Source organism: Hyla sarda, chromosome 5 (genome assembly GCF_029499605.1).
Source record: "Hyla sarda isolate aHylSar1 chromosome 5, aHylSar1.hap1, whole genome shotgun sequence".
Classification (NCBI taxonomy): domain Eukaryota; kingdom Metazoa; phylum Chordata; class Amphibia; order Anura; family Hylidae; genus Hyla; species Hyla sarda.
Genome location: NC_079193.1, coordinates 174,047,084 through 174,623,799, shown reverse-complemented (window position 1 = coordinate 174,623,799; position 576,716 = coordinate 174,047,084). Strand labels below are relative to the sequence as shown.

At 43.4% G+C, this 576,716-nt stretch overlaps 1 protein-coding gene and 1 long non-coding RNA gene across 16 annotated transcripts; one reads left to right on the top strand and one right to left on the bottom strand.

Moving 5' to 3' along the window:
* Positions 1–318,304: 318,304 nt before the first annotated feature.
* On the bottom strand, positions 318,305–576,467 carry PTPN3 (protein tyrosine phosphatase non-receptor type 3). Of its 15 annotated transcripts, XM_056520782.1 has the most exons (28): positions 544,940–545,032; positions 539,836–539,929; positions 495,194–495,345; positions 453,060–453,167; positions 446,626–446,668; positions 446,443–446,521; positions 434,883–434,927; positions 424,034–424,086; positions 418,579–418,699; positions 417,177–417,264; positions 396,434–396,522; positions 394,922–394,985; positions 392,899–393,071; positions 389,546–389,680; positions 383,762–383,935; positions 369,055–369,078; positions 368,105–368,297; positions 352,730–352,807; positions 352,527–352,583; positions 351,797–351,953; positions 344,930–345,087; positions 334,225–334,315; positions 333,500–333,561; positions 332,875–333,021; positions 327,090–327,218; positions 324,646–324,791; positions 322,983–323,118; positions 318,305–322,223 (listed from the first exon to the last, which is right to left on the bottom strand). In XM_056520782.1, the coding sequence occupies exons 3-28, from the start codon at positions 495,329–495,331 to the stop codon at positions 322,146–322,148; spliced, it is 2,766 nt and encodes a 921-aa protein (XP_056376757.1). In that variant the 5' UTR covers positions 495,332–495,345; positions 539,836–539,929; positions 544,940–545,032; the 3' UTR covers positions 318,305–322,145. The 15 variants fall into 15 exon arrangements, with proteins under 15 accessions (XP_056376757.1, XP_056376755.1, XP_056376758.1 ...); XM_056520780.1 differs by lacking the exons at positions 539,836–539,929; positions 544,940–545,032 and adding an exon at positions 576,226–576,362; XM_056520783.1 differs by lacking the exons at positions 539,836–539,929; positions 544,940–545,032 and adding an exon at positions 576,016–576,143.
* On the top strand, positions 550,928–558,700 carry LOC130273643 (uncharacterized). Its single transcript, XR_008844071.1, has 3 exons — positions 550,928–551,018; positions 557,933–557,972; positions 558,091–558,700. It is a non-coding gene; the product is annotated as an uncharacterized LOC130273643 (long non-coding RNA).
* Positions 576,468–576,716: the final 249 nt, after the last annotated feature.

Here is a 576,716-nt window from a genome sequence, read left to right as displayed (position 1 = left end):
TTTAGACATGGAGATTTTAAATAGAGTGGGTCATATTCACACTAAAACTCACTTTTAATCTGTTGATGTTAACAGTTTTTTAGAATATAATAGTGCACATTACCGCAGCTGACTTAAAGGTAGGGACCGAGTACGAGTACCGATACTTTAATTCTAGTACTCGCCGATACCAAGTACGAGTACTTTTATTTTAAAGGGAATCTGACACCAGGGTGACCCGGTTTCTGGCGCTTACCGTGCTGATATATGGGTTCTTGTTGTGTGCAATGGAGGCGGCTGCGGTAGTATGAGCCACGATCTCTCTCTTCTCCATTGGATAGAACAGGGAATTTGCATTGGCGGCGAGACCGATGTCTCTGGAGCAATTGCGCTGACTTTCACATGGTGAGCAGCGGTAGAAACCGGGTCACCTGCACTGCATATAAATTCAAGTTAGTGTAGGTGACTCTGCTGTAAGATTGCCTTTAATAGTAGGTAGTATCCCCTTGTAGGTAATAGAGATAGTTGTAGATATTAGTAGCAGCCCCCCTGTAGACTGCAGCCCCCCATGTAGACTGCATCCCCCCTTGTAGACAGCACCATCTTGTCCCCCTTGTAGACAGCGCCCCCCGTGTCCCCTTGTAGACAACAGGCCCCCCTTTGTAGACAGCGGGCCCGCCACTTTGCAGACACTGCTCCCTCTTGTCCACCTTGTAGGGAGCAGGGTCCCCCCTTGTAGGGAGCAGGCCCCATCCCCTTGTAGGGAGCAGGCCCCATCCCCTTGTAGACAGCAGCCCCCCCCTCATAGACAGCAGCCCCCTCCCCTTATAGACAGCAGCCCCTTATATGTAGACAGCAGCCCCCCCATATATAGACAGCAGGCCCCCCATATATAGACAGCAGGCCCCCCCTCTTATAGACAGCAGGCCCCTCTCTTATAGACAGCAGCCCCCTTATATGGACAGCAGCCCCCCCCTTATATAGACAGCAGGCCCCCCTCTTATAGACAGCAGGCCCCCCTCTTACAGACAGCAGCCCCCCCTTATAGACAGCACTCACCAGCAGCTGTCCTTGGGTGTTGCCGCTCCACTGTCCCATTCTCCTGATCGCATCATGGTGTCCCATGGAGGAGCATGTGACATACACGTCACTCTGCTTCCTCCGTAGCGTTACGCTGGGCGCAGGGGAGGAGGAGTGACGTGTGTGTGACATGCTCCTACATAGGACGCCATGATGCGATCGAGAGAACGGGACAGCGGAGCGGGGCCGCACAGCAGCAGGTATCGGACATGGTATCGAGGACATGGTATCGAAGTCCCCAATACCATACAAATGCTGAGTATCGGCCCGATAGTATCGGTATCGGGACATCCCTACTTAAAGGTGTCCCATATGGACAGTGTCTTAGGATACGTAAAAACTGCATCACAGATTCATATATTTTTGACCAAGCCACCCTCCTCAACGATCGTTTTCATTCCAAGGGTTTATCCCAATTCATTACTCACTCAAGCATTCCATAAAGTAAAAGATAAAAAACAATTACATCTGGTTAATACAGTAAAGAATAATGGAGCAGAAATATATCCAGAAAAAGAAAAAGATAAAAACTGAAAACATACAGACAATTCATTTAAGTATAATTTTATTACCAACTACAATAGAGCATCAAAGGAGATCCAAAATACTTTAAGATGACATTGGCACATTATTTTGAATGATCCCATTTTGAAAGACTTAGTTCCCAATATATCCGATATAACATACTGAAGGGCAAAAAATCGACAGAACATGATTGCTCCAAATAGACTAAAAAATATCAATGTTACCATTCACCTTTGTTTTCTCCATTAAAAGGTTGTTCACCTTGTAACAAAAGTCGCTGTCTTTGTTGTAGCATCATTAGCAATTTTTCTGATAAATTTACCTTTCATCATACCAAAATTGTTTTCTCTATTAATCAATCGTTAAATTGTAATACACAGTTTGCTATCTATTTGTAATCCTGCAGTTGTCACCTACAATATGTGGGGCGCACTATTCAAACCGTGCGCTCCCGTATGTCTAAACACAGATCTAACCTTAACCCCTTCAGGACGGAGCCCATTTTGGCCTTAAGGACCGGAGCGTTTTTTGCACATCTGACCACTGTCACTTTAAACATTAATAACTCTGGAATGCTTTTAGTTATCATTCTGATTCAGAGATTGTTTTTTCGTGACATATTCTACTTTAACATAGTGGTAAATTTTTGTCGATACTTGCATCCTTTCTTGGTGAAAAATCCGTAAATTTGATGAAAAATTTGAAAATTTAGCATTTTTCTAACTTTGAAGCTTTCTGCTTGTAAGGAAAATGGATATTACGAATACATTTTTTTTTGGTTCACATATACAATATGTCTACTTTATGTTTGCATCATAAAATTGACGTGTTTTTACTTTTGGAAGACACCAGAGGGCTTCAACGGTCAGCAGCAATTTTCCGATTTTTCACAAAATTTTCAAACTCAGTATTTTTCAGGGACCAGTTCAGGTTTGAAGTGGATTTGAAGGGTCTTCATATTAGAAATACCCCATAAATGACCCCATTATAAAAACTACACCCCCCAAAGTATTCAAAATGACATTCAGTAAGCGTTTTAACCCTTTAGGTGTTTCACACGAATAGCAGCAAAGTGAAGGAGAAAATTCACAATCTTCATTTTTTACACTCACATGTTCTTGTAGACCCAATTTTTGAATTTTTACAAGGGGTAAAAGGACAAAATTTTTACTTGTATTTGTAGCCCAATTTCTCTCGAGTAAGCACATACCTCATATGTCTATGTAAAGTGTTCGGCGGGCGCAGTAGAGGGCTCAGAAGGGAAGGAGCGACAAGGGGATTTTGGAGAGTACGTTTTTCTGAAATGGTTTTTGGGGGGCATGTTACCTTTAGGAAGCCCTTATGGTGCCAGAACAGCAAAAAAAAAACCCACATGGCATACCATTTTGGAAACTAGACCCCTCGGGGAATGTAACATGGGATAAAGTGAACCTTAATACCCCACAGGTGTTTCACGACTTTTGCAAATGTAAAAAAAAAATAAAAAATTTTACCTAAAATGCTTGTTTTCCCAAAAATTTTTTATTTTTAAAAAGGGTAATAGCAGAAAATACCCCTAAAAATTTGAAGCCCAATTTCTCCCGATTCAGAAAACACCCCATATGGGGGTGAAAAGTGCTCTGCTGGCGCACTACAGGTCTCAGAAGAGAAGGAGTCACATTTGGCTTTTTGAACGCAAATTTTGCTCTGGGGGCATGCCGCATTTAGGAAGCCCCTATGGTGCCAGGATAGCAAAAAAAAACCACATGGCATACCATTTTGGAAACTAGACCCCTCGGGGAACGTAACAAGGGGTTAAGTGAACCTTTATACCCCACAGGTGTTTCACGACTTTTGCATATGTAAAAAAAATTTTTTTTTTTACCTAAAATGCTTGTTTTCCCCAAAATTTTACATTTTTAAAAAGGGTAAAAGCAGAAAATACCCCCCAAAATTTGTAACACAATTTCTCCCGAGTACGGCGATACCCCATATGTGACCCTAAACTGTTGCCTTGAAATACGACAGGGCTCCAAAGTGAGATCGCCATGCGCATTTGAGGCCTAAATTAGGGATTGCATAGGGGTGGACATAGGGGTATTCTACGCCAGTGATTCCCAAACAGGGTGCCTCCAGCTGTTGCAAAACTCCCAGCATGCCTGGACAGTCAACGGCTGTCCGACAATACTGGGAGTTGTTTTGCAACAGCTGGAGGCTCCGTTCTGGAAACAGTGGCGTACCAGACGTTTTTCATTTTTATTGGGGAGGGGAGGGGGGCTGTGTAGGGGTATGTGTATATGTAGTGTTTTTTACTTTTTATTTTATTGTGTGTTAGTGTAGTGTAGTGTTTTTAGGGGACAGTCACACGGGCGGGGGTTCACAGCAGTTTCTCGCTGGCAATTTGAGCTGCAGCAGAAAGTTTGCGGCAGCTCAAATTTGCAGCCAGATACTTACTGTAATCCTCCGCCCATGTGAGTGTACCCTGTACGTTCACATTGGGGGGGGGACATCCAGCTGTTGCATAACTACAACTCCCAGCATGCCCGTTGGCTGTCGGTGACTGCTGAGAGTTGCAGTTTTGCAACAGCTGTAGGCACACTGGTTATGTATCACTGAGTTTGTGACCTAACTCAGTGTTTCACAACCAGTGTGCCTCCAGCTGTTGCAAAACTACAACTCCCAGCATGTACGGTGCATGGTGTACGGTGACTGCTGAGAGTTGTAGTTTGCAACAGCTGGAGGCACACCGGTCGTGAAACACTGAGTTAGGTAAAAAAAAACTCTGAGTTTCACAACCAGTGTGCCTTCAGCTGTTGCAAAACTATAACTCTCAGCAGTCACCGACAGCCAACGGGCATGCTGGGAGTTGTAGTTAGGCAACCAGCAGATGCACCACTACAACTCCCAGCATGCACTTTAGCTGTTTGTCCAAGCTGGGAGTTGTAGTTAGACAACAGCTGAAGGTACACTTTTCCATACAAAGAATGTGCCTCCAGCTGTTGCAAAACCATAAGTCCCAGCATGCCCATAAGGGAATGCTGGGAGTTGTGGTGGTCTGCCTCCTGCTGTTGCATAACTACAGCTCCCAGCATGCCCTTTTTGCATGCTGGGAGCTGTTGCTAAGCAACAGCAGGAGGCTGTCACTCACCTCCAACGATCCAGACGCTGCAGGTCAGTCCTGCCGCCGCAGCTGCTCCTGGGGCCCCGATCCCAACAGGGGCGCCGGGGATCGGGGTCCCCTGCACCGGGGGTCGTCTTCCCGCACCCGCCCACGTCCTCCAGAAGAGGGGCGGAGCGGGTGCGGGAGTGACACCCGCAGCAGGCGCCCTGATTGGTCGGCCGGTAATCCGGCAGACGAATCAGGGCGATCGTGAGGTGGCACCAGTGCCACCTCACCCCTGCAGGCTCTGGCTGTTCGGGGTTGTCAGAGACGGCCCCGAACAGCCTGTAATTCCGGGTCACCGGGTCACTGGAGACCCGATTGACCCGGAATCGCCGCAGATCGCTGGACTGAATTGTCCAGCGATCTGCGGCGATCGCCGACATGGGGGGGCATAATGACCCCCCTGGGCGATATGCCGGGATGCCTGCTGAACGATTTCAGCAGGCATCCGGCTCCGGTCCCCAACCGGCTAGCGGTGGGGGCCGGAATTCCCACGGGCGTATGGATACGCCCTCGGTCCTTAAGGACTCGGGATTCAGGGCGTATCCATACGCCCTATGTCCTGAAGAGGTTAAAAATTACTTTATATTACATAGTGTCTCTCGGCACTTTTCCATTATCCATAAAAATGACACATCATCTTTACGCTTGACTATTCTTGAAACAATACCTGACAATAGACCTAATTGGTTTCAACGTTTAATTAATCGTGAATCTTTTTGGATATTCAAATTATCCACATTAGTACTGTATGGTCTGAATGAGACCATTAAAAATGTTCGATAATTATTTGCAGGCCGTACTTACTGGCACCGTATAGTCTACATGGTTTGCACAATAGGAATAATTTTTCTAAATTTTTTTTTTATCACATTACCATAACCCTCTGTTCCATATATACATTTTACATGCTCTGCATATGCCATAATCATAACCCTCTGTTCCATATATACATTTTACATGCTCTGCATATGCCATAATCATAACCCTCTGTTCCGTACATACATTTTACATGCTCTGCAGTTGCATTTACAGTTCCAATATGACCACCGCAATTTCTCGATTATTGCTGACATAATATTCATTTTTCCCTTTTGCTAAACTCTACTCCCCACACTCAGATACATTGGATAAAATATATGTACATATAACTTCTACATTTAAATTCTATATTTACACCCTTTATTATTTAAAGGGGTACTCCGGTGAAAACCTTTTTTCTTTTAAATCAACTGGTGGCAGAAAGTTAAACATATTTGTAAATTATTTCTATTAAAAAATCTTAATCCTTCCAGTACTTATTAGCTGCTTAATGCTACAGAGGAAATTTCTTTCTTTTTGGAACACTGATGACATCACGAGCACAGTGCTCTCTGCTGACATCTCTGTCCATTTTAGCAACCATGCATAGCAGATGTATGCTAAGGGCAGCATGGTGGCTCAGTGGTTAGCACTGCTGCCTTGCAGTGCTGGGGACTTGGGTTCAAATCCCACTAAAGACAACAATAAATAAAGTGTTATTATTATTATAATAACGTCAGCAGAGAGAACTGTGCTCGTGATGTCATCAGAGAGCATTCCAAAAAGAAAATAATTTGCTCTGTAGTATTCAGCAGCTAATAAGTACAGGAAGGATTAAGATTTTTTAATAGAAGTAATTTACAAATATGTTCAACTTTCTGCCACCAGTTGATTTAAAAGAAAAAAGGTTTTCACCGGAGTACCCCTTTAATTCATTTTCTTTTATTCTCCTTTCTTTTATTCTTTTTTTCATTATTTTTACTATTGCCTGTTTAGTCTACATATTTTTCAATTTATACATCTGCTTAATCAGCATGGGTTTTGTATATGATTTTTTTTCTTTTCTGTTTGTGTGTGTAGTCTTTATGTATTTTACTCATCCCATTGTATTTTATTTTTTCCACGCTATGGATGCACTTCTCGTGTATGTTATAGTGACTATATCATTATAGATTTGCATGCATTTACATATATGCATGCACGCTTATTTCCGCATGTGTGCATGCATGTATGCATTTCACTCTGAGTAAAAACAATTCATGACTTTTTGTAATTTAATTCAATTTTTTTTATATTTTTCCATATATGTTTTTGATATATGTTTTTGAGATGTTTCTCCTGTATTTGTTATATCACATTACTTACTCCAAATGTTCCCTCTCCCTTCCCTGTACAGATGTAACAAACTACCACTACCAATACCCATTCCCTGTCATGCCTGATGAAGCTGCTTTCCTGCATCTTGGGAAATAAAGTATCTTGATTTTATCCGATCTCCATTCCTTTTGTATCCTGCTCCATGTGGAGCTGGCGTTCTCCTTGAAGCCAGACTGATTGAATACCTTGCCTAGCCGGAGGGCTGCGGATACATTACCTCTTGATGCGCTTACCATTGTTGTGTATGACGCTACACAACCACATCTGGTGAGCTGCTGTCTTATTTCACTTTGATACTGATTATCGCTCTTTTTTCTCCCCTTTAATTCATACACAAACACACACACTATATACACAAATACAGTATAATCTCCCAATAGCAGACACTTAGGGGGGAAAAAACGGTCCGCTAATGGGAGATGTCCCTTATTGGGGTAAAAAGGATCAAAAATCTACTATACTCACACTAGAGTGTAATTACCTATCAAACACAATATTATAAAGAAATCATTTTGCACTGTAATAAGTCTTTAAAATAAAAACTCAACAGTGTAATCAGTTAAGAAAATGATTTATGACAGTACAGTTTTTTAAAACAAACAGTCATCGTATTGTAATACTGGAACAACCAAATTGTTCTGCTTATTGTTAAAACACTCATTAGTGCCGGCAGAAAAATCAGCAATTTTGGCATCTGGAAATTTTTTGGGTATACACCGTTCACCATGCAGATCAGTCACGTCATAATTTAATGGTTCGGACAATTACACATGAGGCAATACCAAATAGGTTGTTGTTTTTTTTTTTTTTTTGTTTTTTTTTTACAAAATTCTAAATGAAAAAATGGGGGGCAAAAATTCTTATTAGGGGGTATTTTATATGTTTTATAAGACATTTTTTAAATTTTTTTATAAGCAATCAGTAGGTTATTTAGAACAATGTAATGCTATTTCATTACATTGATCCATGTTCTTGGTACTTGATTGGTAAGTGTTACCTAAGGCAGCCTTAAGCAATGACCAATCCACTGAGCACCAGGAAAGATGGGTACCTGTTCTTCAACGGCAACCCATCAGCAGCACGCAATTACATCGCAGAGCTGCTGTTGGATCCCCTAGACACCAGTGATTACTGGAATTTGATGCTTATCCAGCAGCATATGTTTGCTATGAAGATTTTCTCCTGCTCTGGACAGTTCCTAAAATGGACAGCAGAAGTCAGCAGAGAGCACTGTGGTCATGACATCAGAGGAAATGCATTTCTTTTTTGGATTTCTCTTTTGTGTACAGCCCCTAAAAAGTAGTGGAAGGATTAAGATTTTTTAATAGAAGTGATTTACAAATCTGTTTAACTTTCTGGCACCAGTTGATTTAAAAAAAAAGTTTTCCACGGGAGTACCCCTTTAAATTCTATTGAACCACAATTCAAAAACAATGTCTGATTTTCATCTGTTAATTTTCATTAATTATTTTATTTATTATTATTATTGTCAGATTAAAATTATTTCAGGGAGCATTGTGGGTTCTTCTGTCTTTAACTGAATGGTACCAACAATTTTGTCCACAATGGTTGAACTACAAGCTATTTTATCTCAAACTATTTGTAGCTCACAAAGATGTGCTAGAAGAGCTAGAAGCCTGCAAATATTCTTTTCTGAAATTTAACAAGTCAAGGTTCCAGCTACGGTTCTTTCAATGTAACAAATAAACAAGTATGAGTCATCAGCTCACTAATGTTAAAGGAATGTGTTAAAATAAGTCATAACCTTCAAAATCAGTTTACATAATTTTTTGTGTGAAAATTAATGATTAAAAAAAAATTCCTAACTGTACATTAAAAAAGAAAAGCTCTTATTTTACATTTTTCATACACATTATAAATATACAAAATGTCGCACATGCGCATAACCACTTTTTTGTGTGACTTTTGTTGGTAATCAAAAAGCTACAAACAGCCTTACCTAAGCAAATTTTGCACGTATGCAAAAAAGGATGCAAAACCCTTTCAAAAAGTCACAAGTCTGCTCCAGGTCTGACCTGGAGTACAAAACCACCGTATGTGAGCAAATTTTAAAAAGTCCCTGCCGCCGCTTATCTCTCCCCCGCCGCTCATCTCTCCGCCACCGTTGCTCATCTCCCCCCGTTGCCATAGATCTTGTAATGAAATTATTGATGTCATAACAAAGTGAAATTGGTGGTGCAAAAAACAAGGCCTTATATGTAAGGTGGAATATTGAAAGCATTATGATTTTAAGAAGGTGAGGAGAAAAAAGACGAAATTGTATATGTGTATGTAAATGTGTATATATATATATATATATATATATATATATATATAACAACTGAAGGTAGAAGCGGCACTCCAATCTTGATTGAATCAAACTGTGTTTTTATTCACACATCTGTGCAGAACAGCAACGTTTCAGCTTAGCAATAAAGCCTTCCTCAAGCTCCTCTTTCTACACAGTTGTTATATATATATATATATATATATATATATATATATATATATATATAGCAACAAAAGAAAGGGATAGCCGGCACTGGTGTGTATATGCTATATTGCAATGTACCGTGGCACAGTGGTATGGAATTGTCTGTGGAATAGGTGCATACCGTAAATGGTGGTGCTCAATCCAATAGTGTCAGGCAATCAAAATGAATATGAAAGAGGAGGCAGAGGCACTCACCATGACGGTAAAATACTGTACTTTATTCCAGCAAAAGCATAAAATCAGCAGGTGTATACACGTGGGACGCCAGCAGGAGGTGTGATAGCTATTTCGCGCAGGTAGCGCTTCTTCAGGCTCAACATGATTTCTTCAAGTACAGCTGATAGGCTGCACCTCTTGACTTTTGGATTGCCTGCAACACACAGATTTGTGATGCAGGCTATCCAAATAAACTTGGCTAGGTGGAAGCATGAGAATTGTGTGAGGTACAGAAATTTAAAAGAATGCAGCAGTTTTGCAACTTTTGTAGGGTTTTGTTTTTATTCAGTGCCATTTATGGTAAAACTGACATGCTCTCTTTATTCTGTGGGTCAATGCAATTAAAATAATGTAACTTCCTGAAAAGAAAAGACCCATGGAGCACTTACCCGTTCTTCCTTTACAAATCTTTATTCCTACAAGGTGCATTCTACACAAATGAGGCGGGGGAGAACACGGACAGAGTGCTACAATTTTTTCACGCTAGTTCGGCACTTCATCGGGCCCATCCAATATTTATAGTAAATTACAAGTCTTATTTTTTTTACCTGCTGTAACATATGCAAAAAAAATATATATTTTAATTACAGTGCCCATTTAAGTTAAAATATGAAAGCTAAGCTGTGATTAGTTGCAGAGGGCCATTGATGGTCATTTTACACAGACTGTGCAATCTGGGCCATGGTGGGCTTTCTTGTGCATCATCTTTAAAAGGCTTTTTTCTTGGATGACAAGCATGCAGAGCAATTTGATGTAGTGTGCGGTATATGGTCTGGGCACTGACAGGGTGACCCATCACCCCTTCAACCTCTGCAGCAATGCTGTCAGCACTCATACATTTGTTTCCCAAAGACAACTTCTGGATATGAGACTGAGCATGTGCAGTTAAATTCTTTGATTTGACCATGGTGAGGCCTATTCTAAGTGGAATCTGTCTTGTTAAACTGATGTATGGTCTTGCCCACTGTGCTGCAGCTCGGTTTCAGGGTCTTGGCTATCTTCTTATAGCCTAGGCAATCTTTATATAGAGCAACAATTCTTTATTTCAGATCCTCCATAAGTTCTTGGCCATGAGGTGCCATATAGAACTTCCAGTGACAAGTATTAGAGAGTGTGAGAGTGATAACACCATTACTTTCAAATGTAAAACCCACAGAGTAAACAGTTTTACCGTAAAGTTCACTGAGTAAAAACCAAACCCTGGAACAGACAACAGGAGAAAGTTGTAGGCAATTAGCACGGCATCCCAATAAAGGAGTAATTCTGCAGGTGGTGACCACAGACCACTTCTCAGTTCCTATGCTTCCTGGCTGATGTTTTTGTCACTTTTGAATGCTGGCGGTGCTTTCATTCTAGTGATAGCATAAGACAGAGTCTACAACCCACACAATTGGCTCAGGTTGTGCAGTTCATCCAGGATGGCACATCAATGCAAGCTGTGGAAAGAAGGTTTGCTGTGTCTGTTAGCGTAGTTTCCAGAGCATGGAGGTGCTACCTGGAGACAGGCAAGTACATCAGGAGATGTGGAGCAGGCTGTAGGAGGGCAACAACCCAGCAGCAGGACCGCTACCTCCACCTTTGTGCAAGGAGGAGCATGAGGAGCACTGCCAGAGCCCTGCAAAATGACCTCCAGCAGGCCACAAATGTGCATGTGTCCACTCAAACAGTCAGAAACAGACACCATGATGGTGGTATGAGGGCCTGACGTCCACAGGTGGTGGTTGTTCTTACAGCCCAACACCGTGCAGGATGTTTGGCATTTGCCAGAGAACACAAGATTGGCAAATTTGCCACTGATGCCCTGTGCTCTTCACTGAGGAAAGTAGGTTCACACTGAGCACATGTGACAGACGTGACAGAGTCTGGAGATGCCGTGGAGAACGTTCTGCTGCCTGCAACATCCTCCAGCATGACCGGTTTGGCCGTGGGTCAGTAATGGTGTGGGGTGGCATTTCTTTGGGGCCCGCACAGCCCTCCATGTGCTTGCCAGACTAATAACTGATAAACACATTGTTAATGAGCCCTAGTAAACACCTGGGGAGTTAGAATAAAGTGCGTGATCACCCTTCAGAATTAATCAACCCCTGCACTACCCCACACAGCATGAAAAAAGGTACCTACCTAAGCCAAGCATCTGAAGCAGGAAACCAAGGCAAAACTGCAATTCTCTTCAACTTCACAGGAGTAAAGTAGAAATATAGAAGAACTCTAGACTGAATTAATAAATCCCTAGCACTGACAATTGTTCCGAGTACAATTTCTCTGTCTCCTTCCATTGATCAGGAGTAAGACACAGGTAGAAGTATATCCTGTACTCATTTTAAGAAAGGCCTCAGTAAAAGGGCTATGTCAGGAAGATTGTAACATTAAATAGGCCTGAGTAATTTGTTTGAATAGGTTCATTGGGCCCAGAAAATTTGTGTCAAATCGGTGTGTCAAATTGCACCTGCAAAAAAGAAAGAAAAAAACCTTGATTTTCAGAGAGCATGTGTATTGCAAATTTCACCTCAAGCCTCCCCCAGAAACTGTTGGTAGGCAAGGACTGCCGTACATTGAAGTTCCCCCAAAAACGGGCTCTAGGGGATACAGAGGAAAAAAGGAATGTCCTGAAACCTCGAAGCATATATCAGCCACTGTTTTAATAGGGACAATGAGATAGAAGAAAGCAGAGAACATATAAATGGGTTTGGTAAGGCTTTTATACACTTCAGAGGATGAGATTCAACAACATAAAATACCTAGGAGGTACTGGAGCTCAGGGCACCTTACAGGAAGACGGGTTTGCCAGAAAGCAGGGCTAAATGCAGAGTATAATGCCAGGGCCATTGCTGTATACGCCTTTAATGACAGGTCCGGTACTGCTCATAGGGTTCTGCTTGTCTCTCTACTTAAGACATTAATATCACTCGGTCAATTCCATGAACGAGAGTGCAGTCTAGCATTAAAAACACAGTTATCAGCCAGGGGAGCAGTCAGGACTGGCCCTACTATGGGCCCCGGTGGGGCCATGGTCCCAGGCGGTACTTTTTTAAGGGCGGCACTCTCATGCTGCTGCGCTGCCATCAGCCCCCCATCCCAAGGCTGCCATCAGGGGGGTACAGCAAGTATCCCCCTGCGGCAGCCGGAGCACAGAAGCAGAAGCTGTAAATAGCAGTCTCCTGCTTCTACATACCTCCGGTGTGTGATTGACATTCTCTGTCAATCACTCAAAAGAGGCTGGAATTTCTTCTGCGCTCTGGCGCACGAGTGACATCATCAGATACCGGAGCGAGGAGGAAGAGGAAAGAAGATGCCGCCGGGAAAGAAGAAAGATCCGCAGGAGGTATGTATGTGGGGGGGGGGGGGGGGGCTGGGGGGAGCATCTGCCTAACTAATGTGGGGGAACAGCTGCCATACTAATGTGGGGGAACATCTGCCCTACTAATGTGGGGGAACATCTGCCATACTAATGTGGGGGAACATCTGCCCTACTAATGTGGGGGAACATTTGCCATACTAATGTGGGGGAGCATCTGCCATACTAATGTGGGGGAACATTTGCCTAACTAATATGGGGGAGCATCTGCCTTACTAATGTGGGGGAACATCTGTAATACTAATGTGGGGGAACTTCTGCCATTCAAATGTGGTGGAGCATCTGCCATACTAATGTGGGGGAACATCTGCCCTACTAATGTGGGGGAACATTTGCCATACTAATGTGGGGGAGCATCTGCCATACTAATGTGGGGGAACATTTGCCTAACTAATATGGGGGAGCATCTGCCTTACTAATGTGGGGGAACATCTGTAATACTAATGTGGGGGAACTTCTGCCATTCAAATGTGGTGGAGCATCTGCCTAACTAATGTGGGGGAGCATCTGCCGTACTAATATGGGGGAACATCTGCCATACTAATGTGGGGGGACATCTGCCTAACTAATATGGGGGAGCATCTTACCTAATGTAGGGGAACATCTGCCATACTAATGTGGGGGAACATTTTCCATACTAATGTGGGGGAGCATCTGCCATACTAATGTGGGGGAACATCTGCCTAACTAATGTGGGTGAACATCTGCCTTACTAATGTGAGGGAACATCTACCGTACTAATGTGGATGAACATCTGCCGTACTTATGTGGATGAACATCTGCCATACTAATGTGGAGGAATATCTGCCATACTAATGTGGGGGAACATCTGCCATACTAATGTGGGGGAACATATGCCATACTAATGTGGGGGAGCATCTGCCTTACTAATGTGTTGGAACATCTGCCTTACTAATGTGGGAGAACATCTACCTTTCTAATGTGGGGGAGCATCTGCCTTACTAATGTGGGGGAACATCTGCCATGCTAATATGGGGGAGCATCTGCCATACTAATATGGGGGAACATCTGCCTAATGTAAGGGAACATCTGCCTAATGTGGGGGAATATCTGCTCACCTATTGTGGGGGAACATATGCCTCCTAATGTGTGGGAACATCTGCCACCTAACCTATTCTGTGGGAACATCTGCTTACCTAATGTGGGGGAACATCTGCTCACCTAATGTGGGGGAATATCTGCTTAACTATTGTGGGGGAACATCTGCTGCCTAACCTTTTGTGGGGGAACATCTGCCGCCTAACCTATAGTGGGGGAACATCTGCCGCCTAACCTTTGTGGGGGAACATCTGCTGCCTAACCTATTGAGGGGGGGGGGGATCAGAGGGGGGTTACTAAAATAGCACAGGGGGAGGGTGACAATGAAATGGCATGGGGGAGGGGTAATTAAAATGGCACATGGGGATCAGAGTGGCCACCTCAATTCCCAATCTGATCCCCCTGTGCCATTTTAATCCCCCCAATCCACCCTTTGCCATTTAAATTCCCAACCCCCCCTGTACCATTTCAATCTACCCCTCTGATCCCCCTGTGCCATTTCAATAAAGTTATATAAAAAATACTGGGATTTAAAATAATAGTTGTGGGGTCATTTTTGTTGGCTGTGTTTTTCTTTTTTTTTTTTTTGTATGGGGGGGGGGGGGGGGGGCTTTCTCTCTTGGACCCAGGCAGCACAAAGTCTTGGGCTGGCCCTTGGAGCAGCATCCCAATCCTCTTCTTACGGAGGGGAAGCATTTACTACAGGGGTGTTGGTGGGTCTCCTAAGCACAACTTCAAGCAAACCCTTAACCATACCTTCAGGCACGCCCTAAGAGAATGCATGAAGCAGTATAAGGGACATTACTCTTCCATTCTAATGATGGGTGGGTGTCCCAGCAGACATACCATCCTGTGGATAGGGGATCATGTTAAATTTTGGGAATACCTCTAAGAGCAATAGCAATACCTCTAAGAGCCTGAGTTGTCACCTGAGTTTACTGACAGACTGACAACCACCATCATTTCCACTAAGGACCATATACTGTACAATAAAAAGTACATATATATAATATATTTAATTCAGATTTTGTTGTTTATGCACTTTCTTGTCCATGCCAATATCTCTATATTGGAAAAACTACTTTGGATTTCCGTACCCTCCTCAACCAACACCGGTATTCCATAAGGAAGGCCAGATTGGATTTACTAGTGTCCAAGCACTTTGTTGAGGTGGGACATACGGAACATGATTTATGTTTCACTCTGCTTGACCATGTTCCTGTATTGAAACGGGGAAGGGACAGGGTGAGTTGCCTTAAGAGAAGAGAATTATTTTGGTTTTATGAGTTGGATTCCTTCGGCCCCTGTGGTTTGAACGTTGATTTTACAGTCACTGCATCAATTTTAGAGACGAGCGAACTTACAGTAAATTCGATTCGTCACAAACTTCTCAGCTCGGCGGTTGCTGACTTTTCCTGCATAAATTAGTTCAGCTTTCCGGTGCTCCGGTGGGCTGGAAAAGGTGGATACAGTCCTAGGAAAGAGTCTCCTAGGACTGTATCCACCTTTTCCAGCCCACGGGAGCACCTGAAAGCTGAACTAATTTATACAGGAAAAGTCATCAACTGCCGAGCCGAGAAGTTCGTGACGAATCGAATTTACTGTAAGTTTGCTCATCTCTAATCAATTTATAATGCAGAGCTGATGTCACATCTTCTGCACTGGTTATTTATTGTTGTACAATTTTGGATATCTTTATACTGACATGTTTTTTTTGTCATTTTTCTAGATTATGAAGCATTTAGTACCATGGGGACCAACCAAGAACACTCACCTGTAACCATATTATTATTGTGGTAGACATTTTGTGGTACACATTTTTTATATATACTGTATATGGTACATATTTTTAAAGATTACGATATACACTTTTTCCACAATTACTTCATATCTTTCCTTTCGCTATTACATAGATCTCTTATATCTTTATATTTGTTTCTCATACATAACTTTTTCATATACTAACCTTTGACACCATTCACACTTGTTTGGTATGGATGCGTTTTTTATGAGTGCCGATCACATGACGGCGAGTGCTGATTACATGATGGTGAGTCAGGTAACGTGAGTGTCACATGATAGGTGTATAGAAACAGAGTTAGTGATTGCTAGTGTTAAGGGCAGCGCTCCGGACATTCATTCTGGAAGTGAGCGCTCCCTCCTCCCTGCTTTATGCAACCCGGGACTCACGACGTGGGATGCTCCTGCACACTATTAGTAACACTCCGGCCATTCAGTCAGGCTGGGATCACACTCTCTTCCCTACCTTCGGTGGTTCCGGGACTCGCTTTGTGGGACGTGCCCACATACGAGTCCCGGGCATCCCCTTACCTCGCTCTCTCCCTGGTCCTTCTCCTCCTGCATATCGCCGGCCCCGCATCCCCTCTCCTTAGGACAAGCGCTCTGGCACTTCTAGATTGAAAGGGCCAGTACGCCCATAATTGGTCCGCTGTTGGGCGGAACTTTATATTAGTCCGGCACCTCCCTATTATGGTGCCGGATCTTTGTGCTTGTGCCCTAGAGAAAGTGTTGTCTTGTGTGTGCCTTATTAGTGTTCCAGACCTCCTGCTTGTGACCTGACCTTGCTCCTTTGTCGCCTGCCTCCTGACCTTGTGCCTGGGACCTGACTACACTCCTTTGCTGCCAGTCTTCTGACGTTGTGCCTGTGACCCGTGCTACGCCTCATCATCTGCGCCAAGTTTCACCAAGGCAACCTGTGTGAATGGATCGTTCCAGGGTAGTGACCTGGGTGCCGCCTGCCACAGCAAGTCCATCCCGTTTTGCGGTGGGCTCTGGGGAAAACCAGTGTCACCTTAGACTCCGCTCCCTTTGTACTGTTCAGTCCTTGTTCACACAGGACTGAAGATCCACTACTCCCTGCTACGGTAAGGCCATTACCGTTAGAATTGCGTCCCTGGGTTGATAGGTGAGTGTGGATCCACCCCTATGGTAGTATCATTGTTTTTAACTTGCACTTTATCATATACAGATGACACGTGGTTATGATGATTAATATGACACTGCCAATACGAAATTTGCACTATGAGTTATATATTTACACTATAATGGACTGTATTGAATTTTTATGCACTTTATAGCTGCTGTATCATATACTGTATTTATAATTTACAATTGATGTTTTTTCACATATTTTTGTATATTGATTTATGAATTGGATAATGAGTTCACTTTACCTGCACCTTATAAAATGCTGCTTTGGTAACCTATGCACTATGCTTGATAAAGATGAAGTGATACCATCAAAATGTCGTATCTGTAACATGGATCAATAAAGCATCTTTGTGTTTCACTGTATGACTTCTGGATGTGCTGTTGGATTTTTGCTTTTTTGAGATATATATATATATATATATATATATTTATATATATATATATATATATATATATATATATATATATACACACACATATACACACACATATCTAGCAAGGATTTCTTTTGATTGCCACATGTCACACAGGTGGTATTATATTATGTGATGTCACAGGCATTGAGGAGACTAGATAAGCACTGGGGTAGACTATTAAAAGCTCTGGACAGGATAATGGGACCCAGATGAATCATAGACTGCAGTGCTGAGTTCATATGAAATATAGAATCCAATACAAGTCTAAAACACATGAAAACTGAACTATTTAGCACTCACCAGTCCCAAATAAATAACTGTACTATATAACAGGTCCCCAGGAGCGTCACTTTATTTCCCAGAAGCAACCGCTATCTTAAAGCAGCAGTAACAATAAGAAAAATATAGTGGTAGCCAGAGACCGGGGGCTATGGGCCTGAGACCCGGGACTGTAGTCACGTTAGCCCCCCCCCCCCCAGCAATGCCCCTGCCTGAAGTAATTTGAAGCATATGATGAGTCTTTTTTTGGTAGTCATGGACTAACCACGCCCATTTTCTTGTAATAAAAAAACACTCCGAGTGTTTTCAAAAGTGTAGGTTGTGCGGTGTAAAATTTGGGCGCAGAGTTAGTCGCACGGATGATATGACAAAAATTTAGGAGCATAAACTGAGAAAAAAAGTCTGTTGGACTTTAGTAAATCAGGGCCAATGTGGGAGATTTATCAAAACCTGTCCAGAGGAAAAGTTGACCAGTTGCCCATAGCAAAGAATCAGATTGCGTCTTTCATTTTTAACAAGGCCTCTGCCAAATTAAAGAAGTGATCTGATTGATTGCTATGGGAAACTACTTTTCCTTTGGATAGGTTTTGATAAATCTTCCCCATAGGGTTTATACTGTTATCAAGTAAGGTCCCTGTAAGTGTATATGTTATTTATGAATGAGGTTCTGTATGTGGCTGACTGTCTATATGTATCCAATCAGTGAGGACTGGAGGACTGGTATTAGTATATAAACAAGTAGTGTTTATTTCACGGGATATACAAAAACAACTGGTTATACAACTTGAAAAAAACACTATGAGCTAGCTGCAGGGGCCGTGCAGGGCGCCCCTATAGTGATATTTAAAAATATATATAAAATATATCAAGTGGTTTTTAAAAATATAAATAAAATATACCATATATTAAATATAGTAAAACAAAAATATTAAAAAAAGATTTTATGCAGAGGCATGCACCTTAGAAGATAAATAGTTCATGCAAATGTAGCAAATATAGCTGTTTAGAAAGAGTATGTGGCATAGACTGGAAGATAATCTTATAACATGTGGCATCAATATACAGTCATGGCCGTAAATGTTGGCACCCCTGACATTTTTGTGTGTATTAGAACTAAACCAAAAAAGGGAGGAAAAAAAGAAAATTGGACATACTGTCACACCAAACTCCAAAATGGGCTGGATTAAATTATTGCCACCCTTAACTTAATATTTGGTCGCACACCCTTTGGAAAAAATAACTGAAATCAGTCGCTTCCTATAACCATCAATCTTACACCTCTCAGCCGGAATGTTGGACAACTCTTACTTTGCAAACTGCTCCAGGTCTCTCTTATTGGAAGGCGCCTTTTCCCAACAGCAATTTTAAGATCTCTCCACAGGTGTTCAATGGGATTTAGATCTGGACTCATTGCTGGCCACTTCAGAACTCTCCAGTGCTTTGTTGCCATCCATTTCTGGGTGCTTTTTGACGAATGTTATTTGTGGGTAGTATAAACAGGGGAAATGGGGTAAATGTGAGGTATGAAACATAGGATAATTACATAGCACCCATATATAAATATCGGTAGGGAAAAAACTTGAAGTGAACTTGTATTATAATGAAATATCTTCCTAATGCCAATGCAGGCATTGGAAAATGTTAAAAATTGTGTACCGTAATAGAATTGGTACGGATTATATCATCAGTATATGAATACGATGTAGTTATGATTGATAAAATATATATGATTGTATACATGTCGGTTATAGTCTTCTATGGATAGGGAGATGGATAAATAAATTATTTAAATATACAACACAAATAGAGAAACATAGCCGCACATCCACCATTTGCCGAACCAACACATTTTGGTTCAAATTTCGCACTTTTCATTGTTTAGGTGCACCTGTGCTGTAAACCCACCTGATTGACAAGACATGAGCGCATATCATTCTTACATACAAATATTAGCTGCTTATTCACTATTAACTGACCCTGTGTGTTCTTCATGCCTGCATCCACACAACTATGTACATGTGAAATTTTTTTTATACATATGCTTACGTTTTGGAGTCTCTTTTTAATCTGATTTTAGACAATAATCATCATTGTTATTATCATTATGATCTTTACTTTTATTCATATGTATGTTTTTTCTGTAGTTATATTTGTGGACCTGAGGAAGGCGCGAGTGTGCACCGAAACGGGTTGTCCTGTTTTACTTTTGACTTCTTTTACCAATAAAAGCTAGTCCTGCGTAAGTGCTGGCTTGATCTCTGTTTCATTTGACTCCCGTCGAGATACAGCAGCGCTCTCAAAAAAAACCCGTTCTTTTTGTACCCTCCACATTACCCTGTCTGTGGGGTGGGGTGGCCCGGAGCCAGGGGCTTAGTCGGGCAGCAGTGGGGCTGCCTGGCCAATGGGTCGCTCCCCCTGTGGGCATGGTGTTGCGGTGGAGGCCCCAGCCACCCGGCGCTATGCCAATGTTGGGTTAGGGACCCACTCTAAATAGGTGGCCTTGACGTGGTGAGTGGGCTTGTACTTTTTGATCAAAATGCATAGTAACAACCTGTTAGTGTTTGAAGTTATGCTGAGAAGCTAGTAGATCAAAATACAAATTGTGGACGTGTGGCTGTGTTTCTTTTTCTCTATTTTTTTTTTTATTATTTAAATAATCGATAAATGAAAAGGTGAATGGATAATTTAAATGCAATGAATGAAATATGGAAAAAATGTATGTGAATATATATATAAATTAATACAATTAATATAATAATGAAAGATTGATTAAATGAAAAAGTATATAGATGAAAAGATGAATGAAACTGTGATTGAATGGGATGATTAAAAGAATGATTGAAAAAAAAGTTTAATTTCCCCCTTTCTTTCTTCCTAAATAAAAAAAAAAAAAAAAATATATATATATATATATATATATATATATATATATAAATAAATAAATTATAGAGATGTGGTTCGTGAAGGTTAGACTCTAGGGTGGGAGGAACTAAAGCACTAACCAGTCTGGCTCCAAGCTCCTCTTGCCCAAATTTAGAAGCCAAAAGTCTCTTTTTCAGCGTTCAAAACCCTCGGTATCTGGGTGTCCATATGATAAATCATCTTTGATTCTGTTTGTGACATTTTTTATATGAAGTTCCCTCCGCTCCAATCTGGCTGAACTGACTGTAATGCTGCAAATGTGGTACCTCGCATGTGACTGTTGTGGAATTGCTTGTAATGTGCTGAAGTGAATGTTTTTCAAATCCCCGTTTAATATTGTAGAAGCGTTCTGTGATGCTTTTTTTTTCCAGTGTTCTAGGGGTGCGCCCCACATACTGTTTTCCACAGGGTCATTAAATGATGTTTATTTAGTGGGTTTTTGGGAGTGTCCCCTAGTGTCTCTGGGGTCCCTTACCCTAGCTACCTCACTACGCCCGACAGGCGGATCTTGAGTCTCCGCTATCTGGGATCTGGGGTACATGTCTGCGGCAGTGCCTCCACCCAGTGGAGCATCTGGGGTAGGGATGTGGGGTCCCGCTGGGAACATACTTGGTATAATGAGACTGGTCTCCATCCGCCATCTACTGGGCATATCAGATAATGCAGCCAACTCCACGGGGGTTACATGCTCCCCCATGAAAAATACTTACCATCCACTGGCAAGTCCTAGCCAGGAGGCTAACAAAAAAAAACAAAAAACAAGGTATAGCATATATACATCCTACATACAGTACAACTAGCACAGTAACATCCTAGCTAGCTATTGATCTAGGGCAAAGAGTGACTAACATTTACCCCTTCAGCTAGTGCATGTCATGAAGTGGTCATTTTAGATGCTGCCTGTGTCAGTGGGGCATAACTGGGCTCTCCTATATTATCATAAACTAGGGCCCTAGGTGGTTGGCACACTCTGGTGCTGTGTCTCAGTTCTTGCTGTGGGAGAGGGTCTCGGGAACGCAAATGTGGAACTTCGACTCCTGTCCTTGAACTAGAGTCTCTAAGGAGAGTTCCAGGCACAAAACAGGGACTTTGTGGGTTCAATCTTGGAGAACTTTGTGACCCAGGAGGGGTTCCAGGACTTTGTGAAACCACAGGAGATAAAGGAGGCAATTGCTGTGTTTCCTCAGCAGGAGATGACCACCACTGATCCCCTGTACTGGGGGTTCCCAGGGTCTCCTCTGCTCCATTTACAGGACTCTCTGTTATGTTTTCCTCCAGTTCCTTACTACTCTCTTGATGTTGTACATTAGCAGTCCTTCCAGTTTAGACACAACTTGGAACAGGGTATCTTTCGATCTGTCAGCCAGTTTGTGTTTTCCAGACACTCCTAAGTCCGGAGTAGAACTTTATCTCCTGCTCGAATCTCCCGATGTCTCACTTTAGAATCAAACCTTCTTTTGTTCTGTTCTTCCATTTTTGCTGCAGCTTGGGTGGCCAACTCATAGGCCCAATGAAGGTTTTGTTTGAGGTTCCTCACATATTGAATATGTGAATCAGCAGACACTCCCAACCGGACATCTATCGGTAATCAGGCTTCTCTTCCGAACATTAGGAAATAGGGTGAAAACCCTGTAGATACATGCCTTGTACAGTTGTATGCATGGACCATGGCTTCCACATGCTTACTCCAAGATCGTTTCTCAACTTGCTTGAGAGTCCCTAGCATGTCTAGGAGGGTCCTATTGAACCGATCTGGCAATGCATCACCCTCCGGATGATAAGGTGTGGTTCTGGACTTATGCATGTGTAACATGTCCAACAGTTCCTTGATTAATTTGCTCTCAAAGTCTCTACCTTGATCAGAGTGTATCGAATTGGGTAGTCCATAGTCTATAAAATACTTCTGCCAAAGGACTTTGGCTACAGTCATAGCCTTTTGATCTTTCATATCTTGTAAAGTGGTCTGTTACCACCAGCACATTCCCAATCCCCGCTATATCATTTTCAATGCAGAGATAGTCCATGCACACAAGATCCAGGGGTCCTGTATTTTTCAGATGACCCATAGGGGCAGCTCTCACAGGCAGGGTCTTTCTCTGGATACACCTTCTGCAGGTCTTTGCATGTTGCTCGACAAGTTCCCTCATGCAAGGCCAATAGAACCAATCTTGTACTAGAGAAAAAAAAAGGAAAAAAGCCAACTACCATAAGGAAAATTGAAAGTCCAAAATTTAATTCACATTTTTAAAAATAGGTGAAAACTAAAAAGATAAAAGCATAGCAGAAACGCCAATGCTTTTAACTTTTTGGTTTTCACCTATTTTTAAACATGTCAATGAAATTTTGGACTTTTAATTTTCCTTTTGGGAGCTGGATTTTTTCTTTTTTTTTTGTCAAGTATTGTTCACCCCAAGCATGCAGTTGGATGTCTATTCCGTGCTTCCTTCAAACTACTGAAGTCTTCTTATACAAGTCTACATATGGCGGTGAGCTGGTTTTCCCTATATTGACTTTTTTAAAAATCTTGTACTAGGCCATAGGTCTTGTCCACCCCGAGATGCCAGTATCTGTGTGGTAGTACCAATTGTTTTCTGCCAGGGTGATCATGATACTTCACAACCCTATAGAGTACTCCATCTTCCAGGCGTAGTCAGCTCTATTCTCTTCGGTATAACTCTCTCTGACTCCCAGGGAGAGAAGTCAGCAATTTAGGATTCTTAGTCTTCATTGCCCTGAGAACTGTCCCAATATACCAGTCCTGTGCTTGAGCCTTCCTCTTGTCTTATGTGGTTATGCTGGACCACTGTTGAAGCATGACTGGAGCATGGAACACCTCGGGCACTGCTTCTGGGTAGTGACTAATAGAGCCTATACCCCTCTTAGCTCAGCAAATTCCTCTTGACTCTCAGCCACTACATGTGTTTGACAAAAGGCTCCCACCCCCGGTCCAGGGATCTCTTCCCATTCCTCTTCTTGGTGAGGAGGGAGTCCAGGTCTGGGGGACAGGGCATCTGCACTAACATTCTTGGGGCTAGGCTTGTATTTCAGGCTGAAACTGTAGTTTGACAAGGCAGCCAACCATCTATGTCCTGTGGCATCCAGCTTGGCTGTGGTCTGAATGTAGGTGAGTGGATTGTCCACAGTTATCAGTCCTTACTTCAAATGTTGCTCCATACAAATAGTCATGCAGCTTATCCACGATGGCCCACTTGAGTGCCAGAAATTCCAACTTATGGACTGGATAGTTCTTTTCAGCACCCGTAAGACTTCTACTTATGTAAGCCACTGGTCTTAATCCTTCTGGATAACTTTGGTGCACTACACCCCCTAGGCCTTCCATACTGGCACCCACAGGAGCTTCTGTAAGTCTCTTCTTCAATGTCAGAAAAGCCTCTTCACATCCTGAAGTCCATTTCTCTCCAAATCTTAATCTTCAGCAGGTCATGTAACTCTCGAGCAATCTTCGAGTATTCTTTCACATACCTTCGATAGTAACCACAGAAACCAAGGAAGGACCGCAATTCGCTGATTTTATTGGGTTTTGGCCAATTCGATACTGCTTCAATCTTAGCTGGGTCTGTGGCTACTCCTTCAGCAGAGACTATGAGCCCTACGTAAGTGACGGAGTTCTGGGCAAACCGGCATTTGTCAACTGATAGCTTCAGGCCCTCTGCTTGAAGTCGATCCAACACCTTCGACAACCTTTGTTCATGCTTCTCTGGTGTCTTCCCCCACAGTTTTCTCCATCAGCCTCTGAAAGGTAGCAGGAGCTCCTGTGACTCTTTGTGGCATTCTGGTAAACTGGAAGTACCCCAAGGGACAGATGAAAACTGTCTTCTCCTGACCCTCCTTCTTCAGGGGTACTTGATAATAACCAGATCTCAGGTCAAGCAAACTGAACCACTGGCTGCCAGATAGGGCGTTCAGCAGAACCTCTATCCGGGGCAAGGTGTACTTATCAGACACAGTCCTCTTGTTCAGAGGTATGATAATCCACGCATAGCCAAACTGCACCATTCTTTTCCCTCACTACTATGATAGGTTAAGCATAGTGACTCCTGGACTCTGTGATGATGCCAGCTCCTTTCATCTGTTGGAGTATGTCCCAGACATCTTCCTCATTTTGCGGGGGTATTCTTCTTGACCTTTCTCTGAAAGGAGTATGATCAGAAAGTCTTATAGCATGTGTGGCACTCTTAGAACACAACATGTCCATTTCTGCTTTGGAGAAAACTCCCTCTCGAGTAGCTAGTTTACAACGAAGGCTGTCTTTCCACTGTTGTGGTATAGGAGAATCTTCCAAATGAAAAACTTCCAGTGCTTTCACATGATCCTTCTGTTCTGCACTCACAGACATGATGGATGAAACTTGATCTAATAAGTGTATCACACCAATCTTCTGATGACAATCAATCCGGACTTCCATGGGGTTTAAGTTCTTTACCATCACAGGAAAGCTCCGACACCAATTTTTGAGCCAATCTTTCACCTCAGGTATGAGAGTCCACCCCTTCTTCTGGTCCTCTTCAGGCACCAGACTTGATAAGATATTATCCAGTTCCCCCCAACATTTCATGGTGCATTGAGGCTATGGCTCATAAGAGTTTGGTCTCACCGGGCTTCACAAATACAGGTTCTGTCCCTGAATAGTAGCATGACCCTGGTCTCATTTCAAGGGCTAGTCCTTGGCACTCTTTCCCTAGGACAGGGCTGACCTCCATCAGTTGGCCTAAGGAAACATCTCCCACTTCTGTTAGGTAGGCCCTGAATACATCCTGTACCATCTTTGCATTAGTACCCAAGATTATTGGGGGGCACACTTTCTTGACTGCAGGGCATATGAGAGCTCCATAGGACAAATCATCCTGGTGTTTAACTGGGGAACAGTTATGGTCACTTTTATGTATCTCTCCATGGGTTGAGCTTGAGACCCCACGCCCCATAGCTGAAACTCTCCTGCAGGTTCCATTGGAATGTGTTTCAAATGACGTTCATAGAAGCCTTTGTAGATGATAGTGACTTGAGACCCTGTATCTAGCAATGCTGAAGAATGAATTCCTTGAACGTTTATCAAGGATTTAGGCCCAATCTTGGCCCCTACGTATAGACTATGTGTAGGCCTGTTCTTCCTTTGCTTGTAAGACCTGGTCATTTGAGTCTCCTCGAGCTCGGTTGCCAGCCCCTCCACATCTACCTCCATGAAATTCACAGAGCACTCGTGCTGAAAATGCCCTGACTTTCCACATTTAAAGTAGTCCCCTTGGCGGGGTGAATCCTCAGGAGACAGCTTCCTTGGAGTCTTTCTGTGTTGCCCCCCACTTCTGGGGGAAGCATCTGCTCTCTCTGGTGGTGATTTGCCTAAAAGCTCCAATTTAGCCACCTTCTTCCCAAGGTCTGACAGTTCTGTATCCTCTTTCTCTTTCCGTAGAGGAGGTGGACACATCTGGTCTTCCAATTTCCTGGCTGTATTTATTAATGTGGAATGGGGCATATCTTTATCATTCAACTTGGCTCTCAGCAGAATCATAACTGGATTATTGGTCAAACCACCCCTCTGAATTTGCTTAGAAAGCCGAGCGTCCAACTCAGAGGTGGTGACTACTTCTTTATGGGATAACTTTTCCAGCGATAGTTGTAACCGGTTGATATAGTCAGTGGCTTTTTCATGTTCCTTCTGCTTAGTGATTAGGAACTTAACCAACACATCATCCAAATCTTCTGATTTTCCATATGCGTCCTGTAAAACTTGCAGCTAGTCTTGCACAGTAACAATCGCCAGGTCCAGTATAATAGCAAACTGGTGTTTATTGCATCAATAACAGCAACATTTTGGCTAAAAGTAAGCCTTTCTCAAGCATGGTGCAAATGACAATGAGTCAAACTTATATACATAGTGAAGAAACATGATTGGTGAAAATCCACCACATATGCCTTTTTAGATGTTATAGACACCTTTCAATTTGTCCCATATTAATTGTTATTGGCCAGGATCCTGGTGAATTTAATACATAGAGCTACTGCATATATTGACAGCGGCTACTGTGTATTCACTGCAGGACGGCCAGGTTTGATGCGCAGATTATCAGCACATGCGCAGTCTAAACACTGACAAGACAACGAGATCGAGGCTGGACGGAGGCATATGTGTAATCTTAGCAGCCGCAGCTCCTTTGTTTACAAACGGAGGAGCGAGGAGACGGCGACACAGATATACAGGAACGGCCACAAATAATCAACAATCAGAAGGCTGGAGAAGAATTGCGGATCCCTGCTGACTTCATCGCTCCATGTGGGGAAGTAATTATATTAATGTTCACAGAGTTTAAGATATTTAATGATGTTTTGACAGATCTAGAATCACATGACCGCCAATCCACCCAATCATAGGGGGTGGATACAATGTCTAATGATTAATGTAATGCACTTGTATTTTCACCAATCATGTTTCTTCACTATGTAGATAAGTTTGACTCATTGTCATTTGCACCATGCTTGAGAAAGGCTTACTTTTAGCCGAAACGTTGCTGTTATTGATGCAATAAACACCAGTTTGCTATTATACTGGACCTGGCGATTGTTGCTGTTTCCTTTGGCGAGAGTGTGAAGTGTACCCGTCCTTGGCTTTCGGGTGGATTACGGGCACATACCCAGTGGTCATACAGTGCTGGCTCCCTCTGTGTTTTTTCTTAGTCTTGCACAGTAGCTTGCCCATTCACTCCCTTGCACAGTCTCATGTCTGTAGCTGGAAAACGAAGACTCTCCACCAACTGCTGTTTCTTTATGGTATCAGTACAAGACCATTGCTCAAACAATTGCATAGCATTATCCTTCCAGACCTCAAAAGGCTCTTCTCCTGGAGGGACAGGCTCATTCCCGGAAAACACCTTTAGTTTTCGGTAACTATGGGTGTGGTATGCTGTCATTATGGCCTCTGAGAGATTTTGTAGTATGTCAGATACATCACTTCTTCCTGTAGATGTGCTACTAAATACAGGGTTGTCTTGTTTCTGTAATGTTGGATATGGGGAAGACTCTGTTTTAGGAGTAATCATCCCCTGTTCTCTAGTAGGGCAGGCAACTTGTTTAGGAATGGCTCCGGCCTTTCCAGAGATGGGAGTCAGGGGCTTCTCTGCATAATAGTCTTTTGGTCTTAACCCAAAGGGTTGTTGTGGTGAGACCCTTTCTTTCTTATCAGGGAGGGTGTACACTAAGGAGCATCCTTCATCTGTGGCTCCATACAAATGAATGTGGATAGGCCTCTTATGGTCTCTAAGATCTGTATGACAATATATTAACATGTATGTTTGGCAATCAGGATCTTGCAGGATATCCCTGACAGTCGCCATTTCTATTCCCAGTCAGATTTTCACTCCTCACTAGTCGGACCAATATATGGAGGGTTAAATTAATTTATCAACCTATAGATCCCTATTAATAGGAATCCAAAAATCCCTAATTTCCCATATATATTCTCTTTATGGTGAACCCACAAGCTTTATTAAAGTAATTGTGCATAAACATATAATGAAGACTCACATGAATTAAAAATTAGCAGAGCAGCAGCTCAGTATTTGAACTAATATCTAGCTACTGTACATCAAGGCCAGTGTACTCCAGCCTAATCTGATTGGCTATACTAAAGTGGAGATGCCCGGCGTGCCTGCAGTGCACGCTGAGCAATTTCTGAGCTACTGCTTTGCTTTATATTAAAATTGAGTCCCTACTCTGCCCCCCTCGACATGTTTCGCTGCCTCTGCAGCTTTATCAAGAGGTAGCGGGCATATGAGCGCGGGCGTTCTCTGAGTTGTATTTATAGACTACCTTGATGTTCATTTGATATCCTGGCAGCCTATCACAAGATGCCTCAATCGCTATTCACATCATGATTGGACATAGGCTATGATTGGCACCTCTGATAGCCATTCAAAAGGTGAAAAGGTATCTGCCAATCATATACGGGTATCCGCTTGGCTTCTCGGATTGGTTTAGAGACATTTCCGTCATATGCGCACTCTCATCTGCGCCGTGGAAGAGATCTCGAGATTACGGACCTGCACGATCTCGTCTGCGCTGGTACTTAGTTCCGATTGCCGGCGTTAGGTCACAATGCGCATGCGTATATCGGTATGTACGTCATCTGCGCGAATTTAATATGCGCAAGAACTTAGTTTTTTGGGGGCATTTTACCTATTTGATGTTCTTCCTTACAAGTATTGGTGAATAGTAGGTTAACCCTCACATTATATACACATGGTATGTGTCTTAAGGGGGGACCTTATAGTTGCTTGTACTTTTTGAAATCCTGATTATTATATGATGTCGATTATGATTTATTTCTAAGATGTAATCTATTTGGTTCATATATATACAAAGGACTTCTCTTGATATATTGTGTAATACATCACATCTGTATTTTTGGAGTGCATTTTTGTGATCTTACTAAATCTTAAATATATTTTATTCGGTACATTCTATATTAACTTATGAGAGTAGTAGTTTTACTATCATGAGAGAGTCCTTTTTAAAGAATGAATGGATATTGTGATTTTTGCCTATATGGTACTACATAGTTATCCCTCTGATATTTTATTATAGGAGGTTCCTACTGCTTATTCTTTCATATTATCCACCCTACTGAATATTAATTAATATAATATTGGTAATGCCTATTCTTAGTATCTTAAACTTTTTAGCTCTTCGTCTTTTAGCCCGCTGTCACCGTGACCCCCAACCATTGAGGGCCATCCCCCAACCAGCGAACACACCACACTCATGTCCACCACGTCTTGTTCCAGTAACCATGGTAACTATTCATTTTCAATGTGTAATTATTATTTTTATTATTTTTATTCCTCATTTATCTATAATTATGAATGGAAACTGATTTCAGGCTTGCCTTACTAATGATTATTGTTGGTAGTCATTTCATAGGTTTTAAGGTAAGTCTCATTATCTGAACATATTGGTTATGATTAATATATATTTTTTAAAAATAAAGAACTTTTTACAATTGATGGCTGGTCATAGAAAGGCTGTAAAGGTAAAACCCTCGTTAATACCCTGAGGGCTCAATGCTTTCAGTCTGTGTATCCACATTGCTTCTATTTTAAGTAGCAATTTGTCAATATTGCCCCCTCTTGGGCCCAACTTGGGTTTTTGGATACCACAAAATTTTAATTCTGTCACATCTCCTTGATGTATATTCCTCATATGCCTAGCTAATGGGGTATCTTTTCCTGTTCTTATTGTACTCATATGCTGTGATATCCTTCGCCTGAGCTGTTGACTAGTTTTGCCCACGTAAATCTTGGGGCAACTGCACTCAGCCAGGTATATGACCCCTTCTGTTTGGCAATTAATGAACTCTCTGATCTCAAACTCTTTTTTCTTGGGTAGAAATCTGCAAAAAGTGCATGACCCACATGGATAGGATCCCTTGGATCTATGTTCTAACCATGTGGTCTCTCTCTTTTCTGCATAGTGGCTTCTTACCAATTGCTCCCTAATGTTGCGTCCCCGACGATAGGTGACACTGGGATACGGGGTAAGTACCTCTTTTAAATCTGAATAGGCCAGTAATATTGGCCAATATGTTTTCAATATCCCCATTACTTGTTGGTTGTTCTGATCAAAGGTTCCTATACAGCGGACCAGCCTTTGGTCCTGTACTTGTGTCTTTTCTTTTAATAGTTCTGATCTCGGAGTTGATCTTGCCCTAGCGAAGGCCCTGTGTAGGATCTTCTTGGGGTGACCCCTTGTCACAAACCGTTGATGCAACAAATTGCATTCTGCCAGGAATGCCTCCTCACTTGAGCAATTCCTTCTTGCTCTCAAGTACTGGCCTATAGGAATGCCAGCTTTCAATGGTCGGGGATGATGGCTTCCCCAATGTAGGAAACTGTTAGTAGAAGTCTCCTATCTATAGATTTTAGTTTGTATGCTGCCTCCAGGTTCGAGAGAGATCTCCAAGTCTAAAAAATTCAGTGTCTTAGCGTGAATATCTGAGGTGAAGTGCATTCCGATTACATTGTGATTAAGTGCCCTGATAAATTCATTAAAGTGGGTGACAGTGCTACCCCAAAAAATCTAAATGTCCTCAATATAACGACCCCAAAATAAAATGTGCTGTGTATATTCCCTATAAGTGTCCGAGAATACCACCGTGTCCTCCCACCAACCTAAAAATAAATTAGCAAAATTCGGTGCACATGCAGTGCCCACAGCTGTAACTTTTGTCTGTAAATAAAAGTGCCCATCAAAAGTGAAAGAATTGTGTGTAAGTAAGAATGACAATAGTGAGATAGCAAACTTATTGTGACTAGTGAATTGTGTTCCCCTAGTGCACAAAAAGTGTTCAACCGCCTCAAGCCCCAATTGATGCCGTATATTCGTGTAGAGTGCTTCTACATCCAAACTAGCTATATGTGTATTAGGCGGAAAGAAGATCTCCACGAGCCTGGAGACAGCATCTCTTGTGTCCTTAATGTGGGAGGGCAAGGAGGCAACAAAGGGAGCAAGTATCTGATCAACGTACAGGCTAATGCCCTAGGTCAAATTTTCATTGCCCGAGACTATGGGTCGTCCGGGCATGGGGTCTTTTTGTTTGTGCAACTTTGGTAAAGCATAAAAAGTCGCCAATGTCGGTTTGTAATTCATCATCACTTTAGACTCTTGATCTGAAATCATTTTATCTTCTTTAGCTTTCATCAGAAGGTCTTTCAACTCTGTGACATACTGTTTTGTCGGATTAGTAGGCAAGCGTTTATAAGTATCTTTGTCTTTCAATAGTCTAAAGACCATGGCTTTATAGTCTTCCTTAGACATAATAACAAGGTTGCCCCCCTTGTCTGAGGGCTTAATTTCTATTCTGTCATTGTCTTGCAGTTGTTGAAGCGCATCCCTTTCTCTTTTTGTTAAATTATTATTGTATGATTTAGGTTTTAATCCTGCTAGTTCATCACTGACCATTCTAACAAACGTGTCAATATTACTATATTGACTGAACGTAGGGGTAAGTTGTGATTTTGGCTTTAGGGACGAGAAAGGTGGAGACACAGGAGTTCTATTCCCAGTGTCATTCTCATCAAGGAGATCTATCAGATCTGAAACCACTTGTTCGTCTTGTCTCTGTATAGAGTTCCCATCACGGGCTCTGTGTTTGTGCATTTTATGTAGAGCAAGCTTTCTCGCGAACAAATTGATGTCTTTTACCCAATCAAAGGAGTTGTACTTTGGAGTGGGGGTGAATGACAAACCCCTCTTCAATACCTCTAGTTGGTCTGGTGTTAAAACTATGTTCATAAGGTTACAGATCTGCATCTCCTGATCTTTAATCCTTAACGCTGATGTGGTGGATTCTGCAAATACCCCCACTTCTCTCTGTCCCTGAGCTGTATCCCCCCGCCTAAAAAATGGGGTGTGGGATCCTGATTGCCAGTGGTCATAGCGGTCATAGAACCTGGGGTTGGTACTAGAACTTGTTGTTCTTGGGGGGCTAATTGTATCATGGAGGAGGAAGGCAATAACGAGGGCACAGATGTATTTGTGCCAATTACCCCTAAGGGTTGGGCTGTTAGACTTTGTGTCCATATCTGTTGATGTAAATTCTGACTTGCTGGAACGCACTGCTGTGCTCCACTAGCTTGTGGTGTTATAGTTTGACCCTTATAGATAGAATTATGTTGGTATATTTGATTTACACCACTCTTTGATTGATAGTTAGGGTTATTCCCCTGTGCTCCTCCTCTGTTGTAACCTCCCCCATTGTATGATTTTTTCTGTGTTCTGCGCTTTTTATTTTTGAATTTATCCTGATTTGGATAATGGCCTTTATTACTTGCTTGGTCTTCTGATTCGGAGACTTCTGACTCTGAAATGTCAGTATATTGATTATTTTGACTATAATAGTCTGAGCCTCTTTTGATGTAGATGAGCCCTGTTTCGAAGTCTCTCTTATCTCTCACGTATTTTCAATGTTTTCGTTCTTTAATATCTGATTGGAAGCTTTCAACGTGTTTCTGTAATTTCTGTTCAAGGTTGTTGAATTCTGATTGGGACTTAAAAGATTGGATTTCTTCAATCTGTCCTTCTAACTGAGTAGTCAATTTGGCGAATGCTTGTTTTTCGTATGTTACTAAATACTCTAACATACATAATGAATTAGCTGTGCACAGTTCCTGCCAACCTCTAATAAATTCAGGGTCTTCCTGGTGCGAATTAGGTGTTATATTAATTCGCAGGCCCCTATATACAATTTTTTCATGACAATATGTCTCTAGGCTGGCAATCTCCCACCACGATCTCAGGTATTGTTTGTACGTTTTTTGCAAATTTCTAAAGGCGGCATTGATATCAATTTGGTTCAGAGGTAACTCTTTGGCTGAGAATACATGTTGTGCTTGACTTAGATATATCTCCGGATTGAGTTTTCCAGATTAAAAAACAGCCATCATTTATTTGGCTATTTTTAAGCCTAGGTCCCTATTGCAGGGGCATTAACCCCATTTGTAAACTCTTCACTAGTCGGACCAATATATGGAGGGTTAAATTAATTTATCAACCTATAGATCCCTATTAATAGGAATCCAAAAATCCCTAATTTCCCATATATATTCTCTTTATGGTGAACCCACAAGCACAGTCAGATTTTCATACACAAGATGACATGGCTCATCTTACAGCAGGGTGGTATTGGCATAATACTACGGCTTGCTGTAATGGTACATTCCGTTACTGGGCCCACTCTTTTGCAAAGGAGGGAGTGGCCTGGGACTTAACTTATTTTCACTGGCTGTACCCCAATTTACGATCTCAGCAGTGCTTCCATATATAGCAGGTTTTTGGGAGTGCCCCCTAGTGTCTCTTGCGTCTCTTACCCTAGCTACCTCACTATGCCTGACAGGCGGATCCTGAGCCTCCGCTATCTGGGAACTGGGGTGCATGTCTGTGGCAGTGCCTCCAACTGAACCAACTTTATATAGTAAGTAGCAAATGAACAACATACAGTGGGGCAAAAAAGTATTTAGTCAGCCACCAATTGTGCAAGTTCTCCCACTTAAAAAGATGAGAGAGGCCTGTCATTTTCATCATAGGTATACCTCAACTATATCGCATAGAAAGATCAGCTGGCACTGTCATCTTGTAAGGGATGTGTAGAATACTCCTAAATCCTCCTCTCTGTCTGATATACAATGGGCACAGTCACTTGTTAACTGGTGGTGCTACCGGAACCGGAAGAAGCACTTTACGTGCGAAACGGACGTTGTTCGTGTGGGGGTAGTTTAGAGCACCTGCATCATGCTGTTTGTAAGCCACTGAGCTGTTGAATAAAGAAGTTTGCTTTGAATATTCGGTGAGTTGCTTTCCTTTCTGCTCTTCGGACATCATACCTCAACTATGAGTGACATAATGAGAAAAAAAATCCATAAAATCACATTGTCTGATTTTTTAAGAATGTATTAGCTAATTATGGTGGCAAATAAGTATTTGTCCAATAACAAAACTTAATTTCAATACTTTGTTATATACCCTTTGTTGACAATGACAGAGGTCAAATGTTTTCTGTAAGTCTTCACAAGGTTTTCACACACTGTTGCTGGTATTTTGGCCCATTCCTCCATGCAGATTTCCTCTAGATCAGTGATGTTTTGTTGCTGTCGCTGGGCAACACGGACTTTCAACTCCCTCCAAAGGTTTTCTATGGAGTAGAGATCTGGAGACTGGCTAGGACCACTCCAGGACCTTGAAATGCTTCTGGCAAAGCCACGCCTTCATTGCCCGGCCAGTGTGTTTGGGATCATTGTTATGCTGAAAGACCTAGCCACGTTTCATTTTCAATGCCCTTGCTGATGGAAGGAAGTTTTCACTCAAACTCTAACGATACATGGTCTTGTTCATTCTTTCCTTTACACGGATCAGTCGTCCTGGTCCCTTTGCAGAAAAACAGCCCCAAAGCATGATGTTTCTACCCCCATGCTTCACAGTAGGTATGGTGTTCTTTGGATGCAACTCAGCATTCTTTCTCCTCCAAACATGACGAGTTGAGTTTTTATCAAAAAGTTCTACTTTGGTTTTATCTGACCATATGATATTCTCCCAATACTCTTCTGGGTCATCCAAATGCTCTCTAGCAAACTTCAGATTGGCCCGGACATATACTGGCTTAAGCAGGGGGACACGTCTGGCACTGCATGATTTGAGTCCCTGGCAGCTTAGTGTGTTACTGATGGTAGCCTTTGTTACTTTGGTCCCAGCTCTCTGTAGGTCATTCACTAGGTCCCCCGTGTGGTTCTGGGATTTTTGCTCACCATTCTTGTGATCATTTTGACACCACGAGGTGAGATCTTGCGTGGAGCCCCAGTTCGAGGGAGATTATCAGGGGTCTTGTATGTCTTCCATTTTCTAATAATTGCTCCCACAGTTGATTTCTTCACACCAAGCTGCTTGCCTATTGTAGATTCAGTGTTCCCATCCTGGTGCATGTCTACAATTTGGTGCATGCCTGGTGCATGTCGACAGCTCTTTGCTCTTTGCCATAGTGGAGTTTGGAGTGTGACTGTATGTGATTGTGGACAGGTGTCTTTTATACTGATAACAAGTTGAAACAGGTGCCATTCATACAGGTAATGAGTGGAGGACAGAGGAGACTCTTAAAGAAGAAGTTACAGGTCTGTGAGAGCCAGAAATCTTGCTTGTTTGTAGGTGACCAAATACTTATTTTCCACCATAATTTGCAAATAAATTCTTTAAAAATCAGACCATTTGATTTTTTGAATTTTTTTTTCTCATTATGTCTCTCATAGTTGAGGTATACCTATGACTCTTATCTTTTTAAGTGTGGTAACTTGCACAATTGGTGGCTGACTAAATACTTTTTTGCCCCACTGTACATAGGATAATACAATGGTATAACACAGATAGGAATGAAATGTGGATTTTCTTCACCCACCCACTAGTGGCCCACCTTCTTATCGTCACCTTAATGGCCGTTGGGGCACATAGGAGTGTTAGGACCCTTATAAGTCCTGCTCCGCAGCGTCACTGAAGCAGCCTAAACTGTGTAATATCCACCACTGGACCTGGAGTCTTTACTTTGGGTAAGGAGACAGATGCCCTGTAGTGTAACAGCAATGGAAGAAATGGCTTGAAAAATTGGCCGGTATTGGCACTGGTAGTCTGGATATAAAAGACTATGAACACTGTATTGTCCCTTTAAAACGGTTTATTTCATGTACACACAGGCAACACGTTTCTGGTCTGTACCGGACCCTTTCATCAGGCAAAAGTGTATGTGACTAGATAAGACAGTGAGGTTAAAATACATTAAGTACGCAAAAACCAAAGGTTACGTTCATTGTGGCATTCTGTATCATCATACCCTATTTCCGTAATTAATGAGCTCACAGCTGTCCAGCCTGAAGCCCTAAATGCGGTATAGTGATTAATTACCTTATATACTCGGGTATAAGCCGAGTTTTTCAGCACAATTTTTCGTGCTGAAAACGCCCCCCTTGGCTTATACTCGAGTAAACCAAAAACACTTCTGGCTTAGCTGTGAGGGGATGAGCCAGGCCATCCATCTTCGGCCATCTATGCTGCAGGGACCGTACAGTGGGGAGGGTTAGTCGTTCCGGTCTGTCCATCTTCACCGGGAGACCCTCTTCTCCGGGCCGGCCACGGACTAGTGATGCTGCATTGACTCCACCGTGCAGGGACGTTCATGTGCAGGGACGTCACGGACATCTGCTGCGCACGGACGTCCCTGCGCGTCGTCGTCAATGCAACGTCACTAGTCCGTGGCCGGCCCGGAGGGGAGAAGAGGGCCTCCCAGGGAAGATGGAAAGCCCGGAATGACTAACCCTCCCCACCGGACGGTCCCTGCAGCATAGATGGCCGAAGATGGACGGACGGCCCGGACCAGCTCACCCTTCCTTCCCACCGAGAAAGCAACAACTGGGGAGGTGAGTAGAAAACAAAAGGGGGGGGGGGCTGGAGGATTATGAAGGGATTGACAGGCGGTGATGATGAAGGGGGGATGATGATGACGAAGGCGATGATGATGACATGGGGGGATGATGTATTTCCCACCCTAGGCTTATAGTCGAGTCAATAACTTTTCCTAGGTTTTTGGCGTGAAATTAGGGGCCTCGACTTATATTCGGAACGGCTAATACTCGAGTATATACGTTACATAGAAAACCCAACATATTGGTATGAATGGAAAAACACAGTATTTTGCACCTTTAAAACTTAAATTAGAATTAAAAATAAATTAAATACATTTGTCCTATGCGATTTTGTGCATAATTTGTAGTCAGTGAAATACTTTGTATATACAAAGATTATATCTGAGCAGCTGGGAAAAGGTTTACTCAATGAATGAGTTTGTTTCTTAGATATGACGAAGGGTCCGGTACAGATCAGAAACGTGTTGCCTGTGTGTACATGAAATAAACCATTTTAAAAGGACAATACAGTGTTCATAGTCCTTTTATATCCAGACTACCAGCGACAATACTGGCCAATTTTTTTAAACCATTTCTTCCATTGCCTTTAACTGGGACAGCAAGGCTGCTACCAGAGGGCCAGGGCTGCCGATCTGGAGACATATTCTGAAAACGCTACTTTTAGGTGTTGTGCTCTTAGCGCAACCTGACTCGGTGAGTGTAATCCTATATACCGTCTGTACCTTCCTTATAACGGCCTTCACTAGGGGAGCAAACTTCCCCTTTCTCTTTCCTTCTTTTTCCTTATGTGGCTGTAGTGTAACAGGGAAGAGGCTTTAGGCTTACCCTCACAACACTATTAACTAGGTCAGCACAGCAGCAGTTTTCTCTCACTGTATTCACCGGACGTCTGCACTCAGTGCTTGTCTCTGTCAGCAGGTCTCTCTCTCTCAGCTGGTGCGGTCTTGTGTAAAGCAAAGTCCGAAGTCTCCACCAATCAGCATCATCTGTATGAAATGGCTGCTCATCATGTGATCACAGCTCCAGTCTTTATTAACTGCATACTAATTCATTTGTGGTCGCTATCCACCATCTACTGGGAATTTCAGATAATGCAGCTAACTCCACAGGGGTTACATTTATACTGTTGCATGTAAAACATTATTGGATCTTGTGTTCTGTGTGATTGGAATTGGACTTTATTGTTTCAGTTTTCCTGGGAAATGAAGTGATTTTGCAATTGTTGCACTGCATGCATCTGTGGAATCCTTTTGATCCTGTCAAGGTAGTTTGACGTTTGTTGAAGAGGGTTTCTTTGGTAAGTTTTGTGGTTGGGGCTATTTTGAGGGCTAAACTAGGAGCTTTTGTGAATACGATGTGGGCCTGTGATGGTCTGATTACAGATGATGAATTTAAGGCAATGCTGAACGAGAAACCGACGTTGGCAACGCTTTATGCGTTGCCGAAAATCCACAAACAGAAGACCCCAATTCCGGGTCGCCCGATTGTATCGGGTAATGACAATTTGACAGAAGGAATAAGCCTGTATGTTGATCAAATATTGGCCCGTTTGTCACCTCTTTACCATCATATATAAAAGATACAAGAGATGCTGTCTCCAGGCTCGAGGAGATTTCATTTACTCCAGGTATCTACATAGCGAGCCTCGATGTTGAGGCACTGTATACAAACATTGATCACAAACTGGGGATTAGAGCGGTAGAGCACTTTTTATGCACGAAAGGCACACAGTTCACCACTCACAAGAAGTTTGTCACTACACTTTTGTTTTTTTTATTAACACACAATTATTTTATCTTTGATGGGCACTTTTATTTACAAATTAAGGGCACAGCAATGGGCACAGCATGTGCACCAAATTTTGCAAATTTATTTTTAGGGTGGTGGGAGGACACGGTGGTATTCACTAAGACACTAGGTGATTACACAAAACACATTTTATTTTGGGATCGTTTTATAGATGATGTTCTTTTGTTTTGGGACGGCACCATCACCCTTTTTCACGAATTTGTTCAAAAATTAAATCTTAACCAAATAGGAATGAATTTTACATCAGAAATAAATGAAAAAACACTGTTTTCTAGATTTCGAAATCTCTCTCAGACCTGTAGGCAGCATCCAGACAAAAGTCTATAGAAAGACCACCTCAACAAATAGCTTCTTAAACTGGAGAAGCCATCACCCTAGGCCCCTCAAGAGTGGAATACCAGTGGGGCAGTATTTGAGGGCTAGGCGAAACTGCTCCACTGAGGAGGCTTTTCTTGAGGAAAGCAAGGTACTAATGCATCGTTTTCTGTCTAGGGGATACCCAAAAAAGGTCCTCCACGAGGGCGAGAGATACCCCGAGATCTGATTTATTGAGAAATAAAACAACAAGTGAATAAAAAAAGATAGTTCGATGCATTGGTACCTTCGATCAAAATAATCCACAGGTGATGCAAATATTGAGAAGGTACTGGCCAATTTTATTGGCAGATAAAGATCTTACAGAAGTACTTACGGAACAACCGAGTGTGATGATCGTAGAGGTAGAAACATCAGAGAAAGGTTGGTGCAAAGTCACTACAAACCAAAGGAAGATAATCATGAGGGTATGTGGCTAAAATCAAAGATAACAGGATCACACCCTTGTGGTAGATGCAATTTTTGTAGGTTCCTTCCAAAGAAAAAGAAGAAAAAAAAAGACTTTGCTAACCCCACTGATGGGAGAAAATATGAAGTCAGAGACTTCATTAATTGTCAGACACAAGGAGTTGTGTATATTGCCGAATGTGGGTGCCTCAAATTGTATGTAGGAAAAACTACACAAGAATTAAGAAGAAGGATTTCAAAACATCTGAGTACAATTAGAACAGGGGCTGACACCCTTTTGGCACGGCACATACGAGACGTGCATAGAGGAGAAGTGAAGGATTTGAGATTTTGGGGTTTCATCAAACCCAGCCTCGGCCCAAGAGGAGGGAATTTAGATAAAAAACTCTTGAAGGAAGAAGCCATTTGGATATATAGGCTGAAAACTCTCAGTCCATTGGGCCTGAACGAAGGGTTCACCTTCTCTGCCTTTTTATAAAGCCAGCCATTAATCAAAAAGTAATTAATAGTTCTAAAACAACTATTGGACAAGAATTAGGTATCTGCAATAGAAGACGTGTAAGGACAAAAAGAATCAAGTGACGGAATATGCCCATTAACATATTTAATTGGAAGTAATAATAAAAGAAATTACAATAAGGATATGTACTAGCTAAGAATCAATTTAAAAGGATCACTTACCTGGAATTGTGGAGGAGTGATGGGAGATTGGAGGATGTGGGGTGTTGGTTTGATTGAGAATGGGATGTGTGAAGAGAGGTCCTGTTGTAACAAAAGAGGAATATGAAATAAAAACATTTATTCCAAAATAAGAATTAAAAACATTCCAAAACTCCCCAGAATTAAAGAAGAGAGATACAAAGAAATATGTGTACAGAAAGGACAAAAATGTATAGAAGTAGACAAGGATTAAAATGAAATAACTCAAAGAAGTAGTGGTCTCCTCTATAAACCATTTGAATAAACATTCTATTAATCCCCTTAGGAATCTGATGATGTGACTCCCAAAAGATCAGTTATCCTAACTAATTAAGTTCAGCAATCCCATGAGTTCTGATTTGGAACTCAATATTCATCTAACTCAATAATGGAACTCAATAATCATCTTATTCTAGAAATAACCAGCCTGCCTTAATGCTGGTGTATAGAGAAATGGGAGCTACCTCTTATCAAGGTGTCTCGATCTCAGTATTTAAACGCTAACAGTCCGTGCATATGGTAGTGCGCAGAGAGAGAAATAGGAGGTATTCCATTACCTGGAAGTTCCGCTCCTGAAAACAAACAGTTCGCGCACACGGGAGTGCGCAGACGAGAAGAAACGCTACGGATACTAAGTCCTGGCGCATAGGAGAACGCGTAAATAGTAAACAAAGATACTGTTTGGTCAAGATACCCATCAACCTAAAACCAATGAGATTTGGAGAGCCGAATCAAGATCTCGTTAGAGGAAGTTAACGTCACTCAGAAATATGTACCAATCAGAGGGGAAGCATAACAAAAGAATAATTTGGTTGGATGGGGAGTGATGGGCATGGGATGTGCCGACACAAACAGAGGTAATAAAGAGTCCGGCACACGCTGTCCATGCTCAGAAGCCCCATACCTCTTGACAAAGCTACGTAAGTAGCGAAACATGTCGGGGGGGGGGGGCTGAGTAGGGTGTTTTTAAACATATCAGAGCAGATCCCGGAGAAAGCAGAATGTGAGCTGCAGGCACACTCAGCAGTAAAAATTAACAATTCATCTCAGTCAGAGAGATATCGGAAGCCAATAGATTCAGTACAAGGAACACTGCTCTGATACATTTTAAATGTGTGGTTTATCCTTGATTAGTTTACAATAAAGTTTATGGAATTTAGTTGGTATATGGGAAATTAGGGTACTATTGGATTGCCCCAAGGGGGAATCTATTGGAAAAGTGTGGGGATAATGTGAGACCAATTGTTTTGTCTGTCTGTAATAAGTGCCAGTGTTTGTTTATGATCTTCTTAATTTGACGGTGTACTGTGTTGAATGGAAGAACAATTTTATTCTGTTGATAATCATTTTCGGTTGGACTGTGAGGTTTGTCTAGGAAAAGTGTTTCTATTCTGTGGTTGTGCCTTCTTACGGGAATCTTCTAATATTTTCTGTGGATATAATCTTAGCCCTAGTTTAGCCCTCAAAATAGCCCCAACCACAAAACTTACCCTCTTCAACAAGTGTCAAACCACCTTGACATGATCAAAAGGATTCCACAGATGCATGCAGTGCAACAATTGCAAAATCACTTCATTTCCCAGGAAAACTGAAACAATCAAGTCCAATTCCAATCACACAGAACACAAGATCCAAAGATTTTTAACATGCAACAGTATAAACGTCAATTACATTATTCAATACCCCTGTGGAAAACAGTATGTAGGCCGCACATCTAGAACACTGAAAAAAAGAATCATAGAACACTTGCACAATAGTAAACAGTGATTGTAAAAACATTCACTATCAGCACTAGAGACAAATTTTTGAAAATTCTATTGGGACGATTTGCCGAATTTTCCCCCAAAATTAGTTTTGGTCCGAATTTATTCTCAGTGAATTAAAAACTGCTATTTTTGGCCTACAGAGAGCCTCAATAGGGGTGTAGAACACTTTGCCTTGCTGTAACACGCATAGGGTGTGTGCTGAATTAGTGAAATAATACTGTTATTTAGTATGACATGCAGATCAGAGGCGTCGCTATTAGAATCACTGTTGCAGAGTGGCACAATGACAGAGCCTGGAGGTGGCATCAGTATGAGGAGAACATATAGTGGCTGAATGACACAATGTGGAGGTGGCAGCAGCATGAGAAGAACATATAGTGCCTGAATGACACAGCATTGAGATGGCGGAAGCATGAGGAGACCATATAGTGGCTGAATGACACAGATTGGAGGTGGCAACAGCATTAGGAGACCATATAGTGACTGAATGACACAGACTGGAGTTGGCGACAGCATGAGGAGACCATATAGGGGTCTAATGACACAGCTGGGAGTTGGCAGCAGCATGAGGAGAACATATAGTGGCTGAATGACACAGCCTGCAGGTGGCGGAAGCATGAGGAGACCATATAGTGGCTGAATGACACAGCGTGGAGGTGGCGGCAGCATGGGGAGACCATATAGTGGCTGAATGACACAGCCTGAAAGTGTCGGAAGCATGACGAGACCATATAGGGGCTGAATGATACAGCCTGGAGGTGGCAGCAGCATGAGGTGAACATATGGTGGCAGTATGAGACAACTTGGAGCTGGCATCAGCATGAGGAGAACATATGGTGGCATAATGAGACAGCCTGGAGCTGGCATCAGAATGAGGAGAACATATGGTAGGAGAATGAGACAGCCTGGAGGTGGCAGCATCATCAGGAGTCCTTAAAGTGACCCGGTGACAGAGTCGTGCAGTGGCTGGCAATACCAGTACCCAGTGGTGGGGGGTGAAAAAAGGAGAACTTGGCATCAGATGTGTGGCATCAGGGGGGTGGTAAGATCAGAATAGTAGCTGAGGCAGGTAGGCAGAAGAAAATGGTCCCTTTTTAAAAGTGTTGGTGTGCACAAGTAAGTATTGAGGATATGCATTACGTAAAACTTAACTTTTAATAATATATTAAGGATAAAATATTTGGACCCAATAGTTTTTTTTAAATCAAACAAAAGGAAAGGTGTTCAATAAACACCATGTGCCACCTACACCACCAAGTATTGATGTGATGCAAAGACCTCTAAAAGATGGGAGGGAACAACGTATGGTCCATTGTAACCGGTGGGTGTAAAAACTTCCCCTGTAAGACCCTACTCTCGCATTATTAATTCCCTTCTTGGCAAGTGTTACACGCCCTAAAAAGGGCAGCCCCACACAGGAACTTCTCCCTATTTCCACCTACAAACACTGCCATTTCCCAAGGTTTTTAGGTGGAAATAGGGATTGGTTTCTGTGTGGGGCCGCCCTTTTTAAGACAAGTAACACTTTCCTCAAAAAGGAAAAAGGGATAAACGTATTGTCCATTGTAGAAGGTGGGGTAAAAACTTCCCCTGTAAGACCCTACTCTTGCCCTATTAATTTCCTTCTTGGCAATTGTTACTCACCCTAAAAAGGGTGGCCACACACAGGAAACTCTCTATTTTCACCTAAAAACCATGGGAAATGGCATTGTTTGTAGGGGAAAATAGTGAGAGGTTCCTGTGTGATGTCGTGCTTTTTAGGGCGAATAACACTTGCCAAGAAGGGAATTAATAATGCGAGAGTAGGGCCTTACAGGCGAAGTTTTTACCCCCAGCGATTACAATGGACCATATGTTGTTCCCTTCCACCTTTTAGAGGTCTTTGCATCACATCAATACTAGGTGGTGTAGGTGGCACATGGTGTTTTTTGCGCACCTTTCATTTTGTTTGATTTAAAAAAAAAACATTGGGTACATATATTTTATCCTAAGAATATTATTAAAAGTTAAGTTTTACGTAAACATATCCTCAATACTTACTTGTGATCTGATGCGTGTTATGTGTGACACTGCAGCCAGATATGCTGGCCGTGAGCGCACTCCTGTCCCATCTCCCAGTGTTAGCGCTAAGAATATTATTAAAAGTTAAGTTTTACGTAAACATATCCTCAATACTTACTTGTGGTCTGATGCGTGTTATGTGTGACACTGCAGCCAGACATTCTGGCAGTGAGCGCACTCCTGTCCCGTCTCCCAGTGTTGGCGCCGCTGTCCGCATGTCAGGATGCGGCGCAGGCGTCGCCCAGGCAGTTGCTCACCTCTCTACGTTCCTGATCCCTCTGTGTGCCGGTGCGCGTGGCAATCCATGCCTGATTCATCTTCACAAAGGTCAGTCTCTCCACATTTTTCGTGGACAGACGAGTTCTCCATGGCACCCGCGGCACTAAGCACCCACTCTGATGGCACACTACTGGCCGGGCAGGACAGCTTTTCCATGGCAAACTCTGCTAGTTGCGGCCACAAATCAAGTTTGGCTGCCCAGAAGTCCAGCGGATTTTCAAGGTGTGTTGGCATGGTCATGTTAAGGTATGCCATCATCTGCTGGTTCAGGTCCTGCTCCAGGTCTACCTGCTGCTGATGAGTTGCTTCACTATGTGGGTGAAGAAAGCTGCTCATCAGCGACTCTAGACTCAGGCTGCTGCTGATGGAGCTTGTATTGCTCCTGCCACCCCACACCTCCCCAGCAGCCATGGCAGTGGAAGGTGAGCGAGAGGATGGACGATGACGCAGATAGGCATCGGCCAACTGACTACGTAGGATGTCTCTGTAGTAGGTCAGTTTGTCTTCTCTCTTAGTGGATGTAAAAAAGGCCCCTATTTTGTGGCGGTAGCGTGGGTCCAATAAGGGGAAGAGCCAGTAGTCATCCCGCAGCTGAATGGTGACAATTCGGCGGTCACTACGCAAGCAAGTGAGCATGCATCGTGACATTTGTGCAAGTGACTCTGAGGGACTCCCTGCCTCCATCTCAACTGCATACTGCCACGGTGTGTCTGGGTCCTCTGTCTCACCTTCCTCATAACCCTCTAGCTCCTCTAGCTGCTCCTGCTTCTCCTCTCCTGTCAGATAACTAGAAAAACCGGCCATCTCGCGAAATCTAGAGTGTGCTCCACTGTGTCCCTCCCCCTCCTCCTCCAGTTTAGCCCCTATGGGGCTCATGTGACTGTGAGATGTAGGCGCCATCTCTCCAGTGCCCTGAGGAGCCATTGTTTCCAACACATGTTGTAGTAGAGGAAGAAGTGGAATGACATTGTTCATCCAAAATCCTGCGCAAACTGCAGGTGTCACGTATGAGCTGCCACTGGTTGACATTGAAGTTACACAGGGGAGTCCCCCTATCCGCTTGGATCATCAAAAAATTGTTGATGGCTTTTCTCTGTTCGTATAGTCAGTCCAACATATAGAGGGTGGAATTCCAACATGTGGAAACATCGCAAATCAGACTATGTTGGGGGATGCCGTTCTGATGCTGCAGCTCAAAAACAGTCTGCTTTGCGGTGTACGAGTGGCTGAGGTGCATGCAAAGTTTCCTTCCCATTGTTAGGATGTCTTAGTTTCCTTCCAATTGTTAGGATGTCTTGAAAATGGTGGGAACACTTCAGAAACCGCTTGACAGCCAGATTGAACACGTGTGCTATGCAGGGTGTATGTCTCAGGCTTCCTTGTCGCAGCGCAGACAAGATATTCTTCGCGTTGTCGATCACCATGGTTCCCATTTCCAGTTTTCATGGAGTAAGCAATGGTTCGATTTCTTCATGAATGACTTTTAGCAGTTCCTCCCCTGTGTGACTCCATTTGCCAAGTCAAACCATGTGAGGAACAGCATGACAACGCCGTCCCCTGCACAAATGGTATGCTGGAGGGGCACTGAGACTTGTCCATGCAGTGGAGGCTGAGGACACGGTGGAGGATGAGGAGGCAGAGTAAAGGTGGAATCGGCGTGACCTGTCCAAGTTGTTGTTGTGGCTGTGCAGGAACCACATTCACCCAGTAGGCTGTAAGGACATGTATTGTCCCTGACCGTAGTTACAGCTCCACACGTCTGCACTGCCATGCACTTTGGTACACACCGACAGGCTCAAGAACTGGCCTACCTTCTGTTCCACAAAATTGTGCAGGGCTGGTACTGCCTTCTTCACAAAGAAATGACGGCTTTGGACTCTCCACCTCGGCTTGGCACAAGCTATCAGTTGTCTGAAAGGTGCAAAGTCCACTGCTTGAAATGGGACAGACTGAAGCACCAGCAACTTGGACAGGAGCACATTCAGCTTCTGCTCCGTTGGATGAGTGGGCGCATACTGTTGTCTCTGGGACATGGATTCGCCGATGGATTGCTGACGGAATGACTGACTCGAAGTAGGAGGAACAGGAGCATCTGGACCGACAGAAGATGGGTATGACACACAGCTCCCTTCAGCTGAGGTTTTGGAGCCTTGGCTGGCTGAAACAGGGAGCAGCGTGCCACTGGATGATGCAGCAGGCTAGATCACCACATCAGTGCCACGGTTCTCCCAGGTCACTTTATTGTGACGCTGCATATGTTGACGCAGGGTCTTGGTGCCAACATTGGGACCCTGGCCATGCTTCCCCTTCTGCTGACACATCTTGCATGTGGCCAGATTAACCTCCTCCAGATGCTTGATGAAAAACTGCCACACTGCCGAGTAGCTGATTTTCCCACCAACATTCTGCACTGACTGCTACTGCCGCTGACTCCAGGAACCCCTCTTTCATTACCTCCCGGGAAGGTAGGCTGCCATGGAGCAGGTTGTCTACCCCGCGCATGTTTGGCTCCAGACTTTCCAATTATGCCACCATGCTGACTGCCAGCCATGCTACCACCTTGCTGGCTAAGCTGCTGCCTCACGGGCAACCTTCAACCCTCTTCTCCTGATGATGATGAAGCCCCTTCTGCACCTGGCTTCCAAGTGCGATCAGCTTCATCATCATCGAGTTGTGTCTGCTCGTCACTGATGTCCTCCTCAGGTTCCTCAACAGTGTCTGCTTCAGGAGCCTGAACTCTCGCAACACCACCACCCACGCCACTCTCCTCATCACTACTTGCCTGCCTAGCGGAGGAAGCAGCAGATGTCTCCTCCACTTCTTGGCTGGGCAGTAGCTGCTGACTGTCCTCTAGATCTTCCTCACTAAATAGTGGAACTGAACCCACAGCATAAGATACTTCTGTGGGGGAGGAAACAGCATAGGACAGGGGACTGAAGGAATGGGAGGACATGGACTGCTCTCGGGCCATGCCAACTGAAGGTTGTATCTGAGGAACCCACCAACTGTTGACTGGGGGTGTCAGATGTCACTTGTGATGAAGCAGATGACCGTGTTAACCAATCGATGACGGCAGGTGGGTTGTCTCTGCCACTCCTCTGTGCACATCCTGGCACTTTTCTGCCTGACATACTTAGTGCGTATATGAGGGGAGTACAATCCACTCCACTACACTTAAAACTATTTGTGTACAACACCAGCCGGTGTGTACTTTTGCCCGGCATTTCACAGTATCTAGGCCCTTAAATGGGTACTCCACTGGAATTTTTTTTTTTTTAAGGCGACTGGTGCCAGAAAGTTAAACAGATTTGTAAATTACTTCTATCAAAAAATCTTAATCCTTCCAGTTCTTACCAGCTGCTATATTATGCACCGGAAGTTATTTTCTTTTTGAATTTCCTTTCTACCTGACCACAGTGCTCTCTGCTGACACCTCTCTTCATTTTAGGAACTGTCCAGAGTAGGAGCAAATCCCAATAGAAAACCTATTGTTACAGAGCTGGATGTGGATCCTCTAACCTGTGTGGCTGATGGCTAGGACCGTATCAGGGAGCGGAGTCTAAGGTGCCGCTGGCTGGTCCTCACCAGAGCCCGCCACAAGGAAGGATGGGCTTGCTCGGCAGGCGACACCCAGGTTGCTACCCCCGACACGGCTCGACCACACAGGTACACGCAGGCGAGGTACTGAAGAAAGAGGCAGTAGCGTAGTCAAACTTAGCAGAAGGTCAAGGCAAGTGGCAAAGGTTCGTAGTCACATAACGTAGCGGGAAGGTCTGAGTCCATCAATTAACCTATAACACTAATGTGTCCCTACTGAGTTGATATCAATCTAGAATCCATAACCTGTAATGTTATTCATCTCCAAAAATGAATCCAGACCCCTTTTAAATTCTTTTACAGAGTTCACCATGACCACCTCCTCTGGAAGAGAATTCCACAGTCTCGCTGCTCTTACAGTAAAGAACCTCCCGTCTGTGCTGGTGTAGAAACCTTCTTTCCTCTAGATGTAGAGGATGCCCCCTTGTTATAGATACAGTCCTGGGTATAAATAGATCATGGGAAAGATCTCTGTACGGTCCCCTGATATATTTATACATAGTTATTAGGTCGCCCCTAAGCCTTCTTTTTTCTAAACTAAATAGCCCCAATTCTGATAATCTTTCTGGGTACTGTAGTCCTCCCATTTCCCTTATTACTATGGTTACGTGTCTTTGAACCCTCCCAGCTCCACTATATCTTTCTTGTACACTGGTGCCCAGTACTGTACACAGTATTCCAAGTGTGGTCTGACTAGTGATTTGTACAGCGGTAGAATTATTTCCTTGTCGTGGGCATCTATACCCCTATTGATGAACCCCATGATTTTATTTGCCTTGGCAGCAGCTTCCCAACACTGGTCACTACAGGTAAATTTACTATTAACTAAGTCTCCCAAGTCCTTTTCCACATCAGTCATCCCAAGTGTTCCCCCATTTAATACATAATCCCAGCCCGGATTTTTCTTCCGCATGTGCATTACCTTACATTTATCAGTGTTGAACCTCATCTGCCACTTCCCAGCCCAAACCTACAACCTATACAGATCCATTTGTAACAGTGCACTGTCCTATATAGTGTTTACCGCTTTACAGAGTTTAGGATTATCTGCAAAGATTGCAACTTTACTATTCAACCTCTATACAAGGTCATTAATAAATATATTAAATAGACCCCTGTGGTACCCCACTAGTAACAGTCCCCCAATCAGAATAAGTACCATTAAAAACCACCCTCTGTTTCCTATCACTCAGCCAGTTACTTACCCACTTGCACACATTTTCCCCCAGTCCAAGCATTCTCATTTTATGCACCAACCTTTTATGTGACACCGTATCAAATGCTTTGATAAAATCCAGATAAACGACATCAAGCGATTGCCCCTGGTCCAGTCTGGAGCTCACCTCCTCATAAAAGCTGATCAGGTTAGTTTGACAGGATCGGTCCCTCATAAAGCCATGCTGATATGGAGTCATACATTTATTTTTAACAAGATACTCCAAAATAGCATCCCTTAGAGAACCCTCAAACTATTTACATACAACGGAAGTTAAACTAAAAGGCCTATCTTTCCCAGGGTCACCTTTTGACCCCTTTTTAAATATTGGCACCACATTTGCCAGGCGCCAGTCCTGGAGAATAGTCCCTTTTACTATAAAGTCCCTGAATATAAAAAATAGGGGACTGTCTATTACATTACTTAATTTCTTTAGAACACTAGGGCTTGGGGCAGTGAAGATCCAGCAGGGAAGAGGGGGAGGTGGAGGAACTTATAGGCTGGTGACAGGTGTAGGACATAATTATGGGCGCACTGGCCCTTTAAATTATAGAGCTCCATCGCGCACCCTAGGGGATGGGGACACGCACGGTGGAGCTGAGACACAGTGGAGGCAGCAGAAGAGGAGAATGGTAAGTGACGGGCTGGGATTCGCAAGCGGGCGTGTCCCTTGATGCGAATCCCAGTCCTGCCGGTCCTGGTCAACGATATTGTCCTGCAGTTCTCAAGACCTCTCCTCCAGACCGAATCCTTCCCAATCCAGAAGAAAAAAGTGCTTTCCTCTGACCAATTCGGAGTCCAAGAGTTTTTTTAACAACAAAAACATCAGAGGTACCAGAGATGGGTGAAGGAGAGATGTCCCTTTGAGAAAAATGATTGTGGATGACAGGTTTCAAGAGGGAGACATGGAAGGAATTCGGGATCCGGAGAGAGGAGGGTAGATGGAGGGAATAAGCCACGGGATTAAGTCGTTTCTTGACTTTATAGGGACCCAAATAGCGTGGGCCCAGTTTATAACAGGGTACCTTAAGCGGATATATTTGGAAGATAACCACACTTTGTCCCCAGGAGAGAATCCAGGAGGAGGATGTCTTTTCTTGTCCGCTTGCGACTTCATACAGGTTGTGGCATATAGAAGGGAGAGACGAGTCTTCTGCCAGATGGAGGCAAAATTCCGCACTTGTTCATCAGCCATGGGAACTCCGGAGGAAGAAGACAAGGGAAGAGGAGGACGAGGATGAAGCCCATAGACCACAAAGAAAGGTGAAGTCCCAATGGATTCAGAATCCCTATGGTTGTAAGAAAACTTGTACCAGGGTAGTTAATCGTCCCAATCAAGACGAGCAGACACAAAATGGCGAAGATAGTCTCCCAGGACCTGGTTTACTCTTTCGACCTGCCCATTGGATTGTGGGTAGTAACCTGAGGATAAATCCAATTTAACTTAGAGACGTGAGCAGAGAGCCCTCCAGAACTTCGAGACAAACTGGACTCCTCTGTTGGAGACAATACGAGAAGGTAATCCATGTAGGTGGAAGATGTGGCAAAGGAATAACTGCGGTGCAGATGGTAATCCTTGTAGAGGCACAAAATGAGCCATTTTAGAAAATCGGTCCACTACAATCCAAATGACTGTATTGCCACCAGAAGACGGAAGGTCAGTAATAAAGTCTATTGCTATATTGGTCCAGGGCTGCTTTGGAACTGGCAAAGGATGTAGTATATCAGCAGGCTTGGAATGGTTTGTCTTGTCCCATGCACAGACCGAATAGGAACGGACAAAGTCAACAACATCCTGTTTTAAAGTTGGCCACCAGTACTGTCGGGAGATGAGTTGAAAGGACTTAGGAATACCGGCCAACAGAGAGGAATAACCCCATTTCAAGACTCGAGTCTTAGATGTGGAGTTACGTAAGTCTTCCCAGGAGGCAGGTGCTGAAGACTTGCAGGCACTGCAGAAATGAGATGATCAGGAGGAACAATATGTTGAGCGAGAGATTCCTGGTCTTGTAAATCAGAGGATCTCGAAGATTCTTCTCTGCAGGACAGAAGTGAATACAAAAGTCAAATCTGGAGAAGAACAGAGACCAACGAGCCTGCCGAGAGTTGAGACGATGGGGACTTGGTAGATAGAGCAAGTTCTTGTGGTCAGAATAAATAGTAAGAGGATGTACAGAGCCCTCCAAGAGATGACGCCATTCTTCCAAGGCCAACTTTATAGCCTTAGAGCTTGCGATCTCCAATTGTATAATTTCTCTCCGCAAGGGAGAAGGTCATGGAGTAAAACCTGCAGGTTACAGTTCTACCTTTGGAGGACTTTTGTGTTAAAACTGCACCTGCTCCAACAGAAGAAGCATCCACTTCCAAAATTAATGGCCTGCCTGGATCAGGTCTTGATAAAACAGGAGTAGAAGTGAAGGCGGACTTTAACTGTTTGAAAGCTTCTTCTGCCTCTGGAGTCCAGACCTTCAGATTAGCAGTTTTCTTGGTAAGAGGTAAGGGGCTACCAAGGTGGAGTAGTGAGGAATAAATTGCAGATAATAACTGGCAAAGCCAAGGAAGCGCTGGATTGCTTTTAAGCCAGAAGGTCTTGGCCAGTAAAGTACAGCAGACAACTTGTTAGGATCCATTTGTAGACCTTGACTGGTAACGAAATACCCCAGAAACGGAAGACTGTTTACAAACGGGGTGCTGCGTGCAAGATCACGGGGGTCTCCAGCGGCGGGACTCCCGCAATCAGGCATCTTATCCCCTATCCTTTGGATAGGGGATAAGATGTCTAAGCACCAGAGTACCCCTTTAATTGTTAGTCAGAATAACATTCACAAGACTGGCTAACTATTTCCTTAGCTTCCCTTCTGAGAAGGAGTTTGACACCAACTTTTTGTTGTGTTTTTCTTGTGCACATTTTAAGGCCTAACCAGCATTTTAAGGCCTAACCAGCAGCCAACCTTAACACTACCATAAACATATTTAGGTAATATAGCAGCATCACTAAAGCATGTAGTTGCTGAATGACACAGACTGGAGCTGGCTGAAGCATCAGTAAACCGTATATTGTATGAATGCCACAGCCTGGAGGTGGCTAAAGCATCAGTAAAACATATATTGGATGAATGGCACAGCCTGGAGGTGGCTCAAGCATCTTTAAACCACATATTGGATAAATGGCACAGCCTGGAAATGGCTAAAGCATCTGTAAACCAAATATATTGGATGAATGACACAGCCTGGAGGTGGCTGAATCATGAAGAGACCATATAGTGGCTGAATGGCACAACGTGGAGTTGGCTGAAGCATGAGGAGACCATATAGTGTATGAATGGCACAGCCTGTAGTTGGCTGAAGCATGAGGAGACCATATAGTTGTGGAATGGCACAACCTGGAGTTGGCTGAAGCATAAGGAGACCATATAGTGTCTGAATGGCACAGCCTGGAGTTGGCTGAAGCATAAGGAGACCATATAGTGTCTGAATGGCACAGCCTGGAGTTGGCTGAAGCATGAGGAGACCATATAGTTGCGGAATGACACAGCCTGGAGTTGGCTGAAGCATGAGGATGCCATATAGTGTCTGAATGGCACAGCCTGGAGTTGGCAGAAGCATGAGAAGACCATTGAAATTTAAGATTTTTAAACAGAAATTTAAGAAATCCCAATCAGCTTTTGAGACGTTGTAACCAGAGCCAGAGCAGATCAGAGGGCATGCTACCTTACATGGTGGTGTGCGGAGAAACTTTGCATACTTCTTACTCAGAAAGCCTGCAGAGTACTAATGGACTTTTTGAATCTCCGTTTTACACCGGAAGCGGTGCCTCTCCCTGAGGAAAATACTCGTCCCTTTTAGCTAGGCGCTACAGGTCTCGCATCCTAAGCCAAGCCAGAACACCCTGCTCTGTACTGACGAGGGACAAGCACCCTGAAACCGCTGTCTGCAGATGGGTCCTCTTCCCTTTTGGGGAGAACTCTGACTTGGAACAAATCCCAATCAGCTTCTGAGACTTTGTAACCAGAGCCAGAGCTGATCAGAGGGCACGTTACCTTATATGGTGGTGTGATGAGAAACATTGCATACTTCTTATCCAGATTTTTAAATAGAAATATAAGATTTTTAAATTGAAATTGAGGATTTTGAAATTAAAATTTTAACTTCCAAGTTTTAGTGTCCCGAGCCCCGGCGTGTGGGTACAAAGGACCAAATCTAACAAGGAGTCACATGGCAGCACAATAACATAGCCTGGAGGTGGCATCAGTATGAGTAGACCATGTAGTTGCTGAATGACACAGCCTGGAGCTGGTAGCAGCATGAGTAGACACTAGGGCTTCACAATCCCTAAGATTAAAAGATTAATTTAGAAATTTAAATTGAAGATTTATGGTAGCTAGTGCTACCATAAAAATGTTTAGACCCAGGCCCAGCAGCATCAGTAAACCATATATTGGTTGAATGACACAGCCTGGAGGTGGCTGAAGCATGAGGAGACCATATAGTGGCTGAATGACACAGCCTGGAGTTGGCTGAAGCATGAAGAGACCATATAGTGGCTGAATGACACAGCCTGGAGTTGGCAGAAGCATGAGGAGACCATATAGTGTCTGAATGACACAGCTCGGATGTGGGTGAAGCATGAGGAGACCATAGAGTGGCTGAATGACACAGCGGGGAGGTGTTGGCAGCATGAGGAGACCATATCGTGGCTGAATGACACAGCTTGGATGTGGCTGAAGATTCAGGAGCCATATAGTGGCTGAATGACACAGCGTGGAGGTGTTGGCAGCATGAAGAGACCATATAGTGGCTTAATCACACAGCATGGAGTTGTTGGCAGCATGAGACCATATAGTGGCTGAATGACAAAGCCTGGAGGAGTTAGCAGCATGAGGAGACCATATAGTGGCTGAATGACACAGCTTGGTTGTGGCTGAAGCATGAGGAGACAATATAGTTGCTGAATGACACAGCCTGGAGATGGCAGAAGGAGGAGACAATAGGGCCTCACAATCTCTAAGATTAAAAGATGAATTTTGAAATTTAAATTGAAGATGTATGGTCACTAGTTCTAACATAAACCTTTTAAGGTAATGTCCCAGGCCCAGTAGCATCACTAAACCACATAGTTGCTGAATGACACAGCTTGGAGCTGGCAGCAGCATGAGTAGACACTACGGCTTTACAATCCCTAAGATTAAAAGCTCTGTAGAGAAAAGAAAAGAAAGGACCGACGGACGGTGCCTCGTGTATTTACCCTCAATAGGTCAGGTGGTGGGTGGGGGGGCAACCCCACGGGGCTTATAGATGGCCGCTCACCTTGAGATCTATGCAAAAAAGCATATCACCCACGATATAATCTGGGTACTGTAGTACGAGTCGCTGCTATGCCGATGGGTTGCAGGAGGAAACAAGTCGTCCTGGGAGTCAATATTAGAAGTAGAGCAGGAAAAAACCCTCAGGTATGGCGCTGCAGACTCTTGTAGACAGATGAGGCAGATGCCAAAGGTAATAGGAAAGTCCTCAGCAGGACATTTTATTAAAAAAAACAATAAAATGGACAAGATTACGCGTTTCGGGAGGATCCCTCCCTTCCTCAGATCAGGATAAGGACAGTACAACAATAATAAAACAATAAAAAAAAAACAACCTGCTATTGTTGTACTGTCTTTATCCTGATCTGAGGAAGGGAGGAATCCTCCCGAAACGCGTAATCTTGTCCATTTTATAGTTTTTTTAATAAAATGTCCTGCTGAGGACTTTCCTATTACCTTTGGCATCCGTCTCATCTGTCTACAAGAGTCTGCAGCGCCATACCTGAGGGTTTTTTCCTGCTCTACTTCTAATAAGATTAAAAGTTGAATTTTGAAATTTAAAGTAAATATTTATGGTAGCTAGTGCTAGTAGCAGCATCAGTAAACCATATATTGGCTGAATGACACAGCCTGGAGGTGGCTGAATCATAAGGAGACCATATAGTGGCTGAATGCCACAGCCTAGAGTTTGCAACAGATGAGGAGACAATAGGGCCTCACAATCTCTAAGAATAAAAGATGAATTTTGAAATTTCTATTGAAGATGTATGGTACCTAGTGCTACCATAAACATATATAGGTAATGTCCTAGGCCCATCAGCATCACTAAAGCATGCAGTGAGCTGGCTGAAGCATCAGTAAACCATATATTGGATGAATGGCACAGCCTGGAGGTGGCTGAGGCATCTGAAAACCATATATTGGATGAGTGGCACAGCCTGGAGGTGGCTGAGGCATCTGAAAACCATATATTGGATGAGTGGCACAGCCTGGAGGTGGCTGAAGCATCAGTAAAACATATATTAGATGAATGGCACAGTCTGGAGGTGGCTGAGGCATCTGAAAACCATATATTGGATGAATGGCACAGGCTGGAGGTGGCTGAAGCATCTGCAAATCATACATTGGATGAATGACACAGCCTGGAGGTGGCTGAAGCATGAGACCATATAGTGTCTGAATGGCACAGCCTGGAGTTGGCAGAAGCATGAGGAAACCTTTGAAATGTGAGATTTTTAAATTCAAATGTAAGATTTTGAATTTGAAATTGAGGATTTTGAAATTGAAATTTTAACTCCCAAGTTTTAGTGTCTCGGGCCCCGGCGTGTGGGTACAAAGGACCAAATTGTCACATGGCAGCACTATGACAGAGCCTGGAGGTGACATCAGTATGAGGAGACCATATAGTGGCTGAATGACTGCCTGAAGTTTGTGGCAGCATGAAGAGACCATGACCATATAGTGGCTGAATGGCACAGCCTGGAGGTGGCAGCAACATCAGGAGTCCTGAAAGTGACCCTAATGCAGAGAAATTTCTGAAACTGGGGACCAACACCTTAATTATGTTTTGCAGTATTCATGGCAGAAGAATGAGAGAGCCTGGAAGTGGTAGCATCAGCATGAGGACACCATAGAGCAGCACAATTAGAGAGCCTAGAGGTGACAGCATCAGCATGAAGAGACCATAGAGCAGCACAATTACAGAGCCTGGAGGTGGCAACATCAACATGAGAAGACCATAAAGCAGCACAATGACAGAGCCTGGAGGTGGTAGCATCAGCATGAGGAGACCATATGGTGGCACAATGAAAGAGCATGGAGGAGGTAGCAATAGCATGAAGAGACCATAGAGCAGTACAATGACAGAGCCTGGAGGTGGTAGCATTAGCATGAGGAGACCAGAGAAAGCACAATAACAGAGCTTCGAGGTGGCGGCAGCAGCAGCAGCATGATGCCCATGCCAAGTGAGGGTTGAGTCTGAGGAACCCACCGACTGTTGACTGGGGGTGTCGGATGTCACATGGGATGAAGTGGATGACCGAGTGAACCAATCACGGCTAATGGGTTGCTGGCCGAGACATGACTGCTAGCTGACACTGGGAGCTCAGACCATCTCGCTGCGACACAGGCTGCCACACACCCCTACTCTGCTGTGACCTCTGCCTGCGCCTGATGAATTTAGGCCTCTGTCACTCCACTGTGCACATAGAACAAAAAGTCCCAGCACTCACCAAGTTGCAAGCCAATTTGCATTTATTGTACACAGGGAAACAGGACGCGTTTCGGCAAATCCTTCCTCTGCTGAGGAAGGCTTTGCCGAAACGCGTCCTGTTTCCCTGTGCACGATAAATGCAAATTGACTTGCAACTTGGTGAGTGCTGGGACTTTTTCTTCTATATACTTGACCATTCCACGTGCACCACCCACCACAGAAGTGCCAACTTTTTCTCCTATACTCCACTGTGCACGTCCTGGCACTACTCTGCCTGACATACTTATTGCGTATATCAGGGGAGTACAATGCGCTTCACTACACTTAAAACAGTATTTGTCTCGAAAAGCAGCAGGTGTGTACTATTAGCTGTCATTTCACAGTATATAGGCCCTTGACAAATTAACAGGTACAAAATAGTACACTACTTAGATGTAGGTATGTGGTATCAGGTATGCACTTATGAGGGCAGAAAAATGCGGTACAGTACGCTTAAAAAAAACTTACTTTAGTAAAACACCAGCCGGTGATTACTTTTGCCTGGACTTTCACAGTATGTAGGCCCACGACAGATTAGCAGGTACAAAATAGTACACTACTTAGAAGTACGTATGTGGTATGCACTTATGAGGGCAGAAAAATGTGGTACAGTACGCTTAAAAAAACGCATTTTAGTAAAACACCAGCCTTCGATTACTTTTGCCTGCACTTTTACAGTATCTAGGCCCTTGACAGATTAACAGGTTCAAAATAGTACACTACTTTCTTGTACATATATGGTATGCACTTATGAGGGCAGAAAAATGCGGTACAGTACTCTTAACATTTTTTTATTTTAGTAAAACACCAGCCAGTGATTACTTTTGCCTGGACTTTCACAGTATCTAGGCCCTTGACAGATGAACAGGTAAAAAATAGTACACTACTTAGATGTACATATGTGGTATGCACTTATGAGGGCAGAAAAATGCGGTACAGTACGCTTAAAAAAACATATTTTAGTAAAACATCAGCCTGTGATTGCTTTTGCCTCCACTTTGACAGTATCTAGGCCCTTGACAGATTAACAGGTACAAAATAGTATACTACTTAGATGTACGTATGTGGTATGCACTTATGAGGGCAGAAAAATGCGGTACAGTACGCTTAAAAAAACGTATTTTAGTAAAACACCAGCCGGTCTTTACTTTTGCCTGGACTTACAAATATCTACACTATAAAATGCACAGAAGCATTCTAAATCAGACATATAAAGTGATGGGCTTTGTATTGAAAAGGGACAACTATATACTCTTTACCTGCTCTCACTGAACAATAAATATTAGATTACGCTTGTAAAGTCGACTAAGTCTGGGGCTACTTTTTTATGCATAATATGCATGTAAGAACATTTTATGGCTTTTCCAAACCTGCAATTTGTACAGAACTGTAATATGGTTGCAATACACTAATGATCTCAACAGACTTTATTCCAGGCCAGATAACAGTCAGAATTGCTAGCAGAAGACAGAATAGAAGCAGAAGACCAGAATATCTAAAATCAAGCAATGTCAGGAAAGTCAGGTTAAATACAGAAAATCCATATATTTCAAACAGTAAAAAGAAACTCTGCACCAGGGCTTATAAGCAAACAAAAAGATTACTGGAGTAGCTCCCTTTTGAGTGCCGGAAAAGTGAGTTATGATATTGCAGCTCTAGCCACAAACAGCCATAAGAGGAAAGGCCCATTGCCCCACCATGGCAACAGTTCCAGGCAGGCACAGTTCCATGCAGGCAAACACACTGCTCACCTGGCACCACAGCACCACATCAGGGGCCATATTGTATGTACACAAGTATTCTCTTTTAGAACCATAGCATAGCGTGTGCAGCAGCACATAAAAGGTGTGCAACCTCATACTAGGGAGCCATTCAAACTAAGTGTACTAAAATACAAGCTCTGTGCTTGTTGAGTTCTAACATTTGATCTTGCTTCAGAAAAAAAAACTGTACAGATAATGCAAAGAAGGCATTTTCCAGCAATTACAAAAAGTCCTAATGTTTATGAAGTCTAAAAAAGAACATCAATAATCCAGTTGGCGCAAACAACATAGACTGAAAAGTGGTGTTGCTGGCTAACATTTGTCAACCCACACCAGCAACATTTAACAATAAGAAGCTTCAGTAATATACTATTCAATAGTTGCCAGCATTCCTGATTTTACTGGGACAATACAGATTTCCCTTCCTCCCAGACTAAAATGTGGAAATTAAAGGGTTATTCCATGAATCAAAAAACAGGCTTTTTATCTTTCAAATACCTCTTTCTGCTTGTCTCTAGGTTGAGTGTGGTTTTACAACTTGGCTCCATTCACTTCAATGGAAATGAGCTGCAGAACCACACCCAACCTGGAAACAAACAGAACAAGGTCTTTGAAAGAAAAAGGGCCTGTTTTTTGATTCCTGGAATACCCCTTTAACTACTCTGCTTTCTGTACTTTTTCAGGTTCTTTTACCTTTTAAAATTCTTTACTTGTAAGTACCGTTTATCTGGGAACTGTATGGCTCTATCTGCTGTGTGCACTGTATGGCCACTGGGACCCCCCACGATCTCCAGCCAGGCACCCCAGTAATCTGCTGCACAGAGCAAACTCTGCTCCATTACAGATTATGAGCGATGACAGCCATCACGCCCCCTCCCATAGACATTAATGGAGGGGGAGGGGTGTGTGACGACCACAGCTGCCCACAGACTAGCAAAGCTGGCGTTCTGAACATAATTGTTCATAACATGGGGTACCGGGCCGGAAATCACAGGGGTCCCAGGACCCCCACAATCAGAAATCTTATCCGCTATCCTTTTGATAGGGGATAAGATGTCTAGGGGGTGGAGTACCCCTTTAAAATTATGTGGTTGGGACAAATGATAAAATATCTGTCACATAGTGACCATTACCATGCAAAAACATCCCTGGTATTCGATCAGAATATTGGTAACGCTGGCTTCCGATAAAACAATTACAGACATCTTTTGTGTCGGTTTTTTCTTCATTGAAATTAGGTTTTGCCTTAAGTTATCTTGTACGATTCACTATTCTGTCACATTTTCCCTTGAGATCTGTCAGTGAAGCTTTTAATTTTCACCAAATGAATGACAAGGGAGGGAAAATAAAAGTTTTTTATTCAGTTAAAAGTCTTAGAGATTTTGGATTGAATATTCAAAATGTATAATTGCATAGAAAGCAGAAAACCTAATGATGTAAAATCCTTACCACCTGGCAGCTAATGCATTTTAATGATGAATAATATTGTTAATTGTTTAAACAAAGAACTATACTTATTTTATACACTATTTAAAATGGCAAGAACAAAGGCAGGATCTTGAGATGTGAAGACAAACATGATATGTTATTTGGGTAAAATGTGTGTGGGATGTACTTAGTGCGTGTTAAATGTGGAGTTTTTAATTAGTTCTATGATGTAATTATGAAAATTCTCTGCTTCTGAATAGGCTAAAGGACTTGAGAAATGCTAACTAATAAAATTGTCCTTAAAACACAGATAATGAAAGCAATGGTTTCAGGAAATTAAATGGGTACTGTCAGAATCAAGAATTTTTCATATGTTGTACATCTTGGCAAAACATTAACCTTTCTAATATACTTCATAAAAATGTTTTATCTTCTTTTTATAGAAATCATGGCTTATAAAAAAAAAAGACCACTAGGGGTCCCCATACCATCCAGAACATAATCCTATCTGGCTGCAGCATCATTTTTGTCCCAGATGAAGCACAGGCATGAACAAATTCTAGAAAGTGAGGGCAGGACTAGCACTCCTCTGTGCTTTCTCCTGGCCTGTCTTCAGACTGCAGCATGAAAACAGAGAACAGGGAGTTACAGAGCAGCCTACTGTGATTGGATTAAGAGACCCAGCACTGTATGATGAGTAAGAGGAACCTCAGTGCTTGCCTTGAACAGGACCATTCAGCAGTGAATGTTTGTATGAGTGAGCAGTAGAACAAAGGGATTTGTGAGCAAAATACAGAAGCTAGACATAAGACATGTAAAGCATCTGCATGACTTAGTGAGTAACATATATGAGAATAATTTTTTCAGTGATATCTCAGGTAAACTTTAAAGGGGTATTCCAGGCCAAAACTTTTTTTTTATATATCAACTGGCTCCGGAAAGTTAAACAGATTTGTAAATTACTTCTATTAAAAAATCTTAATCCTTCCAATAGTTATTAGCTTCTGAAGTTAAGTTGTTGTTTTCTGTCTAACTGCTCTCTAATGACTCAGGTCCCGGGAGCTGTGCAGTTCCTATGGGGATATTCTCCCATCATGCACAGCTCCCGGGACGTGACATCATCATTGAGCAGTTAGACAGAAAACTTCAGAAGCTAATAACTATTGGAAGGATTAAGATTTTTTAATAGAAGTAATTTACAAATCTTTTTAACTTTCCGGAGCCAGTTGATATATATATATAAAAAAAGGTTTTGCCTGGAACACCCCTTTAACCCCTTAACGACGCAGGACGTCGGTCCCGACGCTCATCAACGGCCGGGACCCGCGGTTAATACCACACATCGACGATCGCGGCGATGTGCGGTATTAACCATTTAGAAGCGGCGGTCAAAGCTGACCGCCGCTTCTAAAGCGAAAGTGAAAGTGACCCGGCTGCTCAGTCGGGGTGTTCGGGACCGCCGCAATGAAATCCCGAACAGCTGACAGGACACAATGCCTCCTACCTGCCTCCTCGGTGTCCGATCGGCGAATGACTGCTCCGTGCCTGAGATCCAGGCAGGAGCAGTCAAGTGCTGATAACACTGATCACAGGCGTGTTAATACACGCCTGTGATCAGGATGAGAGATCAGTGTGTGCAGTGTTATAGGTCCCTATGGGACCTATAACACTGCAAAAAAATGTAAAAAAAAAGTGTTAATAAAGGTCATTTAACCCCTTCCCTAATAAAAGTTTGAATCACCCCCCTTTTCCCATAAAAAAAATAAAACAGTGTAAAAAATTTTTTTAATAAACATATGTGGCATCGTCGCGTGTGTAAATGTCCGAACTATAAAAATATATCATTAATTAAACCGCACGGTCAATGGCGTACGCGCAAAAAAATTCCAAAGTCCAAAAACGCGTATTTTGGTCACTTTTCATATCATTAAAAAATGAATAAAAAGTGATCAAAAAGTCCGATCAAAACAGAAATCATACCGATAAAAACTTCAGATCACGACGCAAAAAATGCGTCCTCATACCGCCCTGTACGTGGAAAAATAAAAAAGTTATAGGGGTCAGAAGATGACATTTTTAAACGTATACATTTTCCTGCATGTAGTTATGATTTTTTCCAGAAGTGCGACAAAATCAAACCTATATAAGTAGGGGATCATTTTAACCGTATGGACCTATAGAATAATGATAAGGTGTCATTTTTACCGAAATATGCACTGCGTAGAAACGGAAGCCTCCAAAAGTTACAAAATGGCGTTTTTTCTTCGATTTTGTCGCACAATGATTTTTTTTACGTTTCGCTGTGCATTTTTGGGTAAAATGACTAATGTCACTGCAAAGTAGAATTGGCGACGCAAAAAATAAGCCATAATATGGATTTTTAGGTGGAAAATTGAAAGGGTTATGATTTTTAAAAGGTAAGGAGGAAAAAACGAAAGTGCAAAAAAGGAAAAACCCTGAGTCCTTAAGGGGTTAAGTCCACTGTACTATGAAATTAGTAGATGTTAATTGATGTCAAAGGAGTAGTCCAGGTAAAAAAAAAACGTAGGGGATAAGTGTCTGACGTAGGGTCTAGCCACTGGGATCCCCCGCGATCTCTTGCTTGGCACCCCTACTCTCCCCATAAAGTATGTGAAGTATGTCAACCATGACACAAAGCGGTGGCCAACACGCCCCCTCCATGCATTTCTACAGGAGAGACGGAGATACAGCGCTTGTGATTCTCCAGCTCTTCTATAGAGATGCATGGAGGGGGCATGTCAGCCCCTGCTTCATTATGTTATTCATAGGGGAGACACAGGGTCGGGCACGAGATCGTGGGGAGGGGGTTGCATGGTGCCAGCCACTGTGAATAGGGGATGTTTTTATAAACTGCCCTCCTCCTTTTAAATATGGCATTTTGTTGGGAGTGGAGCTTCAGGACATGCAGCAAGGCTGCTTCTGAACAGAGCTTCTTTCTGAGCCATCTATAAAGTGACTTTAAAGCAGCATAAGCCACTTTCACACTACTTTTGTCACACGATAGTGTGACGGCCATCGGAGCCACCAGGGAGAATAGTGAGAGAGAAAAAATACTGCCTGTGCCCTCTTTTTCTCCAACTACTTCCGCTGAAAAACAGCAGCGCCCGACGGACCCTATTGACTATAATGGGGTCCATCGGGACCTGCTGTTGCCCAATACGCCCCCTCAAAATAATGTCCGTCAAACTAAAAAAAAGAGAGTTTGATGCCGTCTTGATGGGGCGCAATGGTAGTGTGAATTCAGCCTTATTCAAATGGACTCTGGGGAATCAGAGGAACAAATCAACACATAATTTGTGCAATTTAAAGTATTATCCCAGATTTAGATGAGGCTTGCAACACCAGCTGAAGCCAGGGACTACATTTTCAGCTAAGACCTGCAGGCTGTTCCCAGTCAACATCCTGTGTAACAAGCATCAGAAATCCTCAACAGAAACACTCCAGAAGTCTGCCTGCCCTAACTTCCAACTGCCAGTGCAAGACTTACAATGCTGCCACCTAGAAATCATATTTAAAGGACATTTACAGCAAATTAACACTTATCCCCTATCCTTTGGATAGGGGATGAGTGTTTGATTGCTGGGGGTCTGACCACTGGGACCCCCACGATCTCCCTGCTCTATGTGAGTGGCTAATGCGCATAGCGTCGAACTCTTTGAGGTCAACGGTACGCCCCCTCCACGCCCCCTCTCCATGCAGTTCTATGGGGACCCCCGCGATCTCCTGCACGGGGCAACGGCCGCTGCGTGATGTCATGGCCGACACGCCTCCTACATATATCTCTATGGGAGAGACGGGGAGGCAGCATCTGTGCCCCCCGCCTCTCCCATAGAGATGCATGTAGGAGGCGTGTCGGCCGTGACGTCACGCTGTGGCCGACACGCCTACTGCACGAGAGAGCCGCGGCAGAGCCGTGGTCTCGTGCAGGTAGTCGCGGGGGTTCCCAGCGTTCTGACGCCCCCACGATCAAACACTTAATCCCCTATCCTGTGGATAGGGGATAAGTGTTAATTCACTACAGATGGCCTTCAAGATCTGCTGTTTTCTGATGGACTGTAGTAGAACTGCTGTGCCAATTACATGTCTACATTGTTCTTATCATGCTCTCTGGTCTAATTCTCTACACTAGATGACCATTGGCCTACCTCCCCTAGCCACTGTCAGTGGGCTGATGCAGCTAGTATGAAGTTGTTCTGTCTCTCAAACTTCCTGTGTGACCACTGACTTTATTTGGTGTGAAGTGACTTAAAGGGGTACTCCAGTGGGAAAAAAAATTTCAGATCAACTGGTGCTATAAAGTTTAAAAGATTTGTATATTACTTCTATTAAAAAAATCTTAATCCTTCCAGTACTTATCAGCTGTTGTATACTACAGAGGAAGTTGTGTGAAGTTCTTTTCAGTCTGACCACAGTGCTCTCTGCCAACACCTCTCTCTGTGTCAGGAACTGTCCAGAGCAGGAGAGGTTTGCTATGGGGATTTGCTTCTACCCTGGACAGTTCTTGACACGTACAGAGGTGTCAGCAGAGAGCACTGTGGTCAGACAGAAAAGAACAAGTCAACTTCCTCTGCAGCATGCAGCAGTTGATGAGTACTGGAAAAATTAAGATTTTTTAATTGAAGTAATTTACAAATCTGCATAACTTTCAAGCACCAGTTGATTTCAAGAAAAATGTTTTTCACCGGAGTACCCCTTTAAATGTCAACTTCACACAGTTGGTGGACCCAGCCCGTATTGAAACTCTGTTTTAATTTCCTGTGGATGCTCCTTTTGCCCCCATGGATTATTCAACCTACTATACCGTTCCTTAGACAAGTAATGGGACTTATGTGAAGTTACTACTGTTTGTCATAGTAGTCCCCATACCTTATTTCTAGTTACCAATCCTTCCTGATGCCAAGACACACTCCTTATATATGGTGTGTATTTTAATATGGAAAAGTAAGTAAATCCTGCCTCTGCTAAATTTTTAAGGAAGGGAACAAAGACTAAGAATACCCAGTTGCTACCTTTGCCTGAGAACAGGGGCGTTGCTAGGTCTCCAAAAGCCCAAAGCCCAAGCCATGCCCATAACCACACCCTCAGCCACTCCCCTTCCCACTTCCTTAGCCATGCCCCTTACCCACACCCTCAGCAATGCACCTAAGCAGCAAAAAAAAAAAAAAATTTGGTAACCAAATAGCACCATCCATATTACCAATAAAACCAGTATACAAGGAGGAATATTATCACCCTACATATTACCATCATGTTGTTACTGACCAAATCCTGTCTACTGAGACCAATATTACCAATAATACCAATATACAAGGAGCAATATTATCACCATACATATTACCATCATACTTTTACTGACCAAATCCTGTATACTGAGAAACATATTATCAATTATACCAGTATACAAGGAGGAATATTATCACCATAAATATTACTATCATACTGTTACTGACCAAATCCTGTATACTCACCAATATTACCAATAATACAGGTATACAAGGAGAAATATTATCACAATACATATTACCATCATACTGTTACTGACCAAATTCTGTATACTTAGACCGATATTACCTATAATACCAGTATACAAGAAGGAATATTATCACCATACATAAAAAAATTGAAAAACAAAACTGGTCAGCAGTGGTGCACACTACTTTTGTATGTTACCCATAAAGAAAAGGGGGCAAATAATACAGCCGCACCATGATTACTACTACTATACCGCTATATTTTTACTGTATGAAATCTACTACACAGAGACCAATATTACCACATCCAATAATCATATAGAGGTAGCTACTAGTGGTGCAGATGATATAAATATTTTCTAATCAGAGTCATTCACCTTTTTTTTCCTTTCGACTCGTCTCCGATGTATTTGCCAGTCAGACAAACATTTTAGGCTCCTTTCTCCACCACTATCCTCACTCTATACAAACTCCCCATGTGTATTGCCCCACAGAATAATAGTGGTTAACGCGTTAAATATGTACCTGCACGCTGGAGATCTGTCCCTTTGATGATCGGCTTCCATCTTCCCTGAATTGCTTGTTGGAGGTGTGCCTACCTCAAGCGCACAATTCACTGAAGATGGAAGAAGATCTTTGGAGGGACAGATCTTCAGCGTGCAGGTACGTATTTAACCCGTAAAGAGCATTGCACAAAAACAAAAACCCAAATAATTGCAAAATTGAAAAACAACAAGCCTCATATGGGTCTGTCTGTAGATTGAAAAAAAAAGTTATGTTTCTTACAAACCAAGGAAGAAAAACGAAAACACAAAAATTATAATTGGCTGCGTCCTTAAGGGATTTAGGAATTAAACAGGCCTGCTGTCTAATGCTATGTCCAAACAGTGGAATTTCTGTTATTCTGCTCAAATTTCACCCAGAATCCCTTTGAACATAACGAGCAGTAAATTTTGGCAGACAGAATTTCCAGAGAAATTATTCTGCAGAATTCCGCTGTGTGAACATGGCCTAAGGAAGAAACAATCACAAGGCATGGAAAATTTTATCTGTTTCTGGAAAAGCAGGATGACAAATGTAGTTACATTTTCACAAATGCTTTCATTCAAACTCCCCCCTGGGTTAGTTCAGCTCCACTATTTAGTGAGGACGATCTAGAGGACATTCAGCAGCTACTGCTCAGCCAAGAAGTGGAGGAGACATCTGCCGCTTCCTCCGCTAGATGGGCAAGTAGTGATGAGGATAGTGGCGTTGGAGGTGGTGTTGCGAGCGTTCAGGCTTCTGAAGCAGACACTGTTGAGGAACCTGAGGAGGGCATCAGTGACCTACAGACATAACTCAATGATGATGAAGCCGATCACACTTGGGATTCGGGTGCAGAAGGGGCTTCATCATCATCAGGAGAAGAGGGTTGCAGGTTGCCCGTGAGGCAGCAGCTGAGCCAGAAAGGTGGTAGCATGGTTGGCAGTCGGCATGGTGGCAGAAGTGGAAAGTCTGGAGACAAACCACCTGCTTCGTGGCAGTCTACCTTCCCGGGAGGTAGTGGAACAGGGGTTCCTGGAGTTGGCTGCAGTAGCAGTCAATCAGTGTGGACAGTTGGTGAAAAAATCAGCTACTCGGCGGTGTCGCAGTTTTTCATCAAGCATCCAGAGGATGTTAACATGGCCACATGCAAGATGTGTCGGCAGAAGTTGAAGCGTGGCTAGGGTCCCAATGTTGGCACCACAGCCCTGCGTCCACATATGCAGTGTCACCATAAAGCGGCCTGGGAGAACCGTGGCTCCGATGTGGTGGTCCAGCCTGCTGCATCAACAGTGGCACGCCGCTCCCTGATTCAGCCAGCCAAAGCTCCACCACTTCAGCCGAAGGGAGCTGTGTGTCATACTCATCTTCTGTCGCCCCAGATGCTCCTGCTCCTCCTACTTCGAATCAGTCATTCCGCCAGCAATCCATGGGCAAAGCCATGTCCAAGAGACAACAGTATGCGAACACTCATCCAGCAGCGCAGAAGCTGAATGTGCTCCTGTCCAAGTTGCTGGTGCTGCAGTCCTTCCCTTTTCAAGTGGTGTCATTTCTTTGCGAAGAAGGCAGCACCAGCCCTGCACAATTGTGTGGAACAGAAGGTGGGCCAGTCCTTGAGCCTGTTGGTGTGTACCAAAGTGCACGGCAGCGCCGACATGTGGAGCTGTCATTACAGTCAGGGACAATACATGTTCTTTACGGCCCACGAGAGCAACTTGAACAGGTCACGCCTCTTCCGCCTCCACTCTCTCAGGCCATTGGGCCTGTGACAGTGTGCGACTCTGCCTCCTCTTCCTCCACCGTGTCCTTAGCCTCCCCTGCACGGGCAAGTCACAGTGCCCCTCCAGCATACCATATGTGCAGGGCACTGAGGTGTCAGGCTATTCTTCACATGGTTTGCCTTGGCGAACGGAGTCACACAGGGGAGGGACTGCTAAAAGTAATTAATCAAGAAATCGAATCATGGCTTACTCCACGAAAACTGGAAATGGGAACCATGGTGATCGACAACAGGAAAAACATCTTGTCTGCGCTGCGACAAGGAAGCCTGAGCCATGCGCCCTGCATGGCACACGTGTTCAATCTGGTTGTCAAGCGATTCCTGAAGTGTTCCCCCATCTGCCTGACATCCTAACAATAGGAAGGAAACTTTGCATGCACTTCAACCACTCGTACACAGCAAAGTACACCCTCCTTGAGCTGCAGCATCAGAATGGTATCACCCAACATAGTCTGATTTGCGACATTTCCACGCGTTGGAATTCCACCCTCCATATGTTGCACTGACTATACGAACAGAGAAAAGCCATCACCGATTTCTTGATGATCCAAGCGGATAGGGGGACTCCTCTGTGTAACTTCAATGTCAACTAATGGCAGCTCATACGTGACACCTGCCATTTGCTCAGGCCCTTTGAGGCTACCACATTATTAGTCAGTCGCCAGGATTACGGGATGAACAACGCCATTCCACTGCTTCATCTACTACAACACGTGTTGGAAACAATGGCTTGTCAGGGCACTGTAGAGGTGGCACCTACATCTCATGGTCATATGAGCCCTGTGGGGCAGAACTGGAGGAAGAGGGGGAGGGGCACAGTGGAGCACAGTTTTTAGGTTTCGCGAGATGGGCAGTTTTTCTAGTCATCTGACAGGAGAGGAGGAGCAGGAGTAGCCAGAGGAGTTAAAGGGTTATGAGGAAGGCAAGACAGAGGACCTAGACACACCGTGGCAGTATGCAGTGGAGATGAAGGCAGGGAGTCCCTCCAAGTCACTTAAACTGTGAGTGACTACCGCTGTGCGATTTGCTGAGTGTTGACATAAGCAAATTCACACCAGACAATGTTGGTATAAATCCCCTTCTCAGCACTTACTCCCAAGGAGTTCTTCCCTTTATTAGAAAATCACATTAGGTTTTCCAATTGTCAAAAAGGGGAGGGTAAAACTATCGCATCAAATCATCATTTTATATGCTGATTGGTCATTTCAGCATGGCTTAGCATAAGTCACTTATGTTGCAACTTATCTATCTTGAGATTTTTCCAGCCTTCCACAAAAGTCCAATGTTTAGACTTCAACTCCTAACTTCTTGTATCTTCAGGCTCCATCCAAGGTTCTCATCTTAATTACAGGCAAAGAGCATGCTGAAATGTTTTCAATTAAGGAAAACAAAGTTCTTCTGCAATATTTTAGCAATAGCATATAGCATTTAGCAAAGGCATATGAGTATAGATATATCGATCAATATATCAGAATATTATAGACCCAACAATTCCCCCCTAAGAACTTTGTTTCTTTCCATCTTTCCCTATGGTGTGTTCCACCGAATAGTCCCAGGTTCAGGTGGAGAAAAATAAAAAAACGGGTATTGGATGCTTCACTGGTTTGAGACAAGTAGCTCCTTATGAACCACCCCCCTTTGTACTCAGAATTGTCCTTTACCTGGGACTCCGCCTAAGTTGGCCCTACTCTGCTGGGTTTTCCTTTGAGTCATCCGCATACAGGATAGTAGTTCTCATGGGGGGGAATTCCCTCGATCATGCTTGGGTCTGATGTACCGATTAGGTTCAAGTCAGTTGAAGTAGTAGGTTCAATATCCATATACATTGTTCCTGTTGGAAATGCTGCCTCTACAGTTGATATTATTGCTTTCTTTACACAGGGGACTATGCAACATCCAATTATTATTATCATGGCAATAAGAACCACTAAAATAATAGCTACTTGTAGAAGTCATTTTAAATATTGATCTCAGGGGTCACTTATTCCTGAATTCTTCTTCAATTCTACAGACAAATCCTCTAATTTCTTCATGGTCTTTGTAACCTTACTATTTGGACCAGTGTTACCTGGTATGTAGGTGCAACAGGTCTCACCAATCATTTTACATACTCCTCCTTTCTCTGCCAACATCATATCTAAGGCCATTCTATTTTGGGAGGTCTTGGTAGAAGTGGGTCTTAACTGCTCAGCTAATCCTTTAAGGACATCCCTGGTATAATTTACAAACCTTTGTTGATTGTAATATATGTAGTTTATCCATTCAACATTTTTGTTGAACTTTTACCTTGTCTCTTGCTTTAAACTCATCAGGTACCCCACTAGGGACTCCAAGTACACATGTGGATCAGCACTTCCTCTGGGGGCCTCCCTCTTCCCCCTACTTTGAGTATCTACTGGTTCAGCTAATTTGGTCTCATACTTCCTGATCTGGGATTATTTGCAGAGGCATGAAAACTTTTGCTAGGGCACATTCACCATTCCGATCACCCTCTAGTCGTGTTCGGATTTTCATGTCACCACAGACCCAGTAGATGTCACCTAGGGAGTAAACCTGATTTTGTATCTGCTATCTATTTTGTTTGCTGTATTCTGAGCAATACCCTTTGGGGAATTTTCCCATAAATCTACCTTTCCCTCTTGTGCTAGCATAGCAGATGTAATTACCCTTGTAAATGGTAATACCCTCTCTTGGCTTGGTTGTTTCGGTTATTTAAGGGTACTCTTTTTTCCATTGTTCACATTTGGTATAGTCAGTGGTTACATTGGTAAAAGACTAATAAAACACTCCTGACTTTCTTCTGGAATATTTAAGAGAACTGTCCCAAGGTGAGGTCTGGCTGTAGCGCATACCTAACGGTCTGATTTATTATGGTTTTTTTTTTTGGTATATTTTATCCATTCTAACCATAGGTTAGTGTCTGAGACCCCGGCTTCAGCTATTACAGTATCCTCAATTGTGGGGTCTACTGTAGTCACCACTTGATCTTTAATAGCCTGAACAAGTTGTAGTATGGGCATTATTTTTAGCCGATCTTTGAAACCCTTTGAAGTGGCCATGTCCATTAGCCTGAATTTTCCCCAATTTCCCCTCGGGTGTCCCTTCATGTACAACCCTAGAATATATCCTCCCTGATATTGTGGGCCAGGGTTTTCTATGTTAATAGTAAGAGGCATATTAAAACCAGGTAGCCAGTAATTGCAGTTGCCTGATTTTGTTAGTGTCTTTCTCTGGAGACTTGCCGGTATTGTCTTTCCTTTCCTTGGCACTATCTGGTTTAAAGCCCCAGTCAGTTCCTGTGTTCCATCCCACTGCTCCCCAATAGGCACAAGTGTCTCCCCAGTAGTCATCAACCACACATATGTATACTGAGTTGTCACCCCCATACGAATGACATTATTCTGTTACACTGGGACAAACCACTATGTCACAGTAGTCAAATTCAAAGGTAGCCACTTGGTCACTGGAAGAGTTATACCAAAATGTGGGATTTGACTTTCAAATCACTTCCCAGTCAGACCAGTATTTTTGTGGAGTCAAATTGGGTTTTTGGGTTTGCACCCCATTTATACAAAAAAAGGATATGTATCAGGAGCATGGTGTAGGAACCACCCTCTTGCAGTGCAAGGCGTGTATCCATGTTGACTTGCCTTCCAGTTTCACTGAGGTCGGAGTTGCCAGTAGAACCTGGTAAGGGCCTTTGAATCTAGGTTCCAGCAGCCCCCTCACGTGTCTTTTCACAAGGACAAACTCTCTGGGCTGCAGATTGTGACTTCCTTGCTCAGTGTCTGCATCTGGAATAGAAGAATAAACTGCAGTATGTGTTACTTTCAGGTCATTACACAGTGTAATAACAAACTTCACCAGACTATCATTCCCTGCACTAAGCTGCTGAGGATAGTAGCATCCTAGCTTAGGGACCCCCCCAAAAAAGTGTCTCATACGGGGTTAAACCTGTTGGCTGTCGGGGTGTGTTTCTAACAGAATACAGGGCTATGGGCAGCACTTCTGGACAGTTCTGGAAGGGACAGTTCTCTGCTGGCTTTTAGGATTTTGTTTTTTAGGGTGCCATTCAGTCTTTCAACTTTTCCACTGCTCTGGGGATGATATGGAGTATGGAGTCCAAGGTCTGCTCCCACCATTTTCCAAAGTTCTCTTGTAATATATGCAATGAAAGTCGGTCCCTGGTCTCTTCCAATTTCTCTTCAAATCTGCATACCAGTTCCATTACCATGTTTCCCCGAAAATAAACCCTACCCCGAAAGTAAGCCCTAGCAGGATTATGGGGTAGGGCTGCAATATAAGCCCTACCCCGAAAATAAGACCTAGTCCAGGGGTAATCAGCTGGCGGCCACCAGTAATGCCCGCAGACCACACATGGCCACCACAGTAATGCACGCAGACTCCACACACCTCCCCCCCCCCCCGGCCACCACAGTAATGCCCACAGACCCGACACCGCGCCCGGCACCACAGTGCGGTAATGCCCGCAGATTCCACATCCCCCCGGCCACTCCACTAATGCCCGCAGACCCCACAGCTCCCCTCGGCCACTCCCCCCCCCCGCCTCCTTTAGCTGGTCCCGCGGCAAGTTAGCTACCCATAATTCACGGGGCAGGGACGCTGAGGTTCTAAAACGTTGGCGCGTATGCACGGCCGACGTCACGGGCGTGTCCCTGCCCCCGGCTGCTAAGCAACAGAAGAAGATCTCGCCGCAGGGTACCGTACGGTATGAAAGTGAAATGAGTACCAGTACCCAAGTTTATTATGGCAGAGGGGTGGGAGGCACTGTAGGGCAGTGTTACCCAACCAGTGTGCCTTCAGCTGTTGCAAAACTACAACTCCCAGCATGCCCGGACAGCCAAAGGCTGTCCGGGCATGCTGGGAGTTGTAGTTTTACAACAGCTGGAGGACATTGGTTGGGAAATACTGCTGTAGGGTACGGTAGGAGTGTGGAGGACGACAGGGGAAGGGGAGGATGGGGGGGCTGAAGGAGTATGGGGGGCTGCAGGAGTGTGGAGGATGCCCCCTATCCTCCACACTCCTGCAGCCCCCCATCCTTCACACTCCTGCAGCCCCCCATCCTCCACACTCCTGCAGCCCCCCATCCTCCACACTGCTGCAGCCTCCCATCCTCCACACTGCTGCAGCCCCCCATCCTTCACACTCCTGCAGCCCCCCATCCTCCACACTCCTGCAGCTCCCCATCTTCCACACTCCTGCAGCCTCCCATCCTCCGAACTGCTGCAGCCCCCCATCCTTCACACTTCTGCAGCCCCCCATCCTTCACAATCCTGCAGCCCCCCATCCTCCACACTGCTGCAGCCCCCCCCATCCTCCACACTGCTGCAGCCCCCCATCCTTCACACTCCTGCAGCCCCCCATCCTTCACAATCCTGCAGCCCCCCATCCTTCACACTCCTGCAGCCCCCCATCCTCCACACTCCTGCAGCCCCCCATCCTCCACACTCCTGCAGCCCCGCATACCGTGAATAAATAAGCCCTACCCTGAAAATAAGCCCTAGTGTGTTTTTTGTGACTAAAATTTATATAAGACCCGGTCTTATTTTCGGAGAAACATGGTAGTAGTTTCTTTACAATAGTCTTTGCTGTAATATGAGTGACTGGGTAGGCTTCTGGCCATCCTGAGAACATGTCCTCTGCTACTAGCACATACTCAAACTTTCCACTTTTGGAAAATTGCATGTGGTCAATCTGGATCCTCTGAAATGGGTTGCAAGGCTTGGTTAAGTGTTTCTTAGGAGTAACTTTTGTTCTTCCAGGGTTGCAGGTGTTGCAAATGTCACATCTCTTGACATATTGTTCAATTGGTGTTGTAATTCCTGGTGCAAGGTAGATTTTGTTGATAGAAGTGATCATTTGTTTTTTTCCTCTGTGGGTGACTCCATGAGCCCATTGAGTCACCCCCAGGAAAAGGGCTTGAGGAAGGCAAATTCTGTTTGTTTTGGTTCAAGTTTCACATATTCAGGCCTAGTATCCATAAGTCTCTTTTTTGTAGTATCAGTCAGGCCACTAACAAAGGTTGATGAAGGCTGACTGATGGAATTTGGTTTCCAGGTCATGGCCTTGATCCTGGAACAGTCTAAGCAGTCTGGAGAAGACTTTTTCAGCAGTCTCCATAGGTTCTTGAGAGGTCTATGGCGCAGGCATGTCGTTGTTGGAAGAATTCGGTTCCAGAAGAGTATGTCTCTTGGTCCACAATATGAGTGCTATCAAGACTGATGGAGATGATAGGCCAGAAAGCGTCTCCAGCGCTAAGAGAGACCAGAAGATGTAAATCCTTCCATACTGATGAGTAGGTTTGTTGGATTTGCTTGACTCTTCTATAGAAAGGCATTGGCTGTTTCTCTGGGTCAGGGAGTTGGCTGATAAGATTATTTATTTCCAATGGGGTGAAAGGGACATATTTATGATGGGTATTTAGTGGTGCTGTTCCAAGTGCATTTGTCCCCACTAGGGGTGGATGTAATTGGCATAGTTTCTGGTGATTTAGATCTTGTTTCTTGAGGTCCTGAGAAGCCAGGCAATAGATCATTGGAGTTATTAGGCTGTATAGGCAACACTGTTGATAGAGTGAATTTAGGTAGGCCAGGTATTAAGTCATCTGAGTCATCTTATGGTATTGGTTGTTTACCCAAGAGGTTAGGTTGATTGAATAAGCAAAAAGCATTCACCAGAGCGTGGACAGTTTTGTACGTGTTGGAGATGAGCCTGATTTCTTGCAATGATGGTATTGGTTAGTGATGTTTAATAGAGGACACTATTACACTGGCACAGATATCAGGAGGAAATCCGAAGAAACCAGAAATAACGGGGGGAATAGCCAAAGTGAAAATGTTTCTTTCTGCAGCAAAATCTAGAATGCGGTGTATTGTGGACTGGAGCGCCTTTATACAAGCATCATGTTGGTCAGAGGAATATCTGGGACCAACTGCATGTATAATTATGTTACAAGGCAGTGTCCCGAAACCTGTAACGGCCATTAAAATGGTCCCTTGTTGTTTTACCAGCAGATTAGAGTCCTGTTGGATACTACGCCCCCCAGCATTCACTAGGTCAGCAGCAAGTCCATCATTAAGTTGAAGATATGAATTTGAAGGGTCAACTATAACTTCCACTTTCTGGGTTTCCATAGAACCAAGGCCAACTCGGCGTAAGGTATTATTCCAGATTCTTGCTTCAAGGGCTGTTTGGAAATTTTCAGGCACTCTATTTACTTTAATAGCTTGGGACATGAAACTGTCGGAGGTATTGGGAGGCTCTTGAAATCCCACCACAGCTGATGTGATTGTATTAACAGGGGAAGAGGTGTCATTCCTGAGGATTGATGTTGATGATCATTAGTAGGTAATAGATCTGTACATGTGACTCATTTTGGGCTGGAGGACTTTCTTCAAAATGGCTGCCAGTACAGGAAGTAGGTAAGGCATTACTTCCGGGTATAGCAAGATGGATGCCAGTAAGGAAAGGTGTGCAAAAAACACCATGTGCCACCTACACCACCAAGTATTGATGTGATGCAAAGACCTCTAAAAGGTGGAAGGGAACAACGTATGGTCCATTGTAATCGGTGGGGGTAAAAACTTCCCCTGTAAGGCCCTACTCTCACATTATTAATTCCCTTCTTGGCAAATGTTACTCGCCCTCAAAAGGGCGGCCCCACACAGGAACCTTTCCCTATTTCCCCCTACAAACACTGCCAGGGTATTTAGGTGGAAATATGGAGAGTTTTCTGTGCGGGGCTCCTCTTTTTAGGGTGAGTAACAATTGCCAAGAAGGGAATTAATAGAGAGTAGGGCCTTACAGGGGAAGTTTTTACCCCCACCTTCTACAATGGACAATACGTTGTTCCCTTTGTCTTTTTCGCGGAAAGTGTTACTCGTCTTAAAAAGGGTGGCCCCACACAGAAACCAATCCCTATTTCCACCTAAGAACCCTGGGAAATGGCAGTGCATGTAGGTGGAAATAGGAAGAAGTTCCTGTGTGGGGCTGCCTTTTTAGGGCGTGCAACACTTGCCAAGAAGGGAATTAATAATGCTAGAATAGGGTCTTACAGGGGAAGTTTTTACACCCACCGGTTACAATGGACCATAAATTGTTCCCTTCCACCTTTTCGAGGAAAGTGTTACCCGTCTTAAAAAGGGCGGCCCCACTAAGAAACCAATCCCTATTTCCACCTAAAAACATGGGAAATGGCAGTGTTTGTAGATGGAAATAGGGAGAGGTTCCTGTGTGGGGCCACCCTTTTTAGTGATACTTGCCAAGGAGTGAATTAATAATGTGAGTGTAAGACCTTACAGGGGAAGTTTTTACCCCCACCGGTTACAATGGACCATACATTGCTCCCTTCATCTTTTAGAGGTCTTTGCATCACATCAATACTTGGTGGTGTAGGTGGCACATGATGTTTTTTGCACACCTTTCCTTTTGTATGATTTAAAAAAAAAATTGGGTCCATATAATTTATCCTAAGCATATTATTAAAAGTTAAGTTTTACGTAATGCATATCCTCAATACTTACTTGTGCACACTAACAATTTTGCAAAAGAGACCGTTTTCTTCTGCCTATCTGCCTCAGCAACTATTCTGATCCTGCCACCCACCTGATGCCACACATCTGATGCCACGTTTTCCTTTTTTCACCCACCTTCATCATCAGGTACTGTTATTGCCACCTACCGCACCACTCTGTCACAGGGTCACTTTCAGGACTCCTGATGTTGCCGCTGCCACCTCCAGGTGGTCATATTCTTCCACCATATGTTCGCCTCATGCTGATGCCACCTCCAGGCTGTCTCATTCTGCCACCGTATGTTCTCCTCATGCTGATGCCACCTCCAGGTTGTCTCATTCTGCCACCATAAGTTCTCATCATGCTGATGCCAGCTCCATGCTGTCTCATTCTGCCACCATATGTTCTCCTCATGCTTCCGCCAACTGTGTCATTCAGCCACTATATGCTGCCGCCAACTCCACGCTGTGTCATTCAGGCACTATATGGTCTCCTCATGCTGCTGCCACCTCCAAGCTGTGTCTTCCAGCCACTATATGGTCTTCTCATGCTGCCGACACCTGCAAGCTGTGTCATTCAGCCACTATATGGTCTCCTCATATGAATGCCACCTCCAGGCTCTAGAAAAAAGGGACAATAGGATGCACTCCCTTGTGTGATACCCGAGTGGATAATGGTAACGCTCAATGTGAATGTGCGCTTACCAAAGGTGGTTGTACTCCATCCAAGTACAACTATGGAAGAACATGTCGAACAAGCAGATCCCGGCAGCCGCTCCACCTCACATAACCACTGATACAATACAAAATTCCGCCAATATGGCAGAGATCATAAAGGCGCTGGAGATCAGGATAAAATGAAACTTTTTCTTTATTCCCACAATGCAACGCGTTTCGCGGATGTTCCGCTTCATCAGGCATAAGGGTTACAACAAGGTGTATCGATTTTATAGGGAGAATACTTAACCCTTTACGGGAAAGGCATTAACCCTTTACAATAACACTGAAACATACATTTATATATTAAATGAAAAATAATACAAGAAAAGGATATTTTCACATATAAATAAGACAACTGTAAAATAAAATTACTACATAAAATGCTGTATAAATATACAAAATAACATGCCCATGTTGCCACAAAAATTGATAAAAAAATGTATATTATTGTTATATCTCTAAATATACTTTATTAAAAAAAAATATATGAATAAAAAGATAAAAAAGAAAATCAACGAGCATTCTCTAGAGTTTCATTTAAACCATCAGGGGCCAAAGTAGAGAGGGTGAAAATCCAATATGCTTCTCTATTATTTAATTTTTGTAATCTGTTTGGAGAATTTTGTGGTATTGTTTCCAATATAAATAATTTTTACTGATCAATGCATTTTTGATGTTTAAATAAAAAATAAATAAAAATGGTTTTATGTTACACAGTGTATCTCGCCATTTTTTATTTAAACATCAAAATTGCATTGATCAGTTAAAATTATTTATATTGTAAACAATACCACAAAATTCTCCAAACAGAATACAAAAATTAAATAATAGAGAAGCATATTGGATTTTCACCCTCTCTACTTTGGCCCCTGATGGTTTAAATGAAAAAGGGTTAATGCCTTTCCAGTAAAGGTTAAGTTTTCTCCCTATAAAAACTACAGACCCTTATGCCTGATGAAGCGGAACTTCCGCGAAATGCGTTGCATTGTGGGAATAAAGAAAAAGTTTCATTTTATCCTGATCTCCAGCGCCTTTATGATGTCTGCCATATTGGAGGAATTTCATATTGTACCTCCAGGCTCTGTCATTGTGCCACTCTGCGACAGTGATTCTAATAGCGATCTGCATGTCATACTGAATAACAGTATTATTTCACTAACCCAGCATACATCCTATGCATGTTACAGCAAGGCAAAGTGTTCTACACCCCTATTAAGGCTCTCTGTAGGCCAGAAATAGCTGCTTTTCATAGAAATTCACTGCAAATAAATTCGGACCGAAAATAATTTTTTTAGAAAATTCAGCGAATTGGCCAAATCGAATTTTTCAAGAATTCGGTCATCTCTTGCCATGACGTCAAACTTCACTAGTTGGATCTGATTGTTCCCTGGACAAGCTGGTTGGTGGAGAGGATGCAGGTTATCAGGGATAGTGACTTCCTGACCTGTTACTGACCTCTGTTGCTGCTTCCATGATGGCCCAGGGTCAGGGGAGGGAGCTCAGGAGCCCAGGACACCTCTGTAACACTCTGTACTGTTTACATCCAGGGTCTGAGAGCCTCCTGCATGCTCTACACTGTCCATCCTCTGCACTTGAATCTTCCGGCAGTCGCCGCGGAAGGAGGAGGTCAGAAGATAAGTGAGTGAAATGGAGCCTTCACATTGTCACTGTGTGAAGGCTTTGCATAGTCGTGCAGGGGAGGGGGTGGGGCATAGCTCTGTGTCTCCTCTGCACTAGACCAGGAAGACACCGGGCAGAAGGTATTTCACTGACTAGATGGCTCTGCCCATAAGACCCAGGGCTATGAATGCTGCACCAGGGGTGAAGTCCCGTTAGCCCCTCCCTTACGACGCATATGCCTGAGCATGATGAATCTGAATCATCTGAAAAAACCATATAAGCTATGAATAAGACAGTTGTAGATCTTCTAATGCCTGCATTTGATAGCAGATTTCAATATTTCCAAACCTCCATGAACTCAGTATTACTTCTTTTTCATATAATTTCTATAGGTCCTTAGAGCTCAGTAATTGTATTGCTGTTTAAGTAAGGGATCACTCATTGAATGTCTTTTTAGTCATGGCTAAATTCACTCTAGGCTCCATAACCACATAGGGACCCAGGGCGTACAGGTACGCCTTCGGTCCCTGGTACTTAAGGACCCAGGGCGTACCTGTACGCCCGTGGGAATTTCGGTCCCCGCATACGCCTCCGACTCCAAATCTGTCAGTGAGGACAATGAAGATCCTACATTCCTGTGTTCTTCATTGTCCTCCTCATCATCTAGCAGTGATGATGAGCCCCCTGTACGGCGGCGGAGACGCCGCCAGGCAAGGCCACGCACCCCCCATGATAGTGGCCCAGTGGCCGGCACTAGTACAAGCGATGATCCTGTCTGGAGACCCCCAGAGGCTTATCAGCCACAGGTTCCGGAGTTTGTTGGCGACTCCGGAATCCGGATTGACAATTCTGGTGTAACACTCACATTTCTGAAGACACAAGGTCAAGGTCACAAGAGCAGGAGATCTGGTACACGGCAGGGCAATACAAAGGAACGCTTTCTCTAGGGCACAAGGCAACAAAGATCCGGCGGAGAACTGAGGAGGGTGGAGGAATTTATCAACAAGACACAGGTGGTTACGCTTATGAGCGTACTGACCCTTTAAATCTTAAAGCTCCTGCGCGTGCACGCCCTAAGGGACGGGGACACGTGCGCCGGAGCTGAGAGGTGGAAGCAGAGGCAGGGAAAACACCCGGAGAGTGACGGACTGGGGCTCACATGTGGGTGTGTCCCGTAGTGCGAGTCCCAGCCCCGTCGGCAGCAGAAGGTAAGGGGACCATGCACTCACGGCCAGCGTGTGAGGCCGGAGCGCATAGCGTAACAGTACCCCCCCCCCCCCCTTTGGTCTACACCTCCTTTTATGAGAGAGGAAATTCCTGAGAAGGTCACGGTCCAGGATATTCTCCTCAGGTTCCCAAGATCTCTCCTCAGGACCGTAACCCTCCCAGTCGACCAAAAAAAATTGTTTACCTCACAGTTTTTGCAGAAAGGATCTGCTTAACTTTGTAGACATCTGATGAGCATGAGACATGTGTCTTTGGGGAGGATTCTTCTGAGAAAACCGGTTTACAACAAGAGGCTTGAGGAGAGAGACGTGGAAGGAATTGGGAATACTTAACGTAGCAGGTAGACGGAGTTTGTAGGAAACAGGATTGATCTTTCGTAGAATCTGGAAGGGACCAAGGTAGCGGGGACCAAGCTTGTAACAGGGGATCTTGAAGCGGATGTATTTGAATGAAAGCCACACCATGTCACCAGGAGAGAAGGACGGAGCAGGTCTTCTACATTTATCCGCTTGCGCCTTCATGCGTGAAGAAGCCTGGGACAATGACTATCGGGTCTGTTGCCAGCTGGTGGAGAAGTCACGGACCAGCTCATCAACAGCAGGCACACCGGAGGAGACTGGAAGAGGAAGAGGAGGACGGAGATGGAGTCCGTAGACAACAAAAAAGGGAGACGACCTCGTGGACTCGGAATCCTTAAGATTATATGAGAATTCAGCCCAGGGGAGAAGGTCGACCCAATCATCTTGGCGAGCTGAAACAAAATGCCGAAGATAAGTCTCAAGTATTTGACCCTTTCCACCTGACCGTTGGACTGAGGGTGGTAGGCCGAGGAGAAGCCCAGATTGATGTCCAGACGGTTACAAAGGGCTCGCCAGAACTTAATGACAAACTGCACACCTCTATCCGAAACTATATGTTGTGGAAGACCATGTAAACGAAAGACATGCGACAAGAAGTACTTCGCCAGCTGTGGAGCAGAAGGAAGACCTGGTAGAGGAATGAAGTGAGCCATCTTGGAAAATCGATCTACCACGACCCAGATGTGTTATTATGAGAAGGTGGCAGATCGATGATGAAATCTATGGCGATATGGGACCAGGGAGTCTCTGGAATGGGTAAAGGCTGTAAGAGTCCTGCAGGTCTTTGCCAAGGAGTTTTGTCACGGGCACAAGTTACACAGGACCGAACAAAATCAGAAACATCACGTTCAAGATGGGGCCACCAGTAGTGCCGGGAAATAAAAAGTAGGGTCTTGAGTATTCCAGGATGTCCTGCTGTCAAGGAAGAATGACCCCATTTCAAGACCTTGCGTCTCAATCTGGTGGTCACAAAGGATTTTCCCGGAGGAATTTGCTGAATCTCGGCAGGAGCGGCAGGAATCAAATGGTCAGGAGGAATAATGTGCCTAGGTGTGGAGTCCAAACCAATGACGTCAGAGGACCTGGAGAGTGCATCAGCCCTGATGTTCTTGTCTGCAGGACGGAAGTGAATGAAAAAGTTGAAACGGGAAAAGAACAGTGACCATCTTGCCTGACGGGGGTTCAAACGCTGAGCAGATTGAAAGTATAGAAGATTCTTATGATTGGAGTAGATGCTGACCGGATGAGAAGAACCTTTCAGTAAGTGTCGCCATTCCTCCAAAGCTAGCTTAACCACTTAAGGACCTAGGGCGTATGGATACGCCTTGACGTCCTGGTACTTAAGGACCCAGGGCGTATCCACACGCCCGTGGAAATTTCGGTCCCCGCCGCGCGCCGGGCGGGGACCAGGCCGGGGTGACTGCTGATATCAATCAGCAGGCACCCCGTGCAAATGCCCAGGGGGGTCAGCAGACCCCCTCCCTGTCGGCGATCGGCGCAAATCGCAAGTGAATTCACACTTGCGATTTGCGCCGATTCCGGGTCATACGGGTCTATTGTGACCCGGTGACCCGGAATAGAAGGGGGATCGCGGTTGTCTAAGACACCCACGATCCCCCTGTAGGCATAGGAGTGAGGTGGCAGGGTTGCCACCCTCCTATCCCTGCTATTAGTCTGCTATTGATCGTCAGAGGCGACGACCAATAGCAGACCGGGGGCGGGGGGGGGGGGTTAACTTTCATTTTCCCCGTCCTGCCCACCCACAATAGGCGGGGCAGAACTGGGAACCGAAGGGGACCGGGCACCGACGTCCACTTACCCGTCCGGAGGCTGCGGCGACGTTGATCGGCGGGCGGCGTCACGTGCGTCTGAAGAGGACGGCTGCCGGGATCCTACGGAAGTCGGTAAGTTGATCTGGAGGGCTACAGTCTGAGACTGTGGTCCCTAACTGTAGCTCTCCAGATGTTGCAAAACTACAACTCCCAGCATGCCCAGACAGCTGTTTGGGCATGCTGGAATATGTAGTTTTGCAACAGTTGGAGGGCTGCAGTTTGAGACCACTATACAGTGGTCTCTAAACTATATCCCTCCAGATGTTGCAAAACTACAACTCCTAGCATGCCCACATAGCTGTTTGTTGTCTGGGCATGCTGGGAGTTGTAGTTTTGCAACATCTGGAGGTCCACAGTTTGGAGATCCCTGTGCAGTGGTCTAAAAACTGTAGCTCTCCAGATGTTGCAAAACTGCAATTCCCAGCATGCCCAGAAAGCAAACAGCTGTCTCGGCATGCTGGGAGTTGTAGTTGGGTACCTCCAGCTGTTGCATAACTACATCTCCCAGCATGCCCTTCGGTGATTACTACATGCTGGGAGTTGTAGTTTTGCAACAGCTGGAGGCACACTGGTTGGAAAATATTGAGTTAGGTAACAGAACCTAACTGAAGGTTTTCCAACCAGTGTGCCTCCAGCTGTTGCAAAAGTACAACTCACAGCATGCACGGTCTGTCAGTACATGCTGGGAGTTGTAGTTTTGAAACAGCTGGAGGTTTGCCCCCCCCCCCCCCCCATGTGAACATACAGGGTACATTCACACAGGCAGGTTTACAGTAAACTTCCTGCTTCAAGTTTGGGCTGCGGCAAATTTTTCGCCGCAGCGCAAACTCCTAGCAGGAAATTCAACGTAACCCACCAGTGCAAATGTACCCTAAAAACACTACACTAGCACATAATAAAGGGTAAAACACAACATATACACCCCTTACACTGTTCCCCCCCCCCACAATAAACAATTTAAAACGTCTAGTACGGCAGGGTTTCCGAAAGGGAGCCTCCAGCTGTTGCAAAACAACAACTCCCTGCATTTCTGGACAGCCACTGACTGTCCAGGCATGCTGGGAGTTTAGCAACAGCTGGAGGCCCCCTGTTTGGGAATCACTGGCGTAGAATACCCCCTATGTCCACCCCTATGCAATCCCTAATTTAGTCCTCAAATGCGCATGGTGCTCTCTAACTTCGGAGCCCTGTCGTATTTCAAGGAAACAGTTTAGGGCCATAAATGGGGTATCGCCGTACTGGGGAGAAATTGCACTACAAATTTTGTGGGTCTTTTTTTCCTTTTACCGCTTGTGAAAAGAAAAAGTTGGGGGCTACACCAGCCTGTTAGTGTAAGAAAAAAAAAAAAAAATTACACTAACATGCTGGTGTTGCCCCCATACTTTTTATTTCCACAAGCGGTAAAAGGAAAAAAAAGACCCCCAAAATTTATAACGCAATTTCTCCTGAGTATGGAAATACCCCAGATGTGGGCATAAAATGCTCTGCGGGCACACAACAAGGCTCAGGAGTGAGAGCGCACCATGTACATTTGAGGCCTAAATTGGTGATTTGCACAGGGGTGGCTGATTTTACAGCGGTTCTGACAAACACAAAAAAAAAAAATACCCACATGTGACCCCATTTTGGAAACTACACCCCTCACCGAACGTGACAAGGGGTATAGTGAGCCTGAACACCCCACAGGTGTTTGACGAATTTTCATTAAAGTTGGATGGGAAAATGAAAAAAATTATATTTTTTCACTAAAATGCTGGTGTTACCCTAAATTTTTCATTTTCACAAGGAAAAATAGGAAAAAAGCCCCCCCCAAATTTGTAATCCCATCTCTTCTGAGTAAGAACATACCCCACATGTGAATTTAAAGTGCTCTGCGGGCGAACTACAATGCTCAGAAGAGAAGGAGCGCCATTGGGATTTTGTAGAGAAAATTTGTCCGGAATTGAAGGCCACATGTGTTTACAAAGCCCCCATAGTGCCAGAACAATGGACCCCCGACACATGTGACCCCATTTTGGAAACTAAACCCCTCACGTAATGTAATAAGGGGTACATTGAGAATTTACGCCCCACAGGTGTCTGACAGATTTTTGGAACAGTGGTCCGTAAAAATGAAAAACAAAATTTTTCATTTGCACAGCCCACTGTTCCAAAGATCTATGGGGTGTAAATACTCACTGCACCCCTTATTAAATTCTGTGAGGGGTGTAGTTTCCAAAATGGGGTCACATGTGGGGGGTCCACTGTTCTGGCACCACGGTGGGCTTTGTAAACGCACATGGCCCCTAACTACCATTCCAAACTAATTCTCTTTCCAAAAGCTCAATGGCGCTCTTCCTCTTCTGAGCATTGTAGTTTGCCAGCAGAGCATTTTACGTCCTAACATGGGATATTTCCATACTCAGAAGAAATGGGGTTACAAATTTTGGGGGGCATTTTCTCCTATTACCCCTTGTAAAAATGTAAAATTTAGGGGAAAGACTGCATTTTATTAAAAAAAATTTTTTTTTCATTTACACATCCGACTTTAACGAAAAGTCGTCAAACACCTGTGGGGTGTTGAGGCTCACTGGACCCCTTGTTACGTGCCTTGAGGGGTCTAGTTTCCAAAATGGTATGCCATGTTGGGGTTTCCTGCTGTTCTGGCACCATAGGGGCTTCTTAAATGTGACATGCCTCCCAAAAACCATTTCAGCAAAATTCCCTCTCCAAAATCCCATTGTCGCTCCTTCCCTTCTGAGCCCTCTAGTGCACCCGCCGAACACTTGACATACACATATGAGGAATTTCCTTGCTCGAGAGAAATTGGGTTACAAATTTTGGGGGGATTTTTCATCTATTACCCCTTGTAAAATATCAAAAACTGGGTCTACAAGAACATGCGAGTGTAAAAAAATGAAGATTTTGAATTTTCTCCTTCACTTTGCTGCTATTCCTGTGAAACACCTAAAGGGTTAACACACTTACTGAATGTCATTTTTAATACTTTGAGGGGTGCAGTTTTTATAATGGGGTCATTTGTGGGGTATATCTAATATGAAGGCCCTTCAAATCCACTTCAAAACTGAACTGGTCCCTGAAAAATTCCGGTTTTTGAAAATTCGATTTTATGATGCAAACATAAAGAAGACATATTGTATATGTGAATCAATGTATAATTTATTTGGAATATCCATTTTCCTTGAAAGCAGAGAGCTTCAAAGTAAAAAAAAATGCTAAATTTTCAATTTTTTCATCAAATTTTGGAATTTTTCACCAAGAAATGATGCAAGTATCGACAAAATTTTACCACTAACATAAAGTAGAATATGTCACGAAAAAACAATCTCGGAATCATAATGAAAGGTAAAAGCATCCCAGAGTTATTAATGCTTGAAGTGACAGTGGTCAGATGTTCAAAAAATGGCCGGGTCCTTAAGGTATATTTGGGCTGGGTCCTTAAGGGGTTAATAGCGAGGAGTTCCCGATCTCCAATGGAGTAATTCCTCTCAGCAGGAGAGAAAGTCTTGGAGAAAAACCCACAAGTTACACTCTTACCCTTGGCGTTTTTCTGTGTGAGGACGGCTCCCGCTCCAATAGATGAGGCTTCAACCTCCAACGCAAAGGGCCTCTCTGGATCAGGTCTTGTAAGCACGGGAGAAGACAAATGCAGACTTTAAACAGGAGAAGGCCTCTTCAGCCTCTCGAGGCCAAGACTTAGGATTGGATGCTTTTTTAGTGAGAGCTACAATAGGAGCAACCAAGGATGAAAAATGTGGGATAAACTGACGATAATAGTTAGCGAATCCCAGAAAGCGTTGAATTGCACGTAGGCCCGAGGGACGAGGCCAATCCAAAACTGCAGATAACTTATCTGGATCCATCTGCAGGCCCTGATGGGAGACAATATAGCCAAGAAACGGAAGACTAGACTTTTTGAACAGGCATTTCTCCAATTTGGCTTGGAGAAGATACAGGTGAACATGAGCACAATGCTCCTCCAAGTTGGAAGAGAAGATCAGGATGTCATCCAGGTATACGACAACACAGGTGTACAGAATATCACGGAAGATATCATTAACGAATTCCTAGAAAACGGCCGGAGCATTACAGAGACCAAATGGCATAACAAGTTACTCAAAATGTCCATCACGAGTATTGAAGGCCGTTTTCCATTCATCTCCCTTGCGGATACGAATGAGATTATACGCACCGTGTAAGTCCAGCTTGGATAAGACCTTGGCACCACGTAAACGGTCAAAAAGTTCTGAGATAAGAGGTAAAGGGTAACGATTCTTGACCGTGATTTTGTTTAGTCCCCTGTAGTCAATGCATGGACAGAGTGAGCCATCCTTCTTCCCTACAAAGAAGAAACCTGCTCCTGCAGGAGAAGAGGACTTACGGATAAATCCCTTTTGGAGATTCTCCTGGATATACTCTGCCATGGCTTTGGTCTCAGGAACTGAAAGAGGATATATCCTCCCACGAGGAGGAGTGGTACCAGGCAGAAGATCAATAGGGCAGTAGTAAGGATGATGTGGAGGCAGAGACTGAGCCTGTTTCTTGCAGAAGACATCCGAGAAATCTTGGTAAGGTGGCGGCAGATTGGAGGCAAAAATTTTGACACGATTGTCCACAGCGAATTATTTCTCCAGTTCTCCAATCCAGTTGCGGGGAATGGCGTTGCAACCAAGGAAGACCAAGAAGAATCTCAGAAGTACAGTGTGGCAGAACATAGAATTCAATCTTCTCTTTCTGCGATACTCCCACTTGCATGATGAGAGATTCAGTACGGAAGTGAACCTTACAGTCCAGATGTTGTCCATTTATAGAGGACTTGGCAGGCCGAGTAAGAGGAAGATGATACTTGTGGACTAAAGCCGCATCAATAAAGTCACCTCCAGATCCGGAGTCCAAAAATGCTGTAGCGCTGAAGGAAGACTTGGCTGAAGCGAAGACTTGTACAGGAATAGTTAAGCGTGAAGAGGTAGTATTCACACCCAAGGATGCCTCTCCCACATACCCTAGGTGCGGACGAACAGTACAGTCCTTGAGAAAGTGCTCCGGGCTAGCACAGTACAAACACAAATTCTCGTTGCGACGTCATGACCTCTCCTGCTGCGTAAGACAAGGACGATCTCCTTGTATAACCTCTTTGGCAAGAGGCGCAAGAGACAGAAGAGGAGAACGTTGGGACACAGGTGTCAGGCAGGCAGATTCCCTCTCAAAGCACAATTCCTCCTGTCTTTCGGCAAAAAGCACATCAATGCGTGTGGCCAAGTGGATAAGTTCAGACAAAGAAGATGGAGGATCTCGGGCTGCAAGGGCATCTTTAATCCTGCTTGACAGTCCTTTTTTAAATATGGCACACAAGGCCTCTTCATTCCAGTCAAGTTCAGAGGCTAGAATGCGGAACTGAACCGCGTAGTCACCAACGGTAGAATCTCCTTGACATAGATTCAGCAAAGCCGTCTCAGCTGAAGAGGCACGTGTGGGTTCCTCAAAGACACTGCGAAATTCGGCCAAGAATGCCGAAAAATTTAAGTATACTGGATCACCACGGTCCCAAAGGGGTGTAGCCCAAGCCAGGGCTTTTCCAGAAAGTAGACTAATGACAAAGGCCACCTTAATACGTTCAGTCGGAAACAGTTCAGACATGAGCTCCAGATGCATGGAGCACTGTGTAACAAGGCCTCTGCATGACTTGGAATCCCCATCATACTTGGAAGGCAAAGGCAGGTGCAGCTGGGAGCCAGGAGAGACTGCAGGAGCTGGAGGAGGGAGTGGGCCAGATTGTGGTATCTGCTGCTGTTGCAAGGCCAAAAGCTGTTGCATCATGGCTGCAAGTTGAGAAAATTGCTGCGACTGTCGGGACAACTGCTGTGAGTGACGTATCACAACGGAGGAAAGATTCGCAACTTCAGGCAGGGGTTCCTCAGCGGGATCCATGGCCGGATCTTACTGTAACACTTACGTTTCTGAAGACAGGAACTCCGGTGTTGCATATGGGCCTGGTCAAAAAGCCAAGTGTCAGGCAGTACTGGAGCGGGGACGTCCTATACCAGACCCCGCTTTACAGTATGCGCATGACACGGAAGCGGTTCGAGGCCATTTGGAAATGCCTCCATTACACTGATAATTAGGCATGTCCACCCCAAAGTGATTCCGCCTATGACCGGCTTTACAAAATGAGGCCGGTCATCGATCACTTTGGGGCCAAATTTATGGAGGCCTACGTACCCTTCAGGGAGCTCTCCGTTGATGAGTCTCTTATCAGTTTTAAGGGGAGACTCATCTTCCGCCAGTATATTCCCTCGAAGCGGGCGTGGTATGGCGTGAAGCTCTATAAACTTTGTGAGAGTACCTCCGGGTACACTTACAAGTTAATAGTGTATGAGGGGCGAGAATCCCGTATTGAACCCAGAGAATGTCCCCCCACTCTGGGTGTTAGCGGGAAAATCATTTAGGAGCTTGTGCACCCATTGCTGGATGAGGGTTACCATTAGTGAATTTCCGCAAATATTCGCAAACGTGCGAACCGCCATAGAATTCAATAGGCAGGCGAATTTTAAAACCCACAGGGACTCTTTCTGGCCACAATAGTGATGGAAAAGTTGTTTCAAGGGAACTAACACCTGGACTGTGGCATGCCAGAGGGGGATCCATGGCAAAACTCCCATGGAAAATTACATAGTTGATGCAGTCTGGTTTTAATCCATAAAGGGCATAAATCACCTAACATTCCTAAATTGTTTAGAATATTGTGCTTTAAAACATCAGGTATTATGTTGTATCGATCAGGTAGTGTAGGTCTCCAGGGCAACCCCCGCTCCTCCAGCTGCTGGGACGGTGGGGCTCTTGTGCTGAGGAAGTGTCCTGGCTGCTGGACTTGCTTGGGCCTGAGTGGTGCTGACAGTTGATCCTGCTGCTGCTCTATTAACCCCCTCTCTGCTGGCCTGTGCTGAGACTTCTGCTCAACATCTCCGCAGTGGAGGAGAGTGTCTCCCCTGGTTACGTGGTCACCCTGGATATCTATAAGGCTTTTGATTCCGTTGAGTGACACTATATTTGGTGCCTGATGCGTATCCTCCGCTTCGGACCCGTTTTTCGGAAATGGCCCCCCCCTTGCCACCGTTTGCAGGGCCATCACCCGGACCGTGTTTCGCTTCATCTGGGGCAAAATGGACAGAATTAAACGGACTGTTATGTACAAGTTGCATAGCAAGGGTGGGACACACTCTGCTGCGGGCTTCTTTTGCATGTGTCAGCGTGCAGAGGTCTTTGGTACCCCTTTTAAAAAGTGGTCCCCAACCAGGGTGCCTCCAGCTGTTTCAAAACACACGTGTGAAAGAAACTGACTGCTATACTACTGCTATATTGCAAGCTATTGTGACAGCAGATATGAGTGGTGCCACTGGGCAAGTGGGCACAATATACCCTGTGAGCCTGCCAATCACGCTGCCAGGCAGGCAAATGCTGTTAGAGTACACAGAGGGAAAACAAAAAAATGCAGACTGATGTTTGAGCCCTAAAAAGAGCTTTTTTGGGTGCTTTCCTTACAGCAGAGATTAGATTAGTGTTTCAGGAGTGTAGTGGACCCTGAATAAACCACCTAGCTATCGCTTTCCCTATTAAATCAGGAGCAGGTTAACTATCCCTCCTCTCTCTTACCATGCAGCTTCAGAATGAAGCTAAAATGGAGTCCATGCAGGACAGGAGGTGGGAGGGTCTGAAAGGGAGGGTTTGCTGCTGATTGACTGTAATGTGTCTGCTGACTGTGACACACAGGGTCAAAGTTTACTGCAATGATGACGAATAGGGGGTGAATCGAACATCGCATATGTTCACATGGCACGGCGAACGCAAACAAACTGTGTTCGCAGGGAACCGTTCGCCGGCGAACAATTCGCGACATCTCTAGTTACCATGTGTAATTGGACAACTTTTATACCAGCATCCTTCTGTTCACATCACTTGCCGCCAGATCCATGTCCACTTGACGGACCGTGTGGAAAAGCCAGAGAGGCCTCCCTCTAAATTTTGTTAAGACACCTATGCCCATGGGTGAGTCCCGTGCCCTTACCCATGAAAACCTGTTGTCAGGTATAAGGATAAGAGGGACATCCTTATGCTGAGCACAATTCATGGTAATGGCAGCTGACCTGTCCCTGTGCGAGGTACCACAACAACGGTCCTCAAGCTCGATTGTATTCTGGACTACAATCAGTATATGGGGGGGAGTTGATCTTTCTGATCAAGTCCTCAAGCCATACAACGCCATGCGGAAAACACGGGTATGGTACAAAAAAGTTGTGGTCTACTTGGTACAGGTTGCCATGTACAACACTTTTGTACTGTCCCAGTACGCTGGCAACACAGGGACATACCTTCAGTTCCAAGAAGAAGTCCTAAAGGTCCTGATCTTTTCTGACCAGGAAAGAGCAGGCCGGAGCTCCCAAGGAACTGAAAATATAGGTGCCAGGATCGTCCCAGGCCAAACCCTTTCCAGGTGAGGTCCCCCACACTGGAAAGCAGGGACGATCCCAGAAAAAATGCAGAGTGTGTAACAGGAGGGGGATACGGAAGGACACCACCACTCAATGTGACACTTGCCCCGATCATCCGGGCCTCTGCATTAAAAACTGCTTCAGGGAGTATCACACTTCCATGCAGTACTACATTTTCCCTTTTGATTTTAATTTTACATAATTTTATGCCAATGTATCAAGTCCAGAGTACATTCCAAATTTTAACACCATAAAACCGCTAAATTGCCCCCCAAAAAAAGCTTCATTAAAAAAAAATAAACTGATAAGACCTCTGGGGGTATTTTTTCCAAAAATGGGTCATGGGCCACTGAGTCACTATCATCGGGGACTTTTTATGTTGCCTCAAATGCGCAGCGCTCTCTAAACCAGAGCGGAGTGCGCATTTGAGGCAACAGGTTAGGGACGGCCACACACATCACATTCCCAGAATGATGATTCAGAGCATAGGGTTTGAGGTGGGCATATTTTTTTAGTTTTGGCTATGCTCTGGGTCACCATTCTGGGAACATAACCTGTTTTATAATTTTATGTCTCACTGTACCCCATTTTAGTTATTTAGGTTACCCCAGTTATTTACCCCATGTAATGCCCTTTGAGGGGGGGTCCCACTGTTCCTCCTCCATAGGAGAAATACAAAGCTCAAGGACCCTGACTGATCTCCGGCACCTCTGAGACCGGTGTGCATGCTGTTTACGGCCAAATATGAGGTATATCCTTACTCCAAAGAAATGTTTTTACCAATTTACAGTAACATTTTCTCCTGTTACCACTTGTGAAAATGAAAAATTTGGGGTAACCCCAGCATTTTAGTGTCAAAAAAATCAAATTTTTCCTTTTCACATCCCACTTAATGAACATTTATCAAACACCTGTGAGGTGTTAAGGCTCACTGTACCCCTTGTTAGGTGTCTTGAGGGGTGTAGTTTCCAAGGTGGGGTCATGTGTGAGTGTTTTTTTTTTGCTGTTCTGGCACCATAGGGGCTTCCTAAATGCGACATGCCCCCCCCCCCCCCCATTTCAGCAAAATTTGCAAATGTGACTCCTTCTCTTCTGAGCTTTGTAGTTCGCCAGCAGTGCACACACAATAAGGTTACAAATTTTGGGGGCATTTTCTCCTATTACCCCTTGTAGAATTTTTAAATATAGGTGAAAACCACCATTTTAGGGGGAAAAAAATAATTTACACATCCAAAAGTCGTCAAATAACTGTGGGGTGGTAAGGCTCACTGCACCCATTGTTAAGTTCCTTGAGGGGTGTAGTTTCCAAAATAGTATGCCATGTGATTTTTTTTTTTTTTTTTTGCTGTCCCAGCACCATAGGGGCTTCCTAAATGGGACATGCCCCCCAAAAACCAGGGGGGCTTACTGGACCCCTTGTTATGTTCCTTGAGGGGTGTAGTTTACTAAATAGTATGCCATGTGTTTTTTTTTTTTTTTTTGCTGTTCTGGCACCATAGGGGCTTCTTAAATGTGACATGCCCCCAAAAACCAGTTCAGAAAAACTCAATCTCCAAAATCCCACTGTCGCTCCTTCCCTTCTGAGCCCTCTACTGCGCCGGCTGAACACTTTACATACACATATGAGGTATTTACCTTACTCGAGAGAAATTGGGTTACAAATTTTAGGAAGATTTCTTTCCTTTTACCCCTTGTAAAAATTCAAAAACTGGGTCTACAATGACATGCTAGTGTAAAAAATGAAGATTTTGAATTTTCTCCTTCACTTTGCTGCTATTCCTGTGGAACACCTAAAGGGTTAACACACTTACTAAATGTCATTTTTAATACTTTGCGGCATGCAGTTTCTATTATGGGGTCATTTGTGGGGTATTTCTAATATGAAGGCCCTTCAAATCCACTTCAAAACTGAATCGGTCCCTGAAAAATTTCGATTTTTAAAATTGTGAAAAAATTGAAAATTGCTGCTGAACTTTGAAGCCCTCTGATGTCTTCCAAAAGTAAAAACATGTCAACTTTATAATGCAAACATAAAGTAGACATATTGTATATGTGAATCAATACATAATTTATTTGGAATATCCATTTTCCTTATAAGCAGAGAGCTTCAAAGTAAAAAAAATTCAACATTTTCTATTTGTTCATCAAATTTTGGAATTTTTCAATAAGAAATAATGTAAGTATCGATGAAATTTTCCATTAACATAAAGTAGAATATGTCACGAAAAAACAATCTCGGAATCAGAATGAAAGGTAAAAGCATCCCAGAGTTATTAACGCTTAAAGTGACAGTGGTCAGATGTTAAAAAAATGGCAGAGTCCTTAAGGTATAAATGGGCTGGGTCCTTAAGGGGTTAAAGGGGTACAGATTAAACAGATTTGTAAATTACTTCTATTTAAAAATCTTAATCCTTCCAGTATTTATCAGTTGCTTTATACTCCAGAGGAAGTTCTTTTATTTTTTTTATTTTTTTTCTGTCTGACAACAGTGCTCTATGTTGACACCTCTGTCCATGTCAGGAACTGTCCAGAGCATATATTTTATTTTTTCATATAGATACGTATACATATATATATATATATATATATATATATATATATATACATACACACGTATGTATATATATATATACACGTATGTATATATATATATATATATATACACGTATATACATATATATACATATATATGTATAGATATATGTGTGTATATATATATAGAGAGAGAGAGATAGATAGATAGTAGAAAAGCGCAGTACTCCTCCAATAATGTGTAGAAAATGTGGATTTATTTGCTTGCATAGCAGCAACGTTTCTGTCCTACCATAGGACCATTTTCAAGCTCAGGGATACAATTCAAGAAGGGTTTTTTTATACCCATACATAAGTGATTAAACAATTATATTCCAAGTCAATCAGCCATCAAAATATACAAAATTCATATAAAAATCTCATCTACATAATCATGCAATATATCACATATAAAAATACACAGTGTCTCATAAAGTGCCATATAATAAAGTGCATAGTGAATTAAAAACCAGCTTGAATTCATAATATATTCATATAACAACATAATAAACACACCTGCTGACAGTAATTAATAGTAATGAAGACACCTGTGCACAACGCTCTGTACATGTAAACTATCAAGCTCTCTGCGTTACTTCCTTCTAGCGCTGCAGTTCCAGTCAGGTGATAGAGATCATGTGACTACAACAGAGCCACATGGCCTTGTACCTATGGAGCACCGGGACGCTATGCCTCGGGACTCAAAGCGCTCTATCACAACAGGATAACAGCAGGTAACAGCAAGCCGCTGCATATGCAAAAAGTCCTACAAACTGACTTATATAAATGAACTCAACACTAATTAATAATGAAAATACCAGAATAAAAAAGAAGAAAGAAAAGAACAGAATGAAAAAGAAAAAAGTAAAGGAAAGAAAAAAATAAAGAAAATATAATAAAATGAATTAATATTAATAGAGAAAATAAAAAAAAACATAAACATAAATAAATAAATAAATAAAAAGATGTTAAAATAAATAATGACTGGCAAAATAAACAAAATAAGAATAAGAAAATCAAGGTTTGTTTAGGGTGGTCTTGTTTGACCCCAGAAACTGGCTGTCAGAACAAGACCACCAATGGTGAGCCAAATGCGATGGAACTCATTCAAGAGCTCCTATCCCAATTGACATCACCACTACAGCCAGTTAGGAGTGCGCCTGCTGCTGAGCAGCACTATCCATCTATTATATACATAAACTATACAAGGCCTTCCAATACAAAATACATTATATGAATAAAATTAAACAAACAAATAAAATAACAAAAGATATAGATGAAATTGGAATTTAAATAAAATATGCAAAAAAAATAATTAAAACTGGAATGGTAATAAATCATAATGTATAAAACTAATTTTAATGAATACAATCTGTAGGTCACAGCAAGTTCCTGTGTCAACAACCTTTATTGACTACAACACTATACATAGAATATCAAATAGAACTATGATTACATTATCCAGAGCGGTCGCACGGGCATTTTCCATTTTTGTATGCTTCAAGTACTAAAAAGAAAAAAAAAAAAGAAAACAATTACCTTCATATAATATACATCATTGTAAGTGGTGTCATATCTAATGAATAGTGATGTGGCGAACATAAAAATTTCGTTCGCGAACGGCGAACGCGAACTTCGGCAAATGTACGCGAACCGGGCGAACCGCCATTGACTTCAATGGGCAGGCAAATTTTAAAACCCACAGGGACTCTTTCTGGCCACAGTAGTGATTTAAACGTTGTTTCAAGGGGACAAATACCTGGACTGTGGCGTGCTGGAGAGGGATCCATGGCAAAACTCCCATGGAAAATTACATTGTTGATGCAGAGTCTGGTTTTAAACCATAAAGGGCATAAACCACCTATTATTCTTCATTTCTTTGGAATAACGTGCTTTAGCCCCCTTTAGGCAGCACATAGAGCCCCCCTTTAGGCATCACCTAGTTAGATCCCCCCCTTTAGGCAGCACATAGATTCCCCCATATTAGGCAGCACATAGTTAGAGCCCCCCTTTAGGCATCACATAGGTAGAGTCTCCCTTTAGGCAGCACATAGAGCCCCTTTAGGCAGCACATAGTTAGATCCCCCTTTAGGCATCACATAGTTAGAGCCCCCCTTTAGGCAGCACATAGGTAGAGCCTCTCTTTAGGCAGCACAAAGAGCCCCCTTTAGGCAGCACATAGTTAGATCCCCCCTTTAGGCATCACATAGTTAGATCCCCCCCTTTAGGCAGCACATAGTTAGAACCCCCCTTTAGGCAGCACATAGAGCCCCCCCCCTTTAGGCAGCACATAGATTCCCCCATATTAGGCAGCACATAGTTAGAGCCCCCCTTTAGGCAGCACTGGTTTTATTTCACAGCCAAAAAAGGTATTTTTTTTTATTTGAACAATTGTCACACCATATGTGATTTGCACTAGTATGACAATGAGCAAAAAAGGTTGCCAGCAGGGTTCTCCTTTTAAGCAGAGGTCCCCAAGCAGGGTGCCTCCAGTAGTTGCAAGACACACGGACTGAACTTATAGCCCTTTTAATACTGTAGTTAGTTGCTTGAAGGAAATTAAGTTTTACACCGGAGTACCCCTTTTAACCAGCGGTTCCCTCCCAACCAGGGTGCCTCCAGCTGTTGCAAGACACACGGACTGAACTTATAGCCCTGTTAATACTGTAGTTAGTTGCTTGAATAAACTTAAGTTTTACACTGGAGTACCCGTTTTAACCAGCGGTTCCCTCCCAACCAAGGTTCCTCCAGCTGTTGCAAGACACACGGACTGATATTTTTGGGTGCTGTCCTTAAAGCAGATGTTAGACTAGTGCTTTAGGAGTAAAGTGGACGTTGAATACACCACCTAGCAGCAACCTAGCTATCACTTTCCCTATTACAGCAGGAGCAGCTTCTTTGTCCCTCCACTTCCCAAGCCTGCAGCCTGCCGAATGAAGGTAAAACGGTGTCCGTGCAGGAGGTAGGAGGGTCTGGAAGGGTGGGACTGCTGCTGACATGCTAATTTTGCCGGCGAACAATTCGCGACATCTCTACTAATGAATTGGATCCAACTCATGTATCAAGCGAGACAATGAAGATACAGAAGGAGAGATTTTCTAGCTCAATATATTCAGATAATTTTAAACAATATTAAACTCTACATTAAGACCTGCTGGACATAGCTTGTTAAGCTGATGTATCCACCAAAACTCTCTTTGTTTTAAAAGGGCCTGCCTACCTCCTTTCCTCTTTGGTTTTGGAACAAAATCTATTGCCATAAGTCGTAAATCTTTATATGGTATGTCCCATCTCTACATAGTGTTTCGAGACTGGAAGATCCATTTTACATTTTCAAATACTGTATCTATGACATACATTGGCGCAACATTTGTCCCCATGGCGGTCCCAACTAACTGTAAATAAAACTTTTCTTCACAAAAAATAATTGTTGGTTAAAATGAACCATAATAACTGTAACATAAATTGTTGGGCCGCCATGGGGAAGTCTGATGTCTCCAATGCATCTCGAACTGCTGCCATGCCTTTCTGATGATCAATAGATGTGTAGAGGCTGGAAATATCAAAAGAGACCAGGATACAATCAGTGGGGATGTTAACATCACAAATTTTAGACAAGAAGTGATTTGTGTCGCGAATATATGATTTTGAACCAAAAACAAAAGATCTTAACATTTTATCAAGAAAGATTGAAGCTCTACTTAACCTGTTGGGGATGGAGGGCCTACAGGTAAGCCCTCGCATCCTGGTACTTAAGGGCGGAGGGCGTACCTGTATGCCCGTGGGAATTCCGGTTCCCGCCGGGAGGGAACCGGACCGGGATGACTGCTGATATCTATCAGCAGCCATCCTGTGGCAATGCCTAGGGGGGGGGGGGGGGGGGTCCTGAGACCCCCGCATGTGAACAATTGCCGAAAATCAACGGTCAATTCAGACTGGCAATTTGCGTCGATTCCAGGCTAATCAGGTCAATGGTGACCCGATCGCCCGGAAAATAACAGTAATCGGAGCGGTCTGTGACAGCTCCGACCATGCTAAAGGATAGGAGCAAGGTGGCAGTGCTGCCACCTCCTCCTATCCCCTGCCATTGGTCGGTCAGGCTGACCGACCAATGGCAGTTGGGTGCGGGAGGGTTACAGTTAATTTCCCCCGCTCTGCCCACCGATCGAAGTTCAGGTAGAGCAGGGGAGAAACAAGTGCGGCTAGGGGGGGAGAAAATCTGCTTACTGGAGCAGTGGCGGCAACATCTGCATTGGAGCAGCGGCGGCAGCACCTGCATCGGAGCAGCCGCGGCGGTAGAGACCATCAGGCGGCAGAGACATCAGGAGGAGTGCGGCCGGAAAGTGCGGCGGAGGAGGCTGCAGTGAAGATCACTGGTAAGAGATCTTCACTGTGGTCCTCCAGAAGTTGCAAAACTACAACTTTCAGCATGCACTGACAGCCTTTGCCTGTCTGGGCATCCTGGGAGTTGTAGTTTTGCAACATCTGAAGTGGCACAGTTTGGAGACCACTATACAGTGGTCTCCAAACTGTAGCCCTCCAGATGTTGCAAAATTACAACTCCCAGCATGCCCAGATAGTCAGGGATGCTGGGCGATGTAGTTCTGCAATATCTGGCCCTTCACATGTTGCAGAACTACAACTCCCAGCATGCCTGGACAGTTTGGGCATGCTTGGAGTTGTAGTTTTGCAACATCTGGAGGGCTACAGTTTGTGGACCACTACTTAGTGGTCTCAAAACTGTTCTTCCCCAGTTGTTGCATAACTAACAACTCCTAGCATGCTTTTTTGCTGTCAGTGTATGCTGGGAGTTGTAGTTTTGCAACAGCTGAATGCCCACTGGTTGGGAAACACTGAGCTAGAGTCTGTTTCCTAACTCAGTGATTCCAACCCGTGTACCTCCAGCTGTTGCAAAACTACAACTCCCAGAATGCACTGACAGACCGTACATGCTGGGAGTTGTAGTTTTGCAACAGCTGGAGGCACACGGGTTGGAATCACTGAGCTAGAGTCTGTTTCCTAACTCAGTGGTTCCCCACCAGCTATTGCAAAACTACAACTCCCACCATGTACGGTCTGTCAGTGCATTCTGGGAGTTGTAATTTTGCAACAGCTGAAGGTTTGGGGCACCCCCAATGTGATTGTACAGGGTACATTCACACAGGTGGGGGTTTACAGTGGGTTTCCTTCTACAAGTTTGAGCTGCGGCAAATTTTCTGCGGCAGCTCAAACTCCAAGCGGAAAACTCACTGTGAACCCCCGCCATGTGAATGTACCCTAAAAACGCTACACTACACTACACTAACACAAAATAAACAGGAAAACACTACATCTACATTTACCCCTACACAGTTACACCCCCCACCCATAAATATGAAAAACGTCTCATACGGCAGTGTTTCTAAAACGGAGCCTCCAGCTGATGCAAAACAATTCCCAGTACTGCTGGACAGCCATTGACTGTCCTGGCAGACTGTGAGTTTTGCAAAAGCTGGAGGCGCCTTGTTTCGTAAACACTGCCGTAGAGTTTTGGTGGAGACAAGCCCCATCCTTTTATTCGGGTCCGCCCCTATTGCAACGTCCTCATTTAGGCCTCAAATGCGCATGGCACTCTCTTGCTTTGGAGCCCTGTCGTATTTCAAGGCAACAGTTTAGGGCCACATATTGAGTATTTCCGTACTCATGAAGGAAAAATTGCATTACAAATTTTGGGGGTCTTTTTCTCCTTTTACCTCTTGTGAAAATGAAAAGTAAGGGGCTACAGCAGCATGTTAGTGTAAAAAATTAAAATTTTTACACTAACATGCTGGTGTTGCCTCATACTTTTCATTTTCACAAGAGGTAAAAGGAGAAAAAGACCCTCAAAATTAGTAACGCGATTAGTAACGGAAATACCCCATATGTGGGCGTAAAATGCACCGCGGACGATCAACAGGGCTCAGGAGTGAGAGAGCGCCATTTACATTTGTGGCCTAAATTGGTGATTTGCACAGGGGTAGCTGATTACAGCATTTCTGACATGAATGCAAAAAAAATAAAAACACCCACATATTTAAATACCCCATATGTGGAGGTAAAGGGCTCTGCTGGGGAACTACAAGGCTCAGAAGAGAAGGAGCGCCATTGGGCTTTTGGAGAGAGAATTAGGCTGGAATTGAAGGCCATGTGCGTTTACAAAGCCTCCATGCTGCCAGATCAGTGGACCCTCCCCCACACATGTGACCCCATTTTGGAAACTACACTCCTCACAGAATGTGCAGTGAGCATTTACACCCCACAGGTGTCTGACAGATTTTTGGAACAGTGGTCCTTGAAAATGAGCGGGAGCTGCGTCTCCAGTGTCTGAAACCTCCGTCACGCCACGCCCCCTCCATTCATGTCTATGGGAGGGGGTGTGACTTCACGTCCCCAGTCCCGTAAACCCGGAGGTTTCCGAAACTGGAGACGCAGCTCCCGCATAGAATGCAGCAGAGAGATCGTGGGGGGTCCAAGCGGCGGGCCCCCCGCGATCAGACATCTTATCCCATATCCTTTGGTTAGGGGATAAAATGTTTTTGCCCGGAATACCCCTTTAAGGCTACCTTTACCCCTTGTAAACTTCCTTGAGGGATGTAGTTTCCAAAAAAGTATGCCATGTGTTTTTTTTTGTTTTTTTTTACTGTTCTGGCATCATAGGGGCTTCCTAAATGCGACATTCCCCCAAAAGCTATGTCAGAAAAATTTGCTCTCCAAAAGCCAAATGTCGCTCCTTCCCTTCTGAGCCATCTAGTGCACCCACAGAGCACTTTACATCCACATATGAAGTATTTCCTTACTTGAGAGAAATGGGGTTACAAATTTTTGGGGGCATTTCTCCTATTACTCATTGTGAAAATGAAAAATTTGGGGTAACACCAGCATTTTGGTGTTAAAAATCAAATTTTTCATTTTCACGTCCCATTTTAACAAAAGTTCGTCAATCACCTGTGGGGTATAACGACTCAATTTACCCCTTGTTATGTTCCTTGAGGGGTGTAGTTTCCAAAATTGTAGGCTATGTGTTTTTTGTTACTGTTCTGACATCATGGAGGCTTCCTAAATGCGACATGCCCCCCAAAAGCCATTTCAGCAAAATTCGCTCTCCAAAATCCCATTGTCGCTCCTTCCCTTCTGAGCCCGTAAGTGCACCCACACAGCACTTTACATCCACATATGAGGTATATCCTTACTCGAGAGAAAATTAATTACAACTTTTGGGGGGCCTTTTTACCTTTTACCCCTTGTAAAAATGAAAACAATGTTAGTGTAAAAAATTGAGATTTTTATTTTTCTGCTATACATTTTGCTGCTATTCCTGTTAACACACTTTCTAAATGTCATTTTGAATACTTTGAGGGGTGCAGTTTTCTTAAAGGGGTCTATCATAGGGGATTTCCAACATAAAGACCCTCAAATTCACATCTAAACTTAACTGGTTCGTGAAAAATTGGAAAAATGCTGATATACTTTGAAGCCATCTGATGTCTTCAAAAAGTAAAAACATGTCAACTTTATGATGCAAACATATTGTATATGTGAATCAATATGTAATTTATTTAACGTCTCTTTTCTTTACAAGCAGAGAGCTTCAAAGTTAGAAAAATGCAAAATTTTGAAATTTTTCCGGAAATTTTGAAATTTTTCACCAAGAAATGATGCAAGTATCAATGAAAATTTACCACTAACATAAAGTTGAATATGTCACAGAAAAATAATCTCAGAATCAAATTTATAAGTCAAAGCATCCCAGAGTTATTAATGGATAATGTGATTGAAAAAAATGCCCCCGTCCTTAGGGTCATAATGGGCTTCGTTCCCAAGGGGTTAATACTGCATCCGGGCCCGACACAATTGGACGGCCAGGTTGAAGAATCAGAGACTTGTGAATCTTTGGCAATATAGTCATGGCCATAATTGTTGGCATCCCTACATTTTTTATAGAAAATTAAGTATTTCTCACAGAAAAGGATTGCAGTAACCCATGTTTTGCTATACACATGTTTATTCCCTTTGTGTGTATTGGAACTAAACCAAAAAAGGGAGGAAAAAAAACAAATTGGGCATAATGTCACACCAAATTCCAAAAATGGGCTGGACAAAATTATTGGCACCCTTTCAAAATTGTGGAAAAATAAGATTGTTTCAAGCATTTGATGTTCCATTAAACTCACCTGGGGCAAGTAACAGGTGTGGGCAATCTAAAAATCACACCTGAAAGCAGATAAAAAGAAGAGACGTTCACCTAATCTTTGCATTGAGTGACTGTGTGTGCCACACTAAGCATGGACAACAGAAAGAGGAGAAGAGAACTGTCTGAGGACTTGAGAACCAATATTGTGGAAAAATATCAACATTCTCAAGGTTACAAGTCCATCTCCAGGAATCTAGATTTTCCTTTTTCCACAGTGCGCAACATTATCAAGAAGTTTGCAACCCATGGCACTGTAGCTAATCTCCCTGGGCATGGACGGAAGAGAAAAATTGATGAAAGGTGTCAACGCATGATAGTCCAGATGGTGGATAAGCAGCCCCAAACAAGTTCCAAAGATATTCAAGCTGTCCTGCAGGCTCAGGGAGCATCAATGTCAGCACAAATTTTCTGTCAAAAATTTTAATGAAATAAAACGCTATGGCAAGAGACCCAGGAGGACCCCACTGCTGACACAGAGACACATAAAAGCAAGACTACATTTTGCCAAAATGAACTTGAGTAAGCCAAAATCCTTCTGGGAAAATGTCTTGTGGACAGATAAGACCAAGATAGAGCTTTTTGGTAAAGCCCATCATTCTACTGTTTACTGAAAATGGAATGAAGTCTACAAAGAAAAGAACACAGTACCTACAGTGAAATATGGTGGAGGTTCAATCATGTTTTGAAATTGTTTTGCTGCCTCTGGCACTGGGTGCCTTGAATGTGTGTAAGGCATCATGAAATCTGAAGATTGCCAACAGATTTTGGGTCGCACTGTACAGCCCAGTGTCAGAAAGCTGGGTTTGAGTCCGAAATCTTGGGTCTTCCAACAGGACAATGACCCCAAACATATGTCATAAAGCACCCAGAAATGGATGGCAACAAAGCGCTGGAGAGTTCTGAAGTGTAATTAATAGAATTATGCAGCATTAGATGGTAGGTTTTGCATAGACCCCTGCTTAGCAGATATAGTCACCCAGCATAAATAGATCAAATGATAGAACAACAAAGGATATGGCTGTTCAGAGTGTGCTTAAAATATAACTTTTAATGTGTTTGGTTAAAATATCACTAAAATAATATAATATAATGTGCTTGTGCACCCCAAAAGTTTGAAAATAATATGTGTACAAATGCGGTATATACGCTAGCCCATAAGTCGGTCAGGTATTGTCAACCCAGTATTGACAGGGCTAGTCTTACTATAATCAACACTGTCTCACCAACCCAGTATGGGTCCTATGTGAGCCAGTTAAACTAAAAAAAAAATCTACAACGCGTTTCTACCTCGATGTATGATGAGGTGTCATCAGGGAGGTTTAATCACAGTATTACTTGTTTATACCACAGTTAACACCCAGCATGGGCATGCATAATATTCATAAAATTCAGTAGCTGCAACCTATAAACTGAAATTAGCAACACTCCGCAAACAATATATATATATATATATATATATATATATATATATATATATATATCGTGGCATATGGGGACGGAATCCCTCAACCTATATGGAAAAAGATTGCACAAAACACAAACACCAATCTGCTGTAGCCACTTCTATGCTTTTCAGGAGCGCCATCTTTGGACCTGTAAAAACAAAAAACGGGACAAGCACAAGCCCGTTCAGTACTCGCCCTGTGGAAGAAAAAAGGAAATGTATTTGAACCCTTTCCCTTACTACTCACGGTTCTGTAGTGTGGACAGCGGGCGATGCACCAACCTGCATGTAGCGCAGGGAGCCGTTAACTCCGGCTCTTACCGACTGGTATGGCGAGATGCCGGCGTCTGACGCAGCTTCCGTCCGTGAGCAGAAGTATATGTGCGTAACTCTGCCTACCCTCCTGGCGCCGACACATAGGAGGGCGTGTCTACAGCTATGCTTACTATTAACAACCGCTCATCTATTGTACCCAGAGCAAAATATATGATTGGATTTAACAGGCAGGTTAAGTATGCTTGCACTGTAACAACAGTAGGATGACCGCCATTGTCAATGTATATGGGAGTAATTGGTAATCATTACGTCCACTATGAGACCAGGAGCTAGGGATCAAGCCAATTCACACAGCTCACAAGGGACATGATTATTGTAATAGATATTAACGGTGAAGCAGTCATTCTCAATGGCCACAGGATACGTGAGTCATATAGAGGACTTAATCTGACCATGTACCTGGTTCCTGCAGAAACCGAGTGGTATGGGGTGCTTATGGGGAGACCCTATCAAGGGTAGGGGAGTGTAATATTTAGGGGCCTAGTGAGCCTATTCTGACCTTATTTGGCCCTATGGTAACTTAACCCTATGCCTAGGCGGGGTGGCCGCCCTAATAAGGGCGGTCCCGCACAGGAACCTCCTATTATTCAGCTATCATACCCCAACTAGGAGGTGGCTATTAACTCCTAAGGGACTTACTAAAATCCTCCCTGACTACCTCACCGCCACTCCAGCATTCCAACCAGTCAATCGCTACAGGAAACAACCATAATTAAGTTTCTAATTGAGCCCTTTGGGTGCCACTGTATCCAATCGATGGATCCAGCGGCACTCGTGCTGGAGCAATAGTCTGTCCATGTCTCCTCTTCTCTGTGAGGGTGTCATTTTTTCAACTCCCACAAATTTTAAACATGTGAGATCTCCATTATGTACTGTATTAATGTGGGTGGCAATGGATGTCTCCCTTTTATTCCTGCAATCCCCCACATGTTCAAGTACTCTCCTCCTAAATTCCCTCAATGTTTTTCCCACATATAGGAGTGGGCATGTACAGTAGGCTACATAAATGATGGCTTTAGTTGAGCAATTAATAAATAGTTTTATAGGTATGGGCACCGTTTGTCCAGTTGACAAAGACTTTGTTTTTTCAACATACTGACATGCACGACAGTGCCCACACCTACAACATCCCTCCACTTTGCCTAGTCTCCCCAACCAGTTAGCAGATTCATTACCAACTGGCTGTAGGTGGCTAGCCGACAACATGTCTCCTAGGCTCCGACCACGTCTATATGTAATCTGTGGTGTTGGTCCAATTACATCTTTGAGATCATTATTCATTTGTAAGATCTCCCAATGCTGTGAGATGATCCTACATACCTCATTGGACAACTTATCATATGTGCCTATGATCCTAATTGGCTGTTGAATAGGGGGGAATGTTTGGGTATCAAAAGGTCATTCCTTGGTGTAGATATGGCTGTGCGGTGTGCCCTGGTAAGTATGTCACTGGGGTAGCCCCTGCTCCTGAATCTCTTTTTCATGGCTGTTGACTCCTTCCTAAACTCCCTGTTTGACGAACAGTTCCTCCTGAGGCGGAGAAATTGCCCCTTCGGTATCCCCCTTTTCAGGGGGCACGGTTGGCAACTCTACCACCTAGGAGGCTGTTCGTCGTGGTCGATTTACGGTAGATAGTGCTTTGTAAGACCCCCTCAGAGTCCTTGTATACCTTAACATCAAGGAAATTGAGCTCATTTTCGTTCGTTTCAAAAGTGAACAACAAGCTCAGGTCATAGTTGTTAATGTGACCTACTAGTTGTTCAAATTCCAGCTTGGTTCTGTTCCAAAGAACGAAAACGTCATCGATGAAACATAACCAGATCAGTGCCTGTTCACTGAAATGGGCCATTTCATCGTGGAATAGGTAAGTCGCCTCCCACCACCCTAATGTGAGATTTGCGTAACTCGGGGGAAAAGGGGGACCCCATCACGGTCCCCCTTATTTGGTGATAGATGACCCCATTGAATAGAAAATAGTTCCTATTTAACACAAAGCGCAGTATTTGTAACATGAAAATGTTGTGTTCACATGCGTTTGTTAATAGTAAGCGTAGCTGTAGACACGCCCTCCTGCGTGACGGCACTGGGAGGGTAGGTGGAGCTACGCACATATACTTCCGCTCACGGCTGGAAGCTGCGTCAGATGCCGGCACCTCGCCATACCAGGCGGTAAGAGCCGGAGTTGACGGCTCCCTGCGCTACATGCAGGTTGGTGCATTGCCCGCTGTCCCCACTACAGAACCGTGAGTAGTAAGGGAAAGGGTTCATATACCTGTCCTTTTTTCTTCCACAGGGCGAGTACTGAACGGGCTTGTGCCTGTCCCGTTTTTTGTTTTTACAGGTCCAAAGATGGCGCTCCTTAAAAGCGTAGAAGTGGCTACAGCAGATTGGTGTTTGTGATTTGTGCAATCTTTTTCCATATAGGTTGAGGGATTACGTCCCCATATGCCACGATATATATATATTGTTTATGGAGTGTTGCCAATTTCACTTTATAGGTTGCAGCTACTGAATTTTATGAATATTATACATGCCCATGCTGGGCGTTAACTGTGGTGTAAACAAATAATACTGTGATTAAACCTCCCTGATGACCCCTCATCATACATCAAGGTAGAAATGCGTTGGTGTTTTTTTTTAGTTTAACTGGCTCACATAGGACCCATACTGGGTAGCCCTGTCAGTACTGGGTTGACAATACCTGACCGACTCATGGGCTAGCATATATACCGATTTGTACACATATTATTTTCAAACTTTTGGGGTGCACAGGCACATTATATTATATTATTTTGGTGATATTTTAACCAAACACATTAAAAGTTATATTTTAAGCACACCCTGAACACGCATATCCTTTGTTGTTCTATCATTAGAGTTCTGAAGTGGACAGAAATGAGTCCAGATCTAAATCACATTGAACACCGTGGAGAGATCTTAAAATTTCTGTTGGGAAAAGGCGCCCTTCCAATAAGAGAGATCTGGAGCAGTTTGCAAAGGAAGAGTGGTTCAACATTCCGGCTGAGAGGTGTAAGAAGCTTATTGATGGTTATAGGAAGCCACTCATTTTTGTTATTTTTTCCAAAGGGTGTCCAACCAAATATTAAGTTAAGGGGGCCAATAATTTTGTCCAGCCCATTTTTGAAGTTTGGTGTTACATTATGTCTAATTTTCATTTTTTCCCCCCTTTTTTGGTATAGTTCCAACACACACAACGGGAATAAACATGTGTATAACAAAACATGTGTTACTGCAATCTTTTTGTGTGAGAAATACTTAATTTTCTTTCCAACATTTACGGCCATGACTATATGTGTAAAAGTGGTGTTTTAGGAAACTTAACTGATAAAAATTATTTTAGTTGTTCCTCAATAATTCCATTTTCCAAAGCTTCACAAGTCAATGCTGTCAATCTGGTTCAAATATCTTGACAAGGATCGTGATCTAATGGTCTGTATGTCACAATGTCTGAAAGTCTTCTATATACTTCCCTTTTATAATCATTAATGTCCATAACCACGATCCCACCACCCGTGTCTGTGGGTTTTATGGTGAGACTCTGGTTATGGACTAACTCTTCCGAAGCTAATTTCTCAGCGGTGTCAAATTAGGGTACCCTCTGATAGAAGGATTTCTGCTTATATGTTCTATGTCTTGTCTTACCAAGGACATATATATTTCTAAAGGATGAGATACAACAGTAGGGTTAAACATACTCTTATTGCTCAAATCAAAATCTTTTAGCTGTAGAATACATTGTGTGTTGGTTCTGGACCCAGGCTGGAAATCAGCTCTCTGGGTACTGAACTGAACTACACTTTGAGATTTTAATTTCTAAAGAAATATTGCAGATCACATTCTACCTTAAACCAATCAGTGTTAACATTAAGACAAAAAGATAATGCTTTAGAAAGCAATTGTACTTAAATATCTGTCAATGTACATGAAGACATATTGATCACAGTATCCACTACTTCTTTTTGTGTTGAGGGTGGTGTTGTTGCACTTCCCCTGTCTTGGCGTTCTGGTTCTTCCTTGTCCTATGATGTTTTTTCTCCCCTCTCCTAGTAGGCTCCATGAGGAGGGGCTGGAAGTGGAGCTGGGTAATATACAGCGGGGATCAAAATTTGTATTAATGTGCTTATAGAAGCCAAGGAAAGATGGAAAAATCTCCAAAAGGCATCAAATTACAGATTAGACATTCTTATAATAAGTCTACAAAAGTTAGATTTTATTTCCATCATTTACACTTTCAAAATAAAAGGAAAACTAAAAAATAGCGTCTGCAAAAGTTTGGGCACCCTGCAGAATTTATAGCATGCACTGCCCCCTTTGCAAAGCTGAGACCTGCCAGTGTCATGGATTGTTCTCAATCATCATCTGGGAAGACCAGGTGATGTCAATCTCAAAGGTTTTAAATGCCCAGACTCATCTGACCTTGCCCCAATAATCTGCACCATGGGTTCTTCTATGCAGTTGTCTAGAAATCTGAAACTGAAAATAGGTGACGCTCACAAAGCTGGAGAAGGCTATAAGAAGATAGCAAATTTTTTTCAGATGTCAATATCCTCTGTTTGGAATGTAATTAAGAAATGGCAGTCATCAGGAAAAGTGGAAGTTAAAGCAAGATCTGGAAGACCAAGAAAAATATCAGACAGAACAGCTTGCAGGATTGTGAGAAAAACAATTCAAAACCCACATTTGACTGCACAATCCCTCCAGAAAGATCTGGCAGACACTGGAGGTGTGGCACACTATTCCACTATAAATAGATACTTGTACAAATATGGTCTTCGTGGAAGAGTCATCAGAAGAAAACCTGATGCCATCTGTGAAAAAGCTGAATTTAAAGAGAGGAGGGCTTCTAAAATGGATAATGATCCTAAGCACACCTTAAAATTCACAGGGGATTACATCAAGAGGCGTAAGCTGAAGGTTTTGCCATGGCCTTCACAATCTCCTGACCTGAGCATAATGGAAAATCTATGGATAGACCTTAAAAGAGCAGTGCATGACAGACAACCCAGAAATCTCAAAGAACTGGAAGACTTTTGTAAGGAAGAATGGGCAAAGATACCTCAAACAAGAATTGAAAGACTTTTGGTTGACTACAAAAAGCCTTTACAAGCTGTGATACTTGCCAAAGGGGGTAGTACAAGATATTATCTCTGCAGGGTGCCCAAACTTTTGCAGATACCATTTTTTTTGTTTTCTGTTATTTTGAAAGTGTAAATGATAGAAATAAAATCTACCTTTTTTTGACATATTATAAGAATGTCTAATCTGTAATTTGATGCCTTTTGGAGATTTTTCCATCTTTTCTTGGCTTCTTTATGCACAATAATACAAATTTTTACCTGGAGTGCCCAAACTTTTGATCCCCACTGTATGTGTTGATATGTCCCTGCAAATTGCTCTATGTGGGTCAAACCACATGGAGCCTTAAGGTACGTATCAACAATCATAGATACAGTATTCAAAAATGTTAAATGGATCTTCCAGTCTCGAAACACTATGTAGAGATGGGACATACCAATAAAGATTTACAATTTATGGCAATAGATTTTGTGCCAAAACCAAAGAGGGGAGGATATAGGCTGGCCTTTTCAAAACAAAGAGAATTTTGGTGGATATATCAACTTAACACGCTACATCTAGCAGGTCTTAATGTAGAGTTTAATATTGTTTAAAATTATCTCATTATATTGTGAGCTACAAAATCTCTCCTTCTGCATCTTCATTGTCTCGCTTGATACATGAGTTGGATACAATTCATTAGATATGACACCACGTACAATGATTTATATTATATGAAGGTCATTGTTTTCTCTCTTTTTTTCTTTCTTCTCCCTTCTCTCTTTTTTCTTTTTAGTACTTGAAGCATACGGAAATGGAAGATGCCCATACGACCACTCTGGATAATCTAATCATAGTTCTATTTGATATTCTATGTATAGTGTTGTAGTCAATAAAGGATGGTGACACAGGAACTGATGTGACCTACATAGTCTGTATTCATAAAAATTAGTTTTATACATTATGATTTATTATCATTACAGTTTCCTTTTTTCTGTTGTATATTTTACTTTAATTCCAATTTCATCTATATCTTTTGTTATTTTATTTATTTATTTGTTTAATTTTATTTATATAATGTATTTTGTATTGGAAGGCCTTGTATAGTCTATGTATATAATGGATGGATAGCGCTGCTCAGCTGCAGGCGCACTCCTAACTGGCTGTAGTGGTGATGTCAATTGGGATAGGAGCTCCTGAATGAGTTCCATCAAATTTGGCTCACCGTTGGTGGTCTTGTTCTGATAGCAAGTTTCTGGGGTCAAACAAGACCACCCTACAAACCTTGGAGTCATCCCATAACGAATGGCCATATATAATATCCAATGAGTTTTTATTTTGTTATTCTTATTTTCTTTATTTTGCCAGTTGTTATTTATTTTAACATCTTTTTTATTTATTTATTTATTTATTGAAACTCTTTGCTGATTTAAACACTTGGAATGTAATTGTCTAATCACTAATGTATGGGTATAAAAACGCCCTTCTTGAATTGTATCACTGAGCTTGAAAATGGTCCTATGGTAGGACAGAAACGTTGCTGCTATGTGAGCAAATAAATCCACTTTGTCTACATATTATTGGAGGAGTGCTGCGCTTTTTCAACTATCTGTATCCTATGGACTGTGATCGAGTCTGGAGCGCTTGCACCTTTTGTGGTCTTGGATATGTAGTGCTGCATTATATACATATATATATATATATATATATATATATATATATACATATATACACATATATTCAGAATTCAAGTGGTCCCTAAAAAAATTAGATTTTGAACTTTCGTAGAAAATTTTTAAAAATGCTCATATTATTATAAGCCTTCTAATGTTGTAAAAAAGTAAGAGAATGTTTTACAAATGATGCCAGCATAAAGTTGACATGTTGTTGATGTGAATTAATCACTAAATTTATTTGGCATGACTATTTCTCATACAAGTAGAGAGTTTTAAACATAGAGAAATGAAAATTTGTCAAATTTTTTACAATATTTTTGAGTTTTTCACAAGAATTGCTTCATGTGTCAACACTTCATGTTACCACTAATATAAAATACATGTAACACCCAAGTTTCAATAGAAGGGAACTGTGAGGCAGATGACACGGACAGCACCCCGGGAGCAGGGTCTAAGGTGCCACTGGTTTTCACCAGAGCCCTCCGCAAAGCAGGATTGACTTGCTGTGGCAGGCAGCATCCAGGTTGCTACCCTTGGCACTGCTTTTCCCAGAGGAACCTGCTTAATTTCAGCAGGAGCAGCAGGAATCAAACGGTCAGGAGGAATAATATGCCTAGGCGTGGAATCCAAACCTATGACGTCAAGGGACCTGGAGAGTGCATCTGCCCTGATGTTTTTGTCTGCTGGACGGAAGTGAATGAAGAAAATGAACCTAGAAAAGAACAGTGACCACGTTGCCTGGCGGGGGTTCAAACACTGAGCAGACTGAAAGTATAGAAGATTCTTATGGCCAGAGTAGATGCTGACCGGATGAGGAGATACTTCCAATAAATGTCGTCATTCCTCCAAAGCAAGCTTGATAGCGAGAAGTTCACGATCTTCAATGGAGTAATTCCTCTCAGCAGGAGAGAAGGTCTTGGAGAAGAACCCACAAGTTACAGTCTTACCCTTGGTGTTTTTCCGAGTAAAAACGGCACCGGCACCAACTGATGAGGCATCAACTTCCAAAGCAAACGGCCTCTCCGGATCAGGTCTTGTAAGCACGGGAACCGAGGCAAACCCATACTTTAAACAGGAGAAGGCTAATGCGGCCTCATGAGGCCAAGACTTAGGGTTAGAAGCCTTTTTCGTAAGAGCCACAATTGCAGGAACCAAGGAAGAAAATGTGGGATAAATTGACGATAATAGTTAGCGAATCCCAGAAAGCGTTGTATAGCACGTATGCCAGAAGGACGAGGTAAATCCAATACCGCAGCCACTTTATCCATCTGCAGGCCTTGATGAGAGACAATGTAGCCAAGGAACGAAAAACTAGATTTCTCAAATCAGTATTCCTCCAATTTGGCATAGAGATGATTCTTCCGTAGACACTGAAGAACCAGACGAACGTGAGTTTGATGCTCCTCTAAGTTGGAAGAGAAGATCAGAATGTCATCTAGGTATACGACTACACAGGTGTAGAGTAGATCACGGAAGATATCATTGATAAACTCTTGAAAAATGGCTGAAGCATTGCAGAGACCAAAAGGCATTACGAGATACTCAAAATGTCCATCACGAGCATTGAAAGCTGTTCTCCATTCATCTCCCTTGCGAATACGAATGAGATTATATGCTCCTCCAACTTGGAGAAGACCTTGACACCACAGAGTCGGTCAAAAATTCTGAGATAAGAGGTAGTAGCTAACGATTCTTGACCGTGATTTTGTTAAGTCCCCTGTAGTCAATGCATGGATGGAGTGAGCCATCCTTCTTTCCTACAAAGAAGAAACCTGCTTCGGCAGGAGAAGAGGACTTACAGATAAACCCTTTTTGGAGATTTTCCTGGTTATACTCAGCCATGGCTTTGGTCTCAGGAACCGATAAAGGGTAAATCCTTCCACGAGGAGGAGTGGTACAAGGCAGAAGATCTATAGGGCAGTCGTAAGGACGATGTGGAGGCAGGGATTCAGCCTGCTTCTTGCAGAAAACGTCAGAAAAATCAATAAAGTCACCTGCTGATCCAGAATCCAGAAATGCTGTAGTGCAGAAGGAAGACTTGGCAGAAGCGAAGACTTGAACAGTAATGGTTAAGCGAGGAGAGGAAGTATTCACACCTAGAGATGCCTCTCCCATGTACCCTAGGTGCGAGCGTTTCCTGGATGTTGTGGACAAACAGTACAGTCCTTGAGGAAGTGCTCTGGGCTAGCACAATACAGGCACAAATTCTCACTGCAACGTTGAAATCTTTCTAGTGGTGTCAAGCGAGATTGATCCACTTCCATAGCATCTTCAGCAGGAGCCAAGCGAGGAAATCGCCGGGTACAAGCAGGTTTCCTCTCCAAGCATAGCTCTTTCTGCCTTTTGGCAAAACGCACATCAGTACGAATAGCAAGAATAATTAAATCACACAAGGAAGACAGAGGATCACGGGCAGCAAGGGAGTCTTTAATTCTGCTAGACATTACTTTTTTGAAAGTGGCACACAAGGCCTCATCGTACCATGCCCACTCATAGGCCAGAGTGCGGAATAGAACCTTGTAGTCACCAACAGAGGAGTTCCCCTGGCTGAGATTTAGTAGAGCCGTCTCAGCAGAAGAAGCACTTGCAGGTTTCACAAAGATACTGCAAAATTCGGCCAGAAATGCCATCAAGTTGGAGGTAACCAGGTCCTCATGGTCCCAAAGAGGAGTAGCCCAGGCCAAGGCTTTTCCAGATAGCAGACTGACAACAAAGGCCACCTTAGCTCACTCCTTAGGAAATTGGTCCGATATGAGCTCCAGATGAATGGAGCATTGTGTAACGAAACCTCTAGAAAGCTTTGGATCTCTGTCATACTTGGAGGGTAGAGGTAACCATAGCTTGGAGCCAGAAGACGCAGACGGAACAGTTGGAGACCCCGGAGCAGGTAGCTGCTGCTGGTGTTGTTGCTGCATAGCTAGAAGTTGCTGCAAGCTACGCTTGTCGGGCCATCTGCTGCGACTGTCGCACCACAACGGAGGGGAGAGCCGCAACTTCAGGCAGGGATACCTCAGCGGGATCCATGTGCGGATTTTACTATAACACTCACATTTCAGTAGACTGGAACACTGGAGGAAGTGGATCCGCTGGACCTATGTGGCAGATGACACGGATCGTAACAGGTTTAGGTGCCGCCGGTTTTCACCACTTGCTGCGGCAGGCGGCACCCAGGTCGCTACCTTGGCATGGCTCGACCACACAGGCGGCTGAGGAAATTTGAGGCACAAGTGGGTTAAGGCAACTCGTAGTCAGGATAGCAGGAGATAAGGGCAGGCGGCAAAGTAGCATAGTCAGGAACGTAGCAAGTGGTCAGTAGGTAGGCGGCAAAGGAACAAGGTCAGGTCACAAAACAAAGGGTACGATAGATAGCAAGGCAATACTCAGGAACGTTTTCTCTCAGGCACTACGGCAACAAAGATCCGGCAGGGAAGTGAGGTAGGTGGAGGAATTTATTAACTGGGCCACAGGTGTTAATTAATGGGAACACTGGCCCTTCAAATCTCAGAGCTCCGGCTCGCACACGCCCTGGGGGACGGGGACGCGCGCCCTGAGCATAGAGGCAAAGGAGGAGGTAGGAGGAACAGTAGGTGAGTGACAGGCTGGGAGCAGAGGAAAACAGGGCCATGCGCTCATGGCCAGCATGTGCGGTGTGCGCATATCATAACAGTACAATATGTCTCGAAAAAACAATCTCTGAATCATTTTGCCAGGTAAAAGCAGTTCAAAGTTATTACCAGTGAAAGAGACACATGTCAGATAAACGGACTGGGTCATAAAGGCAAAAACTAGCTGGATCATGAAGGGGTTAAAGGGCTGTAGTGAAACACAGTGATCAGCTTGTCAGGGGGTAATACGTTATTCTTCCACTTCCCATAAACAAAAAGGAAGAATATTTTTGCATGTTCTGTGACCTGATCTGTCTTCAGCTTTATAATAGAGGTTTCATCTTTCATTATAATCCTGCCTGTAATTATAATGAGATGACTAGTGAGAAGATATCTCTACAGAACAGCAAGTGTCAGCTTGAGATTAAAAGACTATCTTTTCAATATGAATAGCGACTTGACAAATTTGAAAAAATACCATTAAATGTTTAGAAATTACAGGTTTACCTTAAAAACTTGATGTAAACAGTAATTGCCTGACAATACATTACCGTTAAGGGTATATTTCATTCTAAACAGAGATAAATTGTTAGAAAATATGACACCTGTGTTTGTTTTTTAGCCTGTTCACTTTAGTTTTTGGTGCCCTCTGCTCTGCAAATTTATTGGTTACAGGTTGACAGGGCATGGAAAGGAGAGCCTGCACAGTAATTTATAGAAGTGCAGAACTTGGCATGTTATAATTGTTCTTAGTCAAGTCCACTTAGGAGCATAAATTTATTAAACAATGTATACAGTAATTGACATACAATGTAATTATTGAAATATAGCATGTATTATATTCAGAAGTTGATATTAACAATTCTAAATTCAAGTTACCATTAGTTGATATTAACAATTCTAAATTCAAGTTACCATTGAAATAATATTGCATTGAAATATAAGATTATAGCTGAAAAAAATGATGCTGATCAATCGTACATCAGATCATATATAAGTATGATCCCACTAACCAATTCTACCATACATATCTGATTAAAGTCCAAAATAGCTGAAATATTTCGACATGACATCACTTTTTGAAGAACATATAAATAATACAATTAGGGACAATAAAAATGCCTCTGGCATCTACTGGCATTAAAACTATAGGGTTACAGACCCAAATACTTAGTGTAGATAGACGAGCTTAAAACATGGACTTTAACCTCCCTGGCGGTATGATTCTGTCTGGAAATGTGTACCAAAAGAGGTACAATTTTTTTTAACTGAATTTCACATCTCCCTCCGCCCATTTCACATCTCCCCCGTCACATTCCCCTCTCCCTTGTCACATCCCCCGTCACATTCTCCCCCCTCCTTGTCACATTCTCCCCCCTCCTTGTCACATTCTTCCCCCCTTGTCACATTCCCCCCCTTGTCACATTCTCCCCCTTCATGTTACATTCCCCTCCCCGTCACATCCCCCCCCTTGTCACATTCCCCCCCAGTCACATTCTCCCCCCTCCTTGTCACATTCTTCCCCCCTTGTCACATTCCCCCCCTTGTCACATTCTCCCCCTTCATGTCACATTCCCCTCCCCCCCCGTCACATCCCCCCCTGTCACATTCCCCCCCAGTCACATTCTCCCCTTGTCACATTCCCCCCTTGTCACATTCCCCCCTTTGTCACATTCATCCCCCCTTCTCACCTTGTCCTGCAGCAAATACACTAGGTTTGCCGGGCAGATTTCAAACCTAGTGTATTTGCTGCAGAACAAGCCCTTTCCCCTTCAGCCAATCACAGGCTTTACACCACTGCGGCCTGTGATTGGCTGAAAAGTGAAAGGTCCTAGAAGATGAATAGTGAAGAGAGGACACCCCGGACCGCACGGAGGGGAACGGCATCTGCAGGGACCGGGACTAGGTGAGCAAAAGGTTTTGTTATTTTACTACTTCTTCCTTTTACATTTAGCTCAGTGTTTTTCTACCAGGGGGCCTCCAGCTGTTGTGAAACTACTACTCCCAGCATGCCCGGACAGCCTTTGGCTGTTCGGGCATGCTGAGAGTTGTAGTTTTGCAACAGCTGGAGGCCCCCTGGTAGGGAAACACTGACTTTTAGTATTTTTCTTTACCTGCTCTGGCCGGCCCCCGCAACGGGAGCCGACCAGAGCAGATAATTGCATGTTTTCCCGGGGGCCGCATCGCTATATCGCATTACTTTTGCGATATATCATGCAGCCTGGCCGGGAACTCTGCAATTCTACCCCGAGCGTGACTCGGGGTTACCGATCCTGGCAGGGAAAATTAACCCCGAGTCACGCTCGGGATTACCGCTCAGGAGGTTAAAGGGGTTTTCTGGGTTAATATAATAGATGCCTTATCCTCAGTATAGGCCATCAATTGCTGATTGGCAGAGTGCTGACACCTAGAACCCCCTCTGATCATCTGTTGAGAACCCAAACTATGAGGCCAAAAGCAGTTGACACTACATTATTGCAGCTTAACATCTGTTCAAGTGAATGGGAGCTGAACAGCAGAAACCAGGCTCAGCCACTATGCCGTAAAAGGAGCCAACTTAAATGTCAGTTACAAAAAACCTTTTATATGTTGGACATCGTGGCAAAACATTAACCTTTCTAATATACTTCATAAGAAAATTTCATTTCCTTATAGAAATCATGGCTTTGTCCAAGCTGAAGCACAGGCATGGACAAAGTCCAGTAAGTGAGGATGGGCTAGCACTGTCTGATATGACAGGAGAGAGAACAGAGGAGTCCTATCAGACAGGAGAGAGCACAGAGGAGTCCTTTCAGGCAGGAGAGAGTACAGAGGAATACTATAAGACAGGAGAGAGCACAGAGGAGTACTATCAGACAGGATAGAGCACAGAGGAGTCCTATCAGACAGGAGAGAGCACAGAGGAGTACAATTGTCAAGGATGGTTGCGGATAAGACCTTAAAATGTGCGTGACTGCTGCTGTGTAAAGAAACATAAAGAAATATACACCAGACAAAATGTTGTTATAAAGCTCTTTCTCAACAAGAAAACTCAGAGTTCCCAAGTGTTATGCGAGAGTTCTCGAAGAGAGTTCTGCTTTTTTTTTTTTACGGAAGCGCATAAGTTTATACATTTAACAAAAAAGGGAGGTTAGTTATGACATCAAAATCATCATGTTACATTTTGATTGGTTAGTTGTGCTTTGTCTCTGTATATATTAGCATATTTAACCCCTTAAGGACCAGGCCCATTTTGGCCTTAAGGACCAGACCAATTTTATTTTAGCATTTTTGTTTTTCCTCCTCACCTTCTAAAAATCATAACTCTTTAATATTTCCATCCACAGACCCATATGAGGGCTTATTCTTTGCTCCACCAATTGAACTTTGTAATTCACTTATTTTACCATAAAATGTATGGCACAACCAAACGAATATTATTTATGTGTGAAAATTGAAAATAAAACCACAATTTAGCTAATTCTAGAAGGTTTTGTTTTCACGCTGTACACTTTCTGGTAAAAAGGACATGTTTTCTTTATTCTGTGGGTCAATTCAATTAAAATGATACCCATGTTATATGTTTTTCTATAATTGTACCGCTTAAAAAAAATCTCAAACCATTTTAACAACATTTGTATGTTTGAAATTGCTCTATTTTGACCACCTATAACTTTAAAAATTTTCCGTATATGGGGCAGTATGAGGGTTAATTTTTTGCGCCATGATCTGTAGTTTTATCAGTACCACTTTTGCTTAGGTTTAACTTTTTATAAACATTTAAAAAAAATATTTTTTGGAATAAAATGTGACAAATAAAGCAGAAATTTAGGACTTTGAAATTTTTTTTTACGTTTACGCCGTTCACCGTATGGGATAATTAACAATATATTTTAATATAGTTCAGACTTTTACGCACGCATCGATACCAAATATGTGTATTAATAATTTTTTTTAACGCTTTTTGGGGAGTAAAATGGGAAAAACGGACGTTTTACTTTTTTATTGGGGGAGGGGATTTTTCAAATTTTTTTACTTTTTTATTTTTAATTTTTTTACTTTTTTTTTTACACTTTAATAATCCCCATAGGGGACTATTTGTAGCAATCATTTGATTGCTATTACTGTTCAGTGCTATGCGTAGGACATAGCACTGACCAGTATTATTGGTGCTCTTCTGCTCTGGTCTGCTCGATCTCAGACCAGAGCAGAAGACCCCGGGAGACAGCTGGAGCCAGGAGAGGGGACCTCCGTCTGCCGTGCTGGATGATCGGATCCCCGCGGCAGTGCTGTGGGCGATCCGATCATCCATTCAAAGTACCGCACTGCCGCAGATGCTGTGATCTGTATTAATCACGGCATTTGAGGGGTTAATGGCGGACATCCGCGCGATCGCGGATGTCCGCCATTACCGATGGGTCCCTGGCTGCTTATAGCAGCCGGGACCTGCCGCGCATGACACGACCACCGATCCAGTGTTCGCGGTCATTGCGGCGCGTAAATGTACGTCATGGTGCGTTGAGTACCACGGCACCATGACGTACATTTATGCCCATTGTCGTTAAGGGGTTAAGCATTTCTTTCTTTCTTGGCCAAAGTTCACTTATGCGGCTCTTTTACTCTGAAACTGGAAAAACCCAGATCTTTGCCCTTCTATACAATCTGTATCTTCTTCAAATGTTTTGTCTTCTTACGTCTCATCTTGGGCCTCCTGGCATCATTCTAAGGTCTCGTTCTTAGTTGCAAGCAAATAGCAAGCTGATATAAGGATTAAGAGTAGGTAACAAATATATTTTTTCAGCATTAAAAATGGCATATAAATATATAAGTATTAATATATATTGATCAGCATACACGACAACATACAGGGTGGGCCATTTATATGGATACACCTTAATAAAATGGGAATGGTTGGTGATATTAACTTCCTGTTTGTGGCACATTAGTATATGTGAGGGGGGAAACTTTTCAAGATGGGTGGTGACCATGGCGGCCATTTTGAAGTCGGCCATTTTGAATCCAACTTTAGTTTTTTCAATAGGAAGAGGGTCATGTGACACATCAAACTTATTGGGAATTTCACAAGAAAAACAATGATGTGCTTGGTTTTAACATAACTGTATTCTTTCATGACTTATTTACAAGTTTCTGACCACTTATAAAATGTGTTCAATGTGCTGGCCATCGTGTTGCATTGTCAATGCAACCCTCTTCTCCAACTCTTCACACACTGATAGCAACACCGCAGGAGAAATGCTAACACAGGCTTTCAGTATCCGTAGTTTCAGGTGCTGCACATCCCGTATCTTCACAGCTTAGACAATTGCCTTCAGATGACCCCCAAAGATAAAAGTCTAAGGGGTCAGATTGGGAGACCTTGGGGGCCATTTAACTGGCCCACAACAAACAATCCACTTTTCAGGAAACTGTTCATCTAGGAATGTTCGGACCTGACCCATAATGTGGTGGTGCACCATCTTGCTGGAAAAACTCATGGAACGTGCCAGCTTCAGTGCATAAAGAGGGATACACATCATCATGTAGTAATTTCTCATATCCAGTGGCCTTGAGGTTTCCATTGATGAAGAATGGCCCCACTATCTTTCTACCCCATATACCACACCATACCATCAATTTTTGTGTTCCAACAGTCTTGGAGAGATCTATCCAATGTGGGTTAGTGTCAGACCAATAGTGGTGGTTTTGTTTGTTAACTTCACCATTCAAATAAAAGTTTGCGTCATCACTGAACAAAATCTTCTGCGTAAACTGAGGGTCCTGTTCCAATTTTTGTTTTGTCCATTCTGCAGCACCTGAAACTACTGATACTGGAAGCCTGTGCTAGCATTTCTCCTGCGGTGTTGCTATCAGTGTGTGAAGAGTGGGAGAAGAGGGTTGCATTGACATCCAACACAATGATCAGCACATTGAACACATTTTATAAGTGGCCAGAAACTTGTAAATAACTCATGAAAGAATAAAGTTACATTAAAACCAAGCACATCATTGTTTTTCTTGTGAAATTCCCAATAAGTTTGACGTGTCACATGACCCTCTTCCTATTGAAAAAACTAAAGTTGGATTCAAAATGGCTGACTTCAAAATGGCCGCCATGGTCACCACCCATCTTGAAAAGTTTCCCCCCTCACGTATACTAATGTGCCACAAACAGGAAGTTAATATCACCAACCATTCACATTTTATTGAACTGTATCCATATAAATTGCCCACCCTGTAGTATAACCAGCAGATGATTTATTGTGGAACAAAGACACAGAATTGCGCTAACATTTTTTCCTGCCTCCTCTGCTAAGGTTTATGAAGCTGAGGCAGCTTGTTGAAATGTATGAAGCAACACACAGCCACATCTGCCACTCTCTGTAATACAATGCTGAAGAAAGTAACCGGGAGGTTTATGGCTGCAGTAAAAATCCTTTTCAGTGAAAACACTGTTCTCTGTCCACCAGAACGCTGATGTGACTAGGATGTGAAACGCTGCTGGAATAAGCTTTTCTGTGTAACACACACACAGCGATGTCCGTCCTATCTGTATGCAGTGTAATGAATGATATGAGCAGCCAGAAAATGGCTGCCAAATATATAGGGCTGTGACATAACTGGGATGACTAGCTGCTGATAGGCTGCATCCTGCATGTGATTCAGGGTCATTCCGCCTACTTCCCTTCCCGCCTTCCCAGCATTCCTTGCCCCATGTACTGACATGTGGATCCGCCATTTTAGATGCCCTGGAGCCTGGGCTGCAGTAAATGGAGTTTAATAAAGCGATTTGCGCAATAGAATTACAGCGATATTTGCATTTGTTACAGATCGAATATTTCATGAAATTTGTAATGATTTCGGGTTCGTCAGCTTCGATTCGCTCATCTCTTCTCTATAACCATTCTTATGAAAAGCAGTAACTACCAAATATTTAACTGGTTTAAGAGTAGAATCCTTATTCAGTTTATTATTCAGTTCTACTGTAGGTTGGCAAACCATAGATGTTAATGAGTCACCTCTATTAGTAAGAGTAGGGGAACTCTTGGATCCTTCAAATGTTTTATGATACTGTCTTTATACTGTCTTCTATAAAAGCAATAAAAATTATTATTTGGCAATTTTGGTCACTGAAGTCTTTAATAAAGGTGTTAAAACATTGGTGGTCATCAAAGAGACCAGTGGTAGGTGTAAAAGTGGGAAGGAGAAGTCTTTTATAATGCTTTGAGGGAATAAATAATAAAAAAAATGAACTGTCTATAGTATGTTCAAATTACATATTCCATGCAGCTTGTTCTAACAGAGGGGATGGGATGGCAAAAATGAAGACACAAGTTTACTGCTCACTATAGACCTGACCAAGTTTTTCAAAAGCTTCCTAAGTAGTAGGAGAATTCTCAAAGGTGTTGTGGGAGAATCTCCGCAACAAGTGTTCCCCGAAGCTATCGACAAATACTCATCACTTCTATGGATTGCTGTCATGTTATCTGTTGTCATATTAACATTATCCTAACCATGTTAGTTTTGAGGACCAGCAATGCCTACTGAGGGACCTATAGATATAGTACAGTTTTCAAAATAATATGAGGTTTACAACTTTCTTTGTATTTTTTATTTTTTGGCTTTACTGTTATCTCTTTGGTTGATTCCATATTTTATTTAGTACCTCTATTATACCGTAAGGCAACTTAATCAGTTAGCAAAGAAGGGATTGTCCAGAGCAGTAGCTTAAAAGCAGAAGTGATCTTTATTCCATAACAGCAGTACACATGGATAAGAACAAGCAGTGACACGTTTTGATCATTTTAGCTTGCTCTTCTGAGTGTTGCTGTGTAAGAGGGGGCGTGAAAGAGGAGTTTCAAAAACTGTGATTATCTGTTGTGCGGAGTGAATCTGTGGAGTGGGTGCGACTGCCTATAGTCCACATTCATATTTTGGGTAAGTCTTTCTCTCTTGCACATAGTGGGATAACTGTTAGAGGTTAAACACCCTTTTTCATTTTTTTTTTTTCTCTGTTCCACCTCTAGGGGGAGGAGGAGTAGATTGGGCACAGGCGTATAAATCTTAGCTTGGGACTCTTATTGAGAGCTTGCTCTTCTGAGTGTTGCTGTGTAAGAGGGGGCGTGAAAGAGGAGTTTTAAAAACAGGAGTTTCAAAGCAGGAGGTTGAGATCGCTGTGAGTGTTAATTTCTGAACCCACAAGGTCTACAAAAATTTGAAGTGTAATTTTGACTGTCTGTTTTTTGCCTATACATTTGTAAAATCCCCATAACTAGATGGCCTCCATGTTGGAAAATGCAGTCCAATGTACATCCTGTTCAATGTATGCAATCCTTGAACAGCAGTTTGAGGGTGCATATTGTTGTGCGAGATGTGTGCTAGTTGTTCATTTGGAAGCCCAGATCCTGCATCTAGAGGAGCGACTGGCAACAATGAGAAGCATTAACAACATGGAGAGGAGTCTCCTGCTCACTGAGCAGGCACTCTCGGGAGTAGAGGTGGGGGAGGACAGTGGGACGGAGTTGCAGGACAGTCAGGCAGTTACCTGGGTTAAGGTTAGAAAGCGGGGTAGGGGAAAAAGTGTCAGGGAGGCTAGTCCTGAACTGGCACACCCCAACAAGTTTGCCCGCTTGGCAGATGAGGGGGATGCCATTACAGAGCTAGCAGAACTGCAGCAGGATACTGCCTCTTACTGCCAGGGGGGTGTCTGCCCCAGTAAGGAGGGAGGGAGGAGTACAGGGCAGGCCAGACAGGTACTAGTGGTGGGGGACTCAATTATTAGGGGGACAGACAGGGCAATCTGTCACAAAGACCGGGATCGCCGAACAGTGTGTTGTCTGCCTGGCGCACGAGTTCGGCACATCGCGGATCGGGTTGACAGGTTGCTGGGCGGGGCTGGAGAGGACCCAGCAGTCATGGTACATATTGGCACCAATGACAAAGTAAAAGGTAGGTGGAGTGTCCTTAAAAATGATTTCAGGGACTTAGGCCTCAAGCTTAAGGCAAGGACCTCCAAGGTAGTATTTTCTGAAATACTACCAGTACCACGAGCCGCACCAGAGAGGCAGCGGGAGATTAGGGAGGTAAACAAGTAGCTCAGAAGCTGGTGTAGGAAGGAGGGGTTTGGGTTCATGGAGAACTGGGCTGACTTCGCTGTCGGTTACCGGCTCTACCGTAGGGACAGGCTGCACCTCAATGGGGAGGGTGCAGCTGTGCGTGGGGGGAAGATGGCTAGAAGGGTGGAGGAGTGTGTAAACTAGGGACTTGGGGGGGAGGGAACCTACAGAAAAGAGGGGGAAGATAGTGTAGATAGAGAGGTGGGAATTATAAATGTACCTGGGGGTGGAGCGGAGGGAGGGGTTAGAATAGTTAATAGGAAAAGGCTTCATAGGAAAATAAAACTTACACCCTTGAATCCCATTAACCCCAATAACATAAAGGATGGAAATGTAAAGTGTATGTTCACAAATGCCAGAAGCCTAGCAAATAAAATTGGGGAGCTTGAGGCCTTGATACTGGAGGAACATATTGATATAGTTGGGGTCACTGAGACATGGCTGGACTCCTCGCATGACTGGGCTGTCAATCTGCAGGGGTTTACATTGTTTCGCAAAGATAGAATGAACAGAAAAGGTGGTGGAGTCTGTCTGTATGTTAGAAGTGGTATGAAAGTCAGTGTGAACAATGCCATGGTGTGTGATGATTCTTAGGATGTGGAATCACTGTGGGTAGAATTACAAAAGGAGGGAAATACTGAAAAAATAATACTTGGTGTAATCTACAGACCGCCTAATATCACTGAAGAGATAGAAGGTAGGCTGCATAAACAAATAGAGAGGGCCGCCCGGGCAGGTACAGTGGTAATAATGGGAGATTTTAACTATCCAGATATAGATTGGGGTCCAGAGTTGGCTAAAACTACAAAGGGGCCACAATTCCTAAATTTATTGCAGGATAATTTTATGGCCCAGTTTGTGGAGCACCCAACAAGAAGTGATGCCTTGTTGGATCTGATCATTTCCAACAACGCAGAGCTGGTTGATAATGTAACTGTGAGGGAAAACCTTGGTAATAGCGACCACAATATAGTTACTTTTGACTTAAAATGTAGAAAACAAAGACAGGCGGGGAAGGCAAAAACATATTCCCTGGGCTGAGATCTGCACTACAGGACATAGACTGGGGGGAGGTGTTCTCAAATACTGATACAGAAGGTAAATGGGACATCTTTAAATCAACTCTAAATAACTATACAGCTAAATATATACCAAAGAGGAACAAATATAAACGATTAAAACTAAATCCTACATGGCTGACAAATGATGTTAAAACAGAAATAAACAACAAAAAAATAGCCTTCAAAAAATTCAAAACTGATGGGTCAGCTATAACATTTAAACAGTACAAAGAGCTTAATAAAATCTGTAAAAATGTAATAAAAACAGCAAACATTCAAAATGAGAGACAGGTGGCCAAAGAAAGCAAAACTAATTCTAAATATTTTTTTAGATATATAAATGCAAAAAAACCAAGGACAGAGCATGTAGGACCCCTTAGTAATGATAATATGGAGGTTGTCACGGGCGATCAAGAGAAGGCGGAGCTACTGAATGGCATCTTAAGTTCTGTATATACTAAGGAAGAAGGAGGAGCTGACATTGGACAGGTCAGTGCTGGTAACACATCATGTAATGTACTGAACTGGCTTAATGTAGAGATGGTACAAGGTAAGTTAAGTAATTTAAATGTAAGCAAATCTCCAGGACCTGATGGACTACACCCAATAGTTCTTAGAGAGGTAAGTTCAGTAATATCTGTACCCCTGTTCATGATATTTAGAGATTCTCTGGTGTCTGTTATTGTGCCAAGGGACTGGCGCAAGGCGAATGTGGTGCCAATCTTCAAAAAGGGCTCTAGGTCTTCCCCAGGAAACTATAGACCGGTAAGTTTAACGTGCATTGTGGGTAAATTGTTTGAAGGACTTATAAGGGATTACATACAGGAATACATAGGGGATAATTGTATTATAAGTGATAGCCAGCATGGGTTTACTAAGGATAGAAGTTGTCAAACCAATCTAATTTGCTTTTATGAAGAGGTGAGTAGAAGCCTTGACAGAGGATTGGCTGTGGATATAGTGTTTCTGGATTTTGCTAAAGCATTTGATACTGTCCCTCATAGACGTCTGACAGGTAAGATAAGGTCTTTGGGTTTGGAAATTTTAGTTTGTAACTGGATTGAACACTGGCTCATGGATCGTACCCAGAGAGTGGTGGTCAATGATTCGTACTCTGATTGGTCCCCGGTAATTAGTGGTGTACCCCAAGGTTCAGTACTGGGACCGCTGTTGTTTAATTTATTTATCAATGATATAGAGGATGGCATTAACAGCTCTGTTTCTATCTTTGCAGATGACACCAATCTTTGTAGCATGGTACAGTCTATAGAGGAGGTGTATAGGTTACAAGATGACTTGGATAGACTAAGTGTCTGGGCATCCACTTGGCAAATGAGGTTCAATGTGGATAAATGTAAAGTTATGCATCTGGGTACTAATAACCTGCATGCGTCGTATGTCTTAGGGGGGATTAAACTGGCAGAGTCACTGGTAGAGAAGGATCTGGGTGTACTCGTAGCTCACAGACTACAGAATAGCATGCAATGTCAGGCTGCTGCTTCCAAGGCCGGCAGGATATTGTCATGTATAAAAAGAGGCATGGACTCGAGGGACAGGGACATAATACTCCCCCTTTATAAAGCATTGGTACGGCCTCACCTGGAATATGTTGTTCAGTTTTGGGCACCAGTCCATAAAAGGGACACTGTGGAGCTAGAAAGGGTGCAGAGACGCGCAACTAAACTAATATGGGGCATGGAACATCTTAGCTATGAGGAGCGATTAAAGGAGTTACAATTGTTTAGTCTTGAGAAGAGGCTTTTAAGGGGGGATATGATAAACGTATATAAGTATATTAATGGCCCATACAAAAAATATGGAGAAACACTGTTCCAGATTAAACCCCCCCAAAGGACGAGGGGGCACTCCCTCCGTCTGGAGAAGAAAAAGTTTAGTCTCAAGGGGCGACACGCCTTCTTTACCATGAGAACTGTGAACTTATGGAACAGTCTACCTCAGGAACTGGTCACAGCAGGAAAAATTAACAGCTTTAAAACAGGGTTAGATACATTCCTGGAACAAAATAACATTAATGCTTATGAAGAAATATAAAATCCCATCCCTTCCCCAATATCGCGCCACACCCCTACCCTTCAATTCCCTGGTTGAACTTGATGGACGTATGTCTTTTTTCGACCGTACTAACTATGTACTGTCAGAACAATTAAGATTGCTAAAACGATCAAAATGCGTCACTGCTTGTTCTTATCCATGTGTACTGCTGTTATGGAATAAAGATCGCTTCTGTTATTGAGCTACTGCGCTGGACAATCCCTTCTTTGCTATTTCTAGCAGTGTGGTCCACACTGCGTGAGGCGAACGGGGTGAGCTGGACTTTCTTGCTCTTATAACTTAATCAGTTGATTATTTTCAAAGTCACCTTTTGTATTTTTGGTGTTAGGTCTGCACTTCCCAGAATGCATGGTCTGCGCTGACAAGTAATATTTGAAGATTTGTATAATTTGAATGCAACTCTGGACTATAATACAGGTTGTAACAAACAAGAATGATACAAGTAATATATGAGAAAATTCGATTTGTAAATGATCTACATTCATTTTGGTTTAAAAAGAGTGCAAACTGTGATTGTGAAAAATACATTAAGAACTTAAAAACAATAATGATCTTTATTATTAACATAATATTACTATAAATATATACATTCATGTAAAACCTTGAAAATAAATTATTGTAAAGTAATAATAAGTAATATGCAGAGCATTTCTTCAGATCCTTAGTCACCACAAAAATATTTGTGTGGATTGGAATGTGTAGTTACTGATATTTCCTTATGTAAAAATGTCAATTATGTGCATTGTAGATTATGTGCACTGTGGATATTTATTTTATGTTAGCATTAAGTTCTTATTTAAAGATGTATTAGATCTTTATTATCTAAATCTTCAGTTTGAATTATCATGCTTGTCAGTAACTGACCTGAATGTAATAAATGACAAAAAGATACTTTCCATATATTGTTGAAGTGAGCTACAATGTAAAGGCTGGAATCGTACCAAAGTCATTTAGGTGTCATGTACTGTGCTGGCACTAGCAGACCTTTAAAAATACAGTAGTTGTCATTTGCTGTGTTCATCAACAAGGTAAAGTGCAGTGAAATTTTGCTGTGGTGTTCATCTGTCACATACAGTATGGTCTTGTCTATTGTGATTTTACAGCATTTTCCTGACTATACTTTTTTACCCATCTTCTTTCTGATTTTTCTTCTATGTTTATATGACTAAAATATACCAATTTAGGAAACCAAATCCCATTTCTAAAGGTCATAGAGTATCAACAAAGTATTGTATGTAAATTCTAGGAATAAGATCCTTTCATCATATTAATTGTTTACAGACAGTTTTGGTCTCCAGCAAAGTGGTTGACTTATTTGGAAAATCTCATCTTTATTAGAAGGACCCCCTGACTATAAGCTGATCAAAATATTTCCCGTAAACAATTTAATCCATGGTGGAACTTCGCATCAAAAAACAATCTTTGCAGCTACATTAAAATTAACCTCTTAATCATTGCCGATACACCTTTTTATAGCTGTCATTAAAGTGGTACTCCACCCCAAGAATTCTTATCCCCTATCCAAAGTATAGGGGATAAGATGTCTAATTGCAGGGGTCTGCCCACTGGGACCCCCTGTGATCTTCAGGCCGACACCGCAGCATTCTGAACACAGAAGCTTGTGGCTTCCATGTTTGTGACAACGTGGCATGTGCAAAATGTCTAGGGACAGAGTACCCCTTTAACCCCTTAACGACGCAGGATGTAAATGTACATCCTGGTGAGCTGGTACTTAACGCACCAGGATGTACATTTACGTCTTAAGCATAACTGCGAGCATTGGAGCGATGCCCGGATCATGCGCGGCAGGTCCTGGCTGCTGATCGTGGATGTCCGCCATTAACCCCTCAGATGCCGTGATCAATACAGATCACCGCATCTGCAGCATCGCGGTCACTAAAATGGATGATCGGATCGCTCGCAGCGCTGCTGCGCCGATCCGATCATCCAGCACGGCAGACGGAGGTCCCCTCACCTGCCTCCGCTGCCTTCTGCTCTGATCTGCCTCCCACAGATCAAAGCAGAAGATGACCGATAACACTGATCAGTGCTATGTCCTATACATAGCACTGAACGGTATTAGCAATCAAATGATTGCTATAGATAGTCCACTATGGGGACTATTAAAGTGTAAAAGTAAAAGTAAAAAAATGTGAAAAAACCCCTCCCCAATAAAAACGTAAATTGTCCCAATTTCCCTATTTCACCCCCCAAAAAGTGTTTACAAAATATTTTATATACATATCTGGTATCGTCACGTGTGCAAATATCTTAACTATTAAAATAAAATGTCAATAATACTGTACGGTGAACGGCGTGAACGTAGAAAAAAAAAAGTCCAAAATAGCTGCTTTTTTATAACATTTTATTCCAAAAATTTTTTATAAAAAAAAAGTGGATTAACAGTTTTATATAAGCAAATATGGTATCAATAAAAAGTACAGATCATGGCGCAAAAAATTGGCCGTCATGCCGCCGCTTATACAGAAAAATGTTATAGGTCTTCAAAATAGGGGGATTTTAAACGTACTAATTTGGTTAAAAAGTTTGCGATTTTTTTTAAGCGCAACAGTAATAGAAAAGTATGTTATCATGGGTATTATTTTCATATTGTTATCATATTGACCCAAAGAATAAAGAACACATGTCATTTTTACCGTAAATTGTACGGTGTGAAAACAAAACCTTCCAAAATTAGCAAAATTGCGGTTTTATTTTTAATTTCCCCACACCAATAGTATTTTTTTGGTTGCGCCATACATTTTATGGTAAAGTGAGTGATGGCATTACAAAGGACAACTGGTCGCGCAAAAAACAAGCCTTCATATTAGTCTGTGGATGAAAATATAAAAGAGTTATGATTTTTTGAAGGCGAGGAGGAAAAAACTAAAACGTAAAAATAAAATTCTCCTTAAAGGGGTACTCGGCGCTTAGACATCATATCCCCTATCCAAAGGATAGGGGATAAGATGCCTGATCGCGGGGGTCCCGCCACTGGGGACCCCTATGATCTTGCACGCCGCCCCCCGTTAAAATCAGTCCCCGGAGCGTGTTCGCTCCGGGTCTGGTTACTGTCGATCACGGGGCCGGAGCATTGTGACGTCACGGCTCTGCCCCCTTGTGACGTCACGCTCCGCCCCCTCAATGCAAGCCTATGGGAAGGGGCGTGGCAACTGCCACGCCCCCTCCCATAGACTTGCATTGAGGGGCGGGGCGTGACGTCACACGGGGGCAGAGTCGAGACGTCACAGTCTCACGTCACCGTGGTTGGGAGCCGAAGCCTCCAGCGTTTCCTAAAGCCGCAACAGGTGGGTCCTGCAGCCGAGATCCCGGGGTCCCCAACGGCGGGACCCACGCGATCTGACATCTTATCCCCCATGCTTTCGATAGGGGATAAGATGTCTATGGGCGGAGTACCCCTTTAAGGCCCAAATGGGCTGAGTCCTTAAGGGGTTAAGGGTACTTATCACGGTGGGGCTAGAACAATCTTGTGCAGCCCTCCCGTTAGGGATCGTTGGGTACAGCCATCAATATACATCTGGACTCCCAATGTAACTACCAGGAGCAGAGGTTTAACCCTTCACCTGCTGCAGTCAAATTACCACAACATGTTAGGAGTTGCTGCTTACCTGCAGCAGCAGCCCAGCTTCTGTGATCTTCAGTTCGGTTCTGTAATATTCGGCTCCAGTTTCCATGGTGCTGGGGGTTTTGCAAAAGCTGCTTTAGGGTAGGGTCACACGGAACGGATCCGCAGCATATTTTACTGCGGATCTGCCAATGATGGCCCCTACATTGTGCCTTCAGCTGTACCTACCTGCTCGTAGCGTCAATTCGCCGCTACGAGCAGACACATAGCGATCTGCGAGTCACCATGCGCATTCCCAGTGTACTTGCAGACTTTGCGGCTGCTCTCCCTGTTCCCTGAACTAGGCCACGAGCAGCCGTGATGTGTGCGAGTACACTTCGCATGAGCACAGCGACTCGCAGAACACTGTGTGTCTGCTCGTAGCGATGGATTGCTATCAAGCCAATACAGCTGAAGGCACACTGTAGGGTCCATCATTGGCGGCTCCGCAGCGTAAAATACGCAGCGGAACCATTCCGGAACTACCCTTATGTTGACAGGCTGATACACTAGTACTTGTATACTAGGGCAGTGTATTATACTAGGGATCTGGAATTGCTGACAGTACCCTTGTGGGACTAATAAAAAATGTAAGTAATATGTACATAAAATAAAAGTATAACAAAAAAAATCCCCCCACACGTGACGTATCCCTTCAGGAACATCAACCCTGTTACAATTTTTTGTGTCAGCATCAAAAAAAACAAATACCTTACCATCGAGACCTTCTGTAATATCACTGATAAAGATATTAAACAAAATGGGTCCCAGTACAGATCCCTGAGGTACCCCACTGATAACAAGACCTTGCTCTGAATATACTCCATTGACTACAACCCTAGGAGTCCAAGCTTAATGACTGCAGTTTATTGATAAGTCTTCTATGTCTGGACAGTGTAAAAAGCCTTTCTAAAATCTAGAAAATTGATGTCTACTGCACCTGCGCCATTGTTATTTTAGTCACCCAATCACTAAAATCAATAAGATTAGTTTGACATGATCTCTCTGAAGTAAATTCATGTTGTTTTTCATCTTGAAATCCATGGGATTTTAGATGTTCCACAATCCTATCCTTTAGTAGGGTTTCCATTAATTTCCCCACTTTTGATGTCAGGCTTACTGGCCTATAGTTACCTGATTTCTCTCTACTACTTTTCTTATGAATGGGGACAACATTTGCAAATTTTCAATCTTCTGGGACAACTCCTGTTACCAGTAATTGGTTAAATAAATCTGTTAACGGTTTTGCTAGTACATAGCTAATCTCTTTGTGGTGACTCAGTACAGAATCAAGATCTTCAGTTCGGTTCTGTAATATTCGGCTCCAGTTTCCATGGTGCTGGGGGTGTTGCAAAAGCTGCTTTAGGGTAGGGTCACACGGAACGGATCCACAGCATATTTTACTGCGGATCTGCCAATGGTGGACCCTACATTGTGCCTTCAGCTGTTCCTGCCTGCTCGTAGCGTCAATCCGCCGCTACGAGCAGACACATAGCGATCTGCGAGTCACCATGCGCATGCGCAGTGTACTTGCAGACTTTGCGGCTGCTCTCCCTGTTCCCTGAACTAGGCCGCGAGCAGCCGTGATGTGTGCGAGTACACTTCGCATGAGCACAGCGACTCGCAGAACACTGTGTGTCTGCTTGTAGCGATGGATTGCTGTTACAAGCCGGTACAGCTGAAGGCACACTGTAGGGTCCATCATTGGCGGATCCGCAGCGTAAAATACGCAGCGGAACCATTCCGTGTGATCCTACCCTTATGTTGACAGGCTAATACACTGGTACTTGTATACTAGGGCAGTGTATTATACTAGCGATCTGGGGATTGCTGACAGTACCCTTGTGGGACTAATAAAAAATTTAAATAAAAGGTACATAAAATAAAAGTATAACAAAAAAAATCCCCCCACACGTGATGTATCCCTTCAGGAACATCAACCCTGTTACAATTTTTGTGTCAGCATCAAAAAGACAAATACCTTACCATTGAGACCTTCTGCAATATCACTGATAAAGATATTAAACAAAATGGGTCCCAGTACAGATACCTGAGGTACCCCACTGGTAACAAGACCTTGCTCTGAATATACTCCATTGACTACAACCCTAGGAGTCCAAGCTTAATGACTGCAGTTTATTGATAAGTCTTCTATGTCTGGACAGTGTAAAAAGCCTTTCTAAAATCTAGAAAATTGATGTCTACTGCACCTGCGCCATTGGTTATTTTAGTCACCCAATCACTCATATCAATAAGATTAGTTTGACATGATCTCTCTGAAGTAAATTCATGTTGTTTTTCATCTTGAAATCCATGGGATTTTAGATGTTCCACAATCTTATCCTTTAGTAGGGTTTCCATTAATTTCCCCACTTTTGATGTCAGGCTTACTGGCCTATAGTTACCTGATTTCTCTCTACTACTTTTCTTATGAATGGGGACAACATTTGCAAATTTCCAATCTTCTGGGACAACTCCTGTTACCAGTGATTGGTTAAATAAATCTGTTAACGGTTTTGCTAGTACATAGCTAATCTCTTTGTGGTGACTCAGTACAGAATCAAGTGTTCTTCTGTACTCCTGCCCATCCTGTGTGGTAGATGCTGCTTCAATGTCCATCTTGGGCCCACTCTACTCAGAACTCTCTATAATGCACAGAATAATGCAATGTTATATAATGGTTAATGTATGAGTATTTTCTATGCCCTTGTTACTTTAATAATCCTGTTGCTATGAACCTTGTTGTTAGGGGAGTATGCAGAGGTGAACCAGGTGTCTTATGCAGCCAAATGGTATCTCTCTAAATTCCTCCCATATATAGTGAGGTCAGAGTTCAGTTCTCTCTCTTAGTGTTCTTGCTGTGGTACAGTTTGGTGAAGTGTGGAGTCTGTCTGTGAGGTGATTCTGAAGGAGGCCTGAGGCCTAGTCCAGCAACAACGCATCTACTACCAGTTAATCCCAGTGCCCAGGTGAAAGGCAAAGCCTTGCGGTAAGCACTACAGTTCGGGGAATTTATTACAAGTCAAGTCCAGCAAGTTAGTCAAGTCCAAGTAACTACATTATAGCTTGGACTGCATATACAGCACAATCAACTATAAGTCCCAGCAAGCCAATAAGCTTCCCAAAGTTCACACTGCATCTCCTTCATACTAATCTGTGCTGTAATGGATTGTAAAATCTTTCCAACCTCAGTGAAGCATACCAGTTATCCGTAACCTTGCATAGGAGTGATTTTTTGCCCCGTGCCTGGGGAGAAGCTGGTCTAACTCAGGTGGTGTATTGGTCAACCACTGCCTGGCATCACAAAAGCATTAATACACACATTACCCTCCCCGACACCACATTTTTTATAACTTTTGGTGTATCCCATCCGGCCCCTGTGACTTATTTGTCTTAACTTTAGACTCAGAACTTCTTCCTTTGTAAAGACAAATGCATCAAAAGATTATAAAATTTTCCTCCATAGCTGAGGTCCTTTTCCTTAATTTTCTTCTGTAAAAACTGAATTTTCATAATGATCCAACCAATAAAATTATTTCATTATTTATTTAGCAAGTTGAACACTAGAGATGGGCGAATTTTTCAAAAATTTGATTCGGCTGATCCGCAGAATTTTCTGAAAAAATTTGTTTTGATCCGAATATATTTGCGGCGAATCTTTATTAAAAATTTCCATTTCTGGGCTGCATAGAGCCTCAATAGAACCCTTTGTCTTCCCGTTACACGCATAGGGAGTGTGCTGGGGTAGTGAAATAATACTGTTATTCAGTATGACATGCAGGTCACAGGCTTCACTATTAGAATCTGGATGTGGCAGCATGGTCGGGAGACCATATGGCATCAAAATGGAGTGCTTCCTGTGATGATTTCAATTGGCAGATTATGAAATGACTTCTAAACTCTCCCTGCCTGCCTGCAGTGATGCGGGCTTGAGGTCAATGGATTTCCCCTGTGCTGATCTGTATTGTCAGTAATGCTGATTAGTGACCACACAGTTTCTGCTCTTTCTCTAGCCAGAACGAAAGCGGGCTTGAGGTGAATGGATTTGCTGCTGTAAAGATCTGTATTGTCAGTAACGGTGATTAATGTGCACTCACAGTCTCTGCTCTCTCAGCAAAATGGGGTCTGCAAAATGGGCTCAGCAAAATGTCATTTAGCCACTATGTGGTCTCCTCATGCTGCCAACACCTCCATGCTGTGTCATTTAGCCACCATATCAGGGATAGGCAACCTTTTGGTAGTACTGTGCAAAAAAAAATGTTGAAGTCACTTGGTCACTTGAATTATGGGTGTGGCTTTATTATGGGTGTGGCTTACTATGGGTGGGGTTTGTGGGGATCTGGCTTGTCACAGGGTAAGTGCTTTTTTCTGAATGTTTCCAATATACTGTCCCTGCTGTAAGGAACTTACAGTGAGGACAATACAAAGAGAGAGGATTGCCCACAACAGTAAAAAGTATATATTTTTTTAGCATGAATAAGCATTTTAATTCAGACCCCAGAATCAGACCCCACCATAAAACAAACCCCAGAATCAGACCCCAGTATCACTGCCCTACATAATACAGACCCCAGAATCAGACCCCACCATAATACAGACCCCAGAATAAGACCCCAGTATCACCACCCCGCATAATACAGACCCCAGAATCAGACCCCACCATAATACAGACCCCAGAATCAGACCCCAGTATCACCACCCCGCATAAAACAGACCCCAGAATAAGACCCCACCATAATACAGACCCCAGAATCAGAGCCCACCATAATACAGACCCCAGAATCAGACCCCACCATAATACAGACTCCACCATAATACAGACCCCAGAATCAGACCCCACCATAATACAGACTCCACCATAATACAGACCCCAGAATCAGACCTCAGTATCACCTCCCCGCATAATACAGACCCCAGAATCAGACTTCATTATCACCGCCCCGCATAATATAAACCCCAGAATCAGTCCCCAGAATCACTGCCATGCATAATCTGTAGATGACTGTTATTGGGATCTGTAGATGATACACTGTTATAGGGGGATCTGTGGATGACACACTTATGGGGGATCTCTGGATGACGCATTTATGGAGGATTTTAAGATGATACATCTTTGTGGGATATGCAAATCACACACTGTAATAGAGGTTTCTTAGATAACACACTTATAAGGGGATCTGTGAATGAAACATCTATGGGGGATCTGTGAATGTCACACTTATGGGGGAGCTGTGAATGACACACTTATAGGCGAGCTGTGAATGACACACTTATGGGGGAGCTGTGAATGACACACTTATGGGGGAGCTGTGAATGACACACTTATAGGGGAGCTGTGAATGACACATTTATGGGGGATCTGTGAATGACACACTTAAGGGGGATCTGTGAATGACACACTTATGGGGGAGCTGTGAATGACACACTTATGGGGAGCTTTGAATGAATAGTGTTATGAGGAGCTGTATTATTTCACTACCCCAGCACAATCCATATGCGTGTTAAAACAAAAGTAAAGGGTTCTACACCCCTATTGAGGCTCTCTATAAGCCAGAAATAGCCGTTTTTAATATAGATTTGTTGCGAATAAATTCGACTCGAAACAATTTTTTTCAGAGAATTCAGCGAAACGGCCGAACCGAATTTTTCAAAATTTTGCTCATCTCTAATATCCACCAATTTAGCAATGTTAGCAGTTTGTGGGTGGGGGTTAAAACTGAAAAGACAGTGAGTCCCTTCAAACAAATATTGGTATGCGTATATGTGTGTATAATATGTGTATTTAGTCCAATCCTGGGTAATTCCATAAGTGTTGGCAAGGGTTGTATAGGGACACTTCCAGTATGTATTTGAATTGAATTTGTAGAAAGCTCCCTGGAATTTTCTAGACATTTTTTATTAGCTTTTTCATACCCTTCAGCAAACTGTCACTGTAGAACATTCTAGAAAAGATATAAATTGTTTTAACAATATGAGAATACTTAAGCATACTGTGCAACGTACCTTCATTGCTGCCACAATAAAAATTGGATGAGATACGTATTAATGTACAAAGCACTTATAATTAGCCATAAATCACCCAGATATACAGGGTCACATAGTATCCAGGAACATATTGTTAAACAGCACCCAGCTAGCATAGTAACATAGTTCATAAGGTTGAAAAAAGACAAGAGTCCATCAAGTTCAACCTATAACACTGAGTCCCTACTGACTTGATCCAGAGGAAGGCAAAAAACCCTTATACTAGAGGTAAAAATTCCTTCCCAACTCCAAATATGGCAGTCAGAATAAATCCCTGGATCAACGTTCTGTCCCTATAGATCTAGAATCCATAACCAGCAATGTTACTATTCTCCAAAAATGCATCCAGACCCCTTTTGAACTCTCTTACACAGTTCACCATGACCACCTCCTCAGGCAGAGAATTCCACAGTCTCACTGCTCTTACAGTAAAGAACCCTCATCTGTGCTGGTGTAGAAACCTCCCTTCCTCTAAACGTAGAGGATGCCCCCTTGTTATAGATACATAGTTATATATACATAGTTATTAGGTCTCCCCTAAGCCTTCTTTTTTCTAAACTAAATAACCCCAATTCTGCTAATCTTTCTGGGTACTGTAGTCCTCCCATTCCCCGTGTTACTCTGGTTGCCCGTCTTTGAACCCTCTCCAGCTCTACTATACGGTGTCCATTTTAGGACAGCATCACCCATCAGCTGTACCTCGCTCATACTTCAGCCAAAACGGCGTCCCGCCTCCTCCCTCCTCTGTCAGGCATTAGGCAAAACCTTTGTTAACCTAAACGCTCTCATACCTCAGATGAAAACGAAAGTGCTGAGTCAGCAGAGCAGAGCTTTAGCAGACCTGCTAGCACAGACAGTGTGTGATTGGCTGCCAGCACAGATACTGTAATTGGTTGATGGGAGCGTAGGTGTGTGCAGACCCACTCCACTGTTTAGACACACTTCTTTACAAACCCTAATCCTCTCATGTACCCAGCTTTTCCCGATTCCTGCAAAACAAACCTATGCTCTCAGCTTTTCCCTTATTCCTGCAAAACCTACAGTTATGTACTCATCTTTTCCTGATTCCTGCAAAACCTACAGTTATGTACTCAGCTGTAGGTTTTTCAGGAATCGGGAAAAGCTGAGTACTCAGCTATGTACTCTGCTTTTCCCGATTCCTGAAAAACCTACAGTTATGTACTCAGCTTTTCCTGATTCCTGCAAAACCTACAGTTATGTACTCAGCTTTTAACAATTCCTGATAAACCTACAGCTGAGTACATAACTGTAGGTTTTGCAGGAATTGGGGAAAAGCTGAGAGCGTAGGTTTGTTTTGCAGGAATCGGGAAAAGCTGGGTACATGAGAGGAGCGGGACTGCACACACCTACGCTCCCATCAACCAATCACAGTATCTGTGCTGGCAGCCAATCACACACTGTCTGTGCTAGCAGGTCTGCCGGAGCTCTGCTGACTAAGCGCTTTCATTTTCATCTGAGGTATGACAGACTTAAGGATGACAAAGGTTTTGGCTGACGCCTGACAGAGGAGGGAGGAGGCGGGACACAGTTTTGGCTGAAGGATGAGCGAGGTACAGCTTGACGGCTGATGCTGACAGAGGAGGGAGGAGGCGGGATGCCGTTTTGGCTGAAGGATGAGCGAGGTACAGCTTGATGGCTGATGCTGTCCTAAAATGGACACCGTACTACTATATCTTTCTTGTACACTGGTGCCCAGTGCTGTACACAGTATTCCATGTGTGGTCTGACTAGTGATTGTACAGTGATTTGAAATATTTCTTTGTCGTGGGCATCTATGCCCATATTGAAGCACCCCATGATTTTATTTGCCTTGGCAGCAGCTGCCCGACACTGGTCACTACAGCTAAATTTACTATTAACTAAGACTCTTCCTAAATCCTTTTCCATGTCAGTCGTCCCAAGTGTGCTCCCATTTAATACATAATCCCATCCGGATGTTTCCCCCCCATGTGCATTACCTTACATTTATCAGTGTTGAACCTCATCTGCCACTTCCCAGCCCAAACCTCCAACCTATCCAGATCCACTTGTAACAGTGCACTGTCCTCTATAGTGTTTACTGCTTTACAGAATTTAGTATCATCTGCAAAGATTACTACTTTACTATTCAACCCCTCTACAAGGTCATTAATAAATATATTAAATAGGACAGGACCCAAGACGGTACCCCCTGTGGTACCCCACTAGTAACAGTCACCCAATCAGAATAAGTACCATTAATAACCACCCTCTGTTTCCTATCACTGAGCCAGTTACTTACCCACTTACACACATTCTCCACCAGCCCGTTCCTTCTCATTTTATGCACCAATCTTTTATGTGGCCCCGTATCAAATGCTTTGGAAAAATCCAGATATACGACATCCAGCGATTGCCCCTGCTCCAATCTGGAGCTCACCTCCTCATAAAAGCTAATCAGGTTAGTTTGCAGGACCGATCCCTCATAAAGCCATGCTGATATGGGGTCATACATTTATTTTTATTGATACTCCAGAATTGCATCCCTTAGAAAACCCTCAAACAATTTACATACAACGGAGGTTAAACTAACAGGTCTATAATTCCCGGGGTCACCGTTTGATCCCTTTTTAAATATTGGTACCACATTTGCCATGCGCCAGTCCTGGGTAACAGTCCCTGTTACTATAGAGTCCCTGAATATTAAAAATAGGGGTCTGTCTATTACAATACTTAATCCCTTTAGAACACAGGGGTGAATGCCATCTGGACCTGGTGATTTGTCTATTTAGATTTTTTTTATGCCACCATAACCGTACTCCTTCCATTTTCTGGCTTCAACTTCCTGTTTCCTTCCTTCCTGAATACCAATACTTTCATGAGATGGGAAAGCCCCTTTAAACAAAACTATTTTCCAGTAAACACTAGGTAATGCAGTCACATGCCTGATCCAATCGCTGGATGGTCCCTACGCAATCTGAAGAGTGGGGACCTGAGTCTCCTGAGTCTGACAATGATATAACTTTCCAAAAGGGAAAACTCCCTTTAAGGTATGTTGTGGTATGACCCTGTAGAGTCAGGAAGGAAGGGAGATCTATGCAAGGTCATTTTGACCGTTGTTTCCTGCACATAATACACAGTCATGAACCATCCGAGGAGGCTGCAAATGTTTTCCTGCTCTGTCTTTGAGAACAGTACACAGACAGGGACCAGGTAAAATTCCCAATTTCCCAGACTCACTTACTGCTCTCTTAACCCTTTGTATGTAAGAAGAGGGATACCTGTACATGACATAATCACTGCCTAGGAGCATGTACCTGCTGCTGGCTAGACTATGTTAGGGAAATTCAATGGATCCCTTTCAGTAGTTGAGGCCAAATTGGAAGTTATAATTGATCAGGCCTGAGAGAAGAGTAATGACACAGAGCCGGAGCTTGTATACACAATCTTCTGACGTTTACAAAAAAAATCATGATTATTATAGCATACAAGAAAGGATGGAACACTGCCAGATTATAAGTAGTTACCGCATATGTCTTAAGCAGGAGGGACGGATATGTGCGTGTGTCTCTTCAAACTAGCCTTGAAACTCCCTGCAAGCTCAGCAGCTGTGGCCTTGAGTACAAGTTCCTGGTTATAATTGCTAGTAAAGTTTATATTTAGTTCATAATGAAGGAATATAGACAAGATGGCGGATTATAGACAACATGGCTGATGATATACAAAATGGCGTATAAAACATAAAAAGAGTAATATAAAGACGTATAACAAGCTGACTTCCCTCACAACTATATAGTACAGCAATGTGTCTCCAGACACCAGAACTCAGTCTGATGAAGATGATGCCCTCTCGTGCCACATCTGAGGTAATTTTCTGGGAATGCTCCCTTCAGGAAGGTTTCTGTGCACCTGCGACTGACATTTTGGCCCTCCTGGATATGATCACAACTGGAGCAGAAAACTTGAAGCTGGACTGACCTGATTGACATCCTGAGTAAGGGTAAGCCTAAAACCCTTCTTCCCTGTCCCACAACAGGGCACCTTGAACTCACATACCAGTAAAAGACCTTGAGATCTGAAGATCAGGGTAAGATTCAGGTGTGTGGGTGGGTGAGACCTGTCTACACATTGCATTTGTCTGATTTTTTTTTTGCTATACTTTACCTTCTGTTTGTTCTGTTATGCATGGTGGTTTTCCTTTATGCAATACAAAGTTAATTTAAAGTAAGCTTTGTGTCAGTCTTATTGTTTTATCAAAGATGTTCCCAACGGGACCCCACACCCATACCCCCAGATGATCTGTTGGGTATATTACAGATATGTACCCAAGCTCCCAGGTAGCAGAGGCTCAGGATAGCCCTTCTGGGCCCAGAGAGGTAACAAGGATAAGGGACCACAGAAATAGATGTGAACACCCCCAATATACAATTTGGCGCCACATGATTGTAAATTTGGAGAAGGCTTAAACAAAGATCTACAATAGTTTTCTTGTACACCTTTTTCATTTATTTCATGGATAAGCAAAACCATATGATTTCCTAGGTACATGAAAGATTTTAGCTCTATGGCCTTGCATTCATCACAATGCTTCATAAATAAACAGGTTGCAGTTCCACGATTATGCTGTTTCCATGGCAAACAGCTCATTCTGTGTTGCAAAATACATTTAGTTTAGAACTGTGAGCTTTCTACCTTGCATATCTAACACAATAAGGGGAAGAAAAACAAATAGATGAAATTGGAGTACTTATACTGAACATTTTCTAGTCAGTTAAGCAAGGAACATAATGGCAAGCGGTAGACAGAAAGGAGAACAAAAATAGAAACATTTTGAACAGTTTTAGGATGTGCCTTAAAACTACGTCTTATCATGGCCACAAAATGCCACCAATAGTGATTTGTATTAAAACCTAGGTTAATGAAGAGTTTAGTTAAAGGGAACCACCCAGGTCCCTTAACCCCTTCAGGACCAAGCCCATTTTGGCCTTAAGGACCAGAGCGTTTTTTGCACATCTGACCACTGTCACTTTAAACATTAATAACTCTGGAATGCTTTTAGTAATCATTCTGATTCCGAGATAGTTTTTTCGTGACATATTCTACTTTAACATAGTGGTACATTTTTGTGGAAACTTGCATCCTTTCTTGGTGAAAAATCCGTAAATTTGATGAAAAATTTGTAAATTTTGCATTTTTCTAACTTTGAAGCTTTCTGCTTGTAAGGAAAATGTATATTACGAATAAAAATTTTTTTATTCACATATACAATATGTCTACTTTATGTTTGCATCATAAAATTGACAAGTTTTTACTTTTGGAAGACACCAGAGAGCTTCAAAGTTCAGCAGCAATTTTCCAATTTTTCACAAAATTTAGAAATTCGATATTTTTCAGGGACCAGTTCAGTTTTGAAATGGATTTGAAGGGTCTTCATATTAGAAATACCCCATAAATGACCCCCTTGTAAAAACTAAACCCCCCCCCCCAAAAGTATTCAAAATGACATTCAGTAAGTGTTTTAACCCTTTAGGTGTTTCACAGGAATAGCAGCAAAGTGAAGGAGAAAATTCAAAATCTTCATTTTTTACACTCACATGTTTTTGTAGACCCAATTTTTGAATTTTTGTAAATGGTAAAAGGAGAAAATTTTACTTGTATTTGTAGCCCAATTTCTCTCGAGTAAGGACATACCTCATATGTCTATGTAAAGTGTTCGACGGGCGCAGTAGCGGGCTCAGAAGGGAAGGAGCGACAAGGGGATTTTGGAGAGTACGTTTTTCTGAAATTGTTTTTGGGGGGCATGTTGCATTTAGGAAGCCCCTATGGTGCCAGAACAGCAAAAAAAAAACACATGGCATACCATTTTGGAAACTAGACCCCTCGGGGAACGTAACATGGGATAAAGTGAGCCTTAATACCACACAGGTGTTTCATGCCTTTTGAAAATGTAAAAAAATAAAAAAAAAATTTTTACCTAAAATGCTTGTTTTCCCACGAATTTTACATTTTTAAAAAAGGTAATAGCAGAAAATACCCCTCAAAATTTGAAGCCCAATTTCTCCCGATTCAGAAAACACCCCATATGGGGGTGAAAAGTGCTCTGCTGGTGCACTACAGGTCTCAGAACTGGAGTAGTCACATTTGGCTTTTTGGAAGCAAATTTTGCTCTGGGGGCATGCCGCATTTAGGAAGCCCCATGGCATACCATTTTGGAAACTAGACCCCTCGGGGAACGTAACAAGGGGTTAAGTGAACCTTTATACCCCACAGGTGTTTCACGACTTTTGCATATGTAAAAAAAAATATATATATTTTTTTACCTAAAATGCTTGTTTTCTCCAAAATTTTACATTTTTAAAAAGGGTAAAAGCAGAAAATACCCCCCAAAATTTGTAACACAATTTCACCCGAGTACGGCGATACCCCATATGTGACCCTAAACTGTTGCCTTGAAATACGACAGGGCTCCAAAGTGAGAGCGCCATGCGCATTTGAGGCCTAAATTAGGGACTTGCATAGGGATGGACATAGGGGAATTCTACCCCAGTGATTCCCAAACAGGGTGCCTCCAGCTGTTGTAAAACTCCCAGCATGCCTAGACAGTCAATAGGCATGTCTGACAATACTGGGAGTTGTTGTTTTGCAACAGCTGAAGGCTCCGTTTTGGAAACAGTGGCGTACCAGACGTTTTTCATTTTTATTGGGGTGGGGAGGGGGGCTGTGTAGGGGTATATGTTTATGTAGTGTTTTTTTTACTTTTTATTTTATTTTGTGGTAGTGTAGTGTGTTTAGGGTACAGTCACACGGGCGGGGGTTCACAGCAGTTTCTCGCTGGCAGTTTGAGCTGCGACAGAAAATTTGCCGCAGCTCAAACTTGCAGCCGGATACTTACAGTAAACCTCCGCCCATGTGAGTGTACCCTGTATGTTCACATTGGGGGGGGGGGGGGGGGGGAATCATCCAGCCGTTGTAAAACTACAACTCCCAGCCTGCGCTGACAGACTGTACATGCTGAGAGTTTTAGTTTTGCAACAGCTGTAGGCACACTGGTTATGTATCACTGAGTTTGTGGCCTAACTCAGTGTTTCACAACCAGTGGGCCTTCAGCTGTTGCAAGAGCTACAACTCCCAGCGTGTACGGTGCATGGTGTATGGTGACTGTTGAGAGTTGTAGTTTGCAACAGCTGGATGCACACCGGTAGTGAAACACTGAGTTAGGTTAAAAAAAAACTCAACCATTGTGCCTTCAGCTGTTGCAAAACTACAACTCTCAGCAGTCACTGACAGCCAACGGGCATGCTGGGAGTTGTAGTTATGCAACCAGCAGATGCAACACTACAACTCCCAGCATGCACTTTAGCTGTTTGTGCAAGCTGGGATTTGTAGTTATACAACAGCTGAAGGTACACTTTTCCATAGAAAAAATGTGCCTCCAGCTGTTGCAAAACTATAAGTCCCAGCATGCCCATAAGGGAATGCTGGGAGTTGTGGTTGTCTGCCTCCTGCTGTTGCATAACTACAGCTCCCAGCATGCCCTTTTTGCATGCTGGGAGCTGTTGCTAAGCAACAGCAGGAGGCTGTCACTCACCCAACTCCTAATCCACGCTGCAGGTCAGTCCCTCGCCGCCGCCGCCGCTCCTGGGGCCCCGATCCCAACATTGACGCCGGGGATCAGGGTCCCCAGCTCCTGGGGTGCACGTCCCGCACCCGCTCACGTTCTCCGGAAGAGGGGCGGAGCGGGTTGCGGGAGTGACACCCGCAGCAGGTGCCCTGATTGGTCGGCACCCGCAGCAGTGCCCTGATTGGTTGAATCAGGGCGATCGTGAGGTGGCACCAGTGCCACCTCACCCCTGCTGGCTATGGCTATGGCTGATCAGCCAGTAATTCCGTGTCACTGGAGACCCGATTGACCCGGAATCCGCCACAGATCGCTGGACTGAATTGTCCAGTGATCTGCGGCCATCGCCGACATGTGGGGTCATCATGACCCCCCTGGGCGATATGCCCCGATGCCTGCTGAACGATTTCAGCAGGCATCGGGCAACGGCTCCGCTCCAGATGGCTGCGGGGGGGGGGGGGGGGGGGGGCGGGAAAGCACATGATGTTCTCATACGTCATGTGTCCTTAAGGACTCGTAAATGGAGACGTATGAGAACATCATGTGTCCTTAAGGGGTTAAAGAGTACCTGTCATATCTCACATAAAGAGAATTGCTGTATGTTACTCAATACCTAATCTTGGTATGTGTAGCACCTATACTTCTCTCAGAAACACCTTATTTCTGTAACTCACTTAGTTTGTCATCTTGTGCTTTGGAGAGGGTCTGCCCCTTATTCTGTATGACTCATCTTCCTCCTTGAGTCTGCTGTGCTGGGTCTCTTCATCTAGTCACAGCAGGCTGTTCTGTAACCCCCTCCTCTCTGATAGGACAGAAGTGAGCACAGAAGACTGCTAGTCCCTCCCTCACTGACTGGACTTTGTCCTTGTCTGTGTTTCACCTGAGACAAAGATGATGCAGCCAGACAGGAATACTATGGTCTTTTTTATAAGTCATGATTCCTATTTAAAAAAAAAAGGAAAATTTTCTTATGAAGTATTTTAGAAAGGTTAATGTTTTGCCAAGATATACAACATTTAATGCTTTTTTTTTATTTATTTTTTATCTGACAGTGCCCATTTAAGCCCTATGAGCCTTCACCAGTACCTTGTAGCTCTAAAAATCAACTTCAGCGGTCATGGTACCTCCTAAGTAGGTATATGGGTGAAGTTACAGCAGCATGTAGTCACACTGTCTCTGCCCTCTTCCCAGTCTTCCAATGCAAAGCTCAGCACTTAGGATGTCAATCATGCCTGAGTAGCTGGGATGAGGTCAGATCTATCTCACACTTGCTCAGCTTTGAATTTACAAATTTCCTGCATACTCAGTCACCGCGGTAACTCACCTGTTTGCAATCAGCCAGCCCCTTCTGGCTGTTCAACCCCTTAAGGACACAGCCCCTTTTGGCCTTAAGGACACAGCCAATTTAATTTTTGTTTTAACTTTTTTATATTTCTATCCACAGACCCATGTGAGGGCTTGTTTTTTGTGTGACCAATTGTACTTTGTAATGGCATCACAAATTTTACCATAAAATGTAGGGAAAACCCAAAAAATTATTATTTGTATGAGAAAATTGAAAAGAAAAATGACATTTTGCACATTTTGGAGGGTTTTGTTTTTACGCTGTACAATTTATGGTAATAAATCCGTTACGCTATTTTATAATGATTCTACATTGTTATAATCTTTTTTTCTCATATTTTATATTTCTGTCGCTGCCTGATTCCAGGTCCCTAACATTAGGTCTTAGTGGGTCCCAGGACAGAGGACAAGCTGGCATACAAAGCAACTGCAATCTATGCTAAAATATCATATTTATCGGCGTATAACACGCATTTTTTAGGCTAAAATTTTTTGCCTAAAGTCTTTCTGCGTGTTTTACGCTGATAAGCCGCTGCAGTTCAATGATTTAAAACGGGCACTTTAAATCAATGAACTGCAGCGGCTTTTGCAGATGCAGAGACCTGCCGGCTTCTCTGCCCCTGCCTGTCCTGGGGTCTAGAGCCCTGCAGCCTCTCTCCCCCTGCCTCTCCTGGGGGCCTCTGCGGGGTCAGAAACAGTGTATCGGGGTATACACATGCACACACAAGCACCCTCATTTTACCAAGGATATTTGGGTAAAAAACTTTTTTTACCCAAATATCCTTGGTAAAATGAGGGTGCATGTTATAGGCCGGTGTGTGGTATACCCCGATAAATACGGTAACTTAGCAAGCTAAATAAAAACTTAGGACATAATTAGATTCCAGCCTTGAGCAGTCCAAGATGAAATTGGCTAAAAGGGAAAGCTAAAGTGAGATATCATACAAAGAAAGAATGAAGCTCCCACTCTCTACCAGTTTCTGAAGAAAGATCATGCATTTATGAATTTTCAGAAACACACAGTAGCTGGGCTTTTTATGGGGGGTTTCAGATTTAAAGGGGTACTCCGGTGGAAAACTATTATTATTATTTATTTATTTTTTTAAATCAACTGGTGCCATAAAGTTAAACAGATTTGTAAATTGCCTCCATTTAAAAATCTTAATCCTTCCAGTACTTATTAGCTGTTGTATACTACAGAGGAAGTTGTAGTTCTTTATGGAGTTCTTTTCAGTCTGACCACTGTGCTCCCTTGCTGACACCTCTGTCCATATCAGGAACTGTCCAGGGGAGAGGTTTCCTATGGGAATTTTCTTGCACTCTGGCCAGTTCCTGACATGTCAAACTATAAACCAGGGGCGGATCCAGAGTCTACTCTCGGGAGGGGCACTATTAGAGTATTTTGTGTTGGCGGACAGAAAATAAGATTACGGAACTTACAATATTATTAAATGTATCATACAGTCCTAACCTTGTTTAAGACTCTTAGGCTGTGCTCATATGTCAGAATAATAATCAAATATACCAATTGCCACAGAATGGGAAAGTGCTAAAGAAGTTTTTACAATTTAAAACTACAGCTCCCAGTATGACCTAAGGGGATGCTGGGAGTTGTTGTTTCCCCTATCATAACTTCAGAACTTACAAGTGACTACAGCTCTGATGGGACATAGTGAGGATGATACACAATGAAATCACTGACTATAGGTGACATCTTCTCTATAGTGAGGAGAATACACAATGATATCATTGACTATAGGTGACAACATCTCTATTGTGAGGAGAATACACAATGATATCAGTGACTATAGGTGACATCTCTATAGTGAGGAGAATACACCATGATATCAGTGACTACAGGAGACGTCTTCTCTATAATGAGGAGAATACACAATGATATCAGTGACTACAGGTGACATCTCTATTGTGAGGAGAATACACAATGATATCAGTGACTACAGGTGACGTGTTCTCTATAGTGAGGAGAATACACAATGATATCAGTGACTACAGGTGACGTCTTCTCTATAGTGAGTAGAATACACAATGGTATCAGTGACTACAGGTGACGTCTTCTCTATAGTGAGGAGAATACACAATGATATCAGTGACTACTAGAGATGAGCGAACTTACAGTAAATTCGATTCGTCACGAACTTCTCAGCTCGGCAGTTGAAGACTTTTCCTGCATAAATTAGTTCTGCTTTCCGGTGCTCCGGTGGGCTGGAAAAGGTGGATACAGTCCTAGGAAAAGTCAGCAACCGCCGAGCCGGGAAGTTCATGACGAATCGAATTTACTGTAAGTTCGCTCATCTCTAGTGATTACAGGTGACGTGTTCTCTAAAGTGAGGAGAATACACAATGATATCAGTGACTAAAGGTGACATGTTCTCTATAGTGAGGAGAATACACAATGATATCAGTGACTACAGGTGACGTGTTCTCTATAGTGAGGAGAATACACAGTGATATCAGTGACTACAGGTGACATCTTCTCTATAGTGAGGAGAATACACAATGATATCAGTGATTACAGGTGACGTCTTCTCTATAGTGAGGAGAATACACAATGATATCAGTGACTACAGGTGACGTCTTCTCTATAGTCTTTCCTTATCTAATTCAGCTGGTACATACCGCCAGGACTTGTTCCAGCTAAATGTTCTCTCTGCAGTACTTGATGCCCAGATGGCTCCTCACTATGTCAGCACATTCTGATCCTCTATATGAAAACAATAATTTTTCTAATACTGCCAAACACTGTATTCTTTGAATATAATACTGGCACACACCCTCTGAATATAATTCTGACACACTATACCCCCTGAATATACAACACACTGCACCCTCTGAATATAATACCGCCATACACTGTACCCTCTGAATATAATACTATCACACACTGCACCCTCTAAATATAATACTATCACACACTGCACCCACTAAAAATAATACTATCACACACTGCACCCTCTAAATATAATACTATCACACACTGTATTCTCTGAATATAATACTATCATACACTACACCCTCTAAATATAATACTATTACACACTGCGCCCTCTAAATCGAATACTACCACAAACTGCATTCTCTGAATATAACTTGCTGTGCAGTACACCCTCTGAGTAAAATACCGTAGTGTATTGTGGCCCCTAAAAAACATACCACCCCAGAAATTCCTCATAATATACACTATACTTCTGAAATGCAGAACGCTCTGTGCCTTCACATACAGTAATAATGCCCCATCTTGTGCTCCTACATATAATAATTATGACCCGTCCTGTTCCCCCCACATAATAATAATGCCCTCTGTGCTGTGCCCCTCACATATAATGCCCTCTGTGCTGTGCCCCTCACATATAATGCTCCTGTCATGTGCCCCTCACATATAATGTCCCCTGTGCTGTGCCCCTCACATATAATGCCCCCATCATGCGCCCCTCATATATAATGCCCCCATCATGCGTCCCGCACATATAATGCCCCATCATGCGCCTCACACATATAATGCCCCCTGTGGTGTGCCCCTCACATATAATGCCCCCTGTGCTGTGCCCCTCACATATAATGCCCCCATCATGCGCCCCTCACATATAATGCCCCCATCATGCGCCCCTCACATATAGTGCCCCCTGTGCTGTGCCCTTCACATATAATGCCCCCTGTCCTGTCCCCTCAGGAGGCATTATATGTGAGGGGCACAGCACAGGGGGCATTATATGTTTGGGGCACATGACAGGAGCATTATATGTGAGGGGCACAGCACAGGAGGCATTATATATGAGGGGCGCATGATGGGGGCCATTTATGTGAGGGGCAAACAAAGAATGGGGGCATTATATGTGAAGGGCACAGCACAGGGGGCATTATATGTGAGGGGCACATGACAGGAGCAGTATATGTGAGGGGCACAGCACAGAGGGCATTATATGTGAGGGGCTCATGATGGGGGCATTATATGTGAGGGGCGCATGATGGGGCATTATATGTTAGGGGCACAGCACAGGGGACATTATATGTGAGGGGCACATGACAGGAGCATTATATGTGAGGGGCACAGCACATAGGGCATTATATGTGAGGGGCGCATGATGGGGCATTATATATGAGGGGCGCATGATGGGGCATTATATGTGAGGGGCACAGCACAGGGGGCATTATATGTGTGGGGCACAGCACAGGGGGCATTATATGTGTGGGGCACAGCACAGGGGGCAATATATGTGAGGGGCACAGCACAGGGGGCAATATATGTGAGGGGCACAGCACAGGGAGCAATATATGTGAGGGGCACAGCACAAGGGGCATTATATGTGTTGGGCCCAGAACAGGGGGCATTATATCATATAATGCCCCCCTGTGCTGTGCCCCACACATATAATTCCCCCTGTGCTGTGCCCCACACATATAATTTATATGTGTGGCACAGCACAGGGGGCATTATATGTGAGGGGCACAGCACAGGGGGCATTATATGTGAGGGGCACAGGACAGGGGGGCATTATATGATATAATGCCCCCTGTTCTGTGCCCCACACATATAATGCCCCCTGTGCTGTGCCCCACACATATAATTTATATGTGTGGAACAGCACAGGGGGCAATATATGTGAGGGGCACAGCACAGGGAGCAATATATGTGAGGGGCACAGCACAGGGGGCATTATATGTGTTGGGCCCAGAACAGGGGGCATTATATCATATAATGCCCCCCTGTGCTGTGCCCCACACATATAATGCCCCCTGTGCTGTGCCCCACACATATAATTTATATGTGTGGCACAGCACAGGGGGCATTATATGTGAGGGGCACAGCACAGGGGGCATTATATGTGAGGGGCACAGGACAGGGGGGCATTATATGATATAATGCCCCCTGTTCTGTGCCCCACACATGTAATGCCCCCCTGTGCTGTGCCCCACACATATAATTTATATGTGTGGAACAGCACAGGGGGCATTATATGTGAGGGGCACAGCACAGGGCACATTATATGTGAAGGGCACAGGACAGGGGCCCCCCCTGTCATGTTCTCTTCACATATTATGCCCCCTGTGCTTTGCCCTGCAGCCCCTCATTAAATATTCCCTTTTCTCTAACCCCCCTCCTAACAGTGGCGCATATCCTGTTTCCCTAATCCCCTGGATCCTGAGCATACCCTTACTTACAGTATGCAGGCCGCGGGGACGGGTTCTCCAGGCGCGGTCGCGATGATGTGACATCATCGCGCCGGCCTTTAGTGGATCGCGTCCCCGCAGCTCACACGCTGTGTACACAGCGTGTGTGAAAGGTTAGTGAATGGTGGAGCGGGAGCTTACAGCTTCGGCTCCACCATGCTAGGGAGTGGGGGGCAGCAATCTCGGGTGGGGGGGCAATTGCCCCATTGCCCCCCCCCCCTGGATCCGCCACTGCTATAAACAGGACACCAATGAAGCCGAATAAGATAAAGCATTACCTTTACGATTAGATACTGTGCAATAGATTCGGTGGGAGTCAGAGATTTAGAGTTGTCCTACAGCTATCTTGGTGATCATATGACTGTGATGATAATATCATTCCTTACCCCTCCACACTTTAATATAGCGAGGGCTAATCCAGACTAGGTAGGGAAAGTATATCTTGGATGGTCAACAGGGACGGTCACCTGTACCCCTCTTCCCTATCCCCTAGGTAATTTATCTTCATAAATATTACTGAATCTATTGCACAGTATCTAATTGTGTACTTCTATCTACTGTATTCTTTATTATATTTTTTGAATTAAGATTTTTAATATTCAAACACAACTTTATTAAAGGTTGTAAAAGACAGAAAAACAGGGCTGTGCATTACAATGTCATCAACATAATCAGTCAGGAGAACACAATCCAACCGTAATATACAGCAGACACGTAAATGCAAAATTCAGGAGTGTTACTTCAGAAAGGTCTGGATGTGCGCTCTCAGTTGTGCGTAGTAAGTTGTGAGCACAAAGAGAGTGAAAATAAAGAGTGAGAGTGAAGCTCTGAATGTCAGTAGGAGCCCGGATTCGGGCAGACAGAGGAGCTCCATACAGAGAGAACAGAAAAAGAAGGCAGAAGGAAAGGGGTGACAGAAAGAGAGAATACAAGGAGAGAAAACAAATACAAATCCCAATTAGGAAAAAACAGGAACAATGTCACTAACCTGATCCCGACCAAACCACTCGTCCAACAGAAACTGAATGAAAGTTAGGGGTGTATGAGCCAAGAGCTGGATCCGGAGAAGAGAAGCCCACCATCACCTCGACTCAATCAATCCTGTATAGAGGGGATTCTAGGAAGGTCAGCCAGGGGCCCCATATTGCACTATAACTGTCGGTTGTCCCCCTTGAGTCCGACATCAGCTCTTCCATGCGGCAAATAAAAAGAATTTCCCTGTACCATTCAGACACTGTCGGGGGGGTGCTATTTTTCCAGCGCCGGGGGATCACCGACCTGGCTGCTACCAACAGAAAGCGTGCTAATTTTTGGGCCGATGTCCAGCGGGATGACGGCAGAATCGACAGCAGCAGAACCTTAGGATCATTGGGATAGGATATCCCCGTAATATGGAGTATGCGCGAGACTACTGTCACCCAGAAGGGGCCCAGGGATGGACATGACCACCATATGTGGGACATGGTTCCTACGTCTCCCCCACACCGCCAACAATTCGCCGACACCGTCGGGTACATTTTATTCAGAACAGACGGCACTCTGTACCATCTAGAGATGATTTTATAATTTGTCTCTTGGGCCCTACAGGAGATCGACATTTTATGGCAGAGGGAGAATGCTGCTGTCCAGTCTGAGGCCCAAAGGTAGTGCCCAGTTCCATCTCCCACGCCCCCGCGTATCGAGGTGGCTCCTGGGCCATCGCGTCAAGCAGAAGGCCATATATCTGAGAGACCGCTCGGGGGACCGGGGAAGTGGAAGTGCACAGCACCTCAAAGGGTAAGAGGGGCCTATTCAGATGCAGGGAATCACCAACAGAGTTGACGAAGTGTCTGAGCTGCATGTATTGCATGTATCTAGCGGGGGATTGTAAGTGGTCAGGTACTAGTTCAGTATATGCACGTAGTTGTGTTCCCGTCAAGAAGACTCTCATGGGGAGGGTCGGGGGATCGGTCAGCCCCAGGAAAGATGAGCTCGTGAGGCCCGGCGGAAAGCGAGGGTTCCACAACAAGGGGGTGAGGGGGCCATCAGGTGTCAGGAGACCAGTGGTGTGCAGGCAGCGCCGCAGTACAATCAGAAGTTCCCTCGACACCCAAGGCAGGGCTCTGAGAGTGGTTGGTGTAGTCGTGTCCCGCGGGAGCCAGGGAAAGGCCAAGACTAGGGGCCCCACGTTGCAGAGTTCCAGACCCACCCATCTCTTAGTCGTGGGTCCGTGGGGGAAGTCCAGATATCGTGCCAAAGAGGCTGCTATATAGTAGGCTCTACAGTCTGGGACCGCCAGTCCACCCGCCTGCTTTCGCCTCATCAAAATTCTTCTGGATATCCTCGACGGCCGCCCGGCCCAGATGAACCTAGTAAACAATCTGTCAAGCCTACGGAAGTATGAGGCGGGGATAGCAATCGGCACTGTCTGAAACAGGTATAACAACCTGGGGAGAATATTCATCTTGAGGATATTGGTTCTGCCTACCCAAGTAAACGTTCCCCTTGACCATCTCTCAAGATCCCTCTCTACGGTAGATAGCTGGGGCAGGAAATTGAGAGAGTAAGCGTTGGACAATTGTCTGGGAACCTGAATCCCTAGGTACCTAAACGAGTGAGTAGCCCAGCGAAAGGGGTGTTCTCGCTTCAGGCTATCTACCACAGTCTGCGGGAGGGTGATGTTGAGAGCAGTGCTTTTGGACATGTTTATCCGGTGATTACTGAAGTGGGAATAGAGCTGGAGAACGCGTGACACAGCTGGCAAGGAGGTGCAAGGGGAGGTCAGATATAGGAGCAAATCGTCCGCAAAGGCAGAGCAAAGGTGCCCCCCCCCCCCGAAGAGAACCCCTTAATGGCAGGGTCTTGTCTAAGTGCAGTCAGAAGATGCTCCATGCAGATAACATAAAGCAGGGGGGAGAGTGGGCAACCCTAGCGCGTGCCATTCCGGATTTTGAAAGGGGAAGACAGTGCACCGTTAACCCTCACCCTAGCCTGTGGATCCCTATACAGAGCAGCCACGCGGGTCAACATTGAGGGACCCAGGCCAATTTGAGCCAGCGAGCTCTCCAGAAACCCCCAGTCCACCCGATCAAATGCCTTCTCGGCATCTAAGGAGAGAAGCATCAATGGCGTGCGGTCTGCAGTAGCCTTGTGTATGACTGAGAAAGCCCGGATTGTGTTGTCGCGAGCCTCTCTTGAGCGAAGGAAACCCGATTGATCGTGGTGGACTACGGGTCCCAGGACAACCCCCAGTCGGTCCGCCAGTAGCTTGGCAAACAGTTTGATGTCCGTGTTTAATAGGGATATTGGGCGGTAGCTGGCACAAAGACCAGGGTCCTTATCGTCCTTGGGTATGACAGTGATTATGGCAGTAAGAGAGGCCGAAGGGAAGCCGACCCCCGTAGAGACGTCGTTGAAGGCTGCATGGAGGAAGGGGACAATCTCCGCCTTCAGGGATTTAAAGAATTTGGCTGTGTAGCCGTCGGGACCGTGGCTTTTGCCGGATGGTAAGTCAGTAATGGCCTCCGCGATTTCCGCTTCGGTGAAGGGGGCTTCCAGGTCATCGATAACATCAGGCGGCAGTCTAGGGAGAGAAGTTTGGCGTATGTAGTCCGAGAGTGAGATCTGAGGGAGAGGGGGCTGAGGGAGGGCCGCGCGTGGAGGGAGATTGTAAAGATCAGTGTAGTACTGTTCGAAGGTCTCCAGAATCTCCAACAGGAGAAACGTATTCCCGCCTTGCGGTGTCTTTATGGATGAGACGTACAAGGCAGCCCTCTGGTCAAGCAGAGCCCTGGCCAATAGTCTGCTTGGCTTATTGCCCCATTCATAAAACGCTTTGGAACATCTTTGGCGGTAGTGCTTGTATGTGTCGTTCAGCAATGTACAGATCTCATGTCGCACTCTAACGAGCTCCCTCAACGTAGAGTCCAACTGGGACCATTTGTGCAGTGTTTCCAGAGCGTTAAGTTGCGCCAACAGGCTCTTAAGCTTAGCAGCTTTTTCTCGTTTAAGGCGTGAGCCATGGCTAATCAGAACGCCCCGTAAGACGCACTTCAACGCCTCCCACTGTAGTGGTGTGGAGGTCGGGTCGTTTTCATGGACTGTCCGGAAGTCGGCTCTGGCCTTCTTCAGGTCAGCGACGCACAGAGCATCTAAGAGGAGGGATTCGTTGAGCCTCCACGAGTACTGCGGCTTGTTGAGCAGGGGTACATTTAGTGAGCAGCGGACGGGGGCATGGTCAGAAAGGAATAGATTACCAATCTGGGAAGAGGTCAGGCACGGTAAATGGTGGTGCGTTAGAAAAATATAGTCCAACCTTGAATAAGTCCTGTGTGGGGAGGAGTAATGTGTGTAATCCCGCTCCCCCGGGTGCTGGAGCCGCCACACATCACATAACTGAAGAGCGTGAAGTTGTTGCCGTAGGCGGCTAAGCTGGCGACAGGACACAGCAGAGCGCCGTGCAGAGGCGTCCAGCACCGGGTGGATGGGAAGCTTGAAGTCTCCTATGAGGAGCAACATACCTTGGGTAAAGGAAGTCAGATCATCTAGGGCCTGCAAGAGAAAAGGGATCTGAGCAGAATTGGGGGCATATACCGTCGCTATCGTCACCTCTTGGCCGAGGAGAAGACCCTTAACAAAAAGGTATCTAGCTGCAGTATCTGTCTTAAACTCCTGGACCGTGAAGGGTAGGGACCTATGTATGCCAATGGAGACCCCCCTCGAACGTGAGTCAGGGTTGGGGCAATGGAACCAAGTCGGGAAGTACCTGCTCAGTCTGTCAGGGATATGGCCCACCTTAAAATGAGTCTCTTGCAAGCAGAGGATGCTGACCTTCAGTTTGTGCATATGGTAGAGGATCTGAGATCTCTTCTCCGGTACATTGAACCCCTGGACGTTGAGTGTGGTTATTTTGATATCAGTCATCTCCACCGTGCGGCAACCAGGCAGTCAGAGGAGGAGTGGCCAAAGGACGAGTGGTCGGTCAGAAACAGGTCCTGTGAAGAAACAAAGGAAACAGATATCAAAAAGGCAAACCAAGCCAAAAGTAAAGGTAACCGTGTACTATGCAGAGGAAGTATTAGGCGGTGTTCGGAAGCACTAGAGGTGCAAAGGGAAACTGGTGACAGCAATCAGACAGCTGTCTCACAGGTGTGCTCAACGCACACCCAACCTATGTGGGGGGTATGTGAGGAAGGCAGTATCGACTATGTGAGCGGCTAAAGTAGGGGGGGGTGGTTGTTGCGGTCGGGTATCTAAGTCCGCCCACGGCCATGGGCTAGCATGAAGGGTGGCCCCTCAAGGGGAGCACACACAAACAGACGTGTGAGGGTAGTGTTCCATAAATTCAGCAAAGAGGAAGCCCGGGGGGAAGCCGGGTCGGGGGGGGGGGGTCAACTGCAATCAGGTAGGTGGTAGAGGGACCATGATCCTAGTGTGGGAAGGGTGGGGCCGAGAGCATTAGGAGCAGGGGAGGGTGTGACCGGTGGGGAGGAAGGCTGGAAGGGGGGGCGGGAAGTGGAGCAGGCAGAGGGGGGGAGCCAGAGATGGGAAGGGAGATGGAGGAGGAGAGGAGAGAGGGGGGAAAGCTGAAGGTGGGAGCGTGGGAGCGTGGGGGAAAGCGGGAGATGGGAGGGTGGGGGGGATAGGAGGGGGGGCAGGCATTGGTGGATGTGAGGGTGGGTAGTGAGTAGTCATGGAGGGGGGGACAGGGGAGTGAGCGAGGTAGGGTCTACTAGTGGGTCCTTAAAGTGGGCAAGGAGGGTGGTAAGTGTCAGCTAGGGCCTGAACACTGTCCCCTAGGTGCACAAAGTGAGACACTATGCAAGTTCGGTAAGCACTGAAATCAGGGTTCAGCGGGAGTCCCTGAAGATAGGCGTCTGGGTCTTCTCAGGCGCTGCGGCTGCGGCCAGCCCGGATTGGGGCATCTGGCCGGGGTCCTCTGGACGGGTCTGGAGAGTGGGATCTGCATAGCAGGATAGGGGTTTTTCAGGAAGTCGATCCATTCCGGTAGGGAGATGGGAGGGAGATTCAGGGCCGTAAGGAAATGGGGCAAGTCAGAGGGGTCCCTCAGAGTAGCTGAAACTTCACCAGACGTAGCATGCAGGGCAAATGGAAATCCCCATCGATAAGGCAAATGGCGATCCTGGAGCAGTCTCAGCAGTGGTCGGAGAAGAGCTCTTTGTCGGAGGGTGCGTCTGGAAAGATCCGGGTATAGTTGCAGGGCAACCCCATCAAAGTCCACATCACCCCTCTGTCTCACATTTAGCATTGTCTGTTCTTTCAAGGCGTATTTATGTACACGGCAGATTACGTCCTGTGGACGCGAGGGATTGTTGCTGGGAGCACGAAGCGCACGATGGGCCCTGTCAAGTTCGATGCGAGACTCCGGTGGGCGCCCCAGAATCATGTTGAAAATCCCGATGACAGTAGGGAATAGATCCTGGGATCGTGTGGCTTCCGGGAGACCACGGATACGTATGTTATTCCGGCGGCTCCTATTTTCGATGTCGTCCAAGTGTTCCACCAGGGCCTGTTGAGTGGATGCATGAGTGGTCAAGGTGGATTGCAGGTCTCTCATAGTATCAAGAGCGTTGGATTGAAAGTCCTCAAGGGCCCTCACTCTTCCCTGAAGGTCCACTACGTCTTGCTTGACGGGCTGCAGATCTTGGCGCCAGGCGTGTTTCAGTTCCAAGGCCATGGCGGATATGTCACTTTTAGTGGGCAGGAGTGCTAGGAGCGCCTGGAGTTCAGGGTGACCCTTGAGCAAGGCCACTGCCTGGGCCGGAGGTGGGAGGGATGAGGACAGCGGGTCCCTCAGTTCGTCCCGTTGCCCAGGGAAACTAAGCGGCAAAGAATGAATTCCTGAGCAGACCGACAAGTGGGGTACAGTGGTTTGGGCACAGAGCCCAAGATGCGACATGTCAGGTGTTGGCTGAGCAGGCAAGGACAGATGTGTAGCTTCTCCGCACCCCTCAGCAGCGTGCACTGGGTCGGAGAGGCCGTGAGCCAGGGCCAGGCTTCCAGGGTCCACCACCGGTTCTTGGTCCAGGGAGGACAATTGAGAGGTCGGGGACCCCCTGGGACTCCTGAAGATTGAGGGGATGCTCTGTGAGGGTGACATCTGCCCATTCATGGGGGAGCTAGGCTGGGAGTTGGGCATAGGGGGTGACTGAAGGACTTCAGCCCGCTTTCCTACCTCCACCAGGACGTCACAGCCAGAGCCCCTCTGTTCGAAGTCGTCCCTCATGTGTTGCAGCGGGGCACAGCCTGCAGTATTGGAGCCCCCAGTTGTGGATAGCCCCCGTCGGTAGTCGGGTTCGTGTTGGAGAAGGGAGAATTAGTGGTGTCACCGCTCGTCCCGCCAGTCCCATCGGCGCTCCGTTTGGGGAGAGCTCCGGTGCAGGATGCCTAGCGCCTCCACCCTCCACTCTGGCCGGGGATAGCGTACGTCGCAGCCCGGGCTCCTGACTTCCGGTCGGGCCTCGCTGAGGGGGTTGTATGCCGGGAGCTCTCCCATGGGGTTGCGTCCTCGTAGGTAAGTCCAGCAGGGCTTGCATCTTCGTCTTCGGCGCAGCTGTAGCTGAGGCGGCTGCAGTGCGCCTTGTGACAGGCGGTGAGGGGAGAAGTGCGTCCTCAGTAGAAGGTGCCCGCGCCATTTTGGAGAGGACAGTCATGGGACCCGGGTCGTCTTGGAGTCCCGTCAGCGGGCCGAAAAAGTTTGAGATCGGTACCGGGGTGTGCTGTGAGGGTCCCCTCGATCTCCTGTTCCTTCCCGACCTCCTGGAGCTCATAAGGATGAGTTAAATACCCTCTATACAGGCCGTGGGTCCGGAGCTCTGCAGATTAGCTGCTGCTTCCTCTCATAGCAGGACACGCCCCCCGAATTAACATTTTTAATGTATTAGTAGAAGTTATGTTTTATCTTATTCAGCCTCATTGGTGTCATGTTTATAGTTTGATATTGCTTGATGATATATCAAGGGCCATTTATCTTTGAAGTACTTGAGGGAGACTCTGCATTATCTCCCCTAATTTCTGTGTGTTCATGGACAGAGGTGTCAGCAGAGAGCACTGAGGTCAAACTAAAAGAATTCCATAAAGAAATACAACTTCCTGTGGATAGTAGAAAGGAAGATATCCAGCGCTTGACTTGGGAACAGGTCTTTATTTATATCCACTAGAAGACATACAGGTTCAATGAGACGTGATGCGTTTCGGCTTGTTTCACCAAGCCTTAGTCATACCAAGCCGAAACGCTTCACATGTCTCTGTGTACCTGTATGTCTTCTTGTGGATATTAAATAAAAACCTGTTCTCGAGTCAAGCGCTGGATATCTTCCTTTCTACTATTACCTGCCGGACGCCAGTCCGTGCACTTCCTGCAAAGGGTGAGCTGATACGAATTTTCTCTGAACTTCCTGTGGAGTACTGAAAGGATTAAGAGTCTTGAATAGAATTAAATTACAAATCTGTTTAACTTTCTGGCACCAGTTGATGTTATAAAATTCTTTTTTACAGAAACTTCGAAAAGTTTCCATCAAGGTCTATCGCAGACTGTAACATACTGGGCTCCAACCACAGACACCGGCCACAGACAAAGGACCAGTGCGCCCATAATTAGTAAATTCACCTGTCACCATGTTATAAGTTATTTGCACCACCCACGCCCCCCTGCAGGATCTTCAGTGCTTATTGCCTAAGAGAAAGCGTTCCCATTGCCTGTTTTTCCTACCCGTGTTTCCTGACCTTCCTATTACGGTTTTGGACTCCGAACCTCTGCCGCTTGCCTAGACCTTCTGCTATGTTGACTACACCTCTGCATCATCCTCCCATACCCCGCTTTGCCCAGTTACCTGTGTGGTCGAGCCGTGTTGGGGGTAGCGATCTGGGTGTCGACTGCATCAGCAAATCCATCCAGCTTTACATAGTTACATAGTTACATAGTTAGTACGGTCGAAAAAAGACATATGTCCATCAAGTTCAACCAGGGAATTAAGGGGTAGGGGTGTGGCGCGATATTGGGGAAGGGATGAGATTTTATATTTCTTCATAAGCATTAATCTTATTTTGTTCCAGGAATGTATCTAATCCTGTTTTAAAGCTGTTAATTGTTCCTGCTGTGACCAGTTCCTGAGGTAGACTGTTCCATAAGTTAACAGTTCTCACTTAACTCTTTGCGGCAGTCTCTAGTGAAGACCAGCGGCACCTTAAACTCCGCTCCCTGATATGGTCCGAGTCATCAGCCACACAGATAAAGGATACACATCCAGTTTCGTGACAGCCCGCATTCAGGTGCGTGACAGTAAGATCCGGCCATGGATCCAACTGGGGTTCCTCTGCCTGACAACACGGATCTTGCATCTATCATAGCGCTCCAGTCCCAGCAGTTGGCCAGTGCAGACCACTTCCTTAAGGACTGTCCTCTGTATCCTCAGCCCCAGGGAAACGCTTGCACCTTGGGTTTGTTGGAGAGGCCTCCCTAGGTGTTAATTCCTCCTCTCCACGCTTAAATATGATGGTTCATCTTCTTCTTCCCTCCAAAGAGAACCTCTCGGTTCTGGCCTTCCTGGATTCTGGCTCTGCGGGAAACTCTATTGATGCCTCTCTAGTGCATAAGTATCTTCTGCCAGTTTTCCGCCTCCTGAAACCTCTGTTCATCTCTACGGTCAATGGAGAAAAACTGGACTGTACCGTGCTATACCGTACAGAACCCCTGTTTTATCTTCAGTCAGCCCATCGTCTCAATCCTCGTCAGGCTCGCTGGTCCCTCTTCTTCTCCAGATTTAACTTTTTTATTCATTTTCGTCCAGAAGAGAAGAATCTTCAGGCTGATGCTCTATCTTCTGAGGTGCAAGACCTGGAACCCCATCTGCAACATATTGTCCCTCCGGATCGTCTTATTTCCAAACACCGGCAAGTCTTCAGCATCTCCCCCTTGGGCAGACTTATGTTCCTCCTCGTTTGAGACTCCCGATCTTGAAATGGGGTCATTCTTCAATGTTGGCAGGTCATGCTGGTATCCGTAAATCCTTGCAACTAATTTCTCGACAGTATTGGTGGCCCACTCTGAAGCGGGATGTCATGGACTTTGTTTGTTCTTGCTCTGTTTCTGCCCGGGACAAAACACCACGTGCCAAGCCTGCTGGTCTACTACATCCTTTGCCTGTTCCTGATCTGCCTTGGTCTAACATTGCAATGGACTTTATTATGGATCTCCCTTCGTCTAGTGGCAATACAGTCATCTGGCTTGTTGTGTACTGATTTTCTAAGATGGCTCATTTTGTGCCTTTGCCAAACTGTTCTTTTCCCATATCTTCCGTCTACATGGATTGCCGACACATATTGTCTCTGACTATGGAGTCCAGTTTGTTTCCAAATACTGGAGGGCACTCTGTTCACAACTTCAAGTTAATTTGAATTTCACCTCTGCCTATCACCCCCAGTCTAATGGTCAAGTTAAGAGGGTGAATCAGATTTTGGGGGATTATCTTTGCCACTTTGTCTCCGCTCGCCATGACGACTGGTCTGATCTTCTACCCTGGGCTGAATCTTCGTACAACCATAGGGATACCGAATCCACAGGAACTGCACCCTTCTATGTAGTCTATGGACTTCATCCTCATCCTCCACTACCCTTACCTTCTTCCTCCAAAGTCCCTATGGCTGATGAACTAGTACGGAACTTCACCGCCATTTGGAAGAAAACTCGTCTCTCCCTTCTACGTGCCACGACCCGTATGAAATCTCAAGTGGACAAGAAAAGGTGTCCTCCTCCTGTATTTTCATCCGGGGAGCAAGGTATGGCTGTCATCTAAATATATCCGCTTCAGAGTACCTTGCTACAAACTGGGACCACGCTATTTGGGGCCTTTCAAGGTCAAGAGACATCTTAATCCAGTGGCTTATTCGCTACATCTGCCTTCCACCCTCCGGATCCCAAATTCTTTCCACGTCTCCCTCCTGAAACCAAACTGAAACCAAGGACAGACAGCGCTCCGTAGTGTATTAACCAAGGGATGCACTCTGGGGGAGGGTAAGACAAAATGCACGCTTACCCAAGAAGGTTACACTCCACCAAGTGCAGCAATGGTTTAGAGCAGAATGATAACGAATGACTGCAGCCCTTCCACGTCCGATACAATATATTCTTGAAAAGGAGCCTCCAATATTCGACGGGATAGTAAGGCGTCAGTGCCTTACTATCCCATCGAATATTGGAGGCTCCTTTTCAAGAATCCCTCCTGAAACCAGTCATTTATAACCATTTCACTAAATAGGACATTTCTCCCACTCCCATCTATGGTACCTCTGATGTATATTCTGTCAAGTAAATTCTGGACTCCAAGCTCATAAGAGGTAAACATTTCTTTCTTGTAGATTGGGAGGGATTCGGTCCTGAAGAGAGGTCTTGGGAGCCACAGGATAACATCCTGGATCAGGATCTTCTCAAAAGACTCTTGAGCCGTAAAAGGAGGGGGAGACCAAAGGGGGGAGTACTGTAACATGCTGCGCTCTGGCCACAGACACCGGCCATGAGCGCAGCATCCCCGTGTCCCCGATTGCTTGCGGGGTCGGGATTCGCATCGCGAGACGTGCCCGCATGCGAATCCCGGCCCATCTCTTACCTCACTCCACTCCTGCAGCAGCTTCCTCTCAGCCCCGGCACGCGCATTCCCGTCCCTTAGGACCCGCGCACGCCAGAGCTTTAAAATTTATTATTTGCACCTCCCACACCCCCTGCCTGATCTTCAGTGCTTATTGCCTAAGAGAAAGTGTTCCCATTGCCTGATTTGCCTACCTGTGTTTCCTGACCTTCCTGCTACGTTTTTTGACTCCGAACCTTTGCCGCTTGCCTAGACCTTCTGCTACGTTGACTACGCCTCTGCCTCATCCTCCAATACCCCGCTTTGCCCAGTTACCTGTGTGGTCGAGCCGTGTTGGGGGTAGCGACACAGCCACACAGATAGAGGATCAACATCCAGTTTCGTGACAGCCCGCATTCAGGTGCGTGACACAGACACCTATAAAGACACCTTATATCTCCATAACAGACAACAGACAACGACAGACAACAAGCAAACCCTGTGTAGTCTGATAGTCTATCTGTCCTATCCTTTTAGCTTACTTAGCAACATCCTCTGGACCCACACTAAATGGTAACAGGCTGAAATGAATGGACAAATGTCTTTTTTTGTGCCTAAAAACTATGGGGGAGATTTATCAAAACCTGTGCAAAGGAAAAGTTGCCCAGTTGCCCATAGCAACCAATCAGCTCGCTTCTTTCATTTTTAACAAGGCCTCTGCAAAATGAAAGAAGCATTCTGATTGGTTACTATGGGCAAATGGGCAACTTTTCCTTTACACAGGTTTGATAAATCTCCCCCTATATAACTATGTAACACACTTAAAAGGGTACTCCGGTGGAATTATAATTTTTTTTTAAATCAACTGGTGCCAGAAAGCTAAACAGATTTGTAAATTACTTCTATTAATAAATCTTTACCCTACCAGTACTTTTAAGCAGCTGTATGCTACAGCGGAAATTATTTTCTTTTTCTGTCTTAACACAGTGCTCTCTGCTGACACTTGATGCCCGTATCAGGAACTGTCCAGAGCAGCATAGGTTTGCTATGGGGATTTTCTCCTGCTGTGGACAGTTCCTGCTACGGGCATCAGGTGTCAGCAGAGAGCACTGTGGACAAGACAAAAAAGAAATTCAAAAAGAAAAGAACTTCCTCTGTAGCATACAGCTGCTTAACAGTACTGGAAAGGTAAAGATGTTTAATAGAAGTAATTTACAAATATGTTTAACTTTCTGGCACCAGTTGATTTAAAAAAAAGATGTTTCCCACCGGAGTACACCAGAGCATATTTGTTCAAAAAACAGCTTATTTGTTCCAAAAATTTTGCTCAGTTCACTTCAATGGGACTGAGCTGTAATACCACACTAAACAAGGGCAGATGTGGATAACCCCTTAACATGGAGACATACAGGTCTGTATAGGAACTGTAGAAACAAAACTATGGGAAACTACTAATTGAAACCTAATTAAAACCTATTAACTATTTCAGGTAACCTATGACTTTTTGATGACTTTTTATTCCATTTTTATATTTTATTTTTTAGTTGAGGTGGCAGAAAAGCACTTTTGGCAAAGTTTTGTATAATTTGCAGTGTTCATTGTGTAAGATAAAGAACATGATGGTTTCTATGCTTCAGACTTTTACAAATGCGGCAATGCTTATCATTCAGATGCCTTTTTTATATTAAAGAAGCAATCTTATTGGTTATGATGAATAAATAGTCAACTTTTCCTCTACACAGGTTTTCATAAGTCTCCCCTTTATTTTACTTTTTTTTTTTTTTTTTTTTACCTTTTTTTGCCTGGAAACGTAGTGTTCACATGTACAATACATGCAATGATGTCAGCTTAACAGCTTGGCATCCTTTGATCCCAATGTAATGTTGTGACAGACAGTTCCCCTTTTTGCCTAACCACCTAGATGCCAGGGTTGTTACTGGCATGTTCGATCTTGGTCACTGGCAGCAGGTGTATGGAACGAGATTCTGAGCCTGCTTTATACTCAGTCCCCCAATGCCTTGACATATAGTACATGTACTGTATATGAGACGTTAGGAAGGGGTTAAGTAAATATCTGATGTTATAGTACTTTGTGTTAACACAGTAATAATACATTGCACAATTTTACAATATCTTGTATTACTGGGTACAAAGCTTTGCCTTGTATTTAAAATCCTGCTGCTGCAAAAAAAAGGACAGAACATTTATCATTTGTGTTACTTGTGTACTCCGGTGGAAAACAATTTTTTTTTAAATCAACTTGCTCCAGAAAGTTAAACAGATTAATAAATTACTTATCGGCTGCTGTATACAACAGAGGAAGTTCTTTTTGAATTTCTTTCTCTGCTGACACCACTGTCCATGTCAGAAACTGTCCAGAGCAGGAGAGGTTTGCTATGGGCATTTTCTTCTGGTCTGGACAGTTCCTGACATGGACAGAGGTGTCAGCAGAGAGCACTGTGGTCAGACAGAAAAAAAAATTCAAACAGAAAAGAACTTCCGCTGTCACATACTGCAGCTGATAAGTACTGGAACAATTAAGATTTTTGAATAAAAGTAATTTCTAAAACTGTTTAGCTTTCTGGCACCAGTTGATTTAAAAAAAAAAAATAATTTCACCGGAGTACCACTTTAAATTCCACAGGTATATAATTTTCTGCATATAATACCATCATTATGCATACTTTCCTCTGTGTTTATAATCGCACAAATGCTAAAAGTGTGTTCTTATAAGCTGGTTGACATAGCACGTGGATTTTAGAATTTCAGAATTATACAGCAGGTGCAACACAGTATGCTAGATTATTTTACACAGCAAGTACTATAACACTCTCCTTTAGAAAACAGTGTTAAACTTACAGATTCTTTTTTTTCTACTTTGGCTTCAAATGATAGTCAGTGAGCCAAAGTATATGGAAAGGACATACTAAATATGATGGAATATCTGGTTATATCTGTTTATGACTCAGGGTCAGTCTATTAATTCTTGATAAAACAAAGATGGTAATATTCTAAAAAGAATAAAAGCAACATTACTAACTAGAAGGGCTTAAACATCCTACAAAAGTCTTTAGTCATGCTAAGGAAGAAAAAAAAACTTCTCTATATCAGCAAATTTACAGAGTTTTTTTTTCTTCTGGTGGATAGTGCTATCAATGCAGCATGAGCCACTGGGTGTCCATTACATATTTTAGTTACTGGTGATTTAAAGTTGCCAAAGAAACTGATTCCATAAGCACCATGTAGTAACATAGTTGGTAAGGATAAAAAAGGCACATGTCCATCAAGTTCAACCAAGTGACATTACTTTTCTGAGATGCTTACTTTGAAAGGCATCTTGGTTTGCTGCTTATTAATAAGCTATCCTATCTGGCTGTCCTAGAAAAGACTAAACAAGTGTGGCAATTGTTCTTTTCTAACAATTATTTGTTTTTCCTTAGGTCTAACTGTTAGACTGTTATAGTGGCTGAATGACACAGCCTGGAGATGGCGGCAGAATTAGGAGACCACATAGTGGATGAATGACACAGCCTGGAGTTGGCGGCAGCATATAGTGGCTGAATGACACAGCCTGAAGTTTGTGGCAGCATGAGGAGAACATATAGTGGCTGAATGACACAGCCTGGAGGTGGCGGATGCATGAGGAGACTGTATAGTGGCTGAATGACACAGCAAGGAGGTGGCGGCAGCATGAGGAGACAATATAGTGGCTGAATTACACAGTTTGGAAGTGGCGACAGCATGAGGAGACCATATAGTGGCTGAATGACACCGCATGGAGTTTGCGGCAGCATGTAATGGCTGAATGACACAGCCTGGAGTTTGCGGCTGCATGAGAAGAACATAAATTGGCTGAATGACACAGTGTAGAGGTGGCGGCCGCATGAGGAGACCACATGGTGGATGAATGACACAGCCTGGAATTGGCAGCAGCATATAATGGCTGAATGACACAGCCTGGAGTTTGCGGCAGCATGAGGAAAACATATAGTAGCTGAATGACACAGCGTGGAGGTGGCGAATGCATGAGGAGACTGTATAGTGGCTGAATGACACCGCATGGAGTTGGCGGCAGCATATAGTGTCTGAATAACACAGCGTGGAGGTGGCGGCATCATGAAAAGACCATATAGTGGATTTTGTGGAGCGTGGAGTTTGCGGCTGCATGAGAAGAACATATAGTGGCTGAATGACACAGCGTAGAGGTGGCGGCCGCATGAGGAGACCACATAGTGGATGAATGACACAGCCTGGAGTTGGCAGCAGCATATAGTGGCTGAATGACACAGCCTGGAGTTTGCGGCAGCATGAGGAGAACATATAGTAGCTGAATGACACAGCGTGGAGGTGGCGAATGTATGAGGAGACTGTATAGTGGCTGAATGACACAGCAAAGAGGTGGTGGCAGCATAAGGAGACCATATAGTAGCTGAATGACACAGCATGGAGTTGGTGGCAGCATATAATGGCTGTAGTTTGCGGCTGCATGACGTGAACATATAGTGGCGGAATGATACAGCCTGGAGGTGGCGGAAGCATGAGGAGACCACATTGGGGCTGAATAACACAGCGTAGAGGTGGCAGCCGCATGAGGGGAACATATAGTGGCTTAATGACACAGCCTGGAGTTGGCGAAAGCATGAGGAGACCACATCGTGGCTAAATTACACTGCCCGGAGTTGGCATTAGCATGCGGAGACCACATAGTGGCTGAATGACACAGCCTGGGGTTGGTGGCAGCATGAGGAGAACATATAGTGGCTGAATGACACAGCTTGGAGATGGCAGCAGCATGAGGAGACCACGTAGTGACTAAATGACACAGCCTGGAGTTGGCAGCAGCATGAGGAGACCACATAGTGGATAAGTGACACAGCCTGGAGTTGACATCAGCATGCGGAGACCACATAGTGGTTGAATGACACAGCCTGGGGTTGGTGGCAGGATGAGGAGAACATATAGTGGCTGAATGACACAGCCTGGAGATGTATGCAGCATGAGAAGACCACATAGTGACAAAATGACACAGCCTGGAGTTGGCAGCAGCATGAGGAGACCACATAGTGGCTGAATGACACAGCCTGGAGTCTGCATTAGCATGCGGAGACCACATAGTAGCTAAATGAAAGAGCCTGGAGTGGGTTGCCGCATGAGGAGACGACATAGTTGCTGAATGACACAGCCTGGAGTTGGCATTAGCATGCAGAGACGACATAGTGGCTGAATGACACAGCGTGGAGTTGGCAGCAGCATGAGGAGAAAACATACTGGCTGAATGACACAGCCTGAAGTTGGCAGCAGATGAGGACACCATAACACCATATAGTGGCTGAATGGCACATCCTGGAGTTGGCGGCAACATATAGTTGCTGAATGATGCAGCCAGAAGTTGGCAACAGCATGAGGTGACCACATAGTGGTTGAATGACATAGGCTGGAGTTGACGGCAGCATATAGTGGCTGAATGACACAGCCTGTAGTTTGTGGCAGCCTGAGGAGAACGTATAGTGGCTGAATGACACAGCGTAGAGGTGGTGGCAGATGAAGAGACCGTATAGTGGCTGAATGAAACAGTCTTGAGTTGACGGCAGCATGAGGACACCACATAGTGGCTAAATGACACAGCGTGGGGTAGGCAGCAAAATATAGTGGCTGAATGACACAGCCTGGAGTTTATAGCAGCATGAGGAGAACATATAGTGGCTAAATGACACAACCTGTAGTTGGTGGTAGCATGGGGAGACCACATAGTGGCTGAATAACACTGCCTGGAGTTGGCGGCAGCATATAATAGCTTAATAACAAAGCCCGAACTTTGCGGCAGCATGAAGAGAACATATAGTGGCTGAATGACACAGCCTTGGGTTGGCGGCAGCATGAGGAGACCACATAGTGGCTGAATGACACAACCTGGAGTTGGCAGCAGAATATAGTGGCTGAATGACACAGCCTGGAGTTGGCAGTGCCATGAGGAGAACATATAGTGGCTGAAAGACACAACATGGAGTTGGTGGTAGCATGAGGAAACCACATAGTGGCTGAATGACACAGCATGGAGTTTGCGGAGACATGAGAAGAACATATAGTGGCTGAATGACACAGCCTGGAGGTGGCGGAAGCATGAGGAGACCATATAGTGACTGAATGACACAGCGTGGAGGTGGCGAATGCATGAGGAAACTGTAAAGTGGCTGAATGACACAGCGTGGAGGTGGTGACAGCATGAGGAGACCATATAGTGGCTGAATAACACAGCATGGAGTGGGTGGCAGCATGAGGAGACCACATAGTGGCTAAATGACACAGCCTGGAGTTGGTGGCAGCATATAATGGCTGAATGACACAGCCTGTAGTTTGCGGCTGCATGAGGAGAACATAAAGTGGCTAAATGACACAACCTGGAGTTGGTGGTAGCAAGAGGAGACCACATAGTGGCTGAATGACAAAGCCTGGAGTTGGTGGCAGCATGAGGAGACCACATATTGGCTGAATGACACAGAATGAAGTTGGCTGCAGTGTGAGGAGACCACATATTGCCTGAATGACACAGCCTGAAGTTGGCAGAAGCATGCAGAGACCACATAGTGGCTGAATAACACAGCCTGGAGTTGGCGGCAGCATATAGTAGCTGAATGACACAGCCCAAACTTTGCGGCAGCATTAGGAGAACATATAGTGGCTGAATGACACAGCGTGGAGGTGGCAGCAGCATGAAGAGACCATATAGTGGCTGAATGACACAGCCTTGGGTTGGCGGCAGCATGAGGAGACCACATAGTGGCTGAATGAGACAGCCTGGAGTTGGTGGCAGAATATAGTGGCTGAATGACACAGTCTGGAGTTGGCAGCGGCATGAGGAGACCATATAGTGGCTGATTGACACAGTCTGGAGTTGGTGGGAGCATGAGGAGACCACATAGTGACTGAATGACACAGCCTGGAGTTGGTGGCAGAATATAGTGGCTGAATGACACAGCCTAGAGTTTGTGGAAACATGAGGAGAACATATAGTTGCTGAATGGCACAGCCTGAAGTTGGCAGCAGCATGAGGAGACCACATAGTGGCTGAATGACACAGCCTGGAGTTGGCAGCAGCATGAGGAGACCACATAGTGGCTGAATGACACAGCCTGAAGTTGCAGCAGCATGAGGAGACAATATAGTGGCTGAATGGCACAGCCTGGAGGTGGCGGCAGCATGAGGAGACCACATAGTGGCTGAATGGCACAGCCTGGAGTTGGCATTAGCATGCAGAGACCGCATAGTGGCTGAATGACACACACTGGAGTTGGTGGCAGCATGAGGAGAAAATATAGTAGCTGAATGACACAGCCTGGAGTTGGCGGCAGCATGAGGAGACCACATAGTGGCTAAATGGCACAGCCTGGAGTTGGCATTAGAATGCAGAGACCACATAGTGGCTGGATGACACAGACTGGAGTTGGTAGCAGCATGAGAAGAACATATAGTGAATGAATGACACAGCCTGGAGTTGGCAGGAGCATGAGGAGACCATTTAGTGGCTGAATGACACAGCCTGGAGTTGGCGGGAGCATGAGGAGACCATTTAGTGGCTGAATGACACAGCCTGGAGTTGGTGGGAGCGTGTAGAGACCACATAGTGACTGAATGACACAGCCTGGAGTTGGTGGCAGCATATAGTGGCTGAATGACACAGCCTAGAGTTGGCGGCCGCATGATGAGCATGAGGAGACCACATAGTGGAGTTGGCGGCAACATATAGTGGCTGAATGACACAGCCAGAAGTTGGCAGCAGCATGAGGAGACCACATAGAGGCCGAATGACACAGCCTGGAGTTGGCGGCAGCATAGTGTGGCTGAATGACACAGCCTGCAGTTTGCGGCAGCATGAGGAGAACGTATAGTGGCTGAGTTACATAGCGTAGAGGTGGTGGCAGCATGAAGAGACCATATAGTGGCTGAATGACACAGCCTTGAGTTGGCGGCAGCATGAGGGCACCACATAGTGGCTAAATGACACAGTGTGGAGTTGGCGGCAGAATATAGTGGCTGAATGACACAGCCTGGAGTTTATGGCAGCATGAGGAGAACATATAGTGGCTAAATGACACAACCTGGAGTTGGTGGTAGCATGATTAGACCACATAGTCGCTGAATGACACAACCTGGAGTTGGTGGCAGCATGAGGAGACCACATAGTGGCTGAATGACACAGCCTGGAGTTGGCAGAAGCATGCGGAGACCACATAGTGGCTGAATAACACAGCCTGGAGTTGGCGGCAGCATATAGTAGCTGAATGACACAGCCCAAACTTTGCGGCAGCATTAGGAGAACATATAGTGGCTGAATGACATAGCGTGGAGGTGGCGGCAGCATGAAGAGACCATATAGTGACTGAATGACACAGCCTTGGGTTGGCGGCAGCATGAGGAGACCACATAGTGGCTGAATGACACAGCCTGGAGTTGGCGGCAGAATATAGTGGCTGAATGACACAGCCTGGAGTTGGCAGCGGCATGAGGAGACCATATAGTGGCTGATTGACACAGTCTGAAGTTGGTGGGAGCATGAGGAGACCACATAGTGACTGAATGATACAGCCTGGAGTTGGTGGCAGCATGTAGTGGCTGAATGACACAGCCTAGAGTTTGTGGAAACATGAGGAGAACATATAGTTGCTGAATGGCACAGCCTGAAGTTGGCAGCAGCATGAGGAGACCACATAGTGGCTGAATGACACAGCCTGGAGTTGGCAGCAGCATGAGGAGACCACATAGTGGCTGAATGACACAGCCTGAAGTTGCAGCAGCATGAGGAGACAATATAGTGGCTGAATGGCACAGCCTGGAGTTGGTGGCAGCATCCACATAGTGGCTGAATGGCACAGCCTGGAGTTGGCATTAGCATGCAGAGACCGCATAGTGGCTGAATGACACACACTGGAGTTGGTGGCAGCATGAGGAGAAGATATAGTAGCTGAATGACACAGCCTGGAGTTGGCGGCAGCATGAGGAGACCACATAGTGCCTGAATGGCACAGCCTGGAGTTGGCATTAGCATGCAGAGACAACATAGTGGCTGGATGACACAGACTGGAGTTGGTAGCAGCTTGAGAAGTACATATAGTGAATGAATGACACAGCCTGGAGTTGGCGGGAGCATGAGGAGACCATTTAGTGGCTGAATGACACAGCCTGGAGTTGGCGGGAGCATGAGGAGACCATTTAGTGGCTGAATGACACAGCCTGGAGTTGGTGGGAGCATGTAGAGACCACATAGTGACTGAATGACACAGCCTGGAGTTGGTGGCAGCATATAGTGGCTGAATGACACAGCCTAGAGTTGGCGGCAGCATGAGGAGCATGAGGAGACCACATAGTGGAGTTGGAGGCAACATATAGTGGCTGAATGACACAGCCAGAAGTTGGCAGCAGCATGAGGAGACCACATAGAGGCCGAATGACACAGCCTGGAGTTGGCTGCAGCATAGTGTGGCTGAATGACACAGCCTGCAGTTTGCGGCAGCATGAGGAGAACGTATAGTGGCTGAGTTACATAGCGTAGAGGTGGTGGCAGCATGAAGAGACCATATAGTGGCTGAATGACACAGCCTTGAGTTGGCGGCAGCATGAGGGCACCACATAGTGGCTAAATGACACATTGTGGCGTTGGCGGCAGAATATAGTGGCTGAATGACACAGCCTGGAGTTTATGGCAGCATGAGGAGAACATATAGTGGCTAAATGACACAACCTGGAGTTGGTGGTAGCATGATTAGACCACATAGTCGCTGAATGACACAGCCTGGAGTTGGTGGCAGCATGAGGAGACCACATAGTGGCTGAATTACACAGCCTGGAGTCAGTATTAGAATGCGGAGACCACATAGTGGCTGAATGACACAGCCTGGAGTTGGCATTAGCATGCGGAGATGACATAGTGGCTGAATGACACAGCCTGGAGTTTGTGGAAACATGAGGAGAACATATAGTGGCTGAATGACACAGCCTGGAGTTGGCAGCAGCATGTGGAGACCACATAGTGGCTAAATGACACAGCCTGGAGTTGGCGGCAGCATATAGTAGCTGAATGACACAGCCTGAACTTTGCGGCTGCGTGAAGAAAACATATAGTGGCTGAATGACACAGCGTGGAGGTGGCGGCAGCATGAAGAAACCATATAGTGGCTGAATGACACAGCCTTGGATTGGTGGCAGCATGAGGAGACCACATAGGGACTGAATGACACAGCCTGGAGTTGGCGGCAGAATATAGTGGCTGAATGACATAGCCTGGAGTTGGCGGCAGCATGAGGAGAACATATAGTGGCTGAAAGACACAACCTGGAGTTGGAGGTAGCATGAGGAGACCACATAGTGACTGAATGACACAGCATGGAGTTTGCAGAAGCATGAGAAGAACATTTAGTGGCTGAATGACACAGCCTGGAGGTGGCGAAACATGAAGAGACAATACAGTGACTGAATGACACAGCCTGGAGGTGGCAGCAGCATGAGGAGAACATATAGTAGCTGAATAGTGTTGCTCGCGAATATTCGCAATGTGAATTTTATTCGCGAATATCGCATATTCGCGAATTTGCGAATATTCGCGAATATAGCACTATATATTCGTAATTACAAATATTCGTTTTTTTTTGTTTTCTTTTTTTCACAGTACACATCACAGTGATCATCCCTCTCTGCTTCCAGCTTGTGTGGTGTAAAGAAGGCTCTAATACTACTGCGCGAATTTTTGCATATGCAAAAATATACATATGCTAATTTTCGCATATGCGAAGTTTTGGTAATATTCGCGTACGCGAATTTTCTCTTATGTTAATGTTTGCATATGTAAATTTTCGCATATGCTAATTTTCGCATATGTGAAATTTCGTTTGTGTTAATGTTCGCATATGCGAATTTTCGCCTATGTAAAGGTTCACAAATGCTAATTTTCTAAAAATATTACAAATATGCGAATATTCACGAATATATAAAGAATATTCGCCCATATATTCGCGAATTCGCGAATTCGAATATGGCCTATGCCGCTCAACACTATAGCTGAATGACACAGCCTGGAGTTGGCGGCAGCATGAGGAGACCACATAGTGCCTGCATTACACAGTATGGAGTTGGCGGTAGCCTAAAAAGGCTGAATGACACAGCCTGGAGTTTGCGTCAGCATGAGGAGAACATATAGTGGCTGAATGACTGGTGAGAATGCTTTTAACCCCGTTAACGGGACCAGGACATACATGTACTTTAAGTGTCTTAAGTACCGGGACATCAGGGCGTACCTGTACAGGTTAAAAAGTTACTGTCATTAAAAACAACTTTTGAAATGTCGATCATATAAAAGTAGTTGATCGCACCGGGTCTCACTCTTAAGACCCGCTTTGATCAGGAGTTATTATTAGTAGAATAAGCAGGTGGCATTGCGCTCCACTCCCTGGCTGGCCAACAGATCTGTCCATTTAGTGGCTCAATAACACAGCCTGGAGTTGGCGGCAGCATGAGGAGACCACATAGTGGCTGAATGGCACAGCCTGAAGTTGAAGACAGAATATAGTGGCTGAATGATAAAGCCTGGAGGTGGCCGAAGCATGAGAAGACCACATAGTGGCTGAATGACACAGCGTGGAGGTGGTGGCAGCATGAGGAGTCCACATAGTGGCTGAATGACACAGCCTGGAGTTGGCATTAGCATGCGGAGACTACAAAGTGACTGAATGACACAGACTGGAGTTGGTGGCAGCATGAGGAAAACATATAGTGAATTTATGACACAGCCTGGAGTTGGCGGCAGCATGAGGAGACCACATAGTGGTTGAAGGACACAGCGTGGAGTTGGCAGCAGCATAAAAAGGCTGAATGACACAGCCTGGAGGTTGCGGCAGCATGAGGAGAACATATCGTGGCTGAATGACACAGCTTGGAAGTGGTGGGAGTATGAGGAGATCATATAGTGGCTGAATGACACAGCTTGGAGTTGGTGGGAGGATGAGTAGACCACATAGTGACTGAATGACACAGCCTGGAGTTGACGGCAGAATATAGTGGCTGAATGACACAGCGTGGAGGTGGCGGCAGCATATAGTGTCTGAATAACACAGCGTGGAGGTGGCGGCATCATGAAAAGACCATATAGTGGCTGCATGAAACAGCCTTGAGTTGGTGGCAGCTAGAGATTTCACGAATTGTTCGCCCGCGAACAGTTCCAGGCGAACTTAGCATGTCCGCGTTCGCATCGCCGGGCGAACATATGTGAAGTTCGATCTGCCCCCTATACTTTAACATTGCAGTAAACTTTGACCCTGTGAGTCAGAGTCAGCAGACACATTACAGCCAATCAGCATTAGTCCCTCCCTTCCAGACCCTCCTACCTCTTGCACGGACGCCATTTTAGCCTCATTCGGCATGCTGCAGGCTTAGGAAGTGGAGGGTTAGAGAAGCTGTTCCTGCTGTATAGGGAAAGGGATAGCTAGGCTGCTGCTAGGTGGTGTATTCAGGGTCCAGTTTACTCATAAAGCACTAGTGTAACATCTGCTTTAAGGACAGCACCCAAAAAAGCCCTTTTTTAGGGCTGAAAGATATCAGTCCTGGTTGGGAGGGACCCGCTGGTTAAAGGGGTACTCCAGAATCAAACTTAAGATCCTTCAAGCAACTATCTACTACAGTATTAAAAGGGCATAAAGATATCAGTCCGTTAGTCTTGCAACAGCTGGAGGCACCCTGGTTGGGAGGGAACCGCTGGTTAAAAGGGGTACTCCAGAATCAAACTTAAGTTCCTTCAAGCAACTGACTACTACAGTATTCAAATCGCTGAAAGATATCAGTCCGTGTGTTTTGCAACAGCTGTAGGTACCCTGGTTGGGGACCACTGCATAAAAGGGGAACTCCGCTGGCAAGTTTTTTTGCTCATTGTCACACTAGTGCAAATCACATTAGGTGTGACAGTTTTGCAACTTACCTTTTTTGGCTGTTAAATAAAATCATCCGCACTGTTAGTTCACGTCACAGTTGCCATTTTTCCTGCCTGCAGGGCAAATTGTGTCACCCTAGTGCAAATCACATTAGGTGTGACAGTTGCGCAAATAAAAAAAAAAAAACTTTTTTGGCTGTTAAATGAAATCAGCCATCACTGTTAGTTCACATCACAGTTGACATTTTTCCTGCCTGCAGGGCAAATTGTGTCACCCTAGTGCAAATCACATTAGGTGTGACAGTTGCGCAAATTAAAAAAAAATACCTTTTTTCGCTGTTAAATAAAATCAGCCGTCACTGTTAGTTCACGTCACAGTTGCCATTTTTCCTGCCTGCAGGGCAAAATTGTGTCATCCTAGTGCAAATCACATTAGGTGCGATAGTTGTGCAAATTAAAAAAAAATACCTTTTTTGGCTGTTTAATAAAATCAGCCGTCACTGTTAGTTCACGTCATAGTTGCCATTTTTCTTGCCTGCAGGGAAAATTGTGTCACCCTAGTGAAAATCACATTAGGTGCGACAGTTGCGCAAATTTAAAAAAACAAACCTTTTTTCGCTGTTAAATAAAATCAGCCGTCATTGTTAGTTCACGTCACAGTTGCCATTTTTCCTGCCTGCAGGGCAAATTGTGTCACCCTAGTGCAAATCACATTAGGTGCGACAGTTGCGCAAATTTAAAAAAATACCTTTTTTGGCTGTTAAATAAAATCAGCTGTCACTGTTAGTTCACGTCACAGTTGCCATTTTACCTGCCTGCAGGGCAAATTGTGTCACCCTAGTGCAAATCACATTAGGTGCGACAGTTGCTCAAATTTAAAAAAAAAAACTTTTTTGGCTGTTAAATAAAATCAGCTGTCACTGTTAATTCACGTCACAGTTGCTATTTTTCCTGCCTGCAGGGCAAATTGTGTCACCCTAGTGCAAATCACATTAGTTGCGACAGTTGCGCAAATTAAAAAAAAATACCTTTTTTGGCTGTTAAATAAAATCAGCTGTCACTGTTAGTTCACGTCACAGTTGCCATTTTTCCTGCCTGCAGGGCAAATTGTGTCACCCTAGTGCAAATCACATTAGGTGCGACAGTTGCGCAAATAAAAAAAAATACCTTTTTTGGCTGTTAAATAAAATCAGCTGTCACTGTTAGTTCACGTCACAGTTGCCATTTTTCCTGCCTGCAGGGCAAATTGTGTCACCCTAGTGCAAATCACATTAGGTGTGACAGTTGCGCAAATTAAAAAAAATACCTTTTTTGGCTGTTAAATAAAATCAGCTGTGACTATTAGTTCACGTCACAGTTGCCATTTTTCCTGCCTGCAGGGCAAATTGTGTCACCTTAGTGCAAATCACATTAGGTGTGACAGTTGCGCAAATTAAAAAAAAAAACTTTTTGGGCAGTTAAAATCAGCCGTCACTGTTAGTTCACGTCACAGTTGCCATTTTTCTTGCCTGCAGGGCAAATTGTGTCACCCTAGTGCAAACCACATTAGGTGTGACACTTGTGCAAATTTAACCAACAAAATGACAGGCAGAGGAAGGCCACCCCGCAGGGGCCGTCGTGGAGCTGGGATTCCCTTTGGCCCTAGAATGGCCAGTGTTCAGAGGCCATGTACCCTGAACCCCCAAAGTTCTGAGGACTTAGTTGACTGGCTATCACAAGACACCCAATCTACTACTAAAGCTTCTGCTCGGAACCTTGACGCACCATCCTTCTCCTCTTCTAGCTTAGCTTCGGGCACCTTTCATGCTACCACTTTCCCGCCTGCCGCTACCACCAACACTAGCACCACAGCAGCTTTACTTGAACCGTCAGAGGAGTTATTTACACATCAGTTTGAAGACATGAGTGATGCACAACCATTATTGTCAGAGGATGTAGTTAACAGGGATATGTCTCAGTCAGGCAGCATTACACACATGGATGTACGGTGTGATGATGATGTCGTACCCGCTGCTGCTTCCTTTCTTGAGGTGTCAGATAGTGGTGAAGGTGTTGATGATGACGATGTGTCCGTGGATGCCACGTGGGTGCCCGCTAGAAGAGAAGAAGAGGGGGAAAGTTCAGATGGGGAGACAGAGAGGAGGAGGAGACGAGTTGGAAGCAGGGGGGAGGTCGTCGCAAGGAGCTAGTGGCACAGTCAGACAGCATGCATCGGCACCCGGGGTCAGCCAGACGGGACGCCAATCAACGCATGCAGTTGCCACCACCAGAATGCCGTCATCGCAGAGCTCAGCAGTGTGGCATTTTTTTTGTGTGTCTGCCTCTGACAACAGCGAGGCCATTTGCAACCTGTGCCAGAAGAAACTGAGTCGTGGGAAGTCCAACACCCACCTAGGCACAACTGCTTTGCGAAGGCACATGATGTCACATCACAAACGCCTATGGGATCAACACGTCAGTACAAGCAGCACACAAAGTCAAAGCCACCATCCTCCTCCTGGTCCAGCATCTTCAGCCAGGTCAACCACTGCTGCCCTCCTTGCCCCCTTTCAACCATCCGCCTCTCTGTCTCTCGCCTTGAGCAGTTCCTGGCTTGGCCTGTCAAGTGTCCTGTCAGAAAGGACTTTCAGTGCAGCAGGAGGTATTGTCACTGAGAAGAGGAGTCGCCTTGGTCAAAAAAGTCTGCATTACCTCACCTGTCTTAAGATGAATGAGGGATGGATCCCAAAGGGACTGACACTGGGCGATACATTTGACTGAACAAGGCCTGATCAGATGACCTGCCTTGGCCTAAAAATGGTCCACACGCTGCTGTATTTGAACTCTGAATGCCTGATGACTTGCGTGACTTATCCGCCACCAACTAGGGTTGAAGCCGCAATGTTTTAGGGCACTTTCTGCCTGGCAAAACAAACAGAAAATTTTCAGCGGCTCCGACAATACCAAATTTTCCAGCCAGGTGTACATGCCTAATTTTTCTGGCCTCTGCTGCTGCACTTGTTATGGTGCTGCAATTTTTATGGCCGCTGTTACAGCTGCGGCTGCGACAATACCCAATTTTTCATCCATGTGTACATGCCTAATTTTTCTGGACTCTGCTGCTGCACTTGTTATGGTGCTGCAATTTTTATGGCCGCTGCTACAGCTGCGACAATACCAAATTTTCCTGCCAGGTGTACATGCCTAATTTTTCTGGCCTCTGCTGCTGCACTTGTTATGGTGCTGAAATTTTTCTGGCTTCTGCTACAGCTGTGGCTGCAACAATACCAAATTTTTCAGGCATGTGTACATGCCTAATTTTTCAGGTACTCTCTGCTGACATCTCTGTCCATTTTTGCAACCGTGGATATTAGATGTATGCTAAGGATAGCATGGTGGCTCAGAGGTTAGCACTGCTGCCTTGCATTCAAATCCCACTATGTGCTGCCACAAGGGGGGCTCTAACTATGTGCTACCTAATATGGGGGAATCTTATGTGCTGCCTAAAGGGGAGCTCTAACTATGTGCTGCCTAACATGGGGGAATCTATGTGCTGCCTAAAGGAAGGCTCTAACTATGTGCGGCCTAATATGGGGGAATCTTTGTGCTCTCTAAAGGGGGGAATCTAACTATGTGATGCCTAAAGGGGGGGCTCTATGTGTTGCCTTAAGGGGGGCTAAAGCACGTTATTCCAAACCATTTAGGAATAATAGGGGATTTATGCACTTTATGGATTAAAACCAGACTCTGCATCAACTATGTAATTTTCCATGGATCCCACTCCAGCATGCCACAGTCCAGGAGTTAGTCCCCTTGAAACTACTTTTAAATCACTATTGTGGTCAGAAACAGTCCCTGTGGGTTTTAAAGTTCGCCGGCTCGCGAACTTTTGCGGACGTTCGCGGTTCGCAAACCAAAAATTTTATGTTCGCGACATCACTAGTGGCAGCATGAGGAGACCACATAGTGGCTGAATGACACAGAATTGAGTTGGCGGCAGAATATAGTAACGGAATGACACAGCCTGGAGTTTATTGCAGCATGAGGAGAACATATAGTGGCTGAATGACACAACCTGGAGTTGGTGGTAGCATGAGGAGAACACATAGTGGCTGCATGACACAGCCTGGAGTTGGCGGCAGCATGAGGAGACCACATAGTGGCTGAATGACACAGCCTGGAGTTGGCATTAGCATGCGGAGACCACATAGTAGCTGAATGACACAGACTGGAGTTGGTGGCAGCATAAGGAGAACATATAGTGAATGAATGACACAGCCTGGAGTTGGCGGCAGTATGAGGAGACCACATAGTGGCTGAATGACACAGCGTGGAGTTGGAGGCAGCATAAAAAGTCTGAATGACACAGCCTGGAGTTGGCGGCAGCATGAGGAGAACATATATTGACTGAATAACACAGCTTGGAAGTGGTGGCAGCATGAGGAGACCATATAGTGGCTGCATGACACAGCCAGGAGTTGGTGGGAGCATGAGGAGACCACATAGTGACTGAATGACACAGCCTGGAGTTGGTGGCGTTATATAGTTGCTGAAAGACACAGCCTGGAGTTGGCCACAGCATATAGTGGCTGAATGACACAGCATGGAGTTTGCGGCAGCATGAGAAGAGCATATAGTGGCTGAATGACACAGCCTGGAGGTGGCGGATGCATGAGGAGACCCTATAATGGCTGAATGACACAGCATGGAGGTGGCGGCAGCATGAGGAGACCACATAGTGGCTGAATGACACAGCCTGGAGTTGTAAAGGTATATATATATATATATATATATATATATATATATATATAATAAATTATATAAAACCAGTCATCAAGGGTAGTGAAATAAAGGGATAAAAATAAATAAAAAGGAGATAGAATGAACAAGAAAAAGGTGATGTAGAGCCAATAGATGTAAAATCAATAAGTTAAATGTAAAAAAAAGTTGGTGCGTCTTATACAGCGAATACCTGCGGCCATGAACGGCCGGGACCCGCGGATATTACAGGGCATCACCGATCGCGGTGATGCCCTGTATTAAACCTTCAGACACGGTGATCAAAGCTGACCGCCGCGTCTGAAGGGAGAGTGACACTAACCCGGATGCTCAGTCGGGCTGTTCGGGATCGCTGCGGTGAAATCGCAGCGGTCCCGAACAGCTTACAGGACCTCACCTGCCTCCTCAGTGTCTGCTCCGTGCCAGGATCCCTTGCTTGGCCGGCGCTCTCCTGCGACGTCATCATGTCGTCGCGCACGCCATCCCGTCATCCAATAGGAGCAGCGTGCGTAGCGACGTGATGAGCTCTGAGATTTAAAGGGCCAGTACGCCCTTATTAACTGTGTGCACCTGACACTAACTAATAAAGTCCCTGCACCTCCCACACTTCCCTGCCAGTTCTTCAGTGCACTTTGCCTAAGAGAAAGCGTTCCAATTGCCTGTTTTGCTTACCCGTGTTACCAGACTTACTTGCTATGTTTTTTGACTACGAACCTTTGCCGCCTGCCTTGACCTTCTGCTACGCTGACTACCCCTCTGTGTCATCCTCCTGTACCTCCCCTAGCCCAGTACCTGTGTGGTTGAGCCGTATCAAGGGTAGCGACCTGGGTATCACCTGCCGCAGCAAATCCATCCTGCCTTGCGGCGGGCTCTGGTGAAGACTAGTGGCACCTTAGACTCCGCTCCCTGATACGGTCAGAGTCATCAGCCACACAGGTAGAGGATCCACTACCTACTCTGTGACATCCACATCCAGGTACGTGACAGCAAGATCCAGCCATGGATCCAACTGGGGTTCCTCTGCCTAACAACTCAGATCTTGCACCTATCGTGGCACTTCAGTCCCAGCAATCACAGGCAGCTCAACCAGCTAACCGCCATGATGCAGCAGTTGCATTCTGCTCAGCAGCAACTGCAACAGCCTCCATCTCCTCCTCCTGCTCCAGTACAACCTCCCGTTGCTGCAGTTTCCTCCAGAACTAAACTCCTTTTGTCGCTTCCAGGGAAATATGAGGGGGATCCCAAGTCCTGTCGTGCTTTTGTGACACAGTTCTCCATGCACACAGAACTCATGATGGACCAGTTCTCCACGGAACATGCAAAGGTCGCTTTTGCCATTAGTCTCCTGTCTGGAAGGGCTTTGGCCTGGGCAACCCCACTGTGGGATCGCAGTGATGTCGTCACCACTAATCTCCAGGCATTCCTGACCGAATTCCGCACTGTCTTTGAGGAACCTGCTCGAGCCTCCTCTGCAGAGACGGCCCTGCTGGATCTTTCTCAGGGCAACTCCACTGTTGGCGAGTATGCCATCCAGTTCCGAAACCTGGCGTCAGAGTTGTCCTGGAATAATGAAGCTCTCTGTGCTATCTTCAAGAGAGTATTATCTAGCCAAATTAAGGATGTCCTCGCAGCCCGGGAATTGCCGTCTACCTTGAATGAACTGATACAACTGGCATCCCAGATAGATATCAGTTTCTCCGAGCGACGTGAGGAACTACGCAAAGAAAAGGATTCTGCACGACCTCAGCGCTTTCCTCGTCTGACACCATTCTTCCACCAACCATCACAACCTTCTCCGTTGCCTCCCGCAGTGGAGGCTATGCAGGTGGATCGATCTCGCTTGACCCAGCAGGAAAGGACTAGCCGACGAACCGAAACCAGAGCAGACCACTTCCTTAAAGATTGTCCTCTGCGTCCTCAGCCACAGAGAAATGCTCGCACCGAGGGTTTGTAGGAGAGGCCTCCCTAGGTGTGAATTCCTCCTCTCCACGTTTAAATTTGACAGTCCAGCTACTTTTTTCCTCCGAATAGATCATCTCTGTTCTTCAGAAACCCCTGTACATCTCTACGGTAAATGGAGAAAGACTGGACTGTACCGTGCTATACCGCACAGAACCCCTGTCGATGCAGGTCGGAGTTTCACATAAGGAGAACTTGTCCTTGTTATGCCTAGCGCTCCGGGTCCCCGCTCCTCCCCGGAGCGCTCACGGCGTCTTTCTGACAGTAGATCCGGCCATGGATCCCGCTGAGGTGCCGCTGCCAAGTCTCGCTGATCTTCCCACGGTGGTCGCTCAGCAATCGCAGCAGATTGCCCAACAAGGACAGCAGCTGTCGCAGTTGACCGCCATGTTACAGCAACTTCTGCCTCTGCTACAGCAGCAACCATCTCCTCCGCCAGCTCCTGCACCTCCTCCGCAGCGAGTGGCCGCTCCTAGCCTCCGCGTGTCCCTGCCGGACAAATTTGATGGGGACTCTAAACTCTGCCGTGGATTTTTGTCTCAGTGTTCCCTGCATATGGAGATGTTGTCGGACTTGTTTCCTACAGAACGGTCTAAGGTGGCGTTTGTAGTAAGCCTTCTTTCAGGAAAGGCCTTGTCTTGGGCCACACCACTCTGGGACCGCAATGATCCTGCCACAGCCACAGTCCAGGCCTTCTTCGCTGAAGTCCGGAGTGTCTTCGAGGAGCCAGCCCGAGCTTCTTCTGCCGAGACTGCCCTGTTGAACCTGGTCCAGGGTAATTCTTCAGTGGGCGAGTACGCCATCCAATTTCGTACTCTTGCTTCCGAGTTATCATGGAATAATGAGGCTCTCTGCGCGACCTTTAAAAAAGGCCTATCCAGTCGCGTCAAGGATGTGCTGGCCGCACGAGAGATTCCTGCCAACCTCCAAGAACTCATCCATTTGGCTACCCGCATTGACATGCGTTTTTCTGAGCGACACCAAGAGCTCCGCCAGGAAAAAGACTTAGATCTCTGGGCACCTCTCCCACAGCATCCTTTGCAGTCTACGCCTGGGCCTCCCGCCGAGGAGGCCATGCAAGTGGATCGGTCTCGCCTGACCCAGGAAGAGAGGAATCGCCGTAGGGAAGAAAATCTCTGTCTTTACTGTGCCAGTACCGAGCATTTCTTGGTGGATTGCCCTATCCGTCCTCCACGTCTGGGAAACGCACGCACGCACCCAGCTCACGTGGGTGTGGCGTCTCTTGGTTCCAAGTCTGCTTCTCCACGTCTCACGGTGCCCGTGCGGATTTCTCCTTCAGCCAACTCCTCCCTCTCAGCCGTGGCCTGCTTGGACTCTGGTGCCTCTGGTAATTTTATTTTGGAGTCGTTTGTGAATAAATTCCGCATCCCTATATCCCGTCTCGTCAAGCCGCTCTACATTTCCGCGGTCAATGGAGCCAGACTGGATTGCACTGTGCGTTACCGCACAGAACCCCTCCTTATGTGTATTGGACCCCACCACGAAAGGATTGAGCTCTTCGTTCTCCCCAACTGTACCTCTGAGGTCCTCCTCGGTCTGCCATGGCTCCGGCTTCATTCCCCCACCCTTGATTGGACCACCGGGGAGATCAAGAACTGGGACTCTGCCTGCCATAGGAAGTGCCTCTCCCCCCTCCCAGTCCCGTCAGGCAAACCTCAGTGCCTCCTCATGGCCCCCGTCCTGGTGTCACACTGCCCCGTGCCAGGCTTCGCCCTCTGCCCTCCCTCCCCATTCCCACTCCTGCTGTACTGCCTGCCGTTGAGGAAACCCTCCATTCTTTCCCGGTGTCCTCATCCCAGGGGAGGCAGTTACCGGTCAAAGAAAAGGGGAGACCTAAGGGGGGGTACTGTTACGCCTAGCGCTCCGGGTCCCCGCTCCTCCCCGGAGCGCTCACGGCGTCTTTCTCCCTGCAGCGCCCCGGTCAGTCCCGCTGACCGGGAGCGCAGCACTGTCATGGCCGTCGGGGATGCGATTCGCACAGCGGGACGCGCCCGCTCGCGAATCGCATCCCAGGTCACTTACCCGTCCCGGTCCCCTGCTGTCTTGTGCTGGCGCGCGCGGCTCCGCTCTCTAGGGCGCGCGCGCGCCAGCTCTCTGAGACTTAAAGGGCCAGTGCACCAATGATTGGTGCCTGGCCCAATTAGCTTAATTGGCTTCCATCTGCTCCCTGGCTATATCTGATCTCCTCCTTTGCACTCCCTTGCCGGATCTTGTTGCCTTGTGCCAGTGAAAGCGTTTAGTGTGTCCAAAGCCTGTGTACCTGAACTTCTGCTATCCATCCTGACTACGAACCTTGCCGCCTGCCCCCGACCTTCTGCTACGTCTGACCTTGCCTCTGCCTAGTCCTTCTGTCCCACGCCTTCTCAGCAGTCAGCGAGGTTGAGCCGTTGCTAGTGGATACGACCTGGTTGCTACTGCCGCAGCAAGACCATCCCGCTTTGCGGCGGGCTCTGGTGAAAACCAGTAGCCTCTTAGAACCGGTCCACTAGCACGGTCCACGCCAATCCCTCGCTGACACAGCGGATCCACAACCCGTAAGCAGAATCGTGACAGTCCTTCTACGTTCTCCCACACTGTACTTCTCCTCTCCTGCTTGGTCTACCTTGGTTACAACTCCATGCCCCACAGTTAGATTGGAAAACTGGAGAAGTTCTATGCTGGGGCCCACATTGTAACAGTCACTGGGGGATATTTATGAAAGCTGTCTATGTCCCGCATCAATATAGACCAAACTACAGAGGGTTAGGCTGGTCTATTGTGCGCCAAATTTATCAAAATGCGCAAGGCTCTTGATAAATTCTTTGCACAGACTTCGAGATCTATGCTTTAGATTGTATTTAAACCTGCTCCAACATGGTCTGACATTTTGGCGTACTTTCAGCCGATGTGACTTGTCGCTGAAAAGTCGCTTTTGATAAATTCAGCACCAATGCATTTCCTAATGCATTTCTGTGCAAAATAGACTAGCATGCATCATGTTCTAAAAATCCTCTAGAGCAAAAGTCGCAGAAAAGTCACACATATTTAGACTGCAACTTTCTGTGCGACAAATTTAGATGGGAAAAAACAGTCTAAATCCTTTGATAAATATCCCCCACTGTATCCATGTCCGTGTTACTTAGCAGAAACCAACTTCTAGACCCTTGCCTGGACTGCCCTCTTTCCTCCAGGACTTTGCGGATGTTTTCAGCAAAAAGCAAGCTGAAATATTGCCTCCACACCGTCCCTACGATTGCCCCATAGATCTCCTGCCTGGCACCTCCCCTCTCAGAGGCAGAATTTACCTCTTGTCTGTTCCAGAAATCCAGGCCATGGCAGACTACATCCAAGAAAATCTGCGCAAGGGGTTTATCAGGAAGTCCTCTTCTCCTGCCAGTGCTGGGTTCTTCTTTGTTGAGAAGAAAGACGGTTCCTTGCGACCTTGTATCGATTATAGTGGTTTAAATAAAATTACTGTGAAGAACCGCTATCCACTACCTCTAATCTCGGAATTATTTGACCGCCTGAGAGGTTCCAGAATCTTCTCTAAACTTGATCTACGTGGGGCATATCATTTGATTCGCATTCGTAAAGGGGACAAATGGAAGACTGCGTTTTATACCTGTGATGGACATTTCGAGTATCCAGTCATGTCATTTGGACTTTGTAATGCTCCAGCAGTCTTTCAGGAGTTCGTCAACAATATTTTCCAAGATCTTCTTTACTCCTGTGTCGTAGTCTACTTGGACGACATATTCTATTCGCCCAATCCTCAATCTCATCGCTCTCATCTCCGCCAAGTCTTACATCGTCTCCGTGAAAATCATCTCTATGCCAAATTGGAAAGATGCACTTTTGAAAAGACCAGTCTTCCTTTCTTGGGCTATATTGTTACAAGTGAAGGTCTCCAAATGGATCCTGAGGAGTTGTCTGCAGTTCTGGACTGGCCTCTACCGTCTGGATTGAAAGCGACCCAGCGCTTCCTTGGTTTTGCCAACTACTATCGGCAATTTATACCTCATTACTCCACTCTGGTAGCCCCCATCGTCTCCCTAACCAAAGAGACGGCTAATCCTAGGGTGTGGACACCAGAGACTGAAGAAGCTTTTAAACAGTTTAAGTCCGCCTTTGCTTCTGCTCCTGTTTTATCCAGACCTGATCTTTGCAAGCCAATCTTCTTGGAAGTGGATGCTTCCTCAGTAGGAGATGGGGCAGTCTAAACACAAAAGTCTACCAAAGGGAGAACTTTAACCTGTGGATTTTTTTTCTAAAACCTTCTCCCCTGCTGAGAGAAACTATACTATCGGAGATCACGAGCTCCTAGCCATCAAGCTGGCCTTAGAAGAGTGGTGTCACCTCCTGGAAGGTTCTGTACATCCCGTCACAATTTATTCTGACCACAAGAATCTACTTTATCTTCAGTCAGCCCATCGTCTCAACCCACGACAGGCCCGATCGTCATTATTTTTTTCCAGGTTCAACTTCTTCATCCACTTCTGCCCTGCAGAAAAGAATGTCCGAGCTGATGCTCTCTCCAGGTCTTCAGATGTGCACGACGGTGAACCCCTTCCACAGCATATTATCCCACCAGAGCGTCTCATTTCCTCAGCACCAGCAAGTCTCCAACTTCTTCCTCCTGGAAAAACTTACGTATCACCTCGAATGAAACTCCGAGTCTGGAAATGGGGACATTCTTCTCTTTTGGCCAGCCATTCAGGTGTTCGTAAGACCCTACAGCTCATCTCAAGACATTACTGGTGGCCTACTTTGAAAAAGGATGCCGTTTATTTTGTTCAGTCCTGCTCAATCTGTGCCCAGGACAAGCCCTTTCCAGTTCCTGAGCTTCTTTGGTCTGATATTGCCATGGATTTCATTACAGACCTTCCATCTTCCCAAGGAAATACTCTCATATGGGTGGTAGTAGATCGATTTTCTAAGATGCCTCATTTTGTACCGCTACCTGGCCTCCCATCTGCTCCACGACTTGCCAAGCTTTTTCTTCATCATATCTTTCGTTTGCATGGACTCCCTTCCCATATTGTTTCCGATGGAAGGGTTCAGTTTGTCTCTAAATTCTGGCGGGCCCTATGTTCACTTCTACAAATCAAGTTGGACTTCTCCTCGGTGTACCATCCCCAATTCAATGGACAGGTCGAGAGGGTAAATCAGGTGTTGGGAGACTATCTACGCCATTTTATCTCTGCACGTCAAGATGACTGGGTCGATCTGCTACCATGGGCTGAATTCTCCTACAACCACAAGAATTCCGATTCCTCAGGTGTTTCTCCCTTCTATGTGGTCTATGGACTTCACCCTCATCCTCCTCATCCATTGTCTTCTTCCTCTGGAGTTCCTGCCGTTGCCGAACAAGTACGGAATTTTTCTTCCATCTGGTGTAAAACACGTCTTTCACTTCTACAAGCTACTTCTCGTATGAAAGTTCAGGCAGACAAGAAGAGACGTCCTCCTCCTGAATATTCTCCTGGTGACAAAGTCTGGCTATCTACTAAATATATCCGCTTTAAGATACCCAGTTATAAACTAGGTCCTCTTTATGTGGGTCCCTATAAAGTCAAGAAACGGCTCAATCCTGTGACTTGTTCCCTCCATCTTCCCCCCCCCCCCCCTCTCTCCGGATCTCGAACTCCTTCCATGTTTCTCTCCTAAAACCAGCCATCTTCAACCATTTCTCTCCAAGGGACATCTCTCCTGCTTCAATCTCCGGAACCTCTGATGTGTATGTTGTAAAGGAAATCTTGGATTCTAAGTTCATCAGAGGAAAACGTTTTTTTCTGGTTGATTGGGAAGGTTTCGGACCGGAGGAGAGGTCTTTGGAGCCGCAGGACAATATTCTGGACAAAGATCTTCTCAAGAAATTCCTGAGCCGCAAAAGGAGGGGGAGTACTGTTACTGCCTGCACTCCGGCCGTACACATGTCGGCCGTGAGTGTATTGTTCCTACTCCCGGTGGGGCCGGAATGCGCATTGCGGGACGCGCCCGCATGCAAATCCCGGCCCGTCACTCACCCAGTACTGCTGCCACTTCCGCTCCTGTGTCTCGCCCCCCGGCGACGGAGCTCTGAGATTTAAAGGGCAAGTGCACCTCCCACACTTCCCTGCCGGATCTTCAGTGCATTTTGCCTAAGAGAAAGCGTTCCCATTGCCTTTTTTGCCTACCCGTGTTACCAGACTTACTTGCTACGTTTTTTGATTACGAACCTTTTGCCACCTGCCTTGACCTTCTGCTACATTGACTACGCCTCTGCCTCATCCTCCTGTACCTCGCCTAGACCAGTACCTGTGTGGTCGAGCCCTATTGGGGGTAGCGACCTGGGTGTCGCCTGCCGCAGCAAATCCATCCTGCCTTGCGGCGGGCTCTGGTGAAGACCAGCGGCACCTTAGAATCCGCTCCCTGATACGGTCCGAGTCATCAGCCCCACAGGTATAGGATCCACTACCTGCTCCGTGACATACACATCCAGGTACGTGACAATAGATATGAGACCAAGGCTATATACGTTTCAAGACAACTGTCTCATTCTTCAGTAGCCATATCATCATCACTCATCACTACTTGCCTGCCTAGTGGAGGAAGCGGCGGATGTCTCCTCCACTTCTTGGCTGGGCAGTAGCTGCTGACTGTCCTCTAGATCGTCCTTACTAAATAGTGGAGCTGAACCCACAGCATAAGATACTTCTGTGGGGGAGGGAACAGCATAGGACAGAGGCAATGGGAGGACAGGGACTGCTCCCAGGCCATGCCAACTGAGGGTTGTGTCTGAGGTGTGTCCACCGACTGTTGACTGGGGGTGTCAGATGTCACTTGTGATGAAGTGGATGACCCTGTTAACCAATCAATGACGGCAGATGGGTTGCTGGTCGAGACACGACCGCTAGCTGATACTGGGACCTCAGGCCTCTCGCTGTGACTCCTGCTACCACTTGCCCCTAGTCTTCTTGCGACTTCTGCCTGATAAATTAAGGCCTCTGCTACTCCTCGGTGCATGTCATGGCACTTTTCTGCCTGACATACTTAGTGCGTATATGAGGGGAGTACAATATGCTCCACTTTGCTTAAGACAGTATTTGTCTACAACACCAGCAGGTGTGTACTTTAGCCTGGTCTTTCACAGTATGTAGGCCATTAAGACTTTAACAGGAACAAAATGGTACACCACTTATGTGTACGCATGTGGTATGCACTTATGAGGGGAGGATAATGCGCAACTCCTGTTCATGTGAAAAAAAGAACTAGAATGCTTTCCTGAATTCTCTGGACCTATGAAAGTAGATCTTTATACACCGAGCAAAGTCCAGAACATGTAGTTATTCTTCCTTCTCTGTAGCTGGAGAAGGATAAAATATTGGCAAAGAGATGGCTTGGTTAGTATTCAGAAAGGATGGTACCTTAGGGATACACATATGAAGATATTTTAAAAGAACTCTGTAGACTCTGTAGAGGACTGTGTAAAGTTTAAAAGCAGATAAAGCCGGCTGACGGCCTGCCCCCAAACCTCACTGAACATATAGAGCTGCCGCCGGCTAGGCCTGTGTGTGTGCTCATCGCAGAATATGCAGAGTATTTCCCTCTATGCAGCACATTTCGTGCAATGTGAAATGCACTGCATTAGCACTATGTGGGACCATATCCTATGGGAGACATTTATCAAAAACTCTCCAGAGAAAAAGTTGCTGAGTTGTCCACAGCAACCAGTCAGATTGCTTCTTTCATTTTTTCAGATGCCTTTTCAAAAATGAAAAAAGGAATCTGATTGGTATTTTTGAGTGGAAAAATGCTGTGCCTGCAGCTATTGCCTTGTCCTCAGTGCACAGAGCCCTGCTTGTCCTCAGTGTGCAGAGTTCTGCTTGTCCTCACTGCACAGAGCCCTGCTTGTCCTCAGTGCACAGATCCCTGCTTGTCCTCAGTGCACAGAACCCTGATTGTCCTCAGTGTACAGAGCCCTGGTTGTCTTCAGTGCACAGAGCCCTGCTTGTCCTCAGTGCACAGAGCCCTGATTGTCCTCAGTGTACAGAGCCCTGGTTGTCTTCAGTGCATAGAGCCCTGCTTGTCTTCACTGCACAGAACCCTGCTTGTCCTCAGTGTACAGAGCCCTGCTTGTCCTCAGGTTTCTCCAATTCCCATTCAGGCTTTTGCCCCTCCTGGGACTAATTTCCCAAACTCGTGAACCCTAGTTATTAAAATGTAACTTTTATTTGGTTTATTTAAAATATTCCAAAATTAGTGAGAAAACAAAACTATGATGTGGATTAAAACCACAGTCATTAGATCAGTCGGGTGGTTAATACTGTATTTATTCCCCTGTATACTTCATATCCGAGCTGGCTATATAATTTCTAAACCGGATTTCACTGATATTTATATAATGTTTTCATTTGTATCCAGCTCTAATAAATAATGGTACTGATCCTAATGCTGCTGTTTAAAATGTAACACACATTCTGTTTGTATTTTCTTATCTATTTTTCTTCATCCGATCTAATAATGGGAAGGTGTTATGTAGTTTAATTAAAGGGGTTATCCAGGAAAAAACTTTTTTTTATATATATCAACTGGCTCCAGAAAGTTAAACAGATTTGTAAATTACTTCTATTAAAAAATCTTAATCCTTTCAGTACTTATGAGCTTCTGAAGTTAAGGTTGTTCTTTTCTACCTAAGTGATCTCTGATGACACGTGTCTCGGGAAACGCCCAGTTTAGAAGCAAATCCTCATAGCAAACTTCTTCTAAACTGGGCGTTTCCAGAGACACGTGTCATCAGAGATTACTTAGACAGGAAAGAACAACCTTAACTTCAGAAGCTCATAAGTACTTGTTACGCCGAGCGCTCCGGGTCCCCGCTCCTCCCCGGAGCGCTCGCTTCTCTCTCGCTACCGCAGCGCTCCGGGCAGCTCCACTGACCCGGTGCGCTGCGATACCGTCTCCAGCCGGGATGCGATTCGCGATGCGGGTAGCGCCCGCTCGCGATGCGCATCCCGGCTCCCGTACCTGACTCGCTCTCCGTCTGTCCTGTCCCGGCGCGCGCGGCCCCGCTCCCTAGGGCGCGCGCGCGCCGGGTCTCTGCGATTTAAAGGGCCACTGCGCCGCTGATTGGCGCAGTGGTTCCAATTAGTGTGTTCACCTGTGCACTCCCTATTTATACCTCAATTCCCCTTCACTCCCTCGCCGGATCTTGTTGCCATTGTGCCAGTGAAAGCGTTTCCTTGTGTGTTCCTAGCCTGTGTTCCAGACCTCCTGCCGTTGCCCCCGACTACGATCCTTGCTGCCTGCCCCGACCTTTTGCTACGTCCGACCTTGCTTCTGTCTACTCCCTTGTACCGCGCCTATCTTCAGCAGTCAGAGAGGTTGAGCCGTTGCTAGTGGATACGACCTGGTCACTACCGCCGCAGCAAGACCATCCCGCTTTGCGGCGGGCTCTGGTGAAAACCAGTAGTGACTTAGAACCGATCCACTAGCACGGTCCACGCCAATCCCTCTCTGGCACAGAGGATCCACTACCTGCCAGCCGGCACCGTGACAGTAGATCCGGCCATGGATCCCGCTGAAGTTCCTCTGCCAGTTGTCGCCGACCTCACCACGGTGGTCGCCCAGCAGTCACAACAGATAGCGCAACAAGGCCAACAGCTGTCTCAACTGACCGTGATGCTACAGCAGCTACTACCACAGCTTCAGCAATCATCTCCTCCGCCAGCTCCTGCACCTCCTCCGCAGCGAGTGGCCGCTTCTGGTCTACGACTATCCTTGCCGGATAAATTTGATGGGGACTCTAAATTCTGCCGTGGCTTTCTTTCCCAATGTTCCCTGCACTTGGAGATGATGTCGGACCAGTTTCCTACTGAAAGGTCTAAGGTGGCTTTCGTAGTCAGCCTTCTGTCTGGAAAAGCTCTGTCATGGGCCACACCGCTCTGGGACCGCAATGACCCCATCACTGCCTCTATACACTCCTTCTTCTCGGAAATTCGAAGTGTCTTTGAGGAACCTGCCCGAGCCTCTTCTGCTGAGACTGCCCTGTTGAACCTGGTCCAGGGTAATTCTTCCGTTGGCGAGTACGCCGTACAATTCCGTACTCTTGCTTCAGAATTATCCTGGAATAATGAGGCCCTCTGCGCGACCTTTAAAAAAGGCCTATCCAGCAACATTAAAGATGTTCTGGCCGCACGAGAAATCCCTGCTAACCTACATGAACTCATCCATCTTGCCACTCGCATTGACATGCGTTTTTCCGAAAGGCGTCAGGAGCTCCGCCAGGATATGGACTTTGTTCGCACAAGGCGTTTTTTCTCCCCGGCTCCTCTCTCCTCTGGTCCCCTGCAATCCGTTCCTGTGCCTCCCGCCGTGGAGGCTATGCAGGTCGACCGGTCTCGCCTGACACCTCAAGAGAGGACACGACGCCGCATGGAGAATCTCTGCCTGTACTGTGCCAGTACCGAACACTTCCTGAAGGATTGTCCTATCCGTCCTCCCCGCCTGGAAAGACGTACACTGACTCCGCACAAAGGTGAGACAGTCCTTGATGTCTACTCTGCTTCTCCACGTCTTACTGTGCCTGTGCGGATATCTGCCTCTGCCTTCTCCTTCTCTACTATGGCCTTCTTGGATTCCGGATCTGCAGGAAATTTTATTTTGGCCTCTCTCGTCAACAGGTTCAACATCCCAGTGACCAGTCTCGCCAGACCCCTCTACATCAATTGTGTAAACAATGAAAGATTGGACTGTACCATACGTTTCCGCACGGAGCCCCTTCTAATGTGCATCGGACCTCATCACGAGAAGATTGAATTTTTGGTCCTCCCCAATTGCACTTCCGAAATCCTCCTTGGACTACCCTGGCTTCAACTCCATTCCCCAACCCTGGATTGGTCCACTGGGGAGATCAAGAGTTGGGGGCCCTCTTGTTTCAAGGACTGCCTAAAACCGGTTCCCAGTACCCCTTGCCGTGACTCTGTGGTTCCCCCTGTAACCGGTCTCCCTAAGGCCTATATGGACTTTGCGGATGTTTTTTGCAAAAAACAAGCTGAGACTCTACCTCCTCACAGGCCTTATGATTGTCCTATTGACCTCCTCCCGGGCACTACTCCACCCCGGGGCAGAATCTATCCTCTGTCCGCCCCAGAGACTCTTGCTATGTCGGAGTACATCCAGGAAAATTTAAAAAAAGGCTTTATCCGTAAATCCTCCTCTCCTGCCGGAGCCGGATTTTTCTTTGTGTCCAAAAAAGATGGCTCTCTAGGTCCTTGCATTGACTACCGCGGTCTTAATAAAATCACGGTAAAGAACCACTACCCCCTACCCCTCATCTCTGAACTCTTTGATCGCCTCCAAGGTGCCCACATCTTTACCAAACTGGACTTAAGAGGTGCTTATAATCTCATCCGCATCAGAGAGGGGGATGAATGGAAAACGGCATTTAACACTAGAGATGGACACTTTGAGTATCTGGTCATGCCCTTTGGCCTGTGCAACGCCCCTGCCGTCTTCCAAGACTTTGTTAATGAAATTTTTCGTGATCTCTTATACTCCTGTGTTGTTGTATATCTGGACGATATCCTGATTTTTTCTGCCAATCTAGAAGAACACCGCCAGCATGTCCGTATGGTTCTTCAGAGACTTCGTGACAATCAACTTTATGCCAAGATAGAGAAATGTCTGTTTGAATGCCAATCTCTTCCTTTCCTAGGATACTTGGTCTCTGGCCAGGGACTACAAATGGATCCAGACAAACTCTCTGCCGTCTTAGATTGGCCACGCCCCTCCGGACTCCGTGCTATCCAACGTTTTTTGGGGTTCGCCAATTATTACAGGCAATTTATTCCACATTTTTCTACCGTTGTGGCCCCTATCGTGGCTTTAACCAAAAAAAATGCCAATCCCAAGTCTTGGCCTCCTCAAGCCGAAGACGCCTTTAAACGGCTCAAGTCTGCCTTTTCTTCGGCTCCCGTGCTCTCCAGACCTGACCCATCTAAACCCTTCCTATTGGAGGTTGATGCCTCCTCTGTAGGAGCTGGAGCGGTCCTTCTACAAAAAAATTCTTCCGGGCATGCTGTTACTTGTGGTTTTTTTTCTAGGACCTTCTCTCCGGCGGAGAGGAACTACTCCATCGGGGATCGAGAGCTTCTAGCCATTAAATTAGCACTTGAGGAATGGAGGCATCTGCTGGAGGGATCAAGATTTCCAGTTATTATTTACACCGATCACAAGAACCTCTCCTATCTCCAGTCTGCCCAACAGCTGAATCCTCGCCAGGCCAGGTGGTCTCTGTTCTTTGCCCGATTTAATTTTGAAATTCACTTTCGGCCTGCCGATAAGAACATTAGGGCCGATGCTCTCTCTCGTTCCTCGGATGCCTCGGAAGTTGAACTCTCTCCGCAACACATCATTCCTCCTGACTGCCTGATTTCAACTTCTCCAGCCTCCATCAGGCAAACTCCTCCAGGAAAGACCTTCGTCTCTCCACGCCAACGCCTCGGAATCCTCAAATGGGGTCACTCCTCCCATCTCGCAGGTCATGCAGGCATCAAGAAATCTGTGCAACTCATCTCTCGCTTCTATTGGTGGCCGACTCTGGAGACGGATGTCGTGGACTTTGTGCGAGCCTGCACTGTCTGTGCCCGGGATAAGACTCCTCGCCAGAAGCCCGCTGGTTTTCTTCATCCTCTGCCTGTCCCCGAACAGCCTTGGTCTCTGATTGGTATGGATTTTATTACAGACCTACCCCCATCCCGTGGCAACACTGTTGTTTGGGTGGTCGTTGATCGATTCTCCAAAATGGCACATTTCATCCCTCTTCCTGGTCTTCCTTCAGCGCCTCAGTTGGCTAAACAATTTTTTGTACACATTTTTCGTCTTCACGGGTTGCCCACACAGATAGTCTCGGATAGAGGCGTCCAATTCGTGTCAAAATTCTGGAGGGCTCTCTGTAAACAACTCAAGATTAAATTAAACTTTTCTTCTGCATATCATCCTCAATCCAATGGACAAGTAGAAAGAATTAACCAGGTCTTGGGTGATTATTTACGACATTTTGTTTCCTCCCGCCAGGATGATTGGGCAGATCTTCTACCATGGGCCGAATTCTCGTATAACTTTAGAGTCTCTGAATCTTCCTCCAAATCCCCATTTTTCGTGGTGTACGGCCGTCACCCTCTTCCCCCCCTCCCTACTCCCTTGCCCTCTGGTTTGCCCGCTGTAGATGAAGTGACTCGTGATCTTTCCACCATATGGAAAGAGACCCAAGATTCTCTTTTACAGGCTTCATCTCGCATGAAAAAGTTTGCCGATAAGAAAAGAAGAGCTCCCCCCATTTTTGCTCCCGGAGACAAGGTATGGCTCTCCGCTAAATATGTCCGCTTTCGTGTCCCCAGTTACAAACTGGGTCCACGCTATCTTGGTCCTTTCAAGGTCTTGTGCCAAATTAATCCTGTCTCTTACAAACTTCTTCTTCCTCCTTCTCTCCGTATTCCTAATGCCTTTCATGTCTCTCTTCTTAAACCACTCATCATCAACCGTTTCTCTCCCAAATTAGTTTCTCCCACTCCTGTCTCCGGTTCTTCTGACGTCTTCTCAGTGAAAGAGATACTGGCCTCCAAGACGGTCAGAGGAAAAAGGTTCTTTTTGGTGGATTGGGAGGGCTGTGGACCTGAAGAGAGATCCTGGGAACCTGAGGACAACATCCTAGACAAAAGTCTGCTCCTCAGGTTCTCAGGCTCTAAGAAGAGGGGGAGACCCAAGGGGGGGGTACTGTTACGCCGAGCGCTCCGGGTCCCCGCTCCTCCCCGGAGCGCTCGCTTCTCTCTCGCTACCGCAGCGCTCCGGGCAGCTCCACTGACCCGGTGCGCTGCGATACCGTCTCCAGCCGGGATGCGATTCGCGATGCGGGTAGCGCCCGCTCGCGATGCGCATCCCGGCTCCCGTACCTGACTCGCTCTCCGTCTGTCCTGTCCCGGCGCGCGCGGCCCCGCTCCCTAGGGCGCGCGCGCGCCGGGTCTCTGCGATTTAAAGGGCCACTGCGCCGCTGATTGGCGCAGTGGTTCCAATTAGTGTGTTCACCTGTGCACTCCCTATTTATACCTCACTTCCCCTTCACTCCCTCGCCGGATCTTGTTGCCATTGTGCCAGTGAAAGCGTTTCCTTGTGTGTTCCTAGCCTGTGTTCCAGACCTCCTGCCGTTGCCCCCGACTACGATCCTTGCTGCCTGCCCCGACCTTCTGCTACGTCCGACCTTGCTTCTGTCTACTCCCTTGTACCGCGCCTATCTTCAGCAGTCAGAGAGGTTGAGCCGTTGCTAGTGGATACGACCTGGTCACTACTGCCGCAGCAAGACCATCCCGCTTTGCGGCGGGCTCTGGTGAAAACCAATAGTGACCGATCCACTAGCACGGTCCACGCCAATCCCTCTCTGGCACAGAGGATCCACTACCTGCCAGCCGGCACCGTGACAGTACTGAAAGGATTAAGATTTTTTAATAGAAGTAATTTACAAATCTGTTTAACTTTCTGTAGCCTGTTGATATATATATAAAAAAAGTTTTTTCCTGGAATACCCCTTTAATCTCTTTTTATACTTCTTTATGTTGTTTAATATTCAGACAGGTTTCACATTATGTTAAACTCTCACTCTATTAATATCTTGGTATATTCTATACCTTTATTATAACTAAATCCAACCAATCGTAAGAATGCAGAATAGGAAAAGCCTTCATTCAATCCGTTAAGGGATCTACATTTTAATTTATGGTCTTCATGGAAGAGTCATCAGAAGAAAACCTCTTCTACGTTCTCACCACAAAAATCAGCATTTAAACTTTGCAAATTAACAAGTTCTGTGGACCGATGAGGTTAAAATTGAACTTTTTGGCCGGAATGAGCAAAGGTACGTTTGGAGAAGTAGGGGAATAGAATTTAATGAAAAGAACCACTGTCCAACTATTAAGGATAGGGGTGGATCAATCATTGCAGCCAGTGGCACAGGAAACATCTCACCAGGAGAAGGAAAAATGGATTCAATAAAATTTCAACAAATTTTGGATGCTAACTTGATGCCATTGTCAGGATCCGGACTGGTATGCAGAGAGGACACGGGTGGTGGATCCTCTGTGTCAGTGAGGAGATGGCGTGGGCCGTACCAGTTGAACGGAATCTAAGGGGTTACTGGTTTTCACAGGAGCCCGCCGCAAAACGGGATGGACTTGCAGCGGCAGGTAACCCCCAGGTCGTTCCACCCGATAGTGACTCAACCTCACTGACAGCTGAGACAGGCGCGGTACACAAGGGCAAGGCAAGAGCAAGGTCGGACGTATCAGAAGGTCTGGGTAGGCAGCAATGGTGGGTAGGCAGCAATGGTTCGTAGTCAGGGGAATGGCAAGGGTCTGGATACACAGGCAATGGAACACACAGAAACGCTTTCTCAGGGCACAAGGCAACAAGATCCGGCAGGGACAGGAAGGGGAAGTGGGTTAATATAGTGTGGGAAGTGCTTGGAACTAATTGGCCAGGCACCAATTAACGGTGCACTGGCCCTTTAAATCTGAGATACCCGGCACGCGCGCGCCCTAGGGAGCGGGGCCGCGCGCGCGGGGAATAAGCAGAAGGATGGAACCGGGGAGTGATATGGGATGCAATCCGCGGGCGGGCGAGTCTGACCGGGGCGCTGCAGGCAAGAGAGTAACGCCGCGAGCCCTCCGGAGGGGAAGCGGGACCGGAGCGCTCTGCGTTACAGTACCCCCCCCCCTTTGGTCTCCCCCTCTTTTTGGAGCCCAGGAACCTATGGACGAGCTCCTTGTCGAGGATATTGTCCTCGGGCTCCCAAGACCTCTCTTCGGGGCCACGATTCTCCCAATCAACGAGAATTTTTTTTTTACCTCTGAGGACCTTGGTGGCGAGGATTTCTTTTACCGAGAAGATGTCAGAGGACCCAGTGACAGGAGCAGGAACGGTGACCTTGGGGGAAAAGCGGTTAAGAATGAGAGGTTTGAGAAGGGATACATGAAAGGAGTTAGGAATATGAAGAGAAGGAGGAAGATGGAGCTTGTAGGAGACAGAGCTGATTTGACTTTTGACTCTATATGGTCCGAGGTAACAAGGACCCAACTTGTAGCTAGGGACACGAAACCGAATATATTAGGCAGAGAGACACACTTTGTCACCAGGGGCAAAGACAGGAGGAGCTCTTCTCTTCTTATCCGCATGTTTCTTCATGCGAGAAGAGGCCAGTGAGAGCGACTTTTGAGTTTCCTTCCAGATAGAAGAGAAGTCCAGGGTCAAATCATCTATGGCAGGAACTCCAGATGAAGTGGGGATGGGGAGGGGGAGAAGAGGGTGACGGCCGTACACCACAAAGAATGGAGACTTGGCGGATGACTCAGAGTTTCTGAAATTGTGCGAGAATTCAGCCCAGGGTAACAGGTCGACCCAATCATCTTGGCGGGAGGAAACAAAATGTTGCAGGTAGTCACCAAGGATCTGGTTCACTCTCTCCACTTGTCCATTGGACTGCGGGTGGTAGGAGGACGAGAAATTTAATTTGATCTTTAATTGATTGCAGAGAGCTCTACAGAATTTTATTGAGTTTCAAGTCACCGCTCTCAAATTTGAAATCTATGCTCTCAAGTTCCAGATTAGAGAACAACTGTGGATCTCCTCGGGACCTAGGAATTCAAGTTTCATTTAAAGGGCCAGCATACCAAATACCAAGATGTCAGAACCTGCAGCGCCACAGTCCCCATCTGAACAGCAAGGGGACGATGCTCCAGTGACCCCACCAATGGGGTCTCCACCCCTAGTCAGAAGGGTGTTGCCGCCTTCACCAACACTTTCTGCCTCACAAAGACGTGCTCTCCCTGTGATTCCAGCAAGACCTTCGTCACAGGTGGAGCAGGATCCAGCAAGTCCATCTCCAGTCTCTCCCTATGTATTGGGAGCCCCTGTTGCTGCACCTGTCTTCTTGGGGAATCCTGTGCTTCCCACCTACAATGGTGACCCTTTTACATTGAGAGACTTTAAGGAAAAGTTCTACAGCCTCTTTGGATTTTATGCATTACCGTATCATCAGCAGATACAGTTGCTTCTGGGACAGCTCCAGGGACCCGCCTAGGAGGAACTTCGCTCCTGGCCAGCAGCTGACAAAGCCACAGTGGGACAAATTTTTGAAGAACTTTCTCAGGTGTTTGAATCTCACTCCCCCTCTGAGGTACACCTCAGACTATATAAACAACGTCAGAAACCGGGTGAGACTCTCAGGGCATATGCAGTAGCTTTACAGAGCGCATTAGAGGCGGTGCAGAAGCAAGGTGGTATCACGCCCGATCTGGGCAACCGAGTGCTGATGGACCGTTTCATAGAAGGGGCACCGAACAAATGGGACAAAGCCCAACTTAGGATGCTGGCCGTGCAAAATCCTGACATGGCTTTCCCAGCTTTCAAGAGACTAGTGGTTAAAGTGATCGAATCAGGACCCCAGGCAGAGGAGGCCAGTGTTCCCACTACAGGATCTCAGGGGCCCTTGCCCCAATCACCTGTCCCCTCTCAGCTTTCCCTGCCAACACCTTCTTCTAGCCCTTGGACAGCTGATCTACAAGACATTAAACAGGACATTGAACAGTTAGCCAAGGCCTTTAAAGAAATGACTGTGCGGCCCCATCCTTCTAGAGCTGCAACACCTCCGCCTAAAAAACCTGACCCCCGCCCTGCTGATCCACCTAATACCCCTCCTGTGAGGCCGCCTGGAAGTCAAAGATCTGTCTGTAGCTATTGTAACAAGAATGGACACTGGAAGAGCCAATGCTGGGCTTTAAACGGGCGTCCCCTGGGGTCGAGGACCGCATGCCCTTTGGACTCAAAAGCATGCCCTTTGGACTGTGCAATGCACTGGCCACTTTCCAACATTTAATGGAGCGGTTTTTAGGACATCTTAACTTCCAGAGTGTTCTGCTGTACCTAGATGACGTCATTGTCTATTCCCGGACCTCTCAGGAGCATCTGGATCACCTGAGGGAAGTTTTCCAAGTCCTTATCCAACATGGGCTTAAGGTTAAACCCTCCAAGTGCCACTTGCTAAAGCCACAGGTACACTACCTGGGACATGTCGTCAGTGCTCAAGGAGTTCAGCCTGATCCGGACAAAGTGAGTGCTGTAAGAGAGTGGCCTACACCCAAGACAGTGCGAGACGTCCAAAGTTTTCTGGCATTTGCTGGTTATTACCGACGTTTCATCCCCCATTTTGCCCAAATTGCTGGGCCCTTCACCGAATTACTGAGAGGGACTGCCCGAGAGAATTATAATGGGAGGCTACCTATACAATGGGCCGAAGAACAAGAAGATGCCTTCCGAGCCCTGAAATACCTCCTTACGGAACCCCCTATTTTGGCGTCTCCTGACTACAGCCTGCCGTTCCGTTTATATACAGACACTGGCTTTGAGGGTCTGGGAGCAGTCCTATCCCAGGTGCAAGATGGCAAAGAGAGAGTAATTGCTTACGCCAGTCGACATCTCCGAGGCGCTGAGAAGAATGATGCTAATTACAGCTCCTTCAAACTGGATCTCCTGGCTCTGTTCTGGGCCATTACTGAGAAGTTTAACCCCTAAAGGACCCAGCCATTTTACACCTTAGGACCCGGCCATTTTTTGCACATCTGACCACTGTCACTTTAAACATTAATAACTCTGGAATGCTTTTAGTTATCATTCTGATTCCGAGATTTTTTTTTCGTGACATATTCTACTTTAACATAGTGGTAAAATTTTGTGGTATCTTGCATCCTTTCTTGGTGAAAAATCCCCAAATTTGATGAAAAATTTGAAAATTTAGCATTTTTCTAACTTTGAAGCTCTCTGCTTGTAAGGAAAATGGATGTCACGATGCCGGCTGGCAGGAGGTGGATCCTCTGTGCCAGAGAGGGATTGGCGTGGACCGTGCTAGTGGACCGGTTCTAAGTCACTACTGGTGTTCACCAGAGCCCGCCGCAAAGCGGGATGGACTTGCTGCGGCGGTAGTGACCAGGTCGTATCCACTAGCAACAGCTCAACCTCTCTGACTGCTGAAGATAGGCGCGGTACAAGGGAGTAGACAGAAGCAAGGTCGGACGTAGCAGAAGGTCGGGGCAGGCAGCAAGGATCGTAGTCAGGGGCAACGGCAGGAGGTCTGGAACACAGGCTAGGAACACACAAGGGAACGCTTTCACTGGCACAATGGCAACAAGATCCGGCGAGGGAGTGCAGGGGAAGTGAGGTATACATAGGGAGTGCACAGGTGAACACACTGATTAGAACCACTGCGCCAATCAGCGTCGCAGTGGCCCTTTAAATCGCAGAGACCCGGCGCGCGCGCGCCCTAGGGAGCGGGGCCGCGCGCGCCGGGACAGGACCGACGGAGAGCGAGTCAGGTACGGGAGCCGGGGTGCGCATCGCGAGCGGGCGCCACCCGCATCGCGAATCGCATCCCGGCTGGAGGCAGTATCGCAGCGCACCCGGTCAGTGGATCTGACCGGGGCGCTGCGGGAGCGAGAGTGTAGCGAGCGCTCCGGGAAGGAGCGGGGACCCGGAGCGCTCGGCGTAACAGTACCCCCCCCCCCCTTGGGTCTCCCCCTCTTCTTGGAGCCTGAGAACCTGAGGACCAGACTTTTATCTAGGATATTGTCCTCAGGTTCCCAGGATCTCTCTTCAGGACCACAGCCCTCCCAGTCAACCAAAAAGAAGGTTTTTCCTCTGACCTTTTTGGAGGCCAGTATCTCCTTTACAGGAAAGATGTCTGAAGAACCGGAGACAGGAGTGGGAGAGATAAGTTTAGGAGAGAAACGGTTGATGATGAGTGGTTTAAGAAGAGAAACGTGAAAGGCATTAGGAATACGAAGAGAAGGAGGGAGAAGAAGTTTATAAGAGACAGGATTGATCGGGCACAAAATTTTGAAAGGACCAAGATAGCGTGGTCCCAATTTGTAGCTGGGAACACGGAAGCGGACATATTTAGCGGAGAGCCATACCTTGTCTCCGGGAGAAAAAATGGGGGGAGCTCTTCTTTTCTTATCAGCAAACTTCTTCATGCGTGATGAAGCCTGTAAGAGAGAATTTTGGGTCTCTTTCCATATGGTGGAAAGATCACGAGTTATTTCATCCACAGCGGGCAAACCAGAGGGCAAGGGAGTAGGGAGGGGGGAAGAGGGTGACGGCCGTACACCACGAAAAATGGGGATTTGGAAGAAGATTCAGAAACTCTGAAGTTATACGAGAATTCGGCCCATGGTAGAAGATCTGCCCAGTCATCCTGGCGGGAGGAAACAAAATGCCATAAATAATCACCCAGGACCTGGTTAATTCTTTCTACTTGCCCATTGGATTGAGGATGATAAGCAGAAGAAAAGTTTAATTTAATCTTGAGTTGTTTACAGAGAGCCCTCCAGAATTTTGACACGAATTGGACGCCTCTATCCGAGACAATCTGCGTGGGCAACCCGTGAAGACGAAAAATGTGTACAAAAAATTGTTTTGCCAACTGAGGCGCAGAAGGAAGACCAGGAAGAGGGATGAAATGTGCCATCTTGGAGAATCGATCAACGACCACCCAAACAACAGTGTTGCCACGGGATGAGGGTAAGTCTGTAATAAAGTCCATACCAATCAGAGACCAAGGCTGTTCGGGAACAGGCAGAGGATGAAGAAGACCAGCGGGCTTCTGGCGAGGAGTCTTATCCCGGGCACAGACAGTGCAGGCCCGCACAAAATCAACAACATCCGTCTCCAGAGTCGGCCACCAATAGAAACGAGAGATGAGTTGCACGGATTTCTTGATGCCCGCATGGCCTGCGAGATGGGAGGAGTGACCCCATTTGAGGATTCCGAGGCGTTGGCGTGGAGTGACGAAGGTCTTCCCTGGAGGAGTTTGCCTGATGGAGGCTGGAGAAGTGGAGATCAGGCAGTCAGGAGGAATGATGTGTTGCGGAGAGAGCTCTACTTCCGAGGCATCCGAGGAACGAGAGAGAGCATCGGCCCTGATGTTCTTATCGGCAGGCCGAAAGTGAATTTCAAAATTAAATCGGGCAAAGAACAGAGACCACCTGGCCTGGCGAGGATTCAGCCGTTGGGCAGACTGGAGATAGGAGAGATTTTTGTGATCGGTGTAAATAATAACTGGAAATCTTGATCCCTCCAGCAGATGCCTCCATTCCTCAAGTGCTAATTTAATGGCTAGTAGCTCTCGATCCCCGATGGAGTAGTTCCTGTTACGCCGAGCGCTCCGGGTCCCCGCTCCTCCCCGGAGCGCTCGCTTCTCTCTCGCTACCGCAGCGCTCCGGGCAGCTCCACTGACCCGGTGCGCTGCGATACCGTCTCCAGCCGGGATGCGATTCGCGATGCGGGTAGCGCCCGCTCGCGATGCGCATCCCGGCTCCCGTACCTGACTCGCTCTCCGTCTGTCCTGTCCCGGCGCGCGCGGCCCCGCTCCCTAGGGCGCGCGCGCGCCGGGTCTCTGCGATTTAAAGGGCCACTGCGCCGCTGATTGGCGCAGTGGTTCCAATTAGTGTGTTCACCTGTGCACTCCCTATTTATACCTCACTTCCCCTTCACTCCCTCGCCGGATCTTGTTGCCATTGTGCCAGTGAAAGCGTTTCCTTGTGTGTTCCTAGCCTGTGTTCCAGACCTCCTGCCGTTGCCCCCGACTACGATCCTTGCTGCCTGCCCCGACCTTCTGCTACGTCCGACCTTGCTTCTGTCTACTCCCTTGTACCGCGCCTATCTTCAGCAGTCAGAGAGGTTGAGCCGTTGCTAGTGGATACGACCTGGTCACTACCGCCGCAGCAAGACCATCCCGCTTTGCGGCGGGCTCTGGTGAAAACCAGTAGTGACTTAGAACCGATCCACTAGCACGGTCCACGCCAATCCCTCTCTGACACAGAGGATCCACTACCTGCCAGCCGGCATCGTGACAGTAGATCCGGCCATGGATCCCGCTGAAGTTCCTCTGCCAGTTGTCGCCGACCTCACCACGGTGGTCGCCCAGCAGTCACAACAGATAGCGCAACAAGGCCACCAGCTGTCTCAACTGACCGTGATGCTACAGCAGCTACTACCACAGCTTCAGCAATCATCTCCTCCGCCAGCTCCTGCACCTCCTCCGCAGCGAGTGGCCGCTTCTGGTCTACGACTATCCTTGCCGGATAAATTTGATGGGGACTCTAAATTCTGCCGTGGCTTTCTTTCCCAATGTTCCCTGCACTTGGAGATGATGTCGGACCAGTTTCCTACTGAAAGATCTAAGGTGGCTTTCGTAGTCAGCCTTTTGTCTGGAAAAGCTCTGTCATGGGCCACACCGCTCTGGGACCGCAATGACCCCGTCACTGCCTCTATACACTCCTTCTTCTCGGAAATTCGAAGTGTCTTTGAGGAACCTGCCCGAGCCTCTTCTGCTGAGACTGCCCTGTTGAACCTGGTCCAGGGTAATTCTTCCGTTGGCGAGTACGCCGTACAATTCCGTACTCTTGCTTCAGAATTATCCTGGAATAATGAGGCCCTCTGCGCGACCTTTAAAAAAGGCCTATCCAGCAACATTAAAGATGTTCTGGCCGCACGAGAAATCCCTGCTAACCTACATGAACTCATCCATCTTGCCACTCGCATTGACATGCGTTTTTCCGAAAGGCGTCAGGAGCTCCGCCAGGATATGGACTTTGTTCGCACAAGGCGTTTTTTCTCCCCGGCTCCTCTCTCCTCTGGTCCCCTGCAATCCGTTCCTGTGCCTCCCGCCGTGGAGGCTATGCAGGTCGACCGGTCTCGCCTGACACCTCAAGAGAGGACACGACGCCGCATGGAGAATCTCTGCCTGTAGTGTGCCAGTACCGAACACTTCCTGAAGGATTGTCCTATCCGTCCTCCCCGCCTGGAAAGACGTACGCTGACTCCGCACAAAGGTGAGACAGTCCTTGATGTCTACTCTGCTTCTCCACGTCTTACTGTGCCTGTGCGGATATCTGCCTCTGCCTTCTCCTTCTCTACTATGGCCTTCTTGGATTCCGGATCTGCAGGAAATTTTATTTTGGCCTCCCTCGTCAACAGGTTCAACATCCCAGTGACCAGTCTCGCCAGACCCCTCTACATCAATTGTGTAAACAATGAAAGATTGGACTGTACCATACGTTTCCGCACGGAGCCCCTTCTAATGTGCATCGGACCTCATCACGAGAAGATTGAATTTTTGGTCCTCCCCAATTGCACTTCCGAAATCCTCCTTGGACTACCCTGGCTTCAACTCCATTCCCCAACCCTGGATTGGTCCACTGGGGAGATCAAGAGTTGGGGGCCCTCTTGTTTCAAGGACTGCCTAAAACCGGTTCCCAGTACCCCTTGCCGTGACTCTGTGGTTCCCCCTGTAACCGGTCTCCCTAAGGCCTATATGGACTTTGCGGATGTTTTTTGCAAAAAACAAGCTGAGACTCTACCTCCTCACAGGCCTTATGATTGTCCTATTGACCTCCTCCCGGGCACTACTCCACCCCGGGGCAGAATCTATCCTCTGTCCGCCCCAGAGACTCTTGCTATGTCGGAGTACATCCAGGAAAATTTAAAAAAAGGCTTTATCCGTAAATCCTCCTCTCCTGCCGGAGCCGGATTTTTCTTTGTGTCCAAAAAAGATGGCTCTCTACGTCCTTGCATTGACTACCGCGGTCTTAATAAAATCACGGTAAAGAACCGCTACCCCCTACCCCTCATCTCTGAACTCTTTGATCGCCTCCAAGGTGCCCACATCTTTACCAAACTGGACTTAAGAGGTGCTTATAATCTCATCCGCATCAGAGAGGGGGATGAATGGAAAACGGCATTTAACACTAGAGATGGACACTTTGAGTATCTGGTCATGCCCTTTGGCCTGTGCAACGCCCCTGCCGTCTTCCAAGACTTTGTTAATGAAATTTTTCGTGATCTCTTATACTCCTGTGTTGTTGTATATCTGGACGATATCCTGATTTTTTCTGCCAATCTAGAAGAACACCGCCAGCATGTCCGTATGGTTCTTCAGAGACTTCGTGACAATCAACTTTATGCCAAGATAGAGAAATGTCTGTTTGAATGCCAATCTCTTCCTTTCCTAGGATACTTGGTCTCTGGCCAAGGACTACAAATGGATCCAGACAAACTCTCTGCCGTCTTAGATTGGCCACGCCCCTCCGGACTCCGTGCTATCCAACGTTTTTTGGGGTTCGCCAATTATTACAGGCAATTTATTCCACATTTTTCTACCGTTGTGGCCCCTATCGTGGCTTTAACCAAAAAAAATGCCAATCCCAAGTCTTGGCCTCCTCAAGCGGAAGACGCCTTTAAACGGCTCAAGTCTGCCTTTTCTTCGGCTCCCGTGCTCTCCAGACCTGACCCATCTAAACCCTTCCTATTGGAGGTTGATGCCTCCTCTGTAGGAGCTGGAGCGGTCCTTCTACAAAAAAATTCTTCCGGGCATGCTGTTACTTGTGGTTTTTTTTCTAGGACCTTCTCTCCGGCGGAGAGGAACTACTCCATCGGGGATCGAGAGCTTCTAGCCATTAAATTAGCACTTGAGGAATGGAGGCATCTGCTGGAGGGATCAAGATTTCCAGTTATTATTTACACCGATCACAAGAACCTCTCCTATCTCCAGTCTGCCCAACGGCTGAATCCTCGCCAGGCCAGGTGGTCTCTGTTCTTTGCCCGATTTAATTTTGAAATTCACTTTCGGCCTGCCGATAAGAACATTAGGGCCGATGCTCTCTCTCGTTCCTCGGATGCCTCGGAAGTTGAACTCTCTCCGCAACACATCATTCCTCCTGACTGCCTGATTTCCACTTCTCCAGCCTCCATCAGGCAAACTCCTCCAGGGAAGACCTTCGTCACTCCACGCCAACGCCTCGGAATCCTCAAATGGGGTCACTCCTCCCATCTCGCAGGCCATGCGGGCATCAAGAAATCTGTGCAACTCATCTCTCGCTTCTATTTGTGGCCGACTCTGGAGACGGATGTCGTGGACTTTGTGCGAGCCTGCACTGTCTGTGCCCGGGATAAGACTCATCGCCAGAAGCCCGCTGGTTTTCTTCATCCTCTGCCTGTCCCCGAACAGCCTTGGTCTCTGATTGGTATGGATTTTATTACAGACCTACCCCCATCCCGTGGCAACACTGTTGTTCGGGTGGTCGTTGATCGATTCTCCAAGATGGCACATTTCATCCCTCTTCCTGGTCTTCCTTCAGCGCCTCAGTTGGCTAAACAATTTTTTGTACACATTTTTCGTCTTCACGGGTTGCCCACACAGATAGTCTCGGATAGAGGCGTCCAATTCGTGTCAAAATTCTGGAGGGCTCTCTGTAAACAACTCAAGATTAAATTAAACTTTTCTTCTGCATATCATCCTCAATCCAATGGACAAGTAGAAAGAATTAACCAGGTCTTGGGTGATTATTTACGACATTTTGTTTCCTCCCGCCAGGATGATTGGGCAGATCTTCTACCATGGGCCGAATTCTCGTATAACTTTAGAGTCTCTGAATCTTCCTCCAAATCCCCATTTTTCATGGTGTACGGCCATCACCCTCTTCCCCCCCTCCCTACTCCCTTGCCCTCTGGTTTGCCCGCTGTAGATGAAGTGACTCGTGATCTTTCCACCATATGGAAAGAGACCCAAGATTCTCTTTTACAGGCTTCATCTCGCATGAAAAAGTTTGCCGATAAGAAAAGAAGAGCTCCCCCCATTTTTGCTCCCGGAGACAAGGTATGGCTCTCCGCTAAATATGTCCGCTTTCGTGTCCCCAGTTACAAACTGGGTCCACGCTATCTTGGTCCTTTCAAAGTCTTGTGCCAAATTAATCCTGTCTCTTACAAACTTCTTCTTCCTCCTTCTCTCCGTATTCCTAATGCCTTTCATGTCTCTCTTCTTAAACCACTCATCATCAACCGTTTCTCTCCCAAATTAGTTTCTCCCACTCCTGTCTCCGGTTCTTCTGACGTCTTCTCAGTGAAAGAGATACTGGCCTCCAAGACGGTCAGAGGAAAAAGGTTCTTTTTGGTGGATTGGGAGGGCTGTGGACCTGAAGAGAGATCCTGGGAACCTGAGGACAACATCCTAGACAAAAGTCTGCTCCTCAGGTTCTCAGGCTCTAAGAAGAGGGGGAGACCCAAGGGGGGGGGTACTGTTACGCCGAGCGCTCCGGGTCCCCGCTCCTCCCCGGAGCGCTCGCTTCTCTCTCGCTACCGCAGCGCTCCGGGCAGCTCCACTGACCCGGTGCGCTGCGATACCGTCTCCAGCCGGGATGCGATTCGCGATGCGGGTAGCGCCCGCTCGCGATGCGCATCCCGGCTCCCGTACCTGACTCGCTCTCCGTCTGTCCTGTCCCGGCGCGCGCGGCCCCGCTCCCTAGGGCGCGCGCGCGCCGGGTCTCTGCGATTTAAAGGGCCACTGCGCCGCTGATTGGCGCAGTGGTTCCAATTAGTTTGTTCACCTGTGCACTCCCTATTTATACCTCACTTCCCCTTCACTCCCTCGCCGGATCTTGTTGCCATTGTGCCAGTGAAAGCGTTTCCTTGTGTGTTCCTAGCCTGTGTTCCAGACCTCCTGCCGTTGCCCCCGACTACGATCCTTGCTGCCTGCCCCGACCTTCTGCTACGTCCGACCTTGCTTCTGTCTACTCCCTTTTACCGCGCCTATCTTCAGCAGTCAGAGAGGTTGAGCCGTTGCTAGTGGATACGACCTGGTCACTACCGCCGCAGCAAGACCATCCCGCTTTGCGGCGGGCTCTGGTGAAAACCAGTAGTGACTTAGAACCGATCCACTAGCACGGTCCACGCCAATCCCTCTCTGGCACAGAGGATCCACTACCTGCCAGCCGGCATCGTGACAGTTCCTCTCCACCGGAGAGAAGGTCCTAGAAAAAAAACAAGTAACAGCATGCCCGGAAGAATTTTTTTGTAGAAGGACCGCTCCCGCTCCTACTGAGGAGGCATCTACCTCCAATAGGAAGGGTTTAGATGGGTCAGGTCTGGAGAGCACGGGAGCAGAAGAAAAGGCAGACTTGAGCTGTTTAAAGGCGTCTTCCGCTTGAGGAGGCCATGACTTAGGATTGGCATTCTTTTTGGTTAAAGCCACGATAGGAGCCACAATGGTGGAAAAATGTGGAATAAATTGTCTGTAATAATTGGCGAACCCCAAAAAACGTTGGATAGCACGGAGTCCGGAGGGGCGTGGCCAATCTAAGACGGCAGAGAGTTTGTCTGGATCCATTTGTAGTCCCTGGCCAGAGACCAAGTATCCTAGGAAAGGAAGAGATTGACATTCAAACAGACATTTCTCCATCTTGGCATAAAGTTGATTGTCACGAAGTCTCTGAAGAACCATGCGGACATGCTGGCGGTGTTCTTCTAGGTTGGCAGAAAAAATCAGGATATCGTCCAGATACACAACAACACAGGAATATAAGAGATCACGAAAAATTTCATTAACAAAGTCTTGGAAGACGGCAGGGGCGTTGCACAGGCCAAAGGGCATGACCAGATACTCAAAGTGTCCATCTCTAGTGTTAAATGCCGTTTTCCATTCATCCCCCTCTCTGATGCGGATGAGATTATAAGCACCTCTTAAGTCCAGTTTGGTAAAGATGTGGGCACCTTGGAGGCGATCAAAGAGTTCAGAGATAAGAGGTAGAGGGTAGCGGTTCTTTACCGTGATTTTGTTAAGACCGCGGTAGTCAATGCAAGGGCGTAGGGAGCCATCTTTTTTGGACACAAAGAAAAATCCGGCTCCGACAGGAGAGGAGGATTTGCGGATAAAGCCCTTTTTTAAGTTTTCCTGGATGTACTCAGACATAGCAAGAGTCTCTGGGGCGGACAGAGGATAAATTCTGCCCCGGGGTGAGTAGTGCCCGGGAGGAGGTCAATAGGACATTCATAAGGCCTGTGAGGAGGAAGAGTCTCAGCTTGTTTTTTGCAAAACACATCAGCAAAGTCCATATAGGCCTTAGGGAGACCGGTTACAGGGGGAACCACAGGGTCACGGCAGGGAGTACTGGTAACCGGTTTAAGGCAGTCCTTGAAACAAGAGGTACCCCAACTCTTGATCTCCCCTGTGGACCAATCCAGGGTTGGGGAATGGTGTTGAAGCCAGGGTAGTCCAAGGAGAATTTCGGAAGTGCAATTGGAGAGGACCAAAAACTCAATTTTTTCGTGATGAGGTCCGATGCACATTAGGAGGGGTTCCGTGCGGTAACGCACGGCACAGTCCAATCTTTCATTGTTAACGCAATTGATGTAGAGAGGTCTGGCGAGACTGGTCACTGGGATGTTGAACCTGTTGATGAGAGAGGCCAAAATAAAGTTTCCTGCAGATCCGGAATCCAAGAAGGCCTTAGTGGAGAAGGAGAAGGTAGAGGCAGATATCCGCACAGGCACAGTAAGACGTGGAGAAGCAGAGTTGACATCAAGGACTGTTTCACCTATGTGCGGAGTCAGCGTACGTCTTTCCAGGCGGGGAGGACGGATAGGACAATCCTTCAGGAAGTGTTCGGTACCGGCACAGTACAGGCAGAGATTCTCCATGCGGCGTCGTGTCCTCTCTTGAGGTGTCAGGCGAGACCGGTTGTTACGCCTAGCGCTCCGGGCCCCCGCTCCTCCCCGGAGCGCTCACGGCGTCTTTCTCCCTGCAGCTCCCCGGTCAGTCCCGCTGACCGGGAGCGCTGCTCTGTCATGGCCGTTGGGGATGCGATTCGCACAGCGGGACGCGCCCGCTCGCGAATCGCATCCCAGGTCACTTACCCGTTCCCGTCCCCTGCTGTCATGTGCTGGCGCGCGCGGCTCCGCTCTCTAGGGCGCGCGCGCGCCAGCTCCCTGAGACTTAAAGGGCCAGTGCACCAATGATTGGTGCCTGGCCCAATTAGCTTAATTGGCTTCCACCTGGTCCCTGACTATATCTATCCTCCTCCCATGCACTTCCTTGCCGGATCTTGTTGCCCTTGTGCCTAGTGAAAGCGTTTTGTGTGTTTAAAGCCTGTGTACCAGAACTTCTGCTATCTCCCCTGACTACGAACCTTGCCGCCTGCCCCCGACCTTCTGCTACGTCCGACTTTGCTTCTGCCTACTCCCTTGTACCTCGCCTATCTTCAGCAGCCAGAGAGGTGAGCCGTTGCTAGTGGATACGACCTGGTCACTACCGCCGCAGCAAGACCATCCCGCCTTGCGGCGGGCTCTGGTGAAAACCAGTAGTGGCTTAGAACCGGTCCACTAGCGCGGCCCTCGCCATCCCTCTCTGGCACAGAGGATCCACTACCTGCCAGCCGGCATCGTGACACCGGTCAACTTGCATAGCCTCCACGGCGGGAGGCACAGGAACGGATTGCAGAGGACCAGGGGAGAGAGGAGCCGGGGAGAAAAAACGCCTCGTGCGAACAAAGTCCATATCCTGGCGGAGCTCCTGACGCCTTTCGGAAAAACGCATGTCAATGCGAGTGGCTAGATGAATGAGTTCATGTAGGTTAGCAGGAATTTCTCGTGCGGCCAGAACATCTTTAATGTTGCTGGATAGGCCTTTTTTAAAGGTCGCGCAGAGGGCCTCATTATTCCAGGAAAGTTCTGAAGCAAGAGTACGGAATTGCACGGCGTACTCGCCAACGGAAGAATTACCCTGGACCAGGTTCAGCAGGGCAGTCTCAGCAGAAGAGGCTCGGGCAGGTTCCTCAAAGACACTTCGAATTTCCGAGAAGAAGGAGTGTACAGAGGCAGTGACGGGGTCATTGCGGTCCCAGAGCGGTGTGGCCCATGACAGAGCTTTTCCAGACAGAAGGCTGACTACGAAAGCCACCTTAGACCTTTCAGTAAGAAACTGGTCCGACATCATCTCCAAGTGCAGGGAACATTGTGAAAGAAAGCCACGGCAAAACTTAGAGTCCCCATCAAATTTATCCGGCAAGGATAGTCGTAGGCCTGAGGCGGCCACTCGCTGCGGAGGAGGTGCAGGAGCTGGCGGAGGAGATGATTGCTGAAGCTGAGGTAGTAGCTGCTGTAGCATCACGGTCAGTTGAGACAGCTGGTGGCCTTGTTGCGCTATCTGTTGTGACTGCTGGGCGACCACCGTGGTGAGGTCGGCGACAACTGGCAGAGGAACTTCAGCGGGATCCATGGCCGGATCTACTGTCACGATGCCGGCTGGCAGGAGGTGGATCCTCTGTGCCAGAGAGGGATTGGCGTGGACCGTGCTAGTGGACCGGTTCTAAGTCACTACTGGTGTTCACCAGAGCCCGCCGCAAAGCGGGATGGACTTGCTGCGGCGGTAGTGACCAGGTCGTATCCACTAGCAACGGCTCAACCTCTCTGACTGCTGAAGATAGGCGCGGTACAAGGGAGTAGACAGAAGCAAGGTCGGACGTAGCAGAAGGTCGGGGCAGGCAGCAAGGATCGTAGTCAGGGGCAACGGCAGGAGGTCTGGAACACAGGCTAGGAACACACAAGGGAACGCTTTCACTGGCACAATGGCAACAAGATCCGGCGAGGGAGTGCAGGGGAAGTGAGGTATACATAGGGAGTGCACAGGTGAACACACTGATTAGAACCACTGCGCCAATCAGCGTCGCAGTGGCCCTTTAAATCGCAGAGACCCGGTGCGCGCGCGCCCTAGGGAGCGGGGCCGCGCGCGCCGGGACAGGACCGACGGAGAGCGAGTCAGGTACGGGAGCCGGGGTGCGCATCGCGAGCGGGCGCCACCCGCATCGCGAATCGCATCCCGGCTGGAGGCAGTATCGCAGCGCACCCAGTCAGTGGATCTGACCGGGGCGCTGCGGGAGCGAGAGTGTAGCGAGCGCTCCGGGGAGGAGCGGGGACCCGGAGCGCTCGGCGTAACAATGGATATTCCAAATAATATTTTTTTATTCACATATACAATATGTTCACTTTATGTTTGCATCATAAAATTTACATGTTTTTACTTTTGGAAGACACCAGAGGGCTTCAAAGTTCAGCAGCAATTTTCCAATTTTTCACAAAATTTCCAAACTCACAATTTTTCAGGGATCAGTTCAGGTTTGAAGTGGATTTGAAGGGTCTTCATATAAGAAATACCCCACAAATGACCCCATTATAAAAACTACACCCCCAAAAGTATTCAAAATGACATTCAGTCAGCGTTTTAACCCTTTAGGTGTTTCACAGAAATAGCAGCAAAGTGAAGGAGAAAATTCACAATCTCCATTTTTCACACTTGCATGTTCTTGTAGACCCAATTTTTGAATTTTTACAAGGGGTAAAAGGAGAAAATGTATACTTATATTTGTAGCCCAATTTCTCTAGAGTAAGCACATAGCTCATATGTCTATGTAAAGTGTTCGGCGGGTGCAGTAGAGGGCTCATGGTGCCCTATGGTGCCAGAACAGCAAACACATGGCATACCATTTTGGAAACTAGACCCCTTGGGGAACGTAACAAGGAATAAAGTGAGCTTTAATACCCCATAGGTGTTTCACGACTTTTGCATATGTAAAAAGATAAAAATAAAATTTCACTAAAATGTGTGTTTCCCCCTAAATTTCACATTTTTGCAAGGGTTAATAGCAGAAAATACCCCCAAAAAATTGTAACCCCATCTCTTCTGAGTATGAAGGTACCCCATAAGTTGACCTGAAGTGTACTATGGGTGAAATACAATGCTCAGAAGAGAAGGAGTCATATTTGGCTTTTTGAGAGCAAATTTTGCTCTGGGGCATGTCACATTTAGGAAGCCCCTATGGTGCCAGGACAGCAAAAAAAAACACATGGCATACAATTTTGGAAACTAGACCCCTTGAGGAACGTAACAAGGAATAAAGTGAGCCTTAATACCCCACAGGGGTTTCACAACTTTTGCATACGTAAAAAAAAAAAATCACTAACAGGTGTGTTTCCCCCCAAAACTTCACATTTTTCAAGGGTTAATAGCAGAAAATACCCCCCAAAATTTGTAACCCCATCTCTTCTGAGTATGAAGGTACCCCATGAGTTGACCTGAAGTGCACTACGGGCGAACTACAATGCTCAGAAGAGAAGGAGTCACATTTGGCTTTTTGAGAGCAAATTTTGCTCGGGGGGCATGTCGCATTTAAGAAAGCCCATATAGTGCCAGGACAGCAAAATAACCCCCACATGGCATACCATTTTGGAAACTAGACCCCTTGAGGAACGTAACAAGGCGTAAAGTGAGCATTTACCCCCCCACTGGTGTCTGTCAGATCTTTGGAACAGTGGGCTGTACAAAATTTTTTTATTTGCACAGCCCACTGTTCCAAAGATCTGTCAGACACCTGTGGGGTGTAAATTCTCACTGCACCCCTCATTACATTCCGTGAGGGGTGTAGTTTCCGAAATGGGGTCACATGTGTTTTTTTTTTTTTTGCGTTTGTCAAAACCGCTGTAACAATCAGCCACCCCTGTGCAAATCACCTCAAATGTACATGGCGCACTCTCCCTTCTGGGCCTTGTTGTGCGCCCCCAGAGCACTTTGCGCCCACATATGGGGTATCTCCATAGTCGGGAGAAATTGCATTACAAATTTTGGGGGGCTTTTTTCCCCTTTACCTCTTGTCAAAATGAAAAGTATAGGGCAACACCAGCATGTTAGTGTAAAAAAATTATTTTTTTACACTAACATGCTGGTGTAGACCCCAACTTCACCTTTTCATAAGGGGTGAAAGGAGAAAAAGACCCCCAAAATTTGTTAGGCAATTTCTCCCAAGTACGGCGATACCCCATATGTGACCCTATACTGTTGCCTTGAAATACGACAGGGCTCCGAAGTGAGAGCTCCATGCGCATTTGAGGCCTGAATTAGGGATTTGCATAGGGGTGGACATAGGGGTATTCTACGCCAGTGATTCCCAAACAGGGTGCCTCCAGCTGTTGCAAAACTCCCAGCATGCTTGGACAGTCAACGGCTGTCCGGCAATACTGGAAGTTGTTGTTTTGCAACAGCTGGAGGCTCCATTTTGGAAAGAGTGGCGTACCAGACGTTTTTCATTTTTATTGGGGAGGGGAGGGGGGCTGTGTAGGGTTATGTGTATATGTAGTGTTTTTTACTTATTAGTTTGTGTTAGTGTAGTGTAGTGTTTTTAGGGTACAGTCACATGGGCGGGGGATTACAGCGAGTTTCCCGCTGCGAGTTTGAGCTGCTGCGCAAAATTTGCTGCATTGCAAACTTGCAGCCTGATACTCACTGTAAGCCCCCTGCCCATGTGAATGTACCCTGTACATTCAAAGGGGGGGGGGGGGACCTCCAGCTGTTGCAAAACTACAACTCCCAGCATGCACAGTCTATCAGTGCATGCTGGTAGTTATAGTTTTGCAACAGCTGGAGGCACACGGGTTGGGAAACACTGAGTTAGGAAACAGACAATTTTTCCCAACCAGTGTGCCTCCAGCTGTTGCAAAACCACAACTCCCAAACATTCTCAGGCATGCTGGGAGTAGTAGTTCAGCAACATCTTTAGAGCCAGATGTTGCCGAACTACAACTCCCAGCATGCTTGGAGTTGTAGTTTTGCAACATCTGGAGGACTACAGTTTGCAGACCACTAATACAGTGGTTCCCAATCTGTGCCCTTCCAGATGTTGCAAAGCTACAACTCCCAGTATGCCAAAACTGTCCAGGCATGCTGGGAGTTGTAGTTCTGCAACATCTGAAGGGCCAGATGTTACAGAACTACAACTCCCAGCATGCCTGGACAGTAAGGGCATGCTGAGGATGTGTAGTTTTGCAACATCTGGAAGGGCACAGTGGTCCCAAAACTGTGGACCTCCAGAAGTTGCAAAACTGCAACTCCCAGCATGCCCAGACACCAAGGGCTGTCTGGGCATGCTGGGAGTTGTAGTATACAGGGTCCCAATACAGCAATGCATGTCGCTTTACGGCGACGTGCATTGCTGTAAAAGGCCCGACCGCGGCTGAAGATCCACTCACCTGTCGCCGCTGCCACCGTCTTCATCGCCGGGATCCGGGTCTTCAGGGACGAGCTAAGTACCGGGGCCGTCCCCAGCACTCCCCCGTCCCCCGCCACGTCCTCCGGTCTTCCTCCCGTCCTCTCTGGATTTCCAGGGGCCGGGCACGGCGGGAGGAAGTAACCGCCCCCCCCCCCTGCGATTGGTCGGTTAACTAACCGATGGATCGCAGGGGATAGGAGGAGGTGGCAGGCTTGCCACCTCACTCCTAAACTTTAGCATGGTCCTGGCTGTCTGTGACAGCCGGTATCATGCAAAATTACTGGGCGGTCGGGTCCCAGAGACCCGATCAGCCCGGTATCGCCGCAGATCACAAGGGCGATTTCCCTCGCGATTTGCCCTGGATGCCTGCTGAAGCATCCTCGGCGTTTGCCCTGGATGCCTGCTGAAGCATTTCAGCAGGCATCCGGTTCCGATCTCTGCCCGGCTCGGGGCAGGGACCGGAAAACACCAGGACGTACGGGGACGTCCTGGGTCCTTAAAGCCCAGAGTGCGGGGACGTCCCCATACGTCCTGGGTCCTTAAGAGGTTAAGGACTATCTGGCTGCTACCCCCTTCACAGTCTACACTGATAACAACCCCCTGGCCCATGTGAACACTGCTAAGTTAGAGGCTCTTGAACAACGCTGGGCCTCCGGATTGGCCAACTATGAGATCAACATCAAGTACCGCAGTGGAAAGACAAACGTTAATGCGGATGTACTTTCTCGCATGGCCCCGGGGGAAGCACCTCCGGCTGAAGATGTGTGGGAAGATGTGGAGATGCCTCCGTTCTACCGAAGGTTCGTGAGCCAGAATGCTCTGACTGCTCAGAGGGGTGACGAACCTGAATCTCCCAGAGTTCCGGAAGATTTATCCACCTGGAAGACTCTTCAGGATGAGAGCTGGGTTATTGGAGACCTCTTAGATTATTGCCTCCACAAGAAGGTGCCCACTCGGTTGCACAAAACACAAGGGGACTTTGAATTGAAACGGCTGTGGCGACAAAGGAACCGTCTGTTCCTACACAAGGGGTTGCTGTACCGAAATTCCCTGGACTCAGTTTCCGGAGATCGAATACATCAGATTGTGGTCCCCAGAAGAGATACAGCCATGGTCCTGAATGCCTATCATGACCAGTCTGGACATTTCGGGGTCCATAAGACGGAGGCCACTGTCAGAAGACGATTTTATGGATAGGGATGCAGGGAAACATCGAGAAATGGTGTGCTGAATGCTCCGTGTGCAATGTTATCAAGAACCCCTGAAGGGAATTTACATCCCATCTGTACAGAGAGGCCGAACCAGATTGTTGCCTTGGATCATGTGAAGTTGGAGCCCCACTCGATCTGGCTATTGCCATGCTCTGACCATGGTGGATCCTTACTCCAAGTGGATGGTTGTGGTCCCTGTCAGGGACCTTACCGCTAAGACAGCTGCTCAGCTCTTTTAAAGTCATTGGATCGAGCCTCTGGGGTGTCCCGAATCGATCCTCATGGATCGGGGAACTGCCTTTGAGGCCCAGCTGTTCCAAGAACTTTGCCAGTTGCATGACTGCAAGAAGCTCAGGACGACGGCTTACCATTCCCAAGGGAATGAGCTTTGTGAGAGGATTAATCAAGTGTTCATCCAAATGCTCAGAGCTGCCTCTGTCTCAAAGCACGAAGAGTGGCCCGAACTCCTGGAAATTTACAACAACACTGTCCACTGTTCTACGGGATATACACCCTTTTTCCTGATGATGGGCCGACACGGCCAATTGCCAAAGGATCGGACCTTCGGGCTGCAGGCACCGTTAAACAATTCCCCTCAGGTTTCTCAAAGTTGGGTATCTGAGCACCAACGAAGAATAGAGAAGGCCAAAAACATTGTTGAAAAGAAAATGGGTGAAGTTCATGGGCGCCAGCAGAGGCATTATGATCGACATGCTTCGGCTCAACCCTTACAGCTTGGAAATAAGGTCTGGCCCCGAAAGTTCCCTAGGGCCCATAAATTGGACTCGTTGTGGGAGACGGAACCCTCCACCATTACTGCAGTCCCTTATCGTGAAACGGATGTATATGAAATACAGAAAAAGGGGTTTGAGCCGCAGGTGGTCCACAGAAACAGGATAAAAGTGTGCCTGAAAGAAGACATGCCTGGCCCACCGCCTTCTACTCCACCTACTCCGCCTCATGCAAGACCAGTGAGAGAATATGTGCCGGGATAAGAAATTAATCCCACTATGCACGTTCCTTTGTTTCCCTCTCAGCAGCCTACCATGTATTAGGGTATACCGTTTCCAGCTCCACTCAGCCAGCCGCCATTGGTTGCTCCGCCCAGTCAGGTGCCAATAGCTGTTCCACCCAGCCAGTTACCAATAGCTGTTGCGGGTCACGTGATCAGGTAGAAACTCTATGGTTTTGCTTAAGGACCTTTGGAGGTCCCCGTGACGTGTTCACCCACCATGCCTTGTAACGGTGAGTGACAGCTGACATGGACCAATCCAAAACGGCCCTGCCCCTACCCATATAAGGGAGAGGCGGCCATTACTAGCTCTTCTCTTTCCTCGTGGGCTGCTGATGAGGACGGATCTGCACAGCTGTCATCAGCAGTAACCAGGCCTAAGCCTTGCGGCAACGGCCATCTCTAAAAACTGTGAGTTACTTCAATTCCTATTACCTCAGCAAGATCACCGGACCTAAATATTCCCCTAAATCCAGACGGATCTCTGCAAAAATCCTAAATCTAATAACTCTTTGAATAAGTCAATGGTCCTCAGCATCTGTCAATCACTGCCGTGCTATATAGAGACTGTATTATTAAGACTGTTACTGTTAATTGGATGTACCACAAGTACTTCAGTAAAGTTTATGAAAGTTCAAGTTCATCTCCATTGTGGACCTTCATTCATTTAAGCACGCACCTATCGTTCCTGGGAAGGGTGGTAATAGGCTGGAGATCTACCTCAGCTTATAACCCTCCCCCTGGTGTCACAAGTGACAGGGGTTAAATTAACCTCTTATATTCTGAAGCAACACCCCAACTACACTATACCCCCCAAGGGCTACCACAGTATGCCTTGCAGGGCACTGTCTAAATATCCACAATTGCAATGTACAGCTTAGGGTGAGTGCATGCTTTATGTGTTCTATACCTTGTGCCAAGCTAACTCTACCGATGATAGTAGTCACCTGTAGCACCCAGCTATAATTGTGTCAGGAGTGCTAGATTCTACTGGTCCAGGGTTCTACTGGCCCCTATCTACCAACTGAGCTGATGGGATGGTGACTACAGTTAGAGTCCAGCAAATGCTGGTTGTATGGTTGGTAGTATGCATTGCAGTCTGCAGATGGTTCTCTTGCACTGAGGATTGCATGTGTTGTAGTAGTACAGGTGTCAGCTAGTCTCACAGTTTTCTTAGGTAAGTGACCTACTGACCTTCCCCGATAAGTAATGTAGTGTAACACATTGAGCAAAATCTAAATATTGCAGTGTCACATTACATTACTTATCCTGTACTGATCCTGAGTTACATCCTGTATTATACTTCAGAGTTGCGCTCACTATACTGCTGGTGGGGTCACTGTTTACATACATTACATTACTTATCCTGTACTGATCCTGAGTTACATCCTGTATTATACTTCACAGTTACACTAACTATTCTGCTGGTGAGGTCACTGTGTACATACATCACATTACTTATCCTGTACTGATCCTGGGTTACATCCTGTTTTATACTCCAGAGTTGTGCTCACTTTTCCGCTGTTGGGGTCAATATGTACATCCATTTCATTACTTATCTTGTACTGATCCTGAGTTATATCCTGTAGATCTTTTATTAAAATTTCAAACATAACAATAAAAAAATTACAAAACATAAACATATCATATCCAACAGAACATATCAATATAACGATCATAAAACCAACACCATAGCATAAAATACAACACCGGTCCACCCCACACTCATTCCTGCACACAAACAAATATATACAATATTCACAAAGACATATTCCTATAATACCCATAATACCCATACCATACTAATAAACTATATACACTAATACTAAATGTGAATTTCCTGGCCCAGTTGCAATACCAAAAACCCAATACCAGTAATATACCAAAAAGAATAACAACAACAACAATAATAATATATACAAAATAATAAAAACCAACACAAACAAAATAACACCACTTTTTTTTTTTTTTTTTTTTTTTTTTTTTTTGGCCCTGAGCTGGTCCCGCATCCCATGCCCCCAGTACATGTTACCAGACGTCCATGAACCAGTCCAGGATTTTCTGTATATATAAAAGTCCCATACAAACCCCCTCCCCCCTTTTTAACCCACCACCCAACCTAAACTAAACCCAAACCCCAGGTGGCATCACACAATATATACAATATATACATTACATAAAATATACACAGACTAACAATATATACAATACATAAGTATACAAATAGACTACAACAATAAATACAATAACAAATACATATAACACTATAAGCCAAACAACAAACCCCTAAAGCTCAAGTTCAGCGCCTGCAAGCCCTATATTACCATAAACCAACTGCTCAAAACAAAAAGACTAATGTGCCAGCATCAGCCCACCACCAGGGGGAGACAACAGGCTAAGGCACTTTAAAGGCAGAGCCCCTCCATAGACGAGAGGCCCTGCCAGCACCCAGCCTCTCGTACTCCAGAGAACGCACCTTCACCAGGTCACCGAGAATGTTCCTAACCACCACATCCACAGGGAGGATTTTACGCTGCGTCGACACTAAACACCGTGCGTTCCACGTGTAGTACCTAACCACTGAGCTGACTAGGAATAAAGTGCACCGGTCCCAGCCTCCAAGGTTTCTGAATGCCCCATAGGCCCATTCCGCATAGGAGAGACTGGCCAGCCAAGGCCAACCAATGGAAGCGCCCACCCTGGTGTAAACCTCTGTGTTAAAGGGACAATGAAGCAGAAAATGCTCCATGCTTTCCAGCATGCCTCCACACTCTTCGCGGGGACATCCCCGGTCATCAGAGCTCCTGCACTTCAGATTGTCCCTCACACACAGTTTCCCGTGGAAGCAGCGCCAAGTCAAGTCCCAAAACTTCAAGGGGATCCTGATAGAATTCAAAAGCTCTAGACCCACCTCCAGATCCCGACTTGGGCAGTCCTTGAGCGCCAATGGCCTCTGGAAATGAGAAGACAGGACCCTCTTGTCAAGGAATTTCCTCGACAGAGTCCTAATCTCCCCCATCCCCAGACCCCACCGACGAATAACCTTCAGAACCGGGGTAGTGTAAGCCGGGAGATGCCCGTGTGGTGTGCGAAGATCCTTCACTTGCCCTCCTGTCTCCCATTTCTGGAAGAAAGGCCAAAACCATCCCCTACAGGAGGATACCCACGGAGGAGCCCTCTCTGACCAGAGGTTTGCTATATTGGTCTTAAGAAAGGTATTCACTAGGAACACCACAGGGTTGACCATACACAACCCCCCTAGTCTCCTCGTACGGTAAGTAACCTCCCTCTTCACTAGGTTCAGTCTGTTCCCCCATAACATCTGGAAGAACACACTGTAGACCCGGGTCCAAAGAGGTTCTGGCAACATGCATACACTGCCCAGATATATCAGTAAAGGGAGCAGGAATGTTTTGATCAGGTTAACCCTTTCCCCGAGGGTCAAAGACCAACCCTTCCACTGATCCACCTTCTGAGCGGCGATCTTAAGCCTGCTGTCCCAGTTTTGTTTGGGGTAATCCCCTTGGCCAAATTCGATGCCGAGAACTTTTGCAGATTCCTGGGGCTCTGGAAGGGCGTCCGGGAGATCAAAACCAGGATCTCCCCCTCCCAGCCAGAGACTCTCGCACTTATCCCGGTTGATCTTGGACCCGGATGCCTCCGAGTAGCGGTCCACCTCTGACATCACCCATTGGCCTTCCTCTTGTGAGGAGACAAACACGGTGACATCATCAGCATACGCTACCGCCCTCAGAGCCAAATCCGGCACCGCCAGGTCCATTCTCACCCCCGCCAACGGTCCACAATCAATCCTCCTAAGGAAAGGATCAATTGCAAACACGTACAGCAACGGGCTCAAAGGACAACCCTGACGGACGCCAGACCCAACCTCAGAAGAGCGGCCAATCCAACCATTCCCAAGCGGGAAACTCTCTGCCCCTGCGTACAAGGTCTTAAGCCAATCAACAAACCCCCCCGGCAGGCCATATCTCAGAAGAACAGACCAGAGGTATTCATGGTTAACCCGATCAAACGCTTTTGCCTGATCCAAGGACAGCAAGTACCCCTTCCAGTGGCCAGCCCTACCCTGCTCCACAGCCTCTCGGACACTGAGCACAGCACTAAATGTACTGCGGCCCGGAACAGAGCAATGCTGAGCCCCCGAAAGGAGCCGGGGTGCAAACTCCACCAGCCGGTTAAACAGCACTTTTGCCAGAATCTTTCGGTCCACATTGAGAAGCGCTATGGGACGCCAATTCTCAATGTGGGACGGGTCTTTACCCTTTGACAGGATGATCAGCGCTGACCTCCTCATTGACTTTGGCAGAGTGCCCGAGGATAGACACTCATTAAAAACCCCAGTCAAGAGGGGAACCAAAGTGTCCTTAAAGGTCTTATAGAACTCAGATGTTAAGCCATCCGGACCGGGTGACTTCTTGAGGGCAAGCCCATCAATAGCCATCCTGACTTCCTCTTCCCGGATCATCTCTGTCAAAACGTCAAGAGAGGAGTCTACTCCTGGTTCAGGGACGGTTTCAGCCAAGAAAGCTGATACCTTATCTCGATCTAGATCCTTCCTTCCCAAGAGGTGCGAGTAGAAGGATCTGACGACCTCCAGGATCCCTGATCTGGACCTTTTCAAGGATCCCGTACTATCAATCAGTCCTGAGACTATTTTACTATTCACTGACATCTTGCAATTTCTGTAAGGGTCGGGCGAGCGGTACTTCCCGTAATCCCTCTCAAAAATCAAAGATGCGTGTCTGTCATACTGGCACTTCATCAACAAGGACTTCACTCTGGAGATATCGTCACGACTACCTCCAGTCGAGACAAGGTTCTCAAGTTTCTTCCTCAGGCCCTGGTACAAACGGTACCTGTTTAGGCTTCTGAGGCCCGAGAGCTGGCGGAAGAATCTCGCAACCCTTTCCTTGAAGATCTCCCACCACTCTGACTTACTGCTACAAAGGCCCAGCAATGGTACCTGTCTCTGAAGAAAATCCTCAAAGGACTGTCTTATCTCCGCTTCTTCCAAGAGAGATGAATTCAGCTTCCAATAGCCTCTGCCCATCCGGGGGGTCTCTGTGACATTCAGAGAAAACAAAATTAAACAGTGATCGGAGAACTCCACCTCAACAACAGACACTGCTGAAGAGACGGCCTCCACCTTTAAAAAAAAACCTATCTATCCTAGACCTACAACTACCCCTATGATAGGTGAATCCCGCGTGGCCTGGGGTGTGCCGGATGTGGACATCCACCAGGCGAGCCTCACTCGCTATGCTATTAAGGGCGACGCTATCATAAGTCAGCTTGTCTCTGGCACCTCCCCTGTCTTGGGTCCTCGTGACAGCATTAAAGTCCCCTCCAAAGACCACCTGCCGACTTGTAAAAAGATAGGGCTTGATCCTCATAAAGAGACACTTCCGGTCCCACTTAGACTGTGGGCCGTAGATGTTAATAAGGCGAAGTTCTTGTCCCTTCATGAGGACATCTAAGATCAGGCACCTCCCCATTTCTAACTCGATAACCCGTCGGCATTCTACCGCTGCGGTAAAAAGGACCGCCACTCCGCTATACGGCTCGGCCCCAAGAGACCAGTAGGAGGGCCCATTCCTCCACTCTCTTTTAGCCTTGTAGATAGATGACATTTCTGTTAGCCTGGTCTCTTGCAAAAATAAAATATCAGCATTAATATGGGCAAAAAAATCATAGGCCGCAAATCGAGCCGTATCTGACTTTATGCTGGCAACATTAATGGATGCCAGAGTCAACGGAGAGGGTGCCGCCATCAAGGGTGATTGAGTTAGACAGCTTTCTTTTTCCCACCATCCTTCCCATCCACCCCACCACCCTCCTCATCAGATGATGGTTTACCCCTTTTTAGTGAGATGGATGTGTCCATTTTCCCTTTATTTACATTTTCCTCGTCCCCTGACTCTGAGCCAGTCCCCCCCCCTGAAGACATAGGTTCCCCAGGGAGAGAGGACTCAGGGTCCCCTGTGGGCCCCACCGCAACATCCGGAACCTCACCCCCAGCCTCCTCCTCCGAAGAGGAAATGTCGCGGAGGGCTCGGAACCGGTTGGAGAGACCAATCAGAGGGGGGTCAGTTGTACCTTCCTTTGGCATCTGGCGGGTGGGAGAAGATTTTAAATCTCCCTTTTTCTTATTCCTCCGAGTACCCCGCTTTGTTTCTGCCCATCTCCCTCTGTCCTCATCCGCGCTCTCACCATGGGAGGACAGCGAGGAGACAGTATCCTCCTCTTTGTGGATCCTTCCAGTCTCCTCATCCAGTTCACTATCCCCCAGGGCCTCAGTAGTAACACTGGTCGCAGGGACAGGATCAGAAGCCACCTCAGCTGGCTGATGCTCCTGTGACTCCCGAATCTCCCTATCCCTTTGACGCTTCTTGAGACGCCTCAGTTGGGCAGGCGTCTTCTGCTTACTTTTCTTCCCTGGCCCCTGCACCCCTTCATCCCCGCCAGCCATCCCCCCAGCAGAGTTCACCTCATGGCTTACCCCCACTGGGGCAACAACCGCGTTGACATAGGAACGAGGGCAGCGACTGAATGGGTGACCTAAGTCACCACACAGGTGACACCTAATCTCTGCACAAGATGCAGCGAGATGGCCTATTTCCCCACACAGAGTGCACTTCTGCACAGTGCAATTGGCACTAAAATGTGTGGGGTCACCACATCTGTGACAGAGATTCGGCTGACCCTGGTAGAAGATCTGGATACGATCCCTTCCGAGGAAGGTTGCAGATGGTATATGGGTAACGGTGTTTCCTGAAAGCTTAAGCTTGACCATAAACGTCCAGGCCCCTGACCAGATGCCATATTCATCCCTGTTCTTTTTTGGGACCTCCACCACCTCTCCATACCGACCTAGCCACGTCATGATGTCAATACAAGAAAGTGATTCGTTACGGGTTAAAACGGTCACTTTCTTGACATTGTTTTGGCGAGACACCGCCTGAATGGCAAAGTCTCGCCAGCCGGGCTCATTCTTTACCAGCTCATAATTTGACCAGAAGAGCTCAAGCCCCTCTGGCCGAACAAAGCTGATATCGAACTCAGGGGTACCATAAGGATGTATCAAGGCGTAGATGTCAGCTGCCTTAAAGCCCAACTTCAGCAGAAGCTCAACAACTTTAGATCTTGGAGGACATGTATCACTGCCTCTCCACCTCAGCCGGACCACATTCCTTCGGAGACCACCTGGCCCGGCTGTTGGGAGGGACCACACAGTATCCCCCCCTCTTTCCTCTCGGAAGGCTGAAAGACCATGTCTTTCTATCCAAAAGGATAGATCAACCTCCCTACCCTCTACATTGATTGATCTCTCCCCTCTCCTTAAGGCCCCCAGGAGACGCTGCTGCAAATTGCCCCCCCCCAGAGCCAGAAGACGAGGAAGGTGCCCCCCTCCCCCCAGCGGTGACATTTGCGTAGCTGCGTACCGGTGCTGCCACCGCTGGGGGTGCAACTGGACCAGGCCCTACATCCCCACCACTAATCTGTGCCCCTTCACCACCCTCCTCCACATAATCCATACTCACACCATTATTGCCTGTTTTAGCTGATGTGCCCCCAATACCTCCACCCGTGCTACAGCCCATACTACAATTCACTCCAACATTAACCTCCTCATTCATACTGGCTGGACCGGTGCGTTCTGGTGCAGATAGTGTACCATCAGCATCACTGGGTACCAGAGCTGGAGCCACCACCACAGGACAGGTCACCAGTCCTTTATACAAGGACCGGGAAGCCTGCCTAGCCTGTTTATTAGCGGCCCCAGCCCTGTTTTTACTGGTACCCTCCGCCTCATCAGTACTGGAGTTTTCTGCTCCTGGGCGCCGCTGTTCTGGATTAGTGGCGCCAATACAAAATAAAGGTTTTAGTCCAGTCTTTCTGGGAGGCGAAGGCATCTTGGCCCCAGCAGCTCTTTCACGACGACACCGCTGCTCCAAAGGAACAGCAGTGTCAACGTTCAGAGCCACCGGAGCTCCCGCAGCTGACTCTGGCACAAAGCCGCCCCCCCCTCCCGTTAGGGAGCAGCCCAATGTGCCAGAGCCATCCATGCCCATCGCTGGGCAAATATCACTGTCCGACCTCACAGCCGATACATTGTCTGCTCCACCACTGTTACTACAAACAGCGATGGAGCTCACCGCCACACTAGACTCCATACTCTCCCCACTCTCCTGCACTGAGTCCACAGCAGAACTCAGGCTGGGCTGAGAAATGGGGTTCACACAGTGAGCTGACCCTGCGGCCAGTCCGGGGGGCTCAGGGAGGGGGGTATATACAAATGTTACCTGCTCCTGGAGCTTGGTCTTCTTTAGCTTCTTTTTCCTTCGCCCAGGTGCCTCCTCTGGTAACTCATCCCCAAACGTGAAGTCCTGGAGGCGACCTGGGGACTCCAGGAGCTGGATCTGGGCCATCAGCGCCCCTCCCTGGTGACTGGTGCTGCTCTCATCCCCCAAACCGCCAGAGCCACGGCCAGATGACATCGCCACTTGCCCTGCAGGGAGCCCACTGTATGGGGTCAGATGTTGCAGACCCCCGGGTGGATTTGGCTCAACATTATCGGCCTCCGCAGCGTCTCCTTCCTCCTCCACCCGTGGCTGAAGCCCCCTCAGCCGTCTCTGCTTCTCTCTCTCCATTGTTTGAAAGCGGTCTTCATTTAACCCCTTAAGGACTCAGCCCATTTTGGCCTTAAGGACTCAGACAATTTAATTTTTACGTTTTCATTTTTTCCTCCTCGCCTTCTAAAAATCATAACTCTTTTATATTTTCATCCACAGACTAGTATGAGGGCTTATTTTTTGCGTGACCAGTTGTCCTTTGTAATGACATCACTCATTATATCATAAAATGTATGGCGCAACCAAAAAACACTATTTTTGTGGGGAAATTAAAACGAAAAACGCAATTTTGCTAATTTTGGAAGGTTTTGTTTTCACGCCGTACAATTTCTGGTAAAAATGACATGTGTTCTTTATTCTGAGGGTCAATACAATTAAAATGATACCCATTATTATATACTTTTATATTATTGTTGCGCTTAAAAAAAATCACAAACTTTTTAACCAAATTAGTACGTTTATAATCCCTTTATTTTGATAACCTATAACTTTTTTATTTTTCAGTATAAGCGGCGGTATGGGGGCTCATTTTATGCGCCATGATCTGTACTTTTTTTTGATACCACATTTGTATATAAAAAACTTTTAATACATTTTTTATAATTTTTTTTTTTAATAAAATGTATTAAAAAAGTAGGAATTTTGGACTTTTTAAAATTTTTTTCGTTCACGCCGTTCACCGTACGGGATCATTAACATTTTATTTTAATAGTTCGGACATTTACGCACGCGGCGATACCAAATATGTCTATAAAAAATGTTTTTTACGCTTTTTGGGGGTAAAATAGGAAAAAACGGACGTTTTACTTTTTTATTGGGGGAGGGGATTTTTCACTTTTTTTTTACTTTTACTTTTACATTTTTTTACATTTTTTTTTACACTTGAATAGTCCCCATAGGGGACTATTCATAGCAATACCATGATTGCTAATACTGATCTGTTCTATGTATAGGACATAGAACAGATCAGTATTATCGGTCATCTCCTGCTCTGGTCTGCTCGATCACAGACCAGAGCAGGAGACGCCGGGAGCCGCACGGAGGAAGGTGAGGGGACCTCCGTGCGGCGTTATGAATGATCGGATCCCCGCAGCAGCGCTGCGGGCGATCCGATCGTTCATTTTAATCGCGAACTCCCGCAGATGCCGGGATCTGTATTGATCCCGGCACCTGAGGGGTTAATGGCGGACGCCCGCGAGATCGCGGGCGTCGGCCATTGCCGGCGGGTCCCTGGCTGCGATTAGCAGTCGGGATCAGCCGCGCATGACACGGGCATCGCTCCGATGCCCGCGGTTATGCTTAGGACGTAAATGTACGTCCTGGTGCGTTAAGTACCACCTCACCAGGACGTACATTTACGTCCTGCGTTCTTAAGGGGTTAAAAGTTTTTCCCTAAATGGCCCGCTGTTCTCTAAAATAAAAGTTCTCTTCTTCTCCAGTATCCTTATTTCATTTTTCAGCTGTTTAATCCGGGCTGACAGCTCAGCTTTCTGTCGTTTCGCTGCAGTTTCCATCAGGGCTTTTGCTTCCCGTACCTCCTCCTGGAGCCTATACAAGCTGCCCCTTGCTTCCTCATATCCACGGATGTGTTCTGCCACACGAGAGTTATGGGGGACTCCAGACTCCCGGGCCCTAGGCATCCCCCAATCCTCCTCCACACATCCGTGGGCATTTAGCTTTGCTCCAGGAGGAGTATCACAGTCCACATTGTCAGGCCTTGTTGTCACAGTACCTGTGCTTCCGGAACTTCTTGCACTTGTAGTCCCACAACTTGCAGGGCCAGCCTTGCGGCTGCTCTTTGTCTCTACGGGTTCAGGGGTGGCTGGAGATGCATCGCTGCACCTCCTGGCAGAGCGCCTCAACCCGGAGACCTCTGATGCACTTCCTGACGCTGGTCCCTCCACACCTGGTCGCTGGCTCCCCCTGCCCCCCGTGGACCTGATTCGGGGGGCAGGTGTTGGGGTTCTCCTCTCCTCGCTCATGCCTGAACACACGCTCTCCCTCTGGGGAAGGAAGAACGTTGTCCGGCACAGATGACACGGCAGAGCTCAGAGCGCACACACACCAAACAATCCAGCAAACGACTTCCTCCACACTCAGCAGACTCACAGGAAGATGCTCCCTCTAGTGGCCAGACTCCAGAGCTGTACTCACTATTCTGCTGGTGAGGTCACTGTGTACATCCATTTCATTACTTATCTTGTACTGATCCTGAGTTATATCCTGTAAATCTTTTATTAGAAAAATATAAATCATAACAAACACAGAACCAGCACAACTTTGCCATAATGGAAAACAACAAAATGAAATAACATAAACCCATACTTTTCAAGAACAAAAATCCTGCCTAAACGGCCAGCCCAGCTTTTCCTAAAAATACTAATACTACACCAAACATAACCAAACACACTCACATGCATGCATACCTAATGTGCAAAAACCAAAAATAAAATTGCATATTTAGCTTTAACAAAAAAACAAAAAACAAAAATTAATAAATATTATATATATTGCAAACATAAAACAACCCAAAAAAGTCCACAACAGATACAAAAATACAAAAGAAAAAAAAAAATGGTTCGACTGCCATCTATCACTACTATAAACACTGTATAATACACAAACCAAGATATAAAACAAACAAAATTATAATATTTACTATATATACTATATACATACTATATACATATAACCTATATACACCTATAAATATACAGAAAACACACCTACAAATATAATAAAACAACCTACTCTAAACTGTCCCTTCACCCGCACCACCCACCCTCCTGTACATGGGTCAGAGTCCATAGAGTCCATAGTCCTCAATGTCCAGTCCATAACTGACCCATGCCAGGTCCACCAAAACAAACAACCACCACCACCCACAAAAACACCCTCCCAACCTAGAACTCCTCCCAACCAACTTTACCATAACCAGCTTTATAATATACAAAAACAAACAATACAAACCACTTTAGGCCCAAGTTCGGTGCCTGTAAGCCCTACATAACTTTAGCGTCTGAAAACAAAACAAAAAGCTATGGTGCACATGCATTAGCCCACCACCAGGAAGAAGGATGGCAATCCTGATACATACAAAATATTTACATTCTTTCCCTAACTGCACCCTACCTCTCACCCTACCATTATCCCTAAAAATAAACTGACCCTACTATCGCCTTAACCCTGTCCCTACATCACTGTCCCTAACCAAAACCAGGGTACTCTACCCAAAAGGTCTAGTACCTAGGGCACATCAAAACAAAACCCTTTCCATAGGAGAGAAGCCCTACTGGTACCAAGACTGCCATACTCCCAAGACCTGATCTTCCCAAGGTCACCGGTGATGTTCCTACAGACCTCCACCTCGGAGAGGACTTTCCGCTGTGTAGACACTAAACACCGTGCATTCCACGTGTAGTACCTAACCACTAAACTGACTAAGAATAAAGTGCCCCGATCACGGCCACCCAGGGTCCTGAATGCCCCATAAGCCCATTTCGGATAGGTAAGGCCGGCAAGTTGACTCCAGCCGATGGAAGTGCCCACCCGGTTGTAGACCCCTATATTAAAGGGACAATGAAGCAGGAAATGGTCCATGCTTTCCAGCATGTCCCCGCACTCTTCTCGGGGACACCCCCGGTCATCAGATCTCCTACACTTCAAATTGTCCCTCACATATAGCTTCCCCTGAAAGCAGCGCCAGGCCAAGTCCCAAAACTTCTGGGGGATCATTTTCATGTTTAAAAGATACAACCCCACCCTCAGATCCCGACCTGGGCAGTCCCTGAGCGCCAGAGGCTTCTGGAAGTGGGTCAACAGAACCCGTTTGTCAAGGAACTGCCTTGACTGGGTCCTGATCTCCCACACTCCCAGACCCCACCGATGTATCGCCTTCAGAGTCGGGGTAGCGTAAGCCGGAAGGTATCCATGGGGCGTACGGAGGTCCTTCACTTGGCCTCCTGTCTCCCATTCCTGGAAGAAAGGCCGAAACCACTCCCTGCAGGAGAATACCCACGGAGGAGCCCTCTCTGACCAAAGGTTTGAGATGTTGGCTTTCAAGAAGGTGTTCGTTAAGAACACCACAGGGTTTACCATAGATAAACCCCCTAGTCTCCTCGTGCGGTACGTAACCTCCCTCTTGACTAGGTTCATCCTGTTCCCCCATAACAGATGGAAAAACAGGCTGTAGATCCTAGTATAGTAAGCCTCTGGCAAGATACATACACTGCCCAGATAGATAAACAAGGGGAGCAGGTATGATTTGATAAGGTGTACCCTTTCCCTGAGGGTCATAGACCAACCCTTCCACTGATTCACCTTCTGAGTGGCATCCTGGAGCTTACCATCCCAGTTTTTGGTGGGATAATCATCCTGGCCGAATGTGATGCCCAGAAGTTTTGCTGACTCTTGGGGCCCTGGAAGGGTGTCCGGGAGATCAAATGTGGGATCTCCCCTCCCAGCCAGAGACTTTCACACTTATCCTGGTTGATCTTAGACCCGGATGCCTCCGAGTAGCGGTCCACTTCCGACATCACCACATCGACCTCCTCTCTCGAGGACACGAAGATGGTGACATCATCAGCGTACGCCACCACTCTCTGGGCGACATCCAGCTCCGCCAGACTCATCCCGACTCCCGCCAACGGCCCACAATCTACCCTCCGGATGAAGGGATCGATTGCGAACACGTATAAAAGCGGGCTCAAGGGACAACCCTGACGGACTCCGGACCCCACCTCAAAAGAGCGGCCAGACCAACCGTTCACCAGTGGGAAACTCTCTGCCCCTGCATACAAGATCTTAAGCCAATTAACAAAAGTACTCGGTAAGCCATATCTCAGGAGGACGGACCAGAGGTACTCGTGGTTCACCCGATCAAATGCTTTGGCCTGATCCAGGGACAGCAAGTACCCCTTCCAGAGACCGCTCCACTGCCTCCCTGACACTAAGGACAGCACTTAAGGTGCTTCGGCCTGGAACAGAGCAGTGCTGGGCCCCCGAAAGGAGCCGGGGTGCAAACTTCACCAGCCGATTAAACAGTATCTTGGCCAGAAGTTTCCTGTCCGCATTGAGAAGAGCTATGGGTCTCCAATTCTCAATACGGCTGGGATCTTTACCCTTTGAGAGAAGAATCAGGGCTGACCTCCTCATTGACTTCGGCAGAGTGCCCGAGGAGAGACACTCATTGAATACCTCAGTCAAGAGGGGAGCTAAAGACTCCTTAAAGGTCCTGTATCACTCGGATGTTAAGCCATCCGGACCTGGCGACTTCTTAGGGGCAAGCCCCTCGATCGCCAGTCTAACTTCCTCTTCCCTGATTTCTTCTGCCAAAACATCAAGAGAGGGGTCTACCCCTGGCTCAGGAATGGTTTCAGCCAGGAAAGCCGACATCCTGTCTCGATCTAGATCCTTCCTTCCCAAGAGGTGTGAGTAGAAGGATCTGACGACCTCCAAAATCCCTGATCTGGACCGATTCAGAGATCCCGTACTATCAATCAGTCCTAAGACCACTTTACTACTCACTGACATCTTACAGTTTCTGTAAGGGTCGGGCGGGCGGTACTTCCCGAAATCCCTCTCAAAAACCAAAGATGCGTGCCTATCGTACTGACACCTCATCAGCAAGGACTTCACTCTGGAGATATCCTCACGGCTACCTCCAGTCGAGACGAGAAGCTCGAGTTTCCTCCTCAGACCCTGATACAGGCGATACCTGTTCAGGGACCTGAGGCTCGAGAGCTGGCGGAAGAACCCCGCAACCCGCTTCTTGAATATCTCCCACCACTCTGACTTACTACTACATAGGTCCAGTAAAGGTACCTGACTCTGAAGAAAATCCTCAAAGGACTGTCTTATCTCCGCTTCCTCCAGGAGGGACGAATTCAGCTTCCAATAACTTTTACCCATCCGGGGGGGTCTCTGAAACATTCAAGGAAAAAGAAATCATACAGTGATCGGAGAACTCCACCTCAACCACGGACACTGCGGAAGAGACGGCTTCCTCCTTTAAATAAAACCTGTCTATTCTAGACCTGCAGCTACCTCGATGATAGGTGAAACCCGCGTGGCCTGAGGGGCTCCGGATGTGGGCATCCTCTAGGCGAGCTTCCCTAACTATACTATTGAGGGCTATGCTATCATAAGCCAACCGATCATTGGAGCCTCTCCTATCTTGGGATCTCGTGACAGTTGTTACGCCGAGCGCTCCGGGTCCCCGCCCCTCCCCGGAGCGCTCGCTACACTCTCCCCACTGCAGCGCTCCGGTCAGATCCACTGACCCGGGGCGCTGCGATTCCGCTTCCAGCCGGGATGCGATTCGCGATGCGGGTAGCGCCCGCTCGCGATGCGCACCCCGGCTCCCGTACCTGACTCGCTCTCCCTCGCTCCTGTCCCGGCGCGCGCGGCCCCGCTCCCTAGGGCGCGCGCGCCGGGTCTTTGCGATTTAAAGGGCCACTGCGCCGCTGATTGGCGCAGTGATCCCAATTAGTGTGTTCACCTGTGCACTTCCCTATATCACCTCACTTCCCCTGCACTCCCTTGCCGGATCTTGTTGCCATCGTGCCAGTGAAAGCGTTTCCTTGTGTGTTCCTAGCCTGTGTTCCAGACCTCCTGCCGTTGCCCCTGACTACGATCCTTGCTGCCTGCCCCGACCTTCTGCTACGTCCGACCTTGCTTCTGTCTACTCCCTTGTACCGCGCCTATCTTCAGCAGTCAGAGAGGTTGAGCCGTTGCTAGTGGATACGACCTGGTCACTACCGCCTCAGCAAGTCCATCCCGCTTTGCGGCGGGCTCTGGTGAAAACCAGTAGTGACTTAGAACCGATCCACTAGCACGGTCCACGCCAATCCCTCTCTGGCACAGAGGATCCACTACCTGCCAGCCGGCATCGTGACAGTAGATCCGGCCATGGATCCCGCTGAAGTTCCTCTGCCAGTTGTCGCTGACCTCACCACGGTGGTCGCCCAGCAGTCACAACAGATAGCGCAACAAGGCCAACAGCTGTCTCAACTGACCGTTATGCTACAGCAGTTACTACCACAGCTTCAGCAATCATCTCCTCCGCCAGCTCCTGCACCTCCTCCGCAGCAAGTGGCCGCCTCTGGTCTACGCCTATCCTTGCCGGATAAATTTGATGGGGACTCTAAGTTTTGCCGTGGCTTTCTTTCCCAATGTTCCCTGCACCTGGAGATGATGTCGGACCAGTTTCCCACTGAAAGGTCTAAGGTGGCTTTCGTAGTCAGCCTTCTGTCTGGAAAAGCCCTGTCTTGGGCCACACCGCTCTGGGACCGCAATGACCCCGTCACTGCCTCTGTACACTCCTTCTTCTCGGAAATCCGGAGTGTCTTTGAGGAACCTGCCCGAGCCTCTTCTGCTGAGACTGCCCTGTTGAACCTGGTCCAGGGTAATTCTTCCGTTGGCGAGTATGCCGTACAATTCCGTACTCTTGCTTCAGAATTATCCTGGAATAATGAGGCCCTCTGCGCGACCTTTAAAAAAGGCCTATCCAGCAACATTAAAGATGTTCTGGCCACACGAGAAATCCCTGCTAATCTACATGAACTCATTCACCTAGCCACTCGCATTGACATGCGTTTTTCCGAAAGGCGTCAGGAGCTCCGCCAAGATATGGACTCTGTTCGCACGAGGCGTTTCTTCTCCTCGGCTCCTCTCTCCTCTGGTCCCCTGCAATCCGTTCCTGTGCCTCCCGCCGTGGAGGCTATGCAGGTCGACCGGTCTCGCCTGACACCTCAAGAGAGGACACGACGCCGCATGGAGAATCTCTGCCTGTACTGTGCTAGTACCGAACACTTCCTGAGGGATTGTCCTATCCGTCCTCCCCGCCTGGAAAAACGTACGCTGACTCCGCACAAAGGTGAGACAGTCCTTGATGTCTACTCTGCTTCTCCACGTCTTACTGTGCCTGTGCGGATGTCTGCCTCTGCCTTCTCCTTCTCTACTATGGCCTTCTTGGACTCTGGATCTGCAGGAAATTTTATTTTGGCCTCTCTCGTCAACAGGTTCAACATCCCAGTGACCAGTCTCGCCAGACCCCTTTACATCAATTGTGTAAACAATGAAAGATTGGACTGTACCATACGTTTCCGCACGGAGCCCCTTCTAATGTGCATCGGATCTCATCACGAGAGGATTGAACTTTTGGTCCTCCCCAATTGCACTTCTGAAATTCTCCTTGGACTTCCCTGACTTCAACTTCATTCCCCAACCCTGGATTGGTCCACTGGGGAGATCAAGAGTTGGGGGCCCTCTTGTTCCAAGGACTGTCTAAAACCGGTTCCCAGTAACCCTTGCCGTGACTCTGTGGTTCCTCCAGTAACCGGTCTCCCTAAGGCCTATATGGACTTTGCGGATGTTTTCTGCAAAAAACAAGCTGAGACTCTACCTCCTCACAGGCCTTATGATTGTCCTATCGACCTCCTCCCGGGCACTACTCCACCCCGGGGCAGAATTTATCCTCTGTCCGCCCCAGAGACTCTTGCCATGTCTGAATACGTCCAGGAAAATTTAAAAAAGGGCTTTATCCGTAAATCCTCCTCTCCTGCCGGAGCCGGATTTTTCTTTGTGTCCAAAAAAGATGGCTCCCTACGTCCTTGCATTGACTACCGCGGTCTTAATAAAATCACGGTTAAGAACCGCTACCCCCTACCCCTCATCTCTGAACTCTTTGATCACCTCCAAGGTGCCCACATCTTTACTAAACTGGACTTAAGAGGTGCTTATAATCTCATCCGCATCAGAGAGGGGGATGAGTGGAAAACGGCATTTAACACCAGAGATGGACACTTTGAGTATCTGGTCATGCCCTTTGGCCTGTGCAACGCCCCTGCCGTCTTCCAAGACTTTGTTAATGAAATTTTTCGTGATCTTTTATACTCCTGTGTTGTTGTATATCTGGACGATATCCTAATTTTTTCTGCCAATCTAGAAGAACACCGCCAGCATGTCCGTATGGTTCTTCAGAGACTTCGTGACAATCAACTCTATGCCAAAATTGAGAAATGTCTGTTTGAATGCCAATCTCTTCCTTTTCTAGGATACTTGGTCTCTGGCCAGGGACTACAAATGGATCCAGACAAACTCTCTGCCGTCTTAGATTGGCCACGCCCCTCCGGACTCCGTGCTATCCAACGCTTTTTGGGGTTCGCCAATTATTACAGGCAATTTATTCCACATTTTTCTACCGTTGTGGCTCCTATCGTGGCTTTAACCAAAAAAAATGCCGATCCCAAGTCTTGGCCTCCTCAAGCGGAAGACGCCTTTAAACGACTCAAGTCTGCCTTTTCTTCGGCTCCCGTGCTCTCCAGACCTGACCCTTCCAAACCCTTCCTATTGGAGGTTGATGCCTCCTCAGTGGGGGCTGGAGCTGTTCTTCTACAAAAAAATTCTTCCGGGCATGCTGTCACTTGTGGTTTTTTTTCTAGGACCTTCTCTCCGGCGGAGAGGAACTACTCCATCGGGGATCGAGAGCTTCTAGCCATCAAATTAGCACTTGAGGAATGGAGGCATCTGCTGGAGGGATCAAGATTTCCAGTTATTATTTACACCGATCACAAGAACCTCTCCTACCTCCAGTCTGCCCAACGGCTGAATCCTCGCCAGGCCCGGTGGTCTCTGTTCTTTGCCCGATTTAATTTTGAAATTCACTTTCGGCCTGCCGATAAGAACATTAGGGCCGATGCTCTCTCTCGTTCCTCGGATGCCTCGGAAGTTGAACTCTCTCCGCAACACATCATTCCTCCTGACTGCCTGATTTCCACTTCTCCAGCCTCCATCAGGCAAACTCCTCCAGGAAAGACCTTTGTTTCTCCACGCCAACGCCTCGGAATCCTCAAATGGGGTCACTCCTCCCATCTCGCAGGTCATGTGGGCATCAAGAAATCTGTGCAACTCATCTCCCGCTTCTATTGGTGGCCGACTCTGGAGACGGATGTTGTGGACTTTGTGCGAGCCTGCACTATCTGTGCCCGGGATAAGACTCCTCGCCAGAAGCCCGCTGGTTTTCTTCATCCCCTGCCTGTCCCCGAACAGCCTTGGTCTCTGATTGGTATGGATTTTATTACTGATTTACCCCCTTCCCGTGGCAACAATGTTATTTGGGTGGTCGTTGATCGATTCTCCAAAATGGCACATTTCATCCCTCTTCCTGGTCTTCCTTCAGCGCCTCAGTTGGCTAAACAATTTTTTGTACACATTTTTCGTCTTCACGGGTTGCCTACGCAGATTGTCTCGGATAGAGGCGTCCAATTCATGTCTAAATTCTGGAGGGCTCTCTGTAAACAACTCAAGATTAAATTAAATTTTTCTTCTGCATATCATCCCCAATCCAATGGACAAGTAGAAAGAATTAACCAGGTCTTGGGTGATTATTTACGACATTTTGTTTCCTCCCGCCAGGATGACTGGGCAGATCTCCTTCCATGGGCCGAATTCTCGTATAACTTCAGAGTCTCTGAATCTTCCTCCAAATCCCCATTTTTCGTGGTGTACGGCCGTCACCCTCTTCCCCCCCTCCCTACCCCCTTGCCCTCTGGTCTGCCCGCTGTGGATGAAATTTCTCGTGACCTTTCCATCATATGGAGAGAGACCCAAAATTCTCTCTTACAGGCTTCATCACGCATGAAGAAGTTCGCGGATAAGAAAAGAAGAGCTCCTCCCATTTTTTCCCCTGGAGACAAGGTATGGCTCTCCGCTAAATATGTCCGCTTCCGTGTCCCTAGCTACAAGTTGGGACCACGCTATCTTGGTCCTTTCAAAATTTTGTGTCAGATTAATCCGGTCTCTTACAAACTTCTTCTTCCTCCTTCTCTTCGTATCCCTAATGCCTTTCACGTTTCTCTTCTTAAACCACTCATCATCAACCGTTTCTCTCCCAAATCTGTTCCTCCCACTCCTGTTTCCGGCTCCTCGGACATCTTCTCCGTCAAAGAGATTCTAGCATCTAAAAAGGTCAGAGGGAAAACCTTTTTTTTAGTGGATTGGGAGGGTTGTGGTCCAGAAGAGAGATCCTGGGAACCTGAGGACAACATCCTAGACAAAAGTCTGCTCCTCAGGTTCTCAGGCTCTAAGAAGAGGGGGAGACCCAAGGGGGGGGGGTACTGTTACGCCGAGCGCTCCGGGTCCCCGCCCCTCCCCGGAGCGCTCGCTACACTCTCCCCACTGCAGCGCTCCGGTCAGATCCACTGACCCGGGGCGCTGCGATTCCGCTTCCAGCCGGGATGCGATTCGCGATGCGGGTAGCGCCCGCTCGCGATGCGCACCCCGGCTCCCGTACCTGACTCGCTCTCCCTCGCTCCTGTCCCGGCGCGCGCGGCCCCGCTCCCTAGGGCGCGCGCGCGCCCGGTCTTTGCGATTTAAAGGGCCACTGCGCCGCTGATTGGCGCAGTGATTCCAATTAGTGTGTTCACCTGTGCACTTCCCTATATCACCTCACTTCCCCTGCACTCCCTTGCCGGATCTTGTTGCCATCGTGCCAGTGAAAGCGTTTCCTTGTGTGTTCCTAGCCTGTGTTCCAGACCTCCTGCCGTTGCCCCTGACTACGATCCTTGCTGCCTGCCCCGACCTTCTGCTACGTCCGACCTTGCTTCTGTCTACTCCCTTGTACCGCGCCTATCTTCAGCAGTCAGAGAGGTTGAGCCGTTGCTAGTGGATACGACCTGGTCACTACCGCCGCAGCAAGTCCATCCCGCTTTGCGGCGGGCTCTGGTGAAAACCAGTAGTGACTTAGAACCGATCCACTAGCACGGTCCACGCCAATCCCTCTCTGGCACAGAGGATCCACTACCTGCCAGCCGGCATCGTGACAACAGTATTGAAATCCCCTCCAAAGATCACCTGTCGGCTTGTAAAAAGAAAGGGCTTAATCCTCATAAAGAGATCTTTTCGTCTCCACTTTGTTTGTGGGGCGTAGATGTTAATAAGCCGAAGCTCTTGCCCCTTCATGAGGACATCTAAGATCAGGCACCTCCCCATTTCTAACTCAATAACCCGTCTGCATTCAACAGGAGCGGTAAAAAGGACCGCCACCCCACTATACGGCTCAGCCGCAAGAGACCAGTGGGAGAGGCCACGCCTCCACTCTCTCCTGGCTTTTACCAGGGAGGCTAGATCTAACAACCTGGTCTCCTGTAAAAAGAAAATGTCGGCATCAACACGGCCGAGAAAATCAAAGGCTGTGAATCTAGCCGTATCAGACTTTATGCTGGCACAGTTAATAGATGCCAGCGTCAATGGGGTGAGTGCCGCCATCATGGGTGATTGAGTTAGATGGCCCTAACCCCCATTATCTCTGTTTTTTCTTCACCCCCTCATCCCCAGATGAGGAGGCTTCTTTCTCTTTGGACCGTTTTTTGGATTCTGATTGGTCCATTTTTGAATCCCCATTTCCACCTGGCTCCGGTTTGGCCCCATCCCCTGAGGAAATTGCCCCATCAGGACAGGGCCCAGTTCCCCCCGGAGGCTCCCCCACTTCAGGCACCCCATCCTCGACCCCCCCCTCCATGGAGGGGGAGGAGATGTCATCAAGGACAGAGTACCGGTTAGACAGATCAATCAGAGGGGGGGCAGGTAAGCTTCCGCTTGGGACCTGGTCCATAGGACGAGGACTAGAGGGCTCCGACCTCTTCTTTCTCCCTTTACTGCCCTTTTTTTTGGCCTCTCTTCACCTTCCTCATCCACACTTTCATAGTGGGAGGAATCGGAAAGATCGGCCTTGCTGCCCTCTTCTTTACAGATTCTCCCCATTTTCTCATCCAGCACATTCTCCCCCAGGGCCTCAGCAGTTTCAGGACTAACCTCTGGAGCAGGGCCAGAAGCTACCCCTGCCACATGGGAACTCTCCAGTTCCCTGCTCCTTCTCCGATTAGCCTCCCGCCTCAGCTTGGCGGGACTTTTCCTCTTCACTGACCCTGTTGCACCTTCTCCCGCACTCGTGCCCTCCCCAGCTGAGGCAACATTACTGCTCTCCCCAGCCAAGGTGACCGTCGCACGGGCAAAGGCGCTAGGACAACGGCTGAAAGGGTGTCCTAAGACACCACACAGATGACACCTGATCTGCCTACAGGATGCGGCAAGATGACCTACCCCACCACACAGAGCACAGACCTGCACGGTACAGGCTGCGCTAAAGTGAGTGGGGCTGCCACACCTGTGACAGACCTTGGGCTGCCCCTGGTAGAAAATTTGGATTCTGTCTCTCCCAAGAAAAGCAGCTGATGGGATGTGGGCAACAGTGCTCCCATAACGCTTAAGTTTGACGGAAAACGTCCAGGCCCCAGACCAGATCCCATGTTCGTCATAGTTCTTTTTCGGCATGTCCGTCACATCACCATATCTGCTGAGCCAGGTCATGATGTCATAGCAAGATAGTGACTCGTTACGTGTCAATACGGTCACTTTCTTGGCCAGATTCTGATGGGATATCGCCTTTACGGCGAAATCCCGCCAGCCGGGCTCGCTTTTCACCACCTCATAGTTCGACCAGAAAAATTCCAAACCCTCCGGTCGAACGAAGCTGATGTCAAACTCGGAAGTACCATAGGGGTGGATCAGGGCAAAGATATCACTTGCCCTGAATTCCATCTGGAGGAGGAGCTCCACCACCTTTCCCCGAGGGGGACACGCATCTTCGCCCCTCCACACCAAACGGACCACATTCCTACGGCCACTTTCCTGCCCGGATGTTGGGAGGGACCAGACCACCTCCCCGTTTTGTTCTCGGAAGGCGCCTAAGCCATGTCTTTCTATCCAAAAAGACAGGTCAACCTCACCCCTCCCCTCTACATGGATTGACCTGTCTCCCCTACGTAGAGCCTCCAGGAGGCGCTGTTGCAATTGACCCCCAGAGCCAGATGGAGATGGAGATCCCCCTGATCCCCCGGCAGTGACGCTGGCATAGCTTCTGGGAGAAGCAGCCACTACCGGGGGGGCAGTCGAACCAGAACCAGACCCCAAACCAGGACCCTTGTTCCTAATGTAAGCCTCAGCCATAACACCTCTCTTTTGCATACCACTACCACTCCTCACCTGTATTTCACAAACACCCCTCTCTTGCACCCCACTTGCACCCATCTCTTGCACCCCGCTTGCACCCCTCTCTTGCACTCCACTCCCTTCATCCATACTGCTACTACAACTCCTCCCATGCACACTACCATAACTCACATCCTGCACATTACCATTTTTATTCACATTTTTGCTCTCACTTTCACTCTTGCGTACACTCTCCCTTGATGTGTTACAGGCCGGGCTGGCTGGGTCTGTTACTCCAGGTATAAGGGTTGCTGGCTTAATGATTGGAGCTGCACGGCTCTTCTGTCCAGTGTCTTTGGGCACAGACACAGACTCCGCCCCCATCATAGGTGGCCCCGCCCCATCGCACGCCGCCACAGATTTTGACGGGAGCTGTCCCTCCGGACGCACTCCCGCCCCGCCTACTGCGGCTGACGCGCAGGGAACCTCCTCCTTCACAGTGCCAGGATCGGTACCGACTGCATCACCTAGGGGACCGCCCCCTGAACCAACAAGGTCCGGTGCCCGAACACTCCCCCCCCCCTCACAGGGGAGTGCCCTGCAGTGCCAGGACCTGTACCGCCCCCCGAACAAGGGAATCTGCCACCATTTTCTGGTGCCTGGGCACCCTCCCCCCTCACAGGAGGGTGCCCTTTTTTTTCTATCGCACCCGCGGCTATTTTGGGTGCACTACTGTATCCCCCATGCTGGCCCCGCTCCACTACAGAAACAGGGTCTGGCAGGTTGGGGGACCCAGCACCCTGAATCGGCTTCTCAGCTGACCCAGACTGCTGGAAAGAAGAAAAGACAAACTTCACTTGTCCTTGAGTTTTCTTCCTCTTCCTGCCCTTCGCTTTTTTATTCTTCCTCTCCTCCTCTGGGCCTAAATCCTCTCCAAAAGAGAAGTTTTCCAGACGGGTGGGGGACTCCTGCATTACAATCGCCCGCAGGAGACCCCCATCTGCCAAGCCGCTGCCTTCACCGCAGTCACTGCCATCATCATTATCATCATCATCCTCACTGGAGGGAGGTAAGGCCACCTGAGCCGGGTTCACACGGTCTTCACTCAGGGTAAGTGGGGGGTCAGGGGTAGCAGTGGTGTCACACACAGAATTAGTATCCATATCCCCCTCACTCACATTGCCCTCCTCACCTCCCTCCATCTCCTCCTCCTCACTCTGGCAATCATCATCATCATCTCTGGAGACAGGCATACCAGAGAAACGAGCACCATGGACAAACTTCTCACGGAAAATGCCGGCACCTTCCACAATGTCAGACCTCATCCGCACAATCTCCTCCACTTTTTTCTTTAATGTTTTTACCTTAGCGGCAAATGCTGCCTTCTTGGCCCTGGATGACTGATCCACTTGGTATCGGGCAAATTTTAAATCCGCTCTTATTCCTCTGAGCTGCTTCCCAAGCTCCTCATATTGAGCCATCTTGGCCTGCATTCTGGATGTGAATATTGCCAGGGATTCCCTTGGCCCCTTTACCCCCCATTGCTGGGGTTCTGGGGAAACTGATGTAGACGCCTTTACTCCATTCCTCTGCCTGGATGAGCTTCTTGGCCTGGATGAACTTTTGCTAGAAGCTTTGCAGCTCCCAGCTGGGGATGGGGGAGGGGGCCCCACATTGCTGTGGGCCCTGGTCGATCTTCTGACCCCATCCTGGCTTCGCGCCTTCGCGCACACACCCCTCCGGCCTAGAACGGGGAGCGCAAAATGAAGTCCTGGATTCCCGGGGCTCCATAGCAGAGACCCCTACCCAGGAGTCTGCCACACACCTGGGGAGGGGCGGAAGAAAAGTCTGCTTCTCTGGAAGTTTGCTGGAAGTCACAGGAGCACAGACACACCCAACCTTACTCCAGAGCTAGACTCACTATTCTACTGGTGGGGTTACTGTGTATGTACATTACATTACTTATCCTGTACTGATCCTGAGCTACATCCTGTGTTATTCTTCAGAGTTGCCCTCACTATTCTGCTGGTGGGGTCACTGGGTGTTTGGGGGGGGGGGGGGGGGTTAAAAATAGCTGGTCTTTCCTATAGTGCAAAATAGTCTAGCATCGACCTGCTCCTTTAGTAACCCTGTAACTAGTAGATCATTTTATTACATCTGTATCTGTAAGACCAAATAGATGTTTTATATGGAAAAATATGTGTGTATAATATATATAATGAAATAACATATTATTATCAAGGCACTTTCTAAATATAAGCAGAGCTTTATGATCTATGTTTATTATGTCTTGGTTTAATAAATAGCATTCCAGTAATGAGATTGACTGTCCTTGAAACCAAACAATGAAAGAATGAATAATACTTTACCAAGTGCTTTCCTGCATGTCACCTCCACAGCTTGAAGATGGTAATTCATGGGAAAAAAATGATGAAAAGCTTTCTATTTGTGACTCATCCTTTTGTCTGCTCTTATAAGAAAATGTTTCACACAAGAATATATTTATTATACGATGGATTACATTTACATTCATTAAATCATTAATTTGACAATTGAAACATGTAGCAAGTGCACAGGGAAATAGTTACACGTCAAAATTCTCTGTAAAATGATGCATATTGTCACATTGAGCACATTTTAATCAGTAAATGGTTTTCTATTGAGTAATGATGGTTTTCTCCACCTCTGTGTCTGCTAACAATGGGGGAGATTTATCAAAGGATTTAGACTGGTTTTTTCCTGTCCAAATTTGTCGCACAGAAAGTCACAGTCTAAATATGTGCGACTTTTCTGCGACTTTTGCTGTAGAGGATTTTTAGAACATGATGCATGCAAGTCTATTTTAGACGGAAATGCATTGGAAAATGCATTGGTGCTGAATTTATTAAGTGCGACTTTTGTGCGACAAGTCGCATCTGCCCAAAATACGCTGAAATGTCAGACCATGTTGGAGCAGGTCTAAATGCAGTTTAAGCTGTAGACCCTGAAGTCTGAGCACAGAATTTATCAAGGGCTGTGAGATCTTTGATAAATTAGGAGCACAATAGACAGGAGACTACCACATACGCTGGTCTATAAGCATACCCAGAATAGACTAGATTAGTAAATGTCCCCCAATGTGTTTCAATGTAGAGGGGAATCCTAATCAGGTTTTCTATGCCTAGTATACTCTGAAGTGTGAGATGGGACCTGGAGATGCCTTCAGAAGGTGTATCTCAGAGATTGTGATAGAACTGTGAAGACTGGTATGAGTGGCTGTGTACTGTTTAGAGTATTGTTTAGACCTTAACAAGACCGTAAAAAATCTGGTTTCCTATGGCCTGGTCAATGTACATTTGAGACTCAGACTAGATAAAGAGAATGTGCTGTGTGTGAATGAAGATGGGACTGTGTCTATAAGGGACTGCACCAGTGAAAGACTACTATGAGCTTGGGTCTTTAGTATTCCTTCTCCTGCAAGTAAAAAACAATGCAAGGGTATTAGAAACAGAGGGTGCACATACAAAGTTACTGTAAAGTTGAAATGCCACTTCTTAGGAGTAGTACTTAAAGTGGTACTCCGCTGAAAACATCTTATCCCCTATACAAAGGATGGGGGATAAAATGTCTAATCGCAGGGGTCTCCAGCGGCACCCTTGTCATTCGGTGCACAGAACGAACTCTGCTTCGTGCCCGATGACTGGCGATGCCAGCCACCATGCCCCCTCCATTCACATCTATGGAACATGACCATGAATGTCTGATAGGACTCCTCCGTGCTGTCTCCTGTCTGATAGTAATCCTCGGTGCTCTCTCCTGTCTGATAGTACTCCTCCATGCTCTCTCCTGTCTGATAGTACTCCTCTGTGCTCTCTCCTGTCTGATAGTACTCCTCGGTGCTCTCTCCTGTCTGATAGTACTCCTCCGTGCTCTCTCCTGTCTGATAGTATTCCTCTGTGCTCTCTCCTGTTTGATAGGACTCCTCTTTGCTCTCTCCTGTCTGATAGGACTCCTCTGTGTTCTCTCCTGTCTGATAGTACTCCTCTGTGTTCTCTCCTGTCTGATAGTACTCATCTGTGCTCTCTCCTGTCTGATAGCACTCCTCTGTGCTCTCTCCTGTCTGATAGTACTCCTCTGTGCTCTCTCCTGTCTGATAGCACTCCTCTGTGCTCTCTCCTGTCTGATAGCACTCCTCTGTGCTCTCTCCTGTCTGATAGTACTCAGCTGTGCTCTCTCCTGTCTGATAGTATTCCTCTGTGCTCTCTCCTGTCTGATAGCACTCCTCTGTGCTCTCTCCTGTCTGATAGCACTCCTCTGTGCTCTCTCCTGTCTGATAGTACTCCTCTGTGCTCTCTCCTGTCTGATAGTACTCCTCTGTGCTCTCTCCTGTCTGATAGTACTCCTCTGTGCTCTCTCCTGTCTGATAGGACTCCTCTGTGCTATCTCCTGTCTGATAGGACTCCTCTGTGCTCTCTCCTGTCTGATAGTACTCATCTGTGCTCTTTCCTGTCTGATAGTACTCCTCTGTGCTCTCTCCTGTCTGATAGGACTCCTCTGTGCTCTCTCTTGTCTGATAGGACTCCTCTGTGCGCTCTCCAGTCTGATAGTACTCCTCTGTGCTCTCTCCTGTCTGATAGTACTACTCTGTCCATGATTTTATAAGCCATGATTTCTATAGAAGGGAGATAACATTTTCTTATGAAAGGTTATTGTTTTGCCAAGATGCCAAGATGTACAACATATAGAAAGTTTTTGTATCTGACAGTGCCCATTTAAACTGAAGTGGTGCTTTTATGAGGCTGCATCCTAAACAGAAAACATTTAACTGATTGCTCTCTGTATACCTGCTAGTATAGTCACTTATCCATTTACCCATTTTAGACACCCACACCCCATTTTAGCCATTTGGGGATTCAACCTGACCTAGGAGAGACTTTGCAAGCAACTGTTCTACACTGCTCAACAAAATAAAGGAAACACTAAGATAACACATCCTAGATGTGAATAAATTAACTGATCGTATGAAATACTTTTGTCGTTACATAGCTGAATGTGCTGACAACAAAATCACACAAAAATCATCAAGGGAAATCAAATGTATCAACCCATGGAGGTCTGGATATGGAGTTACACTCAAAATCAAAGTGGAAAACCACACTACAGGCTTATCCATCTTTGCTGTAATGTCCTTAAAACAAGTTAAAATGGGGCTCAGTAGTGTGTGTGGCCTCCACGTGCCCGTATGACCTCCCTACAATGCCTTGGCATGCTCCTGATGAGGTGGCGGATGGTCTCCTGAGGGATGTCCCAGACCTTGTCTAAAGCATCTGCCAACTCCTGCACAGTCTGTGGTGCAACGTGGCATTGTTCGATGGAGCGAGACATGATGTCCCAGATGTGCTCAATCGGATTCAGGTCTGGGGATCGGGCGGGCCACTCCATAGCACCAATGCCTTCCTCTTGAAGGGACTGCTGACACACTCCAGCCACATGAGGTCTAGCATTGTCTCGGATTAGGAGAAACCCAGGGTCAACTGCACCAGCATATGGTCTCACAAGGGGTCTGAGGATCTCACCTCGGTACCTAATGGCAGTCAGGCTACCTCTGGGAAGCACAGAGAGGGCTGTGTGGCCCCCCCCCAAAGAAATGCCACCCCACACCATTACTAACCCACTGCCAAAGCGGTCATGCTGGAGGATGTTGCAGGCAGCACAACATTCTTCACAGTGTCTCCAGACTCTGTCACGTCTGTCACATGTGCTCAGTGTGAACCTGCTTTCAGCTGTGAAGAGCACAGGGCGCCAGTGGCAAATTTGCCAATCTTGGTGTTCTCTGGCAAATGCCAAACGTCCTGCACGGTGTTGGGCTGTAAGTACGACCCCCACCTGTGACTGTCAGGACCTCATACCACCCTCATGGAGTCTGTTTCTGACCGTTTGAGTGGACACATGCACATTTGTGGCCTGCTGGAGGTCATTTTGCAGGGCTCTGTCAGTGCTCCTCCTGCTCCTCCTTACACAAAGGTGGAGGCAGTGGTCCTGCTGCTGGGTTGTTGCCCTCATTCGGCCTCCTCCACATCTCCTGATATACTGGCATGTCTCCTGGTAGCGCCTCCATACTCTGGACACTACATTGACAGACACAGCAAACCTTCTTGCCACAGCTCACATTAATGTGCCATCCTTGATGAGCTGCACTACCTGAGCCACTTGTGTGGGTTGTAGACTCCGTCTAATGCTACCACTATAGTGAAAGCACCGCCAGCATTCAAAAGTGACCAAAGCATCATCCAGAAAGCATAGGAACTGAGAATTGGTCTGCAGAACCACTCCTTTATTGGGGGGTGTCTTGCTAATTGCCTATTATTTCCACCTGTTGTCTGTTCCATTTGCACAACAGCATGTGAAATTGATCAGTGTTGCTTCCTGAGTGGACAGTGTGATTTCACAGAAGTGTGATTAACTTATTTAACACTCATGTTTCAGTAGACTGGAACACTGATGATAGCGGATCCGCTGGACCTGTGTGGTAGATGACTCAGACCGTACCAGGGAGTGGAGTCTAAGGTGCCGCTGGTTTTAACCAGAGCCCGCTGCAAAGTGGGACGGACTTGCTGCGGCAGGTGGCACCCAGGACGCTACCCCTGACATGGCTCGACCACTCAGGCGGCTGAGGAGATTCGAGGCACAGGTGCAATAAGGCAACTCGTGGTCAGGATAGCAGAAGGTCAAGGCTGGTGGCACAGTAGCGTAGTCCGGAACGTAGCAAGTGGTCAGTAGGCAGGCGGCAAAGGAGCAAGTTCACAGAGTAAAGAGTATGATACACAGCAAGGCAACTCTCAGGAACGCTTTCTCTCAGGCACTAGGGCAACAAAGATCCGGCAGGTAAGTATAGGAGGTGGAGGAATTTATCAATGAGCCACAGGTGTTACTTCACTAATGGGCGCACTGTCCCTTTAACTCCTTCAGGACCCATGACGTACATGTACTTCATGGGACTCCGGTACTTAAGGACCCATGACGTACATGTACGTCATGGTATATTCCGGTCCCTGCCGCGGCGCCTGGCAGAGATCGGAATGGCATGACTGCTGAAATCGTTCAGCAGGCATGCCATGCAAACGCCGAAGGGGGTCCCGGGACCCCCACATGTCCCCACATTCACGCGAGCGATCTGCTGCGATTCCGGTCATTCGGGTCACTTGCGACCCGATGACCCGGAAAACGAAGGTGATCAGCGGTTTACGATACACCGCCAATCACCTTTAGTTGCTGGGAGCGGTGACAATACTGTCACCGCCCCAGCAACGCTGCTATTGGCCGGGGATCGTCCGGCCATTAGCAGCGCCGCAGAGGAGGGGTTAACAGTCCCCTCACGCAGCTCTGCCCGCTCCCTGACTTCAGTCAGCGGTCAGAGGTGCCAGAAGAGGACCGGGACCCCCCCTCTGTGCTCCGGAGCCCACTCATCCACAGCGATTTCCCCCCTAGTGCAGGGACAGTGTTCTTTCAGGGAAAGGTAGGTGTAAAATAAAAGTGAAAGTATAAAATAAAAGTGAAAGTATATATAAAAAAATAATAACCCCCCCCCCCACCTGACCCCCTAATAGGCCCCTAGGGTCCTGTGATCAGTGTCACCAGGGACCTATTAGGGGTTCAGGGCGCTGCATGCGCCACCCCTTTTTTTTGGCCGCAGCATTTTTTTTCCCCATTATAATGATGTGTGAGGGATAATCACACACCGTTATATAAAGTAGTACACCAAGCACCACACTACATACTTCCCCGCCCCACCCCACCCCCCCACACACACAAATCCTCAAGCCATATAACGCCATGCGGAAAACAAGGGCATGGTACAAAAAAGTTGCGGTCTACTTGGTACAGGTTGCCATGTACAACGCTTTTGTACTATCCCAGTACACTGGCAACACAGGGACATTCCTCCAGTACCAAGAAGAAGTCCTAAGGTTCCTGATCTTTGCTGACCAGGAAAGATCAGGCCGGACTTCCCAAGGGTCTGGAGTTATAGGCGCCAGGATCATCCCTGGCCAGAACTTTCCAGGTGAGGTCCCCTGCACTGGAAGGACGGGACGATCCCAGAAAAAGTGTGTCACAGGAAGGGGATACGGAAGGACACCACCACTCAGTGTGACACTTGCCCAGATAATCCGGGCCTTTGCATAAAAAACTGCTTCAGGGAGTATCACACTTCCATGGAGCGCAAAATTTTCCCTTTTCATTTGAATTTTCCATAATTTGACCAATGTACCAAGTCCAGAGTACAATCAAAATTTTAACCCCCATTAACCACTAAATTGCCCAAAAAAACCTGGGAAAAAAAAACCTGATAAGACCTCTGTTTTTTTCTTTCCAGAAATGGGTCATAGGTCACTGAGTCACTATCATGGGGGACTTTTTATTTTGCCTCAAATGCGCAGCATTCTCTCTCCACCTGAGCAGGTGCGCATTTGAGGGACGGCCACACACATCACATTCCCAGAATGATGATTCAGAGGATAGGGTTTGGGGCGGGCATATTTTTTTTTAATTTTGGCTATGCTCTGGGTCATCATTCTGGGAACATTTCCTGTTTTATTATTATTTATAATTTTCTGGCCCACTGTACTGGCCCACTAATTTTCTGGCCCACTGTTGCTGTCCTGGCACCATAGGGGCTTCCATAATGCGACATGTCCCATCCCCCACCCCCCCACCCACCCCATTTCTGCAAAGTTGGCAAATGTGACTTCTCTTCTGAGCATTGTAGCGCTCCTGCAGTGCATTTGACGTCCACTTATGGGGTACTTCCATACTCAGAAGAGATGGGGTTACAAATTTTGGGGGGTATTTTCTGCTATCAACCCTTGCAAAAATGTGAAATTTGGGGGGGGAAACACACATTTTAGTGAAAAACATATTTTTTTTTTTTACATATGCAAAAGTCGTGAAACCCTTGTGGGGTATTAAGGTTCACTTTATTCCTTGTTACGTTCCTCAAGGGGTCTAGTTTCCAAAATGGTATGCCATGTGTGTTTTTTTTTTTTGCTGTCCTGGCACCATAGGGACTTCCTAAATGCAACATGCCCCCCGAGCAAAATTTTCTTTCAAAAAGCCAAATATGACTCCTTCTCTTCTGAGCATTGTAGTTAGCCCGTAGTGCACTTCAGGTCAACTTAAGGGGTACTTCCATACTCAGAAAAGATGGGTTCACAGCGTAGAGACAGCACCGGCACAGCTGCGGCAATACCCTATTTGTTCTGTGAGCTCTCACGCGACCAAATGCTGGAAAGGCAGGGAGTGATGGGGTAATGCCGTCCGTGACAGACCGGGTGCTCAATCCTCTAAAGTGTACAAAGTAGAATCCGGGAAGAGCAAAGAAATAAGGAGGCACTCACGGTTTTGTCGGGGTGACAGCAGGCTTCTTTATTTCAGGTGCGGCATGCGATCATCGGCGTGGGACGCCAGACCAGTGCAGACAGGTAGTGACAAATGTTTCACGCCCCTTCTGGGCGTTTCTTCAGACTCCTTCTTCAGAGTCTGAAGAAACGCCCAGAAGGGGCGTGAAACATTTGTCACTACCTGTCTGCACTGGTCTGGCGTCCCACGCCGATGATCGCATGCCGCACCTGAAATAAAGAAGCCTGCTGTCACCCCGACAAAACCGTGAGTGCCTCCTTATTTCTTTGCTCTTCCCGGATTCTTCAGAAAAGATGGGGTTACAAATGTTGGGGGTATTTTCTGCTGTTAACCCTTGCAAAAATGTGAAATTTGGGGGGAAACACACATTTTAGTGAAAATTTTTTTTTTTTTTTACATATGCAAAAATCGTGAAACTCCTGTGGGGTATTAAGGCTCACTTTATTCCTTGTTACATTCCTCAAGAGGTCTAGTTTCCAAAATGGTATGCCATGTGTTTTTTTTTTTTTTTGCTGTCCTTGCACCATAGGGGCTTCCTAAATGCGACATGCCCTCCGAGCAAAATTTGCTCTCAAAAAGCCAAATATGACTCCTTCTCTTCTGAGCATTGTAGTTCACCCGTAGTGCACTTCAGGTCAACTTATGGGGTACCTCCATACTCAGAAGAGATGGGGGTTACAAATTTTGGGGGGTATTTTCTGCTATTAAGACTTGTAAAAATGTAAAATTTGGGGGGAAATTTTTTTTTTTTTTTTTGCATATGCAAAAGTCATGAAACCCCTGTGGGGTATTAAGGCTCACTTAATTCCTTGTTACATTCCTCAAGGGGTCTAGTTTTCAAAATGGTATGCCATGTGTTTTGAGCCCTCTACCGCGCCCGCCGAACAATTTACATAGACATATGATGTATGTGCTTACTCGAGAGAAATTGGGCTACAAATAAAAGTATAAATTTTCTCCTTTTACCCCTTGTAATAATTCAAAAAATTGGGTCTACAAAAACATGCAAGTGTAAAAAATGAAGATTGTGAATTTTCTCCTTCACTTTGCTGCTATTCCTGTGAAACACCTAAAGGGTTAAAATGCTGACTGGATGTCATTTTGAATACTTTGGGAGGTGCAGTTTTTATAATGGGGTCATTTTTGGGGTATTTCTAATATGAAGACCCTTCAAATCCTCTTCAAACCTGAACAGGTCTCTGAAAAATAGTGAGTTTGAAAATTTTGTGAAAAATTGGAAAATTGCTGCGGAACTTTGAAGCCCTCTGGTGTCTTCCAAGAGTAAAAACATGTCAATTTTATGATGAAAACATAAAGTAGACATATTGTATATGTGAATAAAAAAAATTATTTGGAATATTATTTTTCCTTACAAGCAGAGAGCTTCAAAGTTAGAAAAATGCTAAATTTTCAAATTTATCATCAAATTTTGGGATTTTTCACCAAGAAAGGATGCAAGTTACCGCAAAATTTTACCACTATGTTAAAGTAGAATATGTCACGAAAAAAAAAACTCGGAATCAGAATGATAAGTAAAAGCATCCCAGAGTAATTAATGTTTAAAGTGACAGTGGTCAGATATTCAAAAAATGGCCGGGTCCTAAGGTGTAAAATGGCTGGGTCCTTAACCCCTTCCCGACCTATGACATACCTGTACGTCATGAGTGGGAAGGTGTTCCCGACCCATGACATACAGGTACGTCATGAACATTTTTGCCACTACTCATCCCGCAGCGCCCGGTAAGATGGTGGCTATCACTGATAGCCAGCCATCTTACCATGTGACCACGGGGGGTTTCATCCCCCACCCCCACCCCCCAGCGATCGCTGCTATCAGCTAGTCAAATCTGACTAGCTGATAGCAGCGTTTCGCTATGAGAATACATAACAGCGCGGTGTGAGTCCCGATCACGGGGATCGGGACACACACCACTCTGCTAAGTGTCCCTTACCCGTCCCCCGTCGTCACTTACCCGGCCATGCGGTGTCCCGAGCGGTCCCGAGGCGAGCGGGGCCTCCAGGCGGTCCCGGCAGTGGTGCGTCCCGGCGGTGAGTTTCCAGCAGCAGGGCGGCATCTTCATTGGCAACAGTGAGATCGCCGTAAAGCGATCTCACCGCTGCCTCTACGAGTTTCAAAACTGCAACTCCCAGCATGCCCAGACAGCCTTCGGCTTTCTGTGCATGCTGGGAGTTGTAGTTTTGCAGCATCTGGAGGTCCACAGTTTGGAGACCACTGTATAATGTTCTCCAATCTGTGCTCTTCCAGATGTTGCAAAACTACAAATCTCAGCATGCTCTGTCTGTCCAGGCATGCTGGGAGTTGTAGTTCTGTAACATCTGGAAGAGCACAGATTGGAGACCATTATACAGTGGTCTCCAAACTGTGGACCTCCAGATGTTGCAAAACTACAACTCCCAGCATACCAGACTGCCCAAGCATGCTGGAAGTTGTAGTTCGGCAACATCTGATCCTTCAAATATTGCCGAACTACAACTTCCAGCATGCCTGGGCATGCTGGGAGTTGCAGTTTTGCAACAACTGGAGGCACACTAGTTGGGAAACATTGTCCGTTTCCTAACTCAGTGTTTCCCAACCCGTGTGCCTCCAGCTGTTGCAAAACTATAACTCCCAGCATGCACTGATAGACCATGCATGCTGGGAGTTGTAGTTTTGTAACAGCTGGAGGTACACTGGTTTGGAAACACTAAGTTAAGTAATAAACTTTCAAGTGTTTTGCAACCAGTGTGCCTTCAGCTGTTGCATAACTACAACCCCCAGCATGCACGGACAGCCAAAGGGCATGCTGGGAGTTGTAGCAGTATGCTCCAGCTGTTGCATAACTACAAGTCCCTGCATGCCCTTCTGCTGTCACTGCATGCTGAGATTTGTAGTTTTTGCAACAGCTGAAGGCACACTGGTTGCGAAACACCAGTTTATCTAGCTCCATGTTTCGCAACCAGTGTGCCTTCCGCTGTTGTAAAACTGCAACTCTCAGCATGCACGGACAGCCAAAGGGCATGCTCTGAGTTGTAGTTTTGCAACAGCTGGATGTTTTCTCCCCCCAATGTGAATGTACAGGGTACACTCACATGGGCGGAGGTTTACAGTGAGTGCTGCAAGTTTGAGATGGCGCAAATTTTGCGCTGCAGCTCAAACTCCCAGCGGCAAACTTGCTGTGAACCTCTGCCCTTGTGACTGTACCCTAAAAACATTACACTACACTTACACTAACCTAAAATAAACAACTACATATACACATACCCCTACACAGCCCCCCTCCCCTCCCCAATAAAAATGAAAAACGTCTGGTACGCTACTGTTTCCAAAACGTAGCCTCCAGCTGTTGCAAAACAACAACTCCCAGTATTACCAGACAGCCACTGACTGTCCAGGCATGCTGGGAGTTTTGCAACAGCTGGAGGCACCCTGTTTGGGAATCACTGGCGTAGAATACCCCTATGTCCACCCTTATGCAAATCCCTAATTTAGGCCTCAAATGTGCATGGCGCTCTCTCACTTTGGAGCCCTGTCGTATTTCAGGGCAACAGTTTAGGGACACATATGGGGTATCTCCGTACTCGGGAGAAGTTGCCTTACAAATTTTGGGGGGCTTTTTCTTCTTTAACCCCTATGAAAAGGTGAAGTTGGGGTCTACACCAGCATTTTAGTGTATAAAAATTAAATTTTTTACACTGACATGCTGGTGTTGCCGCACACTTTTCATTTTCACAAGAGGTAAAAGGGAAAAAGATCCTCAAAATTTGTAATGCAATTTCTCCGGAGTATGGAGATACCCCATATGTGGGCGCAAAGTGCTCTGGGGGCGCACAACAAAGCTCAGAAGGGAGAGTGCACCATGTACATTTGAGGTGATTTGCACAGGGGTGGCTGATTGTTTCAGCAGTTCTGACATAAATGCAAAACAATAAATATCCATATGTGACCCCATTTTGGAAACTACACCCCTCATGGAATTTAATAAGGGGTGCAGTGAGCATTTACACCCCACTGGTGTATGACAGATTTTTGGAACAGTGGTCTGTGAAAATGAAAAATAATTTTTCATTTGCGCAGTCTACTGTTTCAAATATCTGTCAAACGCCAGTGGGGTGAAAATGCTCACTTCACCCCTTATTAAATTCCATGAGGGGTGTAGTTTCCAAAATGGGGTCACATGTGGGGGGGGGGGTCCACTGTTCTGGCACCATAGGGGCTTCCTAAATGTGACATGCCCCCCAAAAACCCTTTCAGAAAAACTCACTCTCCAAAATCCCATTGTCGCTCCTTCCGTTCTGAGCCCTCTACTGCGCCCGCCGAACTTTACATACACATATGAGGTGTTTACTTACTTGAGAGAAAATGGGTTACAAATTTTAGGGTGATTTCTCTCCTTTTACCTCTTGTAAAAATTCAAAAATTGGGTCTACAAGAACATGCGAGTGTAAAAAATGAAGATTTTGAATTTTCTCCTTCACTTTGCTGCTATTCTTGTGAAACACCTAAAGGGTTAAAACGCTGAATGAATGTCATTTTGAATACTTTGGGAGGTGCAGTTTTTATAATGGGGTCATTTATGGGGTATTTCTAATATGAAGACCCTTAAAATCCATTTCCAACCTGAACTGGTCCCTGAAAAAGTACGATTTTGAAAATCTTGAGAAAAATTGGAAAATTGCTGCTGAACTTTGAAGCCCTCTGATGTCCTCCAAAAGTAAAAACATGTCAACTTTATGATGCAAACATAAAGTAGACATGTTGTATATGTGAAACAATGTGTAATTTATTTGGAATATCCATTTTCCTTACAAGCAGAGTGTTTCAAAGTTAGAAAAATGCAAACTTTTCTAAGTTTTCATGAAATATTTAGATTTTTTTTTTACCAAGAAAGGATGCAAATATCAGTGAAATTTTACCACTAACATAAAGTAGAATATGTCACGAAAAAATATTCTCGGAATCAGAATGATAAGTAAAAGCATTCCAGAGTTATTAATGTTTAAAGTAACAGTGGTCAGATGTTCAAAAAATGCCCAGGTCCTGAAGGTGAAAATGGGCTTGGTCATGAAGGGGTTAAGGGGTTAAATCTTAAAGCTCCAGGGCACGCGCGCCCTAGGGGACGGTGACATGCGTGCCGGAGCAGAGAGGCAGAGGCTGGGGCCAGAGAAGCAACAGGTGGGTCACGGGCTGGGATTCGTATGCGGGCGCGTCCAATGATGCAAATCCCAGCTCCACCAGCATCAGCAGGTAACGCGACCATATGCTTATGACTAGCGTGTGTGGCCGGAGCGCATAACATAATAACTTGGAGTTACATTGCATTGTTTAACCCCTTAACGACACAGGTCAGGTGGTACTTAACGCACCAGGACGTACATTTACTTCCTATTCATAACCGCGAGCATCGGAGTGATGCTCGGGTCATGCACGGCATGACACCGGTAATGGCGGACATCCGCGATCGCGCGGATGTCTGCCATTAACCCTTCAGATGCCGTGATCAATACAGATCACGGCACCTGCAGCATCGCGGTCACTAAAATGGATGATCGGATCGCCCGCAGCACTGCCGCGGCAATCCGATCATCCAGAACGGCAGACCTGCCTCCGCTGCGTTCCATGGGTCTTCTGCTCTGGTCTGCGATCGAGCAGAAGATGACCGATAATACTGATCAGTGCTATGTCATATGCATAGCACTGAACAGTATTAGCAATCAAATGATTGTTATAAATAGTCCCCTATGGGGCCTATTAAAGTGTAAAAATAAAAGTAAAAAAATAAAAGTTAAAAAAATTTGAAAAACCCCCTCCCCCAATAAAAACTTAAATTGTCCCATTTTCCCTATTTCACCCCCAAAAAGTGTAAAAAAAAATATATTTTATATACATATTTGGTATCGCCACGTGTGTAAATATCTGAAATATTAAAATATAATGTTAATTATACCGTATGGTGAATGGCGTGAACGTAAAAAAAAAGTCAAAAATAGCTGCTTTTTATTATAACATTTTATTTAAAAAAATTATAAAAAATGTATTAAAAGTTTTTTATAAGCAAATATGATATCAATAAAAAGTACAGATCACGGCGCAAAAAATGAGTCCTCATACCGCCACTTATACGGAAAAATGAAAAAGTTATAGGTCTTCGAAATAGGGGGATTTTAAACGTACTAATTTGGTTAAAAAGTTTGCGATTTTTTTTAAGCACCACAGTAATAGAAAAACTTGTAAGCCTGATGAAGAAGGTGTTTATTATAACCTTTGAAACCCGTCGCGATTAACAGAATTAAATTTACCCACTGGATGTTGCTGTGCCTTGTATGGATCTGCCCATTGAAGCTATCCTGGACAGGGGGGTTTTATTTGGACTAAAGGTATTATTCCTTTTCCATTTCCCCCCCTAGTAAAGTGAGTGGCATTTCGAAATGGACTACATGCATATATTTAGAGATTTGTGTCTTCTCTGAGCGCTGTTTTTTTCTGTCCCCTCTTTTTACAGTAATAGAAAAGTATGTTATCATGGGTATCATTTTAATCGTATTGACCCAAAGAATTAAGAACACATGTAACGAAACCTTCCACAATTTGCAAAATTGGGGTTTTCTTTTTAATTTCCCCACACAAAAAGTTTTTTTTTGGTTGCGCCATACATTTTATGGATGAAAATATAAAAGACTTGATGATGATTTTTTGAAGGCGAGGAAGAAAATAAACGAAAAGGTAAAAATAAAATTGTCTGAGTCCTTAAGGCCCAAATGGGCTGAGTTCTTAAGGGGTTAAGTGTTCCCTTTTTGTTTGTTTTTTTGAGCAGTATATAATGCAAGCAACTGTGCACACAAAGTTTCAGAGAAACCAACAAGCTGTGGACCCTGTGTGTTAATTGTTTTAGATAGCTTATCTAATAGTGACTGCTGTGAATGACTGCAGTGGTAAATGGCCATTTTGTAAAACACATGAGATACGTGACATATTGTACATTTAAAGAAATTTGTGTATCCTTCTGTAGTTTTTTTTTTCTAATTGATGAAGATTTATCAGCAGAACAGTAACCATTCTATTTACCACTTTAATTTAGTAGGAGTGAATGGCTCCCTTGAGTCTGATTATAGTTATTATTGAAATAACCGTTCATCCCAATGCTCTAGTGATGAGTAAAATCACAGGATAGTCACAGCAAAACAAATAGCTTTTAGCGTGAGCTGACAGACTACTGTGCAATGACTTTACATAAGCAGGGCACATGACAGATGCTGTGGCTTTTCACAGCAGGGCACATGACAGATGCTGTGGCCACCTATGGATAACATCTAGGGATGATCTAATCGAATTTGACGAATCCAAATTCGTTATGAATTTCAGGAAAAATTGGATTTGCAACGAATGGGAAAATCGCTGTGATTCATTGTACTCCATTTAGTGCGGTCGAGGCTCCATTGCATCTAAAATGACGGATCCACATGTGAGGACATTGGGCAAGGAATCCTGGGAAGGGGGGAACAAGGGTCGGCAGGATGACCCTGAATGACATGCAGCATGCAGCCTATCAGCAGCCAGCCACCCCTGTGATGTCACAGCCCTATAAGTGACATCACAGGGGTGGCTGGCCGCTGATAGGCTGCATGCTGCATGTCTTGTGGCCAGTCACTTCAGCCTTTTATTGCAGAGAGAGAGGGACAGAGAGCAGTGTGTGTTGCACAGAAAAGCATTTTTACAGCAGCAATTCACCTCCCGGTCACAGCAGCGATTCACCTCAAGCCCAAATCCAGCCTAGAAGCACTGATAGGGAAGGGAGTGAGATTGAGAGAGAAAGTGCAATTTTGGGTGTAGTACACAGCGACTGTGTGCTGCAGCACCGGTGTGTTCAGCAACTGAAAAGCTAATAGTAGCCAGGCAGTTAGGGTGAGCAGAGCACTAAAAGCATATTGTCCTCTATTAAGTGTAGTTTGGGCGTACATCTAAGTGGTGTACCATTTTGTTCCTGTTAAAGTCTTAAAGACCAAGATACTGTTAAAGGCCAGCCAAAAGTACACACCTGCTGGTGTTGTAGACAAATACTGTTTTAAGCATAGTGGAGCGTATTGTACTCCGCTCATATACGCACTAAGTATGTCAGGCAGAGAAGTGCCAGGAAATGCACAGAGGAGTGGCAGAGGCCTAAATTCATCAGGCAGAGGTCGCAGAAGACTAGGGGCGAGTGGCAGTAGGTGTTGTAGCAAGAGGCCTGAGCTCCCGGTATCAGCTAGCGGTCATGTCTTGACCAACAACCCATCTGCCGTCATCGATTGGTTAACACGGTCATCCACTTCATCACAAAGGACATCTGACACTCCCAGTCAACAGTCGGTGGGTTCCTCAGACACAGCCCTCAGTTGGCATGGCCCCGGGAGCAATTGCTGTCCTCCCATTGCCTCTGTCCTATGCTGTTCCCTTCCCTACAGAAGTATCTTATGCTGGGGGTTCAGCTCCACTATTTAGTGAGGACAATCTACTAGAGGACATTCAGCAGCTACTGCCCAGCCAAGAAGTGGAGGAGATATCTGCCACTTCCTCCGCTAGGCGGGCAAGTAGTGATGAGGAGAGTGGCGTGGTGTTGCGAAAGTTCAGGCTCCTGAAGCAGACACTGTTTAGGAACCTGAGGAGGACATCAGTAGTGTTGCTCGCGAATATTCGCAATTCGAATATTATTCGCGAATATCGCATATTCGCGAATTCGCGAATTTCGCGAATATAGCGCTATATATTCGTAATTACGAATATTCGTTTTTTTTTGTTGTTTTTTTCTTCACAGTACACATCACAGTGATCACCCCTCTCTGCTTCCAGCTTGTGTGGTGTAAAGAAGGCTGTAATACTACTGTGTGAGACTGGCGTGCAAAAATTCAAATATGCGAAAATTAGCATATGCTAATTTTCGCATATGCGAATGTTCGCACGTGCTAATTTTGCGTATGCGAATTTTCACATATTTTAATTTTCGTATACGCGAATCTTCGCGTATGCGAAAATAAAACGAGAATATAACGAATATGCGAATATTCGCGAATATATACGAATATTCGTCCATATATTCGCGAATATTCGCGAATTCGAATATGGCCTATGCCGCTCAACACTAGACATCAGTGACATGCAGGCACAACTCGATGATGATGAAGCTGATCACACTTGGGAGCTTGGTGCAGAAGGGGCTTCATCATTATCGAAGAAGAGGGTTGCAGGTTGCCCGTGAGCCAGCAGCTGAGCCAGCAAGGTGGTAGCATGGTTGGCAGTCAGCATGGTGGCAGAAGTGGAAAGTCTGGACCCTAATGTGCCCGGGGTAGACCACCTGCTTTGAGGCAGTCTACCTTCCCGGGAGGTATTGGAACAGGGTTTCCTGGAGTCGGTGGCAGTAGCAGTCAATCAGTGTGGACTGTTGGTGGGAAGATCAGCTACTCGGTGGTGTTTTTCATCAAGCATCTGGAGGATGGAGGGTCCCAATGTTGGCACCACGGCCCCGCATCAACATATGCAACATCACCATAAAGCAGCCTTTGTAAACCATGGCTCTGAAGTGATGGTCCTGCCTGCTGCATTACCCAATGGCACGCCGCTCCCTGTTTCAGACAGCCAAAGCTCCACCACCTCAGCCGAATGGAGCTGTGTGTCATAGCCATCTACTTCGAGTCAGTCATCCTGCCAGCAAACCATCAGCGAAGTCATGTCCAAGAGACAGCAGTATGCGCCCACTCAAGGAACAGAAGCTGAATGTGCTCCTGTCCAAGTTGCTGGTGCTGCAGTCCCTCCCTTTTTTAAGTGGTGGACTATGCACCTTTCAGAAAACTGATGGCTTGTGCCGAGCCGAGGTGGAGAGCCCCAAGCCGTCATTTCTTTGTGAAGAAGGCAGTACCAGCCCTGCACAATTTTGTGGAAGAGAAAGTGGGCAAGTCCTTGAGCCTGTCGGTGTGTACCAAAGTGCACGTCAGCGCCAATGTGAGGAGCTGTCACTACGGTCAGGGACAATACATGTCCTTTACGGCCCACTGGGTGAATGTGGTTCCTGCACATCCACAACAGCAACTTGGACAGGTCACGCCGCTTCTGCCTCCACGCTCTCAGGCCATTGGTCCTGTGACTGTGTGCGACTCCGCCTCCTAATCCTCCACCCTGTCCTCAGCTTACACTGCACGGATAAGTCTCAGTGCCCCTCCAGCATACCATGTGTGCAGGCCACGGCGGTGTCATGCTGTTCTTCACATGGTTTACCTTGGCGAACGAAGTCACACAGGGGAGGAACTGCTAAAAGTCATTCATCAAGAAATCAAATCATGGACTACTCCACAAAAACTGGAAATGGGAACCATGGTGACCGACAATGGGAAGAACATTTTGTCTGCGCTGCGACAAGGAAGCCTGGAATTCTACCTGCCATATGTTGGACCGACTATACGAACACAGAAAAGCCATGGACGATTTTTTGATGATCCAAGCGGATAGGTGGACTCCAATGTGTAACTTCAATGTCAACCAGTGGCAGCTCATACGTGACACATGCCGTTTGCTCAGGCCCTTTGAGGAAGCCACGTTATTAGTCACCAGGATTATGGGATGAACAACGTCCTTCCACTGCTTCATCTACAACAACACATTTTGGAAACAATGGCTGGTCAGGGCACTGAAGACACGGCGCCTACATCTCACGGCCACATGAGCCCTGTGGGGGCTGAACTGGAGGAGGAGAAGAATGAGGAGGGCACAGTGGAGCACAGTTTAGGTTTCACGAGATGTGTAGTTTTTCTACTCATCTGGCAGGAGAGGAGGAGCAGTTAGAGGAGCTAGATGGTTATGAGGAAGGCGAGACAGAGGACCCAAACACAACGAGTCAGTATGCAGTGGAGATGGAGGCAGGGAGTCCCTCCAAGTCACTTGCACAAATGGCAGGATGCATGCTCACTTTCTTGCGTAGTGACTGCCAAATTGTCACCATTCGGCAGCGGGATGACTTCTGGGTCTCCGCCTTATTGCAACCTCGCTATCGGCACAAAATACGGGCCTTTTTTTTTCACCCAATGAGAGGGAGGACAAACTGACCTACTACATAGACATCCCATGTAGTCAGTTGACCGATGCCTATGCCCATCATCCATCCTCTCGCAGGTCTGACTCGGGGGGCCCTCTGCGCTCACCTTCCACTGCCAGGGCTTCTGGGGAGGGGTGGGGTGGCAGGAGCAGTACCAGCTCCATCAGCAGAAGACGGAGTCTACAGTCACTGATGAGTAGCTTTCTTCACCCGCATAGTGAAGCATCTCATCAGCAGCAGGTAGACCTGGAGCAGGACCTGAACCAGCAGGTGGTGGAATACCTTGACATGATCATGCCAACACACCGTGAAGATCCGCTGGACATCTGGGCAGCCAAACTTGATTTGTGGCCACAACTAGCAGAGTTTGCCCTGGAAAAGCTTTCCTGCCCGGCCAGTAGTGTGCCATCAGGGCCGGTGTTCAGTGCGGCTGGGGCGATAGTAACCCCAGGGAGAACTAGCCTGTTCACGAGAAATGTGGAGAGATTCACCATTGTGAAGATGAATCAGGCATGGATCAGCCAGGTTTTCCACCCACCAATGCCTGATGCATCAGACCAGTTACAAACATTCCTCCGCATCAGACCACATGTAAGTATTGAGGATATGCATTACGTAAAACTTAACTTTTAATAATAATCTTAAGATAAAATATATGTACCCAAACATTTTTTGAAATCAAACAAAAGGAAAGGTGTGCAAAAGACACCAAGTGCCACCTACACCACCAAGTACTGATGTGATGCAAAGACTTCTTAAAGGTGAAAGGAAACAGCGTTTGGCACTGTATGGTCTCCACATGCTGCCGCCACCTCCACACTGTGTCATTCAGTCACTATTTTGTCTCCTCATGCAGCCGCCACCTCCACGCCATGTCATTCAGGCACTATATGGTCTCCTCATGCTACCGCCACCTACACGCTGTGTCATTCAGCCACTATATGGCCCCTCATGCTGCTGTCACCTCCACGCTGTGTCATTCAGCCACTATATGGTCTCCTCATGCTGCCGCCACCTTTGCGCTGGGTCATTTAGACACTATATGGTCTCCTCATGCTGCTGCCTACTCCAGGCTCTGTCATTCAGCCACTCTATGGTCTCCTCATGCTGCCGCCAACTCCAGGCTGTGTCACTAAGCCACTATATGGTCTCCTCATGCTGCTGCCAACTCCAGGCTGTGTCATTCAGCCACTATAAGTTCTCTTCCTTCTGCCACCAACTCCTTGCTGTGTCATTCAGCCACTATATGTTCTCCTCATGCTGCCGCCAACTCCTGGCTGTGTCATTCAGCCCCTATATGTTCTCCTCATGCTGCCGCCACCTCCACGCTGTGTCATTCAGCCACTATTTGGTCTCCTCATACTGATGCCACCTCCAGGCTCTGTCATTGATCTGCTCTGCATGTCATACCGAATAACAGTATTATTTTACTAACCCAGCAAACACCCTATGCGTGTCACAGCAAGGCAAAGTGTTCTACACCCCTATTGAGGCTCTCTGTAGGCCAAAAAGAGCCATTTTTAATAATGATTAGCTGCAAATAAATTTTTCGAAAATTTGCTCATCTCTAATAACATCATGTTAAACTGTATTCTGTGACACACACACCGTCTGTTCACCCTAGTTGACCTAAATGGTTGGAAGGTCCTTTAATGTTAAAACTGTGGGTATAACTTGTATAATAAATTTCCAACAATTTTTGTTAAAAGGAGTTAATTGCTACTCATCTCTAGTCTCTTTATACGATAAAAAGTTATAAGGAACATATTTGTTTTCTTCTATGACCAACAGGAAGCGTATTTTTTATTTTTTTGCTATTATAGTTAGATAAATGATTGCAGCTCAGTAAAATTATCCATGTTACTCTCAGCATTAGATTATAGACATGGAGTATTAACACTAAATGGCCACTAAATAAGAGACCCCATTCAGTAGTGTAGTGTCTCCGTACATGTATTCCAGTTACCATCCCCAAAGAAGTTGTCATGTGGCTGTGAAATAACGTTCTGCAAATCCATGCATCTGTTTAGGGATACTGTAAGTTTACTTGCAAAACTGTTATTGTGCATTGTACTGCATTATTATTATACACTGAGGTAAAACAAGAGTGTAAGGATTAAAATACTGTTACATTAGATTCCAGTCTAGGTCTGGCTTTTGCCAGAGCAACATCTCTTAGCTTTGCACCTGCTAGGCATGCCTACATTGAGCCAAAAAGTGTTATTTCTAGATAAAATCCTGTTCATTATAGAACCTGCAAAGAGGATAAACTGCTCAAGTACCAGCTCCAAGAAAGAGTATTATCTTAACCAAAGGAGAAAAATGCTGAACAAGGGTTTCTCTGCATACACTAATCTCTTTAGTTACCTATGGTCAGAGTTGGTGCTGGATGGCTAATATGTCATGAAGAGTTTCCTGCGTATTTTCCTCCGGGTATGATAACAATAGGTTGTAAGTACAAAAAAGTGCCAGTATTGCACTACAGTAAGCCAACCTGTATAGAACCTCATCAGAAGAGGACAAACTCATTGGACAGAATCCTGTCTGTATCTGCATTAGTTACTACATTTAGTCACTGCATTAGTAAACATATGTGTTAACAGCACCTCTCATTAAAGGGGTACTCCACAGGAAAACATTATTATGATTATTATTATTTTTTTATTAACTGGTGCCGGAAAGTTACCGTATATACTCGAGTATAAGCCAAGTTTTTCAGCACGATTTTTCGTGCTGAAAACACCCCCCTCGGCTTATACTCGAGTGAACTCCCCCACCCGCAGTGGTCTTCAACCTGCGGACTTCCAGAGGTTTCAAAACTACATCTCCCAGCAAGCCCGGGCAGCCATCGGCTGTCCGGGCTTGCTGGGAGTTGTAGTTTTGAAACCTCCGGAGGTCCGCAGGTTGAAGACCACTGCGGCCTTCAACATCATCCAGCCCCCTCTCACCCCCTTTAGTTCTGAGTACTCACCTCCGCTCGGCGCTGGTCCGGTCCTGCAGGGCTGTCCGGAGAGGAGGTGGTCCGGTGGCATAGTGGTTCCGGGCAGCTATCTTCACCGGGGAGGCCTCTTCTAAGCGCTTCGGGCCCGGCCTCAGAATAGTCACGTTGCCGTGACAACGACGCAGAGGTGCGTTCATTGCCAACGTACTTATGCGTCATTGTCAAGGCAACGCCTCTATTCCGGGCCGGAAGCGCGGAGAAGAGGCGCCCCCGGTGAAGATAGCAGCCTGGAACCACTATCCCACCGGACCACCTCCTCTCCGGACAGCCCTGCAGGACCGGACCAGCGCCGAGCGGAGGTGAGTACTCAGAACTAAAGGGGGTGAGAGGGGGCTGGATGATGTTGAAGGCCGCAGTGGTCTTCAACCTGCGGACCTCCGGAGGTTTCAAAACTACAACTCCCAGCAAGCCCGGACAGCCGATGGCTGCCCGGGCTTGCTGGGAGTTGTAGTTTTGAAACCTCTGGAGGTCCGCATGTTGAAGGCCGCAGTGGTCTTCAACCTGCGGACCTCCGGAGGTTTCAAAACTACAACTCCCAGCAAGCCCGGACAGCCGATGGCTGCCCGGGCTTGCTGGGAGTTGTAGTTTTGAAACCTCTGGAGGTCCGCAGGTTGAAGACCACTGAGGGCGAATGATGAGAAGAGGATGATGAAGGGGGGGGGGGGGGGGGGGGGGGATGATGAAGGGGGGTGGGGATGATGAAGGGGGGGTGGGATGATTACAAGGGGATGATGAAGGGGGGATGTGTGGGATGATAAGGGGATGTGTGGGATGATGACAAGGGGATGATGAAGGGGGGATGTGTGGGATGATAAGGGGATGTGTGGGATGATGACAAGGGGATGATGAAGGGGGGATGTGTGGGATAAGGGGATGTGTGGGATGATGACAAGGGGATGATGAAGGGGGGATGTGTGGGATGATAAGGGGATGTGTGGGATGATGACAAGGGGATGATGAAGGGGGGATGTGTGGGATGATAAGGGGATGTGTGGGATGATGACAAGGGGATGATGAAGGGGGGATGTGTGGGATGATAAGGGGATGTGTGGGATGATGACAAGGGGATGATGAAGGGGGGATGTGTGGGATGATGACAAGGGGATGATGAGGATGTTAATGACGGGTCTGGATGATGACAGGGGGGATGAGGTATTTCCCACCCTAGGCTTATACTCGAGTCAATAACTTTTCCTGGGATTTTGGGTTGAAATTAGGGGTCTCGGCTTATACTCGGGTCGGCTTATACTCGAGTATATACGGTAAACAGATTTGTAAATTACTTCTATTAAAAAATCTTAATCCTTTCAGTACTTATCAGCTGCTGTATTATCCACAGGAAGTTCTTTTCTTTTTGAATTTCCTTTCTTCCCCTGACCACAGTGCTCTCTGCTGACAACTCTGTCCATTTTAGGAACTGTCCAGAGTAGAAGAAAATCCCCATAGAAAACCTATTGTTACGCCGAGCGCTCCGGGTCCCCGCTCCTCCCCGAAGCGCTCGCAGCGTTCTCTTATTCGCAGCGCTCCGGTCAGACCTGCTGACCGGGTGCGCTGCGATATTGCTCCCAGCCGGGATGCGATTCACGATGCGGGACGCGCCCGCTAGCGATGCGCATCTCGGCCCCCGTACCTGACCCGTTCCCCGTCTGTGTTGTCCCTGTGTGCGCGGCCCCGCTCCTTAGGGCGTGCGCGCGCGCCGGGTCTCTGCAATTTAAAGGGCCAGTGCACCAATGATGGTGCCTGGCCCAATCTCCCTGATTAGTTTCCACCTGTGCACTCCCTATTTATACCTCACTTCCCCTGCACTCCCTCGCCGGATCTTGTTGCCCTTGTGCCAGAGAAAGCCTTTCCTTGAGTGTTCCTAGCCTGTGTTCCAGACCTCCTGCCGTTGCCCCTGACTACGATCCTTGCTGCCTGCACTGACCTTCTGCTACGTCCGACCTTGCTCTTGCCTTATCCCTTGTACCATGCCTATCTCAGCAGTCAGAGAGGTTGAGCCGTTGCCGGTGGATACGACCTGGTTGCTACCGCCTTTGAAATCCACCCCTGTGCCTCCCGCCGAGGAGGCTATGCAAGTGGATCGGTCTCGCCTGACCCCTGAAGAGAGGACTCGCCGCAGAAAGAAAGATTTACTTCTATACTGCACTGTGCGTTACCGCACAGAACCCCTGCTCTTGAGCATGGAACTGCATCTCGAAAAAATTGAACTTTTTGTTTTGCCCAAATGCTCCTCTGAAGTCCTCCTCGGTCTGCCATGGCTCCAACGCCACTCCTCTACCCTTGTCTGGACCACCGGGGAGATCAAGAGCTGGGGTGCTTCTTGCCACAGAAAATGCCTCACGTCTGCTCCCAGTCCCGTCAGTCAAACCTCTGTGTCTCCTCCTTTACCTGGTCTCCCCAAGGCCTATCTGGACTATGCTGTGTCTCCTCCTCACAGCCCCCGTCCTGTTAACACTCTGCCCCGTGCCAAGCTTTACCCTCTTCCCTCCCTCCCCACTCCCACGCCTTCTTGTGTGCCCGCTGTTGATGAGGTTTCCCGGGGCTTCGCCACCGTCTGGAAAAAGACTCTAAAATCCCTCATACTAGCCTCATCCCGGGTGAAGAAGCTTGCCGAAGAAAAAAGAAGAACTCCTCCTGTTTTTGTGTAGCTCTCCACCAAGTATATCCGCTTCTGTGTCCCCAGTTTTAATCTGGGACCACGTTATCTTGGACCCTTTGTAGTTAAGTGCCCAGAGGAGAGATCTTGGGAACCTGGGGACAACATCCTGGACAAAAGTTTTGTCCTCAGGTTTTCAGGCTCCAAGAAGAGGGGGAGACCCAAGGGGGGGGGGGGGGTACTGTTACGCCGAGCGCTCCGGGTCCCCGCTCCTCCCCGAAGCGCTCGCAGCGTTCTCTTATTCGCAGCGCTCCGGTCAGACCTGCTGACCGGGTGCGCTGCGATATTGATCCCAGCCGGGATGCGATTCGCGATGCGGGACGCGCCCGCTCGCGATGCGCATCTCGGCCCCCGTACCTGACCCGTTCCCCGTCTGTGTTGTCCCTGTGCGCGCGGCCCCGCTCCTTAGGGCGCGTGCGCGCCGGGTCTCTGCAATTTAAAGGGCCAGTGCACCAATGATGGTGCCTGGCCCAATCTCCCTGATTAGTTTCCACCTGTGCACTCCCTATTTATACCTCACTACCCCTGCACTCCCTCGCCGGATCTTGTTGCCCTTGTGCCAGAGAAAGCCTTTCCTTGAGTGTTCCTAGCCTTTGTTCCAGACCTCCTGCCGTTGCCCCTGACTACGATCCTTGCTGCCTGCCCTGACCTTCTGCTACGTCCGACCTTGCTCTTGCCTTATCCCTTGTACCATGCCTATCTCAGCAGTCAGAGAGGTTGAGCCATTGCCGGTGGATACGACCTGGTTGCTACCGCCGCTGCAAGACCATCCCGCTTTGCGGCGGGCTCTGGTGACAACCAGTAGCAACTTAGAACCGGTCCACCGACACGGTCCACGCCAATCCCTCTCTGACACAGAGGATCCACCTCCAGCCTGCCGAATCGTGACACCTATCCTGCTATGGACAGTTCCTAAAATTTACAGAGGTGTCAGCAGAGAGCACTGTGGTCAGGCAGAAAGGAAATTCAAAAGAAAAGAATTTCATGTGGATCAGAACAGCAGCTGATAAGTACTGGAAGGATTAAGATTTTTTTTTATAAAAGTAATTTACAAATCTGTTTATCGTATTTATCGGCGTATAACACGCACTTTTTAGGCTAAAATTTTTAGCCTAAAGTCTACCTGCGTGTTATACGCCGATAAGCCGCTGCAGTTCAATGATTTAAAGCGGGCGCGTTAAATCAATGAACTGCAGCGGCTTTGCAGGTGCAGAGACCGCCAGCGCTGCCGGCTTCTCTGCCCCTGCCTGTCCTGTGGTCTAGAGCCCTGCTGCCAGCCCTTCTCTCCCCCTGGCTATCGGCGCCGCTGCCCGTTCTCTCCCCCTGACTATCGGTGCCGGCGCCGATAGCCAGGGGGAGAGAAGCGGCACCGGCGATGGGGCAGCTGCGCCGACAGACAGGGGGAGAGAAGTGGCAGCGGCACCCATTGCCGGCGCCGCTGCCCCGTTGCTTCCCCCATCCCCGGTTGCATAATTACCTGTTGCCGGGGTCGGGTCCTCGCTGCTTCAGGCCTCCGGTGTGCGTCCCATGCGTGGTTGCTATGTGCTGCACGACGCGGCGCAATGACGTCACTCGTATATACCTGTATATACCATTATCTTTGTAGCAAGGGCCCTGCTCAGAGACTGAATTTTATTACCGACTATATTGGCAATATATTTGAATAAAGCACATTATATTTAGATACCAGCCACATCTCCCATCTCATTTTTTCCCACACACACACACACACACACACACACACCAGCACAAAATACTAACTGTGCCTAGAGGTCTGAATTTCTAAATTTTATTACTTGCTTAGATTTTAGTTAAGAGGGAAATGTATTTCTGGGAAATAAGTCATAAAATATAAATCATAAGTCATAAAATATTAGGGCACAAACTTATAGGATAAACAAGGAATTATTAACAGTGGTGTGTGTGAAGGTAGTAGTGGTCCAGATTTGAGAATTAACACTTATAGGTACAATAAATACCATAGTGTCACCATAGAGCTGGAGAGACATGATCAATTTGTTGTGGAACTGTCAGAAGGAAGAAGCCAGGGAGGGCACGAGTGCTGCAAGCATATTGTGTACTTAGAGGTTCTTTAAATGAAAATGCTATTCAATCTAAAATACATAATTATTTTATTACTTTGTTGAAAAGTTTGATGACAAGTTTTATGATTTAAATCAGTCCCATTAAATGATCCTTATTATGTCATTTTACATTTTCATCAAGAACTAATGAAATGCAGCATACACCAGTTGATGTAGACTGCTTTATGTCACCAACTGACTGGAGCAGTCAACCTCATATGTCATGAAATAGCTAATAAAAGATTACTGTTATGTTATAAAATAAAATTATTACCTTATATCATCAAAACCAATTGTCTATAGATTTGTTATGTGAAGTGGATAAACCCTGTTACTTTGTCCCTGCTGTATACTCCTCTCTATCTCCCAGTTACTGATTGTCTAACCCCTCTTGTATTGTTCTGTTTCTCCTATTGCCATCCTAGATTGCTGCCATGAGCCTGTACCACCTGCCTTCACTCTCTGTCTCTATTTGACAACATCTCTACCTCATCCTTGGGTAACGCTTTGATTCTTCTGTTTATGACTTAGAAGCTTATTTGCCTTACTCACTGGTACCAAACACAAGTACCTTCTGTTCCTCTGGACCAGCAGCTACCCACACTGGGATCATGCTTTTGAATTGACTTAGTGCTCTCTGGTAGCAGAAGTCCAGAATGGTGGAAACCTAGAGGGTGCTTAGACTCTTTCCTGGGCAGTGGGTTCACATCTGTTGCCCATTACAGGACACTAAGGCCATGGGTCTTACTGGCCAACATCTGCCATACAAGAAATGCTCCAAAAACTAAGATGTCAGAGTAATCATCAGTACATCCTGTTGCAGTTTATGCACAAGATTTCTGCATGCCTGGATGTTATGTCTCCACCTGTTTTATATGGCACAGCTGCTGCAGCAAGTCCCATGTCTTAGAGCTCAGACTACAGTGTTTCAGGTGTCCAGTTGTTATTACCTCCAAATTACGACAGTGCCCCAAGTCCTGTGGCTTTCTAAACTAGTTCCAGATCCACTCACTTTTGTTTTTTTAATTTATAAATTAATTAATTTATTTTTGAAAAAAGTGTGAGGTTTCCTGTATTTTCATTCTCAGCCAGATACCAACCAAATAGCAACAGCCTGATGTTACCAGGGTGGGCGAGGACTAGGGATAAGCAAATCGAATCTGACAAATCCGAATTTGATTTGCATCGAATGTGAATACCGCTGCGATTTGATCGCACAAATCGCTTCATTAAACTCAATTTAGTGCGGTCCAGGCCCCAGGGCATCTAAAATGGCGGATCCACATGTGAGGACATGGAACAAGGAACTCTGGGAAGGCAGCAAGGCGGGTAGGCGGGATGACCCTGAATCACATGCAGCATGCAACCTATCAGCAGCCAATCAGCAGCCAGCCCCCCCTGTGATGTCACAGCCTTATATAATCATCAGCCTTACGGCCAGTCACTTCAGCATTGTATTGTAGAGAGGAACAGACAGCAGTGTGTTGTACAGAAAAGTATTTTTACAGCAGCGATTCACCTCAAGCCCAAATCCAGACTAGAAGCAATGATAGGGAAGGGAGATAGATTGAGAGAGAAAGCGCAATTTTGGGTGTATTACAGCAGCGTTCACCTTAAGCCTAAATCCAACCTAGAAGCACTGATAGGGAAGGGAGTGAGATTGAGAGAGAGAGTGCAATTTTGGATGTAGTACACAGCAACTGTGTGCTGCAGCACTGGTGTGTCAACAACTGTAAAGCTAATAGTAGCCAGCCAGTTAGGGTGAGCAGAGCACTAAAAGCATATTGTCCTCTATTAAGTGTAACCTGTGCGTACATCTAAGTGGTGTACCATTTTGTTCCTGTTAAAGTCTTAAGGGCCTAGATACTGTGAAAAGCCATGCAAAAGTACACACCTGCTGGTGTTGTAGACACATTTTGTTTTAAGCGTACTGGGGAGCATTGTACTCCCCTCATAAGTGCATACCACATAGGTACATCTAAGTGGTGTACTATTTTGTTCCTATTAACCCCTTAAGAACTCAGCCCATTTGGGCCTTAAGGACACAGACAATTTTATTCTTACGTTTTCGTTTTTTCCTCCTCGCCTACAAATAATCATAACTATTTTCTATTTTCATCCACAGACTAGTATGAGGGCTTGTTTTTTGCATGACCAGTTGTCCGTTGTAATGCCATCACTCACTTTACCATAAAATGTATAGCCCAACAAAAAAAATACTATTTGTGTGGGAAATTAAAAAGAAAACCGTAATTTTGCAAATTTGGGAAGGTTTTGTTTTAGCGCCGTACAATTTACTGTAAAAATTACGTGTTCTTTATTTTTTGTTCTTTATTTTTTGGGTCAATATGATTAAAATGATACCCATGATAACATACTTTTCTATTACTATTGCACTTAAAAAAAATCGCTAACTTTTTTACCAAATGAATACGTTTAACCCCTACAGGACCCATGACGTAACGGTACGCCCCGACACCCTGGGTCTTAAGGACCAGGGACGCACATTTACATCATGGGCAGTTCTAGTCCCCGCCGTGCGCCGGGCGGGGATCGGAGCGGGATGCCTGCTGAAATCATTCAGCAGGCATCCCGTGCAAATGCCCAGGAGGGTCATCAGACCCCCCCCATGTTGGCGATCGCGGCAAATCGCAAGTGAATTCACACTTGCGATTTGCGCGATTCCGGGTCATTCCGGGTCTATAGTGACCCGGTATGTGAGGGGGATCGTGGGTGTCTGAGACACCCACAATCCCCCTGAAGGCATAGGAGTGAGGTGGCACGGGTGCCACCCCTCCTATCCCTGCTATTGGTGGTCTAGACGCGACCACCAATAGCAGATCGGGGGCGGGGGTTTTACTTTCGTTTTCCCCGTCCTGCCCACCCACAATAGGCGGGGCAGGACGGGGAAACGACGGGGACCGGCGCCGAAGATCCACTTACCGATCCGGGCGGGCGACGGAGGCTGCGAGCGACGGAGATCGGCGGGCGGTGATGACGTGCGGCTGGATCCGATGGAAGCCGGTGAGTTACCTAGCAACATCTGGAGGGTACAGTTTGAGACTATTATACAGTGGTCTTTAACTGTAGCCCTCCAGATGTTGCAAAACTACAACTCCCAGCATGCCCAGACAGCTGTTTGGGCATGCTGGAATATGTAGTTTTGCAACAGCTGGAGGGCTACAGTTTGAGACCACTATATAGTGGTCCCTAAACTGTAGCCCTCCAGATCTTGCAAAACTACAACTCCTAGCATGCTCAAACAACTGTTTGCTGTCAGGGCATGCTGGGAATTGTAGTTTTGCAACAGCTGGAGGACCACAGTTTGGAGATCACCTTGCAGTGTTCTCTAAAACTGTAGCCCTCCAGATGTTGCAAAACTGCAAATCCCAGCATGTCCAAACAGCAATCAGCTGTCTCGGCATGCTGGGAGTTGTAGTTGCGTACCTCCAGCTATTGCATAACTACATCTCCCTTTCGGCGATCAGTACATGCTGGGAGTTGTAGTTTTGCAACAGCTGGAGGCACACTGGTTAGAAAATACTGAGTTAGGTAACAGAACCTAACTGAAGGTTTTCCAACCAGTGTGCCTCCAGCTGTTGCAAAAGTACAACTCCCAGCATGCAAGGTCTGTCAGTACATGCTGGGAGTTGTAGTTTTGAAACAGCTGGAGGTTTGCCCCCCCCCCCCCCCCCCATGTGAACGTACAGGGTACATTCACACGGGCAGGCTTACAGTAAATTTCCTGCTTCAAGTTTGGGCTGCGGCAAATTTTTCGCTGCAGCGCAAACTTCTATCGAGAAGCTCACCGTAACCCGCCAGTGTGAATGTAACCTAAAAACACTACACTACACTAACACATAATAAAGGGTAAAACACTACATATACACCCCCTTACACTGTCCCCCCAATAAAAATGAGAAACGTATTGTATGGCAGTGTTTCCAAAACTGAGCCTCCAGCTGTTGCAAAACAACAACTCCCAGCATTTCAGGACAGCCACTGACTGTCCAGGCATGCTGGGAATTTAGCAACAGCTGGAGGCACCCTGTTTGGGAATCACTGGCATAGAATACCCCTATGTCCATCCCTATGCAATCCCTAATTTAGTCCTCAAATGCGCATGGCGCTCTCTCACTTCGGAGCCCTGTCGTATTTCAAGGAAACAGTTTAGGGCCACATATGGGGCATCTCCGTACTCGGGAGAAATTGCACTACAAATTTTGGGGGGCTTTTTCTCCTTTTACCCCTTATGAAAAGGAAAAGTTGGGGCTACACCAGCTTGTTAGTGTTAAAAAAAAAAATTACACTAACATGCCGGTGTTGCCCTTTACTTTTTATTTTCACAAGCGTTAAAAGAAAAAAAAGACCCCCAAAATTTGTAATGCAATTTCTCCTGAGTACAGAAATACCCCATATGTGGGCGTAAAATGCTCTGCGGGCGCACAACAAGGCTCAGGAGTGAGAGCGCACCATGTACATTTGAGGTCTAAATTGGTGATTTGCACAGGGGTGGCTGATTTTACAGCGGTTCTGACATGAACCCAAAAAAAAAAAAATACCCACATGTGATCCCATTTTGGAAACTACACCCCTCACGGAATGTAACAAGGGGTACAGTGAGCATTTACGCCCCACAGGTGTCTGACAGATTTTTGGAACAGTGGTCCGTGAAAATGAAAAATGTTATTTTTCATTTGCACAGCCCACTGTTCCAAAGATCTGTCAAACGCCAGTGGGGTGTAAATACTCACTGCACCACTTATTAAATTCTGTGAGGGGTGTAGTTTCCAAAATAGGGTCACATGTGGGGGGTTCCACTGTTCTGGCACCACGGGGGGCTTTGTAAACACACATGGCCCCTGACTTCCATTCCAAACAATTTTTTTCCCAAAAGCTCAATGGCACTCCTTCTCTTCTGAGCATTGTAGTGCGCCAGCAGAGCACTTGACGTCCACACATGGGGTATTTCCATACTCAGAAGAGATGTGGTTACAAATTTTAGGGGGTCTTTTCTGCTATTAACCCTTGCAAAAATGTGAAATTTGGGGGGGAAACACACACTTTAGTGAAAATTATTATATATTTTTTTACATATGCAAAAGTCGTGAAACCCCTGTGGGGTATTAAGGCTCGCTTGATTCCTTGTTACGTTCCTCAAGGGGTCTAGTTTCCATAATGGTATGCCATGTGTTTTTTTTTTGCTGTTCTGCCACCATAGGGGCTTCCTAAATGCGACATGCCCCCCGAGCAAAATTTGCTCTCAAAAAGCCAAACATGACTCCTTCTCTTCTGAGCATTGTAGTTCACCCGTAGTGCACTGCAGCTCAACTTATGGGGTACCTCCATACTCAGAAGAGATGGGGTTACAAATTTTGGGGGGTCTTTTCTGCTATTAACCCTTGCAAAAATGTGAAATTTGGGGGGAAACACACATTTTAGTGAAAAAATAAAAAAAATTTTTTACATATGCAAAAGTCGTGAAACACCTGTGGGGTATTAAGGCTCACTTTATTCCTTGTTACATTCCTCAAGGGGTCTAGTTTCCAAAATGGTATGGCATGTGGTTTTTTTTTGCTTTTCTGGCACCATAGGGGCTTCCTAAATGCAACATGCCCCCCAAAAACCATTTCAGAAAAACGTACTCTCCAAAATCCCCTCGTCGCTCCTTCGCTTCTGAGCCCTCTACTGCGCCCGCCGAACAATATACATAGACATATATGTGCTTACTCAAGAGAAATTGGGCTACAAATATAAGTATACATTTTCTCCTTTTACCGCTTGTAAAAATAAAAAAATTTGGGTCTACAAGAACATGCGAGTGTAAAAAATGAAGATTGTGAATTTTCTCCTTCACTTTGCTGCTATTCCTGTGAAACACCTAAAGGGTTAAAACGCTGACTGACTGTCATTTTGAATACTTTGGGGGGGTGTAGTTTTTATAATGGGGTCATTTGTGGGGTATTTCTAATATGAAGACCCTTCAAATCCACTTCAAACCTGAACTGGTCCCTGAAAAATAGTGAGTTTGAAAATTTTGTGGAAAATTGCTGCTGAACTTTGAAGCCCTCTGGTGTCTTCCAAAAGTAAAAACACATCAATTTTATGATGCAAACATAAAGTAGACATATTGTATATGTGAATCAAATTTTTTTTTATTTGGAATATCCATTTTCCTTAAAAGCAGAGAGCTTCAAAGTTAGAAAAATGCAAATTTTTCAAATTTTTCATAAAATTTTGGGATTTTTCACCAAGAAAGGATGCAAGTTACCATAAAATTTTACCACTATGTTAAAGTAGAATATGTCACGAAAAAACTGTAAAGTTACAGTGGTCAGATGTGCAAAAATCGCTCTGGTCCTGAGGTGTAAAATGGCCTGGTCCTTAAGGGGTTAAAATCCCCCTACTTCGAAGACCTATAACTTTTTCATTTTTCCATATAAACGGCGGTATGAGGGCTCATTTTTTGCACCGTGATCTGTACTTTTTATTGATACCATATGTGCTTATATAAAACTTTTAAAACATTTTTTATCAATTTTTTGGGAATTAAATGTTATTGAAAAAAGCAGCAATTTAGGACTTTTCTTTTTTTTTTCTTTTTTACATTCACGCCGTTCACCGTACAGTATCATTAATATTATATTTTAATAGTTTGGATACTTACGCACGTGGCGATACAAAATATGTATATAAAAAAATGTTTATACTTTTTGGGGGTAAAATAGGGAAAATGAGACAATTTAGGGGTTTTTAATTTTTTTTTTACTTTTATTTTTACACTTTAATAGTCCCCATAGTTGACTATTTATAGCAATCATTCGATTGCTAATACTGTTCAGTGCTATGCATATGACATAGCACTGATCAGTATTATCTGTCATCTTCTGCTCTGGTCTGCTCGATCGCAGACCAGAGCAGAAGACAAGTGGAAGGCAGCAGAGGCAGGTGAGGGGACCTCCAACTGCTGTTTTGGACAATCATCCATTTTAGTGACCGCTCCAATGATCGTGGTTATGCATAGGATGTAAATGTACGTACTGGTACGTTAAGTATCGCCTCACCAGGATTTACTTTTACGTCCTGCGTTGTTAAGGGGTTAAAGTACACACCTGCTGCTGTTCTAGACAAATACTGTTTTAACTCCTTAACGATGCAGGACTTATATTTACATCCTGCGCCGTCTCCCACGATATAACAGGTGACCCTACGTCATATGGACTCGGTCCCGGCGACCATCAACGGCCGGGACCCACGGCTAATACTGGACATAACCGATCACGGTGATTCCCGGTATTAACCCTTCAGATGCGGTGATCAAAGTTGATTGCCGCGTTGGCAGCTCAGTGGTGCTATTCGGGACCGCCGCGGTAAAATCTCGGTGTCCCAAACAGCTTGCAAGACGCGAGGAGGATCCTTACCTGATTGCTGAATGACTGCTCCGTGACTTAGATCCAGGTAGGAGTAGTCGAGCGGCGATAACACTGATCAATGATCAGTGTAGGAAATCAGCATGTGCAATGTTATAGTCTCCTATGGGGGCTAAAACATTGCAAAAAAAATGAAAATAAAGTGTTAATAAATGTGATTTAACCCTTCCCTAATAAAAATCTGAATCACCCCCCTTTTCCCATAAAAAAAACAATGTAAATAAAAATAAATATAAACATATGTGTTATCACATAAATGTCCAAACTATAAAAATATATCATTAATATATATCACAAAAAAAATTCCAAAGTCCAAAATCGCATATTTTTTCTCACTGTTTATACCATAAAAAAATGAATAAAAAGTGATCAAAAAGTACGATCAAAACAAAAATGGTACCGATAAAAACTTCAGATCACAGCGCAACAAATGAGCCCTCATACATCCCCATATGCAGAAAAATAAAAAAGGTATAGAGGAAATTTTTTAATGTATTCATTTTCATGCATGTAGTTATGATTTTTAAGACAAAATCAAACCAATATAAGTAGGGTATCATTTTAATCATATGGACCTACGGAAGAAAGATAAGGTGTAATTTTTATGGAAAAATGCACTGCGTAGAAACGGAAGCCCCAAAACAAATACTGTTTTAAGCAAAGTGGAGCGTATTGTAACCCCCTATATACGCACTAAGTATGTCTGGCAGAGAAGTGCCAGAACAAGCACAGAGGAGTGGCAGGGGCCTAAATTTATCAGGCAGAGGTCGCAGCATACTAGGGGAAAGCGGCAGCAGGAGTCGCAGCGAGAGGTCTGAGCTCCTGGTATCAGCTAGCCGTCGTGTCTCGACCAGCAACCCATCTGCTGTCATCGACTGGTTAACTCGGTCATCCAATTTATCACAAGTGACATCTGACACCCCCAGTCAACAGTCCGTGGGTTCCTCGGACACAACCATCAGTTGGCATGGCCCGGGAGCAGTCCCTGCCCTCCAATTGCATCTGTCCTATACTGCTCCCTCCTCCATAGAAGTATCCTATGGTGTGGGTTCAGCTCCACTATTTAGTCAGAACGATCTACTAGAGGACAGTCAGCAGCTACTGCCCAGCCAAGAAGTGGAGGAGATATCCCCTGCTTCCTTTGCAAGTAGTGATGAGGAGAGTGGCATGGTAGGTGGTGTTGGGAACATTCAGGCTCCTGAAGCAGACACTGTTTAGGAACCTGAGGAGGACATCAGTGATGTGCTGAGACACCTCGATGATGTTGAAGCCTATCGCACTTTGGAGCTGGGTGCAGAAGGGGCTTCATCATCATCAGGAGAAGAGGGTGGCAGGTTGCCCCTGAGGCAGCAGTTGAGCCAGCAAGGTGGTAGCATCATTGGGAATCAGCATGGTGGCAGCAGTGGGAAGTCTGGAGCTTAATGTGCCTGGGGTAGACCACCTGCTTCGCAGCAGCCTACCTACTCGGGAGGTAGTGGAACAGGGGTCGCTGGAGTTGGCGGCAGTAGCATCCAGTTAGTGCGGACTGTTGGGGGGAAAATCAGCTACTCTGCGGTGTGGCAGTTTTTCATCAAGTATCCGGAGGATGTTAATATGGCCACATACAATTCAAAAAAATATCTTTAATCTTTTCAATTGAGAGGCCTTTTGGTCTGGTCAGGCTGCCACCACCTCAAAGCTGTGTCAGCTGTCACATTTCTTTTTTATTATGTTAATCTATTTAAAATCTTCAATTTAAAAATATATCTTTATTCTTTTCAATTGTGAGACCCTATGGTCTCCTCATGCTGTTGGGACATTACATAAAAAAATTTTATGTTAATCTATTTAAAATCTTCAATTTAAATTAGAAAATGTATCTTTAATCTTTTCAATTGTTAGGCCCTATGGTCTCCTCTTGCTGCTGCCACCTTCAGGCTTGTTCATTCTGCCACTATACAGTCTCCTTATGCTCCTGCCACCTCCAGGCTGTGTCATTGTGCTGCCATGTGGTCTCATGCTGCTGGCACATTACATAAAAATTTTAAATAATAAATAATTTGAATTAATTTTAATAAATTAATTTGAATTCATTTTAATTAACCCCTTAAGGACCCAGCCCAAATATACCTTAACCCCTTAAGGACGCAGGACGTAAATGTACGTCCTGGTGAGGTGGTACTTAACGCACCAGGACGTACATTTACGTCCTAAGCATAACCGCGGGCATCGGAGCGATGCCCGTGTCATGCGCGGCTGATCCCGGCTGCTGATCGCAGCCAGGGACCCGCCGGCAATGGCCGACGCCCGCGATCTCGCGGGCGTCCGCCATTAACCCCTCAGGTGCCGGGATCTATACAGATCCCGGCATCTGCGGCAGTTCGCGATTAAAATGAACGATCGGATCGCCCGCAGCGCTGCTGCGGGGATCCGATCATTCATAACGCCGCACGGAGGTCCTCTCACCTTCCTCCGTGCGGCTCCCGGCGTCTCCTGCTCTGGTCTGTGATCGAGCAGACCAGAGCAGAAGATGACCGAAAACACTGATCTGTTCTATGTCCTATACATAGAACAGATCAGTATTAGCAATCATGGTATTGCTATGAATAGTCCCCTATGGGGACTATTCAAGTGTAAAAAAAAATGTAAAAAAATTTAAAAGTAAAAGTAAAAAAAAAGTGAAAAATCCCCTCCCCCAATAAAAAAGTAAAACGTCCGTATTTTCCTATTTTACCCCCAAAAAGCGTAAAAAACATTTTTTATAGACATATTTGGTATCGCCGCGTGCGTAAATGTCCGAACTATTAAAATAAAATTTTAATGATCCCGTATGGTGAACGGCGTGAACGAAAAAAAATTTAAAAAGTCCAAAATTCCTACTTTTTAAATACATTTTATTAAAAAAAAAATTATTAAAAATGTATTAAAAGTTTTTTATATACAAATGTGGTATCAAAAAAAAGTACAGATCATGGCGCAAAAAATGAGCCCCCATACCGCCACTTATACTGAAAAATAAAAAAGTTATAGGTCATCAAAATAAAGGGATTATAAACGTACTAATTTGGTTAAAAAGTTTGTGATTTTTTTTAAGCGCAACAATAATATAAAAGTATATAATAATGGGTATCATTTTAATCGTATTGACCCTCAGAATAAAGAACACACGTAATTTTTACCAGAAATTGTACGGCGTGAAAACAAAACCTTCCAAAATTAGCAAAATTGCGTTTTTCGTTTTAATTTCCCCACAAAAATAGTGTTTTTTGGTTGCGCCATACATTTTATGATATAATGAGGGATGTCATTACAAAGGACAACTGGTCGCGCAAAAAACAAGCCCTCATACTAGTCTGTGGATGAAAATATAAAAGAGTTATGATTTTTAGAAGGCGAGGAGGAAAAAATGAAAACGTAAAAATTTAATTGTCTGAGTCCTTAAGGCCAAAATGGGCTGAGTCCTTAAGGGGTTAAGGACCCGGCCATTTTTTGAACGTCTGACCACTGTCACTTCAAGCATTAATAACTCTGGGATGCTTTTACCTTTCATTCTGATTCCGAGAATGTTTTTTCGTGACATATTCTACTTTATGATAGTGGTAAAATTTTGTCGATACTTGCATCATTTCTTGGTGAAAAATTCCAAAATGTGATGAAAAAATTGAAAATTTTGCATTTTTTTTTTACTTTGAAGCTCTCTGCTTATAAGGAAAATGGATATTCCAAATAAATTATACATTGATTCACATATACAATATGTCTACTTTATGTTTGCATCATAAAGTTGACATGTTTTACTTTTGGAAGACATCAGAGGGCTGCAAAGTTCAGCAGCAATTTTCAAATTTTTCACAAAATTTTCAAAATCGGAAATTTTCAGGGACCAGTTAAGTTTTGAAGTGGATTTGAGGAGCCATCATATTAGAAATACCCCACAAATGACCCCATTATGAAAACTGCACCCCTCAAAGTATTCAAAATGACATTCAGTAAGTGTGTTAACCCTTTAGGTGTTTCACAGGAATAGCAGCAAAGTGAAGGAGAAAGTTCTAAATCTTCTTCATTTTTTACACTTGCATGTTCTTGTAGACCCAGTTTTTGAATTTTTACAAGTGGTAATAGGAGAAAAAGCCCCCAAAATTTGTAACTCAATTTCTCTCGAGTAAGGAAATACCTCATATGTGTATGTCAAGTGTTTGGCGGGCGCAGTAGAGGGCACAGAAGGGAAGGAGCGACAATGGGATTTTGGAGAGTGAATTTTTCTGAAATGGTTTTTGGGGGGCATGTCACATTTAGAAAGCCCCTATGGTGCCAGAACAGCAGAAAACACCACATGGCATACCATTTTGGAAACTACACCCCTCAAGGCACATAACAAGGGGTCCAGTTAGCCTTAACACCCCACAGGTGTTTGACAACTTTTCGTTAAAATCGGATGTGTAAATGGAAAAAAAAATTCACACTAAAGTGCATTTTTTTCCCCAAATTTACCATTTTTACAAAGGGTAATGGGAGAAAACACCCCCCCCCCCCAAATTTGTAACCCCATCTCTTCTGAGTATGGAAATACCCCATGTTAGGACGTAAAATGCTTTGTGGGCGAACTACAATGCTCAGAAGAGAAGGAGTCACATTTGGCTTTTTGAAAGCAACTTTTGCTGAAATGGTTTTTGGGGGCATGTCGCATTTAGGAAACCCCTGTGGTGCCAGAACAGCAAAAAATACCCACATGGCATACTATTTTGGAAACTACACTCCTCAAGGAACGTAACAAGGGGTCCGCTGAGCCTTAACACCCCACAGGTATTTGACGACTTTTTGTTAAAGTTGGATGTGTAAATGAAAAATTTTTTTTTTTTACTAAAATGCAGTTTTCCCCCTAAATTTTACATTTTTTCAAGGGGTAATAGGAGAAAATGACCCCCAAAATTTGTAACCCCATTTCTTCTGAGTATGGAAATACCCCATGTTAGGACGTAAAATGCTCTGCTTGCGAACTACAATGCTCAGAAGAGGAGGAGCGCCATTGAGCTTTTGGAAAGAGAATTCGTTTGGAATGGTATTCAGGGGCCATGTGCGTTTACAAAGCCCCCCCGTGGTGCCAGAACAGTGGACCCCCCTCACATGTGACCCCATTTTGGAAACTACACCCCTCACAGAAATTAATAAGGGGTGCAGGGAGTATTTACACCCCACAGATCTTTGGAACAGTGGGCTGTGCAAATTAAAAATTTTATTTTTCATTTTTACGGACCACTGTTCAGAAAATCTGTCAGACACCTGTGGGGCGTAAATTCTCAATGTACCCCTTATTACATTAAGTGAGGGGTGTAGTTTCCAAAATGGGGTCACATGTGGGGGGGTCCACTGTTCTGGCACCACGGGGGGGCTTTGTAAACGCACATGGCCCCTGAATACCATTCCAAACGAATTCCCTTAATGCAAGTCTATGGCAGGGGGCGTGACGACCACGCCCCCTCCCATAGACTTGTATTGACGGGGGCGGGCCGTGACATCACGAGGGGCGGATCCATGACGTAACGATGCTCCGGCACCTGTATTGCCCATCGTTACGTGCAGAGCGAACTCGCTCTGCGCAGTAATGATAGCGAGGTGCTGCAGCAGCGATCCCCGGCGATCTGACATCTTATCCCCTTTCCTTTGGAGAGGGGATAAGATGTCTAGGGGCGGAATACCCCTTTAACTATTTGTCGCTTAATTTCTGCACAACACAATAACTAGGTGCCACTCCTTTCATGTACTGAGTTTTCCGATAACAACCACTCTGGGGAATCTACTAGATTCTCTTCTTTCTACATTGTATTTGGTCATTATCCTAATGTGCCACTTCCAGTCTCTGTTTCCACAGAAGTTCCAGCTCCTAATTATGCCTTTAGAAACTTCCTACAGATATGGCAACACACAAAGCTTCTCTTCTATGGGCCGTGGCCTGTATGAAAAGAAATACAAATATCAAGCAAAAGTCTCCCCCTCTTTTTGCTCCTGGTGAGAAGGATTGGCACTTCTCCAGACACATTCACATGAAAATTCCAAATTTTTTTTTATTCATCCCCAGGTTTTTGGGAATTAATACAGTCTTTTCAGGCTCTGGCTTCTTCCATCACTGCAGATTCCTAATGCATTCCATGTGTGGATTCCTATCATAGATATAATGATGTCTATGATTGTATCTACTTTTTTTTAACAGCATTGTGCACTTTTGTGTTAAGATTTTGATAAAGTGGACAATCACAAAATGCGCCAAGCTGATCATGGTTCAGGTTTTCTAGCATTTGTGTACCATTTAATGATTATTTTATAAAGTTTCATTTTTACAACCTTAGTCAAATATACTCACTACACACCTAAATAAATGCCTTGAGGGTGTATTTTAAAAAATACAGCCACTGTGTATCTGCTCGTAGCGGCGGATTGCTGCTACAAGCAGGCACAGCTGGAGGCACACTGTAGGGTCCGTCATCAAAAAATATGCTGTGGATCTGATCCGTGTGACCCTACCCTTAAAAGTGTACTAATGGGGGGGGGGAAAGGCCCCTGAAATTCACAAAGTGCTCTCTGATTTCTGAGGCCTTTTTTGGGGTCAATAGTATATTAAAAAGCACAGAACCATGGAATTAAATATTGCCTTGTGTTTCTCTGTTAACATCTGTTGGGATACAGAAAAAAATGTATTACATTGTATATATGCAAAAAAAAAAAAATAATAATAAAAATGTATCCCAAAAAAATGGTTTAAAATGTCACTACTTTGGAACAGTTAGAAGGTTAGCACATTCCCTAAATTTCATTTTGAATTCTTTGAAGGGGTGCAACTTTTTTTACGTTTTTTGGGAAGTTTCAAATATATAGGCCACTCAAAGCTACTTCAGAACTGAATTGTTACCTAAAAATGTATTTTGAAATGTTCTTAAGAATTTCCTAAAAAAAATATTGCAAATATTTAATGGAGGAAATATTCAAAAATCTTATGTAATTTATTTACGTTTTGTTTACCACATTTTCGTAGCTCACTTGTATTGCTTTGAAAATATGTGAAGTTTCACACCACTTTTTTCCATTTTGCATCAAAATTTTACGTTTGTGCCAATATGTATTCCAAAATAGGGTGCATTCTTAAGGGGTTAACACATATCACTTTTAGGAGGTCAGAGCTATTTTAGCTTTGCAAGGGGACATATACAATATTGGGCAGCTGTTTTCATTGTTATGGTTAGTTAGAATATGTATAAATGCGTGCAAGTATTTGCTAACTAAACTATGTAAAGAACACATTGATGTTACAAAATATGTTCAATATCAATGATGGAGCACCTCCTAGTGGCAGTATTTTATTAGCTCACTTCCGTTTTACATGTAAGGACTTTTCAGCAGTATTAATAGAAGGGTATATATTATATTAATATGTTCTTGTATAGGATCACATATTATAAGTACAGGTAAATTTCCTAAAAGTAAGAAAACTAAATGAAAAAAAAAATTTAATTCCGAGACCAGTAACAGAGGTGAACATAGTCTAGCGGAATAGTACTGCACCAAATTACATATCACTATATAAAATAGATATATTATTATATGATAAAACTATATAATAATTATAATAGTAAGCAATGATTAGATATTACAAAACTAGCAACATGGGATACAGTGTCAATGACTAGTAAATAATACTTAAGTAAAAATTTTACATACTCGTATTTTGAAAATATAGTTGTCATTCTTAGATCATTTGGAAATATAGCTGTGAATGGAGATGGATGAATTTTTCAATAATTAGATTCGGACGATTCGCCGAATTTTCCGAAAAAATTCGGTTTGATCCGAATATATTTGGGGTGAATCGCTATTAACCCCTTAAGGACCGAGGGTTTTTCCATTTTTGCATTTTCGTTTTTTCCTCCTTACCTTCAAAAAATCATAACACTTTCAATTTTGCACCTAAAAATGCATATTATGGCTTATTTTTTGCGCCACCAATTCTACTTTGTAATGACGTCAGTCATTTTACCCAAAAATCTACGGCGAAACGGAAATAAAAATCATTGTGAGACAAAATTGAAAAAAAAAAACACACGGGGGCTTCCGTTTCTACGTAGTAAATTTTTCGGTAAAGATGACACATTCTCTTTATTCTGTAGGTCCATACAATTAAAATGATACCCTACTTATATAGGTTTGATTTTGTCGTACTTCTGGAAAAAATCATAACTGCATGCAGGAAAATCAATACATTTAAAATTGTCATCTTCTGACCCCTATAACTTTTTTATTTTTTCGCGTATGGGATGATTTGAGGGCTCATTTTTTGCGCCGTGATCTGAAGTTTTTAGTGGTACCATTTTTGCATTGATAGGACTTTTTTATTCATTTTTATTCATTTTTTCATGATATGAAAAGTGACCAAAATGCACTATTTTGGACTTTGGAATGTTTTTGCACGTACACCATTGACCGTGCGGTTTAATTAACGATATATTTTTATAATTCGGACATTTCCGCACGCGCCGATACTATATATGTTTATTTTTATTTACACAGTTTTTTTGGGGGGGAAAAGGGGGGTGATTCAAACTTTTAATAGGGGAGGTGTTAAATGATCTTTATTCACTTTTTTTTGCAGTGTTATAGCTCCCATAGGGACCTATAACACTGCACACACTGATCTTTTACATTGATCAGTGGTTTCTCATAAGAAACCACTGATCGATGATTCTGCCGCTTGACTGCTCATGCCTGGATCTCTGGCACTGAGCAGTCATTCGGCGATCGGACAGCGAGGAGGCAGGTAGGGATCCTCCAGCTGTCTTGTAAGCTGTTCGGGATGCCGCAATTTCGCCGCAGCTATCCTGAACAGCTCCCTGAGCTAACCGGCATGCTTTCACTTTCACTTTAGACGCGCCGTTCAACTTTGAACGCCGCGTCTAAAGGGTTAATAGCGCGCGGCTCCGCGATCAATGCCGCGCGCTATTAGCCACGGGTCCCGGCCGTTGTTAGAGGCTGGGCCCGACCCGTTATGACATGGCCGTGGCCCCGTGTTATAGATCGGGAGCGGACTCATGAAGTACGCGTACGTCATGGGTCATTAAGAGGTTAAAAATGTCAAATTCCGGGCTACAGAAAGCCTCGAATAGGGGTGCATAACCCTTTGCCTTGCCGTAACACGCATAGGAAGTGTGCTGGGGTAGTAAAATAATACTGTTATTCAGTATGGCATGCAGATTACAGGCATTGCTATTAGAATCACTGCCGCAGAGCAGCACAATGACAGAGTCCGGATGTGGGAGCAGGGTAGGGAGACCATATAGCATCACAATGGTTGCTTGCAGTCTTTGAATTGGGAGTGCTTCCTGTGATGATCTCAATTGGGAGACTATGAAACGACTTCTAAACTCCCCCTGCCTGCAGTAATGCGGGCTTGAGGTCAATAGATTTCCTCTGTGCTGAATTGTCAGTAATGCTGATTACTGACCACAGTGTCTGCTCTCTCTAGCCAGAACCAATGCAGGCTTGAGGTGAATGGATTTGCCGCTGTAAAGATCTGTATTGTCAGTAACGGTGATTAGTGCGCACACACAGTCTCTGCTCTCTCAGAAAAACCGGAAAAGCCTGTCTTCGGCAATGGCTGCCGAATATATAGGGCTGTGACATCACAGGGCAGGCTGGCTGCTGATTCAGGTTGATCCCACTTACCCGCCTTGCCAGAATTCCTTGCCCCATGTCCTCACACGTGTAGCCACCATTTTAGCCCCCCGGCCCGCACAAAATGTAGTGAATGAACTGAAGCAACTGTAATCCCCTAAGCAAACTCCAGCGAACTTTGCACTACTGGAGAACTGTTCCTGTATATTTTGCAAGTTCGTGAGTAGCATTTTGTAGTTTCCGTAAACCCTGCATCTTTGGACGTAATTACCCCAGCGCTTGGCCCAGGAAGCTACTACACTTGTATTACTGTTGTAATACTGCTGTCGGCCTGCCACCATCAATACTGTGCCTGCTGCCGCATTTACCCCATAACTGTACCTTAATGCTGCCCAATACCCCAAAATACTATACTGCAAATATGACAGTGCCTAAGGACAAGGATAAAGATCAGATTAGGGGCAAAACTAAAAAAAGAGGGACCCCAACTATACTACAAAGTTAATTCAAACTCCAAATCAGAGCAAGATATCCCTCATACACTGCTCCCCATATACCCCTCCTCTCACACAGACTCCCACTTATGGACCACTTTTACTTACAAACAATGCATTCTGAAAGTTTTCAGGCCATATCACTAAATTTAACTTTTTTTTATGTTGCAGCTTAGTGCTAAATACTCTTATAATGAGAATGTGAGGATACGAATGTTTGCAAATTTATTGAAAATAAAATAAAATAAAAAATGGCATGGACACATTCAGACCCTTTTCTATAACACTTGATATTTAGCTCTGGGGCTACGCTGTTCTCTCGATCAACTTTAAGATGTTACTAAACCTGGAGTCCCCTGTGGTGAATTTATTTTATTGGATATGATCTGGAAAGACACAGCCCTATCTATATAAGGTCCTACAGTTGACATATATCTGAGCAAAGAAAAAAAAAAAAAAAAAACGATCTCTCCACAGCACACAGTGCAGTAAACATGAAGTTTTATTCCATAAAAAAAAGTGTCTTTACAGTGGCAGCGACATTTCGGCTGGCTCAACCCAGCCTTTCCCAAGCAGTGTGCATTTAATAGTGACCACATATTTATAAGGGCACCAATCAAGTACCATGTGTTACAATTAAGTAAAAACAGCGTAAAATCAAAATTACTAAATCTTTAGTGCAACACTAAATATAATAAAACTGTGCATCATATAAAGTGGAATAGTGCCATTCATCAGTGCAATCATAAAGTGCCTTCTAAATCCTAAATTTCCGTTTTGTCTGACCCCAGTGCTCTCTGCTGACACCTCTGTTAATTTTATGAACTGTCCAGAGCAGGATAGGTTTGCTATTGAGATTTTCTCCAACTCTGGGTGTTTCCTAAAATGGACAGAGGTGTCAGCAGAGAGCACTGTGGCCAGACAGAAAGGAAATTCAAAAAGAAAAGAACTTCCTGTGGAGCATATAGCAGCTGATAAGTACTGGAAGGATTAAGATTTTTAAATAGAAGTAATTTACATATCTGTTTAACTTTCTGGCACCAGGTGATTTAAAAAAAAGTGGAATATAAAGCAGCTGATAAGTACTGGAAGGATTACAATTATTAAATAGAAGTAATTTACAAATCTGTTTAACTTTCTGGCACCAGTTGATTTAAAAAAATTAAATAAAGTTTTCAAGTAAAGTACCCCTTTAACCCCTTAACCCCTTAATGATCTAGCCCATTTTCACCTTAAGGACCAGGCCAATTTTATTTTTTCGTTTTTTCCTCCTCGCCTTCTAAAATCCATAACTCTTTTATATTTCCATCTACAGACCCATATAAGGGCTTGTTTTTTGCGTGACCAATTGTACTTTGTAATGAAACCTCTCATTTTACCATAAAATGTATGGCAAACCCCCCCAAAAAAAATTTTTAGGGAGGAAATTTTTATGAAAAACAAGATTTTGCACATTTTGAAGGGGTTTGTTTTTACACTGTACAATTTACAGTAAAAATGACATGTGTTCTTTCTTCTGTGAGTCAATACGATTAAAATGATACCCATGGCTAGATACTTTTATATTTTTGTACCGTTTAAAAAAAATCTAAAACATTTTGTACAAAATCAGTAATCTAAAATCACCCTATTTTGACCACCAATAACTTTTTCATTTTTCCGTATATAGGGCGGTATGAGGGCTCTTTTTTTGCGCCATCATTTTTACTTTTTTAGATACACCATTTGCATATATAAAACTTTTAGATCATTTTTTATTCATTTTTTTTGAATAAAATGTGACAAAAAAGCAGCATTTTTGGACTTTTTGTTATTTTTTTTATGTTCACGCCATTCACCATACGGGATCATTAACATGATATTGTGATAGTTCGGACATTTACGCACGTGGCGATACCAAATATGTTTATTTTAAAAAAATTGTACGCTTTTTGGGGATAAAATGGGAAAAACGGAAATTTTCATCTTTATTGGGGGAGGGGATTTTTCACTTTTTTTTACTTTAAATTTTTACATTTTTCAACTTTTTTTTTAACACTTTTTATGTCCCCATAGGGGACTATCTATAGCAATCCTTTGATTGCTAATACTGTGCAGTGCTATGCATAGGACACAGCAATGCTCAGTATTATCGGTCATCTTCTGCTCTGGTCTGCTCGATCTCAGACCAGAGCAGAAGACCCCGGGAGACGGCCGGAGCCAGGTGAGGGGACCTCCGGCCGCCATTACAGATGACCGCATCCAATCAAAGTACTTCAATGCCGCAGATGCCGTGATCTGTATTGATCACGGCATCTGAGGGGTTAATGGCGGACATCCGCGCGATTGCGGATGTCGGCCATTACGGGCGGGTCCCCGGCTACTGCTAGCAGCCGGAACCTGCCGTGTATGATGCGAGCACCCTTCCGATGCTCGCGGTCATACGCAGGATGTAAATGTACGTCCTGGTGCGGGAAGTCCTGCCAAACCAGGACGTACATTTACGTCCGTGGTCGTTAAGGGGTTAAAGGGGTACTCCTGTGGAATTTTTTTTTTTCTAAATCAGCTGGTGCCAGAAAGTTAAACAGATTTGTAAATCACTTCTATTAAAAAAATCTTAATCCTTCCAGTGATTTTTAGGGGCTGTATACTAAAGAGAAATAAAAAAAAAATGCATTTCCTCTGATGTCATGACCACAGTGCTCTCTGCTGACCTTTGCTGTTCATTTTAGGAACTGTCCAGAGCATGAGAAAATCCCCATAGTAAACATATGCTGCTCTGGACAGTTTCGAAAATGGACAGCAGAGAGCACTGTGGTCATGACATCAGAGGAAATGCATTTCTTTTTTGGATTTCTCTTTAGTATACAGCCCCTAAAAAGTACTGGAAGGATTAAGATTTTTTAATAAAAGTGATTCACAAATCTGTTGAACTTTCTGTTACCAGTTGATTTAAAAAAAAATAAAACGTTTTCCACGGGAGTACCCCTTTAACCCCTTAAGGACCATGGATGTACGAGTACATCTAAGCATCCTGGTAGTTAAGGACCAAGGACGTACACGTACGTCCGTGGGAATTTCGGTCCCTGCCGCGCGCCGGGCGGGGACCGAACAGGGGTGACTGCTGATATCGATCAGCAGTAACCCCGCGCAAATGCCCAGGGGGGTCATCAGACCCCCCCATGTCGGCGATCGCAGAAAATAGCAAGTGAATTCACACTTGCGACTTACTGCGATTCCGGTGATGCGGGTCACGGGTGACCCGCTGACCCGGAGATACAAGGTGATCGGGGGTGTAGGATACAACCCCAATCACCTCCTGTATCTATGGGGAAGTGGCGATTTCTCCCCCCCCCCCCCCAGGATCGCTGCTATTGGCTGGCCAATAGCAGACGTCAGGGGAGGAGTTAACAGCATCCTCCTGCAGCTCCCGCAGCTGGCTGAGTTCAGTCAGCGGTCAGAGCTGCAGGAGGAAGCCAGGGACCCCCCTCGGCCGAGATCGGCCCCCTCAGGAGATCAGAAGCCCCCATAGAACAGGGAAAGAATCCAGCCCAGGGAAAGGTAGGGAAAATAAAGTGAAAGTAAAAAAAAGTAAAAAAATAAAAAATCCCCCCCCTGACCCCCTAATAGGTCCCCAAGGGTCCTCTGCAGTTTTTTCAGTGTGACCCGGGCCCTATTAGGGGTTCAGGGCGCTGAGATTTGCCCCCCCCCCTTTTCTTTGACAGCAGCAGCCTTTTTTTTTACTTCATATGGCCTGGTCAAAAAGCCAAGTGTCAGGCAGTACTGGAGCGGGGACATCTTCTACCAGACCCCGCTTTACAGTATGGTCATGGCACGGAGGTGGTTCGAGGCCATTCGGAAATGCCTCCATTATGCAGATAATGAGCCATGTCCACCCCGAAGTGATCCCACCTATGAACGGCTTTACAAAGTGAGGCCGGTCATCGATCACTTTGGGGCAAAATTTTTGGAGGCCTACGTACCCCTCAGGGAGCTCTCGTTCGATGAGTCTCTTATCAATTAATGGGAGACTTATCTTCCGCCAGTATATTCCCTTGAAGCGGACGCAGTATGGCGTGAAGCTCTATAAACTTTGTGAGAGTACCTCCGGGTACACTTACAAGTTTAGAGTGTATGATGGATGAGATTCCCGCATTGAACCCCAGATTGTTCCCCCACTCATGGCCACACATGGCCATGCGGAAAACTCGTGTATGGAACAAAAAATTGTGGTCTACTTGGTACAGGTTGCCATGTACAACTCTTTTTTACTGTAGCGGAACGCTGGCAACACAGGGACATACCTTCAGTTCCAAGAAGAAGTCCTAAAGGTCCTGATCTTTGGCGACCGGGAAAGAGCAGGCCAGACTTCCCAAGAAACTTAAGTAATAGGTGCCAGGATCCTCCCAGGCCAACACTTTCCAGGTGAAGTCCCCCACACTGGAAAGAAGGGACCAACCCAGAAAAGATGCAGTGTGTTACAGGAGGGGGATTCGGAAGGACACCACCACTCAATGTGACACTTGCCTCGATCATCTGGGCCTCTGCATTAAAAACTGCTTCAGGGAGTATCACACTTCCATGCAGTACAACATTTCCCCTTTTGATTTAAATTTTCCATAATTTGACCCAAATGTACCAAGTCCAGAGTACATTGCAAATTTCAACCCAATAAAACCACTAAATTGTCCCAAAAACTATTTTATAAAAAAAAAAAAAAAAAAAAAACTGATAAGACCTCTGGGGGTATTTTTTCCAAAAATGGGTCATGGGTCACTGAGTTACCATCATCGGGGACTTTTTAATGTTGCGTCAAATGCGCAGCGCTCTCTCTCCACCTGAGCGGGGTGCGCATTTGAGGTTAGGGACGGCCACACACATCACATTCCCAGAATGATGATTCAGAGCATAGGGTTTGGGGTGGGCATATTTTTTAGTTTTGGCTATGCTCTGGGTCATCATTCTGGGAACATAATCTGTTTTATAATTTTATGTCCCACTGTACCCCATTTTAGTTATTTAGTGTACCCCAGTTATTTACCCCATGTAATGCCCCTTGAGGGGGGGGGGGTCCAGCTGTTCTGGCTCCATAGGCAGCAATACAAAAGCTCAAGGACCCTGACTGCCCTCCTGCTCCTCCAAAACCTGGTGTGCACCCTCAGAGCTGTTTACATCAAGATATGAGGTATGTCCTTACTCCAAATAAATGTATCTACAAATTTGGGATGACATTTCTTCTTTTACCACTTGTGAAAATGAAAAATTTGGGGTAACCCCAGCATTTTAGTGTAAAAAAAAATCAAATTTTTCCTTTTCACATCCCACTTAATCAACATTTATCAAACACCTGTGAGGGGTTAAGACTCACTGTACCCCTTGTTATGTTCCTTGAGGGGTGTAGTGTCCAAAATAGTATGCCATGTATTTTTTATTTTTTTTTGCTGTTCTGGCACCATAGGGGCTTCCTAAATGCGACATGCCCCCCCATTTCAGCAAAATTTGCAAATGTGACTCCTTCTCTTCTGAGCATTGTAGTGCGCCCGCAGGGCACTTGACGTCCACACATGGGGTATTTCCATACTCAGAAGAGATGGGGTTACAAATTTTGGGGGGCATTTTCTCCTATTACCCCTTGTAAAAAAGTAAAATTTGGGGAAAAACCAGCATTTTAGTGAAAAAAAGAATTAATTTACACATTCAACTTTAACGAAAAGTCGTCAAACACCTGTGGGGCATTAAAGCTCACTGTACCCCTTTTTACGTTCCTTAACCCCTTAAGGACCGGAGGTTTTTCCGTTTTTGCATTTTCGTTTTTTGCTCCTTGCCTTTAAAAAATCATAACTCTTTCAAATTTACACCTAAAAATCCATATGATGGCTTATTTTTTGCGCCACCAATTCTACTTTGTAATGACGTCAGTCATTTTGCCCAAAAATCTATGGTGAAGCGGGAAAAAAAATCATTGTGCGACAAAATTTAAAAAAAAACGCTGTTTTGTAACTTTTGGGGGCTTCCGTTTCTACGTAGTAAATTTTTCGGTAAAAATGACACCTGATATGTATTCTGTAGGTCCATACGATTAAAATGATACCCTACTTATATAGGTTTGATTTTGTCGGACTTCTGGAAAAAATCATAACTACATGCAGGAAAATGTATACGTTTAAAATTGTCATCTTCTGACCCCTATAACTTTTTTATTTTTCCGTGTATGGGGCGGTATGAGGGCTCATTTTTTGCGCCGTGATCTGAAGTTTTTAACGGTACCATTTTTGCATTGATAGGACTTATTGATCGCTTTTTATTCATTTTTTCATGATATAAAAAGTGACCAAAAATGCACTATTTTGGACTTTGGAATTTTTTTGCGCGCACGCCATTGACCGTGCGGTTTAATTAACGATATATTTTTATAATTCGGACATTTCCGCAAGCGGCGATACCATTTATGTTTATTTTTATTTTTATTTACACTGTGTTTTTTCTTTTATGGGAAAAGGGGGGTGATTCAAACTTTTAATAGGGAAGGGGTTAAATGATGTTTATTCACTTTTTTTTTGCACTTTTTTTTTGCAGTGTTATAGGTCCCATAGGGACCTATAACACTGCACACACTGATCTTTTACATTGATCACTGGTTTCTCATAAGAAACCAGTGATCGATGATTCTGCCGCATGACTGCTCATGCCTGGATCTCAGGCACTGAGCTGTCATTCGGCGATCGGACAGCGAGGAGGCAGGTAGGGGCCCTCCCGCTGTCCTGTCAGCTGTTCGGGATGCCGCGATTTCACCGCGGCTATCCCGAACAGCCCACTGAGCTAGCCGGCATGCTTTCGGTTTCACTTTAGACGCGGCGTTCAACTTTGAACGCCGCGTCTAAAGGGTTAATAGCGCGCGGCACAGCGATCAATGCCGCGCGCTATTAGCCACGGGTCCCGGCCGTTGTTAGAGGCCGGGCCCGACCCGCTATGACGCGGGGCCACGCCGTGGCCCCGCGTTATAGATCGGGAGTGGACACATGACGTTCCAGTACGTCATGTGTCCTTAAGGGGTTAAGGGGTCTAGTTTCCAAAATAGTATGCCATGTGTTGTTTTTTTTTTTGCTGTCCTGGTACCATAGGGGCTTCCTAAATGTGACATGCCCCCCAAAAACAATTTCAGAAAAATTTGCTTTCCAAAATCCAAATGTGACTCCTTCTCTTCTGGGCCCTGTAGTGCGCCCTCAGTGCACTTGACGTCCACACATGGGGTATTTCCATACTCAGAAAAGATGGGGTTACAAATTTTGGGGGGCATTTTCTCCTATTACCCCTTGTAAAAAAGTAAAATTTGGGGGAAAACCAGCATTTTAGTGAAAAAAAAATGTATTTACACATCCAACTTTAACGAAAAGTCGTCAAACACCTGTGGGACGTTAAAGCTCACTGTACCCCTTGTTATGTTCATTAAGGGGTGTAGTTTCCAAAATAGTATGCCATGTGGTTTTTTTGTTTGCTGTCCTGGCACCATAGGGGCTTCCTAAATGTGACATGCCCCCCCAAAAACCATTTCAGAAAAACTCACTCTCCAAAATCCCATTGTTGCTCCTTCCCTTCTGAGCCCTATAGTGCACCTGCCGAACACTTGACATAAACATATGAGGTATTTCCATACTCAAGAGAAATTGGGTCACAAATTTTGAGACATTTTTTTTCCTTTTACCCCTTGTAAAAATTCAAAAACTGGGTCTACAAGAACATGCGAGTGTAAAAAATGAAGATTTTGAATTTTCTCCTTCACTTTGCTGCTATTCCTGTGAAACACCTAAAGGGTTAACACACTTACTGAATGTCATTTTGAATACTTTGAGGGGTAAAGTTTTTATAATGGGGTCATTTGTGGGGTATTTCTAATATGAAGGCTCCTCAAATCCACTTCAAACCTGAACTGGTCCCTGAAAAATTCTGATTTTGAAAATTTTGTGAAAAATTGGAAAATTACTGCTATACTTTGAAGCCCTCTGATGTCTTCCAAAACTTTATGATGAAAATATAAAGTAGACATATTGTGTTTGTGAATCAAAATATAATTTATTTGGAATATCTGTTTTACTTACAAGCAGAGAGCTTCAAAGTTAGAAAAATGCCAAATTTTCTATTTTTTCATCGAATTTTGGAATTTTTCACCAAGAAATGATGCAAGTATCGACAAAATTTTACCACTAACATAAAGTAGAATATGTCACGAAAAAACAATCTCGGAATCAGAATGAAAGGTAAAAGCATCCCAGAGTTATTAATGCTTAAAGTGAAAGTGGTCAGATGTGCAAAAAATGCTCTGGTCCTACAGTGAAAAATGGCCTGGTCCTTAAGGGGTTAAGGACCGGGCCCATTTTGGCCTTAAGGACCAGACCAATTAAATTTTTGCCTTTTCATTTTGTACTTTGTAACTACATCACTTATTTTACCATAAAATGTATGGCGCAACCAAACAAATATTATTTATGTGGAAAAATTGAAAAGAAAACCGAAATTTGGCAAATATTGGAAGGTTTTGTTTTCACGCTGTACATTTTACGGTAAAAATGACTTGTTTTCTTTATTCTGTGGGTCAATATGATTAAAATGATACCCATGTTATATGCTTTTCAATAATTTGTATGTTTGAAATTGCCCTATTTTGACCACCTATAACTTTCTCATTTTTCCGTATATGGGGCGGTATGAGGGCTCATTTATTGCGCCATGATCTGTAGGTTTTATCGGTTCCACATTTGCTTAGGTTTTACCTTTTATAAATGTTTTATATATTTTTTGGGAATAAAATGTGACAAAAAAGTAGCAATTTTTGACATTTTTTATTTTTTTTATGTTTACGCCGTTCACCGCACGGGATAATTAACAATATGTTTTAATAGTTCAGACTTTTACGCATACGGCAATACCAAATATGTGTATTACATTTTTTTAATGCTTTTTGGGGGGTAAAATGGGAAAAACTGACGTTTTACCTTTTTTTATTTTACATTTTTTAACTTTTTTCTTACACTTTAATAGTCCCCATAGGGGACTATTTATAGCGATCATTTGATTACTATTACTGTTCAGTGCTATGCACAGACCAGAGCAGAAGACCCCGGGAGACAGCCGGAACAAGGTGAAGGGAACTCTGGCTGCCATGCTGGATGATCGGATCCCCGATCGGATCTGTATTGATCACGGCCTCTGAGGGGTTAATGGCGGATATCCGTGCGATCGCGGATGTCTGCCATTACCGATGCTCGCGGTCATGTCGGTGCATAAATGTACGTCATGGTGCGTTAAGTACCACGGTACCATGACGTACATTTACGTCCATTGTCGTTAAGTGATATTCAGTGTCATAATCATATTCACGTGTGTGCATATTAAAAACAATCACAAACGGGAGTATACACTCACCAGGATTCCTGTATCAAACAGACTCCATGAGCCACGATAGCGTGGTGTATCTCTACAGTGCATGTGCGCCGAGCACAGGAAGAGTTAAGTCAGGTAGAGTAAACATGCCACAGAGTATATTAACTAAAAAGACCTAATGTGTGATTCCTGGTGTAGTTTTATTATTGCCGCGCGCTGCCTGGCCTTAACATGATTTAACATGAGCTGGTTGGACTTGATGGACGTATGTCTTTTTTCAACCATACTAACTATGTAACTATGTAACATGGCTCATGGAGTCCGTTTCATACCAGAATCCTGGTGAGTGTATACTCCCGATTGTGATTGTTTTTAATATGCACACACGTGAATATGATTATGTCACTGAATATCCCTTAGTGTTTTTATATATTTGGGGTGCATTTCCACCTGGCGTATACGCAGCGTATTTCACGCTGCACAAAATTTAAGGCAGCAGTGGGAAATACGCTGCGTATTCCTTGCTCACTACATACACAGGGCTTTCCAACGGCAGCCCTATGGGTGTAGTGAGTTTTGGAGGCGGGGCCGTGTGCCGGCGTGACTGTGACACGTGGCTCCGCCTCCAAAACTCACTGCACACATAGGGCTGCTGCCGGAAAGCCCTGTGTGTATAGTGAGCGAGGAATATACAGCGTATTTCCCACTGCTGCCGTAAATTTTGCCCAGCGTGAAATACGCTGCGTAAACGTGAGGTGGGAACGCACCCTTGGACTGTAATTTGGAACTTTAGGATTGTACTGATGTATGGCACTATGACACTTTATATGATGCACGGTTTTATTATATTTAGTGTTGCACTAAGGATTTTGTCATTTTGATTTTACACAGTTTTTACTTAATTGTAACACATGGTACTTGATTGGTACCCTTAAAAGTACAGTGGTTCCCCAACATACGATCGCCCCGACACACAATCATTACAACATATGATGTCCTCTCAGAGGCCATCATATGTTGAAGGCAGCATCAACATACGAACCATCTGTGTGTGTGACAGGACCATCGCAAAAACAGCTATCAGGCTTCAGCAGCCTCCGGATAGCCGTTTAATGTGCCCTATGTGCCCTGCTGAATGATAATTACATGTCCCTGCCGCTCCGGCCTTTCAATTCGCCTCTCCTCTGCTGCCTTGTGCGTCGCTCTCCAGCGCTGTCATCATGTCGCAGCTCACGCCGCCCCGACGTCCAAAAGGGGCAGCTAGAGCCGCGACGGAAAACGACGGCGCACGGTAGCGGTGATGTAGGGATACAGCAACAGAAGAGCAGCAAACTGACGGGCTGGAGTGATGGGGACATATGGGTATGATCCATGGTACAAATCCCTCAACATACAGTACAATGGTTTCAATGCATGAAGATCCACCTGGAACTAATTACCATCGTATGTTGGACACTATTGAATGCACACTGCTTGAAAATGGTTGGGTTGAGCTGGCACTGTAAAGACACTTTTTATGAAAAAAATGTAATGTTCACTGCACCATGTGATGTGGAGAGATTGTTCTTTTTATCTGAAGCCAAGAGTCTCTAACCCGCGCTCCAGGTTCTGCATGCACCAACCTATGGATTATATCAACTAATGGGCTGTGCTGTTTCTTTCTTCGTTTGTTTGAGCAAAAAATATAAGGCGGAAAGAACAGTATGTTGAGCTCAGAGAAAGGGTTGTGAGGAGACACAGGTCTGGAGAATTATACAAGGACTCTTTCTAGAGCTGGCTGCCTCACCATTCTATGCTTTATGATCAGAAAGAAGCCTCTACTCAGTAAAAAAAAAAAAAAAAAAAAAAGAAAGAAAGAAAATAAAAACACATAAAACCAACAAAAGTTTGCACAAAAAGCACCGAAAGGATTCTCTGGTCTGATGATACAAAGATTAAACTTTTTAGTCTCAAGTCAAAGTGTCATGTCTGGAGGAAACAGGCACTGCTCATCACCTGCACAATACCATCCATACAGGGAAGAATGGTGCTGATTTTTACAACCTGTTCCAAATTATTATGCAAATGATATTTTTCTCAATTACCTAAATAATTGATGTAAATAACAGTCAGCATAATTCTCATGTTATCAACTATTAACCCCTTGGGGACTCAGGGTTTTTAAGTTTTTGTACTTTTGTTTTTTCCTCCTCACCTTTTACAAATCATAACCCTTTCAATTTTGCACCTACAGACCCAAATGATGGCTTATTTTTCGCGCCACTAATTCTACTTTGTAATGACATCAGTCATTTCCCCAAAAAATCTATGGCAAAACAAAAAAAAAAATAAAAAAATAAAAATCATTGTGCGACAAAATTGTTTAAATTTTTTTTTCTCGCAATGTTATAACCCCCATAGGATGTACCATCCTACCTCAAAGGCACCTCGGACACCATTACCCTAGTGGAAAATCTACAATGGCAAGATGGCTGGGCCCTGGTAACCCTCGATGTAAGCTCACTTTATACATGCATCAGACATGACCAGGGAATACAATCAGTTTTTAACCTTTTATCTGAAAAAGAGGACCTGCCCCCACTCCAGATTGGATTTTTAACAGAAAGCATCAAACTATTTTTATTTTGACAGCAAATTATATCGCCAAAAAGTGGGCGCGGCCATGGGGACCAGATTTGCGCCAAGCTACGCTAACTTATTTATGGGCTATTGGGAATCCATTTTTATCACCCCCACCTAGGCGCAAATCTGGTCACATGGCGAAGATATATAGATGACATTTTTATGGTATGGAAAGGAACAAATGAGGACCTGCAACAGTTTTTAAACACTATTAATTCGAACGATTTTAATTTAAATTTTACTCCATGTATCATTACATCATATGTCGAGTTCCTCGACCTGAAAATTTCGATAGCAGGCAATAAACTCGAATGCCAGACGTTCAGGAAGCAAGAAATTCTTTCATCTTATTAGAAAGTTGTCACCTTCCAAGGTGGCTTATTAATGTCCCCCAAGGTCAATTTAGGAGACTTAAACGCAATTGCACGAGAAAAGAGGTATTTGAAGAAGAAGGTAAATCATTATCTAAAGATTTTCTACAAAAGAACGATCCAGAACATGTAGTCACAGAAGCCCTTGAAAAAATCAGGATCCAAGATAGGAAGACATACTTTGAAAACCGGAAAGAAACAACTGGCCAAACAGAGGAACAAACCATGAAGGTCATACTACCATTCAATGAACAATTCAAAAAGATAGAATGGATCATTAACAAACATTGGCCACTGTTAAAACAAGATAAAGTCCTGGCCCCCTTATTAACTGAAAGAGCCAAGATTATCTACACAAGGGCACCAAACCTTGGAATTAAAATAGCTCCCACCACAAAACAACCCAATCCAAAAGACCCAAAAATTTCACAAACATGGCTTTCCCTGAAAGGTTTCTTCAGATGTGGCAAATGTAGTAACTGTAGACAGACGAAATTTCAAAAGAAGACAGAGTCCATAATCTCCACCACCAACTCACATAAACATGATATCAAAGAACTACTTACCTGTGACAGCACATCAGTGATTTACATCATCACCTGCCCATGTAAGAAACAGTACATAGGATGCACCAAGAGGAAGCTGAAAACCAGAATAAAAGAACATATTCACAAGATTAAAATTGGCTATTCCAACCACTCTTTATCATCCCACTTCAAAGACCACCATAACCAAGACCCATCATGCCTTACCTTTTCAGCAATCCAGTCCGTGAAAAAAGATTGGCGCAGTGCAAATCACGTCGCTAAAATGTCTAGAATCGAGAGCAGGAACATTTATGAGTTCCAGACACTTGCCCCATATGGGCTGAATGCAGAACTAGAAATCTTTGGCTTCCTTACATAATGTTTCCAAAATCTATTTTCAATACCAAATTTTTAACTATTAATTGTAATTTTATTTTTATATCTATTATTATTTTTATACTAATTTTTATATTAATTTTTACATTAATTTTATTACATTTTTATAAATTTTTATTCATTTCTATTTCTACATTAATTTTTATATCTATTTTTACAGCTATTCTTATATCTATTTTTATATCTATTTTATTTTTATCTAAATTTACCTTCATTTATATTTATTATATCCATATGTCTACACTATTCTTACACTCTTTCTTTTTTACTATTATAAAGTAACCTTTATATCATCTTATATTCATTCATTTTATCCATTTTTATTTTTACATTTATCATACATTTATTGATAAAAATGGTTGTTCTTTATTAATTTTTTTATATTTTATTAATGTTTTATTAACTTTTTAGAGGCCACCTACCCTAGTCCCTTTCAGATACACTGTATTTACCTACCGTATTTATTTATTTAATTATCCCAATATTTTCCATACCTTCCAATTTTGATAATACTGGCTGCTCTCCCTCTCAAACAAATACGGATCCTTCTACAACATTTGATTCTTCCAAACATACCTTTTTTCTGACATTCAAGTAGCAATGTACATATACCTACACTCACATAATTTACACAAACATACAACATTCCATTTATAATCCAACCCAGATTTTCCATATACCTTTCCAACACTCATCCAGTCCAAGGTACCATTCCTGTTTTTACCAATTGCCTAAGTTTTGCTGCCAATTTGGCTATTTAAATCCAGACTTTTGCCAACCCTCCATGATCACTGAGGATGGACCACGCAGGTCCGAAACGCGTCTGATCTTACTGCCACAGACAAACATCATCTACCTTCTGAAAGAACTACATCGCTGTCAGCCAATCAACCTACCTACAACTATCCGACCTCCATCAATGCTGACATCCCATCACGCAGGCTGACACCACCACGAGGAAGGGAAACCGGTGAATTATCCTTGGAAGCAGCGAGCGCAGCCAATGACCGGTCTGTTGGGAGACGGACCTCGCCGCTAGAATCCACTCTGCCGCAGCCACCAGGACACTGGAGACCCCAGCCCCTCTATGGTCGGGTAAGCGGTACATAGTACCGTAAGGCTTATTAACTAGATCGCGGCCGCCGAACCGCCCTTCTTAGTTTGCGGCCGCCAAGCCGTCCTGCATATTCCTTGGCACTTTCCCCTGTTTGACTTGTGTGACCGCCGTGTCACTATAAGGGGAAGTACCACTGCACCACCATTGAACCTAGTTACTACATTGGAGGATTTATTAGTTCTATTTTTCCACTTATCTACCGCTGCCGTGCGACACTCTAGCAACAGTGGGCTATTTTCATGTAGCTCCAGAGGTTGCAAATTATAGTTCTACCATTAAGACTTTACACCATTCTCACTCAAACACTGAGGCATACCATACTTATTGGACTATTTTTGTGGCATCATTCACAATTTTATATTGTTTGCACTATTTTATTATCTTAATTATTTGTATTTTGTTTAGGAAAGGAGTGCAAGGGCCCTGCATCTCTCTCTCCACACTGTTTTCTGATTATATATCCAAATAAAAATTCTTGTACCTTGGACCTTTAGGTTTAATTTCATTTAGTTTACATCCATTGCTATTAGCTACAACACACAGCACTTTCTAACACTTAACAAACAGCAGTCAATACACCTGATACATTTTGCTCCGTCTGATACAGTTACATTACATATCCCACAGCTACATTACACAGTTTACATAGTACTTGCTTTATATTTGAACATCCCATTGTAATAACACTACCATTTTCACAATTAAACATCACCTTCTAGGCCCTACCCCTATGTATTAATTTTCATACACCATACACAGACTCATCTACAGTCCTTGGGAACCTCTCCAATCTTTTACTTCCTATTTTTCCAATATTTAAGCTGGGTTGAGGATACCACCAGGCTAAAGTTCTCGGACCACCACACAGATCGAGTACATCCACATTAAATTATTTTCCTATAACATAACATGCAGTACATTGATTGACAGAACTGTTCAATGCAAAGCCATAGCACGAAACCCTGCATTATATTGTGGGAGCGGGACCAGGACGTACAGGTACACTCTGAGTCCCCAAGAGGTTAAGAGTACAATTCAAATTTTATTGAACAAACCTCCTAATGACAACAGTAGTTTATTTTTTTTTTACCTAATACCTTATGCACAGTTGCAAGACTCTGGAGGACTCCGTGGGACTCCAGAGGCACCAGCAGCTTCAAATATCAGTTTGCTGCTATGTAATGGTATTTTAGCAGCTGCTCTCTTGATCTGATGCATGAATCTGGCAGAAATCTTCCTCAATGTGCCTTTATCTGCACTAACCCATCTGTGTTCTGAATCAGCCACAAATCTATTAATAGTGCGATGACAACGCCTAAAGGGGTACTCCAGTGCTTAGACATCTTATCCCCTATCCAAAGGATAGGGGATAAGATGCCTGATCGCGGGAGTCCCGCCGCTGGGGACCCCTGTGATCTTGCACGCGGCACTCCGTTTGTAATCAGCCCCCGGAGCGTGATTTCACGTCTCTGCCCCCTTGTGATGTCACGCTCCGCCCCTCAATGCAAGCCTACGGCGTCACACACCGCCGGCCCTGTGGTCGCCGGTAATCAGACCTGGAGCGAACACGCTCCAAGGACTGATTACAAACGGGGTGCCGCGTGCAAGATCACGGGGGACCCCAGCTGCGGGACTCCCGCGATCAGGTATCTAATCCCCTATTCTTTGGATAAGGGTTAAGATGTCTAAGCACCGGAGTACCCCTTTAAGTTTTCTTGAAATATCTCATGTTTTCATACCTGGTCCAAGGCATTGAATTATTTCACTCTTTTCGGCAGCAGAAAGATCCTTTTTCTTCCCCATATTGCTAGAAAATGGTGCTCTGCTTAATAATGTGGAACACCCACCTTTAGTAGTTTTTCCTTAAATTGGGCTCACCTGGCAATCTAATTATTACAGGTGTCCGAGATTATTTTCAGTGATCAAAAGAGCCCTGAGAAACAATAACATCCAACTAAAAAACAAAATATTTAATTTTTTTGACACATAAGTATCATTTGCATAATAATTTGGAACAGGGTGTAGTAGCTGAGATAGTGAGATTGGTCAGGGTTGAGGAAAAGATGAGGGGAGCGAAACAAAGATCTCTGGATCTCAAAAATGGCAGATGATTTACCTTCCAACAAGACAATGTGAAGATGAAAAGTTGCCCATAGCAAGTTAACAACCAATCAGATTGCTTCTTTTATTTTTTAACCCCTTAAGGACTTAGGACGTACCTGTACGTCCTGAGCCCGCTCCCGGTGTTAAAAACAGGGTCACGCCGTGACCCCACATCACACTGGGTCGGTCCCGGCTGCTAATCATAGCCGGGACCCTGGGCTAACAGCGTGCGGCACCGATCGTTGTGCCGCGCGCTGTTAACCCTTCAGACACAGCGATCAAATTTGACCGCTGCATCTTAAAAGGAAAGTAAACGCTTCCCGGCAGCTCAGTCAGGCTGCTCGGGACATCGCAATAAAATTTCCTCCTATGGGAGCTATAGCACTGCAAAAAAAAAGTGAAAAAAGGTCATTTAACCCCTTCCTTAATAAAAGTTCGAATCACCCCCCTTTTCCCATAAAAAAAAAACCTGTGTAAATAAAAATAAACAAATGTGGTATCGCCGCGTGCGTAAATGTCCGAACTATAAAAATATATCATTAATTAAACTGCACAGTTAATGGCGTACGCGACAAAAAATTCCAAAGTTCGAAATAACGTATTTTTGGTCGCTTTTTATATCATGAAAAAATGAATAAAAAGCGATCAAAAAGTCCGATCAATACAAAAATTGTACCGCTAAAAACATCAGATCACGGCGCAAAAAATGAGCCCTCATACCGCCCCCATACGCAGAAAAATAAAGATGACAATTTTAAACGTATACATTTCCGTGCATGTAGTTATAATTTTTTCCAGAAGTACGACAAAATCATACCGATATAAGTAGGGTATCATTTTAATCGTATGGACCTACAGAATAAAGATCAGGTGTCATTTTTTACTGAAAAATTTACTGCATAAAAACGGAAGCCCCCCGTTTCGCTGTAGATTTTTGGGTAAAATGATTGATGTCACTGCAAAGTAGAATTGGTGGCGCAAAAAATAAGCCATCATATAGATTTTTAGGTGCAAAATTGAAAGGGTTATGATTTTTAAAAGGCGAGGAGGAAGAAACGAAAGTGCAAAAACCGAAAACCCCTCAGTCCTTAAGGGGTTAACCTCTTAAGGACACAGGGCATACCTGTACGCCCTGAGCCTGGTCCCGGTGTTTAAAACGGGGTCACGCCGTGACCCTGCATCACACCGGGTCGGTCCCGGCTGCTATTCATAGCCGGGACCCTGGGCTAACAGCGCGCGGCACCGATTGTGGACCAGAGCGTTTTTTGCACATCTGACCACTGTCAATTTAAACATTAATAACTCTGGAATGCTTTTAGTTATCATTCTGATTCCGAGATTGTTTTTTCATGACATACGGTATTCTACTTTAACATAGTAGTACATTTTTGTGGTAACTTGCATCCTTTCTTGGTGAAAAATCCGTAAATTTGATGAAAAATTTGAAAATTTTGCATTTTTCTAACTTTGAAGCTCTCTGCTTGTAAGGAAAATGTATATTACGAATAATTTTTTTTTTGATTCACATATACAATATGTTTATATTTGCATCATAAAATTGACATGTTTTTACTTTTGGAAGACACCAGAGGGCTTCAAAGTTCAGCATCAATTTTCCAATATTTCATAAAATTTTCAAACTCAATATTTTTCAGGGGCCAGTTCAGATTTGAAGTGGATTTGAAGGGTCTTCATATTAGAAATACCCCACAAATTACCCCATTATAAAAACTGCATCCCTCAAAGTATTCAAAATGACATTCAGTCAGTGTTTTAACCCTTTAGGTGTTTCACAGGAATAGCAGCAAAGTGAAGGAGAAAATTCAAAATCTAAATTTTTTACACTCACATGTTCTTGTAGACCCAATTTTTGAATTTTTGCAAGTGGTAAAATGAGAACATGTTTACTTTTATTCGTAGCCCAATTTCTCTCGAGTAAGTACATACATCATATGTCTATGTAAAGTCTTCGGCGGGCGCAGTAGAGGGCTCAGAAGGGAAGGAGCGACAAGGGGATTTTGGAGAGAAAATTTTTCTGAAATGGTTTTTGGGGGGTATGTTGCATTTAGGAAGCCCCTATGGTACCAGAACAGCAAAAAAAAAAAAACTCATGGCATACCATTTTGGAAAATAGACCCCTGGGGGAATGTTACATGGGATAAAGTGAGCCTTAATACCCCACAGGTGTTTCATGACTTTTGCAAGTGTAAAAAAAAAAAAAAAATGTTTACCTAAAATGCTTGTTTTCCCAAAAATTTTACATTTTTAAAAAGGGTAATAGCAGAAAATACCCCCCAAAATTTGAAGCCCAATTTCTCCCGATTCAGAAAACACCCCATATGGGGGTGAAAAGTGCTCTGCTGGCGCACTACAGGTCTCAGAAGAGGAGTAGTCACATTTGGCTTTTTGGAAGCAAATTTTGCTCTGGGGGCATGCCGCATTTAGGAAGCCCCTATGGTGCCAGGACAGCAAAAAAAAAAAAAAACACACGACATACTATTTTGGAAACTAGACCCCTCGGGGAACGTAACAAGGGGTTAAGTGAACCTTTATACCCCACAGGTGTTTTACGACTTATATGTAAAAAAACTTTTTTTTTTTACCTAAAATGCTTGTTTTCCCAAAAATTTTACATTTTCAAAAAGGGTAAAAGCATAAAATAGCCCCCAAAATTTGTAACACAATTTCTCCAGAGCACGGCGATACCCCATATGTGACCCTAAACTGTTGCCTTGAAATACGACAGGGCTCCAAAGTGAGAGCACCATGCGCATTTGAGGCCTAAATTAGGGACTTGCATAGGGGTGGACATAGGGGTATTCTACGCCAGTGATTCCCAAACAGGGTGCCTCCAGCTGTTTTAAAACTCTCAGCATGCCTGGACAGTCAGTGGCTGTCTGGTAATACTGGGAGTAGTTGTTTTGCAACAGCTGGAGGCTCCGTTTTGGAAACAGTGGCGTACCAGACATTTTTCATTTTCATTGGGGAGGGGGGCATGTGTATATGTAGTGTTTTTTACTTTTTATTTTATTTTGTGTTAGTGTAGTGTAGTATTTTTAGGGTACAGTCACACGGGCGGAAGTTCACAGTAGTTTTTCGCTGGCAGTTTGAGCTGCGGCAGAAAATTTGCCGCAGCTCAAACTTGCAGCCGGATACTTACTGTAAACCTTCGCCCGTGTGAGTGTACCCTGTACGTTCACATTAGGGGGGGGGGGGGGAACATCCAGCTGTTGTAAAACTACAATTCCCAGAATGCGCTGACAGACTGTACATGCTGAGAGTTTTAGTTTTGCAACAGCTGTAGGCACACTGGTTATGTATCACTGAGTTTGTGACCTAACTCAGTGTTTCACAGCCATTGTGCCTCCAGCTGTTGCAAAACTACAACTCCCAGCATGTACGGTGCATGGTGTACGGTGACTGCTGAGAGTTGTAGTTTGCAACAGCTGGAGGCACACCGGTCGTGAAACACTGAGTTAGGTAAAAAAAATACTCTGAGTTTCACAACCAGTGTGCCTTCAGCTGTTGCAAAACTACAACTCTCAGCAGTCACCGACAGCCAAGGGGCATGCTGGGAGTTGTAGTTATGCAACCAGCAGATGCACCACTATAACTCCCAGCATGCACTTTAGCTGTTTATGCAAGCTGGGAGTTGTAGTTATACAACAGCTAAAGGTACACTTTTCCATAGAAAAAATGTGCCTCCAGCTGTTGCAAAACTTTAAGTCCCAGCATGCCCATAAGGGAATGCTGGGAGTTGTGGTTGTCTGCCTCCTGCTGTTGCATAACTACAGCTCCCAGCATGCCCCTTTTGCATGCTGGGAGCTGTTGCTAAGCAACAGCAGGAGGCTGTCACTCAGCTCCAAGCCGCCGCTTCAGGTCAGTCCCGCCGCCCCGGGGTCCCCAGCTCCCGGGGTCTTCTTCCTGCACCCGCTCACGTCCTTCGGAAGAGGGGCGGAGCGGGTTGCGAGAGTGCCACCCGCAGCAGGTGCCCTTAAAATCAGGGCGATCGTGAGGTGGCACCAGTGCCACCTCACCCCTGCTGGCTATGGCTGTTCGGGGCCGTCTCAGCCAGTAATTCCGGGTCACCGGAGACCCGATTGACTCGGAATCGCCGCAGATCGCTGGGCTAAATTGTCCAGCGATCTGTGGCCATCGCCGACATGGGGGGACATAATGACCCCCCTGGGCGATATGCCGGGATGCCTGCTGAACGCCCTCGGTCCTTAAGGACTCGGAATGCAGGGCGTATCCATACGCCCTGTGTCCTGAAGAGGTTAAATCGCACAGTCAATGGCGTACGCGCAAAAAAAGTCCAAAATAGCGTATTTTTGGTCACTTTTTATATCAGGAAAAAATGAATAAAAAGCGATCAAAAAGTCCGATCGATACAAAAATGGTACCGATAAATACTTCAGAACGCGGCGCAAAAAATGTATCTCTGGCTTGGAGCAATCAATCGCTGATCGGACACGACGGAGCCAGGTAAGGGGACCTCCGCTCATGTGCTAGCTGATCGGGACATCACGATTTTATCGCGATGGTCCCGACCAGCCCGATTGAGCTGCCGGGAAGCTTTTAATTTCATATTAGATGCGGCAATACTGGAGGCTATTACTGTTGTTAGAGTTCTTCAAATAAGTACTATGTAAAAGGGTCTGAATACTTAGGTCAACGCAATACAGTGGTCCCTCAATATATGATATTCATTGGTTCCAGATGTTGAAACAATCGAATGTTGAGTACATATCTCTATGGAAAACTGGTAATTGGTTCTGAGATGACCATTGTATGTTGAGTATTTAACAAACCAGGGTGCCACCAGCTGTTGCATAACTAAAACTTCCAGCAAGCCTGTACAGCCATTGACTGTCTTAGCATGCTGGGAGTTGTAGATTTGCAACTGCTGGAGGCACACTGATAGGGAAACATCGTATGTTGGAACACCACCGTTTTTTTTTTTTTTTTTTTTTTCAATATTCCGTTTTTTAGTTTGTCATTATAGGATATTAAGTGCAGAATGAGGGGAAACCATGTTTTTCTTAATTTTGCACAAGGTTGCAACATAACAAAATATATATAAAAAAAAGTGAAAGGGTCTGAAAGCTTTCCAAATGCATTGCATATTCCTGGTCATACCCCCCCTCCCCCTCTCTCAAATAATCTTCACTAATGGCCCTCGCTCCTGTAGACTGCTGCTCTGCCCACTTCTTTCCTCCCAGACTTTTCTTCCTGCCCTCATTGCCTCCTGTTTAGCTATGCTGATTGCTCTTCCTGGAGCTGCTACAAAAGTAGTTCCACCTCCACTGCAGACTTTGTGAAGCTTTGATTGGAATGGTGGCACAGCCAGAATGAGGTAGAAGATATATCCTAATACTATTTAACTGTATGTACGCTGCCTCATCTCTCCTTTTTACTGAAGCAGCCCCGCCACAGGCACAAAGAGCAGCTGCAATTGGATGAGAAGGCAGTAAAGAATGCTGTCCTCACTGATGCCAGTAAACTAGATAGAAAAAGTCTGTAAACTAATCTGGCAGTGCTCTAATTGCAAAGGCATCATTGGTAAAATGGTCTAAAAACACATGAAAGAAATAAAAAGACCCCTGCCCGATTGTCATGTACATGAAATATCAGGTCAGGGTGTATGGAGAGTGTTCAGGACCTGAATTTGCTCCATACAAGGTAGGTGCTAGCAAAACCTATCCCCTATCGACAGAATTGGGGATAAATAGCTAATCGTAGGGGGTCTGACCGCTGTGACCCCCTGCGATCTCCGGGATAGGACCACGGCTCTCTCAGTGAGAAGCCCGTGTCATTTACTGGTAGATGGCAAATGCTCCATTCATTTCATGATGCCAGACTCGGGTCGGTGTTGTACTCGGGTCTTTTTGGCACTCCAATAGAAATTAATAGAGCACGTTCCCTCTGCATCAGACACACTCCTCATTGAGAGCTGAGCTCCGGTCCAGAGATTGTGGGGCATCCCAGTGGTCGCATCCCCCTCCGCAATCAGCTCCTTCTACCCTATCCTGTGGGTAAGTTAATTTTTGATGAAGTTTTCCATTAGCTGCAGCTGACACCTGCTATCAGCAGCTGGAATCAAAGATAACTCTTGGTCCATAGGCACAGGATCTACAAGGGGGTCCCCTCTCTCCTACAACTGTGGTATCCCAAGTGGTTGATATAGCAGTCAGGACCTAGTAAAGTGGAGTGAATGCCATAATAATAAAACCTGTTCAAAATGGCATAATTGCAGATATTTTCGTTTCTGAAAATAAGATAAATGTGTCGCACATAAGCAAAATCAAAGCAAAAAAATAAATTACTTCAAAATTCACTTTCCAAAGACAACAATATTATTATTAAGTATTATATATACTGATAAGCAGAGCAGGGAAAAGTGGACAGTTGACAGGAGCATATTGGCCCCTTATAAAGAATTGACAGACGCAGGGGGCTAGTTTGTCGCCCATCGGACCCTTACTATGAGGTCATGGGATCCCGATGGTAACCATAGGCAAATCATGGCAACCGCAATCAGATCAGATTAAGTTTGCTTCTTTCATAGACCTTTTTAAAAATTGAAGAAGCAATCTGATTGGTTGCTGTGGGCAACTGCATCACTTTTCCTCTACACAGGTTTTTTTTTTTTTTAAACTGTCAATGATTTATGAGTAGAGCTCAGAAACATTGACAAAAGAAATGGATTAACAATGTAACCAAGCCTGAACCCAGATATGGTGTCATTTAGTGCCGCTGACATAGTAAACAGTATATTTTCAATGCAACTTTTAGATGCATTTAACAATAATGACACATTACCCATTTACTTATCAAATAAATGTTTTATTTTATTAGCAGCTCGTAACCATTGGTGCGAATCATATTTCTTTATATTCAATACTGTACCAAAACCAAAAAATGTACAGAAGAATCCTTACCTAAACTTATAAAACAATCTGAAGAAAATTCATTTGAAAAACAAGTGTCATAAATTAACTTTGAAAATATTACACCAATTTACATTTCAATCCTCTCAATATTTTAAAAAATACATTTGCTAACCTGACCTATTCCTCGTCAGATTTGCACAACTTCTTTGTGTTGACAAATAATTTACACCTGTACACAATCGGATGATGCATGGAAAAAAAAAATTTGATTTTAAATTTGTCTGTGAAAGAGTGAATCCACTATAGACAACGTACATTTCTTACATCATGTAGATAATGTAAATGTATAGTCCACCATGTACCAGAAGATATGTAATAAAGCTGAAAATATAGCAAAGCCCAAATAATAGAGAAGCATTTCTAAAACACAGTTATTGTTAGCTTAAAGTGATCCTGACACTTTTTACTCCAACTTGTCTATATTACATCTTCATATACTGTAGGCCTCCACTGACTACAGTCATAGGCTGTCTGTATCTATACTGAGCATTCCTGGATTTACTATGATCATGAAAAGACAATTTATTATATACATTTTGTATTTTCCAGGTATTATGACATTCATAAAATATAATTTCTACATTACATCCACAGATACATCAATTTATTACGTTTAAAAAACTAAAATGTCATGAAACACTTGGCACTTAATACAACTTAAGCCCAAGGTTACAAAATACATTTGAATAGTGCATAATCATTTTATTGTATTGATTTTTGTTTGTGAGCATAAAACCAGGAGATGCCCTGTGTAACAATGCAGGTTGCTTAAAGAGCACAGCATTAAAAGGGGTCTTAAGTTATAAAAAAAAAAAGTGGCTTTTTTCTACACTAATTACAAAATCCTTAAAATACAGACCTCTTGATATATATATGGTGTATACGGCTAATAAATATGGCTAGTATGCACAAAATAATTTAAAATAATATTTATTAATGCAACTGATAAGTGTCTAAGCAGGGCCCTTGCCATAGACCTTAGCATATATTAGAAATGATAAAATGCACAATACACAACATTAATAAAAGAATTGTTATATGACCAGGCGGAAAGTCAGTTATAGTTCATACACACCCACCTGATAGTATTGATTCGTTACTGTATCCAGACTCAAATTGCCTGAGTTATAGTTCATACAAGTAAAGTTTGTAGGATAGTTTGTAGGATAGATGGATGGATAGAGTCTCCGGGGTTGATAGCGTGTGATAGCAGCTCAGTGACCAGCGATCTTCGCTTCTGCGGACTGGCACGGCTATGCAGCCATCCCGGGGATGGTATCCACACGATGTGTGAGGCCACGATAGTTGCGTCCGGCCGACAGGTATAGTTGCGTCTGGCCGACAGGTGGATGCCGTAGGATGCGGTGAGTGCTGATAGGGACAGGCGGCATCCTCGTGGATCCAGCGTTAAATTGCGCACGCCTGAACAGTGGTGGGGGGGGGGTTCCAGCTTCCTTCTTTTTATAACAAGTACAACGCATTTGGAAAGTCTTCAGACCATTTCACGTTTTCTTATATTGTGGCCTTGTACTGCTAATTCCAGGTCTTTATACAGCTCTCCACAAGTGGTCCTTGACTCTTGGATATCTCTTCTGATTATTCTTTTCACTCCTCAGAAAATCAGAAATCTTGGGAGGAGCACTGTGCTCCAGACCCCATACACATCTTCAGAGGAGGTCGCAGCTTTATTTCCAGAATTAGAAGAGATATCCAAGAGCCAAGGACCACTTGTGGAAAGCTACATAAAGACCTGGAATTAGCAGTACAAGGCCACAATATAAGAAAACGTGAAATGGTCTGAAGACTTTCCGAATGCGTTGTATGTGTTAAAAAAAAGGAAGAAAGCTGGAACCCCGTTTAGGGACCACTGTTCAGGCACGTGCAATTTACTGCTAAATCCACGAGGATGCCGCCTTTGCGCATCATCACTCACCCCATCTCACGGCATCCACCTGTTGGCCAGACACAAGTCTGTGCCACTCCGGTAACAACTATCGTGACCTCATACATCGTGCGGGTACCATCCCCGGGCCAGCTGCGTAGTCATGCCAGTCCGCAGGAGCAAAGATCGCTGGTCACTGAGTTGCTACATCACACTTTCAACCCTGGAGACTCTATCCATCCAGCGGTGCGGTAAGTGGTACAAAGCACCAAACTATCCTATAAACTATTCTACAAACTTTACTTGTATGAACTATAACTCGGAGGCAATTTGAGTCTAGAGACAGTAACGCATCAATACTATCCGGTGGCTGTGTATGAACTATAACTGACTTTCCACCTGGTCATATGACAATTCTTTTAATAATGTTGTATATTGTGCATTTTATCATTTCTAATATATGCTAAGGTTTATAGCAAGGGTCCTGCTTAGACACTTATCAATATATATCTCTAGAGGTCTGTATTTTAAAGATTTTGTAATTATTTTCTTTCGGCGCGAGGGTTTACGTGCAACACAAGTACCTCGATCTATATATTTTATTTTATATAGTCCATATAGTGTGAGCCCTCCAATTTTAATTTTATTTATATTGTTTTTTTTTCTACACTACCCTTGTCCATGGGCTATGGCAAGTATTACAACTTAGCTACGTGTTTAATAGTGACACTTTTTTGCATTTTTACCAAAATTTTAGCTTGAGAGCAAAATAACATCATGAACGTGGAAACACAACATTGTGTAAACCCAGCCTAATCACTTTCTCATGAGAATAAACCCTTCTAAAGAAAATTTGTGATCTGTATTTGTTGCAGATGCTGTTGGATAGCTGTTAGGCTGAGTTCACACTACAAAACGTGCCTCCTTTTTTCACATGGAGAAGTAGAGGAAATTCAGTAAATAAATCCTGTAGTGTGAACCCAGCCTTTGGGTATAAGCAAACTGTACCTTTCCTTGAGCTGATGGTGCTTGCCGAATTTAGAAATTGTCTCAGCGAAGTGGTAACCCCTTAAGGACTAAGGGTTTTTCCATTTTTGCACTTCTTTTTTCCAACTTCCCTTTAAAAATCATAATTCTTTCAATTTTGCACCTAAAAATCCACATGATGGCTTATTTTTTGAACCTACAATTCTACTTTGTAATGACATCAGTCATTTTACCCAAAAATCTGCAGCGAAATGGAAAAAAAAAATCATTGTGCGACAACATTTAAGAAAACACCATTTAGTAATTTTGGGGGCTTTGTAATTTGGGGGCTTCAGTTTTGGTAAAAATGACCCCTTCTTTTTATTCTGTAAGTCCATGCAATTAAAATTATACCCTACTTATATAGGTTTGATTTTGTCGTACTTCTGGAAAAAAATCATAACTACATGCACGAAAATGAATACGTTAAAACTTGTCATCTTCTGATTTTAATTTTTCCATGTACGGTGCGGTATGCCATGATCTGAATTTTTAATCGATACCATTTTTGTTTTGATCAGACTTTTTGATCGCTTTTTATTAATTTTTTATGACATAAAAAGTGACCAAAAATACGGTATTTTGGACTTTGTCATTTTTTTTAGATTACTCCATTGACCGTGCGGTTTTATTAACAATATATTTTTATAGTTCGGACATTTACGCACTCTGGGATACCACATATGTTTGTTTTTATTTACACACTTTTTTTTATGGGAAAAGGGGGGTGATTGTGATTTTTATTAGGGAAGGGGTTAAATCACATTCATTAACTTTGTTTTAATACTTTTTTTATGCAGTGTTATAGCCCCCCCTAGGGGCTGTAATATTGCATATACTGACTACAGGCACTGTTCAATGCATTGCCAAAGGAATGCATTGATCAGTGTTTTCTGTGCTTGATTGCTCAAGCCTGGATTTCAGGCTTGGAGCAATCAAATGCCGATCAGACAGCTGGGAAGAAGGTAAGACACCTCCCGCTGTCTTCTGAGCTGTTCGAGATGCCGCAATTTCACCATGGCAGTCCCGAACAGCTCCGCTGAGCTAACCGGCAGTACTGCGTAGAAATGGAAGCCCCTAAATGTTACAAAATTGTGTTTTTTCTTCAATTTTGTCGCACAATGATTTTTTTTTCCCATTTTGACGTTGATTTTTGGGTAAAATGACTGATGTTGTTACAAAGTAGAATTGGTGACGCAAAAAATAAGCCATCATATGGATTTTTAGTGGCAAAATTGAAAGGGTTGATTTTTAAAATGTAAGGAGGAAAAAACGAAAGTGCAAAAACAGAAGAACGCTTGGTCCTTAACCCCTTAACGACGCAGGACGTATATTTACGTCCTGCGCCGGCTCCCGCGATATGAAGCGGGATCGCGCCGCGATCCCGCATCATATTGCGTCGGTCCCAGCGCTCATCAACGGCCGGGACCCGTGGCTAATACCACACATCGCCGATCGCGGCGATGTGCGGTATTAACCCTTTAGAAGCGGCGGTCAAAGCTGACCGCCGCTTCTAAAGCGAAAGTGACCCGGCTGCTCAGTCGGGCTGTTCGGGACCGCCGCGGTGAAATCGCGGCGTCCCGAACAGCTGACCGGACACCGGGAGGGCCCTTACCTGCCTCCTCGGTGTCCGATCGACGAATGACTGCTCCGTGCCTGAGATACAGGCAGGAGCAGTCAAGCGCCGATAACACTGATCACGCCTGTGATCTGTGTAACACGCCTGTGATCTGTGTAAAAGATCAGTGTGTGCAGTGTTATAGGTCCCTATGGGACCTATAACACTGCAAAAAAAAAGTAAAAAAAAAGTGTTAATAAAGGTCATTTAACCCCTTCTCTAATAAAAGTATGAATCACCCCCCTTTTCCCATAAGAAAAATAAATAAATAAACATATGTGGTATCGCCGCATGCGTAAATGTCCGAACTATAAAAATATATTATTAATTAAACCGCACAATCAATGGCGTACGCGCAAAAAAATTCCAAAGTCCAAAAAAGCGTATTTTGGTCACTTTTTACACCATTAAAAAATGAATAAAAAGTGATACCGATAAAAACTTCAGATTACGGTGCAAAAAATGAGCCCTCATACCGCCCTGTACGTGGAAAAATAAAAAAGTTATAGGGGTCAGAAGATGACATTTTTAAACGTAGAAATTTTCCTGCATGTAGTTATGATTTTTTCCAGAAGTGCGACAAAATCAAACCTATATAAGTAGGGTATCATTTTAACCGTATGGACCTACAGAATAATGATAAGGTGTAATTTTTACCGAAATATGCACTGCGTAGAAACGGAAGCCCCCAAAAGTTACAAAATGGCGTTTTTTCTTCGATTTTGTCGCACAATGATTTTTCTTGCCATTTCGCCGTGCATTTTTGGGTAAAATGACCAATGACACTGCAAAGTAGAATTGTCGTTGCAAAAAATAAGCCATAATATGTATTTTTAGGTGAAAGATTGAAAGGGGTGTGATTTTTAAAAGGTAAGGAGGAAAAAACGAAAGTGCAAAAACGGAAAAACCCTGAGTCCTTAAGGGGTTAAGGGGTTAAAGGGGAACTCCACTGGAAAATATATATTTTTTTTTAAATCAACTGTTGCCAGAAAGTTAAACAGATTTCTAATTTACTTCTATTAAAAAATCTTAATCCTACCAGTACTTATCAGCTACTGAAGTTGATTTGTTCTTTTCTGTCTGACCACACAGCTCTCTGCTGACATCTCTGTTCATGTCAGGAACTGTCTAGAGCAGGAAAGGTTTGCTATGGGGATTTGCTCCTACTCTGGACAGTTCCTAAAATGGACAGAGGTGTCAGCAGAGAGCACTGTGGTCAGACAGAAAGGAAATTCAAAAAGAAAATTACTTCCTGTGGAGCATATAGCAGCTGATAAGTATTGGAAGGATTAATATTTTTAAATAAAAGTAATTTACAAATCTGTTTAACTTTCTAGCACCAGTTTATTTAAAAAATAAATAAATAAAAAATAAAGTTTTACAGTGGAGTACCCCTTTAAGAAAGCAGAGCTGAGCTTCTTGTGTCACAACCTGGCATGCCTCCTCACTCACCTTCACCTCACAGCCCCTACTTTATTACTTTACAGAGTCCTGTTTGTTGGTCAAGGAGGGTCTGGAAAGTGAGGATACATGGGAAGGCGTGCCAGGCTGAGACACTTAGGCAGCCTCAGCGCCACCTCCTTTACACCTGGCTGAAATGAAAGGTACGGGTTGCTTTTACACCTCAACAGCTATCCAACATCTGCAGCTTTTAGCAAATACGGCTGATTCCCTTAAAGCAAATTAACAAATGTTTGTTATTGTTCTGGACAAATGTTAAACTGGAAAATTATGAGGTATGTATGACAGACTGACAAAAATAATATAGAAATGGCATATAAAATAACATTAAATTATAAAGAATTTTAGCAATTTATAAAATAGTAGTCATACAGACATTGGTTAGTAGAACATAAATATTAATGTGTATCATCCTTATTTCCCCACTGCTTATAAACCTTGGGCTATAAAAAAGTAATAAAGGTGTATTGGTAAAGCAACAATGGATTTCCACTGCAAAAATAACACAAGCCACAATAACACAAGAAAGCAAAAACAAGACAGTGTTGATAAAATATAGTCAGGAACGACCATTTGCATTACTTGGTAGAGTTGCAGCAGAAACTTTTGCAACTGAAATTCAGTTCTATTAATGTAAAAGCGGTTGTTTGGGCACATGGCTTTTGGCAATCCACCACAGCAGAAAATTTGCTGTAAACCTGCCGTGTGTACATACCTTTAGGCAATGAAACAAAAACCTATATTTTATATGTAAGATTCTTATTAGAGCAATGCAGTGTTTCCTATAGATGAGGATCACAGTTGATCCAGGATCATCCAAATTGCATAGAATGTACTTGTACAGGTTAAAGATTTAACATACTTTATAATCATATTTACACATTGCAAAAAAAATATATAAAACATTTTTCATCTTGATTTCAACTAGCCCTGTACGGCTGTACATAATACAGCAATCTCTTTAATTTTGGCAATATGTCTCAGTGATATACTATGGTATCGAACATATTAATGCATGCTAAGGATGTACAGTATCATTTTCTTAAGTATTATTGCAATAATAGATTAAATATTGCTTCTTGCTTGACTGGCAGCCAGAGTTTTTAATGTTTTTCTATAAAAAGTTGCTGAGAATATATGTTTATAAAATCCCTCCTTTTGATAAAACAATGTTAAATGCCCATATCAAAAGGAAAACTGTCATCCTGTTCACCCACACTAAACCCAATACACTGGGTTATAGTGTGGGTGAACAGGCGTCCCTGACTAAAATACATACCTTCGGTACAGAGATATGTCCCATCGAAAATCTATTTCTATCTTCTCTGAATTGCGAGCTGGAGGCATGCCCTGCCAGCTCAATTTAAATATTCATTGCTGCTGGTCACAAGAGCGATCAGTCGGTGCAGGCGCTCACGTGGCCAGCAACTCCACCTCACTAGGACGTAGAGTCACAGACAATGAATATTCAAATTGTGCCAACGGGGCCCGCCTTCAGAGTGCAATTCAGAGAAGACAGAAGTGGATTTTCGGTGAGAGATATCTCCGGACCCAAGGTATGTATTTTAGTCAGTGATCCCTCATTGGACTCCTGTTCACTCACACTATAACCCAGAGTTTAGTGTGGGTGAATAGGATGACCGTTTTCCTCTAAACATGATAAGTGACTAAAGCTATGGCCAGATGTATGTTAAATCACTACTAGCAATAGAGAAGAAAATGCATTGTACTTTTATTTTAATTATTATTCTTGAAGTAAAATGTTACCTGGCAAACTTAAAACAAAACACAGAGGCAAATCTATTTTGTTCTAAACAGGTTTAATAGGCTATGCCTGTGTTTCTACTTGCCAGTTTTTTTTGTTTTTAAGAAAACTACCATTGCAGTTTTTTTAACCACAGCGAGTAGTGTATTCAAAAGGAATGGGAAATATAAAGGAAGGACTTATACTTCTCTTTATTCACAGATCTACTTCTTCAGTGGCATTTTTCTAAAGAACTACCAAGTGGAAATGCAGCTTAAAGGGGTTATCCAGGAAAAAACTTTTTTCTATATATCAACTGGCTCCAGAAAGTTAAACAGATTTGTAAATTAATTCTATTAAAAAATCTTAACCCTTTCAGTACTTATGAGCTTCTGAAGTTAATGTTGTTCTTTTCTGTCTAAGTGCTCTCTGATGACACGTGTCTCGGGAACCACCCAGTTTAGAAGCAAATCCCCATAGCAAACCTCTTCTAAACTGGGCGGTTCCCGAGACACATGTCCTCAGAGAGCACAAACAGAAAAGAATAACCTTAACTTCAGAAGCTCATAAGTACTGAAAGGATTAAGATTTTTTTAATAGAAGTAATTTACAAATCTGTTTAACTTTCTGGAGCCAGTTAATATATAAAACAAAGTTTTTTCCTGGATAGCCCCTTTAAAGTAGCCTGTACAAGCTGTATCTGTGCTAAATTCCAGCTGTTCTGGAAGCATGGCTGGCCACGGGCGTGACAGAAAAAGCTATGTAATTGTTTGCTATCAATTCTTTCAACTAAACTAACTTCATTATATGATGCTGTAAGATCAGGTCATTGAACCCATGGCCAGGCTAATATGGATGCAGAAATGTCAATGTATTATGGCAGTGTAAAACTGGTCTAAGTGGATTATCCTTAAGGGTAGGCCATAATTATAAGATTGGTAAAGGTCTGATTCTACTCACCCTTGCTGATTACCAGTTTATTAAGTTATTCTATTATCTATTATTCTATAATTATTGTCCACCAGACACAGTTCCATAATTTAAACAGAATCTGACAGGTCTTTATCATTCTATGAACTGCACAGACATAGGCGGATCACCGAGAGGACAGTTGATCAAATGATACTTGTGTCTTGGCTGATGGCCTTTTGCAAACTTATTAAATCACATTTTTCCTCCAAGCTCTGTTGTGCCCAGCCACGCCATGGCATGCCTCCTCCCCAACCTACCCCTCTCAGCTTTAACTGGCTGATACAGGGCTTGGCTTCCAGTTTTTAGAAGACCATCAGCCAAGACACAGGTATTTGATTCAGCTCATAACATGATAAAGAGCTGACCTTTAGTTAGCAGCTGGGTCTGGTATTGCAACTTAGCCACGTTCACTTAAATACCAGCCAGTACCAAAAGTATAGAGCCGAGCTTAAAAAACAATGAATGTGCACTCCCATGACGTTGCGGTTATTACATCGCCATGTGTAAAGAGGGGATCCAGTGATCATTTCTGTGGCTCAGTGGCACAAATGATTGACCCTCTCATGAAATAGAATTGCTTGCCTCCCATTGGCGTGTCTAAAAGGGTCCTAAGGCTCGACAATTTCCTTGTAACTGTGTTGGATAAAACTTTTCTTCTCCTTTGTTATTGTGACACTGGAACAGAGTAAGATTGAAAAAAAATAAATTCAATCAATGATTTCTCCACACAAGGAATTGGCAATGATGAAGTGTAATGTGGCTCTCATATAACGCTCTCCTAGATCTCCTTTAATGCTGCCATACAGAGTAAAGCTTAGGAAATTAACAGTCTACAAATATGTCAGTTTTACATAATGTTCATAATGGACAGTAGAGTGACTCAGCGGTTAGTGAATGTTGCCCGTGGGCACTCTGCTTTCCTCCCACACTCCAGAAACATACTGATAGGTTAAATGGCTTCTTATGAAACTAAAGGTTTGATGGTGACAATTTCAGTACAGTATATTGCTGTATACAAGCAGCGGAAAAGAATAAAAGAAAATATTTCTAATATAAAGGCCTTGTGCTTTCTTGGTCACCATGGTAATCTAGGGGGACAAAGTGACATTACTTAATAGACCATTATTTTACACAGCTTGCAGAGTTTGGGAACAGAGCACATTTTCTGCTTAATTCCATATTTACTAGTAATGAGATACCGTGGATACATTTAAAGGGGAACTCCGGTGGAAAGAAGTAGAAAACAAATGTTTTCAAATCAACTGGTGTCTGAAAGTTAAACAGATTTGTAAATTACTTCTATAAAAAATCTTAATCCTTCCAGTACTTATTCACTGCTGTATAAAACAGAGAAATGTGTGAATTTCTTTCCAGTCTGACAACAGTGTTCTCTGCTGACACCTCTGTCCGTGTCAGAACTGTCCAGATTAGAATCATATCCCCATAGAAAACCTCTCCTAAAGGGCAGTTCATGACACGGACAGAGGTGTCAGTAGAGAGCACTGTTGTCAGGCTGGAAATAACTTCACAAATTTCTCTGTAGTATATCTGTAGTATATAGAAGCTGATAAGTACTAGAAGGGTTAAGATTTTTAAATAAAAGTGATTTACAAACCTGTTTAACTTTCTTGCACCAATTGATTTGAAAAAACTTTTTTTCCCACCGGAGTTCCCCTTTAACTATTACTGAAATACTTTTTTAAGGACTAGTGTTTTTCACTAATACCATCTTTTCTGAAAATCTCAATAAAGCTTACTATACATTATCTGTTTTATATATTTGTACAATCTTGATTTGTAGCATTTGGGATTTATAAACTCTATAGATAGTTTTCCAACAAAAAATTCCAGTCATTTCAACAGATAACTTTTAACTATTATTTCAATTTAAAGTGAATGTTAGTCGCAATCTCAAAAGGTAATCACATAATAAATTATATACACATAAACTGTGATTTTTCCACATATATTCTAACAAGCACAATACTATAGTTAAGGACACTTTGGTTAGCTACAGAATAACATGGCAATACACTGGAGTTCAGGACACAAAGACTGTCAGTTTCCGAATATTTCCAAATAAAAATTGCAGACATAGTAATAAACAGTATAAATTAGAAACAAAATAATACAACTACCAGTGAATTCAAAGAAATCAACCTCACTTTTAAGTTACTACATAAGTATTGGCTTTTATTTTGTTTGGTTATATAAGTATTAGAGATGTACTGCTGGCTAATAAAGTGTTGTCCAACTTCTGGGACCCCATTGAGAATGAAAGAGATGTACAGTCGTGGCCATACAAATTGCAGCAGTTTTCAAAAAGAAGGGTCAATAAATATGGAAGCTTTGCATAAACTAATGTATTTGTCAATAAAAGTTTAAAAATGTATGAAATGCTTAATTGTACTTCAGTATACCATACAAACATCAAACTAAAAGATCTAAAAGAACACTGAAAGTATCAAAATGTTTGGCCATGACTGTAGTGCTGATTACATTCCCTGCACCACAGCTCCCAGTTACCTGGCTGCTCAGGGAGCTGTAACGTCTCATTATTAAAGTGATTGGGACCTTCCGCAGTTCTTTGCACACCACTACAAAAGTACTGCATCCCCTTTATTCCAACTATCGGTGAGGAGACCAGAGGCCTGCTACCTACCAATTGTAGTGATGGCATATTCCAGCTATATGCCACCTTTTATACATATATACTATACATTTTGGACTTTTAACATCTTTTGGTATTGGTAATAGATTTTAATGAAAATACATTTCTTTAGACTGGGATCATGATCACTAAAGGTCAAATATTGCTTGGAAATGGGGCCAGTTCTTTGAAAACTAACATAAGGTAAAGCTCTGTCTACACTTACAATAGTGTTACAAACTGTACTATTCTCTCTGATAAAATATTCTAAGTCATCTGCCAGGAACTGTGTGCATTTGGAAAAGGTCTTTCCTGAAATTCAGTATATATATATATATATATATATATATATATATATATATATGTATGTATTTTCCAAGTATACTAAACACTATAATCACAAGCCTTTAAATACTTATGAAATCTTATGCAGGTCAAATAGAGCATTGTGCCACTATTTTTCAATATTTTACACATCTTTAATACAGTTTTAGGGTGCGTTCACACGGAGTAATTCAAGAGGAATTTACTTGAGTAATTCCTCTTGAATTCTCCGCTACAAACTAATGCACATCTCCTCTGCCCATTGACTTTAATGTTATTTCTGCTGTCCTGTTCACACTGCGGAAATTCTGATAGCAGAATTCCGACGCTGAATTCCGTTCCGCTTGAAGAAAGAACATGTTCATTCTTCAAGTGGAATCCGCTAGCAGAAATCAATTGAAGTCAATGGTAAAAAAAAATTCCGCCCGACATCATTTTCGCATGGAATTAGCACACAATTTGCGCGGAAATGGCTGAAAAACCCTTCACTTCTTTCTCCCCCATGTCCGCGCGCAATTCTGCGTGCAATTCCGTGCAAATTGCGCGCAAATTTCGTGTGGAAATAAAATAATTTTTTCCGCCGGTAAATTTTTCGCCATGAATTACTCTTCATTTACTCTGTGTGAATGCACCCTGTGTGAAAACTGTCAGCTTGCTCGCCCCACAGTAGTGCAGGGGACGCTGATCAGTTTGATGCCTACCGTGGGCAGAGCTGTCCAGCCGAAATCCTCAATTTTCTGTATATGCTAATTAGGTGCTAACTGGCACAGGCGGGGTTACTGGCACTCAGACGTCAGCGCTGCTCGTCCGCAGCCCCGCCCAGCTCATCAATATTCCTTCCCTCCCTCCACCTCTCCCTCTTCATTACAGAGCGGGGAGAAGAGGGAGAGGCGGAGGGAGGGGAGGAATACTGATGAGCTGGGTGGCGCTGACGTCAGAGTGCCAGTTAGCACCTAATTAGCATATACATAAAAACAAAGATTTCAGCCAAACGGCAGGATGGATCTGGGCACGGTAGGCATCAAACTGATCAGTGTCCCCCGCACTACCGGCCAGTACCACTGGTTAGTGCGGAGGGAGCAAGCTGACTGTTTTCCTTTAATGTAGAGAAAAATGCCCGTAAAGTGCTTTCCAATTCTATTGGAGAAAAAAGTCATTTCATGTTGTTTATCTATGTGCTCATGGGAAGGACTTTTGCCAGTAAATAAGTGAAAGCTTGTGCTATTTTATTGGAATTTTGAGGTATTACTAGATAAAGAGGTTGTCTAGGCACACTTTTCCACTCAAATGATATTAAATGGGGAGCAACATAGTTGCATGCTTTGGGGTACAGTTGTGGAGCCAACTGTTCAACACCCAGACAGTATCATGTGCGGGACCCTTACACAATAATTTTTGGTTAATGAATGGTTGGCTCAGCAACTGTACCACTGAGCATTAAGTCGCATTTTTCTAGACTTAATAACACATTTGCTAATTTTACTATGATATACTGAGTAAATATACCATACTACTTACATGAAATCCCCAAATATAAAAGACCATTTTTAGGTGGATGTGAAATGCAGAAGTAATTCTGTATTGCCACAAAGAAAGGCTTATTGGAATGCAGAGATAACTAATTGAGAAATGTGCATTTCTATGTCCTGAAAGGCATGCAGTCAAATTATTCACATAGACATTTTTTTTTTAACAGTAAATTTAACATTTAACAAAAGTGTTTTTTATCATAATTCTAGTCAATATAAATCCTGTAGTGTGATATTTTTACACAATGTCACTTAATCTACTGAATCTAATTGGGGAGATTGTGCCATAGAAATATTCTAAATAAATATTACAAAATCTGAAATACATAGTGGCGATTATTTCCTAAAAAGTATTTTTTGGCACTCAGAAAATTATTAAAAATAATATATATATGCTCTTTCTTTTTACTAGGTTTCTCTGGTTTTCATTGGTCTAAACTGTCTACAAATGCAGTGGCTATACTTACAAATGACAGTAGATTTTCAATAGGTATATGACTAAGGCAAAACAAGGTATTTGCTAGTGTTGTTGTGATTAAAAGAACTTTGTGAAAACATTTATGGAAATGATTTATACAGATTTCTGAACAGATATACACAACATATTATATACATATACACAGACATAGTTTAAAATGCTTTACGAAAATTTAAAGTGCCACCAATGTGCTCATGTTCTTGAGACATTCTGTTGTTCTTTGTGGAAGCTCCTTGGATATGAAGGTTCATAAGATCAACTTTGATGTAATGGCTGCACTAAACCGTCTTGGTAAACTCGCAGAATGGCCTCACAGACAAACTTATATTGACTCTGTGGGGAAAAAAAACCCAACATAAATACTAAGCCAAGGAAATATAAATTAAAATCTGGAATTCTGACAAATACAAGAAAAAATCCTTTACCCTAATTTTAGAAGTGTAACAAGCATAAGTATTCATTCTTAATGATTTGGACAAATAACTTACCGAAAAAGTTTACTGACAGTGCCGTAGATGTCTCTTTTATACCTAAATATTGACTGTGTTTTTCTGTTTTGAGTGGACAGATCAGAAGTGTTGCTACTTGTATTTGAGCCACCAATTCAGTAATGCTTGCCTCTTAGTGCCCCTGCTCTGTAATTTTCTACCCCTGCTCTGTAACTGTGCCTCCCTCTCAGTACTGCACCATCTTAGTGCCCCACTTGGTTAAAATGCATTTTAGTGCCCCACTATATAGAAATTGCCAATTAAGACCCTACTAAGTACTCCTCAGTGCTGAAGCCGGTGGTTGGCTGGAGATCCAGGGCACAGAGTAAAAAATCTGACGCTTGCTCCCTGGGTGCCCGGTGCTAGTGATCCTCCTGGGATAGATCATGTAATGTAACTGCATTACTTTCCTACATGATATCCTATTCTGCTGCAAAGTGGCTGATATTTTAACCAACAGTATAACCTTGCTGTTGTATATGTATGTTCTTCTCACATCCAAACAGTAAAAGTAAGCAGCACTAGGTAATATTGCCACAATGTAATATTAACTGAAGTGATAAACTAATTTGTATGAAAGCAAATAGATGTGCATTTTCCTTACAGATGTCTGAACCATCATAGGCCTCTGGTCTCGCATTTGCCTCACAATGTCCAAAGGATAGACTGGCTGGTTTTGTTCAATCAGGCACATTGCAGTTTCCATGGTTATCAGGACACCAGTGCGACCTATCCCAGCACTGCCAATAAAAGGTAATATTGTGTTACAAACTAATATATTAAAGTTATGTATGCAAGATAAAAAACATTAACTTGAATAAGAAAGAAAGAAGAGTCTTTTATGCAATAATTTCTCTATATAACTTCCTGTTTTGTTTATCCAACAGATCATAGATAAATGACTGAAAAGTATATCAGGTATTCACATACAGAATTTCTGTAACATAAGTGTGATGATGTATAGGATTTGTTCAGTTACAAAACAGAAAATACTTAACCAGAACAGAAATGCTGTCTGATACTACCAAAGATTTATATGTCACACTTTACAACAGATACATTTAAGGTTTTCAGTACTTGGGTATTTTTCTGCTTATTTGCTGCTGTGTATTTTCTACCCAATGACGTCAATGGGTAGCAAAATTTGCTGAAAAAATAATCAGCATGTGTGACCCTACCCTTTAACAATAAAAAAAAACTAAAAAATAGTACTAGGGACCATACGGTGGATCACACAGACTACTTTTATTTCCTGTGCCTCTGATTTTACATAGAGGCACACAGAAGCCCCAAACAGTGGCATTCTGCTATTAGGGTGCGTTCACACTACATAATTCCCGTGGAATTCCGCGTGGTGAACTTTAACATCAGTGTTAATGGGTCTTATGCGAGACCCACTCAAACTGAGCAATTTCAGTGGTGGACAATTTCCCCGCTGAAATTGTTCTGCGCAAAGAAGGAACATGTTCATTCTTTGCGCGTAAGTAACAGACTGAATCTCATCTAAAAACCACAAAAATTATGTGATGTTGCTATTATTTTGTCTATCCCCCATAATCACAAAAACCACAAAAATTATGTGATCAGCCTGTTTAGATTTTTTAGTCCATGGTTGGCTAAAAAAATAAGTGCATGGCATGATCGGACAAATTAAAAACCCACACTGATCTAGTAGTATTCCCCCTTATCAGATCACAAGTCTTACAGTGGAATAGAATTAATCCTACCTACTATTATATGGACAGAGATGGATAAAACAGTTATGACCGGTGAGAAACACCTGCTAATGGAACTCTGTGGCCCACATTTATCATTGTAGGTGTAAGTGAAGCATTTTTTTACGCATTTTTTTTTTTGTGTGTGCTGATAATGTGTAGAAACACCACATTTATTAAATGGTCGAAGAGCATTTGATCAATTGTGTGCAGGTCACATTTTCTGAAATTTCTGTCATCAAATACACCAAAAAGCTACACCATGTCTGGGCTGGTGTAGTTTTAGAGACTTTTCAGTGGCTTTTCACCTTTTTTGCTCCTTGTCACAAAAAGGCACAGTTGATAAAACCCGTCCAGATCATGTGTGTTGCCAAAATCAGTGGATTGCAACTCAAAATCAGCAGAAATGTGTAAACAGGTGCAAAAAAAATGAGCAAAAAACCCTGCTTGCTTCTTTTTTTTTTGCTCCTTTTTAGACACAAAAAACAGTCTAAAGACAATGATAAATGTGGGCCTGTGTATTTACAATCTGTTTCTAACTAATAAAATTACCTGCAGTGTACAAGCATGGGTTGCCTTTCCACTCTCTTTTGCCTCACACAGGTGACAAATTCGAGGAAATCCGATGATTCATCTGGTACTCCGTGATCAGGCCAAGCGACATATTGCAAGTGAGAAACTGGAAGCTCTTCTCCTGTCTTTAAATAAGAGTTGGATCACTCACACTATTCTTATGTCCACACATTTGCTTTCAGACACGTGTATTGGTATGACATTCCAAAAAGAAGAGAATGGAAGTTCCTAAGTTCTTGTATATTACTATTCTGTTGATTATCTGTACTTTTCACTGAGCTGTCAGATAAGGTGTGAATACTAGGCTCAGGATGTATGATTAGGAGTTAGGGGAGGTGTCACGCCCCTCAGATTCCTAATCATAACTTTTAAAATATTTAAAAAAATGATTTGGACTGACCACAAGGACAAGTATTACATGTAGTGTAAACTTTAGCTACATCATTAATGATAGTAAATAAGTAACTTCTATATTGCATTCCACAGTTGTATCAACACATATGGGCACACAAGGCCAAATCACATATTGAGCAGTATAGTTTTAGCATGTAACCTTGAGATGATACATAGGATAAGGTTAAAATTGGTGCTAAAAGATTAAAAAAAAGGTCTGTTATATATATATATATATATATATATATATATATATATAAACATCAATTATGCCCATGGATTCTGTATATTACATCAACTGCCCCACTTTAAAGGAAAACTCTCAGCAAGTTCACCCATACTAAACCCAATGCACTGGGTTATAGTGTGGGTGAACAGGAGTTGATACAGGGGTCACTTACTTTTTTTTGTCCAGTAGCTGCCGAGTTATGTGCATGTAAAGTTCCTTACTTCTGTCTATAATATGCGCTTCAAGGCGGGACCCCGCTTCTAAGCCCGCCCACATTTTATAAATATTCATTATCTTCAACTTCACGTCCTAGCAACGTGGAGTCACATATCCCCTGAGGGCGGCTCTCTGATTGAAGAGCGCATGACGTGCAAGCTCTGTGTACTGTTGTTGCTCTGCACAGCGCCACTGTACATGCGCTGTCCCTCGCTACACCCGGAAGTTGGGAGTAGCGGGACTTCAATAGCCGTACACTTACACCATCATGTGCATGCGCTCTGCAACCAGAGCGCTGCACTCAGGGATATGTGACTCCACGTTGCTAGGACTTGGAGTTGCAGATAATGAATATTTATAAAACAGGGGCGAGCTTAGAAGCTTCAGTGCAGGAGGCTGAAGCAGATGGCCATAATATGAAGCGCATATTATAGACAGAAGGAAGGAAGTTTACAGGCACATAACTCGGCAGCTACTGGACATAAAAAAGTAAGTGACCCCTGTATCAACTCCTGTTCACCCACAGTACAACCCAAGTATTGGGTTTAGTGTGAGTGAAATTGCTGACAGTTTTGCTTTAATAAAAAATGGGCTTCTGGAAAAGCAGCCCCTTCTTCTATGTGTTCATACAACCCTTTCATTGAAACAAGGACTTGTTAAACCTTATTCTAGTACAGATAATTACAAGTACATGCAGTGATGGCAATTACATACATATAAATAACACCACCGGTTCAACAAGGATTCACATTTTATTTTTTATTCCTATTTGATTAAAAGAAAATAATAAATAATAATAATAATAATCAGCTTTTCTGTATTAAAGGGTTTTTCTGTCTAAAGTTTATCAATGACCTATCCTAAGGGTAAGTCACTAATTTCAGGATAGTGGGGTGCCAACACTTGACAACACCACTGATCAACTGTTTGCCAGAGCTGTGACACCCGCATTTAAAGTGAAGCAGCAGGCAGACATCACCATACATTGTGAAGTGGCCAAGCTTGGTTACTGAAGACACTTTTTCATCTTGTACACTACATAATGATTCTAGTGTGGCTTTATTATGTGTCATATAGGAAGATTATGACTATGGTAAACATATTACACAGTTTCTAGTGTTTCTTTGCCACACTGCCTTAACAGTCCTTTTATAGATAATATGATGTGCCTAATAAAGTAGATAGAGAGTTAGGCCAACTACAATGTAAATGTATACAAAAATAGAAAAAAACAGAGGGCACAGTCAAAATTAAGCAGACTTGATCCAAATAATATAACTCAGGCCCATTCGTGTTCAGTAGCCGAAGTTGCTAAGTGTAGCTACTGCCGAGGTGCAGATAGCATCCAATATATAAAATGAAAAGAGGTGAACTTGCACTCACCGTCCATGTAGTTCATTCATTCAGGGGACCTCCGTGCGGCAGGGATACGCTCAGATGAGAGCGCTCAGAGGCTCTCATCTGAACGTCTCCCTGCCGCACGGAGGTGCCGTGAATGTCAATGTGCTTAAGTTAATTAAAACATTTTTACACTTGGGGCCGAAAAAATAATCCCCAAAACAAGACAAAAAACACTGACTTTTACCTCTATGTTTGTTAATATCATTTCCCTGAAGACATAAGCAATTGTACAGACTTCAGAATTACACGTTACCCGAAAACTCCCATATTCCATTAGATCAGGGGGGTCAGGCCAATATTGTTGACATTTGGTCTAAAGAAACAAAAAGGTTTATTAATTTACTGAAGTATTAAATAAATTATACACACACATATATATATATATATATATATATATATATATATATATATATATATACACACACACACACACACACACACACAACTGGGGAGGGGGAGGGGATAGGTTAAATGCACAAAAATGTGCAAATTTTACACTATGCTCATCAAGTGGGTGGAGCTTAGCATAAAGTGGGTGGGAAAGAAATGTGGTCTCCCATGGAACCAAATGTATTACAATTTACGGTAGAGAGGTAGTATATTTATGGATCATTTACTGCCACTGACCAAGGGATGATGGTCCTTTAGTCTCGGCTATATACTGCTTATATACTGCTATCACATGTATGATTTATATCATAGCTGAACTTACAGGTATCTGTTGCTGTTACTATATGTGTTGACAAATTGAAAAGGCAGTTAATTCTGCTGATACTTCACACTTTGTTAGGACATGTTCACACAGATTAAAACAGTGCTGAAAATTTCACAAAAAAATCAACACAGAATTCATGCACATTTTGGTGCCGATTTTGATTTGGTTTTCCAGCCCAGATATCAAAGGAAGTTCAAAGTGAAACCACAAGCAAGGAATAATATGTCACTTCGTTTTTCACATGGAAAAAATGCTGTAAAAAAATGCAAGTATCACACTTTTTTCATCAAGTCTCTCACTGAAATTATTGTAATCTGTAAGAACAGTGGTTTTTCAAGTTAATACCCTTAGTTAAAGGGGTACTCCGGTGAAAACCTTTTTTCTTTTAAATCAACTGGTGGCAGAAAGTTAAACATATTTGTAAATTAGTGTACGTGTTATAAATATAATATATTTATAGATACCAGTCCTCAAAAAGTACTGCAGGTACAGAGTGAAATAAAGTAATTATAGTAAAGAATAAAGAGATAGAACAGATAGTATAAATGAATGCAAAATTTATTTATAGCAAATGGTGTATGTCGTCACCTTTAGCAGGGCCCTTGCGTGGGGTGAACGGCAATACTATTTAATAACAATAATATGTATAGTATATAGTAATAATTAAAAAATATAAATTAAAAATTAAAAAGTATTCACTAGCATTAATAAAATTAATAGAAATAAATAAAATATTGCTTGGATAGATATGCTATATGTAGAAATATTCTCACTCGCTAATTGCACTTAGTTCATTTGGTGTATTAGATCCATATGATATATGATTTAATCCATCCTCACAGCCCCGGTGTGAGTCCCGGACATCTCATCCACAGGCCGGACGCCTGCCGTGCCAGCCCGGGACCCACGAACCACCGGAGAACCACTCACCCATTACACAGACGGGCTCACACAAGACGGAGTCGTCCCCAGCACAGGACGCAGTCGTGACAGCCGTGCCAGCCAAAGCAGAAACCTATCCTGCAGTGGGTGAGTGGTGCTGTGCACCGTAGATTATTACAAGCGATACACAATCAGTACGCTTCCAAGTTACCGTCATAGTCGGCACTATATCACCAACGAACTATACCTATGAACTGTATCCACTGAACTGCATCCGCTTAATATAATTCTACGAACTATATCATATGGATCTAATACACCAAATGAACTAAGTGCAATTAGCGAGTGAGAATATTTCTACATATAGCATATCTATCCAAGCGATATTTTATTTATTTCTATTAATTTTTATTAATGCTAGTGAATACTTTTTAATTTTTAATTTATATTTTTTAATTATTACTATATACTATACATATTATTGTTATTAAATAGTATTGCCTTTCACCCCACGCAAGGGCCCTGCTAAAGGTGACGACATGCACCATTTGCTATAAATAAATTTTGCATTCATTTATACTATCTGTTCTATCTCTTTATTCTTTACTATAATTACTTTATTTCACTCTGCAGTACTTTTGGAGGACTGGTATCTATAAATATATTATATTTATAACACGTACACTACATAGCTATAGGCCTTTTGGGTGAAGGTAACACCGTTAACCTCAAGTACTATCTCTATCCTAGGTGAGCTACACACACCACATATTTGTAAATTACTTCTATTAAAAAATCTTAATCCTTCCTGTACTTATTAGCTGCTGAATACTACAGAGGAAATTATTTTCTTTTTGGAATGCTCTCTGATGACATCACGAGCACAGTTCTCTCTGCTGATGTTTTTATAATAATAATAATGCTTTATTTATTATTGTCCTTAGTGGGATTTGAACCCAAATCCCCAGCACTGCAAGGCAGCAGTGCTAACCACTGATCCACCTTAGCATACAACTGCTATGCATGGTTGCTAAAATGGACAGAGATGTCAGCAGAGAGCACTGTGCTCGTGATGTCATCAGTGTTCCAAAAAGAAAGGAATTTCCTCTGTAGCATTCAGCAGCTAATAAGTACTGGAAGGATTAATATTTTTTAATAGAAGTAATTTACAAATATGTTTAACTTTCTGCCACCAGTTGTTTTAAAAGAAAAAAGGTTTTTTACCGGAGTACCCCTTTAATGGATTTGTGGTGTCCCAGCACCAAAGGCTGTCCTGTGGGCTAACTGCTTTGGGCATCCCTGCTGGCTATATGTTGGGCCCACTGCTCCATTGTCTAACCTGTAATAATGTGATTTATTGCTGTGTCATGTTATGTGTTAATTTATGCTCTGTACCTTTAAGGGATTGTGGCCCTAATACACAATGGGAGACCCCCAAACCTAGCCCTTAACCCCTTAAGGACCCAGCCAATTTTCAGTGTAGGACCCGGCCATTTTTTGCACATCTGACCACTGTCACTTTAATCATTAATAACTCTGGGATGCTTTTACTTTTCATTCTGATTCAGAGATTGTTTTTTCATGACATATTCTACTTTTTGTAAGTGGTAAAATGTTGTCGATAATTGCATCATTTCATCGTGAAAAATTCCAAAATTTGATGAAAAAATAGAAAATGTTAAAAAAAAATTACATTTGAAGCTCTCTGCCTATAAGGAAAATGAATATTCCTAATAAATTATATATTGATTCACATATACAATATGTCTACTTTATGTTTGCATCATAAAGTTGACATATTTTTACTTTTGGAAGACATCAGAGGGCTTCAAAGTATAGCACCAATTTTTCACAAAATTTTCAAAATCTAAATTTTTCAGGGACCACTTCAGTTTTGAAGTGGATTTGAAGGGCCTTCTTATTAGAAATACCCCATAAATGACCCAATTAAAGAAACTGCACCCCTCAAAGTATTCAAAATGACATTTAAAAGGTTTGTTAACCCTTTAGGTGTTTCACAGGAATAGCAGCAAATTGAAGGAGAAAATTCAAAATCTTCATTTTTTTACACTGGCATGTTCTTGTAGACCCAGTTTTTAAATTTTTACAAGGGGTAAAAGGAGAGAAATCTTCCTAAAATGTTGGGAGTTGTTGTTTTGCAACAGCTGGAGGCTCCATTTTGGAAACACTGCCGTACAATACTTTTTCATTTTTATTGGCGGGACAGTGTAAGGGGGTGTATATGTAGTGTTTTACCCTTTATTATGTGTAAGTGTAGTGTAGTGTAGTGTTTTTAGGGTACATTCGCACTGGAGGCTTTACAGTGAGTTTCCCACTAGGAGTTTGCACTGTGGCAAAAAATTTGCCGCAGCTCAAACTTCAAGCAGGAAACTTACTGTAAACCCGCCTCTGTGAATGTACCCTGTACATTCACATGAGGGGGCAAACCTCCAGCTGTTTCAAAAATACAACTCCCAGCATGTACTGACAGACCGTGCATGCTGGGAGTTGTACTTTTGCAACAGCTGGAGGCACACTAGTTAGAAAACCTTCAGTTAGGTTCTACCTAACTCAGTATTTTTCAACCAGTGTGCCTCCAGCTGTTGCAAAACTACAACTCCCAGCATGTCCTGATCGCCGAAGGGCATGCTGGGAGATGTAGTTATGTAATACCTGGAGGTACGCAACTACAACTCCCAGCATGCAGAGACAGCTGTTTGCTGTTTGGGCATGCTGGGATTTGCAGTTTTGCAACACCTGGAGGGCTACAGCTTAGAGATCACTGCAGAGTGATCTCCAAACTTTGGCCCTCCATTTGTTTAAAAACTACAAATAACACCATGCCCAAACAGCAAACTACTGTTTGGGCATGCTAGGAGTTGTAGTTTTGCAAGATCTAGAAGGCCACAGTTTATAGACCACTGCACAGTGATCTCCAAACTGTAGCCCTCTAGTTGTTGCAAAACTGCAAATCCCAGCATGCCCAAACAGCTGTCTGGGCATGCTGAGAGTTGTAGTTTTGCAACATCTGGAGGGCTACAGTTTAGAGACCACTGTATAGTGGTCTCAAACTGTTGCCCTCCAGATGTTGCTAGGCAACTCATCGGCTTCCGTAGGATCCAGGGAGCCGCATCGCCATCCTCTTCTACCGCCGATCGCCGCGCGCTGCCGATGGGTAAGTGGACTTCGGCGCCGGTCCTCCTCAATTTTCCCATTCTGCCCGGCCTATTGTGGGTGGGCAGAACAGGGAGACCAAAAGTTAAACCCCCCGCCTCCGATATGCTATTGGTCGTCGCTTCTAGACAACCAATTGCAGGGATAGGAGGGGCGGCACCCCTGCCACCTCACTCCTATCCCTTCAGGGGGATTGTGGGTGTCTTGGACAACCCCGATCCACTTATTTTGGGGTCATCGGGTCACCTGAGACCCGTATGACCCGGAATTGCTGCAAATTGCCGGTGTGAATTCACCAGCGATTTGTGGCTATCGCCGACATGGGGGGGATCTGATGACCCCCCTGGGCACTTGCACGTGGTCCTTGATGATCGATATCAGCAATCATGCTGGTCCGGTCCCCGCCCGGCGGGGACCAAAATTCCTACGGGCGTACAGGTACGTCCTGGGTCCTTAAGTACCACGTGTCAGGACGTACCCATATGCACGGTGTCCTTAACAGGTTAATGTAGTATAGGGGGGTGTCTTGTATAGTAGTGGAGAGTCTAGAGGAGAGTGAAGAAGGAGAGTGTGTTCCAGCTAGCAAGCTGAGGAGAAGTCAACTAAATTCCACAGCCACGCCAAATCTCAGGAAAAAACCCCGGCGCTTAGGTGAATTGTCAAAGTCTGGCAGTAAGCAAAGCTCTTGGGGAAAATCTCTAATTCAGTCATCTAAGTTAAGGCTTTCAAGTCAGCGTGTGCTGCTAGTAATCTTAATGTTGCATTCAACAGCCACTACAACTCCCAGCAAGGCGACAGGCTCCCCGGGTTCCACTCTGCCCATCCCTCTGCAACCAAAGCCTGTATTGTTTAAGTTCATTTGAATACATCCAGCAAAGTAAAGAGAAAGTTATCCGTAACCTGGCATCTTTGAATTTCTCATCCCGCACCTGGCCAAGGGGAAGCTGTTGTATCCTCGGACCGTAGGTTAACGGTGCTATGGTGTCACAAAGTTAAACATTAAACCACCTCGAGTCAAGCACAGGATCTATACACCCTGCACCCCATTCAGTAGCACTAGTGCGCCACAGATGTATACCATAGCATCATTTGAGTCACAATTTTTAATACAGGTGTACTGGTGCCTCTGCATTCTGTTATATTTTATTTTGTGACTTAAGAAAAAAAATTTTTTACTACAAAAAAGACAAGGAATTACCCTTCCTCGCTCTGTTAATGTTGTTAACATAATGACAAGTGTTAGTCTGTTGTCCCAAACCATCTGCCAGAAATGTGCACACGTATGAGGAAGGGGGCCTTGAGTAGCAATGTATCTGTTTACAATATTAGTTGTTGGAATTTCCATCTGCAAAAAGAAAACAATTAAACTACAGTTACAACATGTAGGGCCATGTGTACAAAAAATAATCAATCATTTCCCAGATTGGTTGCTACAGGCAACACTTTAAAGAGCAATGACAGCTAATTCACCTGCACTAAACCCAGTATACTGGATAATATTCTGGGCTGACAAAAGATCATTTTTAGTAATAATGATCTCCCTGCATAGAATTGGATAATAACATTCTAATTACCTGCAGCTGCCACTAGAGGGAGATGGCTGTAAATAAATATTTCTACATGTTCTGAAGTAAAAAAAAAAAAATAATCTTAACTTCCTTTTAGAAATAATATTTTCATGTCTGAGGATACGTTTATTCTTTACCTGATTTACCTACAGGCACTGCTGAAATAAAACTACTCCTTTCTTAATATCTTTATAAATAGGTGATTCCTATTCTGTCAAATTTACACAAAAGCTTTACGAAATTGTATTTACTCACATTTACATAACTTGCGTTTATGTAGTCCTCATTCCCCTGTAAAATTACTCGCGTTGCATCATCTGCATGTAGGAAATACAATATAAAGATCTTCAATGAGTTTTGCTCTATAAACCTTTCAAAACAATTTTATGCTGTCTATTAAACAAGATGAAACATAAATTAACTTGTCAATATATTAATGGCAAAGATCATTTTTGTAAATATTATACAAAAAAATGTACATACAAGCTTATCTAAATCAGACCATAAAGTAGCTTTACACGTCAGTCTCTATTTACAAGTGCAGGTTTAAGTCATTTTTTAAACCGTTTTGGTAAAAATTATATAAAACTGCATTTAAAAAGCAAACAAAAATACATTAATACATACAGATGAAAACATACCATTATGTTGCCCAAGATTGAGAAGACAAAAAACAAATTAATCATATTTATCACCCAGGATATGTACCTAGAAAGGCTATGTAGTATTTTGATCAGTATTTTATCTAAATGGATCAGATGTTATTGGGTCACAGAAACTGCAGTGATACATGGCGTCCATCTAAACTTGTTACTCTATTAAAGAGGGCTTCGAGCAGGGAAGGACAACTTTATGACATCCATATTCCCTAATATTATAATGGAAATAAGGTGTATAGTTGGTACAATCCACTATATGATATGTCCATGTGTGTAGATTTGGTTTAACTGCTACTAACAAAGTTTGATATACATACTTACAAGGTAAGACATCTTTATATCGGTTTTTATCCATATTTTGACCAGTCTTTGCACAAATAATAGCAAGCCCTGGTTTCTTCCGATATAATTGCTGTAAAACATGAATTATATAATAATTAAATAGTATTTGCACAGTTAAAATATTTTCATACAATATAGGTGACCCTTTTATCAATAACATTCTATGCTGCATGTGGACATAAAAGTATCAGATGCCAATGACATTCTCTGGAACAAAAAGCCAGTGTAATAAACATCTCATCTGCTATGTCATTAAAGGGGGAAAAAAAAAATCATATCAACTGGCTCCAGAAAGTAAAACAGTTTTGTATTTTACTTCTATATAAATCTTAATCTTTCCAGTACTTATCAACTGCTAGAAGCTACAGGGAAGTTGAGCTGTTCTTTTCTGTCTGACCACAGTGCTCTCTGCTGACATGTCAGGAACTGTCCGGAGCAGGAGCAAATCCATATAGCAAACCTATCCTGCTCTGGACAATTCCTGACAAGGACAGTGGTGTCAGCAGAGAGCACTGGGGTCAGACTGAAAATAACAGCTTCCTCTGAAGTAAACAGCAGCTGAGTAATGGAAGGGTAAAGATTCTTTAAGCCCTTAAAGGAGAACTACGGGATTGAAAAATGTATCCCCTATCCTAAGGATAGGGGATAAGTTTCAGATCGCGGGGGGTCTGACCGCTGGGGCCCCCCGCGATCTCCCGTACGGGGCCCCGGCTCTCTGGTTAGAGAGGGCGTGTTGACCACCGCACGATGCAGCGGCCGACACGCCCCCTCCATACACTGCTATGGGAGAGCCGGAAATTGCCGAAGGCAGCGCTTTGGCTCTCCCATAGCAGTAAATGGAGGGCACGTGTCAGCCACCGCCTTGTGCGGTGGTCGACACGCGCTCTCTATGCAGAGAGCCGGGGCCCCGTACGGGAGATCGTGGGGGGCCCTAGCGGTCGGACCCCCGCAATCTGAAACTTATCCCCTATCCTTAGGATAGGGGATACAATTTTCAATCCCGTAGTTCTCCTTTAAGGACCAAGCATTTTTTGGTTTTTGCACTTAAATTTTTTTCTCCTTACCTTTAAAAAAGCATAACCCTTAAGATTTTGTACCTAAAAATCCATACAAGGGCTTATTTTTTGTGCCTTCAATTCTACTTTGTAATGACATCAGTCATTTTACCCAAAAATCTACGGCGAAACAGGAAAAAAAATCATTGTGCGAAAAAACACCATTTTGTAAATTTTGAAGGCTTTCGTTTCTATGCAGTACATTTTTTGGTAAAAATAACACTTTATCTTTATTCTGTAGGTCCATACGATTAAAAGGATACCCAATTTATATAGGTTTGATTTTGTCGTACTTTTGGAAAAAATCATAACTACATGCATGGAAGTTAATACATTTAAAATTGTCCTCTTCTGACCCCTATAACTTTTTAATTTTTCCGCGTACGGGGTGGTATGAGAGCTCATTTTTTGCTATGTGATCTGAAGTTTTAATCGGTAGCATTTTTTTTTTGATCTGACTTTTTGATCGCTTTTTATTCCTTTTTTTTTATAATAAGTGCCCAAAACTCTATACTCTATATTTTACTGAATTTTTTTGCGCGTACGCCATTGACCGTGCGGTTTAAATTTACGATATATTTTTATAGTTCGGACATTTACGCATGTGGAGATACCACATATGTTTATTTTTATTATGTTTATATATATTTTTATATGGAATTTGGGAAAAGGGGGGTGATTTAAACTTTTAATAAGGAAGGGGTTAATGTGTGTGTTTTTAAATATTTTTTATTTTTTTTTTAAAACACTTTAAGTCCCCTTTTAGGAGGAATCATTAGATTCCTCATACAGATCATTATGGTTCCATAGAACCATATTGATCAGTGTGCTCTGAGCTCGATTGATAAAGCTTGGCCCTGCCATTCAGAGCTCCGGAGCCGGCACAGGAGGAAAGGTAAGCCCTCAGGCTACCTCCACAGTGGATCGCCCCCCCCCCCTCCACCCCACTGGACCACCAGGGACAGGATAAACACAGCTTTAGATGCCGCTGTCAGATTTGACAGCGGTGATCTAAAGGGTTAATAGCCTGCCGCGGTGATCTCCGCCGCGCTGGGCCGGCCGCTATGACGCGGGCTCAAGTCAGGAGCCCGCGTCATACACCGTTAACGGCAATTGGATGAGTATAGAGGTCCATGGTCGTTAAAAGGGTATTCCAGGAAAAAACCTTCTTTTTTATATATATATCAACTGGCTCCAGAAAGGTAAACAGATTTGTAAATTACTTCTATTAAAAAAATCTTAATCCTTCCAATAATTATCAGCTGCTGAAGTTGGTTGTTCTTTTCAGTCTGGCAAAAAAGTTCTCTGCTGACATATCTGCTTGTCTCGGGAACTGCACAGAGTAGAAGAGGTATGCTATGGGGATTTGCTTCTACTCTGGACAGTTCCTGAGACAGGTGTCATCAGAGAGCACTTAGACAGAAAAGAACAACTCAACTTTAGCAGCTCATAAGTACTGAAAGAATTAAGATTTTTTTTTAATAGAAGTAATTTACAAATCCGTTTACTTTCTGAAGCCAGTTGATATTTAAAAAAAAGTTTTTTCCTGGATAACCCCTTTAATGACAGCCCGCTCAGCCAACTGAGGTGGAAAATCGCTAAGTGGACCGTCATTTGTACGGTATTCGTCCAGGAAGGTGGGGGCCACTCTGCTCTGAGGATGTGTAAATAGCCATAGCTCCTTGTAGGAGATCCTGGACTTTTGAAGTGTTGTGAGCACTTATTATAAACATTATGTTGTTTGTAGAAAAAAAAAAAATAAATAAATAAATAAATAAATAAATATATATATATATATATATATATATATATATATATATATATATACACACACACACACATACAGTATGTATAATCAATAACCTAAGAAGCAGGGTTTTGGCATCTGGATCTGACATAGAGCTAAAATCTCCCTCGAAACGCATTGTCCATAATACAGATTTTGAAGAATCTGAATTGCGCAGCCTGTCTTTCAAAGGTAAACCATTTCGAGAAGTGGGAGAATTTTTGGGTTTGTACTTTAGGTGTTTTGGGCAACACACCCCTTTGGAAAATACTGTCTTTGTTTATTCAATGCTCACATCTAAGGCTATGTTCACATCAGTGTTGTTAAAATCCGTCATGAAATGTCTGTTATTGACAAATAACGGAGGTTACTCATTGGGGGAGATTCTCAAAGAATTTTACGGAAAAAAAAATTTGCGCCAAAACTTTGGAAAAAAGTATCGACCACATTTTCAAAGAGCTTTGTGCATCAGTTTACACTGTTCATGTCAGTTTTGTACAAGTGGGCGTGTCCATGTATATGGTCTGCTTTACATTTACATTTCCAAAGCGGTGAGTCCAGTTTACATCAAAAATTTCACACCAGCTTTATGATAGTGTAGAAATCACAGAAATGATTGTAGTTTTATTGTTCTTGGTTTTTTTTTGGGAAAGGGTATTATTTAAGTAACTAGCTGAGTACTCGGCGTTGCCCGGTTTTTCCTTCCTAATCCTTGTTGGGGAGGAAAATCAACAAAGGAGGAAGCTTTTTACTTCATATCCCATCCCCATATATTGTTGTCATATCCCAACCCCATATCCCGTCCTCATACCACGACCTCCTATCCCGACCTCCTATCCCATCCTCCTATCCCGACCTCCTATCCCGACCTCCTATCCCGACCTCCTATCCCGACCTCCTATCCCGACCTTCTATCCCCTCCTCCTATCCCATCCTCCTATCCCATCCTCCTATCCCGTTCTCCTATCTCAACCTCCTATCTCGACCTCCTATCCCCACCTCCTATCCCATCCTCATATCCCGACCTCCTAACTCGACCTCCTATCCCAACCATCCAGTCCTTCTATCTTGACCTCCTATCTCGACCTCCTATCCAGACCTCCTATCCTGACCTCCTATCCCGACCTCATATCCCAAACTGTAAGATGTGTACCAGGTATTGAAATATCTCCAGCCGTACAGAAGTTATGTGGGAACAAACATTTCCCATTGATTTGCATGGGACTTTAAACAAAAACCCCGACCCTCACAAATGGGGGTAATTAAAGGTTAAATTAACTATCCTATATTTTAAGTTGACATATAGGTAACACGTGACCAGGTATTATCGAAATATCTCCAGCCGTTTGGAAGTTATGCAGTAACATATATTTCCAAAAACCCCGCCCATGGCAAATGGGGGTGAGTAAGAGTTAAATTACCTATCCTATGTTTGTTGTTGACACATAAGTAACATGTGTGCCAAGTTTCATGTTAACATCTTTAGCCGTTTGGACGTGATGCTGGAACGTACACACATACACACATACACACACACACATACATACACACACGTTGAGATTTATATATATATAGATTATTTAAAAAAAGAAATTATTATTGAAAAATGTTATAAAAAAAATATATATATATATTTTTACATTTAAGCTCAGAAATGTTTTATTTATGCAGTTATCGCTTGTCTGGGCACCATAGGCAATTTTGGCTCCAAAATTGCAGAATTTTGCACCAAACTCTGCAATTTTGGGCAAAAAAATCCAATATGGCTGCAACTAGAGATGAGCGAACTTACAGTAAATTCGATTCGTCACGAACTTCTCAGCTCGGCGGTTGCTGACTTTTCCTGCATAAATTAGTTCAGCTTTCAGGTGCTCCGGTGGGCTGGAAAAGGGTGATACAGTCCTAGGAAAGAGTCTCCTAGAACTGTATCCACCTTTTCCAGCCCACGGGAGCACCTGAAAGCTGAACTAATTTATGCAGGAAAAGTCATCAACCGCCAAGCCGAGAAGTTCGTGACGAATCAAATTTACTGTAAGTTCGCTCATCTCTGGCTGCAACAAAAATAATTTTTTTCGCGAAAAAAAACAAAAGTGGCGTGAAAATTTTTTTTCACATATTTTCATATTTTCAAAGCAGCACAAAATACCTTTGAAAATGTGAGGAGAAAAAAAAAAAAGTGTGAATAATATCGCTGGAATTACAGTAGTTTTTGAGAATCTCCCCCATGGATAGGAAACTGATGTTAACAGAAGTAAAATGGTTAAAGATTTTGTAAAACTTTCATATAACATAATGGATCATTAACATTCAATATTATCTGTGAAAACATCCATTTATGTCCATTAATGTCAGTTATTTTATAACCATTTCCATTTTTTTGTTCTTCTGAGCTTGCTAGTAGCAATAACGGATTAAATAATTGTTAACAGAGTATAACGGAGTTACTTGCGTCCATAGACTTCAATGCTAAATCACTACATCCGTTATTTATGACAGAAAAAAACAAACTGAATGGCTATCTTTTTCTCTGCTCCAAAATAAAGCAAATTTAACCCCTTCCCTGTCAGGCCATTTTTCATTTTTGCACTTTTGTTTTTTCCTCCTAACCTTGTAAAACTCATAACACTTACAATTTTCCACCTACAGACTCATATGAGGGCTTATTTTTTGGGCCACCAATGTTACTTTGTAATACCATTAATAAATTCACCACAAAATCTACGGTGAAACAAGAAAAAAAAAACACAATTTTGTAAATTTTGGGGGCTTCCGATTCTATGCAGGGCATTTTCAGTACAAATGACACCTTATCTTTATTCTGTAGGTCCATACGGTTACAAGGATACCCAATTTATATAGGTTTTATTTTATTTTATTACTTTAAAAAAATTATAACTACATGCACCAAAATTAGTACCATATATACTCGAGTATAAGCCGACCCAAATTTAATCCGAGGCCCTTAATTTCACCCCAAAATCCCAGGAAAAGTTATTGACTCGAGTATAAGCCTAGGGTGGGAAATACATCATCCCCCCTGTCATCATCCAGACCCTCATCATCATCACCCTGTCATCATCCCCCTTTCATCATCCCCTTGTCATCATCCCACACACCCCCTTCATCATCCCCTTGTCATCATCCCCCTGTCATCATCCCCACCCCCCTTCATCATCCCCTTGTCATCATCCCCACCCCCCTTCATCATCCCCTTATCATCATCCCCAACCCCCCTTCATTATCCCCTTATCATCCCCTTGTTATCATCCCCTTGTCATCATCCCCTTGTTATCATCCCCTTGTTATCATCCCCACCCCCCTTCATCATCCCCTTGTCATCATCCTCTTGTCATCATCCTCTTGTAAACTATCCGCCCTCAGTGGTCTTCAACCTGCGGACCTCCAGAGGTTTCAAAACTACAACTCCCAGCAAGCCGGGGCAGCCATCGGCTGTCCGGGCTTGCTGGGAGTTGTAGTTTTGAAACCTCTGGAGGTCCGCAGGTTGAAGACCACTGCGGCCTTCGACATCATCCAGCCCCCTCTCACCCCCTTTAGCTCTGTACAGTACTCGCCTACGCTCGGCGCTGGTCCGGTGGTGCAGGACTGTCCGGTGAGGAGGTCGTCCGGTGGGATAGTGGTTCCGGGCTGCTATCTTCACCGGGGGCGCCTCTTCACCGGGGGCGCTTCGGGCCCGGAATAGAGGCGTTGCCTTGACGATGACGCAGAAGGACGTTGGTAATGAACGCACCTCTGCGTCGTCGTCAAGGCAACGTGACTATTCTGGGGCCGGGCCCGAAGCGCGGAGAAGAGGCCCCCCGGTGAAGATAGCAGCCCGGAACCACTATCCCACCGGACGACCTCCTCACCGGACAGTCCTGCAGCACCGGACCAGCGCCGAGCGGAGGCGAGTACTGTACAGAACTAAAGGGGGTGAGAGGGGGCTGGATGATGTCGAAGGCCACAGTGGTCTTCAACCAGCGGTCCTCCAGATGTTTCAAAACTACAACTTCCAGCAAGCCCGGACAGCCGATGGCTGCCCGGGCTTGCTGGGAGTTGTAGTTTTGAAACCTCTGGACGTCCGCAGGTTGAAGACCACTGAGGGTGGAGAGTTCACTCGAGTATAAGCCGAGGGGGGTGTTTTCAGCACGAAAAATTGTGCTGAAAAACTCGGCTTATACTCGAGTATATACGGTATGTTTAAAATTGTCATTTTCTGACCCATATAGCTTCTTTATTTTTCTGTATATAGGGCGGTTTTGCGCCGTGATCAAGTTTTTATCGGTACCATTTTTGTTTTGATGAGACTTTTTGATCGCTTTTTATAAAAAAAATTTTAGGGTATACAAAGTGACCAAAAATACACAATATACATTTTTACTTATACGTCATTGACCGTGCAGTACATTTTTTTTTACTTCTGTTATACTTTTTCTTTTTTGTCCCCATAGGGGACTATTACATGCAATACTTTGATTGCATACACTTAATTCTATGCCTTAGCATAGCATTGATCCGTGTTATCTGCGCTCGATTGCTCAAGCCTGGATCTCAGGCTTGGAGCAATCAAGCAACCATCTGACGGCAGGGAGCAAAGTAAGGAGCCTCTCGCTGTCATCTCAGCTGTTCGGGACACCGCGGTTTCATTGCAGCGGTCCCAAACAGCTAACCGGCAACAGGAATCTTCCGTTTTAGACGCTGCAATCAATTTTGAATGCGGCGTCTGAAGGGTTAATACTGGACATCAGCCCGATTGGCGATGTCCAGTATTAGCCGCAGGTCGTGGTTGCGGACAGCAACTGGGACCCCCCAGGTATCATGCACGTACACCTGCTGAGTGTGCGTCATAAAGTGGAAGCCCGCAGTGGACGTAAATATATCATCCCGTTCACCCGGTACGCTTCTTTCTTCAATGAATTGCGCACTGGAGGCAGGCCTGCCCGATGAATTAGAATTTTCAAGTGCTCACGTGATTAGCACCTGTGAATATTCAAATTCCCCTGGCGGGCCCTCCTTCTGTGCGCAATTCACCGAAGAAATAAGTGGACCTTCAGAGGGGCACCGCTCCGGGCTGCAGGTACGTATGTTAGAGACCCGAAATGGTCTCCTGTTCACCCACACTATAACACAGTGCATTGGGTTTAGTGGGGTGAACGGGATGACCGTAAAAATGGACAGTAACAGAGTACAACGGAGATTTAAAAAAGCCCATTCACATGAATTGGATCCACCTTATTTTTTCATCTCTGTTGCTTATTTCTATAACGGAGATGGTCAACGGAGATTAAAAACACTGATGTGAACCTAGACCTGATTGCATTACTTAACTACTAATGCACTAATTTTACACACTGTCTGTGTCTCATAGGTTCTAAAGTTTCATGTGACTGAAAAATTGTAAAGGTGTAATAACAAGGGTCCTGATGAGAGTAGAGAGTAGTTTTCTTGGTGAATTTCTTTTTTCCCAACAGGTATTTTTCCACAGTATTTACTAAAGTTTCCCTACATTTTGCACTTTTCCCCTTTATGGTGACTACACCCCATTTCCCTGATGGCCACGCCCCCTTTCTGTGTTTTATGGGTAAAATGGAGAGTTGGTCGATTTTAGTTTTTCAACTCTGGTGCAAATTCTGACACAATATTAAATCAGTGACAAGATGTGTTCTCTCTTGCCATGGATCATCTCACAAAAAGTAGTAAATGTAAACATGGATAGAATTTACTTAGTAAGTTTTCCCCTTTCCCTTGTGTTCACGTAGCAAACCACAACTTTAGGCTTCATTCAGATGGACTGGAAAACTTTTTTTTTTTTTTTAACATATCTGTAAATTACTTCTATTAAAAAACGTACTCCTTCCAGTACTTATCAGCTGCTGTATGCTCCACAGAAAGTTATTTTCTTTTTTTAATTTTCTTTTCTGTTTGACCACAGTGCTGTCTACTGACACCTCTGTCCATGTCAGGAACTGTCCTGGATAGGTTTTCTATGGGGATTTGCTTCTACTCTGGACAGTCCCTGACATGGACAGACGTGTCAGCAGAGAGTACTGTGGTCAGAGTGGAAAGGAAATTCAAAAAGAAAAGAACAGTCAGTGGAGCATTCAGCAGCTGATAAGTACTGGAAGGAGTAAGATTTTTTAATAGAAGTAATTTACAAATCTGTTAACTTTCCGGCACCAGTTGATTCAAAAAATGAAATGTTGTTTACCGGAGTACCCCTTTAAAGAAGATGTTCAGCGGTAAGAAATGTATCCCCTATCCGCATCTTCCGTTTGGGGTCTAGGCTCTGCTGAAAGAAGTGACATTTTGCACTCAGCACATGGGAACATGCCACCTTCATTCATCTGGGAGAGCCAGAGACACAGCTTTCACGTGTCTGTGCCTCCTCCATAGAGATGAATAAAGGGGGTGTGTTTCGACCAGTTGACCTGCTGGGTACAAAATTCGCTCTAGCAGAGCAGAGCCGGGCCCTGTACGGGAGATCGCAGGGGGTCCCAGCGGCTGGACCCCTGCAATCAGACATTCTGCGGATAGGGGATACATTTTTTTTTTTTTACAGCTGGACATCTTCTTTATATCCAAACAGCAGGCCACAGCACAGAGAGATGGAAGAATCCTCACATTCATATAAAAGGCAGTGATTTATTGGTTCCCCTTATGCAATGTTTCGGTTCACAATCAGCCTTTTTACAGCCTTGAAAAACGCTGATTGTGAGCCACAACGTTGCATAAGGGAAACCAATAAATCACTGCTCTATATATCTCTTTGTGCTGTGGCCTGCTGTTTGGATATATGGTGATGCTGGAGTGGCCCTCCGGATAACCACGGGCACAGTGGAGGATCCTGTTCTGTCCTCTACTTGCATATTGGACATCTTCTTTAAGTGTAACCATTTCAGGTTTAAAGCGTAACTGTCATGGAAATTATACCCCCCAGACTAATAACATGATAGTATAGATGATGATACGTGTAATGCAGCTGTACCTTTGGCTGCTCTTTATCACTCTTTATCAGCAGGAAAATAGTTTTATCGTGCGGTCAGCAACAGTCGGATAGGCGTGGCTGGGGATCGTAATGCCCCGCCTCCGCCACGCCTATCCCCTGTAAGTGAGCACTGGACCAATGTGTGATTGACACACAGGTCCCCACCCCCCGATGTCCATGATGTGCCGGCCGGCGTGACTCCACTGAGCCTATACATATAATCTACACCTTTATGTTATATGAAATACAGTGCCAGTACTCCTCTTCTTTCTTCTCATGGTGCCGGAGACGCGCTGCTTCTGCTTTCACTATAGGCAGTGAGCTCGCTCCCGTTGTCTGCCGCCAGCTCAGTGCGCCTGCATTACACGTATCATCACCTATACTATCATGGTATTAGTCTGGGGGGTATTATTTCCATGACAGTTGCGCTTTAACACTGAACTGTGCTAATAGCACTGCACCATGCACCTGTCTGGAACAGACCTCAGGTAAATATGTAGTTAATTTTTACCTAGCATAGTGCCTATGACTACAAAAACGTAACCAAGCCATTTTGATTACTTAAAATCCATGCATTCTGATTCTAAAATGGTTGTTTTCTCCTAATGGAATGCTGAAAAAACTGTGTACGACTACATACAAATAGAAATTCACAAATGTCACTCATACATGTATATATAAATGTCTGTAGAACTTTTCATATGTAAAGGACCTGATATTCCATGTGTCTTCCAGAGGTCTAAACCATATAAACATACATAACAATGAGAAATTATTTCCATGATGTTTTTAGAAGAAAAGCATTAATCAATTAAAAAAAACTATAAACTGAAAGCAATTTATATTAAACATATAGTTAACCTCAAACTGAATGAGGACAATTCCCGTCTCGAGGCCTTTAGCAAGTTGCTCCATTGATCCTTGCAATGTGTCACAGTATTCTGTGGGAAGTATCATTTGTGGAAAATGCTGAAAGTCTGTTTCATCACCTGATTTCAGCTCTCCAAATGGCTTCACAACTGACAAGAAAGAAAAAAGGTCTAAGAAATCATTATGCAATTTTATTATGTCATTAACAACTCAGGTGTAGCAGCTACCAGAGGTAAGAATAGATCACATCTGCTTTGACTTCAGAAGGCATCACCTCACCATGTTTAACGTAATGAAGTAGGGAAAGAGGCATTAGGTAACACAACAAGGACTATACTGACAATTCAGAAGCTGAGTGATCCTTGTGTTTAACCTTCTAGGATCCTTGTGTTTAACCTTAACTAATGGAAATATCTATGCCAGCAACACTAGTATCCTCTTATTGACAAATGTTGGTCAAACATGCTACAGTAAATTGTCAGAAGCCAAGAAGACCATTACTATTTTTATTCATCTAAATTTCTTAAAGTGGTATAAAGGCCACATAGTTTGCTTTATTATACTATTACTTAGTCTAGCATGGGTTATGTGCAATATTCAATTCCCAGTGGGGGTTTACAGGAGTTAAAGGGGTACTCCATTGGAAAACATTATTTTTTTTAATCAACTGGTGCCAGAAGGTTAAACAGATTTGTAAATTACTTCTATTAAAAAATCTTATTCCTTCCAGTACTTATCAGCTGCTGTCATGATCCATAGGAAGTTCTTTTCTTTTTGAATTTCCTTTCTGCCTGACCACAGTGCTTTCTGCTGACACCTCTGTCCATTTTAGGAACTGTCCAGAGCAGGAGAGGTTTTCTATGGGGATTTCCTCCTACTCTGAACAGTTCCTAAAATGGACAGCGGTGTCAGCAGAGAGCACTGTGGTCAGGCAGAAAGGAAATTCAAAAAGAAAAGAACTTCCAGTGGAGCGTACAGCAGCTGTTAAGTACTGGAAGGATTAAGATTTTTTTAATAGAAGTAATTTACAAAACTGTTTAACTTTCTAGCACCAGTTAATTAAAAAAATGTTCTCCAGTGGAGTACCCCTTTAAATAGGTTATCCAGGATGTGGAAAACATAGCTGTTTTGTTTTTACCAAAAGCAGCACAACAGCTGCCCTCAGGTTATGTGTGGTATTACAACTTGGCTCCATTCATTTCAATAAAACTGAACTGCAATATCACACACCAACTGAGGACAGGGGTGGCACTGTTTCTGGAAGAAAACAGCTATGTTTTTCTAATCCTGGATAACCCCTTAACCCCTTAAGGACCAAGGGCGTACAGGTACGTCTTTGCTCCCTGGTACTTAAGGACCAAGGGCGTACCTGTACGCCCGTGGGAATTTCGGTCCCCGCCGCGCGCCGGGAGGGGATCGCGCCGGGGTGACTGCTGATATCTATCAGCAGGCACCCCGCGCAAATGCCCAGGGGGGTCATTAGACCCCCCATGTCAGCGATCGGCGCAAATCGCAAGTGAATTCACACTTGCGATTTGCGCCGATTCCGGGTCATATGGGTCTATGGTGACCCAGTGACCAGGAATAGAAGGGGGATCGCGGGTGTCCTAGACACCCACGATTCCCCTGTAGCGATAGGAGTGAGGTGGCAGGGTTGCCACCCCTCCTATCTCTGCTATTGGTGGTCTAGACGCGACCACCAATAGCAGATCGGGGGCGGAGGGGTTTACTTTCGGTTTCCCTGTCCTGCCCACCCACAAGAGGCGGGGCAGAACAGGGAAACAGACAGGGACCGGCGCCGAAGATCCACTTACCCATCGGCGACGGCAGCGGGTGACGATCAGCGGCGGCAGCGGGCGACGATCGGCGGAAGAAGAGGACCGCGACGCAGCTCCCTGGATCCAACGGAAGCCGGTGAGTTACTTAGCAACATCTGGAGGGCTACAGTCTGAGACCACTATAGTGGTCTCTAAACTGTAACCCTCCAGATGTTGCAAAACTACAACTCCCAGCATGCCCAGAGAGCTGTTTTGGCTTGCTGGGAGTTGCAGTTTTGCAACAGCTGGAGGTCTACAGTTTGAGACCACTGCAAAGTGATCTCTATACTGTGCACCTCCAGATCTTGCAAAACTACAACTCCCAGCATGCCCAAACAGCAGTTTGCTGTCTGGGCATGCTGGGAGTTGTAGTTTTGCAACATCTGGAGGTCCACAGTTTGGAGACCACTGTGCAGTGGTCTCTAAACTATAGCTCTCCAGATGTTGCAAAACTGCAACTCCCAGCAAGCCTAAACAGCTCTCTGGGCATGCTGGGAGTTGTAGTTTTGCAACATCTGGAGGGTTACAGTCTCTGGAGGGTTATGTCTCTGTATGCTGGGAGTTGTAGTTGCGATCCCTCCAGCTGTAACTACATCTCCCAGCATGCCTTTCGGCGATCAGTACATGCTGGGAGTTGAAGTTTTGCAACAGCTGGAGGCACACTGGTTGGAAAATACTGAGTTAGGTAACAGAACCTAACTGAAGGTTTTCCAACCAGTGTGCCTCCAGCTGTTGCAAAAGTACAACTCCCAGCATGCACGGTCTGTCAGTACATGCTGGGAGTAGTAGTTTTGAAACAGCTGGAGGTTTGCCCACCCATGTGAACGTACAGGGTACATTCACACTGGTGGGTTTACAGTAAGTTTTCTGCTTCAAGTTTGGGCTGTGGCAAATTTTTCACCGCAGCGCAAACTCCTAGCGGTAAATTCACTGTAAACCCGCCAGTGTGAATGTACTCTAAAAACAATACACTTACACATAATAAAGAGTAAAACACTACATATACACCCCCTTACACTGTCCCCCTAATAAAAAATAAAAAACGTATTGTACGGCAGTGTTTCCAAAATAGAGCCTCCAGCTGTTGCAAAACAACAACTCCCAGCATTTCCGGACAGCCACTGACTGTCCAGGCATGCTGGGAGTTTAGCAACAGCTGGAGGCACCCTGTTTGGGAATCACTGGCGTAGAATACCCCTATGTCCACCCCTGTGCAATCCCTAATTTAGTCCTCAAATGCGCATGGCGCTCTCTCACTTCGGAGCCCTGTCGTATTTCAAGGAAACAGTTTAGTGCCACATATGGGGTATCTCCGTACTCAGGAGAAATTGCACTACTAATTTTGGGGGCTTTTTTTCCTTTTACCCCTTATGAAAAAGAAAAGTTGGGGTCTACACCAGCCTGTTAGTGTAAAAAAAAAAATTTTTTTTACACTAACATGCTGGTGTTGTCCTTTACTTTTTATTTTCACGGGAGGTAAAAGGAAAAAAAGACCCCCAAAATTTGTAACGCAATTTCTCCTGAGTACGGAGATACCCCAGATGTGGACGTAAAATGCTCTGCGGACACACAACAAGGCTCAGGAGTGAGGGCGCACCATGTACATTTGAGGCCTAAATTGGTGATTTGCACAGGGGTGGCTGATTTTACAGCGGTTCTGACATAAACACAGAACAATAAATACCCACATGTGACCCCATTTTGGAAACGACACCCCTCACGGAACGTAACAAGGGGTATAGTGAGCCTGACAAAGGGGTATAGTGAGAATGACAAATTTTCATTCAAGTTGGATGGGAAAATGAAAAAAAAAAATTCTTTTCACTAAAATGTTGGTGTCACCCTAAATTTTTCATTTTCACAAGGGAAAATAAAAAAAGCCCCCCAAAATTTGTAACCCAATTTCTTCTGAGTAAGAGCATACCTCATATGGGGATGTAAAGTGCTCTATGGGTGCACTACAATGCTCAGAAGAGAAGGAGCGCCATTGGGATTTTGAAGAGAAAATTTGTCCGGAATTGAAGGCCACTTGTGTTTACAAAGCCCCCATGGTACCAGAACAATGGACCCCCCCATATGTGACCCCATTTTGGAAACAACACCCCTCATGTAATGTAATAAGGGGCGCAGTGAGCATTTACGCCCCACAGGTGTCTGACAGATTTTTGGAACAGTGATCCGTGAAAATGAAAAATTTAATTTTCCATTTGCCCAGCACACTGTTCCAAAGATCTGTCAAACGCCAGTGGGGTGTAAATGCTCACTGCACCACTTATTAAATTCTGTGAGGGGTGTAGTTTCCAAAATGGGGTCACATGTGGGGGGGGGGGGGTCCACTGTTCTGGCACCACGGGGGGCTTTGTAAATGCACATGGCCCCTGACTACCATTCCAAACGAATTCTCTTTCCAAAAGCTCAATTGTGCTCCTCCTCTTCTGAGCATTGTAGTTCACCCGTAGTGCACTTCAGGTCCACTTATGGGGTATTTCCATACTCAGAAGAGATGGGGTTACAAATTTTGGGGGGTATTTTCTGCTATTAACCCTTGCAAAAATGTGAAATTTGGGGGGAAACACACATTTTAGTGAAAAAAAATATATTTTTTTTAACATATGCAAAAGTCGTGAAACCCGTGTGGGGTATTAAGGCTCACTTTATTCCTTGTTACGTTCCTCAAGGGGTCTAGTTTCCAAAATGGTATGCCATGTGTTTTTTTTTTGCTGTTCTGGCACCATAGGGGCTTCCTAAATGCGACATGCCCCCCGAGCAAAATTTGCTCTTGCTCTCAAAAAGTCAAATATCACTCCTTCTCTTCGGAGCATTGTAGTTTGCCCGTAATGCACTTCATGCCAACTTATGGGGTGCCTCCATACTCAGAAGAGATGGGGTTACAAATTTTGTGGGGTATTTTCTGCTATTAACCCTTGCAAAAATGTGAAATTTAGGGGGAAACACACATTTTAGTGAAAAAAAAAATATTTTTTTTACATATGCAAAAGTCGTGAAACACCTGTGGGGTATTAAGGCTCACTTTATTCCTTGTTACGTTCCCCAAGGGGTCTAGTTTCCAAAATGGTATGCCATGTGGGTTATTTTTGCTGTTCTGGCACCATAGGGGCTTCCTAAATGCAACATGCCCCCCAAAAACCATTTCTGAAAAATGTACTCTCCAAAATCCCCTTGTCGCTCCTTCCCTTCTGAGCCCTCTACTGCGCCCGCCGAACACTTTACATAGACATATGAGGTATGTGCTTACTCGAGGGAAATTGGGCTACAAATATAAGTATACATTTTCTCCTTTTACCCCTTGTAAAAATTCAAAAATTGGGTTTACAAGAACATGCGAGTGTAAAAAATAAAGATTCTGAATTTTCTCCTTCACTTTGCTGCTATTCATGTGAAACACCTAAAGGGTTAAAACATTTACTGATTGTCATTTTGAATACTTTGGGGGGTGTAGTTTTTATAATGGGGTCATTTGTGGGGTATTTCTAATGGGAAGGCCCTTCAAATCCACTTCAAACCTGAACTGGTCTCTGAAAAAAAGCGAGGTTCAAAATTTTGTGAAAAATTGGAAAAGTGCTGCTGAACTTTGAAGCCCTCTGATGTCTTCCAAAAGTAAAAACACGTCAATTTTATGATGCAAACATAAAGTGGACATATTGGAAATGTGAAAAAAAAAAATAAAATATTTTGAATATCCATTTCCTTACAAGCAGAAAGCTTCAAAGTTAGAGAAATGCAAAATTTTCTAATTTTTCATCAAATTTTGGGATTTTTCACCAAGAAAGGATGCAAGTTACCACAAAATGTTATCACTATGTTAAAGTAGAATATGTCACGAAAAAACAATCTCGGAATCAGATTGATAACTAAAAGCATTCCAGAGTTATTAATGTTTAAAGTGACAGTGGTCAGATGTGCAAAAAACGCTCTGGTCCTAAGGTGTAAAATGGCCTGGTCCTTAAGGGGTTAAAGAAATTATCCACCATAAGGTGATTTTAGTACTTACCTGCCAGACATTAATGGACATACTTAAGAAGAATATTGCTGTCTTGGGGCTAAATTTCTACTTTGTTATAAGCTGCTGCTTTCTCTTTGTGGAACAGCTATTTCCTATTGTAGTTCCCTCCCTCCAAATACAAGTCACAGGATCTCTTGTTTGTAAGTGTGAGTTCACTTTTCTTTCTCCCACACATCATCCAACCCACCCATTGAAGCCCTCCTGGGACAATTCCCTGCTGCCCTGTGGAGAACGATCTCCTTTCTGCCAACAGTTGCTCCACCCATTGAAGCAGACAGGCTCCCTTTCAACAACTGACTAGTCATGTAATGTCTCAGGCTGCACTGAAAACTAAGAAAACCTGAGACGACACTCATTTTTCTGTATACTGTTAAAAATAAACACCGGGGTATAGATCACATAAGAAGTGCAAGACCATCCATCAAACACAGGTACAGACACTATATTATAAACTACACTAACCTTACAACCCATGTAGCACAGTCAAATAAAAGATATTCTTGGAATACCCCTTGAAAGTCTTACTAGAGGTGTAGTTGGTAAAGAGAGATAATGGATGTGCATGTGTATCTGTACATTGTTTATAATTCAGTTTTTAAATGGTTTGTAGTAAAAGTTATGTTTTATACATGAGCATCCCTAATTTTGGTGAATGACAAAACACCTGTGAAGGGGATTTAGATCTGTATCAGAAAACAGATTATCAACTTACTCAGTTCAAAATTATAAATGGTAAACTTCTGTTTGACCAGCTTTTGCCTTGAACTTCAAAGTCTGACCTTGGGCTAATTGCTGTATCTATACACATACAGTGTTACTGATGCTGTGTAATCCTTATCTGAATCTTTTTACCAATTACATTATGGATGTTTTCCCATTAGGGAGTTCTATAGCCAACAAACTGCCTAGCAGGAAATATTTACCACGAGTCTTAGAACGTTAATATAATAAATTCATGCTGCTGTACAACTAATGAGGTAGATATGACAAGTCCCTCCATCAAAACAAAAAAATTACCTTTCCGCCTCACCAGTAGAGCAAGTTCCCTTGTGTGAGACTCTCGGCTGGCTTTTATAAACATGACCACTTGATCATGTGTGTGCTCGGAGATATCACGACCATTGATGAGTACAATCTGATCACCTTCCATAAGCTTAGGAGAACATTTATCTGCCTATGTAAGGATGAAATACAAATTTTTTTTAGTAACAGGCATACCAATGACTTCTTTATATTTCTGTATTCGATTTTCTTTCCATATGTCTCCATATTTTTTTTTTCTTAATGCGAACTGGTTATTATAACAGGTCTATAGATAAATCAGTAATTTTATTGACTTAATTTTTACAACAGTTTTTAAACTTTTAACTGTTGGTAAAATAATAATAATAATAAAAATAATATTACACGTTTACCAGGTTCTGTCAGTATTGCCTTATGTAAGTCTTCTAAATATGTAATCAATTGATCATGATTTGTGTTTAAAGAAGCACTCTGGCAAAATGTTTATTTTAACCAGACATTCCTGCAGTGTAATATATTTCATCCCTGTCCAGTTATAATAATACATTTTATAATTTCATACTTGATATGTCCTATACTGTGCTCCTAACCTTTTGTAAAGGACATCACCTACAGCAAAGCATAACTAAGAAACTGTTCTAAATTAATCTTTAGTAAAAGACATGTAAACACCCTACTTAGAAATGAAGTTTGTGGCAACTTCTAACAAATTCATACAACTTACAGGCGATCCTGGGGTAATTCTGGAGACCACCAACTGTAATTTTTGATCAACACCACCCTGTAAATATGTAAAATATCATGATTCCTTTAATGAACATGTTACATATAAAACACCTGAATTAAATACTGAATCTGATGATAACATTTACATAACTGTGCATTTAAACATTTCAGATATAAGCACTATAAATTAATATGTATTACCTTTAAGTTAAACCCAAATTTGCCTTCTTCATCAGGTGTGATACGGACCAACAGCAAATCTCCATTAGCAAATTCATTCTTTATTAAAAAAAAAAAAAAAAAACAGGAAAAAAAAAAAAACATTTACTGCAGTTATTACAAAACTGTTGACAAGGCATACACTAGTGGTTTTCATTCAGCAGTACGTGTACCCCAGGCTGAGGCCTTGCCTTTAAAATAAACAAACAAACAAAAAAACATCACATTTGATGCTGAAGCTAGTATTCAGTAATGTCTCAAAGAGCTAACCAACCCTAATCCTGAGGTTACCTGTCTATTGTTATTGGAGCTAGAATGTTGCTGACTGATAGTCAATACTCAGCAACATCCTTAACCGCCCTCCTCCAAAACCTCAGGCCAATGTTTATTATGGTTTGTTAAAGGGGTACTGCGCTGGAAAGCATTTGTTTTTAAATCAACTGGTACCAGAAAGTTGAACAGATTTGTAAATTACTTCTATTTAAAAATCTTAATCCTTTCAGTAATCAGCTGCTGTATGCTCCACAGGAAGTTCTTTTCTTTTTGAATTTCCTTTCTGTCCGACCACAGTGCTCTCTGCTTACACCTCTGTCCATTTAAGGAACTGTCCAGAGTATGAGCAAATCGCCATATCAAACCTATCCTGCTCTGGACAGTTCTTGACATGGACAGAGCCTTATAACAGGAATATATATATATATATATATATATATATATATATATATATATATATATATATATATATATATATATATAAATAAATAAATAAAACAGAACTGCAAGAAAGTACTGTTTCACAACTATAGATCATAGAATATCTAAAACAAATGGCCACTGTCATTTAAAACACTTTCCCTCTATCTTATAGGCTATGTGATCTGTAACATATTAGTAAATGACTTAAGTTACAAGGAACTACACCTTACTCCTAAAAAAAACAGCTCTTTACTCTTGGCCACAAGGTGTCTCATTGTCCTTAAATCTGCTGTTTACTGCCTTGTAGAGGAAAACTTTCTCTAGTAACAGATACAGTAAGGATAGATTAAAGGAAGTGGGGACGGGGCTTAGCATGTGCTATGTTTGAAGGTGAGCGGCTGAGAGAAAGAGAAACCATGGGCTTTGTGCATGCCAGCTGAGCCTGTCTCCATTCTCCAGTAAATATGCACTGTCCACGAATGATAGGAAAGGACTTCCTCATTTCAGGTCAGTGCTTAGTGTAACCCCTTACATGTTGTCTTGCTACTGTTTCTTTTCCTAATGATCACATAGCACCTTGCCAAGCCAGTGCAACAGTAATTTATTATTTCTTCACTTGCCATTTATAGTTGTGTACAGTAAATCTACCCCTAGCACAGTGCCAGTCTATTCAGTCCTGAGTACTTTCTATACCATGGCATAGCAAAGAGGTGTGTTTTCCTGTGATTCACCAGAGAAGTAGGAAGGGAATAAACTGTGTGTGTACTACTGGCAAACAGTCCAACTCAGACCATTCCCCCTATAATAGAGTAACAGAGTAACATAGTTCATAAGGTCAAAAAAAGACCAGAGTCCATCAAGTTCAACCTATAACCCTAATGAGTCCCTATTGAGTTAATCCAGGGGAAGGCAAAAAAATAGATCCCTGGATCAACCTTCTGTCCATATAGATCTAGAATCCATAACCTGTAATGTTATTATTCTCCAAAAATGCATCCAGACCCCTTTTAAATTCTTTTACAGAGTTCACTATGACCACCTCCTCTGGCAGAGAATTCCACAGTCTCACTGCTCTTACAGTAAAGAACCCCCGTCTGTGCTGGTGTAGAAACATTCTTTCCTCAAGACGTAGAGGATGCCCCCTTGTTATACAGCCCTGGGTATAAATAGATCATGGGAAAGATCTCTGTAAGGTCCACTGATATATTTATACATAGTTATTTGGTCTCTCCTAAGCCTTCTTTTTTCTAAACTAAATAATCCTAATTCTGATAATCTTTCTGGGTACTGTAGTCCTCCCATTCCCCTTATTACTCTGGTTGCCCGTCTTTGAACCCTCTCCAGCTCCACTATATCTTTATTGTACACTGGTGCCCAGTACTGTACACAATATTCTATGTGTGGTCTGACTAGTGATTTGTACAGTGGTAGAATTATTTCCTTGTTGTGGGATCTATGCCTTGGCAGCAGCTGCCCGACACTGGTCACTACAGCTAAATTTACTATTAACTAAGACTCCCAAGTCCTTTTCCACTTCAGTTGTCCCAAGTGTTCTCCCATTTAATACATAATCCCAGCCCGGATTTTTCTTCCCCTCGTGCATTACCTTACATTTATCAGTGTTGAACCTCATGTGACACTTACCAGCCCAAACCTCCAACCTATCCAGATCTATTTGTAACAGTGCACTGTCCTCTATAGTGTTTATCGCTTTACAGAGTTTCGTATCATCTGCAAAGATTGCTACTTTACTATTCAACCCCTCTACAAGGTCATTGATAAATATATTAAATAAAACAGGACCCAAGACTGACCCCTGTTGTACCCCACTTGTAACAGTCACCCAATCAGAATAATTACCATTAATAACCACCCTCTGTTTCCTATAACCGAGCCAGTTACTTACCCACTTGCACACATTTTCCCCCAGTCCAAGCATTCTCATTTTATGCACCAACCTTTTATGTGGCACCATATAAATGCTTTGGAAAAATCCAGATATACGATGTCCAGCGATTGCCCCTGGTCCAGTCTGGAGCTCACCTCCTCATAAAAGCTGATCAGGTTAGTTTGACAGGACCGATCCCTCATAAAGCCATGCTGACATGAAGTCATACATTTATTTTTATCAAGATACTCCAAAATAGCATCCCTTAGGAAACCCTCAAACAATTTACATACAACGGAGGTTAAACTATTAGGCCTATAATTCCCGGGATCACCTTTTGACCCCTTTTTAAATACTGGCACATTTGCCATGCGCCAGTCCTGGGGAACAGTCCCTGTTACTATAGAGTACCTGAATGTTAAAAATAGGGGTCTGTCTATTACACTACTTAATTCCTTTAGAACACGGTGGTGAATGCCATCCGGAGCTGTCGATTTGTTTATTTTGATTTTTTGTAGGTGGTACTGTACTTCTTCCTGGGTTAGACAGGTGACCTGTACAGGGGCGTCTACCTTATCTCGCTGTATTTCACCTGCCATTTCATTTTCCTTGGTGAATACAGTGGAGAAGAATTTGTATAAAGGAGTACTCTAGTGCAGAGTATTCCTGCTCCGTCCTGCCCGGGCTGCAAAATATATGAAAATAAACCATATCTCACCTTGCTGGGTTCCCGCGGAGCGCCACTACAGCTGATCGGCCCTCCGGTCCATCCTTTTCATAATTCAGGGTGTAACGAAGCGTCACATGGCGCTCAGCCTATCTCCGGCCGCCGTGATGTTCTGCCTCGGCCGGCGATAGGCTGAGCGCTATGTGATGCTTCGTTACACCCGGAAGTATGAAGAGGATGGACCGGAGGACCGATCAGCTGTAGTGGCGCTCCGCGGGAACCCAGCAAGGTGAGAGATGGTTTATTTTAATTTTTTTGCAGCCCGGGCAGGACAGAGCAGGAATACTCTGCACCAGAGTACTCCTTTAATATATTTGCTTTTTACTGATACCCGTTTATAATTTACTTAATTTTTTAAAGGGCCAACACTTTCATTTTTAACCTTTTTGCTATTTATATATTTAAAAAAAACATTTTGGGGTTAGTTTTACTCTCTTTGGCAATGAGTCTTTCTGTCTCTATTTTTGCCGCTTTTATCAGTTTTTTACATATTTTTTACAGTTTTCTCTATAGCTTTTTAATTCTTCTTCACTGCCATCCTGTTTTAGTAGTTTAAATGCTTTATTTTTGTCATTTATTGCCCCCTTAACATTTTTATTCATCCATATTGGTTTTCTTTTATTTCTGACCCTTTTATTTTAAGATATTCTTAAAAGTCTCCCATTTAGTGCAAGTAATCTTGTTTTTGAGGATATTATCCCAATTTATATTGTTGAGGGCTTCTCTAAATTGATCAAACTTTGCCTTCCTAAAGTTCATTTTTTTGTGGCCCCTCGAGAGATTCCCTTATTGAAGAACAAGCTATAATGTATTATATTATGATCACTATTTCAAAGGTGTCCTTCTACTTGCACATAAGTTACTCTGTCAGGTCTGTTGGTTAATATTAAGTCTAGTAGGGCGCCCCCTCTAGTTGGGCCCTGCACCATTTGGGACAGATAATTGTCTTTAGCTATAGTCAGAAACTGTTTCCTTTATGAGATTCACAGGTCTCAGTCTCCCAGTTTATATCAGGATAGTTAAAGTCCCCCATTATTATCACATCATTCTGATTTGCTGCCTTGTTTATTTGCTTCAGTAACTGATATTCTAGCTCTTCCATTATGTTTGGTGGCTTATAGAAAAACCCCTAATAGAATTTTTTTTATTTTCATCTTCATATATTTTTACCCATAATGACTCCATATTATCGTTTCCCACCCATATAGTCTCCCCCAGTGCGGCCTTCAGACGCGATTTCACATAAAAACAAACTCCTCCCCCTTTCCGTTTTGTCCGATCCTTCCTGAATAGACTATAACCCTGTATGTTGACCGCCCAGTCACAGCTATCGTCCAACCAAGTCTCTGTTATACCCACTGTGTCATAATTTTCCTCAGACATCAACCACTCCAGTTCCTCTGTTTTATTGGAAAGACTTCTGGTATTAGTCAACATGCAATTCAAAGGTGTATGTTTTTTTTTCCTATGAAGTCTATCCCTATTAACTATTCTAAGCCCTCCCACCCCCAGGTATATTAATAAGTCACCCCTCTCTATCGACACTATCTTCCCCCTCTAGGTTGTAGGTTCCCTCCCCCCCCCCCCGGTCCCTAGTTTAAACACTCTTCTTCAAGCACAGCTGTACCCTCCCCATTGAGGTGCAGTCCGTCCCTATGGTAGAGGCGGTATCCGACAACTAAGTCAACCCAATTCTCCATTAACCCAAACCCCTCCTTTCTACACCAGCTTCTGAGACACTTGTTTACCTCCCTAATCTCCCGCGGCCTCTTTGGTGTGGCTCGTGGTACAGGTAATATTTCAGAAAATATTACCTTGGAGGTAAGTCCCTGAAATAATTTTTAAGGACACTCCACCTACCTCTTACTTTGTCATTGGTGCCAATATGTACTATGACTGCTGGGTCCTCTCCAGCCCCGCCCAGCAACCTGTCAACCTGACCTGCAATGTGCCGAACTCGAGCGCCAGGAAGGCAACACACTGTTCGGCGATCCCAGTCTTTGTGACACATCGCCCTGTCTGTCCCCCTAGTCATTGAGTCCCCCACTACCAGTACCTGTCTGCCCTGAACTCCTCCCTCCCTCCTTACTGGAGCAGACAACCCCCTAGAGGTCAGAGGCAGAGTCCTGCTGTAGTATTGCTAGCTCTGAAATGGCATCCCCTCATATGCCAACCGGGCAAACTTGTTGGGGTGTGCCAGTTCAGGACTAGCGTCCCTGACACTTTTCCCTCTACCCCGTTTTCTAATTGTAACCCAGCTAGCTGCCTGACTGTCCTGCACCTCCGTCCCAATATCCTCTCCCACTTCTACCCTAGAGAGTACTTGCTCAGTGAGCAGGAGACTCCTCTCCAAGTTGTAAATGCATCTCAGTGTTGCCAGTTGCTCCTCTAGATCCATCATCTGGGCTTCCAAATGAACAACTTGCACACATCTCACACAGCAATATGCACCCTCAAACTGCTGTTCAAGGATTGCATACATTGTGCAAGATGCACACTGGATTACCTTATCAAACATGGAGGCCATACTAGATTTAGGAATTGCAAAAATAAACAGTGAAAAAAAAAAACAATAAAATATTTCACTTAAACTCCCTGAATTTAAAGTCCCTTAATTTTAAGTCCCTCTCACTTTTATACTTACAATCACTTGTATACTTCACACTCTTGTATACAGACACACAATCACTAGCTCAAACAATCGCTTAGTGTACTTGCTTTTCTAGATACCAGATACCACCTCTCTCTTCCACTGCCTGGAAGTGATTGCAAAGAGTGAAATAGCTATGCACCATTGAAGGGACACTCAGGGGCTTACTAACATGATGTAGTTATGAGGATGTTTCGGCTATAATGTAAAATATGCTAATCTACAACCTTTCATAGACTCCAAAGACTTCCATAACACAATGCTATAGTAAATTACCAAGTGCATTCTAGGGTATTTAACTGGACTCAAAAATGGTTGTTAGTACCACTTTTAGGGTGGTGTCTGATTGCATTTACTTTTTTATTTTTTTTAAATGCTGTAGAAATTAGGAGTCATTAGGAAAACACTTATACTACTCTTTCCTAATGGACTCACTTCTGGCTCTTCCTATTTGTGTATCCATCCATCACAAAGAGCTGGATGGGAGAAGCTGGAGGAGAGGAACCTTACAGACGATAACACTACTTAAATTACTTTTTCCAGTACTTAAAAAGGGGTTATTCTGGTACAGCAAAAGAGCAGCGCTAATTTTATCCCAAAACAGCACCACACCTGTCCTCAAGCTATGTGTGGTATTAAAAATTTACTCCATTCTCTTAAGTGGAACTGAACTGCAATACCACACACAACTTGGGGACAGGTGTGGTGCTGTTGTTAACCCCTTAAGGACCAGGCCAATTTTCACTGTAGGACCAGAGCGTTTTTTGCACATCTGACCACTGTCACTTTAAGCATTAATAACTCTGGGATGCTTTCACCTTTAATTCTGATTCAGAGATTGTTTTTTCGTGACATACTCTACTTCATGTTAGTGGTAAAATTTTGTCAATACTTGCATAATTTCTTGGTGAAAAATTAAAAAATTTGATGAAAAAAATTTAAAAATTAGCATTTTTCTAACTTTGAAGCTCTCTGCTTGTAAGGAAAATAGACATACAAAATAAATTATATACTGATTCACAAATACAATGTCTACTTTATATTTGCATCATAAAGTTGCCATGTTTTTACTTTTGGAAGATATCAGAGGGCTTCAAAGTTCAGCAGCAATTTTCCAATTTTTCACAAAATTTTCAAAATCGGAATTTTTCATGGACCAGTTTAGTTTTGAAGTGGATTTGAAGGGCTTTCTTATTAGAAATACCGCACAAATGACCCCATTATAAAAACTGCACCCCTCAAAGTATTCAAAATGACATTCAGTAAGTGTGTTAACCCTTTAGGTGTTTCACAGTAATAGCAGCAAAGTGAAGGAGAAAATTCAAAATCTTCATTTTTTTTACACTCGCATGTTCTTGTAGGGGTAAAAGGAGAAAAATCCTCTCAAAATTTGTAACCCAGTTTCTCTCGAGTAAGAAAATACCTCATATGTGTATGTCAAGTGTTCGGCGGGCGCAGTAGAGGGCTCAGAAGGGAAGGAGCGACAATGGGATTTTGGAGAGTGAGTTTTTCTGAAATGGTTTTTGGGGGCATGTCACATTTAGGAAGCCCCTATGGTGCCAGAACAGGAGGAAACCCCCTACATGGCATACCATTTTGGAAACTACACCCCTCAAGGCACGTAACAAGGGGTCCAGTGAGCCTTAATACCCCACAGGTGTTTGACGACTTTTCGTTAAAGTCGGACTTGTAAATGAAAAAAAAAAAATTTCACGAAAGTGCAGTTTTTCCCCAAATGTACCATATTTACAAAGGGTAATGGGAGAAATGCCCCCCCCCCCCCCCCCCCCCCAATTTTTTCAACCCCACCTCTTCTGAGTATGGATATACCCCATGTTAGGACATAAAATGCTCTGCGGGTGAACTACAATGCTCAGAAGAGGAGTCACATTTTGCTTTTGGAAAGCAAATTTTGCTGAAATGGTTTTTCGGGGGCATGTCGCATTTAGGAAGCCCCTATGGTGCCAGAACAGCAAAAAAAAACAAAAAAAAAAACATGGCATACTATTTTGCAAACTACACCCCTCAAGGATTGTAACAAGGGGTACAGTGAACCTTTACACCTCACAGGTGTTTGACGACTTTTTGTTAAAATTGGATGTGTAAATGAAAAAAACTATTTTTTTCACTAAAACGCTGTTTTCCCCCCAAATTTTACATTTTTACAAGGGGTAAAAGGAGAAAATTACCCCCCAAATTTGTAACCCCATTTCTTCTGAGTATGGAAATACCAGTTATGTGGATGCCAAGTGCTCTGCTGGCGCATTACACTGCTCAGAAGAGGAGGCGCGCCATTAAGCTTTTGGAAAGAGAATTTGTTTGGAATAGAAGTCAGGGGCCAAGTGCGTTTACAAAGCCCCCCATGGGGCCAGAACAATGCCCCCCCCCCCCACATGTGACCCCATTTTGGAAACTATACCCCTCATAGAATTTAATAAGGGTTGCAGTGAGCATTTACACCCCACTGGCATTTGACAGATCTTTGGAACAGTGGGCTGAGCAAATGAAAAATAAAATTTTTCATTTTCACGGACCACAGTTCCAAAAATCTGTCAGACACCTGTGGGGGGGGGGGGGGGGTAAATGCTCACTGTACCCCTTATTACATTACATGAGGGGTGTAGTTTCCAAAATGGGGTCACATGTGTGGGGGGAGGAGTCCATTGCTCTGGCACTATGGGGGCTTTGTAAACACACGTGGCCTTCAATTCAGGACAAATTTTCTCTTCAAAAGCCCAATGGTGCTCCCTCTCTTCTGAGAATTGTAGGGTGCAAGCAGAGCACTTTACATCCACATATAGGGTATGTTCTTACTCAGAGGAAATGGGGTTACAAATTTTGGGGGTCTTTTTTTTCTATTTTCCTACATTCCATGAGGGGTGTAGTTTCCAAAATGGGGTCACATGTGGGTATTTATTTTTTTTGCGTTTATGTCAGAACCGCTGCAAAATCAGCCACCCCTGTGCAAATCACTAATTTAGGCCTCAAAAGTACATAGTGAGCTCTCACTCCTGAGCCTTGTTGTGAGTCCGCAGAGCATTTTACGCCCACATATGGGGTATTTCTGTACTCAGGAGAAATTGCATTACAAATTTTGGGGGTCTTTTTTTCTATTTTCCTACATTCCATGAGGGGTGTAGTTTCCAAAATGGGGTCACATGTGGGTATTTATTTTTTTTGCGTTTATGTCAGAACCGCTGCAAAATCAGCCACCCCTGTGCAAATCACCAATTTAGGCCTCAAAAATACATAGTGAGCTCTCACTCCTGAGCCTTGTTGTGCGTCCGCAGTGCATGTTACGCCCACATATGGGGTATTTCTGTACTCAGGAGAAATGGAGTTACAAATTTTGGGGGTCTTTTTTTCCTTTTACCGCTTTCGAAAATAAAAAGTATGGGGCAACACCAGCATGTTAGTGTAAAAAAATTTTTTTTTTTACACTAACAGGCTGGTGTAGCCCCCAACTTTTTATTTTCGAAAGCGGTAAAAGGAAAAAAAGACCCCCAAAATTTGTAGTGCAATTTCTCCCGAGTACGGAAATACCCCATATGTGGCCCTAAACTGTTTCCTTGAAATACATGCGCCATGCGCATTTGAGGACTAGATTAGGGATTGCATAGGGGTGGACATAGGGGTATTCTACGTCAGCGATTCGCTGTTGCTAAACTCCCAGCATGCCTAGACAGTCAGTGGCTGTCCAGAAATGCTGGGAGTTGTTGTTTTGCAACAGCTGGAGGCTCCTTTTTGGAAACACTGCTGTACAATAAGTTTTTCATTTTTATGGGGGGGGGGGGGGGACAGTGTAAGGGGGTGTATATGTAGTGTTTTACCCTTTATTATGTGTTTGTGTAGTGTAGTGTTCTTCGGGTACATTTACACGGGCGGAGGTTTACAGCGAGTTTCCCGCTAGGAGTTTGAGCTGCGGCGAATAATTTGCTGCAGCTCATACTTGCCCCTGTGAATGTACCCTGTACAGTTGCAAAACTACAACTCCCAGCATGTATTGATCACCGAAGGGTATGCTGGGAGATGTAGTTATGCAACAGCTGGAGGTACGCAACTACAACTCCCAGCATGGCGAGACAGCTGTTTGCTGTTTGGGCATGCTGGGATTTGCAGTTTTGCAAGATCTAGAGGGCCACAGCTTAGAGATCACTGTGCTTTCTGGGCATGCTGGGAGTTGTAGTTTTGCAACATCTGGAGGGCTACAGTTTAGAGACCACTGTATAGTGGTCTCAAACTGTAGCCCTCCAGATGTTGTTAGGCAACTTACTGGCTTCCGTAGGATCCAGGGTGCCGCATCGCCGTCCTCTTCCGATTGTCGCCTCTCCCGCCGATGGGTAAGTGGATCTTCGCCAGTCCCTGTCGGTTTCCCCATTCTGCCTATTGTGGGTGGGCAGAACGGGGAAACCGAAAGTTAACCCCCCCGCCCCTGATCTGCTATTGGTCATCGCTGCCACCTCACTCCTATCCCTTCAAGGGAATCGTGGATGTCTTAGACAACCCCGATCCCCCTTATTTTCTTTGTCACCATAGACCCATATGACCGGGAATCGGCGCAAATCGCCGGTGATCGACGACATGGGGGGGGGTCCCCCTCCCCCTGGGCATTTGCACGGGGTGCCTGCTGATCAATATCAGCAGTGACCCTGGTCTGGTCCCCGCCTGGCGCGCGGCAGGGTCCAAAATTCCCATGGGCGTACAGGTAAGCCCTGTGTCCTTAACGGGTTAAAAGAAATCAGCTCTGTTTTCGATTCCTGCATAACCCCTTTAACACAGTGATTCCTAACCAGTGTGCATTCAGCTGTTTCAAAACTACAACTCTGCTGTCTGGGAATGCTGGTAGTTGTAGTTTTGCAAAAGCTGGATGCACACTGGTTAGGAAACACTGACTTAACACATCATGCAACAGAGTGTTAAACTATGATTTCTCTAAAATGCTGCAATGCTTAGGGAAAAATAAAAGATAGTTTAACCCCTTCATGACCCAGCCCATTTTCACCTTCAGGACCTGGGCATTTTTTGAAAATCTGACCACTGTCACTTTAAACATTAAAAACTCTGGAATGCTTTTACTTATCATTCTGATTCCGAGATTGTTTTTTCGTGACATATTCTACTATTCTAAATTTCACTGATATTTGCATCCTTTCTTGGTAAAAAATCAAAAAATGTCATGAAAATTTTGCATTTTTCTAACTTTGAAAGTCTCTGCTTGTAAGGAAAATGGATATTCCAAATAAATTACATATTGATTCACATATACAATATGTCTACTTTATGTTTGCATAAAAAAATTGACAAGTTTTTACTTTTGGAAGACACCAGAGGGCTTCAAAGTTCTGCAGCAATTTTCCAATTTTTCTCAAGATTTTCAAAATCGTACTTTTTCAGGGACCAGTTCAGGTTGGAAGTGGATTTTAAGGGTCTTCATATTAGAAATACTCCATACATTATCCCATTATAAAAACTGCACCTCCCAAAGTATTCAAAATGACATTCAGTAAGTGTTTTAACCCTTTAGGTGTTTCACAGGAATAGCAGCAAAGTGAAGGAGAAAATTCTAAATCTTCATTTTTTACAATCGCATGTTCTTGTAGACCCAATTTTTGAATTTTTACAAGGGATAAAAGGAGAGAAATCCCCCTAAAATTTGTAACCCAATTTCTCTCGAGTAAGGAAATACCTCATATGCGTATGTCAAGTGTTCGGCGGGCGCAGTAGAGGGCTCAGAAGGGAAGGAGCGACAATGGGATTTTGGAGAGTGAGTTTTTCTGAAAGGGTTTTTGGGGGGCATATCCCATTTAGGAAGCCCCTATGGTGGCAGAACAGTGGACCCCCCCCACATGTGACCCCATTTTGGAAACTACACCCCTCATGGAATTTAATAAGGGGTGCAGTGAGCATTTACACCCCACTGGCGTTTGACAGATATTTGAAACAGTGGACTGTGCAAATGAAAAATTTTATTTTTCATTTTCACAGACCACTGTTCCAAAAATCTGTCATACGCCAGTGGGGTGTAAATTCTCACTGTACCCCTTATTAAATTCCATGAGGGGTGTAGTTTCCAAAATGGGGTCACATTTGGATATTTATTGTTTTGCGTTTGTCAGAACTGCTGTAACAATCAGCCACCCCTGTGCAAATCACCTCAAATGTACATGGCGCACTCTCCCTTCTGGGTTTTGTTGTGCGCCTCCAGAGCACTTTGCGCCCACATATGGGGTATCTCCGTACTCGGGAGAAATTGCATTACAAATTCTGAGGGTCTTTTTTCCCTTTTACCTCTTGTGAAAATGAAAAGTATAGGGCAACACCAGCATGTCAGTGTAAAAAATTTGTAAGGCAATTTCTCCCGAGTACGGAGATACCCCATATGTGTCCCAAAACTGTTGCCCTGAAATACGACATGGCTCCAAAGTGAGAGAGCGCCATGCGCATTTGCGGCCTAAATTAGGGATTTGCATAGGGGTGGACATAGGGGTATTCTATGCCAATAATTCCCAAACAGGGTGCCTCCAGCTGTTGCAAAACTCCCAGCATGCCCGGACAGTCAATGGCTGTCCGGCAATACTGGGAGTTGTTATTTTGCAACAGCTGGAGGCTCCGTTTTGGAAACAGTAGCGTACCAGACGTTTTTCATTTTTTGGGGGGAGGGGGGCTGTGTAGGGGTATGTGTATATTTTTATTTTAGGTTAGTATAAGTGTAGTGTAGTGTTTTTAGGGTACAGTCACATGGGCAGAGGTTCACAGCAAGTTTGCCGCTGGGAGTTTGAGCTGCAGCGCAAAATTTGCGCCATCTCAAACTTGCAGCACTCACCGTAAACCTCCGCCCATGTGAGTGTACCCTGTACATTCACATTGGGGGGGAGGGGGCAAACATCCAGCTGTTGCAAACTCCGAGCATGCCCTTTGGCTGTCCTTGCATGCTGGGAGTTGTAGTTTTGCAACAGCTGGAGGAACACTGGTTTGGAAACACTAAGTTAAGTAATAAACTTTCAAGTGTTTTGCAACCAAACTTAGTCTTTCCAAACCAGTGTGCCTCCAGCTGTTGCAAAACTACAACTCCCAGCATGCATGGTCTGTCAGTGCATGCTGGGAGTTATAGGTTTGCAACAATTGCAACAGCTGGAGGCACTGAGGTAGGAAACAGACAATGTTTCCCAACTAGTGTGCCTCCAGTTGTTGCAAAACTACAACTCCCAGCATGCCCAGGCATGCTGGAAGTTGTAGTTCGGCAATATCTGAAGGATCAGATGTTGCCAAACTACAACTTCCAGCATGCTTGGGCAGTCTGGTATGCTGGGAGTTGTAGTTTTGCAACATCTGGAGGTCCACAGTTTGTAGACCACTGTATAATGGTCTCCAATCTGTGCTCTTCCAGATGTTACAGAACTACAACTCCCAGCATGCCTGGACAGACTGAGCATGCTGAGATTTGTAGTTTTGCAACATCTGGAAGAGCACAGATTGGAGACCATTATACAGTGGTCTCCAAACTGTGGACCTCCAGATGTTGCAAAACTGCAACTCCCAGCATGCACAGAAAGCCAAAGGCTGTCTGGGCATGCTGGGAGATGCAGTTTTGAAACTCCCAGAGGCAGTGGTGAGATCGCTTTACGGCGATCTCACTGCTGCCAATGAAGATGCCGCACTGCTGCCGGAAACTCACCGCCTGGAGGCACCACCGCCGGGACCGCCTGGAGGACGCCACTCGCGCCGGGACTGCTCGGGACACCGCATGGCCAGGTAAGTGACGCCGGTGGCCGTGTAAGGGACACTTAGCAGAGCGGTGTGTGTCCCGATCCCCGTGATCGGGACTCACACCGCGCTGCTAAGTATTCTGATAGCGAAACGCTGCTATCAGCTAGTCAGATTTGACTAGCTGATAGCAGCGATCGCTGGGGGGGGGGGGGGGGGTGGTGGGGGATGAAACCCCCCGTGGTCGCATGGTAAGATGGCTGGCTATCAGTGATAGCCACCATCTTACCGGGCGCTGCGGGATGGCGCGAGTAGCGGCAAAAATGTTTATGACGTACCTGGTACGTCATGGGTCGGAAACACCTTCCCACTCATGCGTACAGGTATGTCACAGGTCGGGAAAGGGTTAAAGAGGCACTTTCATTATGAAAAACCTTTTAGATTTTGTAGTACTACTGATAAGATGACTTTTTAAAATATACATTTATTTTAAAAAATTTAAATTTTACTAAAAAATCTAAAATGAAAATAGCCTCTACTAGGGGTCATCTATCTTTATACAGACAGACAACTCTGTATTTTGCAGCATACTGAATACCGGCCTCTGTTTTGGAGCTTTGTATTCTACTGCTGTGTATTCTCCAGCTCTTGCAAAACTACAGACAATGGATGTCTGGGAATGGTGGGAGTTGTAGTTTTGCAACAGCTAAAGGCAACACTGCTCTAACACAGTGCTTTACAAACACTGCAGCTCCAGCTTTGGCAATGGAAAACTATAATTCCCAGCATGCTTGAACTGCCAAAGCTCTTTCTGACTCCTTAAAGGGGTACTCTGCCCCTAGACATCTTATCCCCTATACAAAGGATAGGGGATAAGATGTCAGATCGCCGCGGTCCCGCTGCTGGGGACCCCCGGGATCCCCGCTGGGGCACCCTGCTATCATTACAGCACAGAGCGAGTTCGCTCTGTGCATAATGACGGGCGATACAGGGGACGGAGCAGCGTGACATCATGGCTCCACCCCTCGTGACATCACGGCCCGTCCCCTAATGCAAGTCTATGGCAGGGGGCGTGACGACCACCACGTCTCCTCTCATAGACTTGTATTGAAAGGGGCGGGCCGTGACGGCACGAGGGGCGGAGCCGTGATGTAACGATGCTCTGGCCCCTGTATTGCCCGTCATTATGTGCAGAGCGAACTCCTTTGGATAGGGGATAAGATGTCTAGGGGCGGAGTACCCCTTTAATGACAAAGAAGCTGATCAGACCTTCAGGAGTCTATGAAAGTTGAATGACACATATAGTGACAGCTATGTTGATTAGCATCCAGCTTTACTAGGAACAGATAGAAAATGTATGCATAAAAACTATTGTACAGTGATTTCCAGACTGCCCAGAGAAGAAAGGGTTACAGAGTCAAGTGATTTGCAGACTGCCAGACTGCTCCGAGACTCAGAGCAGATAAGTCATCCACAGTGAGGGAGAGATGGACACGCCCCCTTCATAAGGCAAGAACAAAAAGCAAGTGAGCAACATATAAATGCTATTTGTTAGGGATATTTAGGTCCTAGACACATAAAAATGATATTTACATGATCAGGATTTGGTACTGAGTAATATATCACTTTTTTTGCACTATGAGAGGTATGCTTTAATGAAATTTGATCATATGTACATTCGAAGACACATACCTTATCATAGTAGTACTGACTAGAATCTTCTGTTGAGTTTCCTTTCTTTATGGTATCATAGGTGTCTAAAAAAGTCTTGTCCACACCTTCAAGTGGATGTGAATATGAATGATTTGATAACCCATTGGGAGAACTAGGAAATGAACCTTGATTGCTTTGTTGGTTTTCTTTCGGACTGTATTCTAATATATTTCTGTAATATCAACAGTAGAGATAGATGGAATTATTAGTATGCATCTTCTTGACAGATATAGATACAATAATGGAAGTACCATTTTTTACACCCACACACACACACACACATATATATATATATATATATATATCTTACAAGTTTGTTTGCAAATCACAGTAAGTACGGCATGCTATTTGTGTACAACAAACACACACATGGGTTAGACATTGGACCATATTTTTTCTAGTTTTCTGGGTCAGACTGAAACTAGCGTGATTTAACCATAGTAACCAATCACAGCTCAGCTTTCATTTTTTCAGAGCAATTTGAGAAATGAAAGCTAAGCTGTGATTGGTTGCTAGGACAGTTAAGTAAATAATCTAAGCCAAACTTGTTTATGCCCAAAACAACCAATCCGAACTTAGCTTTTTCTCTTTACACAGCTGTGAAACATTTGATGCTGCACTGTGATTGGTTGAGTGTGAAAAATGTATCAATAGTTTTCTTGAATTCATACATTGACAAATATGACATTACGATGAATGGAATACAGTACTTGTAGCCCTTGTGGCTACAAAGGTAGGTGTAGCTTCAGAATTGCAACAACTGGTGTGACATGTCTTTGTTTCATCCCTCGACAGACTCATCAAAACAGTCTGTACCTTATTGAAGAACTTAAGTGTACCTTGCTCAAGGGGAGAGACTGACATACCATTCATAGTACTATAATAGTTATTCCCTAATGTATTCCAACCAGAAGAATATATGAACTTACTTTGGAGAGTCTTGATCAGACAACCTAAACAGAAAAAAGAGAAGCTGTAAGACAGTGAAACGTTTTCTGCCCCAACAATTGCAGACCCTATATAAAGCAACCGTAGACTAAATGAAATATGAGCAGATGGGTGTTTCATACACATTTAAAACAAACACCCTCCACATATCATTGATGAATACTTTTTTCCTGTACTGTGTTATATTCGACAGTCTTAAAAAAAAATCTCCTAATTTTGTAACTGGATTGCTCAATGCCAGTGTAAGCTACAAAATTAACCCTGTACTAGCACATCAATGTATGTTGGCAAGCAAGAATAATATCCTGAGGAAGTATCCTCTCAGGTCACTACACTGGAATAGAATGAATCAGATCCCTAAACAGGTGTCCACTGGACTGTGGCCCAGTGAAAAACAACACGCAAGTTATGTATGAAATAAAACATGGCAAGTGACAGGAATGCAGTCTGATACCACTACAGTTCCAGAGGAAGTGCTCTGGTCTGCATTTGTCAATCCAATTAGTTTATTTTAATATCAGTGAAAACACACCTGGCTACTTTTGGGTTTAATTTGGATGCTGCTTATATGCAGATAAGTAGAGAAAGAAGGAGGCAATGTGCAACTAGAAATTATATTGGATTGATTTAAGAGAAATAAGACTTCAACCATCTATACCATAAGAGTTCAAATGAAGGCTTTTTTTCTATGTGAAAAAAACATCTTGCCCTGATCTTGCTTGATGGCTTACATAGCTACATAGTTACATAGTTACCTACCTACCTTCCTACTAGCCTCTATAGGGCACTGCTGTCATCCTGTGCTCATCCCATGACCACATTTTTTTTTTATCCTTGTGGCATTCCCCATTTTTGTTGTGGTTTCTTCTCCTTTTTCTTTCTCTACACCCAATGCTGTACACCAATTGGGTACAGTGGGGATCAAAAGTTTGGGCACCCCAGGTAAATATTTGTATTAACGTGCATTAAGAAGCCAAGAAAAGATGGAAACATCTCCAAAAGGCATCAAATTACAGATTAAACATTCTTATAATATGTCAACAAAAGTTAGATTTTATTTCCATCATTTACACACAGAAAACAAAAAAATGGCGTCTGCAAAAGTTTGGGCACCCTGCAGAATTTATAGCATGCACTGCCCCCTTTTCAAAGCTGAGACCTGCCAGTGTCATGGATTGTTCTCAATCATCATCTGGGAAGACCAGGTGATGTCAATCTCAAAGGTTTTAAATGCCCAGACTCATCTGACCTTACCCCAACAATCAGCACCATGGGTTCTTTTAAGCAGTTGTCTAGAAATCTGAAACTGAAAATAGTTGATGCTCACAAAGCTGGAGAAGGCTATAAGAAGATAGCAAAACATTTTCAGATGTCAATATCCTCTGTTCGGAATATAATTAAGAAATGGCAGTCATCAGGAACAGTGGAAGTTAAAGCAAGATCTGGAAGACCAAGAAAAATATCAGACAGAACAGCTCGCAGGATTGTGAGAAAAACAATTCAAAACCCACGTTTGACTGCACAATCCCTCCAGAACGATCTGGCAGACACTGGAGTTGTGGTACACTATTCCACTATAAAGAGATACTTGTACAAATATGGTCTTCATGGAAGAGTCATCAGAAGAAAACCTCTTCTACGTCCTCACCACAAAAATCAGTCTTTGAACTTTGCAAATGAACATATACAAGCCTGATGCATTTTGGAAACAAGTTCTGTGGACCGATGAGGTTAAATTTTAACTTTTTGGCCGGAATGAGCAAAGGTACGTTTGGAGAAAAAGGGGAACAGAATTTAATGAAAAGAACCTCTGTCCAACTGTTAAGCATGGGGGTGGATCAATCATGCTTTGGGGTTGTATTGCAGCCAGTGGCACAGGGAACATCTCACGAGTAGAAGGAAAAATGGATTCAATAAAATGTCAGCATATTTTGGATGCTAACTTGATGCCATGTGTGAAAAAGTGAAGTTAAAGAGAGGATGGCTTCTACAAATGGATAATCATCATAAACACACCTCGAAATCCACGGGGGATTACATCAAGAGGCGTAAACTGAAGGTTTTGCAATGGCCTTCACAATCTCCAGACCCCAACATAATTGATGGATGGATCTTAAAAGAGCAGTGCGTGACAGTGCGTGACAGAAATCTCAAAGAACTGGAACACTTTTGTAAGGAAGAATGGGCAAAGATACCTCAAACAAGAATTGAAAGACTCTTGGCTGGCTACAAAAAGCGTTTACAAGCTGTGATACTTGCCAAACAGGGCAGTACAAGATATGAACTCTGCAGGGTGCCCAAACTTTTGCAGATGCCATTTTTTTTTCTTTTATTCTGAAAGTGTAAATGATGGTAATAAAACTTTTGTTGACATATTATAAGAATGTCTAATCTGTAATTTGATGCCTTTTGGAGATTTTCCATCTTTCCTTGGATTCTTTATGCACATTAATACAAATTTTTACCTGGGGTGCCCAAACTTTTGCTCCTGTATTTGCCTAATTATAGTTCAAAAGAGTAGATAGAGGTATCTGACTATGTCCCAATGTGGTATGCCTGCTATATCATTTCTTGCCTAAATTTCTATATGTTATAATGTGGCCTTTCATTTGTTTATACTGTAGAACTTTTTCTTGAGAAACCATTTCAATAAAGCTGAATAAAAAAAAAAAAATCTGTTGCAGATTAGGATGAGAATCTATAACACAAAACCAAAGAAAGAACATTAGATTTTTGCGAGTGATTTGCAGTTTTATATGCAGAGAATGAACATTTGGATCAATCCTATTTAATGGCATAATCCAAGTATAGCAATCCCCATAAATTCTGCATCAAGAAGTAACATTATTTTTTACAACGCTAATTTTAAATCCAAGTAAAAATCTGTGACATGTGAATTACAGTTTAAATCTCCATTGAAACCAGTGTCAGGCGGCTTGGAAATATTTAAGCTGGTTCTTTCTTTTAGCTAAAAAATCAAAGCGTGCCTGTCAGGAGCCCCCAACCCCCCCTCCCCCCAAACTCAAATTAAGAAATGTTACTCAGAACCTTATCCTGACCATGTGCATCACATTTTTATGCCTCTATCAGTTATATTCATTATAAAAATACCTCTTTTTATTAGTTTACAATGTCAGAAATTCTCTCAGGGGAAGGGGTTGTGTCCTTCCCTTGCGGTGGTTGGAGGTGATTGGTATTTCTTGGACTACCCATTGCATGCAGCCTTGTCCATGAGTTCTCTTGTCCATGACTCATAGACAAGCCTGATGCTGCTGCAGGACTGGTTAGTGTCCCAGTAGGTATGGGGACCCCTAATGTTGGGAATTTCACAAGCAGTTTTCTTTATTAAAATTATTAAATCATTTTAACCCCTTAAGGACTCAGCCCATTTTGGCCTTAAAGGGGTAGTCCAGTGGTGAAAAACTTATCCCCTATCCTAAGGATAGGGGATAAGTTTGAGATCGCGGGGGTCCGACCGCTGGGGCCCCCTGCGATCTCTCTGTACGGGGCCCCGGCTCTCCGCCGAGATAGCGGGTGTCGACCCCCGCACGAGGCGGCGGCCGACACGCCCCCTCAATACATCTCTATGGCAGAGCCGGAGATTGCCGAAGGCAGCGCTTCGGCTCTGCCATAGAGTTGTATTGAGGGGGCGTGTCGGCCGCCGCCTCGTGCGGAGGTCGACACGCCCCCTTCCAGCGGGCTGTCGGGGCTCCGTACAGGAGATCGCGGGGGGCCCCAGGGGTCGGACCCCCCGCGATCTGCAACTTATCCCCTATCCTTAGGATAGGGGATAAGTTGCTCACCACTGAATCACCACTGGACTACTCCTTTAAGGACTCAGACAATTAAATTTTTACGTTTTCATTTTTTCCTCCTCGCCTTCTAAAAATCATAACTCTTTTATATTTTCATCCACAGACTAGTATGAGGGCTTGTTTTTTGCGCGACCAGTTGTCCTTTGTAATGACATAACTCATTATATCATAAAATGTATGGCGCAACCAAAAAAAACACTATTTTTGTGGGGAAATTAAAACGAAAAACGCAATTTTGCTAATTTTGGAAGGTTTCGTTTTCACGCCGTACAATTTATGGTAAAAATGATATGTGTTCTTTATTCTGAGGGTCAATACGATTAAAATGATACCCATTATTACATACTTTTCTATTATTGTTGCGCTTAAAAAAAATCACAAACTTTTTAACCAAATTAGTACGTTTATAATCCCTTTATTTTGATGACCTCTAACTTTTTTATTTTTCCCTATAAGCGGCGTTATGGGGGCTCATTTTTTGCGCCATGATCTGTACTTTTTTTTTATACCACATTTGCATATAAAAAACTTTTAATACATTTTTTATAATTTTTTTTTTTAAATAAAATGTATTAACCTCTTAAGGACCCAGCCATTTTACACCTTAGGCCATTTTTTGAACATCTGACCACTGTCACTTTAAACATTAATAACTCTGGAATGCTTTTAGTAATCATTCTGATTCCGAGATTGTTTTTTCGTGACATATTCTACTTTAACATAGTGGTTAAAAAAAATTGTAACTTGCATCCTTTCTTGGTGAAAAATTTGAAAATTTTATGAAAATTTTGCATTTTTCTAACTTTGAAGCTCTCTGTTTGTAAGGAAAATGGATATTCAAAATATTAAAAAAAATTTTCACATATACAATATGTCTACTTTATGTTTGCATCATAAAAATTGACAAGTTTTTACTTTTGGAAGACTCCAGAGGGCTTCAAAGTTTAGCAGCAATTTTTCACAAAATTTCCAAACTCACTATTTTTCAGGGATTGTAACTTGCATCCTTTCTTGGTGAAAAATTTGAAAATTTTAGGAAAAATTTGAAAATTTAGCATTTTTCTAACTTTGAAGCTCTCTGTTTGTAAGGAAAATGGATATTCAAATTATTTAAATTTTTATTTCACATATACAATATGTCTACTTTATGTTGGCATCATAAAATTGACAAGTTTTTAGTTTTGGAAGACACCAGAGGGCTTCAAAGTTCAGCAGCAATTTTTCAATTTTTCACAAAATTTCCAAACTCCCTATTTTTCAGGGACCAGTTCAGGTTTGAAGTGGATTTGAAGGGTCTTCATCTTAGAAATACCCCACAAATGACCCCATTATAAAAACTGCACCCCCCAAAGTATACAAAATGATATTCGGTCAGCCTTTTAACCCTTTAGGGGTTTCACAGGAATAGCAGGAAAGTGAAGGAGAAAATTCACAATCTTCATTTTTTACACTCGCATGTTTTTGTAGACCCTATTTTTGAATTTTTACGAGGGGTAAAAGGAGAAAATGTATACTTATATTTGTAGCCCAATTTCTCTCGAGTAAGCACATACCTCATATGTCTATGTAAAGTGTTTGGTGGGCGCAGTAGAGGGCTCAGAACCAAAGGAGCGACAAGGGGATTTTGGAGAGTACGTTATTCTGAAATGGTTTTTGGGGGGCATGTTGCATTTAGGAAGCCCCTATGGTGCCAGAACAGCAAAAAAAAAAACATGTCATACCATTTTGGAAACAAGACCCCTTGAGGAACGTAACAAGGATTTAAGTGAGCCTTAATACCCCACATGTGTTTCACGAATTTTGCATATGTAAAAAAATAAAATAAAATTTCACTAAAATGTGTGTATCCCCCCCAAATTTCACATTTTTGCAAGGGTTAATAGCAGAAAATACCCCCCTAAAATTTGTAACCCCATCTCTTCTGAGTATGGAGGTACCCCATAAGTTGACCTGAAGTACACTACAGGCGAACTACAATGCTCAGAAGAGAAGGAGTCATTTTTGGCTTTTTGAGAGCAAATTTTGCTCGGGGGCATGTCCCATATAGGAAGCCCCTATGGTGCGAGGACAGCAAAAAATACCCACATGGCATACCATTTTGGAAACTAGACCCCTTGAGGAACGTAACAAGGAATTAAGTGAGCCTTAATACCCCACACGGGTTTCACGACTTTTGCATACGTAAAAAAAAAAAAAAAAAAATTTCATTAAAATGGGTGTTTCCCCCCAAAATTTCACATTTTTGCAAGGCTTAATAGCAAAAAATACCCCCCAAAATTTGAAACCCCATCTCTTCTGAGTATGGAGGTACCCCATAAGTTGACCTGAAGTGCACTACGAGCGAACTACAATGCTCAGAAGAGAAGGAGTCATATTTGGCTTTTTGAGAGCAAATTTTGCTCGGGGGGGATGTCGCATTTAGGCAGCCCCTATGGTGCCAGGACAGCAAAATAAACCCCACATGGCATACCACTTTGGAAACTAGACCCCTTGAGGAACGTAACAAGGGGTACAGTGAGCATTTACCCCCACTGGTGTCTGTCAGAACTTTGGAACAGTGGTCTGTACAACATTTTTAATTTGCACAGCCCACTGTTCAAAAGATCTGTCAGACACCTGTGGGGTGTAAATTCTCACTGCACCCCTCATTACATTCCGTGAGGGGTGTAGTTTCCGAAATGGGGTCACATGTTGTTTTTTTTTTTTTTTGCGTTTGTCAAAACCGCTGTAACAATCAGCCACCCCTGTGCAAATCACCTCAAATGTACATGGTGCACTCTCCCTTCTGGGCCTTGTTGTGTGCCCCCAGAGCACTTTGCGCCCACATAAGGGGTATCTCCGTAGTCGGGAGAAATTGCATTACAAATTTTAGGGGGGCTTTTTTCCCTTTTACCTCTTGTCAAAATGAAAAGTATAGGGCAACACCAGCATGTTAGTGGAAAAAAATTATTTTTTTACACTAACATGCTGGTGTAGATCCCAACTTCACATTTTCATAAGGGGTGAAAGGAGAAAAAGCCCCCCAAAATTTGTTAGGCAATTTCTCCAGAGTACGGCGATAACCCATATGCGGCCCTAAACTGTTGCCTTGAAATACGACAGGGCTCCAAAGTGAGAGCGCCATGCGCATTTGAGGCCTGAATTAGGGATTTGCATAGGGGTGGACATAGGGGTATTCTACGCCAGTGATTCCCAAACAGGGTGCCTCCAGCTGTTGCCAAACTCCCAGCATGCTTGGACAGTCAACAGCTGTCCAGCAATACTGGGAGTTGTTTTGCAACAGCTGGAGGCTCCATTTTGGAAACAGTGGCGTACCAGACGCTTTCATTTTTATTGGGGAGGGGGGATGTGTAGGGGGATGTGTATATGTAGTGTTTTTTACTTTTTATTTTATTTTGTGTTAGTGTAGTGTAGTGTTTTTAGGGTACAGTCACACGGGCGGGGGGGGTTACAGCGAGTTTGAGCTGCCGCGCAAAATTTGCTGCATCGCAAACTTGCAGCCTGATACTCACTGTAAGCCCCTGCCCATGTGAATGTACCCTGTACATTCACAGGGGGGGACCTCCAGCTGTTGCAAAACTACAACTCCCAGCATGCACAGTCTATCAGTGCATGCTGGTAGTTATAGTTTTGCAACAGCTGGAGGCACACGGGTTGGGAAACACTGAGTTAGGAAACAGACAATGTTTCCCAACCAGTGTGCCTCCTGTTGTTGCAAAACCACAACTCTCAGCATTCTCAAGCATGAGTAGTAGTTGGCAACATCTTTAGAGCCAGATGTTGCCAAACTACAACTCCCAGCATGCTTTGAGTTGTAGTTTTGCAACATCTGGAGGACTACAGTTTGCAGACCACTAATACAGTGGTTCCCAATCTGTGCCCTTCCAGATGTTGCAAAACTACAACTCCCAGTATGCCAAAACTGTCCAGGCATGCTGGGAGTTGTAGTTCTGCAACATCTGAAGGGCCAGATGTTACAGAACTACAACTCCCAGCATGCCTGGACAGTAAGGGCATGCTGAGGATGTGTAGTTTTGCAACATCTGGAAGGGCACAGTGGTCTCCAAACTGTGGACCTCCAGATGTTGCAAAACTGCAACTCCCAGCATGCCCAGACGCCAAGGGCTGTCTGGGCATGCTGAGAGTTGTAGTTTACAGGGTCCCATTAAAGCAATGCATGTCGCTTTACGGCGACCTGCATTGCTGTAAAGGGCCCGACCGCGGCTGAAGATCTACTCACCTGTCGCCGCCGCCGCCATCTTCCTCGCCGGGATCCGGGTCTTCAGGGACGAGGTAAGTACCGGGGCTGGTCCCCAGCACTCCCCCGTCGCGTCCTCCGGTCTTCCTCCCGTCCTCTCCGGACTTTCAGGGGCCGGGCAGGACGGAGGAAGTAACCGCCCCCCCTCCTGCAATTGGTCGGTTAACTAACCGACAGATCGCAGGGGATCGGAGGAGGTGGCAGGCTTGCCACCTCGCTCCTATACATTAGCATGGTCCTGGCTGTCTGTGACAGCCGGGATCATGCAAAATTACCGGGCGGTCGGGTCCCAGAGACCCGATCAGCCCGGTATCGCCGCAGATCGCAAGGGCGATTTCCCTTGCGATTTACGTCGATCGCAGACATGGGGGGCCTACATGGCCCCCCTCAGCGTTTGCCCTGGATGCCTGCAGAAGGATTTCAGCAGGCATCCAGTTCCGATCTCTGCCCGGCGCGCGGCAGAGACCGAAAAACGCCAGGGCATATGGATACGCCCTGGGTCCTTAAGGCCCAGGGTGTGAGGGCGTATCCATTCGCCCTGGGTCCTTGAGAGGTTAAAAAAGTAGCAATTTTGTACTTTTTTTTTTTTTCGTTCATGCCATTCACTGTACGGGATCATTAACATTTTATTTTAATAGTTCGGACACCAAATATGTCTATAAAATTTATTTTTTACGCTTTTGGGGGGTAAAATAGGAAAAAACGGACGTTTTACTTTTTTATTGGGGGAGGGGATTTTTCACTTTTTTTTTACTTTTACATTTTTTTACATTTTTTTTACACTTGAATAGTCCCCATAGGGGACTATTCATAGCAATACCATGATTGCTAATACTGATCTGTTCTATGTATAGGACATAGAACAGATCAGTGTTTTCGGTGATCTTCTGCTCTGGTCTGCTCGATCTCAGACCAGAGCAGGAGACGCCGGGAGCCGGACGGAGGCAGGAGAGGGGACCTCCGTGCGGCGTTCTGAATGATCGGATCCCCGCAGCAGCGCTGCGGGCGATCTGATCATTCATTCAAATCGCGCACTGCCGCAGATGCCGGGATCTGTATTGATCCCGGCACCTGAGGGGTTAATGGCTGACGCCCGCGAGATCGCGGGCGTCGGCCATTGCCGGCGGGTCCCTGGCTGCGATCAGCAGCCGGGATCAGCCGCGCATGACACGGGCATCGCTCCGATGCCCGCGGTTATGCACAGGACGTAAATGTACGTCCTGGTGCGTTAAGTACCACCGCACCAGGACGTACATTTACGTCCTGCGTCCTTAAGGGGTTAAACAACCATATTACAAAAGGTCTTTCATATTCATCAGAAACAATATATATAAAGTTTTGGGATCTGACAGTGCCTATTTGAATCAAGACAGTGCCCTAAAAAATTTAACAATAATCCAATAGTCCTGGATATGCAGTTCCTTTTTTGTTCCAAAATTGCTTTTATGGTTAGACTATAGAACTAACTAATACAAATCTGATTTAACTTTGTTGAAGCTGGTCAGCTTCATCTTATATTCAGATCTGCAGGAAATTGGGCATTCCTGCTTGGTATGTGCTTTGACATTTGTTAAAACACTGGAGGAACGAAGACAGATTATTCTTCCAGATGATCTGCTCATAAAAACTGCTCCAAAGCCATATAATGACTATAACCTAGTTATTTTATATCTGTAACATTCTTCTATAAACCACACACTGACCAATTAACAGACATACATAAATTGTGTGCCATAGTTAGGATGCTTCTTACTGAGTTCCAGTAACTACTTATTTTTATTATGCAATGGGTAGTCCAAGAAATACACATACATACACATTAGAGGACGTACTAGTTCATAGATATTTGGTAGTTATACAGAAAAGATCATCAAGTTTAAGAACACATGTCTAAAGGCCTCTTTAGGCTACTTTCACACTGCAATTGCTCTCGGTCAAGAATGGCCCTCAAAGTCACTTTTTTACATTTTTCTGACTTCAACGGCCAATCTCTTAATGGGGAGCAATGGCAAACAACGGATCCCGGCGGCTCCAATTAACTATTTTGGGGGCTGCAGGGACCCATTATGAATAACGCTAAAAAGTTTTTCTCGCACTATTTTGCAGCGGCCATCCCACTGCCAGGCACCAAAGGCTGTGTGAAAGGGGCCTTACATGGGCCAATTATTGGTCGATCGTAGGAACACTCTATAGGAACACTCGCGATAAATGGCTTTTTTGTGGCATTGGTGCAGTAAACATTTCTTTCTAGCAACTCGACCATGCAGCTTATTTTTGTTCAAATATGGACATATCTTTTTTCAGAGCAATCTGTATTTCTCCTGAGGATAAATGTGGGGTTTTCGTTGTATTCTGAACAATTCTTCAGGCAGTTTTGACTGAAAACTTTCTTGGTCTATCTGACCTTCTTTTGGTATCAAGAGATCCCCTAGTTTTCAATTTTTTAATAAGTAATTGAACGGTACTTTCAAGGCTTTGGATATCATTTTGTATAATTTTCCATCTTTATAAATTTCCAATACCATGTTAAACAGCTTTTATGACAGTTCTTTTCTGGTCCCCATGTCCCAGTATCTAGCCTGCTCAGTGCATCTACATGAGAGCTAACAAAATGATTGACCATTTATACACAGACACAAAAGCCATAGGTGTAGAAAATTGACTTCTCATTTCCATTTTAACCTGTGTGTATTACCTTGTGTGTGTGGTTGCCCAGTATGGGAAGTGTTACCCCCTACCCTTGCTGCCCTGTCAGGCAGCCTCCCTACAGTGTCCCCTGGACCCCCTTGCATCTGTCCCCCCATGTAAATACGTTTCTAATGTATTATACCATGTAATGTGTTCAGAAAGCGTTGTCACTGTAAGACTGTTTACCATGTAACTTGTAATGTGATTGTTACCCAAGAGGTACCAGTGACCAGGTGATCCCAGGAGTGACCTATGGGCTCCCTGCTAGTCTCCCCCATATAGGCCCTGGGTGGAGCTAGCTCTCTTTCTTTTCCTTACAAGTCTTTGCTGAGGTCAAGTCGAGTCCTAAAGAGTGTCAAGAGTCATAGGAGGCCTCAAGTCCAGTCTGCAGCCACAAGCAGCTACAAGTAAGCCACAGTCTCAGAATTGTCAGTCATCAGTCAAGTCAAGTCAGTCACAGTCATCATTTGTCAAGTCAACGTGGCCTGCATTAAACTGACCCCCGCAAGCCCTTAAGGTCTCTGAGTCTCTGGTCACCTCCGTGGGCCCTGGCTGAACTGTATAGACTTTACCATCTGTCTACCCTCGGTAAAGCTACCATTATCCGTAACTTGGCGTTGGAGTCATTATTGCCCCCGTGCCTAGCCCAGGATCTAGGTGATATTATCGCTCTGAAAATGTGTCAGTAACATCAACTACACAGTGCAACCCCCTGCAGACGTGGCAGGTATGATGGGAAAAAACAACCGCAATACTATGAGCGTATAAAACTGTATAAATGCCATGCGCAATAAAAATGCCCAGAACGCCTAGACACAAACGCACGTCTGTTCATGAACTATAGTTCATGAACTATTTCTCCTGTTACTATCATCCGTCACAAAATAACGGATGTTATTAATAACGGGCTATAACGGGTTAAAACGGCTATTAGAAAAATCCCATAGACTATAATGGGATTTTCTAACAGCCGTATAGGATTTTGTAACTGCCGATTTCAGCAGATTTTCAGACGGATGTTTAAAAACGGAGAATTTTGTAGTGTGAAAGAAGCCTAATACCCACTGAAAATGGTAATCAAGATTACACACTACAAATGCTATGAAACGCATACGTATCACTACTAAAGCAAAGAACGTATGCGCCCAAATGCTGCGAACGTATGCAGACACTATAATGTGTTTACAAAGGTATATGCACTGTAAACACTGTAACGTATAAAAACTAAATGAAATAAACGTTTACGCACTGCAAATGCTACCATGAACTGTATACACCGTATAAATACTATGAGAGCTAAATACATATAAATAACCGTATGTACTGCGAGTAAATAAATATGAAACCGCATGCACCGCATATAACACAATAACTGTGTGAACTGCATATAACAGTATACACTACATATGTATAGAACACTATAACTGTACGCCCTGCATATAACACTATGAGTTTATGTACTGTACACAACACTATAACTGTACGCACTGCATGTAACACTGAGCGTGTCTACTGCAACTGGATAAATCTGATAACCCCATGCACTGCATACAATACTGTAACCAGGGGTCAAGTTCCAGGAAAAAAAGTGCGGGAACTCGTCCACCCAATAGCTGGTCCTGCAGGACACTGCTAATGGGAACGATGTTCCTGCTGTGAAAAAGTGCAGGAACTCCGTTCCCACACGTTCCTGCAGGACTTGAGCCCTGACTGTAACCGTATGCACTGCATATGACACTATGAAAGCACGTACTGTATGCAACCCTATAAAAGTACAAAATGCATATAGTATATCATATAGTACTATGAAAACTAAATACTATAAATTAAAATTGAGAAAACAGACATGGTCGCACATCCACAACATGCGCAATGATCTAATGCTTCTCAGCAATATTTATTAAACTAACAGGTCATCAGTGTACTTTATGATCATGAAGTGCACACCCACCAGCCACGTCACGGCCACCTGTAAGTGGTGGGTCCCTAACGTCCCTAGACTGCATAAGGGTTTCCTCCTTACATTCTCCCAGCCCTTTGGTAGGGAGCACATGGTGAGTGTTCACACTGGTGTGGTTCTCTGTGGCGGCCATTGTTTCTGTGATGCTTTGTCTGTGGGGCTGCCTGGCCCCTGGGTCATTCTCCCTGTGGGCATGGTGTTTTGGAGGCAGTGGTCGCTGCCCGGTGTTACACCAGTGTTAGGTTAGGGACCTAAGAGCAGAGGGCGTTATATAGACCTACCCCCCCACCCGCAACACCTATATTTCCCCCGCCTCGTAGTTCATGAGTGGAATGTTCCAGCCCCTCGCACAAATACAGCCTGACAGGCTTAACACATATCAGACATGTACTGTGATGCTGTATGGTTCTGTGCTTGTGGATTTACCATGGCCATGGGCTCTACATAAAAATATTCACATATTTAAAACACTTCACAAAATAGCAAAATATGTAATTCCTACAAAAATTGCTATCATATTCTGTATTATATCTTAAAAACACAATGGCCAAGATTAATAGGTCTGTCCAAGAGAAAAAATGTGTCTGCTTTGCCCACAGCAATCAATCACAGCTCAGCTTTTATTTTTTCAATTGCTTTGGCAAAATAAAAGTGTAGCTATCTACTGAGAAAAAACATCAAAAACATTTTTGTCTCAGACAGATTGATATATCTTGGCCAATATGTACCATGCCTCCAGATAATTATGGACTTTGTACTTTATTAAGCAACAAGCATAACATATTCTAAGAAAAGGTATGTGTTGTAAACTCATCTTTATTATTTTGGAAGGTAGAGTTTATAAATCTTAGAAAAAATGTCTTTAGTAACTTAGGTTATTAAATTGTTATTCAGGAACTAAATTATTATTATAAACCAGTAAGTATGACATATCTGAGGTGATGTGAGCTTTACAAACATACTGGAGGAATATAAAGTTTTTAGCAGTAAAAGGATTGTCTAGTGATTTTTTTTTTTTTTAATTGATGTGCCCAGCAATAAAACCTTTAACTCACCTTACTTGCACCCTTGCAGCCTCAGGTATCAGGATGCTCTGTCTGTGGGCAGTGATGCTGCTTTCTCTGGAGCTGCAGATCCTAGCGTCTGCATCCAGGGAAAGCTGACAGTGGTGCTATCCAATCACTGGCTTAGGTGGGACACCATTGCAGCCTGTGATTGGCTGAGCTGGGCTGTGACATCCAGCCGGCTCCATGGAAGTGAAGTCCAGTGGAGGCCGGTGACAGGTGTGGCGCCCTGATACCAGAGGCTACAAGGGAGCAAAGGAGGTAAGTTAAAGGTTTTTATTGGTTTTATTAGGCAGGCTGGGAACATTAGTTTAAAAAAATCCCTGGACAACCCCATTAAAATAGCATCATGTATTTAATTTTCTGGTTAGAAAGCCTTTTAGGTATAGATTACAGTTAAATGATGGTGTTAGCTGCTTAAATGTTAAATATATTTTGAGCTATATTAATGCTGAGCAAGTCTAGAGGCTAGGTCAAAACTAAAGCAAGTTATTTGGGTTACCACAGCAATGCGACAACCTAAATTCCTATTCCCTGTGTTGCCTCAGTATCTAAAATAGGCCCTTATGCCAGTATATTACTTTATTAATTGTATTTTTTAATGTACTGTACAATGCCACAGCTCCTTCTAGTGTCTTTAACATGTTCTACAGCAAAGGAAAATCTGAGTAAATTGTATATCATATCCTTGTTTTTAACAGATAATATAAAGTATCCAACTATGTGAAAACTGCTGTTTTAAGGCCTGATCCTGTATTAGTGGAACTGCAGCAAAACATTTAATGTTATATTGTTACTTAAAATCTCAAGAGAGATCTAAAAAATATTATATATAATTGTCCATGTATAAATAAAACTTCAGCAAAAATGGTCTAAACAGCAGAAAGTACAAGCTTCACATACCTCTGCGGACTCTGGTTCTGAAAAAAATCTGAATCACTATCTTTTGAAGTTGGCGAGCCTTTATAAGTGTAGAACACATCTTCCGTCTCTGTCACATAGGTCATTTCATTGACTAGATTGTCAGCGGATGAATGCTGTGGCTTCCTAATGACATGGCGTAATCTAGGACTCCGCCTAAAGAAAAGCCCCACAATAAAAAGACAAGCAATTAACAAACACATATTTAAAGAGAATCAGTCAGAAGATACAATCAATAAGAAATGTCAACAAGCAATTTATGGTGGCATTTCATCTAACTACAGAACTCAACTAGTGATTATAGATCTGAAAATGCAAAGCAAACGCTGAATGCCACACAGATCTACATTCCAATACATATAAGTAGGATTAAAGGGGTATTCTGGGCAAAAACATCTTATCCCCTATTGAATAGGCCCGCCGCTTGGACCCCCAGCGATAACCTTGCAGCAGCCCGCATTCTATGCGTAGCTGCTTCTGCAGTTTTGGAAACTCTGGGCTTCCGAGACGGGGACGTGACGTCATGCCACGCCCTCTACATTTATTTCTATGGGAGGGGGCGGAGTGGCCGCAATGCCTTTGGGCAGCCCTGGGCATGACGCAACAAGCTGGAACTTTACAGTTCAAAAGTTCCAGACAACTAACTGTTCATGGTATTTTACCCTTGCAGATACTTTTAGCATGATCACATTACTTAGAAAATGAAATTGTGCAAGTTCTCATAAGTGATCACAATTCACACGGCCCTGAACTCTGTACTTACAAACATAGATTCGCTTAAAGAGGACCAGTAGTCACTCTATTAAGAAAAAAAAAATAAAGCTGAAGGGGTGGTGATATTATACCTGTTTGTAGTATGTTATCCCTCCCCTGTTCCGGAGATATAGGGCTCTATATGCTCTCTGACTGTCTTGCATCTGTGTCAAATGGGAGGGACAACATAATACAGTATTCTGGGTTCTGTGCGGAGTGCATATTTAATTAAGGGAGGTAGATCCTGCTGGCTGATATTGACCACACAGCGTTCACTAAATAAGTATGCCCCAGCTGCAGTCACAACACAAAACACAACACAATAGTACAGCACTTGGGCATCATCGGTGCTTTCACAAAAATTAATGGAGGGTGTGCCATCTATAGTTTGCGCTCTCTCTCACAGCTGGGGTACCATTCAGAAGATGATGGGAGGTCCTAATGGTCAGACTGCCTACGATCAGATACTTCCCCCCCTATTCTGTGGATAGGGGAGAATATAATTTTTGGTAAACAACCCCTTTAAGTAACTCTGTGCACAAGAAAAGAGATGGAACTTTTCCATGGAGTGCTAACAAGATGTAAACAAATTTGGGAATGATCACATGTTGACAAAAAGTTGGGCTAAGAGAGACCGGGAACAGTTACTACATATAGGGTATCAAAAATATTGACAACGTTTCTTTGTTGGCTGGAAGCAATCTGACACGATATCCTTTTAGCCAATGTCACAGGGCACATCTCATCCACCCACCGTTCCAGGTCAGACAGGACATAAACTGTGGTCCTAAAATGGGGTCAAAGGCTGCAATGGAGACCACAAAAACATGGCACCTTAGTTATTTCTTCTGTGTAGATCAGACTTCAGGATACTGTTGGACTCATGGTGAACCAGTTGAATATGTTATATATTCTGTACTAGACTTTATTTCTTTCTATTCAATGTATTAATTAAGAATATGCAGCATATTAGAATTCTTGAAAGAAAGTAAACTTCTAGAACTTTACAGACAGCTTCATCTTATAAACTGCCTTGCTAAGCAAGCAGTAGTCTGGAATGTGCTCAAAAATGTAATCTGTAAAGAAGAAATACATACTTTTCTTTAGTTCCTTTTGTCTTATTTTATCATCCACTTCAAAACAACTGATTAAAAGGGAGATAACCACTGAACAGTCTTTAGTTGACAAATGGTATTTAGTGGTATTGAATGGCCCAATGAGATCCTAACAGAGCAGACATAATTTCAGGATTCTAGGCTGCACGTTAATCAGTAGTCAGGCTGTATCGCTCTGCACATCAATACTTAAGCCTGCAGTCATTAAAAAGCCCTGTGTGGTCTTGTAAAAGAAAGATGTGTGAATTACTAAGTAACATAACATGTTCTACTGACTAAGCATGGCCAAGCTTAGCTAAGCTCACATCTGCGTAGCCAATTTTATTTTTCTGTTTCATCGTAAGAGCAGGAAAACAAACAGAGGATATGTAGATTAAAGTACACTATTGATGGAACTCATAAACTTATAATGGGACATTTTAAAGTCTTCATAATTCTGTAGGATTGCTAATAAACGATGTGTTCACACCTGAGTTGTATCTTCTTCCATTCAAAATGACGGACACTAAGGCAGAACTCCTTAGTGTCTGTAATTTTGACAGGAAGAAGATACAACTCAGGTGTGAACATATCCTTTATTAAAAATCCTACAGAATTATAAAGATAATAAAACTATTAAAGGAAACAATGAGAATAATTTTAGCAACAAAGGTATTTAAAGGGGTACTCAACCGGAAAACATCTTATCCTCTATCCAAAGATTAGGGGAGAAGATGTCTGATCACAAGGGTCCCGCCGCTGGGGACCCCCGCGATCTTCGGGCCGTCAGCGGCGGTGTCAGAAACACAAAGGATTGGAGCTTCAGTGTTCGTGATGTCATGCCACGCCACCCTCATTCATGTCTATGGGAGGGGGCGTGGCGGCTAGTACAATGGGGATCAAAAGTTTGGGCACCCCAGGTAAAAATTTGTATTAATGTGCATAAAGAAGCCAAGGAAAGATGGAAAAATCTCTAAAAGGCATCAAATTACAGATTAGACATTCTTATAATATGTCAACAAAAGTTTGATTTTATATCCATAATTTACACTTTCAAAATAACAGAAAACAAAAAAATGGCGTCTGCAAAAGTTTGGGCACCCTGCAGAATTTATAGCATGCACTGCCCCCTTTGCAAAGCTGAGACCTGCCAGTGTCATGGATTGTTCTCAATCATCATCTGGGAAAACCAGGTGATGTCAATCTCAAAGATTTTAAATGCCCAGACTCATCTGACCTTGCCCCAACAATCAGCACCATGGGTTCTTCTAAGCAGTTGTCTAGAAATCTGAAACTGAAAATAGTTGACGCTCACAAAGCTGGAGAAGGCTATAAGAAGAGAGCAAAACGTTTTCAGATGTCAATATCCTCTTTTCGGAATGTAATTAAGAAATGGCAGTCATCAGGAACAGTGGAAGTTAAAGGAAAACTGTCAGATATTTTCTCCTGCACTATCCACACTACTGGTGGATAGTGCGGGAGACGCTGATTAAAACGAGCCCTACCTTACCCGGATCTGCCCGGCCGTTTGCCCGCAATTGTAGTTTTATTCTACGTGTATATCTTGCTGTAACTGGCACGGGGAGGCTTCTGCAGCTAACTGGCACTGACATCAGTGCTGCTTATGAATATTCATCCCGGGCACTGACATCAGTGCCTGTTAGCTACAGAAGCCCCGCCTGTGTGGATAGTGCGATAGACAATATCTGACAGTTTTCCTTTAAAGCAAGATCTGGAAGATCTGGAAGACCAAGAAAAATATCAGACAGAACAGCTCGAAGGATTGTGAGAAAAACAATTCAAAACCCACGTTTGACTGCACAATCCCTCCAGAAAGATCTGGCAGACACTGGAGTTGTGGTACACTATAAAGAGATACTTGTACAAATTTGGTCTTCATGGAAGAGTCATCAGAAGAAAACCTCTTCTACGTCCTCACCACAAAAATCAGCGTTTGAACTTTCCAAATGAACATATAGACAAGCCTGATGCATTTTTGGAAACAAGTTCTGTGGACCGATGAGGTTAAAATTTTACTTTTTGGCTGGAATAAGCAAAGGTACGTTTGGAGAAGAAGGGGAACAGAATTTAATGAAAAGAACCTCTGTCCAACTGTTAAGCATGGGGGTGGATCAATCATGTTTTGGGGTTGTATTGCAGCCAGTGGCACAGGGAACATCTCACGAGTAGAAGGAAAAATGGATTCAATAAAATTTCAGCAAATTTTGGATGCTAACTTGATGCCATCTGTGAAAAAGCTGAAGTTAAAGAGAGGATGGCTTCTACAAATGGATAATGATCCTAAACACACCTCGAAATCCCCGGGGATTACATCAAGAGGCATTAACTGAAGGTTTTGCAATGACCTTCACAATCTCCTGACCTCAACATAATTGAAAATCTATGGATAGACCTTAAAAGAACAGTGCGTGACAGACAGCCCAAAAATCTCAAAGAACTGGAAGACTTTTGTAAGGAAGAATGGGCAAAGATATCTCAAACAAGAATTGAAAGACTCTTGGCTGGCTACAAAAAGCGTTTACAAGTTGTGATACTTGCCAAAGGGGGCAGTACAAGATATTAACTCTGCAGGGTGCCCAAACTTTTGCAGACGCCACTTTTTTGTTTTCTGTTATTTTGAAAGTGTAAATGATGGAAATAAAATCTAACTTTTGTTGACATATAAGAATGTCTAATCTATTATTTGATGCCTTTTTCCATCTTTCCTTTGGCTTCTTTATGCACATTAATACAAATTATTACCTGGGGTGCCCAAACTTTTGATCCCCACTGTATGTAGCCATCATGCCTCCTCCCACAGACATGAATATAGGGGGTGTGGCGGCGGGACCCCGCGATTAGACATATTATCCCCTATCTTTTGGATAGGGTATAAGATGTTTTCTGGCGGAGTACCCCTTTAAGTTGAAGAACCCTTTTCAGACATAGCCTTTTTATCTAGTGGAAGGAAAAATAAAATCCTCTGTCCAATTGTAGCCAATTTTGCCTCAAGAGTTTGCCTCAAAAATTGATCCAAGGTGGCAGTAAGATACTTTTATTGGTGGGACTTAGAAATTTACGGCCTTTCCATATGATAGGCCATCAATATTAGATCAGTGAGGGTCCAGCTCTTAACATCCCTGACAACCAGCCACACTTGAAGAAAATTGTAACACCAGCACAGATGCTAACAAGTCCCCTTTTATTCATACAGCCGATTGGCGGGGGGGGGGGGGGGGGGGGACGGGGACGGGGGTGCCATCAGTCGATCCTTAGGATCGGCTATCAAGTCCCAAAAAATAACCTTTTTAACATATTTTACAATATCAATGGTGTCTTTTACTGACATTATTCATGAGATACATACATGTCTAGTGCTTTTGAAGTGCAGTCATACTAACAGCCAATACGATCTCTTGGAGTTAGGCATTCAAAATGTAAACACTCTAAGGACCCTATTAGACGGCCTAATGCTCGCTGTTAACAAGTCCAGTTGTTATTTCTCATCAGCCGCACATGCTCTTTTACACAGGAAAATGTGCAATCGACGAGAAATGATTTTTTGATGGGTCACAATAACCCGGTCAGCCGGATTAAGGAATGTTTGTTCATTCATTGGCTGTTCACTAGCTTTATTACACAGGGCAATTTCCACCTGTTTGGTTGATAATCACCCAATGTAATAGGGCTCTAACTTTTTTATATTGATATCTGGAATTGTCTCCTCTTTCCTCTACAAGTAAAGAATATCCCCTGGTCCTTTGAACAGTTGTTGAAATTGATCAATAATGTTCCAGTTTTTAAAAGGGAGTAGGTAACACATGCTTGTGTTTCCTGTTACATGCTGTGAGAGACTTTTACAAAATACTTTGTAAGTATGGAAAAAAAAACAAGATTACTGTGAATAGCTATTACTTACCAATTTGGTGTAATAGGAGGAGAACGAGAAGGAAGGCTTTTGGTTTCAAGGTGCTCCACAGACACGGATCTCCTTAAATCTGTATTCAGTACCATACCACCCATAACTTTTCTGCAAAGCTGACTGCTGGCAGATCTTATGAGAAATAAAGATATATTGTTTTTGTGTATATATGTTTATTTTATTGTATATCTATCTATCTATCTATCTATCTATCGTATTGGAACCACAAATAATGTTGATTAGGTTATGATCATGCTATTAAAGTGCTTAGGGTATACATTACCATACAGGCAGAAAGGCATACTTTTAAACAGTTATGTACCTGTGCCAAGCCTATTCAGTTCAATTGACCTAATAAAATCCACTGGTCTACTACCAACTGACTACCTCCAGTCCATTTCCAAAGGTATATTTTTCTTTTGCAAAGCTCAAAAACACAGCCTTCTGTACTTCTGGGTGTGGGTTTATACATCAGCATACCTTTCTTCCAGAATGTCAACATATGAACCTAATGCACATTAAGGGCCCATGCACACTAGAGAATTTCCAAGCGGAGAACCTCCTATCGGACATTTTGGTGCAGCAGTCTCCCATTGTTTTCAATGGGATACTGCTGCCTGTGCACACTGCAGAATTTCTGCAGTGAAAAATTCTGCAGCGAAAATTCTAATTACAGCTGCCGCTGAAAAAACTAGCATATTCATTCTACCGGTGGAATTCTCTAGGAAATGCATTGCCTTCAAGGGAGACAGCATATTTCCGACTGGTTCTGTAGTCTGCACACAGAATGTCCGCGCAGAATTTCTGAGATTCTGTATTATGAATAGGCTCTAAAAGTTTGAACCCAGCCTTACAGCCAAACATTGAGAAGACATAACAATAAGGAATAATTGGAGAAAATGTCCATAGTGACCAAATAGTATTCCAGCTCTCATCCTGCTCTATGCCAAATAAAAATAGAAAAACTTGTGGTGTGTCTACTGCGCTCACTTCAAGCCGAGTAAGTACCAGCTGCTATTAGCAGCAGGACACTCTCCGATAATGGCAGACATCAGTGTGTATCATTCGAAAGTGACCCTATGTATTCCGCCATTAAAATGAATGGGGCCCTCTGATGTATGACACAGTATACAGTGGTCCCTCAAGTTACAATATGAATTGGTTCCAGGGCGACCATTGTATGTTGAAACCATTGTATGTTGAGACCATAATTCTATGGAAACCTGGTAATTGGTTCTGAAGCCACCAAAATGTCATCCAAAACAGGAAAAAGTGAGGATTAAAGAAAAATAAGTAGATAACTAATATAGAGAAAGCAAGTCCTTACATATAAAAGTAAGAAAGAGCTGCTGGAAGCTGTAAATCACTGTCTATGTAGAGGACAGGAGCATTTTCAGGGTCCTGTACATTACACGCAATGTCCTAAAAAAAAAGTAACATGGGACCATCCTCATCTGCTGTTCAAAAGAGCAGCTAACTGTGGCACAGGTAAAGAGTAGTACAGAACATGTAGTATCACCGTGTACTGTAGGGGGCGCTACCAGACAGCCAGTCAGTGCATGCACTTCAGTAATACAGGTGTTATACCAGTGAATGCACATTCCATTTGGTTCTTCCAGCCATTGACACGTTTTGCAGATCTGGACTGTTTGTAGCATTGTATGTTGCGTCTGGTTTCAAGTTACAATGATCCAGAAAAGACTATTGTATGTTGAAACAATTTTATGTTGAAGCCATTGTAACTTGAGGGATCACTGTACTCAGCTACTCGTTCTTGGCAGGATGCCAATGGATACATGTTACGTATGGCATAAGTGTGGTGTGAACCTAGCCTTTATATGGGTCAACTTTTGTCTGAATAAGTCTAAAGGATGAAGTTGGAATGAGGGCGCTGATCCACCAGATACAGCACAGGATGTCAGGTGACAGAGTCGGCAATCAGATCCTAAATTGTGAATCAGCTCCTAAATTTGAGGAGGGCTGAACTTGGGTGGAACACTTCAGGAAAATTTACCATCAGTCACTTAAGATACTGTACATAGAAACATTTCAGGAGTAAGTCACCAGAAGGAAATCACTATCACATTGAGCAAAATATATATGTATCTCAAAATTCTATAATGACAATCCAAATACACAAAAAGAAGCATCTTGGTGACAGACAATTTTTGAAGAGGTTTTACATTGGGCTTTATTCATAGATCTATCTTAATACACAGACAAGCAGAGATCTATGAATTAAGCCTTACAGCGTGGGGAAAGACCAGCAGGGACCAGCCTCATGACTTAAAGTGGTACTCTGCTCTAGACATCTTATCCCCTATCCAGAGGATAGGGGATACGGTGTCTGAATGCGGGGGTCCTGCTCCTGCAGACCCCAGCAATCTCTCCTGCAGCCCCCGAGTCATCATTGCACGGAGCTAAGTTTGCTTCGTGCGTGATGACTCATGATATAGCAAAGCAAGCCTATGGGAAGGAGTGTGACGACCATCACACACCCTCCTATAGGGTGGAGCGTGATGTCACAAGTGGGCGGAGTCGTGACATCACGATACTCATGTATCGTGAGCCATCACGCAAGAAGCAAACTTTTCTCTGTGCACTGATGACAGCGGGACCACCGCGATCAGACATCTTATCCCCTATCAAAAGGATAGGGGATAAGATGTCTAAGGCGGAGCACCACTTTAACGCCCTGTTTCCAGCCATTTGCAAACTAGGATTCCTCTGAAACAGTGCAGTATTTCAGAACAAATCCTAGATGTCTGTAATGAAGGAGCCTGTCCCAGTTTCATGCTGCTCGTAGTTCGGGCAGCATGCAGCTGATGACAGGTTTCCAAAAAAGGAGATCTATAGTGCTCTGAACTTTATCCCCTATCCGAAGGATAGGGGATACGTTTTAGATAACGGGGGTCCGAGCGCTGGGGCCCCCAGCGATCTCCTGTACGGGGCCACGGCAATGTACAGGAAAGGGGGCGCTCCGTCCCCGCATAACGCGGCAGCCGGCACGCCCCTCTATGAATCCCATGGAGATGGAGGGGCGTGATGGCTGCCGCGTCATGCGGGGACAGAACGCCACTTTTCCTGTACATTGCCGCGGCCCCGTACAGAAGATCGCTGGGGGCCCCAGCGCTCAGATCCCCCCACTATCTAAAACTTATAAAGTTCAGAGCACTACAGATCTCCTTTAATTGTAAGTAGTTTTTTTTTGTGGAGGGATCTGACTTTTGCTGTGAAGTTTTTAGGTCTTTATAACTATACACTGTACACCATACACTGAGATATTGGATCTACTGTAAGTGTAGTGGTACATGAGATAGTGGCAATATTGATAGAAAAATTTTACTCACTTGGCATTGTTAATCGGACCCATGGTCCAGTAGTTACACACCAGCTTCTTTTCATGGGGTAGTGATCTTTTTGTCTGAAAAAATGTATGATGTTCCACACACGATTTCCAAAGGTTTTTACATGCACGGTAGTTAAGCATATTGAAGGCTATTATCTGATCTCTACATTCATTCTGCAAAAGGATATTTTAGACAATGAGTACATTTCAAATAATCAAAAAAGTCATGAAACAATATATTTCAGATATAGGGTATCTAGGTAAGTACCACTCAATTATCAATACACAGTGTTTATGTTATACATACCCTCCCAATGAAGATTGCTATATGACCTCCCAAATGCGTATCAAACCACACAAAAAAAAATAAAAAAAAAGAATGGAGCCATTTGAATTATATTATCACAAAATATATAATTTTATTAGTACATATTACATAAAAAATTTAAGAATTCCACCCAAGGGAGATAAAACAAAGCAGGTGCCACTCAGATGTCACAATCACTGCCTATATACATAAATAGTAACACCGAAATAATTATGGCGTGGATAGGTGTAATCAACTAGTAGTATAATAACAATTGTTGCAAAGTCACATAAACACAATACTACACCATACCAGCACTTGTGGAGAGGCAGAGGGACACCGGAGCGACACCACCCCAACGCGACCTCCCAGTAGGGCAGGGTATTTATGCCCCAATGTCCAATGACATTAAAACTAATTAAAACAACTCCCCTCACCTTAGTGTAAAGTTTTCTGGCATGCATTCCGCACATCCACCTCCAGCGACCCCCTGGAAGCCATGCTACGGGACTGGTAACATGATCGGATCACATGGCGTGGCCCCCCGAGAGGTCGCACTTGTCGAACCCCCACTTCCAGCGATCCCCGGAAGCCAAGTCACGAAGCCGGTCACATGACCTCCGATACCGTGGTCTCCCGAGAGCCGCATCATGTGATCCGGTCATGTGATCGGCTTTGTGACGTGACTTCCGGTGATCGCCGGAATCGGGGGTTCGGCAAGCGGAATTTATCTTTTGCCATTCTGGGATGATAATGAAGCTGTATAACATCTTGTTTTATGCAGAAAGAGCTGTAGTTTTTATACTGACCACTTAGGGATACATATTACTTGTAGTTAGAATGTAAAGAAGTCTGTTTCTGAGTGGTATCAAGACTATCAAATATGTATATGTCATTTATAAATTTGTTATGTTTATTTAATAAAAGTTGTTTAAATTTATCTAACATTTTTATATATTTTTCCCCATAAGGAATAAATACTCCACTGCTCCAGACCCCTGAAGTTCCCGTTCCAGTGCCTTCCAGTCCCTGCACGTCATTGATTGTTGCTATTACCAAGACAAGTCTTCTCAGAATTACCTGCCCACTAAGCTCATCACTGGCTACAGTGATGTCCCTCCTTTGTCTGTGATTGGTTGAGCGGGCAGGTTTTGCTGAGACGTCAGATCTTCAAAACAGCCACAAGTATTGACAAGCAGGGGGTCAGAAGTCGCTGGAACATGAGTTGCAAGAGAATAGAATAGAGGAGTATGGCATATTAACATTTTCTTGCATGCCTCCAACAAAAGTATATATATAAAAAAAAAAGAGATAAAGATACTGGAATCCCACTTTTAAGTGAAAACTTATATGGTGGTAACAAAATTAAAGAGATCCCAAAGTCTATACAAATAACTTTCCCAGGGACAATGAAGGTAAATATGTTATGATACTATATCAACATAGGTTTCTTAAAGTAACACAGAAATCCCATGGAGAAGTATGGAATAAGTCTAGGAGCAGATTTTTTTTTTATATTATTATTTTGTATCAATCAGATGGTTGGGGACTGGCTGTTCATACCTATTCTGATCCAGCCACTGAGGCCATCCTTTCATAGAACTGCATTCAGAAAAGAGAGTACAACATGACAGTAATAGGAATGACTGTGTGGGCAACACTGAGCAACATTTGTAAATTTCTACCCTGCTTACATGAGAAAAATAGCGTCACTTACATGTTTCGAACGTTGCTGTATGAAAAACTTTTTTCTTTTGAAAGATATTTTCAAAATGTTTACCCTTAAAAAAAGGAAAATCCAATATGATACATCTATAATCATATTCAGTAATTTTTGGTAAATAAATGGAAAGACAAACAATGTATAAAATGTTTTTTTAACGGGATACTCCACTGCAAACACCTTATCCCCTATGCAAAAGATAGGGGATAAGATGTTAGACTGCAAGGGTCCCGCCGATGTGGATCCCATTGATCTCCGGGCCGGCAGCGGTGGTGTCCGGAACACGGAAGCTTGCAGCTTTCATGAGATCATGCCACGCACCCTTCATTTATGTCTATGGGAGGGGCGTGACGGCTAGTACACAGCCTTCACGCCTACTCCCATATATGTGAATAGAGGGATGGCTGGCATCTAAAGTCATCGGGCACGGAGCGGAGTTCACCCTGTGCACCAAATGTCAGAGGTGCCGCAGCAAAGATCGGGGGAGTGCCCAGCGGCGGGACCGCCGCGATCTAACATCTTATCCCTAGGAGATAAGATGTTTTCAGCGGAGTACCCCTTTAATGACTTATTCTGACTAAGTATTTTTATAACAAATCACATCTGTATATTGTTACATGACACACACCTACATTGATCATTGTCATATACACAATTTCAAATGTCATAAATTGTTAATAGATGGCGTTCATGGATCAGCTGGATTCAAAAGAAACTTGAAGGTATGCAAATCGTTGTGACCCAGATAATCTGGTGAATATGGAAGCAGAAGGGCAACATCTACTTTGGATGACTCTAATATTAGTTTCTGAGGAAATAAAATTGTATAGCTGCCACTTAATACCTAAATAATCTGTCAACCAGCTTACTAAATTTCTAAGCAGTAAATTTGGGGAATTTGGAAAAACGTAGTGAAAATTCATGTGAAACCTAAAAGTTGTGGATTGGAAATGTCACACATCCCGCCTAGAAATCTAAATAGTTTCAACTGTTACAGAAGATTAAATAAACTTACAATTAAAAATATTTTAGGGAAAATGTTGTTCAACTCACTACAGGTATGAAACATTATATCTGATCTAGGTCATCTAGTAATCAAAAACAACACCAATGAAACCAGTCACCAGCAGTCACTAGCACTGCCGCTAGTCAGTAGAACATTACTTATCTCATCCAAAGTAAACTTCGCCGGCTTGCTGTTGCTCACATTAGTGATGCTCAGCGGACCACCTATTCAGCATATACAGGGCCTGGTAGAAGCTAAAGTTTAAGTAAGAGAATTGTTTCCTGTTTTATTCAGGACTAATATTTTAATAAAGAATAAGATTGGTCCATATGGTTTTGTGACTTTGTTATATAATTAGATATAGTAAGTTGCACAGATTATAAAAGTGTACAGGCCACATCTAAGCCGATGGCAAAATATGAATTCCATGTTCAAGATAAAACAGCAGATTTCCTTTATAAAATATATACAAGTTTATGGAAACATCTGTATGTATTTACCATGGATAGAAGCTGGTGCAAATTTGTTTTCTGTACACAGCTACACCGCCAGAAGCTATTCCAATAAGTAGATCTAAGTTATGAAGATCCTGGAATGAAAACGTCAGTATATAAAGTGATATGAATTTAATAATGCTAATATAGTTAGTAATATGCAAGTTCACAGTATATAGGCTATTGCTGTGTTACCCCAATGTAGTCCTCAATACCCCCAATAGGTCATAATTTTAGGCAATCAAATTTAGGGAACACTTGTGGTAATGCCTGATGCACTGACCATAAATATATCACCTGGGAAAGACTACGGAAATCCTGAAAACATGACCTGTTTGGAGTACTTGAGAAATGGTCTTGAGAAACACTGGGCTATTTTCTTCAAAGGGGTACTCCGGCCCTAAGTTATCTTATCCCCTATCCAAAGGATAGGGGATAAGATGCCTGCTCGCGGGGGTCCCGCCACTAAGGACCCCGCAATCTTTCATGCAGCATCCCGCTATCATCAGCTTTCGGAGCGAACATCGCTCCGGGTCTGATGAATCATGATCACGGGGCCGGAGTATCGTGATGTCACGGCTCCGTCCCCATATGACGTCATGCTCTGCCCCCTCAATGCAAGCCTATTGGAGGGGGCATGGCAGCCACCAGGCCCCTCCCATAGGCTTGCATTGAGGGGGTGGAGTGTGATGTCACACGGGGATCATGATTCATCAGACACGTAGCGATGTTTGCTCCGAAAGCTGATGATAGCGGGATGGTGCATGAAAGATTGCAGGGGTCCCCAGCGGCGGGACCCCCACGATCAGGGATAAGATGTCTTAGTGCCTGAATACCCCTTTAACACATAATAAAACAAACAATCTGTGTACTTTAACCCATTAACAACATAACAACAAGTTGTGTCACGGAACTTAAAGGGGGACTCCAGCCCTAAGACATCTTATCCTGTATCCAAAGGATAGGGGATAAGATGTCTGATCACGGGGGTCCTGCCACTGGGGACCCCCGCAATCTCTCAGGCAGCACCCACCTGTGTGTGCTCCATGCAGCGCTGGAGGCTCCGAGTCTGAAGCCTCACGACCACGGGGCCGAAGTAACATGACATCAAAACTCCGCCCCCCCATGTGACATCACGCCCCGCCACGCGGGTGATGTCCCGCCCCGCCCCCTCAATGCAAGTCTATGGAAGGGGGCCTGACGGCCATCCCGCCCCTTCCCATAGACTTGCATCGAGGGGGCGAGGTGGGGCATCACACGGGGGCGGAGTCATTACGTCACGATACTCCGGCCCCGTGGTTGTGAGGCTTCAGACTCTGAGCCTCCAGTGCGGGGATCCCCAGCTGCAGGACTCCCACGATCAAACATCTTATCCCCTATCCTTTGGATAGGGGATAAGATGTCTTAGGGCCGGAGTGCCTCTTTAAGGACCAAGCGAATACCTGTATGCCCTGAATACATAAGTGACTTTGAGGCGATTGCAGGAGCTGCGCTCGTTTCAGAGCAGTGAGTGTGGGCTACCATCAGTAACCAGCAACTCACTGCTGATGATGGGCAGCGGCAATCCCGCCGTTGTAGTAATTTGACCCTTTAGACACCATGATAAATGCCGATCACGGCCTCTAAATTAAAAATAAGAGTTACCGGTGGATTAGTGGAGCTCACGAACCTCTGCAATATGATTAAAGTGGTTCTGTGAGCTAAAATGGCGGAGGAGGGTCCCCGGCCTCCTACCGCCAACTCACTGCCTTTTAACAAAAAAAAAAACAACATATTTGGTATCACCCTGTGCATAAATGCCCAAACTATTAAAATATGTGTTTGATCCTGCACAGTAAATGTCATCAATGTAAAAAAATACCAAACACCAAAAATACAGATTTTTCATCACATCAAAAAGTCTCATCAAAGATGGTGAGTACCCACACATTTCATGTATATGGAAAACTAAAACAAGTTATAGGGGTCAGAAAAGGACAATTTCATTCATATCAATTTTGTTAAACAAAAGTTAGCATTACAAGAGTTAGCAGTATAATAATAAAAAAACTATATGAATTGGGTATTGTTTTAATTGCATTGACCTTAAGAATAAAGATAATGCATAATTTGTATCATAAAGTGCACTGCGTAAAAAGCAAACCATCCAAGCTGCTAAATTTTAGTTTTCCCATACATTTCTGTCGACCATGGCACAAAGTTGTGGCTGACACGCCCCTCCATGTATCTCTATGGGAAAGTCGGAGATATAGCGTTCGTGTTTCTCCGGCTCTCCCATAGAGATACATGGAGGGTGCACATCAGCCAAAGTTTTGCACTGTGGTTGACAGCTATCCATACATGAAGCGGAGGTCAATCCGTGCATGGAGAGGGCCGGGGTGTCGGGCAGGAGATCATTGGGGGTTCCAGCGGTTGGACCCACTTATGCCCTATCCACGGGATCCTGTAGAAAGGGGATACAATGTTCTGTACCATGTATCGTTCCCCTATAAGCTTCTTATTATTTATGTAGGTGAAGAATAGTTGGGGGTTTTATTTACTTTCTATGGCAATCGTTCTCTCTGTTGCAATTTTTTTCAAATTTTATTTCTTTTTTTACAGAGTTTATTCTTCTCCTAGTAATTTTTTTAACCCCTCCCCACTACCTTCTTGTTTCAGTAGTCTGAATGCTTTCCACTTATCATGTATTGCATACCTAACTGTTTTGGTTAACCAAATTGGTTCCAATTTCTCTTTTCAAAAAATGTTATTAGAGTTTTGAACAAATGGAATATATGCATATAAACCACAAAGAAAAAAACCATAAGGAGGAGTCATCAAAAGCATCAGTTAAGCTAATGAGTCAGTTTGGTAGAGAACAAAATCCCATCAGCGTAGGAACTTCCAGAGAGTTGCAACCAGAGATTCAAGCGGGTCTGCGACAACTGTAAGGCCCCAAGAGGGATGCCTCAAAAATGATCAATATCATAATTTAAAACAGAAGAACATATCTATTAGCAACTAAAGAGGAGATAAAGGAGCATTATCAAGCTGCGTAGTAGATTTTTTTTGCGTAAAAATACTTGTACACGTGCGACTTTTTTTTTTTTTTAAAACATATTTTATTGACTTTTTCATTTAACAAAACCGAAAGAAAATACAAATGTACAAAACAGTAACGTTACCGCAGGTCTCTGAGTGCACATATAGCGGTCAATTCCATGATATCTGGTATTACAATTACAGAGTACATCACAGTTATATGGGAGTAATGTAATCTCTTGCCACTAAGACTGTATCTCCATATTTTCAGTAACATGCATGCCCTGTCTTGTCAGTAATGCGTTCAGTCAAAACACCCCACTATTAACATCACGCAGGGAGTCTCAATGCTCCCAGTGTATCCCCCAAGGAGCCTAGGCTGTACCATTCTGTGGAGCTGAATGGTCGGACAATATCCGCTATCTCTGAACATGAATAATGTGATACAATAAACGTTTCCCATTTGTGAAAGAATTTCCCTGTGTGTGTGACTTTATGTCTTTCGGTATCTAATCTATCAATCCCACACAATAATTTGAGCTGTGAAATTACCATAGTTAGAGGAGGCGGTACTGATATTAACCAGTTAGTGAAGATGCATCGTAGCGCCACTAGGAGGACAATGTGTACCAATCTAGGCAGTTTAGGAAGGGCGGGTCCTTCTCCCTCTGGGGGACGAGCTTGATGGAAGAGTAACATACGAGGTGTGCAAGGTAGGTCTAAATCCCACTTGTCTTTGATGTATGCAATAATCATGTTCCAGTAATCCCTTGTGTATGAGCAGTCCCAGATCCCATGCCATAGATTCGTCAGTGGTGTAGAACATTTGGGGCAGGCCGTTATCCTGTCTGGGAAATGTACGGTTGGAAGTATATTGAACCCATAGATGGCTTTATGGATTAGTTTAAAGTAAGTCTCGCGCCAGCGTTCATTAATTATGCAGCTACGTATGATGCGCCATCCCTGTAGAATACAGGTAGAAATATCCTCCCCAGGTACCCAGTTCGACCAGGAGGAGAAAATTGTGTCTGGGTCTATTTTCAGTAAGTGCCGTTTAAAAAGTGAATATATTTCCGAGATGGTTCCCTTTTTCTGGGTTGTGCCAATAAGAGAATCTAGGGCATGGTCTTGTGATTCAACAGTAATATTTCTTAAACGGTTTGTAAGGAATGACATTATTTGGAACACCGATAAGGCATGAGAAGGAGGGAGGTTAAAGTCCGATAAAATTGTTTGGGGGGAGTGCCAGCACTTATTCTGCCGGTCTATCAATTGGCGGACTGATTTCAGGCCTCTAGATATCCATAAGGACTCGATGTGTGATGAGATTACCGGGAGTTCTGGGTAGCTCTTTAGGGGTAGATGTTTGGACACCAAAAATGGCAGTTTAAAAACCTTTCTGACCTCCTTCCACGCCACCACTGTGTCTCTCAACAAGGTAGAACTTTTCACTTGGCTAGGTAATTTGGAATAAGAGGTATGGAGGAGAACTACCAAGTCCCATTGCTTCGCCAGTTCTCTTTCCAAGTCTGGGACAGCGTGAAAGGAGGCCCCATGGATCCAATCCATGACATAACGGAATAAGCATGCTAAGTTATAGCCTCTCAAATTGGGAAAATTTAGACCGCCCTCCTGATTATTCAACATCAGCTTGGTTAGAGCTATTCTCGGTCTCTTGCCCGCCCATATGAACTTGATGAAGGCTGAGTTAAGCAATTTAATGTCATTATGTTTGAGTAACAAGGGAAGTGTTTGTAAAGGATATAAAAGCCGAGAGAAGCTAACCATTTTAATGAGGTGGCACCTGCCCATAAAGGAAAGAGGAATGCCATTCCATCTGGTCAGTTCCGCTCTGATTTTAGATATCATGGGAGGGTAGTTTAGTGAATAGATAGTGTCAGGCGTTTTCCCCACCCTTATACCCAAATAAGTGACCGAGGAGGAGGCCAACTTGATTCCCAAGTCTGCTATGTCTTGCAACCATCCCGGTTGCCTCAGTCCCAATGGTAAAAGTTCCGATTTATGTAGGTTGATTTTGTAACCTGAGAATTTTCCAAAGGAACGTAAACAACGGAGGATGTTGTCTAACGATGCAGCCGGTGAGTCTATGAAAAGTAAGACGTCATCAGCGAACATCGTTAGTTTGATCTCCTTGTTCCCCACCTTAATCCCGGAGTAAATTGGTGAAGCAAGTAAATGACGTGCTAAAGGTTCTATTGCTAGATCGAAGAGGAGGGGGGAGAGTGGGCAACCCTGTCTAGTACCCCTGGCTAGATATATTGGCGTCGAGAGAATGCCCGGTGTGTAAACTCTAGCTATTGGATTTTTATATATTCCATTTAAATATGTACGGATGGCACCCTGAACGCCCACTCGGTCTAGTACCAATCCCAGCCAGTCCCACCGCACATTATCAAACGCTTTTTCCGCATCAATCGCGAGTAAGGCTGGTTGGTCGCTGGGTAGGGGTTGGTGTCTTAATCTGTCTAGTACTGCCAGTACTGTTCTGAGGTTCATGGTGGCCGATCGGCCTCTTATGAAACCAACTTGATGAGTCCCGATTAGGGCCGGCATGAATTCAGAAAGTCTGGACGCCAGAATTTTCGACAATAGTTTGATATCCTGATTAATCAGGGATATTGGGCGGTAAGAGCCCGGGTCCGTGTTATCTTTACCCGGCTTTGGCAACACTTTAATGTAAGCTAGGGATGCGCTGGGAGATAAAGAGCCTGAGGACATATATTCTTTAAATACAGCTGTCAGGGTTGGTGCAAGTTGTGAAGAAAGGGCTTTGTAAAATTCCCCAGTATAGCCATCCGGTCCCGGTGCTTTGCCATTGTGTAAATTCCTAATCACATCAACAACCTCCTCCTCTGTCACTGGTGCGTTCAGGACATTCCTCTGATCATCAGTTAAAGAAGGCATCTCCACACCTCTTAAAAAGGCTTCCCCCGCCGATACATCAGAGGGAGAGTCCGAGTATAATTCTGTATAGTAATCAGCTAAGATCTGATTGATCGAGTGCGGGTCTGAATGTAGCCTATTGGAGGGGTCTCTCAGAGTAGTGATATGTGACGGAGGGTGTTTCCCTTTAGCTAGGTGTGCCATTAAACGACCTGCCTTGTTTCCATGTCGGAACAAATCTACCTCAAATTGGGAGCGCGTAAGTCTCTCCCGTCTATCACACCAGAGTTCAAACTGAGCCCTGGCCTCCTTCCATGCAAGTCTACATGAGTCTGATGGGGAATCTAGGAATTGTCTGTATGCGGCCCCTAATTTATCCCTTGCTGCAGTAAATTGTGCTAAGGAAGTACGTTTTAAGGTCGCTACATAAGCCATTATGTTTCCCCTTAGTACTGCCTTTCCGGTCTCCCAGAACAATACCGGGTCTGTGTTATGCTCTGCATTGGATATTGTGAATTCCACCCACCACGCCTGCAACTGCTCTAAAAATGATTCATCCCTTAGCAAAAGAGAGGGGAACCTCCACAGTATATCCGACCCTCGAGGACAAGTTGGGTTCAGTTGTAAAGATAGGGGTGAGTGATCAGATAGTGCTAAATCTCCAATTTCCACAGCCCGAACACGTTGACTATATAATCGACTAATCAAGAAATAATCCAGTCGTGACCAAGAGCTATGTGCATTGGAGAAGTGAGTGTACTCTCTAGAATCAGGATGTATGTCTCTCCATGCATCAGACAGGCCTGTTCGTTCCAGCAAGGAGGGAAGAATGCAGTCACGTGACCTAATTACTGGAGTCTGGTGAGAAGAGCTCTTTCTATCAGTCAACGGGTCTAGCACTGTATTTAAGTCTCCCCCTAGAATTTTACCAGGTGTATCGTCATTTTGTAGTCTATCTATCAGGTCTGCAAAGAATAATTTGTTATCACCGTTCGGTGCATAAATGTTATAAATGCTCATCTGTTCCCCATTATGTTCTATGAGTAAGTGTGAAATCCTACCTTCTTCATCTGTCGCGTGCGACTGAAAATTAAATGCAAACGATTTGTGTATTAAGGTCAGGACTCCCGCCTTCCCATCTTTAGCCGGAGAACCATAGACATGTCCCACCCACTGCTGACGCATCCGAAAGAAGTCATCCTCAGTTAAATGAGTCTCTTGAAGCAAAACTATGTCTGGGTGCAGACGTTTGAGAGAGCGTAAAAATAGCCTCCTTTTGTGAGGGGATCTTAATCCTTTAACATTCCAGGTAGTTAGGTTAACCATTTTGTAGTGATCAGTGGGATACCACTCCGAGACGGGAAAACCGTTCGGAGGAAAAAATAAAGAAGCAAAAAGGGATGCATCAGCAAAGGGCAGGACACATTTCTCCCTTTATCCTTCCCATAGTCTATGGAAGTATTCACTAGTTCCATACAAGAGGAGAAGCCGAATATGTGCAGTATACCAAAACAAAAAAACATTAATATAAACCCAAAGAATACAAAATTATAGAAGTAAGAATACCCATAGGAAGACCATTCAATCAAGTCCCCCTCTGTTGGGTTAAGGGACTTCCTTTTTTCGGACGACATTGTGTCTAGTTGAACCATTTACCAACATTTAGGGAGCCTCTCCCTCCCCCCCCCTATTATACCTCTTAGTTATACCGCCCTATGAACCCAACTATATAATCCCAGTTTAAACTGTAAACAGTAGTCATATCAGCAAGTTAATAAGTCCACAGTAGAGAAAAGAGAGAGTGGGAAAGTCAAACTGTTAATTATAATTATAAACCTGAGGACAGCCTCCAGGCCCGATCATGTCCTGAAGAGATAGTTGGTTCAAGTCCGATCCATAGCTCAACCAGGAGGTGAAGTAGGTGATCTATCAATCCGGTGAAGATTGCCGGTTACCACCATGATGACGTCTCGGGGAGCGGTGTCTGCGGCGTTGTTCTCTCGGTTCTGGAGAGCCGGCGTCATCTCTCGTTGCCGACCTGGAACGCTGTTGTCCTCTTGGCGAGCGAGATCTCCTCTTGCGTTGGGATCGCTCTCTTGATGGACAATGTGTCGAAGAGGATAGGATCCGCTCCAAGGCGGCGGAGGCTGCATCCGGCGTTTTGTACACCGAAATTGTTCCATCTGCGTGGAATACTCGTAGAGTAGCGGGATACTGCAATTGAAATCTGTAGTGGGCTTTAAAGAGCGCTGTACAAATGGTGCTAAATGCTCTCCTGCGTTTCGCCACTTCCACCGAGAAATCTTCAAATAGCAATAAACGCATGTTTTGGATAATCAGCGGTTGTGATAGACGCCGGTATGCCTGTAGGATTTCAACCTTATCATTAAAGTCCAAAAATTTCAAGATCACTTGACGCGGGCGGTGTGTCAAAGTCGCCGGTGCATCAGATGATGTAGGGGGAGCAGACCCAATCCTATGAGCTCTCTCAACTCGGCACGGATGAGACAATCCCAAAGCTTTCGGTAAGTCTCTCTCGCAGAATCGCTGTAAGTCCTGGGGTAATACCGCTTCTTTCACCCCCACAATTCTCAGATTATTTCGCCGAGATCTATTTTCGAGATCTTCTAGTTTTTCGCTCATTCTAGCAATTTCGGTTTCAGTGCAATGTAAACGCCTGGAGGTTTTCGCCTCTGCATCATCCAAGTTAGACACCCTCTGTTCCATCATATGCAGCCTGTCTGAATGGTCTTTCACCTCTAAGTGCAAGTTTTGCAAAGCCGCTTTCAGGACGTCTTCCACAATGTGCTGTATATTAGGAGTAATCCGTAGCGCCACCTCTGCTGCTAGTTGCTGATAATCAATATGGAAGGAATCACCATGTTGAGGCTGGTGCACCTGACCCTTAAGCGCGTGGCTATGCTGTGTGGGCGCATGGCTGTCTCTCTCATCTGGAGATGATCTGTCCTGTACCTTGCTGAGATCTTGTGGGTCAGGAAGGCTGGTCTCCATATCTGTCGGAGCCTCTGTCTCTTGTACCATCAGTGGTGTCAGTGGTCGATCCCTAGCTGGGAGCGAGACGCGCGGCACATCAGTGGTGGCAGTGGCAGGGACTGCGGCGGTGCCCGCGGCCATTTTAATCGCAGCTTCCGTCCGGGCGGTCTGAGCAGCGGAGGCTGCCGGCGGCTGCTGGCTGCTCCGCTGTATAAATTTGTCCATGTCGGGGGACTCGGGGGTATGCCGGAGCCTTGTCACACCCGTGTGTGTGGCTATAGTAGTCTGGGCAGTTGGTACGGGGCTGTTACAAGCAGGGGGGAGCGGGAGCACTCCTGTAGTGAACTCACATCGGCCGCGCCGGAACCGGAAGTCCACGTGCGACTTTTAAATACATGCTGGACTTTTTGATTTTTGCTTATTCCAAAGAACATTTCTGAAATCTGCTCACATAGTAATTTATTTTTATTTTTTTTACTTTGCAGCGGGCATGTATTTATCAAATGTGATAGTCGCTATTTAGGAAGAAAAAAAGTTGCATCTCCATTTAAAAGTCGCATATGTATTCCTGGCTTACAGAAAGTGCATACGACTGCAGAAAAGAACATTAACACCCACTTTAACAACTGTTCTTTTTCTGCATCATGAAACAAAGCTACTACATTAACCCCTTCCCGCTAGTGGACGTATGCATACGTCCAGGCGAACTACACATTCGCGTAAATTCTCACTGCACCCCTTATTGCATTCCGTGAGGGGTGTAGTTTTAAAAATGGGGTCACATGTGGGGGGGTCCACTGTTCTGGCACCACGGGGGGCTTTGTAAATGCACATGGCCAAATTATCTCTCCAAAAGCTCAATGATGCTCCTTCTCTTCTGAGCATTGTAGTTCGCCCCCAGTGCACTTCACGTCCACTTATGGGGTATTTCCATACTCAGAAGAGATGGGGTTACAAATTTTGGGGGGTATTTTCTGCTATTATCCCTTGTAAAAATGTAAAATTTGGGGGAAAACAAGCATTTTAGTGTAAATTTATTTTTTATTTTTTACATATGCAAAAGTCGTGAAACACCTGTGGGGTATTAAGGTTCACTTTACCCCTTGTTACGGTCCCCAAGGGGTCTAGTTTCCAAATTGTATGCCATGTGTTTTTTTTTTGCTGTCCTGGCACCATAAGGGCTTCCTAAATGCAACATGCCCCCCAAAAACCATTTCAGAAAAACGTACTCTCCAAAATCCCCTTGTCGCTCCTTCGCTTCTGAGCCTTCTACTGTGCCCGCCGAACAATTTACATAGACATATGAGGTATGTGCTTACTCAAGAGAAATTGGGCTACAAATTCAAGTATAAATTTTATCCTTTTACCCCTTGTAAAAATTCTAAAATTGGGTCTACAAGAACATGCAAGTGTAAAAAATGAAGATTGTGAATTTTCTCCTTTACTTTGCTGCTTTTCCTGTGAAACACCTAAAGGGTTAAAACACTTACTGAATGTCATTTTGAATACTTTGGGGGTGCAGTTTTTATAATGGGGTCATTTATGGGGTATTTCTAATATGAAGACTCTTCAAATCCACTTCCAACCTGAACTGGTCCATGAAAAATAGCGAGTTTGAAAATTTTGTGAAAAATTGTAAAATTGCTGCTGAACTTTGAAGCCCTCTGATGTCTTCCAATAGTAAAAACATGTCAATTTTATGATGAAAATATAAAGTAGACATATTGTATATGTGAATCCAAAAATTTTTTGGGGGGAATATCCATTTTCCTTACAAGCAGACAGCTTCAAAGTCAGAAAAATGCAAGAAAGGATGCACGTTACCACAAAAATGTACCACTGTGTTAAAGTAGAATATGTCACGAAAAAACAATCTCGGAATCAGATTGATAAGTAAAAGCATTCCAGAGTTATTAATCTTTAAAGTGACAGTGGTCAAATGTGCAAAAAAGGGCTGCGTCCTAGAGGTGAAAATGGGCTGTGTCCTTAAGGGGTTAATGTTAATTATAAAAAAAAAAATTTATATATTATAACTAATAACTATTAATTTTAAGGTTGAAAATACACACTGCACACCTACATGCTGGCGTACCAACTAAATGTTTTAATGAAGTTGTGTTAAAATAGAATAAGGCACAAAATAATTGTGTAAGAATTTTTACAGATGTAAATAACCCATGTGTGTCACAAAAATTTTTCCTTAAAAAAAAAAAAAAAACATCCATAGTAATACAGCTTCCTGCACATTCTGGGGTGGGTAACGTACCGAGCAGTTTTTTTTTTTTTTTTTTGTGGCTCACTATTGTTTATGTGCCTGTTGTGCTTCCTTCCTGGTTAAAGACTCCGCCCACCAATGTCACAAAATGTGGTCTCAAAATTTAACAAAAAAGCCTCCAGAGTATGGATATTCATGGTGCGGCATAGTATGTTTTTAATATTTTATAATTTCTGAGGAGGGTGAAAGGGTTGTTGTGGGATAGTTGGAGTGCAGCTATTTAGTGCCAGGCAGGCCAGTCAGGGTGTCACCAGATGCGGTACGCTCCCCCCCTCCCTGTCACTCTCTAGCAATGCTACTGGTAATAAAGGGTAGATAAAGAACTTCGGCTATTAACATAAGGGAAAACTTTTCTGCTTTAAAAATTGCTTTTGTAAGCGGGTTTCCTGGTTTTTGCTTACGTGAGATTTATTTATCAAGGACTATTTGATAACTAGGTCGCATGTAAGCAAAAGTAAGATAAAAAAAATTGTCATATAAAAGCCATACGTTTGAAAAGAATGATACATCTCCTTCAATATGTATAACAGACAAGCTCCCAGGGTAACCGGGAGACTGACAAAACAAAGACAGAAACAGAAGGGAGAACAAACTAAACATAGAGGGGAATAGAAAGGAAGGTAGGAAGGGAAACCTGGGAGAGGGAAAAAGGGGGTGGGGGTGGGGGTGGGGGGTGTCCTTTATCCTAAGAAGGCAAAGTTAAGAGGAATTACTTAAACACTCCTTCCAATGCTGCCAGTAATCTTGGCAGCCAGGAAAATGTAGTAGATAAGTTTACACTTTCCCTTGGGGATATTAGGAATCGGTACATTCCACCAAATGTGAAACATAGTACCCGTTTGTTGGCATTTACAAAAACATAAGGGGGAGGCTGAGGGATACATCTTTGCCATTCTGGAAGGCACTAAATACCTTCCAGCCCACTTCCTAACACACGTATTATTGAAGGGTATATGTTGTTTACAAGATTTTTTTAGGATAGACTTAAAATGTCCCATTTAGCTTGTGTACTTTTATTACTGAGGGCACGGTCCCAATCAATGTTACTGGGGTCCTCCCTATTAGTTGGTGAAAATTTTCCTTCCTTAATCCCTTAAGGACATGCGCCGTAAATGTAAAGTCCCTTAGCGCACAGCGTGATACATTTACTATGCGTCTGTGACGCGAGCACAGGAGATGTGCTCGCTTCATTCCTGGTGGGTCAGGGCGGCTGTCAGCAGCCGCGGACCCGCCGATAATAGCAGACATCAGCGATTGCGCTGATGTCTGCCATTAACCCCTCAGATGCCGTGATCAATACAGATGACGGCATCCGCGGCAATGCAGGCTGATCTAATCGCCTGCAGTACTGCCACGGTGATCAGATCAGCCAAGATGGCGGACAGAGGTCCCCTCACCTGCCTACGTCCATCTCCCGTGGTCTTCTGCACTGATCTGCAGACCAGAGTAGAAGATCGCGGATAATACTGATCAAGAGGAGAAGATCGCGGATAATACTGATCAGTGCTATGCCCTATGCATAGCACTGAACAGTATTAGCAATCTAATGATTGATATAAATAATCCCATAAGGTGACCATAAAAGAATAAAATAAATGTAAAAAAAAAGTTTAAAAAAAAGTGAAAACAAATCTGAAAAAGGCCCCTCCCCCAATAAAGTTTTAAATCAAACTATTGAAAAAAGCGATCAAAAAGTCACATTTGCGCAAATGTGGTACTAAAACAAACTACAGATCATAGCACAAAAAATTAGCCCTCACACATCCCTGAATACTGGAAAATGTGTAATTTTTACCGTAAAGTGTACAGCGTGAAAACAAAACCTCCCCAAATTTGAAAAATTATGATTTTCATTTACATTTCCTTACAAAAAAAAAGAATTTTTGGGTTTACCACACATTTTAGGTTAAAATGAGTGAGGTCATTACAAAGTGCAACTGGTCGCGCAAAAAAGGTCTGTGAATGGAAATATTAAAGAGTTGTGGATTTTGGAAGAAGAGGAGGAAAAAACAAACAAAAACACAAAAATAAAATGGGCTGTGTCCTTAAGGTCAAAATGGGCTCAGTCTTTAAATGGGTACTCCGGTGGAAAACAATTTTATTTTTATTTTTTTTATCAACTAGCGCCAGAAAGTTAAACAGATTTGTAAATTAATTCTATTAAAAAAATCTTAACTCTTTCAGTACTTATCAGCTGCTGTATACTACAGAGAATGTTGAGTAGTTCTTTTCTGTCTAACCACAGTGCTCTTTGCTGACATCTCTGTCCATGTCAGGAATTGTCCAGAGCAGGATAGGTTTGCTATGGGGATTTGCTCCTGCTCTGGACACAGTTTTAGGTCCGGTTGTAAAAGCGCATACGGCGCAAAAATGAGCCAACCGGACCGAACGTTTCACTCCGGCCGGCTCATTGAAATGAATGACATACGGGAGCGCATACGGTGACATACGGGAGCGCGAGGTTTTAGCTCCCCCCTGCCGTATGCGCTCCCGTATGGGAGAAAACGTAGTGTGAACCCAGCCTAAGACAGGTTTTACATATAAACAAAACCCTCCCCTTTCTTACTTATACAGTTATTACTGAAGAGACTGTAACCCTGTATATTAACCACCCAGTCATAGCTCTCATCCTACCACGTATCACTTATCCCCACTATGTCATAGTTTTCTACCGCCATTAAAAGTTCCAGTTCCTCAATCTTATTATTGAGGCTTCTGGCATTAGTATACATACACCTGATGATTTTATTCATATTTCCTTTCCTCTTATCAGTTATCTGTGGTAATATAGAAAAAAGAAAAAGACCGCAAACGGCGCCTCGTGAGTAGGTGTGGAGTAGTAAAGCCATTTAAAAGTGGCTGCTCACCTTGGAGAAGAAGAAATAGTGCATATCACCTAAATAAGAGGTATATTGGTGGAGTAGGCTGCTCAGCCGGAGGGTCCGCAGGGGTCAGGTAAACCTGTCCTGTTGAAGCATGCGAAGAGGTAGAGAAAAAAGGACCAAAGATTTCCAGGCGCTGCTAGCTCAAAAACACCGGAGGCACGAGTTATAGATGAAAGATCCTTGCAGGGAACAGATTTATTAAAAAAACAAAAGTACAGATGATGCGTTTCGAGGGTAACCCCCTCTTCCTCAGATTGTAGTTCGCCCGTAGTGCACTTCAGGTCAACTTATGGGGTACCACCAGACTCAGAAGAGATGGGGTTACAAATTTTGGGGGGTATTTTCTGCTATTAACCCTTGCAAAAATGTGAAATTTGAGGGGAAACACACATTTTAGTCAAAAAATTTTTTTTACTTATGCAAAAGTCGTGAAACCCCTATGGGGTATTAAGGCTCACTTAATTCCTTGTTACGTTCCTCAAGGGGTCTAGTTTCCAAAATGTGATGCCATGTGTTTTTTTTTTTTTTGCTGTCCTGGCACCATAGGGGCTTCCTAAATGCGACATGCCCCACGAGCAAAATTTGCTCTCAAAAAGCCAAATATTACTCCTTCTCTTCTGAGCATTGTAGTTCGCCCGTAGTGCTCTTCAGGTCAACTTATGGGGTACCTCCATACTCAGAAAAGATGGGGTTACAAATTTTGGGGGTATTTTCTGCTATTAACCCTTGCAAAAATGTGAAATTTGGGGGGAAACACACATTTTAGTGGAATTTATTTTTTAGTTTTTCTACATATGCAAAAGTCGTGAAGCACCTGTGGGGTATTAAGGCTCACTTAATTCCTTGTTACGTTCCTCAAGGGGTCTAGTTTCCAAAATGGTATGGCATGTGTTTTTTTTTTTTTGCTGTTCTGGCACCATAGGGGCTTCCTAAATGCGACATGCCCCCCAAATACCATTTCAGAAAAACGTACTCTCCAAAATCCCCTTGTCGCTCCTTCGCTTCTGAGCCCTCTTCTGCGCCCACCGAACAATTTACATAGACATATGAGGTATGTGCTTACTCGAGAGAAATTGGGCTACAAATATAAGTATAAATTTTCTCCTTTTACCCCTTGTAAAAATGCAACAATTGGGTCTACAAGAACATGCGAGTGTAAAAAATGAAGATTGTGAATTTTCTCCTTAACTTTGCTGCTATTCCTGTAAAACACCTAAAGGGTTAAAATGCTGACTGAATGTCATTTTGAATACTTTGGGGGGTGCAGTTTTTATAATAGGGTCATTTATGGGGTATTTCTAATATAAAGACCCTTCAAATCCACTTCAAACCTGAACTGGTCCCTGAAAAATAGTGAGTTAGAAAATTTTGTGAAAAATTTGAAAAGTGCTGCTGAACTTTGAAGCCCTCTGGTGTCTTCCAAAAGTAAAAACACATCAATTTTATGATGCAAACATAAAGTAGACATATTGCAAATGTGAATAAAAAATTTTTCTTTGGAATATCCATTTTCCTTACAAGCAGAGAGCTTCAAAGTTAGAAAAATGCTACATTTTCAAAATTTTTTTCAAATTTTGGGATTTTTCACCATGAAAGGATGCAAGTTCGTTACCATAAAATTTTACCACTATGTTAAAGTAGAATATGTCACGAAAAAACAGACTCGGAATCAGAATGATAACTAAAAGCATTCCAGAGTTATTAATGTTTAAAGTGACAGTGGTCTGATGTTCAAAAAATGGCCGGGTCCTAAGGTGTAAAATGGCTGGGTCCTTAAGGGGTTAAAGTCCCATACAAGTCTATGGGAAATATATGTTACTGCATAACTTTCAAACGGCTGGGGATATTTCGATAATACTTGGTCACATGTTACTTATATGTCCACTTAAAATATAGGACAGTTAATTTAACCCTTAACTACCCTCATCGGGGAATAGAGGATCCTGATAGTATGAATAGGTTGTACACATCTGAATGCAGGTTAATAAGTGACATATGGAATAAGGGGAAATTCAATGAGTGGAATGAAATAAAAGAAAGGTATAAGCTGAGAGACAGTAGGTGGATAATACAAGGTTTAAATCAACTATAATTTCAGCATTGAAAGAAATCCAGAGTAAAATAGTGGAATGTACTGATGTAATTAAGAAAATACAAGAAGGTCAAATTAAACGGAAATGTATCTCTTACATATACGATACAATAAGGAAAAGTAATGATAAAAATTTACAAAAATGGCGGGACGAATTGGGAAATATCTCAGAGAGTGAAGGGGTTATTATATATGAATATAAAAAAGTAACACCAAATGTGGATCATCAGTGGATCCAATGGAATACTATTTACAGAATCTATTATACTCCAAATTTCTTGTATAAAATTAGGAAAAGAAGAGATCGCAATTGTCCGAGATGTGGACTTGAAGACTCTGGCTTTCTTCAGATAATGTGGAGATCTGTTAAGATCCAAAATTACTGGAAGGAAATAATTGATCGAATATGGGAAGTGCTGAATTATTGGATACAGGCAAATACAACGATTTTGACCCTTGGGAAGATTAAGGGATTAATCTTGCTGGAAGGGAAAAAAGAAGGTTAATGTCACTGCTTTTCTTGGCCTGCTTGATGATAATCAGAAAGAGGATGTCTCCAATAACACCAGCTATACAGAGTTGGATTGTAACAGTCAGAAATATCAGTAATTACATTTAAGAGAGAGGAGGGAGGAGAAAAGGAAGAGAAAAGGAAGAGAAAAGGAAAGCGTATTTTTGGTCACTTTTTATATCATGAAAAAATTTATAAAAAGCGTTCAATAAGTACGATGAATACAAAAATGGTACCGCTAAAACCTTCAGATCACGGTGCAAAAAAATTAGCCCTTATACCGCCCCACACGCGGAAAAATTAAAAAGTTATAGGGTTCAGAAAATGACAATTCTAAACATATAAATTTTCCAGCATGTAGTTATGATTCTTTTCAGAACTATGACAAAATCAAACATATATAAGTAGGGTATCATTTCAATCGTATGGACCTACAGAATAAAGATAAGGTGGTATTACATGTTCTGAATTATTCTTAACCCATTAAGCCCCCAAATATTAAAAATTTTTGTTTTTTCTTCAATTTTGTAACACAATGATTTTTTATTCAGTTTCGCCATAGATTTTTTGGGTAAAATGACTGATATCATTACATAGTAGAATTGGTGGTGCAAAAAATAAGCCATATCGATTTTTGGGTGCAAAATTGAAAGAATTATGATTTTTTTTAAAGGTAAGGAGGAAAAAAACAAGTCCTTAATGGGTTAAGAATAGTTCAGAACATGTAATACCTCCCTGTACTGTAGAGGGCATTACCAGACAGGAATTTAGTGCATATGCTTCAGTAATACAGGGGTCTTACCAGTGAATGCCCATTCTAATTGGTCAGTTCTCCAGCCATTGACATGTTTCACAGATCTTGACTGTCCGTAGCATTGTATGTTGAGTCTGGTTGTAAAGACCATTGTATGTTGAAACTATTGTATGATGAGGCCATTGTAAGTGGGATCACTGTATTCTGCCTGATGTCACCTCTAGGGGGAGTGCCTTATGTACAGATTTATATAGTTAATGTTAAGTACAGCAGGAGCTGTATGAATCCAAATTAATATAGCTCCCCTTTGTGATGGCTGTAGGCAGTCAGAGTTATTTTGTAACTATGACTATGTTAAAGGAGTTACCCGAAGATTAAAATTAGCTGATTGTTCTGAGTGAACTGAGAGGCAGCACACTTGCCCAACCACCGCTCCATTCATTCTCTATGAAATATCTCAACTTTCTTAAGCACTAATGTTGGCTATGGTATGAGGTCCCATAGAAAGTCAATGGAGCGCTGGCCATGCATTCATGTTATCACTTCATTCATTCTTCGACTTCTATAAATACATATTACTGTAAATTAATGCAGAATTCAGGTCGAAAGGCGAAGGGGTAAAAACTGCCTAGTAGGTAGAAAGGTAGGAATGAGGACAGAATTATTGCACTGTGCTGCTGGTTTACAATAGGTGGAGAGAAGTATTTATTAATGTACTGTGGTGTTGGTTTACTACAGGTGGAGAAGTATTTATTGATGCACTGTGGTATTGTTTACTACAGGTGAAGTACAGGGTGGGCCATTTATATGGATACACCTTAATAAAATGGGAATGGTTGATGATATTAACTTCCTGTTTGTGGCACATTAGTATATGTGAGGGGGGAATCTTTTCAAGATGGGTGGTGACCATGGCGGCCATTTTGAAGTTTGCCATTTTAAATCCAAATTTAATTTTTTCAATAGGAAGAGGGTCATGTGACACATTAAACTTATTGGAAATTTCACAAGAAAAACAACAATGATGTGCTTGGATTTAACGTAACTTTATTCTTTCATGAGTTATTTACAAGTTTCTGACCACTTATAAAACGTGTTCAATGTGCTGCCCATTGTGTTGGATTGTCAATGCAACCCTCTTCTCCCACTCTTCACACACTGATAGCAACACCGCAGGAGAAATGCCAGCACAGGCTTCCAGTATCCGTAGTTTCAGGTGCTGCACATCTTGTATCTTCACAGAACAGACAATTGCTTTCAGATGACCCCAAAGATAAAAGTCTAAGGGGGTCAGATCGGGAGACCATGGGGGCCATTCAACTGGCCCACGACGACCAATCCACTTTCCAGGAAACTGTTCATCTAGGAATGCTCGGACCTGACACCCCTAATGTGGTGGTGCACCATCTTGCTGGAAAAACTCAGGGAACGTGCCAGCTTCAGTGCATGAAGGGGGAAACACATCATCATGCAGCAATTTCGCATATTTAGTGGCCTTGAGGTTTTCATTGATGAAGAATGGCCCCACTATCTTTGTACCCCATATACCACACCATATCATCAATTTTTGTGTTCCAACAGTCTTGGAGGGATCTATCCAATGTGGGCTAATGTCAGACCAATAGCAGTGGTTTTGTTAGATAACTTCACCATTCACATAAAAGTTTGCCTCATCACTGAACAAAACCTTTTGCGTAAACTGAGGGTCCTGTTCCAATTTTTGTTTTGCCCATTCTGCAGCACCTGAAACTACGGATACTGGAAGCCTGTGCTAGCATTTCTCCTGTGGTGTTGCTATCAGTGTGTGAAGAGTGGGAGAAGAGGGTTGCATTGACAATCCGGGCAGCACATTGAACACATTTTATAAGTGGACAGAAACTTGTAAATAACTCATGAAAGAATAAAGTTACGTTAAAACCAAGCAAATCATTGTTTTTCTTGTGAAATTCCCAATAAGTTTGATGTGTCACATGACCCTCTTCCTATTGAAAAAACAAAAGTTGGATTCAAAATGGCCGACTTCAGAATGGCCGCCATGGTCACCACCCATCTTGAAAAGTTTCCCCCCTCACATATACTAATGTGCCACAAACAGGAAGTTAATATCACCAACCATTCCCATTTTATTAAGGTGTATCCATAGAAATGGCCCACCCTGTACTTCTGCACTGTGGTGTTGGTTTACAACGAGCTATTGATGCACTGTGCTCTTGGTTTACTACATGTGAAGAAGTATTAATTGATGCATTGTGGTGTTGGTTTGTCACTGGTGGAGAAGTACTGTTTACTACAGGTCAATAATTATTTATTGCAGCTTTGTGCAGTTTTACTATAAGTGAAGAAGTATTTATTGCTGCACTGTGGTGTTTGTTTACTGCAGGCGACGCATTTGTTACTGCACTGTGGTGTTGGTTTACTAAAGGTGCAGCACTTATTGATGCACTGTGGGATTTGTTTACAACAGATGGAGAAGTGTTTATGAATGCACTGTGGTGCTGGATTACTACAAGTAACATTCATTGCTGCACTGAGATGTTGGCTTACTACAGGTCGAAAATTATTTATTGCTCCTCTGTGCTGGTGTCTTACTATAGGTGGAGAAGTATTTATTGCTGCTTTGTGCTGTTGTTTTACTATAGGTGGAAAAGTATTTATTGCTGCATTGTGGTGTTGGTTTACTATAGGTGGAGAAGTATTCATTGCTGCACTCTGGTGTCTGTTGCTCATGGACAAGTATTTATTGCTGCACTTGTGTTGGTTTGTGTGGTGTTGGTTTGTCACTGTTATTTGGTTGCAGCTGTTTGGAGAAATATGGGTGCTGCTTGTTGGTATTTGGCATTGCAAGATAATATGCATTTGTCTGTGAGGCCCCAGCATCTACATGGATAGGCTGGTGAGACCCAGTAGAAAAGCTTGAGAAGCCTATATTTAGCCCTATACTAACCTAGACTAAAGCAAATAATCCCATGCATCCTTTTTTTTATGCTAAACCATAAAAAATACAACCACTATAAAATAACCACAGTTATACTTGCTTCATCACCCCTCCATTCACAGGCTATAGGACTATCGAAGATAGTTTAACACAGTACTCTAATATCTTTGGCAGCCCCATAGTGAGTGATTTACTATCAGATCTCACAATGTTCTTTTTATTCTGTTTTATTTTTATATTTATATAACACACCAGACATTCAAAGTAGAAAAGCCTCAAATGACCAAATACCAAATCAAGCACTTAGTACTGTATTAATAATATATGTTTTTACCAGTATATTGCTCATTTTAAATATAAAATAGGGGTCAAACATACTCTACCACTGTGCATTTCAACTCCATAGAATTCAAGTGTTCTTGCAATATTAATGTAGCAGGATTCTGCTTCTGTTTGTTCAAGGCCACTAAGAAAAAAAGAAAGCAGTATTATATGATTTTAAGGATGATTTTATAAGTTGTACACTATAGATGCAGTCATATAATTTTCTGCCAAGTGTGACTAACAGAGGTATTTAACAGGCAGATTGCTGGTCAAGGCAAGCAACAATTATTTAAAGAGCCTATTACGTGGCTCAGTAATCGTGTGGGTAGGGATGCGCAAATGATTGCTGGATTGTTTGTACAGCACCAAACTTCTACAAAAATACAAACCTGCCAGCCAGGTCTTTCCTATTACACAGAAATATGTGCTACCAAATATTGAGGATACTTAAACGTGTTAAAGCCCTGCAGCCAGCCGATGAATGAGTATTTGCTTGTGCATCTACTCATTGTTGGGTCTATTACACAGGGCGATTATGGCCTGTTTGGCCAACAATCGCCCCACAGAATAGGGACCTAACAAACAGGGCACAATTTTTTGCACCCATTGGTTTGTTTTGCTTTAGGGCATCTAACAGATACCCTAAGTTAAAAGAGATCTATTTTGGAGACATGTTAGAGTACCCTCACATGTACAGGATGTGCTGCATATTTTTGTTGCATATTTTGTGCAGTTGATTTTGCTACCCTTCAACTTCAATGGGTAGAAAAATTAGGTGCAGAAATAATGCAGCATATTCTGTACGTGTGAATGTACCCTTAAAGCGGCGCTAAACATCTTATCTCCTATCAAAAGGATAGGGGATAAGATGTTAGATCGCGGGGATCCCACCACTGGGCACCCCCGTGATCTGTCCTGCAGCGCCACCATTTTTCAGCTGCAAAGAGCGAGGATCGCTCTGTGGCTAATGACGGGCAGTGCAGGGGATGAAGTATTGTGACGTCATGGCCCAGCCCCCTCATGATATCAAGCCCTGCCCCCTCAATGCAAGTCTATGGGAGGGGGCGTGGCACCCCTCCTCAGCCACAGGCCCAAGAAAACTTATAAGCATCTTATCGTGATTGATCCGACTGCTGGGACCCCCGAAATCTCCAAAAAGGGGTCCTGACGCTCTCAGACAGCTGCACGCTGCACAGAGGCTCAGACAGCTCACAATCCCTGTACTGTCTATAGGAGCTCAAGAGATACTTGAGTTCAGGCACCCTGCACTTAGACGCTTATCCCTTATCCTGTGGATAGAGCATGAGTTTTATGGGCTGGATAACCCCTTTAAGACTTATTACAGCTATTTTACTAAGTGCAAACATTTTCCAGCTCTATTTAAGCAAAAAGAGGTGTTTAAGGCAAGATTTCATAAACACACCTTCCCCTAAAAATCTCAAAAATCTAAACTTACCTGTGCTGGCTGTGGAGGGATTCCACTTTACTTATAAAATCATTGTCTTGACCAGGCATAAATTTCTTATTTGACAGGTGTCCTGGAAGATGTACTGAAGGATTGTAATCGCCAAATTCAGCTGTACAGTAAAAAAAAAAAACAAGAAAACACAAAATAGTGATTATATAAAATAATATTAAGTATGAAGCCTAATAATTATTTTAAAAAGCTACGGTATATATAAACAGGAATATGAAGGAATGTTTGAACACTCTCCATTTCAGAATATGAAAAGAATGTATATGCATATACAACCTAAATTTGGAGCATTGGCTGATCCTCATTCAGCAGGACTATCTGACTGTCTAATGTGTATGGACGCCTCCTGACCCCCTTAACAATGTTGATGAGAGAAGGATCAGGCTTGCTGACAAACCTGCTTTATTTATATATTATTATTTTTTGAGGGGGGGGGGGGGGGAGAGGGGCTGTTCTGGTAGTGGATTACCTACCCTCTCCCGATTCACAACACATGAATATTAGACTGAGCCAAGGATTTTTACTTAAGGGTAAATAGGAGAGATGGCTCTTTTGGCCAACAGCTACTAAATGTGTTTGGCACAATATGACTAATGAAACATTTAATAAGATCATTGGGGCTATAAATACACTAAAAAGGTGCACCCATAGAGGCAGAGAATCTGTAGTCAGCAACAAGGCTGAATGAACCAGCTGGAGGCTGACATCCGACAGCAGATTTATTCAGCCTTGCCTTGACTACAGATTATCTGCCTTTACAGGTGCATTTTTTTTTTTACATGGTCTGAATAAAGTTTAACGCTTTTTACATCATATGGGTAAGTGCAACCTATATCCTTTTTTCTCTATGGTATTATATACTTTCAAAAGCGAATTTGCCCTCTCCCTTGTCGGTTATCTCAAAAAGCTTCTATGCTCTCTTTACTCCCTACTTCTATTAACCTGTTCTTCAAAAGACAAAAGAAATCACGGTATACTGTATATCTCCTCTGGGAAAAAGACTTTCATGTCCAGCTGACTGACTGCAACATACATCTAATATAGAAACTGTCCCATGGTCCCTCTAAATGCACTGCAATCCAGGAAAACTCTCCAGGAATGACTATATGGTCATCTCCAGGTGGAACCCCACTACTGACAAAACACATACAGTATATAGTTTTCTAATATTCTGGATGACTGCTTGAGGTGCAGCTCAGTTAAAGGCTCTCATCTCTATATCTTGCCCAATTATACACAATTTTTCAAACTCAATTATTCTAATTATCCAACAAATTTGCAACTCACAATTCACTATCCATCAAACTAACATCTTACTGAACATGCCTGCTGCCCATGTGAACAAAAACACCATTATTCCTTCTAGCTGGTGCTAAACTACTCAACCCATCTCTCTGGTATTCCAGGGCCTTCCCATCAGTTGCCTAATGGCTGTGTAAAATAGAGTAGATTTACCTTTTGGAATAAATGGCAGCCACTGCCCTCAGTTGCTACCTGACCCATTCCATGCAGGCATACAACCCACCGGACACAGTTTCTGCAGGCCCAGTAACCAACATATCTAATTTCTTGATCCAATTGTTTTCTTTTAGTTTCAATTGCTCCTCCCCATTCCCACTTGTTCCCTCCCAGTTTCTTAATTCCTTACTTTTTTGTTTTCATGTTTATAACTGACTGTGTTTATGTTGGTATGCATCTCTTAACTATAACTACGTATATGAAAGACAACTTATATTTTGGTTACTACTCTTCTATGTATGTACCTGACTACTTGTGTCATGCCTTATTTTCATATTTCTTATCTTTGTTAAATCATTACTGTCATTTAGATCAGTGGTTATCAACCTTTTTCGCCACTGTACCCCAAAAGGGGGAAAGTATGTCCACAGGTACCCCTCGAGCAGAACTTACACGCGAGGGGTACCTGTGGACAAAATAAGACATAAAAGTACTTAATTTCATAATGGCGTGTGCTGAACTTTCTAATACGATACTTAATCCCCTTGTGCCATTATTCCCCCCTCCCTCTGATCCATTTTTGCCATTATCTCCCACCCCTCCATCTTAATCCCCTTTTGCCACTATCCCCCCAACCATCTTAATCCCCTTGTGCCAATATTCCCCCCTCCGATCCCCCTGGGCCAATATATGGGATACATACAATAACACCCTCCCATACTGCCGCTCTGTGCTGAGAAATACTGGCCAATGCAAGGCCGAAATTTGTCAGCAAATCGCCGTACCCCCGCATAACTCTTGACGTACCCCTAGGGGTACGCATACCCCTGGTTGAGAATCCCTGATTTAGATAACCTTTGACATTCTATGCAAAAGTGTCAAAAGTTTTGAGTGCTGAGACCCCCACCAATCCATGTTTATAGCTGTGGAAGATGTGCGGCAGCAGGTTCCTACATGTACACACACACGCACACATATGTATAGTTGCATTTCTCCACATCTGTCTGTTTTGTGTGAGAAACTTTTGTAGCTATGCCTGCATTATATATCTGATAAAGCACAGACACAAGACTACTGTCAGCCAGTACTGGAAGCAGAATGTCCCCTGCATACAGGTACTATACAACTCAAAAAGTTATATAAATCCTAATGAAATAAAGGCTTCAATTTTACTTGGCTCCAGATAAGTCTAGGTGGAAAAGATGGGCCCAAGATGGACAGAAATAAAGCAAGTCATCTACATTAAACAGATTTAAAAAAAATAAGTACATATCATTTTATTAGAGAACATTCCTATAAACTATCTCTAAATGAGACTGAATGTAAAAAAAAAAGTGTTTTTCTTATGCTGGGATGATCAACAATTGTCTAAACATATTTATTCCCAAGCATGAGGAACTTCCACACCCAAATCTTTTAGCTGTGATGTCCCAGCTTTACTCATGAACAGCTTTCAAAGCAGTTTAATCCCTGTTCAAGCTAAGAAAACTGCTTTAGCAACTTGGCAAATGCACTTGGACAAGAGCCATGAAGCTCATCCTAAATTGAAACAATACTTAAGAATAAACTCTTATCTCTATCTGAAAACCCCAAGAAGAGATAGATGAACTGTCCTAGAGAAATTGAATGAACTAGGTTTTAAACACGTCTAGATTATGTCTTTCACAAAAAGATTATCTTTGCAATCTACGAGCAACTGTAAATTTGGTTAAAAGCCCACCTCCTTGAAGGGAACTAATTATCAGTTTCATGGTGCCCAAATTATGGGCAGCACTAAAAAGAAATAGGTTCCCTCAATACAATGATCAGTCACTCTGAACTACTTTGAAAAATAAAAAAAGAAGTACCACAGAACTGCCAAGTCATTGAACACAGAAAAAAAACTACATAAATCTTGTAATTGTTTACCAAAAGAGAGTACATACAGCATTACTGCAGTACCATATTGCCATTTACTTTTTGGACATCATGTGGTCTGAGTGGTCAATGCCTTTCTCGGAAAGCACTAAAATGCACATACCATGGACTTCTATTGGATATGTCTGGAGGTGGTGCTGCTTCATTCTAATCTGAACTGGCTCATAGGGTGATCCATGTTGGCTTTTCCCCTCCCCAAACCTTAACTGATAGTCTTTTCCCTATACACAAATAAGAAATGATCTCTCAAACAAAGCAAGGGCAGGGAGAAGCCAAGTAGGACAGCTCCAGTGACTCAGAGCCCCATTCCTGGACAGTTTCATAACTATTATTTCTCTGAAATGCCACAGCATGTTAGATTGAATCATACATCACTGTAATAAGGGAGCCTGTTCCTATTTCATGCTGCCTATTTCAGACACCATGAAACATAACTGTTCACTATGAAACATAACTGTTCACTTTAAATACTGATGCTAACGCAGCTAGGCTGAAAATTATGTACCAAGGGCTATTTCTAATGACAAAAGCTACCTTTTTGTTCTAAAGTCAGAAAAATGATTTGAATACCTGATGTCCTGTGAGGGCTCTCTAAGCATTAGAGAAATTCTGCTGTAATGCTGAAAACAGCCTCTCTAAAGCTGGCCATACACTTAAGGATTTGTTCACATATTCAGGTTTTTGATTGCAGTTACTGCATGCAAATTATATAAATGCTCATTCTGCTGGAAGGTATTTTACATGATTGCCCCATGAATATGCTGCTGGCTTAGAATAAATGGACTAGGCCACTAAAGTCCAACTGCATGATCCCTCTCTTCTGCGACATTTGCCATTGAAGGAGAGTTGGGAGACCACCATATATGTATTATGTGGTTCACTGATGCGTCTTACAACGGCAGGTGGGGCAATGTGTATATTTTCTGTTGAAAAAATGCACCCTTGAAGCCCCCAGATTTTGCCTTGGTTATGGACATTGGCCCAATTCACTTAGACATATTTGCATACTGGCTACCCAATGCACTTTCCATGGAAAACACACCAATAATCAACATGTATACTGCACAAAATTAAAATAAAACATGCATCGCAGTTTACAGTGTGAATTATTGTGTGAAGAATATTACCCACAGTTTTCTGTAGCATTCCAGCATAGAACACCCTTCAAAGATCTGTTTAGAAAATAAAGTGTAAACATAGCCAATAGCAGACCATTGGATTTCTGACACAGATTTACTGTTTGATATGGGTGGGGTTTACATGTAAAATAGCCACATTCAATGGAGCTAAACTGTATCTGGCTACAGGCTGCAACAGAAGATATGTGGCTTCTATTTTATTATACCGTAAGTCTGTGTCACAAATTTGCATCTGTATAAACTACAGTGTGGATTTGTATTGGAATCAATGGCATGCAGATTTTACCACAGATATTGCACACAATGGCCCTCATTTACTATTCTAAACCCGACTTCTTTTGTCGGGTTTTTTTGGCGCATCTTTGTCTGCGACATGTCGCAGATATCGTGCGCCAGTCTGCGTCACTATGCAACATTTTTTCCAGACGGACCCGATGTGGATTCTCCCAAACCCTAAAAAGGGGCGTAACCCGACATTTTTGAGCTTTCCCACGTATTTATAGAGGTTTCCAACCCGAATTTGTTGAATTGTTGTGGATTTTTTCCCGACAACTCAGAGGAGTTGGAAACCAAAACCAACAAAACCCACGTGCGACAAACAGGATGCAACATAATAATAAATACCAGGGGAAAAAAGCAGTCGGGTAAGAAAGCAAAATAGACTTACAACCCGATTTTCTAAGTAAATGAGGGCCAGAGTGAACATTCCCTAGGGCTACCTTGATCATGCAGATAAAATGAACACTCTGCCCAATCACTACTTTTTTAATCTAGGTACTTGCTATGTTGCAGATCCAAAAAAAACTACTATAATTGTAACAAGTGGTAAATAGCAATTGTAATGAGAAGGGTAAAAAAAATCACACCCTCAAAGACCTACAATCAATTCTATAACTATAAGAGTAAAAACAATTACTTACACTGCACAGCATAAGATGCAAGAACAACGGCTGAATTCAATGGGCATGGTATCCTGAAAGCAGATATACAAAATGCATTTTTATGAAGTTATATTTTACTAAATTGCATTGTTTATAATATTTTTTTCTTTTGTCTACTTTTGAGACATAACTGACTACAACCGCAAGAGAAATGGGGCCTGTACTGTATTCTTAAGGATTGAGTTTACAAAACCAACATCTAAGTCCATATAGCAATGAAATCAAAATTATTTTCAAATATCCATTATAAAGCAATGTAAACTAGGTCCACAGGTTTACAGCACATCATTTTCCTAAGACAGATTAGATACACTTTGTTTAGTTGGCCTAAGGGTAGTAAAATCAGATGCTTCCATTTGTCTTATTCTAATTTTTACAACTGATCAGGGTTGAGTAAAACCATCTTAAAAGGAATCTGTCAGCTGAAATTCACGTGCCAAACTGATGACACTGTTAGATTGCTGTTAGGGCAGGGAGATACATGGTAACTTTCACATGTCTGTCTGTGCTTTTATAATGAACAAAAAAATGCATTTATTTTCTGTGCAACCCAAACCCTTGAAGTGTTGAAAGCTGTAATGCCTGGAACCCCCCCCCCCCCCCCCCCGCTTTCTCCCGAATAGGACCATGTCTTGCTCATTGAGAAGCGTGTGTTGTCTACAGCTAGACAGCATGCGCTTCATTAATTTCAATGGGAGCGCTGAAGAGGTCTGAGTGCCCCTTTTGCAGTACCCCTTTAACTACCCCACCTATCCCTGCTCCTACTTAAAGGGGTACTCTGGTGGAAAAACATTTTTTAATCAACTGATGTCAGAAAGATAAACAGATTTGTAAATTACTTTTATTTAAAAATCTTAATCCTTGCAGTACCTATCAGCTGCTGTATGGTCCAGAGTAAGAATTTGTTTGGAATGGAAGTCGGGGGCCATGTGGGTTTACAAAGCCCCCTATGGTGCCAGAACAGTGGACCCCACCCCCCATATGTGACCCAATTTTGGAAACTACACTCCTCACAGAATTTAACCTCTTAAGGGCCAAGGACAGACCGGTACGTCCTGAGTCTGCACCTGTTCTATAATGCGGGGCCACGGCGCATCAGGCCTGACGGGTCGGGCCCGGCACCTAGCAACAGCCGAGACCGGTGTCTAATAGCGTGCGACCCTTTAGACGCGGCGTTCAAAGTTGATCGCCGCGTCTAAAGTGAAACTAAACTACCCCCGGCTAGCTCAGTGGGCTGTTTGGGATCGCAGCGGTGAAATCGTGGAATCCCGAACAGCTGTAGCACAGCATGAGGGTCCCTTACCTTGCCTCCTGCTGTCCGATCGCCGAATGACTGCTCAGTGCTTGAGATCCAGGCATGAGCAGTCAAGTGGCAGAATCATTGATCAATGGTTTCCTATGAGAAACCATTGATCAATGTAAAAGATCAGTGTGTGCAGTGTTATAGCCCCCTATGGGATCTATAACATTGCAAAAAAAAAAGTGAAAAAAATAAATAAAAAAGTGAATAAAGATCATTTAACCCCTTCCCTAATAAAAGTTTGAATCACCCCCCTTTTCCCTAAAAAAAAAAAAAGTGTAAATAAAAATAAACATATGTGGTATTGCCGTGTGCGGAAATGTCTGAATTATAAAAAATATATCTTTAACTAAACCGCACAGTCAAAGGCGTACGCGCAACAAAATTCCAAATTCCAAAATAGTGCATTTTTGGTCACTTTTTATATCATGAAAAAATGAATAAAAATCGATCAAAAAGTCTGATAAATACAATAATGGTACCGCTAAAAACTTCAGATCACGGTGCAAAAAATTAGCCCTCATAAAAAAGTTATAGGGGTCAGAAGATGACCATTTTAAATGTATACATTTTCCTGCATGTAGTTATGATTTTTTCCAGAAGTACGACAAAATCAAACCTATATAAGTAGGGTATCATTCCTACGGAATAAAGATCAGGTGTAATTTTTAAATAAAAATGTACTGCGTAGAAAAGGAAGCCCCCAAAAGTTACAAAATTGTGTTTTTTCTTCAATTTTGTCGCACAATAATTTTTTTTTCCGTTTCGTCGTAGATTTTTGGATAAAATGGCTGATGTCATTACAAAGTAGAATTGGTGGCGCAAAAAATAAGCCATCATATGGATTTTTAGGTGATAAATTGAAAGAGTTATGATTTTTTAAAGGTAAGGAGGAAAAAACAAAAATGCAAAAACGGAAAAACGCTGCGTTAAGGACTCAGCGTTTTTCAGTTTTTGTATTTTAGTTTTTCCTCCTTACCTTATCTTTATTCTGTAGGTCCATACAGTTAAAATGATTCCCTACTTATGTAGGTTTGATTTTGTCGTACTTCTGGAAAAAAATCATAACTGTATGCAGGAAAATGTATACGTTTAAAAATGTCCTTTTCAAAATTTTTCCGCATATGGGGATGTATGAGGGCTCATTTTTGTGCCATGATCTGAAGTTTTTATCGGTACCATTTTTGTTTTGATCAGACTTTTTGATCGCTTTTTATAAAATGTTTATGGTATAAAAAGTGACCAAAAATACGCTATTTTGGACTTTGGAATTTTTTTACGTGTACGCCATTGACCATGCGGTTTAATTAATGAAAGATTTTTATAGATCGAACATATACGCACACGGAGATACCACATATCTTTATATTTATTTACAAATGTTTTTTTTTTTTTATGGGAAAAGGGGGTGATTCTAACTTTTATTAGGGAAGGGGTTAAATCACATTTATAAACACTTTATTTTTTTTTTATTTTTTTGCAATGTTATAGCCATAGGTGGCTATAACAGTGCACTCACTGATTTCCTACACTGATCACTGCCATGCATTAACATGGCATTGATCAGGGTTATCGCCGCTCGACTGCTCCTGCCTGGATCTCCAGCACGGAGCAGTCATTTGGCGTTCGGACACGCAGGAGGCAGGTAGGGATCCTCCTCTTGTCCTGCAAGCTGTTCGGGATGCCGCAATTTCATGGCGGTGGTCCCGAACAACACCACTGAGCTGCCGGGATGGTTTTGGTTTCATTTGCAGTCATTCGGCGATCGGACACGCAGGAGACAGGTCCCAAACAGCCCGACTGAGCTGCCGGGATGCTTTAAGTTTCACTTCATACGCAGCGGTCAACTTTGATTGCCGCGTCTGAAGGGTTAATACCGGGCATCACCGCGATCGGTGATGTGTGGTATTAGCCGCGGGTCCAGGCCGTTGATTGCCACCGGGACCGACCCGATATGAAGCGGGGCTTACCGCATCACCCCAAGTTATATAGCTAGAGCTGGCGCAGGGCGTAAATATACGTCCTGCGTCTTTAAGGGGTAAATAAAATGTGACAAAAAAGCAGCAATTTTGGATTTTTTTTCTCTTACATTTACACCGTTCACCATACGAGATAATTAACACTATATTTTGACAGTTAGGACATTTATGTACATGGCGATACCAAATATGTTTATTCATTATTTTTCTTATGCTTTTTGAGGGTAAAATGGGACAATTTAATTAGGGGATTTTTCAAATGTTTTAACTTTTTTTTTTGAACAATTTTTTGTACACATAGGGGGCTATTTACTTCAATCAGTTTATTGCTAATACTGTTAAGTGCTATGCATAGGGCATAGCACTGATCAGTGTTACCGGCGATCTTCTGCTCTAGTCTGCACGATCTCAGACAGAGCAGAAGACCCCAGGAGACTGACAGAGGCAGGTGAGGGGACCTCCGTCCGCCATTATAGCTCTTCAGATTCCCGCGGTATTGATCACCGCATGTGAGGGGTTAATGGCGGACATCAGCTCGATCGTGGACAGCAGCCGGGACCTGCCGTGCATGATGCGAGCATCGGTCCGGTGCTCGCGGTCATGTACATGACGTAAATGTACGTCATGGTGTGATAAGTCCCACCACACCATGACGTACATTTATGTCCGTTGTTGTTAAGGAGTTAAGTGACAGTCAGGGCCAAGCCTCCAAATCGTATGCACAGGTGTGTGCTTTGAAAACACAGCTCAGCTTTCATCTGACTGGCAATCAACCAGGGACAGGGATAGGAGGGGGAGCTAGAGACATTTCAGCCCTTAGCAGGGGCTTGGGGACACCCTTTGACGCTTTGTACCAGAGAATAAAAGTATTTTTTTTAACGTCATACAAACAAGGACAGATATATGAAACGTACCATGTGTCTTTTTGTCCTTCCAGCTATCAAACAGTGTCAAAAGTTTGGAACATGAATACCAGCTGAGACATAGCTTTAAAAGCAGGCAAAGGCAACCTTTGGCACTGCAGATGTTTTGGACTATATCCCCCATAATGCTTTGCCTGCATTTTGCCTGTAGTCTACAACATCTGCAGTGCCGAAGTTTACCTAGGTCTGCTTTAAAGTCGGCATCCAGTAAAAGAAAAGAAAAAAATGACCGTACATTCTTCTAAAACCTCTCCAAAAGACCACCTCTTTAAGAAGACCAGCCCCTTATCCAGACCAGATTCTGTGACAGATTTTTGGGTTCACCATTTATTATGCATACTTGCCATTTTCTTTGAGGAAGACCACCCCCAAAAAGACCACTTTAAAAAATGTAATTTTGGATGACTGTCTCAAAGAGGTTTCATTGTATTCTCATGCTCTGTACCTTTATAATGCCTTTCTCTCAAAGTCCTCATTCTTAAAGGGGTACTCTGCCTAGACATCTTATCCCCTATCAAAAGGATAAAAAATAAGATTTCTGATCGTGAGGGGTCTGGCTGATCTCTGACCCGACACCATGTAATCCGCATGCACGGAGCAAACTCTGTGCCATGCCGGATTACGAGCAATCACGACCATCATGTCCCCTCCCATAGACATTAATGGAGGTGGGCAGTACGACCATGGCTGCTCGCAGCCTAGCACAGTCGGCCATTTGAACATAATAAATGTTCAGAATGCCAGGGTGTCGGGTCGCATATGACCCTAATTTACAGGTGTCAGTTAAACATAGATACAACAATGGACACCTCTTTAAAAGTGGAAAAATCTAGCACTAATATGAGCTCAGCAAAATATGTAGATCCCAGTTCTCTCCTCCAAAGACCACATAGTGTCATTTACAAAAATCGATGACTCCAGAAATAGAAATTCAGATCTAAAACTCAGCTACTAACGTAACCTCAAAGACTATGGTGCTGTCTCGAATTGCTATTTTGCAAAAAAAAAAATGCTAAAAAAAAAAAAACACTTTAAAGGGGTTATCTAGGGAAATACTTATTATATACTTTATATATATATCAACTGGCTCCAGAAAGTTAAACAGATTTGTAAATTACTTCTATAAAAAAAAAAAAATTAATCCTTTCAGTACTTATGAGCTGCTAAAGTTGAGTTGTTCTTTTCTGTCTAAGTGCTCTCTGATGACACGTGTCTCGGGAACCGCCCAGTTTAGAAGCAAATCCCCATAGCAAACATCTTCTACTCTGTGGAGTTCCCGAGACAAGCAGAGATGTCAGCAGAGAGCACTGTTGCCAGACAGAAAACAACAACTCAACTTCAGCAGCTGCTAATAATTGAAAGTATTAATAGAAGTAATTTACAAATCTGTTTAAATTTCTGGAGCCAGTTGATATATATATATAAAAAAAAGTTTTTTCCTGGAATACCCCTTTAACCTCTTCAGGATGCCGGGCGTATGCATACGCCCTGCATCCTGAGTCCTTAAGGATGTGGGGCATATGCATACACAGAGCCAATCATCCTTAGGGCTAGGAGCGAGGTTGCAGTGCTGCGATCTCCTCCTATCCCCTGCCATTGGTCAGAACTGATTCTGACCAATGGCAGCGCAGGACAGTGGGTTGCCACGGCAACTCCCCGTTCTGCCCACCCCCGGATGTCGAGGGGAACGTGGGGAGAAGATGGAGGCCGGTACCTGGAGGAGAAGATGCGTGGGGACCCCGGATCGTCGCTGGAGACAGGCACAGGTAGGGAAACGACGTTTGGTATAATGAAAGTGAAAGTAAAGTGATCTTTACTGTGGCAACCACTAGGAAGGCCAAACTGCAACTCCCAGCCAGCCAAAGGCTGTCTGGACATGCTGGGAGTTGTAGTTTTGCAACATCTGGAGGGTCACAGTTTGGAGACCACTGTTACAGTGGTGCCCAAACGGTAGCCCTCCAGATGTTGCCAAACTACAACTATCAGCATGCCTAGACTGCCCAGGCATGCTGGGAGTTGTAGTTCTGTAACATCTGTCCCTTCAGATTTTGCAACATAAAGTGGACATATTGTATTTGTGAATAAAAATAAAATTTATGGGGAATATCCATTTTCCTGACAAGTAGAGAGCTTCAAAGTAAAAAAAAATGCAAAATTTTTAAAATTTTCAGGAAATTTGGGGATTTTTTAAAAAAAAAGGATGCAAGTAATGCCGAAAATTTACCACCAAAATAAAGTAAAATATGTCACGAAAAAACAATCTCAGAATCAGAATATTTGGTAAAAGCGTTTTCGAGTTATTAATTCGTAAAGCGACGGTGGTCAGAATTGTGAAAAAGGGCTCAGTCCTTAAGGTGAAAAAGGGATGCGTCCTTAAGGGGTTAATACCTTCACAAACAGCAATCAGCAAAACTAAAAAGGTATGATTAAAATGGAAGAGCCGTTCGGCTATCTTCAGCTCTCCCATAGAGATATATAGAGGGGGCTTGGCAAACCCCGCTTCGGACGAGGGTCGTGACATGCCACTCTGTGGGTGAGCCGAGGCTCTGAACAGACGATCACTGGGGGCCACAGCGCCCCCCTCGCAATCTAAATCTTAGCCCCTATTCTGTTTCCGCATGGAACAGACCGCTGCAATCTGCAGATATGTTCACCGTATGGTAAAGCTGACATGTTGTGTATACTCCTCAGGTCTGTACGATTACAGCAATACTTTTAAATTACATAAACCAACTTTTTTTTTTTTTGTTAGATAAAAATGCTCTGTGTTCTCATATTTTGACAACTATAACTTTTTTTGACTTTTTATCTTAAAAGGTGTGCTCCAGAGAAGTTAAGGAAAATAAAAAATGCCCCAAAGCTACAATACCTGTTCTGTGTCCCCCTGTAGTTATCCTTGTGATTTTGCCAGCTCTTGTGGCCCCTGTTGTCTCCTGAATATTCTTATTCTTTTTTCTTGCTTGCAGCCCATACTACAATTCCAGGCCATCACCGGATATGATGTACATTTACTATCTGTGTGCATGCTGTGTTGTTGTAAACTGTACATGTCTTTTCTTTCAAACTATCCTTCTCCCCAGCAATAAACCATGATATTTTCTTAATGGCAGCAGTTAGTGATTAGATATACAGCAGGCAAAGAGCAGCGTTATGTACTGAGGAGACTTCTCTGCATGATCCTCACACAGAGAGGGGAGGGGAGCTGTGACTGTGAAGTCAGAAATCACATGGGGGGAGATTTATCAAAACCTGTCCAGAGGAAAAGTTGCCCAGTTGCCCATAGCAACCAATCAGATCGCTTCTTTAATTTTTCACAAGGCCTCTACAAAATGAAAGAAGCAATCTGATTGGTTGCTATGGGGTAACTGGGCAACTTTTCCTTTAGGGTGTGTTCCCGCAGGGCGTATACGCAGCGTATTTGACGCTGCGCAAAATTTATGGCAGCAGCGGGAAATATGCTGCGTATTCCTTGCTCACTATACACACAGGGCTTTCCGGCGGCAATCCTATGCGTGTAGTGAGTTTTGGAGGCGTGGCCGTGTGCCGGTGTGTCTGTGACGCCCTGTGTATATAGTGAGCAAGGAATACGCAGCGTATTTCCCGCTGGTGCCGTAAATTTTGTGCAGCGTCAAATACGCTGCGTATACGCCCTGTGAAAACGCACCCTAAGGGTACATTCCCTCACGATGTATTTGCTGCGTATTTGCTGCTGCGTATTTTATTTTCTCTGTTGAAGTCAATGGGTAGGAAAATACGCAGCACCAAATACGCAGCAAATACGCAGCAAAATACGCCGTGTGGGAACGTACCCTTACACAGGTTTTGATAAATCTCCCCCATGGGGTTTGTCTTCCAGGAGGGTGGGGGCTTAGTGTGAGGTTTGCACAAAGACAAGGATGATCTGAGAATTGCGTCTTTCTCTCGCTCCCTGCATGTAAGTGACAGCTGAAAGTGGGAAACTGCTGTGTATAGCTAATGAATGATATTTAGACAAAGGTTGGTGAGAGGGAAAGCATGGGCTATGGGTTTAGTTCCCAGGAGTACCCCTTTAAGAGCTGTATGAAAGCATATTTTCTGCACTTTGATATGTAGTTTTTATCGGTTCCATTTTTTATCTGTACATTTTTTATTGTTTAAAAATTTTTTATATAAATTTTTTTACTGTGATGTGAGATTTCTTTTTCTTTTTTGTTAACGCCATTCACTGCTTAACATAAGTAACATGCTTTAATAGTAAGGGCATTTCCACATGAGCATTATCTGTTTGTTTGTTTGAGTTTATACTTTTTAATTAGGGGGAGGGATTTCTTTTATATATTGTTTTATTATTTTTATCTTTTTTTTTTAAATACTTTTTTAGTCTCTTTTGATTGCTTCTATAGTATTGCAGTGTACTGTCAATTAGTGAAATAGTATCCCACATTTGCATTGCAGGGGTGCTGATCGTTACCCTGAAAGCACGGCCAACTGTCAGATAACCATATAAATGCCACATTTCTATTGATCATTCCATTTAAGTTAAATAACAGCTGTCACCCACCACAGATTGAATGGGCTCAGCTCCTGAGACCACTGATAAAACACATCTATTAAAAGGGGTACTTCAGTGGAAAACTAATTTTTTTAAATCAACTGGTGCCACAGTTACAGATTTGTAAATTACTTCTATTTAAAAATCTTAATCCTTCCAGTACTTATCAGCTGCTGTATGCTCCACAAGAAGTTGCATTTCTTTCTGGAATTCTTTTCAGTCTGACAACAGTGCTCTCTGCTGACGCCTCTATCCGCATCAGGAACTGTCCGGAGCAGGAGAGGTTTGCTATGCGGATTTGCTTCTACTCTAGACAGTTCCTGATACGGACAGAGGTGTCAACAGAGAGCACTGTGGTCAGATTGAAAAGAATTCCAGAAAGAAACAACTTCCTGTGAAGCATACGGCAAATAATTTACAAATCTGTTTAACATTCTGACACCAGTTGATTAAAAAAAAAATAATAATTTCCACTTAAGTACCCCTTTGATGAAGCACGCACACTGAATGTCAAGAAGAACCTCTCTACAGTAGAGAAGAGCCGCTCTTTAAGGCAATCAAAGAGGGTAGCTTTATTTTATTTATCTGGTACACTAAACATACTGGATAGATTCCTGAAGATGCGCCTGTCATCTTCATTGAAACTGATTTACAGCTCCCAGCAGTGCTTTCTGACTTTTATATGTAAGGACTTATCTGTATTCGCTATCTGCTTATATTTCTTTCATCTTAAAATAAGTAAAGCAAGTTAACCCCTTCCCTCTCGGGCCATTTTTCATTTTTGCACTTTTGTTTTTTTCTCCTCACCTTCTAAAAATCATAACACTTTCAATTTTCCACCTACATACTCATATAAAGGCTTGTTTTTTGTGCCACCAACTTTACTTTGTAATACCATTAATAAATTCACCACAAAATCTACGTCAAAACCAGAAAAAAATTATTTGTGGGGCAAAATTGAAAAAAAAAAAGCACCATTTTGTAAATATTGGGGGCTTCGGATTTTACGCAGTGCACTTTTCAGTACAAATGACACCATATATTTATTCTGTAGGTCCATACAGTTACAATGATACTTAATTTATATAGGTTTTATTTTATTTTACTACTTTAAAAAAATGATTATGTTTAAAATTGCCATCTTCTGACCCCTATAACTTTTTTATTTTTCCGTATACGAGGTGGTATGAGGGCTAATTTTTTGCGCCGTGTTCTGAAGTTTTTACCAGTACCTTTTTTGTTTTGATGAGACTTTTTAGGGTATACAAAGTGACCACAAATACGCAATTTTGGACTTTGGAATTTTTTTTACGTGTACGCCATTGACCATGCAGTTTAATTAGCATTATATTTTTATAGTTCAGACATTTACGCACGTGGCAATACCACATAAGACTATTTTTATGTATTTTTTACATATTTTTTTTTCATGGGAAAAAGGGGGTGATTCAAACTTTTAATAGGGAAGGGGTTAAATCACATTTATTAACTTTTTTTTTACACTTTTTTGTCCTACTTTGATTGCATATACTGAACAATGCTATGCCATAGCATAGCATTGATCAGTGTTATCTGTGCTCGACTACTCAAGCCTGGCTTGGAGCAATCAATCGACGATCGGACAACGGGAAGGAAGGTAAGTCCCTTCCCGCTATCGTCTCAGCTGTTCAGGATGCCACAATTTCCTGAACAGCCCACTGAGCTAACTGGCAACAGCAATCTCCATTTTAGACGCCACAATCAAATTTAATTGTGGAGTTTAATGGGTTAATACCGGAAATAAGCCTGAATGGAGCTGATAGCAACGGGGACCCACCGGATATGATGCACGCTCACCTGCTGAGCACGCGTCATACAGCGGGAGCCCACAGTGGACTTAAATATACATCTATTTGCAGGTAGCCGTTAATATGGAATCTCAATGGCCCATTGTACATGGTAACAGGGTTGCATGCAAGTCTAATTGAATTCTGATCCATCACACAATACTTTCAGAGAGATGCCTGATCGGTTCCAACTTTATTCTGCAGCAGAACAACAAAGAAAGACACAAGACCCAATGTACAGAATTGATGTGTTAAGATTTATAACTTACCTTCCTTCTAAGATATCATTCTTTAGCTGCAAGAAGTACAAATGTCTGGAAAAGAAAAAAAAAATCCTATAAATTTGTAAGTAAATAGAGATATTAAACAGTATATCAGAGTAATTAGACATTAATATGGCAATTTAATGTCAAATTGTAGTGAGAGAATTGATTTTAAGGCAAATTCTGCTAACAGGATGTAGTCTCATGAGTTATAAAGGCTCCTTGGCACACCAATAGTTTAGGAGTCAAAGCACAGGCTTTCTGTTCAAACTGGCCTTAACAGCTTTATTTGCAATTCAGAGGCAAAGCAATTTACATCATCCATACAAAAATATAATAAAAAAAAACCTAAGACCTCTAACCACTAAATATACACTGGAGATTAACCCCTTAAGGACCAAGCCCATTTTGGCCTTAAGGACCAGGCCAATTTTATTTTAGCATTTACATTTTTTCCTCCTCGTCTTCTAAAAATCGTAACTCTTTTATATTTTCATCCACAGACTAGTATGAGAGCTTTTTTTTTTTGGTGACCAGTTGTTCTGCGTAATTACATCACTCATTTTACCACAAAATGTATGGCGCAACAAAAAAAAATACTATTTGCGTGGGGAAAGTAAAAAGAAAACAGCAATTTTGCTAATTTTGAAAGGTTTCGGTTTCACGCTGTACAATTTACGGTAAAAATGCAGTGTACTTTATTCTGTGGGTCACTACTATTAAAATGATACCCATGATTATATACTTTTCTATTAATGTTGCGCTTAAAAAAAAAATTGCTAACTTAACAAAATTAGTATGTTTACAATTCTTCTATTTTGACGACCTATAACTTTTTCATTTTTCCGTATAAGCAGCAGTATGATGGCTCATTTTTTGCGCCATGATCTGTACTTCTTATTGATACCACATTTGTGTGTATAAAACTTTATTCATTTTATTATTTTTTTGAATAAAATGTGACAAAAAAGCAGCAACTTTGCGCTTTTTTTTTCCATTTTTTTTTTTTTACGTTCAGGCCGTTCACCGTATGTGATCAATAACATATTTTAATAGTTTGGACATTTACATATACGATCATACCAAATAGGTGTATGATTTATTTTTTTTAATTTTTTTTACACTTTGGGGGGGGGGGTAAAATGGGAAAAAAGGACATTTTACATTTTTATTGGGGGAGGGGATTTTTCACATTTTATTTGCCTTTTTTTTTTTACACTTTAATAGTCCCCACAGGGCATAGCACTGATAAGTGTTATTGGTGATCTTCTGCTCTGGTCTACTCGATCTCAGACCAGAGCAGAAGACCCGGGATGTGGCCGGAGCCAGGTGAGGGGACCTCCGGCCTCCACGCTGGATTACCAGATCCGGCAGCGCTGTGGGGGATCCGATCATCCATTTAAAGTACTGCACTGCCGCAGATGTCGTGATCTGTATTGATCACAGCATCTGAGGGGTTAATGGCGGACATCCATGCGATCGCAGATGTCCGCCATTACTGGCGGGTCCCTGGCTGCTGATAGTGCTTGCGGTCATGGCGGAGCGTAAATGTACGCCATGGTGCGTTAAGTACCCCAGCTCCATGAAGTACATTTATGTCCATTGTCGTTAAGGTGTTAAAATTAGAGAACAAATTATGAACACTTTTTCAGAAATAATGTAATCTACATATAATCATTTGAAGGATTTTTTGTAAGGGGTACACCATGTCATTAGAACAGTGTTTTATAAAAAAAAAAAAAAAAAAGTCTATCAACATAAAACCTTTATTTTACAAAAAAACTTGATAAATTGTGTGGTGCCTAGTATCCACCAGTTTGCCACACTGGATCCATATAAAACTTCCTCCACAAGGAAACAGCACCCAACACGAAGTTCAGGTATTGTGCAGGCTACAAGGTCTTTATTTGCATCAAAGCATAAAGTGCGATGTTTCGGCTAGCAAGCCTTTTTCAAGCATAGTACAAACATTCAAATGTCCATCTTAAATAGGTAACAGGGTGACATGATTGGCGGAGATCCAAATGCAATCAATGTAGTATTCATTAGTAAGCCAACCTCCTAAATCTCATTGGTTGGAAAAGTGACAGCTGTCATACATATAAACAAATGTCAGATCTCAAAGATCCCTCATGTGAAGTGTACAATAAAACAGGATGATATTATGGGGGGGACTCTATGTCCCCATTAAATATATCTGATGGTTTGTAACTCACCGCTGATGCTGTGATCTCCGAGGGGTCCACGCTCCTGGACTGTGTTTGTAAACACTGTCACTGCGGCTGTGTGGCACCTCCCTATGTGATCGCATGCATCCGGCTGTTAGTAAACCTTACGGAGTATAACTACGCACGCGCAACGATGATATGCGCTGCGCGTCCCGTTCACTGCATCAGAATAAGGAGAAAAAGAAGGAAAAAATAAATAGGGAGTAGAAAATGAGGAAAATAAAAAATAAAAATAATAAAAAAAATATATTTAAAAAAATATTGATTTTTTATATTTATTTCTATTTTTATTCTTTATTATTCTTTTTACTTTTTTTTATTATTTATTATTTTACATTTTTTCCTCATTTTCTTCTCCCTATTTATTTTTTTCCTTCTTTTTCTCCTTATTCTTCTTTGCCTCTTTAAGTTCAGAATACATTGATTACATTAGGTATATATTCCATGAACGACATGAGGTGTTAATTTTAACTATGTTTTTATATATTTTCTAGAGCTGCAAAAACTCAGTGGAATCTTAGCCTTAGAGTAATAACAAAATGGAGTGAATTAAGAAATTTGTTATTTTAAAATCGAGTGGAAATTCGGATTCGGTCAGAATAGAATTTTTTATGAAATTCGGAATTCGGATTTGTTCGATTCAATTTACTCATCTCTAATCATAATTAGAAAACAGCAATGACTGTAGCACAGAGAAAGATTGTAAGTACATTTTCTGAAGGTTACAACAGTCACCAATCAGTAGGAAGTGTACAGGCCTTTGCTTCGAATTACTTCAGCACATCTGTGGACTGACCATTTCACTAACTTGAAAGAACTGCTTTGAGCACTCTGCTCAACTTTGCACTGCTTTGAGCACTCTCTGCCTCTAATGAATGCAGAAGAGTCCAGCGCGTTTCCCGCATGGGGAGAATTAAGAGGAGAAAGCCCACAGAGATTTCAGACAGTTGAGGTGAGCGCTCACGCTCTGTAAAATGTCGGCACTTACATATGAAAGATAAGGGGCGCATGCGCTGGGACCTAAGTGTCAATCACACATTTGCTGCAGAGGAAGTTGTATAGTGCTTTTCTGTCTGACCACAGTGCTCCCTGCTGACACCTTTGTCCATGTCAGGAACTGTCCGAAGCAGGATAGATTTGCTATGGGGATTTGCTCCTGCTTTGGACAGTTCCTGACATGGACAGAGGTGTCAGCAGAGTGCACTGTGGTCAGACAGAAAAGCACTATACAACTTCCTCTGCAGCATACAGCAGCTGATAAGTACTGGAAGGATTAAGGTATTTAAATAGAAGTAATTTACAAATCTGTTTAACTTTCTGGCACCAGTTGATTAAAAAAATTGTTTTCCACCAGAGTACCCCTTTAAAGAAAATAAAAATCTGGTCTTCCCTTAGTCCATAAATTGATTGTTCATCAAGTCTGAACTTTCTCTGGGACCTCTTCTAAATCTAGCAGTTCCTTCAGGAAGTGGATTGCCCTCACATTCTGACCGTCGCGGTGCTTGCAAACACAATTCCACCACCTGCCTACAACTAAAGCACAGTCTCCTACAATTAAGAACATATTTAGAGAGATTTTATCTAGGAGTCTTATATGTTTTCTAAAGGGAGCTGGATTCTTTTATATTAAGGAAAAAAAAAAAGATAAAAACCCGGCACCATATATCAACTTGCCTAAATAAAATCATTACGAAGAATAGATATCCACTTTGGACATACAGCTGTTCATATTAAAGAGGTTTTTTAAATTGAATTTATGGGAAGCATACAAGTGATCAGGATTAAAGAGGGAGACAAATCGAACACTGTTTTCAACACCCATAATGGGCACTATAAAAAAACAAATGTTGCTCTTGCTTCTGTGGTCTTCAAGCACATTATTGTGATCATTCAGGATATCCTATGTCAATATTTCCCGGTATATTTTGAAATGACTTACAAGATTGACTTACAAGAATTTCCTTATTGCTCAAGTCAAAATATGTCAATTAAAGCAACTAAGCTACCTGACAAGGTCTACCCAATCCTCAAGTAAACACATCTGTGAGTCTCTATACTTTTTAAAGTTCCTTGGCTTAGCAAATTATTTTTGGCAATTAATATAAAACATCTTTTTAGGTTGTCTCACTTTTCACTGCTCTAGCCCACAATAAGTGTCTATTCAAGAATGAACAGCTTCTGTGGTGTAAGATCTTGGCAATTTTGTTCACAGAGACACAATATATACTATTAGAAAACTATTTGTTTTTTTTCTCTGGCAGCTTTTGCAAAACTGCCACTGCAGTTTTTGAGCCAAAGCCAGAAGTGTATTCAAAAGGAATAGGACATATAAAGGAAGGACTTACCCTATATACTCGAGTATAAGCCGACCTGAATATAAGCCGAGGCCCCTAATTTTACCCCAAAAACCCAGGAAAAGTTATTGACTCAACTATTAGCCTAGGGTGGGAAATACATCATCCCCCCATGTAATCATCCAGACCCCCGTCATCATCCCCCCCTTCATCAGTTGTAGTTTTGAAACCTCTGGAGGTCCGCAGGTTGAAGACCACTGAGAAGGGATTGACAGGCTTATATTCGAGTATATACGGTATACTTCTCCTCCCTTATGGATCCACTTCTGACTTTGGCTTAAAAACTGCAGTGGCAGATATCCAAAAACTGCCAGAAAAGAAAAACAAGTGGAAATGTAGCCTAAAAGGAGCATTTTGAGTCATGGTGCATACACACCACGTTTTGTACATACGGGTGCCGTATCCGGCGGGGGGGGGGGGGGGGGGGGGGAAGGGCAAATGGGGTGCTCCCGTAACCCGGTCGGATCAGCCCATGATTCAGTTTACTTTAATGACCCGACCGAAGTCAATCGGTGACTCCGGTCGGCTCAGTTTCGACCCGTATGCGATTTCCCGACAGGACATAAAACCTTAGTTTACTACGGTTTTAGGTCCGGTCCAAAACTGCATACAGATCAAAACTGAGCCGACCGGAGTCACCGTTTGACTCCGGTCGGGTCATTAAAGTAAATGAAGTCACAGGCTGATCTGTCCGGGGTACGGGAGCGCCCGGTTTGCCCCTCCACCCGTATGTACAAAACGTGGTGTGAATGCACCCTTATCTGGATAAAAAGAGAAATACATATTTTAGATATAAACCGTAGGGGCTACAAAAAGATGAATTCTAGTTACAAAACCACTTTCCTGTCACTTTCCTCTAATAATAAAATATAATACCTTGCAATTTGTTGTTGTAAATTTTCCACTCACATCAACCTTTCTGCATGTTCTCATGGCATCCTTCTCCCCAGCTCTCAATGACTTCCTGTCTATACATGTAATAGACACAACATCTGTGGTCAAAAGTAGTGACTCAAAAAAAGTCTGCTTTTAAAAATAATTAGTGCAAATAGATTTTGCACAAAACAAATGCAATTCTCCAATGTACTTCTACTACCTGTCTCCATCAGCATACTGATGGATTTAATGGTTTTCTACAAAATTGGGTTTAGTGTGTGGGGCCTCTATGATGCCTTTAGAATCCACACATAGGCCCAGATTTATCAAACTGTGTAAGAGAAAAAAAGGAGTGATTTTCCCACAGCAACCAATCACAGCTCAGCTTTCAATTTACCAGAGCTTGTTAGCTGAGCTGTGATTGGTGGCATATCTCTATTTTTCTCTTACACAGTTTGATAAATCTGGGCCATATTATTTAGTGGTGTTAAAAACATGCAGCTTTGCATCAGGATCTACTGTAGATCTCTGTGTGCAGATTTCATACAAGGAACTAGAAACACACCCAAAAGTTGTGAAACATTAAAAAGAGACATTTTGTATAGCTTAGCTAAACTATGTTCATGACTATGTTTCTGTATTACTTCCTAACAATATTGCTCTGATTTGTGGTGTACCATTTTATGTCTGATTATTGACCATAGCTTGTTCTTGGCCGCTAACTGTATCTGCACAGAATTGCTACAGAAATTGGACCCTGATCCTGACCACATACCATTACAGATATATGTAGAAGGGTTTTTATTTTGATTTATGTAGATATTTGTTGCAGGCATTACATGCACAGATTTACCATAAGTGTACACTCAGTAATAAAGAAATGTTAAAAGAAGGAAATGCCAAAATAGTGACAGAAATTGTATTTTTAAGATGTATTTTTGCTATTATTAGCTTTTCTGTGCGTAGGGGTTTTGTAGCTGTGCGCGCTTCACACCAGAACAGTAACAAAAAACATACACTTACTAATAAAGTATTGTGCAAAGTAGTTAACAAACATCAGTGTTTAAAAACTATTTTTGTATGTTTTTTTTTAGGTGTAGGACTACCCAAGCTCTAGGTTCAAGAGCTGCACTTGGAACAGTGACAATTAACACAGGAATACAACATAGACCCAAATCTAAGAGGCATTGTTAACGGACTGGGGTGCGCTCACGCCACGTTTTTGAAGTTTTTTTTTTTTTGCATACACAATAGCATAGTTGAGTATGTTTTTGATTGCAGCTAAATTAAACGTACTGTAAGGAAAACTGTAAAACAGCTGTAGACGAATGCTCCCTTATGCAGTGCAAGCAGGGGATCTCTCAACAACATCAAGTTCTGTTGACATCAATGGGGGAGATTTATCAAAACCTGTGCAGAGGAAAAGCTGCTCAGTTGTCCATAGCAACCAATCAAATCTCTTCTTTCACTTTTCAGAAAGCCTCTGCAAAATGAAAAAAGCAATCTGATTGGTTGCTATGGGCAACTGGTCAACTTTTCCTCTGCACAGGTTTTGATAAATCTCCCCCATAATGTCTTGAATGGCTTTGAAAAGCAATGCAATCATACATTGCATGCAAGAAGGTCTTTTCTTTTAGATTACGTTAACGATGCAGTTGCAGATTAACTTTTTTTTTTACAACAGTGGCACAAACTTCCAGAGCTGTCCTAAAACTGGGGTTGGAGTCCTTACCATAACACTGGAGGTTCCACCAAGTCAGGTTGTGTAAAGGAAGCTATCCTGCTATGGGCCTCAAAAAAGGCTACTCTCTGCCACCTTTTATGCCTCTCATTTGGGTTGTAGTCACATGGGAATTACTCTGTGCCTCCATGTGTCATCATAGCTGCTATCTCACCACTACGCAGACTGTCCTCTGGACACTATCCCTGGGCTGGTGAACCCACAACTGACTTACCCACTGATTGCTTCCAATTTTTTTTAGTCTCTCTACCACCGCACTAGCTCATCTCATAGTGCCTGCACTTAGGTCTCGCTGAACTGCACTGCTTAGGCTCACCAGGTCTTGCAGTCTCTCTCTCTCTCTCTCTCTAGCTCAATGGCTGATGTCACAAAAGGTACACTTATGCCTCGCTGCACTGCACTATTCAGGCTCTCTTAGCACCTGGCTCCAGTCCACCAGCTTGTTTTACAGCAGCTGTACAATGACCTGCTTCTAAATACTTACTCAGAAGGTCCCTCAGGCACTAAGTGCTGTTACTACCACACTTTGATCAATGACGAGATATTCAGTAGAGGTAACAGTAGGGATAAATAAACAGAACAGAAAAGAAACAGAATAAATTTATACAAGAATACCCAGGTCTGTGAGGGGGTGGAGTCTTTGTTAAAAGGTGGCTCCTGTTTACAAATGTTATTAACTATATAATATATAGCAAGATGTAAAAAAAAAAAAAAAAAAAAAAAAAAAAGACAGACGCTGGTATAAAAGGTAAAATAAAAATTTACTAAAATTGTTTTATTCATAAATAAAAAAATAATTACATATCATTGTATCATAGTCTTCTTCGTTAAAGTTTGGAGTTAACAGCTGACTTATTAGCACCATTGTCCAGTTGGTGGTTATTGGAGACTTCATAGGATATGTCTTGATGTGCGATCCATTCTTCAGACTTCTTTTCCAGAGGCAGGCATATTGCCAGGCACCTTAGAGACTCATGAAGTAGTCTATAAAAGTTTATCTACCAGTACACCACAGTTGGATGGACTACAAATTCCCCAGTTGACTTTAAAGCCACCAAAAGGTTTTTGTCTCCTTTTCCATGTGAGGATTTCCATAATCGCGCACTAAGTGCTGGAAAATACAGGCATCCCTTTATCACATCACACCAACTCTGGCTTCATTCAGTTGCAGTGCCCACTCCACTACCAAGATTGCAAAAGGTGCACTCCACAACGTGTTGTGCCAGGCTTATCAGACATTAAAGACTATCAAACAGATCCTTTTCTCACCATGGGTAGATTCACAACAGGTTGAGAAACAAAAAAGCCTTATCCAGTTCCTCAGACTGGAAGGGCAACCTGGTCCTGCAGTTCTCACTGGCCAAATTTTAACACCATAGTGCCAGTAAGTATTTACTATTACCAATGTGTTGATGTCAATGGCAACATACTTATAAGTGGCATCAGCTACCTCTATCAGGACCACATAGCACATGTGCTCATCATCGATTGCACCTATGCAGTTGGGGAAACCAACCACGTATCGTCTACTGCAACCTTTAATAAAATCTCCAGGGTCTTACTATGCATCGCAATGGCCTGCAGACACTGCCAGATGACACGTCATTCAAATTTGCGAAATCAATCAGAATATAAAATTTGGCTCGGTTTATTATATCCAATATTTTAAAAAAATAAAAAAATAAAATAAATTTCTTTATTGTGAAAACCATCCTCTCTATAGTATTTAACAACTTCACCATTTCTTTCCTAGGTAGGAGCTAGAGATGATCAATGTCCTCCATGGGCCTTCCGCAACACTGTATATGAATTTGTCAGAATTTCTAAAAATTATAAAAATAAAAATAAAACAAAATGGAAAACAGAACTATATTGTTTTTTTAATATTACTACCAGAAAAATCACAAAGTAAAAAATGAAAATGCAGACTGTTTCAACTTCTAGTACAGTTGAACCATCCTTCCTCAATGGCCCACTGGGTTTGATTCAGAAATTGTAATGTTCAAGGCAGCTCCTGTAAAGATAAAAGTGGTGAAAATACATTAAAAACTCCATTCATTCACTGTAAAATACAAGAGAACAATAATTTAGCAAAATACTGTACAATTGATTTAGGTACATACCAGACAAATTGTCCATGAATCCTATTTAGCAAGATCTTAATGAGATCTCTTGTTTCCTGACCTTGATCTTTTTCTTATGAGAAGCTCCAAAAGGTCCCCTGCCGCAGGAAATTGTTTTCTTTCATTTCTTTCCTTCTTTTAATTATTTTTCATCAATGAAAACCAATAGAGCTATGTTTCTTCTCAAATATAATCCATGCCTCAAAATCCATGTTAGAAATCTGCATAAGAATCTGCATATCAAAATGGAAATTCCACAACAAAAACCTATAGCACAGTCAGAGAATTTGTGAAACTCCCTTAAAACCGTTCTAGGATTTAAAAGGAGACAATCCTGAACATACCCTAATAATGTAATTCCTTGTTATGACACCCAATGTCTAGATTCCCTTACGTGATCCCATAACCTGAGCCTCTCCTGACACTAAAAATAACTTAAACTAGAATTAAGGTAATAGATGTAAAAATCTATTAGTTTTGTTAATTCCCTGTACATCTGAAAGCAATTTAAATGCATTTTAACCTATCATTACAGCCTCTAGTAACATGATGTATAACCAATTGCTGGCTTTTTTAACCCAATAAGGCTGCACCCAATTTTGGCTTATAGAACTGTCTGACTTTATGTGGTAATAACTTTATAATGGTTGAACCTATTCAAGTGATCATTAGAATACTTTTTTTCGTGACAAATTGTATTTCATTTTAATGGTAAATTGTGGTTGATACCTTCAGAAATCATTTCATACTTTAGCGAAAATAAAAATAAACATTTTTTGAGGGAATTGTAAAATCGTTTGAGTTTAAAGGGGAAACTCCAGTAGAATTTTTTTTGTTTCAAATCAACTGGTGCCAGAAAGTTAAACAGATTTGTAAACAACTTCCATTTAAAAAAAAATCTTAACCCTTCCAATACTTATCAGCTGCTGTATACTACAGAGAAATGTGTGAAGTTCTTTCCAGTCTGACCACAGTGCTCTTTGCCAACACCTCTGTCCTTGTCAGGAATTGTCCAGAGCAGGAGAGGTTTTCTATGGGGATATGCTTCTAATCTGGACAGTTCCTGACACGTACAGAGGTGCCAGCAGAGAGCACTGTTGTCAGACTGAAAAGAACTATACAATTTTTTCTGTGGTTTACAGCAGCTGATAAGTACTGGAAGGCCTTAGATTTTGAAATAGAAATAATTTACAAATCTCTAGAGTTCATTCACACTTACAATATGACTAATAATATCCATTTACTTTTAAAGGATGTTTGCGGACTTAGGCTAAATTCACGGCTGGGTGGTTTGTTGCACAATGGACAATCAACAGGTCCCACTGACTTTTAATGGGGCATGTTGGGTTTCTGTCTGGTGTTAGTTGTTTTGCAGGAGTTGAGTCGAGATAAAAAAATAAAAAAAGATTTTCAGAATTTTTTTTTTCCCTCTGCTTAGGTCGCACTATTTTAATAGATTCTGTGAATGGAGCACCAACATAGGTAGGAACGAGCCCTTAGAAGTTTTGCAGCAATTTTTCTTATTTTTATGAAAATTTCCCTCAAAGCATTTAAAACAGGATTTGCTGTTAAGCTTTCAGGTGATTCACCGGAATTAAAGTAAAGTGGATCCTGTGGGCTCAGCTTCTAAACCGCCGAAAACTCTGTGATATCCATGGATAAATCAGACATAGAGCTCAAAAGGGTTAGCAAATAATACATATATAGAAATCACTTGAGTGTTGTTTTCATGATCTAAACATTTGCATAAAATAAAAATATAAACTCAAAATGATAGGGGGAGAACAAAATAGAAATCAGAGTGTGAATAAATCTATAACACCGCAATGGGACCAAGACAAAAAAATTTTTACAAACATAAATACCGTATGGAAAAAGAGCCTCCAAATCAGCTAGCAAATCAGCGTGGTTTTCACAGGTGGATTTTAAAAGGAGAAATTTACCTTGGATAATAGTTTCTACATTCATCAATAAGCCTACTAAATAAGGGAGGGAGCTCTCCTTATCAATGCCACATATTTCACAACAACTAAGAAACTAAATTGGAGGAATACAATGGAGGGTGAAGTGGAACCAAAAGACCTAGCGCTGTGGATCAAGAAAATGAAACAGAACTTGAAAGCATAACATAACAATACTGCATGTATGGAATATTAGTTTTCTTCTGATAAATAGTTCTGGAAAAAGTTTTTAGGATTGAATAGAAATTTAGTATTGATCTGTAATAAAACAAAAATGCAATACCTTGTTTGATCCTGCTGAAGAGTGTTAGGGTCTGGTATAAAAAATCGTACTCTAAAGAGAAGACAACAAGGGAAGCCTCCTGGAATAAAATACAGAACAAGAAAACTGATTCATTAGTATGAAGTATAAGGTGCAAACATTACAACAATGCCAAACCAAAAAATAAGAACTGGTCTGACTCACCCTTCAGTTGTTTCCGTATTGGTTTGTTGGGTTCTAACCATCTCTGATAAAAAAAAAAAAAAAAATTAGGAAAAAAATTGGTTTGCATATTAGCAAAGCTACACTCACATCACATTGTACACATATATATAGTTAACTGCCAAATATTGTATACTTTCAGAACAGAATGTAACTAGATGCTTATACAACTGTAACCTGCTGTCATTCACTTCCATTGTTTAAAAAACAAAAGCTCTGCATACTGTATTTTGACAAGACAAAAAGTTTGTTACATTTTTCTGTCATGTAAAACAAAGAAAACAAAAACTCAGTATTAGGGTATGTTCACATGGTTATTAACAACACATGTAAATACCGTATGGAAAAAAAAGCAAAACAGCTAGCAAATCAGCTTAGTTTTCACAGGTGGATTTTAAAACCAATCTGAAAAAGAAACATGTCACTTTGTTCTTTCTGCCCTGATTATCTGCTGTTGTCATGCTGTTTTGAGCATTTTCTACTATAGTCTGGTCGTTTTTACTATTAGAGTTTTTTTTTATGCTTCTTTTGCCTTTGTGAAAATACCCTTACTATCATAATATAAATTTGGTATTCCAATTTCTGCTTCTGCTGTCAGCTATTATTTATTATTATTGACTGAACAGCTTGGGCCCAGTAACACATGTAAATGTGAAACTCATTATTAACTGAGTGTCTGAATGCTATATATGTGTGACAAAATGATCTTGCTTAAAGCACTTCATTGTTAAGGTATGAACATGAATCACTGTGGTAAAAAATCATGCATAGCTTTGTGTTGTACTAAATAGTCACCTGGCTGTTACCAGTTGTGATCATGCCCCTACACTGTTTAAACTATCCAATAAAAACTGACAATATCACATAGTGTAGAACACAACCCCAACTGATAACACCTAGTTAGATATTAAGTGACACATTTCTAGTAAGAATAATAGACGAATGGTGTAACACAACATTCTAAGAAATGATGTTCCAGAATTGTTAGTTAATAGGGAACACAAGTATTTACTAAAATTCTGTTAAAGTAAAAAAACAAAAAAAAAAAAAAACATAATGCTATAATTCTTTGCTGGGTTTGGTTTTTACAGCATTTTTTTTACTTTGCATTAAAAATGAAACACTACTTTGCTCTTCAGGTCAGTACAATTCTATCAGTACCAAATTTATGTCATTTTATCAAGTTTTACTACTCTGACAAGTTTTTTTGAATTTTTGTCGTCTTAAGGTCGCTACGATCACAACAATCCCCAATTTGTATAGTTTACATTATGCTTTGCTTCTTACAAATATTACAAAACAAAAAAAATTGCTTTAAAAGGGAACCAATAAGCAGATTTTAGAATATATATAACGCTTGGCAATGCGTTATATATGCTAAAATCATTATCCTCACCATCCCCGGGGGACATTTGTTTGATATTAAGTTACAAAGTCCCCCCCGGCCACCCGGCAAGTAGTCCCCTGGGCTGGGAATTCTATTTACCAGCACCCGTTGTTCCGCATTGCTCCGGCCGTGGCCCCGCCCCGACGGCTTGAATGACGGCTCGCGTCACCGCTCTGCTTCATCTGCTTAGGGAACAGAGAGATGACGCGAGCCGTCATTCAAGCCATAGGGGCGGGGGGGACTTTATAACTTAACATCTTCACCATCCCTGGGGCACAAACATCCGCCAGGGATGGTGAGGAGAATGATTTTAGCATATATATAACGCAATGCCAAGTGTTATATATGCTAAAATCTGTTGATTGGTTCCGTTTAAGTCTGATGTGTCTCTAGGGGATTGTCTAGTCTTTTCAATGGTTGCATTTTTCCCTTTTAGGCTCCTAATAGTGTTGATTTTTTTTATTCCTGTGTGTTTCATTTTTACTACGACTTTCTAATGATCGTATTCCTGCTTCCCCTGCAATGGGCACATTTTTTGTTAACTATTTTGTTAATAACAATAAACATTTTGCAAATAAAAAATAGCTTTAAATTGCCAAATTTTGACCTCTATATTTTTTTGTAGTTTCCAGTATATTAAACTGTGTTACAGCTAATTTTCTGTGGTATGATCTGTAGTTTTTATCTTCACCATTTTGGGGGAAATTTGGAGTTTTTGATTCCATTTTTTCTGGGATGTGATGTGACCACAGTGCAGGATCAATAACATTATATTTTAACAGTTTACATTCGAATTTTTATTCTAGGAGTGGTTTATTTTATTAATTTTTTTATACCCTTTTTTAGCCCTAGAGGACTTGTATGAGCAATAATTTGATTGCTCATACAAATCAATGTAGTACATATGCACGGCTGTAGGGCAGGCTGGGCTATAGCAGAGTCCGAGCATCCACGGAAGCCAAGCAAAGTCCACGAGCTGCTGTAACAATAAAATGTCTCCACGCAATCATGCCACTATCCACCAATAACACATATAAAGGCTGTTTATATGCTGCTGTCAGCTTTGAGATCCGCTATCGCTTCATGTACGCGGCGGCCTTCAGGTGCTGAAAGCAGCTGGTTTCCACTGGGTAGGGAATCCTGAGCTTGCTCTATACACTCTCCTGACATAAATACATAAAGTGGGTTGTTAGGGGTTAAGCCCTACCTATGGCAAGGCCAAACAGGAAATTTTAAATGTCAGATATGAGGGTTTTCATTTAGTCACCGAATGCCATGACAATGAAACAGCACCCCGGTTCTTGCCACATACAGAGCAGGCTCAGCTTCTAAACTTACACCATACCGTCCCTAACCAAATCTATGTCATCAACAGGTTAGGCTAGGTTCCCCCCGCAATCAAACACTGAAACACTTATCCCCTATCCTGTGGATAGGGGATAAGTGTCATACCGCTGCAGTTGTCCTTTAAGTGGCATCCTGATGCGTCAGTTTTTAATCCGTTTGTATCCTTTATTGTCTGTTATTATTTTTGTCTGGCTACTTCCTGGTTGCTCACACCTCTTCTGAGCATGATCAGATGTAATAAAGGATCAAAATTGGATTGGAAAAAACGGATGACATAACAGGCTCATCTGTTTGCTATAGAATTCAATGTTAAAGTTCATATATCCGTTACTAATACGGAGAGAAAAAATACTGCATGCAACGTCTTTTCTCCGCTGAAAATAATGAAATAGGAACCAAACGATTGCAAACGGGAGACAAAGAACTGAAAAAAAAATCCCACTAACATCGATAGGATCCATTTACAGCTGTTTCCAAAAGTCTTAAACAGATTTGAGAATGAGTATGCATTAACAGGGGGCAGACATTAATGTGAACAAGCCCTTAAGCAATGATGGTTGCTACTACATATAGCCAGGGCTGCCATCAGAAATTTTGGGGCCCCTTACACAGTTCAAGGCTTCGACCCCTAACCCCCGTGGCCCACCCACTAGAGTCCGCCCCCCAGGGTCCACCCACTATCTTCAACATTGTCTAAGAAAATTTTTTTTAAAAGACAGGACAAGAAAATCACGAGCCCTTTAATTCAGTGAGCAAGGAAGGAGAAAATATTACCATACATATTACCGCCACACTGTTACTGACCAAATCCTGTATACTGGGATCATTATTACCAATAATGCCATTATACAAGGAGGAATATCCTCACCATACAGTAACTGACCAAATCCCCTATACTGATACCAATATTACCAATAATACCAGTACACAAGGGAGAATAATACCGCAATATCACGAGTTGATAGTGCCCCCAGTAGATAGTGGCCTCCCCTGTGCTTTTTGTGAGTAGGAGGAGGGCTTAGATTTGGGGTTAGAGGCTGGCGGCAGGCCCCCTTTCTGGACCGCCGTCTAAGTAGGCTGAAGGTAGATTTAAAAAAAAAAAAAGCCAGTGGGCAGCTGTGGGCCTCTCTTAGTCCCAGGCCTCAGGCTGTTGACCAGGTGCCTGACCTGTCAGTCTGCCCCTGGATATTAGATAGATAGATAGATAGCATCAGAAAAATGGGCAGCAGTGTGGTTGTGAAGGTGGTGCACGCTGGAGGTCAGGGTCCAATAAATCTGTAATGAAATCAGCAGCACTCAGGAAATGTGAAGCAATGTGACTTTATTCACCAGACATCACAGAAGCGACGTTTCAGCCGTCTCTCACGGCCTTTGTCAAGCACTCCAGTGCTTCTTCTGTTCTGCGGCTGCTGCAGGGGAGTACTGGCTGTACCCCCCTGACGGCGGCCCTGCATATATCACCCATACAATCTGCATTACAGCTGAGAAAATGCTTTGTTTCCACATTTGCATTTGTAAACTGCAGTTGAGAACACAGTTTTACAAACGTGCATTTTTTTAAAATATTGAGCTGTATAAGCATGGGGTGGCAAAACATTATTTTGCACCAGCCTTTCCTTGTCATAAACTTGGATCTGACTATGCCTGGCAATGCTGACCACTTTGCGGAGTCCAAACAGTCCATTTAGGCTTTAAGTATGTTAACAAAGAAACGCAACTAAAACATAAATGTGGAAACTCAGTCTAATGGAATAAAAGCATGCAGCTCATACTAGCTGAATACCCGTCGTTGCCCGGTTTTTCCTTCATAATCCTTGTTGGGGAGGAAAATAAACAAAGGAGGAAGCTTTTGACTTCATGTCCCGTCCTCATATATTATTGTCATATCCCAACCCCATATCCTGTCCTCATATCCCAACCTCCTATTCCGTCATCATATCCCAACCTCATATCCCATCCTCACATCTCGTCCTCATATCCTGACCTCCTATCCCGAACTCTTATCCCATCCTCCTATCCTGACCTCCTATCCCGTCTTCCTATCTCGACCTCCTATTCCGTCCTCCTATCCCACCCTCCTATCCGTCCTCCTATGTCGACCCCCTATCCCGTCCTCACATCCCGACCTCCTATCCTGACATCCTATCTTGACCCCCTATCCCGTCCTCATATCCTAACCTCCTATCACAACCTCCTATCCTGACCTCCTATCCCGTCCTCCTATCCCGGTCTTCCTATCCCGTCCTCATATTCTGACCTCCTAACTCGACCTCCTATCCCGACCTCCTATCCCGTCCTCCTATCTTGATCTTCTATCTCGACCTCCCATCCAGTCCTCATATCCCGACCTGTAATATGTGTACCAGGTATTGAAATATCTTCAGCCGTACGGAAGTTGTGTGAGAACATACATTTCCCATTGATTTGCATGGAACTTTAAACAAAAACTCCGACCTTAACAAATGGGGGTAGTTAAGGGTTAAATTAACTATCCTATATTTTTAGTGGACATATAAGTAACATGTGACCAAGTATTATCGAAATATCTCCAGCCATTTGGAAGTTATGCAGTAACATATATTTCCCATAGACTTGTATGGGACTTTAAACATAAACCCCACCCCTGGCAAATGGGGTGAGTAAGGGTTAAATCACCTATCCTATGTTTGTTGTTGACATATAAGTAACATGTGTGCCAAGTTTCATGTTAATATCTTTATCCGTTTGGAAGTTTTTGTGGAATATATATATATATATATATATATATATATATATATATATATATATATATATATATAGCCCAATGATCTCATTAGCAACAGATGAAAGACCTAACTGAATTCTACTTCTCCTTCATCATGGATCCACCTCCATCTTTGGCTCAAAAATTGCAGTGGCAGTTCTCCCCAAAACTGCCAAATGGAAATGCAGCCTAAGGGTAGGGTAACAGGGGCTGTATTTTGCTCCATATTGTGTGCAGATGATTTTGCTACCCCTTGACTTCAATAGGTAGGAAAATATGCAGGGGCAAATATGCAGCAAAATACAGTATATGTGACCCTACCCTAAAGAGGTTATCCAGAAGTATAACAGCAGAGATGATTTCTTCTAAGGGTGCGTTCCGACAGGGCGTATACACAGTGTATTTGACGCTGCACAAAATTTGCTGCGTATTCCTTGCTCACTATACACACAGGGCTTTCCGGCGGCAGCCCTATGTGTGTAGTGAGTTTTGGAGGCAGGGCCGTGTGCCGGCGTGTCTGTGATGCGCGGCTCCACCTCCAAAACTCACTGCACACATAGGGCTGCCGCTGGAAAGCCCTGTGTGTATAGTGAGCAAGGAATACGCAGCGTATTTCCTGCTGCTGCCGTAAATTTTGCGCAGCGTCAAATACGCTGCGTATACGCCCTGTGAGAATGCACCCTAAAACAGCACCACACCTGTCCTCAGGTTGTGTGTGCTATCCCACCTCTGGGATCTGCAGCTATCTTGAGATCGTGGCTTGTGGCTACCAGAGGTGGTTCGGAATCTGAAACCCGCTAAGCCAGCTGTTTTACACAATTTGTGTAACTCCTGTTGGCTTTAATAGAAATTGCATAACAGCATAGAACCCCTACTCCATTCATGGAATACATTTTGGTTTAAATTTCATTTAGAAAACAAATATCAATGTTCACTCACATGCGAATCAAGTGAATCTTCATTATGCTGTAGGCCAAAATATTCTTTTTCTTTTAAATTCAAGTGATTGAAGACCATATCCAGCAGTGTCTGTCCAGTGTCTTGTTTCTAGAAATAAAACAACCTTTATTATTTTCAGAAAAAAGGGACACAATGTCTAATTCTTTAACAAAATATTATTGGACATCCGCAGCCTTTGTGTGTGATATATTACCCTTGTTATTCCTATTTAGAGTAAATTACATTTCTTTTGTTTCTCAGTGTTTTTCTTAGCACTCTAGATTGTAAGACGCTGTGACTGCAGCCATGTAAATAGGCCAAGTAAAATGGTAAATTATAACAGGTGTCTGTTTTGATTTTTATTCATTTATTTTAAATGCCCAAGTTAAAGGATGTCTGCCTTGTTACAGTTTTCCTAAAAAATTGTATCACTGATATATTCTCCTCTTGAAGCAATGCTTCCTTGGAAGAATATCTCCTTAACCCCTTAAGGACTGAGCCCTTTTTCACCTTAAGGACGCAGCCCTTTTTTGCAATTCTGACCACTGTTACTTTATGCATTGATAACTCTGGGATGCTTTTACCGATTATTCTGATTCCGAGATTGTTTTCTCGTGACATATTCTACTTTAACACAGTGGTAAATTTTCATTGTTACTTGCATCCTTTCTTGATGAAAATCCAAAAATGTAATGAAAATTTAGCATTTCTCTAACTTTGAAACTCTCTGCTTGTAAGGAAAATGGATATTGCAAAAAAAAATTATATATTGATTCATATATACAATATGTCTACTTTATATTTGCATCATAAAGTTGACATGTTTTTACTTTTGGAAGACATCAGAGGGCTTCAAAGTTCAGCAGCAATTTTCCACAAAATTTTCAAAATCTGAATTTTTATGGGACCAGTTCAGTTTTGAAGTGGATTTGAGAGGTCTCCTTATTAAATATACCCCATAAATGACCCCATTTTAAAAACTGTACCCCCAAAAGTATTAAAAATGACATTCAGAAAGTGTGTTAACCCTATAGGTGTTTCACAGAAATAGCAGCAAGGTAAAGGAGAAAATTCAAAATCTTCATTTTTTACACTCACATGTTCTTGTAGACCCAGTTTTTGAAATTTTACAAGGGGTAAAAGGGGAAAAAGCCCCACAAAATTTCTCTTGCGTAAGGAAATACCTCATATGTGGATGTCAAATGCTCTGTGGGTGCACTACAAGGCTCAGAAGGGAAGAAGCGACAATGGGATTTTGGAGAGTGAGTTTCTCTGAAATGGTTTTTGGGCGGTATGTCACATTTAGGAAGCCCCTATGGTGCCAGAACAGCAGAAAAGCCCCGACATGGCATAATATTTTGGAAACTACACCCCCCAAGGAACCTAATAAGGGGTCTGCTGAGCCTTAAGACCCCACATGTGTTTGATGACTTTTCGTTAAAGTCGGATGTGTAAATTCATTAATTTATTTATTTTTCACTAAAATGCTGGGTTTCCCCCAAATTTTAAATTTTTACAAGGAGTTATAGGAGAAAATGCCGCCCCAAAGTGTTGAACCCTATCTCTTCTGAGTATGGAAATATCCCATGTATGGACGTCAAATGCTCTGCTGGCACACTACAATGCTCAGAAGAGAAGAAGTCACATTTTGCTTTTGAAAAGCAAATTTAGCTGAAATAGTTTTTGGGGGGGCATGTCGCATTTAGGAAGCCCCTATGATGCCGGAACAGCAAAAAAAAAACACATGGCATACTATTTTGGAAACTACACCCCTCAAGGAATGTAACAAGGGGTACAGTGAGCCTTAACACCCCACAAGTGCTTGACAAATTTCTGCTAAAGTTGGACATGAAAATGAAAAATTAGATTTTTTTCACTAAAATGCTGGTGTTACCCCAAATTTTTCATTTTCACAAGGGGTAATTGGAGAAAACGCTTCCCAAAATTTGTAACCCCATTTCTTCTGAGTATGGAAATACCCCATATGTGGATGTAAAGTGCTCTGCGGGCGAACTACAATGCTCAGAAGAGGAGGAGCGCCATTGGGCTTTTGGTGAGAGAATTTGGTTGGAATAGAAGACAGCTTCCGGGTATAGTAGGAAATCCCGCACATGCGCAGTATCGTCCAGGACTAGGCCGAGAGGAGACGGAGAGTGTAAGACAACTTATGAATATTCATTAGCCAGGCGGTGCTGCGGGCCAGGCGGCGGTTAGGTTACAGTGCCAGTTGAAGGCAGTTACCCCGCCCGTGCAGGTTAGCAGCTAATTTGAATATACCGAAAACCAGCTATAACGGGCAAATGGCGCAGTGGATCCGGGCAAGGTAGGACTCCAAATGTTCAAAATTACGAAAATTTGTCAAACACCTGTGGGGTGTTAAGGCTCACTATACCCCTTGTTACATTCCGTGAAGGGTGTAGTTTCCAAAAAGGGGTCACATGTGGGTATTTATTGTTTTGCGTTTAGGTCAGAACCACTGTAAAATCAGCCACCCCTGTGCAAATCACCAATTTAGACATCAAATGTACATAGTGCGCTCTCACTTCTGAGCCATGTTGTGCATCCGCAGAGCATTCTACATCTACATATCGGGTATTTCTGTACTCAGGAGAAATTGCGTTAAAAAATTTTGGGGGTCTTTTTTACCTTTTACCACTTGTGAAAATTTAAAGTATGGGGCAACACTAGCACGTTAGTGTAAACATTATATTTTTTTTACACTAACATGCTTGTGTAGACCCCAACTTTACCTTTTCATAAGGGGTAAAAGGAGAAAAAGCCCCCCAAAATTTGTAACACAATTTCTCCCGAGTACGGAGATACCCCATACGTGGCCCTAAACTGTTGCCTTAAAATACGACAGGGCTCCGAAGCGAGAGAGCACCATGCGCATTTGAGGCCTAAATTGGGGATTTGAATACGCCACAAAAATTCCCTACGGCAGTGTTTCCCAAACAGGGTGTCTCCAGCTGTTGCAAAACTCCCAGCATGCCTTGACAGTCAGTGGCTGTGCGGCAATATTGTGAGTTGTTGTTTTTCAACAGCTGGAGGCTCTGTTTTGGAAACAGTGGCGTACAAGGTGTTTTTTTTTTTTTTCTTTGGGGGGGGGGGGGGGGGGCGGGGGGACTGTGTAGGGGTATGTGTATATGTAGTGTTTTACTTTTTATTTTGTGTAGTGTAGTGTTTTTAGGATACATTCACATGGTCGGATTTACAGTGAGTTTCTCCCCGGGAGTTTGAGCTGCGGCGGAAAATTTGCCGCATCTCAAATTTGCAGCAGAACTCGTTGTAAACCTGCCCATGTCAATGTACCCTGTACAATCACAAGGGGGGTCAAACCTCCAGCTGCTGCAAAACTACAACTCCCAGCATGCACTGACAGACCATACATGCTGGGAGTTGTAGTTATGCAACAGCTGGAGGCACATTGGTTGCGAAACACAGAGTTTGTTACTTAACTCAGTGTTTCACAACCAGTGTGCCTCATGCTGTTGCAAAACTAGAACTCCCAACATTTACAGTCTCTCAGTGCATGCTGGGAGTTGATTTTTTGCAACAGCTGGAGGCACACTGATTGCAAAACACTGTGTTAAGTAACAAACTCTGTTTCACAACCAATGTGTCTCCAGCTGTTGCAAAACTGCAACAATCAGCATGCATTGACAGCCGAAGGGCATGCTGAGAGTTGTAGTTTTGCAACAGCTGGAGGCACACTGCTACAACTCCCAGCATACCCTTTGGTAGTCTGTGCATGTTAGAAGTTGTAGTTATGAACAACTGGATGCACACTTTTTCATAGAAAAAATGTGCCTCCAGCTGTTGCATAACTACAACCCCCAGCATGCACAGACTACCAAAGGGCATGCTGGGAGTTGTAGTTGGAACTCCAGCTGTTGCAAAACTACAACTCACAGCATGCCCGAAATAACCACTAATCGCATGTCTGAATTGATGCGCGATTTGCGACGATCACCAATATGGGGGGACCTCAAGACCCCCCCTGCGCGATATGCCGGGATGCCTGCTGAACGATATCAGCAGGCATCCCGGTCTGGTCCCTGCCCGGCAAGCGGCAGGGGCCGGAAGAACGCAGGGCGTACCCATACGCCCTGAGTCCTTTAGAACTCGGAAACGGGGGCGTATGGATTCGCCCTGCGTCCTTATGGGGTTAAAGGAGTACTCTGGTGGAAAAAATTACTTTTAAATCAACTGGTGCCACAAAGTTAAACAGATTTGTAAATTACTTCTATTTAAAAATCTTAATCCTTCCAGTACTTATCAGCTGCTGTATGCTCCATGGAAAGTTGTATTTCTTTCTGGAGTTCTTTTCAATCTGATCACAGTGCTCTCTGCTGACACCTCTGTCCATGTCAGGAACTGTCCGGAGTACAAGCAAATCACCATAGCAAACCTCTCATGCTCTGGACAGTTACTGACAGAGGTGTCAGCAGAGAGCACTGTGGTCAGACTTAAAAGAACTCCAGAAAGAAATACAACTTCCTGTTGGGCATATAGCAGCTAGCACCAGTTGTTTAAAAAAAAAAGTTTTCCACCGGAGTACCCCTTTATCATGGCATTCTATAAAACTTGCATTTCAGTATTTCCCTGTATTAAATTGGGGGCAATGAATGCCTTATTACAGCTATATATAACTTGGAGGATGTAGAAAGCAGTGATACAGCTGTATGCATGAGCCCTTACAGAATTGCTTCGACCAAGTAAATAAATGGAGTATAGGATGTAGCAGGGGCGGACACAGACAGCAGAGGGCCATTGTGCAAAGAATGTGCCTGGGCCCCCCCCCCCCCCCCAAAAAAAAAAAAACATCAATTGTTCAGGACCCCCCCCCCCCTCCATGTGTCACTTACTCAGGTGGACCCCCATATGTAACTTGCTCGGGAGGACCCCCCCTGTATAAGTTTCTAATTATTTATTAAGGCCTCCCATATGCCGCAGCTTATTCAAGCCCCCCACATTAGGTAGCATAGTTTCCCCACATTAGGTAGCATAGCTTTCCCACATTAGGTAGCATAGATTTCCCACATTAGGTAGCATAGATTCCCTACATTAGGTAGCAGTTTCCCCACATTAGGTAGCATAGATTGCCCACATTAGGTAGCATGGTTTCACCACATTAGGTAGCATAATTTCCCCCCACAATAGGTAGCACAGATTCCACACATTAGGTAACATAGTTTCCCCACATTAGGTAGCATAGTTTCCCCACATTAGGTAGCACAGATTCCCCACATTAGGTAGCATAGTTTCCCCACATTAGGTAACATTGTTTCCCCACATTAGGTAGCATAGTTTCCCCACATTAGGTAGCACAGATTCCCCACATTAGGTAACATAGTTTCCCCACATTAGGTAGCATAGATTCCTCACATTAGGTAGCCATAGCCCCCCCCCCCCCAAACACACAGACAGACACACACACAGACACACACAGAGACACACTTACCTGCCCTGCACAGCGCTTCTCCTCTCCGGCGGCGGCCTGACGAGTGACGTCACTGACATCCTCCTGAGCGGGTCTGCAGAAGTACGTCACTTGTGCGACGTACCTCGTCAGACCCCAGTCGGCCGTAGGCAGTCACACTGTCTAAAGTGCCCACTGCGCTATTATACACTGTGCATTATCCCTGTTGTGTGACATCACTGTGTATATTATCCCTGTACTGTGCCATCCCTCTGTGTATTATCTCTGTACTGTGCCTTCACTGTGTATTATCCCTGTACTGTGAAATCACTATGTATATTATCCCTGTACTGTGACATCACTGTGTATATTATCCCTGTACTGTGCCATCACTCTGTGTATTATCCCTGTAAAGTGACATCACTGTGTATTATCTCTGTACTGTGCCATCACTGTGTATTATCCCTGTACTTTGACATCACTGTGTATATTATCTCTGAACTATAACATCACTGTGTGTTATCTCTATACTGCAACATCACTGTTGATACTTACACTGAACTGTGACATCACTGCATATATTAAGCCTGTATACCCTAATGTCACTGTACATATTTACCTTGCACTGCGAGTGAAAATACAGGGTAAATATGCACAGTGACATCACAGTTCAGAGTTAATATAAACAGTAATGTCTCTGTACAGGGACAATAAACAGTTTTGACACTACAAGGTTAATAAACGCAGTGTTACCACAGGAGAGGGTAACTATACAGTGATGTCATTGTAAAGGGAAAATATACACAGTGAAGTCAGCATTCAAGAATAATAAACTGTGATGTCACTACAGGGTTGTTATACACAGTGACATCAAATTACAGGATGAAGCACAGTGATGTCACAGTCTATTATGAAGCACAGTGATGTCACAGTTTATTATGAAGCACAGTGATGTCACAGTTTATTATGAAGCACAGTGACGTCACAGTTTATTATGAAGCACAGTGACGTCACAGTTTATTATGAAGCACAGTGATGTCACAGTTTATTATGAAGCACAGTGATGTCACAGTTTATTATGAAGCACAGTGATGTCACAGTTTATTGTGAAGCACAGTGATGTCACAGTTTATTGTGAAGCACAGTGATGTCACAGTTTATTATGAAGCACAGTGATGTCACAGTTTATTATGAACACAACAACTAAATTCCCCAGGGATTCCAGGGCAAATTATATGTGACAACAACCTTTAGGGGTCGCCCCCCAAGGGGTTAACCCTAAACTAGAGCGGACCAAACGAACGTCCATTAGCCTCTGTACCTTGATAAAGTTGGTTCATCCAACGAAACGTCGGGAAGCGGAGGGCTATTCACATTTTAACTAGCAGCTATCAGTGCTATTCTGTCTATATAGCGGCATCCATAGATTAGTGCTAGTAAAGCACAATACCATTACAAACGAAGTTATAGGACGCTCATATACTATCTAAGCAACTACTAGCTGTGCTTTTAATTACAACACCGGAGCTCATATATATTTTAAATGATCCAATAAAATTTAGTTTATTATGAAGCACAGTGATGTCACAGTTTATTATGAAGCACAGTGATGTCACAGTTTATTATGAAGCACAGTGATGTCACAGTTTATTGTGAAGCACAGTGATGTCACAGTTTATTGTGAAGCACAGTGATGTCACAGTTTATTGTGAAGCACAGTGATGTCACAGTTTATTATGAAGCACAGTGATGTCACAGTTTATTATGAAGCACAGTGACGTCACAGTTTATTATGAAGCACAGTGATGTCACAGTTTATTATGAAGCACAGTGATGTCACAGTTTATTATGAAGCACAGTGATGTCACAGAGACTACAGGATGTACAACTGTACGTATGATGAAGATGGCAGGATGCTATCGAAACGTCACATATACATGGGGGAATTGCAGTTTGTTTTTGCACCTTATCTGGGAGTGCCACTGGCTCTTTAGTTTTGTAGATAGATAGATGATAGATGATAGATATGTGATAGATAGATCATAGATATGAGATAGATAGATAGATCAGTGTATCCCAACCAGGGGGCCTCTAGCTATTCCAAAACGACAACTCCCAGCATGTCTTTGGCTTTATGAGCATATTGGGAGTTGTAGTTTTGCAACAGCTGGAGCCCCCCTGGTTGGGAAACACTTATCTATCTATCAATCATCTATCTATCTATCCATGCATCTATCTATCTATCTATCTATCTCCATCTATCTATTTATGTATTTATCTATCTTTCTATTTATCTATCTATCTATCTCATATCTATCTCAGATAGATGAGAGATAGATAGATATGAGAGATAGATAGATAGATGAAATATAGATAGATAGATGGATACAAAAATAGATGGATATATAGATAGAAAGATAGATAAATAGATGATAGATAGATAGATATGAGATAGATAGAAAGATAGATAAATAGATGATAGATAGATACAATCTCTTTCTATCTATCTAAAACAAATAAAAACGGCACAACCAAAATCCATAAATTAGGGAGAAGTCGGGGTGCCTGCATACTTAGAACCTGGGTCCACTGGTTCCTCAATCCAGACAAAGAACAATATGATGCAGCACGCCACAAGTTTGCAGAAAATGGTGGTTTATTCCATCATGTGCATAGTCTATGCACATGATTGAATAAACCACCATTTTCTGCAAACTTGTGGCGTGCTGCATCATATTGTTCTTTATCTATCTATCTATCTATCTATCTATCTATCTATCTATCTATCTATCTATCTATCTTTCTATATCCTATCTATCTATATCATATCAATCTATCTATATCATATCTATCTCCTATCTATCTATCTATATCATATCTATCATCTATTTATCTATCTTTCTATCTATCTCATATCTATCTATATATCCATCTATCTATGTATCTATATATCATCTATCTATCTCTCATATCTATCTATCTTTCATCTATCTCTCATCTATCTGAGATAGATATGAGATAGATAGATAGATACATAAATAGATAGATGGATATAGATAGATGGATAGATATGAGATAGATAGATAGGAAATAGATAGATATGATATAGATAGATAGAAATGAGATAGATATGAGATAGATAGATAGATAGATAGGAGATAGATGGATAGAGAGATAATAGATAGATGAGAGATAGTTAGATAGATGATTGATAGATAGATCAGTGTTTCCCAACTAGGGGGGCCTCCAGCTGTTGCAAAACTATAACTCCCAGTATGCTCATAAAGCCAAAAGAATGCTGGGAGTTGTAGTTTTGCAACAGCTGGAGGCCCCCTGGTTGGGAAACTGATCTATCTATCTATCTTTCTCCTATCTATCTATATCATATAAATTTATCTATATCATATCCATCTATCTCCTATCTATCTATCTATATCATATCTATCTCCTATCTATCTATCTATCTATCATCTATCTATCTATATCATATCTATCATCTATCTATATCATATCTATGTATCTATCATCTATCTATCGATCTGTCTATCATCTATCTATCCATCTGTTTATGTATCTTTCTATATATCATCTCTCTATCATCTATTTATCTATCTTTCTATCTATCTCATATATATATATATATATATATATATATATATTTATGTATCTATCTATCTATATATCATCTATCTACCTATCTATGTTGCATATCTATCTCTCATCTATCTGAGTTAGATAGATAGATAGATAGATAGATATGAGATAGATATGAGATAGATAGATATGAGAAAGATAGATAGATGCATAAATAGATGGATATAGACAGATGGATGGATGGATAGATATGAGATAGATAGATAGATAGGAGATTGATAGATAGATAGATAGATCAGTGTTTCCCAACCTGGGGGCCTCCAGCTGTTGCAAAACTACAACTCCCAGTATAGTTTTGCAACAGCTGGAGGCCCCCTGGTTGGGAAACACTGAACTACCTCCCACTGTCTCCCGAACTACAACTTTCCCCCTCTCCCCCAAGCAAGTTACTTACTTTAAAAGGGCAGCATCAGCAGTGGGCACTGGGCAGGTAAGTCTTCCATACTGGTGGTGTCCGGGCCTGTATACACACAGCGGTCCAGCAGCAGCATACAGGGGAGTGAGAGAGGGGGAGGAGCTTCCTGTCTGCTCTTCACAGTCTGCATAGCGCGGCCCCTGCATGGTGACAGGGCTTCTGGCTGAAGATTTATTAAAAAAAAGGATGCCGGAGTAGATGGCTCCGGGGGGGCGGGGGTGCAGCGGGGGCTCGGGCCCCTTACTGGTGAACTAGCTGTACCCCCCTGTTGGCCATGAGAGCTGCTAGTGACATACTGCTGCTAGGGGGGGCACATCATGATGTAGGGGGGCTGTGGCCCCCTCTGGCCCCCCTCCCCTAGAGACGCCACTGGCTGCAGGGGTGGTTGAACGCAGCGTCCATCCGGGTGCTGTCAAACTTGCTGTGGTCGGGGAGTATGCAGTGGTATGTGGCCTAATGCTCGCCTCTGGGGCCGGACCTGGAGAGGGCAGCAGGCCCCCTCTCATGCTGGGCCCCTGTGCAGCTGAACCGGCTGCACAGGCGATATGTCCGCCCCTGGGATGTAGTAAAAGCATGTCATATGTAACATGAAGCACATCAGCCCACGTGCAGAGCTCAGAGATAAAAGTGGACCTGCCAACATGTTTTTTTTCAATGTGAACTAAGGACATGGTTCAAGGGAGCTGCACACCTTGAACCATTGATACCTTTCTTAGGTAAATTGACCCCTTCAGTGAAGAGATAAGTTTCCCTGGAGTACAAGAGCCCCCCCACTACTTACAGGGGCTGTGATGTGGCTAGCAGGCTTGCACTTCATGATCATTAAGTACATTAACGACCTGTGAGTTTAATATACTTTTCTGAGAAGCCTTAGATCACTGTGCATGTTGTAGATGTGCAACCATGTCTGTTTTTTCTCTATTTGAATTCACTTTGAACTATGGGAAGAATGCAAGACATAAGAGACAGCTTTGGGCAATATTTTGGTGGAAAGCCTTGACTCTGGTATGATTGGCCTAACTGTGCTTAAAGGGGTATTCCAGTAATTTTTTTAATTTGACTATGCTACAGGGGCTGAGAAGTTAGAGTAATTTGTAATATAGGGTCTGTACCTGTGTGTGACGGTTTTCTCACAATTCTTCTGTAATTGTCACCCAGATATTTATTTTTACCAGCATACAATATGACTGCTGTCTCGGATTTTTCCCAGCTTGCAATGCGGCCAAGACCTGACTCACTAGTCAGTTGATGACAGGGAGCCTGTCTGCTTCAATGGGTGGAGGGATCAATCTGCAACTAATGCAACAGCTGTAGGCACCCTGATTTAAAACCACAGATCTGCAGCTCATTTATGTTTCAATGGGTGGGGTGGCTGATGTGTGGGAGGGAGGAAGATGGAATTGCGGGAAGTCAAAAAAATAAAAGTCAAATAGGAAATACAAGTTCACAAAAAGCTAGCCACAGTGTTATGGTAATCTCACAAGATAGCTATTTAGCCCCAAGACAAGCGCAGAGCCTTCCTAAGCATGTCCATTACTGTCTGCCAGGTACATACTAAAATCACCTTATGCTGGAGAACCCCTTTAAAGTGCCCTTGGTGTTCATCCACAGCGCCAGAACCTAATTTATGTTTACTAGCACTCATACCTGCTATTAGTTGTACTAGGGCAAGGTACTGCAGTGCTATCCAAGATCGATGTTGTAGTACCATGCAGCACTGTTACTAATAGGACAGTGATGAGGTAGGAGTATGAAAAAATGGTGGTCTGGAAACAGAAGCTGTGAAGAGAAGTTGCCTACTAAGAAGAAGGCCCAAGATGACCTTTTACATCAGGACATATGAGCCTTTAGCTAGACCCCTGGAAAGGATGCTATATAAAATTTGATTTAAAAAAATGCACTTTTTCATAATTTAAAATAAAAGTCTCTGGAAATGATTTAGAATTGATCTAGAATTATATCTACACTACAACACAAGATAAAAACATATCCAGTCAGACTGGATAACCAAGAGAGCAAAGACTGAATGAACTCTGCATCCGTAAATTTGCTTAGTAGTCTTGCCCAAAAAAGCCACTACTTGACAGCAACTGAATGCAGTTCAGTTAATTCCATACCTTAACAAGTGAGTTAATAATAGGTTATATAGTGACTGAAATAGATCCCATCAGTAAAGATAAGTCATTGCAAAATGTTCAAGCAATTTTAACCCCTATGCACATTCCAATGTATGTTTTACAATCTTTTTATTGGGTTTTCAAAACATAAACATAAAAGACATTTATAACATAGCGTTATAAACAGTCATGACATCTCTTACATGGGGGGATCCATCACATAATATAGTATACATGCATATTACAAGGATATTAGCGTGTACATCCTAATGCACAACAGCTTAATAGGGGAAAGTATCATCAAAAAATGACAGATTGTTTAAATCAAGTTTTTATGTTAAACAAATTTTTTAAGGATTTTCAAATTTTTAATTTTGTTGTCTATATTATAAAACAAAACTGAAAGGGAACATGTCAGCTGTATTTGTTGTAGGCACCATAAGATATCTGGATATAAAAGCAAACTGTTCCTTTCCTGTTGCTGATGGTAGTTGCCAAAACTGCTGTTTCATTTTTTAGCCAAGGAGGCAGGGCTGAGGTGCCAGACCCTGATACACCTCCTTACTTGCAGCCATTTCCCACAAGAAGGAAAGCAAGGTGGCGTGATAGGCTGTACCTCATCGCCATCATTTTTACTCCCTGTGCCTCATCACTAGCATTGCCACCTTCCTATGCCTCATCCTCAGTATTGCCAACCCTGTACTTAATGCCAGCATTGTTATCCCCTGCGCCTCATCGCCAGCATAATCACTTATCTGTATATCACTACCAACTGCCCTATACATGTAACGCCTGAGCTCCGGCCGGACACGCCGACCATGAATGCTCTTTGCTCATGTCCCTGTTGCCGGCGGGGCTGGGATTCGCATCGCGGGACGCGTCCGCATGCAAATCCCAGCCTGTCACTCACCTCCCTCATCTTCTGCCTCTCCGTGTCCTCGTAGCCCCGGCACGCACTCTTAAAGGGCCAGTGCTCTTAGTCAAGTGTCTACAACTGCACTGTGGTCCTTAAATATCAGCTCCTCGATTGATTCCATGCCGGATCTTTGGTTGTCTATTGCCATAGTGAATGTTCTGTGTCTCTGTTACTGTGTACCAGTTCCTTGCTAACTTCCTACCCCGCACCTGTGTTCCTGCCCTGACCTAATGCTATCTTGCCATGTCCTGCCAGTCTACTTCTGTGCCACGCCACCTCCCAGCTACCTGTGTGGACGAGTTGTGCCAGGGGTAGTGACCTGGGTGCCGCCTGCCGCAGGAAGATCATCCCGCTTCTTGCGGTGGGCTCTGGTAAAGACCAGCAGCACCTTAGACTCCGCTCCCTGGCATGGCTCATGTCATCATCCACACAGGCCCAGAGGATCCACCACCTGCCGTGACCATATCAATGCATTATCATCATCCCTCCTGTGCCTCATGCCTTCATTTTTACCAATGACTTGCTGCCTAGTTAACAGAGCAGTGAGTCTTCTTTTGTTCTCGTTACATAGCAACATAGTTTATAATGTTGAAAAAGACAAGAGTCCATAACATTCAACCTAAAACCCTACTGTGTTGAGTTAGAGAAAGGCAAAACTCCCTATAAGGCTGATACCAATTGCCCTAGAATAAGGGAAAAATTCCTTCCCGACTGTTCCCAAATCTCTATGATTTTTTAAATGATCAAAAATCACTGACAAATAGCAGAACTCAGTGAGGCGACAACCTTTTATCTGTAAATCCTATTTATTACTTTGCTTCCCACTCGGATCCCTTAAGGAGCTTGGTAGAAAAGGGAGAGTCTACAGGCTGGGGTTAGTCTTATCTGAATAATACAAGAATTTAGGTGCACTACTGTGGTAGATGTAAACAATGACATTGGCTAACCCTCAACACTGATGTTAAAATTGAGACATAAGCCAGTATATCCTTATATGAAGGACATACCTGAGCCCGCACACCAACGCCAAGGTTTTGTTGGTGTGCGGGCTCAGGTATGTCCTTCATATAAGGATATACTGGCTAATGTCTAAATTTTAACATCAGTGTTGAGGATTAGCCAATGTCATTGTTTACATCTACCATAGTAGTGCACTTAGATTCTTATATTATTCTAATTGTTACACATCCACACCGTCTATCTTGCGTAGGATTCCATTGTGGCACTTGTAGTCTGCTGCAGGCATCCTCCATTGTGGGCATTTTTATGCTGGGGATCACCCTTAGCAACAGACCACAAGGGCAGGATCTGCTCCCTAAGTATATATGCACAACTGCATTTGGGGTTGAGCACCTCCAGCCATTTGAGACCACATCTTTGTTGTTGTAACTGTTATCTGGGCAAATGTGTCAATAGGTAGGGTCACATGGCGGGGAAGGTGTTTTCTTTGAGGATAGAGCCATCTTCGTTTGTCTGCACATTTATACCCATCATAGAAATATATTGCCTACAGTGTCAATCACACGGCTTATTGTTTTTTACAGGAAATAGAACAGGTTATGTATTGAACTAGGGCTGCAACGATTAATCAATATTATTAATAAAAATCAAAAATGGAAATCATTGTCATTGATTTCTATTATCAATTAATCGGTTGTCAGGGGGAGTGGCCTAGTAACATAGCCTTTCTTCTATTTTTACTACTTTCCCTGCCTTTTAGCCCCCCAGTCTCCCCTTACCCCCCAGTGCCTCTGGGTACCTTTTTGAAGATGCTGCTGGCCTGCAACATCTTTGGCCAACCTCCATCTAGCTAATCGATTTTAGTAATCATTAGTTGCAGCCCTAATAGTGTCTTTTCAACGTTGAAGAGGCATATGCCATGCTACCTGAGGATTCTGGCTCTAACAGCAGTGAGGAAGTGCCATTTGTAGTATACTCTTCAGAAGGATCCTTCAGTGAGGATCCCCCCACCCCCATAGACACCCTAGGCTTAGTTTGGAAGCACAGACAGGTTCAAGTGAACCCACAAGATCCCTGCAAATAATTTCATACCCCGATGCCTAAACTTACTGCACTTCATGCATTCATGTAGACACCACAGGATTCAGAGAAATTAATTTTTTTTAACTGATTTACTCTAATGAACTTATTGACCTCATGGTGGTATAAACAAATGAGTTTTGGCACACTCCCAAAAAAATAGACCACTACTGACTCTATTGAAATGTCCAAGTTTTGGGGACTTGTACTGAACTTGACAAATCACAACCCTAAAGAATTATGAACCATAGGTGGAATTATTTTCTCCTATAGTGAAACCATTACTTATTAGTATTTAATGGCAATATGGGGGATGTTTTTATATTAATATTTGTAAAGCCATTGTTTCCTAGTATTATGAAATCACAGACCTATAAAAAGGTTTTTACTGGACGCACTGATCCCTGAGATAGTAAGATAGTAAAATCTCTGTTGGTAATTCTTGTTTGGGAGAGCAAACATGTCATTATTAGTTCATTCGGTTTTTGGTATTGCATATATAACAAATTTGGTTTTTGGTATTGTATTGAACATGGGCATCTAAAAACTGGAATACAGACATATTGGCCCTGATTTCTTATTGTAAACCCGACATGTTGTGTCGGGCTGAGTGCCAGATTCTGGCGCTCAGCGCCAGAAATTCTTTCTGCGCCAGAATTTGCACCAAAATTTGCACCAGAATTAAAAAAAACCTGACAAACTCCCCATTTTACTCAGAAAACCTGAAAAAGGGCCGTGGTTGTCGGGAAAAGGGGCAAGGTCGCCAAAAAGGGGGCGTGTCCCCGACATTTTCACAAAAAAACTAAAATATTTACTAAGGTTTCCACAGAAAATGTGGTGGATTTGAGTTGAGGAAAACCTGACAGATCAGAACATGTGTAAAAAAAAAAAATGGAAATATAGGGAAAAGTGTAAAATGTAGGGAAACCTTAGTAAAAACCGTGGAAAAAAAATTGAAGGGAATTAAAACCCACAAAGAAAACTTCACTCCACTCAGGGCCATTGTACTATTCCCTATATTTACCATCTTGTCCAGGACTCTGTTTAAAATTTTACTATGATTCCTACATTTTTACATTAACGTTTAGTATCTACCCCAAAGCGCCCCCCCCCCCTTTTGATAGGTAACGAATGGCCTAATTTTAAAGAACCTACTAAAATTCTAAATTAAGTCAAATCAACATACCCCACAAATGTGTTGCGGTGGATAAAACATAAGCTAATTTTACGGGCAGGCTACATGTCCGCCAGTTCCTCCCCAATAAAAGGGTTAGGTATGGTGTAAAGCTTTAAAGGCTTTGTGAAAGTGTATCTGGCTACACTTTTGGCTTTATATTTAGCCCTCAGAGTGTCTCCTGACCTTGAATCAAGATGGAGGATAGTATAGGATTTGATCCACCCCATACTAGACCATGGATATAACCTGCACCGCTTTCAAGCATACCATACCACCGTTGATAAAAAAAAAAAAAAAAAAAAAATTTACTGTTCTGATTGTTCTCGTGAATATGTCCTATCACAAAATTGTTATTTTCATATATTTTACACTATAGGCTTTATTACAATTTTGCTTTGACTTCTTACATCTAACAATTATTCTAGAAATACTGATATTATTTTGGGGAGACACTTTACTACAGACACTTTACTGTTCATATTGATGGTTTTGGACACTGTCCCTTTATATGTTCTGAAGGAGATTGGTTGTTTTGTGCACCTAACAGTTCATACCTTGCTGGGCAGGATACACTGCCTTTCACTCCAGCACAGTCTATTCCCCCTACTATAATTTGTAATATATCAAACCAAAATGACACAAATACAGGACAACTGTGTTGCCCTTCTTATGAGCACACAACATCACCTCTCTTCTGCATATCCCTCAAAAAACTAAAACTTGCATATAACTTTAACATTCTTAGGCTTCTTTCACACTAGTAAAGTTGCTCCGTTACAAACGGACGTTAATGGCCCTTTTTTTTTCTACTTTGGCTGTCATTAACGTCAGTTAATGTAACAGAGCATAAAGGGAGTTATAATAGGCAAAGAGGATCCCATTCACTTAAATGGGATTCCTCTAACGTCCGTTATAAGTCCCGTTATTGTGGCCGAAGATAGCAGGAATAAAAGATGTATCATGCACAAATTTTTCTCCCGCTATCTTCCTAACGGACATCACCTACTAGACGAAGATGGTAGTGTGAAAGGAGCCTAATATTGTTTTTCTCCCAGCTCAATTGAAAATGTATTTAAAAAAAGATGTTTATTATAATTTAAAAAAAATTTTTTTTTTTTTTATAGAAAACATTGTATACCCAAGAAATCAAAATTGATGCCCTGAAAGTCACTGGGTGCTCCTTTCTTTTTGGGCCCTTTTGTATCATGGTATCATGTTGGGGGCAACAGAGAGGATATTTTTTTTACCACAGAAACCTTTATACAGTTACACATACCAGATATAAAAAAAATTTGGCTACGTCATTAAGACCAAAAATGGCTTGGTTGGTAGAGGGGTTAAAGGGGTACTCCCCCTTAACATCTTAGGTCAGGCGACTGGGACCCCCGCGATCTCAGGGCCGGCTTGGGGGCTTCCGTGTTCGTATCATCACGTTTCCTTCATTCATGTCTATTGGAGGGAGTATGATGGCTATGGAGCAAAAGTACACAGCCGTCAAGCCCCCTCCCATGGGCGGAGTTCGCTCTGTGCACCAGATTACTGTGGTGCCATGTCGGAGATCACAGGGGGGGTCTCAGCGGCCGGACTCCCCGTGATTAGACCTCTAATCCCCTATCCGTTGAATAGGGTATAAGATGTCTAGGGTGGAGTACCCCTTTAAAAGAACTTGGACACACAGACACATGCAGGTCTGTAGGTGATTGGCAAACAGAGCTCCCAAAGTAACTTCTGGCATTAGAAAACACTGATCAATCTGTTTAATACTTAGGTGTCATTCTTTTCTAGATATTTTTGTTATTTATTATAAATATAATCTAAGTGAATAAAAGAAAATGTAAAAAACTAATATGGCTATGTTGACATCATGGTTTAAAAGTCCCCGCTTTTCATATGCACACCAAGTAAGTTTAAACATGAAATAAGTTTGCATTTCTATTGACAACACAGTCTTTTTATACTGACTATATGAATTTTAGATGCTTCAAAAACAAAATAAATTATTCCATTTTTAATTTTGTTGACCAACTGACAGGTGGATTACATAAAATAAAAGCTCAAAATACTGTCAAAACATAAGCAAGCAGCATAAATAAAATTTGCAAAGGTGTCAAAATGTCAATTCAGTAGCTGTTTTTTTTCGATTATCAAAGCATTTTATTTACACATTATAAAACAATATGGAAATCCAAGTCAGTAGAAAAAGCAGCAAGTAGCGGAAAGAGCAAACAACTAAACAGACCAATATTGTGGCATTGAGACTTAAAGGGGTACTCCGGTGGAAACCTTTTTTTTTATTTTTTTTAAATCAACTGATGCCAGAAAGTTAAACAGATTTGTTAATTACTTCTATTAAAAAATATCTTAATCCTTCCAGTACTTATTAAGGGCTGTATACTACAGAGGAAATGCTTTTCTTTTTGAATATCTTTTCTGTCACGACCACAGTGCTCTCTGCTGATACCTCTGTCCATTTTAGGAACTGTCCAGAGCAGGAGAAAATCCCATAGCAAAAATATGCTGTTCTGGACAGTTCTTAAAAAGGACAGAGGTGTCAGAAGAGAGCACTGTGGTCATGACAGAAAAGAAATCCAAAAAGAAAAGAATTTCCTCTGTAGTACACAGCCACTAATAAGTACTGGAAGGATTAAGATTTTTTAATACAAGTAATATACAAATCTGTTTAACCCCTTAGGGACTCAACTTAAGGACTCCGCGTTTTTCCGTTTTTGCATTTTAATTTTTTCCTCATCACCTTCTAAAAATCATAACGCTTTCAATTTTGCACATAAAATTCCATATGAGGGCTTATTTTTTGCACCACCAATTCTACTTTGCAGTGACACGAGTCATTTTAGCCAAAAATCCACGGCGAAACGGAAAAAAAGAATTAATTGAGCGACATAATTGAAGAAAAAATGTCATTTTGTAACTTTTGGGGGCTTCTCGTTTCTACGCAGTGCATTTTTCGGTAAAAATAACACCTTATCTTTATTCTGTAGGTCCATACGGTTAAAATGATACCCTACTTATATAGGTTGGATATTGTCGTACTTCGGAAAAAAATCATAACTAAATGCAGGAAAATTTCTATGTTAAAAATTCTCATCTTCTAACCCCTATAACTTTTTTATTTTTCTGCATACGGGCCGGTATGATGGCTCAATGTTTGCGCCGTGTTCTGAAGTTTTTATCAGTATCATTTTTGTATTAATCGGACTTTTTGATCGCTTTTTATTCATTTTTTCATGATATAAAAAGTGACCAAAAATACGCTATTTTGGACTTTGGAATTTTTTTGCGTGTACGCCATTGACCGTGCGATTTAATTAGCGATATATTTTTATAGTTCGGACATTTCTGCACGCGACGATACCATATATGTTTATTTATTTTTTATGGGAAAAGGGGGGTGATTCAAACTTTTATTAGGGAAGGGGTTAAATGACCTTTGTTAACTTTTTTTTTTCACTTTTTTTTTGCAGTGTTATAGCTCCCATAGGGACCTATAACACTGCACACACTGATCTCTTACCCTGATCCCTGCAAAGCCATAGCTTTACACGGATCAGTGAGATAGGGGCTCATTTGCTCAAGCATGTAACTCAGGCTTGGAGCAATCAAACCCCGATCGGACGCCGTGGAGAGAGGTAAGGAGACCTCCGCCTGCGTCCCAGCTGATCAGAACATCGCAATTTTATCGCGATGTCCCGATCAGCCCGACTGAGCTGCCGTGAACCGTTTACTTTCACTTTCAGATGCGGCGGTCAACTTTGACCGCCGCGTCTGAAGGGTTAATAGCACGTGGCACGCTGTTAGCCCAGGGTCCGTCCCGGCTATGAATAGCAGCCGGGACCGACCCGATGTGATGCGGGGTCACCCCGTTTTAAACACCGATACCGGGCTCAGGGCGTACAGGTACGCGCTGAGTCCTTAAGGATGGGGGATGCAGGGTGTATGCATACGCCCTGCGTCCCCAAGAGGTTAAAGGGGTATTCAAGGCAAAAAAATAAAAATAATTTTATATCAACTGGCTCCAGAAAATTAAACTGATTTGTAAATTACTTCTATTAAAAAATCTTAATCCTTCCAATAATTTTCAGCTGCTGAAGTTGAGTTGTTCTTTTCTGTCTGGCAACAGTGCTCTCTGCTTGCCTCGGGAACTGCACAGAGTAGAAGAGGTTTGCTATGGGGATTTGCTTCTACTCATCAGAGAGCACTTAGACAGAAAAGAGCAACTCAACTTCAGCAGCTCATAAGTGCTGAAAGGATTAAGATTTTTTTTATAGAAGTAATTTACAAATCTGTAAGGGGTATTCCAGGATTTTTTTCTATTTGACTACTATGCTACACTGGCTGTAAAGTTAGTGTAATTCATAATATAATGTCTGTACCTGTATGTGACGGTGGTCTCCCAATTATTTTTAATAGCATACAAAATTACTCACGTTTTGGGATTTCCCAGGTTGCAGTGCATCGAGACCTGACATCACTAGTCAGGTGATCAGAGGGAGCCTATTCTGCTTCAACTTTGCAACAGCTGTAGGTCCCCAGGTTAGGCCCCCTGGTTAGAAAACCTTGTGTTTCAATGGGTGTGGTGGCTCATGTGTGGGAGGAAGCAAAGTGACCTCAAACTTTCTAGCATGGAACTGTGGGATGTGTAGTTTAGAGAACAAAATGCAACAGGAAATGCCCAGTTCTGGCAGGAAAGTACTAAAATCATCTTAGGGTACGTGCAGACGAGCGGATTTTCAAAGCGGATTTCGCTGCAGATTTGCAGCTGAAGAACCCTCTGTATTGTGCCTTTACCAGTGCCTGCTCGGAGGACATAAAGGACATTTTACTGGGGTATGTATGTGTGTATGTATATATATATATATATATATATATATATATATATATATATATATACACACACACACACACACACACACTTATACATTATATATATTTATGTATGCAATACTGATAGTCACGCAGTCAGACAAAACACAAGAAAAAGTTATTTAAACTTTACATCTATGAAAAGCCGATCAGTTATAATTTCACATCAGGAACCTACTCTGCAGAGATGAAAAGTGATACTATGTGCACACTTCGTTGTTGTTTTTTTTCCAGCCCCCCCAAAAAATAAAGACACTTTTTCCTTAGAGTTCAATAGAATTAAAGAATTTAAAAACCATCCACTCTTTGGAACATTTATTATTTTAAGAACTGCCCAAAATACCAAGTGTGATCATAGCTAGAAAATAAATATTGACGGGTAAAAGCAAAATTCTTCCACTATACTGCAAATTCACTGTAGTTTTTAACCTCTACAACACTGAAAGTGGTTAAAGGGGTATTCCAAGCAAAACCTTTTTTTATATATAGCAACGGGCTTCGGAAAGTTAAACAGATTTGTAAATTACTTCTATTAAAAAATCTTAATCCTTCCAATAGTTATTAGCTTCTGAAGTTTTCTGTCTAACTGCTCAATGATGATGTCACGTCCCGGGAGCTGTGCATGATGGGAAAATATCCCCATAGGAGCTGCACAGCTCCCAAGACGTGAGTCATCAGAGAGCAGTTAGACAGAAAACAACAACTCAACTTCAGAAGCTAATAACTATTGGAAGGATTAAGATTTTTTAATAGAAGTAATTTACAAATCTGTTTAACTTTCCGGAGCCAGTTGATATATAAAAAAAAGTTTTGGCCTGGAATACCCCTTTAAGCCTACTGCAATAATACTGTATGCTGCATTTTTGCAACAATATGAACATTTTGCAGATTTAAATATCCACTGCAGGCTTTTTTTTTTTTTTTCGGTGTGGAAAATTTCTACACCACATGGATGAGGTTTATAAAATATGAGTAGCTATAAATATTACCTGTGCAAAGCTGCCACATGTGAACTTAGCCTTACAGTCACCAGCAGTTGTATGGAAAATGCCCAAAATATGGTGGTTGGAAACATTCCTGCTTCCACTAAAGTGCTACTTTATAAGGATAGAGCATAATGAAACCATAATTAAGAGGGTTTTCCATAATAAAATATTATTAAATAATTCCAACTTTTCTATTGCATTAAAGGAGTTCAAATAAGCTTTTGGGAACTGTTTGGACAACAAGCTTATCGAATGTTTCTCAATATTACTGTTTTCACCTGGTAGCAACCTTTATTTATTACCGCTATTAATAGATTCTCTAAGGATATGTTCACACATTCAGGTGTTTTAATTGCAGTTATTGATTACAAAGCCAGAAATAGATCTGAAAAGAATTCAATAATTACAACTAAAAACCTGAATATGTGAACACAGCCTTAGTAATGAGCCTGGCTGACAACATGCAGTGTAAGTCAGACACTTATTTAAAAATGCTTTAGTAATAATGAATATAGTTCCACAGTAATTGCTTAGAATTAATATAGATGGATATCTGAATTACAACACCCCCCCCCCTCAATTGTTTTGCTTTGTGCTTGCTGTTAAATGGTCTTTAATACAGTAAATTGTGAACTTTCTTTAAATTTACCAATTTTTTGGTATATATTTTACATTTGCTTAACAAAGATAAAAAATAAGGTGCATGAACATTTTTATATTCCATCTGTTAATGTATTGTTCATGGTTAGGGGTTATACATAGTAATCACAAATTAATGCATATTAAAATGAATAAATGAAGCTATTAAGCATTGTCCTTTAGAATAGTGTAGTTCTCAGCAAACATGTTTGGCGAGAACAACAAATGCAATCATTTCTCTCTATAGACACGTTATTTCTGTGCTTAGGACTCTCATTTAGAGCTTGCTCCTAATTATATAGATACGGTAATTACAGCCCACATAAGCAGTATGCTGGCACATCATTTCTATCTAAAATACACCTTTATTCTGGTTGAAAATGTTCTATTAGTTCAGTCTATACAACCAGGATATTAGTCATAGCCAGACATAAATGTTAGGTTTTCTCTATAGCCCACGCAACTCCACAGTCACTTAACAAATTACTGCGAGCACACATAGAGAATATTTATTGTTTCGAGTCATTAATGCACACCTTCACTATGCTTCCCATACAGATATATCTTTTCTTTTACTGTGAGCCTATGGTTAAAGTCTAAAATTAAGGGTTTATCACGATGACTAATATTAACCCCTTGACATCCTAATCTCAATTTGGGTGGCCCTGGCAATATTTCTTCATTTTATTTTCAATGTTACATTGCAAAAGGCAAACCTTTTTTCCCACTGGCATAGTTGTATTAGGGCTTAACTTTCGAAGGACACATATTTTTCAATGGCACCATTTTAGAGTACATATAAGTTTTTGAGTTTTTTTCAGTAAATCTTTTTTTTAATTTTAATTTTTTTTTTTTTTTTTGTGGGGGGAGGGGGTTGCTTGAGCCAAATCCTCAGCATGCAAATTCCCTAAAAGCAACAGTCATCCAATTAGATCCTGCCTCAGGTAGTAAAGGTATACAAATATGCCAATGGGATGGCAGAAGGAGACCTCCTTCCCACTTAGATGTCACGGTTGCTATTGATTGAGGTATCTAGGGAGTAAACTGCCAGGATCAAAATTATTTTCAATATTGGCAGTTGGAACAGGAGCACATGTATTACAGACTCCTGCCACTAATCTTGAAGGTACAGGAATTACACCCATGAGAGCTCCATGACACAATCTCTCTCTCTCTCTCTCTCTTTTCTCTGTCTCTCTGTCTCGCGCGGGGCTGGAGCTCCTTACATGACAGTGCGCTCAGCCTATCACAGTGGAGGAACGGGACACCGGCGCGACAGGGGAACTTAGGAAGGTGAGTAAAAGTTTTTGTTGTTTTTTTTGCAAAGGGGATGTTAAAAATGGGCAAAGGGGATGTTAAAAATTTTCCGCCACATTTTTCCTTTAAATATGCTCCATGATTAACAATGCAGTCTAATAGACATTTTTTGCAATGTATAAAGTTCATTAGAACTACAGATTATGGGGGAGGGGGGGTTATATTGTTGTCTAAGATATGTGTGTGTGTTGCACAATCGGAAGCCCGGATCAGTCACAAAGACCAGGATTGTCAAACAGATGACAGGGGGCTGGTGATGACCCAGCAGCCGTGATATAAATTGGCATCAATGGTTTCAGGGATTTAGGCCATAGGCTTAGGTCAAGGACCTCCAATCTAGTATTTTCTGAAATCCTAAATGTACGATATGCCACACCAGAGAGGAAGAAGATTAGGGAGCTAACAAGTCGCTTAGAAACTGGTATTAAAAGAATAAGGGGTTTAGGTTCATTGAGAAATCTTTTTTGCTGATAACAGGCTCTATGGTAGGGGCAGGCTGCACCTAAATGGGAAGGTCTTAGATGATAAAGTGAAATAAGTGAGATGACTGGATGATAGCTCTGACTTGGTGGTCAATTTGCAGGGTTACAAATGATCATAAAAACAAGAATATATATATATATTAGGGGTGTGAATCGCCAAGAATTTGGCGATTCGATTCGAATCGCGATACCAGTGTGGCGATTCGATATATCCCGATATATCGCGATACCGTCTAGGTGACGATACATCGCGATATATCCCGATACATCGCCCACCTGGGAGCATTCATAGATCCCAATAGACGCCGCTGTCAGCTTTGACAGCGGCGATCTAGTACTCCGGTGCTCACTTTTCTCATGTTATCCCGTCCGGGCTGCAAAATAAAATAAAACGCACTTTATCTTACCTGCCAACGAGCCCCCGGAGCTCCGGTACAGGTGTTGGGTCCCCGGGCTGTATTCTTCTTACTTCCTGTTAGTCCGGCACGTCACATGGAGCTTCAGCCTATCACTGGCCGCAGCGATGTCCCGCCTCCGCTGGTGATAGGCTGAAGCTCCATGTGACGTGCCGGACTAACAGGAAGTAAGAAGAATACAGCCCGGGGACCGAACACCTGTACCGGACTGTACCGGAGCTCCGCGGGCTCTTTGGCAGGTAAGATAAAGTGCGTTTTATTTTATTTTGCAGCCCGGACGGGATAACATGAGAAAAGTGCGCACCGGATACTCCTTTAATAGCCAGCCGCGGCGATTGCCGCATGCTGGCTATTAGCGGCGGCCCCCGGCTACTGAAATCAGCCGGGGGTCGCATAGTACGGAGTGGGCACGAGTCGGAGCCCGCTCCATAGCCGTGTCAGATCCGGCCTGCTCGGCTCCACAAATGTGGAACTTTTATCTCCTGATGCCCAGGACAGGACATGCTGTTCCGGGCGTCCGCAGATAAAAATTCCACATCCCTAAAAGAATCGATTCAAAAATATTTTGAATCGATTCTGTATCGGCAAATGAAAAAATCGCGATTATCGCGAGAATCGATTTTTTCTTACATCCCTAATATATATATATGTGTGTGTGTGTGTGTGTGTGTATGTGTGTATTCATATATATTTATTCTTCACCTACATAAATAATAAGAAACTTATAAATTAAAGTGTTGCCCCTTCAGAAATAATATGGGTGTAATGGCACAGGAGGATGAGGAAAAATCCACTTACAAAATGCTTTCATATTTATCCTGTAGGGATGTCCTAATACCGATACTGGTACTTGTACATGTGAAAATGTCCCCAATACCAAAATTGATACTGCCGGCGGGACCCCTGCCAGTATTTATCATGAAGGTGCCATGCGCATGCTACCGAAATATGCAGCACGCTTAGCAGTTGAGCGTGGGTCTTAGCCAGAACCTATGACTAATGCTGAACATCACTGACCGCGGTGATGTCCGGCATTAAGCTTTTAGACGCCGTGATCAAAGTTGATTGTGGCATCAAAAAGTCCTGAATTTAACTGCCGGTAGCTCAGGGATGCTGAATGGAATCACCTCTGTGAAATCGCGGTGGAAGGCCGGAGGTCCCTTACCGTGCTCCGTGACGTCCGATTATCGCTCCCATATTGTAGCCAGTGCCGATAACACTGATCAATGCTATGCTATGGAATAGAATTGATCAGTTTACAAAAAAATTGTGAAAAAATTTGTAAAAAAAAAAATATATATATATATATATATATATATACACACACACACACACACACACACATTATAAAAAATGTGAATTAACCCCTTCCCCCAAAAAAAGTCTGAAATCACCCCCAGTTTTCAAAAAGTTTAAATAAAAAAATTTACACACATTATATTAGGGATCGACCGATATCGGTTTTTTAGGGCCGATACCGATAATCGGTGCAGGTTAGGGCCGATAGCCGATAACTTATACCGATATTCCGGTATAAGTTATCGGCTATTTAACCCCCTGCGACACCGCTGCAGATCATTGATTTAAAGCGGGCGCTTTAAATCAATGATCTGCAGTGGCTTTTGCGGGGCCATAGGCCGCCGCCGCCACCACCCGCTTCTCTCCCCTACCTGCCAGGGTGCTCCGGGCCATCCATCCATCGTTCCTTTAGTGTCCGGGGGCGTTCCGGGTGGAGGGTGGTCCGGTCCGGGCTGTCCTTCTTCTCCGGGGGTCCTCTTCTCCACTCCGGGCAGGCTCCAGCCTAGTACGCTGCATAGACGTCGCTGCGCAGTGACGCCCGTGCGCAGCGACGCACCTGACGTCACGGCGTAGCGGCGTCTATGCAGCGTACTAGGCCGGAGCCTGCCCGGAGTGGAGAAGAAGACCGTGGGAGAAGAAGGACAGCCCGGACCGGACCACCCTCCACCCGGAACGCCCCCGGACACTACATGAAGGAAGGATGGCCTGGACCACCCCCATTACGGGTAAGTTTAATTTTTTTATTCACTCTGAGGGTGGGGGAGGGGCCCGACCGGTATAGCGGTATGGGAAAAAATCCATACCGGTATACCGCCTAGCATCACGGTGGGGGGTGCGACGCGGTGGGTCGGAGGTGCGGTGCGGCGGGTCGAGGGGGTGGCGGTCGCGGTGCGGTGGGGGCGGTGCGGGGCATTATCGGCTTATCGGCAAGATAATTGCCGATACCGATAATGCCCAAAATCGTGATTATCGGCCGATAATATCGGCCATACCGATAAGCGGTCGATCCCTACATTATATATCCTTTTCTCGAATAAAAACGATAAAACCTCCCTTTTTCCCCATTAAAAAAAAAAAAAAAAACGCTGTCACATGACATAAAAAAAAGTATCAATTAGTATCGGCAACTACTTAAAAAAAAGGATTGGTACCTGTACTCGGTATTAAAAAAATGGTATCAGGACATCCCTATTATTCTGTGCTGTAAAATCTAATCACAGATGACCGGAATAAATCCTCCTTTAAATCTCATTTTTCTTTTTTGCAAAGAGAAGCCCAAGATATATAAATTCAGATATAAATAAAGTGCAAAACATTACGTATGAAGTGCAACAATTACAAACTTGGTAACAACACATGGTGGAGGGCCAGGTGGGACACAGTGTCCTGGGAGTACAGAACTTCACAACCGGATCAGCAGAACGATCACTACACTCATGGAGAGGGCTAAGAACGCAAGTAGAGATGAGCGAACTTACAGTAGATTCGATTTGTCACGAACTTCTCGGCTCGGCAGTTGCTGACTTATCCGTTGGTCCGAGGGGGAGATCAAAAATGAGTATGTTAGAGATCACACATGGTAAAGGGGGGCCCGATGCAGCACATATTGACTCGAATGGCGTACTATCAGCTGCAAAGGATGATGGTGGGGAGGAGCAAGGCAAGATAGTGACAAAGTTTGGTAGATCTCCAGGGGCCCAGAAGCCTCAGGTCCAACACGGGCAATAGATCAGACTGTGAAGTCCAACCATGAGAGGAACGGAAGGAGGAGACTCTGAACCGAACAGAACAAATCCAAAACACAGAACATCTCTACATTCAGAATGTTATCTTCTTAACCCAAGAAGTGCACAAATCACTGGGCCCAAGTGGCATCCCTTTTTCTTAATATATAAATATTCTATAATGTCAGGGATTGTTCCATAGGACTGGTGCTTAACAAATGTGGTACAGATATTCAGAAAGGGGTCAAAAAGGGATCCTGGAAACTATAGGCCTATAAATAAACATCTATTGTGGTAAGATATTTGAGGGTTAAAGTGGTATTCCAGGAAAAAAAATATTTTTATATCAACTGGATCCAGAAAGTTAAACAGATTTGTAAATTACTTCTATTAAAAAATTCTAATCCTTCGAATAATTATCAGCTGTTGAAGTTGAGTTGTTCTTTTCTGTCTGACCATAGTGCTCTCTGCTGACATCTCTGCTTGTCTCGGCAACTGCACAGAGTAGAAGAGGTTTGCTATGGGGATTTGCTTCTACTTTGTACAGTTCCCGAGACAGGTGTCATCAGAGAGTACTTAGAAAAGAACAACTCAACTTCAGCAGCTCATAAGTACTGAAAGGCTTAAGATTTTTTAATAAAAGTAAATTACTAATATGTTTAACTTTCTGGAGCCAGTTGATTATATATAAGTTTTTTCCTGGATAACCCCTTTAAATAAGAGATGCTTGGACTTTCTTAATAAAAATAACCTTCTAATACAGCGCCAAAATGAGTTTATGCAGGATCGGTCCAGTCAGATTAATCTGATCAGCTTCTATGAGGAGATCAGTTATAGGATGGACAAGGGTCTAAGGCATTTGATACTGTGCCACACAAAAGGTTAGTTCATAAAATGAGGATGCTGGGACTAGGGGAGGATATATGTAAATGAGTTAGCAACTGGCTCAGTGATAGGAAGCAGAGGGTGAGGATCAATGGATTGTACTCTGGTTGGGTGACAATTATAAGTGGGGTACCTCAGGGGGCAGTATTGAGTCCACTTTTTTTCAGTATTTTTCTAAATGACCTTGCAGAGGGATTACAGAGTAGAATTTCTATATTTGCAGATTACGCTTAACTAGGTAGGGTGATCACACATAGGTGGATAACATAATATACTAGAGGCATCTGGAGAAGCTGGAGGTTTGGGCACAAACATGGCAAATTAAGTTTTTATAGATAAATGTAAGTTTATGTACTTGGGCTGTAGAAACAAAATGTGCAATTATGTGCTTTATAATAAAACTCTGGGTAAGTGCTACCGAATAGGACATGGTGGTTTTGGTGGATAGTAAATGCAACTTTAGTGAACATTAAAAGACAGCAGCTACAAAGGCTTTTACAATCATAGGAAAAAAAGAGGCATAAAGGCTCATGACAAAAACATAGGCCCAGATATATCAAACTGTGCAAGAGAAAAGCTAGAGAGATTTTCCTAAGCAACCAATCCCAGCTCAGCTTTCCTATCCTAACAAGCTCTGATAAAGTTAAAGCTGAGCTGTGACTGGTTGTTATGGGAAAATCTCTCCAGTTTTTCTCTCACACAGTTTGAAATATGCTTTACATCAAGCCCCATAGACTTAGGAAACAATCGACTTGACATGAAGTTTTCTAGACATGTTCCATGACCTCTGCAGAGGTCATTGAGCATAGTCCAATTCTGTGTTTTCTATATACTGCTGTTAGCTTATTATATTGTCAGCTTATTATAAAAAATAATAAAAAATAAACCACCACCAACACTCTTCCGAGATATGGAAAATAAAAAAAATGTGATTTGCGCAATAGCTAATTTTCTGATGGCACTCGCTCTTTAACATCACTGACCCCTATCCTTTTAATGAGAATAATGAGGTTGTGGTTTCCAGCATAATGTACAATTGCCACAGTGTATGCAAAAAGAATTGTAACTTTTTAAAGACTGGCAGTTGTTCTATTCTCAAAGGCCCCACTTGTTTTTGCAAGTGCCACAGCCACTTCAATGTTTACATGCACTCATCCTTTTAATTATACTTTTAGTAGCAGCAGTGCAAGAAATGCAGATTTGTCCTAGTTATTTAAACAGGACAAAGCTGCAGTTCTTTGCCCCACGACTACTAAAAGTACGACAATTGTGGTCCCTGACAATTGACAGTCAGTTAATTGGCAGGGCTGCCAGGAGTCAAAACCTCACAAAATGATGGCCTAGATGAAAGATAGATTATCATTTTTTACAGGCTGGAAAATCTTTTAAAGAACAGATTGAGGCAAATAACATCACAATGGAATGATACACTATAAAAGGACAAAAGTTTTGGCATGCCTACACATTACACCTACAGGAGCTTTTTACTACCATTTTAAATCTACAGACATTAATGTGGAGTTGCACTCCAACCCCTTTACAGTTATAACAGCTTCCACTTCTGGGAAGGGCATTTGTAAGGTCATACTTTAATGTTGGACATGAGAGCTTGGCTCACAATTTCCATTTTAGTTAACCACTAACTGAGTACCCCGCGTTGCCCGTTTTTTCCTTCCTAATCCTTGTTGTGGAGGAAAATCAACAGAGGAAGCTTTTGACTTCATATCCCGTCCTCATATATTGTTGTCATATCCCAACCCCATATCCCATCCTCCTATCCCGACCTCCTATCCCGACCTCCTATTCTGTCCTTATATCCCGACCCGTAATATGTGTACCAAGTATTGAAATATCTCCAGCCGTACGGAAGTTATGCTGGAACATACATTTCCAATTGATTTGCATGGGACTTTAAACAAAAACCCTGATCCTCACAAATGGGGGTAGTTAAGGGTTAAATGAACTATCCTATATTTGAAGTGGACATATAAGTAACATGTGACCAAGTATTATCGAAATATCTCCAGCCGTTTGGAAGTTATGCAGTAACATATATTTCCCATAGACTTGTATGGGACTTTAACTCCTTAAGGACTCAGCCCATTTTGGCCTTAAGGACTCAGACAATTTAATTTTTACGTTTTCATTTTTTCCTCCTCGCCTTCTAAAAATCATAACTCTTTTGTATTTTCATCCACAGACTAGTATGAGGGCTTGTTTTTTGCGCGACCAGTTGTCCTTTGTAATGACATAACTCATTATATCATAAAATGTATGGCGCAACCAAAAAACACTATTTTTGTGGGGAAATTAAAACGAAAAACGCAATTTTGCTAATTTTGGAAGGTTTCGTTTTCACGCCGTACAATTTATGGTAAAAATGACGTGTGTTCTCTATTCTGAGGGTCAATACGATTAAAATGATACCCATTATTACATACTTTTATATTATTGTTGCGCTTAAAAAAAAATCACAAACTTTTTAACCAAATTAGTACGTTTATAATCCCTTTATTTTGATGACCTCTAACTTTTTTATTTTTCCGTATAAGCGGCGGTGTGGGGGCTCATTTTTTGCGCCATGATCTGTACTTTTTTTTGATACTACATTTGCATATAAAAAACTTGTAATACATTTTTTATAATTTTTTTTAATAAAATGTATTAACAAAGTAGGGATTTTGGACTTTTTTTTTTTTTTTTCGTTCACGCCGTTCACCGTACGGGATCATTAACATTTTATTTTAATAGTTCGGACATTTACGCACGCGGCAATACCAAATATGTCTATAAAAAAAAATGTTTACGCTTTTTGGGGGTAAAATAGGAAAAAACGGACGTTTTACTTTTTTATTGGGGGAGGGGATTTTTCACTTTTTTTTTACTTTTACTTTTACATTTTTTTAATTTTTTTTGTACACTTGAATAGTCCCCATAGGGGACTATTCATAGCAATACCATGATTGCTAATACTGATCTGTTCTATGTATAGGAAATAGAACAGATCAGTGTTTTCGGTGATCTTCTGCTCTGGTCTGCTCGATCACAGACCAGAGCAGGAGACGCCGGACGGAGGAAGGAGAGGGGACCTCCGTGCGGCCTTATGAATGATCGGATCCCTGCAGCAGCGCTGCGGGCGATCCGATCATTCATTCAAATCGCGCACTGCCGCAGATGCCGGGATCTGTATTGATCCCGGCACCTGAGGGGTTAATGGCGGACGCCCGTCCTGCATCCTTAAGGGGTTAAAGGGGTACTCCAGTGAAAATCTTTTTTCTTTTAAATCAACTGGTGGAAGAAAGTTAAACATATTTGTAAATTACTTCTATTAAAAAATCTTAATCCTTCCAGTACTTATTAGCTGCTGAATGCTACAGAGGACATTCCTTTCTTTTTGGAACACTGATGACATCACGAGCACAGTGCTCTCTGCTGACATCTCTGTCCATTTTAGCAACCATGCATAGCAAATGCATGCTAAGGGCAGCATGGTGGCTCAGTGGTTAGCACTGCTGCCTTGCATTCCTGGGGACTTGGGTTCAAATCCCACCAAGGACAACAATAAATAAAGTGTTATTATTATTATTATTATAATAACATCAGCAGAGAGAACTGTGCTCGTGATGTCATCAGAGAGCATTCCAAAAAGAAAAGAATTTCCTCTGTAGTATTCAGCAGCTAATAAGTACAGGAAGGATTAAGATTTTTTAATAGAAGTAATTCACAAATATGTTTAACTTTCTGCCACCAGTTGATTTAAAAGAAAAAAAGGTTTTCAACAGAGTACCCCTTTAAACAAAAACCCCGACCCTGGCAAATAGGGGTGAATAAGGGTTAAATCACCTACCCTATGTTTGTTGATGACATATAAGTAATATGTGTACCAAGTTTCATGTTAATATCTTTAGCCGTTTGTACGTGATGCTGGAACATACACACATACATACATACACAAAGTTCACAGACACTTGTCCAGTTCACCAAGACCCCTCCAATGTGCACGGATCGGTGTCCAGCCAACACCCAACAGTAGAACAAAGAAGCAGAAGATCCAGCACTATTCTTTGCAGCTTTATTGAAACACAGCACTCGGATAAATTCAGCCAACACAGCAGACGCGTTTCGAGCGCATGCGCTCTTTTTCGGTGATCACCGTAAAAGAGCACATGTGCTCGAAACACGTCTGATGTGTTGGCTGATTTTATCCGAGTGCTGTGTTTCAATAAAGCTGCAAAGAATAGTGCTGGATCTTCTGCTTCTTTGTTATACATACACACACTTTGAGTTTTATATATATAGATAAATGTTTGGTGGGATTGAAGTGAAGGCTTTGTTTGGGCCAGTCATGTTTTTCCACAAGAAACTCACCAAATCATGTCATTATTGACCATATTATGCGTGCTGGGAACAGAAGAAGCTCTTACCCAACTGTCCCCATAAAGTTGGAAGCAAACGATTGTCCAAAATGGTTTGGGATGCTGAAGCATTATGATTTCCCTTCACTGAAACTAAGGGGCCTAGGCCAATGCCTGAAAACAACCTCATAGCATTATCCCTTCTTCAACATAATTTACAGTTGTCACAGTGTAGTCAGGTGGGTAACGTTCTTCTGGTATTTTCCAAAGCCATACTTGTTCTTTATAGTGGCTTACTAAAAAGCCTAATTCATCACTCCAAAGAACATGTTTCCTCGGCTTCAGAATCCAGTGAAGGGGAGGAGGGGGGTTGGTTAACACCACTCCATCCTAAATATTGTGCATGGTGTTGTAAAGCTTGCAAGCAGTTGCTCCACCATGGAAACCCATGCCATGACGATCCCATCGCATTTCTGTGCCCATTTGAGTCGGCAGAGAATTGGTGCGTTGACAACCCGGCTCTAAATTGAATGTCAGCTCACTGCGGCTCAGTTGCTGTTCCTAAACACTTCCCTTCCACTCTTAACTGTGAGGAGTGTTATTGAGAAGTGGGAGAACTGACTTATTGTGGTGTTGCTACTATAGTACCACCTTGTAATTCTGTCTACTCCTTAGAATGACTCAACTTCAGGGCTAAAAGAAGCACCCAAATTCAATGATTAAGAGATGTGTCCCAATACATTTGTCCATATACAGCAGTGTATAACAGCATATCTTTGGCAGAAACGTCAGAGAATTTACTGCTTAAGCATATATATATATATATATATATATATATATATATATATATATATATATATATATATATATATATATATATATATATATTAGTGCTGGGCGGTATACCGGTTCATACCGAATACCGGTGTGTTTTTTCTGTATGATAGGAATTTTTCTCTATAGCGCCATTCCGGTCAGGCCCCTCCACCCCTCGAATGAATGAGCTATCAGCTGCAGCGCTGTCTCCATGTTACCCGCAGGCGCTGCTCTCCTTCTCCTCCTGTGAGCTGTGGCACTGGAAATTAATGAGTTGTGAGCCATGAGCGCTGGAAATGAAGGATATGTGAGCCGCAGGCGCAGAACTTCTGTTCGGAGAACAGAAGCTGTCACCTCCCCTTGCAAGCGGAGAAAGCCAGTGGTCCGCGAACGCTGCAGAACTTCTTATCTGTGGGGAGGGGGGGGGGGAGAGAAAAAGCAGAGCAGCGCCCACAGGTCATTTATGATTAGTTCCCCAGTGCACTGCGGCTGATAATTCATCCGAGGGGGCTGCCCAGAAGTCTGGGCAGAGTTTGCCCTGGAAAAGCTGTCCTGCCAAACCAGTAGTGTGCCATCAGAGTGGGTGTTTAGTGCAGTGGGGGTTGTAGTCACCCCAAGGAGAACTAGTCTGTCCATGAAAAATGTGGAGAGACTGACCTTTGTGAAGATGAATCAGGCATGGATCAGCCAGGATTTCCACCCACCAATGCCTGATGCATCAGAGTAGATTGACCATGGTGCCACACCAACACTTCAGATTTAACGCGCTGCTCCCCAGTTACAAACATTTCTCTGCATTAGGGCTGCACAATATAGGGAAAATCTGCAATTGCGATTATGGGCCTAAATATTGCGATTTCGATATGCGATGCATTAATAATAATAAATGGTGAATCCCGCCATTTCATGTCCAATCTCCTCCATTTTACAACTATCCACCCATTTTATGCCCACCGCCCATTTACATCTCCCCATTTAATTTCGATATCTCCCTGTCACATTCTCCCCTCATGGTCACATCTTCTCCCATCACATTTTCCCCAAACGTCACATTCCCCCCTTCCCCTGTCACATTCCCCCTTCCCCCTCCCACCCCACCCCCGTCACATTCCCCCCTCCCCTGCCACATGCTCCCCCCTGTCACATTACCCCCTCCCCCGCCACATTCTACCCCCTGTCAAACTCCCCCTCCCCCGCCACATTACCCCCTCCCCCTTCCCCATTCCCCCCCTCACATTCCCCCTCCTCTGCAACATTCTCCCCTCGCCACCACATTCCCCCCTCCCCCTGCCACATTCTTCCCCCGTCACATTCCCTCCCCCTCACATTCCCCTCCTCTGCCACATTCTCCCCCTCGCCACCACATTCCCCGCTGCCACATTCTCCCCGTCACATATCCCCCTGTTACAATCTTACCCCCTTGCCACATTCCCCCGTTACAATCTTCCCCCCTTGTCACATTCTCCCCCCGTCACAATCTTCCTTCCATGTCACATTCCCCCCTGTCACATTCTCCCCCCCCCCCCCGTCACAATCTTCTTTCCATGTCACATTCCCCCACTGTCACATTCCCCCCCCCCCCCCCCCCCCTGTCACATTTTGTGCTGCAGCAATACACTGGGTTCCCCGGGCGGTTTTCAAATCTCCCACGGGATCTGGGAAACCTAGTGTGTTTGCAAAAAGTCCTCATCCCCCCCGCCCTGTCACATTCTGTACTGCATCAATACAATGGGTTCCCCGCACAGTTTTCAAATCTCCCACGGGATATGGGAAACCTAGTGTGTTTGTAAAAAGACCTTTCCCCATATGCCAATCACTGGCTTGACGCGTGACACTTCTGCGGCCAGTGATTGACTGTAAAAAGGGAAAGGTCCTACTGCTTGAATGGAAAATAGAGGAGACACCGGACTGCACTGAGGGAAACAGCATCTGCAGGGACCGGGAGTAGGTGAACAGAATGCTTTTTCTTTTTTTCTCCCTGTGCCCTTTTGCTTAGCTCAGTGTTTTTTCTACCAGGGTGCCTTCAGCTGTTGTGAACTACCAGCATGCCTGGAAAGCCTTTCCGGTCCGGGCATGCTGGGAGTTGTAGTTTTTTTCAACATCTGGGGGCACCCTGGTTGGGAAACATTGACTTTTAGTATTTAAATTTGTTTTTTTCCTGCTTTGGCTGGCCCCCGCCTGCAGCAGTACACGGGACCCGGCCCGAGCAGATAATAGCAAGTTTTCCTGGGGGGCCGTATCGTGATTCGATTGCTTTTGCGATACATCTTGCAGCCCTACTCCGCATCAGACCTTTTTTCACCCACCTTTTTTCACCCACAGTTCACGTCACCGGGTACTGGTATTGCCACCAGGTCACTTTCAGGACTCCTGATGCTGCTTCTGCCACCTCCAGGCTCTCATTCAGCCACTATATGTTCTACTCATGCTGCCGCCAACTCCAGGCTGTGCCATTCAGCCACTATATGGTATCCTCACCTTATGCTAACTCCAGGCTGTGCTATTCAGCCACTATATTGTCTACTCATCTGCGGTCAACTCCAGGCTGTGCCATTCAGCCACTATATGTTCTCCTCATCCTGTCGCCAATTCCAGGCTGTGCCATTCAGCAACTGTATGTTCTACTCATGCTGCTGCCAACTCCAAGCTGTGCCATTCAGCCACTATATGGTATCCTCATCTTATGCCAACTCCAGGCTGTGCCATTCAGCCACTATATGTTCCACTCATGCTGCCGCCAACTCCAGGCTGTGCCATTCAGCCACTGTATGGTATCCTCATCTTATGCCAACTCTAGGCTGTGCCATTCAGCCACTATATGTTCCACTCATACTGCCAGTGTGCGGGCTCTGGTATGTTCTTCATCTAAGGATATACTGGCGAATGTCTCAATTTTAAGGGGTTAAGGGGATAGGCAATGTCATTGTATACTTCTACCACAGTAGTGCACCTAAATTCCTGTATTGTATTCTAATTGTTACACATCCATATCTGGTGTAGGATGCCATTGTGGCACTTGCAGTCTGTTGCAGGCATGCCCCATTGTATGCATTTTTATGCTGGGGATCACCCTTAGCAACAGACCACAAGGGCAGGATCTGCTCCCCCAGTATATATGCACAACTGCATTTGGGGTTGAGCACCTCCTGCCATTTGAGACCACGTCTTTGGTGTTGTCTACTCATACTGCTGCCAACTGCAGGCTGTGCCTTTCAGCCACTATATGGTCTACTGATCTGCCACCAACTCCAGGCTGTGCCATTCAGCCACTATATGTTCTACTCATGCTGCCACCAACTGCAGGCTGTGCCATTCAGCCACTATATGTTCTACTCATGCTACTGCCAACTCCATGCTGTGCCATTCAGCCACTATATGGTCTCCTTATCTGCTGCCAACTCCAGGATGTGCCATTCAGCCATTATATGGTCTACTCATCTGCGGCCAACTACAGGCTGTGCCATTCAGCCACTATATGGTCTCCTGATCTGCCGCCAACTCCAGGCTGTGCCATTCAGCCACTATATGATTTCCTCATCTGCCGCCAACTCCAGGCTGTGCCATTCAGCCAGTATATGGTCTCCTCATCTGCCGCCAACTCCAGGCTGTGTCATATTTTGATAATACTTGGTCACATGTTAGTTATATGTCCACTTAAAATATAGAATAGTTTATTTAACCCTTAACTACCCCCATTTGTGAGGGTTGGGGGTTTTGTTTAAAGTCCCATGCAAATCTATGGAAAATTTATGTTCCCACATAACTTCCGTACAGCTGGAGATATTTCAATACCTGGTACACATATTACGGGTCGGGATAGGAGGACGGGATGGGAGGAAGGGATAGGTGGACGGGATAGGAGGTTGGGATAGGAGGTTGGGATAGGAGGTCGGGATAGGAGGTCGGGATAGGAGGTCGGGATAGGAGGTCGGGATAGGAGGTCGGGATAGGAGGTCGGGATAGGAGGTCGGGATAGGAGGTCGGGATAGGAGGTCGGGATAGGAGGTCGGGATAGGAGGTCGGGATATGGGGTTTGGATATGACAACAATATATAAGGACGGGATATGAAGTAAAAAACTTCCTATGTTGATTTTCCTCCACCACAAGGATTAGGAAGGAAAAACCGGGCAACGCCAGGTACTCAGCTATTCTAATATAAATCTTAAATTTAAAAAAATTTGATGTAATCTTTTCAAGACTGAGGACCTATCGTCGTTGACATCATATTACCTGTGGAATTATCACAAGAATCCAATTAAATAGCTTGGAGCGATAAAAATGAACCATAACTGATTAAATGAAACATTCGCACTTTCACAGTCAGGGGGGTGCTGAGAGGCAGGGGCTGGAGCGGGCGGTATCTCGCCTGGCGGAGGACCACCAGCTCTATTTTAACCACTTGGGGACCTAGCCCATTTTGACCCTAAGGACCACAGGGGTGTGGAAATTTTATACAAAACTACGGTACTTGTCCACGGGACTAAAATGGAGCAAAATCTACTTGTCCCTCATGACAATCCACTTGTCCGGGCCAATTTTCACTTTTACGCTCTAGTTTTTTTCCTCCTCGCCCTATAATAGCCATAACTACCTACTAAAAAGATAGCTTTTAATTTTTCAATAACATAGTCTCCGAACCAAAATATATATATTAGGTGAAGTGAAATTGATATAGTAAAAGATAATTTTGCAGATTTGGTTGTTTTCTCTTCTACGCCATTTACCTTGTGGTCGAGATAACATGTAAGTTTCATATTTTAGGCCGCCTGATTACAGCGATACCAGATTTGTATAGTTTACGTCATGTTTTACAAATTTTAAAAAAAATTCTGAACATTTTTGAATTTTTAAAATTGCTTTTTTTTTACCTCTGTAGCTTAATTTTTTTTCCACATACTAGGCTGTATGAGGGCTCATTTTTTGCGCCATAATCTGTTTTTTGTATCGGTACCATTTTGGTATTGATCTAACTTTTTAATCACTTTTTAACTTTTTTTTTCTGGGATATTATAAAAATTGCAATTCTGCGGTTTGATATAATTTTTTTTACCGTACAGGATACATAATGTTGTATTTTAATAGCTCGTACAATTACACACGAAGCGATACCAAATATGTTTATTTTTATTATGTTTGCATGTTTTTATATAGGAAAAGGGGGTGATTTGAACTTTTAACATAGAAGGGTTAATGTGTGTTTTTTTTTACTTTTATTAAAACTTTTTTTTTTTTTTTTTTTTTTACACTTTATTAGACTTTTAGGAGGAATCATTAGATTCATCATACAGATAAGTTCTATTGAACTCATTGATCGGTGTGCTCTGTGATCCGTTGATAGAGCCAGGTCCAGCCAGGCTCTATCAATGACAGAGCCGGATAGCAGGAAGCAGAGGTAAGCCCTGCGACTACCTCTATAGTGGATCGCCCCCCTGCGATCGCGTTGCGGGGGGGGTGATCCACTCCACTAGCCCACCAGGGAGCATTCACATGTCCCTTTAGACGCCGCTGTACAGCTTTGACAGCGGCGATCTAAAAGGGTTAATAGCCAGCCGCCGCAATCGCCGCATGCTGGCTATTAGCGGCGGCCCCGGCTACTGAGAACAGCCGGGGGCTGCAGAGTATGGAGCGGGCACGAGTCCAGAGCCCGCTCCATACAGACTGCTGAGCGCCGCAGGCTAGTTATTAGCGGCGGTGTGAAACTAGAGCATCGTGCAGACGTGCGACCGCTCCTCCCCTCAGCTCTCTGAAGCTAGAGCTGTGTGGAGCAAAGGCAGAGGACGCAGGTCTACACGGGGAGCAAGAAGCCACGCTGCACTCTCCATCCTCCAGGAGGGGGGGATGAGGGGCGTGGATTAATTATCTCCTGCAGATGTGCGGTGAAAAAAATCAAACCCATGCCTCTGCCCTCCACGTGCGGTGAAAAAATCAAACCCATGCCTCTGCCCTCCATGTGCGGTGAAAAAAATCAAACCCATGGCTCTGCCCTCGCTCCTCCCCGCTGTAGCTTCGGCAAACTTCGGAGAGCGAAGGGGAGGATCGGTCCGATATTTTCACCGGTTTGATTTTTTTCACCTCACATCGGCCCTGCTTGCCCGAAGTCGGGCTAAGGGCCGGAATAATTCACCTGCCTGACATGAACTGCATGTCCCGGGCGTCGGGCGATAGGAGTTCCACATCCCTGGACCAGAGCTTTTTTTTTGCAATTCTGACCACTGTCACGTTAGGCATTAATAACTCTGGGATGCTTGTACTTATGAATTTGATTCAGAGATATTTTTTTCATGTCATATTCTACTTTATGTAAGTGGTAAATTTTCGTCGATACTTGCATAATTTCTTGGTGAAAAATTTCTAATTTTTCAAGTAAATTTCAAAATCTTAACTTTTCATGGACCAGTTTAGTTTTGAAGTGAATTTGAGGGTCTTTATGTTAGAAATACCCCATAATGGAGCCCATTATGAAAACTGCACCCCTCAACGTATTCAAAAAGACATTCAGAAAGTGTGTTAACCTTTTAGGTGTTTCACAGGAATAGCAGCAAAGTGGTGGCGAAAATTCAAAATCTAAATTTTTTACACTAACATGTTCTTTTAGACCCATATTTTTTTACTTTTACAAGGGGTAAAAGGAGAAAAAGCCCCCCAAAATATGTAACCCAATTTCTCTTGAGTAAGGAAATACCTCATATGTGGATGTAAAGTGCTTTGTGGGTGCACTAGAGGGCTCAGAAGATGCCAGAACAGCAAAAAAACACCCCACATGGAATATTATTTTGGAAACTACACCCTTCAAGGAACTTAACAAGTGGTACAGTGAGCCTTAGCACCCCACAGGTGTTTGAGGAATTTTCAATAAAGTTGGATGTGAAATTGAAAAAAAATCACTAAAATGCTGATGTTACCCCACATTTTTCATTTTCACAAGGGGTAACAGGTGAAAATATCCCCCCAAAATTTGAAATACCATTTCTCTCGAGTAAGGAAATATATCATATGTGGATGTAAAGTGATCTGTGGGTACACTAGAGGCCTCAAAAGGGAAGGAGCGACAATGGGCTTTTGGAAAGCGAATTTTGCTGAAATGGTTTTTGCAGGGCATGTCTCATTTAGGAAGCCCCCATGGTGCCAGAATAGCAAAAAACACCCCACATGGTAAACTATTTGGGAAACTACACCCCTCAAGGAAGGTAACAAGGGGTACAGTGAGCCTTAACACCCCACAGGTGTTTGACGACTTTGCGTTGAAGTTGGACGTATAGTGGTCTCCAAACAGTGCCCTTCCAGATGTTGCAAAACAACAACTCCCAGCATGCTGAGACTGTCCAGGCATGCTGGGAGTTGTAGTTCTGCAAAATCTGAAGGGCCAAATGTTACAGAACTACAACTCCCAGCATGCCTGGACAGTCTGGGAATGCTGAAAGTTGTAGTTTTGCAACATCTGGAAGGACAGTGGTCTCCAAACTGTGGCCCTCCAGATGTTGCAAAACTACAACTACAAAACGACTACTTGTAGTTTTGAAACTCCTAGATACAGCAGTGAAGATCACTTTATGGCAATCTTTACTGCAGTATCTGGGAAACCTCCACCGCTGCCTCCACTTGCCTGCCGCCTCCTGTCAGCCACCGGTCCTCGGTCCGCCAGAACCCAGGTAACCAGTGCTGGTGGTCACCGCAACGGCCCCCGCACATCGCCGCCATCTTCCCCCGCTCTGCCCCAACATCCAGGGGCTGGCAGAGAGGGGAAAATGGACGTTCACCCCCGCCCCTGCCCTGCGATTCGCCGATCTCAGTCCTGATCGGCCAATCACAGGGGATAGGAGGAGGTGGCACCCCTGCCACCTCGCTCCTTTACTTTAGGATGATCGGGGCTGTCTCTGACAGTTCCGATCATCCCTATTTTTCAGGCTATCGGGTCTTCAGAGACCTGATCAGCCCGGAATCGTCACAAATCGCCGATCTGAATTGATTGTCTCAGGACTCCCCCAGGCATTTGCACGGGATGCCTGCTGAATGATTTCAGCAGGCATCCTGTTCCGATGCCCGTCCGGCTAGCGGCGGGGATTGAAATTCACAAAAGTATACAGGTACGCCCTTGGTCCTTAAGTACCAGGAAGCAAGGGCATATCCATACGCCCGTGGTCCCCAACAGGTTAAAATACAAGTATGAGCTTTTTTCACTGCAGCCACTTCTAGCTTTATGCGCCCACTGAATGTGCCCCTGTCCAAGTTGTTGGTACTGCAGTCCCTCCCTTTTTAAGTGGACACTCAGAGTATGGAGATGCGCTGAGAGCCAGGGTCTGGAACAGGTGGTAGCTCACCTCACAGCGGACCACCAGCTTGATGCTTACCAGAATGGATAATCAAAAAATGTAAATAAATTAAAATTAATTTAAATGAAAACTACATAACAAATCTGCCACATCCAGACGCTCTGCGGCAGTGATTCTAATAGCGATGCCTGTAATCTGCATGTCATACTGAATAACAGTATTATTTCACTAACACAGCACACTCCCTAACACTTTCTTTTGGATGACTGGGGATCGGGGGTGGACACATTTAAGTCTGTAGAATGCTACTCATAAAACTTACATTAGCTCTGAAATTCTGCTGAGAGCCATCCAGGAAACGGACATTGCAAACCACTTCTGACCTGTTTTTTTCCTTTGGAAGTTCAGTTGCTCGAATGTTGTTTATCCTTCCACCCAAAGCACGCAGCCTGGAGTTCATAACGAACACCACTCCTAAAAGAGTAAAGACCAGCCGTCATGAATCTATGGATTGTAACAATTCTCATGACTCATGAAACACATTTTATATCACCAAAAAATTACCTGTTAACATGAAGCCTGTTTTTGTTCACACTTAGACAGGCACACTCTAACACCTTAAAGGGGTTCTCCAGTGAAATTATTATTATTATTTTTTTTAAATCAACTGGTGCCAGAAAGTTAAACAGATTTATAAATTACATCCAAACAATGTAGGTAGAAAAAGCGGAGCACTCACCACATTAGACTTCTTGATTGCGATCAGACTTTATTCATGTAGTCTTCAGGGGATACAAGCAGGGGTATGCGGACGGGGGTGCCCTCTCGGTGACAAAGCGCTTCGGCACCAAACGGTCCGTCACCGAGAAGGCACCCCCGTCCGCACACCCCTGCTTGTATCCCCTGAAGACTACATGAATAAAGTCTGATCGCAATCAAGAAGTCTAATGTGGTGAGTGCTCCGCTTTTTCTACCTACATTGTTTGGATGTGATTTATCTTCTACTACAAGCGTGGAAGCACCATTATTGGCATCTCCAGCGGTTGCAAGGGGACAGTACTTTAATCCGGTAGTTCTCCACCATACAGCGTTAATACAGTAGTGCCGAGCATATTCTCTTTGTTTTATGTGAGATTTATAAATTACTTCTATTTAACAATCTTTATCATTCCAGTACTTATCAGCTGCTGTATTTTTTTTCAGTCTGACCACAGTGCTCTTTGCAGACACCTCTGTCCACATCAGGAACTGTCCAGAGCAGGAGCAAATCCCCATAGCAAACCTATCCTGCTCTGGACAGTTCCTGACACGGACAGAGGTATCAGAAGAGAGCACTGTGGTCAGACAGAAAATAACTACACAACTTTCTCTGGAGCATATAGTAGCTGATGAGTACTGGAAGGAGTAAGATTTTTAAACAGAAGTAATTTACAAATCTGTTTAACTTTCTGGCACCGGAATACCCCTTTAAGTAGCTCACGTTTTGTAAATTCTGTTACCTTTGAATTCCTACAAGCATACAATTTTTGATGTTATTAGTCTATTGTTAATGGGCAATTAAGTGGCAGACACACATACCAGGGCAGGCCACAGAAAACTTTAGCGGTTTTGGCTAATGGGGAACTGCAGATTAGCTGGCAACCCAGATTTTCGACCACCACAAGTTTTATTAAAGGAGTACTATGGCGCTTTTTTTTATATTAAACCTCCGTGCTCGGGCTGCAAAATGAAACAAAACAAACTTTAACTCCCCTGCCTACGTTCCCCCGTTGCTCCCATGTCGGTGTCCCGTTCTCCGGTCCCTGTCTTCCTGTGGGTTGGTGAGTCACGCTGCTCTCAGCGTATCACTGGCCGCAGCAATGTCCCGCTGCGGCTGGTGATGCACTGAGAGCAGCGTGACTCACCGACCCACAGGAAGCGGAAGAAGACAGGGACCAGAGAACGGGACACCAACATCGGAGCAACAGGGGAACGTAGGCAGGTGAGTTAAAGTTTGTTTTGTTTCATTTTGCAGCCTGGGCACGGAGGTTTAATTAAAAAACTGAAGTTCTATTTACACTTTACACAACATCATTATTAGTAATATCAAGCTGTTATTTGGCAACTGATTGTTGCTATTCATTAATACTTACAGAGTGTTAAAGGGGTACTCCGCCCCTAGACATTTAATCCCCTATCCTACCCAACGGCGGGACCCCATGATCTCCGTGCAGCACCTGGCATTCTGAGCAGTATGTTTAGTGCTGCTATACTTTGGATGGTGGATGAGATGTCTAGGGGCAGAGCACCCCTTTAATGTTATAGTATTTAGGTAACTGTTTCAACATAATATTTGGGCCAATATATGGCACTGTTATTTTGGTAACATACTGAATGGATTAGTCAAAACAATCCTTGTGCTAAGACTCACAGTTCAAATAGATGCTCTGCGCCCAAAGGATAGACCCTACATCTTACAGACATGCTTCCAAAAGTTTAATTTTTATTTTGCACTCTTATCAGAGTGGTTTAAACACACCCTTAAATATACATCTTCCACCGTAACATATCGAATAATGGATTTAAAATTCTACTCCCACTGGCAGCATCATGTGCTTGTTCCTTCTGTTAATCATGTTACCACATTGTTATTTAGGGAGATTGCTTGAAACACACAAGAAATTCACTTTGGAAATATTTATCTGTGTCATATAAGAGGCAGGTAGATGACACATTTTATACACCCACAAAATTGTTTGGTTGCTGCCTTTAAAATGTGGAGTTGAAGAATGACTGTATGAGTCATGGTTACTTGAATGCCTATCTGAAGAAAACACTTACATTGAATGCCTATCTGAAGAAAACCAACAGTAATGCACACACATTATAATCACAATACAAGTAGTCTGCAATTTACAAAAGATAAAAAAACACCATAAAAAGCATCATTAACTAGGAAATTTCATGTTATTTAAATTCTAAGGACCCGTACGTGTTATACACTTAAACGACACACGGCACACATGACTGCTCTAGCCCTAAACACAGCAGGGTAAACATGTATGCCCTGCAGTGTTTCAGTCTACTGGCTGGCATACTGGCTGCTATCAGCAGCTGGGGACTCACCACTAATGGCAGATATCAGTAATCATGCTATTGTCCACCATTAACCTTTTAGATCCTGTGATCCATACTGATAAATGCTAAAATGAAGGCGATACACAAAATGTCTTCCTAGAATTTCTCTGGGTGGACATTGCGTAGGGTTAACATAACCTAATAGGTATAGCATATCCCAAGAATAAAAGTTTAAGGTTAGAATCTACACAGGTTTGCACAACACGTGTTAGGTTTTGCTCAAAACTTGCAAATGGATAGTTTCTTAAAATGTTAAGAATCATTTAGAGGCCTTCATACATTAAAAAAAACCTCTATCAGCATCTTAAGTAACCAAGTAGATTTAGGCTTTCCTAGGCCAGTGTTTATTTATTAATTTTTTTTAAGAATAAAAGAATTGATCTCACATGCAATAAAAAGGTCAGAAATGTTTAGCAACTAGGGAATATTTTGGAAAAATCCTGTTTTTCTTGCCATTTTCATGGCATTTGAAGAGAAATGTTCACTAATAAACAATGCATTTTTGTTTTTGCCATTTTTATGGTATGTGGCCTTTTTTTTTTTTTTTAAACACAGCACATGCTAGATATGGCATTTTGGCTGGTGTTTTTCCTATAAACTTCTCTATAGTACTTTAAATGCCAGATGACAGAACAATATAGATTAAAAAAAATTGAAAAAAATTAAACACACAATGAAAAAGGTATAAAAAAAAAACCAAACAAACAAAACTTTCAATATATGGCCTTTTTTAAAAAAAAAGCAAAATAAAAAAATATAGTATAAAAACAAATATGTAAAACAAATGTTTGCTGTATGAATTTTTTAGGAAATATGCTGACACATCCTATTGGAATGTAGATTTAGAAGGAAAAATGTCTAGGCAATTGAATGAGACCAAAAACTGATGCTGCAAAGGCAACGTGGGCTTTCAGTAGTTTGTGGTTGCTCAGGTAACTAGGCCACCCACGCTAGTTTTTGTTTCCAGTCATTAATCCTGACTGCATTTCAGATTGTTTTCAACATTGGAGGTGCAGTAAAACATCTGCAAAAGACCACCTCTTTGAGAAGACGCCCCCTTATCCAGACCAGATTTAGAGTGACAGATTATGCATAGTGCCAAATTTTTAAAAAGCAGAATGACAAAATATTGTAGTACAGTGCATACCCATGCAGTTGTTAAAAAAAAGAAAAACAAACTTTATTAGTAACAAAATTATACAAGACACGAAGTAGGATTAAAAACATGTTAAAAAAAAAAAAGATCACAAGGCGCTACATACCACATCATGTGGGGACTACATAAGTAAACACCCCCTTAAAAGAATACATCATTCAAGATAATTCAATATAGAAAATAGTACTTTTTACCCTTACCGGGAATATATTCCGAATGTACATACTTAAGAGACGTTAACACTCAGACGGCCATATTTCTCTGAAAAGGGAAAAATCTTCCCATAAAGAGAAGTGCCAGGATGGTTATACAGGCCCACTACCCTCATGTAGCCAATCTTTAATGTGGTTCAAACCCACGAAAGACCCTCTACACGTGAGGAGAAAAGTAAAAAAATGGTTAAACAGACCTCAAAAAGGACAAAAACGGATTCTTACGATGAATCCGACATATCTGACCCCGAAGGCGACTCAAATTATGACACTATGTCAGATAGTGAAAATGATCCTCAGGATCATTTAACTGCAGAAAATCTACTAGCAGACGGATCAGGGACTCTGTTTTTTGACCTATACCTAATCAAACATCCCCGTTCTGGGGAATGGGTCCCAAATCCACTATATGTATATATAGTGGAAATAGAAATATATCACTATGTGGATACCCAAAGCCCTTGACAAATCTAGTCGTGACAAATTGAAAGCCGAATGCCCTAGACTCACCTTACCTAACCAAGCCTCAATAACGAAATTACATATAAAGTCAAGGTTATATGCGGACCTATTTCAACAAATTCCCATCAAATCAAAATATAAGAGGGGAAGTGCCTAAAACTAATTTTTAGTGATATGCATTAAATAAAAAAAAAACACCCAACATAGAATTGTGTCCCAAAAGAGATTGTAGGTGCACAAAAAATCCTTATTAATCGCATGAAATCATGCAAGTCTGTACACAGTTTCTCATACAATCATGCAAAACCATATGGCCGGATGCTATCACATAACTTAACTCTACATGAGGTTATAAAAAACAATCTCATATAGTCACATGCTACTACACATTCCAGTCTTGTGCTGCAATAATTAGTTCTCAGTACACCCTACAATCGAAGGTATTCCCAATGTACGTTTCTGTCCACTTGTGCCGTTATTGCCACAATGGACTTCCTCAGGGGATCATTATAGCCTACAACCGGTAACATATAAAGTGTATATACAATGTGATGTCAAACGATAGAATATAGCTTGACTGAGAGAATTTTTTTTAAAATTTTATATTATATATATATATATATATATATATATATATATATATATATATATAGCACAGTCACTGTAGACAATATGGCGCAATCATTAAAATGAATTACATAGTTACATAGTTCGTATGGTTGAAAAAAGACATACGTCCATCAAGTCCAACCAGGGTATTGAAGGGAAGGGTGTAAGGGCATAAGGGGAAGGGAAGTAGTTTTATAATTCTGCATAAGCATTAATGTTATTTTGTTCCAGGAATGTATCTAACCCTGTTTTAAAGCTATTAATTGTTCCTGCTGTGACCAGTTCCTGAGGTAGACTGTTCCATAAATTCCCAGTTCTTATGGTAAAGAAGGCGTGTCGCACCTTTAGACTAAACCTTTTCTTCTCCAGACAGAGGGAGTGCCCCCTCATCCTTTGGGGGGGGTTTAACCTGGAACAGTTTTTCTCCATATTTTTTGTATGGGCCATTTATATACTTATATACATTTATCATATCCCCCTTGAACGTCTCTTCTCAAGACTAAACAATTGTAACTCCTTTAATCGCTCCTCATAGCTAAAATGTTCCATGCCCCTTATTAGTTTAGTCGCACGTCTCGGCACCCTTTCCAGCTCCGCAGTGTCACTCTTATGGACAGGCGACCAAAACTGAACAGCATATTCCAGGTGAGGCTGTACCAATGCTTTATAAAGAGGGAGTATTATGTCCCTGTCCCTTGAGTCCATACCTCTTTTGATACATGACAATATCCTGCTGGCTTTGGAAGCAGCAGCCTGACATTGCATGTTATTCTGAAGTCTGTGATCTACAAGTACACCCAGATCCTTCTCTACCAGTGACTCTGCCAGTTTAATCCCCCCTAAGACATACGACGCATGCAGGTTATTAGTACCCAGATGCATAACTTCACATTTATCCACATTGAACCTCATTTTCCAAGTGGATGCCCAGACACTTAGTCTATCCAAGTCATCTTGTAACTTATGCACATCCTCTATAGACTGTACCGTGCTACAAAGCTTGGTGTCATCTGCAAAGATAGAAACAGAGCTGTTAATGCCATCTTCTATATCATTGATAAATAAATTAAACAACAGCGGGCCCAGTACAGAACCTTGGGGTACACCACTAATAACCGTGGACCAATCAGCGTACGAATTATTGACCACCACTCTCTGGGTACGATCCATGAGCCAGTGTTCAATCCAGTTACAAACTAAAGTTTCCAAACCCAAAGACTTTAACTTACCTGTCAGACGTCTATGAGGGACAGTATCAAACGCTTTAGCAAAATCCAGAAACACTATATACACAGCCATTCCTAGATTGGTTTGACAACTTCTATCCTTAGTAAACCCATGCTGGCTATCACTTATAATACAATTATCCCCTATGTATTCCTGTATTTAATCCCTTATAAGTCCTTCAAACAATTTACCCACAATGCACGTTAAACTTACCGGTCTATAATTGCCTGTATTCTTTTTTTGCGTGTATTCTTTAGCGGCAAGGAGGAATTATAGATATATACATATAGTTAACAGAAACCCCAAATTCTATACATTTGTCAACACAGCTCAGAAACAGCTCCGACATGTATGGAGCACTCACCAGGGCTTAATGTATGAAAGGGTGGACATGCCGCCAGGATCGTAATGTTGTTCCTCATGAACCTGCAGTGGCAGGTCTCCGGGCTTTGTTCACCCGTGTGGCACGCTGGTGAACAAAGCCTCAATAACCCCTGAATTGGACCCTATGCTAACTAAATTCCTATTAAAAACAGGAAAGAATCTAAAAGAAAGGGCATTGACCATACCTTTACCCCTTAAGGACCAAGCCCATTTTCACCTTAAGGACCAGGCCAATTTTATTTTTGCTTTTTCGTTTTTTCCTCCTCGCCTTCTAAAATCCATAACTCCTTTATAATTCCATCATCTACAGACCCATATAAGGGCTTGTTTTTTGCGTGACCAATTGCACTTTGTAATGAAACCTCTCATTTTATCATAAAATGTACGGCGAACCCCCCCAAAAAAATTTTAGGAAGGAAATTTTAATGAAAACCACAATTTTGCGCATTTTGGAGGGTTTTGTTTTCCCACTATACACTTTACGGTAAAAATTACATGTGTTCTTTATTCTGTGGGCCAATACGATTAAAATGATGGCTAGATAGTTTTATATTTTTGTACCGCTTAAAAAAAAATCTAAAACTTTTTGCTCAAAATCAGTAATCTAAAATCGCTTTATTTTGACCACCTATAACTTTTTCATTTTTCCATATATATAGGGTGGTATGAGGGCTCATTTTTTGCGCCGTCATCTGTACTTTTTATCGATACCACATTTGCATATATAAAAGTTTTAGATCATTTTTTATAAAAATTTTTATTAAGTAAAATTTGACAAAAAAGCTGAATTTTTGGACTTTTAAAATTTTTCACGTTTGCGCCATTCACCGTATGGGATAATTAACATTATATTTTGATAGTAAGGACATTTACGCACTCGGCGATACCAAAATATGTTTATAACAATAAAAAAATTACGCTTTCTGGGGGTAAAATGGGAAAAACTGATAATTTTTATTGGGGGACGGGATTTTTCAATTTCTTTTACTTTTTATTTTTACATTTTTCAACTTTTATTTTACACTTTTTATGTCCCCATAGGGGACTATCTATAGCAATCCTTTGATTGCTAATACTGCTCAGTGCTATGTATAGGACACAGCACTGATCAGTATTATCGGTGATCTTCTGCTCTGGTCTGCTCGATCGCAGACCAGAGCAGAAGACCCCGGGAGACAGCCGGAGCCAGGTGAGGGGACCTACGGCCGCCATGCTGGATGATCGGATCGCCACGGCAGCGCTGCAGGCGATCCGATCATCCAAAGTACCGCACTGCCGCAGATGCCGTGATATGTATTGATCACGGCATCTGAGGGGTTAATGGCGGGCATCCGCGCGATTGCGGATGTTGGCCATTACCGGCGGGTCCCCGGCTGATAGTAGCAGCCGGAACCTGCCATGTATGACGCGAGCACCGTTCCGATGCTCGTGGTCATACACAGGGCGTAAATGTACGTCTTGGTGCGGGAAGTCCCGCCAAACCAGGACGTACATTTACGTCCGTGGTCATTAAGGGGTTAAATTATGCCAAGATAAATTTCTTGACATTACAGGTCTACCGTATATGCCGGCGTATAAGACAACTTGGCGTATAAGAGGACCCCCAACTTTTACAGTTAAAATATAGAGTTTGGGATATACTCGCCATATAAGACTACCCCTCCTACCGCGATGTACGGTACCTTGTAGTTCCCCCCACATTAGGTAGGCATCATAGTTCCCCCCACATTAGGTAGGCATCATAGTTCCCCCCACATTAGGTAGGCAGTATAGTTCCCCCCACATTAAGTTGCCAGTTCTGCCACATTAGGTTGCCAGTTCCCCCACATTAGGTTGCCAGTTCCCCCTACATTAGGTTGCCAGTTCCTCCACATTAGGTTGCCAGTTCCCCCACATTAGATCGGCAGTTCCCCCACAATAGTAGGCAGCTCCCCCACAATAGGTCGAGAGTTGCCCCACATTAGGTCAGCAGTTACCCCACATTAGTAGGCAGCTCCCCCACATTAGTAGGCAGCTCTCCCACATTTGTAGGCAGCTCCCCCCACATTAGGTCATCATTTCCCCCACAATAGTAGGCAGTTCCCCCACAATAGTAGGCAGCTCCTCCACAATAGTAGGCAGATCCCCCCACAATAGTAGGCAGCTCCCCTCACATTTGTAGGCAGCTCCCCCCACATTTGTAGGCAGCTCCCCCCACATTTGTAGGCAGCTCCCCCCACATTTTTAGGCAGCTCCCCCCCACATTTGTAGGCAGCTCCTCCCACATTAGATTGGCAGCTCCCCCGACATTAGATTGGCAGCTCCCCCCAACAGACATAAAGCTTCCAGCCATATACAGTGTATGGCTGCAGGCTGTATGTCTGTACTGGTCTGCCCCCACAGTGTTCCGATCACCGCTCCTCCGGCCCGGGTCACCATCTACTGCTATGGCCTATGGACTAGCAGTAGGTGCTGGGATCGGGGAGCGGTGACCGGATCACTTAAGATAGCACGGCCGATCACTCACCAGGCCCCAGTCGGCGCGCGTCCTCCTGCGGTCCTCCTGGTCCTGCACTCCTCTGCCTCTATGGTTGTAGGCACGGGACGTCACTGACGTCCCGTGCGTACAACCATAGAGACGGAGGACTGGACCGCACAACGACCGAAGGAGGATCGCAGGAGGACACGCGCCGCCGGGGAATGGTAAGTGACCGGCGGACATCCTTATGTCCCGAAAATATTTTTCGGGACACAAGGATGTCCGGCATAGGAATACCTATGATTATCTGCCCGGGCCGGCTCCCGTGTGTGGCTGCAGGCGGGGGCCGGCCAGAGCAGGTAAAAACTAATACAGTAACCCCCGACCTGTGATGGCCCCGACATATGATAAAATCGACATACGATGGCCTTTCAGAGGCCATCGCATGTCGATGTCAGCATCGACATACGATGCTTTTATATGTCGGGGCCATCGCATTAACTGCTATCCGACAGCGCAAAATGCTTAAGCTGCTGTCGGATAGCAGTTTAAGCATCCCGGGCAGGTTCGCCTACCTATTCCTGCTGCTCCGGGTCCACTTTGCGATCCTCCAGCGTCTTCTGCATCTTCTCCAGGGTCCGGGCCTCGCTTTCTGGCATCGTTATTACGTCACTACGCACGCCGCGCCAGCGCGGCAGCGTAATAACGTCACCAGAAAGCGAGGCCCGGACCCTGCAGAAGATGCGGAAGAAGCCGGTGGATCGCAAAGAAGACACCGGAGCAGCGGGACAGCATCGGGAGCCCCTTGGACAGCATCGGGAGCGGTGAGGACCTGGTCCGGAGTGTCGGGGACAGGTGAGTACAGCTTCCTATACTTTACATTGCACAGATCCCTCAACATACGATGGATTCGACAAACGATGCGTCGTTTGGAACGAATTACCATCGTATGTTGAGGGACCACTGTACTGTAAACTAAAAACCAGGGGGCCTCTAGCTGTTGTAAAACTACAACTCCCAGCATGCCTGGACAGCCTTTGCCATGCTGGGAGTTGTAGTTTCACAACAGCTGGAGGCACCCTGGTTTTTAGTATACAGTATTAGTTTTTACTTGCTCAAGCTGACCCCCGCCTGCAGCCACACACGAAAGCCGGCCTGGGCAGATAATCAGAAGTTTTCCTATCCCGGACCTCAATACCCGGCGTATAAGACAACCCCCGACTTTTCAGAAGAAAATTCGGGGTTAAAAAGTCGTCTTATACGGTACTAACAAAAATTATGGATCTAGCAGAGGAATCTGCTTCATCTGGCACACCTATAAATATAGACAACCTGAAGGGTTGGACTCAAAGACCATTCTGCATGCTGGGTAATACCAAAGCAACTATATGCACAGAACGAAAACGTTCTATTTTAATGCGCCTTGACCCCCAATTAACCCACTTAGCATCTAATGCATGTGAAACACCAAAAGACGGCTTACTATTTGGGGAGATATTTCTAAAAGAAATAAACAAATATGTAAATTTATTTCCATCACTAGACAAAGAACAAGCTTCTCTAAAAAAGGTTTTCACACCCAAGGCTGGGAGAGGAAAGGGGCACTTTCCCAGCCCAACCATACATCAAAGACAACCTTACAGAGCCCCTCCCCAACCAGACAGAACGTCATTCAACTATACTCCTGCACCACCCACCCCATTCTTCCCATACCGAGGACATCCATGGAGGTCTCGTGGACAAAAGGGGATTTCCTTGTTCAAGACCCCCTACTCCTAATTCCATTAGGAGGAAGGATCATGCATTTTTTTTCCAAAATTGGAACATGATCACTTCAGATGCATGGATTTTAAACACGATACTGGGATTCCAGATAGAATTTGTATCACACCCAATACAACTTCACTAGCCACACCCCACCCATTTGCTTCACAAGACTGGGAACTAATACAATTGGAAATTCAGGATCTTGTTCTAAAGAAAGCTATAATAGAAGTCCCAACCTCATCACCAGGTTTTCTCAGCAATCTTTTTCTAGTAAAGAAAAATGACGGAGGTCACAGATCAGTGATCAACTTAAAATTACTGAACAACTTCGTAATTTACAGACATTTCAAGATGGAAGGCATCCATCTTCTAAGAGATCTTTTTTTCAACATGACTGGTTGATAAAGATAGACCTGAAGGACGCCTACCTTACAGTCCCAATTCATCCATCTTCACAACCTTAACTTCAATTCATTTGGGAAGGTCAGAAATGGCAATTCACTTGCCTACCATTCGCCCTATTTTCAGCCCCTTGGTGTTCCTTCTAGAAGAATCAAGACGATTCGGAAGGAAATCCAACATATCCTCAACAAAGGTCTGATTTCTCTCCGATCCATTGCCAGAACAGTAGGTCTTCTTTCAGCCTCATTACAGGCAATATTTCCTGCCCCCTGCACTACAGAGCTCTTCAGAGATTAAAAATTCAACACCTTCAAAATGGTTTGGGTTACTCAGACGAGTTCCAACTCTCATCAGAAGCAAAAGAAGAACTCTTATGGTGGTTTCATTACATCCAGATTTGGAATGGGAAAACTATTTTCAATTCCAAACCGGAATTTATAATCAGAAGCGAGACTTCTCGGATGGGGCGCCCATTTCGGTTCCCTCTCTACAGGAGGGAAATGGTACCTTATAGAATCAACTCTCCACATCAACTGTCTAAAGCTCTTAGCTGGTTCATCAATCGTCTCGGAGGGATGAAATCAAAAATCCTTGCCAACATTGCAAAGGAACTGTGGAACTTTTGTCTGGACAGACATCACACTAAAAGCGGAATACATTCCGGGAATATCCAATCATATAGCAGATTGGAATTCTCGTCACCTGAAAAGATTCCAGCGATTGGAAATTGCATCCCAAAATTTTCCAACAGATCAATTCCCTTTGGGGTCCTCTTCATCTAGATATGTTTGCGTCTCGTTTGAATCATCAAACCCACCATTTCTACAGCTGGCGCCCAGATCCAGAAGCAATCGGGATAGATGCCTTCCTTCAACTTTGGCCTCCAGAAATATTATATGCTTTTCCTCCATTTCGATTGATTCCCAGAGTCTTACTCCAAGCGTCAATCCAACAATCCACCATAGTCCTGATCACTCCTTGTTGGTCAATGCAATCATGGTTCCCACAAATTCTACAGATAGTAATAGACTTTCCATGCATGATCCCATCTTTTCACCCTCTCCTACAAGACAACTCAGACATTTTCATCCCTTAATAACTTCCAATCAACTAACACTGATCGCTTGGCCAATATCGGGTCAACAGAATTTGGCACAAAACTTTCTCAGTCAACACGAGATATCCTTTCCGACGCATGGGCTCCAGGTACCAGATCGGCTTACCGATCAGACTGGCAAATTTGGCTTCATTGGTGCTCTCAATGGGATTTGGATCCCATTCAAGCACCTCTTACCTCCATCTTAAATTTCCTCACATCTTTATTCGAATCCGGCAAAGCATATCGCACAATCAATTTATACTGCTCAGAGATTTCTTCCAAACACGCTCTTATTGATTCTATACGAATTGGAAAACATCCTCTTGTTTGCAAACTATTAAGAAGGTATATGTTTCCGTAGACTGCCATTACTCAGATACCAATCCACTTGAGATGTGTCTGTTCTTCTAAACATGTTCATAAATTGGGAAGATAATGATTTATTATCATTAAAACTTCTCTCTTACAAACTCACCACATTGCTATGTCTCATCTCAGTCAAAAGAGTCTCTGATGTGAGAGCATTAGATATTTCTCACAGACAATATTTACCTCAAGGAGTCTGTTTTTCTATTTATAGAAGAACAAAAACTAACCTACATTCAGTATTTTATCCCTACTTTGCCTATCAAGAAAAACTATGTGTAGTCCGTTGTCTACGCTCTTACAAATCTCATACAGAATATATAAGACCATCGCCTCCTTCTCAACTTTTAATCTCTTTCTGTAAACCCCATTAACATGTATCATCCACCACTCTAGCCAGATAGGTTTGTCAATCTATAAGCCTAGCTGGAATTGACATTTCTCAATTCTGAGCTCACTCCACTAGAAGTGCAGTTTCCACAAAACTAATTCAACTGGGAGGTTCCTTCGCTGACATTCTTAAAGTAGCTAACTGGGCTTCAGAATCAACTTTCAGATCATTCTACTTTAAACCTGAGTCACACATCTCCATGGTTCTTTCCTGATTCTCCGATTATAATTTTATACCTGCAAACATATATATATATATATATATGTTAATATATTTGTATTTTAATTATAGAATTTATATGAAATGTTTACTTATATGAGCTTTAAACTAGCATAATATGAAGCCGTCCAGTCTTGTTATAAAATTTTAGATTTTTCTACCTTTGTGACGGGAAAATATGGATTTTATTGAAGACCGGATGTGAATACCCAACCCACTAACTGATGAAAATATATTTACAATTTATTCACAGCTTATTAATATCCTGCTTAGAAGGGAATTTACTTCAGAGCTTCGGGTCAAGAATCAAGATCCCTATGATCTTTCACAGAGTTACTTCTACTTTCACATTTTGATGCCTCATCTATAGAAAGATTTACATCAGATCTTCATTCCAAAAACTGTCTTATCTACGGATTTCTTTCATCCTACTTTTACAATTCCAATGTTTCCAGTTTGAACGTTATCTTTATTGTTATTTAAACTTTTACTACTTAGCTTCAAGAAAGAGGAGGATACTATAGAGACAGAGAATTATATATACACTAGGTCACTTGCTGATTGGTGGTCCAAGAATACCAGCATGTTTGTATGACTATGTTCTTTCAAGTTTTTTATTTCATTACACGTTTAACTATTTTACTTCCGTGGTCAGTAAAAGAAAGATAGAAGATAATATTTGCGTCCTGTCTTTAACCCCTTCAGGACGGAGCCCATTTTGGCCTTAAGGACTGGAGCGTTTTTTGCACATCTGACCACTGTCACTTTAAACATTAATAATTCTGGAATGCTTTTAGTTATCATTCTGATTCAGCGATAGTTTTTTCGTGACATATTCTACTTTAACATAGTGGTAAATTTTTGTCGATACTTGCATCCTTTCTTGGTGAAAAATCCGTAAATTTGATGAAAAATTTGAAAATTTAGCATTTTTCTAACTTTGAAGCTCTCTACTTGTAAGGAAAATGGATATTACGAATACATTTTTTTTTGGTTCACATATACAATATGTCTACTTTATGTTTGCATCATAAAATTGACGTGTTTTTACTTTTGGAAGACACCAGAGGGCTTCAACGGTCAGCAGCAATTTTCCGATTTTTCACAAAATTTTCAAACTCAGTATTTTTCAGGGACCAGTTCAGGTTTGAAGTGGATTTGAAGGGTCTTCATATTAGAAATACCCCATAAATGACCCCATTATAAAAACTACACCCCCCAAAGTATTCAAAATGACATTCAGTCAGCGTTTTAACCCTTTAGGTGTTTCACACGAATAACAGCAAAGTGAAGGAGAAAATTCACAATCTTAATTTTTTATACTCACATGTTCTTGTAGACCCAATTTTTGAATTTTTACAAGGGGTAAAAGGACAAAATTTTTACTTGTATTTGTAGCCCAATTTCTCTCGAGTAAGCACATACCTCATATGTCTATGTAAAGTGTTCGGCGGGCGCAGTAGAGGGCTCAGAAGGGAAGGAGCGACAAGGGGATTTTGGAGAGTACGTTTTTCTGAAATGGTTTTTGGGGGGCATGTTACCTTTAAGAAGCCCTTATGGTGCCAGAACAGCAAAAAAAAAAACACATGGCATACCATTTTGGAAACTAGACCCCTCGGGGAATGTAACATGGGATAAAGTGAACCTTAATACCCCACAGGTGTTTCACGACTTTTGCAAATGTAAAAAAAAAGAAACAAATTTTACCTAAAAATGCTTGTTTTCCCAAAAAATTTTTATTTTTAAAAAGGGTAATAGCAGAAAATACCCCTAAAAATTTGAAGCCCAATTTCTCCCGATTCAGAAAACACCCCATATGGGGATGAAAAGTGCTCTGCTGGCGCACTACAGGTCTCGGAAGAGAAGGAGTCACATTTGGCTTTTTGAACGCAAATTTTTCTCTGGGGGCATGCCGCATTTAGGAAGCCCCTATGGTGCCAGAACAGCAAAAAAAAAAAACACATGGCATACCATTTTGGAAACTAGACCCCTCGGGGAACGTAACAAGGGGTTAAGTGAACCTTTATACCCCACAGGTGTTTCACGACTTTTGCATATGTAAAAAAAAATTTTTTTTTTTACCTAAAATGCTTGGTTTCCCAAAAATTTTACATTTTTAAAAAGGGTAAAAGCAGAAAATACCCCCCAAAATTTGTAACACAATTTCTCCCGAGTACGGCGATACCCCATATGTGACCCTAAACTGTTGCCTTGAAATACGACAGGGCTCCAAAGTGAGAGCGCCATGCGCATTTGAGGCCTAAATTAGGGACTTGCATAGGGGTGGACATAGGGGTATTCTACGCCAGTGATTCCCAAACAGGGTGCCTCCAGCTGTTGCAAAACTCCCAGCATGCCTGGACAGTCAACGGCTGTCCAACAATACTGGGAGTTGTTTTGCAACAGCTGGAGGCTCCGTTCTGGAAACAGTGGCGTACCAGACGTTTTTCATTTTTATTGGGGAGGGGAGGGGGCTGTGTAGGGGTATGTGTATATGTAGTGTTTTTTACTTTTTATTTAATTTTTTGTGGTAGTGTAGTGTAGTGTTTTTAGGGTACAGTCGCACGGGCGGGGGTTCACAGTAGTTTCTCGCTGGCAATTTGAGCTGCAGCAGAAAGTTTGCGGCAGCTCAAATTTGCAGCCAGATACTTACTGTAATCCTCCGCCCATGTGAGTGTACCCTGTACGTTCACATTGGGGGGGGGGAGGACATCCAGCTGTTGAATAACTACAACTCCCAGCATGCCCGTTGGCTGTCGGTGACTGCTGAGAGTTGCAGTTTTGCAACAACTGTAGGCACACTGGTTATGTATCACTCAGTTTGTGACCTAACTCAGTGTTTCACAACCAGTGTGCCTTCAGCTGTTGCAAAACTACAACTCTCAGCAGTCACCGACAGCCAACGGGCATGCTGGGAGTTGTAGTTATGCAACCAGCAGATGCACCACTACAACTCCCAGCATGCACTTTAGCTGTTTGTGCAAGCTGGGAGTTGTAGTTAGACAACAGCTGAAGGTACACTTTTCCATAGAAAGAATGTGCCTCCAGCTGTTGCAAAACCATAAGTCCCAGCATGCCCATAAGGGAATGCTGGGAGTTGTGGGGGTCTGCCTCCTGCTGTTGCATAACTACAGCTCCCAGCATGCCCTTTTTGCATGCTGGGAGCTGTTGCTAAGCAACAGCAGGAGGCTGTCACTCACCTCAAACGATCCAGACGCTGCAGGTCAGTCCCTCGCCGCAGCTGCTCCTGGGGCCCCGATCCCAACAGGGGCGCCGGGGATCGGGGTCCCCAGCACCCGGGGTGCACGTCCCGCACCCGCTCATGTCCTCCAGAAGAGGGGCGGAGCGGGTGCGGGAGTGACACCCGCAGCAGGCGCCCTGATTGGTCGGCCGGTAATCCGGCCGACGAATCAGGGCGATCGTGAGGTGGCACCAGTGCCACCTCACCCCTGCAGGCTCTGGCTGTTCGGGGCCGTCAGAGACGGCCCCGAACAGCCAGTAATTCCGGGTCACCGGGTCACTGGAGACCCGATTGACCCGGAATCGCCGCAGATCGCTGGACTGAATTGTCCAGCGATCTGTGGCGATCGCCGACATGGGGGGGCATAATGACCCCCCTGGGCGATATGCCGGGATGCCTGCTGAACGATTTCAGCAGGCATCCGGCTCCGGTCCCCAACCGGCTAGCGGGGCCGGAATTCCCACGGGCGTATGGATACGCCCTCGGGCCTTAAGGACTCGGGATTCAGGGCGTATCCATACGCCCTATGTCCTGAAGAGGTTAATAAAATCCATATTTTTCTTTAAATAAAATCCATATTTTCCGTCACAAAGGTAGGAAAATTTCAAATTACTTTTGCATTTGCTACCAATTTAATCAACTGAAGTGCAAAGCAAAACATGTGTGACTGCTGCAACCATGCCAAAACCCACATGTAACACATGCAAATTTTCCTACGGATTTCAGCCTATTACCCCTGCATACTGACCCTTATATTATCAGATACTGTATCTCCACTCTTCCTCAAGCCTGTGTGAGCTGTCCTTCAAGGTTTCTCTCCCACCCGCCCCTCCACTCTTTGGGCTGGTATTCCTTACTGCTGCAATCTCTTACACTATGGACATTCACACTATGGATTCCGCTTGCACGGCCTCCCATTCATCTCAATGGAAGGGTGCTGCTTGGAACTTCTGATGAGGAATTTGAATAAATGAACATGCAGGAAATTAAAATAAATAAACATGCAGGGAAATTCTGAATGAAATAAGTGCAGTTTCTGGATATTCATTACAACATTTTCTCAATAAGCATGGTCTCTTAAAGGAAAAGAAAGTCTGACTAACTTTTCTTTTCCTGAGTAGCAGCAAAATGGCAGGAAATTTATAATAGAATATATTTATAAAGTTGCTATCTTTTTGCATACAGGAAACAAATCACACAAAAAAATAAGTGCAAAAAGTGTCCATAGCCTTTAAATGGTCAGCTTAAATAATACAGTGTTAACTATACTGAAGACATTTTAATGATCATATTTAGTTATTATTGTATCTTTTACATATCAATGCAAAGAACAAAGAGCGGAGTTAACGTAAGTTTATAAAATGCTGCTACTTGGAGGGTACTTGAGGACCAAACTTGGGAAACAGTTCCCTAGACAGTTCCTGGCATGAACAGAGGTGGCAGCAGAGAGCACTGTGGTCAGACTGGAAAGAACTGCACAATTTCCTATGGAGCATACAGCAGCTGATACTGGAAGGCTTTTAGAGAAACTGACAGCATGTTCATCCGCGCTAAACCCAATACACTAAGTTATAGTGCAGGTGAACAGCTCTAAAGAGGGGTTACTTACATTAATAGGTGTAGTACTTGTGTAGTACTTGTCGAGCTCCCCTGCCTCCCCAATATTCATCACCCAGCCCGCCCCTATGTGGAATATGCAAATGTCTTAATTAAGACGTGAGAGTCTGCCAATGGGGAGCTCTATGACCAGAGCGCAAAAGCAGCTGCATCGCTACATCCAGAAGCAGAGCTCCGTAAGGCTACTGAAGACATTTGCATATTCTTTACAGGGCAGGATCGGCAGTGAATATTGAGGAGGCAGGGGAGCTCGGCAAGCCAGCTCCCTGTATCCACTGCACACAGCAGCCCAATAGGAATAGAAGTGACATAACTCTGCAGGTACTACACCTATTAATGTAATTAATTCCTTTTTTTAAAGCTGTTCACCCACACTATGACCCAGCATATTGTGTTTAGTGCGGGTGAACAAGTTGTCAGTTTCTCTTTAAGATTAAATAGAAGTAATTTACTCTTTAAAGGATAACTCTGGGATGTAACAACTTATCCCCTATCCTAAGGATAATGGATAAGTGTTGGATCGCGGGGGATCCGACCGCTGGAACCCCCCACGATCTCCTGAAAATTGCCCCGGTTCCCTGCATGAAAGGAGCATTTTCGACCACAGCACGAAGCTGTGGCCGACATGCCCTCTCCGTGCAGTTCTATGGCAAAGCCGGAGATAGACGAGCTGCATGGAAGGGGTGTGTCTGCCACCGCTTCCTGCGGTGGTCAAAAATGCTCATTTTATGCAGGGAGCCGGGGCACCATTCGGGAGATTGCGAGGGCCTGCAGCAGTCGGAACCCAAAAACCCCCCCCCTCCCCCCCATACCCCCCCCCCCGCGATCTAACACTTAAGTTGTTATCTCCTGGAGTTATCCTTTAAGTGAATCCTTTGAGAAGCTTTTCCTGGCCAGCAAAGTATGAGGAGCTCATGTCGAAATTATCATATAACGTATGAGGATAAGATCTCTAAAACGCCTAATCACATTTTGTGTTTAATTTTTTTTATTCAATGAATTTATTCAATCAGGGAAAAAATTCCAACTCTTTCCCTGTATCAAGTTTTGTATTTGCCAGGTCTATCACATTTCACTTGCAGAGCAGCATCACTACACAGTGTCTGAACAACAAATGCCATTTTAAAAGAACACAAATTTAGAAAAGACAAATTGTCACAGACCAAGAAAATTATGAAAATAGACCAAATAGTTAAAATAAAATAAAATAAAAAACAACACAGGTAGTACTGACAAGACTGGTTACTCAAGATAAATTTTATTTCTATGAATCAGAGTATAGGTATAGAAAAGGAACATAGTTTTTACTTAATAAAATATTCAACATAAGCTGACTAATCAGTGTTCGTATGACTAGAAGCAATAATAAAATACTAGGGATTCACTAGATTCCACACCTTTCAGTCAATGCCTACCTTCCTGTCAGTAGTAATTTAACCTGCCCATACATTATGTTGTCATCTCATACTCATTTAGAGCAAACATCCTGGAAACGTGTGTTACTTATTAGCTAGGGTCTAGTTACAACACAAAGCCTTATCAAAAGGTAACATTACTGAGTTTTTAGGGTCACCTTATTAGGGTCTTCCAGGCAAGATTTATTGATAACTATCGGCCCCCCACTGACTTAAAGAAAATCTGCCATGAGTTTGAGCTTCCAAATTTACTGCCAACTCCATAAAATTGATGGGGAGGGAAGTGGAAGGATACCTTAGGACTTGGTCAAGCTACCTGCATTTACCAAGGTAAACTTTGTTCTGTGCCCAGACTGCCACCATGAGTCAAAGAGGTGGGCTCCTCTTCTTCTATGCCCAGAACTCTGAAAACTTCCCTGGTACGGCCTCTTATGTATGATTGACAGCTGTAGTGGTCTTTTCATCAAATGCTAGAGCTGTCAATCATGCATAAAAGAAGGGCCAGGGAAGCTCTCAATGAAGAGAGCTCAGAGCATAAAAGATGAAGCCTTTGCACTTGTGACAGTGGCAGACGCGACACAGAACAGTGGTGGGACCGAGCTGACAGATACCCTTTAAGGAGAGGGACTTCTATATTGGGATATTCTGCTTTAAGAATGTGTTTTTTTATTTTGTTTATTAACCTTAAGCTACATGTTTTTATGGAATTTTAATGTTTTGTGTTGCTGTAATTAAAAATACAACAGAAGAATAGCCAATAAACTGATCACAATTAACTAGGAAAAGCTTCTCAAGAACACATTACTACTACTGTGGTCTAAATGTAGCATTACATGAAGTGTACTTAAAACGGCAATGGGACAAATTAGGCAGTGGGACACGATTTCATGTCCAAATATATTTATTGCACTTAAACAACATGTTTCCGGTCCGGACAGGAACCTTCCTCAGGTAGGTGCTTACAGGTAACAATGAAATGAGACAATGAAATACCCTTGCAGTGTCAAGTAAAGGTCACGTCCATTTAGATATTCACAAAAATGTCTTAAATTCATAAAAACATTCAAATTGTATTTAAACAAAAAATGGTATAAGAACATGTGATAAAAATTATATATATTTTATTAAAATCATGTTTTGTACAGCTAAAACTTTTATTATAGTCTTAATATTGCTGATTTACACCTACTGGTCCGGCATTCAGTAATCAAGCATTCACTGGTCCGGCACACACTGATCCGGCACTTCTTCTTATCAATGCTGTCTGGACAGCTCCAGTGGCCCCCTCCGTTCATCCCCTTCAGACACTTGTCAGTGTGAAAATCCCACCCCCTACAAGCTACGCCACTGCTACATAGTGCTCCGGTTCTGAGCGCAGTATAATATATAATACAACACATTTCATACATAACACCCCCCCCCCCCCCCCAGCTACGCTATCGCTGTAGATTTTTTCGGTCGGTGAGAGTAGCCATTCAGTGCGTCTTTTTTCTACATTAGGAGTATGGACTTACCATGCCCACTACTAGCTCCCATTGCATAAGCCAGAGATCGCGCACCAGCGATCCCCACCTCCTCTCCATGACACTAAGCCTTACGCTGGTTGCATTCTTGGTAATCCAGAACTTGCGTAAACAGCGTAAGATACGCAATGAATGTACCTATACTCACAATGTAAATTAGCAATCAGTGCAAGATACGCAGCTTACGCAATCAGCATAAGATACGCTATTTACTTATCTATTACTACAATGTAAATCAGCAATATTAAGACTATAATAAAGGTTTTAGCTGTACAAAACATGATTTTAATATAATATATATTATTTTAATCACATGTTCTTATACCATTTTTTGTTTTAATACAATTTGAATGTTTTTATGAATTTAAGACATTTTAGTGAATACCTAAATGGATGTGACCTTTACTTGACACTGCAAGGGTATTTCATTGTCTCACCTGTCTGTTACCTGCATGCACCTTACCTGAGGAAGGTTCCTGTCTGGACCAGAAACACGTTGTTTTAGTGCAATAAATATCTTTTGGACATTAAATCGTGTCCCACTGCCTAATTTGGAGAACCAGCGACCAGAAAAAGCTAAAGTTTTCACTTTTACTATATTGCTTTCCTAACGGCAGAGCGGAGCTAACGACCAGACGAGCTGAGGCTGCAGGCTCCACATCTCTATCTAGACGTCTTCTGAAGTGTTGGGCTCTGAGCGCAACACCATCTGGTAAGTGGTTTTCCAGTTACCTCCTGCATATTACTGTGACATACTTCACTAGGGGTGTGTATCGCTTTCTCTTTTTTCTCTCTCTTGTCTCCTACATGTAATGCATAAGGGGCAATTAGTCTATCAGAGCTGCTCTTCATTGTGGCTGGGTTCCAAGCAGGGGATCCCTCTCTATGCCATTTGTACACCCTAATAGGGTATATGCATGAAAGGTATTGCTATGAGACAACCACTTCAACATAAGCCTCTAAACATGGTAGATGACAAGCAAAAACGTTTAATAATGCTCTTCAGCACTAGTTTAGGCTTTAGTATAATACCTCATTTGTGCTTAGTTTAACAAGTAATATACTGTACAAACTATAATTACATAGGAATATAATAAAACAATGCAACTTGACCTATATTCAGAACATCACAGATTTAGAAAGCTAACAGCATTTATGATTGGAACTCAAAAGGATATAACTACCTACCCAATAATTATTCTGGGAAGCCAAGTAAATCAGGATTTTAGACCTCTAAATGTTAGGTAGTCACAGAACTGGTTGTTCCGATTGGCAGCTTTCAAATAGGGAACAGCATTTTATGGCTCAAAAAAAAAAAAAACACCTGAAATGTATGAAAGTAAGTAGGACAGGCTGTAAAATCACTGTGAATATTTGGGAAGTAAAGTTTTGAGGAATGGAAAAAGTACAAAATTATGAGACAGAAGTGGATAAAAGGGATGGAGAGATAACAGGTTGTTACTTGGTGTAGGGTTTTCAGGGTCGGTCAGAGAGTTTTTTTGGACTAGGAACGTTACAATGAAGGGCAAAATATACTTTACATTACCGTATATACTCGAGTATAAGCCGACCCGAGTATAAGCAGAGACCCCTAATTTCAACCCAAAATCCCAGGAAAAGTTATTGACTCGAGTATAAGCGTAGGGTGGGAAATACATCATCCCCCCCCTGTCATCATCCAGACCCGTCATTAACATCCTCATCATCATCACCGCCTGTCATCATCCAGACCCTCATCATCATCACCTGTCATCATCCCACACACCCCCCTTCATCATCCCCTTGTCATCATCCCACACACCCCCTTCATCATCCTCTTGTCATCATCCCACACCCCCCCTTCATCATCCTCTTCTCATCATCCGTCCTCAGTGGTCTTGAACCTGCGGACCTCCAGAGGTTTCAAAACTACAACTCCCAGCAAGCCCGGGCAGCCATCGGCTGTCCGGGCTTGCTGGGAGTTGTAGTTTTGAAACCTCCGGAGGTCCGCAGGTTGAAGACCACTGCGGCCTTCGACATCATCCAGCCCCCTCTCACCCCCTTTAGTTCTGTACAGTACTCGCCTCCGCTCGGCGCTGGTCCGGTGCTGCAGGGCTGTCCGGAGAGGAGGTGGTCCGGTGTGAAAGTGGTTCCGGGCTGCTATCTTCACCGGGGGCGCCTCTTCTCCGCGCTTCCGGCCCGGAATAGAGGCGTTGCCTTGACAATGACGCAGAAGTACGTTGGCAATGAACGTACCTCTGCGTCGTTGTCAAGGCAACGTGACTATTCTGGGGCCGGGCCCGAAGCGCTTAGAAGAGGCCTCCCCGGTGAAGATAGCAGCCCGGAACCACTATCCCACAGCACCGGACCAGCGCCGAGCGGAGGTGAGTACTGTACAGAACTAAAGGGGGGTGAGAGGGGGCTGGATGATGTCGAAGGCCGCAGTGGTCTTCAACCTGCGGACCTCCGGAAGTTTCAAAACTACAACTCCCAGCAAGCCCGGGCCCGGGCTTGCTGGGAGTTGTAGTTTTTAAACCTCTGGAGGTCCGCAGGTTGAAGACCACTGCGGGTGGAGAGTTCACTCGAGTATAAGCCGAGGGGGGTGTTTTCAGCACGAAAAATCGTGCTGAAAAACTCGGCTTATACTCGAGTATATACGGTACATTACGTCAACATAGAAACATTACATTTGATCTAGTTCAATTCTGGTTTTTATTGTGCTGTTTCACTTAGACTAATAGCACAAGATGACCAGCGTCATTCAATAAGTAGTGATTGTGTTAGCTAATTTGTAATACCAGGTGTGAACACAGGTTGGAGTACCACGAAATAAATGGGTGAAGACAGTGAAAACATAGAAAGTGAAAAAAATTATTGTAAACATTTTGCTATCTATATTATAAAATAATCCTGAAGTCTAGCCATGTTCAGTCTGTCCACCAGACCAAAAAAAAAAAAAAAAAAAATGAATACTTCCTGTACTTCTGTAGAGTTGTACAGTAAAAAGTGACACCAGTATATAAATAACACTAGATCCAGGATAGATAAAGCTCTCAGCTTCTTCTCTTCTCCTCCTTGTGAAATGACCTCTGCACATGTCACAGACCATGCTTAATAAACTCTCCCAATTATGTGAATAGGGTCTGGGCCAGTCTATTGTTGCCTATGTCTATGTGGCAAAATGTTTCAATATTTGACTCTAATCAGTAATAAAAATCGAAGCAATACATTCAGCTTAAAAGTAGCCTATTATATGGCTCGATTATCATGCAAATTATCAGTGAATCATATATGTGGCCCTTTACTTCAACCATTGTCTGTCGCACATAACACACTACACAAGGAGACATGCATTAGGGATATTATTTTGGAACCTGCTGAAAAAATTTGATCAACAAACAAGTGAGAGTTTTCTTCTCGCCAACAGATCGATGGACAGTTCAGCCCATAATCGCCTTTTGGAATAGGGCCTTAAGGTTATGTTCACACTTGTGTAATTACAGTAGTTACTATGTGGCGTAGAAAATGTCCATTTTTACAGACAGTGCGTGTACAAGATACAAATGGCCGACGGACCGTTTCACACCACCTACAGGTGCTTAATCGTGACCTCACGATTAAGAACCTGTAGGCGGTGTGAAACGGCCCGTCAGCCATTTGTATCTTGTACCCACGCTGTATGAATAAATGGAAATTTTCTACCCCACATAGCTAGGGCCATCTTTTGTTCTCATAAGGAATTATACCATTGGCTTTAACCGATTGAGCAGCACCGGCTTGTGGCAACATATACTGGGCAGAGGACTGTGACGTTGTGGACCCAATACACACGCAGGATATGTGAGGTAGCAGTGCCACTGGATACCTCCTTTATTGCTAATTACGGTAGTTGTTTACAGCATTTTTCATGGATTTCTTTAAAACATATCAAGAAAAAAAATGTTGGTATTTTTTTTTATACAAATAAAAACGTATGAACCCATCCTAATAGTTATTGATCATTTCTTTTGATTAAGTGAACTATGAGAGTGAGGGATAGTACGTCTTACGTAGAAGTCAGAGTTTTGCATAGATTGCGTAAACAGTACAATTCATCATAGGCAGGATGGAATTAATCATTTCCTTGATTTCTAATTCAATTTAAATATGACATTTTCTAGGGTTTTAACAGTACAAGCCAAAGAAACCAAATCTAGGTCTAGAGGTCTGATCCCAACAAAAGGGAGAATTTGTACTGAAATACTTGTGAAAGGCGTGGTCCTGGAATGTGTATGCGCACACAGGCAAGCAAGTCCCTTTATTATCTACAAGGTTATTCCATTTTCTGCTTATGAAACATTGCATATTATTTATTTTTAGGCAAAGACACACTGTATCATTTCCAGTTTTTGCTTCTTTCCAGATCACTAGCAGTCTATAATGTACCACTGCAGTAAGAATAAAATATAGATCATGTTTTATATATAATTTTATATTTCTATATATTACATGAACTATTCTGTAAACAATGCTAACAGTTGTCAAGCTGGGTAGAATATACACAAGTCAGGCCACTATTGTTCATTTTTCAAAGCTAGATTGGACCAAAAATTCTAATTGTATCTGCTTACTAAAGGTTAAAAAGGATGCAATCCTTTTATCTGTAGTAGTTTCCTTTTGTACTATATCCATGACAAATCTGTTCTGTTCTTTTGTGATCTGTTTGTTTTCTAACCCCTGCTGACATTATGATCTTGCCAGCTTTCCATGTTCTGACATACAAAAAGCAAAGGAAACCTGACAAAAAAGAAGTGACACAATTGTGATTAGCATTGCATTCTAAGTGAATGGAGTTAAAGGGGTACTCCAATGGAAAACAATGTTTTTTTTCTAATCATCTGGTGCCAAAAAGTTAAAAAGATTTGTAAATGACTTCTAAATAAAAATCTTAATCTTTCCAGTACTTATCAGCTGCTGTATACTACAGAGGAAGTTATATGGTTCTTTTCTGTCTGACCACAGTGCTGTCTGCTGACACCTCTGTCCATGTCAGGAACTGTCTGGACAGTTCCTGATATGGACAGAGGTGTCAGCAGAGAGCACTGGGGTCAGACAAAAAAGGACCAACAACTTCCTCTGTAGTATACAGCAGCTGATAAGTAGTGGAAGGATTAAGATTTTTAAATAGAAATAATTTACAAATCTGTATAACTTTTTGGCTCCAGTTGAGTTAAAAAAAAAATTCCACCTAAATACCCCTTTAAGTCTGTATATTGAAATAAATTCCATCTAGCCACAGATTAAGCCATGGTCAAATATGGTCTGGCCTGCCACCTATCTTGCATTTATCAAAAAATAGGTGAAAAAATGCTTTAGATCAGAATATACAATGAATTCCCAAATTTTTTGACTTCAATGTTTTATTAAGGTTATGAGAATAAAACATAAAGAACAGGAAAAAAGGACACAAAGGATATGAGGTTAAAATAAATCAGCATCCATGTTTAAACAAAATGTGTGAAGGTAAAAGGCAGCTACTGGTTGAGGAGAACAAGCCAAAAAGACACAGGGTCATGGAAGTAGAAATGGCTCACATCAGGGTGCAGCAATAAAAGTCAGTGTTGGAACTTCATCCATGCTCCCCAAGTGACTGTTTATACTTGGAAGCTGGTACCATGAATAGAAGACTTAGGCCACGGCAGTGTGACGGCAGTCGGGGAAGCCCGGGGAAATAGTGGGAGAAAAATTACTGCTTGTGCAGTCTTTTTCTCCTGCTATTCCCGTCAAAAAAATAAAGGCGCCAGGTGGCCCCATAATAGTAAATGGGAGCCACCGGGACCAGCTGTTGCCCGTGGCTCCCCAACACGAGAACAGCCGTTAACGTATTAAAAAAATAAATAAATAAATTTAGCGGCCGTTCTCGACGGGGAGCAAAGGCAGTGTGTAAGAGGCCTTCAAGGGGTACTCCGGCTTCATTCAGAGCACGGGAGCCGCCGTAGCAGGAGAGGTAAGCCCTCAGGCTACCTCAGCAGTGGATCGTCCCCCCCGCAATCGCGTTGCGTGCGCGCGGGGGGGAGGGGGTAATTCACCCCACTGGACCACCAGGGACTGGATACAGGCACCTTTAGACGCCGCTGTCAATTTTGACAGTGGCGATCTAAAGGGTTACTAGCCGCCCGCGGCGATCGCCGCATGTCGGCTATTAACGCCGGCCCCCAGATACAGGAATCCGCTGGGGGCCGGCCAGTATGACGCGGGCTCAAGTCGGGAGCCCGCATCATACCCCGGTCACGGCCATTGGACGAGCATAGACGTCCATGGTCATTATCGGGTTAAAAAGGGGTGATACAGCTTAGATTGAGTTCACATCTGTGTTAGAGGCTCTGTTACAGGTATGTTCACTACTAAAAATGGAGCCGCACGGTCATCTGCACAACAATGGATCCCAATAACTTTATGGTGCCCATCTGTTTAGCAGGAAATGTGCAGAGAAAAAATACTGCATTCTGCAACAGAGCTCCGATGCAGATGTGAGTTCACCCTCATATGACTGATGGCTTATCATGTAAGACAGGGCTTGACAAAATGGTTCTGAATCTAGGAGCGGCAAATAAAAGTTTTGTTTAGATTTTGTTTTCTTTTTGAACAGCGCAATTTTTCAACGGCGGTAACAACAACCCACTTATTCTGTATGTAGGACACTGTAGGTAGATTCCCCTCTGTATGTAAGACTCAGACTCCCCCCCCCCCCCCCCCTTTGATAGTTTGCCCTCTGTTTGCTGATGGTATTTACTTATATATTGCACTCTGTCTGCGGCCCTGTTCTACCGCACAGGTGTGCTGGATGGCGTCCTATGGATGAGTATGTAACAAAACACACCTCCTCCACTGCGCCTGCGTTCCTTTCTTGAGCGCAGTGTAAGGGTATGTTCACACTGAGGAATTCAAGAGGAATTTACTCGAGTAATTCCACTTGCTTTTTCTGCTCCAATTTATTCATAAAGTCCTTTTCAATTGACTTTTCAGCCTTTGGAACAAACTGGTCCAAACGCTGGAGCCGAGAGCTTGTGATGTTATAGCCCCGCCCCCTCATGACATCACGCCTCGCCCCCTCAATGCAAGTCTATGGGAGGGGGCGTGATGGCTGTCATGCCCCCCCCATAGACTTGCATTGAGCGGACGGGGCTATGACGGTGCCAGCTCCAGTGTTCGGAACACTTTGTTCCAAACGCTGAGCAGCGGAGTACCCCTTTAATGGACTTTCTGCTATCCTAATCACACTGAGGAATTTCTGCTAACGGAATTCCGACGCTAAATTCTGTTCCACCTGCAGATAGAACATGTTCATTCTTTAGACGGAATCCTCAAGTTAAAGCCCATTGAAGTCAATGGTATCTTTTTTCTGACGAAATCCACAGGAATCAGCTGGGGGCCGGCCGGTATGACGTGAGCTCGAGTTGGGAGCTTGCGTCATACCCCGGTAACAGCCATTGGACGAGCATAGACTTCCATGGTCGTTATCCGGTTAATGAGTATTGCCAGGTATCTTAACCCTACTGATTGCCAGGGATAGTTGAACTGTATAGAAGCCTGTTGTGCATTGGGCATTAAGGGCCTTCAACTTTGTTGTATTAAAGGGTAGTCAGTACTTTAAAACATATCCCCTACCTACATGATAGGGAATACAGTAAGTGTCTAATCACTGGGGATCTGACCACTGAGCACTGAGGCTCCCCACCCCCCACCCCTGCAATCCCCAGAATGGGGCTATTAGAGAGCTGGAGATACACAAGCTTTGTACTTGTGGATGGATCAAGAATAAAATAACTCTTGTTATAGTTTCATAGTTTATTATGTAAAGAAAAAAAAACAGTAAAAGTTCAACCAATCACCCTACCCTGTTGATCCAAAGGAAGGAAAAGATCTCTTATGAGACAGATGTCAATTGCCCTATACTAGGTGAAAGATTATTTTTCAACTTCAAATATCAGAATTAATCCTTGCATCAACATAATAGCTCCAGAAATCTAGTAGCCTTAACTTATAATATTTGCCAAGAAAGGCATTCAGGCCCCTCTTGAACATGTACAATGACATCACATGACAGAACATTCCATAGACCCAGTGATTCTACAGTAAAGAACCTGTCTTGGTACTGCAGTCCTCCCATTCCCTTAGGTATCTTGATTGCCCTCCTCGGCACATACTCTAAATCAGTCATGTCCTTCTCATATAAAGGTGTTTAAAATTATATACATTGGAGGAGACTTATAAAAACCAGTGCAGAGGAAAACTTGACCAGTTGCACAATAAATCAGATTGTTTCTTTCATTTTAAAAAAGGCCTCTGAAATATAAGAAACAAGCTGATAGGTTGGTATGGGCAACTAGTCAATTATTTCTCTACACAGGTTTTGATAAATCTTCCTCAATATTCCATGTGTGGTCTGACTAGTGATTTGTATAGAGGCAAACCTAGAGCTGGGCGGTATGACCAAATATGTGTATCACGGTATTTTTATAACTTATGGCGGTTCCACAGTATATAACGGTATTTCTCCCCCCCCCCCCCAAAATCATGTGACCCAAGCGTGCTGTTATGCTCCCCCCCCCCCAATTAATTATCAGCCCAGCGCTGCGCTGTCCACATCGGGGTACTACTCAGGTGTCACCCGCAAGTGCTGCCCTCCTCGTCCTTGTGTTTGTTGCAGGGCGCTGGAACTCTGTACTCTACGCTGTATCCCTAGGCCCGGGCTGCAAAAGATAAACAAAATAAACTTTAACGCACCTTCCTACGTCGGCCTCACGCTCTTCCTGGGGACGGGAATGTCGGACAACCGTCAGCCAATCCCCGGCCGCAGCAATGTTCCGCCTTGGCCGGTGATAGGCTGAGCACACTGTCATGTAAGAAGCTGGCTTCTTACATGACAGTGTGCTCAACCTATCACCGGCCGCGGCAGAACAACGCTGTGGCCGGTGATAGGCTGATGGTTCGCCGACGTTCCCATCCCCAGGAAGCAGTTCCGGGCCAACGGAGGAACGTAGGAAGGTGCGTTAAAGTTTATTTTGTTTATCTTTTACAGCCCGGGCATAGGGATACAGCGTACAGGAGGACAAAGAACAGGAGGACAAGAAGGGCATCGCTTGCGGGTGACACCTGAGTAGTACCCCGATAGGGACAGCGCAGCGCTGGGCTGATAATTAATTGGGGGGGCAGAACAGTGCTTGCGGGTCACATATGATTAGTTCCCCGATGTGGGGACAGCGCAGCGCTGAGTTGATAATTCATTCCCAAGGAGGAGGGGCCCAACCGGTATTGCTGTATGGGAAAAATTCATATCATGCAGCACAAACATTTCGGTATTCGGTATGAATCGGTATACCGCCCAGCACTAGCACTTTTGATGCATTCTATTTGCATTGGCGGTCACTACCTGGCTGCTAAAGTGGAGTTTTTGGCCACCAATAGCAAGTCGGGTAGGGCCAGGCCGCCATCTTTGCCCATCTACGCTGAAGGGACCATTTACATTCCGGGGGGGGGGGGGGCTGCGCCGATTCTGGGCAGTCCATCTTCTCTGCTCCGGGCCGATCACAGGCTAGTGACGCTGCATTGATGCCGCAGCGTAGGGACATCCATGCGCAGCATACATCTGCACGGACGTCCCTGCGCGTCGTCATCAATGCAGCGTCCGGCCCGGAGCGGAGAAGAGGGCCTCCCAGTGAAGATAGAGGGCCCGGACTGGCTCACCCTCCCCACCGCTATGCGGACGGTCCCTGAAGCATAGATGGATGGCTGCTAGGCAACAGGAAAGGACCAAGAGAGCTACAACTGCCACCGAGAGCTACAACTGGCGAGGTGAGTAGACAAGAGGGGGTCTGGATGATGACAGGGGGGAATGCTAGAGCGTTAAAGACCCCACCCATTCACGGTAAACAACACTAGTGATCGGCCGATTATTCACGATTTTGGACATTATCGGTATTGGCAGTTACCTTGCCGATATGCCAATAATGCCCCGCCCCCCACCACGCCTCACCGGCCAGAGACCGCTGCCGCTGCCCCATTGCCTCCCCCATCCCCGGTTTTATAATTACCTGTTCCCGGGGCCCGCGCTACTTCTGGCTCCTGCGACGTCCTGCGCTATTGCTGTGTGCTGCGCAGCGCAATGACGAGTCACGCCCTCAACACGATGTCACCGCCAGTGTGCACAGAGATAGCTCAGGATGCCGCTGGAGCCAGAAGTAGCGCGGACCCCGGGAACAGGTAATTATAAAACCGGGGATGGGGAGGCAATGGGGCAGCGGCGGTGGTTGGACTAGGGAGGACCCCAGGACAGGCAGGGGGAGAGAAGCGGGCGGCAGCGGCGAACCCTTGCCCCACAAAAAACGCTGAAGTTCATTGATTTAAAGCTATCACACTGCAACTCATAGACAGGGCCTCTTCACCCTTCACCCTCCGCTTACTCGTGGCGTAGTAACCCCTTCCTATGGTCAAACCCTCAGTGTGCCGCTTTCATGCAGCCTGATATCACTGATTACTTTGCGAATAATGGTGACTCTGTCGCTGACCCCATAACACTGTGGAACTTCCATAAAGCGGTTATACGGAGGTATTGCATAAAATATGTCTCTCTTCTCAAAAAGCAACGTGAGGAGAAACTCAACGGTGTGCTTGCACAACTGCGTCTCGCTGAACAAGCTAACCCCTCTCCAACTTTGGCTGACCAGGTGGCTGTCCATAGACGCGACCTTCGCTGCCTTTTATTGCATAATTATGAAAAATCTTACCACAAGATGCAAGCTACCTATTATTCGCAAAATGACAAAGCAGGTAAGCTTCTCGCCAATAGACTCAAAAAAAGACAACTTAAGGCCCGCATTCCATATCTGTTACACCCTCTCACAAATGGTAAGCTGTACACTCCTGCTAATATAGCTAATGGCTTTCAAACTTTTTATGCAAACCTTTACAATCTACAAAATTCTGTTTCCTCCCCTACTAATATATTGTCTCTCACCACTGCATTTTTATCAAGTCTCTATCTCCCCTCCTTAACTTCAGACCAACTATCCATGCTTAATGAGAGTACCTGATAAGAGGAAGTTAGTAAAGTCATTAAATCCCTGCCCCCGGATAAAGCTCCTGGTCCAGATGGCTTTATTAATTCCTATTATAAAAAATTTCAGGTCATTCTATCTGGAATGAATAAGGACATCAAAATATATGCTAAAGTACTAGTCTCTTGGATTTTGCAGATTTTACCCTCTCTTGTAAACTCTGACCACTCTGGTTTTGTGGCAGGCCGTCAGGCCTCAGACAACATGAGACACCTGCTCAATATACTGGCCGACCTGGAACGTTCCCGGATTCCAGCATTAATTTTAGCACTGGATGCCGAGAAGGCGTTCAACCGTCTTCGATGGTCGTATGCCTTCTCGGTTCTTAGACACTTGGGGTTCAGTGGACCAATACTCTCAGCACTTTCTTCTCTCTACTCATGTCCGTCCGCTAGGGTACTGGCAAACGGATATTTTTCTGACTCTCTCATCACCACCAACGGCTCCCGCCAGGGCTGTCCCCTTTCACCATTGATCTATGTACTGTCCAGGCACTCAGGCACTCAGATTGAATCCCATAATTGAAGGAATAACCATAGGTGACAAACACCATGTTATATCGCTATACACAGATGATGTAATACTGTCATTTACAAATTCTGAGCTTTCTTTGCTGGCGGTCATGGACACTATATCCTCTTTCGGTACCCTTTCCTATTATCATTTGAACGAAACCAAGACTCAGGCGTTATCCATCAACCTATCCCCTTCTACGATGAGCTCCCTAAAACGTTCCTATCCATTTGATTGGCGTACCACTTACATACAATATTTAGGTATTAACCTTTCATATCCACACAAAACACTCTATGCCGCTAATTACTTGCCACTCATAGCTACAGTTTCCCCAAGAAGCAGGCAGACTAGTACAAGCAGAGGTATCTTGGGTGGGCAGGGTGGCCACATTTAAAATGTTTCTCCTTCCACGCTTTCTCTACCTTTTCTGCACCTTGACTATCTCCCTCCCCAATTCTTTTTTCACCACTGCGCAAAAACTACTATCTTTCATCTGGGCGGGGAAATGCCCACGACTGTCATCTGCACTCATCACGAGAACGAGACTCACGGGCGGACTTGGTGCGCCATACCTAAAAAGTTCTCTATGTTAAGGCATTGGTGGTGTAACAAATTGAATCTTCTGCAGGTTTAGATCAAAAACAGTCTGTATCTCTTTATAAAATTTGTGATCCCTTCTATTTGCCCTACTGGAACATTCCTAACCAGACTTTTCACAATCCGCTTGTCAAAGCATCATTTCAAGCTTGGTCGATGTATATTTCGCGCTCACATACGTACACGAGTGCCAAGAGAGGGGACTTACCCCTTACGTTTTTACAATCATCAATTCCAAATTTAGATTTGAGCTTCTGGATAACCAGCAGGTTAACACATGTCCACTAGTTGCATGAGGGCACGGAGTTAGTATCATTTCAGGCTCCGCAAACTTCACACAACATTCCCAAGCACAATCTATATAAATATTTCCAAATTCGACATTTCTTACACCATCTATAACCGGTGTCCCCCTAGATGGACGGGGCGTCTCTCCGCCAAATGTCCTCCCCTCCTAAAGGGCTAAAATTGCTGTATAACAACTTCTCCATGGCCACCCCATTTGTCAAATCATATCCCCTTCGCCTTTGGGAGAGGTATATAGGCCACCCCTTTTCCTCTGAGGAATGGCTACAAGCTTTTAAATACATCCACACGCCATTCCAGTGCTCTTCACATATAGAGTCAGCTTACAAAACTATTTTGAGACAGTATTATACCCCCAACCGTTTATCCAAAATCTATGCAGGGGCGTCACATCTCAGTTGGCTAGGCTGCGGAGCTAGGGGCACTCTTATTCACATTCTTTGGACTTGCCCAACGATCAGACGCTTCTGGACATTTAATTGCTTATTAGAGAATTGGTTGGAAGTAATTTTCCATGGAATACTCAAGCTGTATTACTGTTTCTTGACCTGAAGAACTTACCTTTTAGCAACCCGAGAATTATTTTGCATAATTTGCATACTAGCTAAGGTGCTCTTAGTGAGCAACTGGAAATTAATGGCAATTCCAACTAGGGAAGAACTGATCAACAAAATAGATTCCCCTCCTTTGCAAAAAAGTGGGGATGTGGACTGCCTCACGGCATTTTAAGGACATTTAACAAGTTCACCTTCCATTATGCACAATTGACTTTCGACCTAACATGGGTAATCATTATCCTTATTTCAATCCATTCACCCTATTGCTAAGATTATTCCTTTCATTGCCTAAAAATATGAGTGATCATTCTCTCATAATAGTGGTCAATGCGGTTTCCATTTCTTCTCTTTGTTTCATTAGCTCTTTTGTGATTTATGATATAATCTAATCTAGAGATTCTCTCTCTTCAGATCCCCAATTTGGTTTCCTGTGTTTGTTTATTGTTTTCCTGGATACTTTGAAAGCATACCTATAACCTAATAACCAATGGTACACAAATGTTGTTTGTACGAATTGCCCTACATGTGTGCATCCACAATTCTTTATATTGAAAAATTTAATAAAAACTATTTACAAAAAAAAAAAAAAGATTTTTAAATAGAAGTAATTCTACACCACTGAAGAAGGGGTACTACTAATGCTCTTTTAACCCCAAAACGCGTTTGGTGACGGAGATTCAGCCTCTGATATTCAGTTTCAGTTCACACTACAGCTGCGGTTGTACAGCGTTTATAGGATTGTTGCATTTGGAAGACTTTTTTACCTAACATCCAACATCCATCAACTTTATGGATCTACCTTGCAATTTATCAGCTAAACCGGTTTGAAACCCTCCACTCCAAGAACATTGTTCAAAAATCTGTTGGAGTTATGCTTTAATATCTGCACGTCATTGATTACCTGCATCTAACGCTATCCAGGGCTCACCAGCCTCCCGTACCAGGTCAGCTGACCTGCCATCAGCTGACTCTTGATGTCAGAAGCCAAGGAACAGCTCCCTGGTGAGAACGGCCGCACAGTGTGATTACCATACCGCCCCGGCTGGAGCGCATCTGATCCTATCCAACTCGGTCTGACGGCGGTGCGGTGAGTGGCACAGTCGTGCCGGTTATTATATTTCTATTGCAGACTTACTTAGTATGGAGTGGATCAACCAGCACTAACGATCCAGTGCTATCATTGTCATTATCTACTGAACTGCATACGACTATCCATATTTGCTTCAGGACCTTATATCCATTTCAGGACTTTTACCTGTTACAGGACACCACGTTTTATTCTATAGGATTTGTTTTATTTACAGGACTGTTTTCATTTACAGGTCATTCATTATCTATATAGTTTTTTTTTTTTTTTTTAAGTCATTCATTCAGCTGTGTGAATCGATCCTTTACAGGTGGAACGTATATGATACATTTATAGACAGGATACTACAGGATACATTGTAGACACACTATCACCCTGTGAAGTGTGTCAATTTATGCAACAACCGCTATCAACTACAATAGATATATTAGTTACAGTAACTTTTATCCTCAGAGTATTGATAACATCTATCCACTTCTGTTCTGTAGTGTATTGCTGAACTGTTCTTATGTATTTTATATTGTGATTTTAATTTATTTTGCGCTACCGTAGGGCCCTGCAGGAAACGCATATATTATATTAATATTTTTATATATTAAATAATCCACTAGTTATATGGTTGCCTTCTGTTCTTTCTGACACCAGACATCTACCATTTAATCTTTTTTTGATATTGAGCTGAGGACTAAAACTTTTTCATTCTAATTTACAAATCTGTTTAACTTTCTGGCACCAGTTGATTTAAAAAAAAAAAAAAAGTTTTCCAGGGGAGTACTCCTTTAAGGGAACAAACTCCAACAGAAATAGCCAGTTCTTAAAAAGATAGCCTCATTGTTATGGTAATCTCACAACATATCCTTTTAGCCCTAAGGCAAGCACAGATCCTTCCTAAGCATGGCTCTTACTGTCTGGCAGGTACGTACTTAAATCTTATGGTGAATAACCCCTTAAAGCAGTCTACGAAGGTCATTAATAAACAATTGAAAAAGAATATGACCTTGTACTAATCACTGACCCAAATAGAGTTTAATTTATCAATAACTACCCTAAGTTAGTAAACCATTTACACATATTTTCCCTTAGTTCCGGCATCCTTATCTTAGGGTCCAGTATGAAATTACTTTAAAAAGATCAAATAGACAAAATCCATAGCCTTATCCAGGTCCAATCTAGAACTGACCTCCTCATAGAAGCTCATCAGATTAGTCTGAAAGGATGATCCTTCATCATGCTGATGCTATGATATCTAATAAGGTTATTTCTTTATAGCATCTCTTAGAAAACCCTTATTTTATCCTCAAGAAATTTTAAACTTTAACCCCTTAAGGACGCAGGACGTAAATGTATGTCCTGGTGCGGTGGTACTTAACGCACCAGAACGTACATTTACGTCCTGTGCATAACCGTGGGCATCGGAGCGATGCCCGTGTCATGCGCGGCTGATCCCGGCTGCTGATCGCAGCCAGGGACCAGCCGGCAATGGCCGACGCCCGCGATCTTGCGGGCGTCCGCCATTAACCCCTCAGGTGCCGGGACCAATACAGATCCCGGCATCTGCGGCAGTGCGCGATTTAAATGAACGATCGGATCGCCCGCAGCGCTGCTGCGGGGATCCGATCATTCAGAACGCCGCACGGAGGTCCCCTCACCTTCCTGCTTCCGGCGTCTTCTGCTCTGGTGTGTGATCGAGCAGACCAGAGCAGAAGATCGCCGATAACACTGATCTGTTCTATGTCCTATACATAGAACAGATCAGTATTAGCAATCATGATATTGCTATGAATAGTCCCCTATGTAAAAAAATGTAAAAGTAAAAAAAAAAAGTGAAAAATCCCCTCCCCCAATAAAAAAGTAAAACGTCCGTTTTTTCCTATTTTACCCCCAAAAAGCGTAAAAAATAAATTTTATAGACATATTTGGTATCGCCACGTGCGTAAATGTCCGAACTATTAAAGTAAAATGTTAATGATCCCGTACGGTGAACGACGTGAACGTAAAAAAAAGAAAAAAGAAAAAAGTCCAAAATTGCTACTTTTTTAATACATTTTATAAAAAAAATTATAAAAAATTTTATAAAAAGTTTTTTATATGCAAATGTAGTATCAAAAAAAAGTACAGATCATGGCGCAAAAAATAAGCCCCCATAACGACGCTTATAGGGAAAAATAAAAAAGTTAGAGGTCATCAAAATAAAGGGATTATAAACGTACTAATTTGGTTAAAAAGTTTGTGATTTTTTTTTTTAAGCGCAACAATAATAGAAAAGTATGTAATAATGGGTATCATTTTAATCGTATTGACCCTCAGAATAAAGAACACACATCATTTTTACCATAAATTGTACGGCGTGAAAACAAAACCTTCCAAAATTAGCAAAATTGCGTTTTTCTTTTTAATTTCCCCACAAAAATAGTGTTTTTTGGTTGCGCCATACATTTTATGATATAATGAGTTATGTCATTACAAAGGACAACTGGTCGCGCAAAAAACAAGCCCACATATTAGTCTGTGGATGAAAATATAAAAGAGTTATGATTTTTAGAAGGCGAGGAGGAAAAAATGAAAACGTAAAAATGTAATTGTCTGAGTCCTTAAGGCCAAAATGGGCTGAGTCCTTAAGGGGTTAAAGCCTACAGAATTTGATATCCTGTTGATTCTGAACATTTGCCCACTGACAAGGAAATGATCAGTCTATCATTTAAATGGTAGGTTTATTTGAACAATAAGAGACAGCACAACAACTAAGACATCCAAAAAAACACATTTCAAATAAAATATGAATCGATTTGCATTTTGTACAGGTAACAAGCTGAGATAAGTAGCACTTGCTTAAAAGCAGTGCTCCTAATTTCAGCTTATTGCCTGTATAAAAGACATCTGTTTATAGAAGCAAGAAATCAGATTCCAGACTCTCCAACACGGCCAAGACCAAAGAGCTGTCTAAGGATGTCAAAGACAAAATTGTAGATCTACATAAGGCTGGAATGGGCAAAAAGACCATCGCCAAGTAGCTTGGTAAGAAGTTTTCACCAGTTGGTGTGATTAATCGCCAATTTAAAAAACACAAAATAAGTAATTCTCCCTTGGTCAGGGGCTTCTTTCCTCATGGAGTTTTCCTCATGGAGTTTTAATGATCATGAGAACTGCAATTGCACCAGAAATTCTATTTACGCCAGAATTGAAAAAAACCCGACCAACTCTCCATTTTACTGAGAAAACCCGGCATAGAGGTGTGACTGTCGAGGAAAGGGGCATGACTACCAAAAAAGGGGCGTGCCCATGACATTTTCACAAAAACGTAGCATATTTACTAAGGATTCCACAAAAAATGTGGTGGATTTGAACTGAGGAAAACCCCACAGATCAGAGCATGTGTAAAAAAAAAAAAAAAAAAAAAAAAGCTAAATATAGGTAAAAGTGCAAAGTGTAGGGAAACCTTAGTAAATATCGTAGAAAAAATTGTTGAGAATTAAAACCCACAAAGAAAACTACACTCCACTTTTAGTAAATCAGGGCCATTGTCAATTATCTAAAGGCAGCTGAGATGAAAATAATTGGTAAAACACTATGCTGTGAAGGACTGAAATCCTATAGCACCCACAAGTCTTCCTGCTCAAGAAAGCACATGTAGAGGCTGTCTGAACTTTGCCAATGAACATTTAAAATTATTCAGAGGAGAACTGAGTAAAACTGTTTTGGTGAAAGGAGGTCAAAATCAAGCTCTTTGGCATCAACTCCACTTACTGTGTTTGGAGAAAGAGAAATGCTGTTTATGACCCTAAGAACACCAACCCCCACTATCAAACCTGGAGGTGAAAATATTATGCTTTGGGTGTTTTTTCTGCTAAGGGGATCGGACAACTTCACTGAATCAAAAAGGCGATAGATGGGGCCATGTACTGTTTTATCTCGGATGAGAACATGGGTCATAGATGGGTATTCCATAATGACAATGACCCAACACACGGTTAAGACAGCAAATGAGTGGCTCAGAAAAAAAGCATATTAAGGTCCTCGAGTGGCCTGGCCAGCCCCCAGACCTTAAAGGGTACTCCGGCGCTTAGACATCTTATCCCCTATCCAAAGGATAGGGGATAAGATGCCCGATCACGGGGGTCCCGCCGCTGGGAACCCCCGTGATCTTGCACACAGCACCACAGTTAAAATCAGTCCCCGAAGCATGTTCTCTCCGGGTCTGATTACCGGCGACCACAGGGCAGGCGGCGTGTGACATCAAGCCTCCGCCCCCGTGTGATGTCACACTCCGCCCCTCAATGCAAGCCTATGGGAGGGGACTAATTTTAACTGGGGTGCTGCGTGCAAGATCACGGGGGTCCCACCGCTGGATAGGGGATAAGATGTCTAGGTGCCGGAGTACCCCTTTAATTCCATAGAAAATCTGTGGAGAGAGCTTAAGGACCAATGTGTCATACTGCCTATTAGCGAATTGATGTCCAAGGCGAGACATTGCTGCAGCCAGCGACTTGCTGTGTGGCATTATGACAAATTGGGTTCGGGTGCTTTCAAGAAGCATCCCAGGAGCAAGTGAATAAAATGTTTATTTTGTTATTTCCCACATAATAGGCATAGTTTTGAAAAAAAAATTATAATACTCCTCCCACTGGATAACCTCTTTTAATTACTTGGAGAGAATCTGCAAAGAGTAGTGGGAAAAAAAATCCCTCCTGAGATGTGTGCGAACCTGGTGGCCAACTACAAGAAACGCCTGACCACTGTGACTGCCAAAAAGGGCTTTACCACCAAGAAATAAGTCATGTTTTGCAAAGGGATCAAACACTTATTTTAATATTTCAAATGCTTTTTTTCTGAATTTTTGGTTGTTATATTGTCTATTACTGTATAACCCCTTAACGACCACGGGTGTGTATTACCGCGAGCATCGGACCCACCGGTAATGGCCGACATCCGCGATCGCGCGGATGTCCACCATTAACCCCTCAGATGCAGTGATCAATACAGATCACGGCATCTGCAGCAATGCACATGTTAAAATAGATTATCGGATCACCCGCAGTGCTCCCGTGGGGATCCGATCATCTGTAATGGTGGCCGGAGGTCCCCTCACCTGCCTACGGCCGTTTCCCGGTGTCTTCTGCTCTGGTCTGAGATTGAGCAGACCAGAGCAGAAGATGACCGATAATACTGATCAGTGCTATGCCCTATGCATGGCACTGAACAGTATTAGCAAAAGTATTTTTTTTAAAAGTGAAAAATCCCATCCCTCAATTAAAACTAAAATTGTCCCTTTTTCCCATTTTACCCACAAAAAGCGCAATTTTTTTTATAAACATATTTGCTATTGCCGCGTGCATAAACGTCCGAACTATCAAAATATAATGTTAAGGATCCCGTACGGTGAACGGCATAAACGTAAAACATAAAAAAAAAGTCCAAAAATGCAGCTTTTTTGTCACATTTTATTCCAAAAAATATTAATAAAAAGTGATCTAAAAGTTTTATATATGCTGTGACGAACCGTTTGGGGGATTAGCTCTCGGATCGTCCTGGTCACTTGCTATGTGACACATTCCTCACAATAACTCGCCAGACAGCAGTTCAGCATACCAGTCTGGCACCTCACCAGCTTTATTTACACAGGTTGCAGGTAAAACAAAACATAAAACAGGAACAAAATAAAGTCCTAGAGCGTCTGGTCGCTGACTATAACTCTCAGCATGCCCTGTCTACTAACTGGTGAGCTTCCCTCATCAAGTTAAAACCTGTGCCACCTGCAACCTGTTTTACTCACAGTTCACACTGTCACTTGGGCCACTCACAGCTCCTGCTGTGTGCTTCCAACAATGCCCCATCTTCCCCTACAGCGACCTGTTTCCCAGGGACAGCCCAGATTACACAGAGTCTCCATCTTATATACACACCTCCCTTCCCTGCTGCCTCATTAATTAAGCAGTAGGTGGAGGTTTCTCCAGGGTGAGTCAAGGAAATACACCATTTCCAAATGTGGTATGAATAAAAAGTACAGATGACGGCCCAAAAAAGGAGCCCTCAACCATCCCATATACGGAAAAATGAAAAAGTTATAGGTGGTCATAATAGGGTGATTTTATATTACTGATTTTTTACAAAAAGGTTGAGATTTTTTTTAAGCGGTATGAAAATAGAAAAGTATCTAGCCATGGGTATCATTTTTATCGTATTGACGCACAGAATAAAGATAACATGTCGTTTTTACCATAAAGTGTACAGTGTGAAAACGAAACCCTCCAAAGTGTGCAAAATTGTGGTTTTCATTTAAATTTCCTGTCTAAAAAATAATTCTATGGGTTGGCCATACATTTTTGGGTAAAATTTAAGATTTTGTTACAAAGTACAATTGGTCACGCAAAAAACAAGCCCTTATATGGGTCTGTAGATAGAAATATAAAAGAGTTATGGATTTTAGAATGCAAGGAGGAAAAAATAAAAACGCAAAAATAAAATTGGCCTGGTCCTTAAGGTCAAAATGGGCTTGGTCCTTAAGGGGTTAAATACACCTATCATTAAAAATATAGACTGATCATTTCATTGTCAGTTGGCAAATCAACAAAATCAGAGTCCTTCAGTTTATAGTTTCAAAGCTCACTTTTTGCCCCATTTTTGAATATTGGCACCACATCTAGTGGATGTCCCTGCAGTCTTGAGTCTGCTAGCAAACTGGTGAGCTGATTATCTGTTTGTTGTATCTGTGTATTTTTGGAATTGTATTTTTATTCATAGTATGCTGTGTGCACAAAAAAAAAAAAATTATTAAATAGAACAGTAGGTGTTTGCAGTATAAATCATATATTTATTTATGTTTCTTCTTTACCACATTTATGGCTGACTGTTATAAATTGAACGGTTTCTGTTTAACCTGTTGGGGACGAAGGGCATACAGGTATGCCCTTGCGTCCCGGTACTTAAGGACCAAGGGCGTACATTTACGCCCTGGTCCCGTTACCGGGGATTGAAGCGTGCTCACAAGCAGAGTATGCTTCACACCTGATGGGTCCCGACTGCTATCAGCAGCCAGGACCCAGGGTTAATGCCATGCACCGCTAACTAGACCAATGCCAGGCATTAACCACTTAGGGACCCAGGGTGCACAGGTACGCCTTCGCTCCCTGGTACTTAAGGACCCAGGGCGTACCTGGTACTTAAAGGGTTACTCCCATGGAAAACTTTTTTTTAAAATCAACTGGTGCCAGAAAGTTAAACAGATTTGTAAATCACTTTGATTAAAAAATCTTAATCCTTCCAGTACTTTTTATTGGCTGTATACTAAAGAGAAATCCAAAAAAGAAATGCATTTCCTCTGATGTCATGACCCCAGTGCTCTCTGCTGACCTCTGCAGAGAGCACTGTGGTCATGACATCAGAGGAAATGCATTTTTTTTTTGGATTTCTCTTTAGTATACAGCTTCTAAAAAGTAATGGAAGGATTAAGATTTTTTAATAGAAGTGATTTACAAATCTGTTTAACTTTCTGGCACCAGTTGTGAGTACCCCTTTAAGGATCCAGGGTGTACCTGTACACCAGTGGGAATTTTGGTCTCCGCTATTATCTATATCTATCAGCAGGCATCCCGTGCAAATGCCCAGGGGGGTCCCGAGACCCCCCCCCCCCCCATGTCAGTGATCGAATTCACCGGCAACTTGCGGTGATTCCGGGTCTTACAGGTCTCTGGTGACCCGGAAAATAAGGGGGAATCGGGGTTGTCCCTGAAGGGATAGGAGTGAGGTGGCAGGGGTGCCACCCCTCCTATCCCTTGTTCAAAAGCGACGACCGATAGCAGATCGGGGGCAGGAGGGGTGGACGTTCGGTTCCCCTGCTCTGCCCGACCACTGTAGTCCACACAGGGCGGGGGGACCGACTGTGAATGGCGCCGAAGGTCCACTTACCGGCAGCGGCAGAGGAGACGATCGGCGGCAGTGATCGGCGGGCGGTGATGATGTGCGGCTGGCTCCCTGGTGCGGAGTGCTGCAGACTACGGAAGCAGGTGAGTTGCCTAGCAACATCTGGAGGGCTACAGTTTGGAGACCACTATACAGTGGTCTCTAAACTGTAACCCTCCAGATGTTGCAAAACTTAAACTCTCAGCATGCCCAGACAGCTGTTTGCTGTGTGGGCATGCTGGGATTTGTAGTTTTTCAACAGATGGAGAGCTACAGTTTGATGATCACTGTGCGGTGGTTTCTAAACCGTGGCCCTCTAGATCTTGCAAAACTACAACTCCCAGCATGCCCACACAGCAGTTTGCTGTCTGTGCATGCTGGGATTTGTAGTATTGCAACATCTGGAGGGCCACAGTTTGGAGATCACTGTGCGGTGGTTTCTAAACCGTGGCCCTCTAAATCTTGAAAAACTACAACTCCCAGCATGCACAAACAGCAAACGGCTTTCTCGCCATGCTGGGAGTTGTGGTTGTGTACCTCCAGCTGTTGCATAACTACATATCTCAGCATGCCCTTTGGTGATCAGTACATTCTGGGAGTTGTAGTTTTGCAACAGCTGGAGGCACACTGGTTGGAAAATACCAAGAGTTAGATAACAGGACTTAAGTGAAGGTTTCCCAACCAGTGTGCCTCCAGCTGCACGCTCTGTCAGTGCATGTTGAGAGTTGTAGTTTTGCAACAGCTGGAGGTTTGCCCCCATGTGAATGTACAGGGTACATTCACACGGGCGAGTTTACAGTGAGTCTCCTGCTTCAAGTTTAAGCTGCGGCTAATTTTCCGCCGCAGCGCAAACTCCTAGTGGGAAACTCACCGTAAAACCCCCCCATGAGAATGTACCCTAAAAACACTACACCACACTACACAAACACATAATAAAGGGTAAAACACTACATATACACTCCCTTACACTGTCCCCCAAATAAAAATGAAAAACGTATCGTACGGCAGTGTTTCCAAAACGGAGCCTCCAGCTAGGGCTGGGCGGTATACCGGTTCATACCAAATACAGAAATTTTTGTCCTGCACGATATGAATTTTTCCCCATACCGCAATACCGGTTTGGTCCCTCCCCCTCGGGAATGAATGAATTATCGGCCCACATCGGGGAACTAATCATGTGTGACCCGCGAGTGCTGTTCTGCCCCCCCCCCCCAAATTAATTATCAGCCCAGCGCTGCGCTGTCCCCATCGGGGTAAATACTCACATACCACCCGCAAGCGCTGCCCCCCTGGTCCTCCTGTTTGTTGCGGCCGCCGGCGCTGGATCTCTGTACTATACGCTGTATCCCTATGCCTGGGCTGCAAAAGATAAACAAAACAAACTTTAACTCACCTTCTCCCGTTGGTCCAGTACCGGCCTCACCTACTTCCTGGGGACGGGAACGTCGGACAGCCATCAGCCTATCACTGGCCGCAGCGATGTTCCGCCTCGGCTGGTGATAGGTTGAGCGCACTGTCATGTAAGAAGCAGGCCAGCTTGGGAATCACTGGCGTAGAATACCCCTATGCAATTCATAATTTAGTCCTCAAATGCGCATGGTGCTCTCTTACTCTGGAGCCCTGTCGTGTTTCTAGGAAACAGTTTAGGGCCACATATAGGGTATTTCCGTACTCAAGAGAAATTGTGTTACAAATTTTAGAGGGCTTTTTCTCCTTTTACCCCTTAGGAAAAGGAAAAGTTGGGGTCTACACCAGCCTGTTAGTGTAAAAAAAAAATTTAAAAAAATGTTTTACACTAATATGCTGCTGTTGCCCCATACTTTTTATTTTCACAATAGGTAAAAAGGAAAACATTTGTAATGCAATTTCGCAATATAGGGTATGGAAATACCCCATATGTGGGCGTAAAATGCTCTGCGGGCGCACAACAAGGCTCAGGAGTAAGAGCTCACTATGTGCATTTGAGAACTAAATTGGTTTTGCACAGGGGTGGCTGATTTTACAGCTGTTCTGACATAAATCACAAAAAAATAAATACCCGTGTGACCCCATTTTGGAAACTACACCCCTCACAGAACATGACCAGGGGTATAGTGAGCCTTAACACCCCACAGGTGTTTGACAAATTTTCATTAAAGTTGGATGAGAAAACGAAAAAAATAAATAAAAACAATTTTAAATGGGCACTGTCATGAAAACCAAAAATTGATATGTTGTAGTACTTCAGTACTACAACATATCTCTAATATAGTTTAATTAAAAAAAGTGATTTTAAAACAGTTTAAAATCACTTTTAAATTCGGCCACTAGGGGTCGCCCTCCTAGTGGCCGAATGCATTCAGCAGTGACGTCACCACTGAATTTCGACTCGTTGAAGCCTGGCAACGAGTCGAAATTCAGGCACTGCAGTGCTCGCTCCCGCCTGTCAATCAAACAGGCGGGAGCGAGCGCTTTGAAGGAAGAAGACGCGCGCAGGCTCGGGGACAAGGTAAAGTATTATGTTCACTGTATTATGTATACTGTTCACCTATACAGTATGCCTCCAGTTCTCCCACTACAACTCCCAGCATGCCCTGGGAGTTTTAGTGGGGAAGCCTGGAGGGACACTGTATAGGTGAACTGAGGGGTAGTGGGTTGAGCGGAGCAGCGGGGCCGGGGGGGGATTTGCGGGCTGCTCGGTGTGGAGGGAGTACTCTGGGTGAACTAAGGGGGAGGGGGAGGGAGTTGAGTGGCGCGACGGGGGCGGGGGAGGGTTTGCGGGCTGCACGGCGGGTGATGTGCTCCGGTGTTCATCTATACAGGGTGCCTCCAGTTGTTTCCCCACTACAACTCCCAGCATGCCCTGACAGCCAATAGATGTCAGGGCAAGCTGGGAGTTGCAGTGGGGAAAAAGCTGGAGGCACCCTGTATAGGTGAACTACGGGCGGAAGTGCCGGCCCCAGCAGGCATCAGTGACGTGGTGCCTGCTGGGGAAGTCTGCCTGGTAGTGAGCACACTACCAGGCAGACAAAAAAGCGTTTTTAATATGTAAAAAAAAAAATTAAAGGCAGGGAGGGGGTTAGGGATAGATGGGTAATAGGCAGGGACAGAAAAGAAAAAAAAAGTGATGGTGGGAGCTACCCTTTAACTAAAATGCTGGTGTTACCCTTTCATTTTCAAAAGGGAAAGTAGGAAAAAAAAGCCCCCAAAATTTGTAACCCCATTTCTTCTGAGTAAGAACATACACCATATGTGGATGTAAAGTGCTCTGCGGTCGAACTACAATGCTCAGAATAGAGTGAGCGCCATTGGGCATTTGGCAAGAAAATTTGTCCAGAATTGAAGGCCACATGTGTTTACATAGCCCCCATAGTGCCAGAACAATGGACCCCCCCCCCCACATGTGACCCCATTTTGAAAACTACATCCCTCACAGATTTTTGGAACAGATTTTTGTGAAAATGAAAAATGTAATTCCAAAGACCTGTCAAACGCCAGTGGGGTGTAAATGCTTACTGCACCCCTTATAAAATTCTGTGAGGGGTGTAGTATCCAAAATGGGGGTCACATTTGGGGGGGTCCACTGTTTTGGCACCACGGGGGCTTTGTAAATGCACCAACCAACCAAGTTCTCTATCCAAAAGATCTTCCCTTTCCTTCTGAGCATTGTAGTGCGCCCGCAGTGCACTTGATGTCCACATATGGGGTATTTCCATACCCAGAAGAAATGGGGTTACAAATTTGGGGGGGCAATTTCTCCTATTACCCCTTGTAAAAATGTAAACTTTGGGGGGGGGGGGGAATGCATTTAATGAAATTATTTTTTTTTTTTTCATTTACACATTCAACTTTAACAAAAAGTCTTCAAACACCTGTGGGGTGTTTAGGCTCCCTGTACCCCTTGTTACGTTCCTTGAGGGGTGTAGTTTCCAAAACAGTATGCCATGTGTTTTTTTTTTTTTGCTGCTCTGGCACCATAGGGGGCTTCCTAAATGTGACATGCCCCCCAAAAACCATTTCAGCAAAATTTGCTTTCCAAAAGCCAAATGTGACTCCTTCTATTCTGAGCATTGTAGTGCGCCCGTAGTGCCCTTGACTTCCACACATAGGGTTACAAATTTTGGGGGACATTTTTTCCTATTACCCCTTGTAAAAATTTAAAATTTGAGGAAAAGCCAGCATTTTAGTGAAAAAAAAATTCATTTACACATCCAAATTTAACGAAAAGTCATCAAACACCTGTGAGGTGTTAAGGCTCAATGGACCACTTGTTACGTTCCCTGAGGGGTGTAGTTTCCAAAATAGTATGCCATGTGTTTTTTTTTTTGCTGTTCTGGCACCATAGTTGCTTCCTAAATGTGACATGCCCACCAAAAACCATTTCAGAAAAACTCACTCTCCAAAATCCCATTGTTGCTCCTTCCCTTCTGAGCCCTCTAGTGCACCCACAGACATACACATATGAGGTATTTCCATACTCAAGAGAAATTGGGTTAAAAATGTTAGGATGATTTCTCTCCTTTTACCCCTTGTAAAAATTTAAAAACTGGGTCTACAAGAACATGCGAGTGTAGAAAATGAAGATTTTCTCCTTCATTTTGCTGCTATTCCTGTGAAACACCTAAAGGGTTAACACACTTTCTGAATGTCATTTTGAATACTTTGATGGGTGCAGTTTTTATAATAGGGTCATTTATGGGGTATTTCTAATATGAAGGCCCCTCAAATCCACTTCAAAACTGAACCGGTCTCTGAAAAATTCTGATTTTGAAAATTTGTATATAAAGTAGACATATTGTATATGTGAATCAATATATAATTTATTTGGCATGTCCATTTTCCTTATAAGCAGAGAGTTTCAAAGTTTAAAACTCTCTCGGAATCAGAATGAAAGGTAAAAGCATCCGAGAGTTATTAATGCTTAAAGTGACAGTGGTCAGATGTGCAAAAAATGGGCGGGTCCTTAAGGTGAAAATGGTCTGGGTCCTTAAGGGGTTAACCCTTTAGACGCCATAATCAAAGTTGATCGCGAAATCTAAAACCAAAGTAAAAGTATCATGGTACCTCAGTGGAGTTGATCGGGACAATCGTGGTGAAACCACAATGTCCTGATCAGCTGAGAGGATGGCAGGAGGGCCCTTACCTGCCTCCTCGCCATCCGATCAGTCCCCTGATGCTCCAGCCAGGCTCTTCAGGCTGGAGAAGCAGGGCACCGATAACACTGACCAATTCTATGCTATGGCATAGCATTGATCAGTATATGCAATCAAAAGTTTGCATGTTATAGCACCCTATAGGGGATAAAAAAAATTAAGTGTTAAAAAAAAGTTAATAAAAGTTAATTAACCCCTTCCTAATAAAACTTTAAATGTCCTCTTTTTCCATTTTTTTTAATTAAAAAAAAAATGGTGGTACTGCCACGTGCGTAAAATGTCCGAACTATTAAAATATACAGTCATGGCCGTAAATGTTTGCACCCCTGAAATTTTTCAAGAAAATGAAGTATTTCTCACAGAAAAGGATTGCAGTAACACATGTTTTGCTATACATGTGTTTATTCCCTGTGTGTGTACTGGAACTCAACCAAAAAAGGGAGGAAAAAAGCAAATTGGACATAATGTCACACCAAACTCCAAAAATGGGCTGGACAAAATTATTGGACCCTTTAAAAATTGTGGAAAAATAAGATTGTTTCAAGCATGTGATGCTCCATTAAACTCCCCTGGGGCAAGTAACAGGTGTAGGCAATATAAAAATCACACCTGAAAGCATATAAAAAGGAGAGAAGTTCACTTAGTCTTTGCATTGTGTGTCTGTGTGTGCCACACTAAGCATTGACCACAGAAAAAGGAGAAGAGTCTGATGACTTGAGAACCAAAATTGTGGGAAAATATCAACAATCTCAAGGTTACAAGTCCTTCTCCAGAGATCTAGGTTTGCCTCTGTCCACAGTGCGCAACATTATCAAGAAGTTTGCCACCCATGGCACTGTAGCTAATCTCCCTAGGCGTGGATGGAAGAGAAAAATTGATGAAAGGTGTCAACACAGGATAGTCCGGATGATGGATAAGCAGCCCCAAACCAGTTCCAAAGACATTCAAGCTGTCCTGCAGGCTCAGGGAGCATCAGTGTCAGCGCAAACTATCTGTCGACATTTAAATTAAATACAATGCAATGGCAGGAGACCCAGGAGGACCCCACTGCTGACACAGAGACATAAAAAAAAGCAAGACATTTTGGCAAAATGAACTTGAGTAAGCCAAAATCCTTCTGGGAAAAAAGTCTTGTGGACAGATGAGAGCAAGATAGAGCTTTTTGGTAAAGCACATCATTCTACTGTTTACCAAAAAAACTGTATGATGCCTAAAAAGAAAAGAACACAGTACCTACAGTGAGATATGGTGGAGGTTCAATGATGTTTTTGGGTTGTTTTGCTGCCTCTGGCACTGGGTGCATTGAATGTGTGTATCGGATTTTGGGTCGCACTGTACAGCCCAGTGTCAGAAAGCTGGGTTTGCGTCAGAGATCTTGGGTCTTCCAGCAGGACAATGACCTCAAACATATGTCATAAAGCACCCAAAAATGGATGGCAACAAAGCGCTGGAGAGTTCTGAAGTGGCCAGCAATAAGTCCACATCTAAATCCATTTAAACACCTGTGGAGAGATCTTAAAATTGCTGTTGGGAAAAGGCGCCCTTCCATTAAGAGAGACCTGGAGCAGTTTGCAAAGGAAGAGTGGTCCAACATTACGGCTGAGAGGTGTAAGCTTATTGATGGTTATAGGAAGCGATTGATTTTTTCCAAAGGGTGTGCAACCAATTATTAAGTTAAGGGTGCCAATAATTTTGTCCAGCCCATTTTTGGAGTTTGGTGTGGCATTATGTCCAAATTGCTTTTTTTTCCACCCTTTTTTGGTTTAGTTCCAATACACACAAAGGGAATAAAAATGTGTATAGCAAAATTTCAGGGGTGCCAACATTCACGGCCATGACTGTAAGGTTAGCTAAACCACAGGGTCAATGGAGTACATGTAAAAAAAAAAAATTATTCAAAGTCCAAAACTGGGCATTTTTGGTCACTTCATCTACCATAACAAATTAATAAAGAGAGATCAAAAAGTCCCATCAAAACAAAAATGGACTATTTTAAACATACTAATTTTGGTGCATGTAGTTATACTTTTTTTTTTAAGTAGTAAAATAAAATAAAACCAACATAGATTGGGTAGCCTTATAACTGTAACTACAGAATAAAGATAAGGTGTCATTTTTACTGAACAGTGCACTGCGTAGAAACGGAAGCCCCCAAAACGTACATTTTTATTTTTATTTTGTCGCAGATTATGTTATAAAAAAGTAATGTAATTACAAAGTACAATTGGTGATGCAAAAAAACAAGCCCTTAAATGGGTCGGTAGGTCCAAAATTGAAAGCATTATGAATTTTAGAAGCAGAGGAGGAAGAAATGGAATTGTAAAAAAAAAAAAAATTGCCCGGGTCCTTAAAGGGATACTCCGGTGGAAAACTTTTTTTTTCAATCAACTGGTGCCAGAAAGTTAAACAGATTTGTAAATTACTTCTATTAAAAATCTTTGTCTTTCCAGTACTTTTTAGCAGCTGTATGCTACAGAGGAAATTCTTTTGTTTTTGAATTTCTTTTTGTCTTGTCCACAGCGCTCTCTGCTGACACCTGATGCCCGTATCAGAACTGTCCAGAGCAAAGCTATGCTACGCTGGACAGTTCCTGACACGGACAGAGGTGACAGCAGAGAGCACTGTGGAGAAGACAAAGAAGAAATTTAAAAATCAAAGGATTTCCTCTGTACCATACTGCTGCTAATAAGTACTGAAAGGATAAAGATTTTTTAATAAATGTAATTTACAAATCTGTTTAACTATCTGGCACCAATTCATTTAAAAAAAAAAAAAAGTTTTCCACCGGAGTACCCCTTTAAGGTCAAAACTGGCTTTGTCCTTAAGGGGTTAAGCATTTCTGAGAGCACAAGCTCCTGTTGATGTTGATTATTGTGGCACATATGAATATTGACTTTGCACACCATTGATCAACCATTTTAACATAAAAGTTGTAAACTTCTGCTTGGCTGTGAGTTTTAGGAACATGTGGGTTTTAATGCTTTAAAAAAAAAAAAAAATAAATAAAGTATTCCGGTTTGTCCCAACACTTATATAAAGTTAGACATGGCCGTCAATAGCCCATCAAGACAACTGCAATTATCTGGTTGCTGCTTTCAGGAAATATAAAACTATAAAGGCTTTAGGGGGTGCATTTAATTTTTAAGGTGTATAATATCTGTATTTTATAGGTTGTTACTTTTCTAAAATTTCCATTTTAATCACCGACTTTTGGTTTTGGCTTCTCCAGTTCTGGAGATTTTGTGTGCATATGAACATAGGTGTAATAGGTAATGCCCAGAGGGCGTAAAACGGCGCAGTCGCTCCGGACGGGGCTCCATAACACCTACTACCCTGCCTTTCCATGTTTCCATGTATAGCCACCGTCTACGCTTTTGATTAAAGTACACAGCATTGGAATTGTGGTGAGTGATCCGCGTTTTTCTTTTCTACCTTTTTGGATATATTACCAATGCGCTTGTTGAACTGTCTGTTTAGAAGGTGTGGTGCGCTGTCTTTGGTCACATTTTCAGCCAAAACTATATTTTTTATCAAATATTACACTTTCACAAAAATTTAGATTTAGACCTCTTTCATAATTTTTCTGACGTTTTAAACTACATTTTTTTTTAAAAAAAGCATACGTAAAATGCCTGTGTGGTTTGATAGATAGGTCTTTCCTCTTACACATACACAGGGAGAGACCTCCTTCCAGACACTTCCCAAGGCTCACTTTGTTTTCAATTAGGTTTTTCTCTGAAATTGTGCAATATTACTGTAATGTATAACTTAGGTGTTAGTCATAAGGGAGCCGGTCATGATTTCATAAATCAACTGATGATCTCCAACTACTCCATACCAGGTACAGACTTTCAGATTACAGCAGATAGGTGCTAGGGAAATAATAATACCTCTAGTTATAAAAATGTATTTTTCTGTTAGTAGGGGTGCTGACTGCAGCAGTATGCTCCCTCCCTCCCCCACTCTGCTCTGCTTTGACTGACTGACACACAGGGCTGGATGATAAGCACTGTACATCAATCATGCTAACTTTACAATCAGCATAACTAAAGGTATGGTTAATTTTAGCTCAATTTCACCTATCTCCTTGGATCAGCAGCTCTATCTGGTACAGAGATGACAGTTTCCCTTTAAAAGGTTAAAATTTGATTTACTAAAAAGGTAATAAAAATATTCTCCTTAATGCTTTAGACTCTGTCTAGGGATACAATTAGCTGTTTTGAATGGTATCTAGCATTATAGTACCCTATTATTAGGGACTTCTAAACACATGATGTAACCAGATATGGCGATAAGTAGTTCTGCATCAATCCCTTCAAGCTGTGATCAGCACTCAGAAATTCTTTGATTACAATGATCAGGAAGGGAAATGAACAATGCTCAATATCTAGGATGCCTGAGGGTGAAAACACGTGATCAGGTTGTGTTGCAGTTGCATTTTCCGATACAGCAATGTATTTCTTTCATTTCTTATTACTGAAAATTGACAAGATGCAGTTCCAAACCACAATGCAGATCGTATGCTTTCATGATGGAAGTGGAAACTGTGGACCAAATGAAGTAGGCCTGTGAGCAACATATGGTCACTGTGGACATATATCCCAAATATTCCATGATAATCCCTAGAGCCTGGGATCAAAAGTTTAACTAAAGTAGATTTATTCAATAAAATCCCTCACACAAAACACAATACTCTGCTGCTGATGAAAAGAAGAACAGTTACAACCTGCCTTTTCAGAGAAACTATGTCTCACCTTTCCTACTCTTCTATGCCAGGCTTTTAACCGCCCACATGAAGACCAGACTCAACATGCATTCTTTCAAAGGTTGGCTTCTCACTAAGTACTGAAATTAGGATTTACCACAAACCAAACATTAACACACTAAATTATCTATCTATCCATATACACACACACGTATATATCATCACCCCTTAACGACAAATGAAGTAAATGTACGTCATGGTGCCGTGGTACTTAACTCACCATGATGTTACTTTTACGCTCCGCCATGACCGCGAACACTGGACCGATGCTCCGGTTATGCGCGGCAGGTCCCGGCTGCTATCAGCAGCCAGGGACCCGCCGGTAATGGCGGACATCCGCAATCGCACGGATGTCCGCCATTAACCCCTCAGATGCCATGATCAATACAGATACTTTGAATAGATGCTCGGATCGCCTGCAGCGCTGCCGCGGGGAACCGATCATCCAGCATGGATGACCTGCCTCCGGCAGTCTCCAGGAGTCTTCTGCTCTGGTCTAAGATCAAGCAGACCAGAGCAGAAGATCACCGATAACATTGATCAGTGCTTTGCCTTATGCATAGCACTGAACAGTATTAGCAATCAAATGATTGCTATAAGTGTAAAAAAAAAGTTTTAAAAAAATTGAAAAATCCCCTCCCCCACTAAAAATGTAAATCATCCATTTTTTCCCATTTTACCCTCCTACAGATTACGGTGCAAAAAATTAGCCCTCATACCGCCCAGTATACGGAAAAATGAGAACGTTATATGTTGTCAAAATATGGCAATTTCAATCATACTAATATTGTTAAAATAGTTCGAGATTTATTTAAAGCGGTACAATTCTAGAAAAGCATATAACATGGGTATAATTTTAATTGCATTGACCGAAGAGAAAACATGTCATTTTTACCGTAAAGTGTACAGCGTGAAAACAAAACCTTCCAAAATTTGCTAAATTGCGGTTTTCTTTTCAATTTTCCCACATAAATAATATTTTTAGGGTTGCTCCGTACATTTTATGGTAAAATAAGTGATGTCATTACAAAGTAAAATTGGTGACGCAAAAAACAAGCCCTCATATGGGTCTGCTGGAGGCACACACGTTGCAAAACACACAGTTTGTTACTTAATTCAGTGTTTTGCAACCAGTGTGCCTCCAGCAGTTGTAAGAGTACAACTCCCAACATGTACGGACAGCCAAAGAGCATGCTGGGAGTTGTAGTTTGCAACATCTGGAGGCACACTGGTTGCAAAACACAGAGTTTGTCACTTAACTCAGTGTTTCCCAACCTGTGTGCCTCCAGCTGTTGCAAAACTCCAACTCCCAGCATGCATGGTCTGTCAGTGCATGCTGGGAGTTATAGTTTTGCAACAGCTGGAGGCACACTGGTTGGGAAACATTGTCTGTTTCCTAACTCAGGGTTTCCCAACCCGTGTGCCTCCAGCTGTTGCAAAACTATAACTCCCTGCATGCCCAGACAGCCGAAGGGCATGTTGGGAATTGTAGTTATTATGAAACTGGAAGAGAACAGTTTGGAGACCACTGTGTAGTGGTGTCCAAACTGTAGCCCTCCAGATGTTGCAAAACTACAAATCCAAGCATGCTCAGACTGCCTGGGGGTTAACTCTTTAGACGCGGCATTCAAAGTTGATCGCCACGTCTAAAGTGAAACTAAACTACCCCAGGCTTGCTCAGTGAGCTATTTGGGACCTCCACGGTGAAATCGCAGCATCCCGAACAGCTGTAGGTCACGAGGAGGGTCCCCTTACCTGCCTCCTGGTGTTCGATTGCCGAATGACTGCTCAGTGCCTGAGATCCAGGCATGAGCAGTCAAGCGGCAGAACCATCGATCAATGGTTTCTCATAGGAAAACATTGATCAATGTAAAAGATCAGTGTGTGCAGTGCTATAGCCCCCTATGGGGGCTATAACATTGCAAAAAAAAAGTATCATATAAAGATCATTTAACCCCTTCCCTAATAAAAGTTTGAATTACCCCCCTTTTCCCATTTAAAAAAACGGTGTAAATAAAAAACAAACATATATGTGGTATCGCCACGTGCGGAAATGTCCGAATTATAAAAATATATTGTTAATTAAACCGCACGGTTAATGGCAAAATTGTCTCCCCCGCTGAAATTGCTCAGTGCGAACGGGTCTCGTGGAAGACCCATTCACACTGATGTTAAAGTTCACCAAGTGTAATTCCGATCACTGAGTTCCACCCGCCGAATTCCACAGGAATTATGTAGTGTGAACTTACCCACAATAAATGTACAAATAGTTAAATTAAGGTGGAAAAAAATTATAATTAGAAAAAGAAAATCAGATTAGAAAACAAAACATGTTTCACTATCTTGCTCTTATCAGGCGATACATTTACTTTAGGTTGGCAAAGCTGCATCTAAACCAATGTCCTTCGGACAGATAGAAAGGGGAGATGTTTGGCTTTAACTAAACACAGCATATCAGCACAAACACCTCATACCAACTGTCTAGCACGGTGGTGGAGGGCTCATGATTTGGGCTAGTTTTGCAGTCACAGAGGCAGCCATGAACTCTTCGGTATGCCAAACTATTCTAATGTCAAATATGAGGTCATCTTTCCAATAACTCAAGTCTGACTGAGACTGGGTCATGCAACAGGACAATGGGGGAGATTTACCAAAACCTGTCCAGAGGAAAAGTTGCTCAGTTGCCCATAGCAACCAATAAGATTGCTTCTTTCATTTTTAACAAGGTCTCTGCAAAATGAAAGAAGCGAACTGATTGTTTGCTATGGGCAACTCAGCAACTTTTCCTCTGTACAGGTTTTAAGAAATCTCCCCCATTAATGTTCTTAAAGGGGTACTCCACCCCTAGACATCTTATCCCCTATACAAAGGATAGGGAATAAGATGTCTGATTGCGGGGGTCCCGCAGCTAGGGAGCCCCCACAATATAGCATGCACCACCCACCTGTATCTGCTTCTGGCAGCGCTGGAGGTTCTGGCTACCGACCACGGGAACGGAAGATCGTGACGTCACGACTTCGCCCTGTGTGATGTCACGCCCTGCCCCCTCAAAGCAAGTCTATGGGAGGGGGCGTGACAGCTGTCACACCCTCTCCCATAGGCTTGCATTGAGGGGGCAGAGCATGACGTCACACAGGGACGGGGCCGTGGCGTCACAACGCTCCGGCCCTGTGATCGACAGTAATCAGACCCGGACACACGGAGGACTGATTTTAACAGGGTGTGGCATGCAAGATCACGGGGGTCCCCAGCGGTGGGACCCCACAATCAGGAATCTTATCCCATACCCTTTGGATGTCTAAGCACCGGAGAACCCCTTTAAGCGCACCAACAAGTCTATAACATAGTGGCCAAAAAAATCTAAGTGTTGCAATGGCCACGTCAAAGTCCAGACCTCATTCTAAATGAAATGTTGTGGCAGGAGTTTAAGAGAGCTTTGCATAAACACATGCCTACAAACCTTGATAAATTGAAATAACTTTGTAAAAATGAGTAGGGCAAGAGTCCTCCAGATTTTAGAATGATGTGAAATCATACAGAAAATGATGACTTCAAGTTATTGTTGCAAAAAGGTAGTTCCTCTACTAGCTAGAAATTGCTTTTTCATTTTGGCTTAGTTTTGCTTTTCTTTTATGTCCTTATATTAAAAATCAGAAATTAAAAGAAGGAATTTTCCAATTTTAGGTAAATAATTTCTAATAACAAAAGTCATAAAGCTTTTGATTTACATGTACAATAGATGCAACCAAAAACTCAGCACAAAACAGCAATAATTTGCATATAAACCAGTGCCAATCAGCACAAGAAAATACACCCTCAGGCAGGGAGAGCTTAGATCTCAATGGTGCAAGACATACGGTAAGTACATAGCTTGATGAGAAACATGTAGTAGCATTTGAAAATATCTTTTTGCAACACCCAGCGTGACAAACCATTGGAAGTTAGTACACAATTTGATGGTGTACAGCTTCCGCAAGAATGACAAGAATTTAACAGAGAATGGGTAAGTTTAGTGATGTAAAGCTAGAAAGAGGTACAACCTATAAACAGTGCAGATTTACATGCCAGTTTTATTGCTTTCAGCGAGAGGAAAATATTAATTCTCGAGAAGTATCATCTCTACAAGAGATTACCCGTGTCCGGATCGGTTATTTAATGAATAACAAACATAAGAAATTATGTTTAATAATAGCAAGTTTTTAAGACAAGTGAAGTGCTCTTTGTATATTTTTTATTTTTGCACTTTCCTTTTTTCTTCCTCACCTTAATTTAAAAATTAAAACGCTTTCAATCTTCCTCATAGAGGCCCATATGAGGGCTTGTTTTTGGTGCCACTGATTGTATTTTGTAATGGCATCAATCATTTAACCAGCAGTCGCAATGTCTGAGTACACTGTGCATGCGCGCGGCAACTCGCAGGCCCCTTTGTGGCTGCTTGGAGCGGGCAGGGCCAGGCGGGGGTGGCAACAGCTGGAGGCACAATATGGGTTGGTTCACCGGCAGATTTGCAGTGAAAAATACGCTGTGGATCAGTTACATGTGACCCCACCCTTAAGGGTGCGTTCACACGCTAGTAGCTAGCAGCGAGATTCCTGCTGTGAGTTACGCTACCATTGATTTAGATGGGTCAGCGGACAGTCCACAAATCTGACACTATTGCGGACTGTCTGTGGACCGATTTAAATCAATGGTAGTGTAAGCTGGCAACCCGCTGCTAATAATAGCGTGTGAACATCCCCTGAAAAGGGAAAATGTTGGTTATAACTGACAAGGTAAAAGGACTTTGAAGGACTTTGCTGGATAGTTTCACATAGTGTAACTAATCACACCACCAGATAGAGGTTAATAGCACCTACACGGGCAAAACTTTTAGATTTGAGAACTACTGCTTGTGAGCAGAGCAGTTAACATTTTTTTTTATGTATGCAAATGAGCAGCAAGTGCCCACAGGATGGGGCAGATAGCCTCAAGTGCCCAGAATTTGCATCCCCTGTCATTGCTTGCCTTCTCCTCCCCCAGCCTTTAACCCCGGACGAAAATGTACATAATGGTGAGCTGGTACATGTACATTTATGTCCTATGCATAACCGCAAGCATCAGGGCGATGCTCGAGTCATGCGCGGCTGGTACCAGCTGCTCATAGCAGCCAGGGATCCGCCGGTAATGGCGGACATTCGCGATCGCGCAGATGTCCACCATTAACCCCTCAGATGCCGTGATCAATACAGATCACGGCATTTGCAGCATCGCGGTCACTAAAATGGATGATCGGATCGCCGGCAGCGCTGCAATCCGATCAACCAGAACAGCAGACGGAGGTCCCCTCACCTGCCTCCGCTGCCTTCCACAGGTCTTCTGCTCTGGTCTGCGATCGAGTAAACCAGAGCAGAAGATGACCGATAATACTGATCAGTACTATGTCCTATGCATAGCACTGAACAGTATTAGCAATCAAATGATTGCTATAAATAGTCCCCTATGGGGACTATTGGGGCCATTCAACTGGCCCATGACGACCAATCCACTTTCCAGGAAACTGTTCATCTAGGAATGCTCGGACCTGACACCCATAATGTGGTGGTGCACCATCTTGCTGGAAAAACTCAGTGAACGTGCTAGGTCCGAGCATTCCTAGATGAACAGTTTCCTGGAAAGTGGATTGGTCGTCGTGGGCCAGTTGAATGGCCCCCAATGTCTCCCGATCTGACCCCCTTAGACTTTTATCTTTAGGGTCATCTGAAGGCAATTGTCAATGCTGTGAAGATACGAGATGTGCAGCATCTGAAACTACAGATACTGGAAGCCTGTGCTAGCACTTCTCCTGCGGTGTTGCTATCAGTGTGTGAAGAGTGGGAGAAGAGGGTTGCATTGACAATCCAACACAATGGGCAGCACATTGAACACATTTTATAAGTGGTCAGAAACTTGTAAATAACTCATGAAAAAATAAAGTTATGTTAAAACCAAGCACACCATTGCTTTTCGTGTGAAATTCCCAATACGTTGGATGTGTCACATGAACCTCTTCCTATTGAAAAAACAAAAGTTGGATTCAAAATAGCCGACTTCAAAATGGCCGCTATGTCACCACTCATCTTGAAAAGTTTCCCCCCCTCACATATACTAATGTGCCACAAACAGGAAGTTAATATCACCAACCATTGCCATTTTATTAAGGTGTATCCATATAAATGGCCCACCCTGTATACTTCTCTAATGCTAGTACACTTGGGCCATGACGATTAGAAGGAGGGGGCTTAGGTTAGTTTTGGTTACATCTTTTTGTCTATACAGAGATCAACCAATCACGATTCAACTTTAATTTCTCAAATTGATGTGGTTAAATGAAAGCTGAGCTGTGATTGGTGGCTATATGCAAAAAAAAAAATGTTTTCTCAAAAAACACCCACAGAAGGCTAAAACAAGCGGTTACTGGGAGCTCAATTCACAAGGAATAAACACCTATATAAAGAACCCCCCCCATAAAAAAAAGTTTTATAAATGTATAACATGAAATGCAAGAATACTTCAATGGTAAATCCATTCACTTAAAGGATATATGATCTATCTACCCCACATACAACTATTCAACAGTGCATAATGCATATCAACCAGGAATACACCCACCCCAACACAAGTTTTGTGAGGTTGCTTCTTCCGGGGTATTTTTAAAGACAAATTAATAAATCCTGGGGGGAAAAAATTACAAAATAGATTTTGGTAACAGTACCAGCTATAGTATCAATGAACCATCAGTAATATTAACAGAATCAGCCATAGAACATATAATATCAGTCTTGGTACCAGCAAAATGCTGGACTCGAACGGCTCTACCTCCCAATGCCACATATACACAAACACAGCATCAGGATAACAGTGTTTTCACAGCCAATAAGGGCCTCCAACACCGCTCTACAGGAAAAATCACCCAAGTATTCTGCACAATATTGGGTAGCCACAACAGACTGCAGATTTTTACTGTGAATTTCCTTGCTCAAAATCTGCTGCATATACACTACACTGCAGAAATGAGAATTGATTCAAGGCTCTTGCTACGCTAGTCAGTCACAATAAGGGTAAATTACCCTAAATCAGATTTGATGCAAATAATTTCACAACAAATCCAACTCAAATCTGCAGAAAATTTACCAAGCTGTGCCGATCTTGGTGTACATTTTGTAGCAAATTTGTCTTTGCAGAAAACAGCCAAGCATTAAAATCCCAAAGCTTTACTCATCTTTCTTGGCGCCCCCATGGCAGTACCCTGGTCTCTTTGCTGGCCAGAGGCCATGTGGACAAAACTGGGGACCTTGATGCATTAATTGTCATTTGTAAAATGTTTTACGTTTCCCCTCATCCTGGCTGTCAATCAAATCCGACACAGGCAGTGAAGCATGCTGCTGTGCAACTCAGAGGACTATTACATGCAATTGCATTTGCTCTCAGACCTGATGTAATCTGGGCAACACGTAAAATGGTTTTATAAATCATACTAAGGCTTGGTTCACACTATGGAACTACTTGAAAAATTCCTGCCAATCATTACATGCACAGCAATGCCAACTGATTCAGTCGGCACTAGGACCACCCGGATATGCGCTGTCATCATTGACAGCAGTGCATTTCTAAGCAGATCCTTTGTGAGAATTAACAGGTTAATTCTTTCTGCAGAGTCCTGAATAACAGAAATTCATCAGTATACATGTTGCTGTGGAATCCCTGCATCATAATTGCTGTGGAGGCTGCTGCATCAGAATTCTGTTTGGAAATTCTGTAATGTGAACCTGGCCTAACACTTTAATGTGGTTATCCACCATAAGTTGATTTTAGTACATACCTGTCAGACAGTAATGGACATGCTTAGGAAGGATCTGCGCTTGTCTTGGGGCTAAATGGCTATGCTGTGAGATTACCATAACACTGTGGCTAGCTTTTTGTGAACTTGTATTTCCTGTTTGACTTTTTTTTTTACTACAAATCCCACAATGCCATTTTCCTACCTCTCACACATCAGCCACCCCACCCATTGAAACAAAAGACCTGTGGTTTTCAATCAGGGTGCTGCAGCTGTTGCATTAGTTGCAGATTGATCCCTCCACCCACTGAAGCAGACAGGCTCCCTGTCATCAGCTGACTAGTGAGTCAGGTCTCGGCCGCATTGCAAGCTGGAAAAAATCAGAGACAACAGTAATTTTGCATGCACAGAAGAATTGTGAGAAAACCATCACACACAGGTACAGACACTATATTATGAACTACACTAACTATACAGCCCCTGTAGCATAGTTAAATAATTCCTGGAATACCCCTTGAAAGGGTACCTTTCATCAAAAAAACTTTTGATATAATAAAGATTAATGTATACAGAATAACTTTACAATTGCATGTTATCAAAAAATATGCTTCTTTCTATTAAAATTTTTCACTTTGAAAAAATGACCACTAGGGGTCTCCCTACCAGTCTTGGCCGCAAGCCCATGTTAAAGATTTCAGACTCATGCAGGAGTCCTAAATCTCAGACTGGAAAATTAAATGGAAAGAAGCATATTTTTTGATAACACGCAATTGGAAAATTATTCTGCATACATTAATCTATAATATATCAAAAGTTTTTTTTGATGAAAGGTACCCTTTAAGGTTCCCATACACAAATTAAAGAGAGAGGTTTCAAATAAACCTAAGACTTTGCCTAAATGCTGGTTCCATAATTCAGTTTGGAAATCTAGACAAGGTTTGGTTTTCCATTTAGCCACAAGTTTTCCATTCCCTATTTACTAACAAAGTATCTCCTATGAGCACCACAATATATCACACAGGGCAGAGTTTTCAAGCTGTCTTCTAGTAAGAGTCTCTTTGATGCCCACAGCAACCAATCAGAGCTTAGAGAAATACGAGAAATAAAAGCTGAGCTCTGATGGGCAACAAAGAGACTCTTACTATAAAACAGCTTAATAAATCTCCTTGTTTTAAGTTTTAGCGTACTAGGAATCAGACATAAAAATATATGTACATAGACAAACGTAAAAAAGAACTGTTAGTACAAACCATTAATTCTTCTCTACAAGTAAATGTACCCTCGTTCAATAAAGCAGACACAAAAAATTGGTTTGACACCATCCTTATTGGCCATAACAGTCATAGCAGACCATGTCACCTACAGTTGCTGCTCACTTAACCTTTCGTCTGTTTGCCCTTGGTGATCTTAATTGTAAGCAATGCAATTTTAAGCAAGAGTTCAAGTGTCTACATGTCTGGCTTGCATACTTCATTCCATTTACACAAGATTCAGGCTTAGCACAGCTTACTGCAAAGAGCTCCAACTACGCAACTTTTAACCCCAAAGCATTAGGACCTGTGGAGCTCACAGCTCGAAAGGAATGTGACACCTAGATAGTTTTACTAAAAAAGGCCAGATAGTGAACAATATTTTTTTATTCTAATCTGTTTTTCTTTTATTTTCTGTAGATAATCCTGTGGACAGCCGTCACACCTCTGTTGCTGCTTTGTAAGCATAGCCATTATACTGCAAAATAAAAAAGTATGGAATAGTCTACTATGCTATTTCCATAGAAAAAAATCCTGTAAATCAACATATTCCCGCTTCAATATTTTTACCATTTTAGGACTTCTCAAAAGTGTGTACACAAATCACTGACTCCTTTCGAAAAGAAAACCTTTGTGCACCTATAGCATTCTCCCTGTTTATATCATTTCCTTGCTCTTCGGGCTGCTTGAGAGTCGAAGAGACCAGAGATACTAAACCAGCCTACATGGTTAAATGAGAAAGCTCTAAACAAGAATTTCAAGGAGGCGGCGTTAAAGATGTTTCTTCTTATTTACAATTCTTCCATCTCTAGCAGAACCCAGGCACAGATTGTAATAGATGTCCAGACCAGATTGAAAAAAAATCTTCCCATTAGCTTCCAGTCTATTATTTTTGGGTTTATACTTTCATACCTTGTGGGTTTGTCCACAAATAAAGTCAGAGTGGTCTACGCGCTGCTCAGGTCGTATGTCACAATCTTTACAAATTGCCTTACTATTATTGATGCCCTGCTCTCTTTCAAAAGCAAAAAAAGGGTTTCTACATCAGCTTCAAGACATGTTAAACCTGATCCTGGAAGTCGTTTCAGGGACCATAGAAATATATTTGCAAAACGTAGGTGATGATAACCTCTATTCTTGACAGAATAGACTCCTTCTGGAAGGTCTGGTACCCTTGAGACACTTCTCTAGAAGCTCGGGACATGCAAACCCCCCCCCCCCCCCCATTTTGTCCCTCTCTCTTAACTTGTTTCCTTATATGTACGGTATATAGTGTGTATTGTCTATGTACTGTCAATGTCCACCTTAACAATGGCTGGTCAGATTGCAAGTACTGTAGCACCAACTTCCATGCTTCTTGGGTTGACTTTTATACTTGCCATTTCTTTGTGTGTTCCCACTACCTGTTGTCCATGCTTTGCCAAACATTTACTGTGTATTGGTGTTTACTCCTTGTGGATAGTCTTGCGATTATACTTTTTATGTCCTTGCTTGCCTTTTTGTAAATTTAATAACTGTTTTACCATTAAAAAAAATAAATAAAATCCAGTATATGGATAAGCTGGTAGCCTATGGGTAATAGATGCTGGTACATCCATCACAAGGTTTGATGGATAGGGGATGGGCTTTTCAACGCATGCCCATTAAATAGATGCCATTATAGCCAACGGGTTATGGATGTGTTAAACAAATATCTAACAGTGGCATACAGTATGTCACCCATAAGCTACAATGGTATCTGTTTTACTGGATACATCATAAAAACGCTCATAATGTATCCATCAAAGAGGTTCCACATTAGTCTGTGTGTAACAGATGACACTGTTAGGCGTCCATAATAGCCTCAAATTAACATACAAGTTAAACATTTGGCCAAAAATGAAACATGAACCCACATTAACACTACTCAAACAGAGAGGGCAGATAAAACTTTGCTGAAAAACATTTAGAAGTCATCCAGATATTGAACAACATTCTTTGCACAGATGAAACCAAGATTGATCTTGACCAGAATGAAAGGGGGGGGGGGGGGGGGGAGTAAGAAGAAGGAACTCGGGCCCATGATTTGAAGTATACTACATCATTTGTCAAACAGAGGCAGGGTTATGGCATGGACAACTATGGTCGCTGATGGAACCTGACCAAAGGTGTTTAATGAATATATGACACCTGGCAGATGTAGTAGGAGGACTTCTGAAGTGTATAGATATAGACTTGCTGCTTAGCTTAAGTGAAATGCTGCAAAAATGATACATTGGTGCTCCATAAGCACCAAAGCAACCCAAGAGCTTCTTAAGGCAAAGTAATGGAAGCTTGTTCAATGGCTGCAGCCATCTGATCTCAACCTGGTTGGAAAAGCTTTACAAATGCGGAATACAAAACTGAAAGCAGAAACTTCATACATCCTCCTACAGAAATCCTGTGGGTTGGTCTGTTTAGTCTAAGGTTGCCTTCACATTATGTTTAGGACATCTGTTTTATTCTTACACAACAAAATCCTAATAAAAGGGCACTGTTAGTCTCCAACCTATGGCCCTTAGCTGTTTTAGAACTACATCTCCCAGCATGCAACAGCCAGTTGAGCCACAGGTTAGAGATTGGTTAAAAAAAAAAAAAAAAAAAAAAGACTATAGATTTTAGATTTAGTGGTGTATTTAATACCATAAAATACCCCATACACTTGCCTTGCTGGTGGAATGATAGTGGATTGTTTCAGGATTTAGGTAGGAAATCTGCATTTAAAAGGGTTTGGCCATAATAATAGTACTTGTTAGAGGAATTTGCTAATTATTATACCTTCACTATGGTTCTCCCTCTGACAATTGACCCAGGTCTGTCCTCCTGAGCCCCCTATCTTGTGTTTTGGCTGGAGAGCTACCCCCATGAATAAGATGGAACACGTGATGATACACATCATTCTGCCTCCATTGTGCCTGCGCTTACTGCTTGCGTGCAGTGTACTGCTAGGGAAGAGGCAGTGTCATGTATGTCACATACTCCTTCATCAGGTGACATATTATGGATGGGGACTTGCTAATATATCACATACTGTGGCTTGATTTAGACACGCTATTAGGTGGCCAACCACAATGTGTGGAAGTGGCCAAATCAATCATCTTTGTTTCTGGCATAGAGGGAACATACTTGAACACTGTTCCAAAATTTTATACCCAGACAACAAATAAACTGTATTGTACTATATACATAACAGTGACTGAGTGTTCTATTACTTTTGTCAAGTATACTTGCTCTCTGCAATAATTCAGCAAATGTTGGACATTTTGCTTACATCACTATAGTTCACAAATACATTGGGGGGTATTTATCAAAGGATTTATGTGTTCTTTTTCACGTATCTTTGGCGCAATACTTTGGCGCAGTGTCTTTTTGTGCCAAAGTTTGGCGCATCTTCTCCACTGACATTTTTACAACTTTCTCAAAATCACACCGTCCTGTGTGTGATTTTAACTTTAGTCAGCAAATCCCCGCCAAGAAATTTTGCACATGGAAAACACACTTAGCAATGTAAGAAAATGTAAAAGCGTCAAAATACATTAAAACATTTTTTTTGTGAAAGCAGCGACGCCTCCAGGGCTGCTCAATACTATCCTGCGACATAGTTGTCTCTGAGGAACCTTCACCCTCCGTTGATCCAGCATTGGACATGGCCACACAGGTTCAGGAAAGGTAAGCACTAAAGCAGTGGTCTCCAACCTGCGGACCTCCAGATGTTGCAAAACTACAACTCCCAGCATGCCCGGACAGCCAACGGCTGTCCGGGCATGCTGGGAATTGTAGTTTTGCAACATCTGGAGGTCCGCAGGTTGAAGACCACTGCACTAAAGTAACAAAACAAAAAAAACGACCTAAGTTGAAAATAAAATCCATTTCACATGGTGGCTATAAACCCCACAAAAGAAAATAACTCGCGTCGCTTGCTGATATACTGCAGGAGGGACTCCGAAATGGGTGCTCTACATGGTAAAATACGCGTCCTCTGTGGTGGTAAGTTCTGTGTAAAAGGCGCTGTGAACAGCTGATTTCAACATTTGAGCCAAAATTACTAACAACTTGCACCAAATGATAAATTTGGTGCATGTCCACGAAAACCAAAGTGAAAAAAAAGGGTAAAAAGAAACTGTCAACAGGCAAAATTGATAAATACCCCCCAATGAAACGGCATGTGTGATAAAATGGTACATTCTTCATTTTTGTTCAAATATGCAATAATTTTATATTTAATAATAAAAAAAAGGACAGGATACTGTGGCTATTCGTTTTTATATAGTGGTTATTAGTTTTTAAATAGGTGGAGGAACTGAAGGTGCGGAATGTTGGTTCTGGTTTGAAAAAAAATTAAATAAAATAAAAATAAAAAAGAATCACATCCATAGAACACTAATTCAAACAAGTCAGATTTACTGAAAAGGGGTATTCCACCCTCAACAATCTTAATTCTTTTATCAAAAATATACCGAATTTTACATAGTCTGTCTCTTTCATTATTTATCCACCTTTCTATGTCTAGCTATACTTATGCCAGTGCCACCTTTGTATAAAATCATTTTATAGTAATGGTAGGTGAAAACTCAGAAGCGGACATGCAATAGCTGACGGTACGACCACATTTTCAGCTCTTGGGCTGTTCTATACTGCTACACTAGGGACAGATGGAATCACGAAGTGAGAGGTGCTAAAAAGTCCTCACAGTGCTGCTAGCATGACATGGAACCCATAGGGGACCATACCAACCATAACAAGGAGCTATGGAGCACAGAGCAGCCAAAACAAGAAGACAAGGTAAAAAATGTGATTGGGGCACATCATTTGCCTTAATTTTTATCAGGGAGGTTAACTGGGCAAAAAAAATAATAATATTTAAACATTAAAAAAGGACAGGGCTGATATGAGAAAAATCCTTTTAACGATTCTTCAAAACAGTGGCATAGCAATCTTAACAATTACACTTCTCAGATGAGGCACAACAGCTTAATGGTTACATTTCTGAAATATAACTTTATTATATACCAATACACAACACTTCAGAGTCAGTTCCAGTTTTCTTTATAGGAGCTCTGTATTTCTATACTTCACACAGATCCAAACCAGTTTCCCACTTCACACATTTGACAGCTGTCTCTCATGCTTTCAGACCCTGATCTCATGGACTCTTGTCCTAAGCCTAGCTTCTCACCAAGATACCACCGGCTAGGCTATATCACTCTAGATCAATCACTCTCTGGGGCTCAAACTCTAAGGCCTGCTCCAAGAAGTTATTTTAGTACTGTCAGGAGTAGTTGCAATACTATCTCTCTCAGGATATACATTATTACCTCTTCCACTATCTCTGGGGCTCAAACTACTGTTCTCTGGATTGTCCCAGCAGGCCACCCTCGCAGGCCCCACTATCTGGGCCAAACCTCAGCTTTAACTACACTCACCTACTTCAGGTCGCACTACCGAAGCCACACTACCTAAACTCAACAGGCCCTCAGGAGAACCAGACCTTACTGCACCTATCTAGGAGCCCACTGGGACAGAGCTCTCCATCATTCCTGTTGCCAGCCACAGCAAAGTAACATGGCATGATACCCTGGACTACTAAAAACAACAATACCGTTGATAGACCATTGATAGAAAAACATTAAAATAAAGTTGCCCTTGGGGGCTCAGATAACCAAGCTTTGACTTTCATATTTTAGGCAGATGCGCCGACAGCAGTCACAAAAGTGAGCCCAATATTGCGGCGTATTTCCCGCTGTGCTACGAGCAGGCACCGTTTCTGCTTTGAGCGGGGATCTCGCTCTTGTGCCTGCCGTCCGTGCATCTGCAGCAAAAAACTCACTGTTGACAGTTTTTTCTTATGTTGATCAATCACCAAAATTCTCTTGTGTTGTGTCAGGGACCCTCTCTTATGTTGCCACAATCAATAGTAGATTTTTATCAGGCAATTAAATTATAGCCCTGACTCCTAGACAATGAAATATATATATATATATATATATATATATATATATATATATATTTTTTTTTTTTTTTTTTTTTTTCTTCACAGCCAATTGTTGCAATCTTGTAATTCAGTTATTGGCCTCAGGTTTCTGAAGTGGTGAAAGATAATAAAAGCCTGAAGTGGTGCCCACGATAACCTTATAAATACGACAGTGGACTAGTAGACATCACTAAAGCATTTTAGCTCACTTTAGCCTCTGAAAAACAGAACACTAAAAAAACAGATGTCAGACCTGTTTGGGTACTTCACATTTTTTTTCTTTTTTTATCTCTGGACAGAGTAATGGCCAAGGTGGCTTTCAGTCAGTCAATCTTTAAGGTACTCTCAGGAAAATGCCCATGAGGAAATAGTTTAAGTAGCCCTGAGGTACATAGACAAATGTTTGTGTGCATATTTCTCCCAAATCCTCCATTAAGAGCTAAAAAAAGATGGCAAAATTGTATCTGAACTAAAAGCCGACTTTCAAACAAAAACGGAAGCAACATAATCTAAAGTTTAACATCGACTTGTATTCATTAGTCCCCTGTGGAGTCCTATTCAAAAGTTAAGAACCTCTGAAAGTCACTCCAGAAAGGGAGTATTTCCTGGAATTGGCCAGACTAAGAAATGGCTGCCCATAGTCTGATGATCACAGATGATCCTTTTGTCAGTAGTTTCACATTGACACAGTACACTGTGCCCATACACTCTGACATTCAGACAGGCTACCAAGAGATATTATTGTAAATGCTCATTACCTTTCAGTCAAGCAGTGTATATTGAAAATCTACAGAGAATTGGCTCATTTACAACTGCTTGTCTGATACTCTTTGAATGTAAGACGGGCAGCAAAGTTAGTTACCTATATACTTCGCTTACTTATGTGTGGTAGCTAGTATCGAATGTCTTTTTTCATTTTTTGCAGCCTAAAAAATTAGTGTTGTCTCAGACCTTTCCCAGCATGCTGTGCGGCCCGAGACATTAAATCACAAGCCAGGGGCTAAAAGGGGGCTTGGCTGCTTCATTTGTTGTGTGAGTAGCAAACCCCATAATGGCATTACCAGGGAATATGTGCATGCATTTGTCGTTACGCAGATCCACCGTTTGTGTGTCCGGTGATGTCGAGCAAGTCGTATGATCAAATGTGTGGGAAGGAAATAAGTCACTTTCCACCTTGAAACAAAGGATCCTAGGGATTTTAGTCTGAGGGAGGTCGATGGGAACCAGAAGTAGCTAGTTCCCAAAACAAGCCAGCAGCAAGATGAGGGACATATGACATAGCCATTTACCACTAACACAAGCACAGATCCTTGGAAATCATGTTCATTCCTATATGACACTCAATTTTTCTAAATGAAGTGTCATACCACAGTGCTCTCTGCTGACACCTATGTTCATTTCAGGAACTGTCCAGGATAGGTTTGCTATGGGGATTTGCTCCTGCTCTGGACAGTTCCTGATATAAACTGAGATGTCAGCAGAGAGCACTGTGGTCAGACAGAAAAGAAACTCCTCTGAAGCATACAGCAGCTGATAAGTACTGGAAGGATTAGGATTTTTAACCCCTTAAGGACTCAGCGTTTTTCAGTTTTTGCAGATTTTGCAATTTCGTTTTTTCCTCCTTACCTTATTTTTTGCATCACCAATTCTACTTTGTAATTACATGAGTCATTTTCCCCAAAAATCTAAGGCAAAACAAAAAAACATTTTTTTTATTAAAATGCCATTTTGTAACTTTTGGGGGCTTCCGTTTGTACGCAGTGCTTGTTGTGTAAAATGATATTGTCTCTTTACTCTGTAGGTCCATACAATTAAAATAATACCCTACTTATATAGGTTTGATTTTGTCATACTTCTAGAAAAAATCATAACTACATGCAGGAACATTTATACGTTTAAAATTGTCATCTTCTGACCCCTATAACTTTTTTATTTTTCAGCATACAGGAATGTATGGGGCTCATTTTTTGCACCGTGATCTGAAGTTCAGTATTTTATTTTGATTGTGTGATTGTTGTTCCCCTTCCCTGGTTACCTCAGTCACTCAAACTAGATGAAATATTATAATTTGGCAAGATTGGCACCTATAGTGACTATTGACAAGAAAATTGCTCTACCTAGATGGATGAATACTGAAGAAGAAGCAGCTACTCCATTAAAGGAGTACTCCGGGATAAGAAAACGTATCCCCTATCCTAAGGATAGGGGATAAGTTTCAGATCGCAGGGGGTCCGACCGCTGGGGCCCCCCCGCGATCTCCCGTACGGGGCCCCAACAGTCAGCGGCCAGGGGCAGCCGACACGCCCCCTCAATACATCTCTATGGCAGAGCCGAAGCGCTGCAATCAGCAGGCTCTGCCTCTGCCATAGAAATGTATTGAAGGGGCGTGTCGGACACCGCGTCATGCGGTGGTCGAAATTAGCTATTTCGGCAAAGAGCCAAGAGCCCCATACAGGAGATCACGGGGGGCCCCAGCGGTCGGACCCCCCGCAATCTGAAACTCATCCCCTAGGGATTCCATCCTTAGGATAGGGGATACGTTTTCTTATCCTGGAGTACTCCTTTAATACATATTGAATGTTTTTCATTTCATTGTTTCTTTACAGTTTCCAAGGAACGCTGAGGTGAGTGCCCCACATGTAAGTAGTCCATACGTGGGCTTACGACTACAGATAGAACACAACACCTTAAAGTTAAGCTGTCTAATCATCCCCACAGGCACTATGGTACCGTAATCTCCCACCAAAAGAATTACACAATCAAGAGTACACTGCTAAGGGTGTGGGGGAAGCTAGTTCTGTCACTGTAATGGGGGGGGGGGGGAGGGCTACTCCATCTGAATATTTGGCATCAAAGCACTTTTACAGTTGCAAACCTGTTTTTTCTTAGGCTGGGTTCATACAGTGGAAAATGTGCGGAATGTCCACCCGGAAAATATGGGCAGGTATTCCACAAATTTGTACAATAAGTTGGCACTAGGACTGCTTGGAGATGCACAGTCTCATAGATGGATAGGCATTTCCAAGAGGAACCTGCAGAAAGAATGGATAAGTCCATTATTTCTGTGGATGCTGGAATCACATCTGCAGCGGAAAATCCACCGGGTGCACAGTACAACAGAATCCCATTGAAATCAACGGGACTCTGCTGCAGTGGAATGTCCACGTGGAACATTCAGTTGGAATTCCACACGGACATCCCGCCGTGTGAACATTCCTTTAGTCTTCTAAAGGTTTACTCCAGAAGGCAGAAGGTAGCCATATTCCTCAGTGTGAGTTTTATTATGAGGTTTTTCTGACTTACTATCAGGAGGTGGATCTAAAAGATGAAGAGATCAGATCCTTTTAAACGACATAGATTACCCATGATACAGAAAGAATACAAGCAAAAAACATCATCCAGTTAAGTGAGTTCCTTCCAATAAATCCAACTTCATCAAGGTGTACAGCTTAAAATACTCCGTCTAGGTGACTAAGACAAATCACATATTGTTGCATGTCCACACCACAGAACGGTGCTCTATATATGAATGCTATAAAATACATAGTATGCTCTATTAAAGTACGATTTATATTCACTGCTACAGACTTCTTACTGAATGATGTGACTTCAAAACAAGGGTTAGTCACTTTTACAGGTCATCCAGCTAGAACATTAATGTTTAACAGATTTACCAGTCACTGCATAGTAAATAGACCGATGATCTAGCCTAGTTATTGCTCAGCCAACAATGGGATTTTTACTATATACAGTATAAAGTAGGGGGCAGGCAGTCCTATTCTGTGGAAATGGAAATACCATTCAGAGCAGATCAGCTGTGACTATTTGGAAGGAGTATAATGGGAGAGAGTGTAGAATGACAGAAGCAACCTCCTTAATTGTGTAAATAGATTCTTAGCACTGACATATGGCACGGCCTAAACATGCATATTGAACTGCTTCTCGCATCTGTGCCTCTCTCAGCTCCTTTCCAGAAGGATCAACACATTCTTCTAAAAGATTCCTGTTTAATTATTGCACTCACATTGAGTCCAACAAACCTTTTATATGCCGCCAGGGCATTCAGCTTATTTTCCTATTATTTGTCACATTAGGGTCACTTAACATTTCAATAAACATTTCTCATGGCATCATCCTTAGGGTAAAGGCGTAAGAGAAGGAAATGCTGTGGGTTTTACCGGCTGATCAGTGCTGGAAAACTATGCAGCATTATACAGTAGCTGGGAAGTGGATGAGATACTGTGGTGAAGCTTTATCAATCTTCACCCTGTCAATTTCTATCACAAAAGGAGGACAAATTTGTTGGGAAGAACAAATCGGCATCAAGATCCCTGTACAGTGACCCCCCGACCTACAATGGCCCCGACATACGATCATTTCAACATACGATGACTTCAGAGTCCATCGCATGTTGAAGGCAGAATCAACATACGATGCTTTTGTATGTCGGGGCCATCGCATAAACAGCTATCCGGCAGCGCTGACTGCTTCAGCTGCCACCGGATAGCCGTTTACGGTGCCCCGTGTGGTCCACTCACGATCACTTACCTGTCCTCGGGGCTCCGGCGCGTCCTCTTCGGGATCCCTGCATCGTCGGCGCTCTCCAACGTCGTCATCACGTCGCTGAGCACGCCGTCCCGCCATCCAATAGAAGCGGCGTGCGGAGCGGCGTGCGGAGCGGCATGGGTAGCGACGGGATGGCGGCGATGGAGAGTGAGGATGCCAGGGAAGCAGAGGCCTTGCCGGAGCGTCGGGGACGCAGAGACAGCGATGAAAGGCCACATCCAGGGCAGTGGTGACGAGCGGTGACGGTCCGGAGCAGGGGGGACAGGTGAGTATAACCTCCAATACCAGTGGTCTTCAACCTGCGGACCTCCAGATGTTGCAAAACTACAACTCCCAGCATGCCCGCACAGCCGTTGGCTGTCCGGGCATGCTGGGTGTTGTAGTTTTGCAACATCTGGAGGTCCGCAGGTGGTAGACCACTGTCCTATACTTTACATTGTACGGATCCCTCAACATACGATGGTTTCAACAAACGATGGTCCATTTGGAACGGATTACCATCGTATGTTGAGGGACCACTGTATTTGGACGGTGTTGCAGATTACCTGGGGACCCACAGCAAAAGCCACAAGTGCAGATAATGGTTAAAAATAATAAAAAATAACAATACATGCTCACCTCACCAATTTTCTGACACTACCATGGTTGTGCTAGTCTCCATTAAAAAAAAAAAAAAAAAAAAAAAATCTACATTTGTGTGTTTCCTGACCTTTCAGCCTCTGTTCACTGCCTCCAGTCATCATGTGTTGGCGTGTTCAAACTTCAGCCATCACCATGGGGTGCTATGACAGTGGTAAGGTTATACTGTTTGTTTTGGTGGAGGTGAACTATGCCAGGTCCAACTTGTAGTTTAGTAGGTGCACCACAATCCTTCACTGTGCCCATCTGGAGGATGTGCACTATATACTGCAAAGGTATACGGCTCAGCTATATACCAGTAATAGAACAATCATTTTGTCAGAGTTTGAAGAGTTTGTCTTTATTATGAAAAACTCTCCTATAACCATCCTACAACCAGCACCAAACTGGGCCCACTGACAGATGTGAAGGTGCTCCAATAGTTATAGATAACCCTGCAAGGGTTAATAGATCCTTCTCACAACATGTGTAAAATTAAGCTAATTTAACTTGACACGTTATGAGAAGGATCCATTGACCCTTAAAGAGGAAATTCTTTTCTTTTTGGAACACAGAGCTCTCTGCTGACATCATAAGCACAGTGCTCTCTGCTGACATATCTGTCCATTTTAAGAACTGTCCAGAGTAGGAGAAAATCCCAATAGCAAACATATGCTGCTCCTGACAGTTCCTAAAATGAACTGAGATGTCAGCAGAGAGCTCTGTGTTTCAAAAAGAAAAGAATTTCCTCTGTAGTATTCAGCAGCTAATAAGTACTAAAAGGATTAAGATTTTTTTAATAGAAGTAATTTATAAATCTGTTTAATTTTCTGGCATCAGTTGATTTAAAAAAAAGAAAAAAAAAAGTTTGCCACTGGAGTACCCCTTTAAGGGGATATCTGTTGTACTATCCTGTAACCAGTGCACCTCTCTGCTCTGGTTATTACAGGGAAGCTCCAAAGAAGACTTCCCTATATGATATCTATATAGTATATCCTAATACTGTAATACCATACGGAATCAAGTTGTTTTCATGACACAACCCTGTTAAGAGTTTACCTTGCCTATTATTGAGCATAGGAAGATTCTATGTATTTTCCTACCCACTGAAGTCAATGGGTAGCAAAATCAGCTGTGTATTTTGCTACTTATTGCCTTCAGTTGCCCTTATTCACTATTGCAAACCAGACATGTTTTGTCGGGTTATGCGCCAGGAATTCTGTCTGCGCAAGAATGGGCGCCAGAATTGAGAAAACCCCCGACCAACTCTCCATTTTGCAAAGTAAACTCTAAAAAAAAAAGGGGGCGTGGCTGTTGGGAAAAGGGGGCGTAGTGCCCAAAAAGGGGCATGTTCCCGACATTTTCACAAAACCCAACATATTTACTAAGGTTTCCACATAAAATGTGGTGGATTTGTGCTGAGGTAAACCAGACAGATCAGAGCATGTGTAAGAAAAGCAAAATGTAGGGAAAGTGGAAATTGGAGGGAAACCTTAGTAAATACCATGGGAAAAAAAATGAAGGGAATTAAAACCCACAAAGAAACCTACACAACACTCTTAGTAAATAAGGGCCAATGTGTAGAATGATATGCAGCAGAAAATAAACAGCAAAATATGGCAAGTGTGACATTAGGCTAAAATAAAATGATATCACAGGAGCAGGACTAAAGAGAGTATGACTACCTAGGATTAGTGTAAAACAATATCTAAAGAAAATAATAGTTCTATAAGGACAGCATTAAAGGGGTACTCCGGCCCTAAGACATCTTATCCCCTATCCAAAGCATAGGGTATGATGTCTGTGGGGGTCCCACCGCTGGGGACCCCCGCTATCTAGCATGAAGCAACCACCTCTGGGAGCTGCAGACAGCAGTGCAGCCTCGGAGTCTGCCGGGTCCAGACTACGGGGCCAGAGTATCGTGAAGTCACGACTCCGCCCCCATGTGACATCACTCCCCGCCCCCCGCAATGCAAGTCTATGGGAGGTGCTTTGATCACACACCCTTTTACAGTTTTGTTGACACGCATATCAAGTAAAGTTGTGTGATCTGGGCATTCTGAGCTATTGAGTGACAGTGAAATCTCAATTATTTTGGGTTGGTCACAGGTCCTCTTTAAAAGAGGAGTCTTAAATAACCTCAGTCCATATTGCTTTTTAGAGCATAAGGTCATCTTAGAGAGGGACCCCCCATGCAAGGCCCTCCTCTATAAGCCATGATAGAAAGCCTAATGGATATTCATATGATAGGTCACCATGTAATATTACAATGCCTTGTTTGCCGTGGCATTATCCAGAAAAAGCTGTTTGCTGTGGATGCCAGGGCCAGAACCCTGGCTGATCAGATGATCACCTGGGGCCACATTCTAAGAGGGTTATCTCTCATCTCTCTTCAAAGTGGCAATATACTGTACATTATTACATTTTTGCATCCATATTACAGACAATTTTCTATACAGACATTCCACCACGTGAACATAGCCTTAGTTTTGACTTAAAAATACTGATGCAAAATGCTGACCAGAATACTGCTATTTAAAAGTGGTCTTCCTTTAAATAAAATATACATACAGGTCATGGCCGTAATGTTGGCACCCATGACATTTTTCTAGAAAATGAATTATTTGTTACAGAAAAGGATTGCAGTAACACATGTTCTGCTATACACATGTTTATTCCCTTTGTAAACAAAAAAACTAAAAAAAGAGAGAGGAAGAGAAGCAAATTGGACATAATGTCACACCAAACTCCAAAAATGGGCTGGACCAAATTATTGGCACCCTTAACTTAATATTTGGTTGCTCACCCTTGGAAAAAATAACTGAAATCAGTCGCTTCCTATAACATCAATAAGCTTCTTACACCTCTCAGCCGGAATGTTGGACCACTCTTCCTTTGCAAACTGCTCCAGGTCTCTCTTATTGGAAGGGCGCCTTTTCCCAACAGCAAATTTAAGATCTCTCCACAGGTTTTCAATAGGATTTAGATCTGGACTCATTGCTGGCCACTTCAGAACTCTCCAGCGCTTTGTTGCCATCTATTTCTGGGTGCTTTTTGACGTATGTTTGGGGTCTTTGTCCTGTTGGAAGACCCAAGATCTCGGATGCAAACCCAGCTTTCTGACACTTGGCTGTACAGTGCGACCCAAAATCCATTGGTAATCCTCAGATTTCATGATGCCTTGCACACATTCAAGGCACCCAGTGCCAGAGGCAGCAAAACAACCCCAAAACATCAATGAACCTCAACCATATTTCACTGTAGGTACTGTGTTCTTTACTTTGTAGGCCTCTGTTTTCGGTAAACAGTAGAATGATGGGCTTTACCAGAAAGCTCTATCTTGGCCTCATCTGTCCACAATATGTTTTCCCAGAAGGATTTTGGCTTACTCAAGTTCATTTTGGCAAAATGTAGTCTTGCTTTTTTATGTCTGTGTCAGCAGTGGGGTCCTCCTGGGTCTTCTGTCATAGCGTTTAATTTAATTTAAATGTCGACGGATAGTTTGCGCTGACACTGATGCTCCCTAAGACTGCAGGACAGCCTGAATATCTTTGGAACTTGTTTGGGGCTGCTTATCCACCATCCAGACTATCCTGCGTTGACACCTTCAATCAATTTTTCTCTTCCGTCCATGCCCAGGGAGATTAGCTACAGTGCCATGGGTTGTAAACTTCTTTATAATGTTGTGCACTGTGGACAAAGGCGAATCTAGATCTCTGGAGATAGACATGTAACCTTGAGATTGTTGATATTTTTCCACAATTTTGGTTCTCAGGTCCTCAGACATTTCTCTTCTCTCTCTGTTGTCCATGCTTCGTGTGGCACACACAGACACACAATGCAAAGACTAAGTGAACTTCTCTCCTTTTTATCTGCTTTCAGGTGTGATTTTTATATTGCTCATACCTATTACTTGTCCCAGGTGAGTTTAAAGGAACATCACATGGTTGAAACAATCTTATTTTTCCACAATTTTGAAAGGGTGCCAATAATTTTGTCCAGACCATTTTTGGAGTTTGGTGTGACATTATGTCCAATTAGCTTTTTTTCCTCCCTTTTTTGGTTTACTTCCAATACACACAAAGGAAATAAACATGTGTATAGCAAAACATGTGTTACTGCAATCCTTTTCTGTGAGAAATACTTCATTTTCTTTAAAAAATTCAGGGGTACCAACAATTACAGCTATGACTGTATACAGTATATCAACAAATGTTTCTATTTACCACTAGCATGCACAAAGAAGAAGAGCGCAGCCTTAACATAAGCCTGTTTAGTAGATAAGCAGTTGTTTGAGTTAACAAATTGCAACGATGATAATATTAATAACGATAATAAAGATGTGATCATCTATGCCATTACTTAGTATGTGAGATTGTAATCTTCACTCATTTCCATGGAAGATATATCCTAATAAATTCTACAATTAGTCCTATAGAAAAAAAAACAGTAATCTCCTCCCAGGTATTATAATGATAATAAATTTGGAGGCAGGTGAGAAAACCAAAAACCTGAACGAATGTTCCCGTCACAGTATTCACCACTAGAGATGAGCGAACTTACAGTAAATTCGATTCGTCACGAACTTCTCGGCTCGGCAGTTGATGACTTTTCTTGCATAAATGAGTTCAGCTTTCAGGTGCTCCGGTGGGCTGGAAAAGGTGGATACATTCCTAGGAAAGAGTCTCCTAGCACTGTATCCACCTTTTCCAGCCCACCGGAGCACCTGAAAGCTGAACTAATTTATGCAGGAAAAGTTATCAACTGCCGAGCCGAGAAGTTCGTGACGAATCGAATTTACTGTAAGTTCGCTCATCTCTATTCACCACATCTGAGGACCTAGAACCCAATGAGATCTATTATGACCAACCTAATATGTTGCTCAGAGATAAAGGTCAGATATGGATATTTATTTCATTTATTTGATAATTTCAATAATACAACTTTTTTTTTTTTTTGTTGATAAATTCAATAAACAAGTAAACTTTTTTTTATTTTTATTTTTATCTATGAATTCAGTCCCTGGCAACGTCTGACACACCTCTAGATAAACGGAGCTACTGAACAAATATGGCACAGTCCATTCTGGGATTGTTTCACAGCTAAGGCTGCATTCACATCTCGTTTTTGCAATACGGTTGCCGTCCCCCGTTTCTGTCCAAAAAACATATGTCTCCAAACCGGACCGAAACTTATGCAACCGTATATGCCTCCTTGCGTTTTTAAACCATATACGGTTTGAAAACGGATGTCCGTTTGCATACGTTTTAATATGTTTTCCTTGAAAAAAAAAAAAAAAAGGGGGGATACGGTTTTATGTTTGTCAACATTTTAAATAAAGTTCTTTTCTTTTTATTGCATTTCCCAAAAATAAAAAAAATAAAATAAAGAAAAACAGTATTGTGCAAACCGGATGTAACCGTATGCACATACAGTTAAATATGGTTACCATAGAACTCCATTTTAAAATAATCGTATACAGGTTGGATACGGTTTTTGACCGGGACACAAAACCGTAGTAGACTACGGTTTGGTGTACCGTTAAAAAAAGTATGAACCCGTAAATGATGCAAAACGTACACAACCTGATGCTACGATTGGCATACGGTTTACAATGAAACGTCTATATATACGGTTTGCAACACGGTTCGATACGTTTTCGGAGACGGCAACCGTATTGCAAAAAGGAGATGTGAATGCAGCCTAAAACCCAGAGAATCCCTTTTGTAGTCTACTATAGTTTTTCTTTGCCTCAGGAGTGGCTATGAGCCATAGGAGTTATGTTACCACTATGGCAGTGGTCTCCAAACTGCGGACCTCCAGATGTTGCAAAACTACAACTCCCTGCATGCCCGGACAGCCAAAGGCTGTCCAGGCATGCTGGGAATTGTAGTTTTGCAACATCTGGAGGTCCGCAGTAGAGATGAGCGAACTTACAGTAAATTCGATTCGTCACGAACTTCTCGGCTCGGAAGTTGATGACTTTTCCTGCATAAATTAGTTCAGCTTTCAGGTGCTCCCGTGGGCTGGAAAAGGTGGATACAGTCCTAGGAGACTCTTTCCTAGGAATGTATCCACCTTTTCCAGCCCACCAGAGCACCTGAAAGCTGAACTAATTTACACAGGATAAGTCATAAACTGCCGAGCCGAGAAGTTCGTGACGAATCGAATTTACTGTAAGTTCGCTCATCTCTAGTCCGCAGGTTGGAGACCACTGCACTATGGAATAAGGATGTGTTTCCCAACCAGGGTGCCTCCAGCTGTTACAAAACTACAATTCCCAGCAAACATGGACAGCCTACCTTTGCCTCACAGACGGTGGTGCGGTATGTGAGCCATAGAAGTTATGTCACCACTATAGAATAAGGCTGGGTTCATATCACGTTTTTGCCATACTGTTTTCAATCAGTTTTTCTAAAGAAAACCGTATGGCAAAGAAACGGATGGAACAGTATGGGGAGAAGTATACCGTATGCATTTTTAAACTTTATACTGTTTTTAAAAGTGCATACAGTTCCGGCCGTTTTTATAAAAAATTACGTTTTTGAAATGGGTTGGGGGGTGTTGGGTGGGGACTTTAGGATGCAAATGCGAATGTGCAAAGTAAAAACCGTATACGGTTTCCAGTATGGAACTGTATACATGTGCGTTTCCCATTGACGTCCATGTTAAAAAAAACGTATGCGGTTGCAGTACGGTTTTTAAACCGGAGACAAACACGTGTATGCACTTTTAAAAACAGTATACAGTTTAAAAAATGCATACGGTTTACTTTTTACCATACTGTTCTATCTTTTTTTTTTTGCTATACGGTTTTCTTTAGAAAAACTGATTGAAAACAGTATGGCAAAAACATGATGTGAACCCAGCCTAAGGCAGTGTTTCCTAATCAGGGTGCCTCCAGCTGTTGCAACACTACAACTCCCAGGCTATCCAGGCATGCTGGGAGTTGTAGTTTAGCAACAGCTGGAGGTACCCTGGTTGGGAAACACTGGAATAAGGTGATACCAAGCCCCATACACTAGGTGAAGAAAGAGAATACATAGCTAGTACATTCCTGAAATTGGATAACTCCAGTGGCAGCTCCCTGCCCCCCTCACACACATTTCACAGTAAGAAACTCCTCCGGCTCAGGGTAAATATTGATGTTAGTTGCAACACTGAAAAACTAGTGTTGAGGAAAGCCAAGCTGTGTTACCAGCCTCATACCCGCCCACTGGGCTAAATCCATTCTGAAGAAAGCAGGGAGATCATGGCAGAGCCAAGTTTACCATGCTGGGTCAGTTCTCCTGCAGGTGTAGGGACTGTGAGGTGCCAGGCCTGCACATACCTGCCTTTCTATACAGGCCCTGGGCTCTCCATAAAAGTTGCCATTCATGACATGCCCTTCCTCCAGAGCCGAGCCCTTCTTCACCTCCACAGACCTGCAGTGTGCGGCTATGAGGAAAACTTGGCTGAGCGCTCCCGGGGAGTGCCCGAGTCCTGCGAGCTGACAGCTCCATAGGAGACAATGCACACGACGCCTCACTGCAGTCATTACCTGCACCATCCAGATCCTCCTCCAGCGCTGCTCACTTTACTCTCCGACCAGCCCTTCCCTCCACCGCCTGCACCGTGCTCGGGGTCCCGGGATCCTCCTGACAAAGGAAAGCAGGTGGTGCTGTTGTGTGATCCAGGAAGCGGAGCCCTAGTCCTGCACTGTCCCACTCCCAGCAGCCGCCTCCTTCTTCTCGTCCTCCCCCCAGTCCTCCTGTCAGTACAGTGGGAGGGCTCCACCTCTCACACAGGCTATGTATATTTTATAACCATTGATCATTCCAGAAAAATAGTGACTGAGGTGTCCCCTGAAGAAGCTCTCTCATGGCTCGGCTGAGCCCTCCTCTATGTGTGTGTCTGTGACATCAGCTGGATCCTCCCCTGAGTCACTTCCAAAAGCACATCCTGGCTGTCAGCTGGAGGTAAAGCTAAAGCACCAGACCTGGCTAGATACCAGGTTATACCTGACTAGACACCAGGTTATACCTGACTAGA

Excerpts from the sequence above, each read along its gene's own strand:
- PTPN3 (XM_056520780.1), bottom strand. The coding sequence starts at position 495,331 with ATGAACTCCAGGCTGCGTGCTTTGGGTGGAAGGATAAACAACATTCGA. Across the intron at positions 434,928-446,442 it reads CTTCAGCAGGATCAAACAAG|ACATTTGTACTTCTTGCAGC; the intron begins GTATTGCATTTT and ends TTTCTTTTCCAG. Across the intron at positions 352,808-368,104 it reads GTCAGTACTACTATGATAAG|AATGAATTTGCTAATGGAGA; the intron begins GTATGTGTCTTC and ends TTTTTAATAAAG.